At 34.5% G+C, this 569,137-nt stretch overlaps 26 protein-coding genes and 5 long non-coding RNA genes across 43 annotated transcripts in view; 16 read left to right on the top strand and 15 right to left on the bottom strand.

Annotated features, from left to right (window-relative positions):
- The window catches only part of LOC138318278 (uncharacterized), a 29,363-nt gene extending 6,682 nt beyond the window's left edge, over positions 1 to 22,681 (top strand). Inside the window, exons 2-3 of the long non-coding RNA XR_011207860.1 lie at positions 16,721 to 16,957; positions 18,199 to 22,681. This is a non-coding gene — a long non-coding RNA (uncharacterized lncRNA). The remainder of the gene's footprint in view (positions 1 to 16,720; positions 16,958 to 18,198) is intronic.
- Positions 22,682 to 25,913: 3,232 nt separating this feature from the next.
- LOC138318276 (uncharacterized) lies at positions 25,914 to 27,401 on the bottom strand. Its single transcript, XM_069260483.1, has one exon. It carries the CDS (start codon positions 27,241 to 27,243, stop codon positions 26,284 to 26,286), a length of 960 nt encoding a protein of 319 aa, XP_069116584.1. The 5' UTR covers positions 27,244 to 27,401; the 3' UTR covers positions 25,914 to 26,283.
- A 12,184-nt stretch (positions 27,402 to 39,585) lies between these two features.
- Positions 39,586 to 58,609, top strand: LOC138318275 (uncharacterized). The gene is made up of 19 exons (XM_069260481.1): positions 39,586 to 40,204; positions 41,141 to 41,223; positions 41,888 to 42,008; positions 42,578 to 42,706; positions 43,075 to 43,197; positions 45,973 to 46,091; positions 47,219 to 47,323; positions 47,732 to 47,858; positions 48,325 to 48,526; positions 48,841 to 48,985; positions 49,385 to 49,549; positions 50,148 to 50,212; positions 50,372 to 50,453; positions 50,848 to 50,917; positions 51,837 to 52,059; positions 52,910 to 53,000; positions 53,386 to 53,502; positions 53,708 to 53,907; positions 55,464 to 58,609. The coding sequence occupies exons 1-19, from the start codon at positions 39,959 to 39,961 to the stop codon at positions 55,583 to 55,585; spliced, it is 2,535 nt and encodes an 844-aa protein (XP_069116582.1). The 5' UTR covers positions 39,586 to 39,958; the 3' UTR covers positions 55,586 to 58,609.
- Positions 58,610 to 62,258: 3,649 nt separating this feature from the next.
- On the top strand, positions 62,259 to 81,966 carry LOC138318272 (uncharacterized). Its single transcript, XR_011207856.1, has 3 exons — positions 62,259 to 62,317; positions 62,484 to 62,560; positions 81,426 to 81,966. It is a non-coding gene; the product is annotated as an uncharacterized lncRNA (long non-coding RNA).
- On the bottom strand, positions 70,113 to 71,670 carry LOC138318274 (uncharacterized). The gene is made up of 2 exons (XR_011207858.1): positions 71,194 to 71,670; positions 70,113 to 70,332 (listed from the first exon to the last, which is right to left on the bottom strand). It is a non-coding gene; the product is annotated as an uncharacterized lncRNA (long non-coding RNA).
- Positions 81,967 to 97,819: 15,853 nt separating the features above from the next.
- LOC138318273 (uncharacterized) lies at positions 97,820 to 110,310 on the top strand. Its single transcript, XR_011207857.1, has 2 exons — positions 97,820 to 98,837; positions 105,210 to 110,310. It is a non-coding gene; the product is annotated as an uncharacterized lncRNA (long non-coding RNA).
- Positions 110,311 to 112,560: 2,250 nt separating this feature from the next.
- LOC138318270 (NF-kappa-B inhibitor cactus-like) lies at positions 112,561 to 116,999 on the bottom strand. Its single transcript, XM_069260479.1, has 4 exons — positions 116,375 to 116,999; positions 114,646 to 115,087; positions 114,221 to 114,454; positions 112,561 to 113,943 (listed from the first exon to the last, which is right to left on the bottom strand). The coding sequence occupies exons 1-4, from the start codon at positions 116,725 to 116,727 to the stop codon at positions 113,926 to 113,928; spliced, it is 1,047 nt and encodes a 348-aa protein (XP_069116580.1). The 5' UTR covers positions 116,728 to 116,999; the 3' UTR covers positions 112,561 to 113,925.
- Positions 117,000 to 117,158: 159 nt separating this feature from the next.
- LOC138318271 (phosphatidylinositol N-acetylglucosaminyltransferase subunit H-like) lies at positions 117,159 to 121,419 on the top strand. Its single transcript, XM_069260480.1, has 5 exons — positions 117,159 to 117,713; positions 117,912 to 117,987; positions 118,347 to 118,474; positions 118,837 to 118,914; positions 119,583 to 121,419. Exons 1-5 carry the CDS (start codon positions 117,498 to 117,500, stop codon positions 119,661 to 119,663), a joined length of 579 nt encoding a protein of 192 aa, XP_069116581.1. The 5' UTR covers positions 117,159 to 117,497; the 3' UTR covers positions 119,664 to 121,419.
- Positions 121,420 to 125,446: 4,027 nt separating this feature from the next.
- LOC138318269 (adenylosuccinate synthetase-like) lies at positions 125,447 to 133,933 on the bottom strand. The gene is made up of 10 exons (XM_069260478.1): positions 133,710 to 133,933; positions 130,223 to 130,325; positions 129,543 to 129,656; positions 127,908 to 127,965; positions 127,445 to 127,490; positions 126,989 to 127,050; positions 126,567 to 126,654; positions 126,277 to 126,400; positions 125,917 to 126,071; positions 125,447 to 125,591 (listed from the first exon to the last, which is right to left on the bottom strand). Exons 1-10 carry the CDS (start codon positions 133,899 to 133,901, stop codon positions 125,463 to 125,465), a joined length of 1,071 nt encoding a protein of 356 aa, XP_069116579.1. The 5' UTR covers positions 133,902 to 133,933; the 3' UTR covers positions 125,447 to 125,462.
- Positions 133,934 to 139,702: 5,769 nt separating this feature from the next.
- Positions 139,703 to 145,152, bottom strand: LOC138318268 (crt homolog 2-like). Its single transcript, XM_069260477.1, has 6 exons — positions 144,529 to 145,152; positions 143,981 to 144,170; positions 142,464 to 142,669; positions 141,649 to 141,808; positions 141,159 to 141,304; positions 139,703 to 140,611 (listed from the first exon to the last, which is right to left on the bottom strand). The coding sequence occupies exons 1-6, from the start codon at positions 144,954 to 144,956 to the stop codon at positions 140,467 to 140,469; spliced, it is 1,275 nt and encodes a 424-aa protein (XP_069116578.1). The 5' UTR covers positions 144,957 to 145,152; the 3' UTR covers positions 139,703 to 140,466.
- Positions 145,153 to 145,934: 782 nt separating this feature from the next.
- On the bottom strand, positions 145,935 to 166,944 carry LOC138318267 (crossover junction endonuclease MUS81-like). The gene is given in 21 exon segments (XM_069260475.1): positions 145,935 to 147,340; positions 147,644 to 147,727; positions 149,167 to 149,270; positions 149,499 to 149,615; positions 149,997 to 150,092; positions 150,370 to 150,486; positions 151,239 to 151,336; positions 152,837 to 152,985; positions 153,271 to 153,583; positions 153,943 to 154,181; positions 155,997 to 156,081; positions 156,234 to 156,307; positions 156,653 to 156,838; positions 157,222 to 157,310; positions 157,644 to 157,724; positions 162,110 to 162,211; positions 162,681 to 162,889; positions 164,117 to 164,173; positions 165,331 to 165,403; positions 165,749 to 165,934; positions 166,829 to 166,944. Coding segments are annotated over 20 exon segments (2,484 nt in total). The 5' UTR covers positions 165,893 to 165,934; positions 166,829 to 166,944; the 3' UTR covers positions 145,935 to 147,273.
- On the bottom strand, positions 158,146 to 162,101 carry LOC138318266 (uncharacterized). Its single transcript, XM_069260474.1, has 4 exons — positions 161,356 to 162,101; positions 160,841 to 160,989; positions 160,426 to 160,562; positions 158,146 to 160,129 (listed from the first exon to the last, which is right to left on the bottom strand). The coding sequence occupies exons 1-4, from the start codon at positions 161,470 to 161,472 to the stop codon at positions 159,321 to 159,323; spliced, it is 1,212 nt and encodes a 403-aa protein (XP_069116575.1). The 5' UTR covers positions 161,473 to 162,101; the 3' UTR covers positions 158,146 to 159,320.
- A 161-nt stretch (positions 166,945 to 167,105) lies between the features above and the next one.
- LOC138318265 (BBSome complex member BBS1-like) lies at positions 167,106 to 176,754 on the top strand. Its single transcript, XM_069260473.1, has 15 exons — positions 167,106 to 167,242; positions 168,926 to 169,086; positions 169,315 to 169,404; positions 169,651 to 169,775; positions 170,108 to 170,154; positions 170,397 to 170,508; positions 170,787 to 170,918; positions 171,992 to 172,098; positions 172,702 to 172,825; positions 173,317 to 173,545; positions 173,912 to 174,070; positions 174,369 to 174,502; positions 174,949 to 175,083; positions 175,465 to 175,551; positions 175,794 to 176,754. Exons 1-15 carry the CDS (start codon positions 167,202 to 167,204, stop codon positions 175,878 to 175,880), a joined length of 1,770 nt encoding a protein of 589 aa, XP_069116574.1. The 5' UTR covers positions 167,106 to 167,201; the 3' UTR covers positions 175,881 to 176,754.
- A 743-nt stretch (positions 176,755 to 177,497) lies between these two features.
- On the bottom strand, positions 177,498 to 255,427 carry LOC138318263 (1-phosphatidylinositol 4,5-bisphosphate phosphodiesterase beta-4-like). Of its 4 annotated transcripts, none has more exons than XM_069260470.1 (33): positions 255,323 to 255,427; positions 233,194 to 233,312; positions 225,984 to 226,064; positions 225,616 to 225,681; positions 221,152 to 221,289; positions 220,298 to 220,377; positions 208,880 to 208,933; positions 208,470 to 208,551; positions 204,457 to 204,557; positions 204,016 to 204,076; positions 203,659 to 203,767; positions 203,205 to 203,415; positions 202,518 to 202,611; positions 202,030 to 202,109; positions 200,500 to 200,584; positions 199,778 to 199,868; positions 198,154 to 198,288; positions 194,783 to 194,958; positions 194,176 to 194,317; positions 193,365 to 193,449; positions 189,539 to 189,611; positions 189,137 to 189,240; positions 188,764 to 188,866; positions 188,343 to 188,507; positions 187,968 to 188,067; positions 187,706 to 187,810; positions 187,247 to 187,471; positions 186,128 to 186,341; positions 185,845 to 185,881; positions 185,391 to 185,566; positions 184,483 to 184,584; positions 184,092 to 184,236; positions 177,498 to 183,669 (listed from the first exon to the last, which is right to left on the bottom strand). In XM_069260470.1, exons 2-33 carry the CDS (start codon positions 233,275 to 233,277, stop codon positions 183,601 to 183,603), a joined length of 3,573 nt encoding a protein of 1,190 aa, XP_069116571.1. In that variant the 5' UTR covers positions 233,278 to 233,312; positions 255,323 to 255,427; the 3' UTR covers positions 177,498 to 183,600. The 4 variants fall into 4 exon arrangements, with proteins under 4 accessions (XP_069116571.1, XP_069116572.1, XP_069116573.1 ...); XM_069260471.1 differs by lacking the exon at positions 193,365 to 193,449 and adding an exon at positions 192,085 to 192,184 and having other exon boundaries at positions 198,175 to 198,288; XM_069260472.1 differs by lacking the exon at positions 193,365 to 193,449 and adding an exon at positions 192,085 to 192,184 and having other exon boundaries at positions 255,323 to 255,386.
- A 1,960-nt stretch (positions 255,428 to 257,387) lies between these two features.
- On the bottom strand, positions 257,388 to 270,599 carry LOC138318261 (uncharacterized). The gene is made up of 20 exons (XM_069260467.1): positions 270,410 to 270,599; positions 268,294 to 268,498; positions 267,511 to 267,677; positions 266,819 to 267,116; positions 266,174 to 266,247; positions 265,727 to 265,780; positions 265,165 to 265,279; positions 264,501 to 264,676; positions 264,020 to 264,250; positions 263,348 to 263,556; positions 262,965 to 263,105; positions 262,638 to 262,781; positions 262,111 to 262,336; positions 261,478 to 261,679; positions 261,086 to 261,283; positions 260,851 to 260,894; positions 260,360 to 260,462; positions 259,797 to 259,990; positions 259,275 to 259,491; positions 257,388 to 258,757 (listed from the first exon to the last, which is right to left on the bottom strand). The coding sequence occupies exons 1-20, from the start codon at positions 270,569 to 270,571 to the stop codon at positions 258,618 to 258,620; spliced, it is 3,300 nt and encodes a 1,099-aa protein (XP_069116568.1). The 5' UTR covers positions 270,572 to 270,599; the 3' UTR covers positions 257,388 to 258,617.
- A 154-nt stretch (positions 270,600 to 270,753) lies between these two features.
- Positions 270,754 to 288,168, top strand: LOC138318262 (DNA polymerase alpha subunit B-like). Its single transcript, XM_069260468.1, has 15 exons — positions 270,754 to 270,908; positions 274,845 to 274,978; positions 275,376 to 275,461; positions 277,156 to 277,338; positions 277,823 to 278,010; positions 278,182 to 278,426; positions 279,224 to 279,286; positions 279,900 to 279,945; positions 281,683 to 281,801; positions 283,452 to 283,490; positions 283,916 to 283,989; positions 285,426 to 285,525; positions 285,840 to 285,955; positions 286,670 to 286,859; positions 287,513 to 288,168. The coding sequence occupies exons 1-15, from the start codon at positions 270,830 to 270,832 to the stop codon at positions 287,669 to 287,671; spliced, it is 1,821 nt and encodes a 606-aa protein (XP_069116569.1). The 5' UTR covers positions 270,754 to 270,829; the 3' UTR covers positions 287,672 to 288,168.
- Positions 288,169 to 290,853: 2,685 nt separating this feature from the next.
- LOC138318260 (kelch-like protein 12) lies at positions 290,854 to 295,888 on the top strand. The gene is made up of 2 exons (XM_069260466.1): positions 290,854 to 290,933; positions 292,032 to 295,888. The coding sequence occupies exon 2, from the start codon at positions 292,046 to 292,048 to the stop codon at positions 293,984 to 293,986; it is 1,941 nt and encodes a 646-aa protein (XP_069116567.1). The 5' UTR covers positions 290,854 to 290,933; positions 292,032 to 292,045; the 3' UTR covers positions 293,987 to 295,888.
- A 1,227-nt stretch (positions 295,889 to 297,115) lies between these two features.
- Positions 297,116 to 304,027, bottom strand: LOC138318259 (protein YIPF4-like). Its single transcript, XM_069260465.1, has 6 exons — positions 303,828 to 304,027; positions 301,132 to 301,300; positions 300,149 to 300,320; positions 299,592 to 299,669; positions 299,163 to 299,276; positions 297,116 to 298,603 (listed from the first exon to the last, which is right to left on the bottom strand). The coding sequence occupies exons 1-6, from the start codon at positions 303,994 to 303,996 to the stop codon at positions 298,466 to 298,468; spliced, it is 840 nt and encodes a 279-aa protein (XP_069116566.1). The 5' UTR covers positions 303,997 to 304,027; the 3' UTR covers positions 297,116 to 298,465.
- Positions 304,028 to 305,793: 1,766 nt separating this feature from the next.
- LOC138319630 (neuropeptides capa receptor-like) lies at positions 305,794 to 306,894 on the top strand. Its single transcript, XM_069262780.1, has one exon. The coding sequence runs from the start codon at positions 305,794 to 305,796 to the stop codon at positions 306,892 to 306,894; it is 1,101 nt and encodes a 366-aa protein (XP_069118881.1).
- A 1,161-nt stretch (positions 306,895 to 308,055) lies between these two features.
- On the top strand, positions 308,056 to 325,645 carry LOC138318258 (uncharacterized). Its single transcript, XM_069260463.1, has 8 exons — positions 308,056 to 308,413; positions 315,810 to 316,029; positions 318,554 to 318,711; positions 318,898 to 318,980; positions 319,220 to 319,329; positions 322,157 to 322,327; positions 322,724 to 322,840; positions 323,420 to 325,645. Exons 1-8 carry the CDS (start codon positions 308,337 to 308,339, stop codon positions 323,570 to 323,572), a joined length of 1,089 nt encoding a protein of 362 aa, XP_069116564.1. The 5' UTR covers positions 308,056 to 308,336; the 3' UTR covers positions 323,573 to 325,645.
- Positions 325,646 to 327,826: 2,181 nt separating this feature from the next.
- LOC138318257 (uncharacterized) lies at positions 327,827 to 330,917 on the bottom strand. The gene is made up of 2 exons (XR_011207855.1): positions 330,126 to 330,917; positions 327,827 to 329,801 (listed from the first exon to the last, which is right to left on the bottom strand). It is a non-coding gene; the product is annotated as an uncharacterized lncRNA (long non-coding RNA).
- A 1,629-nt stretch (positions 330,918 to 332,546) lies between these two features.
- Positions 332,547 to 349,254, bottom strand: LOC138318253 (protein salvador homolog 1-like). 2 transcript variants are annotated; one of them, XM_069260461.1, is made up of 7 exons: positions 348,702 to 349,254; positions 337,314 to 337,811; positions 336,767 to 336,973; positions 336,099 to 336,294; positions 335,629 to 335,795; positions 334,416 to 334,477; positions 332,547 to 334,055 (listed from the first exon to the last, which is right to left on the bottom strand). In XM_069260461.1, the coding sequence occupies exons 1-7, from the start codon at positions 348,790 to 348,792 to the stop codon at positions 333,429 to 333,431; spliced, it is 1,848 nt and encodes a 615-aa protein (XP_069116562.1). In that variant the 5' UTR covers positions 348,793 to 349,254; the 3' UTR covers positions 332,547 to 333,428. The 2 variants fall into 2 exon arrangements, with proteins under 2 accessions (XP_069116562.1, XP_069116561.1); XM_069260460.1 differs by lacking the exon at positions 348,702 to 349,254 and adding an exon at positions 338,471 to 338,665.
- A 64-nt stretch (positions 349,255 to 349,318) lies between these two features.
- LOC138318256 (radial spoke head protein 4 homolog A-like) lies at positions 349,319 to 354,033 on the top strand. Its single transcript, XM_069260462.1, has 9 exons — positions 349,319 to 349,553; positions 350,397 to 350,586; positions 350,895 to 351,170; positions 351,449 to 351,506; positions 351,767 to 351,880; positions 352,066 to 352,163; positions 352,333 to 352,474; positions 352,831 to 353,200; positions 353,403 to 354,033. The coding sequence occupies exons 1-9, from the start codon at positions 349,432 to 349,434 to the stop codon at positions 353,629 to 353,631; spliced, it is 1,599 nt and encodes a 532-aa protein (XP_069116563.1). The 5' UTR covers positions 349,319 to 349,431; the 3' UTR covers positions 353,632 to 354,033.
- A 3,147-nt stretch (positions 354,034 to 357,180) lies between these two features.
- LOC138318251 (E3 ubiquitin-protein ligase TRIM9-like) lies at positions 357,181 to 418,317 on the bottom strand. 2 transcript variants are annotated; one of them, XM_069260457.1, is made up of 9 exons: positions 417,475 to 418,317; positions 408,041 to 408,136; positions 404,370 to 404,603; positions 379,779 to 379,935; positions 372,678 to 372,817; positions 371,639 to 371,659; positions 367,842 to 367,980; positions 363,319 to 363,543; positions 357,181 to 359,101 (listed from the first exon to the last, which is right to left on the bottom strand). In XM_069260457.1, exons 1-9 carry the CDS (start codon positions 418,300 to 418,302, stop codon positions 358,797 to 358,799), a joined length of 2,145 nt encoding a protein of 714 aa, XP_069116558.1. In that variant the 5' UTR covers positions 418,303 to 418,317; the 3' UTR covers positions 357,181 to 358,796. The 2 variants fall into 2 exon arrangements, with proteins under 2 accessions (XP_069116558.1, XP_069116559.1); XM_069260458.1 differs by lacking the exon at positions 371,639 to 371,659.
- Positions 418,318 to 418,406: 89 nt separating this feature from the next.
- On the top strand, positions 418,407 to 430,425 carry LOC138318252 (L-2-hydroxyglutarate dehydrogenase, mitochondrial-like). The gene is made up of 9 exons (XM_069260459.1): positions 418,407 to 418,566; positions 421,467 to 421,594; positions 422,135 to 422,286; positions 425,632 to 425,763; positions 426,069 to 426,266; positions 426,584 to 426,751; positions 427,180 to 427,337; positions 428,075 to 428,206; positions 428,581 to 430,425. Exons 1-9 carry the CDS (start codon positions 418,448 to 418,450, stop codon positions 428,774 to 428,776), a joined length of 1,383 nt encoding a protein of 460 aa, XP_069116560.1. The 5' UTR covers positions 418,407 to 418,447; the 3' UTR covers positions 428,777 to 430,425.
- Positions 430,426 to 467,641: 37,216 nt separating this feature from the next.
- LOC138318250 (cysteine sulfinic acid decarboxylase-like) lies at positions 467,642 to 491,038 on the top strand. Of its 5 annotated transcripts, none has more exons than XM_069260453.1 (14): positions 467,642 to 467,989; positions 476,539 to 476,626; positions 478,324 to 478,371; positions 478,607 to 478,906; positions 480,956 to 481,046; positions 481,421 to 481,527; positions 482,814 to 482,929; positions 487,739 to 487,873; positions 488,294 to 488,475; positions 488,733 to 488,811; positions 489,233 to 489,432; positions 490,316 to 490,370; positions 490,559 to 490,648; positions 490,826 to 491,038. In XM_069260453.1, the coding sequence occupies exons 2-14, from the start codon at positions 476,611 to 476,613 to the stop codon at positions 490,997 to 490,999; spliced, it is 1,593 nt and encodes a 530-aa protein (XP_069116554.1). In that variant the 5' UTR covers positions 467,642 to 467,989; positions 476,539 to 476,610; the 3' UTR covers positions 491,000 to 491,038. The 5 variants fall into 5 exon arrangements, with proteins under 5 accessions (XP_069116554.1, XP_069116556.1, XP_069116552.1 ...); XM_069260451.1 differs by lacking the exon at positions 467,642 to 467,989 and adding an exon at positions 472,957 to 473,115; XM_069260455.1 differs by lacking the exon at positions 478,324 to 478,371 and having other exon boundaries at positions 467,645 to 467,989.
- A 4,400-nt stretch (positions 491,039 to 495,438) lies between these two features.
- On the top strand, positions 495,439 to 508,469 carry LOC138318248 (ATP-binding cassette sub-family C member 10-like). Of its 2 annotated transcripts, XM_069260448.1 has the most exons (18): positions 495,439 to 495,653; positions 498,809 to 499,894; positions 500,314 to 500,541; positions 500,923 to 501,085; positions 501,400 to 501,572; positions 501,777 to 502,028; positions 502,405 to 502,503; positions 502,592 to 502,781; positions 503,102 to 503,374; positions 503,537 to 503,651; positions 503,746 to 503,947; positions 504,326 to 504,538; positions 504,913 to 505,040; positions 505,318 to 505,487; positions 506,541 to 506,698; positions 507,044 to 507,297; positions 507,583 to 507,826; positions 508,191 to 508,469. In XM_069260448.1, exons 2-18 carry the CDS (start codon positions 498,809 to 498,811, stop codon positions 508,434 to 508,436), a joined length of 4,194 nt encoding a protein of 1,397 aa, XP_069116549.1. In that variant the 5' UTR covers positions 495,439 to 495,653; the 3' UTR covers positions 508,437 to 508,469. The 2 variants fall into 2 exon arrangements, with proteins under 2 accessions (XP_069116549.1, XP_069116550.1); XM_069260449.1 differs by lacking the exon at positions 495,439 to 495,653 and having other exon boundaries at positions 498,773 to 499,894.
- A 778-nt stretch (positions 508,470 to 509,247) lies between these two features.
- On the top strand, positions 509,248 to 523,712 carry LOC138318249 (ATP-binding cassette sub-family C member 10-like). Its single transcript, XM_069260450.1, has 18 exons — positions 509,248 to 509,434; positions 512,104 to 513,191; positions 514,154 to 514,381; positions 514,747 to 514,909; positions 515,380 to 515,555; positions 515,830 to 516,081; positions 516,371 to 516,469; positions 517,112 to 517,301; positions 517,403 to 517,633; positions 517,895 to 518,015; positions 518,195 to 518,396; positions 518,532 to 518,747; positions 519,098 to 519,225; positions 519,492 to 519,661; positions 519,945 to 520,102; positions 520,446 to 520,699; positions 520,904 to 521,147; positions 521,449 to 523,712. Exons 2-18 carry the CDS (start codon positions 512,124 to 512,126, stop codon positions 521,698 to 521,700), a joined length of 4,152 nt encoding a protein of 1,383 aa, XP_069116551.1. The 5' UTR covers positions 509,248 to 509,434; positions 512,104 to 512,123; the 3' UTR covers positions 521,701 to 523,712.
- Positions 523,713 to 538,438: 14,726 nt separating this feature from the next.
- On the top strand, positions 538,439 to 542,765 carry LOC138318246 (uncharacterized). Of its 2 annotated transcripts, XM_069260447.1 has the most exons (5): positions 538,439 to 538,600; positions 538,843 to 538,954; positions 541,780 to 541,843; positions 542,253 to 542,356; positions 542,593 to 542,765. In XM_069260447.1, exons 1-4 carry the CDS (start codon positions 538,577 to 538,579, stop codon positions 542,326 to 542,328), a joined length of 276 nt encoding a protein of 91 aa, XP_069116548.1. In that variant the 5' UTR covers positions 538,439 to 538,576; the 3' UTR covers positions 542,329 to 542,356; positions 542,593 to 542,765. The 2 variants fall into 2 exon arrangements, with proteins under 2 accessions (XP_069116548.1, XP_069116547.1); XM_069260446.1 differs by having other exon boundaries at positions 538,440 to 538,600; positions 542,253 to 542,765.
- Positions 542,766 to 543,554: 789 nt separating this feature from the next.
- Positions 543,555 to 551,190, bottom strand: LOC138318245 (G patch domain-containing protein 11-like). Its single transcript, XM_069260445.1, has 6 exons — positions 551,015 to 551,190; positions 549,851 to 550,074; positions 549,399 to 549,652; positions 548,849 to 549,076; positions 546,569 to 546,650; positions 543,555 to 544,674 (listed from the first exon to the last, which is right to left on the bottom strand). Exons 1-6 carry the CDS (start codon positions 551,068 to 551,070, stop codon positions 544,616 to 544,618), a joined length of 903 nt encoding a protein of 300 aa, XP_069116546.1. The 5' UTR covers positions 551,071 to 551,190; the 3' UTR covers positions 543,555 to 544,615.
- A 3,604-nt stretch (positions 551,191 to 554,794) lies between these two features.
- Positions 554,795 to 566,449, bottom strand: LOC138318244 (molybdenum cofactor biosynthesis protein 1-like). 2 transcript variants are annotated; one of them, XM_069260444.1, is made up of 10 exons: positions 566,273 to 566,449; positions 565,400 to 565,535; positions 564,999 to 565,166; positions 563,246 to 563,478; positions 562,382 to 562,453; positions 561,869 to 562,021; positions 561,292 to 561,402; positions 560,809 to 560,929; positions 560,297 to 560,359; positions 559,812 to 559,952 (listed from the first exon to the last, which is right to left on the bottom strand). In XM_069260444.1, the coding sequence occupies exons 1-9, from the start codon at positions 566,414 to 566,416 to the stop codon at positions 560,304 to 560,306; spliced, it is 1,194 nt and encodes a 397-aa protein (XP_069116545.1). In that variant the 5' UTR covers positions 566,417 to 566,449; the 3' UTR covers positions 559,812 to 559,952; positions 560,297 to 560,303. The 2 variants fall into 2 exon arrangements, with proteins under 2 accessions (XP_069116544.1, XP_069116545.1); XM_069260443.1 differs by lacking the exon at positions 560,297 to 560,359 and having other exon boundaries at positions 554,795 to 559,952.
- Between the last annotated feature and the right edge of the window lie 2,688 nt (positions 566,450 to 569,137).

Raw genomic sequence — 569,137 nt, 5'->3', positions numbered from 1 at the left:
ATTTGCTTTGATTTTGGGCCGATGTCCTTTCAAGGTGCCGGTTCTCGGACTACCAGGAGACAAAAATCACAAAACCTTAACCTTTAGTCTATACTCTTTGTACCTGACAAATACTTACCCCACACAGGATTTCAAACATGCAACCACAAAGGGTACATCCTTGATACTCCAAGGCGTTCTGATCGCTTACATTCTCTACACCACTAGACCTATTCATAGTAAAACTGGAGGCAACAGTAACTTAACTGGATAATTCAGTCTTTAATGTACAATTCAAAAGAGCCGTATAAACAGTACAATGTGGTCGTATGTGTGGCTTTGATGTTTGGTGTAGCTCTCTTGTAGTCTTATAGAGGAAATTTTTCGCTGGCAAGTGATCGGTCTCACAATCTTTTCTGCTGAGCTGCTCCAATTTTCACTATGGGTAAATGAGTCGGGGTGTAGGATAGGTGATCGGAAACCTGGATATCGAGGGATTGCCCAAAGGTGAATATAATGAGCTATATCAAATTCCTCAGTCTATCATAAATAAGCGACTCCATTTAATAAAAGCGTCAAACTGCGGGTCATTGTTTTTGTATAGGGACTCGCCTATATATTATTATAGATGTCTGGCTTGAGCATCCACCAGAAATCTATCTATTGTTTAGGCTGTCTGGAGTCACGGTGTCAGGCCAGTGTATCGTGTGGCGCATTGACATCGATGATATCATATTCATAAGGCATTGTACATCCTAATGTTCTGTACTCTATTTACTTGTATATCTTGATATTAGATTACCAGATACTTATTGGCTTGAATCCTCATGACCTATTGGCTTGATCCATACTTAATGGCTCAAAGTCCATACTTATTGCAGTCGATTGAATGCCAGTATATATTATATTCAACATATGAAAGTGCAAATAAGTTATCTGCTCATAATAGATTATACTTCCAAACATTTTACCCTGGTTTGCGAGGGTTTAACTATGTCCTGAATCCATTTCTCGCAAATAAAACACACCTGTTATGAGCACATAGTTCTTCAATATTGAGTAAACAACAGTCCATGTACTCTACACTATACTTAAACAATACAACCTAATACTGTATAAGTAGCAGGTCCTATGTGGTTTGTAACTTAACATTGCTAGATAATATAACCATTTAACCATAGCGCGCGATAATGAGCGAATGCTTTTTATTGGATCAGATAATACACGATTGGGGCTTCATGAATTAAACACACTTCCCGGGTTAATTGCGGGCCGGGGCCACTCCATCATGTGTATTTTTTCGTTCTTATTATTTCCAGGCAAATCAATATACCATGGAATTGTATACATGGGTTTGAGACAAAAATGTAAATAGGAGGGGTTATTAGTCTCAATACATACTGAGATAACAAAATAGCAGTTTTCAAATCACAAACAGAATTCATTGTTCTTACCTATTCGATGACCTACACAGAATAGTTTATTGTGTAGCAGTGCAATGGCCATAACTTATAGTTAGGGTATCAATATTTGAGACTTGTGAAACAAACTCCATTGTTGGCCGTTATGGTTTTCATATCCTAATCTTGATCATATTCTCCGAATGCCATATCAGTACTAGAAAAATTGTCGCAACTTTTTTCTGATTGGACCGTCATAAATTCGATCTGCGGGCTCCAAAAATTAGCATGACATACTCAAAGTCTATCTGAAAAAGAATGGGACGTATCCGTTATGTTGATGCTCAACGGTGTACGACTCAACTAGCTATGTCTTCTCATTGTGACTGTAAATACTAGTCCTTAAGCATTGGCTTAATCCTGCACTGTCATAGAGGCCAGTTAAAACGTCGCTCAATACTTACTTGCGCTTGACTCGCTTTACATATAATATCGAAGCAAACTAAAGTGTTTTTGATTGGTTAAGGCAGCGTTATAGAATATGATTTACTGGATCAATACTTATTTGTATCATTGATCCATCCACAAATGGACTCAAACGTTAGATAGATGGTATTGTTGCTGATTATAATTACTTACATTTACTTATATAATGGCATTTGATTCAATTTACTATACTTATTTCTGAAATGAGGAGACCTCAGTATTCAAGCAGTGATCTTCAAAAAGCAACTTAGGATCTATTTTAAATTACTTGAGTTATTATCATCTTATACTATAATACTGCACATTGGAGTCTCAAGATGCCGATTATGCAGTTTCAACTGAAAACCAGTTCTATTTCGATCGCTACTAGTTGATCATCGTGGTATTCCATCTGTGATGTATTGGTTTGATGCCTCTGTAAGTTGTCTTATTGACTTGACTAAGTCATGAAAAATGTATTAATGACATCAATCGTATTACAGCTGATTTTAGTCTTGTTCATACTCTAAGTGACTGGCACATTCACATTCTTATTAACATCTTATGGACAATATCATGATTTCAAGAAATAGATAAAGTCGTTGTATAAATTAAAGACAGGAATGAATCAATTTTCAAGCCTTTGAATTTAGGCTCTATAATTAACGTTACGTAGCCAGATCTGTAGGAGACAGCCATATAAGCCTTGAAACGATATCATGACTTTAGTAAGTCTTGACAAATTCCATTGGCATACATTGGTTGTCATACATACGACAACGAATGTAACGGTTTTGGTACAACAAATGTACAAAAACCATATACTAGGGATACATTTATACAAATTACACATTGCGGTATTGTAAATTATAATTTGCAATTTTTAACATTTATAGAAAACATCCAATTTGAAAACTTTCTAAATGAACAAATTTTTCATTAATTATTTTGGAGTTTTTGAAAATGTGCATTTGGTAAATTATGCAATACGTGATTAATTACAGCTACAGTAAATATTTTATGATGTAAAGAATATAATTAAAATTTTCATTAATGACAAACCTATAAAATGCTTTTTACAAATTTTATCAGTTTTTTAAATCAAAAGCATAGGGCTAAACGATTAGTTGAAGACAAAGAAATCAGGAATTTAGAATGTTGGTAATCTGAACATCTAGAAACATCTACTGTAAAACTCAAGAATTGGACGAAACAATTTGTAATGAAGTCACTTTGAGTTTTTTTTGTAGTACAGACTCACTAAACTATAGTATTCATTTGAAACGTACGGATGATGACAAAGAGAACAATTGAAAACATCATGACAGTAATACGACTGTCCTTTGCTGACATTGCCATCCCTCTGGCGTTCGCTACTTTGTTGGCAACTCATATGAAAATCCTAAATAATGTAATTATTTCTTTTATCCATACATAACACCTGGTAACTTTCTATTATCACTCATTCGTTTTTGTACAGATGGATTGATAGACTGTTTTTCCCAACAATATTCACACAGTACCATCGGAAATCTCCACATTTGGATCAACCTGTTAAGGCCAAAAAGCAAATACCGAATCATTGTTAATTTGATTAGTATTTACATAGGATGCGAAAAAATAAAAAAATTTTGAAAATACACACTAACCATAAAAACTGGCGTGCCTCAGAACCCTGCATATTTTGATGAAGGCAAAACATCAGGTTTGCACTCTTTCTCAAACACGAAGCAAACTTTCTAAATTTCCTATCCTGACCCTCCAGGGGCGGACAAAAGCGATAGTCCTTGATTTATCAATCAGGTAAACCTATATATAAAGCTGCACTTGTCACTTCTGCGGTAATTGACGCACTGACATCCTTGTATACAGTTGACTGGTGCTATGGGGAACATTACTTAGTATCAAGCCGTTGGCTTCTAGTGTTTTGACTTTCCATTGAGGGATGTTTGAGTTAAACCATGGCCGTTTACAACAACAGTTGTGCATTTTACCTTATTTCAATGTCTAATATCTGAATAGCATAAATGGAAAACGAAGATTAAAATATGGCAGGTTCATGTTTTGGAATACGTTTTTCTAAAAACATTTTCCATTTAACATACAAATGTTCAAAACTTGTTACCACCCAGCTTAAGAATTTCAGACGAAATGGGCTTTACGAATCCTTTTCGCAGTTCAAAAATGTTGTCACACAAACGACCATTTAAATTAATTCCACCGCAGCTCCTATCCCTATAACATACCAATATGGCTATCTGACATTGTAAACCAATATTTAACCAATATAATTTAGGGGACCACAATACAAAAAAAGTTTTTGTCATGTGAAATTTTCATCACCAAACTATTCCCCAAAATTGTATAGCTTAAGTTAATAAGAACTATTCCTATCCTTTACATAGGGTATTTAACTTAATTAAACAACCTTTGCAGCTGTGTTGCAATGGATTTACACATAAAGTTAAATCTACCTTGAGAAAAAATTGTCTTTTTTAAATTTACAGGATTAAAAATACTAGGTATGATGCCAATAAATACCATTTGTATAGCTATTAACAATCATCAAATGTATAAAATTTGACAAAATTTGTTAAAAAAGCCATTTCATGTTGCTGACATGTTAAATTATATTCTAATTTAAAAAACAGTATAGATCTGATTTAGGCATAATGGCGTAATACTATATTTGTAACTTTCTTATTGTGTTCGCTTTCCCAGAAGTCCAAAGTGACAGGATTAATAAGAACAGCCGATTTTATACAACCCGAGATTCTAATCAATAATATTTCTCAATGGAATGTAACAAAACTTGGTCAAATCAAAATGTACAATTAAAATTGCAAAGATCTTGTATTCTTTGTATTCAGTTACATGGTGTCTTTAAATCGCTGTCGAAACAAATGGCTAGATCCATAAAAATCCCAAAACTAATGCATTTGTATACAAAACATATACATTAAAGAATAGAACAAAGATCAGAATTAATTATGGATACACTGGTTAATTAGCATAATGGGACAGACTGTTAAACTTTATTTAAAAACCATGGTCAATACCTGTCAATTTAAATAATATGTGAAATTACTAAAACAGTTCAGGTAATGAAAAATTACTAACGAAAAATCACTGAAATTGTGCTTTGATCTTGTAAAAGATTAGATTTCGCCAAGCCGGTGAACAGGATCAAACTTAAATTACAACATTGGGATCATTTAGTTATTATCGTCTAGACTTAAAATAACATGAAAAAAACTGAACATACAATTTCGGAAAGATATGTATTACTATATTTTTTTTACCAAAAGATACCAAACTGAGCCGACATGCTCACACATATAGCATATAAATATTCAGTCGTCATATGTTTTCAAAAACAGAGTTACTGGAAATAATTTAAATTGTTTTTTTAGTACCTTATGTCACGATTTTTAAAAATAAAAAAAAGGCTGTCATGCGTATTATTGGAATATTATATCCAAAAATTGTAGCATCCAATACAAATAGTACTGCATGCCAACTCAAGGGATGTCTACATAAATTATTATTCTACCTGAAGATTAAGTACAAATAGCATCATGTAACATTGAGAACTTATTTTTATGTTTTACAAAATCTGTCCATACAACACAAGACTTCTGTTAATTCTCTAAAGATTTTTGTATTAGTTCAGTATATAATATAATCATCAACATATTTTGAAATCCCATGAATTGTCTACCTGAAACTCACTATTAGGTCGTTTTAATACAACTTACATACAAATTTTTTATGTTTCATTGAGCCTAAGTCTGAAGACTTTAACACATTTTTAGTAAGTTATAGTGTAATATTTACTATAAATTTAGGACAATGATCTTAATAAGGTGACAACTCCTACTGTCAAGATATGAAATCCATGTTTATTTTTACATTACTGAAGTTGAAAGAGTTTGGTAAATAGAAAAATTTACTTTGTTGATACAATTAATGCCATTTTGAGTGGATGTAAAAAATAATGTTTTGTTAAAATATGTCAAAAAATTATTTATTGATACAATTTAATTTAACTACATGTTTGAATTTATTTACTTAGGATCAAGAAAAATAAGAAACCCATTAGATCCTTGTAAACAAAAACATACAATAGACATTAATTGTCTATTTGAGCTAACATTTCTATGTTTCGCGAATCAAATAGCATTTGGAACTTGAGTTTTTTTAGGTAAAAAGCATTGTATTGAAATTAGGTCATTGAGAAGACTTAACACTTTTGTCCTTGATTTGATTCCTATTAATTAAATGACCTCATCTTCTGTGGTAATATACAACTGTTTAAACCTACATTATGTCTTTAAATCATAAAGTAATTGAAATTTCAACCATGCTTTAAGGTTCATTGTTTACCAAAATATACTGTTATTGTTGATTGATTGAATCATAGATTATGCTGAGAAATTGTAACCCAAACAATATACTTTGTCAATTTCAAACTTTTGAATGTTTCAACAAATGTTTGGGCTATTGAAGTGATCATTTGCAGAAAATTGCCAATTTTCAAGTTGTCCGAGGTTTGGGACGCTTTTTTATGTAACTACAGTTTACCCAACAACCATTCTTTGGAATATCTTCTAAGAATATTGCCTGACAATTTTATTTCATAATCTTATTATATCCAAATTGATAAGTTACATTGTCAATGAATTTTTAAATTTTTAACATTCAACTAAGATATTGTAATTCCAGATTGCATCTTACGATATGTATATTTTTTTTTTTATTTATCACTTGAATTAATCAAAATTTGATTAACAAAGTGTATTTGTACACCTTAATGTATTACTGTGAATTATAATTTCCTTATCGAAGTTTAATTTGTCATTTCATATCAGAAGTTGAAAAAACTTCTCAAGGTATGACTTCAAGAATGTAGTCCTCATGGTAAGGGAGATTAACATGTATCATGATTTGTTCATCACAGGAGCTTGAGTTTCAATTACCAGTATTAAAGCTCTTCAAGCATTTGAATCATAATTTAGTTAATAGCCTTATTTGAAGTTTTAAAGTTTCAGAATAACTATTAGCATTAGTTTTAAAAATGGTGAAAATACATTGATGTGCAATTTAATCAGTATCAAATAAATCCATCAATATTAGCTCACATTTCGAAATGGTAAATACAAAATTAAATATTGTTTAATATTTTAAAAAATAATTTAACTATAAATTCATAAAACCCAGGATATTTCATAATACAGAATATTATGCAGTGAATATATCAATCAAAGAGTATATACTATATATCAATATGAATTGTAACTAAATATTGTGAAAAAAATGTCTTTTTCTTTAACCCCGTCTGGTAATTTGGTAAAATAATGAAAATTCTATTGATGTTTGGTTCAATTTTCTTGAAAACCCACTTGATTCAGAAAAGCAACTTTATGTCATTTGAGTCAAGTTATTTTTCTATACAAAAAATTGAACTTCAAATTTCATTTAATTTAAATTTCATTTTGGTGACCAATGTTTTAGAATTTTTGTGGCTTTTAACCTCTAATTTTGGATCCATAAAATTCACTAGAAATTATATGATTTTTCTATGAAGTAAAGCATTTTAATGCATTTTTTTAATTGAATGATATATATCACGTCAATTTGTAAATATAATATCACCGTAAAATTTTTTAAATGTTTTATTTACGGGTGAATTAGTAAATAATAGTTTTTTTCAAATTAACATTTTCAATCTACTTATTTTAATGGCAGTTGTATAACAACAATGTTTATGAAATTTCATAGAAAAATTTTTTTCAAAGGTTCTACATAAAATTACATTGACAAAGATGCATTTACTGAAACATGATTTTTTGTAAATTAAATATGAATTAAATATTGAACTTAAGTGGGAATATGGTAATGTGATTACTACCAACCAGAATTTTAAATTTGTTAAATTTCTTAACTAAATTTATTGAAATGGATCCTGTATATTAACATTAAGTAACTAAATTTGATGGTATAACAACTTATTGACTGATGTTGAAACGCTAGAAAACTAGACCATAAAGTTTTCTTTTACCCATTTCATATCTTTTTAATCATTTTTTAAAAAAAATAATGATTTTTTATTTCAAAACAGATATCATACACTTTAATTAAGAATCTGATTATGCTAAGACAATTCAATGTCAGGAATTTAAAATTTCAATGGAAAAATAACTTTTTAAATGTTTTCAATCCTAAAAGCCTTTTTTTCTAAAAATTAATGAATTAAAAGGAAATTAAGGTGCCACAGGACCAGGAGTTGCATTTAATTAGAAAATAATAAAATTGGTAAAATCAATTTTAAGGATGTTAATCGTAAATTATTTGTAAGAATTTAACACATGAATTTAATTTGAGCTTTAATTTTAAACATATTCCATCATTAATCTTTTGTCCCAAACCCAATGATTGAATTTTTTGTTGAAATCCTGCCAAATTCCCATAGCAACTCTGTTGGTCCCAACAAAGAACAGTTGCATAAAGAATGGCACTGTAACAAATCATGGGGGGTCATAATAAAACAGGTACTTGATAATTTGTCTTAATAAACTTCTGAATTATCTAATCATTCTTTGAGATTGGGACAATGTACAATGCCATTTTTGATTAATTTCTTGTGGTGTATTATCAGTTAACTTTTACTGTTAATGGGATAAAGGAGAACACCAAATGTTGACGTTTATAAAAATTTGTTATTGGTAAAGTTTTAATCGTACAAACTGATTGTTTCCTGGAAAATTCAGTAAGATTTTTGTGGAACATCAGTTGGAAATTATCTTTTCAATTTATTGGTCAATCAGGGTCTGAAAATGATGAAGTTATGAAACTTTTAGTTCCATATGACATTTACAAAAATTCCAGAAGTTTATGTTTCACATTATACAGTTTTCTTTGTGTATTGTATACAACTTATAATTTATGGAGTACTGATATTATATAAACAACATAATTAAGAACTTATGTAACTTATTTGTTTTGAAAGGACAAAAAAGGGGCCAATTGTTCAATTTTTAAAAAATTTTTTCAAATCTGCTATAGATACAATTTCATTTTCATTGGTAATTAAGTTGAAGAATATGAAATCTAATGTATAAAAAATAATTTCAACAGGTCAATCCAAATTACATTGGTTTCATAAGCGTTTAACTATCGAAAGTTTTTTTTGAATACAAGATTGAGTTTATTGCAAATGGATCAATCCATGTGTAGGTAGATTTGATTGTGAGTGAAAATTTTTTGCAGGTGCAAGAAAAATCATTGAATAGTGTATCGGTAAATAATTCACCTTGTATGTCAATTGGATAAAAAACAATTTCGCTATTAACAATTGAATAAACAATACATTTTGTCTAAAAGACATTTAATAAACAATAGCCATTTATTCTGATGTTGAACAAGAGTATGACGGGTTATTGGATAAAATAAATAATACATGTTTCATTCAGAATATTGGAGTGTAAACTGCTATTTCCATAATTTAGTTGTGAATGAATTACATGTTTACGATCTATCTGAAATCACAGGAATAAATGTCCATAGAAGATTTAAACTTAAATTATAAATAAAAAATTATTTGTAGTTTTTGTAGTATGCAAATTTATCAATTCGCAGTTTTTTTACATATGTTGACAAATTGAGATTCAAAAATGTTATGTAAATTAGAAAGTAGGAACCTTTACATTATTTTGCAGTCATGTAACAATTTTAGTAATTGAAAGAATTTTGATTAGGTATTCAAAAGATGGACGCCTGAAAATTATGTATTTATATTAGAAGTGCTACTAATTGTCTTGTTAAACTTGTATACAATGTTAACATTCAGACAATGTAAATCTAACTTATATGATTTGGCATTGTCGGGATCATTGAATTATTGTAAAATAAGATATTTTGAATAATTTATAAAATGCACTAGGAGATAGTAAAGTCTGAAATTACTACGTTTTATCTGAATTATTCAGACTTTCCTTGTGGAATCAGACTAGTTTTGTTATATTCAGACAAAATCTGAAGATTCAGATACGTTTTTTTAAATTCAGACAAGTCACCTAAAATTCAGACAAATGTAATCTAAAATTCAGAGTTGTCGCTGAAGATATTGGCTCCCTGCCACCAGTCACCGTCGATTAGGTACTGGCCCCCTGCCAGGGTCGGTCACGGCTGAACGCAAGCGGTTTACCTGTGTTTCAGCTAGCCAGAACTGGCCAAGTGCCAGGTCCCAGCATGAGCTACCGGTTACCGAGACATCAATCTGTCATGGTAGTATGTCAGGTGAATGGAGTGAAGCTTTTTAAATTAATTTCAAATAAAATCATTCTGAAACAGATATGTTGTCTTGCTATTGTTTTTTCTTCCATTACAATTGCAAAATTCCAGTGTGAACTACCGGTTGCAGGGTATAAGTAATGGTACTGTATTTAATCAGGTAAGAGAAGTGAAGTTTTTGTAACTTAATCTGAATAAAATTCATTCCGAAAACTGAAGCATTGTCTTGTTGTTGTTGTTTGTAAATAAATAAAACTGCCAAATCCCAGTGTGAACTACCGATATCCGGGGCATAAATCATGGAAATAAATCGGGTAAAAGGAGTGAAGTTTTTGTAAAAGGATCTGAATAAAATTCATTCCGTAATTAAACAGAAGTATTGTCTTCTTGATGTTTGTAACTAAATAAAAATGCCAAATCCGAACGTTAACTACCGATTGTCGCGATATAAGAAATGGTAGTATATCGGGTAAAAGGAGTTAAGTTTTTGTAAAAGGATTTGAATAAAATTCATTCCGTAATTAAACTGAAGTAATGTCTTGTTGTTGTTGTTTGTAACTAAATAAAAATGCCAAATCCCAGCTTAAACTACCGATTATCGGGGTATAATTAATGGTAGTATATCAGGTAAGAGAAGTGAAGTTATTGTAAAAGAATCAGAATAAAATTCATTCCGGAATTAAGGTATTGTCTTGTTGTTTGTAACTAAATAAAACTGCCAAATCCATGCGTGAACTACCGATTACCGGGGTATAAGAAATGGTAGTATATCAGGTAAGAGAAGTAAAGTTTTTGTAAAAGAATCTGAATAAAATTCTTTCCGGAATTAAACAGAAGTATTGTGTTGTTGTTTGTAAATAAGTAAAATTACTAAATCCCAGCGTGAACTACCGATTGCCGAGGTGTAATTAATGGTAGTATATCAGGTAAGAGAAAAGAAGTTTTTGTAAAAGGATTTGAATACAATTCATTCCGTAATTAAACAGAAGTATTGTCTTGCTGTTGTTTCTAACTAAATAAAAATGCCAAATCCCAGCGTGAACTACTGATTGTCGGGTTATAAGAAATGGTAGTATATCGGGTAAAAGGAGTGAAGTTTTTGGTAAAAGGATTTGAATAAAATTCATTCCGTAATTAAACTGAAGTATTGTCTTGTTGTTGTTTGTAACTAAATAAAAATGCCAAATCCCAGCTTGAACTACCGATTATCAGGGTATAAGTAATGGTAGTATATCAGGTAAGAGAATTGAAGTTTTTGTAAAAGGATCTGAATAAAATTCTTTCCGGAATTAATCAAAAGTGTTGTGTTGTTGTTGTTTGTAAATAAGTAAAACTGCCACATCCCAGCGTGAACTACTGATTGCCGGGGTATAATTAATGGTAGTATATCAGGTAAGAAAAATGAAGTTATTGTAAAAGAATCAGAATAAAATTCATTCCGGAATTAAAGTATTGTCTTGTTGTTTGTAACTGAATAAAACTGCCAAATCCATGCGTGAACTACCGATTACCGGGGTATAAGAAATGGTAGTATATCAGGTAAGAGAAGTAAAGTTTTTGTAAAAGAATCTGAATAAAATTCATTTCGAAATTAAACTGAAGTATTGTCTTGTTGTTGCTTGGAACTAAATAAAACTGCCAAATCCCAGCGTGAACTACCGTTTGTCGGTGTATAATTAATGGTAGTATATCAGGTAAGAGAAAAGAGGTTTTTGTAAAAGAATCAGAATAAAATTGCTCGGGCACTTACCTGTGAGTTGCAGTGACATGGATCAATTACTAATTAGCGTACATGTGGCTGTCAATCAAACAACAGGTGGGCTTTCCCTGCTATCAGTATGTGCGATCCCTCATTGTCTTCGTAACGTTTTGCCCGCGGCAAGGTACTTTGCTTAGTTAACACTGGTTGTGATTTAGTTTACAATGGTTGTGATTTTCCCCATGAGTTATTCCAGAGACGTAGACATAATATAACAAGAGACGTAGATAAATAAATTATGTATGTCTCTGGTTATACACACTTTTAATTAGGAAACTCGCTACCTGTTTGGTACTATATTCTCATGATGTATGTATCGTCTTGTGTTGAAATTAATATTTTAAATGAAACATATGAACGTTTTACTGAAAATCAATCATATTTACGCTAAGTTTGTAGAAACGAAAACTTGCTGGACATGAAGACGAAATATATATTATGCGACTTGAACTTCTCGATATTTCTGAAAAAATGCCTTTATTGAATATAAACAAATAAACAAGAAATGCCCACAGTAAGAATATTGGGACGTTGACCGATCAGTTAGCCGGTGGGACACAGGTAAAGTAGCTGTGCCAGCGAGGCATGGTCTCACAGCAGGAGTCTTCACACCTCCCGGTGAAGAATATAGCCTCCGGGCCAGGCTTGAGAAAAAGTCGTAATTTACTTTACAAATCGTAACATAACTTTACTACTGGTAATATAACCGTAATTTTTGCGAATATGATAAGAAAATACTATGTGATTTTACCAAGCTGCTTTATCGTTGGATACTTAACAGAATACATAATGTATTGCTGGCTTGACGATAAGAAATTAACCAGTCATGTTAATTTTACATTTCATATTATTTTGTTTTCTTTTTATTTCCAGAGTGTAGAGGTCCCGTGGTATAGCGATGACGCCGGGGCCGAGAATGGCTACTGATGGATAAAAGAATAGATTACAACGGTTATTTATATTATTGTATATAACGCAATTCAATTGGTCATTATTAACATTGACCTAGTCAAAAAAAGAGGAGAATGTGGCAAGATAAATACAAGACGAATGGAGGGTTGATTGATCTTTAATATAGTCGGCGATGTAAGATTACTTTTGAAACAATATTCTGTGTGTATAAAGACTGCTTTCTCTGTCAGGTCACACGGATCACCATAATTATATAATTACCTTTACATTCTATTGCAGGTTGTCATGGTTACCAACGGTAATTACCCCTCTCCTGAGTAATAATTAGATCACATCTCACCCTAAATATGATCAATCAATCAATCAAACCCTAACCCTAAATATGTACCGATTACCTCAGACCGGTAGGTGTGACATGTTGTGTATATTAGAAAACATCACACGAAAACATCACACATACTGAGCATCCAATGAATTATCTGCTAAAGGTATCTGCAGGCTTTGTCTTCGTTGTAGGTCTGGTTTGAAACGGCGCTTTATCGACTGAAAATTCCTCCCAATCTCGGAAGAGAAGCATTTTATAGCAGATTCATATTATAAATATATCTTAAAAATTCTTGTATTGTAGAAAGTAATATCAAAATGCTTGTATTGTAGAAAGTTATATCAGACGAAACATAACATACACTTGCATAAGCATGAAGGGTCGTCATAACTCAGCAAAAATGAAGACAAATATAGGCTTAGCCTAATGTCCAACCCAGTGTATATACCATCTTGTATAAATAAATATAATGCTTTTGTTGTTGACAATAAAATCTTTTGGAATGGAATAAAAACGCAGTCAAGTTCTAAACTGTATTACCAGGTATATTCCTGTACAATCCGTGTTGTCTTTTTTAGTATTTGGTCTATCGTACTGAAAAGTTAGTTAGCATTTTGCAGGCGTACTACTTCATTTTATAACGCAGGCTCCACAAGGACTGTATGTGAACACCCGCTGTGTTTTGTCAGGTAAAGCCTGTCGCCTGGCACGCGTGTATACCAGTCGGACACCTCTCTACAGGGGGTACAAGGTGGTCACAGGTATTGTATACAGATATTGAATTCATTTAACAAGGTGAAGCTAAAATGCTTAAAACACGTACTCTGCATCATGATTGTATGATGATCGACATGCATCAACCCTAATAGTCTAAATCTTGCACGGACCATCAGATGTTCACTTCTATCACATCTATGATCAGCAAGTCTATATCTGAACAGTAATAAGGTCTGATACATTACCATTACTTATATACCCTGCAATCGGTAGTTCACGCTGGGATTTGACAGTTTTTATTTAGTTACAAACAACAACAAGGCAATACTTCTGTTTAATTCCGGAATTAATTTTATTCAGATTCTTTTACAAAAACTTCAATTCTCTTACCTGATATACTACCATTTCTTACAACCCGGTAATCGGTAGTTCACGCATGGATTTGGCAGTTTTATTTAGTTACAAACAACAACAAGACAATACTTTAATTCTGGAATGAATTTTATTCAGATTATTTTACAATAACTTCACTTCTTTTACCTGATATACTACCATTAATTATACCCCGGCAATCGATAGTTCACGCTGGGATTTAGCAGTTTTACTTATTTACAAACAACAACAACACAATACGTCCGTTTAATTCCGGAAAGAATTTTATTCAGATCCTTTTACAAACACTTCAATTCTCTTACCTGATATACTACCATTACTTATACCCCGATAATCGGTAGTTCACGTTGGGATTTGACAGTTTTGTTTAGTTAAAAACAACAACAAGACAATTTTTATGTTTAATTCCGGAATTAATTTTATTCTGATTCTTTTTCAAAAACTTCACTTCTCTTACCTGATATACTACCATTTCTTATATCCCGACAATTGGTAGTTCACGTTCGGATTTTGCATTTTTATTTAGTTACAAACAACAGCAAGACAATACTTCTGTTTAATTACGGAATGAATTTTATTCAAATCCTTTTACAAAAACTTCTTTTCTCTTACCTGATATACTACCATTAATTACACCCCGGCAATCGGTAGTTCACGCTGGGATTTAGTAGTTTTACTTATTTACAAACAACAACACAATACTTCTGTTTAATTCCGGAAAGAATTTTATTCAGATCCTTTTACAAAAACTTCACTTCTCTTACCTGATATACTACCATTTCTTATACCCCGACAATCGGTAGTTCTCGCTGGGATTTGGCAGTTTTACTTATTTACAAACAACAACAACAAGACAATACTTCTGTTTAAATACGGAATGAATTTTATTCAGATCCTTTCACAAAAACTTCACTTCTCTTACCTAATATACTACCATTAATTATACCCCGGCAATCAGTAGTTCACGCTGGGATTTGGCAGTTTTACTTATTTACAAACAACAACACAATACATCCGTTTAATTCCGGAAAGAATTTTATTCAGATCCGTTTACAAAAACTGCACTTCTCTTACCTGATATACTACTATAATTATACCCCGGCAATCGGTAGTTCACGCTGGGATTTGACAGTTTTATTTAGTTACAATCAACAACAAGACAATACTTCTGTTTAATTACGGAATGAATTTTATTCAGATCCTTTTACAAAAACTTCACTCCTTTTACCTGATATATTTCCATGATTTATGCCCCGGATATCGGTAGTTCACACTGGGATTTGGCAGTTTTATTAATGCTTCAGTTTTCGGAATGAATTTTATTCAGATTAAGTTACAATAACTTCACTTCTCTTACCTGATTAAATACAGTACCATTACTTATACCCTGCAACCGGTAGGTCACACTGGAATTTTGCAATTGTAATGGAAAAAAAACAATAGCAAGACAACATATCTGTTTCAGAATGATTTTATTTGAGATTAATTTAAAAAGCTTCACTCCATTCACCTGACATACTACCATGACAGATTGATGTCTCGGTAACCGGTAGCTCATGCTGGGACCTGGCACTTGGCCAGTTCTGGCTAGCTGAAACACAGGTAAGCCGTGCGTTCAGCCGTGACCGACCCTGGCAGGGGGCCAGTACCTAATCGGCGGTGACTGGTGGCAGGGAACCAATATCTTCAGCGACAACTCTGAATTTTAGATGACATTTGTCTGAATTTTAGATTACATTTGTCTGAATTTTAGGTGACTTGTCTGAATTTAAAAAAACGTATCTGAATCTTCAGATTTTGTCTCAATATAATAAAACTAGTCTGATTCCACAAGGAAAGTCTGAATAATTCAGATAAAACGTAGTAATTTCAGACTTTACTATCTCCTAGTGTATATAGCACTTGGTTAGAAATTCTTAGCCAGAAATAGCATTTTAAACATATCTATATCGGTCCTTCACAGCTGACCCTCCAGGGACCAGAGGTTTGGGGAAAGGGGATTAAAATTGAAAAGGAATAAAATTTAAAAAAAAAATCTTCTGAATTCACAGATATAATGGAACCAAATACTCCTAAATAGATCAAAAAGTCAAATTTATAAAATCACTGACTTCAAGAACCTGATGGACCAATATATATAATGTTTACATGTCTTTGTTTCATTCTGTATCTGAACTAAGAGTGATCGTTATTAAAGGCCTATGGGCCTCTTGTTGAAAAGTATTATCATTGCTGCTTGGAATTGATGACCATATTGCAATTGTTATAGCATTATAGTAAATAAAGTTAGTCACAATGAAACAAGTTTTTAGGCTAAATGGCAAGGTCACTTGCTTGTCTTAATTTGTGTTTGTTGGTATTAAACAAAGTGTGAGCGATCGACTGACAAATAAGCAAAATGGTGGTGCTCTTGCTAACCTGTCAAGTGTTCTAGTGATATATAGAATATTGTATGGTCTGTGACTATTTCTATTATAGAACTGCAGCTGAAGTGGAACAATTTTGTGCCGGTCTAAATAAAGTCTGTGGCTTGTGGGATTTGGTAAAAAAAAGATCCCAATTCCTGGCAGGAAGTGTTTTGCGAAACAAAACTAGTCACTAAAGCCTTCTTTATGGAAGAAGTTGAGATATCTTATAGTGCTGAAGGAAGCAATAGGAGGATGAAGGAAGATGACACCATATATTCATGGGAGGTCCTTCTTCAAGACATAGAAGGTACATTCAAGTTAAGTTACCAGTAGAACTGCAACCTGTTTGTATTTTCTTTCAAATTTTGAAGAAGAAAAAAAATAATTAGACATTTTTCAAATAAATGCAGGAAATATCATTATAAGGTCATCTGACACGCAGGTCAGGATGACCTTTAGTCATTGTGTGCCTTGGGCCATTTGTAAACTTTTCATTCAGACGACTTCTTCTCATTAACCAAAAGGCCCAGGGTACTGATATTTGGCCTGAAGCATGCTGGGATGAAGAACCAAGTTTGTTCAAATTGACATGCTTTCGAAGTCACATTGGTCAAATACATTGGAATCTCACAACTTCTACTTCTAAGTATGTCTTTATAGGTTATTGTTAGTTGAAGAGACCATGAACATTTTCATCCCATTGGGTTTTTTGCATTTGACCGAAAGATTTATTTTCACTACTCTATATGTCTTCAGTGTTGTATTGCACCAATCTAGTCAGATGACCATTAATGACCATTAGGCCTCTGTAGGATGCAAAATATTTTCTGGGAAAAGGGGGGCTAGAAAAGAACAGAGGACTACACAGAATTGATAATATCATCAGTCAAAAGCTATGTTTACTTTTAAGTCCACCATCAGATGGTGGGCTATGTATAAATATTCAAATCTGTCCATTTATCTGCAAACAATTCTTTGTTACCGCTATTTCTAGGGCAGTACTGAAGAGATTTTTTAGAATATACTGAATGTTCTTTCTTTAACACAAATGTAGTCTTGACAAATTCTATAATTATTCATATTACAATCTGGCATTGGATATGATTAGGATTTTGATCATTAAAATTTTTACTGCTATTGTTGGCTTCCTATGTTATCTTCATAGTTTTCCTTGTGTATAAAATGTTTCAAAGTATTCGAGGTTGAGATTTAATTCATGTAAGTTAGATAAAAAAAAATCTGTACAGTAGATGGGCATCTAAAAGCAAGTATGTAAGGACTATGGAAGTGTATGCCAATATGGCGGTTTCGAGATTCCAAAACAACACGAGTAAAGTACATTTTACCATTGATTAGTCCCACCATCCGGTGATTATGATTTCATCATTTGACGTGAGTTTCGTGACGCTATAATTATAATCACTGGTTGGTGGGACTAATAGACAGTAAACCAAGTATTAGCATGTTGGGTGAGTGTTGAGTCTTTATATTGAGCTCCAGATTTATTTCCAATGCATCCATTTTTGTATGATCTTTTTCCCATTTCAGAAAAGGTAGTTGACATTACATTTGGAGAGCTTCTGGCGTTTTATTACTGGAGCGGATGAGATCCCTCCAGTAGGCTTCTCAACAAAAATCCACATCGAATTTTACGACTTGGAACCACCTGTTATGAGGGTACCTTATGCATCGACTTGCGCATTAATCTTTCATATCCCAAGGGGATGTGATGTGGATCAACTGAAACATCTCATGATGAGAGCATTGAAAGAATGCCAAGGTTTTGGGAAAATTTAAAAAGGGCATTTGTTTGGCATTCTTTCAATGCTCTCTTTACTCAAGAACCTGGTACAAAGCAAGTGGCATTCTTGAATGAAGAACAATGAAACTTCTTAAAATATTCATAAAGGTTACAGTCTTCATTCATTGTATTTGTATAAATGTTTGGACAATTTGAGTTTAAAAGATCCGAATTATCCTAAATGCTTGTAGCTTGATTAGGTTACACTCTGGTAAGATTTAAACCAGGCTAGCATTGACGAACTGTCCATAGGACCTCTTTGTGTTTTTTTTACTGTTTAATTAGTTCGTTGCGCTATGTATAAATTTGTAGTACATTACAGAAATGTTGATGAGAGACTTTGTACTGAAATGTCTCACTTTCGCTTTAAAAATCTTGAAAAATGAAAATACACTATGTATGACTCATACTTTGGATCTTATTTACTGAACAATTACCAAAGATAATATGTCAAGTCAGATCACTTGAAAAAAGGTTGTGCTTTGGTTACCATGGAAACGTTTTCTTATTAAATCAGTTCGAGCATGTCACTCCTGTAACAAATAATGCTCTATTTGTTATAAAGTCATTTTTGAATAATGTGACACATTTATCTAACTTCAAATGGAATGTTATAATTAGGTCTCATGAATCAATACCATTTACATTAAATTTCATGAAATATAACAAAAATGGAAGACTTTTAATTACAGTTTGAATCAATTTATTAATATTTTCTCATTGAATAAGCTAATTTTTCTTGTAAATCAATACCAAATGTCTGTTACAGGAGTGACAATTACATAAAATTGTAACTGGATGGACTTTTTTGTATCAGATGTAAAATATGGTAATATGTTACAATATAAATTGTCCCTCCTGTTAAAATGGAAGAGATAACAGAAGTGACTGTTACAGAGGGGACATTTTTTTTTTAGAAATTCAAGTCTGTTAAGAATCTTTAATCATACAGCCATGTGCTTCTATTTCAAGTGCTTTATGTATGCAATCCAGGCAATATACAAGTCATTCTCAGAAAAGTTCCATATTGCTGTCTTCTCTATAGTGTCTTTTTAGAAATATTTTAATAGAAATAGGTTTATGTTTGAGACTTAAAACTGACTAATATGGAGCAAAGAAAGTAACTTTTAATGCACTTAGTTTTGAAAATGATGATGTTGATTTTTTTTTTCAATTAAAATAAGTCAACCACCAGGAATGGGCTTGTCCCCAGAGAAATGACCCAAATTTATAAAATGTCCTGTAAATGTATTAAAATATCAAGTTAGTATGTTTTGTAGGTAAACATCAAATCTTTTAAATTTTTAATATGTTTTTTAATATCTTTTTAACAAAAAGTTTGCCTGTCCTTTGAAGAAATGTCTGTGGTCGTTACCACAATATTTTTTGTTCAAATGATGCATCACTAGGAAGGATAAGTACTATTATCCATAATGTATTAACTAAGTATTTACTTCCTATTTATTTGGCACATGATGATTAAAGTCAAAGGGTCCTCAGGGGAGTTTTTTTAATTGAATCAAATCAATGACAAGTTTTTCTATCAATGAACATTTTGATGTACATTGTGTTACCAAATATTTTGAGCCTTGACATGTAATCTCTCTGATGCATTTTAAAGGAACTATTAATAGTTCAAATTGAGATCTTACAGTTTATACTTTGATGAAGAGTAGATATGAAAATCTGCATCTATGAAACCTTGATAATCTTTTTTTTTTAAAGACAAGAAAGAAAATCAATGTTGAAATTTACCTGCGAGATGCCTATTTTTGTTCTTTTTTCATGTTAAATCTTCAAAATTGTCCTAAAAAATAATTGATCTCACTGTTTTTTCTTTGCAAACCAACTAAATTTATTACTTCAATTTGAGTTAAAAAATAACCCAGATAAAACATTTACTTATTAAGATATCAACATCCTGTGATTCAAAGTGTGACATTTCTGTAGAATGTCTCATGTGCAGTTAATAAATCTTAGTATGTTTATTGTTCAATTCACTAAACTTTATTTGTGAAATTATGACATTCATTATTTTGCAAATAAAAGCCGTCTTGGATCATAGTCAAATCCAAGAAAGGCACTTTATGGCAGATCTACATGCTTTTAGTAACATGTGATTTTTATATCTATACAATGCACACATATTGAAATGAGCATATTGTATTTTTCAGTGATTTATATATAGACACCAATAATACAGAGACAGAATTGTAATGTTTCAAAGGCTTGCTGTGTTTAGTTTCAAGTAGAACATTTGATGTTAATTTGCTGAGTTCCATCTACTGATACAAATACATGTACAGGATTTTTTTTCTTTCTGAAACATGGTCACATTGTGAGGCATATAATTAGAAATCACATGTTTAGCCCAACATCATTAGATGGTGGATTATTCAAATCGCCTTTCGTCCGTCCGTTAACAATTCTTGTTACTGCTATTTCTCAGAAAGTACTGTAGGGATCGTTCTTAAATTTCATATGTAGGTTCGCCTTAGGCCCTAGTTGTGCATATTGTATTTTGGGACCGATCGGTTAGTTTTGGTTATATAGTTAAAATTTGTTACTTTTGATACTTGGAAGTTTGTTACCGCTATTTCTCAGAAAATACTAAAGCTATCTGTCTCAAATTTTATATGTAGTATGTTTGAAAAAAATACCTTGATCTTAATTCAAGCTCACAGGGGTCTAATTTAATTAGTGAAAATCAACAAACAACTTCTCAGCGAAAAGCCTTACGAACTCGGTAATTAAGCTTGAAGGAAGAGTTTCCAGGTTTGTTCACTTGATTGACCTAGACCTACTTTCAAGGTTACAAAATAATAATAGTCAACTCTATTAGAATTTAACAATTTTTTATGAAACTTTTTTATGTACACTGTCTTATTAAAGGCCCACTACCTTTCCGAAGCGGAATTTAAAGGTTTCTTAAAAACACTGATAACATAAGAAAATACATATCGATGGTCTAAGATAAGGTTACAACACCAAAAATATGCAAGATTTTCTGTGTAATATATGATAACTGTGGAAATTCATTTCGCTGTTTTGCCGTCTGGTGCAGTGATATTCAACTACCTCGCGGTATTTAGGACGACGGCGGGAAACATAACACGACCCGCGTTATGAAAATTAACATTTTATTTATTTTAATTAAAAATTTCAGAAGATGATGATGAGTGTTGTATCAACGGAAAGTTAATAACTTTTGCGACTCTACAAAATTATCGATCTTGTTGTACATTCCCATTTAAAAAATTAAAAGCCGTTTCGGAAAGGTAGTGGGCCTTTAAATCTTAAGCCGCAGAAAAGGGAAGCATTTAATCCCATGTGTCTATAATTAGGGCCCCGCATCGAGATGCGGGTGCCCTATAGTAATCAGGTTGTCCGTCCGTCTGTCCGTTTTTTTTTCTTTTGCACATTAATGATGGAAGGGAGTGGAGTATTTTCCCCATAATTTACATGATGATTCCCCATCCATCCTAGATCTGCTTGGTAATTTTTCAGGCTGAAATTAAATTAAAAAATCGGCCATCTTGGATTTTAACATTTAAAAAAATCACAATGTTGTTGCTCTTAACGGATAAACATTTTGTTATAACATTATGATGCAAAGTTGTTCAGAATTAAACAAGGAGTTGACTGTCCAAAGGTAAGGTCATGGGCCAAGGTTACTAAGTCAAAGGTCAAGGTCAAATTTATTTGAGTTAATTGTATGCTCTTAATGTAATGTTAGCTTGGAATCAGGATTCAAGTTAAATACTTGGAAGACTTTTTCCAAAGAATTATAATAATGTACCATCATCGGTTTTCCAATTAATGTTGACATTAATTATTTATTAGCAACATATAGCTAACACGGAAGAATTCGTTGTCAAAATACTACTTTTCCACTTAAGCACGTCAGACACATAGCGGGGCCCTTTCTGACGTGTCAGTGTTCTAGTTATTTACAGCATATCTTCATCCTCAAAGCAGCTTTCATAGCATGGTAGATGTAACTTCATGAGGAGCAAAACTAAAAATACATGTAAAACTTATTTTCATATAACTTTGAATATTGCAAAAATAAAAGTTGAAAAGATCACAAATTTGAATAAAATATGTTATGATATAAATATTATTATTTTGTGAGCATGTGTATTCAAGCTGTTTATGAAATGAGCCATGTACAACTGCATTTATACTGTCAGATGAGTGCAGATTGGATTACAAAATAAAAAATATAATTACTTCCTTTGATTTCATAATAAAGATTTGCATAATAAGTTTATACAAGTTTTTGTTTGCATTCCTTTATAAAATCTTTCAAATGCAAATTTTAGCTCAATACATAATTGTATCTGTAAGAAAAACATATACTGTAGTATATATATATATAGTCATCCATCTTACTTTTCAATTGCAACATCTTCTCCATATTACCATGACAGAAAGGATTGTGATATATGGCCAGTAGTATGTTGAATAATGCATTGGTCAGTTTGTTGACACTGCCTCACATTCATCCTTTAGTAGAGCATTCGCCCCTGTGAGGAAGCTAGACTTTGGGTTCTGTCCCCTAGCAGAGACATACCAAAGTCTATCAATTAAAACTGGTAGTTTCTACTCATTCTTTAATTAGTACTCAGCATAATGGGCATTGATCGATTGGTTTGCCAGTTGTTAGTGTAATGTGACAGGGTGGGGTGTATTGCTGGGTGTCTCCAGTGGTATTCTAATTATGAGATAGCATTAAAATCGACAAAAATTCTAGTCTATTATCACAAGAAGACAACACAAACCTAACATCTTCCCAAAACACATATATGCACTTACCACACAGTAGGCCATCCCCAAATGATCTCGGCTGTTGATAGGATGTTGAGCAAAATCAACCAACTAACCAGTTTGTTATACAAATTATCAATTTTCCAAGCTTCTGTGATCAGTGTTAAATGCATTGAAATCGCCCCCCACCCCTCCAAAAAAAACCAACTGATAACTTGATTGCATATATGCATATGGAACAAATAAGATAGTAGAGAGACTAATAGAATCTTACATGGGTCTGTCAAGTGGACAGGAATATCTCATCCAGAGTGAAAGATTTTGGCAGGTCCACCCGCATGTTGACAGCTAAAATCTTTCACGAGGGTTGAAATATCCCTCTCCACTTGACAGATCCATGTTTGATTCTTTTTCTCCTATACTTGTTTGAAAAAAAAAATGAAATTCCCGTTGCTTTCAAGCTTTATTGTGTCATGATCTCCGGAACATTGTTATGCGTCAAAATTGATGATTTCACATTATTGTTTAGCGCGTGTGAGCTGTCTTGCACCCCCTTTTCTCCCATACTTGACAGGGTTATCCCGCGGTTGCTAGGGAAAAGATAACTGCCTTTTACTGGGGTAGGGAAAAAGACGGCTCACACACGCTAGACAATGACGTGACGTCATCATTACATGCGGTGACTATTGTCAACGACGTCACTAATTTTGACTGCGACGTTCCTATGATGGCGACACTTTGGAAATGTTTCTCTATAAATGTATTTGAAGAAAGCCTGGGGTTGACCAACCAAAATCTTTTACTCAGGTTCAGATATCCCTGTCCACCTGACAGGCCCATGTAAGATTCTATTAATCTTTTCCCTAGCAACCACGGCATATCCCTAGGCCTGTGATGTAAGAGAATAAGTAATCTGCTCATTCTTGATTAGGGTAAAGATCTGAGATCTGTTGATTTTAGGTATTATTACATTGTATTAATCACTTAGTATTCAGTCAGTATCATTAAATGCCACATTATATATAGAACAAGAGATCCCAGAGGGATCTTGGCACCCACCAAAGAATGATCTATGTCTGACAATAGAAAGAGGGATCTTTTCTCTGCTTTTCAAACTTTTACTACATATTACTACATATGAAATTTGAGAAAGATCCTTTCAGTACTTTCTGAGATATATAACACTAACAAACTTCAATAATCAAAATCAAAGATGGCTACCTGTCGGCCATCTTGTTGACCGATCGGTCCCAATATGCAATAATATGCAGGTCCTAGGAGAACCTACATATGAAATTTGAGACAGATCCATCGCTTCCGTACTTTCTGAGAAATATAGCGGTATCAAACTTCAATTATCAAAATTCAAAATGGTGGCCTGTCGGCCATCTTGTTGACCGATCGGACCCAAAATGTAATATGCATAACTAGGGACCTAAGGGAACCTGCACATGAAATTTGACACATATTTCTTCGTTACTTTCTGAGAAATAGTGGTAACAAACTTCAACTATCAAAATCCAAGATGGCGGCCATCTTGTTAACCGATCGGTCCCAAAATGAAATATGCACAACTAGGGCCCTAGGGGAACCTACATGTGAAATTTGAGAGAGATCCCTTCAGTACTTTCTGAGAAAGAGCGGTAACAAACTTTAACTATCAAAATCTAAGATGGCGGCCTGGCGGCCATCTTGTTGACCGATCGGTCCAAAAATGAAATATGCACAACAAGGGCCCTAGGGGAATCTACATGTGATATTTGGGAGACATCCCTTCAGTACTTTCTGAGAAATAGCGGTAACAAACTTTAACTATCAAAATCAAAGATGGCGGCCTGGCGGCCATCTTGTTGACCGATCGGTTTAAAAATGAAATATGCACAACTAGGGCTCTAGGGGAACCTACATGTGAAATTTGAGTGAGATCCCTTCAGTGCTTTCTGAGAAATAGCGGTAACAAACTTTAACTATCAAAATCCAAGATGGCGGCCTGGCGGCCATCTTGTTTAACGGATCGGTCGTAAAATGTAATATGCACAACTAGGGCCCTAGGGGAACCTACATGTGAAATTTGAGAGTGATCCCTTCAGTACTTTCTGAGAAATAGTGGTAACAAACTTTAACTATCAAAATCCAAGATGGCGGCCTGGCGGCCATCTTGTTAACTGATCAGTCTTAAAATGCAATATGCACAACAAGGGCCCTAGGGGAACCTACATATGAAATTTGAGAAAGATCCCTTTAGCCCTTTCCGAGAAATAGCGGTAACAAGAAATGTTAACGGACGGACGGAGGGACGGAAGGACGGACGACGGACCACGGACGAAAAGCGATTTGAATAGCCCACCATCAAAATGTAATTAGATTCTAATGGGTCTTGACAACCAATAGTGTTTAATCTTTGTTTTTAGATTTTCCCATCCCGAGGCACATGAACTAGGGATAAAAGGTAACCTTCATATGAAATCTGAGAAAGATCAATCAAACATGAAAGGTGATAACCTGGCAATGTCAAAATTCAAAATGGCGGAGTGTTGGACATTTTGCTTAAAACTTCTGATCAGTCAATAAAGTGAATGGACTTTTTAAAACTTGAAACAAAGAGAAAACAAAATTGTATACATCCTCCATTATTAAGGCAGATTGATATATATATATAATAGTAGACTTAAAATATCAGATAACTTTCAAGTTAATGCAAACTTTTAATTTTCTTATGTTAATACATGTGTCCATACATAAGTATATCTGAAAATCGAAATGTGAATCTGAAAGGGTCAAATTAGTAACAAACATAATAGTCCTTAACTGTGTGCTATTTCAAATTACTTGACTGTTTATTCAGTTAATATTTCAAATGAAATTCTTTCAGTAGACTTTAGTAATGAATACTTTAATAATTAATTACTTCATCAGGTATATATATAGCTGTCCGTATAGCTTTATATTAATATTCTATTCCTGTAGTTTAAAAACGTTACTTCCTTTCAGTATCTCTCAAAAAAGTGACAATTATTCAGTACAGCCAAACAGAAGAATTTTTGCATTTGCTATAAAAATCATTACAGCAACTGCTGCAAGGAATGAAGATACTGTCTGACAATTAGGTAAATATCTATGCCAAACTCTGGACTGTTGCTCATTGGATTAAAATTTGTTCTCAAGTCATTGAGGATGTCCTCTCTTTGTCTACCTGTAGGTAAATGTAATTCCACTTCTGGAAAATGTGGTGGAAGCATGTCTCCATTATTGGTGTACACTTCAGAGGGGTCTATTCCAAATGACTGAATGTTAGCTGAATTCATGACATCGCTTACAGCAACACTGTTCTGTCTCTGTGAGTTAATCATTCCATTTACCCACATTTTGTATGGACTCCAACCATGTTCTGTTCTGATGCTATGTTGATTGTAGGCTTCAGAAAATTCACCAAGAGCAGCATTAATCCGTGGTAAGAATACATAATGGAGACAGAAAAGATCATTTTCATTCTCGACATTCAAAACATTTGCACATTCTAAATAATAAAAAAGGCTATAAAAAGTTTGTATCACTGAATAATACACATCCCTCCATAGTCGTTCAATGCGACTGTTGTGTACTGATCTTCCTCCAATATAACTGCCTCGGTTAAATCCTCTTTGATTTTCCATGAACTCTTTCACTAGCACATTTTCAACTCCATGGTCACCTCTTACCCTTGATGGTAATCCGTACCTCCCTACTGCTTCGGAAAATAAGTTGAGCACAGTATCTGCACGGTTGTTTCCAGAACAAGACAAGTAAACTATCAATCTGCTAAAGCCGTCAATCCCACCATGTGTAACTAATCTCCATCTAACCAGAGCATGATGGCCATCAATATGCCATAAACTGTTTGGCCCTGGGACACTGTATTTCCTTCTCTGTACCATTAGCCCCCACCTCAAAATTGAACTTGCAGAATCAGTTTCACGTAAAGCATCCCTAACTCTACTTTGTGCAACAAAAATACCTCTTGCACGAAGATGTCCATGCATCATGGTAATACCACAGTGAGGATGATTTTTTATATACTTCTTTTATTTCATTTGCTAATTGTTCATCACTTATCTCTGTAAATTTCCTCATCTTTATGTTCATGTCTCTTAATTTCCGCCACAAAGTTGTTCTATGTATTAAAAAGCATCTTGCAATATCACTGATCTTGAATCCTAAAGAAAATAAATAAAGTACTTTTTCTATGTCAACCAAGAAGGGTGGTCTGCCTGGGAGAGGCAGTGAACTTACAGGTATAATGTCATCACTAACAGTTGATGAAATGCTAGGCGCTGTGTGCACTACATCAAGTTTATTCCATGCTTGGGCGATACTTCTGACGCTCACAAGTAGAACTCCAATAGCTTGCAACAAATCTGTACCGGCATTGTTTTCTCGCAAATGGAATTGTATATATTCTAAACACTGCAATGAACAAGAAAGGTGTTCCTGACAATATTCAATATCTCCAGAAGTCGGCTGGATTGATTTGTCTTCACAAAAGGCCAAAAGATCTGACAATGATCCAAAAAATGCCTCTAAATTACAATCTTGATGGTTGTCTGCTTGCAAAGGAAAAAGTTCAGCCATTATTCTGTAATTTCTTTCATATCTGGCACAATTTATATTAGGAGACCTGCAAAATATAAAATATTGAAACATATACTTATTATACTATACCGAATATATATATATAAATATTAAAGAAATTTATTTAAAGTCATATATATTTGGTTAATGCTAATATTACCACTATAATTAAGTAAAGTGCTATTCTTCATTTCCTGCGACAAACATATAAATATATAAGTAACATCAAATGTACCCCGGTAATACTATATTAAACATACAGCAGTGATTTTGTAGGTATATTGGGCCGTTCCAATTGAACAATTTTGATGTATGTTCCCCATTTTATGAAAATATTATTTCAAAATAAAGAAAAAACTCTAAAATATCAGTTTTAAGAAAGCTGCAGTGTATTGTTTTCTAAAGTGTCAAAGGTACAAGCCCCTGAAATTATTGAGTAATTAAATCACAGCACGGAGACTACTCCAATAATGTTAGAGGTATAGCACGAGACCCTAGTAGGCCTTTTGATCATAATATTACCTTGTGTCGATATTGCCCATCAGAAGTTTCTCAATATCGCCGTCTAATATTATTGGATTACACAGAGACATGCAATTATAACTTCATTAACATCATCAAAAACAGTCCTAGCAAGCAACTATACAGCACCGGTACCAGTTTCAAAACAAAGCAAGTGACTACAGTTTTAACTGTTAATCCAGAAACCTATACACATAGATGGGTAACTCCTTCTTTGTCTATGTTGACAGGCAGAAGGACCTCTGGTTTATAGGCATTTTCCCTTGGCTAACTATTTTTAAGTATATTCTCACCTCTACTATATACTAATTACCAAGACAAAGTGAAGTATATGACGGTATAACTGACAGCCAAATGTGACCATTATGACGTCACTAATGTTGACGCAGCGCGCATTATGAAGATTGTCTGCAAAGCTCTGTCATCTATATTTCGTCTTTGCATATTACAGAGTTAGTTCCCTTGTGGGTAGGTATTGATTGTGACGTCATTATTTTGTGACCGCAATTCATATTATTTTCTCTGAAATTTATGACAGACAATCCCAAACACCGTCGGACCGACGGACATGTCTGGTAAACTTACAACCGGTCCGGTAAAAAAAATACAATTTTCCGGACATGCTGTCCGGTAAAATTTCAGCGCTACAACAGGTATAAATATCACATAAATATGATAAAATGTAGTTAAATAAATAACAATACATCTCTGTGGCACTAAATTCATGGATAAAGGCATACAAAGTGCAAATAATGTCCGTACAGTCGTGTATTAATCGGAACTCTTCGAGCATTTTCCATTCCGATAAGAATGTGAAAGCCCGAGGTTGTCCGAGTGGTCGTTTATTAGATCGAGTAGATCTCTGTTACTACGCGCTTAAAACATATTGAATTTCATACGATCAAAGCGTTTTACTGATCATGATGTTAAAGCGAAAGTGTCATGGCTGACGTTATTTAAAAGCAAACCGATAGGGCCTAGTCAGTATGTCTCGTATTTGAGGATGGTCTGATGTCATGTTCTCTTTGTAAAGAATATTACGGGTTCAACTCACGTGATAATTTAAACCAGAGATTAAAAAACTTGCGAGGGCAGAACAAATTCATAACGGGATGTTCAAACAGGAAAGTATCAGCGGTGCCGGCGGAATCGGTGGCTGTAAAAACATCACAACAACTGAAAAAAGCGGATACTGAGAAGATGTTGATTCTTTTTAAATCAATACATGCCATTGATAAAGCAATCGTCCACTGTCAGACTTTGAGTGGCTATGTGAACTGGATGTCGCAAATAGAGAATGTGAACATTATTAATGATATATATAAAAGACAACAAGGACATAGATGATGATTTCTGTGATGACTTTCAGTCAATAGCAGATAATTTCATGGGCATCATGATGTATTCCAGGGAATAGTAGCAAGATGTTTGGATCTTTATCCTTGTTTTAACTGTTTCTCCAACTACTTTTCCTTTTAAATCTCGTAACTTTTCCAATCCTGTAAGAAGAATCTAATCATAGAGAATTATCCATGGTTAATCAACTACCAGCTGAGCAATAAAATGATTGTAATTTTGTTATCATAGCTTCGCTTGTTATATTTCCATTATTAAATTCCTTTCCTGTACCATATACACATCAACCAACAGCAAAACAAAAATCATGTCAATTTTCAGTAAATATTTTTGGTCTGGTAAAGTTTCATCTGGTCTGGTGAAAATGAAAATTTTACCAGACCAAATGTCCTGTAAGTTTTCAAAGTGTTTCGCATTGTCTGTTATGATGTTACGCAAAATATGCAAATACAGAATAGACCATATATGCCATAGTACTTAACCCAGTTGCCAATCCCCAGCTGTTGGTTAGTGTACATGCTGGAGTACATATGTATGTGTATAAGTACACTGTGGGTGGTGTTTATCGGTCAATTGAGCCTTGTCTGTACAGAAGCGAAAGTTATGTTTACTGTGTAGGTTAGGTTGTTGTAGCAATTGTTCTAAATACGGTGCTCTGTACGTCCAGTCTTAGATCGATCAGTGGTCACTTTGGGGTACTGGGTTGATGAGTTGTTATAAAAGGGGCTGCATCTAAGGAAGCTTTTGTCTTGACTAGAGAGAATGTGTTAGGAACAGAACCACTCCGGGAGCTGTAACAGTGCTACACTTGTGGGGTCTCTGAACCACATGTGGGTTTATACTTAACAGGTTGGGCACAACCCTGCACAAGGGTAACAGTTACCCATTTGAGCAACAGTTACCTGTTTGTAGTAATCAATAAGTTACCCAAATGAGGAATTCTGTGAAAAGAAAACAGATAGTGTTGTTTTAAAAATTATTATCAAACAAGAGGCCCAAAGGGCCTTAACGGTCATCTGACTACCTTGGCCATAGTAAAATTAATTATATATGGTGTCCCTTTGTCAGGACCATGTCAGGATCATTTTCAATTTCTTTCAACAAATTTTATTTCAAACAAGAGGCCAGAGGGCCTTAACATATAGGAAATTAATTAGATATATATATAGTGTCATGGTAGTCATCTTCGATTTGGGATCAACCAGATCTAGATGTAACAATACTTTGTCTGGACCATATCAGGATCATTTCATGCAAGTTTCAGCCAAATCGCACCGGCAGAACTTGAGAAGAAGTTCAAAATGTGTTTTCAAGATGGCGGCTGTGGCGGCCATCTTGGATTTTGGATCAACCCGAAAAATAACAACACTTTGTCGGGACCATGTCAGGATCATTTCACTCAAGTTTCAGCCAAATCGCACCGGTAGAACTCGAGAAGAAGTTCAAAATGTGTTTTCAAGATGGCGGCTGTGGCGGCCATCTTGGATTTCGGATCGACCCGAAAAATAACAACACTTTGTCGGGACCATGTCAGGATCATTTCACGCAAGTTTCAGCCAAATCGCACCGGTAGAACTTGAGAAGAAGTTCAAAATATGTGTTTTCAAGATGGCGGCTGTGGCGGCCATCTTGGATTTTGGATCAACCCGAAAAATAACAACACTTTGTCGGGACCATGTCAGGATCATTTCACTCAAGTTTCAGCCAAATCGCACCGGTAGAACTTGAGAAGAAGTTCAAAATGTGTTTTCAAGATGGCGGCTGTGGCGGCCATCTTGGATTTCGGATCGACCCGAAAAATAACAACACTTTGTCGGGACCATGTCAGGATCATTTCATGCAAGTTTCAGCCAAATCGCACCGGTAGAACTTGAGAAGAAGTTCAAAATGTGTTTTCAAGATGGCGGCTGTGGCGGGCCATCTTGGATTTCGGATTGACCCGAAAAATAACAACACTTTGTTGGGACCATGTCAGGATCATTTCATGCAAGTTTCAGCCAAATCGCACTGGTAGAACTCGAGAAGAATTTCAAAATGTGTTTTCAAGATGGCGGCTGTGGCGGCCATCTTGGATTTTGGATCAATCCGAAAAATAACAACACTTTGTCGGGACCATGTCAGGATCATTTCACTCAAGTTTCAGCCAAATCGCACCGGTAGAACTCGAGAAGAAGTTCAAAATGTGTTTTCAAGATGGCGGCTGTGGCGGCCATCTTGGATTTCGGATCGACCCGAAAAATAACAACACTTTGTCGGGACCATGTCAGGATCATTTCACGCAAGTTTCAGCCAAATCGCACCGGTAGAACTTGAGAAGAAGTTCAAAATGTGTTTTCAAGATGGCGGCTGTGGCGGCCATCTTGGATTATGGATCAACCCGAAAAATAACAACACTTTGTCGGGACCATGTCAGGATCATTTCGTGCAAGTTTCAGCCAAATCGCAGTGGTAGAACTTGAGAAGAAGTTCAAAATGTGTTTTCAAGATGGCGGCTGTGGCGGCCATCTTGGATTTCGGATCGACCCGAAAAATAACAACACTTTGTCGGGACCATGTCAGGATCATTTCATGCAAGTTTCAGCCAAATCGCACCGGTAGAACTTGAGAAGAAGTTCAAAATGTGTTTTCAAGATGGCGGCTGTGGCGGCCATCTTGGATTTCGGATCGACCCGAAAAATAACAACACTTTGTCGGGACCATGTCAGGATCATTTCACTCAAGTTTCAGCCAAATCGCACCGGTAGAACTCGAGAAGAAGTTCAAAATGTGTTTTCAAGATGGCGGCTGTGGCGGCCATCTTGGATTTCGGATTGACCCGAAAAATAACAACACTTTGTCGGGACCATGTCAGGATCATTTCACGCAAGTTTCAGCCAAATCGCATCGGTAGAACTTGAGAAGAAGTTCAAAATGTGTTTTCAAGATGGCGGCTGTGGCGGCCATCTTGGATTTCGGATCGACCCGAAAAATAACAACACTTTGTCGGGACCATGTCAGGATCATTTCACTCAAGTTTCAGCCAAATCGCACCGGTAGAACTTGAGAAGAAGTTCAAAATATGTTTTCAAGATGGCGGCTGTGGCGGCCATCTTGGATTTTGGATCAACCCAAAAAATAACAACACTTTGTTGGGACCATGTCAGGATCATTTCATGCAAGTTTCAGCCAAATCGCACTGGTAGAACTTGAGAAGAAGTTCAAAATGTGTTTTCAAGATGGCGGCTGTGGCGGCCATCTTGGATTTTGGATCAACACGAAAAATAACAACACTTTGTCGGGACCATGTCAGGATCATTTCACTCAAGTTTCAGCCAAATCGCACCGGTAGAACTCGAGAAGAAGTTCAAAATGTGTTTTCAAGATGGCGGCTGTGGCGGCCATCTTGGATTTCGGATCGACCCGAAAAATAACAACACTTTGTCGGGACCATGTCAGGATCATTTCACGCAAGTTTCAGCCAAATCGCACCGGTAGAACTTGAGAAGAAGTTCAAAATGTGTTTTCAAGATGGCGGCTGTGGCGGCCATCTTGGATTTTGGATCAACCCGAAAAATAACAACACTTTGTCGGGACCATGTCAGGATCATTTCACTCAAGTTTCAGCCAAATCGCACCGGTAGAACTTGAGAAGAAGTTCAAAATGTGTTTTCAAGATGGCGGCTGTGGCGGCCATCTTGGATTTCGGATCGACCCGAAAAATAACAACACTTTGTCGGGACCATGTCAGGATCATTTCATGCAAGTTTCAGCCAAATCGCACCGGTAGAACTTGAGAAGAAGTTCAAAATGTGTTTTCAAGATGGCGGCTGTGGCGGCCCATCTTGGATTTCGGATCGACCGGAAAAATAACAACACTTTGTCGGGACCATGTCAGGATCATTTCACGCAAGTTTCAGCCAAATCGCACCGGTAGAACTTGAGAAGAAGTTCAAAATGTGTTTTCAAGATGGCGGCTGTGGCGGCCATCTTGGATTTCAGATCGACCCGAAAAATAACAACACTTTGTTGGGACCATGTCAGGATCATTTCATGCAAGTTTCAGCCAAATCGCACCGGTAGAACTTGAGAAGAAGTTCAAAATGTGTTTTCAAGATGGCGGCTGTGGCGGCCATCTTGGATTTCGGATCGACCCGAAAAATAACAACACTTTGTCGGGACCATGTCAGGATCATTTCACGCAAGTTTCAGCCTAATCGCACTGGTAGAACTTGAGAAGAAGTTCAAAATGTGAAAAGTTAACGCACGGCGCACGGCGGACGGCGCACGGCGCACGGCGCACGGCGCACGGCGGACGACGACGGACGAAACATGATGACTAAAGGTCATCCTGACCCTTCGGGTCAGATGACCTAAAAAGGCGTCATAATTTTTAGAATGCCTTACAACTGATCCAAGACTCTATGTTTCTGTGGGTGAAATATCAAATTATGTTGTCTAACTTTGTTGTAAGATGATAGCCATCTAGGAAATTCAGTGCAAATACCATGGTTGAATGAATTTTACCTGTGTTCTATTTTTAGCACCATAGTAAGCAATGGAGGTGATTTAGTTTATGACTTTTACTACAATTGAGACAATGGAGTATGTCCCATTTTGATTAATAATGTACCAAGTTGTCTTAGTAATGGTGCAATGTCAAAATTACTACGCCATTTTTTATAAAAAGTTTAAAACGACTTCATGCATTTTTCTTACACAGAATTCCAAGGCTGCTAATTAGGGCCACTGGGGTGTTGGTCAGCTGGTCAGGGAGTGGTTATACTCTCGTGCTAAAATTAACCTAGCATGTACACAAATTACTCCAACAATGTTTGAGTTTAGACGATGAGAAACTTCTGATAGGCATCAGAAGTTTCTCAATATCGAGATCTAATATTATTGGATTAGTACACAAATGTGGCGACGAAAATAAACGGAGGGGTTTACAGAATACGGGAATTTAGACTCTCCTCCCGGGAGACAATAAAAGACTTTAAAATAGGGAGGTTTTGTCTCACGCCGGGAGGTATGGCATGTATGGTTTGAGTAATCAATAAGTTACCCAAATGAGGACTCCTCATTTGGGTAACTTATTGATTACTCAAACCATAGGTGTCTGGGGTTAGGAATCATAATAATTAATTCCTAACCCCAGACACCTGCGATAAACTAAGCAATTGCTAACAAGGGTTTGTGTTGTACTAGGGGTTCGTCAGGGGCTTAGGGCTTAGACATCCATATAGGAAACCTAGTTCGCACTGTGAAGTAGGGGATCGTCAGGAGCTTAGGGCTTATATAATTAGCTACTTATATTCCGTTGATAACTTCAACTTACACTGACATTGTAGGGAGGTTACAAATCTGATCGGATGCACGAAAAATCACCATCCATGCCAAATTGCAAACGATACACGTGCACCCTGTCACACAATTACAAGTACGCATATTACTTAGTTCACTCACCAAAACAAATTGCATTTTCCTCTTCCATCGTCCAACCGTCTGCAACCTCCATTTGAAAACAACCACTTTCATGATCAAGACTACTTTTTGTTTTCGTTTATCCAATCAAATACGCCGTAACGAAAGGCCTTCATACTGTCCCACAATGCAACATTTATGAACATATATTTATTTTGGCACATTGAATGTATAAATATATATTCAATAATCCTAGATACAGATTGAACAAATATTTTTATTTTTCTTGACCATATATTTACTTTTTATGAACATATATTTATTTTTTGACCATATATTTATTTTTTATGAACATATATTTATTTTCATGAACATATATTTAATTTTTTGAATCAATATTTATTTTTTATGAACATATATTTATTTTTTATGAACAAATATTTATTTTTTTTGAATAAATATCTTTTTTTATGAACATATATTTCAATTTTTGAATAAATATTTATCATTTATGAACATATATTTATTTTTTGAATATATATTTTGTATTATTGAACAAATATTTATTTTTTTAAGAACAAATATTTATTTTTTTAGAACAAAAATATAAATTTAATGAATATTGCAACGTTTCACATGCCATATACCACTTCAAGACGATGTGTTGTACTTCATCTAGAAAAAAACCGTAATATATTCCTGTTGCCTGTTGTTGTCTTGGTCACTGTTATGTCCTGTCTCCTGATAGAGGATGATTTGTGATTGATGACAATAATTTCTTTCTGCACTTTGAGATCGTCTGCAAATTCCCAGAAAACCTCCTCCTTGAATCACACTGAATGATTGCAACTCATTGCACCTCGTTTTCATTGAAATCTTAAAGATGCTCCACCGTCGACAGAGCATAAATGATATTCATCATTTGAACAATAATTGGTATTTAATCGTGTATATATATGCCTAATTAGCTAAAAAAAATAATGTAAAATAATTTACTTCGCCTTTGGTGCATGCGCAATCAGTAATTCATTTCAAATAGGATATAATGACACGTAATTTTTTCGGGATGCAATTAATTATTTTTCATATTTTGAACTTAAAGTAAAATTAGAAGCTCAAACTTTTCAATGGTGGTAATGGTGTAAAGTAAGTAACTTTTGTAACCGAAGAAAAATACTAAATCGTCTTCTCCTGTTTTTCATGGTAAAAATATACCATTTGTCAGCGATGGAGCATCTTTAAGATATCCTCGTTGAAGAAACTTTGTTGGCGAAGATATGGCGCTATTACACGACCACAGCAGGAACTAGATAGTCAATAGTTCATTAAGAAATGAGGTGGCTACTATTTTCCCCGTGTTTATTGTGAGTCCAACATTAAAATAAGTATTCCTCCCTGTTTCTCTTCTCTCACCATTGCTCTTTTATCAGGATTGTCTGGTCTTTTCCATCTCTGGAAACGTGTTATTTCCTAACTTTTCATTTCATGGAGCACCCCAGACCTACTCCACTGACTTGTATGCGGATTATGTCCACTTTCTGATTTCCGATAGTCCTATTTTCTCGTCCTTCGAGTCTAGAATTTTGCATCAATCGGGGATCTGACAGTGGGATAGGAGAAACAGTGACACAATATTAATGTAAATATAATATTTTCTAAAACAATTATTTATTTTTTGTTACAAAACACTTCCGTGTGAAGGGAGTCGATTTTGTATAAATATTTTGAAATTATCGCCCTTACTTTACACTGGTGACCGTCTCTGTCCTGCTTACGGTTCCGGATCCCATATATAGTTTTAAAATACACGATCAAAGTCCTTCTACCAAAAATGCTTTTTACCAAACTAAATCGGATGAAGTTCGCTGAATAGCTGAGGACTAGAAATAAATGGCTCTTACGACCTCGCTATTGCGATATTGCAGTTCTGTTCAATGGACGAACGATTTCTAACGTCATGGAGTTGTGTATAAATAAGTTTTTCATTTCTGGTCAATCCGAGACTGCCTCGTTTAGGAAATTCATTATGACGTCAGAAAGCCTTTTCTTTTTTTGACGTCATGATACCTTTCGCAAAGTTTGCCGCAACATCGTCACGTTTATCTAATCTCATAAGCAAACATTTTTCTGCAAAATGGGTTGTTATAACTCAAAAACGGACGGAAACGAAAAGAAACATTTAAGACTGTGCTTCTGGAGAAAACGAAACAAGGAAAAGATCATTTATAAATTAATAACAGCGTAAAATTAATATTTTCGATCGGTTGAGTTATCCTAAGTTTTGTCTTCAATAGAGGCGGCATTTATCAAACTTAAGCTCTTTACGTATTGCACGAAGATTCTATATACATGTAGCCAAATAACTTAACCTACTGACTGGTGACCGTGTGTGGCTTGAAAAACCCTGAAATGGGTCCCCTGAACTTATCAATAAGTTAATAATCAATTGTTTTTCTCCTCGTTTAGGTCGTGTCCATAGGTAAAGGGAAAGCCACACAATCCATTATAGAATGTGATGATGAAAACAACACTCGCAGGACAAAACAGCTTGTTTTGATGCAACTCAAGTCAGAGGGAATTAACCCCAAGAAAGGGAATGGAGGGGTGGCTTTTGTCGTTGAGATCTCTGAACCCTCATCATCTAGTGTCCTTCCCGGAGTCCCAGAATGTGATAACTACAAGTGCGCCACATATTCCCAGACACCATTCCCACGCGCAAACCTTCCTCCTCGTCGGCTGCCTCCAATCCATCCTCGATACTCCAGGGCTTCCGATCACTTACGATCTCTACACCCCTGGACTATCTCATAGTGAAATTGAAGGCAGCTCAGCGGAAAACATTTGACCAATCACAGGCTAGCAAATATTTCATTTGAAGACTATAGAGAGAGCGACGCCTAACATCAAAGGCACAGAGTCAACCACAGTGTACCGTTATACGGCTCTTTTGATGTACATCAAATGACTAAGATACCTGTTCTATTCTGTTGCCTCCAGTTCACTATGAGATAGTCCAGGGGTGTAGAGATCGTAAGTGATCGGAACCCCTGGAATATCGAGGATGCCTCCAATCATTAACAGGGCTGTCATGGAAGCAAAGCAGGAGCCAGCAAGAAAGAATAGGGAAAGGAAAAAGACTGAGAGGAAAGCAAAATGTGCGAAACAATCATGCAAAAAATGAATTTTTAGAGACTTTGATTTGATAATTTCTTTCTCACTATATATCTCTCTTTTTTAAGATAATAAAAAACTATCAAATATCTTTCTTTGTTTAAGTTCTTTGTGTTTATTTGCTTAAATCAAAAACAAAAAAAAATGATGTTTTCTTCTGTTTAAAGAGGAACTTTGCAGGACAAACTGTCGACTTCATAAGAGTTTTAAGACCTTTTCGAAACAAAACCAAAATTAAAATTAAAAAAAAAAGTTCCTTAAAAACAATAATTACATACGAAAATTCATTCCGATGGTCTACAAACACAAAACAATTGCAAGTTTTCGTGCGTAATCTGTGTTTACTGTGAAGTTTTGAAGTTTGATACAGTGATAATCAACTAACGTGCGGTAATTAGGACGACGGCTGTAAACATAATGCGACCCGTGTTATGAAAATTTACTTTTGATTGATTTTGACTAAATTGTTTTTATGATGTGATGATATAAAGTATAGTATTAACGATAAAGTTAATAACTTTTGAGATTTTTTATTGGACATTTAATAATAGTGAAATATCTTTATTCTTGTCATAATTTTGACCTTTAAGAAATCGCAATCCTTACATTGATCTCATTGAAATAGCAGTACAACTTTTAAAACACAAATTAATTATTGAAGGTAAGTGCCTTAACAGAAAAAAAGTGTGTAAACTTTAATACATAATTAATTCTATAGCTAGTTAAACAAAAACGTAGCTTTATGTATAGTTGTAAGTCGTGTATCGGAGTTTTCCTAACATCTCCTAAAAACAGTTTGTCAAAGACTCAGAACTTTTCAAAAATAATATCAGTCCTATCAGTCAAAGAACTTCACACAGACATTTATAGTTTTTAAGTTTTGATATGGAATAAAAAGAACAATGTACAATGAACATGTACAAAATAGTTATAGCACAAATATGCACATTTTTTACATTAACGCAATTAGAAATGTTATGCCACTTATGATACACTTAGTAAATTCCATTTACATCTATGATAAGAGAATTTCAATATTAATGTCTATCAAAAAATTACGTGTGCTGAAGGGGAGACAACTGCTGCTAAAAATGTTGCAAAGCGAATGCGTCCTTTAGGGAGTAATCATTTTAATATATAGATATTTTAAAAATAAATGTAATTTTCTCTGTATGTTTGATATATTTTATCATAATCATGTTAATTATGCAGAGTTTAACATATTTTTATGTTATGTTATTTGTATGAGTAATTTTGATAATAATTTCCAAAAGTACAGATAATATGTAGGAGGAAGTAAATTGATTTTGATATGATCCCTTGAAATGGTCGCTGATAAAAACGCCCCTTGTTGTGCTGTCTGCTATGGTTTATGGGTGGTATTTGATGATTCAAGACGTTGGAGATTCGTGTCTACCTTTTTCTGGTAATGTTAATGTATTTGATTGTAATAATCTGAGATTCGTCAATATTACCGAACTATGAAATAGAAACTTTAACATTGTGGAACGTCTGCTTGAGCAAGAAAATGATATCTCAAGTCAAGAGGGTCGTTGATTGAAGTAACTGTCACATCAGTCATTATCGTGTGCTGGTAATCACTTTAATGGTGGCCATATTTCACTCTTATTAGATTTATCAGTATCATTAATCATGTTAAAAGTGTGCGGATAACTAGTCATGGCAACATCAGATCCAGATATCCCCACAATAAAAGTGGAACCGGTGTGTGAGAATAATTCTAAAAACAGCACGGACGATCAAGTGGACGGTCCGGAAGAGGTGGTCATCGAGGCTGACGGTCAGCAGAAAAATGGAGACAAACTCAGTACCAGCTCTAATAGTCGGGATGGAGCGAATGGTACCAAACTTAGAGGGAGGAAAAGTGTGTTTGGGAGCTCAGAGAAAATACAGATAGAAGAAGAGGTGAATTATTTTACTGATCATATTAAGGATAAAAATATGAATACCGATATTATAATTGATATGTAGGGAGGTTATTGTTAGCGGAAGAAACCAAGTGGTGAATGTGTCCGACATTCTATTACTAACTGTGAGTGATTAGTATACCTCTCAGACCATGAAGTTTACACATATTTGTATGTAAAAGGAGCAGGCCAGATGGTTTTCTTAAATTTGGCTCTGTTGAAAGAGCCGTAGTTTTCACGCCAGAGATCCTGTCATTCCTGGTTGGACTACTCGACCTGCTCTTCTAAACATCTATTTACATTAATTATAATATTTCTTCCACTAATCCAATCAACATTTTGTTAAGTATATGAAAATCAGTTAAAACAAAAAAAAGTTACCAGGTTTTTTTGGGGCGGAGATCAGTTATAGTATCCAGAGAGAAAAACCCGGTGGCCATTCAGCTATGGTCAGTACCTTAGACAGCAACAATGGCTAAAATTTGTAGTTCACAAAACTACATGTACTGTACTCCAACAATGTTAGAGGTATAGCATGACCAGACACTTTTGAATCATTATATTCAGCAAAATAATATCTGATAAAAATAATTAAAATAAGCTGACCAGTGATCTCTCATGTTATGGGAGTACATGCACAGAATGTACTGTAGCTGTAGGGGTCTAGTGCTTGTAGTAATTATGTCAGGACAACATTATAGTATATTGTTGATTAACTCTGGCAGTTTATAGGTTATCATATACAGTTGTTTGAAGTTTAGCTAAAAAATTATCTGATAATTTATGTATAAACTTACATAGTATAGGGTGTAAAACATAAATAAAACAGAATTATAAAAAGCTAATTCTTAGCCAGGGCACTCAATAGTACACTGAATATTCTGGTTGAGACTAGACTGATTTGAAATCCTCATGAGTTTTGTCTTTTTTGCAGGATTTAATATTAGCTGTCACACTGGTAACTGATGCCACCCAGGGAAGAAATTTTACTTTCAAAACAGAACCTCAATATGTTCGGTAAGTAGCTATTCTGTATTTGCATATAACAGAGTTATCTCTCCTTGTGATTAGGTATTGATTGTGATGTCATATCTTTGCGAGCACAACATCATACTTTTCAGAGCAAACAACATGAATGTCGCTCACTAGTAAATAATGACATCACATTGGATATCTACTAGCTAGGAAGGTAATTATGTATGATATACATTGAATTATCTCCCTTTCCAAGTTGGTTTGGTAAGATGTATTCTTTCATCTGCTGTTGGCCTCATTGTTCATGAAGTAATTTTGTGATTTGGTGTTGAGTTGAATCTTGTAACAGATCACTTTCCCTCTTGGAAAACTACATATCTTTTTAAATAATACTGTATGTACATGTATGACTTGTCTCCCCTTATATGTATAATTAAGTTGTATTCATACCTTTCATCAAACCAAACTGGGCAAAATTCTTCAACCTTCTATGTGATGCATGATTACTTGTTTAATTGAAATTACACTTGTATGTTCCTCTTGAATATACTAATGAATCAAAATTGATAAGTTGTCTCCCTTTTATTGGCCATGTTGTTGACTTATTACTAATCTTGTTGTTTATTTCAAAGCTTTATGATTTTTGACTATACATGTACCATTTATTTAACCTAGTGATAACCTTACCTTTATATTGTCACATTAGGTCATATAACCTGTACCACAAGTTTTACCTGCGCTGGCTACTGTATCTGTTTATATTACTGGATCTGTCGTTAGCCCTGGTGGAGAGACCAGCCCGGCCAGGATGGGAGATTCCTTACTGGGTAAATACAAACCATTACTTAGGTATCATGGAGTGTATGTTCATTATTGTATCCGTCTGAGATACCACATGAAACCTTGAAGGTTGAAACCATCAGTATTCACTGAACAATATGTAGATTATTTACTTTAAGTTGAGTTTGAAAAATTTGCTAGTGGTTAATTTTTTTTTCTTGCAAGAATTTTTCTTAGCATTGTAAGATTTAACCTAATTGTCAGAAGCAAAATTATGTCAGTTATGTGTTCCTATACAGATTCGTTTTATACATTTTCTACAAGGAAATTAAACAAATAATTTTAAAAATTTGAATCTTCCATATTCATTCAAACATTATCACACTTTCTCTGATATAAATAAAATATAATAACAGATAAATGCCTCAACTGTAGACTTCTTAACATCTTTGATTTTCTTGGTATTAAGTTGAAGCTTATAACCATAACATACAGATTTCTGTATCAAATTAAGATTTCTGTATCAAATTAAAATATTTAAGTTATGATGTTTTTGAATATCCAAAATATATATAGACTTTATGATTTTATGTTGTTTTCTTTATCTTATCATCAGGCATCAATTATCATGGAGATTGTGTGTTTGATCTACTTCCTGTTTCGCTTCTGTCATGCTGCATACTTCACAAAGCCAGAAATTTTCTGGAGAGACACCAAAAATATCCTCATTATTGTCAGCATCATAGTATGTATCAAGTTACAGGTCAAAGTTCTTAGATCATAGGTGAAATAGAGGTTAATACATATAGGTCAAATATCTCTTGTTGATTGCTTTAGTTTTATAAAGCTCTCAAGTGATGAAGGTCTCTTACAGCTGAGAGTTTTCCCTATAATTTTTTGTTACATCCTTAGATCTAGAAGAGTTTTATGTTTATTCAAGATAAATAAATTATCAAGCAAAATAAAGCCTATAGCATGTGTTCACAAATAATTATATAACTAATACACTTCGTAATATTGTGAGACTCCAGTTCATTGTACAATATTCAGGAATGTTTATGATTCATTACTATGTAAAGTATTTATGATACATGATTTTATTTTATGTTTCAGTTAACATTTATTGACATCATAGGTTACATTATATGGAAGAATGTGGCCCCAGACCAAACCGCTATCCGATGGTCTCGACCGCTTCGACCACTCTTTATCATTAATTTCTCTGACGGGAAACAGGTAACTTTCTGTACACACCTTTGGTAAAACCATTATGGCAGATATAGTTTTATGAACTAATGCTTATTGTATAATTGTTGTTCTTGTTTTCATTATTCTACAGTTTGTCTATACTTCTTTATCTGAAAACAAAAGCACTGCTTGAATTTTACTTGTTTCATCTTTATGTGATCAATGGTTAACTAATTGTTTAAGTAGTTCTTTCTATCTTTTCAAAGCACTTTTTCCTTGTTTTTTTAGCTCACCTGGCCCGAAGGGCCGGTGAGCTTATGCCATGGCGCGGCGTCCGTCGTCCGTCGTCCGTCCGTCCGTCCGTCCGTCTGTCTGTCCGTCAACATTTCCTTTAAATCGCTACTAGTAATAGAGTTCTGCATGGATTGTGACCAAATTTGGCCACAAACATCCTTGGGGGAAGGGGAACAGAACTTGTATAAATTTTGGCTCTGAGCCCCTGGGGGCAGGAGGGGCGGGGCCCAATAGGGGAAATAAAGGTAAATCCTATAAATCGCTACTTGTCATAGAGTTCTGCATGGATTGTAACCAAATTTGGCCACAAGCATCCTTGGGGGAAGGGGAACAGAACTTGTATAAATTTTGGCTCTGAGCCCCCGGGGGCAGGAGGGGCGGGGCCCAATAGGGGAAATAAAGATAAATCATATAAATCGCTACTTGTCCTAGAGTTCTGCATGGATTGTGACCAAATTTGGCCACAAACATCCTTAGGAGAAGGGGAACAGAACTTGTATAAATTTTGGCTCTGACCCCCTGGGGGCAGGAGGGGCGGGGCCCAATATAGGAAATAAAGGTAAATCCTATAAATCGCTACTTGTCATAGAGTTCTTCATGGATTGTAACCAAATTTGGCCACAAACATTCTTTGGGGAAGGGGAACAGAACTTGTATAAAATTTGGCTCTGACCCCCCGGGGGCAGGAGGGGCGGGGCCCAATAGGGGAAATAAAGGTAAATCCTATAAATCGCTACTAGTCATAGAGTTCTGCATGGATTGTAACCAAATTTGGCCACGAACATCCTTGGGGAAGGGAAACAGAACTTGTATAAATTTTGGCTCTGAGCCCCCGGGGGCAGGAGGGGCGGGGCCCAATAGGGGAAATAAAGGTAAATCCTATAAATCACTACTTGTCCTAGAGTTCTGCATGGATTGTGACCAAATTTGGCCACAAACATCCTTAGGAGAAGGTGAACAGAACTTGTATAAATTTTGGCTCTGAGCCCCTGGGGGCAGGAGGGGCGGAGCCCAATAGGGGAAATAAAGGTAAATCCTATAAATCACTACTTGTCATAGAGTTCTGCATGGATTGTAACCAAATTTGACCACAAATATTCTTTGGGGAAGGGGAACAGAACCTGTATAAATTTTGACTCTGACCCCCCAGGGGCAGGAGGGGCGGGGCCCAATATGGGAAATAAAGGTAAATCCTATAAATCGCTACTTGTCCTAGAGTTCTGCATGGATTGTGACCAAATTTGGCCACAAACATCCTTTGGAGAAGGGGAACAGAACTTGTATAAATTTTGGCTCTGACCCCCCGGGGTCAGGAGGGGCGGGGCCCAATAGGGGAAATAAAGGTAAATCCTATAAATCGCTACTAGTCATAGAATTCTGCATGGATTGTAACCAAATTTAGCCACAAACATTCTTTGGGGAAGGGGAACAGAACTTGTATAAATTTTGGCTCTGACCCCCCAGGGGCAGGAGGGGCGGGGCCCAATAGGGGAAATAAAGGTAAATCCTATAAATCGCTACTTGTCCTAGAGTTCTGCATGGATTGTGACCAAATTTGGCCACAAACATCCTTGGGAGAAGGGGAACAGAACTTGTATAAATTTTGGCTCTGACCCCCTGGGGGCAGGAGGGGCGGGGCCCAATAGGGGAAATAAAGGTAAATCCTATAAATCGCTACTAGTCATAGAGTTCTGCAATGATTATAACCAAATTTGGCCACAAACATCCTTGGGGGAAGGGGAACAGAGCTTGTATAAATTTTGGCTCTGACCCCCAGGGGGCAGGAATGGTGGGGCCCAATAGGGGAATTAGAGGTTAATATTCAAATTACAAACCAGGTGAGCGATACAGGCCCTCTGGGCCTCTTGTTTACTTTTGTTTTATTTTGTGAATCTGTTGAGTTCATATTGTTGCATGGTGTTTACCTTTTAAATGCTTCATATTTATTGACTATTGGAATCCATTTTTTGAAACAGCAAACTAAACAAGGATAAAAAAATATATTTAAAGAAATCATGCATTTAATTACCTATTATGAAACTCATATTAAAATCTGTCTACCAAGCCAAAATTACAAAAACATTTGAAAAAATATGAAGTACTAAAGATAGAAAATAAGAAATTGTGTAATTGTATTTGACTTGCTTATGTCATTACTTGATATAATGTAATGTAAACCAATCCATTTTTGTGAGATATAAAATTTTGATTGATTTCACTTAAACATGAATTGAAATGTTACAAAACATGAATTGAAATGTTACACAAATAATTGTATATGAATACACTATTGTCAGTAAGAGCCCTTGATTACCATTTGATGTATGCATGAGTATGTTAGAAATAGTGAAAACTGAAAATAATGTATAAACATGTGACACACAGATATAAAGATGTTTACAGTCTCACGTGATGGCAGGTTTTAAGGTTGTTTGAGAAGACAGATTTTAATTAATGTGTGTATTGTGTTTCTTATTTAACATCTAACCTCACATTTTGCTTCCATAACAAATCTAATATTTCCTCTAGGTCCGCAGGGCTTTCCGGAACATTCGTCGAACTGTTCCGGAGATTATGAACGTTCTTATTTTGTTCCTTTTGAGTGTTCTCCTCTTTGGTTTACTCGCACTCAAGCTTTTTAGCAAAAGGTAACCCTTCTCCTTCTTGCTTTGAACAGATCAGAGTTATGAAATGGTGTTTGTTTGATATTTACAAAAAACATATCTTAATACTGTATTCATTTACTGTATATGTAAAGAACAAAAAATATTAAATTGATTTATAAAAAATGCAATTAATTGCTTGCTTACTAATATTTATCAATGTTGCTGGTTGAAACTATGTTTCTTCAAATCAAATGATTTAAAAAGGATGCTGCTATTCCAGGATAAGGTTGCTAATCTAGGATATCAAGGTTGCTGCCTCTATAGTGACATGTTCATCTCTCTTGTTTTCACCCCTTTCTTGAATTCATAATCAGCATAGTTTTTTTCCATGCATGTTGTAATATCTTGATGTGTGACACCCTTTCCTTACTCTCTGTAAATACTAAATGTTAATTTTGTGCATGTCTTCTAACAATTTTTGATGTACATTTGTGTGCACTGTGCTTCTTTTTGTAAATGTTTAAGCTTGTGCCTAGAGTTACGGAAACAACTGTAAACCAACTAAATTTTAATTGTTAAAGTAAATCATCTTGAAAATAAGTTGGTTTACAGTACAATCGTATACTGTTAATGAAGCTCCGGATGTAATTGCTCTGAAGAATTCTTTTTTGGCTGTTAAAGTTTTTGTGGAAATAATGTTGAAATTCATGGGAAAAAAACCGAGTTCAAGATCAAATAAGATTCTATTTCTTAGCATTGTGAACAAAAACTCTGTTGGCACTAGTACTGGAACTAGAGCTTTAGATGTTTGTCAATGATTTGGAGGTGGATTCAATATAATTATTCTTTCCACATCAGAAGCACACCTGCTTTCCCTGTATGAATGACCATACATGTATAAAAATTTATAATAATGTCCCTGCCTGGTATTGTTCCCACTCCTGTAGATCACATTTCTGTGACATTCTATGGAAAATCCCCTTTAAATCCCCACTAATAACCCATCCCATACTTCTGCATCAATGATATGAAATCTTTATGGTCAAATTATGTTTGACATGAATGATATTTGACCATACAAATCACCTTTATAATTTTATGTACAGAGAATCTTATTCATTCCTTTGTCCATTCCATATTACCTACAGTGTATGCATTTCATTACACAGACAGGGTATGAAGTATCCGTACGGCCAGCTGTACTTCAAGAATTACTTGGACAGTATTTGGGATCTCTATGTTTTGGTTACAACAGCTAACAACCCGGATGTCATGTAAGTCAGTTGGCGATTTACTGTAAATGTAGGATAAAATGATATATTTTGAGTAATGTTCATGACGTAAATCTTTGCTAAACCGCCAAGTAAAACCTTTGATTTTCATTTGAGAATCAAGATATAATGATGTGTCTCGAAGGAGCATTTTTCGATTGACCATGCATCTGGTTCGTAGTTATTTTCATTATTGACCCTGTCTTATGCAACCTTACTTTAAACTTCCCTTGGAAAGTCACATAAGACAGGTTTGACCGTATTATTTTAACAATTTTCGTGTTATGTTTTAAGTGCTTAAATATGATTGCACAGTCACACCTGTCTATAAAGGCCACCCAATATAGAACGTTCAGGTATAGTGGTGTGTAAGACAGTAATTATGTTGATAGTTGTTTTTTTTGTCCCCAGGATGCCGGCCTATGATGAGAACAAATGGTTTGCCATATTCTTTATTGGCTATATCATCATTTGTCTGTACATCTTTATGAGTATTGTGCTGGCTGCGATCTACAACAACTACCGGAAAAACCTCAAGGTACAGTACAACCTCAAGCTTAATGTTGAATAAATTATTCTTCGATAAATCCCTAAACATTCTGTATCAACAAGCTGACTGAAGGAATGTAAAGATTAGTTTTTCCAGTGAATAGAATGTAGATTGTCATTTCAAAAACTTCAAAGTATATTAAGAATTTATTTCATTACAGAATTACTGCATCATCATTGATCTTATAGATGGTTCTAAAAATTTGTGATGATATATTTTGAGTGCATCATGTCTTCGTTCAGATTACAATGATTCGACCTTGATAATCCGAACACTTGTATATCAAGCCCAAACTATCCAGATTGTGAATTTTCTGGACTGCCAGATTTGATTCCATTTATGTAGTCTATTATCAAATTTGTTCCCTGAATTTTCATCCATATTGTGAGTTTTCCAGACTAATTATTGCTGATCAGCTCTTTAATGCTGATGCAAGATATCCTCCCTGTTGTAGAATGAGATTAAAGCCGCCGTGTACAATAAGAGACAGAAACTAGCCCAGGCATTTGAATTACTGAAGTTAAAGCGAGGTACTGGTAGTGTCATTAACCACAATGCCTGGTGTCAGTTGATGAGGCGTGTCGTTCCCAACAAGAGTCAGCGCCACATAGATCTCCTGATGAGGGTGTTGGACGTGGACGCTAACAACACAATTTGTAAGTGAGACAATATGAATGTCACGTGCACCTTAATGTGACAAAACCAACTTCAGGCTATACAGGATTATTGTTCTTGACAGCACTAATTGTGAAAACATTATCTGTAATTCATATTTGCCAATACAAATGTTTGAAAGAAAATTACTTTACTATTGCTATATATTTTGTTGTAAAGCAAATTGTTTCACAATGTCAGACTGGCAAGTGGGACTTTTTGTCCTCTGAAAAGTTGTAAAACAAATTGTGACTTAAATGTATCATTTGCGAAATGTCAATGTCATTTCAATGTTGCTTCCTGTTGTTATATCTAGCGAAGGCAGAGTTTCTGGCTTTAGCTGATTTATTAGAGCTGCGACTCTCAGAAGTCCATGATCGTCTCACTTTCCTGGAACTGAAGATCCCTTTTATATACAACTCCAGGATCAGCAACTTTGTCAAGAAAATTGTCAGACACAAGTAAGCAAAGTCTGCTATATACATTTTTCTACCTATGCTTTCTTTAGTGATTTATGTCATTTTAGTATTAGTTTAGTATTATATGCAAATGTAGCATATGTAAAATGAAAAAATAATAATAATAACAAATTTTTTTTTTACTTCATATATCTTTTTCAGTACTTCAAGAAAATGCTATTCACAACTAAGGCCTGCAAAATGGTAACTTTAAGGACTCAACTTAGTTCAATTATATATATATATCACTTTTGATATTAATTTACCATGTGGTTCATTTATCTTTGTGTCAAAAACATACTTAAACCTAACCACAAAAACATTCAATAATATGTATATGTGAAGAAAGTTACTCATTATATACAAAAGCTTTTAATATTCGTCATTGTTTTTGCTTTACAGATTTTTCCGTTTTTTCTTTGACTTTCTGATTTTTCTGAATGCTTGGTTCATCGGGTTTGATGTGGATAGTGCCGATTGGTTCTTTCTGTCTCTATTTTTGCTGGAGATCAGCTTCAAACTCTACGTATTTGGGCCTCGCGAGTTCTTCATACGATTCTGGAACACGTAAGATTAAATTCTTCAACTTGCATTTTATCTCATAATTTTCATCTTTCCTACATTCAGAAGACAATTAAGAAATAACTAACATAATTGTTGTATATTAGTTTAATACAATTTTTGTTCTGTTTTTACATGTAGCTTGAAGCAAACCATTATAACCAGATTCAGTTTTGACATAAGTGTACAAATCAACAGATATTGAGTAATACGTCAGGACATTAGCCCTGTTGGTTTTGTACGATATTGATCATGTTTGTTTGGTTAATTAGGTTAAATGTCCTATTACCAGATATAGTCATTTTCCCGGTGAGGACATCCTCCCCTGTATGCAGTGTGGTGCATGTGTGAATGTCTGTGTGTTGGGAAGGTATGGGTATATATTTGTGTTGTGTAAGTTTCTATAAGTGGAAACTCTTGCCCATTTTATAGTGCTATCTCACTGAAGCATGTCGTCAGAGATATCATACAGCACACCCCACCCGGTCATATTATACTGACAACCCCACTCTCTATATATGCTGAACGTGCAGCAGGAGCAGAGACTATCACTTTTATAGTCTGATCATGTAAGACTATACATGTTGTATTATCATTTTTGCAGCTTTGATTTCCTGGTAATTGTGTCTGCAGCCATAGCGACTGTAGTCGAGGCATCAGAGGGAGCTTGTAAGTACTGGTCAGCAAGATTGACCTCTTTCCTGATATCTATGTATAAGAATAAGTTCATTATCAGTTTGTGTATGGATGATCGTAACATACAATGTAATACAAAACTAAAAATGTTGTATGTTGTAGAATGTTAACGATTGTGTATGTTTGTTACAGCCAGCGATGAGCTTCGGACCCTGGATCCCCTACTGGTACTGAGGGTGGTGCGTCTCATCAAGATATTTGGTAGTATACAAAGGTAGGTCTCACTTGTGCACTGAAAATCATTAATATCCTGAATACAATATTTAACATCATTGTTAATTTAAACATTCTTGCAAATAGTGTATACTATTTCGCAATCAATGGTTCTTACTGACAATCATTCATATTTATTTGTTATTTACAATTATTTATGAAATAGTTGAATCCTTGTTTGAGCGCTCTCAAAAATTAGGAAAATGAAGAGGTTTATAGTACCTACGGTAATACATAATGCACTAATTTTAACTGGATATATTCTTTTTTGAATGGATATAGCTTTGAATGGCAGGCAAATGGGCATTTCTAATATCTTGCCATAAGAACTTTGATTCTTATGAGTTAAGACTCTCAATACATACACATTATATACATTTGGTTCTATGTTTCAGGTTTAAAGTTATTATAATGACCATTATAAATATTGGACCATCCATTCTAACATATGGAGGAGTCATTTTTGTGAGTAAAAACTGTAATTTATTTGGTTTAATTGATTATCCTTTAATATGGCCAACACATAATATGTTCTTTTATACTTTAGTTAGGGGATGGACTATGCATTGGAAATTGCATATTACTGATTAAAAATCAATTATCTCATCACTTTCTTACTGGTAGATGTATAAAGCTACCAGTAATTAGCTTATCAGAATGTATTTTCCCAAATTCTCTTTGTGCTTTTGCATAATTGATGGGACATTGGATGAATAAAAAAGAAATGTACATGTAATATAGTATATGATATTATATGACTCTTTCATATGTACATATGTAGGATAAAACTATTCCACCCGAGGGTACAGAATTTTGGGTCAGAACCGTGGCTTGCCGAGGTTTCTGACCCAAAGTTCTGTACCCGAGGGTGGAATAGTTCTATCCTACATAATTTACATATGAAAAAGTTATTTTCTCAAATTGCTTGTCGAATTACTTGCACGAAAGGTGAGGCAGCCATTTTGTGACCAAATCTTAACTTCTTAAATAATCGATCGATTTTGAAAATAAGAACACCATTTGAAAGAGCTCATCAAAGTTTGGTTTATATTGAAAATATAAACAAGAAATCTTAGGTAAAACGGTTTGAAATGCAAATTAAACAAATGAAATGGTAAATAAATCCGACAAATCAATCGAAATAGAAGAAAAATGACGTCAACTTTGGCTGACATGACGTCATCTCATTGTTTTTTTCAATTGTGACGTCACAGCTATGTAAGATAAATTTATCATACATAGCTGTCTTTCATGGGACAACTCTATCTTACATGGCTAGCTATGTGAGAAAAACTTTTCTATTTCCTTAATTTGATAGATGATAAACCTTTTCTATTACAAGTATTAGTTTGCACATGTGTATTTCTGTATGTTTCCCCCACAGGTGTTTTACTATATATTTGCCATTATCGGTATGGAGGTGTTCCATGGCCTGATTCGTTTTTACCCATACACCGCTGACAGACAACCCAGCGAGCTGTACTGTGGGAATCCCTTACTCAACAACACCGCCTTCTACAGGAATCATTACTGCAACAACAACTTCAACGACATCCTCAGGGCGCTGGTTGTCCTGTTTGAGTTGACAGTTGTTAACCAATGGCATGATATCCTTTATGTACCGAGTACACACAATTCTGTGTTGTGTGCTTCTCTTCAAATTAAAGTGTTCTTTAAAGATGTGTATCTAGAATTCCATACACATCCAAGAATGTTCCCATCTGTTCTTATTAGTTTTCATGAATATTCAAATCAGTTACTAATACTTTTAACTATTGAATATTTGAAGGCCCACTACCGTTCCGAAACAAAAATAAAAAGTTTCTTAAAAAAAATAACATAAGAAAATATATATATATTGATGGTCTAAGATGAGGTTACAACACCAAACAAATGCAAGATTCTCTCTGTAATCTATGTGAAGAGTGAAGATTCATTTCACTGTTTTGCCGTATGTCGCAGTGATTGTCAACTTACGCAAGATATTTAGGATGACAGCGGAAAATATCAGACGACCACAGTGTTATGAAAAGTAATATTTATTTTAATCAGAAGGTGATGATAAGTGTAATAATAACAGTAAGTTGATAATATTTAGCGAATCTACCAAATTATCAATCTTTTTACATTCCATTTTAAAAATTGAAAGCCATTTTGGAAAGGTAGTGGCCCTTTAAACACTTTTGAATATTGAAATTAAACATTTCTCAAATAAATGGATATTTTATTCAGTTGACATTAATAAATATTATTAGATTTAAAAACACAAATGAATATTCAAATTGATTACTAACATTGGCATTGGCGTAGAACCTTGGTTTATTGCACTACGCCTATCTACACTTTTTTATCACATAAGTAATGCAATCAACCTTACACATTTGGAGATGTATCATTAATGGATTATGACATTGTGCTGAGATTTGTCTTGTTTTGTTGTCCTTAACTCTGAATCACTGATTACTTCAGGATTTGTTATAGTGACCAATAAGGCGGCCAGGATCTACTTTTTTGTGTTTCATCTCTGTTGTGTTGTTATAGTTCTCAAGTAAGTCACTCTTCTTGTCCTAATTGTTAGATATCAAGGATGAATATTCATAGGCATGATCGCTAAGTATCCAAATAAAAAAAAGACCAAAAAACAGAAACTAGTTATCATAATGTATTATTAATGTTCATTGGTGTAAACTTTTAAAGATGATGTCTTTGATGAATTTGATTGTTAGTAAGATAATCACAGTCATGAGTCTTGGATTCGATTTTTAGTTTGTGAAATTTCTATTAAGCATTTTTGTTTTCTTAAAGATTAATATGATACTTCTAAAGATATTAATTAATGTATTCATTTTACTTATTTACTTTAATTTGCCTTATTTTAAAATTGTCATTTGTCTTGTATCTGATTTTAATATGTCTGCGTATTTTTGATTTAGTATTTTCATAGCGTTCATCCTTGAAGCATTTATACTGGAGTACTCTCTACAGAAGGCAGGAAGGATGGAGACTTTTGTGGAGAAGAAGATCAAAGAACTGGGACTGGGTGTTGGGCAGTGAGTAATAGACATAATTTTATACCTATGTATTTAATGATAATGTTTTCAATGTATATGGTATTTGAGCAATGTATAAAGTCATTATGATAAAATCCTTTCTCATTACTTTTCTGTCTGTGATTGTCTTTGTATTATAATGTGTTTGTGTCATCAAAACTGTGTGAGAATACTGTTGAGACATTAAGATGAGGTGTATTTTCAGGGTTGTAAAACCACATGAGAAGTTAAAGGAGGATGACATGGAGCTGGTATCACATGAGGAGGAGCCGGACCGCACACACAGTCCTCATGGTAGTGGTTCTACTCCCAATGATGATGGTAACCAATCGGACGCCTCAGATGTCGACAGTATCCCTGATTTATCTGCTGAGGAAGGACTTCGTTTCCATTTAAAGAAAAAGAGTAAGTGTTTTCTTAAGGAATAATGTATAACATTTTCTCTAATTCCATAATACATGGAGACTGAGCTTTTCCCTTCGTTAAGTAGAAAACCTACCCACAATAGCTAAACATAAACTTTCTCTGTCATATATTCGTACCTTTCCAAATTGTTGTCCTCCAGTGGAAGAAATTATGTAATTATTCAAGCCAATTTGAATTTTTCATCTTTTACAAACTTTCAGCCTCTTTGTAAATGGAATCACAGGTGTTCGTTTCTAATATAAGTATAAGTATAATACTGGGTCAAGGTCTATAACTCGGCCGGCCATATAACACTACCCAATTTCAGAAAAAGTATGATTATTAACCAACCGTATAGGATATAATAATAGGAATACTCTCAATCGACAGCCAGATAATTTATCTTTATTTTGGTATATGATACAATATATATCATGCCGTATAAATGTCACTAGGTATCCAAAAACATCGGAAAACAGCCAGATTTCAACTGGTCGGACACTGTGGTGTCCTCCGATGAACACGCCAGGGCTCTAATGGGTAGCTCAAAAACCACTGCATGTCAACACTTCAGCGTCATAAGAATGAAAGTTTGGTAGAAAACAAACTTACCGGTTAGTAAATCCCTGGATAAATACCATCCATTTGCCTAACGTAGCCCTTTGAAATTTCCGATTGAAAAAAATTATGTCTCTAGCCGCCATGTAAGTATGTGTGCAGTAGATTTGTTTTGTCGGCGTTGATTGGCTCTCGAAAATTAATTGACCAATCAACGCCGAGAAAACAAATGTACTACACACATATCAACATGACGGCTAGAGACACACATTTTTTCAATCGGAAATTTCAAAAGGCTGTATTGCGCAAATGGATGGTACATAGATAAACACTAACATACCGGTAAGTTTGTTTTTTTACCAAACTTTAATTCCTATGAAGCTGAAGTGTTGACATGCAGTGGTTTTTGAACTACCCATTAGAGCCCTAGCGTGTTTATCGGAGGACACCACAGTGTCCGACCAGTTGAAATCTGGCTGTTTTCCGATGTTTCTGGATACCTAGTGACATTTATACGGCATGATATATATTGTATCATATACCAAATTAAAGATAAATTATCTGGCTGTCGATTGAGAGTATTTCTATTATTATATCCTATACGGTTGGATAATAATCATACTTTTTCTGAAATTGGGTAGTGTTATATGGCCGGCCGAGTTATAGACCTTGACCCAGTATTATACTTATACTTATATTAGAAACGAACACCTGTGATGGATCAAAACCCTGAGCTAACTAAAATCCATCTTGAATTTCAGTTGCTATGATTCTGTCAATTAATTTGCAAAAGAAGAGATGTTCATATTGATAAATCATATATTAGCATATTTTTTGTTATTAAAATCTACAAAACGCGCCAGAACTTTTTTGACATCAGCTATTAACCATTGACGTCTAAGAAGAGGTATAAGGTAACTGAAATATACCAAGTTAAAATTACAGTTATTTCCCTTTGACCAACCAACGTATCACCATTGGTCTGAATATGTTAACAGGTAGGAAGAAGGTGGAAGTGCTACTACAACAAATGTTTGAAGGGGAGATAGATCCGGAGGACCTCGGCAGAGATTTTGAGGAGGAGAGACCAAGAACACTCACATTTGATTCTGTAACGTGACGTTTTACAGACTTTTGGAATTCTAACTTCATCTTGCCTTTTATGATTCACACGTCACAAATAATTGTCCAAAACCTGAATAATACTTTTTTCAAAACATAGCAATCTTCCAAGATCAAAACTTTTATTTTCTTTTTATTACAAATTACATAAAAAAATGTTGAAACTTATATCTTATGGTATTATTAAAATGAATTAGATTAACTACACAAACAAAAACTACCTTCATAATGAATTGTTGATTTGACATGATATCATAATTGAACCATTATCTGTAATTTATTTTGACATATTTCAATTTTTCCGTACATATGATTTATAATCTTAACTTTGTTATCAAATTTTCCAAGCATTGTCTCTTTAAACTTTTTAGACATTCCATTTTCTTTTCATTTTTTTAGATTATTAATCAGATTATATTTTACAGGTATTGTGCAATTTTAACAGCACTTGCGTGTATTTTCTTTTTATTCAATACATTCCGATGTAACAAGCTTGTTTTGAAAATTAATAATCATGTACAACTTTTTGTCGTACTTTTGTGGTATAGATTTTCTCCGATCCTTACCATATAGAACTGGGCCGTTTTCGATTATATGGTTTGACTGGTTGGACCTAGTTGTTCGTTTATGAATTAAAGACGGACCTGGTGATTTTATATTGTTTTCAGACGAGCCTTGACAAAGCCTTCACAGGCCTGTATCATAAACTGCAGGTCCGTTAGGATTTATACTTGAAATAAAACCGGTTGTTCCGAATAAACGAAAACGGCCCTGCTGTGATAACGGATTATCTCCCTTGCTGTATAACTTGTATTACATTATGGATTGTCTCCCTTACTATATTTATTATGATGATTATGGGTTGTCTTCCTTATAATGTCAAATAACATTCATTTACATTTTTATCACAATTTTATCAATAACCAAGTGTGCTCTACAAAGTATTTGAAGATAGTGAATCATTTAGTATTTAAAATCATCTTGCAAGCATTGTCATGGGTATTTTTATTTTATAAATAAATTGCATGTTCATATATTTTTTCAACATCAAGTGTAGTTTCCGTTTGTAGATTGTTATTTCCTGTCAGAAAGATGAGTAATTTTCACGTGAATAAGTATAATTTTTTTGTTAATTTTAAATCTAAGATGTAAATATTTTGATGGCGATACTTTATGGAAGTTGTATGTCAAAAGACTGCATATTCCAATGATACAATTGTATAAGTTATCTAAGTATTTATAATACTCTGCTTCCAATCATTAACATCCCTTTGATGTATATGATGATGAGCTGCAATATTTTTTTTCTTTGTCAACCATTGATTGTATCTAGTTAATTACGAAACACACAGTAATATAAAATACTCATTCATACTTCACTGCTATAAACAAAGACTTATACTTATGCTTAACAATTTTTGATTTTGCAATTTACTTTGCCTAAAGTGCTCCAAGCTATTTTAGGTCACCAGAGACGAAGTCTCAAGTGACCTATTCTAATTGCTTTTTCCCGTCGTGGTGCGTCGTCCGTCGTCCGTCGTATGTGTATGTCCGTAAACAATTTACATTTTCGACTTCTTCTCCAAAACTGCTGAAGTAATTTCAATGAAATTTAGCACAAACCTGCTAAGGCATAAGGCCAATCAAAATTGGCAATTATATGGGGTCTCACGTTTCCTCTTGGGGAGGGGGTTAAGTTTACTATAGTTTATATAGGAAAAACACATTAATGAGCATTTTTTGCTCAATTTTTGTTGGAAATGAGTCCAGCTTGGTAAGAATTATTAGCCTGAGATAGCATTTTAATATCATATCCATTTTGGTCCTTGCCGACCCCCTGGGGGCAGAGGGGTGGGGCTAAAAAAAGGGTCAAATAGGCTAAAACTTAAAAAATGTTCTAAAATTCTGGAAAAAAGTGGAATCAAATTATTATAGATGGAAAGGTCTTAAGGTGTTTTATAAAAATTGTGAATTATATATGACCCTGGGGTCTCACGTTATCCCCTAGGGAGGGGTCAAGTTTACTTTAGTTTATATAGGAAAAACATATTTGTGAACATTATTTGCCCAATTTTCATAGGAAAGTAGTCAAACTTGATTAGAATTATTAGCCTAAGATATGGCATTTTAACATCCATATTAGTCCTCGATGACCCCCTTGGGGACCAGAGGGGCAGGATCAAACAGGGTCAAAATGATTAAGATTTCAAAAATTACTTCTAAGTTCACAGGTTTGATGGAAGCAAATACTCTTCATACTCTAAAAAGTCAAATTTATAAATCACTGACTAACTTCAAGGCCCAGCATATAGTGTTTATATGTCTTTAATTTATTTCATTATTTGTTTCATTATATATTCTAACTCAGGTGACCGTTAAGGCCCATGGGCCTCTTGTTTGTTTTTGATTATTATATATGCCATCTGTTGTTTGAAGACTGCTGTAAAACGATAAATCAACAAGTATAGATATAGTGCAAATTCTATTTCTAGTCAATTCTAGGAATTTGTAATTGATTTGCTCTTACTTGTTCCTTCTTATGCACAATTCATTATAATTTACATTTCTAATGTGTCATATCATAGCGTTTTATTAGCTTTGTCCATGTGAATTTAAATTGTTTCTTCTTCAGTGCAATAGCTTTTAACTTTTAATTGATTGTCATTCAAATTGATTTAAAGAAAAAAGAAAGAAAAAGTCTGAAATGACTATTTTCTTTCAGTCTATTTTCTTTCAGTTAAAAAGTTAAATGATAACAATGATATGTATAACCAGAAGAAAATCAGTGTGGGTGTGGAGTAGATCATTATCTATATGTTCAGATGGAAGGTTTTCTGAGTGAGCTGTACGAATGTAACTTTTGAAACTGTGTATATATATAAAAAAAAAAAAAATTGTAAACGAATTTATAAAAATCAACTGTGATGTATATGATACTACACAAACTGATGATCTATGTACACTAGATGGGCTACAGTGTTCACTGGGTCAGTAAAAACTGCAATAAAGCTTCTAGTCTGACTCATCCTCTTCAAACTTTTACTGTTCTCTGAATCACCCTGTGTGGTGTAATAAAACAAGCTGACGGTATTATGTAACGAAAGTAGTGATGTCACAGTCACCGGATTGACATTGAGATCATTCAGGGATTCTTTAGGACTTATCTCATTTATAGAATGGTTTTCTTCTGCAGTTGAAATTGACAACAGCAAAACTCAAAATGAATGTGTATATACGTCCTTGATTTTATATACATAAACTGTTTCCAATATCATTAGATTCTTTTGAATGGATAATACTGCCTTAGGAACATAAACATCTTCCTAACTGAACATTAATTAGTAATGTGTTAAAACAACATGAATATTGGTATGGAGACTCATCATAAAGTACATTGACGTAGGACCAGGTGTTCCGAAAGAGCTAGACTAATGAAAACGGTTCAGGTCCGAAAGAGCTAGACTAATGAAAACGGTTCAGGTCACACCATTAGTCCATGACTTAACGAATTTAAATCTTACTTCAACTGATAACAGTCACAGACAATAGAAAACAATTTGAGTAGGTTGTGAACGGGGTGACGAGTGGTTAAGATGTCCCAACATATTACCACAAGCCCTCCACCTCCAGGATGCAGGTTCGAATTGACTGCTATGAGTGACATGGTCCTGAGCAGCTATAAATCATATGTATATGCTCCATATGAATGTGTAAAAACAGTTATCACTTTTGTTTTATATTGAACATCTTCCGTACCAAATATTTTGTCAACCAATGGAATAAAAGATCATACAGCTGAAGAATACAACATTTTATCTGTTCACAAATATGAGAGATTTAAATAAACTAAATTTCTGCAAATATCATATTCCAAGTATGTGCGATGGTGCTGTTTTCTCCATCCTCAATACTCGAGGGGTTTCCGAATCACATACGATCTCTTAACACCCCTGGACTATCTCATAGTTTAAAACCCTGGAGGCAACTCGGAATGAACAGGTAATTTTAGTCCTTTGAGATACATCAAAAGAACCGTATAACGGCACACTGTGGTTGACTGTGTGGCTTTGAAGTTGGGCGTCGCTTCACTGTAGTCTTAAAAGGAAATCTTTGTGCAGGCCTGTGATTGGTCAGATATTTTCTTCTGAACTGCCTTCAGTTTTACTATGAGATAGTCCAGGGGTGTAGAGATCGTATGTGATCGGAACCCCTGGAGTATCCGAGGGAGGTGTGTGCGATTCTCGTACAGTACAACGACCCGAGCTTTCAAGATATAACGTTGCTCTATTAATAGACTTTCATGTCGACTTAAAAAAAAACTCCTAATTAGTAGACCGTCCTTTCTGGTTTCCTGTGAAGAATTTCGTTTATTTTTTTTTATATTTTAATCTTAGGCAACCTCTGAAAGGACTGTCTACGTTAAGAAAATTTCTATCTCAATGACCGAGGTGACTAGGAGTACTAACGAGATCTGTGTAGAAAGTTATTCTATAAATTATTACCTATCAGAAATAATACTAGAAACATTAACACTAACAATATATTGATAGATAACAATAATAGATGACCTGTAGAAAGATTACAGATTGAATCCCTGGGAGACATAAATACACGCTGTATTAGAATTACTTCACTGGGAGTTTTATTACGAAAGCTTCTAATTTGCGGTATCTACATGTACCAGGTGCATGTTACCGAAACTCTCCAAAAGTATTTATTATAATTATTACTTACACGTACTTTTAGTAATCTATTTAAGTAGCACCCAGCTTGTTGCCAAATCCATTTGACCTAAAGCGTCACAGATTATCTTGCTGACAATATATCTTATAACTATGTGCCAATTGCTTACGAAATCCCAACTCATATATCTTCAAGGTGACCGAGATAATCACCTCCAGTAATTTTCAAATGTAATAGTTGTAATGAAAACACAGAAGGAATGGAAATTTGCTGTTGTAATTTGTATCTAGTTTACAGTATACAGTGTTTATTAATATATCATATTTGGGATTGGTGTATGTTGACCATATTGAGAAACATACCAAATAAAGCTTCTGTTCTTGCTTGCAAAATGTTAGTTCTCGTCATCAAATAGGCTTACTTAGAAACCCTGATTTTTAGGGCGCCCATTTTTAGGTGGAATTAACAGAAAATCAAAATATCGATGAAACAGCAATAGACGAAGCAATATGTAATCTTCAATCGTTAATCAAGTAAATCATTCTAAAAAAATACACGGAATCAAATTAAAAACCCGCGAAATAAATGCTCATTTTATATATTTATATTGATTTGCGCAAATTGTATGACATTTCCTAATATCGGGAGAGAGTGTTATACATTCAATTTTATTTAATTCAAACGTTATTCACATCACCATTATATAACATGCTGGTATCTACCAAAATACATTAACAAAATCGTCGATGAAGTATTATACAGGTATCATCATACATCATACAATTTCGTGGGTTCAGATTTTCACGATTTAATGTTTGGAGCGTATTTGCGGGAGTCTATTTTCGCGAACTAACTTTGTGGCATTTGAAAGCATCATTCTTACGACAGGCTGCTTAAACTATAATTTTAGTCAACGTTGCGAGGTATCAAATTTCGCGAATTTGGACGAAGCCGCGCATATAGCGAAATTAAAACCCCTGATAGTTTATTAAATTCCTAATATTCAGCAACAATACAGTAGTGAACACATGCATGCATTATACATAGTTACAAGGCGATATACAAATATACATATAAACTTTAATTAGATCATGCTCAGACAAGGATAGGACTTAATTAATTTTGTATCTTTAGAAAATGGCCAAGTAAAGCAATTATCCAAAATTTTACATCCAATGATAGTCTCTCTATAAGTGATTGGATTAATTAATTGTTCATTCTTATTAATATCAGCGATATTTATAAACACAATATGGCAGGTTTCGTTTCTAGTCTAGTTTTTATCATCGCCACCTGTGTGATGGAGTGTTGCATCAAATATATTATAAGGTTTACGTACGTGAATGCAAACCCGTATATATCATACAACAGAGTGCCCCTTAATTTACGTTTCTATTTTAGATATCATAACTTTTGAAATGTAAAAGTAATGAAAACATATTATTTTGGACGTGGAAACATGCAATCTAAAGTTTTCATGCATAGAATAATAAATTAATATTTTTTACTGTGTTAGAAAGCATTATGATTATGACGCCACTAAGATTTTGTTATTTCTATATGCCGTTAATATAACATTATAAAATGATCTGTGCTTTTCGAGACAAGATTCTTACAACCTCCTTATTTTGTTATTCTCCAGTTCTCAACATATTAGATTTCATCAGAGTCAGCATAACCAGAATACAATCCACAATACAGAAAAGCATTCACTTAAAATGTTGTCCAATGGAGATGTTCAAACATCAATGGAAACGTCGTTTTGACTGTACTTTAGAAAATAAAAATTCGTTTACATAAAGAGTTGCGAAAAGTTATCAAGAATTTACCGTTTTGACATTTTTATCGCAATTTTATTTAATAAATCCTGGTGCTTATGTTCGCAATCTGAAATTGTAACATAAATTATGGAACACTCTACATGATGTAATTATTTACTAGTATATACATTGAGAAGGCCAAATATTGCATGTGCTTTATAATAAATGTTGTAAACAATCGGTGTATGTCAAGGACATGTAGATAGTTGGATGCAAGTGCGATTGAGGTAAGCGGCATATCATTTAACATGTGTTTGATCTGTTCTTTTAATATCTGGGTTTTTTTATCAAATAATGTTCACAACTAATTATGACATGTTTTAACTTCAGTTCTCTTTTTTTCTCATATGAATAATTATTATAGATTCATAATTTATTGATTGGTTTTGGAAGTTTCCAGACTGCTATAAAAGGAAAGTGAAAGTGGAAATCACCGAACTTCAATTGTTCAGCTGTGTAAACTTGAACAAGTAAGTCGATAACCTCCTTTTATACAGTTTCTTTCTATTTTCGTGTTCAGCTTGATTGTTTAACAATAACACCTGATTAATTATTAACGAAGATAATTTTTATCAAATACACAGGCGTTTAAGGTCAAATCTATATATAGAGCCGCGAGGCACGTAAACAACAGCTGCTTATCAGTACTCTGTTTATTGACACATATGCCCTAGTTTTATATATTGGTTTCATAAATATTTTACTTCTGTTTGAATTGGAACCCATTAAGACTATGTTGATGTTTCTGTTCTATTCATAGATTCAGTGAAATCGGGATACTTGATGCAGCTTGGGACTTTGTTGTATGCCATACTAATATGTAACTCCCCAGTAGTGCCCTAGTGCATTCACATGCAACGATACTCACGGTACAATATACACATAAAATACTACAATTACACACCATTGTCTCGACCGGAAGAAGTAATGATGCATTTCCTTCCTATTGCACTATTAATAATGTTGCCTTTTTGTACAAAATTAGAATTAAGACATGGGGAAATCCTCTTCTCAAAATAAACAGCGTTTTTACAGCAATATTAATGGGAAAATAACAAAAAAAAAGGTATACTCAATTATTATAACTTATTGCTAGCAATTGTGTATGTCGCGTCAAGTTCTTTCATTTTCTTTTTCTTTAAATAACAGTAACATGAACAAAAGTTCTTAGATCTGGGATATACAACCTATAATAACCCGAAAACCCTCTACTTCTTATTCGAAATATATCTATATATCATAATAATTTTATTTCAAACCTATGCAAAATTTTATATAATTGCATAAAGCTCCGAAAACCATATGTGAAAGAAAAGCTTTGTTATATGACTGTCTATCTATTCCTTCGTGTAGTAAATCATTTAGAGGTTGTTTTATTTTATCAACTATTTTTCCTTTGTATGGTGAATTTAAACACGATGCCATTGAAATGTTATTATATATATTTTATTCCGAATACAATTAACATAATAAACATACATATGACAACATATTAAATATGTGCAAGATGACATATATACTTTTTATGTTTTTATTTTTATTTTATATCATTCATATTTATGATTCATAATGAAATGCGATAGTCATAAATTCGTGATTACCCTATTCAGGATGTAGTAATTAACACACCCATATTTTGATAACCAATTGTTTTATTAACAATGGCAGCCGGAAGTTCATTTTACTATTCCATGTTTAATTGATACCGAGATATAGTTTCCTCAATTGAATGGTTTGCACACGCCCTTTACACGTATCATATTCTATTTCTCTATTATGAGCAATGTGAAATCTAAAATATATAAATAATGTTAAAAAAAAGCAATTTAAAAAAGCAACGGGAATTTTAATTGGTGCAGGCTATGATGTATCAACACCTCTTACAAATTCACATGCTACAAAAACTCCAGTTTAGTATTAAATCAAATGTCCTACGTCAGTACACACACTTATGTAAAATTAATTGCACGCGCTTGTTTGTTTTAAAGGTTTGTTAACTGTCACGATTTTCGTGAGATATGACTACTGTCGGTAGACAAGTATTTGATGGTGATCACGAGAAGGCTTTTTTTTCATTTGAAATTTTGTCAAAATAAGTCCTCTATTTTTATTGTGTAATATTTGAAGCTCAATTTTGATACTGTCAGGAAATAAACCTAAGTAGACACAATGGCAAAACTGTGAAGCTCTTCAGTTATATTAAGTAAGAGAAAATAATATTTAGCTAAATAACATTAACAATAAATGAATTTCTGAAATTAGAACCATGTGCCACGGAATAGTATGCATTGACTGCTTCATCACCTAAACCTATACCGCCAACCTAACTGTACAATCTAAAACGAATATTCTGTATTCGACTGCTATTCAACGAGTAGTAAATCGCAAGGCAGAACCTATTAGAGAACCCTGAACATATGTGACATTGGATTCCAAAATGGAGAGGATATTTCTCCATAATATCATAGTCCAAGCTTTAAATTATTTTAAATTATTTTTTGTCATGAATCTATTTGCCAAAATTACCGAAAATTGAAGACATTTATCCTTATGAAGGACATGATTTTCCTCTTCATTGCACGCCTTTTTCAAATTTTGTAGAGATTCTAGCGATATTGAGCTAAAGTAGTCTTGCCATAAATAAGACAATATCAAAGTGTTGTTTTATTCAACAGATATGTGAGACATTCTTCAATCTACCCTTATTTAACTTAAACTCAAGTTTGAAAACGGTAGTCGTTATGTGTGTTTTGACAAATAATGTTCCTTTCCATAGACATCAAATCAAACACAGTATCCATTTTAAGTAATGACGAAAAAGTGATGTCCTTTACGCATAATAAGTTAATGCAATAAACAGACATTCGTGTAGCACAAACTTTGTTTAACAATGGACAAATAATATTTGATTCAATGAAAATGTTGTGAATGTCTTTTAAACTTTTCCACCCATCACCGCATTTGACATTTCGCTTAGTCTGTTGAAGTTTCGGGGACGGATTGATAAGGTTATTCGGATGTGCTTATCTTACCATGGTGTTGCATATTCTTTTTATCTATACTGCTTGTATTTGCACTCGGTTGACTGGACAGCCATTATAGGCCGTGAACACTGAGGATTTTTAAAGGACAAAATTATGCATTTTATTATGGATTTTTCATAAGCACTCACTTTTCTATAACATGACGTTTTCAAGACTTCCAGAATTCTAACTTCATTTAATCTAAAGAAAGATGGCATGTACTAAAATGTTAAATAAAGTCACTTTGAAACATTGCAGCAACGCACATGCATTATAAAGTATGACCGGTATGAGCCTGAGCAGCTGCAGGCCTCTAAATCACCGCTACTGTTACTCTAGATTTGTGTATGTGACTTGAACATTAGATGTTTTTCAACTTACTGTTTCTTTTTATTAGTTTGTTAGAGTTTACGTTTAACCTATGCACGAAATCCTAAAATATATTGTAACTCGCTATTTGAGAAATTTTGTAGGATCAAATAAAAGGAAGATAGGTCTTTGGTCTTGATACTGGGTGACAGAGGAGCAAAAAACACCATCTATAGTGTCACTGGAACAATCAACTTATTTTATATAGACATGGATTTAAGCTGCTTTACATACAGTATAATAGGAACTAGTACATTGTATTGATCTTGTCTACTTGTAACCCTGAATTTATCTTTTAAGAAGTACTGCTTAGATAAAACAAATCATTTAAGTACCTGTCTTGCCGAAATCTATTTTCATACTCGGCTTATAGTGTCAAGAATAAAGTGTACACATAAGAACTAGTTAACTAGTTATGCTATTTGAATAGCACAACTAGTTAACCTGCCAAAAATGCTGACGAAATCCAAAATCCTATATAAGTGTGACAAGCGTTCATAAATAAGTTGACCCAGTTGTTCCTTTCATTCTTATAATTTCCAATGCAATATTTAAAAATGATAGCATTATATTTTGAGTTTTTGCTTGTCCCTTGGTAATCTGACGGCAAAAAATGGACACTTTATTAGAGATTCACAGGAACACTACTGGACAGAGTATAAAGGACGAATGTTCAATCTTCAATTTGCCGAACAAGAAATAAAGCAACCATAGACCAAAACTGCAGGAGTTATTGTTTGCGGTAGAACATAAATACTGCTTTCTCTCTAGTTTAAGAACGAGGCGTTTTATATTTCAGCGCAAGTTTCGCTTTTAAACCTAGTTTTATGATCGGCGTCTGGTTGCTGGCAAGTTGCAACAACTCTATTACAGGACCATGGTTTATATGGTACAGAACGTGACACATGCTGAATTATTTACATTCTTGGTGTCACTCTGGGGTCACACACTGCTGATGATTGAATAGTTTGTATGCTTGTATCCCGAATTTCATAACATAATGTCAATTGATTTATTAGCTTTGATATTGAACTGTGTAGCTTGTATCTCAGTGGTATCAACAACTTCAAAAATATGTTATACGCAAGACATTTAAGCAAGATTTTATAGCTGAAATATCACGAAAACATACTCATTTTATTTGGTTAAATTATTTCGTTAGTATACATGTATGAAGTACATACCGATATCATTGATAATATAAACCATTTAGACATGTTAGGATATATTGCATATGCCTCCTTAAAATGCAAACCAGTAAGTCCTTTATGTCAAGGGCAAGTTCATAATGTACTTTGAATCTTACAACAACATGTTTATCTAAAATCATTTAAATAGCAGATAACCTATTTTTTGTCCTTTTATGTTTTATTATGTAATGTTAACAAACAGTTTTAAATGACATGTTTACTAATAATAATTATTTTGGAAGTTTCCAAACGAAAACGAAAGTGAAAGTACTGACCAACCGTGTCAACTTCTACAAGTAAGTCAATAACTTCATACAATATGGCTAGTTTATTTGGCTCTTTGTTTGTAGAATAACACTTTTTAGACTTGTCTCTAGTTTGATTATGACTGGTACCATTCGTTCGCGGTCAAGTTACGTACCGTAAGTTATGTACCGTATATAAATTAAGCGCGACAGCTGAATGCGCCCATTATCGATTGTGATAAGATTTTGAGCTTCACAGATAAAAATTTAAATAAACTAGCTATCAATATAAATTGAAGCATAATAGAGGGTTCTTTATTAATCTGTTCTATTTAAAGGTCCTTCCAAATTAGGGTTCTTTGATGCAGCTTTGTTAATCTTTGATGACGTACAAGTGAAAATTCCCAAGAGTACCCCATTATCCTTCTAGCTACTATGGTACCCTTGTCTCAGCTCAGGAAGACTAATGCTGTATTTCCTTCCTGCTCTTCCCGCTGTACTGTGTATAATACCGCATTCATTTCCACTAAATTATTAGAGAAGACATGGGAAATCCTTAAGTTAAAATTTGCCTTTGTTTTTTTACTGAGCTGCTGATAAATTCTGCCGAGAAATTGGGTAATAAATACAACGCTAAAAATTAGTTAAATATGTAATTAGTATCAAAATGTCATACTTCAAAGAGTAAAGAATTATGCGTATCACGTCAAGTTCTGAAATGCAACTACTGAGTACCTTATACTCAAACTTTTTCATTTTCCTTCTGTGTCTTTTAGGGTAGGCCTATATCAAATGAACAAACTGGTTGTTCTCTCACTATACGCTTTACCCGATGTCAACTGCAAACATATATATAAATTACTTTGTACAAAATAAACAAGACATTTGTATTCAAAATACATAAAACGTGTATTAGTACTGCAACCTGTGGTACTATTGAATCATTGTTACCGCAGTGCAGCTAAAAAGCGATGTTACTGCAATTAATGAGGAAAAAAACCCATTAAGCTTAGTCTAAACACAGTTGATGATTTTGTTCATAGTTTGTATTTCATTCTGAAATGTAAGCACCATTGCTTACTATTGCTTTGGAAGATAATGTATGATTGACAAAGTACTCCCTCTTGTGACATGTTATGATTATGGTATCCTAATCGATCGTATTAATCTGCTATTCGGGGAGCGATTAATTTTTTTTCTTTTCCTCCAAAAGACCATTTGAAAATTAGTAAAACTGACTTATGCGAATATCGATTAGTATGGCAACTATCATACATTTGTAAAAAAATGATTGGAGTATGACATAGCATTAAACCATATCAAATGCTATATGCTTTCTTATGCCATTTTCCCAATGATAAACGCGAATAGGTATATTATCAATTAGTTTAGAAGAATGGTGCTAAAGAGTCAACGGAAGCTGGTGAACAATTTAGTATATATTTTTTTCTTGCGAAAAATCTGAATGGAAACGAAAATTTAATTTAAATATGTAAAATTTGCACTTGTTAATTATGACTTGCTGACCCCATCACTTGATCTTCACCAATGTGAGCTAAATGAACATATGTGAGATATATCAATACTTTGAGATAGTTAGAATTACACATCTTGTTTTTAGTAAACAAATGAAAACAAATTAAATAAATGAAAGTTCAGTTGTTTCAGTTGACAATCATGTAGTCCAGGATATTCAGAGGTGTTCTGTACATTGTATTACATATTGTAAACTTAGTGTCAAAGATGTGAAAATAAATTAGCTCATACATAGATATTTTACAAGTACAATATATGTGTTCAATTATTCGTGTAGTTTTTTGCAGAGATTTAATTAAATTATCTATGTCTCTGGTTGTTTTTTTTTTTTAAACAATATTTGAGTTCTGGAGAGAGATGACATGAATGTCCAGCTGGAAGGAAAGAAACTTTTATGATGTATATGTATCGTACAATGTATATATGTAAACGTACTTTCCATGTAGCTGCTATAGAATTACAACTAGGAAATTCTCTCAAACATTGATAATATTTAATTTTTCACATTCATGTAGGCCTATGCTGTGAGAATTAACACATCATATATATTTCCAGAAAACATATAGGCCTACATGTATGTTACTTTCCTTTTCTGTTGTTTCCTGTTCTTTTTTGTGCTCTGGAGAAAAAGATGATTGAGTTGAAGAAAAGTAATTAATTAAGAGAAATGTGTACCACAGTACTTTGTCTGTAGCCGAGGGGTTCTATACTGTTTTAATAGTCCAGTAATTAATAATTAAATTGAAAATTTCAAAATTAAGATGAAATTGTAAATTCCATTTTTGAATGAAGAGGTTCCCCTCCTTTGAGAGTACACAGTGTGTATACCCTTTTTGGTTTTTAGGAATAATACCTGAATAGGAACCTGAAATAACATGACAAATCAATCAGGTATGTGTGTGTTGGGGGTGGGGGTGGGGGGGGGGGGGGGGGGGGGGGGGGCTAAAAGACAGAAGAATCATGAGGATGGGAAGTTGTAAACTTGAGTGGGGGGGTTGAAATATAGAAGAAATAGCTACAGATAACTGGAAGTGGAAGGGTGCTTTATCATTGATCTGGTCATTGCATATTTGGGGTTTACATGGCTTTTTTTTTTGGTTATTTAGTCTCATTGATTTTGGAGCAACTTTGAATCCATATGGTACTGTATATCTTTCTTTTTTCCATGTGTAGCTATTTCTTCTGTATTTCACCCTCCGCCCAAGTCACAACTTCCTAATAGGTACCACTTTTTTGTTTAGAACTCAAATCAAAGACAGATGTGTACATAGTACTACATACTACATTTTAGTCTATGTGTTTGTAATCACTGTTACTACAGTATTAATACATAAATGGTCTATGTACAAGTTACACATAGACAATAAATGTGAAATTTGGTTCAGACAAAAAGATTTTTAACATTTCAGATAACTTGCTAGTTTTATGGTTTTATTTATATGTTGAGTCTACTCTCTTGTAAAGTAGAATTTAGAAATCCTAAGACAATGGTATCTATATTGCTATATGTAAAAAAAATCCTTATATTTTAAAAGTAATTGAAAAGCTATCTCACAAGCCCTGACAAACAAATGGGCCGGCATATGGATGCAAGAATTATAATCACTGGATCTAGAGGACTAATATAAACAAATATTTCTACAAAGTTAAACAATGAAAAAGTATTGCATCATAATTTTATTTAATGATTACAGTTGAAAGGAACATTTAATAAATCAATACTGTTTAAATGTTCTGTTCATGATCTTCTAGGTCCATATTGGAAAAGTTTACTTTCAGTCTTCATATGATGCTAATTGTATGTATATGTATACATACACTTGTATACAGGTCCAAGGGATGAACTTTCTGTATTCATGTCACTATGCATGCATGGTGCCTGAAAAAAAGAACCAACAATTTTTTTATATCTGTTGAATATGACAAAAATTGAAATGATCAATTTCAAATATATATAAATGAATAAATGTAGGTTCATTCTACAGGTTTTTTATTTTTTTATTTTAGAGAAAACATTTTATAAGTTGTGAATGTGTCACTGATGCATTTGATAGAATCAAATATTGTTTCAAAAAAGATACAAAATTCATTATCTATAGTTCCAACAAAAATTCAGAATAATTATAAATGATACATGGCTGCAGTACATTTCAACTCTGTAAAGTTTGTCATATACACATGAACCAGGTACAGTTGTAATAAATATACAAACACTATTTATTATTATGACCAGAAATAATACTGTATGTGTCCTCCAAATATATCTAAAGAACAAGCTAAAACCTACATGTACATATGTATATGTGTATATCAGAACATATACAATACAATTTTACCAATTAACCTACAATGTAAATCCTATATACAATGTATGTGTATAACACTACCAGAACATGTACAGAACAAAAATTTACAAATTAAAAATCTATAAATATATACATCAGAACTGTATGAATTGACCGGTAGCATAATATTATAGATTAATTGAAACAAATCTTAGCTTGATAATGCACTAGCGGTTACATTCTAACTGTACATGCATTACAACGGTACATTTTATAAATATACAGGGCATTCATTACCCCTAAAGAGGCCCCACGAAAGAACCGCTATTTACCCCAGGGTTACGTTTTACGCGATTGGGGAACAGGTATGAAACATGTGACCATATGTGACCACTCATTTATGAAAAAATACTGCTAGGGACTATTTACATAATGATCAAAATACGAAGACTCACTCACTATCAGCTGAGCAGGGAGTACCGGGTAGTAGGCCTAGGTACGTACAGTAGCGGTCCGGAGCCGCATGCTCGTTTGAACTGTTCTCTTCACTATAACAAGTTGTATTAACACTCTCCATGCGTCGTAATGTTTACCGAGTCAGTTGTTGGGATTGTCGCTGCTCCATTACCTTTCCTTTCGCATTTTAGGTGAGTCAGTTGGTTGTTTTGGCGGAAACCTTTTGGTTCAAAACTACGGTAGCCATGTTTTGTTTACTACGGAGAGTGGTGGATGTTGCGCATGCGTTAAGGTTGAACTGCACTCTTAGCCGTCCGGGAGGACTTTTAGGATTCCCATAGATATTATTATTTTCTTCGCATGTACAGCGATTTTGACGGAAAGTTTTATTTTTCTAATTCATAAGAAATTATACCGGATATATTAATACCATTTTTACCGATTTTACAGTCACTTGCCCGACTATTCGCTTTAATCTTATTTACCTTATAATCATTTAGCCCCATTTGTCGCCAATAAGTTAGTCTCTTCTATCATGATAATATCTACTTTCAAAAATTCTATTTCTTATACATGTAATGATAGAAATACATTGTACATAAGGAAAGTGATATGGTTCTCATGGCTCATAACAAAGTTCTTCGATTGCGGATCATAAAATTCAAGTGTTTTCGCAGCTCAAAGAAAAAAATAATGTTATCATCTGTTAGTAACTTGTGTACTTTTTTAAAACTCTAAAAGTTACAACTAAACCTCTCGAGAGTTCAAATAATAAAGATTTGGTTTGATATTTCAAATAGACTTTTAAGCCCAGCTCTCTTGTATGCGGTTGTGAATGCACGTGGCAAGCTAGTGATTTTTTTCATAAGAACACCATATGCTTTTTTAATCCTAATCCCAATTTCACTCTAATAAGCCTAACCGTATTACTCAGTAAGTTCAATGATTGTTTTCCATCGATTTTGAAAATTTCCAAAATTATTTTTTTATTTTTATAATTCATAATGAAATACGATGAGTATCCTCATCGTATTTTTTCTGATAGTTCTTTATTTCATTTAAAATAGAATCCGGAAGTAGATTTGACCATTTCCATGACTAATTGATACCTTCACGTGAACATTTATATGGTTGTAGCGTCATTGAAGGATACGTAAAAAGAAATAACGTAAATTAATTGGTGTAGGGCATTGTGCATTCACAGGTATGATAAATAACATGCCTACGAACAATTTCATTTAAGATGGGATGTAAAACGAATATGTCATGCGTCAGTGCAAACACTTATGTGGGATCAAGTACGTTGTACAAGTAACTGTTTATCTAAATACTTGTCAATTGTATCACGATTTCCTGGTGAAATATGTCAATTGCTGTAGGTAAAAGGTCATTTTGATGGTGATCATGCATGTTGGTTTTTTTTTGCAATTCCTTTTTGTTTTTTGGGAGGTAATGCAAAGTAAAAACTTTTTAGTTTATTTATAACTATGGTGGTTCGCCTTTGTAAAAAGAATTAAGTAAATAAAAAGTAAATACTGTAGTCTTAACATCAAAATAGCAATTTACACTCCAACCCGGTTAAAGGGAAGCAAATAATACTTTACACTGTGCAGTAGGAACATGCAGGGAGCATAACGAGAAAACAACAAAGCCGTTATCGTATTGTCTTGATTTTTTTTCAATCTAGTCGCCTATATATATTTTTAATACTAGGTCATTGATATCACTGACGACCCCAAGATGGAAAACTTTATTTTGTAAGTTAACAATATCATCAATGTTGTAATGTCTATAAAATGAACATTAGTTTGAATAGCCTATGCCTCGAATCTAGCAATATTTCCAGGAATATTAGTCCCACTTCAGATATCCGGTTAAAGCTCATGACTAAGCTTTATCGAACTTATTTGACTAAGCTTTATCGAACTTATTCTTTCTGTACACTGAACCATTGGGAATTACACACAAATGCTCATAAAACAAATATGATATATTGTTATGTATTCAATATTAAAGAATAAATAACATGCTCCGCTAAGAAATTGATAATTTGATTTGATAATTGAAAGGACATTGGTTCATGATTATTATTAATAATTAAAAGCATTATATGCTGCATTGACAAAGGACATTGTTCGCACTGTTTTTCCTGTCCTCATGCTAGCATTATGCTAATAGGACTATCCTTGATATATTTAACTACTGATTAGAGTATCTTAATCTTTAATTCATGAAATCCGAATACGTGGGTGTTTTATTATCATTATGATTTATCAAGTTGTAACTGCTTATTCTTGTAATTTGTTTTATTTTTTATAGAATAGGTCGAAAATAAACAACGAAAACGATCCCAAATAAAACGCCTGCCGGTATATGATAGTGTTACGTCATACGAGGTGAAATGGAAACGGACGTAGTTTTATGAATGGATGTTCCGTGTGTGAAATTCATTCACGGTAGTACGCCATCGTCAATTTTATGAATGAGCGTCGCGTATGACGCAAACGGTATATAACACGATAACCCGGAAACCGTTTTTAAGGGTTTACGAGCAAGCCTACATGCGTCATAACGTTATTGGATTGTATTTGCGTATTTCAAGGACACGTTTGTGAAATAACAAATAATGTGGCATTGACTGGATGTTTTAACCGCCCATGTAATCATGCTAATACGTCTTAGATGTCAAACGTCATAGATTCGAGGTAGACATATATTTTCCTCAACTGTATAACATGAAATATATCTGTGTGTACATTATTCCGCTAAACCTGCCTATATTATTAGGCTGTATTTTTTTTCATGTTTGCCTAATTTTTAGTCTATATATTCAAATACACTAGGCAATGAAAGCCCAGACAGGACACGAATGCAGAATGTGTTTACATTGCTTTTTATTGCAAGACATATCAAGGTATATTTATAGTTGTTCCATAATGCAAATACTAGTCCATTATTTAAAACCACTGTTTGTTTATATTTCATGTCACTGTAAGGTACGTGCATTGAATCCTAACGCAGTAATTTGTATTTAAAGCATATAGTCCTTCTGAATTCTGATGTGACTTACATAGTATTAACGACATCAAACCTGAGCATCTGGGCCAGATACACAATAGCACAAATTCGCCTTGCGTCATCAAACCATCATTAAAGATGCTCCACCGCTGACGAATGATAACTTTTCTCTATCAAAAACAGGACCAGACGATTTAGTATTTTCTTAAGTTACCAAAGTTACTTACATTACACCATTACTACCATTGAAAAGTCTTGCTTCGTATTTAACATCAAGATAAAAATATTAAAAATAATTAATTGCATCCCGAAAACATTCCGTGGCACTGTGTCCTATATGGAATACAGTACTAATTGCGCATGCACCGAAAGCAAAATCAATTATTTCATATTATATTTTGAGTTAATTAGACATATATTCATTGTATACACGATTAAACACAAATCATTGTTCAAATGATGGGTACCATTTATGCTCTGTCGGCGGTGGAGCATCTTTAAGGAGATAGGGTTGAATACGGAATAACAAATGCACAACTTTGGAAATTAAATAATTTATTGTTTCATATCTCCTTTAACGCCCTTGTTTACCCAGAAGTAACCTATGTGTTTTTAATACAGCATGCGTAAACAAGTTTTGACGGGTTTACGTCAATACTGATTATTATACGTCACGCAAAAGTGAATATGATTTAAAATGAATAGGCACATAGAAGGAAGTCTTTCAAGTATACAAATTGAAATGAAAATATATGCAAACAGTCCATATATTTCAATAACCTTTGGGACCATAGTTGTTTATGAATATAGGTAATGTGCTGTCCGATATTGACGAACGTTAGTCTGTTTCACACGAATGTGGGTTAAAAGGGTTGCTGACGATATGATTACTTGCTTTGAATGAAATAAAAGTAATCATAAGGCAATACTTTTTGCCACACCCATTCTGTAGGTAACTATGACGTAAATTGTAATTGATTATTTTATTTACAGAGAAGTTATTGTTCAACATATTATTAAAAGAAACAGTCAGTCAAAAACAATAAATTAACAAGCAACACCCTTTTCTCCTTTTGTAATTCAATGTTTTTTTTGTTGTTGAAACAGTTAAAACAAATACGAGATGGATCAATGCTGTAGATTAAAAACGTCTTGGGTGAATTATCTTTCTTGTTTTAGGTTACAAATAATATAATGGACTATGGTATCTAATGTGGTCGGATAATAATAGGTTCAGTAGTTCCAGGTCATCTAAGATATTGTAAAAGTATTATTAGAGGTGACACAAACGCCAGCACCTGTTCATACTCATAATACTTATCCATAATTATATAATGTTTTTCCTTGCTGTACGCAGCAGACTCAAGTAATGTAGTACAGTAATATTAATGAATGCATTGTTCTGTAAATAAATATGAGTGCGGAGTATTGAAACCGAATACTGGATTTTTGCAAAAGGAAATTATAGTTGGTATATAATATGCAACTGTAACTTTTATTCTAAAACTACTCATTAGTTTCCCCGGCATATTCCACCGTTGCGGAAGATGTTGGTTTGGAAAAGCCACAGAATATTAGGAGAGACCCCGGAAGTTAATTCCGCTATCTATCACGTGTTCATATTTGTTGATTTTACCTTTTTTGGGCATGAAACTATTTGTTTGTGTGCATCTCGACCGATTTATCTCCTCGTGCGCAAATCTATGCAACATTATATGTTTTCTGTTCTGTTTGTTGATGGAAAATAACAATACTGTCGTTGTGGTAATATGTCCATTTCTTACACCGATTGCAAAAACATAATAACTACCATCTAAAATGATTGCGTGTATTGCGAAAGGATCACGATATCAGTATGTTTACTAACAATACCTAAAACCTCTCTAATGTCTTTTTATTATTATTATTTTTAGCACCAGTATCTAGTTTAGATTAAAACAAAATAGATGTCACTATACTTATCTCAAAGAAACTGTACTTCTTCAATTTCATCTAAGTTATGCTTTTATTTTGAAATGGTGCTGAATTTTATTTGGACTTAGAGATATACACATATATCCCCTTTTTGTCGTTTATATGTATAGGCATGTCCATGTTTATCGACAATTGTATCAGATGTTTACCCATACTAAAACATTACAGAGGTTTAAAATATACTGGAAATTCCCAACTCAGCCACGCATGTCAAGGCTGAATTAAATTACCTGGTGTGAAGAGGTATTGAGCTCTTTTGACACTGTGTGGCGCCAAATAATGAATTTTATACTAGTACAATGATATGTGAAACGACACTGATATATATGTATGGCCGTTCGTAGAGTATTCTTTCATACCTACACGTGTAATACTGGCTGGTCTAGGGCAATACACTCATGTCGCCTGAGGCTGTATTGCATGGCTACCCATGCAATAAAGCCTCGTGACGTCACGGCGTCAACAAAATCTCTATTTCCTCGGTAAAATTTTAACATTTTTTTCACAAAATTGACTGGTTTTACTATAAAAGATGCAAGCAACGGAATTTGTGTTGAAAATATCACGTAATTTTTCATGTATGGAAATTGACTTCCAGTCGTGGATTTCTTCGAATTTATTTCAAAATGGCGGGATATTATAGTTGTAAAATTGCAGTAAAACGTCGTGGTATGAAAGAAAAATACTCTTTCATGAGTGGATATGAAGGATAGGGATATTCTACCCTCGGGATCACAAAATGTTGCAAAACCCTCGGCAAGCCTCGGGTTTTACTACATTTTGTGACCCTCGGTTAGAATATCCCTATCCTTCATATCCACATATGAAAGAGTCTTATAGTATTAAATATATATATATATCACTTTGATGAAATTTTGGACAAACCTTTTCAATTCGTCATTTTTATTTATTTGTGTTGAAATGCTGCAGTCATAATATAAAGTGATTAAATGGGGTTTGTATGAAATAAAGGAGGCTCGGGCTTTGTTTTAATCACCTATAAATCCTATACTGACCCTGTATATCATTAAAGGGCATCCTGACTACATGTAACTATAATGACATGGTCCCACTCATAATTGCAAAATATTTAAGGGAGGCAAAATATGAAGGGAGGTGTTGTTACACATGGTTGAATGTAGAAGAAAACCGAAAGGAACACTAGTATTATTAAGTCATAAATACTTATTTCATATTCTATGCTAATTTATTTCAGGTTACACTGACATCAAAACTATTTCCAACATACCTCTTTTAACAGGTATTACTTCATACATTAAATGGTCCAATTCATTTGCTATTTCTGTAAAAAGCTGACGTAACAATGCCTTTGACAAATGACATCCTCCCATCCATGGACAGCATGCAGTCTTATGTGTCAAAAAGACAAATCGATAAATCCTACGATAAGCTTACCGGATTTAGCCCAACGCACAGTATTTTATTCTTTGATTCTAAACAAGTTGACACGAATTCGATAAGATTTATTGGTATATCTAATTATTTGTAAGTAATTTAATAACACATTTCGTCATTACGATGTAAAATTAACACTGAAATAGCATCATAGAGTTTGATCATTTCAAAAAAAATATTATCTGCTTTTGAAAAGAACTTGCTTGAACAACTCCCCCCTTGTTATTTTGTCTAAATATTTCCTATTTTTTCATCTAGATAAAAGTTGCTGTTTTGAAGTCAATATAACTTTGGTGTTTCTCTTGTTTTAGTTTATACAATGTACCTAATTTTTATATGAATCTTAGCTTGTAATTGATAGCACAATAAGGTTACCCTACTGCATGATGGCGGCGGTGGAAAAACGTAAATGATTGAAGGATATAGATTGTACGTCGATTTTGCCAGAACAATATCCGCTATTCTATGAACAATATTAATCAACATGATTCACGTAAGATTTGGCATCGCCGCCATTAATATGGAGTAGGGTTACCTAGCAGAAGCCTACTCCTCTGGGAAACATGGTCTAAATCTTACTATGGTTTATCATCAAATGAATTTAGTCTTCCTACGTATAGTCAGGTAGGTCGCGTATAAATTCTAGATATATATATCATATTACATCAAGTCTTATAACTAACACATGTTTTATATATTTTAACGGTATATCTGTGGTCATTATTTTATCAGTGTACATTTGCCTTAAACGTTGAAACCTGATATTGTTGTAAAAATCTATTTCTATAAAAATATTCTTCGCACATAAAGCGATGATAATTATTTTCTAATTTTTCTTCAGTGACATTACCAAATATTCCAACGTTTGTATTCAGGTTTATTTTGTTGTGGTTTGGACAGTGTAAATAAGGCTGAGGTAAATCATCAATGGAAATTACTACAGATACGAGATTACTGATTATGATTTCTCCCCCATATATAATGCTATGCTCAAACTAGGAGAAGATAATCTACTGTTAGACGTGCTGCTCAGTGGATATGCATGATTTGCGTATTGTTGTCGACATGTTTATAACAAGATACTTCCTGGTTGCACTGCCAAATACTTGATAATCAGGTTTCTCGGAAAACTTTACCCTCATTCTTTTCAGTTCTAAATTAACTACCGGGTCTAAATACAAAAATAGATTATTATTGTACTACCTTAACATTATTTCTTCGCATTACAATAAAATAACGAGCACTTGGTGCTGTCGCTAACAAAATACATTGAGGTATAATTTGAGAGGACACAATATCGGGTTTGATTGATTTACTGTCACACGTATCACAAAGAATGTGGTATTTAGGACCTCCGTGAAATAAATGACCATCTGAAAAAGAACCGAAAGGGAATTTTTTTCCTCCGAGAGTCTGAAATATGGCACTTAAAATAGACATATAAGTAAGATATGTATTCCTTGTACTTATATAACGCATTTAAAAAGCAATTTAGTTGGGTTTTTGTCCAGAATATCATGTCTTAAAAAGGGAAAACTAAACGCTTTATCCCCTCTGTTGTAGGACCAAGATTAAATGCATATAACATAATTAGCTGGTGTGTCTAATTATACCGCCTTTATTTAGGCTAAGCATTAATGTCACCTTTTCTTAATTTCATCGGGGTATGCAAGAAATTTTGTTTTCCCATGCAAACTGTGTGAGTCCGCGTAGCAAGTTCTCAAAAAGTGTGCAAACAAAATTTATTTCATAAACCAAGGCAAATTAAAAAAAAAATAGTGATACCAATCCTTATTATTTTTTTCTCCAAACTACTTGATAAAATCAAATGCGTTTTGTTTTCCAAGGGATTATTTTTACAAATTAATACGCAACGTCACGATCACGTCGGGTTTTTGCGCAAAGGTTGGTCAATCAGAAAGCCGGATTTAGTATGAAATCAAAGACAGAATAATTATAATGATATATAAATATGTTAGATATGGAACATATAACATCAACTATTATAATTAGGACAGTTTGATGGCGACATCGAATCCAACTTTACTTTACTAAATTATTAGTAGTAGTATGATTATTATTTTTTACGTTTAAGACCCAACACCGTTCCGAAACGGCTTTTAATTTTTAAAACGGAAATGTACATATTGTGAAACGAGAAAGATATTTTTGTAGAGTCGGAACAATTATTAGCTTACCGTTAATATTACGGAAAGGTTGTGGGCCTTTAAACATGTTATTGTTTTAACCGTCACTAAATACAAAGCAGTTAAGGCTATATAACTACATAACAATATTACAAAGAAGTTTTTCCAGATATCAACCACATGTTGTTTTATAGATTTATGACACCGGGTGAAGTGATTATATAACTTTACTTGTCCATAACATTACAAATCAATCTAAGGTAACGAAATGATTCATCAGTTTAGAAAAGTAAATTTGGTTATTCCATCATGACTCAAGGTGGATTCTGCATCTACAACAAGGAGGTATTTCTACTTTTTATCTTTATTTAATTGGTAGGTATTCACAACAACAATCACAGCCTGAGTGATTACCAATGCAGATATATCCCACACTCATTGCAGAAAACCAAATTATATGGTATTAGGTATTTGTAACTTTAAACTTGTTATCATCTTAGGGCAAAGATCTAACGGTAGCCGTTAATTGTTGATTTTCTTGATCACAATGTAAGTCCATCTACAGGCTATCCACTTAATCCACTTCTGTGTCGCGCTGGTCGTGTCGGTGGTTGATTGATCAGGCTTAACGTACCATCATTAGGTAAGTTATTTAAAAAAAAAATAAAAAAAAATGACTCCATACCCTGTTTCCAATGTGTGTTTGTGAATGTCTGTATGTTTTGGGAGGCTGTGGTATGTTTGTATTTCGTCTCCATGTAATGCTGGAATCTCACTCTTTTAATCAGCAGTGTTATCTTACTTACGCTTGCTGCCAAAGACACCGAATATAACACCCCACCTGCTCACAATATATTGACAGCGGACAACCCGAACGTCCTATTGATACTACTACTAGTACTTTACTCTAGGCCAATCTGACCTACCACTATCCCTCGACCTCTTGATCGCCGTGAGCTTGTTATCCTACCCTGCCATCCGCTGTTTGCTCATAGTGACCAAGCGGTTAAAAGGTCGACATTATCTCACTAGTTATCCACCGCATGGCCAAAGTGACCAGTAGCTTAGTAATCTGACATTCCACCACTAACTTTTAAACTCCGTAACGAATGTAAAAGTACATTCTTCAACTAGCCGCTCTTATCCAAATCTAGACTCAAGGCCTTTTACTGTTGCCATGGGCAACATAACCTCAAACTCGAAATATTTTACGAAGACGTAAATCATTCAACATGCGATGTAATATAGGCTGCCCTAACAGTTGTGATAATTTATAAAATGACAATATCTATACACAGATACTTCCAAATGTAATTTACAGAATGTTACTGTAATTAACATATTTTTGTGGCAATATGATTTCGGGTTTATATGCGTATTGATATTTTTAAGAAGATTTAAATTCGCGATTTACAGTTTACATCCTATTCTGTACTTGTAGTAAAACTTTTTTTGTTATTTTATGTTATTTTATTTATTTATTTATTATTTATTTATTTATATATTTTTGCGGCGATGTATTATGCGAACTTTTAAATGTTCGCAAAACACGCGAAATTAAATCTTACGCGAAAAATAAGTTGGTTTACAGAAAATTGATGAGCGTGAATCAAAGAAAGAAAAATAGTATTTGTATATTTTAAAAATATAACGATGCAATATATTTAACATTTCAGTGACCTAATGGATTAGCATCTGTGAAGCCTAACATCCTTACTCACGACCAGGTATGTCTGTTACTATGGACCGGATTTAGATCGAGATGTTATGCGATGAATCAGGCACCAGGCGTATCCTCGTCCTCTCTGGAAATCCAAATCTGTTTGTATATAGAAAGTGATATATCTTTAAATAGTTTACAGAGAAAACATGTAATCCTGGTTAGAACTGCACATCTAGTGATCTATGCAGGATGTGATCTGGCAGATGATCCTACGGTCTGTGACTTACAGCAAGGGTGCTGCCCTATACACTATCTTCAATAGTAACAACATAAGATTAATTATCATTTAAATGGGAGAAGTGGTGCTTCTGTTTGAAACCATTAAATTAAAGACACTCACTGTCTCACCACCCACCACGACTGTGAGGGATCAATGGCAACGTCGCGAAATCATTTCCGGCAATCTTCGTGCTTTCGAATATTCCCGTAAATTGCTCTGATGTGATCCGCAACAAATATCATAAGTAATTTTATTAAAGTTTGTTTGCGTTTGATTTGATTTTTAATTATTGCCATACGATCTACCTTATCGAATAGTTAGATGATATGAAGATACTCAATTACCAATGTAAGATAGGTACTACATATGATACAAGAATTTATGTACCATATATAAATTAATGCATGACATAATGTAATTTACTTGAAATGAAACCCATCAAGCTGCTATTTCATTTCTTCTATAAAATAATATATTGACGTATTTCCACTAATAATGTTGATTTTGCAACAAGAAATATGGCAAAGTTACTTTTAAATTAATTGCCAGAACTAATATGTTTTATAGAGGTGCAATGGTGTATTGAATAATGGCTTAAATTGAGAAAACAGAGGGTAAAAGTCTTAAAATATAAGTGATATTTTCACTTTTGATATTTTCAATCGCTATTGACCAATCGAAATGCAGCATTGACAGTGAAATTATTATTTTGATTGTTACGTCATTAGTTTGTGCAGAAAAATGATGTCACATTTTTGTGTAGAAATATGACGTTATGCTCACAAAAATACTACATATTAATCGCAAGAGCAAACAACTAAAGTAAAAAATGTGACGTTATTTTTCTCGTGAGGTGAAAACTTTGATATTTTTCATGAGTGCGAAGACCTCACTCGATGAAATATAACTGGTATTCATCAACATCCTATCGACTATATTTACTGTAAAGAAGTAGGAAGTAGGGAATTAGCACCTCTGTGTTGTACAGCAGTGTCATAGAGACAGACTTATCTTATGATGATGCCCTTACATGTATGTATTTTAAAATTATGTTAAATGTAGAAAGGATCGTGTCTAGAATATCGATCATCCCTAAAAAGATCGGTTATAAATAGTGTTTAAGAAATCGGAAATTCCTTATCTTATTTCTCCAGATAAGCCATGTTTAAATCGCTCCAATACTGTCTCCATGAATTCTAGACTATCTTTGTACAGCAAAATGGTAATAAATTATTTTCCCGTCATTCCACTCGGCCTAGTAACCTATCAGAAGTGACCTGACAGTTGACCTGAGGGTCAGTGGCACACAACAAGGGCAATGATGTTTTCATTTTCTTTAGACTCTCCAGAGTAAATACTATACACTAGTCAAATATTCTGGTATATCAAAATAAAGAGATAGTTTGATTTCTGTAAATTATCTATAACAAACACACAAAAGTATAACAGAAATTTACGATTAGGTGTAACTCTACTGTGTGCGTGTAATGCCAATGACGATATATAGTTTGCCTTCATGGTCAATATTATCCGAAGCATTTGTGTACATCCTCAAGCGAACAGTTTTTTTAATCGGCTAAATAAAAACATAATTTATATACAATATTCTTGTGTCTTCAGGTAAATGTTCAAAATTCTGAAAATGAAAATTTGGTTGAACGTCTAAATCAATAGTGAAGTAATATAGACCTATCTATTACATTCTGTCTTAAGTAACGCGTTATCGATAAATACAACATACCACGATAGATAACCACTCGGTATGTTATCTGGCTAAGATAAACTGCTTTTGGAATTCTTTTGCAATCTATCCTAGACACGGAACAACTTAAACATATTCAATACCAGTCAAACATCTAGGCGATGCAATGTTGTATGATGGGAAAACAATACATTTCATTTGATGGTTTACATTTGTTCATTTATGTATATTAGTTTGCTCTTTTTAGAAATAATCATATATTATCCAAATAAGATGTTATTATTGTTTTCATTAATCAGTGTACGTCTTTAGGTCTTAATTAGTCTTTACATATGGAATCTATTGAACGTATACCATTGTTAGAAATAGCGTAGGTAGGTGAGGCAAGGTAAAGTTTTTATTCATGGTGATAGAAAATATTAATTTTTAATTAAAATCACAAAATAAACTTGAAAAAATCCCAACAAAAATTTCTATTTGTTCCAGTTCTATACGATGTATGCTCAAGCATCAATAGTGCTTATTTTCTCCTTAAGGCCCGTCACTGAAGGAAAGCAACATTATATGAAAACGTTTCTTCATCAAGTGAAATTTCAAATACCATGATAACACTATCGTTTATATTTTTACTGTGAATATAACAGTTAAGGTATATGCGATCACCAGAAATAATATATGACTATATGTGAACATCGAAGCGGCCACACACTACCCTGTATGTTGCAGGTTATAATTGCACCTATTACCTCTATGGCATGATCATATCAGACGACTAAATTTGAGATAAGATCTTTTCTCCTTTTCCTCAATTACTTTCTTCTTCAAAACGTCTTCCTCGACGCTGCATCATTTAATGACTTTCGGTCTTAAATATCGGGCGATCCTTGTGCAAAAAAGCTCTTGGTTCTATCTCCTGAACGCAGCACACCGATGTCTATCAAATTGGTAGTTTCTGCTCCTGTCGTTTTTTATAATGGAAGTGGACTGACTGGTTTGACGTTTAGTTATCATTATAATGTGATGATATGGATAATGGATATATGAGTTCCGCTATGACAAGAAGACACATCAAAAACATACCACACCTTCCCAGACACATATCGAGAGATGGTATGTCCTTGAAGTACCTTACCGGATAATTGTTGATACGTGTTGTACTAACCAAACACATCCCGTGGTTTTATTGATTTTAATTTAAAATTGTTGTTCTCTTGCTATGGATACAATTAAAAAATCAATTGTTTATCGTTCAAAACATGATAGTACATTAATTGCACCGCAACCTGCTGTTCTGGTAATTTGCCAAGTTATATAGTAGAATGTCGTATAAGTATCCCTTTATCTTTACTTCTTTACCGAAGTTAAATACTTTATTTTTTGTTTTGTTTTATCGCATTGCCTCAACTGACGGCTATAAATAAAATCAATGCTATAAAAAGTGAACTTCCTGTGAGCTCTAGGCAACTATCAAATTTCGCGATTTCCATTTCAAAACAAGATCAATAAGATAAGCATTTACGGATTTACAATGGAAATGATAACTCATATCAATATTATGATACGTGATTTAGATATCAATTTGTAGAGATAAAGTTTCGCAAATTCACTTGGATCGCGAAATTCGCGAAAATAAATCGCATGCGAAAGAAAATTGGTTTACATTTTTATCAAATACAAATTCATGATTTTGGCTTCATATATTTGCTTAATTGTATATGAAAGATGTATTTATTCAGAAACTTGGGTTTATGTATATGTAAGATATGATAATTTACATTTACAATCGTATATAATGAGGTATTTGAAGATCACAATCAAGTACAAGGAAGTTTTATGATAAATTATAGGTCGGACAATATGTTTACTAAGAATTTCGAGGTAGTTTCTTTTAATTCGCTCTGATGACATAAATGAATGGCGTTTTTAGTGCTTTCAATGCTATCGTATTATAGTGGAAACCACAACTTGCAATGGGATATATTGAAATACTGCTTATGAAATGAATTATTATCTTATTATATACATTGTTTAATTTAAGGCACACTTGACACACTTTTATTTATTCCAGTTTAAGGACACCTTATTTCAAGTAACATGGAAAATACATCGAACCGTAATATTACCTTCTTCCTCTTTTGACTTATTTTTTTAACTTTAGTCTTCATTAAATAACATGTGTATTCATTAGTTTTAAAAAATATCTTTACTTAAGGAAAATGAATTGTGGAAATCTGCAATTTAAAAGAAAGAATAATAAACATAATGAGAGATGTATGTATTATTTTAAATAATCACTAGTCATTCATGCAGGTGTCTTTTTTAAAAGTGTAACAAGTTCCCAGCTGATGTTCTATTTTTAAAAGTTATACTCATTCTCTTGTGCTAATTTTTGACTCTGATTAACCCCCTCGTACGATACAATCAACCCACTGTGGATCATTAATTAGTCTACCTTTAGTATGCTCTTCATGTTTATGAAAACGTCAGTTCCAATATAAACCATTGATTCTTCTTGATAATGACGGGACACTGTTTAATAATATAATAAGAATAATCTTCAATTTGTGCCTCGTTCTGCATGCAAATTAACCGGTCTTGATCATTTATAACATTTCATGTCTGCTTCTTCACATTTTTAAGCAACAAATGTTTGTGGTACAGCATGATCGACAGAGGTGACTAAAAGGACTCCATCAACTTCATTTTCTCTCTGTACTACTTAATATATAATTAGATTTCAAATTAATATTAAATTAATTATAATTATATAAACAGAGGATCTTACATGAGTGACTATTTGATATGGGATTTATCAAATTATTAAAGGAATTCGATGAATTTGTATCACATAGTCACGAGTGTAAAATTATATTAATCATAACTTTTATTAATAGAAATATAAGCAAAACTTTAAATTTCGTCTTTATATAAAACAGCAGAAATCCGGCTCGGATGTGACGTTTCCATCTATTACTGAGATAATCATGCGACGTCATTTAAGCATTGAACGTCTTTCAATTGGCATTCATAGCCAAAATGAATGCAAACTGGACAGAGGCACATTGAATTTGCCTCTGTCCAGTTGGCATTCATGTTAGCTATGAATGGCAAATGAAAGACGTACAATGCTTACATTTGGTTACAATTTTATGTTGACATATCAAGGTATTTTGCATCTATAATGAATTGGAACAGCCATTTCACGACAATTGTGACGTCACAATGATAATGACGCCATCATAAGCGATTGAAGTTCATTATCTAAATGACTGTCAACTGCGCTTGGTAAGGTTATATAGTGGCACTGCAGTGATAACTTGAATAGATTTTTTTGTTATGGAGATATAAACAAAAATCTGAGTGTACTCTAAATAACCGCGAAGCGGTTTATGATGAGAGTACACTCAGATTTTTGTGTTATATCCATAACAAAAAAATATATTCAAATTAATCCTTATAATTCAATTTACTAAAGATAATCTCTTCAATATTCAAAATTCATTATGGGACTCTTTTGTCTATGAAATCATTACGCCGTCATCTCAGCCAATCAGAAGCAACGTTATAAACGGCGACGCCATTTTTTCCTTTATGGGCTGATAAAGTAAATTTTTAAGCCAATGAAAATGCTCGTAACAAGCAAAATTGAATTATATAGTGGCACTGCAGTGAAAATGTAAATATATATACATTTTGACATCAAAATCTATATGTGGCATCATAATAGTGGTATTTTACATATGTGTCTTACGATATTTATGACATGGCCGTATGACATGACTGGACGCAAGAGTTATGTGAAAATTCCATATGAATGTATAGTCATGATATCCGTTGTAACAGAAGATAAATAAATACCATCACTATTTTACACTAACACTGCATACCTTATTTCATACGAATGAAAAATTTTTGCCGGATAAATTGAGAAAGAGTTACACCCGGGTTGATATCAACACAGTTCTTTTTGAGATCGTTGTTATTGGCAAAATCATAACACGACACACCCACTACCAAAACTATGTCAAATGACCTGTAAATAAATGTTTTCGGTATAGACTGATTACGTTAGTTAATTTGACCACAAAATTTCCAATATCAAGTGCTGATGTGACACTACGCGCATGCCAGCCTTCAATACAGGGGAAAGTTTGTAGGCGTAAGTCATGTAACATATACACATTATCCTGAAATATCTTCAAACATGAAGAATTATCTTTAATATACAGGGCGTGGTTGTATGTGGGTGGTATGTAGCTGTATATATCCGAGGACACATCATTAATAGTCGAGGGGTTACTAAGTGGGTAATATCCACCTCTGTAATATATGGATTAGCAAAACTGAAGGTTTCGTGTGCAACATAAGATGAGACAGGTAGTTTGGCGCTTTGATGTACATCAAAAGAATCGAATAATGGTACACTGTGTTTGACTGTATAGCTTTGAATTTGGGCGTCAGTCTCTACATAATATTGAAATTAAGACTGTTATTGTTTCTTTTTTTCATTCCAATTTGCTATACTATAGTCCAGGGATGGATATTACGACAGTGATAGTAACTCCTGGAATATCGAGGATGTCCTTGTTGAAAGTTTCTGTAATTTGCTGTTAGTGTTTTTAATAATTTCGATATTGGGATTTCAAGTTCTTTTACTTCATTTACACATGTTATTATTATGCAAAGCATGTACACATTAATTTAAAAACGGACGATCTTAATATCAGTATGCCAACAAATAGTCCCATTTCGATGACACTTTGGACAAGTAGAACGCATTGTCCTTGATTTTAAAACAGCATCTAGACTGCGACAGGTCAGTATTTATCTCGGACATTAAAGGACGTGGTAGCTACAGGTGCATACTATCATTGAAATTGCAAATGTAATTAATGACCTATATATTCTAGGTGCTTTGCTTAAAAGGATCCGCCTCATACATTGCTCATTGGAGTGCTCGTTTAACTATTAAAAATGTTGGAATACCGCTCTAGTTACGGTCGCATTGGCAATACTTTAGTATATAACCTTACACTTGGTTGTACAAAATAGTCCAAAGTCATTATATTTACACAGAAAAGAATGTCGCTTTTATACATACAGGCATGTCAAATTTTACAAAAACGTCTACCATATCTTATATCTTTACATTTCCATAAATAAATGTTCCACATATTGACCGAGTCGTGAATGTCATTTATAGGAGTCCCTTTAAGAAGAGTATCACGATTTGTACCAGGTGACAACGGCTTCGTGTAAGTAGGCTGTCGTATCGGTTATTCCATGCTCAATGTTATTCTCTAATATGTGCTTTTCACAAACTTTGCAAAATATAAAGCACCTATGATTCTAAAATGGGAATCTTCAAAGTCTTATCTTAATTAACATCTTGATGATTAAAGAACACATGTTACGACTGTTTTTGATAAAACAATTCTTAAGTCAGTTAGCTGTAAAATCATATACATCACAGGAACTTGATACGTTTTATGATAAAAAATGTATAAATAGATTTATTAACGTTACAAAGTTCCATTCTAACATTAGGAGGAAATTCTCAAATATATTTTGATTTAGAAATGCTTAGTAAAATGATTATAAAACAAGTCCTTGGTTGTATATTGGTAAATAAAAAAAGATTGTATGTATTTATGTAAAGGTATGACTGAGTAATATTTATTTTAGTCAAGTTCATTTGATTGGATTTAGTCGACTGCATGTAATTAACCCAGGTTTTATATGTCTAAATGTCTGGCGGTCTTTTTATAGGTAGATGTGAGGTAATCGAATTCAGTATTGTTACTTGTATATGTGCTATGTCTATTGGTATACACAGATGAATAACTCATTATGTTGTTTTGTTTAAATACTGTGTAATAAACAGTGTTTGGTATTCCTGTGTGAAACATGCATGCTCATTCACCTTGACGTATTATGTTTCACTCTTCTGATCAAAGCAAGGTTAATATAAATATATCTCTACAAAAGAAGAACATTTAGAGTCATGCTTTTCAGTTTTCAGTAAATTCTTTTACTGCATTGTTATTTTATTGGTATATCTAAAAAATTTCAGCCTCATTAAAACGACTAATTCTATGACTGTTTTGTTTTACAACTAAACCAGAGATTGAAATGTGGCAATCAATTTTCCCGCCGTTTTTTCCCCACATATTTCTAAGAAACGCCATCGGATGCTTTGACGAGATTCCGATAGGCCAGTTCATAGACAAATTAAACATACGTTGGTGATATTGCTACCCAATTTGTGGAACATACTTAGATATTGCATTCGGAAATAACCATACACTACTTGTTCATTGTTTTTTTTCTCCACGTGCACCTTTCGAAACCACGTGATGTCTGTTGTGTATATTCCCCATCACTTGACGATGACCATGAGTCTTGTGACTGAGAGGCACAGGGTTTCATGCAGAAAATTCATGTCAACCAAAGTATAAAATTTCCAAACCGAAATATGAAAAAACGTTATCCCACGATAATATCATTATACTAAAATCCATTGCTGTCCTTTTGTCATTTATAGTGTATTATAAATAAAAATCGGGATAAGAGGCAGAATAAAATGTTTCGCAGTGTCCTTGATCTCAAGGGTCCCTAACTGCTCCTCAAGTGATACATAAATGACGTCGAGACACGTTTACGATCATCTAATTACACTCAGTAGATATCGAGATACAGACATTATACTTACAAGATTTATTTACTGTGCGTTCAATAACGTGCTTTGACTATTGTGTTTCTACTGTTACATCGCATAACGTTGGATGATAACACTAGAAAGCGTAAGGGATCCTTCCAAATGATGATAAATTTAGTTGTGGTGGGATGTCATATCATAGATAATAGGTGTTGACAACATCACCGGATAAAATGCATCTGGTTATCCTTTGTTTCAAAAGATAACAATACCAAATAAATTACTAGAAATTGTCACCGGGACAATTTGACGGGCTTTTCACCTAAAAGCTACTTCGTTCAAGGTCATTTATAAAACACTTGGTAGCGCTTAGTTTCAACGTACCAACAGTCCAATACCAGGTCTTAGGCCTTTCAGAACTTTACAATAAGTCATTTGAAGATTTTAGGATTGTTAGCCCAAGTGCCCTTTGATATAGGTCAAGGTCAATCACATTAACAAACTTGGTAGGCATTTATGTCAGCATGCTTCATGCTTAATATTAGGTCTCTAGGCCTTCTAGAAATTGAGAAGAAGATTTTTTTAATGATTTTGTCGAAAAATTGCATTTTTGAACTTTGTCCCTTATTTCCAACCGGAAGTTGACGTTTTACAGAAAAGTTGTGACAAAATGAATTGTTTCATTTTTGATTCTACATGACATATCCAAAAATGAAAATAATTGGCTTTGTAGTTAACGAGCTACGGCTGTCTCAATGAGCTGAATTTTCACAGGATTATTTTCATAACTCTACAATCACACGCACTCTGTGACCTTGGATGAAGGTCAACCTCGTTTATTTTTTCAAACCCGATAGTCAACTACCTAAGCTTACTTCATGCAAATCATGAAGCCTCTATATTATGTAGAACTTGACAAGAAGATTTTTTCGTGATTTTCACCGAAAACGGCGAATTTCCATTTTGAGTCAACGATCAACCGGAAGTTAACATTTTAGAGAAAAATGTGCGATTACAAAGTTTCTCAGTATTCTATTCTACATAACATATAAAAAAATGAAAGGAATAGGCTCAGTGGTTAACGAGTTATAGCTGTCTTATGGCTGGCTCACAAATAGTGAAAAGCCCTAATAAGAATCTTAACGAAAACAATAGGTCTTTTCACAAATAGTGAAAAGCCCTAATAAGAAACTTAACGAAAACAATAGGTCTTTTCACAAATAGTGAAAAGCCCTAATAAAATCCAGGGACAGAGCGAATCCTTTGTGAATATTAATAGCACGTATGTGACCTCTGTTTGGGTATCCACACTTTAACCCCAATTCCAAAGGTACACCACAAAGTCCTTTGTGGATTACTAATGTTTAAAATAATTTCCTTTTATGCCGTCTTATTAAATTTTCAATAATCGTCTTACGACGTCGCATTTAAAAAATCTATGTGATGTATGTACATTGAATAACTTTTTTGTGAATTAGACACTTAAATACAATGTTCAAATTATATGTACAATCATAGAGCAAAGTGCATTCGTCGATACTGTCCTTCATATCAAACAACAATACAGATAACACAATTTTAGAGGGTGGTATTTATGGATGATTGTTAACAGCAATGAAATCGAATCAAAAGGCGACGCTATCACTGATATAATGTCATGTAACGTTGTGATTCCCAGATACATGTAATCATATTATAACGAATATGGAAATTACTAATCATTTGACCCATTTAAAACGATGCAACGATGCTATATAATACATTGCTATAATTATACATTACCTATATGTTGATATATTAAAAGTTCTAATTTCGTAACTATGTAAATATTTTACATCGTACATGTTATATAGAACAACACTACAATGTACATATATAAATCTAGGTAAAATAAAAGCTATGATTGAGTTGTAAAACGTGAAGCCAAGTTTAAATTTGAATTAATTCATTTTATTCATTAGTTTTCAACAACTTCACATTTCGAAATGGGAAAAAATGTTTTATAGTCATCAGTTTTTACGGTATAGAATCATGAGCATTAGGACTATAATTTAATGTATAGTAAACTGGAGCATGTACATGACAGGCTGACTCTGAAGAGGTACAAGACATTAAGTTTTTGTTAAACTACAAATGATCTGTAAGAAATCATTATCGTTTTTTCTCATCTTTTCAAAGTACATATATTACACTAGGGTAAATATAGTTTGACAGAAATAGTACTTTGATGCGAGTAATGACGTGCTTGCCGATCCTCTAAAACCCCCCCAAACACTACTACGTCTTCCTCGTTAGCTTAAAACTAAGGATCAAATGAATATCAGCACGTAGGTCTAACATATTAACACCATGTAAGGTATACAAGCCGGAAGACTAAAATCCCCACAAATACCACAATGAAATACTTATTTTGTGCCTTAGCATTGGTAAGTAATTTGTTTTTCCACTTAGTTCTAATGTATATTTTATACTTAAAACCTTATTTTCACACGTGATGAAATTTCGCGTATTTGGCGGGTGACAAAAATTCGCGAAAATAGATCTCCACCAAATAAGAAGAAATCTCACGAAAAATGACTATATCTTTTGATTGATGTACTTTAAAAGCCATCTTGTATATATTACGGATGTTGTAAAGTTGTATTGGGAAAGAGCTTTATAAAAAAATGAAAAAAATGCCCAATCCCACTTTATATATAAGTTTCAATAAAAATATTATGAAATCACAAACAAACAGGTCTATATTTAACTTAATATGGCTCGAGTCCATTTGGCTGCATTGCAATACATTCAAAACGTTTGCTATCTCTCAGTAATCAAACCTGACGAAATCCTTCATAGTTACTCTACTAAATGGAATTTAAGTAAAGTAAAGAAAGCAAAGTAATACCGTTTTTTGTTTTTATATTTATATTCTTTCGAACTTCAAAACTTACACCCGATAAATAATTTGAAATAACACTAAGAATATTTCATTATCGTTATTTCCCTCCTTTCAAGCCATATGATTCGATGTTTTACTTTCCGTTGCCTTTATCCCCGCCAACACTTGGCGACGAAACGTACTAATGTTGGTGCAATCAAATGTTACCGTCAAATTGATTCTATAGGGGTTAGCGCAGTGATGAATTAGCGCATTCGTAGTAATAAAAGTACTAATGCTGTTCCGTCTTCGCATATTACAGAGTTATTTCCCTTGCGGGTAGGTATCCATTGTGACGTCATTATTTTGTGAGCAAAACTCACGTCATTTTCTCTAAAAAGAATGCCGTTACGCTCGTAAATACATGACGTCACAATCGATACCTACCCGCAAGGGCAGAAATCTCTGTAATATGCAAATGCATAATATGGAAAATGAGATTAGCGCAATTATATTTCAGCGCAAAATGTCTAGTGAGAAAGACGCTAAAGTATTATTATTGCTCTATTATATGTATTTACAGTATGCTATCTAAGCCGTTAGGTTCTTAAGTCATTTGGTTCATCAGCCGTAACTATTAAGGGTGGTAAATATTATTTATGTTGTGCTAGGCCTATTTCATGAATTAATGGTAATTTTTATTTGTATTAATATTATAAGCTGATTAATATCTAATACAATGGCGTATCCATAAATAGGCAGAGAAGACAATGAAGTAGTATATCTGTTACTATATAAAGGTTCCATTGTTGGCAGCTTGGTTGTTTTTAAATTCAACGAGCATTGTTATAGTAAATAAAATCTTTTAATCAACCCTAACTTTATCTAGTCCTTGTTTATTATGAAGACCCGGTTATGGTTCAAATGTCAACGAGTGTTTGTCGTTTTGGTTCAATCATACTACTGTCATTGCTGTAACATAAACGAACGATTCTTATGTTACACGATCAAGTTTGATATATTGAGTTGAAGACTAAGGGGAAGTTTTGTGGTTGAAAGCCTGGTCTCCTTGTGGTGTTTACTTATATAATATGAAGTTAAACCCGTTCGTAGCTTCCTGGTGTGCCTTGTGATTCCGTTGTTCCCAATGGAGATTGCTACTTGACCAAAATGTGACATACGTTTTACTTACAAAGGATCCTTGACCTAGAATTCTCTAAAGAGAATGTTGTTTTGGAGCACATGCTCCTACCACTAGCTGAGACTCTGTGGAAGTTTATTTCTGTTTACATTTGTCTTTATATACTCGCATTCGGGTTTACGATATGCCTGTTTCATGCCAGTACTAACTGTTTTAATACGAAACACGCGCCATATATACCTTAAAACTGCATGCAACTGAGTAAAAATAGACGTTCCACCTTTGATCTAAGAATTCTGAAAGAAGATGCACAACATGATATTTAATTATTTACGTTATGTTACCAGATATACACTACAGTAACATTAAAAGAACTTTCTAGTATGTTATTATTCTGGTTGGGTGTAAACACGTAAAACGTCTATAGAGCCTGATGTAATGTTTCTGATAAATATGTCTAGCTGCATGTTTCTGTAGTGAAGTGTAACCACATAATTAAACGCCTGTAGACCTGATGCAATGTCTCTAATGAACGTGTTTAGCTACATGTAGTGGTAGTAAAGTGTGAACACCTAACCGTAAACAGTCTGTATGACACAGTACACATTCACACAGGACTAATTGTTTATTGTTCCGGAATTTAGTACACGCAGACTAGAATGTTGTTGTTGTTCGACCGATATAACCTTGTGCCCTATAGCTTATGCGACTTATCCTGTAAGGTAAATGGTATTTTATCGATAACCTACTTTTGTAATATTCCAACCAGATTAAGCTGTTTAGTGCCCCCTGGAATATTACAAGTATGAGATCCGTACGTTGGTTTTAAAATTCCATCATAAATGGCAAGTCAATGATCAATTTAGTCAAACGATCATGCAACTTTGTCCTCGTCAACTTCGCAACCAAGGGTATCCAGTATAATTATTTCCAACTTCGCTAGCCAAGGATATTCAGTATGATACTCTCCAACTTAGATAGACAAGCGTATTCGGTATCATACTCTCTAACTTAGATAGACATATGATGCTCTCCAACTTAGATAGACAAGCGTATTCGGTATCATACTCTCAAACTTAGATAGACAAGGGTATTAGGTATGATACTCTCTAACTTAGATAGACATATGATGCTCTCCAACTTAGATAGACAATGGTATTCGGTATCATACTCTCCAACTTAGATAGACAAGGGTTTCCAGTATGAGGGTTTCCAGCATGATACTCTCTCCAACTTAGATAGACAATGGTATTCGGTATCATACTCTCCAACTTAGATAGACAAGGGTTTCCAGTATGAGGGTTTCCAGCATGATACTCTCTCCAACTTAGATAGACAATGGTATTCGGTATCATACTCTCCAACTTAGATAGACAAGGGTTTCCAGTATGAGGGTTTCCAGCATGATACTCTCTCCAACTTAGATAGACAATGGTATTCGGTATCATACTCTCCAACTTAGATAGACAAGGGTTTCCAGTATGATACTCTCTAACTTAGATAGACAAGGGTATTCAGTATCATACTCTCTAATTTAGATAGACAATGGTATTCGGTATGATACTCTCCAACTTAGATAGACAAGGGTTTCCAGTATGAGGGTTTCCAGCATGATACTCTCTCCAACTTAGATAGGCAATGGTATTCGGTATGATACTTTCTCCAACTTAGCGAGACAAGGGTATTCGGTATCATACTCTCCAACTTAGATAGACAAAGGTTTCCAGTATGATACTCCCCAACTTAGCTAGATAATGGTATTCGGTATGATACTCTCCTTGAAATCCTGATTTCACAGACGAAACGCTGGAAGGGTAGGTTCCTGGTGCGAAGCTCTGTGGTACTTGCGGTGTTCAGCAAGAGTATCTTACTGAATACCCTTGCTAATAAAGTCATGTCTTTAGTCCCAGTGTTCTAGCCCATATGAACGATACTGGAATATAGACACATGAATTGGTTCAAAGCTTCATATATTTATAAGTCTTGTTGATGTTTTCTTGTTTATTGACACGTGATCTTAATTCCCAATTGTTAGCCGTAGTTTTGAGGTTCTTTAAGTACTTCTGCTAGTTTCCGTGACCATGGTCATATACAACAGACATCCAATCATTATACAACTAAGGAAGGTCAATCGGACACGGTTCCTGGTCAGTATGACACCGCATTACAATCAATGTACTCCATCCGTTGTTATTTCATTTGAAAATGTGAGTCATGGGTGTACGATTCCCTTGATACCACACCAATGAAACTTGATAAGTAATTACCATACCATGTAGAATATTTCCAAAACATCTCAGATAGCAATCTCTATCTTGTGAGACTAGATGTCTCTGAGTACATCATTCAATATTGTTAGGAGTTGTGCCGCACATGAGTAAATTGATTACAAAGGATCTCACAGGTTTCCTTGTGTTTCATCATATGCGTACATATCCAGTGTTCTAAGATTTCAAATGTCACCAAGGTAAGAGAGAAACCGGTGTTTAATTTCTTATGTTGGAGTTCGTCTCTCATTTGCAAATGCTTGACTTTGTTGCATCCGTTTAGTCCATTATTGCACTATCATTTTCACTGAGTATCTCACTCGGCTGCACTTTATAGAAGGATTCAATGTTACTCTTGCTGGACGCAATTGAAGATTTGTCGTTTCAGCGGGTTTTTGTCTCCTTTTCGATCGATTAGTGTGTGGATGATGAATTGTTGTGGTCTCGAGTTTTGTGTTTGGTATCTGCTTCCAATGATTTCGTGAAGACATCTCTACATTCTCTTTTACTGTGTTAGGTTCTTTATTTTTCCTTTCTTGTTAAACATTTGGTTTCTTATTGTTGTTTTTAATCTTTAGTCATTATTCTTCACATAAAATTTGCTCAATTGATATGGTACTGACTGTTTCCTTTCGATAGAAACTATGGAAGAAGAATAATGTCTTAGGGTCATTCTTAGTGTAGAATTTACAGATGATTACTATGTGAATGAAGTACTCTTTCCTTACTACCTCACCATCGATACTCCAGGGGCTACAGTTACTAACGTGGATATAACGTCAGTTATAGTAACCCCTGCTGGAGTATCGAGGATGGGACTTCATCAGAAAGGCATTTCGTGTTTACTTCGATAATTAATACGAAGGGCGTCGTCTGAACCAATTCCACTGAGCTGGGACGAGTTAATTGACTGAATAATCTTGTATACATATTTTTGTATATACTAATGACAGTTTGCTACACCGCTGACGAATGGTATATTTTCGAATTAGTAGTTTTCTTCATTTACAATTTACTTATTTATGACAATAATAATGCCATTGAAAAAATTGAGCTTCTTATTTCACTTCAAGATAAAACTGTTAAAATATTTAATTGCGCCCCTAAAAAGGTCCATTTTATATTATTTTTGTATTGATTAGGAACATTTACATATTATTGTTCAAATTATTTGTATCATTTATGCTCTGTCGGCGGTAAAGCGTCTTTAATCTCCTCAAAAGGGAAAACAAAGAATGATGATGAAGACCGTGAGCTGTTAACTGGTCTTCACAAACGTTTTGTCTTGTATCGTTTTTGTAAGTCTTTATGAATTAATGTAATAAATTCTGGCCGAAGCATGTTGGTATTGTTGGTTATCTATATCTTTGAGTATGACTTTATTCAGTACTTTTTTGTATTTTTTTCGTATGCTTTTCAAGGCAGGACATATTATTTCCATCAGTTTGAAGAGGAATGTAATTTATTAATGATTAATTTTTGCATGTAAAGAGCATTTGCATTGACTTAGCAATATATTTATTAGTTCATTAACGAAAAATATAAATACTGTTGTTGTCTGTTATAACATCGCTTCTGATTTGCTGACGAAACGGTGTATTAATGCTAAATTTGCAATCTTAAGAGATTATCTATAGTAGATTGACTTACAAGGATCGATTTGAATAGATTTTATGTTATGGAGATGTAACCCAAAATTCTGTAACTGTACTCTCATGTTCGCAGTTTATTTAAAATACAACCAATTTTTTGTTAGATCCTCATAACTAAAAAATGCATTCAAATTAATCTATAAACTGTGTTAGCAAACTGAGGACGAAAAGGGTTCTACATTTTCGGTTAACACGTATATAGTTGATTAAATCCTTTTAGAAATTTCACATATCATTTTATAAAATAAAATAATTCCTCAATACAGTGACTTTCAATTATTTTACTTATTATGTTTTTGTAAGCAAAAAATGCATTAAAATTGCTTTCTAAAACTAACCATTTCACAGCAAAAATACAATATTATCAACATTGGCATGTTTATAAACGCTGACAAATTTGAAATATGCAATAAAGAAGGCTAGGTTTGAATCACACACGTGAACATGATTAAATTGGATAATCAGTTTAATCATTTACGTTTATTAATTATAATTGTAGGAAAGTGGTTGTCGAAATTTTCCATGACTAAAGCTGCAACTATACAGAGTATTAATTAATTCTTTTTAAAAAGGTCACCTAAATATATGTATATAAATGATATAAAGATCATAAAGATTTCAATTTATGTTATTAATATTACATAAAGTTTATAATGGAATAAAACTTTTTTTTGTAAGTTCCACGTGCAATACTTCTAACATGACATTACATAACAACACGTCACTACATTTCATAAACATATTTTGGGGATCCCCTCGGCTATTTATAGATATAATTTCACAACAGTGCTATTTGACGCGGTTGTTATTGTTGATGGATTTGTGCTAATTATGGATGAAATATGAGGGTAGATACATGTCGGTAAGTATAAATATATGTCAATCCTCTCCAGAAGGTGTTTTATCGGGAAAATTCCATGTAAATATTCCTTTGAAGTAGAAATCGTAGAATGACGTAGTAGACTAGACCAATACTCCGTATGCGCCATTACAACACAGGGTTGGCCTAGGATATGTCGGCAAACATTCCAAGAACATTCATACATGTAAATTTACAGTAGGTCTGAATGACCAGTCATAACACCTTCATATCCACTAAACTGACTGACCGAGGAATATCCGCTTCTGTGTCAGACTCGGATATTTTAATGTGACACTCAGTGCCCCGGAACTCCTTCACAGGTCATTCGGTACAACTGTGAGGGAGACCTGGGAGCGGTAGGCTATATAGCTACCATTCAGATGCACATGTTGTACTCCTAATGGTTCTAACGTTTTTAATATAAATATTCTATGATTCATAATATAGGCTAGTCAATCGGTATGTGAGTGCAGAGTATCACTGATATCAATCAAAATAACAATCAAAGGGACTTAATAATGTAGCGCACTTGGTGGTCATATGTCAAGTAATGCAAGTTATACAAAGAAACATATATTGTTACCATGACATAATAATATGATACAACTAATAGAAAACATATTATATAGACAGACAGACAGACAGACATTCTTTATTTCCTCTTTTTACAAGAGATTATGTCAATCAAACAATATATATCAATTTACATATTACAGTACATAGGGAATAGTCTGGGAATATATATTTATGTTATATCTCTATAACATAAAAATATATTCAATTAAATTTATAAACTATTATTAGCAAACTGGGAACGGAATGCGTCCTAAACTCTTGGTTAATACGTTTATATGTATATAGATTTCTTCAAAATTAATATTGATGTTGATCAAATCCTTTTAAAAATGTCAACGAAGATTTTGTTTAAAAAACGGTTTCCTCATACAGTGAACCGACAGAACTGCGACAATGGCTTTTACATTAAAAATTTATTAACCTTTCATAGCTAAAATACAATACCTATATAAATGAATAAAATGATCAACATTGACATGCTTATGAGTGCTAGCAAATCTAAAATATGCAATAAAGATAGCAATGTTTTAATCACACGCGCAAAAACGGATTTAATTGAATATTGAATTCGTGAAATCTCTTCAAACAATATAACCAATCAAATGCGACGTTATAAACGACGACGTCATATTATTATGGCTGATGACATGATTTTAATCCAAATGGAAAAAAATGTTACAAACATCATTATATTATACCTACATATTCAATACAATAAACTACAACAAATACACAATGATTTATTGAATTGAATTTGAATTAATTGCTAATCAGAGATATAAATTTAAGTCTCTGCTCTAGTTTAACTAGTTGTTCATGAACTAGACCATAGACTTAAATTTGCATCGTTACCTAGACTCCCATACTTGACTAAAATCATTTTCAAGAAAACAGATAAGTCCACGTCACTCAATAGTGATGACATGATTTTAATCCAAATGGAAAAAAATGTTACAAACATCATTATATTATACCTGCATATTCAATACAATAAACTACAACAAATACACAATGATTTATAGTTGAATTGAATTTGAATTAATTGCTAATCAGAGATATAAATTTAAGTCTCTGCTCTAGTTTAACTAGTTGTTCATGAACTAGACCATAGACTTAAATTTGCATCGTTACCTAGACTCCCATACTTGACTAAAATCATTTTCAAGAAAACAGATAAGGTCCACGTCACTCAATAGAATCTTCAATTACCACAAGTATCATACCTTATCCAACTTGCAAAATTCTTGAGTAACATATTCTCAAGTTATTCAATAAAAACGACCTATTAAAAATGTCCTACAAAAAGGTGTAACTTTGTTCAGAACTAAAGGTAATTTTGAAGGAAATTTTGAATGTCTGGGCTTTGTTGTCTTACTAGTATTTGTATGTTATTTTATTCAGCACTAAATATTACCGTATTGGTCCCAATGACTACTGACAATTGTCAAACATTATATACATGACATACGTGTGAACAGATCGAGACGCCATTTCCATAATTGGTTGGTTAATTGGACGTAATGCCCTATAACAGATAAGGTCATCTAAGGACAGCCTCACCTGTATGGTAATGCCCTGTGTGTGTGAATTTCTTTGTGTTTTGTGAGGTTGCGGTATGTTCATGAACATTGTGTCTCGTTGTAATAGTAGAAGACTTGTTATTTTTATAGCACTATCTCAATGAAGCATGCCATTATGGACACCGAAGACCCCCCCCCCCTACCATTCAATCACATTATACTCACTGACAATGGACGAGCCATACCAGTCGTCCCATTCCTTAATACCGATTGTCTATAGGAATAGAAACTACTACTTTTTATAGACTTTGGTGTGTCTCGGCCAGGGGATAGAACCCAAAGCCTTCATTACAGGGGCATCTCAAGGCCAAAACTAGTGACGCGTTGAACAATGGAAACGTTAGGAAGAAAAAGGTTTGAAAGAAGATAAAATATAAGATCCCAAATGTTGTCGCTTACAACGTTCTACCTGCTGGGCACCTTCGTTCTGGTGACGCTACAATAACAGACGACACAGATATAATAACAAAACTGTAAGCCATTTACAAATGAAAGCAAAGTGTAAACAAAACATAGATTTGTAATGTAGACCTGAAAAAGACCTAGGTAGATCCGGGTTAGTTATGAGAGTATGTCCTGGATGGACCTGTTGAAATGTCAACAAACATTTATCACACCCGATCTGCTTTAGTACGTTCAAAACTAGCTACGAGATGCATTTATAGTCTAGGCTTTTCGGAGGAGGAGGAAAAACAGTGTCCTTCTAAAAAGTATCCGAAATTCAGTATTTTGAATTTGTGAGGGAAAATCTGTATCTTGTTCATTATACTTAAAACGAGATTGATAATTTTGTAGAATCGCAAAATTGATTATCATACCGTTAATAATACATTTACCATCACCTTCTAACAATTTAATCAAAATGAATTAGATGTTAGTTTTCACAATGTTGGTCGTCTTCTGTTTGACGCCGTCGACCTAATTACTGCGCGTTAGTTGAATATCACTGCACCCGATGGCAAAACTTCACTGTTAACATAGATTGAACAGGAAATCTTGTATTTGTTTGGTGTTGCAACCTCAGCTTTAGCTATCGAAATAATCTTGCTATGTTATTATTGTCTTTGAAATACTTTTTTTCCTTTGTTTCGGAAATGTAGTGGGCCTTTAAAGTGATGAAAACTTTATTTTTAAATGATATTATATTCTATATATAACTTTTGTATAGATCCCCAATCCGGTTATATTAGTATTTCGCTTTCTCATAACCACAAGAATTTTAATCTGTGCAATTGGTATATTGCCCTTGTCGCCACTCTTTGATCTTTAATATGAGAAAGTGTCTACATAATTCGATATTCACTTTTATGTTCTTGAGGCACATGCAGCATAAAAATACTAGTATACGTTGTTAATGTGCAGTGCAGTAAAGCTTAAAGAAAGTACTTGTTCATGGTTGAAGACTACCCATCAGTCAGTAAATACACCTAGGTTTCTGTTATACCCATGTTAACCCTGATAAGGAGACTCATACAAGTTAATATTAAAATCGCTTTAGAAGAATTATAAAACAGATAGTATACTAAAAATAGCATCCAACGTCATTTAAATTTTAATTACTGCTTAGTCAAAAGGATTGTTGATAAAAAACGAAACTTTGAAAGTATTATTAGACTATATTATTTTTGAAAAGAAAACGATAACGAATGAAAGAGAGTAATAAATCAGCATCTATGTCAGAATTATGTTTCTAGGTATCAGCAGATCATAACAATTTTGATAGAACATTGTCTGATTTGCGAACTTTTCCCAAACAAGGAGCGTGGAGTCTTCTTTGTCCATACCCCAAATCTTCAAAATAATCAGTTGTATGCAATATGATACATTATGGAAAGTTTAGAAGATGGCGATACAAATGGAACCAAAGTAAATATTGATCAAATGGATATAAATTTCCAGCAGATTATTTTATAAGAAATATACTTAACATTTGTCAGCAACCCAAAAATAAAATTTTATTGTGACAAAATACTTTAGGCATGTTATTGTTGTGGTTAGACACTGTATTGTATACCTGTAGCTAGGAGTTACCCCTTTAGTACACTTGTGTGGGTGGCTGGGTTTACTCCAAACTACGACGGTATATGATACCATATATACCGGGTACCAGTCTATAGTCTAGAGGTACTAGATACATGGGTATACCCTTTTGTATACAATGATAATTTACCCCGAGGTCGCTGACGAACATTTAACTAATGCCGATGACTGATGTGTCGTCCATCTATTAATAATACCAAAAAACAGAGGAAATGGGACAGTAGGTTTAGCTTTTTACCATAGTTGTAACGAAATAAAAAATAATGTCTAGACAAGATTTTTTTTATAAAGAACATAACTTTTTTCAGCTAGTCAACAGACTTCATTTTAATTTCAATAATCTTCAATTTCGCTGATGTTTTTATGTTGATAAAAATATTTCCCTTTCAATTGCAACCTTTCGAACTTGTACTGATCCAAGCAACCATTTATTTAAGTGACATTGATAATGGTTTTTAATTTCATGTAAAGTTCTGACGATGGTAGGATTTTGTCACCTGGGACATAAGCGGGTACACGACGCTTCCTGCAGAACGAACTAGCTACATACATAGCATAACCTGTATGTCCTTTTACAACCCCTGTATGTGTGTAAGTGTATTGTAATTCTTATCACATACAAGATTTTGCGATGTCATATAGTCTAACTTGCTATATCAGCGATCAATAACTCTGCACCAGAATGTGGAGGTAACAGCTGATTATGTATATGTAATACTAGTGTTTTACATCGGTAAATAAACGGGGGGTATTTATATAAATTACAGACAAGTCTTTTATTGTCTATTACAGATCCACTCAATGTATTTAGAATAGGTCCATTAGTAGTCCGGGATACCACGAACGTACTGCGTGCACAACCTTTTACGTCCAGATACGAGGACACTTTATACATAATGTGTGTTGACAACGAACCTTGGTCCTAATATGCAGCTTTCTCTCTATATGTAAATTATTGAATATCTTTATATATTACCTGCCTTTGGTGTTTTGTCACCAATACAAACACTGGATATGAAATCCCCACTATTTCTAATACACAGAGCATTTACTATTGAGGGCATGATATGAATAATTCTTATACATGTACATAGAAATGACTGGATATGTATATCGGGAGACATGAACAACTGTAAGGCTAAATAGAACTCCTTCATTACATAATACCTATGCAACTCATGTGTAGTTACAATGTACGCTTGAGTGGGTTTGTGTAGTCAATACACAATAACAGTCCATTACCTCTTAACAAAACATTTATATCTACATACTGCCTACGTATTGATATGCCATGTCATCACATTATAATATAATACTGAAATCCTTGTTCAACATGCTATTTAAAAAAGAAAATATCTCAAGAACATGCAATAGCACAACATTTGTTTTATTTCAAAGTTCCTTAACAATTTGACTGCACCATACGGCTAACTTGCAGCGCTAAGAAACCAATGTATTGATAATTGGAAGCGGAATAACCTAAACTATAGCCATAATACCAATATTTGGGACGATACAAAGGACCCATAATAAAACAATAGTCTATTGTTATTTCAACACAATTTTATTTCAGGCTATGGCTATGGAAGTTTTCTTCTTATTGCCAAAGGTTTAATGTACATTCGAAATCGAAAATGAAATAATTTCAATTCATCTATTTATGCGAATTAAAGCATTTCATCAGAGGACGTTTCGCTTTTATTCGTTTTTGTGTTGCATAGTATGTTAAATTATTCAGAATGAAATAAGTATTTTTTGCATGCAAACTTTACATAAAAAGTAATAAAGCCTATACATGTGTATATCTTCTTTTCACGAGAAGGGATTTATTTCAGTTTTTTATGCCTTTATGATCTGAATCCTTAATATGAGACATAATGCGATGACTTCAAGTGTACAAAGATAATTGCAATACCATTATTGTGAACCTAGAATTTTTAGCATTTAGCGGGTGATAAGAGTCCGCGGAAATAAATCGCTGTTTGTGGTGGTTTTTGGTACTACCAGAACAGCAATCGTCTACATGCACAGTGAAAATATTTACCTCAATTAAACGTACTACTTTTAACGCCAAAGTTGTGAATCAGTGTGCTTTTATTAAGGTTGTTTTTCTTTATTTTGTGTAACAGAAACAGAAATAAACATTCAATTAAAGTATTTGTTTTCTTATTTCCAGGAAAGCTGAAATGTGGATTAAGCAACAACATTGATGTTTTAAAGAAAAGGACTAAGCATTAAGGTTCAAAACGACTTGAAGGAATAAAAATTTTAAAACGACTTGAAGAGAGCAAAAAATGCCACTAAGTAACCAAGAGAAGATTCAAAAGATTTCCGAATGTATTGATTACATGAAACACGCGCATCAGTGCTTTGACGACAAATGTCCTCTTGATTTTTGTAGTAAGACGAAGCGCGCCATAACGCATCCACGGATTTGTACGATCAGGAGAACCGACATGTGTAAAAATTGTACTCAGACGATGGTTGTGTGTGCCTTCCATGCTAGAAGATGTACTCAGGACACGTGTAAAATGCCTTTCTGTTCACAAATAAAGTTTAAGTATAAGCAGTGCCGTCTCAATAGAAGGAGACGTACTGCTCCATATTATAGAATCAGACCGACCACATCAAATATCTCTTCCCGGAAAACATCACTTCTACAGACGGTTCTAGAGGCTACCCTGGTAGCATGTAAACCTGGTCAGAAAATAGACACTTTATTGTAGCTACAAGAGGATGTGTGCCCTTCCTCAAAGAATCAATATCGGTCCCGGAAAATAGGATGAAAATCACTTGTGTATGATGTTTCTCCAAAAAAAACACCCAAGTGGTTTGTAAAATCGGTGTGTCAATTCCGAAAATGTATATTATATTTATTTTTTAAATCATACAGGTCTAGATCCACCGCATCAACACTTTCTGTAGAACTATAGATTTTAATCTTTAATGCCATTTTGGAAATTAAATGTTAAACCTGGTACCGGAAACAGCCGTGTAGAGTTGAAAAAGTGTGTCTTTTGCAGTTGTGCAAATCAGTAATGCATTTCATTATAACCTGATATACCGGGGTGTAGCTCGTCACTCTCCTAGGACAACTCCAGCAGTGTCTCCAACGAACACAATGCCATCATCGTTATATTTTGTCCTGATTTATGTCAACAGTCATCATTTTCCACTGCCGGAGAGCATTTTGGTGGTACTATGTACTAATACACCATAGTCAATGGAAGACGTATCCAAAGACAATTGTCTCGGGAATACAAAAAACCTGCAGCCCCGAAGGGACTAGTGGACATTTTAACAAGCTTAGTTTCTCTATAAGTGAACTTCAGTTGCCATTTCTTCAGAGAATTCTACAAACGACATCCACTATGTCAAGCACATTCACCAAATTTGTTTGCTGCTGCACAGTACAAATGTTTCTTCGAAATATATGATCAAACGGAGCCACCACATTCAAAGAGTTTATGTATACTACCGTATATTTGTCGTCTGCTTGTTTTGAAGCTTCTATTATACCTGTATGCGATCATCCTGGAATAGAAGCTTTTCACTATGTGCAATGTTGTCCAAATCAATTGCAACGATTCCGAATGAAAATCATGAAACAACTTTGTGTTTGAAATGTCTGCAACCAATTTCCCATTAATTATTTAGTACACGTACTTATCAAATAGTTTGCATTTATTCTGTTGAATTCGTTGCTAAAATATATTGACATGTGTAATATAATGGATATAGATTCCCATTGTCTGTTCTAAATTACCTGTGTTGTCATATGCCGACAGTGGTGTGACGTTGAGAATGGGTGATGGCACAACAAACCGTGTAGGTAGTCATCACGCTCTGCCTTTGTGATATGTTAACATGTTTACTTTTGGAGGTCAATATTCAGACTTACGGACCTTCAATTGTGTTCATTTCATGTGAAATTTGATGAAACATGTTGTGTTTTTTTTTACTCGCTAACCGTTGAAAAAAACCTTCCAAGATTCCTGAAAATAAATTTCAAATGAAATTAAGGCTACTAGTAATGAAGATCACTCACCAAATGTATATTGATATTTCTTTCAATTGCTTTCAATTAATTGTATGCCCTTGTATAGAATACCTTAAAATGATGTTAACATATGTTGTGATGTCCACGAAAGGAAGATGGTCATTTAGTGTAACCGGATACAAATTTTCACTGCTAACATTATTCTTCATACATTTATGCTTCTTTTGCAACTTTCTTTGATTGAACTATTCTAAAACATTCCTATCTAAGACCATATTAATTCTCAAGTTCTTGGTGTAAAAATGAAGGCTGAAAAATAACCTAGAATTGTGAGACTGTGAGTAGTGGTTTGGTACAATTGAGAGAGCATTAGAAAAAGAGAGATTACATTTATTTCAATTTTACAAGACGGATACTTTGTGGTTTAAAAATCGTACATTTCCCATTAATACTACTGACATAAGTAATTTTAAGCGCCCAATTTAGTAATTTCAATTTGACAATGTCAATAATGTAAGCCCCAATAAAATCACTGTCGATCCTAACAAAACAGTTGTTTGGTGTAGTTTAATTCGAGTATTTTATTTGTACGGTCATTTTTGGGATAACAGTCGTTTGACACTATTGGTGGATTTTTCAATCCCCATGATTTACCGAAATCCCCTTGTAATTATATTTGAAAGACCATATTCACTGATTATTGAATTATTGAAACTTTTTAAAAGTACTAACTTAATTTCCATAGACAATGTGCAATGCAATGCACCTATAAGTAGTTCATTTTTGTCCCCCAACCCGAAGGTCCAATATGTATTTTCAAACAGCCAAGTGTGTATACTAAGGTGGAGTCCTAAGTCCGTCATTATTGATCCGAAAAACGTTTATCACATTTTTTTTCAATTTAAATGCAAATTTTCAACGTACTCTAGCCTGTTTGTATAACTACAGCTCAAATTTAGAAAAAAAGGAAAATTTGTTGACATGCTAATGACGAAAACAAATTAAAGTCATAAATAGATTTTACTAAGTAGTATTTTTTTCATTTACTAATATTCAATTTGTACAAAACTGCTTCGTTGATAACATTACTCAGAAGATGAATTATATTTGAAATATTTGGATTACATATTCGTGTAAAGCTTTTATAACATAAAGTAAATTCAGTCATTGTTCGTTTGCATAAAGCACGATAAATATAATTGTTGTCATGCTTGTCTGATCATATTGTTTGGCAAGAACATATATCTACAATGTACATTATAGATATGATTCTGCCATCTTTGTTTTACGAGACTATTTTTTTCTTACAATACTAAAAACAATTTGTAAGACATATTAATATTCCCTCTGTCTCTAAATGCATAATAGTGTTGTCGACGTATCATGACATCCATGTATTTCGTTTAGTCATTTTGGTGGCTTTATACGGAAATATTTAGTCGGACTTTTTTTTATAACACTGCAGGATGATATAATGAAAAAGTCCAGATAACGTGGGGGCCGACCAGACACCTCCCCCGAGACAGGGTTACCCGGTGATTAATACTAATAGATCCATACAAATACCACAGACTCGTCTCTTGTCATTCACAAGAGCCAAGTCTCCGTGGTTTCCGACGGTAAACACGCATGTGAATTAGATATACATTGATAGATATGTATATCACTTCCTTATACTGATTACTCACAAATAAGTTTTTGTTTCCCTCCGGGAGGTCGGCTTAGTTTTATATACAGCACATTATGTAAATATAAGGAAATATGTGCCACGTACCTACAATGTATGACAGGGATATCAGTATAACTATCTATATTATCTTGTTGTTCGTCGTACCATTGACAGCTCTACGAAATATATTTCTGTCCACTTTATGGAGGAGATCATATCTAACCAATTAGAGGATAGCATAGCATGATATATGATCGAAACAAGTTCTTGTTTGGTGCAATGTATGACCGATAAAACAGATGTATTATCTGTCCAGACTTTGGCCTTTAGTTTGGTTTCTCTTTTCTTCAACGATGTAACCCCTGCAAATACTGACGATTCTCTGGTGAACTCAAAATAACTATATAGAGAAAATTCGAAACAATAGTGTTGATACTAAGTCACAATATTGACAAAGTCTGGGAGGATCTCATTAACAAAACCTAGAAGAAATGGTGGTTTGGGGGTGACTGTTCCGTATGACAAAGTTTAGCCGATTATCTATTTAGCCGATTATCTATTTTGTCAGTTGTGTTGCTTTCTTAATATAGAGTTCAAATATTGTGTGTGTTAAAGTTCATCCTACCATACATAATTTGCATTGCTATTAGATTTAGGGGATTTTACGTGATCACTCGGAGTATATAATGAACATCGAATTTTAATTAGATTGACATGGTTAGGATGACTGTCTCCGGAATTCACCCAATTCTGTGTTCCCGGAGTTTTTTACGTCTATATATACAGCCATGTCATTTTTAGATTAATCTGACAGGAACCCACATATACTTGACTCTATAGCGGAAACGCATCCTTATCCGGATTAAAAATTTTAAAAATCGAAAAGTTTCAGCGGACACTTTGCATGGATCTGAATCATAATTACTCTAATTATATATATATATTCGGAATCAATTATGTTGAGAGTGTCGTTCTAGTTTGATTATATCCATGATACGTTGAATTTTTCATTGATACTGCACTGAAAATAGGTGCATGCGAATGACAAAATATGAATGAAGTGGTAGTTTTACAACATTGTGTGAATAGATTCTGTGTTGGCCATCTCTGGCCAATGTTTTATATTAGTAAAACTTATTAACAATTTCCATAATTTGTTTGATTTTAGTATATTGTGTTTTTCAAGTGTTTGTTTTGTTGGAACTAAGAAGTTCTATGGTCAACAGGACATTTCTATAGTTATGGAATGTTGTTTGGAAAGTAATATTTATGAATATTAGCCATTCATATATATATAATATAATGAATTATATATGCATTCTACGTAAAAGCGATGATTATAGCATATGTAATGAGAACATACAAATAAATTCTAATGTTACAACGGTTAATTATATGTAAAATAATTTGTTCTGGATTCGGCCGATTGTTGTATGGTGGTTGCCATCGAAGCAGAAGACAATAGTCCTTTTCTCTATGCACATTTTTTGGTAGTTTCCGTACATTTTTATTTTATGACTTCGTTATGCCGATCAAAAGTTGCTGTTTGTTTTCATTGTTTGTATTGACATTGTTGTTGTTTGAATAAACTTTGAGCGACATAAGATATTTCTTTGTTGTGTTGATCGTTTTAGCTAGTTCATAGTGATAATGTCATCAAATGCAATTCTCAAACGTGCATTTTACATGTCAAATATTGCATTATCTATGCCGGTAGTGGTACAGAAATGTCGATGCTCTAACAATAGGCCAGCAGGCCAAGTCTAAAAAGACCAATTCGTAAGTGTGCGTATATTGGGAATCTAGACATCAAGAAAGCAAATTTCGAAACTACGCCAATTTCAGTTAGGAAAAAGCCTCGTAAATATATATGTAGATGATGATCCCATGCTTTCACGAAACAGATTATTACTATCAGTCTCTGGAAAGAGCATATTGAAACAATTTTCTTGTGATAACATTTTTTCTTGAAATTATATCGAAAACTGTAAGCTATGGAATTCCCGTAAGGAAACTTTTCAGAAACTAGTTCAAGGAACTAGAATATCCACTAGATAACCTATCTTGTCGTATTAGGGGTCGAAGTTTTATCAGTTTCATTACAATCTTATCAAATGTTCATTCACGGACAGTCTTATTAGTTTGAGCGCTATCCAAGAAAATAAAGTTTTACTTTCAGTTATGAGTAACCTTCGATATCTTACTAGCTGTCAATGATTATTATTATGCAAACTTAGACGTGTACTATTCGGTACTGGCTTTGGTGGATTCATTTAAATGGCGTCTTTTGTTGTATGTTATTTATCGAACTGTTTCTAGATCAAAATAGTTCGGACACTACAATGAGAAGATCGAGTATCCGAGTTTTTAGAAAGCTTCGTGTGCATATTTCCTAGAAAAGTGTGATTACCCGACAGTTTCACACTTCGTGTCTGTTGCCAATTCGAATTTATTTTACTGTGAGCGTCAACTGACTTTTAGAGCATATATCTTCTGTCTTAGGAAATAAACTGGAACGCTCAAGATAATGAAATCTAAAAAATACGAGCATTTGAAAACGTCTTATTCCAATGATCACAAATCGAAACCTGCATTTTAGAATAACATGATTTTCATGTAATCAGTATTATTTCGAACCTATACAAGCTAGTTTGAATCGACTTATTATCCGTGTTTCATAACACGTTCCAATTTATGACATTTAATTAAAATGTATTATGTAATAATGCCAATCCATGTCATGTGAGTTTGTGTCTGGGTACACACTGGGTATTGCACACTCGACAAACAGTGCACCCGGATGATGATTTATATAACATTATCTGATCATGTGGTGTTCTAGATGTAGCACGCACTACATTATCGTAAATATCACGCGACTAGCTCGAGGCTAAAGTCCAGATTTTTACAGTAGGGTGTACAGATGATGATGTTTTAAACGTTTTTTTCTGTTTTTGTTTTACAAACAATGGAAACTTTTACTAGCGTCACGCCATATCAATTGCCTTGAGTTGGACATTTTTTGCTTGTACAAAATTTTATTTAATATATCGTATAGATGGAGAAAAAATTTGATAATGATGATTAAAACTATAACTCTGATGTCATCTATTGTATAGTTTGACGTATAGTTGAGACTAAATCTACTAATATCACATACTACTGTGGCATTGGAATAGTTACCTTTTTAAACGATTCCACAGGGGAATTGAAAACTATTTCCTAGTTGAAACTAAATATAATGACCGATAAGCACGTACATGCACGTAGTCATTAGCTAATTTTACTTGTTTTAGTGAGAAATTGACATCGAATGAAACACTAACGTATATAGTCCCTCAAACTCGGGACAGTACAGAAATCCAACGTTACTTAGTAAATGGGGATTGTATCGGTTTAATCCCATTATCAATTCTGACAATATCAAAAGTGAACTGCTTTCCAGGCTTTAATGCTGGTTATCAATTGCGAAAAAAACTTGTTAATATCTTTCTACGATAACATGTTTCCTCGTCAAGGCGTCTTCTTGTCGTTAATTTGGCCTTTAAATATTCTTCCTTGTAACTGAATACATATACTGCAAATATCTGCTATCAAAATAACCATTGGTCCAATCAAGCGTCAATTCTGGGAACTGATTAGCAATTCTGGACTGGTTTTTACGTCCAAAAATGGTAATTGAATACATCATTAGTTTGGGGAGTTCTACATTTCTAGTACTAATAATAATACGAAACGAGTTGACTCACCCAAAGTTATATATTATGTAATTCACATTGAATATCGATCTTACACTTCGATTTTGTAACAAAACACAGGAGTAATAAAACGGAACAAATCAGCACTATAACAAATAAGTCACTTTCAAACATTTTATTATTTTTTTTTTATTTATTTAACTTTTTATAATTTTTCTATTAATTGTTTTTCCTCTGTTTTTTTTTTTCAATATTTCACAAAAATATAGTCATAAGGCTAAAATAACATATTTACATTATTACAGATAAGTAAAATTATTAAACTAAATAGAATTACTACCACCCATCAATTACTCTTCTGGGTTCATGGCAACTCTTATTTGTTCGTACATACATGTACTTAATCATGAGATCATCTGCCATTGTCATCTCTTATAGTTCTTAATTACAATGGCATTATCCGTCGTTGCCGTGGCATCATTAATCATCTCTTATAGTTCTTGTTAAGTTACTATTAAGCGTATAACATACAATAAAAGCATTTACATGCATTGTATTTATGCTTTCTATCCTTAATGTTCTTATTGAAAATTCCAGGATATGCTTATTGATAAATATTAAGCTCAGACCTCCACCTCAGTCCTACAGCATTTAATAAACCTTGGTATGGGGATCGCAGGTCATGGGGACCAGGATATTGGTACTACATTTTGGATAAACTAGAAATTGCACGAGAAATCTACATCAACCAGGGGGGATCTTACCACTAGAAAGTGTGTTATTGTGATGGATTTGTAGTGCGACATTGTAAATATTACCCAGAAATAGGCAATGTCAGTTAGGTGGTAAACTATTAGCAAACAGTGTAATGGTATATTCCATGTACAAATGAAAAGTAAATGTGTCAATTAAAAAACGTTAATATGTTTAAAAAATCATAGCTTTATCTACCCAAGTTTCTTTACTTTATACATTTGTCTACACAACCAAAATGTCTATACATATATACATGCGTTTTTCTAACGTGTATTTAGCTAATGTACATGTCGACGAGAAATTGAAAAATCCCCAATTTCAAATTCAAATAAAAACATGGGTGCACTCCATAAAATATGATAAATCCTTAGCAGGATGAAATATACCTATAGAAAATCTCAATAAATGGACTGTCCAGTTCTGTGAAATCATGTCCTCTTTGTCTGATTGGCAATATTTCTTTCACAATATCTTTGTAATTCTATATGTTTAAATCCTGTGTAATACCTGGACACACATATGTATCCAGCATCTTATAAACAAGTAGAACTACAGAGAGAAAATCACGCTGACACTGTTTTCTGGAGAGCTGGCTGCATCTGTTTGCGGCTGTCCACTCCACTTCTCTGTTGAAGTTTGGTAGAGGCTCTTGAGGGCGCCACTGTGACCGGTCGCTGCCGATTGCATCCGTTTTAGATCTTTTTCTCGGATTTTTTACGACGAGATCTGTATGAGGATGCCTGGGGTTTGGCACCATCTCGGTATATCTCTACGTATAACACTCGTCCTAGAAAAGACAAACAGAAATCAAAAACTCAGTTTTATAAATTGTAAAACTTTGTGGTATATCACTAATTATATGTATGCAATGTCAAATTATTATTTAGTATTGTTGAGACGCACGATTGAATGCACTCGCTGCTTGTATAGTGGTTGTAGAGTAGCTAAGTACGTTCAACCGTGGATTTCACTTTATTTAATAGACCATTCGACCTTTTATTATGAAAACAAATATAATTCTTTATAAATTAAAATGCTATTGAATGATCAAGTTTTATAATTACCATTTCGTCATCGCTATCGGAGTCTTCCCGAGGATGTTGAAATACAGCGCCAGCCTGCATTAGCCTCTGGACAATGCTGTTGTGACCTCGACCTTGGGCAAGCATCAATGGCGTCTGACCTCCATACGTCCTTGCGTCGACCTTCACCCTGTAGTGCGTTAGAAGGTATTCTAATAGCGGTCTATTGTTACATTCTGCTGCATAATGTAATACAGTTCTTCCACTTTTACCATCCTGAAACACACATAAAAATAATTTTACATTAATTATGAACATACATATATATCCATTGTAACAAAATAAAACCATTCTAGTTTTCCCCTTAATTCAAAATTCGCCTAAAAATCCAATACATACTTTAATTGCTGAAAACAGTCAGTTTAATTAACAAGTTGCATACACATTAGGATGCAAAGTTTTCTTACCATTGTATTTATATCAGATCCTTTAGACAATAAAAGATTTATAACTTCTAAATGTGAGCCTTCTGCCGCCACTTGTAAGCACGTCTGGCCGTTGTAGTTCCTCAGCTCCAGATTTTGAGGGATTTTTTGGTATGGGATTTTATATGAATTCTGCAGCGTTTCTTCGTACGATACAGGTTCCAACAGTATTCTCACTGTCTGCGTATCCCCGTCTCTGGCTGCTATGTGTAAGGGCGTATCACCTCTATGGTCGCGATACGTCACGTCCGCTCCCGCCACAATAAGACGTCTCACTATCTGTGGCATCTTCGTCATCACCGCCAGGTGAAGAACGGTTTGCATCAAGTCATTCTGTATGTTCAACAAGTTAAAGTTTGTGACTATGTTGATGAAATAGAGACAAAGTTGTGGAATTTGTTGTATGGTAGCCAGGTGAAGTTGTCTGTAAAACAATAAAACGATTTTTTTTATAACATTTTTATATAATGTTTTACACAGTAGGAAGAAAGTCTTTATATAATTTTAAAATTTAAACTAAGTAACAGTTTGTTAATATTAACATTTGACAGTTTTTCAAATACATTTTGTCAAGGATTTATAAGAGAGAAGGAAATTGTCAGTCTCTCTTTACACTACCAAACATCACCCGAAACGCCAATGATCTGGGACTAAAAAACATTTTTTCTCAAAAAATACTTGTCTTATTGAGTAAGGAAACACCAATGTAAAGCTCAATACATTCACGATGTCTAGTCCTTGGTTTAAAACCGGGAAATTTAGAAGAGATGTCTTAATTTTTCATTAAAAACCACGAAAGCTCAGAAATGACGGTCCGCTACTGAAAGTAAGACGGTAAACCTGGCACCCGCAAGCTACAGTACATCAAAGGTTGTACCGGCGGATGTCAAGGAAAACCAGTCGTCGCCCAGTGCACAATCACAAAAGCGCTCGCGACGTATTCGTCCAAAACCCTCAATGACAAGTCCTTCTCACTTATAAATCCTTGATGATGTAGAGCAATATTTTCAAATTACAAATAATAAATAAAAATGATTCTGTAGACTGGCTACCAGTCTCTAGAATATTAAACAAATCACTAAAAATTGGCTTGATTATTTTTGTCTCTACTACATGTCTGATTCTAGTTTTAAACTCGGGGGAGATAATCTAGTATAGAACTCTGCTGGGAAAGTCTTATCAGCAACTTATAATTAGGGTCTGGTGGCCAGTCTAATGATTCTGGTATAGCCCTTGGTTGAGATTGTATGCATTCTAAGACTATAAATGTAAAAGATGATAAGAAGAAAGATGATAAGAAGAATAAATTTTAAAAGTATACTGTATATGTTCGCTAAAGTTATATAATATGAATTTCTAGATGTTAGATCTCGAAATAGAGAAAAAATGTAGCCATTATTATTATAGTAATATAAATTGTACGCTTTATAGTACTAGAATAATTAATTGGAACTTTTTAAAATCTTTTTTTTTTCGACAACACTTCAAAATATGATAGTTAAAATCACTAGGTCAATTTTTTGTTAGAGAGTAGGCCTAACAGTTAGTCTTGCAAACTGTCGATTGTCACGTGACATGTTATTTAACCAATAGTAGACCGTGTGTCCGTAGCAATAGATCTGTATGTATGCCCAAGCCACCTGCTACCCAACAATGCAAGCTACATGCATATAGACTAATCTAAAGAAAGCAACGCAACAAAAATACTTACGTATCTCCTTCTGAATCCTGTGCATACACAATGGCTTCTTGATCAACACAATTATCTGATTTTTCCGACTGTTCACTTTTAATTTGCACATCACAACACTCAGTATTTTCAACACTAGATATTTGCAAATTTTTGAACTGTCTTGTAAAATCCTGACTTTTTATGCTTTCGCCAACACCCGAGTCATACGAATCGTAACCTAGGCCTAACCCTTTCTTTAGTGGAGGGTCTCGAGCAATCTGACCATGAATGCTTCCAATTACTTCATCAGGCGGTTTTACGAAATATGGTGAACAATCAACTTCAAGGTCACTGTCGATATCCAAATCGTTGCACTCTAAGTTACTCGACATTCCGCTTTGTGCACTCGTCTTTCTTGCAAAGAATATTGAATCCAACCAATATATATTCAACACAATTTAGAAAATGGCGGCCACAATCTAGGCCTATCTGTCAAATTCGCACAAAGATACAAGAACCTGCAGTACAGTGTTTATAAATATCCACACCGTCGAACAACTTGTGGATGATTTATACTCACGACTCCTCGGCTTTACAAGTAACACAATATTTAAAATTACCAGACATCGAGTAATTTCTAATCTAGACCTAGCAGTGGAAATTCCCAATTTGACTTGGAAATCCCCAATATGGGTTTTTCCCTTCTGACCAACTTTTCTTATGCGATGATTGTACTCTGTATTATTAAAGATGTCGGAATTATTATTTTTACTAGATTTATATTTTAGTAAATAGTTTATGGAATTCATGCTAATAATACAATTTATATATTTCAAATGGGTGTTCTCACTTTCAGACTGATTAGGTATTTTTCGTCGTAATAAGTGTTGAACCCCGATGAGTTCCGAGATAAGCTTACTGTATGGGAAACTCTCATAAAACTAACCCATGATATCCCTCCTTCCCGCGATTCTGTTGTGTGTACTGAAAGTTACATATAACAGTCAAATGATTCTGTCCTATTATATCTATTTGTGTTTTGTAAATAAATCACTCTCAAAGTCTCAATAATAATAATAAAACATACCCGTTAATCTTGGTGCAAGACTAAAAGAGTTCCCTCCCTTACCCGGAAGAGAGATCGGCTAGTAAACATGCGGCTATGGACGCAACGTATATTCCACGTTCACATAAAGATGTTATATGCGAGTGTTATGGACAACAGGGGAAGGGATTCTGTATAAGACAGCCTCCTATCAATGTGTCTTATTTTGCTGTAATTCTAGTGTTTATTCACTTGATTCTTTATAGCATTTATTGGTTTATAACGACGCAATCAGCTACTCCAGAGACAAACGACATTGGCGGCCTCACTAAGGTAGGCTTTAATTAGTTTATTACTGAACTATTAAGATGCTGAAAAACAGTTTCACATTATAATTATGATGAATTTGGTCTTGATTCCCAATTGGTCATTGAACTAATCAGTAATACATAATAATGCACATGCTATACTTATTAGGCTGGATCAGTACATGACTACATGTGTATGTCCACTGATTTCATTTTCCTCCAGATTGCCTTTACTGCTTTAGGAGTTGGTATGGCTACAGTTGTGACAGCTATTTTGTTTGGTATTCAGGTCCAATCAGGTAAATCACAATGACACTTATTGGACTATCCTAAATTTGTGTTTATCTATTATATAGTATACTTGTACATTAATTTACATTTTTATTTATTTGACTTGATTAATTAATGATAGATGAAAACATCATGGTTGTGATTGCATGTCACTATGATAATTTTTGTTGTTTATTAATTTACTCTGATAATGTGTTGTACACAATGTTATAATTTGTGTCATGAATCAAGATAGTCATTGATATTATACATTTTGTATGTATAAACAGTTTATACTATTTGAATAGATTTATAACACCAATGCTTATATAAATATTAAAATGACAATAATATCATTAAAATAAGTCAAATTTTGGTTTACTTACAGAGTCTCTAGTGTTCTTGTCATCAATTGGTGTGAATGTAAAAAGAAGAAATCGGTTGGGACGAGTCACAGCAGAGTTTTTTGAGATCAGTGAAATAAAAGACATAGTGATACTAGAAGCTATCACCATGGTAAGCTATATTTTTGGAAAGTGGTCTTCTTTAATGTAAAGCAATATAGATTATATCATCTTAGGTGACACGTTAACGAAAGTGACACATGTCTATATACCGGAAAATTGTCTAGAACAGCTACGTACATGTATGCCTAAAGTGACATACATTTATGTTTACATAAATTGTGAAGCTTGTGTCATTTAAATATTCAGTGACAATATCTTATTGTACAGTATATGACAACCTGTCTTGATAGTATTGATAAATATGTTATCATATGACACAAGATGCATTTTTTTCTCAAAACCATTTCATTTTTTTTATATCATAATACCTGAAGTTGTCTTTTTAGCTGGTATATTGATTTATCATTACAGCAGAGAGTGGTGTGTTACCTGGCCATTGTTCTTAAAGGAAGCGATAACAACAGAGAACAGCTGTACCCACTATTTATGGTAAGGAAACCAAGCCAATTGCAAATATCTGCATAGTATTCAATGTTGTGCATTATGCTGGCCTCCATCCAGAAACTTGCTGCAGTCTCCAAACCTTATATATCTCTATAAGTCTCCTTTAGGAACATGGAAACTGAAAACAGTATGCACTATATGCAGTAGATGAAAATAATGAAACTATAAAACTTAAAGAGACTAATTTGCATTGATCTTTAGGATTCACCTCATAGCTTCTCCAACTTATAAACCACAGTTTAAGATCAAATACACTAAAGTTGTAGGATTTTAATCATATGGTATTAAGACTATTAATTTGACAAATATGTCATACCTGGCTCCTTGTAAAACATGATATCATTATATTACATTTTTCACCCATATTTATATTGATTTTTATTCAGGGTTTAATGACCAGTAACATATGTCTTGATTCTATTACTACTATTGAGACTTGATATTTGAAAGTTATATACATGTATGCTCAAACTTCAGATATTTCTTATTTCTTATCATAAAAACGTACATGACATTTACCCCGTACATTTATGTACTAGTAACCAAAATCTTTTGATTTTTACAAAGACAAATTTTATGGTTGTAATGTCACAAATGTGTATATTAAAACAATACTGTGGTATTGGAGATAAGTTGTATTATTGATTTTACAGAAGTCGAGTCCAGACCTTGGGACCCTGAAGGTCATATACAGGGATGTCCATCAATTGTTACAGGACAGCAGGGCTAGCTGATACTACATGACCTTGGGGAGATGAAGGTCATATACATGGATGTCCATCAACTGTTACAGGACAGCAGGGCTAACCGATAATACATGACCTTGGGGAGATGAAGGTCATATACATGGATGTCCATCAACTGTTACAGGACAGCAGGGTTAACCGAAAGTTCATGACCTTGGGACGCTGAAGGTCTTATAAATGGATGTTCATCTACTGCTGCAGTACAGCAGAGCTAGCTAATACTACATGACCTTGGGGTGCTGAAGGTCATATACACGGATGCTCATCTACTGTTACAGTACAGCAGGGCTACCTGATACTACACAACCTTCGGGCCATGAAGGTCATATACAGGGATGTCCATCAAATGTTACAGGATAGCAAGGCTAGCCGATACTTAATGACCTTGGGACCATGAAGGTCATATACAGGGATGTTCATTAACTGATACAGGACAGCAGGGCTAACTGATACTACACAGACCTGGATTCTACTTTTATTTTACACATCTCAACCAAGAATCTACATTTAAAAATGATGGATTGATGATTTATTTTCTCTCTTTTTGGAGTTTCTATTACACCCATCTTGCCAAACAGCCTTTTGTTTTACACATACGATAACAATGGTTCTTTTATTTGTCTGTAATGTTTATATTTTATTATCATTATCATACGACAGGTGTGGAATTCCAGATAATATGGTAGCCCTGGGGTAAGGGGTCTAGTTGCATCAGGTTTATTTTAACACTACTGGAGGGTGATAAAATTGCTGTACTTCTATTTATAGAGATAGCCATTGGGTTTCCTTATTTAACAAATTAATTTGGCCACAAACTGTTTATAGAACCATGTTTCCTATTTTGGTACATGACAACATATATATGCACATGTGTGATATATATGGATCTGAGGTATATATATGTACAGCCATGTTTCTGTGATGTGACAGGCTACCACATGATTACATCATACCTTATCATGCTGCCTTGTTCATTCACACCTATGTTCACCTGTAGTCTGTCATTTAAGTACATAAAATCTTGGAAGGTTTAGTGTACAAAGTAATCTTATTTGACTCAATAAGCACGCTATCCTTATAAGTGACCTCTCCCTTTTCTTGACGTCAAATTCATTTGCCTTTTAGCTTTTGCAGATCTTGTCCACAAATAGGAAATAGTCAACATGCATAGTCTATAAGTCCTTCATATCATGATCACTTACCTTGAAAACTCCCCATAGAAAAGCATCAGAAGTTAAGGAAATCCCTTAACTTAAAAAATCCATCAGAAATAATTGAAGTTAAGAAAAAATCGTGAGATTTCCTTAACTTCTGGCATGCAATCATATTGGTAGTCAGTTAAGGAATACTGGGTTCACGCCATATATCAGAAATATGACGCTAATGGTGTTCAGAGACACAAACTCTTTTAGACCGTTATTCAACTCTTAATTGCTATTAACTGTCTAAGACTAAAGCTCTCATTAATTCTCCGAGACTGTACCGCTAATGAGCTCTCATAGACTTTATTCTTATGATATTTCTCAGTATTGCTGCAACCACAACTATATACTGTTTGTTGGAAATTCGTGACAGGTCCATGCTGCTACAATGAACTTTGGCCTTTCGTAGACTGCTCTAGAATGCAGTATGACTATATGTGAAGTTTTCTTAATTGACAATTAGGGTTATCTGTTATAAAACTGGTGCTTGTTTTAATTGTTGATTTATATATACTTGTTTTCCAAATAAAAATTTGACTATTTTTTTGCGTTGATTTGTTTTAGCAGTATTATATATTCTGTTAGATAGAATATATTCGGAATTATCGCATTAATGACACCATAAGATCATGAAAACATAAATCAGATATTGCCAGAAGTGTAGTTAAAATTACCTGAAATGATCTGGATCTAAATCTCACAAACTGGACTCCGTGCTTAGACTGTTTGTTGGGGTGCAGAACGATCAACTTTCCTTGCCACAGTGCTCGTCTAACAATCATAAGCCTTAAATACCAAAATATTGCCGAACTGTTTATAGATAGAAGACCACCCAAATCCAATAGACAAAGAAAATTGGCCTTAGCTAATTTGTCCAGATTTTTTTTAAAGACGTTTACTAGTCGATTCGAAATTCAAAATGGCAGCCACAGTCGCCATCTTGAAAATCACGTAATATATCTCTTAATCAATTCCACTAGGGCCATTGAGCTGAAAATTGATAGGGAAATCGAAGTTTACCTATTCAGAATAATTTTTATGTACTCAAGTATTCAGATGACAATGACCTATTCATTGGCCTCCTTTACATGTAAGATGTCCACAGAAGAGAGACTTGCTCAATGTCTTATCATTTCTCTTAGTTTTGAAATTCATAGGTTAAAGGGACAATTCAGTCGAAGAGAACATTAAAATGTGTACATATATAGGAAAAAACCCGTTCTAATGGTAATTAGATCAGTCGGTTTTACTGTGATATGCCTTAAAAGCCCATGGTTGTGACATGTGTGTAGATGTTCAAACTCGCTCGCTGTCCGCCATTTCACACTGTGATCGAACTTCTTGTATGCCGAACACTGTCCCTTGCTCGTAGATTAATGCAACTTTTGTCTAGAACGGCTCAAATCGCTCTGACAGTACTAGTAGTGTGTTTACCTTATTAGGTGAATTATCTTGCCTTAAAATCATTTTATTACCTTCTCAGTGGCAATGTAGTTTATTTGTTTAACGTGCGTGACTTTGGCTCGGATATGGGTACAGCATCCATATTGTACCTGCTTAATCGTATTGATCAACGATTTGATATTTCAACGATATTAATTAAAATATTAAACAAGGACGTGGAATTTGTCAATATTTTATATTATATGTTTCATAAGAAATGTAGAACAATACATTTATGCCATATTTTGCTTCTTGGTTATGTAAAAGAATTAGCCTGAGTGAATTGTCCCTTTAATTGACTCAATATGCAATAGATGAAGATATAACGACATTTCCATCCCGATCTCACAAAAGTAATAGGGAGTGTTTTGACACATTTAGACTAGTGACCTAAAATGACCCTGACTGTTTGGACGTTTTATAGATATGCCTTGATCAGGAAAACGGTAATTTGCATACATACATAATAGTCGGATTATCATGATTATGGGGCAGATAATGGAGCACACGGCTATAAGATGGGGGGACGTATCACTTCGGACGCATTAATTTGTTTTTACATAGTCTTTTACTATGCAGCACGTTGGAAGATATGAAACTTGTCCGACTGTCCTATAAGTGTTTTCCTGGAGTTTGTCCTCATGCTGCCAGCAATGCTACGTTATACTTATAGTTTTTTTTTATTGAAGATGATAATGTGTAAAAAAAAAAAAAAAAAAAGTGTGGGGCTAAAATCCTAGATGGCCCACCTTGTAGTTGCAAAAGGTAGAATGTGATGTTTTCCGTTACCACAAACTAATATGCAACACTGCAGGTGAAATGAGAATATTGTGTTGATGGCAATTTTAAAAATTTAACATAGATCTCCTATAGCATTGATGCTGATGAAATAATTTTACGTAAATTATTAAGTGGTATAGATTGAATCACCTCGTTAAATTGATCGATTTTGATATTTATCATATATACGTTGTATATATATAGCGATTACCCATTCCTCTATTTGAGATGAGGCAAGCTGGTACCAGTATGTCGCAGTCATGAATTAATTAACATCACAGTACATGTATATACATGGATACTGGTATACATACTTACATTATCAGTACTACTAAGCTAACGCAGTATAGGAAATCCCAGGTAGTACCTGCCATAATTACCATCCGTGTCATCATTTAGCTGACCTCACGTGTCCTTCGCAAATATTTATAAATAGGCATGAGTAAGATCTATAATGAAACAAATCAAAATGTTTCGGATCAATTAAAAAATTTATAAAGATCTATTTTTATCTTGCTATTTTTAGAAATCGTCTGTCTGTAGAAGGTGTTTTCTTTAAAAAAATGACTGGATGACATACATAGTTTACAGAGAGAAATATTTGATTCTACCATTTCCAGAATTTCAGAAGAAGATTTTTGAAGTTTTAGCCTATTTGACCCTGCCCCTAAGGCCCCTGGGGGTCAGTCATAGACAATTTGTTAATAGGATTAAATGGCCATCTCATACTGATAATTCTGACAACATTTGACTCATTTCCTATAACAAATGACCAAATAATGCACAAAAATGTGTTTTCCCAATATAAACTATTGTAAACTTAACCCCCTCCCCAGGGGGAAACTAGAGACCCCTGGGTCATATAATTCACAATTTTTGTAAAGGACCTTAAGACCTTTCTATCTACAATTCACAATTTTGATTGGCCTTATGCCTTAGAAGGCTTGTGCAAAATTTCATTGAAATTGCTTCAGCAGTTTTGGAGAAGAAGTCGAAAATGTAAATTGTTTACGGACATACGACGCACGACGACGGACAAAAGGCGATTAGAATAGGTCACTTGAGACTTTGTCTCAGGTGACCTAACAAAATTGAATATTTTTCAATTTTGCAATATATTTTTTAGCGAAATTCGCCGATATATGTTTCAAGATACTTCGCTTTTACTAGAAATCATCATGGTGACAGATTAACGTTATCGTATGGCTTGTTATTTTATGCATGAATCTGCAAAGGTATTCGACGCTGTTACGATTTACATCAGTAGCGGTTGATCATAACTTTAGTATAATCACTGACTCAAAAACCTAATTAAAGCATTTGCACTTTCAAATATGTTTATTTATTAACGTAACGTACCTTATTTCGCGATCTGTTGGAGAAACCATGCTTCCTTACAACAATCGCCATTCATGAGTAGTCTCGTTCAACCAGAGTCTTGTTGACAACGACAGACATGTGCGAATCAAGCGTCTCGTTGAACGAGACATAGAAGCATGCAAAGTCGGCGTGCAATGACTACCGCAAGTTTCGCACAGTATGTAGGATACAAACGATACTTGCTACGTTGTTGCATTGCTACTTGAATATGCATTAATTTCTGAAATGTTATCAAGCTATTCGCCGTATAGATCAACAATACAGAGAGAATTCTCAAAACACATTTAGGTCCAGTGAACGCATAGCTTCATCACCTGCCGCCATTTTCGAATTCATACACATGTGTAAAAACAACACTACTAGTTGATCGGCACTTTGTAGTTTAATCACGATCGTAAGTTCATTTTGCTATGCAAATTTTATTAGACCTATTAAGGTTCAGAATTGTAGACACAAATTCAATCCTGTTTAGTTATTGCATTTGATATCGATCGTTTAGCTGTTTCTCAAATATTCACATGTTGATCTAACGTAAACAAGAATCTAATATTGGAATATTTTTTTGTTATTACACAATTAAAATCGATTTACAACTTCGAAAATAATTACTTGTTGTTCGTTTAAAGTGTAAATAATTTACGTATTTATCAAGTAAACGAAACAATATCTATTTGCCTGTTCATATACTAATGTGTGAGGTCAAACGAAGGTGCAAAATGTCATCTCCGCCTATTCGAATACTCCGGTTATTTGCATATTTTCTTCTGGAAAATGACTTATTCAAATAAGCGGAATCCTCTGTATACTTATAGCAAATCTAGCAATCATAAACAGCTGTCAAAGTTCAGAACAATCTGGTATCGCAGGTACTTTCAACCGTTTTTAGTCCAGTATATAATTTAGACTTTCATTCAAGTCTTTCCTATTTTATTTTTCATGTGTTAACAAGACCTGAGCAGAAATGAATATATATGAATGATACTTACGATGTAAAACCATTGATCATGTTGGAGTACCTGAACATGACCATATCTAACCAACCCACGCGCCGCCTGCGACCTGTGGTAACTCCGTACTCATGACCTCTATCAACCAAGATCTGACCTTTGTCCTGTAAAATCAACATAAAATCTTAGCATACTAAATCTGTTAAAGATAAATTTATTTTAATGACATGACTGCAGTATACGACTGGTACATATATGTTTTCACAAGGCTTCTTTCAACACCAACCATGACCTCATTGACTCGATGTTAATTTGGCCATTTTTATGAACTTTTTTTTTCATTAGTAAGTTTTGACCATAATATGAACTGATCAAATGTATGTGAGCTCTAAACATCTTAAAATCTCCATCAGTTATGGCTAATGGCTAGTTATATCTTAAATAAACCCGTCTGGTGCCTGTAAGATCTACACATCTTAATGGTCTTACACATGTGAGTTCTGTAGGGAATCCACCGCTGCCAACTCTTGTGAGATAGGCCTTGGCGACACCAAACACATCCCCTAGAACATGAGGGGGAATTCCAAGGCCCGTACAAATACCTCCAACACTGCAGTTTGATGAGGTCACATATGGGTAGAGACCTTGAACAAAAATATTTCAATCTTCAAAATTTTACACATCATTATAAAATATTTTACATGTGTACCTATTCAATGCATATCAAATACATTCTTTTTCTCTAAATATCTAACTAATTTAACATTTATTTCATATAAAATTGAAAAGTACTAAATAGAACTTTATGCTGATCTCTTTCTTCCCAATCTAAGATCAAACCAAGCATACCAAAGTCAATGTCCAGGATGTTGGACTGAGCTCCCTCGATCAGGATGTTCTTGCAGTCAATGATGGCTTTGTGCAGGTAGGGAATGGTATCCCGCACCATTGGACGAACCTCCTCTCGTAGTACCTAGTAAACAGTGATAGTGTTTTCTATGAATCCATTTTTATTTGTTCTGTCAAAAACCATGGGTTATGCAGAGTTAATGTGAACCATTTCTGGAGAAATTCTTTGGGTCTATTAAAAATGCTTTATGTACTGGACTGGGGACAAGAACCGATCACTGTGTACTTACCTTATAGCGTTCCAGTTCAGCCTCTACATTGACCACCTCTTTCAGCTCTGGGAACTGTCGGATATAGAAGTCAACCAGCTTACTGAATCTAGTTTACAAAGAAACAAATGAATCCATCATTAATTTTACCTAGGAAAACACGATATATGTAAGGTAACTCAGCAGATAGTATTACAATACTGCACAGATACCAGGTTAAAGGCAAAGTACATACATGTCCACTTCTCCTTTAAGTTATTTATCTGTAAGTAACAATGTACAAAATCATATGCAAGAAATTACATACATATATACAACCAAAATCAACAAGCGAGGAACGAGGTAGAGAAAATTCTAAATGTGCTCTTTTGACAAGCAGTAAAAGAGCCAAACAAAACAAATAGATTGTTTAAGAAGTTTATAATGGAGGTTGATGTACTTACTGTTCTGAAAAATAGGAGTAGTCACCAAGAAGATCAGCGATTCGTAAACCATTCCTTGTTGCCTGACAAGACAGAAGATGACTCTTAGTTTATCTAGCACACATGGAACTGAAGATGACTCTTAGTTTATCTAGCACACATGGAACTGAAGATGACTCTTAGTTTATCTAGCACACATGGAACTGAAGATGACTCTTAGTTTATCTAGCACACATGGAACTGAAGATGACTCTTAGTTTATCTAGCACATGGAACAGAGAGGAACTGTGCTTTATTCTACATATTATGGCACTAAACACCTAATTCACCTTAGGAAATAGGATTAATATAGACAAGTACATAATCAATATGATCCTCAATAGCTTTTAAAGTATTTGTAACAGACTTTGCAAGGATAAGGTAAAGTAAATGCGGACTTCCAAGTTTGAATGGCTGTCCAACATAGATTTTGCATACCTTAGATGAATATGCCGGGCCAATTCCCTTTTTCGTAGTACCAATTCTGGAATTTGCACAAAACAAGGTATTTAGTTTTTTGCCTGAAAACAAGTAATAATGACTGACTTGTTTTATATGATACCAGCTGATGTTTTCTTTCAATAAAACAACACTTATTATATAAACCTTCACACATCAAAATGTCTCAACCTTACACATCAAAATCAATTACTACTACTCAATTACTACTATTCATAATTGTCTCTCCAATCTATTATTTCTACATTGTTTATCTACACATCCCTATACCAAACCTGGTGTCCTGCGGTTGGATTAATGTTTTACGGAATACTTTCATAGGCTTTGATATGAACAGTAAGTTTCTCACAAACATGAGAGTTTCCATTGTGTCCACGTAACTGCCTTCTTGAAATAAAACTAAAATGATTCTTTAAGACAATTCAAACTTTCTTACACTTACAAGTTTTTGCCTCTGTTTTGTTCTTGCATACCATCAACTTGTTGATGTAAATCAAACACTGAAAGAGATAACAATTTTTTTAGCTTACTTCTCCACTACTACAGCCTGGCACTACATTCTGCATATCAAATATGTCAAAATACAGCAAAATAAGATGTAAGTAAGTACTACAGAATTCACAATATTTTTAGGAGACAATGTTTGTGTGGTTTAAGGCAAAAGTTCACATGACTAAGTCTTCTAACCTTTAACATAACAATATAACTCACTAAAATGATAATGTACACTAAAGCCTGGACTGACCTACTTCAATCCTCAAAAAGAAATCAGTATCACACAGATCATTTGAAAATTTGTGCAGAGTAGGTCCTACATTTTACAAAAATAATTTCCCAAGCTTCTAAATTCCAAGTTTACTAATGATGAACAAGCTAAAACTGACCAACTTCCAATATTTTAACAGTCAAAACCCAGGGACAACAATTCAAAAGAAACACAAACTTTACTTGAATCAACTACACCTACCAAATAACCTAGTAGTTCAATAGATAATGAAATTGTTCCCTCTGGTTATCAGGGACAGGTAATACATTATGTAACATATCATTTACAACATTTCAGTCACAGAGATCATAAACCATACAAATAATGAAACGAAAGCCCTAACATGATGAAAGGAGTATATAAACCTTATATTACACCTTACTAAATAATTCAGAACCAATCACTGAACTCCAAAATACTAAATAATGCAGGTTTGTATCAAATGGCATCAAGGTATATCTCTGCTTCACATTACTGAAAGAAAACATGTACAAGACATGTTAACATTGTATCAGTAACTGTACCTTTGTTATTAATTATTCATAGCTCATGCCACACAAGCTGTGTGGAGCAGAAATTGGATAAAAAATGCCGAGATCAAACATGGGAGAAAACCAAGGTCATACACCTGATCTAAACAGTAAAAAAACAATCTGACTGTTTAGATCAGTCCTGAATACATACACAAGAAAACATTAGGAAAGGGGCAAAAACTAAAACTTCTACCTTTTAAAATTTGTTTACAATGCTGCAAAACATCACAAATCTCTATCTAACAACTAATTCAATTTAAAATAACAAGTTTTATATTTGAAAGGCATAATCCCCCCTCCCAAATCCTGATCTACAGACCACAAAGTAACAACTGCCAATTTGTGTGTTTGGTTTATGGCCCACAGACAACTAAGGTCATTTAGGGCAGAACCATTATCCCTAACAAAGTTACAACTGCTGAATAAAGACTAGATGCAGTAAGGTAAGAGCTGAACTCTATTGTTTGTAACCACTCAAACATTATCATGAATTCTGTAGTACTTACCCACAGCTTAGCTATGACCAGTATTAGTTAATGCAAGGGCAGGCCAGTCTTATGTCATTTCTCCCTATAACAACAGAAATACACAACTTTTCAGGAACATGGAACTGAAAATGGCCATTAATACTGCACAAGTCTATCTTTAATGTAAATCTGGTACAATAGTAAGATTGATTAGTTACCTCCATATTAAAACAGGATTTCAAATAAGATAATTTAAGTAGTTTTAATAACATGATTTTTAGCTAACAGAAATATCCCAGTTGTATACCTACCTAGATGTGCTCTCGTGGAGATTATCAAGCGCTTCTTCAGGCCTGTCAGTCCCTTGTCTTCATTCTTTTTGATTTCCTCAAACAGGTTTGGCAGATGAATCACAACTCCATTACCTGGGAACAAACAAAATGAAACTAATTTCACTACTAATAAAGAACTTTGAAATAAATATCATATTCAACTATTTCATAACATGAATACCACTTGCTTTAAGTTAAAGTACAAATGTATATGTATTTACAAAGCTACTTAAGATAAATGCACCAAAGTCCACCAGCAGAACTACAAGTTATATAATTATATTGCGAAATGCCAAGTGCTCTTTCAGCCATGGCATACACTTCCTAACAGACCCTTGATAGCTTGGGATGTTCCCAGGCCAAACTGATTAATATTTATGAATTTCCCTGACTATCAGCATCCAAATTATCACAAATCCACTGTGACACTCCAAAATGCTGCTAATACCATAAACAAAATTACAATAGTTTACAAGAAAAAATCTTTCCATAAAATATTACAGCAACAAAACATATCCATGTTTAATAGGTAATTAAAGGCAGGTACTATAATTTATACATATATCTTCACATCCATCATGTTTTCATCAAAAGACTTTAACCATTCCAACATTAACTAACAGTGATCATGTTATTACGCTTATCGTAGGATCACCTACCTATAACAGCAGTACAGTTTTTGTTGACAATACCACTGGGCAGTAGATGGAAGTCGTACGCCTTGTCCCCCACCACTACAGTATGGCCAGCATTGTTGCCTCCCTATTAAACATATAACAGTACAAAAATAATAATCAATTAATTAATATCATAAATACACTCCTTACATATCTCATGATATGAAAGGAAAATTATAATGAATTATATAAATCACACATTAAAATGAACTTCCAAAGTCATTCAAGTTTAGCTTTTATTACCATCTCAGTGATTTTTTTCTTAGTACATTTGAGGCCGAATAAAGGCCCTTCCCCTAGAGATTTTTTGTTGTACTTTCCCATTTGATATAAATATTTTCCCAAATAAACAAAAAGTCTTTAAAATATAAACATGTTTCAAGAAAGATGAAATGTAGTTTTTGTTCCCCAATTCAAAAAGGTATACGTACAGGCCCCTGAAATTATTGAGTATTGGGTCAAATATGGTATGTATTAATTTACATATGAATACATTACAATTGTTTGATAGTCCTATCACATCTATACAATCACATGTGAAAAAGTCATCTGCAAATATAGGTCACTTGTTTTAGAAAAATAATGATAGATATGTATCTAAACCTACACATTTTCTTTTGTCATTTTAAATTGCAGTCCTTGTATACCTGATAAATGGTTTTTTTTTTTATATCTTTAACATTTAAAATTTGCCAAAAAAACCCAGATAAAATTACAAACACTTGATTCATGCTTTGGTACTTTTTCTTATGCAAACACTAATTTCATGCTTTGGTACTTTTTCTAATTAACACTCATTTCATGCTTTCAGTTTGGTACTTTTTCTATTAGATTAAAAAAACTACACCACATCAATATTTATAAATACTTTCCTATGAATATTTTTTTTCTACCTTCACAGCTTGTGATAATTTATATCAGATCTACATTTCTCTCAAACTTTTTGAACATAACCAAATTATTCATAATCAATACAACATATGGCCGGTGGTATCACTGATATGTCATGAAACTAGAAATGTCTGCAAGACAAAATAGTAACAACACCCTCCCTTCAAATATCCAAACTTATTGGGACTGACATGACTTGATGGGATGCGAGTCATGCGACAGACATGGTCGGGATGGATGCATAGATGGATGGATGGAATTGCAACCCCTCTCAAATTTCAAAATAATTTTTTATAATTCAGTTGAGTATAATCTCTGGTGAAGCTGCATAAGTGATGTTGCAGTGATAAATCTAGGTGCGCATACTGAGTCCTGGACTCACAGAATTTTAAAAGGACCCATGAAATTTCTGGGAATGGGTATCTATAACACTGTGGGACCCATTGTTTTCACAAAAACCATTGAAAAGGACCCACGAAAAATAATCATAGATTGAACACTGTTGTTATCATAATAAAGGTGCCTTTATAAAATTCCGAACAAAGGTGCCACAAGATCAGAGATTCTAGCTAGGTATACTGGAAGCGACCTGACATGGAATGTTTTTGGTTGAGAACATGACTGCACACATGCTGTGTATATTACTGTTGTGTTGTGGCTATATCAGTTACAGTCTGATCTCTCTCCAAGTACCAACATCTTCATGTTTGTATACATGACACAGTTCTGATGTTCATCCAAAGGAAAATGGTACACATTCAGGGATTCATACCAAGCTACAGACTTTGTTAATTAAGTACCAACAGCAGCCACCTACACGTACACACAGAGTCCATTAACACAGTGTTTGAGGTGTAGTAGTAAGTACTCCCTAGCTCACAGCAGCATACCTGTAGATCTTTGTATACAACGGCCTAAATAACAACTAGCTATATTGATACCATATATTAAGCCTCATTTCGGCCCTAATGTTATGATTTTGATTTATCACATGTGACCAAACAGGCATTGGCTGTCAGCTGAAGTACAACCAAAACTGTGTGAAGTCAATATAAATTCAAGATTCCAGCAAGTGATCATGACATTTTGTTTATTTTTATTTATGTATATATTATATCAGTGCCATGTCTCCTTGTGTCTCCTTGTGATAGCAGAAATCTTACTTCCTTCACTGAGCAGCACATATTATCAGGCTATTTCACACTTTGAGCAAAACCTAAATCAACCAACTCATCTTCGTTAATTACTAGTTGACTAACATTTTGAACAAAAAAAGTAAATTATTTTAAGACAATCGTGTCTCCCCAGAGAAAGGAATATGACCTAAAGCATTCCTTTTAATATTTTGTTTATTTTCTCCAAATATGTAGAGCAAAAGAAATAACACAAAATGTGTATATCATACAGCGATACCGCTTAAATATTTAGCAATTAGAAGTTACAAGTTTTGCTAAATAATAAGCGGTATTGCTGTAAGACTAATTATAAAAGTCTTCTGAAGATAGAGATGTGCCAAAACATGTATCAAAGCAATGTCAATATTGATAATGAAACTGACAAAGTAAGTTACAAGTACTGATTTACTAGACCTTCAGTCAATTTAATATATAATCACATTTCAATTAATTGTGCTTCTTTTTAGACCATCTTTATATTCTAAACTACAATATATTTTATATTAGTCACATGTATATGCTTATATACAAAATGTTAGTCACATGTATATGATAAAATTAAATCATAATCATAATCATTTGAAAGATTTTTTTTTGTGCAGATTAGTGACTCGCATATCAATCATATATAAACTTCTTTGGCTTTTGAAACAAAACCTCATGGTATGTCTGGGTACAGTGAAAATAAACCAGGTTCAATTTGCAAAACATTAACTTTTCAATTAGTTCTATTAAATGTTGTTAGTACTGTTGTTATGAAGCATAATTATTATTTAACTTAAGTGAATCACGCATTAGGGAATAAGATATTTGATCTTTACTTTTATTAAATTAGTAAATAATATAAAAGATATGAAAGTTGGAGGAAAATGATCATAATACAGGCCTTTTTGGAACTCGAGAACAAAAATTGGCAAGCGACGCTGGCTATTATCCAGTGAATGAGTTTATTTCAATCTTATGCGGCGTTTTTGTCGGCGACAACTTTACAAGAGGCCGTCTACAAACTGTTCCAAGTTAAAAACATTAAATTTTTCACAAGTAATAACCTTTGATCAGGTGTCAACCATTTTAAATATGAAATCAATCATTACAGGAATCATGCATGCATTACCTCAAAATATTGTGAGATATTTCGAAGAATTAAAATTGGGTTGAAATTCAATGACAACCTCAAGGTCTTTGCCAATATTTAAAACATTACCCGAAGAATTTTGCTAAATTATACATGAAGTACAGCACAGAGGTATTTTGTTGAGTAACGTTACTGTTTTGATAAGGTATCTGATTGTTTATACAACTCATCGACTTCACAGCTAATGCTGGGGGCAGTTTAGGCCTATATATTCTCCCCGATCTTATACACGAATATCAACATCAGGAAGATTGCGGAATAATTTTACCTGACATCGACAGCAGATCTCCACGTCCGCTGCCAACATGTCGACAATTTTTCCCTTTCCTTCGTCTCCCCATTGTGATCCCAGAACTACTTTAACGGGCACACGGGTGTTAAACCGCTGCTTTTTCATAGGAACATCACCATTCCTCGACATGACTTCAATGTTGTTTCCACCATTCATTGCCATGGCCATGCGCACATGTGGTCGAACGCGGGAAATAGTACGTCGCGTTCGATACAAACGACCAGCTAAAAATAAAACCAGCCTCTAAACCCTATATATAGGCGTGCCCACGGTCGTCCGTTTATTTACATGATTTACTCTCGATCAATATTTAAAGCATGACTACAGCAGCTCAGTTGTTTTATTAAATAATTACAATACTACTGGGATAATTTACCAAAAACGCACTGTTTAATCATGTATATTAGAAGCACAGCAATCTTCATTTGGACAGCTACATGTAGTACTTGCTTAATTATTACATTAGTTTACCGTAAACAGATTTAAATTGTATAAAATTATCCATGTCTCTGGTTTAAACATGTAATTTTTCCGATTATTTATAATTGACTTATAAATTCTTGATTTTTTTCACACATATTAATAAGTTTTAACATTAGATCTATATATATATATAATGTTTTATATGACTAGGTACTTTTTCCTAATAATTAAAGATATCAAATATGATATTTGCATGCACAAAAATAAGCACTTTTTCATGTTTTATGAAAATCGTGCTATTAAAACCGATAAGTCCTTAATTATCATTTAATATATCAATCAAAACATTGTTTTTTTCTTCCCAAAACCGTACTCACACCATCTGAAAATTACTTATTTTTAAACATTCCAAAGTTATCCTCGCGTATTTAGTATATTTAAACAATGCACATATAGAGAGGTACACCTGACAATATCTCGAGAAGCTTAACTGAAATCAGAGATTTGAATATCTGCTGAAATGGCCCTCCTCGGTTGAAATCTGTCGTGTGATGTAATTTATCCCAATATAATGGACATGACGCCTTGAAAAGTTTCGCACTGATGATTTTAACCTGTAAATTGGCTTTCCTTCAATAATTTAAAGTGAATATATAAGGTGAATGTACAGGTGGATGTTACGCTCTGAAGAGCTTGCTTTAACGAGTATCTTAACTGACAAGTAAAACGTTTTTAGATCCTCTCTCGGAAACATAAAAGTAATTTAGCAACGTCACCATTTTTAGACGTTTTATGAGTCTTGATAAAAAAAAAAACCCGGTAAAATTCTTCATAACACGTAAAGGGTGAAAGCTCCCCGAAAAAAAAATCTACCCACATATAGATTTAGCGGTCAAAAAGAATCATATTTCTAGCACGTCTTCATAAAAAAAGGTTACAACCGTTGGAAAGAGCGATTTTTAGGTCATTTATCCCGAAGGGTCAGGATGATCTATTGTTCATCATGCACCGTCCGTCGTCGTGCGTAAACCTTTCATTTAAACGACTTCTTCTCAATAACCGAATATTGGGCCTGCAGCATGCTGGGATGAACTGGACTACCAAATTTGTTCAAATAAATGACATTGATCTTCATTCAAGGCCACAGGGGTAAAAATGGCTAAAATCTTTAAACGACTTCTTGAGAATAGCGAAGAGGCCTAGAGACCTGGTATTTGGCCTGTGACATGCTGGGATGAAGGGCTACTAATTTTATTCAAACAAATCACCTTGAACTTCATTTAGGTCACAAGGGGCCAAAATGACTGAAATCTTTAAACGAATTTTTGTCAAGAACAAATAGGCCTAGAGACCTAATATTAGACCTGTGACATGCTGGGATGAATGGCTACCAAGTGTATTCAAATGAATGACATTGGTTTTCATTCAAGGTCACAGAGGTAAAAATGGCTAAAATCTTAAATGAATTCCTGTGAATAACAAAGAGGCCTAGAGACCTGATATTGGGCCTGTGACATGCTGAGAGGAAGGGCTACCAAGTTGTTCAAAACAAATGACCTTGCCCTTCATTCAAGGTCACAGGGGTAAAAATGGCTAAAATCTTTAAACGAATTCCTGTGAATAACAAAGAGGCATATAGACCTGATATTGGGCCTGCGACATGCTGGGATGAAGGGCTACCAAGTTGTTAAAAATGGCCTTGCCCTCCATTCAAGGCCACTGGGGTAAAAATGGCTAAAATCTTTAAACGAATTCCTGTGAATAACAAAGTGGCATATACACCTGATATTGGGCCTGCGACATGCTGGGATGAAGGGCTACCAAGTTTGTTCAAATGAATGACCTTGATCCTCACTCAAGGTCACAGGAGTCAAAATGGCTAAAATCTTTATATGACATTTTGTTAATAACTAAGAGACCTCGATGCCCGATATTGGACCTGTGACATGCTAGGATGAAGGGCTACCATGTTTGTTCAAATGAATGACCTTGACCTTCATCCAAGGTCACAGGGTCAAATATGCTGTAATCATTAAATGACTTATTGTATATAACTAAGACTCTGGATCAGCCGGTAGCCTGCTTGGATAAAGGGCTATTAAGTTTGTTCAAATGAATGACCTTGACCTTCAAGGTCACAGGGGGTAAAATATGTTAAAATTTGTTAAACATACAACTTACCGTGTAATCCAGTCTATATTGTATTTACAGTCAGATGACCGTTAAGTTCCGATGTTTTTCTTTCTATCAAAATCAAAGAACTAAATTACTTATGTGTTTTCTGTTGCTTCAGATTTGCTATGACATATTCAAAGGGTGGGTCATAGTAACGTTGGTGACCCTCTGATCTCCTGGAGTATCCAGGCTGATACTTTATTTCAAATTCAGTTTTACCTCCGGAATAATGTTTAAGCTTGTATATTATGGAGTAAAGAATCAGTAGAATCAGCTAGACGTGTATACACATATATAAATAAATAATATACATTGTTGCTCACATATACAATGTAGCTGATCGATATTCAAGATCTTCCAATTTGTCACATAAATGTAATATAAATTTACAATGTATCCAACTGTATCTTCGAAAAGATGTTTATGATAACAAATTAAACACTAGAAATATGTTTGTTAGACATTAAGTGCTCGCTAACTACTTCCTAAGACCTTAATTTCCAGTACAATAGGCTCTTGCTCTGAAATATTTTGCAAATGTAACAGATAATTAATGAATAACCCGCAGATATATACCTTATACGTGACACTATCGCTCATTACCCTTTCACCCTTGGCACTTTTGCAAGGAGATGATTTACGTCTTTGATATATTTTAATAAATACTTTCCTTTACTTCATCAGAACTTGAAATGTGAAGTTATTTTGAACTTTGTTAATTGTGTTCTTTGTTAAATCGAAGTTTGTTTACGATTTTATTGATATTGATACGATAAACTTGTTTCGCTGATCAAAATAGTCGTCCGCTACAGCACTGTCCAGTCTCTGTGCACGTGATGACTTACATGTGTTATGCTTTTATCTCGGGTACATCAGATCTAGAGCTCAGGCACCCAGACTGATATTGTACATTATATAATATTTTTTTTTTAATTCTTTTTCTCTTACGTAAGGCTGGGTGGGCAATTTTATAAATTTGTATCAGAACCGCAGCAAGCGATATTGCAACGTACACCTAGAATGATGTAATATAAATTAAATGTAATTGCTAAATAACGCTGTAAATACCTTTGACCGGTACTAAAAGTTATCCGTTTCGTCACTTTTTATAGACTATTTAAACCTGAACTACATTGTATTATTCTGAAAGTTTCCAGTTTTTAAAAGGTTGGTGTCACTAAATCACGACGAAATCTATTAAACCAGAAATTATGAGACGATATCGCGTGCGCAGTTCAACTTTGCGCATATCGGATGTACATAGACTCAACACACGACAAGGAAAACAATAGTGTGAGAGTACGTTCGCACTAATAACGTGTGATAGATATATATACGTGTATACTCGTGTATACAATTCAGATCATTTGAAAATGATAGCATGTCTTAGTAATAATATATATGTATTATCATAATATTACCAAGACATCTATAATAAAATCGCTATCAAAACAAAGATATGTGTGCCTGTGGTACAGATGGTAATTTTAATTTTCTGAGAGTGACATGTTTTAAGCGCACCTGGCAACTCCAACCACAGGGACCTGACACAAATACATATACCGTAGTGACCGTAATTAGTGTCCAGGGCACTAGAAATATTGTACCAAAGGGGGCGCTTACATTATTGGTGAACCAAAGTTGTGGACGAAAAACGTTAGCCATATTTAAACTCTTTCTGTACTTATGACTCATTAATCTGTTACAGTAAACGTGTATATGCCTTTAACCTTTGAGGTCATTTATAATGTCGTGATTCACATGCAAAAGACTCGTAAGTTCATATAATATGGGATACAATGCTCTTAGAGGCATCACATGTTGTAAAACAGCTTGTACAATCCACAGGGACCTGGCACGAATTTCTAACCAACAGTTATTATATACATGTACTGTTGGTTAGAAATTCGTGCTAGGTCCCTGCGGTTACACGTAAATCCATGGGATGGGGGCGTTTATACAACATCAATTCCTTCTCCAGAAAAAGGGAGGGGCGATAATAACGGCAATTACGGTATATATCATTGGTTAAAAATCATACCAGGGCCCCTCGACTCAAACCACCTTTTTGTTATCTTGTATATTACTATTTGAAACCTATCTCAAGCGTGGGCAAAAAAATGAATAATAATAATAAAAAAAAAAACAACATTAAAGTATGCAAAAATACACCAACATACTTTTACATGAACAGCTATCTTTATCCCAATGTTTCGTCCGTTGACCGTCCATAAACGATTCTTGTTTCGCTATTCCTTAGATGATACCAAGGGGGAAACATGTCTTTTTGCCCCCCCCCCCCCCCGACTAAAATTTTCTAAAAAACTTATTTGAGAGAAAAAGGGTCCTCCTGCACATTTTTCGTACTACATTCTAGAAAATTTTCCTCTGCGCGGCGCATTTCCTAAAACGTTTAAGCACATAATGTCAAACCTTAAATAGGCCTAGTCAAAATTCAATACACAGAACTAGACTAAAAATGTCCATCAAAGGATTCTATGTACTACTTAAAAAATTTCTCTTAAAAGATCAATTTGTTTATGTCTTAGCGAGACAATTAATTCATTTTTTATGTTACACAACCATGTGCCGAAGGTGTGAAACCGGTGTATTCAGATCGAGTAGGGTTGCATAATATTTTGACGACACAATTATCATTTCTAAATGCAAGCAGCTTTAAATCGAAAAATTAGCATGTTAAGAACGCTTTATAATCATTAAAATACATCGTAAAACTCATCTAAGCCATTCTAAATTGTAATTTTTTCCCGGGGGAGACCCCCGGATCCCCCACCAAACAACAAAATATCACGCTTTCGGGCACTCGCAAATTCATCAAAACTCATTTAAGCTATTCTAAATTGTAATATTTTCCTAGAGGAGGCCCCGGACCCCCCCAACACCAAAATCCCGTGCTTTCGGGCGCTCGCAAAATCATCAAATACATTGTAAACATCATCCACATTCTAAATTACTATATTTTTTCCCGGGGGTCACCCTCAGACACCTAAAACACTAAAATCTCGCGCCTATGGCGCTCACACGCTAATTTGGCCAATTTGCGTATTCGTTAATATCCTTCTAGCGACCCCACTGTCTATAAATGTGTACAAGATTAAATTTACTGATATATGAAAAATGTATAAAGCATATATGGTTGGGAGTTGAATTAATCTCCTCCTGTAGGTGCGGCGGGGGGGGGGGGAGGACCTTTGCCCCCTACGTTTCATCTTCCTACGCCACTGAGGATGATATTCCAGACCTACCTCCCTTCATTCTCTTTGCAATCTTTGCCAACTAAATGGCTGGGAGAGTATGTTTGAAAAGAGCATCAGCATATAGTCAAAGCCAACAAATAACACTAAGAACTGTAAGAATAAAACAAATTTATAAATAAAAATATTTAAAGTGGTCATTCATTCAAAATAAATTACATTATGCATATTTAGAGGACCATCAAATATCACAGTGCATAACTTGATATCAACAAAATGAAAAAACATGAGCTTATTTCACAAAATCAACATTACAAGAAACAACCGGTGTGATTAAATATTCTGTAGTCCATATTCAGTAACAAATAATTACAAAAAATCAGACAAAAGTAAAATACCTGTGTCAAGTTACTATATGGAATGCAGTATAATTACATGACTTTCTAATACATGTATATTTTTTTTTTTCATTTTGGTCATTGTGTTCATGAATTTGAATACAGTTAATAAAGCAAATAATAATGATCTTCAGAATGTTCCTGAGATAAGAAAATCATTGCACATTTTATGTTTACATTCACAAGCTACTCAAATATACTATAACCATAATTTTATCATTGTACATCAGCTATTTAATTCATATATTTGTATACATGTATACCCGTTTACAGTACATACTCCATCTGTTTGCTATAATATATCTACACCTTACTTCATTCAATAATATAAGTAAAACATCAAACGATCATATTAAAAAGAAATTATTGTAAAATCTAAACTGCACTAAGAACCCTTTCTTTATTCATTCCTCCTTTAATACATTCATTCACAATGGATTTACAAGGAAGTTTTAACTCAAATAAAAGCATTTAGCAGTGATATAACTTGATTGTCTTGCATCATTTAAATACTTGGAATGTTCATTCTGTGGCAGATTCATCAGCAAAGGACACATAATGAAATTCAGATCCATTTGGTGAATCAGCCTGTATACTTTGGTAGGTCGGAACACTGGTATCAACCGATAACTGCTGGTAATTAGGTCTGTCTGAGGTATCAATATCACTGTAAATAAAAGATTTTATCAACATCAAAGAATTTTCATCATTAAAATTCATATTTATCAGTTGTGTTTCTTTTTTCCAACTATCATAATTCTCTGATTTATCATTTCATTTCAACATATTTTATTAATAACAAATATTAAAGGGATCAGACAACAGGCAAGCCTATATAAGTCTTCTCCCTGATTTATCTCCCCTCTTACCCATTCAAATTTTTTATTCATCCAAATAATGCCTTTGTGGGTAGAAATTAAAGCAACACAGTCAGTTAGTGTACCGTTAAACAATTCCTTTGATGTATATATAAAGATCAGTTTACCTGTTTCTTTTGGTGCCTTCACTTTAACTATAAAATAGTCAAAGGATGGATATAATGTCAGTGATATTAACCCCTTGAGTATCAACGATATCCTATTAAGGATAATTCTAAGTTTTCCTCAAAGTTAAACTTCAGGGCCAGATTAACTTCTGGGGCTAGATTAAATTCTGGTTATTATATGTGATATATAAAAGTGATAGTGGTGTTACAAAAAAGGGCTTTGATTTACCCTTTATTATAAACGTAAATAGAAGGTAGTATAATAGCCACAGCCACAATGCTCAGCCAGGTAGATAGATGGCCTTCAGGGTTCCACTGGAAAGGATGTTCCTGGAATAACGTCCAAAACAGCAGCACCACTGGTGTCTGTAGACTCTGTAATAAAGCAAGTCATTTAATGATTCAGGTATTGAATTTAAAGTGCAAAAGAATATCATCCATAGCAGAAGCAAATGCATGACAATGTATTCTAGAGTTATGGATGAATCAAATTCTCTTTTATGCAACCACAATTAAGCTATACAAGTTAATGTTCCTTAACACTCCTTACATATTACCATAAGTCATTTGTAATTACAGGCAGAACGGGACATGGACCAGAGACTTTAAACATTTTACTAGTAAGACAGGAATACTGCCCAATAAATTTACTTAATTGACAAATGTTTATCAAATGAAAGATGAAAATAATTATTTATACTGATAATTGGTAATCCTACCTGTATGACAACAAGATAATTAGCCCCCTCGGAGAAACGTAGAAACAAGACAACAAGGATTCTGTTCGTAAACATTGCAATCATGCACGCCCAAGCAAATAAGTACATGTCTGTTCTACAGTGATCTAATCCAATGAAACACTTTATATTGAACAGGAACCTGCAAAACAAAGCATTCTTTCATTATCCTTTATATATGTTGTATCAATGCTACTTACATAAAATTTGGTGTAATTTCTATGAATTCTTTTACAGTAAGATATTATCATTTGTGGGGCTGAGTTGTTATGATGTCCCATAATATTACCGGTACCACAAGTCCTCCACCTCTGGGTTGTGAGTTCAAATCCCTTGTGGGGAAGTTGCCACATACCGACAGCTGGTTGGTGGTTTTTCTCTAGGTACTATGGCTTTCCTCCACCAACAAACCTGGCATATCCTTACTGGTTGTCAATAGGATGTTAAACTAATAAAACCAAATTATTTGAAATATGGAAAAAAAAATGTCTGTTTAGGGTTATCCGACCGACCCTAATTTTTTACCCCCGACCCTATTTTTTTTTTCCAACTGTTATACGAAAAAACCTTAAAAGTCGGAAATTCGATCTCAGACTCCAGTTCTGGCCATTATTTTAGAGTGAAAGACATTAAAAAAAAAAAAAAAAAAAAAAATTCTGACCTACCCACCCTATTTTTTTGCCAATGTAACCCTCAATAGACATTTTTTTTTGCTTAATAGCTTATTTTTAATAATTAGATTAGGTTAAACTAAGCTTTACTTAGAATTTAGATATTTAGTTATTATGTGTACTCACACATTTGCGAAGTCTGTGATGCCTTCAGTCATACCAAAACCAGGTAGGATATCAGACCAGAATAAAGCTAGCATACTTAAGGAACAGAAGAGAAAACTCCAGAACATCAGATAAAATGGATGGACATGGTCAAGTTCTCCTGTCTTGGTTTTCATCTTGGATTTAGTTGATCGCTCTATCACAACATTTACAACAGCTTGTGGTATCTGGAACATATGTTTACAAAATCACTGTCTCATTTATTAAGCTCTTTTCTTTAAAATACTTATGATCTGTTCTATTAGTGCCTCCATAGTGTTGGATTATAATTTGTGTGTAATTTAATGAAAGAACTCAAATATGAATTTATCAGTACCAAGACCACTTTGCTTGGCTAGCGAAGTTGTTAACAAGACTGTATGACATGAAATATGTTTGAGCTTTGATATAATTTTGTGGACAGAAATATTCATGGTTAGCTTATGGACAATACTGTTAGGAATTGGTTGAAATTTTATGATCGATCGTCAGTTTTATGTAACCAATCAATGATCGATTAAAATCAATTATATGTTTCTTTCGTCCCACTGAAGACTGCATACGTTTTCCTAGAAGAATGAATATACGTACCCGGCCTACTATACCTTTCCGCCGGGTACGAATTGGTCCCTATGTGTCGTAGTGGAGCAGCGCCTCCAAAAATCACTTGGGCACAATTTTCTATACTTTGTTGTAGGTTTCTGATTAATTTACGCATATACATGCATTTACATAATGTTGTTAACCTAAACAAACATCACTAACATTCTTAATATCTACCGTACCGCTCACAAGACGTCAAATTCATCATTTGAAGACTTTCGGTATAAATTCTCTTCAGAAAGGCCTTCATATGTATATGTAAAAAAAATAATGTCTAGCTGTGAATTTGATATTTTATACGGTTTAATTTTTATTGTCTAGTAGGTAACGATATAAAACAAATAAGATAAAATGCATGCAAACGTTTTAATAATGGTTTGCATAACTATTACTTTGCTCCATTAGCAGTAATAGGCACAAATTGTAGCTCTAAAGGCGACATCATTATCTGACTAAAAGTCTTTTGAGCTACAATATTGCAGCTAACGTTTTCCAGGAAAATTGTACAAAATTTTTACTACATCTGTTGCCATGACATTCTCAGGTCGCTTATGTTTTCACAAATAAAATCATGCTCCTCTAAACATTTATATTACTACTACGTTGTGCTTATACATTCTTCTTGATATTTGAAATGATATGAGCGACAACACACGCAAGCAATTGATTGTGACAAGTTTTCAATGACATTTCATGTGTGTTTTTACAGATCGGCTAATTATACACTATAACTACTTTGCAGGGCAATTTTCAAGATCCGGTATATGATAATAACTACATAAAATTGTAGTAACCCTGACTGACAGACTTAAATATAATATCTTATGGCATTAGTGCTATTTTACCATAACATTTCTATGAGTTACAATATAAAGGGTTTTATCATGGACACTTACAAAGGCTACAGCATAACACAGAGGCCACAACACTCCTGCTACACCAGTGGCACCTCCATCTTCTTCTTTGGTTTTGGTACTTTCAAGGGATGGAAATATGGAAGGAATCAAAGCTATGAACTCAGCTACAAGTACAGTCAATGCAGCAAGAACTTTCCTGGTTGAGGGGCGTTTCTTTAGCAGTAGAAATCTAAAAAATAAATGGCTGAAGGTAAATAATGGTGTTACTTTAAATCAATTTATACTCCAATTACTTGCTACAAATTATTAACTTTTTATCTGATAGGTGAACCATATAACATAAGAGCTCATTTCTAATACTATATAATAGCCGACATTTTAAATTGTATTGACTACGGGTATTAATTGTACACAAGTATTTGATGTTACATTGGTTGGACTATGTAGTATGAAACGCTACTCTTATGATATTCTAACCATATATGTACATCTATCATGAATGTAATTTTACCACACTTTCATTTATTATTTGATATGAATAATTTTGATATATATACTTAAAATTAAAGGTCATAACATCTACTTACCTTATGATAAATGTGACAGGGATAGCCAAATTTATAGCTATAGCCTGTAGGTAAGGTGCTGTTCTTTTACCTCCTGAGGCATAAACAGAAAATATGGACGACAGAGCATCAGCAAATCCTATCCAGAAAAACTGCATTTTAGGAAACGTTTCACTGGCAGTGGTTAGCTGTGTAGAACATAATTTCAGACATAACACAACGATACCACTGATTATTAAGAACACTACGTTGACTTGGAATATAATGCTGAATCCATCTACGTGTCGGTAGTTGTCTGTATTGCTGTCATTGACAGTGGTATTTCCTTGTGAAATAGAGTCGAGCCATAGAGGTGTGAAAATGGTCGAAGTTGACAATGTCAGAACAATTCCACATGCCAGTAAAAACACAAGGAATCGACCAACACATTTTGTGATAGAAGATGGCATACTTAAAGCTATAAGTATGTTTGTAACATCATTAATTGAGCATTTCTTTTCCTGTTTGCTTTGCCAGCTGACGCACCTGTGTCTGCCATTTTGTACAAGTCACGTGATATAAACACCAGATCACATGATCTTCGTACAAAATATTAAAGATGCAAGGGCGGTCTTTTAAAAATTATTAGTCATTAGTGGGGAATTAGAAATGAGTAAATAAAACACTTTTATCAGAATGCCAGGGCTATAATCATTTTTAAAATATTCCTTACATCGAATTTGTGAATAGATTGAAATTTAAAATTTTCACCCAAAAATAAAACACACATTTAAACACATTGTTTTAACCACAAAATTCAATTTAAACACATCGTTTTCATTAATATCTTTTTAAAAACTTTTTTGTCCTTGCATTTTGAATAAATATATAGCTGTATTACTGTAAAATTTTCAGTGTTGATTCTTCAAACTTTTGTTTTCTTGAGATTTTAAGAAATGAAAACAACTTCTATCACAGCTACAACAGAGATTTACTAAAGATTTTGAAAAATTTCAAAGTCAAAATGTATTGCAAATATTTCAGCAAAGGCAATCATTAAATTGTCACACTCATTGGTTCCTATCATCATGCTATATTATTTATATCAAGATTAAGATTCTCTGCACAACCCATATCAAAATATTGTTTGGACAAAGTCATAGAATAACATGTTCTGGATTGGGTCTAGTGTTTGCGACCAAGTAGCTCATTTTTAGAGCATCTGGGTAGGCTAGTGTTCGGAGGTCCCAGGTTTGAACCTGTCTAGCTGTTCATTTCCTGCTCATCTTATGTGTGATATTTATATATTTGTATCCATGTGTGAATGTTATGTATCATTGTGTTGTATAGAGAGTCCCTTTCTCTGTAGTTCAGTGTTCTATCACAATTGAATCGGAATCCCTGGAGAATCGAAGATGACACAAAAATGATAAAAACAGGTAGAATGATTAAATGTTATTGTCTGTTTATTATCATCAAATTGCAAACATCTTGTAAACTGACTAGATGCATGATGTACAACAGTATTCTACCAGACTTGATGGATATAAACCTACTTGATAAATAGGGAAGAGGGCTTATTGTCGAGTGGGGGCTAAAGAATATGGTAAGTAATTAATTTCTGCTCATGTATGTGGAGTTAATGAATATCTGGTAATATACCTGGGTACATTACCATTAATCAGAGACAAAAAAAGAAGTTTATAGAATCATTAACAATTTCCAGCAAATTAGACAGCATCAGTGCATTTAACAATTGGAATGACTAAATGTGCATATCTTGACACCAAATTCAGTATAATATGTACTGGCTCAAACGGTTATAAAATTAAAAGTCTATGGTCTGCTCGATTTGGTTATACACTATGTGAGGTTCACAATTGTTATTTCTTAGTAAGACACACATAATGAAACTTCTGCACAATTACGAATTCTACAGTTCACAAGTTCAGACTTTAACCTTATTGAAGGTAATACTGTTTTTGTATATATTCAAATAGAAAATATGTAAGTAAGAATCAGCTCTTAATTTCCTTTAGAAGCTGTGTTGTTCATGAATAAGCTATTCCTATTAATGATAAAATTGTATACAAAACAATATATCTTCAGTCATTCTAAAAACAGTATGTCTTTTGACATTGGTGATCTTAAAAATAAACCAGTCTACACATATTTCTAAATATCATAGAAATCAAATAAAAACAATTCCCTAATTTAAACATAACAAATGAGAAAGAAAAAACAATTATACAAATCAGAGAACTAGAAAATCATCTGGCATGCATTAATATATTGAGAGTCAAATTAGTATCATGCAAGTTGAATATTTTAAACAAGCGAAAAATAAACTAGTACATCTTGTTTACACGTGAAACATTTCATCCCTACTTCAACTTTTCTACTTCAATCTTTTTCAACGCTCAACTGAAAATATATAACACTTTGTCTGTTGATCCTTACAAACTAGCAATTCTGCACCAACCAGTCGAGATGGTAAAAATAACTCCTCAGATTTGTTCCCGTTTGGGTAACTGTATTGGGTACTCTGTCTCTGAAACCTGTTACTATATAGGTCATATCAACATCCTTATTGCCTTTGTATGAACTTCTGACATCAAGTAACTTCTGTGTACAGTACTGCCTTCATAACAATCCAAAATTGAGTATTAAAACAAGATTTCCTGTCTTTAGCAGATGTCTTCTAAATAACGGTGAGCAGGTATAGGTATTTGTAGCGTAGGTTTCCATCATGATATGAAGTGTTGATAAATGGCCGTTGCCTTGTACCTATGTCAGAGCATGTTGAGTACAGTACAGTTGAGATATCTGTTTACTTAGGGATTGTCCAAGGTTTCTGTAAAAAGTATAAAAGGGATTATGGTATCATAGTTAAAATGTATTTTGAATATTTTATCCATTAAATTTCTCTACAGAAATAAGTCTCTCGAAAATGTAATATAAATAGACTGTCATAATAACATTATGAGTGACAATAGTGTACAATTATAAGTATAAAATTCATCATGTATATGTAGTTTTAAAAGATCTTTATAATGTTTTTTTAATGGTGGGACACATACAACTGAAATTTTAAAATTCAGATAAAGGCCTCTATTCCTGTAAATTCTAAATTCTAATGAATATTTTTTGTACAAACCTCATGGCCTTTCCTGACTTGATGTTACTCAGCAGGTTTTCTTTTTCCTTCAGACTGGAACAATTATCATACGCCTCTAAAAGACTGAGGAGAGTAAGAGTAAATATATTTTAGGGCATTACCTTGTTGTTTTTGTAAAATAAATTACATAATAATTATTTTTATTTTAATTTTCCAATTACTAAATATACTAACATATCCACATAATGTTCTCTCTGCAGTCTGTATATAAACCAAAAGTAATGGCTATATAAATACAATGGTTCAATAATTCTCATTCTAAAGGTGATATGTGAATGACATAAGGACCTTAAAGTAAATTTGTTTTGATGTTTTTATTGCATTATACAAACAGTATATTGATACAATGTATTGTAATGTCAGTAGGTAAAGGGACATAACTCATTGTAAAATGTGTGAATTTTAATGTAGCTAAAAATCTCAATCAGTTTGGGTATGACCATTGCTGAACTTGTTACCATAAGCAACAAAATTCCAAAGGGTAAAGGTAAGTTATGTAATAGTCAGTTCATAAGAATCTTTTGGGACTTAATTTGAATATGTTTCCTTTTACTATTATATTAGGTTAAGAGAATCTACAGTGGGTATATATGATTTAAAAATAAAATGTACTTAAGGTTGAAGCTACCGTAAACTTCAACTTTTCTCAGGAAAAGGGGGTGGGGGCACTTATAGGGGGAGGGGTGTTAATTACGGTGAATACTGTTTATGTAAATGATGGTCAACTATGAGGGTTACTTCATATTTCACTGTCATTATAATCCATCACTGGTCTATGTAATAGCAATCCTGAAGGTTCTGTGTGAGACAACAGAGAAGACAGGTAGTTTTAACCTTTGATATACAACAAACAAATAAAATATCAGTACATAGATAGTTATCTCTGTAAACCTATGATTGGTAAGTTTTTCTCCTGAATTTTTTTAGTTTTGCTATGACGTAATTTAGGGGTGGATATTATGACAAGTGATAGTAACCCCCAGAGTATCCAGGACTGCCTTCGACTGCTAACTCTCGAGTATGAGTGAGGTTATCTATAGAAATGTCAAATTCTGTCAGTCAAATGCTTTACTTCAAGAGTAAGGCCGTTTTCATTTATATGGTTTGACTGGCTGGACCATTAGTTATTAGTTTGTGAATTAAAGCCCGTTCTGATTATTTTATATTATTTCAAACGAGCCTAGACAAATCCTTTATAAGCTTGTATCAAAATCGGCATGTCAGTCAGGATTTATACTTGAAATAACAACTTTAAAAAAATGATCGAACCGGTTGTTCCAAATAAATAAAAACGGCCAGCTATTCTAACTCTGATCAAACTCTCCAAATACGAGGGCTCTAAAAACAACCTTCACCTTCAGTATTAAATCTATTTTTAGCATACTTGAGTAAGAACCCTGCACGTTCAACTGACCGAGTAATAACTCTGTCGGCCTGAGAGTTGCCAGTCAAAGCCAGCTCAGGATGGATAATGGTGAGGTACACAGATGGGGTAGACTTACTCGGAAGGTGTGAGATACTGATCTGTAACAGCTTTAGCTTTCTCAGCAGACATCCCATTCAGCTGAATTAACTGCTTTCCAAACATTTCTCTGACTGTCAGAGCCTGGAAATGTGTTCAGAACAGGTAAGTTAAAAGACAAATTGATGAATTCAGTATAAAACAGATTAATCAAATACAGACTACATGTAGTATTATTGTATTATAGAGATTGATATAAGCTGAAAATTTAGCATTAAAAATGATAAATTATAATTCAGAAATGTGAAACCAAGCAATATTTAAATAAACTACTACGGTAACCAATGAAACAGTAATTACTGAAGAGGTTACCTTAGATTTGACAGAACCCTGATTAAACTGTTCAAAGGTCAGCAGTCTTTGTTCTGCATCATTGATGTGACCTTTGCCTTGTAGGTCATCTGGATGTGTGGCATACAAGGTCTTATTCTGAAAGGTAACAGTGACATGTATAGAGACTTTCTACCAATGTATCAACATTGCAAAATATATTATTCTTAGAGCAACTATAAAATGTTTACACACAGTTTATATGTTCAAGATTTCTGATATTTTCTAGAAAATGATAGGTCTGATAAAAAAAATAAGAATATCCTATTTTGAGGGCATGACCATACAACTCCATCCCTATGGATTCTTGATACAATTTAGGATGAAGATTTCTCTTTCACATCCTTAAGCAGTGTAATATTCTATTACCATAATACATAAATACTATACAGTTTTTTTAGCTACATATATTTGAAATTGCTGTATGACACTACAATATTGACAGATAAACCATAGTTGTGGCCTTAGATCACCTCTCACCCTATAAAAGCTGTGGATGTAGCGTGTCATCATAGTAAGGTAGGATACAGATTCTTTAGTGTTACCTGTCCGCTTTATCTGAAATCCGTCAATGATCTAGACAAAGAGAAAACAAAATTACACCTACAGCATCAAGCCACTTCAAAACAGATTTAAATCACACACATAGAACAATCTTTAAGAATACACATGAAACATATTCACTTGATCATAAAAGACACTTTCTTGCATGGATTATGAAAATATATTATGATTTTATAATACATGTACAATAAACCAACTGATTTTCACAGGGGTTTTAACTTCTTCATGGTAAGAGAAAATCATGGAAACTCAATGACACAAATTTCAATTCAAATACAAAAGTAGTTACCTGTAAGTTTGTTATTGTTTGTTTTATGCGGTCTTCAGCAATACTAAAATGCTGCATGGAGCCGTACATCTCAATCAGGAATATAGCATTGTTGATTCCGCAGTGTTTTAAACGAAACTACAAAATATCAAAATAGAGAATGATAGATACAGAATGTTACAACCTTAATTTTCAATAAGGCTCAATCTACCTTTTTCTGTCATTATTTGACAGCTTTAAATAAATATTTGATTTTCTATAGGATAGTATAATGGATACATTTATAAATGGAGTTTTATATATGAAATTATTGAATTTGATGGAGAAAGACCAAAACTTATATAATAGTACAAGAATTTGGCATAATTATAAGTATTTCCCGTACCACATTGTTGATTTTATTTATTAACCATAATGGAGTATTTAAAAACATCTGAGAAAAAAAAAGAAGAAAAAAAGAGCTAAGTATAGTTTTAGCATCACTAAGCTTCCCAGCTTCTGAATCCCACATCCCGAAATGAATCCTGCAATAATTAGGTGTGTTGATGTGACAATGATGTCCTTCAGATATGTTTAAAGTTAGGTTAGGATTGGACTTAAACTTTTGGAGAAACAGAGCTAAACGCAAAACTTTAAAGTGAAATGTTGACAACGCCACTGCTGCCAAAAAAGTAACACCATAGTATCGCCTTCGCAATCTATCGACACGGGTGATACAAAAACCAGTCTGGAGGAAGAATGACTGTTTTTCACTTTATTTGATCAAACTTCATGATCAAACTTTTAAATTGATCAACATGTAGCAGATCTAATGGACAGACAAGGATAAAATTCAGAAAATTGTATCTTATTCTTCAGTTTAGACATAAAGAACAGAGTACAAGAATTACTTTTTGATCAGGCAGTCTTCCGTCTATACAGCTGTGTACCAGATCATCCATTCGCTTCCTCTCCACCACATAGTCAAGCACAAGTTCTCTCCCCTTCTCTTGGTTCACACCACCTAGAAAACAAATATTAATCTGACATAAAAGGGACATGGACCTTAAATAATTTGTTCTGTATGCTTAGATATGGTTTTCAGATGTTTATTGAATATTTTATTACAATGATTGGTTATCTAAAACAACAGGAAAACGTGGGGAATACCTACCTCAAAAATGATAAAAATAGACCGTCATATTCTATTTTTGGAACACAAAACGAAAGCTCGCCGAAAGCATGGTTATACTGAACAAAAACTTGCTCACATGACAAGGAATATTAGTTTTCCACATTTTAAGATTATTTTCTAATTTACGATGGTTGAAAAATGAAGTTTAAGCCATATGTTATAAAATTATTTGTATTTATAGCGTAAGAATGAGAAGTCAAAAGTCAAACGAGACTTTTCATTCGACAGGGCACCGCGAAGGGAGGACTTGTTGCACATATGTACATCAAGCTAGCATAAAGTGGGGAGTTGCTCCCGTCTCTTGCATTTCAGCGATCCATTTATATTTACCTACTTTCCCAATCGCGCACATTACTGACTCTTGACGTACACTGTTTTCTATCAGAATTTGTTTGGGTTCGCTTCACCCACGTTTTTGACCCACCATTTTGTTAACATTTGTGCAGTGCATTGTGGGAGGTCACTAAAGTTCAACACTACTATACTATCGTTACAAAATTCGACCTGGCAGGTTCAAAATACAGAAAGATGGAATTTCCATTATAATTATTTTATTTGACACATTTGCACAATAACTGATATATTACTTAGTAATGTATCTAACACGTCGTAAATATGTATTTTACTAAAATTTACATGGTTTATTTAGGTTCATGTCCCTTTAACAGCATTCTATAAACATGTTATACTTCTTTCTGGGTGCTATACATCAAGAAATATTGTCAAGGATTTCTTCAAAGCATTTGTGCATTGAGGTCCACATGTGCATTGAGGATTGAATTTTTGAACATTCAGCCACATGTAAATATTCCAATCCTTCCCCAGATTTTCCCATACAAACTCATATTTTCTTGTCTGGATTTTTCATTTTTTCATTTACATGATCAAATCTGAACTCCTTGTTAATAACAATTATGGTTGTTACTATGTAAATATAAACTTTATATCATAAACAACTATGATAACAATAGTTTTTTAGTGATCTCATCAATCATCTTTGCTTTCTGACTTACAGGTTTAACAACCACGCGCCCCGTTCACGTCTAACTTTACAAATTATGGCATGTGCCGGGCGCCCGTAATATCTCTTGCATACTTTGATTAATTTTAATGTAAGTATTATCTCATTAATTTTTGTCAGAAATGTAAGGTATCTACTTACCCGTACCCAAGCCAAACTTCATTCTAAAAATTTATTTATCTCAAACAACACTGAAGTTTGATCTCCTATAGAAAAACCAATGACATTTGTATTATAAAACGCCCGTGCTAAAATGAACAACACCACTCAGGTCTATACATCAGAACACCGACAACAAATACCCATAAACGAAAATCCAAAATGGAGTTCCAGTTTTTCGTCCCTCGCCACCCACAGAAGATCTCCAACCTGAAGCTTACGTAGGTCACAGTTCACTCCATTTTTCATCAGATCTGGGAGCAGTGTCTTACTCCCATTCTTCCTGAAGGAAATAGGTTATTTCCATGTTATTTAACTTAACATTCAGCAAACATATCGTCAATGACAATTCGTTTATTTGACATACATTAGCAAATTTACTTGACATCTGTTGGTAATTCAACATAATTTTCCATTGAATAAACATCAACTCCCCCCCCAAACAATCCATTTTTGTGTAATTTGATTGTAAGAAGTTTGTTTTGAGGAGTTTGACCATGTCTACTTTTAATTATAATAGTTGAATACAAAAAGAGACTATCTATATAGTGACCAAGCGATACCTTACCCTGCTCCATAGAACTCCTGATTATCTATACAAAGTATTATATCAAAGTTCCCTGGGGAGAGGATAAAATCTGGTCGAGGTAAACTGGACACGGACGATAAAGAGCTTATACTGCGGATAGATCCTTGGGATTCCTGGGAGTCCTGGGAGCTGGGTAGTGGATTGAAGGTACTGGACTCAGGACAGGATGGCAGTTTATCAATGAGGCTAGACAGCTGTGGACGAGAGGAAGCTGCTGACAACTTCTCAGATGGTGGCTTGGCAGGCTTGCTTCTTCCTTTTGGTTTAGTTTTCATCCCTGTTGTGCAATCTTCTACAACAGGTCAATATAATCATTAATTAGTAAATCAACACCATGCAACTGCCAGCAGGATTTTTTCCTGTTCTAGAATATCAGTAAAAATCTTAATAAAATTTTGGTTAATACACATGTACTCCTATAAATAACTACCTGGGTAGTTTTATAGCATTTACAAAGTAGTTAAAATAAATATAGTGATTACTAATAAAGCTAGCATATTGGATAGAGTTGGAAATAAAGTTTTTATTTGGTTATCTCGACTTTGTCTTAACAGTAAGGTTTGAGATAAACCAACGATTCAGCGATTTTCAACGATTTTCAACGATTTTATTTTACACCCAGACACATTATAATGTGTAACCTGCATACACCTGTAGTAACTGTGGCTGAGGTAGATGGTGGGCGGACAGTTGGTGCAATCTGTTGGATAGGTGGTTTCTCATTAAAGGGAGGTAGGCGTGAAGTACCTGTATGATGAGATACCAAACAGATGTCATCTTCATCGTCAGATAACTCAAGTGAAGGTAGTCGCGGTGGAGCAGCAGGTCCAGGCACCCTGTCAGGGGCATCACTGTCATGTAGGTGGGCATACACTTTGTCACCCATAGGTCTTTAATAAAACAAGGATTTCTATTTAATTAATAAACTGTAATATACTTATTAAAGCCCCATTATGTTTTGGGGTGAAAAAATATCGTCATAAAGTACCAAACTTTGCTGAATAGTAGAACATATATCCTTATGAAAATATCCGCTAATAAAAAATGCCCAACATTTCCATGTTTTTAAAAAACAATAGAAAACCCCTCTTCGGAGAGGGGGAAATCCGTAGTTCCACCCCAGAGCCAAAACAATCTAGTACGCATGCGTAGGCACAAAAAAAGTGGAATTTCCCTAACAAACTTCAACATCGTGCATGGCGAACGCACTGAAGACTCGCCAAATACGTGTCAGCGGACACACATGGGTCCGTTCTTCACCATGCACGTGCACGTTCCTACAAACAACGACAATTTAGCGGTCAAGTTGCATTGCTCGATCTCGATCGACTGCACGTTACGAACCCACGCATTCCACGCGTGGACCTACAAATGTATTTACATGTAGTTTCTATATAAAACTAGGCTAAAACTATTCAAAGTGTTTGTTCTTGAATGGAAAGCAAGCAATTAACAAAATTATAATTACAATGGTATTTGCTGATCTTATGTATTTTGTATTAAAGATTTATAGATGCCTATAGGGTCTAATCTAGCTTTATTGAAATGTACATCAAAACTGAGCACACGTACGTTTGTGTTACCTGATGAGGCCTCCCACGGGGTGACTCGCCAAACTCGTAAACAAATGAAAGTAAACACAAACACGCCATGTCGTTATACCTGCTATATAGATATTACACTTTGTTCTAAGTATTTAGATATACTGTGCTCTCTTTACTCTCAAATTATGAATAGATTAGTAGTATCATGGTATTTATTTATCTATATATAGTTTTGGATTAATACTGTATTTATCTCAAATTATTACACGAGAGGAAAGAAAATCAACCGATCATCACCAAAATTGACAAGGCCACGTGTTTATATTTGTACGATAAAATACCCCATATGGTGCCCCATGTCTGCATTTCACTATTTACATCCACTATTTTTCGATTATACGCATTTTGTATTAAGCTTTATATAAACTATATGTAACCTTTGACAGGACACATTTATAATCTGTGAAATCTAATATGTATCATATACTAAAACAATTATAGAACATTGTATTGCTCACCGTTTCCTCAAAACTGCCCTCTGTCTCGGCCATGCTTGTTTTGTTTACTATATCCGGGTATCAAACATATACGTATACACGAGGTATTTTTAACTATGCAAATCAACCCGTTCTATTTTAAGAATTCTTTGCTAATTGATTATTGCGTAATTATCTTCATTGGAAAGAAACCAAATGAAGAACCTTTCATAAGGGATGTTCATGTATATTTTAGCCAAGTTTGGTGAAAGCATAATGGGACTTTAAAGACAAATACAGTGTATCATGTGTAGCTATTTTTTTTTCTAATTCTATACTTCTACACATCACATTATTATCATGACTTCACATTCCATGCCAAAGTCACTAGTAATGCATGTATACACTTTACATAGGTGAAGTTTGGTTTGGTTTGATTAATGTCCTTTTATCAGTCAGGGTCATTTAGGATATATCACGTTTAGGAGGCACAGGAAAGCCAGAGTACCTGCAGAGAAACCATCAACCTGCAGTCAGTGCCTGGCAACTGCCCCACATAGGATTTGAACTCATGAACCTGAGGTGGAGGGCTTATGGTAATATGTCAGGACATCTTAACCACTCAGCTACTTATAACAGATCAGCTATAGTACGATAGATGTTTTAAATATTAAATTATACTTACTTTGACATGTCCAGTTTATACAGCTTCCCACTGGTCAGTAGGCCATGGTAATCACAGTGAACTAAGAACCCAATCCCAAAGTCATCTGTAACAAAATATCTATAGTAAGACAACTTCCTGTATGGTTGGTAATATTAGGTAAATGCAGATACCTATTAGAGCAATGTGGTGGTTAAAAAAGTGTTGAAATAAGTTTATAGCTGTAATATTTACATTAGGTGCCTGATTGATACATACCGTCTAACAGGACTTGTGCTTTATCTTTTGTCATCACTGGTTTATCAGCATCATCAATGTACACAAATTCAAACCTGAATTTAATGAAAATCATATGGTTGTTTAAATATTTTATTAATGAATGATGACATAATGTATAGGAAATTACATTACTCATTTCATGCATTAGAAAATTGCTTTGGAAACAAATTGAGAATTTACAAAGCTTCCTAGAATCACTCGTACTACATTTTATATATCAATTCATATCAATGATCAAAAAGTTATCTACCCTTTAAAGCAGACATTGAACACTGTCTTCTAAATTTTTTAAGTGATATTAATCTCATAAAATAATGATGTAAGAATCAATACATGCTCAAAAGACTTACTTCTGTATAAAAAAGATTTTTTAAACATGAGAGTTAATTCTATCTTACTTTGCACCAGTATCCCTGTTACTATGGTTATCATTGGCAGTAAGCCTACTGGGACTGGCCAATGAAAATGCATCTTGAGGAGCACTGACTGACGAATTCTGGTCACCGTTCATGGACAAATGTCCAGCTGTTCCTACCATCTCTAATTTGTGTGCAAGCTGACATCCTGCATCTGTGATGCTGTATCTGTCAACAAAAATGAATTAATTTGAAAGAAGCAGCATTTACTCCAATAAACAATATATTCTTTATCATAATCATCTCAAAATAACAGTGGCCAATTGATTCAAGCATGACTAGGCTGAAATCAGCCCCCATACAAAATGCATTCTGTCATAATTATAAGCTAAGAATTAATTTCTTTAAGAATATAAAATCAAATTTTCAGATAAGCATGATTTTTGTAAACTGGAAAATGTTTCTGTTTAAATCATCGCTTATGTACATGTATTGTGTTTCAAATGGAAAATAATTTTACTAGTTTAGTTAAATATATTTTTGGACGTAATGGACTTCAGTTACTTTTTACTGCCAGTAAAAATAATCAAACAGATTTGAGTGAAACCTACTTGGCTGGGTTGCTTTCCTTGATGACCAGGGCCTTTTTGATGAGTGTTCCCATGGAGGACCAGGATGTATACCGACAACCAGCATCTGGCTGTACAAGGACCAGTAATGTATTAATATGTCCTCTATCATCATTTGAATTTGATGCCATTTTTAAACAAATAGCTTTTAATGGAAATACATATACATGTAGTACTTTTTCTAGACTAATTTAACTCCAGAGTTACTAGTATCATTGTTTACTATTACATGTCCGAAATTTCTTTCATATATATCCGCGATATTTCCATATGTGCTTTATTCTTAAATATGTAAATTTCAATTTGTCTACACATGTATCCCAAATTGTTCTCACTTAATAAATGCTATTATCTTCTTTACGTTAAAACTGGTTTAGATTATGAAAACATCTACATGTACTCACAACAGTGAATGATTTATCAGCTAGAGGTTGGGCCTTTCTGATGAGGTCTGTCTTGGATAAATAACCTCTGCCAGCAGGGTCCTGTAATTTAAATGTTACTTTACTGGTTAAATTGTCAGATTCCTATTATAATAATCAGATAAATGTAAGACGAAAATTTGATTTACAATGTGTATTGTATTTTACACATAATTCACCTATTTATTGGGTATATCCTGTGACTTTTGTCCAAGTAAACATTTTGCAGAGCTCAACAAACTGTGAGCTTCTTGGTCTGTGCCTGGAAACACATGACTTTTGCAATTTTCTTTTGCTATGACGTGATGACGATAACAATGAAGTAATGTTAGAATCCGAGGACAAACAAAATGTCTGCTCAACTGGACTTTCCATCACATTCAGATGTTGAAAGTCTATGAAATGTGGGTTTGAGTTTTGCTCAATGTGTATATGTTACGATCATGAATAAGATCTAGACTAGACATAGAAAACAGATACAAAATAAAATTGAGCATAATTTATTTTACATACTGATGTCAAAATATCATAAAAACAAATAGCTAGTACATGTATACCCTGAGTGTTCTTGATAAACAGTATAAGAGATATTGTACAATGACAACACTAGTTTTCAAAGCAAATCAGTTATTTTTCTGATAATTAAATCAAATAAAAATTGTTGACAGAAAGATACAAAAATGCCATGCATATACCTGTAAATATACAATGTAAAATCATAAAGTAAAGTCTATCAAATGTTTGAGTAGGAAAACTGTCAGATCAATGTGAATAAATATATCTAAACACAAATATTATTACATGTATCTTGTTGTACCAGTAAGAAAAGTAATTTTAGCGCAATACTGTTACAAGTTGTACATTTATATACATGAATATATTATATAAAAAAAAACAGAAAAAAAAGAAAAAAGAAAAAGAAAAAAAGAAAAATTCTAAAGCACTTTCGCCGCTTCTTAAGCACTGTCAAGACATCTCCTCAGAATGTTTATTTGAAACATGCTACATATGTATTGGTGTTTTACAAACATTTGTAAGGGTCAAAGAAGTAATATCATCAGGACTTTCCAGATGACACAGAATACCATCAAACGTAAGTCTGTAGGATACACAAAACTCCACCTTTATTAAGACACACAAAACAAACACGATTACATAATATGAAACAAATAGTAATATTGGACAATGAAAATAGACAAATATTTAGCAGCACAATGGAGCGCAATTAACCCTTCGGCAAGTGGCAGCCGAAGGCAAGATCTCCCAACATGTCATATTGTAGTGTTCTGCCGAACATCATGGCTATGTTTTGTGTGTCTTGATAAAGGGGCAGATAGCCTCGAAAATTAGACATTTTTTTTGTCCACACGGTTGAAATTACTTTTCCCCCCCATGCAAACATGTAAACCCCTAACAGCATGTAAAGCACAGAACTAGAAGGAAGACTCCTGAAAATTTTGTCACGTAATATTTGACAAATAAACAAGTCTACTTTATCTTAAAATCCTTAAAATCATATATTCGTAATCAAATAGATGATATTTACAGAAAAGATAATAATGAAAGACAATACCATGTTATACAACATATTGAGGGATAAGAAAGTTTCATGTTTTACATCATGTAAATAACGTAATGGTCACTGACAGACACTTTCGACTATTTCTGATTTTCTGCTGACAGATAGTCCGATACAGAGTCTATGATCTTCCTTGATCTAGTCACACAAACTTTATCCCCTCCCTTTGTGGCAGTGAACACACTTTCAATCCCCTCTCGTCCCTTATTGCTATGCTCAGTTTGTAAACTATTATATGACAAACCACTGCCAGCAATGCTTTTAGCGACATTACCAGATATAACCTTTTTATTGACCATTGTCTCTAGACTAGGCAAGTTTTCCTTTACATGTAACGAGTATGTGTATGAATCCATGACGTCCTTTATGGAGAATGAAGCTTTCTGTCTTGCCTCGTTGTCAAAGTCAACAGACCTAACAAGCTTTTGAAGGGCCACCACATCTTGCAGTGCATCATGGGCCTTGTACTTCTGACCCAGGAGAGTTTCAACAAGATACTCCTGTGTGTATGACTTCTGAGATGGATGAATGATCCTGAATAGTTTTTTGGTATCCATAAATCCATGGACATGTGTACTGAATTTTTCCGTTATGTCTCTGTCACAGGAAGTTAGAGCATGCATGAGTATAGGACAGTCATATGTTTGGATATTGTGTCCAACAAGGATGTTATTTTGAGTCTTACTTAAGAATCCATACAACTCTTTAAAGGCATCATTGAGAGATAACGCTCTCACAAGTTTTCCATAGCGATACATTTTCTTCCGCGACACCCTGATCCCAGTGACCTTTGAAGCCTCTCGGGTCATCCGTTTCTTAGGCATCACAAAACAAGAGAATTGATTCCTCCCTCTAACGGCAGCCATCTGGGTAATGCTTGAGGTTCTTCCTGAAATGTAACAAATAACATTATAAAATACATCTCATGATTAATTCTCAAACTAGATATAATTTTATAGCCACAAAATTTTGAATTCCTTTTTCATCCTAAGGCATTGGAAAAGGAACATTATTCTGCTGCAGTGCATACTACTGTATGATTTAGAGTGGAATGAGCCACTTAACTACTTCAATGTTGCCTCTAATGTATCTGAATAAAGAGTTTAAACTAATATCCTCATATGTTGAATGTGAATTAAACATGAATATGAGGCAATCACAATCAGTCAACTGAGACTCACTTACCTAAACCTGTGGTCTCCAAGTCAAAGTAGATATCTGTGGTGGGAACTATAGGGGCTGGTACCATTTCACAAGGAGGAGGTGTATCTTCAATGGTGTCCCCTTTTTGAGTTACCTCCCTTCTCTCCAAAGATAATTCTCTGTAGAAAAAAAATTACAGTGACAGCTCAATAATAGAGCTGTAAAACAAAGAAATACATATTTAAGATATCACGATAAATGAAACAACAACAGATATCTGTTAAAATAGTTCTATTACTGAATTAATGTAAACAAGATGAACATTAATTTTGTAGGCTTTTAATAACAGAATGGGTGCAAATTTTCCCATTTTTTACACTATATACCCTGTTCTAAATTCTAGTTTTTGCTTGGAATCTGCTATTATTTTGAAGTCTAGTCAAAACTATGAACCTACCCATTGGTTTTAAATTCTAGTTTTAGCTGCCTCTTCCGTGATGCATCTCGGATAGTTGTCATTGCCTTCTTTTTCTTGCTCTGTATTATTTTGTGAGTTGACAGTCTGTGAGTGTTCTTTCCTGGGGTGCAACAACCCTGTTTATTTTCCTGAAGAAATCATTGACTTTCAAAATACAACAGATTACAAATAGCATCAGATAACAGACACAAATAATTAAGGTAGATTGTGATCATCGTCATCATATTTGAGTCTCCAAGTTATTTTTAATCTTTTTAACTTATAAACATCTATTAATCACATATTAAAACAACATTGTCATAATGTCAATCAAACATTTGTAAAACTTAAGAAGAAAAGAGAAAAGTTGCATGTACATGTTCAACAATTTAATCATTTATATAAATAATCAATACAATATTGAACTGGATACAAAAGATTGCTTTAATATTCTTGTTGAGGTATTTTACAGTACATTTGTACATGCTGTGCATACAATGGTGTGATGAACCTACCTGATGCAAATTCTTTTGATGATTCTTCAAAGCTTTCAGAAACATTCCGTTGAAACTCGAATCAAGTACAATATAATTGGATTTACATACGAAATCCCATATCAATATTTCATTCATTAATAATTTTGTTTGTAAAGAACTTGGTGGGATAGCTACTCATTGTTAATACCATTTGTCAATTTGTATTGTCAGAATACTATTGAGATCAACTGGAATCTTATCTAACTTTGTCCTAAATCCTGGGATGTAAATATGAACTATGCATGAGACAGTTGCCTGGTACTGATCAGTGGTTTTTTTATACAAGAACTCTGGTTTCGCTCCATAAACGATACATAAATTGTCCTTGAATGACTGAATGTACAGTATGTATTAGCTGTAATTCGGTTTCTAAATTAAAGAAAAAAGTCCCAAACAAATAAATGCTAAGATTTACTTGTTTTCCACCAAATTACAAGATTTGTCTTAAACTAAGTTTGAAACCATTTCATCAGCATAAGTTTCATCCTATTACCCAAATTGATTCTTAAGAAATCAGTGATACCAGTGGTATGTTGTCATTTATTTTCTTCCATTAAACCATGGCTTTTAAAAAATCTTTTAGAATACTTTTTATTTCACCTTTCAGTCAGTATGAGGGTAAAGCAATAATTTTTCTTTATATGGCATATATTGCAAGTAACACTATAATGTGTCATTTCGTGTACTGTGGCTGTTGGCTAGGGAAGATTTAGTATAGGTATTATATAATTACCTGTGTGTCCCTGTACAGTGCCAGCATGATAGCGTAGCCTCCAGACCGGTAAGCTGGTATGTATTCTTGTTCTCCACTTATATTTCGGGGACGGGCAACCTTCTGTATAGATATAATAGATATTATGATCTTTAACTGTAAACTCAATAATCATTCTCATATGATACATGTGTATTGTACAGTTCAAATCATCACTTATTTGAGAAGCTGATTTATTCACATATCAAACATAGCAAGTGTACCTCTTTTCTCTTACATGTAAATCTGATACAATAAATAACCAGCGTTTCACAACATTATAAGAAATTACAATTTCAATTATAGATATCAGAGACCTATCACAATTATTTTTTAATGTCAGGAATGCAATATTATTAATGTAGACAAGATAATGTATGCAAATATGACATCCAAGAAATAGAAGTCAGTATAATAAAAATATTTCACTATTCTCACATGAAGATGTAATGAATTCCCAGTGTATACACAAGGGTTTGATATTTTGGTAATAATCACAAGAGTAGGCTATATTTTTGAAAGAGGAATATACATTTTAGGAGGACAACTGTACCTTTTGGGGTGGAGTCACAGCCAAATCCACATCACCAGGTATATTTACTAGGTCAACATGTCCTGCATCTCCGAAAGCTGGTCCAGCCCGAGAATCATTTCCCAGATTGGAGAAGTTACCGGTATTTGGCACAGTCTGGTTTTTCTTTTTTGGTTTTGATGGAACCTTTCGTGGCAGGACATCCACTGGGTCTGGCGGTACAACGCATCCTAAAGTATGTATAATTGGGTTATGATAAATGCCTCACCTTCTAATGACAGTGTATCAGAAACAAAATACTATGGAGAGAATGTTTATTTACTCATGATTATCAGGTTAGAGTTGAATGTAGAAGGAATATACATACCCGCCTACCCAGTCTACGATACCTTAAGACTGGGTAAGAAATGGTACCTATGTGCCCTAGTGGAGCACTGCCTAAGAAAATCACTCAGCATAATTTTCTATACTTTTTTTGTGGGTTTCCAATGATTTTTTTACATATAGATGCATTTATATATAATTTTTGTCAAAAAAAACCCTTACAGTAACTACTATTCTCCACTGAAAAGACCTTCATTTTCATATCTGAAAAAAATGTTTTGCTTTGAATTTGATATTGCATACAGTTCAGTTTTATTGCCTGGTATGTAAGCGATATAAAACAAGTAAGATAAAATGCATACAAACGTTTTGATAATCATTACTTTGCTCTATTAGCAGTAACAGGCACCAATTGTCGTTCTAAAGATGACACCATTATCTGTCAAAAAGTCTTTTGAGCTATAATATTGCAACTAAGTTGATTACTACTTGAATGTTTATCTTGCAAAAAACAAAAATTGATAATTTTCAAGCAAGACTTAAAGAGTGTCAAAATTTTCAAGCAAGACTTAAAGAGTGTCAAAAGCAGGAAAAATTACTGTAATATCAGTACTAATATTTTCTCAGGAATGGCATAAAGTTTGCATTCTAGTGTTAAGCGGCTAGCCTGTTAAAAACGTTTTAGACAGCTCTAGAATCATTTGTGAATAAATTTACTGTCATTAATATTTAAGCATTGAAGTCACTATTTTTTAATTTCATCGGGGTATGAAAGAAATTTTGTTTGCAAACTGTTGTTCTCACAAAAGTTTGCAAACAAAATTTATTTTATATCCCGATGAAATTAAAAAGTTGTGACTTCAATGCTTATAATTAATTTTCCAGGCTACTTTATAAAACAAAATACATTTACACATATGATTACATTGATTTTTTTCCAAGGGATTATTTTTTCCAAATCAATACGCAACGTCAATGTTTCTATTGTGACGTCACGATAACGCCTGGTTTCCGCGCCATTCTCAGATATTTTTTTCATCGTGGAATGAAAAAAATGAATAGGTCAATCAGAAAGCCAGAAACAAAGAGAAAATTAATTATATATATATATACCTTGAGTTGTGTAAACTCACCATTCAACTCTATATGTTCTGCCAACTTCTCGTCGATCAATTTGCATGTTTTATCACCTGTACAGAAATGTTAAATGGTAGTTTTAGCACAAACTACATATCCTTATATATAAATGCTACAATTTAAGGATGCTTAACATATCTAAATCTTACTGGCTTTATTTTTTTGCTTTTTATGCTGACAATAAATTAATACAAGAATGTTTTGCATCATTGTTATCAAGTAATGTACAATGTAATCAAATCGTAGTTTATCAACAAGAGATCCAAGAGGGATCTTGGCGCCCACCAAAGAATGATCTATGTCTGACAAACGAAAGAGGGATCTTTTCCCTGCTTTTTAAACTTTTACTACATATGAAATTTGAGACAGATCCTTTGAGTACTTTGAGATATATAATAGTAACAAACTTCAGTTATGAAAATCCAAGATAATCCATGATTGCGTCCTGTCGGCCACCTTGTTCACCGATCAGTCCAAAAATGCAATATGAACAATTAAGGTCCTAGAGGAACTTATATATAAAATTTGAGACAGATCACTTCAGTACTTTCTAAGATATAGTGGTAACAAGCTTTAACTATCAAAATCCAAGATGGCGGCCAGTCGGCCATCTTGTTCATCAATAGGTCCCAAAATGCAATATACACAACTAGACCCCTAGGGGAACCTGCAAATGCAATTTGACACAGATCCTTTCAGTACTTTCTGATAAATAGCGTTAACAAACTTCAATTGTCAAAACTCAAGATGGCGTCCTGTCGGCAATCTTGTTCACCGATTGGTACCAAAATGCATTAGGCATTACCAGGGACCTAGGGGACCATGCACCTGAAATTTGAGACAGCTCCCTTCATTACTTTTTGAAAAATAGCGGTAACAACTTTAAATTTTCAAAATCCAAGATGGCGGCCTGTCGGCCAACTTGTTGATCGATCCGTCCCAAAATGCAATATGCACCAAAAAAACCAAAATCCAAGATGGCCATTTTGCTGACGGATTGGTCCCAAAATACAATTTGCACAACTAGAGCCCTAGGGGAACCTACATCTGAAATTTGAGAAAGATCACTTCAGCACTTTCTGAGAAATAGCAGTAACAAGAATCATTAACAGACGGAAGGACGGACCACAGACGAAAAGCGATTTGAATAGCCCACCATCTGATGACGGTGGGTTAAAAATGAAATTAATGAAAATGTGTCCTTGATTACCAAAATTATCCAAAATCTTGCAGTCTTTTCCTGTGGCCAGTGGTAAAGGGTAACTCTTCAGAGACTTTATGGCCTATATCAAAAGAACATCATTTCTTTATGATCATAATATTTACAGTATTATAACATTCTAATAGTCAGTAATAGACCAATGATTGTTAATCACTAATTATTCATTGGGAGATGAAGAGATGTTGTAATATGATAACTCGATATATTATTAAATGTTGATAATGTTAAAGATTTCAAACTAAACAAGTCATGCCAAAACATTTTTAGAATAGTTTTTAAAATCACACCTGCATAAAAACATATTATATGTAATCACACATATGCATATACAGGTAAGGAATAAGGTGGAGAAATGGATTGATCAAAACAAACATAAGTGAAGCTCCAACTTGCATGGTGAAACTACCTTCCCATAAACATATTGTGTTTTCCAGCCTTTTTCAGCAGCCTCTTCTCTCCATTCTGTTAGCCATTGTAGAAACAGTGGATTAGCACATGCAGGTTTTTGTTTCTTCCTTTTACCATAAAGGGGATGGTTGTGAAGGTCCATACTTCAGATAGCCTTAAGCTAACATTGGATCTTGATCAGCAGCTAAAATTCAAACATATATACACTAACAGTCAAATAGATTTGATTAAATCTCTGCATAAAACCCTTTTGTTATTTTGTTGGTAACAAAAGTATAATTAAAATTGTTTGTACCAGAAACATATATTACAGTATTACTGTATATGTTTCTGTCTATTAGACCTGGCTACCTTGCACTAATACAAGCTCACAAATAATTATAAAATGTCTTCCAGCAGAACAATTAAAATTGCTCTAGGCAATATTGTCATGTTGTTGTTTAATTTCCATATTCTTTCCTGGGCTCACGCTAACAATTCGCATTTTCGTTAATAACGAATCGATCTGGCTAATTTCTAAAATAAATTCATCCTAATTCGCAAAAAAATGCTAAAGTTTTTCTTCGCACACCCAATCACGCGGAGACAAGTTTCAAACATAGTTTTTTTCAGTTGCATTACCTGGGTACTTTCATAGCAAGTCTAAAACAGTTGATAAATTAATCTTTTGTATGTGTGTACTTTTCATTTGTTGCATAAAATACATTATTCAACGCTTCTTAGTAATTACATGTTTTTCATTATGGAATGCTGTCAATGCACAATTTGCTAAATGAAGTTCTTATTTGCTAAAGAGAAAAAAAACCTTTTGCAACTTTTGCTAAGCAAACTGTAAAGTTAGTGTGAGCCCAGCTTTCCACTTAGCTTTTGGGGAAGCTAATACTTGCAGTTAAATTTTAGGCCTATTTGTTTTGTTCAATCATGTGAAAACTCATTTGAACACAGTCACATGACATACAGATGAACTAGCAGCGACTTTTACTCTCCTGTTTACATAATTCGAAGTAGGTTCATGCACTATGTTAATGGTGTGAAATGAAAATGAATATATTTCATTATGCTAGTATTGGAAACTCACTTGGATTGCATCATTTGACAGTAGTCTAGACCCACATTAATTTGTAAGCTTGATCAAACGACGAGGAACTTGTCTGATTTATAATTTGGCGGGGAATCAGCTGGACCGCAGATACCGAAATTTCTATAGATATATTTAAATATTCATTAAATTGGTTTTGTTATACCAAAAAATTTTTTTAACTATTTAAGTATAAAATTTTTATTACTTTATGTATATTTTAGATATGTCACAAAAGTAATCCGCCGAACGTATCTTCGGAGCACCGACTCAAAATTCTGTTTCCGGTTATGCGGAATGTTTACATTCACTACTGAGGTTCTATCCGCCAAAATATCTTGCTGACCCATTATCTCTCACCTTTTTTAGCACGATGAGTGAAGAACAATCCGACCAAGCCATCGAGAAGAATAAGTAAGGGAATCAATTGGGTTAAAATTGTAAAATTGCTCTTAAAACAGCATTTTGATTTCGCCTGCTTGCTCTCCTCGATACGATTCACTCTAGGCTGGTGTATAAGGACTAACTTAACGTTATAGTATGACATTTGCATCATTTGAGAACCGTCTAAAATGTACGCATTTTAGATCTAGACATATCTGCTATTATACAAATATACATCTAATTCTTACAGAAAAGAGAACACACCGGAAATGTAACTTTCCCATGCAAGGGTTTATTGTTAGCAATATTTAGCACAGTCTGGAAAATGTGAGAGGGATGGAAAGGGCCGATGAAAATTCAAACCGGGTTCTAGCTAAAGTTTGAAATCAGTACTTCCTAACACTAGCTGGATAACACCGATTGAGCTACCTAGCCGCTTCTCCAACAATGTCAGCGTGTTAACACAGTGGGACACTTATGAGACACTACATTGTGTGTCGCCTAATCAGGTGGAATAAGGTCTCATACATATGTAGGGGTACCTTCCCACTGACTATTGAACCAATCTAGAATCATTACACTCTCTTCTTTAGTATTCGCCCAAATGACTTATAACTCTAATTATCGCTTGTTCAGGTTTCTCATTGGCAAGTATTCAATTCACTTGAAATAAGATTTTGATATGGAACCAATGTGTGCATGACCAGAGCAGAGTTTGAAACTTGGATCTCCAAATAATAGTTTTATGTTCTACAAATTGAGCTACCGTTAAAAGAGTGAATGCATCAGTCCATTTAGCAAATGTGTCTGAGGAGAACTTCATTTTATCAAGTGACACCAGAGTTTAACTAGACTGTCGTGGTATGTTATGTATCCTTTGTAAAAGATTTGATGCCAATGACCTTCTTAATATAGATATTGGATCTGGGTTGTTGTTTGATATTTGAGGGTTGTGTGAAGAATAGGTTGTATAAAGAGAGTTGGTGCTAAGTTATCTAACCTTACTGACTTCAGTGAGCAGTACCTTTAAATCGAGAGCTAACAGCATCTGCTTTGTGATCAAAGAGTAGGCAGTAATCAACTCTGTAAGAATTATACATCACTGTCTGCTCTAAACTGGAATGACATGTTATTTACCGTAATTAGGGTGACAGCATATCAGGAATAATAAGGCTCATATAAGATTTTTAAAGGCAAAATTAACACCACAACCCTTTGGATTAGACAACAGCAAATGCTTTTAATTAATGAAGTCATAATATTGCAAGTGAATGTTGTTGGTTTAGAGTTTAGAAGATCAAAGCTGAATTGGAAAAGACTTGAATCTACATATACATGTAGGTGGGAAGGAAGCTCATGTGTGCTGAGCATCAGCATGTGCATGTAGTTTAAAGTTTTAGGGTTCAAGTTTCAGTCTGGCCATGGAGTGTTACACATGACATCACATCATAAATGGAGGTGGATTCAAGCCTCATACAAGGCTATTGAGTCAAATATTTTGTTGAAAGACTAGAAGTGTGTAGGTCATGTAGTGGAAGTGGACTTGGTGCCATGCTTATCTTATGTTATCTGAGCATTCATTCAACGCTGTATTGTTCTAAGGTTTAGGACCGGCTTGATTATTTAATGAAATTACTAAATGTCAATAATTTTATGATTACAAGAGAATTCAGTCCTAATGTTTTTCTATTACTTCATTTATGTTCTATACAGTGTTGAGAAATGGCTGGATGCTTACCACGACCCTGTTGCTTCCCTGTATACCCTGACACAGTGTGTGACACTGTCAGACATTCAGGCCGATGGCGACTGGAAACTGGTTATTGCTGATCTTGGCACAGGATCTTATGACATGAAGCTCAAAGTTTACAAAGGTAAAAATCATTATATGTATAATTCTTTATTGAAAATTTAACAAAAGAAATTTTCTTCAACTGAAGACTATTAGTTAGACCACATCATCATGTAAAAGTAAGGTACATGCATCTTACACATAAAAATCTACCATTTATTGTGATTGTCATAAGAAATGATGAGTACTTGTGTTTGTGTTAATTACTTTTCAATAGCATACGTACATTAAGTGAATGTCTTTATTCAAGGTACAAACTTGATGAGTGAAAATGCCATCATCGACCTCCCTACTGGTGTTGTGACATTCTATATGGATATCCTAGAACCAAGAATGCCAGGTATTTCTATTATAGATAAAAGTGATAAAATGTATAAATGCACTGTTGATAATAGTACTTAATATTTGTCGCATATACCAATTATGAATAACATAAAATGGTTGAAATCAGAATCTATAATGTCAGCTGATTTAGTAAGTTATTATCTGTGAAAACCTACAGGTAAACTAAAGCATTTAAAAAGCAATAGTAATGTGACTAATGTACATCAACATATTTGTGACATGATTATTCTTTGATTTTCAGCCATTGCTGTTGCATCTGGCCCCTATATATACATCTACAAAAATTTGAGACCTTATTTCAAATTTACATTGCCTACATTGGATGTGAATAGTGTGGAGCTGGACCTCTGGACACAGGTCAAGGAGGTTAGTTACAATAGCCAATCACTACAAAAGTTATAGATTAGGTCTTCAAATTAAGGTATAAATTTTAAAGATGTACATTTTATGTACATGTGCTTCCTTTTTTCTGAGCTCACATAAATAATATAACAGATTCAAATTTTTATTGAAGGTTATCCAGTTGTATAAATCTGAGGTTTAGTTCACATAAGTCTACAAAAAAAGGTAAAGTTGAAGGTCACAAGAAGTAAAAATCTAAGGCGGAGGTCATACAGTGGTTTAAGGCCAAATTATTACACACTCACTTTCATTGATAAAGTATGAAAATAATATTTAAAACTTCCATTTCTTTTCAGGAAAAAATAAATGTGTTTGTTTTGAGAGAAATGCTTGAAGGAATGAGGTAAGTATCTATTATTTTACTGAAGAAGCTATTTCATAATGTTAAAAAATTTAAGACTTTTTCAATTTGAAGATATCATTGATTATCCATTTTAAGCATGTAAGTAATCATGGAAGTTTTATTGATGAATAGATTGAAATGATAGTTAGATATGTTAACTATTTGTTTTGATAATGTCCATCCTGTTAAATTTTCTTTATTGTATACCTCGGTACCACAGTAACTGAATCTCTTGTTTACAGAGCGGAGGGTACAGTGTTGACAGTGAGGTCCCTACGCTTCCTACAGATGACAGACATAGGGGACATGGAAGCATTTGCTAATCTGTACAAACACATGCCAATGAGGAGACAAGTAAGTCCACAGGGCTATATACAGACTACAGCATGTGCTATAACCTAATTGACATATTGCTCATAGTTCTGGTACAGATTGATGCTGATAAAAAAATTAATTGATATATGAAGTAAAGAAATGAAAATGTGCTGTTACTGGATATGTACACACAAATGTATAATATAAACTTGTGTTTATTATGTTAAAATGATATGTCTGTAGTCTGTGATCAACTGATTCAGCACTTTGATGCTATTTCCTGGTATGATAATAATGTTAAGATAATATATCTGTAGACTGTGATCAGCTGTTTGAGCACCATGAAGAAATCCATGGCTGATGAGGATGCCATTTCCTGTTTGGTCCTGGGAACAGAGAACAAGGCTGTGTATGTTCTGGATCCAGAAGCTTTCACTGTCCTCACAACGGTCAGTTACAGCATTGTACTGGACATTGTCCTCTCATCCTAATGTACATTATTTTTTGATAATAATTAACTTTGTGAAAGATTGATAGAATATTGATAGAATCTTTCCATACCTAGAGGGTATGACAACAAAATCACAACCCAAGGAGTAATTCATGAACGTCAAACCCGAGGCTTGCCAAGGGTTTACATTCAGGAATTCCCCCTAGGGTTGTGGTTTTGTTGTCACACCCTCATAGGTAGGGAATGATTCCTTTTCTCCCATACACAAAGCAAAAAGATGAGATAGTAGCCTAAAAAGAACCATTTTCACTGCGACATGAACAAGGTTCCATCGTCTGCATGTCAATATTGATGACGTCATCTACAATGCACGCAACGGTCACAAAGCATGAAGCAACGGTCACAAAGCATGAAGTTATGACATCACATAATTTTCTTCAGGTTCAAAAGGTTAGCGTGCGCAATCTGTCATACCCTAGGGGTTGACAGAGAAATCTCCCACGGCTAAAACCGGTGATAAATCAGTGAATGGTGAGAGAAAAGAATTTTATAGATGGACTTCGATCTTTTTGAATGAAGTTATGACATCACATAATTGTCTTCAGGTTCAAAAGGTTAGCATGCACAATCTGTCATACCCTAGGGGTTGACAGAGAAATCTCCCACGGCTAAAACCGGTGATGAATCAGTGAATGGTGGGAGAAAAGAATTTTATAGATGGACTTCGATCTTGTTGAATTTCTTTAAGTTATTTCACAAAATGCCAAACTCCATTTTGGTTACATATTGATGAATCATTCATCAATCTTGGAAGCGACCAAGGTTCATTTATTTGTTTGAACCTCTGGAATCACTTAGGTTTTCTCAAGGTACTTCTCCCCACACAACAAGGTACTTCTCCCCACACAAGCATACTTACCAACTTCTTTGATTCTATCGATACCAAGTGATATGAAATAAAATTAGCCATAACATTTATATCCATATCAGTATAACCCACATCATGTAGAATATATTTACTAGTTGATTTACTTTTTGCCTATGTCCTTAACATAACATTTCTATTTGTAGATTGACCTGCCCAGTGTGCCCGTGTTCCTCAGTGTTACCGGCCTGTATGATGTGGAATACAGGATTGTAGTGGCATGTCGTAATGGATGTATCTACACTCTAAAAAGGTGATCATGCTTACTATCTTAGGAAACACCAATGAACTGATCATGAAGAGCTAATGAGTTGTGGCAAATTTCAAATTAAGAAGTTTTAGCTATTTAACTTTTAATTATTGAAAAATATATAGAGTGGTTGATGAAGCTAAACTATCTGATTTTCTACTTATCTCACACCTGTGGGTGATAGTGGTTAAGATACTTTAGCTTCTGCCTCCGGGTTCCAAGTCCAGGGCCAATATGGGGCAGTTGTAAGGAACTAGCTAAAGGTTGAGGATTTTCTCTAGGCACTTCAGTTTTTCTCCACCATAAAAATGGGATGTATTAAGTAAAGGTTGTTGTAAGCAGGCATAATGTATTTAGTTTAACATCCTTTAACTTAACAGCTAAGGTGATTTATGAATGTGCCAGGTTTGAAGTTGGAGGAAAGCTGGAGTACACAAAGTTAACATAAGACCTCTTGACCACCGCAGCCCACAAATAAATAACCTTGGCAACTTTTGTTAGAAAGACTTCACATTTGGTACCCTATTTTAGAAATTATGTCATTCTGAGTTCTTTTAATGAGGTCATGACTGATATGAAAATGTTAACTGTATGTTTCTATCACAGAGGGACATCAGATGTGTCTAAGAACTGTATAGAATTGAACTCCCAACCAGTTGGCCTCGAACGAATTAATAAGACTATTTATGTTGGTACTATGGATGAAATGCTTCACTGTTACACCTCAAAGGTAAGTTTGACTTTCTTGGTCACTTCATTGTTTCGTCTTTCTCTCCTCGTCATTCTGATCTATCATTAGAGTTGCTTCCCTTTGTTTACCTCCATCGGTACAGAGTAAGAAGGGAAGTAAAGTACTGACGGAGTGAAATTATGGGAAGTAACTCTGATAGATCAGAAAGCACACAGGTGGGTGCCTCAACTTTCTCCACATTGCAAAAGTTAATCAAGGCAATCAAAGTTGTCTTTTCTGTTACACCCAATGTAACTCAACTTTATCCACAGTTATAAGGACTAAAATAGGTAAATATACTATGACAGTTCTTAATGGCTAAATTTCCTTGTGTCAACCCTTTGTTACGTGAAAAATAAAACGTTAACAAAAAATGGCTCTTTTAAGATTTCAATAGCTTCATGGAATTTTGTCTCTTTAGTTTAAATACAGCTCAAGAAAAATTCTAAAATCTTTAAAAAAAATTATCTAGTGTTTTCACAATACTTCAGGGTAAAAAGTTGTGGACAGTGAAGATGCCAGCAGCTATTACAACCATGGAAACAATGGATTACAAGTCACGAGGTTTCAAGGCTGTCATTGTAGCTCTAAACAACTGTAAGGTACAGATTTATAAGGAGAAGTACTTAGTTAACGTCATCACTACCGATGATGTGGTCACTGGACTCAAGTTTGGCCGATTTGGTCGAGAGGATGGCACTCTGGTTATGACCACAAGAGGTTTGTAGATATTATGATATAATTCTTCAAAGTGCCCATTTAGTAATATCTTAGCTTTGATGTATTTGCCAACTGGTTGTCAAGTTTTGTATACATTTGCAAGAAATAGATAAATACATATATGCATCAATAATGGTTTATTTAGTTGTTCTATTAATGTTATGAATTTCATCTACGGAAACAAAATTCAGGAATTAGTCCACTGTAAAATGGGTTTGGAATAACTTAACACTGGACTCATTGTCCTAAAAACTACATACAGTACTGTACCTACAACTGAACAGAAAGATATGTTAAATCATCAAACATGGAAATGATGTGTTCAGATTTTTGATTAAAAAAATGTATGTATATATTATTGTACAGGTGGAGGACTTGTGCTGAAGATCCTCAGGAGAAACGCCACGTTTGAGGAAAAAGACATATCAGCTGGTCCACCTGTAGCCCAGAATACACGACTCAATGTACCAAAGAAAACCAAGCTGTTTGTGGACCAGACGATGAGAGAGCGAGACAACGCTGTCAGTAAGTAAGATTTTGGTCAAGAGTAGACAAGATTAAGAAGGGAAATATTTTGTTACAGTAAAATATAGCTATAACAAATCTTTGGGGATCAAGGAAATTAATTGGTTATAAGCATAGTTAATTCCAACATATATATTACCCAAAAAAAATCTTGATGGGGAATGAAAAATTCTACATTATTACTATAAACTCATTGTAATTTATCAATAGACATTTTTACTCATACTTTAATACAGTTGTACATGTATATTATTTATGAACCCGTTTACTTAACAATTACATTGTATGTTTATTAAAGCAATGCACAGAACATTCCAAAGAGACCTGTACCTTCTGCGGTTAAACACAGCGCGAGAGTATGTCAAGTCTTTAGAGAATAGTATGAACCCAGTATCATCAGATCCAACAGAACCCCTCAAACTCAGTGCTCAGGTAATGTGCTGGAAATACGTCTCTGATCTCACTTTCACACAGAGTGATACATATAATATTTGTGATACATAATACATACTTCTTCTGTTAACGTAATTGATACGAGTCTGTTGGCCTAGCGGTTAAGATGTTTTGCCATTCTACTACTAGCCTATTGGCTCAGCTAGGTCACGAGTTCTACCTAGTTCTACCTACATGTGGTAAACACTGAAAATAGGTTGATTCTTTCTTAAAGAATTCGCCTTCAAAATATGCAAATAGACTGAAAAACACCATCAAACAAATGGTAAAATTGTATAATATGACTTCAGTGTTCTGTTCGTGCATTGTCTAAAATTTATAACAGGAATAGATAGATAGTAGGTAATGATTCTTATTTTGTTATTCCAGAGAGTGCTTGAGCTTCTACAATTTGTTACTTACAAATTCTTGCTTTTTACTTTCAGGTCCAAGGAATCGGTCCCACATTTAAATTGACAGTTAATTTACAAAATACATCACTAAGTCACCCGTCCACCAACCTGCTCATCACCTTTCAGTACGATGATAGACTGTACACACTGAAGAAGGCACTCATAGAGGTACAATTAATAGTATTATAGTCACTGTTAATCTCATAGCCAATTATCATTAAGTCATTAAGGTATGACATACTTTAATCAGACGTGGAACAGGACTAGGATGCCAACATTCCCCTAGTTACAGTATCCTTCCCTTTTTTATCGATTTGAACATAAATACACTTATTTCCATACATTTCCATATGCTATTTTATCAAATGTGCCTACAATATTTTTCAATTCACCTCATAAGATGGCAAAATTGTGTCGCTATCTATTCAGAGCTTCAAAAACGTTAACTGTCTTCTTAGCGTGACATTACAATTTTCCTTGCTAACTGATTTTTTCTATGACCAATTAATGCTTTTAGGTGTCAGTTTTAGTACATTTTGTCTGTAACAGGTGCCCATGCTTGTTCCTGGACTAAGTTATGCCTTTGAGACATTTTTGGAATGTTTGAATGACAAGGGAGTGTCAGATAATGTAAAGGTAAGCTTATGGAAGTTTAATTTGATTGTTTATTCTAAGCTTTAATTATTGTATTGTTTGTAATTACTCATTATAGCAGACGTTATTTACAATCTTTGTTTTTAATAACAATATTCTTTTTTTCTAGTAAAATATTGTTTAAGTGACATCATTCGCTTGTGTCTAGAGTGTTTCATATGTGCCCCTCAACACGTCTTGTCAGCATTCTGTATGGTTGCTATAGTAACAGTTTTAATTTCCAGGTGTTCGTACTGAAGGAAGGTAAGAGTATACCAATCATCACAGGTGTGATCAGCATGCCAGTCAGTGAGTCTTTGGTAGTGGCCTAGGTCTGTTATACGTATACCTGGAAATATTAACCACATAACCAAGGATGGAGAGCATAATGAAAGTCACTGCATTAGATAGCAGAACTTGGCATGGGTTATTTTACTGGAGGGAGGCCACAATATCCCTTCAGGTAAACGTGCTGCTCCAGTTTTGAATCTTTCTTTCTTCATTAAAGAACTTGTGTTAAAAGAGGTGCAAGACATTTTAACTGAGAAAGGAGAACTTTTGTCATATGTGATCCGATTGAAATAGAAAGGGCATTTTTATATAGGAATGCTGCGATACGACGGTGAATCTAAAATTGTAATTGTAATGTGAGTTTTTAGTCCAACATCATCATCATATGATCTGAGAACAAGATGGTTCAAATCTTGTCCATTGTTTTAATACAATAACTGTAAAGCTCTGTCATGGATATATATTTGTGAATTGTTGTGATATGTTGTATACCAATGGACAAAATGAACACTAGTATGAGTGGTTGTACTATATGTGTATTTATATATAAAATAAGATGTTTAATGATAATGTTTATCCTGTTAGACAATGTTAATTGGTCTGAAAAGTTGCCGTCCATTACTTTTTCAGTTTACAACCTGTCAAACTTTTAAATTATTTTGACAGATCATTAAAATTCAGATTTTTTTTTGTCATGATTGCCACCCCTACCCACTTTCCTTAAAATGAGAGAGGGTTGAATTCTATGAGAAAAATTGTATATCATATATGGATGAAATTTTCCAACTCTTGGTAACGATAGTGAACACTATTCATGTTTTTTGTTGTATTTATTCTAAGATAAGTAATGATTGCCTGTGATACACTGATGAATGAACAACTTTGTAATAAAGTTGAAAATTGTAAAACATCAAATTTGTTTGTTTTCTGTACAAAGATTTTTTTTCTATACATGTATTATCCAGTTTTCTGTTTGCCCTCAAAATGAACATGGAGTATACAGTTTCTCATAAACTCCAAGTGGTAAAACTAGAAGACACCATTGAATTCCATGTACATTTTTTAATTTTGTTTGCCCTGTCACAATCAACATTCCAGTCAACTAAATTAGATTACCTTGATTATTTTCTCTGTGTTTAGAAGTTTATATCTTTTTAAATGCAATAAATTTCACTTCATTTTCATTTGTTTCACCATACATTTTTAATTAGATATGTATTGTTTGAGATAAAAGTAAAATATCCAAGGGATTTATCTTTCTATGATAATTTCTCCATGTAAGAGTAGAAGTATGTATGGTCATAGCTGGTTTTAAAACCTGGACCGCCTAACAAGTGATCACCAGTGATTGACATGGTCCAGAACCGCAACGGGTGGTAATTGAGTACAATACTGATGAGTCCAGTTTTATTTCACTCCTTAAGTCAACTCAATTTGTGCTCTTCTCAGAAGTGAAATCTTCCGAAGTAATTCAGGACAAGAAGAAAGAATTTCCAGAAGCAGAAGAGCTACAAGTGACTGCAAATTATATTTTGTATTTTAGAAATAGAAGAGTCCTAATTGAATTTGGCCCAAGTTGAGTAGTGAAAACACCATACCAAAGCATGGCATATACTGATCTGTAACTTAAAGGATACATAAAAGTCAGTAAAATGATGTGAAATCTATTGTAAATATTTTATTCTTAAAAGACATATATAACTGAAAGGGTAAAACAATTATTTAAAGAGCATCATCATATAAAATACACACACAAAATAAACAAGTCAACAAGTGGGTACAACAAATGTGATAATGCTAGAGAATGTTGAAATGTCTAGATGATAAATGTAGCACACTCACTCCAGCCCGCCTTCCACACATATAGCGACCCTACGTACCACCAGTCAGCTACTGACAGCTATATCACAAACTATATATAGGATGAGATTCTTTGTAATAGAACACAAAAGGTAAATGATATCACCCTGTGTTAAGGTGCTGTAGTACAGAATGTAGATATCAAGAGGAATATTGATATCATAAACAGAGGTATCTGGCTTAGGTTCAACTCCAGTTATCTGTAGCATGTGCACTTTAAGGTTTTAATTTAAATTGTGTTGCATTTGTAACCTACGATTATCACGATGCTGAGAGTTACAGGAATGAGATACAGGGTTTAAGTTCATCAGAAAGAAACAACAGCTTCATAATGTAAATGTGGTTGTTTCAAGAGTTCTATTTTCAGTTTTCATATAGGAAGTCTTTTTGCAATTAACATACCTTTCTCACCTTTGTGTCTGCTTCATTTTATAACTTACAAAATTGCCGCTGCTTATTACAGTAAATTTCCTGTATAAAATAATGGGATAATCTTGTTATCATTTACCATATTACAGAGTTGTCTGCCCTTGCCGGAAGGTACTATTTGAAATATATCACGTTTTTATGTGTGTATAAAGTAATTTTTTTTCAGAGAAAAAAAATGTCAATTTTGCTCCTGAAGTAATGACATTGTGATCGATACCTTCTTGAAAGGGAGATAAATCTGCGATATGCAATGACGTAATAACTGTGTTACCTTGTTCAGATAGAAAAATAAATCCTGAAATCATACTCTATTGCCAGTCTGAAAATATACTGGTAAAATGTCACATATATATAAATTGTATTTGAAAACACTCTTAGTGGTAAATGGAATATCAAACATTTGTAGAGACTTATGGGTAAAACTGTACACACACATATATATATATATATACATGTACCACAATCTTTTAAATTATCGATAGATCGTTTTACTACACCAGTTAAGCATGGAAAAGCAATACCAAATCCTCATAGTCTGTTTCTATGTTATTTTACATGTGGAAGTTCTTCAAAAAGATCAGGTTTATAAGTGTATATGATCTGTGTTTTAATAGACTAAATCCACAAGTCAAGTTTATGAGAATATTTAAGGCTTGCATGAGGTTAAAATTCACAGGCTGCACACTAATACCAGAAACCACAAATCAACCAGTCTTGAAGGGCAATAACATAAAATATGTCGATGTTTTTTGTAATTAAGGATTAACTTGAATAGATTTTTTATGTTATGGAGATATAACACAAAAATCTGAGTGTACTCTAAATAAACCGCTAAGCGGTTTATGATGAGAGTACACTCAGATTTTTGTGTTATTTAAGGATTAACTTGAATAGATTTTTTATGTTATGGAGATATAACACAGAAATCTGTGTGTACTCTAAATAAACCGCGAAGTGGTTTATGATGAGAGTACACTCAGATTTTTGTGTTATATCTCCATAACATAAAAAATCTATTCAAATTAATCGTTATAATTCAATTTACTAAAGATAATCTCTTCAACATTTAAAATTCATTTTGGGACTCTTTTGTCTATGAAATTATTACGCCGTCATCTCAGACAATCAGAAGCGACGTTACAAACGGCGAGGCTATTTTTTCCTTTATGGGCTGATAAAGTAAATTTTTAAGCCAATGAAAATTCTCGTAACAAGCAAAAATGAATTATATCTCCATAACATAAAAAATCTATTCAAATTAATCCTTATAATTCAATTTACTAAAGATAATCTCTTCAATATTCAAAATTCATTTTTGGACTTTTTTGTCTATGAAATAATTACGCCGTCATCTCAGCCAATCATAAGCAACGTTACAAACAGCGGCGCCATTTTTTACATTATGGGCTGATAAAGTAAATTTTTAAGCCAATGGAAATGCTCGTAACAAGCAAAATTGAATCATATGGAAAATAATGAGTAAAGCTGTACTATATATGTAAACACAATCTTATCATTTTGCATTGAAGACTTAAAATGATAGAATGATAAAAATAAAATCAGAATATTACAATAATTAACACAATAATTATAATCTCATGTAGATAAAGAAAATGGGTACACTACCAGGTAACTGGAGTTTACATTGCTACCACCAGTAACAGGCAACTGTGGGCCTCCAAGTCCCAGTAGTGGTAGACTGTGAAAGACAAAGTCAGTAAGTACTTGTCAGGTGCTTGTTCTCTGATATACCTAATTTGTATTTCAAAATCATAGAATCAACTTCATTATTATCCTAAAGAATATGGAGTCCATATAGTATTTATCTATAAACAATTACCCATAATGATACAGCAATCTAGACTATGAAGAACTAGAAAGTCATGTTTTCAAAGTCGAATACATGTCAATTTCTTTTTCACAGTTGCTGGAGGCAATTAATTTGTAATTACCATATTCAATACATTTTTCAAAGGATCATAATCTTTTGGAAGACACAGACCACAGAAAGATAGCATTTTGTACAATATATTATATTTCAGTAGTAAAAACAAATCTCTCAGCATGATTCACAGGGCACAAACAAAGTGTGGGGTATGGATGACTATGACTATATAGTGATTGAATTACTGATCACACACAACACATTTTGATTATTTGTTTTAACACATACATGTGCATTATTAGGTAAAGATAAGAAGCACTAACAATTAAACAGCATTCACAAAACCAAGAACACAAATTTTGTTATTGCACAAATTAAACTATACAAGCACTGTATTAAGTATATTTAAATCACCATTTTTCTATAGACAATACAGAAGTAGGCAATCTTCTTTACAAAGTCTAGTGTAAAGCTATTCTGTCTTTACTGAAAAGAGTTATCTGTGTCCTTGTCAGCAGATATTACTTAAAACTTCTTTTTCGTGAGAGTAATATCTTAATTTGTTAGAAACATACACTGTACAAGTTTTTCTTGCAAAAAATTGATAACATAACAATGAATAACTCAACACAAGAGAAGATAAAAGACATTTGATATGCTACTTACATGCAGTTCTCCCGTACACTCATACATACTCACACATGTAATTATATTTGATTATCCCTCACTGCAATGTAACAATAGACAAATGATAGATTATTTTACAGTATGTGAAAATTTTCCTTTAATTATACACTTTAACAATAATGCCTTTCAATGTGATGCTTCGTTCATGTAATTCTTTTTAATACCGGTAAATAATATAGGTATTACTTCAGTCAAAATTTGAAATTGATTTCTTCTAACAAATTAAAGACCAAAAAATGGGACTTAAATTGAGACACACATGTATTTTGTGTAATAATAAAAAAGAAAATAAATCTGCTATAAGAACTAAATTGCATAATTAAATATTAAGTAGACATTATACAATAAAAACAAATATTAAAGGAATAACAAATGTTTCTCCTGTAGGATATGTATATTTCAGTTACTCTCTGTGATTCATGACTAGAAATGTGTTGTTCGAATGGCTGCATGCATTATGAATATAATGTATGACTAGTTATGCAGGGCTAAAAAGATTATAAACATATTGTAATGCTTGACTAGAAAATCTAAATCTTCACGAAATTGTATTTTTAAAATTATGACTTAGAACACAAGGTTCACAAATGTATGATATACTATAATGTTTAGTTCAAGAGACTGTATATGCTGCATGTTACTGATATATTGCTGTATGTAGAGTTCATGGGACTGTTTGCTATGTACATATGAAGTGCAATATAGGGTTCATAGAACTGTATGCTGTATTGTACAACTAGTTATATGACATCTTTGGTACTGTAAATGTAATTCATGACTTAGTAAAGTACTCAGTAAATTGATACTTCAAAAGTCAAGAGATTTTATGCTAAACTATCGACATTTGAAAACCTGATCAGGTTCTTCAAAATCAAAGACTAGACCAATCCATTCTGAATTTTCAGGGGTGAATGAGTTAATTTACATGGTAACTATATGTACGAATAACATCTTTGGTAGTATCTGAGACTTTGGTAAATATATATGTCAATACAAATTTGTTGCGAGTCGCCAATATTAAAACCATTAGCATGATATTTTGTACTATTTAACAGAGGGCATTTACATGTGGAATGCATCACACAAACAAATGTATGTCACAACGGAACAGAAATATAAAGAGCAAATGTATACTACACTCAGTATCTATATGTCATAAATTAAAGCAAAATCTAACAAAATCAACAAAGTCTTAACAGACACAAGGCAACTCTAATACAAAAGTAAAGCTGGTAAAACAGCAACAGAGCACAGTATTGCATTAGGAGTTCATAATCGTAACCATCTCGTTTTGTTGATGTACAGTAATCAAATTAAAAAAGATTATTTATTAAGTTTTCAGAAAAAATGTCAAAAATTTATCTTTTGTTATCTTAACCATTTAGTTCCTCTTTGTGAAAACAATTGTTTAAGGTGCCGTGAAAACTTGTTACAGAGGATATCGAAAGGCTTTCAATCTTCGTGTATCCCAATTATACAGCTGATGAGTATTAAACAAGGAATGTCCTGCATTGATGTTGAAAATACTACAAAGATCTCTATAAGTACTCAATTGCAGATGGAACAGATCATATCACTTGAGATTCATACTTCAGAATATCAATTAGTTTGTCTTACTCAAATGAAACGAGAGAATGACTGACAACACTTGTCTAAAGACATCTAAAATGAATCAGCATACAAGTGTGTAAAGATCTACTAGACTTGATAATGCTCCACGAACTAATGACAGAATTCTGTGACAACAGCTACAGGACACGAAGGATCTTCAGACAAATGTCTGAATTTATAAAAAGAAACAATGCCAGTGTGTTTGGAGAGGGACAGACATATCACAAAAACATACCACATTATTACATACAATTGGAAGAGAAATGAACATTTCTATATCAAATGATCTTTGTCTCTATGCTACCTGATTCATTCTACTGGTCATATAACACACACCAATTCAGGATTCAGTTTCTTCATTTTGTTAGCTGATGTAAAAAGACGTAAATTCCAGACAGAACATATCCAATATGATCATGTGATCACCATCTCCATCCTCACTGGTCCCGTTACAAGGGGTTACCATTGGTCCCTCTACTTTTCCTTGACTGCCTTTCTGATGATGGGTACAGTCCTCTCAATCAATGAACAGTGAGTTTAACTGAAGACCTTTACTTTCAATGACCTTCTCAACCAGAATCTTTTCTCAACTTTTGAAATTAATTTTAATTTTTTCTCTCCTTATGCTATGCATCTTTATGTGCATGTTCACGACCATATGACAAACATTGTTTATGGTTTTACACGCTCTAGTTCCTTATTGATAAACATTTATAATTGTTTTCTCCACTATTCACACATTGTACTAAATATACATGTAAATCCAAACAGCTATTTCCCAAATGACCATTTGATAATAGATATATACAAAGTTGAAAAAGAGCATGAGGCTGAGACACTGCTCTCTGTAACTCTATCACAGCTAGACTTGCTCTACCATAATCACAGATCTGTAATCACTGATCTAACTAATAATAGTCCTCAAGGATTCTCCCTTTCATAAATTCTAATAATAGTCCTTGAAGGAATCCCCTTTAACAGACACTAATAATAGCTCTTGAAGCATTCCCCATTCAGTATACAATCACAGTTACTAATAATAGCCATCAAAGGGGTTCCCTGCTCACAGATAATGAGATCTGATGATGACATATAATCAACTACATAATAAAAAAAAATCTTTGGGGAGAAACACGAATAAATTAATTATAAACTTCAATATTATAACATAACAATGTTAATACTCTATGGGCTAGGATGGGAGCCGTTTCACTATCCTGAACACACTGCTTACAAGTGTTTGTCAATCAGACAGTTCAGAATTGTCCATATAACAATACCAACAGATGTTATACATCTGTTTCTGGTTTTGTAGCTAATTTAACCTCTTCGTGAATCATATCAGCCTTTTCCAGCTCCTGAAACAAAATAAAATTCTAATATACTGTTGTCAAGAAAACATGATTACACAGAATTTTGTCAATAAAACATCAAATTACATCCTTTTTGTTTTTTCATTCACTATTCCTACAGAATCATGTATCACATTTAGATTTAAAAGCTAACAAAGTTTCAAAAACCCTAGCTCCTCAATATGTACTATATAACTTCTACATTACCTGACCTGGATTATTTGTGGTAGACTATACATATATATATGTACTATATATAGAATTATATATGTATACAGTCTTCTTATCCAGGTTATATTCAATGCCAAATATTGAATCATTCTGCACAGAGATTAACAAATCTTTGATCTAAAGGATAATTTCAGGACAAAATATTTCTGTTTCATTCATGCTCTATGAGGATATTAACACAGCAGGATCTTACAGACCTTTTTGCTTTCCTGTAAGAACTTGTCCATCTGTTGCTGATGGCTCTTTTTGAGCAATTCTAATTGTTTGGACTGTTTCATTGTCTGTTTCTTTCTTTCATCAATAAATTTCTTTGTGTTATTTTCATTGAGTTCACGTATTCTCCTGCAACAAAAGCTTGAATTAATGATGATGCAGTCAAAATAATCAAGTACATATCAAGTACATCCATCACTTATTTTTTATGAATGAATATTATAAAGCTTAATGATGGAGTCTTGTATCATCAAAGATGTCAGAGCAGAAAAGTTAGCTTATTGCAGCAAAACATATTCCGAAGAACTCCAGTTTCTGTTACTTGTTTCATAAAATGATTTTTAATCAAGTCTAGAAGTATCCATAACTCCTCACCTGTCCCTTTCTGCCTTATTTTTGATTGATTTGTCATTCTGGACAACCTTACTGGACTCCATAGACTGTTTGACTTGGTTGGCATTCAAATCTTTCACCTCCCTTTGAAAATATGAAAATGAAAATAATTGGTTAACTATGTGGGTATGACAATTAACCACTTTATTAAAATCATTAACCGTGAAAACACTCTAATGAAATCCAATGGAACAATTAAACATAACCAATCAAATTTTAACTTTTCAATAGACCATTAAACAATGCTCCACCGCTGACAAACAGTATTTGTTCTCAATCAAAAACAGGAGTAGAGCAAATAGTATTTTTCTTCAGTTACAAAAGTTACTTACTCTATTACCACCATTGAAACGCTTGAGCTTCTTATATTAATTCAAGATAGTATAAAAAATCATTAATTGCGCCTTGAAAAAAATCCATACACTATGCCCTGTATGAAATTAAGAACTGATTGTGCATGCACCAAAAGCAAAATAAATTATTTTGTATGTATTTTTGTGTTTATTAGACATATAGATATAGACATGATTAAACATCAGTTATTGTTCAAATGATTGGTCTCGTTTATGCTATGTTGGCGGTAGAGCATCTTTAAGTATAAGCCATTAGTCCATCACCTGCTCTGTTATGACAAATTAAACACTTACTTCAAATTATTCACCATGAAAACACTTCAATAAAATTAATTGAAACCATTTAGCATAATCAATTCAAATTTTCATACGGTCATATTTAAATAAATATCGTTTAAAATTATGAAATTTTAGTCATTAATGATCTATCACCTGCTCTGCCTATGCTATGTTGGTGGTAGAGTATCTTAAAGCATAAGCCATTAATCTATCACCTGCTAATAGAGCATCTTTAAGCATAAGCCATTAATCTATCACCTGCTCTGCCTGGTGTTGAGCTCCTTAAGTTGATCCTGGTGAGCTTCCTCCAACAGTTTCTTGAGACAGTCGTTCTGCTGGTTGATGTGATCCTTGCGTAGGTCGTGTTCCTCAGACACCTGCCTCATCACCATGTCTGACCACTCCTTTGTATGGTCAGTCACTAGCTCAGTTATCTGTAAATATAGACATGTACACAGTTGTATCAGGACCCAAGGACATTTAATCCAAGCTAAAACCTTGATGTTACATGGTTGGTGCTATAGCCCATATGCATTGGTGCCAAATGCGTTCTATCCACTTGGTTATAATAATTTTTACCAAGCACAGGCAGGACACATAGTGAGTAACAAATCAAAATATGTACATATCAAAGCTAATTTTGGTTAAATGAAAGGAACTGTTTCATCACTATAGGGAAAATAACAGGATCTTTTTTTACTTTAACTCTTACCTTGGATGTGTTTTTCAACTCTGGAAGTGAGTTATCACTGTAAAGAAATAATGGGGATATCAATATAGAAAATATTTCAAAATACACAAGAAAATTATACATGTATATTGCTAACTGAAACTATCTTTTCTTAAATATGTACTTTTTATTAATTATAATTTATATATAAAGAAATAGATTAAGGCAAGATTTTCCTCAATACTTGGATTACTTTGGATTATTTTTCGCACATTGCAATAACTGTAGAACATAAATCATTTGGGATTCAACATAAATAAATTACCCATTTTTCTTTTTGTCTGATCCCTGCCGTTCCTTATTGTGAGTGGCCACCATTTTGTCGACCACCACACAGTGTTGACGGTGCATTGCAGATCTCTCTTTCTGTTGTTTCTTTTTCAATGCCTCCATCTCCCGCTGTTGTTTCTTGAGAATTTTCTGGAATGCCTTGGCTTGCTTCAGCAGGTCTCTTGTGATGGCTGGGAAGCTCATATCATCTGGAGAAAAACAATAACAGTAGAATAATAAAATCTGTTAACTGTAAGTGATTGAGATCGGGTTATCTCAGTCAAGGGCTAAGATTTTGTAACATAATCCCAACCGAGGCGTTAGAAAATGTTACAAAATCTTAGCCCGAGAATGAGATAACCCGATCTCGATCACTTATAGATATTAGATTTTTTTCTCGCGCTACTAAAATATAACAAAACCCATACTACATGTATACACGTTCAGAGTGTAAAATTATCCAGTCTTGGGCCTCCTTGTTCAAAGCCGATTAACCATTTCATCTGTGCTTTGATTTTAGTCATTCCGCGTAAAAATATAGTTTAGTTATATCAAAGAAAAACGATGATCAATCGGTACATACTGTTTTCATAATTACAAACAACAACCAAACAATGCATAGTAAATGACTAAATGCACATAATAATATTGATAATCTGACACATATGACGTCACCGATTCGAGGGTATGACGTCACATGCGTGGACTGTTACTTGAATGACGTAAAATTCCGCCAAAAGTCACGTAAAGGTACCAGACAGATCGGACGAGATAGAAAAATCTAGCACCGGGTATCATGTGAGATTTCCCTGTCCGAGGTGCGAGAATAAGAAAGTTCGCCAAATTATGCATTCCAAAAACTTTAAAGCGCTAAAGGTCTTTGGTCTTAAAATTCATCAAAATAGTCAAACCAGATCTTCTTCATACATTAACACCTCTATATTTAACCCTTACTGTAACTATTTTGGTAAAATTCTTCATTGAAATAATCACAAAATTTTCATTTACAGATAGTTATTTTTGAATGGACAGATAACCAATCATAGCCAATCAAGTAATTTGGTGATTTACCCAAAGGATGAAAAAGAATCCAACAATCTGCACCAAAACCCACCTTTTTTCTCCTCCTTCTTCTGTGAGGCGTTGGGTGTGCCAGCAGGTTTATCAGCATAGCTCGAGTTAGAAGTAACTTGACCGTTACTACCCACAGTCAAGCCTGAGCCACTGTGTTGGCGACTGGTTGGACCAGGACATGGTACGGGACTATCTATGATGTCTGAGGTGTCAATCCCCATCTCCTTCAGCTGTTTCTCAGGGTTTGACAGAAGCTTTACAAAATCTATAACACAATACATGACATTATCATAAATGTAGTATCACAAATTGTTTATGAATTTTTCCACAAAGTTATTTTGAAACATCACCAAAACACATAGTATTTTTTTCCAATATGTTTTGCAATCAAAGTGGTTCAAAACTTATCAATTCATTTCCATCTTTTTACAAGTTTTGTTGAAGATTTAATTTTTTTACCCGTCTGAAGACTTGCCAGAAGAAAAACTATCTTACTTACCTAAATGCTTATCTGGGATGTAGGTTTTTAGGATAATTCTACAGAATACAGTGGGTAGAGACAAAGGGAAGTTTCCTTCTGTCCGTAGGGATATATATCTGTAACCTAGACACAAAACAAAATCAAGTTCAATTAATCTCTTAAAATCAAGGGTGGTGAGTATAAGATATGTACAGAAAGATACAAAATAAATTTTATTGGAGTTTTAAGTAAGCATTCCAAGGAGAAAATCACACAAAAACAGATTTCTAGAGGTTCTTACCAGCCTGAAGCCCATCAAGGGGGAGAATTCTTTGGCCAATCAATTTACCAGTTTCTTCAAGCACAGCAATTCTAAGTACAGCTAAATCTGGAAGCACTACCTATTTTAAGACAAGAAAAAAATATTTTATACCACTAGAATTAGATTTATCATTCATTTTGTGGCTGCATACATTCATATGAGTAATAAGATTTCATTGCAACAATGACTTACCAGTAAATATTCTAAGAAAGATTTTTACAGCATTCATTGCCTTCATATATAAGTCCTTCCTTTAACTTATACACTGTCCATTATTGGAAGATAATTCTGCGATTTCTTTAGGTAGGTCTAACTTTGCTGAAATTTTACCTGTTTTATGTAGAGAAACATTACCTTTCTAAAGACAAACTCCTCAGCGTTGTATACTGGATTGAGCCCATTGGACGGCACCACCTTGGTACGGAATTCCTTTCTAATAGTATCAGTCGGCAGACCATACATGTCCACCTCAACATACGTCCCTATCTTCTTGTCAGATAGAAACTGGCCTGATATCACCTGGCAGAACACAAATATTAGTGAGTGATATGGGAATTAGATGATGTTTTTTTAATCACTCACAGAAGTGATTCATGATTGAATTATTTCCTTTACTTGTGACACTTGGCTAAAGGGCAGTTAACTTCTCATAAATGGTGAAACATCAGTTATGTACACCAAAGAGACATCAAAAGACATAACACCAATTAGTATAAAGATCACTGCATATTATCACCTATTAGGGAGTAAAACCTCAGTTGATGATATGTATTACCTGTACAGAGCAGTGCGCTGCTATAACACCATCTACAGGACTCTCGGAGAATGGCTCAAACGTTCTATCTGGTCGTCTCATAAAGTCTGGTTTTAGTAAATAACTGAAATTGAGGAATACAAAATTAATATTTTTGTAATATATTTTCCAATGAATCAAATAAATTTGCAATTTACAAATCAAATGCATTTCATACTGTCCCACTGCAAGATGATAAAAACATAATTTCATACTCAGAAATGTTGGGCATTCAAATACTCTTCCATCTTTAGTATTGATAACCAAAAATATTTCTTATGTAAAAGGACTCGGGCGTATCACTGACTGGAATATTGTCAGAATAGTGATTTTTCACTTAACTTTTAATACGTACCCACAGTTACCATTATACTCAAACTTGCCCTGGTTTAGCTGCATGGCTATATCTGGAGTCTGAAAGTTGAGTGCCACCATTTGGCAACCTGCATTCCAGAACAACTGTGGAGACCAAGAGATAAATAATTATGATACAATGATGGACTTATTATTATCTTTGCAAGGTATGTCTATCATTTGTTTGATAAATTAAGTGTAAAAATATTATTTATAATACAGTTGAAAAATGTTGATAACTTGAAAGCAATATGTATCGGTTCAAAATTAATTATAATGTTATTTATAAGTTGCAGTTCTTTGTTTCTGAAACCTTAATCTATAATAAAGTTTTTAAATTCTGTGATAGATAATAACTTGAAAATAACATAATTACTTTGATTTACTTTCCTTATACAATTACCTGAGGCATATAGTTGCCCGAGTCTACACGACTTCCCCTGGGGTAAATCCGACTCATCTGACGTTTGTTGTAACTGTTTCTCTGTCAAGGTCCATCTAACATCAAGTCTGACATGCTCAATCAGAGTGTTTATAATGATCTAACTATGGTAGAAATTTGTCATCACAAGCAATCTAACTATGGTGGAATTTTATCATCACAAGCTATCTAACTATGGTAGAATTTTATCATCACAAGCTATCTAACTATGGTAGAATTTTATCATCACAAGCTATCTAACTATGGTAGAATTTTATCATCACAAGCTATCTAACTATGGTAGAATTTTATCATCACAAGCTATCTAACTATGGTAGAATTTTATCATCACAAGCTATCTAACTATGGTAGAATTTTATCATCACAAGCTATCTAACTATGGTGGAACTTTGTCATCACAAGCTATCTAACTATGGTGGAATTTTATCATCACAAGCTATCTAACTATGGTGGAATTTTATCATCACAAGCTATCTAACTATGGTGGAATTTTATCATCACAAGCTATCTAACTATGGTGGAATTTTATCATCACAAGCTATCTAACTATGGTGGAATTTTATCATCACAAGCTATCTAACTATGGTGGAATTTTATCATCACAAGCTATCTAACTATGGTAGAATTTTATCATCACAAGCTATCTAACTATGGTAGAATTTTATCATCACAAGCTATCTAACTATGGTGGAACTTTGTCATCACAAGCTATCTAACTATGGTGGAACTTTGTCATCACAAGCTATCTAACTATGGTGGAATTTTATCATCACAAGCTATCTAACTATGGTGGAATTTTATCATCACAAGCTATCTAACTATGGTGGAACTTTGTCATCACAGGCTATCTAACTATGTGGAATTTTATCATCACAAGCTATCTAACTATGTAGAATTGGTATCATCACAAGCTATCTAACTATAGTAAAATTTTATCATCACAAGCTATCTAACTATGGTAGAATTTTATCATCACAAGCTATCTAACTATGGTAGAATTTTATCATCACAAGCTATCTAACTATGGTGGAACTTTGTCATCACAAGCTATCTAACTATGGTGGAACTTTGTCATCACAAGCTATCTAACTATGGTAGAATTTTATCATCACAAGCTATCTAACTATGGTGGAATTTTATCATCACAAGCTATCTAACTATGGTGGAATTTTATCATCACAAGCTATCTAACTATGGTGGAATTTTATCATCACAAGCTATCTAACTATGGTGGAATTTTATCATCACAAGCTATCTAACTATGGTGGAATTTTATCATCACAAGCTATCTAACTATGGTGGAATTTTATCATCACAAGCTATCTAACTATGGTAGAATTTTATCATCACAAGCTATCTAACTATAGTAAAATTTTATCATCACAAGCTATCTAACTATGGTAGAATTTTATCATCACAAGCTATCTAACTATGGTGGAATTTTATCATCACAAGCTATCTAACTATGGTGGAACTTTGTCATCACAAGCTCTCAGACCCCATTAAATTCAGAGCATTTTGCTGGCTTGACTCTGATAACTGTAAACTTTAATATAATCTTGCAGACTTTTTTTCGTGATAGCAAAGTTCGACTTATATACCTGGTATTGTTTCACCAAGTCAATGGACAGTCGCTATACACACTAACAAACTATTCTAGACACACAGATAAAAAAAAAAAAAAACAACAACAAAAAAACAAAACAAAAACAACCAAACAAGCTTTGATTTCCAAAACATTAGCAACAACAAAAAAATCTAATAGACAATGTTAGCTATTCATCATTTTAAAACATTCAAAGCCAAAACTATCACAATAAAAAAATAAAGTAATCAGGTCAGATATTAGTGAATGAACTGGAGTATTCAAAACAAAGGTCATGAAACATTCTTATTTGGTATTACACCATGAATTTTCCAAAATTCAACAATTCTGCATTTCTTTTTGCAATATCCAACCTAACACAGTGTTTGTGTAATATACCATTATATTATCCAATCAAAAAATAAATTTGATATTTAACTCTTTCTCAAAATGTGCATTTTTATTTGCAAATAAAAGGAAGAAAACATGTCCAGTGGTTTTTCTACCAATTATGTTATAACAAATCCAATTTTTCTTATTTATCTTTATTAAAAGATACAAGACTTGACACCAAAGTATATGAGATAGTGGTTTTTTTTAAGATGTCGACCAAATCACCTAGTTATTAATTTTTTTTCAGAACATGGGATTGTTTGTCCAAAAGTATCGAATTCTGAAAAATTCTTATTGATTTGTTATGTCATGATAACGTCAACTGACCTGTATCAATACTAAATTTAGAAACTGCAGTATTATCTGGTAAACAGAAATGTCAAAGCACAAAGTAAAATCAAATCTACACCTGATAAGTAGATACTTTATATACATTCTCCCATCCAAAAGGTTGCATGCAATGTAGAGTTAAAAGGTTATTAATATTAACACTTAATATGGAGTTAAATGGTGTTAATTTTAAGGATACTCAACAAATCTAGAACATGTGCCCGAGTGAATGAGATGTCGGAGCATACTATTGGCTGTGGTCTCGTTGAACGAGGACATGTGGAAGTGCTTGTTTTCAGCTGTGTTACAAACAACAAACAAAGCGTGCAAAACAACTCTACAATTTCATAGTCAGTCTACAGCTATGACAAAAATCTGTCACAACTTACACATACCAAACAACTTACTGAAAACTGTTAAATTTTACATGTAGATTAATACATGTTATATTTATAATGCTGCAGTAGTTGACTTCTTCTCTAATGTCTTATGTTGATGAAATTATTAACATATGATGAGAGAAATGGATGTTCAATAAAATACAATTATTACGAACTTCTTTATATGCATACTGGTAATTCTGACAAAATAAAATTTCTGTTATATCTCTCATCTTAAACTTAATGCACATCTTTTATAACTTTTTGACATTAATTCATCTAACAGAAGCAGCACCTAAATACAGCTGATTATAAAACAGCTTAAAATTGTAATTTTGATCACTTCTATTATTTTCAAAGGAAAATATGTATTTTTAAATGATTTAAAGCAAGATGTAAAAGAGAAGATTAAAGAAGCATGATAACAATTATCATATTTCAGAACGTACACACAGAAAATAAAGCAGCATGAGCACACAGACAGAAACAATATGTGGATGTTATAAATACAGTGTATATAGATTCAAACTCAAAAATATTTTAAAACCCTACTCTGCATTTTGACAGGTTAAGGTTATTCTAGGAATTAAACCCTTGCAAGATCCCTCTTGACATGTAAAATGTGTTATTGAATAGATAAGAAGAGAAATTCAGTAAGGTGAGAAATCACATCCAATACAATCTACAGAAAAAAGTTTGACACCGATATGATGTGTTTATCAATAAGCAGCAAACATGACAATGGAAGTTATATGCTGAGGGGAAATATGTTTTACTGTCACCAAATTAAACCCAACCTAATCAGATATCTGGTTCACTATAGAATAAACAGTTGTTACAAAGGAAGAAAAGGTGATATTAAAACTGCTTTGTTAGCAGAAAATCTACAGCGCTACCAAAAACATCTATCTCTCACAAGACAACATCTACCAAAACAACAATAATCAAGACAGGCAATGAAGGACAAGACAATATAAAACAAGATAACAGAGAGAAGAACGGGAAGACATGCTGACGATCAAACACCATGACAACAGTAACCATGACAACACAAGCAAAACAAGTCCCCGGTCATATTTATCTTTAACAGGAAGGATACTTGACTAACTCGACAGCATGAGACTTCAGGTAGCCGAGGCCGGTACTTTCATTGAAGGAAGACATGTGATAATGAATATTTCTCTCTGAAACACAAGATTGGCCACTATAATTCATGTCTGAAATACTATAAATAGTAGCCACCCTATCACCAAATAGTTGTATACTGCTCTACTGTCTACATATCTGAGCAACTAGGGAAACAGTGGGTCAAGGTTAAACTGAGTATTTTGAATGTCATAATCAGACTTTCAACTTTCTTGAATATATTATTAATCAATAACTAGCCATCTAACCTTTTGTATACATTATGTCTAAATCGATTTTTAACTCTGTAAAATGAAAAAGCATGAATCCTAACTATAAGGTCCATATAAAGGAGTGAAGAATGGTTGTCTTTAAAAGCAGTATAGGCAAGTGGCATGTTTTATGAGATACATGTTTAATTGATTGTGTTTCATTGGTATTCATAACCATCTTGACATTTACAGGAATACCTTGTCTTAACATTTTGTAAGAAACTTTACATCGCATTGATCACTGAATTAGAAGATTATATTTGTGTAGACATTTTAGTGATTTTAACTCTGACAAAGTCCTGATTTCTACTTGCCCCCAAAATATGTGAAATTGAATCACACATAGTTAGTTTACAGTAACTGTCAATCCTAATTATAATCAAGTACAAATATGGTGCCATGGAGTTTTATTTTACTATAGCTTTAATTTTAGCAAGCACTAAATATACAATAGAAAGCTTTGCATTTAAATCATAAAAGGAAGCTGTGATTTAGAGTTATGCCTAGCCATACCTTCAGCTACATCAAAGCCATTAAATTTGATTGGTTGGGCGTAGTTGACCATCGCCGACAGGTAAGGATGGATGTTAGTGGTCGCTCCACTGTAGTGGTAGGCGGACATTAGTGCTGCTTCCTCATCTGCTGTTAGGCTCCCCTGTCATCAAACATAGGTCAGATTTAATATAGATATACATGTAGTAATAATGCTACAGTAAGTGTTTTGTAATGTCTTACACCTGCCTTAGCATTTGCCTCTGTATAGACACCACCTGCTTAAAAAGACCACTTTTTCCAAATGACCAATTTCAACACAATTCAACATGTGTATCAAGACCACCTGACTATAAAGACGATTTTTGTCTTGTCCCTTCGGACATCTTTATAGGCAGGCTTGACTGTAGTGATTAAATCATTACTAAATGACGTGAGAAATAGATGTACAGTCAAACATATTTATAATGAACCTCTAAAGACCAACAGAATCAATTTGTTATAGCTATAGGCATAGTTCTCTATATACATATTAACAAACATATTATAGGAACCATGACAGGGAATTAAAACGAACACAGTTATAGGAACCATAACAAGCTTAAAGTAGCCGCAATATTGGATTCACCTCTTCCTCGACCACTTTCTTGTCATTGAATTTAAAGCTGTTACTACTGGTGGACATTTTGTTGTTGGGCACATCTTCCACCAACTCCAGGTTCTGTTCTACAGCAGGCTTTGTCTTGGGTATTTTAAACTCGGGATGAGCATCTGTATCCAGGTTAATCACACTGGGGTCAATGTCTGAAACGACAGAAGCAACCCTCCAAAATTAGCCTATTAAATCAGAATCTGTATATATATATATACTTACCTCTAAATCTTCAATAATTCCATTCAGTTCCAGATTTTCCTTTCAAAGGAGTCTTTTATAAATAGCTATTGCTTCTATCATCTCATAACATAAGCAGCTCTATTTGTGTCGTTGGAGCAAAGCAAATTAATGTATCCTATGTATTCAGCAGCACAGTAAAGTTAATTAACATTTTTAAAACACGTATATAGCAACAAGAATACACACTAACAGATACTCTGATATGTATGTTAACCATAAGGTGGTTCTTTCACATCTTCATCAATCACAGTGAAATTGATCTGTTGTATTAACCAAGCTAGGGTGAAAGCTAGTTTGATGTCAATAATTTAGATGCTACCAGGATGGTATAATGCCATATTGACTGAATCAACAGCCATTACTTCTAGATAAAGGATTAGATTGAAGAGAAAAATGAATTTATTAAACAAAGTTGGTCAGATGGGTAATGCTCTGGTAAACTCAATGATTCATACAATGATGTACCTAGTTGTTATGGCAATGAAAATTTGGGAAAAAGAAAATCTGCATGCATATCAATACCCAACATTGCTGCCAAGATTCAATGAAACTGATCCAGAAATTGAGGAACAGTTTTACAAACAAAATTTGTGTACAGATAGACAGACAGATAGACAGACAAGCTGATTCCACTATACCCTCTAACTTTATTGTGAGAGTGGGGGTGGTAGTTAGTGCTAAGTTATAAAACAAGACATTGATTCTTATTAACAAAGTGTGTAGATAGGATATCATTTTAATATCGGTTCAAATTGGTCCATTCAATATGGTAAAGGGATTTACTGATAAAAATTCCTTTAACAAGTCTTAAGGATGGATAAGCTCTGATTAAAATTATTGTGGCAGACATATTGCTGATAAAATGGTTTGATGAAAGATTTAGTTTCAACACACAGAACAGTCACATGAAGGTAAAAGAAATTTTGATTTTCTTTGCATCAACTGGCCATTACTAATGAACAACTCCTACAGAATATGAATATATACCAGGAATGTATAATAGGAAAGCTATGAATGACTGGTTACAGGCAAAATGAGGGTAAATCATCATTCTCAATTACTGGAACCAAACACAAATTACAGAACATGGAGCAAACAATGGTTTACAAACCCTGGTACCAGAAAACATTAATTCCTTACCCTGGAGAAATAATTCAAGTTTGGTTAACATTCATTCAAAGGTGGATGGGAGGAGATAAAAATATGTCTTACTGTTTTACAAGGATGTTGGTACCATAAACCTTGAATATGAACAAGCAACTATTGTTGGTACATATACAAGAAAATTAATATACTACATGGTATATCAGCATGCTTACTAGTCAATCAAACAAACAGTTATAACTTCCAACTTCCATCAAAATATCATGCAAAGTTTCTGGATAAAGTAATGAAGATAGCAAGCATTTTATACAGTAAATGATGTACTAACAGTCACCGCTGCATACTATTCTGAACGGCAAGTTTTTCAGTAATATATCCTAGACTTGTTTATATATCATTTTTACAAATTATCCAGTATAGGGTAGACTTGATAGAGGAAACATGTAATGTATTCAGTAGAATAATGTGTTGGGGCAGGGGTGTCTTCAGTGGAATACTGTGAAAGCGGAATTATTTGCGGTGTTTCAATTTTCACTTTCTTTACAGCCTCGTATTTACATACAATGTTTCCACAAGTTTAAAAATTTGACATATGAATAATTTAACTATAGAAGAACAGGACAAAAATTATTGCACCTTGAACAGTTTGAAAACTGACTTGATAACTGACTGAGAAAATACCTTACATCTACATACAAAAATATTCATATTTACAGTATATTCATGTCAAAAATATCTTATTGCTTCATTTTATAATCAATGTCAATTCTCACAAATAGTTATCCATATCAAAACATCTGTATTAATGACTAAAAGTTGCGTTATGTCACTGTAAAGGTACTACTTCACGTGGATCATATTTGTTTTCTGCAACAAATAAAGCATCTTAAACATAACCCAAATCATAAAGTTAGCATATGAAATAGAGATGAAACGAGCCAGCTAAAATAATTTACAAAGACCAGAGCTTTCTAGGTTGTCAGCCCTTTCCCAAAGTCAGTCCAAGTTTATTTGATCTTCATGTAATGCAGTTATCTGCTACTATGAGTAAGTATCATTTGCTGTATCATTTGATAAGTATCATTCATGAACCCGTGATGTTGCCTTTTATATATAGCTGTGCAATGATACTAGAAATGTCTGTAAGATATAAATGGTCCTGCCTCCATATGGAATCAGAACAGGACGAAACAGGACATAAACAGACTGAACAGTAGTAATAGGTATGGGGCATTGAATGTTCAGGTCAATCTAGTGATTCTTTCATATTTTTCCATATTCAAGGGTAAATAAATGATGTTTTGTAAATATAAAATAAAATTAGTATTCTTTTTAGTTTCTAGAAAGGAGAATCTTGTGTACTGACCACAAGGTAGTGGTTTTTCTCTGGGTACTCTGGACTGACTTTCGTCCACTACCTTAACCTGGTGGCTGAGTGGTTAAGATGTCCCGACATATTACCACAAGCCCTCCATCTCTGGGTCGCGAGTTCGAATCCAATGTGGGGCAGTTGCCAGGTACTGACCCCTGGTCGGTGGTTTTTCTCCGGGTAGTCCGGCTTTCCTCCACCAACAAACTTTGCACTTCCTTAAATGACACTGGCTGTTAATAGGACGTTAAACTAATAAAACCAAAAACCAACCTAAACCTGGCAAGTCCTTAAATGACCCTGGCTGTTAATGGGATGTTAAAACAATCAAACTAATCAAACCAAATAGTTTCTAGAAGAAAAGAAAGGACACATAGATAAAGCAATGAGATTTATCCCATTCCCCAGCAGTAATTCATACTTAACGTCACCGCATGGTAATGGCCATGTGATTAATAAGAAATGTTACACTCAATTGCTTATGCATCGTTTCATCTCTATTTTAAAGAAGTTATAAACAAAACAAAAATTCTAAGTATTTAAATTATTTTCTCCACCACACCAAAAGAATCCACGTAAATGAAAAGTTCACTGAAATGATACGACAGTTTGAGTCAGTGAAGTTTGGTACCTTTACAGTAGCTCCATTTACCATTAAGTGGTCCCTCTTCACCATCTACACTAGCGATCACCACACTTGGGTCCTCTCCAGGCTCCACATCCTCATTTAACTGTTCCTGACCCTTCATAAACAGCTCCAGGTTCTCTGTGGAGATATAAACAGTGAATACATGATATATCATTGTGCTTTTTTCTCTTGAGAAAAATGACATTTCTCCAACTTTTGATGACATACCATCATCTCTGATTGCCTTCAATATTCTGTAAACATGGTTATTTCAGCAGAAGGTATAATTTTGCCATGTTCATTGATAAACTACCTAATAAAAGTTTGTGATTTTTGTTCACTACAATTAAATATGCATTTGTCAATAAATGTTGTATATATTCTATAAGAACAAACCAAAATATTTTTTATTGGAATTAAATTTTACCATGAACATACATGCCATATTTTTCTAGGGGTGGTATGGGAGATTGATAACCATTTTAAGGGATTTTGGTCTCAAATAAGGGAGGTATATGCTTGACCTATATGAATAAATTCAATATTTGCTTTTTTATGATGAATATTCATATTGAGTTTTAGTGAAATAAAGGAATGTGTGGTTTTGCAAAAGTAGTCACATCCCTATATATATATACACCCAGTTCTGGAGCAATTTTATTGTTCAAAATATTAGACTGGGCTTTTGAATATATCTTTCACAATAATGGATATTTAACTTAAGTTCTTAAATTTACAAGCACTAAATTAAGAAAATGTAGAGAATTGTTACAGTAGTATTCAAAATGTAATTAATCTGATAGAGAAAAAAAGTAGATTTCTTTTTAATTTGATTTATTTAAATTCAGTTACTAATGATAATTTTTTATTATTAATGTATTTTTTTTTCAAAAAATAAATTCACATCGAAATTCTTAAAAAAAAATTACCTTTTCCATTTTTAAAAACGTGAATATTAGGAAACCCGGAAATTCTAAACATATCTGGGTCATCTATTACAATTACGGCCATTACAATTGCAAAGTTTGTGACATCAATCAGATACAGATAGGCCTATTTAACATTAAAAACGTGAGTAAATCATTTACAGTTGTAAGCAGTATTTGTTTTGTAGTGATGCTCACTAGCTGTAGTCATAAATTTATTGAAAGGCCAGCTGATTGTTTTCTAGGCGGCAGATAAGCTGCTTGACTTCAGTTTATGTAATACACAGATGTGAGTGAAAGCAACACCACAAGTTGACACAAGCCAAGGTGGAAATGGCCCAAGGCTGCTAATTAGGGTCACTGGGGTGTCGGTCAGGGGACCAGGGAGTGGTTACTCTCATGATATAATTAACCTAGCATGTACACAAATATGGCGGTGAAAATAAAACGGAGGGGTTTACGGAATACGGGAATTTAGACTCTCCTCCCGGGAGACAATAAAAGGCTTTAAAATACAGGAGGTTTTGTCTCACGCCGGGAGGTATGGCATGTATGCATGAAAATAAGTTGGTTTACAGTAAACAAAATTTTTGCTGCAATTCTGTCATCACATTGAAGGAAAGTGCATGACAGATCTTTAAATTTTCCTGCAAAGTATACTTGCTCAACCAGGGAATGACTGTTATGAAAATGTTACTTACTTTTCTCTACTTCAGGTTTCAACCTTTTATTCTTTATCAGTATTTTTCGTTTAAGTTGACTCGGAGAAGGAAGTGGCTGCCCTGGTTCAAGCTGAAATATGTTATAAACAATAAGATACATCAATTTAGTTGGCAGCTGCAAGCAAGAGTAACCTAGGTATTACATATATGAACATAATGTAGCATGAAATGTTCACTGTGTAAAATCTTTGTTTTCCTGGTTGCCATGGAACAGCTCAAGTTTTATATCACTATTTCACAGACATACCACAAATATTCCCATCCACTATACATAATTTTAAAGATGGAACCATGAAGAATTTGGTTGTTTTTGTTATTTAGACTTAACATCCTTCTAACAGCTATTAAAGGTTGTTTAAGGACGACCTTCCCTGTATGTTACGTATATGAATGCCTGCATGTAATGGGAGTCTGTATATTCTTGTTGTGTGTCTCCTTGTAATGTTGGTTCTCGCCCTTTCTATAGTGCTGTCTCTGAAGTATACCACCAAGAGTGCTATGCATAAGCAGAAACTACAATATTTATAGACTAGGGTGTGCCTTGGCCAGGGGACATAACCCAGAGCTTACCTCAAAGCGGCGAATGCTAAACACAAGGTCAAATGTGAGGTGCATGAACAAAGTATCAATGAACAATTCATGTTCGACAGAATCTGTATTCTTAAATCCAGACATTTTTATGTGAGATTCTAAAGAATTACCGGAACTGTGTCAAGGGGCCGCTTTAACAAGAAGTCACCAAGGATTTCCTCACAATACTTGGCCATCTTATACTGCTGGGGTTTACTGCAAAAGAGAAAGTTTGTGGTCATTTACAAGGGAGGATACAATTAAACCTTGTCATCATTAAGTCTGTAAGGCCGGTATCAAAGTCCTCAGGGTAAGTAAGTATACACAGTACTGTAGCACAGGGTAAGTAAGTATACACAGTACTGCAGCACCAAATTAAACAAACATTCTTCTAGTTGCACAAGTTGTGATGAAGACATTAAACTGTTATTATAAATATCCTTTAACACCAAGTAAATATGATTTAGAAACTGAAATGTGATTTACCATAAACATGTTTGGTGGATTAAACATTGAACAGAGATCATTGTTTCGTACATGGAGATAAATACAGCTGAAACAAGATACACAGACCTATTTAAAGCATTGTTAAATATATATAGATGATTGACTCTGGATGATCACTTTACATAATCTGCCCCTCAAAGTTATCTATACTAGGCATGATTTTGCTCCACTAATCCTTACTACACGTTGAGCTAGGTCATTGTTGTATTTAAAAAGAAAGTGAACTTTCTAGTCTATATACCTAAACAATAAAATTATAAAGTTTGACTGAGGTCATTGTCATATCTCTAGGCAGTAAATATAACCATCGCCTTACTCCAGTATTGACCCTTATCTCAGAATATACCTAATATATTTGACCCAATAAGCTCCCTGAAACTATTGGAAAAATAAGGGGAACATATTAGGACCAAATCTGAAGAACCCTTTTAAAAACAATAAAGTAAGCTACATCTCAATATGCAAAAGAAATAATTAGTTTTCATATTTTCATTCTGCATATAATTCAAGGGTAAGTGAAATTAAGGCTTACAAGAATTATGTGTAATTATATGTATCGCCTTTACCGCAATGTTGAATTACGTGTAATTATAACTAATTATAAGAATTGCCCATACCACATTGTTGATTTATTACATAACTATAATGGAATATTTAAAAACATCTGAGGAAAAAAAAGAAAAAATAAATAAGAAAAAGAAAAAGAGCTTGGTATCGTTCAGCATCCCTTAGTTTCACGGCCTCTGAATCCCACATCCCGAAATGAATCCTGCAATAATTAGGTGTGTTGAGGTGTTAATGATGTCCTTCAGCTATGTTTAAAGTTTAAATGTTGATGACAATGTTGCAGGTGTCGGAAAAGTAACACCATAGTATCGCCTTCGCAAACTATCGTCACGGGCGATACAATAAAAAGGGAGAGGGTCACTTTAGGGACAGGGTACTTATTTGGTCGAATACCAAAATATTTTTTCATGAAATCTTGAATACAACAGGGATTGGGACCGGGAGTAAGCCCTCTATACCTATTGTGATCTGATTAGGTCAATATTGCATCTTTAAGTGGTGACCAAACTCCTAACATCCTCATTTTGAAATGTACCAGATTTTCCCCCTAAAAGTGAGATTATTGTTTCACCTATAGGTTTACTTACCTACAATGGTTTTCAAATGACAGTATGACTGGCTGTTCTGAGGTGATAAAAGCAGTCTCGGCAATAGCTGTGATCACATCCTTTAAACAACAAGTAACAGTTAGTACAAACTAGTTGCCCACATAGTGTGCACAGAGCCTATTGCAGATAAAAGTTTAAAATCATTGGCAAACCTAAAGGAGCAGGTGATTACCAAACGTTTTGATACTGAATTGTAATTGCCCAGGTAAAATGGCATCAAATCACAGTGGAAATACCTGTTACTGCAGATATTTCAGTGAAATAGATTGATTAGGGTTATCAAATGTTTATTAATACATCATTGATTGAAGTAAATTACCCAAACCTAAAAGGTGCTCTTTATGCGCAGGTCAGATTTTATTTTTTAAATAAACGTTAGTAATCATCTTTTGCTCTTTACTGCAAAATCCCTGGTGTGAAAATATGATTACCACTAAAATATAGACATTTACAGTACTCTGCCTCACCTTAAAAAATATGTCAGTACACATAGCCTTCCCATGGGTGATAATTGGTTCTTGGTCTTCATTTCTTCCATCCCAACAGTCAAGTTCCACACATCTAACAAAACAACGTCAATGTTTAATATCTTGATTAAAGATTATATTTAGAGCTTGAGACATTAAATTAGCCTTTCACTTGCAAAGCAATTAAGTCAATGGACATATCCTGCCAACTTCTACTTTAGCCAATCTAAGTGTCTTAATTTGATTTTGACTGTCAAGTTTTGGTGACAAAAAAAAAAAAAAAAACAACAGTTTAAGAGGAGAAAATCTCCAATATATAATCAATACCTGACCAATTACATACAAAAGGCCTTAACTCACAGGTAAGAAGTGGAGGGCATGTAGCAGAATGTAAATGTCAACCACGTGGTCAGTAATATAACTTTCACTTTCAATGGCCCAGTGTAAGTGTATGAGGGGTCTTAGAAAAGGGGGAAACCGGAATGCCTGGAGAAAACCCATATGAACATTTTACATCCGTGTTGAGGATCGAATCCTGGCCAGCTAGGTGAAAGGTGAGTGGCTTAATCACTGCACTACATGGCCACCCACTTGGCTAAAATGGCTCCTAAAGAAGTGATTCTAACACTGCCTGTATAATCTGTATACAAAGTGAGCAAGACGTGTATAAGAGGATGTATTACTTACCTGCATCCAGCCAATAGCACCTGGCGGTACATCTCGACTGAGGACCGTCCACCAAACTGTCTGCCTATGAGGTACGTGTTGTGGGAGGAGTTGATATAGTAGTGAGAGAGAGGCTGGTCCATATCCATATAAAAGTCCAGCCGATCTAGGAATACAGGTGCATTCTCGTCCGACATCAGGTAACGACAAAATCCATCTAAACTTAGCCGATCTGTAACCAACAGAGTGTTGTTCATTACAATTTCATATCACATCACACATGTATTCCAATGTATGAGTCCAATCTATCTGAAATAGTTTCACAATTTTTGGTACTTTTAGCCATGCATATAGTATATGAAATGAGTGTTAATTTCATACGAGATTTAAAAGAAACAGGTCTAAGATCTAATATCTCATTTCAAACTATTGGACATACTAAGATCTACATGTAATACATAATGTGTGTACTCACTCTGTTTTATATATTCTGGATCTGTTTCATAATTCTGTATAATAGACTGAGCTCTTTTTTCATCACAATACGGGAACAAGATTTCATTAAGACGTGGGTCTCTTTGGCGCTGAAAATAAAATCATAGAGATTTTGCAATTTTTGTAAACAGTTTTGATATTCTGATCAGTTTCTGAGTAAAAATAGAAGTATCTTGTGATTGATCCATCCTAATTAAAATATTTAATCAATATTACACTATCTTGTTTACTTAATCATTTACCAGAAAATAATAAAAGAGCAACTTCATAGAATTGATATTTTCAGAAGATAGACAAAAGAAAATATCTGAATGTATATGAATGTTGTGTATCTTACTTCATTGAAAAATGTTATAACTTGTGGCACAGTTAGGTAAGTTCTATTGGCATCTCCGCTTCTGAAACAACCAAACAAATCTGATTAAAATCTTATATGTCAAACAACGCAACAAATACAAATCTGGTTTAAATATGGTGTGTCACATAGAGTCAAAGTTATCCCAAAGTCAGCTTCAATACTAGGAAGATATGAGTTATCCTAGGATACATGATTCAAAAGTCAGCTTCAATATGGTATTTAATGTTCAGTTTGATCCAAATTACAAGTTTGAGTCTACATGATTCAAATGTTCAATTTCTTGATTATTCTCTAGCATTTTAAAGTGCTTTTAATGTGCTTAGATAAGAAAGGCTATTTTATGCAAAAAAAAAAAAAAAAAAAAAAAAAAGATTTTTTTTTCCAGCTAGGTTTGCAAGTGTAAAGATGAAGATCACTTACAATTCCTTGAAAAGGTCTTCGATGTCTGTTCGAGGGCAAATCTTATGATACAATTCATAAAATTTATCAAATGTAAATGCTGATAAGTCTATGTCGTCACACTGAAAAATCACAAAGAATACTTTAAGGACATGAAAACTAAATGTTAGATAATGATACAATGAACCGAAAGATACAAGATGCATGTTAGACTACATCCTCGATACTCCAGGGGTTTCGATCACTTACAATCTCTACATCCCTCGACTATTTCATAGTAAAACTGGAGGCAACAGAACAGAACAGAATTTTGTCCTTTGAAGCACATCAAGAACAAGAGATCCCAGAGGGATCTTGGCGCCCACCAAAGAATGATCTATGTCTGACAAAGGAAAGAGGGATCTTTTCTCTGCTTTTCAAACTTTTGCAAACATACTACATATAAAATTTGAGACAGATCGCTTCAGTACTTTCTGAGAAACAGCAGTAACAAACTTCAACTATCAAAATCCAAGATGGCTCCTTGGTGGCCATCTTGTTGATCGATCGGTCCCAAATCGAAATATGCACAACTAGGGCCCTAGGGGAACCTATATATGAAATTTGAGACAGATTCATTTAATACTTTCTGAGAAATAGAGATAACAATCTTTAACTATCAAAATCCAAGATGGCAGCCTGGCGGCCATCCTGTTGACCGATCGATCCAAAAAAGCATTATGCACAACTAGAGCCCTAGGGGAACCTACATATGAAATTTGAGAAAGATCCCTTCAGTACTTTGTGAGAAATAGTGATAACAATCTTTAACTATCAAAATCCAAGATGGCTGCCTGACCGCCATTTTGTTGACCGATCAATCCAAAAATGCATTATGCACAACTAGAGCCTTAGGGGAATCTACATATAAAATTTGAGACAGTTCCTTCAGTACTATGTGAGATATAGCAATAACAATTTTTAACTACCAAAATCCAAGATGGCTGCCTGGCGGCCATCTTGTTGACCAATCGGTCCCAAAACGCAATATGCACAACTAGTGCCCTAAGGGAACCTACATATGAAATTTGAGACAGATCCCTTCAGCACTTTCTGAGAAATAGCGATAACAAACGTTAACTATCAAAATCCAAGATGGCTGCCTGGCAGTAATCTTGTTGACCGATTGGTCCCAAAATGCAATATGCACAACTAGGGCCCTAGGGGAACCTACATATGAAATTTGAGACAGATCCCTTCAGCACTTTCTGAGAAATAGCGATAACAAACTTTAACTATCAAAATCCAAGATGGCTGCCTGGCAGTAATCTTGTTGACCAATCGGTCCCAAAACGCAATATGCACAACTAGTGCCCTAAGGGAACCTACATATGAAATTTGAGACAGATCCCTTCAGCACTTTCTGAGAAATAGCGATAACAAACTTTAACTATCAAAATCCAAGATGGCTGCCTGGCAGTAATCTTGTTGACCGATTGGTCCCAAAATGCAATATGCACAACTAGGGCCCTAGGGGAACCTACATATGAAATGTGAGACAGATCCCTTCAGTACTTTCTGAGAAATAGCGATAACAAGAATTGTTAACGGACGGACGGAGGGACGGACAGACGGACTGACGTCTGATGATGGTGGGCTAAAAATATATAACGGTACTGTGGTTGACTGTGTCGCTTTGAAGTTGGGTGTCACTCTCTCTGGAGTCTTCAAAGGGAATATTTGCTGGCCTGTGATTGGTTCAGATTTTTTCCTCTGAGCTGCCTTCAGTTTTAATATGAGATGCAAAATGCAAATCGCAATATGCACAACAGGGGCCCTAGGGGAACCTACATGTGAAATTTGAGAATGATCCATTCAATACTAACTGAGAAACAGCGATAACAAACTTTAACTATCAAAATCCAAGATGGATGCCTGGCCGCGGCCATCTTGTGGACGGATCAGTCCCAAGAGGCAATATGCATAACTAGGTCCCTCGGGGAACCTGAATATAAAATTTGAGACAGATCCCATCAGTGTTTTCTGAGAAAAAGTGATATCAATCTTTTAACTATCAAAATCCAAGATGGCTGCCTGGTGGCAATTTTGTTTATGGATTGGTCCCAAAATGCAATATGCACAACTAGGGCTGTAGGGGAACCTACATATGAAATTTGAGAAAGATCCCTTCAGTACTTTCTGAGAAATAGCGATAACAAACTTTAACTATCAAAATCCAAGATGGACGTCTGGCCTAAAATGCTTTAAGCACAACTAGGGCCCTAGGGCAACCTATATGTGAAATTTGAGAAAGATCCCTTCAGCACTTTATTAGAAATAGCGATAACAAACTTTAAATATCACAAGAGATCCCAGAGGGATCTTGGCGCCCACCAAAGAATGATCTATATCTGACAAAGGAAAGATGGATCTTTTCTCTACTTTTTAAACTTTTTCAAACATACTACATATAAAATTTGAGACAGATCGCTTCAGTACCTTTTGAGAAATAGCGGTAACAAACTTCAACTATCAAAATCCAAGATGACTCCTTGGCGGCCATCTTGTTGATCAATCGGTCCCAAATCACAATATGCACAACTAGGGCCCTAGGGGAACCTACATGTGAAATTTGAGAAAGATCCATTCAATACTTTCTGAGAAATAGCGATAACAAACTTTGAATATAAAAATCCAAGATGGCTGCCTGGCAGTAATTTTGTTGACCGATCAGTCCCAAATCACCATATGCACAACTAGGGCTCTAGGGGAACCTACATATGAATTTGGAGACAGATCCCTTCAGTACTTTCTGAGAAATAGCGATAACAAACTTTAACTATCAAAATCCAAAATGGATGCCTGGCCCCGGCCATCTTGTGGACGGATCAGTCCCAAAATGCAATATGCACAACTAGGTCCCTAGGGGAACCTACATATGAAATTTGAGAAAGATCCCTTCAGCAATTTTTGAGAAATGGGGATATCAAACCTTAACCACCAAAATCCAAGATGGCCGCCTGGCGGCCATCTTGTTTTTCCTATCAGCCTCAAATCTGTATGGCACAACTAGGGACCAAGGGTAACCTCCATGTGAAGTTTGAACAAAATCCCTTCAGTAGTTCTCAAGAAATATCGATAACAAACTTCAACTGCCAAAATCAAAGATGGCTGCCTGGCGGCCATCTTATTTTTCCGATCAGCCTCAAAATCTGTATGGCACAACTAGGGACCAAGGGTAACCTCCATGTGAAGTTTGAACAAAATTCCTTCAGTAGTTCTCAAGAAATATTGATAACAAACTTCAACTGCCAAAATCAAAGATGGCTGCCTGGCGGCCATCTTGTTTTTCCGATCAGCCTCAAAATCTGTATGGCACAACTAGGGACCAAGGGTAACCTCCATGTGAAGTTTGAACAAAATCCCTTCAGTAGTTCTCAAGAAATATCGATAACAAACTTCAACTGCCAAAATCAAAGATGGCTGCCTGGCGGCCATCTTGTTTTTCCGATCAGCCTCAAAATCTGTATGGCACAAATATGGACCAAGGGGACCCTCCATGTGAAGATTGAACAAAATCCCTGCAGCAGTTTTTAAGAAATAGTGATAACAAGCATTGTTTACGGACGGACGACGGACCACGGATGCAGGGCGATTTGAATAGCCCACCATCTGATGATGGTGGGCTAAAAATCCAAGATGGCTGCCATGCATTTAGGGACCTATCGGTTACCAAGATGGCTGCCTGGTGGCCATCTTGGTAACCGATAGGTCCCTAAATGCAATATGCACAACTAGGGCCCTAGGGAAACCTACATATGAATTTTGAGACAGGTCCCTTCAGTACTTTCTGGGAAATAGCGATAACAAGAATTGTTAACGGACGGACAGAAGGAAGGACGGACGGACGGAAGGACGGACCACGGACCATGGACAAGGTTCAACGATGAAATATCTGTGGATCTACGAAATTACTTTGTTATAAGCATAATTCATTATAAACATATTGTATATTGATGATTATTCTACAAAGATAGTCAACGGTCATGCTTTACCTTTCCACCGGGCAGTCCAAGGTCTTTCAAACACTGCATTATCATTCTCTCAGTTCTGCCTGATGCAAATGTCCTTGTAATACTGAATGTAAAAATAAATATGTTCAATAAATGTAACATCAACAGAGAACATATTCTACAGGAAATTCAAATCTAACTGTCAGATCAACTGCACATAATGTTGATAATGTATTGTGTTTAATAAGTAGACAATATCTCAGAAGCATGTAGTAATGTCAAAGCCAGAGAGTCATCCTAAAATGTATATACCATAATAGTTTTATACCATCACAAATTCACCAAGCTAAATGAAATGGGAAATTGTGGATGATATGAAAACCAAAGTTACGATAATTGGTCATTTAATGAAAAGTAGTTTTATGAGAACTGAATTGCTGACAATAGCTTACCTTCTTACAGGAATCTTGCCATTTGGGTTCACTAGGAAACACAGCTTCATCCAACTAAAATACACAATAAATTCTTAACTATTATAAACACTAACTACAATAGCTTTAAATGAATTTTCTGAAACATTTTTCATTTCTTTGCTTTTAGCATAAAATGGAAACCTGAATTACAAAATCAATGATTGATGAAAGACTTTCCGAAAAATTAAAATAGACATAAGATATAAATGCCCCCGTCTCTGAGCCTCCATATGAAATCTGGAAAGCAATACTCTCATACAATAACAATGATTATAAAAGAAGTAAAGCTTTCAAAACCAGTTCCTTGAGAAATACACCTTTAGTTTATTTCTACAAAAGACTCTAATAACCAAAATCAAATACAGTGGAACCTCCCAAAACCGAACCTTCTCAAAACCGATCACCTCTAGAAACCGAACATGGATGTCATGTACGGAATGAATTCCTCTTTATTAATAGTATATAAAACTTCCCAAAACCGATCCCTCCCAATTCCGAATACCGGACCGATTTTAAGATCGGAATAGTCAAATGTAACTAAAATACACTTCTGAAAACCGGCCTTACCTGAGCGACACCGATAGATTGCATTGAGGTCTGATCAACCGACCGTGAAATACACACGTACCTGTACCATAGTTGTCGCATGCCATGTCCTGGGGCATGTATACAGGTGTAAAAGCTATAGGTATATGTACACGGTAATTATACCCGAGATGGTGGTGTAATTATTTAATCATGCCTATTGTTTAGATATCTAACGAAGGTCTACCATGTGCACGCGGTTTGTTTACTGTAGGAAAACAAGCAGAGCTAGTAATAAAGAGAAAGTTTCGTATTCAAATTACACGGGCTTTTTTATTTACATTTGTAGTTGTCGGATAACGTAAATTATCTGTATGAAGAAGCCGAAGCCATGTATTGTTTTAGAAAATGACTATGTCATATAATGACCGGCATCGACTGATCATCGTGTAATTAGACCATATAATTTGATTCTTGACGTAACCGGAAGCGATCGGTCGTATGTAGGTTGCAGACGAGAACATCCCCAAGAACATTCACGCAACTAACTTAACTACATTTATAAGCGGTAGCAAAGTCAAGTTTGCTGTAATCCATTCCTTTTAAACGTATGATTTTCTCTTTTGTGATAACATTCACATTAACAATCAATATCGGTCGGTTTTAACGAACACTAGGCATACATGCAGTGCACTAATGTAAAAAACGACTTCCGATCGATTAAATCCGGATCGTGATGATCGGTATTCGGTTCACTTCTCCAAACCGAACCCTCTCTAAACCGGCCGAAATTATATGCACCGACCATGATCGGTTTCGGGAGGTTCCACTGTATTGTCATCTGTTAGCCTCATTTTTTCATGACTTGTGTCAAGATTGAACTGAAACTTTCGCCAGAGTGGACAACTAATATTTTATAATAACTTCATTAATAGGGGTCGACATTGCAGAACCCTATATAATTAACTCAATCCCCTTGATGTCAAGGTTCTGTGTACCAAATTTATTAAAATCTGTCGAGTAGTTTAAGAGGAGTTCTCTAAAGGTCATTTAAGGCCAATCTACCTGATAAATGTAATCTGTTGTTATGTGGTAAATGACTATTAGGCCAAATATTTGATATATATCAGTGCAAATCTGTTAAACTCGTCACATTATTTATAGAGGCACACCCTCACTCAGTCACATTAAACTGACACCGAACAGCACACCCCACTCAGTCATCATTATACTGACAATTGAAACAAATCCCCTCTTTATGTTGAGCTCTATAGACAGACCACTTTATTTAACTATGTGTGTATCGAATAACATGGGATGGGTAAATCATATATCAAACAAGAAAAAATCCAAACAAGGAAAGTTAACAAATAGCAATTTCTAACAGATCCAACCTGAATACAAGACTCCATCACTTCCCATGACTAATTTGTGTCAGTAGGAATTCCCTAGCATAAGCTTCGCCAAAAAAAAGCAATGTTTCCATTGAAATATTGAGCTGAAGATTGTGCTAATGAATAATCCATAGTTCCAGAATCAACTGCAGCTCTCAGACCAATACATCATACAAGTTTGATTACACAAACATGTTAAGGACCGCTGATCAGCGCCTTGTGCAGTTGTGTTGGATGTAAGTTGGAGATTAGTATGAAATATATCTGTCATACATTTTCTGTTTGAGAAGTCTGACAGTTAATCAATGATAATTTGAAATTGCTGAAGATGTTGGTGGAGGTATCTATTGATTCACTGCCAAGATAGTGTCACAGCATCGCTTTATCACGAGTGGTAACAGGCAAAATGACATCACCACTAAAAACATAAACTTAAATTTTTTTTTTAATCATATCAGACAACTTCTACACCGTATATTTGACGATATACTTGGCAAGATCTGGAATGTCATGATATATCCGTAATAGAAAAGGACTTTGTAATAGTTTTACAGATACGTAACATTCATTGTATACATAAATTGAAAATATATGCGAAAGGGTAAATTGCGCTCCATTGTGCTTTATCGTTTAATATTTGTCTACTTTGTCCCGCATTACTGTTCGTATCCTATTATGTAATCGTGTTCGTTTTGTTTGTCTTGATAAATGGGCAGATCGCCCTGAAAATTTGACAATTTTGTTTTGTCCACACGGTTGGAATTACTTCCTTGTCCCATAAATTGAAAATAGTAACATTTCTGAACCCTTGGTCAATTAAAATCACTTGAAAACTATCAGACATAGCATGTCAGTATTTTCTTTCAACCCGTCAAGTGGACATATACAAATACCAGGATGTTTACAAGATCTTTATAAGATTTGAATAAGCAAAAGTAAACATGAAACATGGATTGAGAGTTTTTAGGGAGCATATATCATCTAGACAATACAGTCAAGGCAAACATGATACATGTACAGTTCTTTAAGGGATAACTGTTGCACCTCTAGAAATAAAGCTAATTGGAAATCATTAATTACCCAGGAAGCAGCCAATATGAACCTCAGACTGGCCTCTATGCTTTCTCCATTAAAGTTACTGTTTATTTATAATACTATTACTGTAATAGACCCAATTAGCTCCCCCCTCCTCTCCCATTCCCAATCACTGCTCTCCCTCCTTCAAAGGCCTTCAGTTCACTTAATTTAAATTAAAATCTTCAAAAATGCAGACTGAAAATATGAATAAAGTGTAGTTTCTTTTGCAAATATATTTTTTACTTTGTGGAATAATATTATAAAAGGTTTAAATCATCCCAAACAGCATTACCTTTCTGTCCTTTATTCCAAGTTATTTGTGTGCTTATTTGGTGAAATAAGGATGGTCTTTATGATATATATATAGAAGTGATGTACAAGGTTTTGCTATATTAATCCTTTTCATTGCAAATATTTTCACATTTTCGGATTTCACAGTCTGCATTCTAGTGACTTTATTTGCATAATGCTACTCTGTCTCAAGGAGGCCTAAAAGAAACTATTTGACCTGGATGTGTCTTTATCATATCTATTTTCTTGTCCTTGTTATTGTTAAAAAATCCTGTACCATCTTACACCTTACACAAGGCCACAATTGAATTTAGCTGTATCACATATTCTACATGGACCACTCTTAGATAAATACTTCTACCGATGTAATGTTAAGCATGGTTGCTATGTTTGACCTTGGAAATCATGAAGCATATATTTCGTCTTTGTATATAACAGAGTTCTCTCTCTTGAAGGAAAGCATTGATTCATAGCTGCAAGGAGATAACTTCTGAAATATACAAAGGAGGGATAGGTCTTAAAACTTTGAGGCCATAGTGGTAAGTGACATAATGTATTTTCAAATAAAGACATAATGTATTTTCAAATAAAGTTGTCACCACTAAACATAACAGCAACGTATGAATATAACCTGCTCCACAGTCTCATGGTGAAATCTCTTACAAAACCCAAACAGGAAGATATATACTATATGTTTTCTATCATCTGCTAATGATGACAAATGTCTTCAAGAAAATGAATAAATGTGAAATATGAAAACCTGTGATAATCATATTACAAAGTGGAGCATTAACAATACCATAAATAATTTTTTCACTCGACAGGAAATCTATCGTCATTACCATCACAGACCTAAAGCTAGGAGACAATTCTCTACTGTGTATAACAAGAGGAAAACAAAATACATAACCATTTTCGTGCTACAAAGGATGCCTTTTACTGTGGTAGGTTCTCTGTGATTAATTTAACCTTAATTGTCATTAGCAGCAGGTTTCCTACTCATCATTAACCTTTTCATCAATAACATTTAGAAGGAAGGAGAAAAAATACTCTTGTTGTTTTCGTTCGAAAATGCAGGAGCATCGTCAACGTTAGATGGCACCAACAAGTAAGAGGATAAGGTGATTGAACACTTGGCATTTGACATAATTACAGTGCTGGCAATCACTCGTGTCGCCTCTTAACTAGAAATGTCTTGGGCGGTCATTACTCGATGGTTAAGATCTCTTCCCGTGGACTCTAATTAAGCCAGCCTTAGACCATCATTACTAGGTAGTTAAAGTAACCAGACAAAAATGTAGCTTTGACATGCATTCCTTCATAGAACCTCACGTTGCAACCTCATAAAGTCAACCATCAAACAAATTACCATGTCCAATTTTCCATTTTTTTTTTTGCCCTTTTTTGTTTTTAGACTATCAAAATAGTAATTTAGCTTTTTTCACTTCTACAAGACAAAATTTTCCCATGAGAGTACAAGGAAATAGTTTTTTAAGGTTAAAAACAACAAAGTTATGGATCCATCACACAACCTGCAGATATATACGTCAGGATATCTAATCATGTCTTAGATGTCCATTGCTTGGCATGTATACATATCAACACAGTGGAAAAATCTAATGAAAAACATTGCATTGACATTGTTTCGATTTTTAATAACATTGCTTTCAAAAATCTAATATATCTGTCTCACAACAATTCCTGCCCCCTGGGGGTCAGAGCCAATTTATACAAGCTCTGTTTTCCCCCTTCCCCCAAGGATGTTTATGTAGTTGTAAGGTTACACCACTTGAAACATAACAGCAACGTAAAATGAAGCATATATTTCGTTTTGTATATAACAGAGTTCTTCTCTTGAAATAGATTGTCACCGATTAAACATAACAGCAACAGAGCCTTTATAAATTACTTTCGTTCGAAAATGCAGGAGCATCGTCAACGTTAGATGGCACCAACAAGTAAGAGGAGATTAAGGTGATTGAACACTTGGCATTTGACATAATTACAGTGCTGGCAATCACTCGTGTCGCCTCTTAACTAGAAATGTCTTGGGCGGTCATTACTCGATGGTTAAGATCTCTTCCCGTGGACTCTAATTAAGCCAGCCTTAGACCATCATTACTAGGTAGTTAAAGTAACCAGACAAAAATGTAGCTTTGACATGCATTCCTTCATAGAACCTCACGTTGCAACCTCATAAAGTCAACCATCAAACAAATTACCATGTCCAATTTTCCATTTTTTTTGTTGCCTTTTTTGTTTTTAGCTATCAAATAGTAATTTAGCTTTTTCATTCTACAAGACAAAATTTCCCATGAGTACAAGGAAATAGTTTTTAAGGTTAAAAACAAATTATGGATCCATCAACAACCTGCAGATATATACTCAGGATATCTAATCATCTTAGATGTCCATTGCTTGGCATGTATACATATCAACACAGTGGAAAAATCTAATGAAAAACATGCATTGACATTGTTTCGATTTTTAATAACGTTGCTTTCAAAAATCTAATATATCTACAATAAATTATTGAACAATTATACATGAAATTTACACATGAATAACTGATATTTTCATATAGAATAATCAATTTTCATTCCAAATGAGCTGTGCAATGTCAACAATTCTTACATTTAATAACTCAGCTTAAGCCCCCATCACTGAATGTTCTGTTCTAACTGTGATATTGTAAAAGGTGTATACCAGCAAATCTCTATAGAATTTTAGCATGTTGCAAAATAATACATATGGGTAGAGAAAACTATTCATGTAATTAACATGTTACCTTTTACTGAGGTGAATTCAATTAATGTTATTGGACATTGGAAACAGGTAATTAGGCTGTGAAGAATCCAGAAAATTTGTCTTAGGCCACACCAATTTCAAAAATATTTCTTCAGGAATTTGAAATTGAAAATTGGAGCGAGAGGGTGGAATTTTTATTTTTTTATTTTTATTTCTCATTTTGGAAGAAATCGGAGTGAGCGGGTTGTAAAATATTATATTCTATTTTAATATATGTAGGATTTAACATGTCCTAATTCATTATATTTGAGTGATATTTGTATGGTGTATGTTCTTGAAATGTTTTGCCAGCTTTTAAAAGCAGTAGAAATGAATACTAAAGGTAGTTGATAATCTTCTTGTCGATTTTGTATGACCACATCATAAAACATTAACATTGTCAATATTACCAGTTTTAATATAGCATTTCAATAGTATGAATTTGGAAAAATATTTAGGATGGGGTGGTAATTTATGTTTTATTGCTTAACACCATTAAATAAATCTCATGCAAGTCATTGGTAATTGAAGTTGTTTCAGTTAGAAAACAAGAGCTGTTGGAGAACAGCAAAGCTTGCCTATTCAGAAGAAGTTGATGTTCAAGTATTTACTATTTAAACATGGAAATATGACAAATTAACAGACTCAAAAACCCCCTAAAGGGTCCCAAATTGGTTGTATTATCACGTTCAGCATCCATACACATTAGGAAAAAAAATCATAAACATTTATGATGACTTATGCTTAAACAATTGACAAAATAGAAACTTGCTCAAAAACTTTAACATGGAAATATGACAAATTAACAGACTCAAAAACCCCCTAATGGGCCCCAAATTGGTTGTATTATCACGTTCAGCATCCATACACATTAGGAAAATAAAATCATAAACATTTATGATGACTTATGCTTAAACAATTGACAAAATAGAAACTTGCTAAAAAACTTTAACATGGAAATATGACAAATTAACAGACTTAAAAACCCCCTAAAGGGCCCCAAATTGGTTGTATTATCACGTTCAGCATCCATACACATTAGGAAAATAAAATCATAAACATTTATGATGACTTATGCTTAAACAATTGACAAAATTGAAACTTGCTCAAAAACTTTAACATGGAAATATGAAAAAATTAACAGACTCAAAACCCCCCTAAAGGGCCCCAAATTGGTTGTATTATCACGTTCAGCATCCATACACATTAGGAAAATAACATCAAAAACATTTATGATGACTTATAAAATCATAAACATTTATGATGACTTAAGCTTAAACAATTGACGAAACAGAAACTTGCTCAAAAACTTTAACGTGAAATGGGACGCCAACGCTGACGCCGACGCCGGGGTGACACATTAGCTCCCCCTATTCTTCGAATAGGCAAGCTAAAAATAGTAACAACCAATTTAGGCTACATTATCCTAGAAGTCCATGCATGGACTCAAAATGATTCTGATATTTTCTCCAACATATGATTCAATAATAATTGACGTTACTCATATAAGTTTCGTATTACTGAAACAATATTGCAACAATATTAAAATATTATGAAAAACACCCTTTACTGGTCTACAATTTTGATATTATATTTTATAAAAAATAACATAATTAACACTTCAGAATATAATAACTTACTTCAGAAAAAAAATCCGTTTTAATGTATCTCAAGAAAGCTTCGAAGGAAGTGAAATTGTTTTTTCTTGCGTTCATCACAATATCAAACGCTGATTTTCTACAAAATTCTAGGTCTAAAATAGAGTCATGACACATTTTTCCCGATTATGTAAATTTCATACTTAACTCACCACAATCATTTATCGTCATATGATGAGAAGCTATTTCGATACATCCTTTAGCTGGCGGTTTCGAAGAAAGTATGCATGCATTGCATGTTAATCATGTTTCAAAAATATGACCGTCATGGTATCAATCACTATCAACAACGGCAACACTAGCAAAACATTGCAAGAACAATCTTCACAACATTCTGTTGTCGTGCAAGGGACGTCCCCTGTTCGTGATTTAACATTCACAACAGAGATTTTCATCTTTCCTCTGGCTTTACTTAGGATAAAAAGTTACAGTTGTAGAAAGCGACAAACGAAAGCATGTTTACATCCCGCACCATTTTTGTTTTTCTTTCGTTTTTCTGATCGATTCAAGCATTTGTGAGACCCGGAAAACAGGAGCGGGATTGTTTTTTTTTATATATATTTTTCTCTGAAATTTCAATTTTAGGAGCGGGAATTCCCGACGAACTATTTTTCAAATTGGTGTGGCCTTACAATAAACCTAGATACCCAGGCACCAGTTATGATACTCATCCACGAAGACAATCAATGTACAAGTGAGACTCAAGTATTTGGGAAATCAATCTTGTCTAATCACCAGTAATTACAATGGGATCCTATTGTCTTGGTAATGGAGCCTGTCCATTGTTATTATTTCCAGTCTGTACCGAGGCCTACTAACAACACCTACAGGTGGTAGAATAATGATCGAGACTATGGTTCCCCACATAAACCGATACTAAAGAGATGCTTTAGGGGTCGGTCTGCCTGATTAGGTATAACGGGTGAGCGATTGGTTATCAGTTGATGTACAGCTTCTTAATTACAGTATTTATTCTTCGCTAAAATCATTACCATAACCTTGCACAAAGATTCAGTTCATTTCCATAGAGATTTAACACAGGTTATTGGACAAAATCATATCATATCCAGTGCCAAAGTAAAAAAATTTGCATTGACACACCATGTGACACCATACATGTCCAATGTCATAGTATAAGCACCTTCTACTATAAGAACAAAAGAGTGTCATTGACAGACAGGGTCAGGGATAAATGTTGACACACCATGTGAAAAATTAAGTGTCAAGGTTCTGTGCACCTTCTACCATGTGGACAAAACTATGTCATTAACAAGCAATTGATCATTAAATACTCTTTTTTCCAATTATGTGATAGAGAAAACTAAAATTTTCAATTAGTTGAATATGTATTTATATGTAGTTTTACACAACTCCACAAATAGACAGTAAAACAAAGGGAGCTAACTTTCCCATTTGTAGAGTGTAAGTGTTGAGAAAACCCATGAAAACTCAACATACTGACCTATATACTACATGTAATATGCTTACATTTTAAGCACCAACCGGCTTATCTCTGAAATAGACTTGGTGACCATTGTCTTTGCCCCTAAAGTCTCAGCCATCAAATTGCTTTTTATCTTGCAGAGTTCATTAGTAGTGATGCCCTGACTGTGCCACTGATTGGCTCTGTTTGTTATCTCAGTATGGTCCTAAGCTCTGCTATATATATATGCTTACATGTCACACTGCTACCAAACTCACAGGCCTGCAAGCTAATTACTTATCAACTCATCACCAATAACTTCTGTGGAGATATTTTTACCATAACTCTACTGCATGTAATATCATTTTACGGCGATTCTCCAGCTCTGTATCATAGGGTTGGGAGTTTACATAGACACGACACATCTCAAAAACATACTCCAAAACATGCTCCGTAAACAGATCATAAACAGTGCATACGTTGCCTCTTACAGGATATCACAACAGAAGTTTTCCATTAATTTCATACCATATGAATATGTAGCCTGTAACACAATCGATACCAATTCAAACTATCACAGTAATACACAATTTTTTAAAGCCCTCTACATTCTTATTATCATAGAACATTTTAAACTATTTCACAATGAACATCTTTGTTTGTATATAATTCTCTTACAGCTGTATTTATTAAGATCTTTAGTACCAAACTTGATACATTTATCGTAGTTTACTGTACCAGCTATTCAATCTAATTAGTTCTAAAAAAAGAACAGAACAAGAGGCCCAGAGGGCCTGTATTGCTCACCTGGTTTGTAATGCCTAGGAATGTTCTGAATACAGGTTCATACTTCTTTTCTGAAGGAATATGAATATTTACCTCTAATTCCCCTATTGGGCCCCACTCTTTCTGCTCCAGAGGGTCAAAGCCAAAATTTATACAAATTCTGTTAACCCCAAGGATGTTTCTGGGCCAAATTTGGTTACAATCCATGCAGAACTATATGACTATTAGCGATTTATAGGATTTACCTCTATTTCCCCTTTTGGGCCCCATCCCTCTTCCCCCTGGGGGATCAGAGCCAAAATTGATACAAGTTCTGTTCCCCTTCCCCCAGGTATGTTTGTGGCCAAATTTGGTTACAATCCATGCAGAACTCTAGGATAAGAAGCAATTTATAGGATTCACCTTTATTTTCCCTATTGGGCCCCGCTCCTCCTGCCCCCAGGGGGTCAGAGCCAAAATTTATACAAGTTCTGTTTCCCTTCCCCCAAGGATGTTTCTGGCCAAATTTGGTTACAATCCATGCAGAACTCTAGGACAAGTAGCAATTTATAGGATTTACCATTATTTTCCCTATTGGGCCCCGCCCCTCCTGCCCCCGGGGGGGTCAGAGCCAAAATTTATGCAAGTTCTGTTCCCCTTCCCCCAAGGATGTTTGTGGCCAAATTTGGTTACAATCCATGCAGAACTCTAGGACAAGTAGCGTTTTATAGGATTTATTTTCCCTATTGGGCCCCGCCCCTCTAGCCCCCTGGGGGTCAGAGCCAAAATTTATACAAGTTCTGTTCCCCTTCCCCCAAGGATGTTTGTGGCCAAATTTGGTTACAATCCATGCAGAACTCTATGACTAGTAGGGATTTAAAGGAAATGTTGACGGACGGACGACGGACGCCGTGCCATGACATAAGCTCACCGGCCCTTCAGGCCAGGTGAGCTAAAAAACATGCCCAGGAGTACTATTTTTCCATATGATGCTTATATTAGAAGATAAAAACATACAATATAACACCTCCCACTATGATTTACACTTTGATACCTGAATCTGAATAGAAAGTGGACGCAGTCAACTGGTATAGATTCGCTGAAACCTAAATGTAACATTTCACTGATGCATGGATGTATTGGATAGTTGAGTGGAGTATCTGTGCATTGTTTATCCTAGAAACAAATTGTGATGCTATAGATGGCAAATTGTAACATGGAGATGAAAACCTGGCAGAATTGATTATTTATTTGATTATGTAATTTACCTCATATACTAGTGAAGATCTCCAGCAAATATGACATTTATTCACAGAAATCACTTTGCTAGAGATAAAATACATCGGTTATCAGATAGGACCACAGATTTTGGTACCTTATGATACATATATCAGCGTGACTGATCTGATTCATGATATATACCCAAATATCCCTTGTCACACAATACTATAAAATTATTTAAATATGATGAACTTACTGTTTCCTGAGTGACATCATTGGGCAAATGTTGTTAGCTTTGGTGTTAGGAGTGAGCTTTTGAAGACTTTGGAACCAGGTCTGAAACACATCGTCATCAAATTTCAATGCGTATAATTGCTTTAACGCTACAGTCCAACTCAGTTATTATTAAAATCCTTTCATACTATGCAGGTTCCGTACTAAGTGGGTTAGCATTTGCATATATACTCAGGGATATGCTATTGCTTTATTGAAAATTGTTCATCCCCTGTGTGTGGATTATCAACTACATAGGCATAATCTGAGTACATGTGCCAATATATGGCAGTGATCAATTATCACAATTCACATGGTTTTTGTCACTTCACATTATATAGGTTTAAAATAACACAAAAAGTACCCAGGGGTCTTGAATATTGTTTCGTATTAAGCAGGTTTCCGTATTAAGCGATTCGTACTAAACGAGTAATAAAAACAAAGGACATTGAATGCAGTTTGCAGGGGATTTTAATTCCATTAATATAAAACCAGATTTTTGTACTATCCAAGTTTGTAGCAGAACTGGTGAAAATTTTGACTTGTTAGTTTTTCTTCAGTAATCCATCGAAAAACATTAGTTACAACACAGAATTTATGCAATGCAAAATTCTTCTTTTTTATGCAGGTATGTTTAGATGGAAACATATCTGCAGAAACAACTTTACAATTAATGCTGCAAAAATGTTAAACTAAATTGTAGATCACAACCTGGCTTCATGGCCTGACCCTATGTACCTATTTCACTTCACTATAGATGTACCTGAGGTAAGCTTCTAGGTAACACTTGCTATAAGAGATACCTTTGGTGATATCTGATTTAAAACAATAAGCTACCTTTGCAGTCTCTGGATTAGCAGCAATCATAGGTGTATAGTTGATGTTGACAAGGTCCAGGCCACTACAGATGGTTACAGTACGAGACTCCAGGCTCCCAGAACGCTTTTGTTCTAACTCGGCCAGCACCTTGGGATCCTAGAAAAAAACATTAGAGAAATATGATACATATTGGACAAATAACTTAACAATACTGAAATAACACATTTTTGAACCAGTGAAGGTTGTACTTAAGTACTTTCTTTTGTATAAATCCTTATACTTTAACCTTCTGTCACCTTTATAAAGTATCTTGGATACCATCCAATGTTAATAACATCATAATTCAAAATCTTGTTAAAAGTTTCATGCAATGGAATTTCCAATATTAAACTGTTTAAAGTCTTTATGAATCATCTTTTGGAGAGTCATCACTTGAAACTGCCAACCTTGAAATGAAAATAGACTTTGGTGGATTTCTAACAAAACTTTGACCTTGACATTAAGGTGACAATCTAGTTTCTTAGCAACAACAAAAGCAGCAAAAATCAATAAGGAGCTCCAATAAAAATCAGTCCAAGAGTAAATCTGACAAAATATGTTTATTCATTAATTAATAATGGATGGCCCATTACCAGTTACGTAAGAAATCTATCATAAACATAAGTATCATTACCGATTGGAGTAAATAATTTCCATGGTCTTATTTATTACATATATTATATATTGGTGATTCCTTTATATACATAACTGGTTTTTCTCTCCATTTCACTTGTTTTCTATTTGTGACCTGTTACGTTAAATAAGTTTGACCTTGACATTAATGGTTGCTATAGAAACAGGCAGAACCTAAGAGGATACATAGATTCTCCAACACCCAGGGGAAAGGTAAACAAAGGCGGCTATAATTTGCCAGCCTGCCAAGACTGGTGAGCACACACACCCCAGTTTTATTTTCTTCTTTCTAACAGAATTAGACAAACAAGGGTCTCATTAAAGGCTAGGAATCATTGGTGCAGCTCAGCTAGCCCTCCCAGAATCAACTCTTCGCCATCACCTATGTACATGGGGAGTCATTCTGGTACCTACTGGCAGGGTTTACAATATTGATCAATGGTTGGTAAATCTAGCCAGTTTGCCTTACAAGATAAGATCAGGAGGGCATGCAAATGGACTGTATAACTGGTCAGTGGCACCTCCACCTTCCATCCAACTTCCACTCTAACCAAACACACTTGGTTTCATAGGAAACAGAAAACCTCTACCGAGGGTGATTAGGAAGTTTGTTATGATAAAGCTAAGGCTCTAATGTAGTGTTAATATCTATTTCAATCAACAACATTTTTGTTTTTTTATATTGTTGACCAAGATATTAACAATGAAAGTGATAATTAATATGGACATGAACCAGTGCATATGTCTCAGGATCTCAGTGAAAATATGTAGTAAACCTTTTATAATGCAAGGAAGTAATGATTGTGGTATATACAGGGAAATCTTTCTTAGCAACCACCTGCTTAATAATTATCAGACCACTTCCTTGGGGTTCCAAATGGTCATTTATCACACAATTGGACTTATGTATAAAGACTACAGTACATGGATATAGACACTGTTGTCCTTTGCCCCTTGGGTGGTCTTTATAGACAGGTTTGACTGTACCTGATTATTACACCTGCTGAAGTACATCAGAAACAGTGCATGGAAAGATCTGTTTACAGATGTATTGTAGAATTCTTAATTAATAATCATAAGTGTGTAGTAATTAGCATATATTCTGTAGAACTATATTCCTAGTGTAGAATCCTTAGTTAATAATCATTAGTGTGTAGTAATTAGCGTATAAACTGTAGAACTATATTCTTATATCATTACTTTTCAATAAGGGAGGGAATGGGTGTTAGGGGACAGATACAAATTAGGTACGCGGCAGATAAAGGTTTCTGGGCTAGCAGTGCTCTCTGGGGCTGGGAGTGATTAATGAGTTTTAGGTCTGAAACCCAAACTGTATCTAAGTACCCCGAGCTGTCCATATCTAAATGTCCCCCTCCCCCCTGGTCAAGTATAGATTTATGGGATTTAGGTCCACTCTCTAAGATATGGGCATTTGGTATCTGAAACGTCCCCCTCCCTACTTAGATACAAAACTTTAGGTCTAGTTTAGGTCTAGTTTAGATACAGTTCTGGGTATAGGGGTATATAAGGAGCAAACAGAATAGTTCGGGGAGCTTTTGGTCGTTAGTTTTGAGTTGGGAGTTTTTGGTTGATAGTCTTAAGTCGGAAGTTTTTAGCGAGCCGGATGGTTTAGAGTTGGAGAGTTTAGAGTTTGAGGAGGAGTTACTGTTTTAGGACTTAAGGATACAGCTATATTTGATGTGCATTGTGACTGATGTTAATATTGTAAAAAAACTTAATTGTACATAAAATTTCTGCGAATTGTTGTATTACCTGCTCCCTGCGGAACGCTACAGTATCTTAACACCTAACATAATATACAGACAACACTAATGGCGGTTAGTTATTGTTCTGTAGGTTCTGAGTAAATAAACAGATATTATTGACAGAACATTCTATTGGTAAATCCATCACTTACAAAAACACAAAAACTTCTGACAAACCATTCAATTATACCAATATATGTATAGACACTTAATTAAGTATACAAATATATTGTGGAGTGATTACTTTATTGATGCATGCGTATGAACTTGCCATGAAGTGACTTAAACTCAGATTCCTATTGACAGACAATTTCAAAATCATAAATTCATACCCATCTACAAAATGCAGAGCAAATTTGGACAGCATATGAAAATATGTAATCTTGCTCTTTCTTTTCCTTGTTACTAAAATCTTTTTCAATTTATGAATGTCCTTGACCTCTGTTTGTCCTTGACATTGCTGACCTGATCATGAGGTCAGTGCTGACACTACATCTAGAGCATCCTCTCCTTGGGACCATCATCTTAAGTAAACCAACACCCAGGGATCAATATATGTATACCTCACTTCCCTTTACAGCAGTTTACAAAAGGAGACAGGAATCTAACATCTCTATCTTTATCTAAACAGGAACAAACAAACTTGTGGAACTTCTATGCAAGCATTCAGAAGTATGCTGCTGGGAACATTTTTGTGGTTAGGTACTGGTATGATAATCAGATAATACAGTTATAAATAAGGTACAGAAATACAGTATATCTTTCTGTAATTGCATCAAAACTACAGACACCAATTTGTTTCACCAACCATGAGTCAGAAACAAAACTGACAATCAATTTTTGCTGGTACTGTAAGTAAATTAATCTTGTTACCGAGTAAAAAGAATTGTGCGGAAGTGTTAGAAACAGCAGAAAACAGCATTTTTGTTCATACAGGGGCAACAACTCTGGCAAGTAATGTAAAGCAAAAGAGCAAATCCAATTAATCCTTTAAAACATTTAATCCAATCATTATGTAAGAAGATATCAGTAACAATTATTACATAGTAGTAGGTTGTGACAAAATAAAACACAATAAGATGAATAGATAGATGGACTAACCCAAACTGTTTCAGATATTCCTACTGACATGAAAGTGGAACATAACAGAGTCGCAAAATTGAATATTTTCACCTGAAGTTTGATACCAATTAAACAAGTTGTTACTATTACAAACAACATGTGGCTGTATGTACTCTGTAAGCCAATGAAAACTTTTAACATCCCTAACTTCTATGTTATTTTTTTTTAAATCAAAGAACATGAGGTTTGACTCCCCACTATCACCTGGTGTTTGGTTTAATATACACAACTCTGTTTATAATTACTACCTGCCATCTGGTCTCAGTAGTATGTGTTTATTTATGCAGGAATGTACATAATTTTTCATACATTACTGGACTATAGAAGATACAAAGCAGCACAGAGCACAATTTAGGAAAATAAATCACCATGTGTATTTATATTATCAAATAATCTCTGTCTACATAGAAACCTTTTTTCATATTTATAGCTTAACTAGAAGTGTTTCATTCAGAATTCCTCCATAGATAAATACATGTTTGTTGAACATATTAACACAGTACACCAACACTTCAACCCTATTTCTAACTAAGATTACAGTCCATGTCAGACCTAATGTATGAGCTTCGAGATGCAAAAATGATTTGGGTAAAATATGATTTATCCTGAATTAGTTACACCTTCTCGTGATTCCAAAATCATGTGAAATTATGATATCACAATTACTGGAAGTGGGGTTAATAGAGGGTATAACGTAGTACGTAGTTCACCCACGTTGTTTTGGTATCTCGAAATTGACACATTGTAGTTAAATCATTTGTAGAATTTTAATTCATTTAAATAAATTATAGAACTATACGTAAACAGTCTAATCCCAAGACAAAGACATTAAATTTTTATACTGGGAGAGGGAATTATTTGAGGATAAATCTGATCGACTACACCTGTGTCTGTACCCTGACGAACATAAAAATTAACTTACATTGATCTTGGGTGCCAGTCCCAATCTGATGTCATTGACCTGTGATATTTCCAGCACCTGCCCTTCCTACAAATACAAATGTACACACAAATTAAACCCAGTTATATGACTTCCCATCAGCCAAATATAGTCAATTAGGATAATTATTGAATTTCTATGAGTTCAAGGAGATGTGTGTAATGATATTTCTTCAGCATGCATTAAATTGAAATTGGTGCAATTGGTGCATTATCGATTTTGATAATTGTTCAAGAAAACCATTTGCCCTTGGCAGATAAGTAATAATCATAAGAACATATCATCGTGACCATTATTACGGTACTTTGTGTTACCACAATACAACTTTGACTCCAATAAAAACTACCTACTCTGCCTTCACTTTTCCAGTAAATGAAAAATCCATAATCGTCAACTTTCACCATACAGTTGGACTCCAATGTAGAGGATTCCTGAAACAAACAAATTCAAAGATCCTGAAATACATATTCTACTTGAAAGCAAAACAAAATGATATTTAATAAACAGATATTAAATAATTCAGTTATGAAAGTAGAAGGTTGCAATAATAATTGGCACTGTGTTATTGATTAAATATGTAGACCTATGCCTTTTGATGTCCTAAGGAAGATTTCATATAAAGGTGATAACAGATAAATATATACTGTTATATGAGTCAAGCATACTCTAAAGGAATGTAGCAAAGGATAAACTATAGCTTTAGAACAGATGGAGGATAACTAAACAAATATTTAGGTTCCAATTTATCAAAGAACATTGTTTAAAGTGGAAGACAGCATTGTTTTGTAAATCTTGGTAATTTTGAGAAGATCATAGCTTCAATCCACTGAGAGCATCATATATCATTCATCAAATTAGATGTTTTCCAGCTGGACAACTGTATATGGCTAGCTAGCTAGAATCCATTGCAGAAGATGTAAAGATTTCCTTCAGAATTGAAATTAGGTGAAATATTGCCTCTTTCTGCTAGTGATCATGATTAACTAAAATAACATAAATAAAGTACAAAAATCTGGTTCTAAGAAATGACACTTTTTATATGTTATTTAGATATATTATATGAATAACCTGTAGGGGAATTGGGCCTTTGCCACATATACAGCAGGAAGTACACAATTCTCTAAGGGAACAGAGTTTTAGCCTCAATCAAATAAATCAGGTAGAATATTGTGACAGAAACCTTTAGGACAATTGACACGTACCCCAATTCTATCATCAAACTAAATTTTTATCTAATTTAATAACCGGACTAGACAATTACCTGTTGGTAAACAGCACCCTGGTGAATTCAGAGTTGTGGGAGTTACATAGAACCTCCTGGATGGGAGAACATTAATTCCTAGTCCAGGGAGACATACACATGCATGGAGCCAAAAGATTGAGGACTTGGGCTAAGTATATCAGGCCATAGGGGTTGTAAGGACTAGGGACAATTGGTTCAATGTGTCAATAAATCTTGATATAAGGAACTTAAATGGATTAATGTGATATTGCCTTGTCCCTTGACTGGACACATTTCCAGTTCAGTAGTGCTAATATAAGTTCAATCAATCGAATCACGAATCACGGTTAGCTTATTGTTGATCATCACACAGACTAAAAGGATACCTACCCTTTAAGTGGCAGAAATATAAAATATGTGAAAGTTGAACACATGTCTAAAGTACAATGAGTGGTACAGAGATTTCTACAGGCAACAAAAGCAGTGAGCAACAGTTCATGTTCCCAGTAATGTTATAAATCCATCAATAAATGGCTCCATTCCAGAGCTATTGTACACAGTGTGAGGTCACTGGTGAGGTGACAGCCCCCTGTGTTTCTCTGTTGTTTCTCTAAACAATATGATCATTTTACAACAGCATAAAATAATTCTAAAAGGTTCCCTTATAAAATTATTCATTATCCATGAACTTGCATTGATTTGAGTAATACATGGCTGGCCATTCGTGTCTGTGAAATCATCCATGGTATTACATACACAGGGTCTGTTTAGGATCAGAGCTGTACAGTCTGCAAGTCCAAATGCTGAGATATATTGATAGTCTGGGAATGAACATGATTGACACAAGATTAGGTACACTGATGGGAAGGTATGAAACCTTCAATAATAGCCGTCTATGTTATTGTGATATACATACTGGTACTGGAAATATGCAAGGGGAAAATTTACACTTATTACGCAAAAGTTGTTTTAACGCGTTTTCCGTTTCGAATAAGGTTTGTGTCTATGGAAAACTATGTTGCAAAAGGTAATTAACAGTCATACTTATCGCGAAAAATACAAATCAAGAAATCAAACACTGGAAAATATATCCAAGTATACAGCCATTACTTTATGACAAATGATAACAATACGTTTATTTTGCTATGTATTTTGTGTAAAGAGATGTTATTGACTTTGAGGAAGACATGTAATAATCATTGCTGTCTAGCCCTGCAGGTAGGGCGTTAGAATTGTACCTGGTGCCCCTATTGCATGATCGTAAAAGGCGACTAAATTTAGGATTTTATCTTTTCTCTTCTTCCTAACTGACTTTATGTTTCCTAATGCCTCCCTTGGCACCGCCTCACTTTTGGCATTGAGTTGATCGAGCGTTCGCCCCTGTGAGGAAGGCTCTGGGTTCTGTCCCCTGGCCGAGACACACCAAAGTCTATGAAAATGGTAGTTTCTGCTCCTGCTTAGCGCTCAGCATGCAGGGAGTGGGACGACTGGTTCGTCCGTTGTCAGTATAATGTGACCGGGTGAAGTGTGTTGCTTGGTGTCTTCGGCAGCATGCTTCAGTGATATAGCACTATAAAAAGGGCAACAGTTTCACTATACAAGAAGACACTACATGAATATACCGCAGTCTCCCAAAACACGCACCTCGCACAACATACACGCAACACACAGCATACATGGGAGGCCGTCCTTACATGACCATAGCTGTTAATAGGACATTAATTAATCAAACTAACGTCATTGTACCCAAATTGATACCAATACTCATATATTTCTCTTATATGACATTTGTTGCTTGGTGTGCTTCACTTTTTATCTGTTTTGTTTTCAAAAAGAGCATACAAACTTTACTTTGATGTTTTGTTTTTGTTATTACCGTGCTTATTTTTACTGTTAGAACGATTAATATCAAGTGTCGAAATTTCTAGTTTTGTCACATGATGTGAACCCAAATTGATACCCAGCAAGAAAAAATGTATAAAATTAAGAAAAATCAATAAACATAGATTTTTGGGATTTTACTTTATAAAGGGGGTGTAGTTGCATTTATTGTACTGAGTTATACTGAATACAGTTAAACATTTTACTGTAAAAATTGTGCAAGTGTTTTCACAACAGTACCTGCACTAATTCAGTACGGTACTGAATAAGTTACCCGTAACACCACGTTATGACGCGTATGATATTTCAATGATTTAAATTCAGTTTTCTGTAGCATTCACCTAAACCTATGTAGTTCCAATGTGGTGTAGAATCTATATGTCAAAAGACCACTTTCAATTATTTTTAATGATTGTAAAAATATTCAATGTAAAAAAAACTACAAACATGATTATGCATCAATCAAGTTACAAGATAGTTGAATCTAGTAACAGTTTTAGTGAAAATCAAGATGGAGAAATAATGCTATAAAAAGAGCAATTTGCACGTGATTAAATAACAAGAGATCCCAGAGGGATCTTGGCGCCCACCAAAGATTGATCTATGTCTGACAAATGAAAGACGGATCTTTTCTCTGCTTTTCAAACTTACACTTCTTTTTTCTGCTTTTCAAACTTTAAACTATCAAAATCCAAGATGGTGGTCGCAAAATGCAATTGGCAGAACTAGGGTCCTAGAGGAACCTACATATGATATTTGAGAACAATCCCTTCAATACTTTATGAGAAATAGCGGTAACAAACTTTAACTATCAAAATCCAAGATGGCCACCGGTCGGCCATCTTGTTGACCGATCAGTCCCAAAATGCAATATGCACAACTGGGGTCCTAGGGGAACCTACATATGAAATTTGAGAAAGATCCCTTCAGTGCTTTCTGAGAAATAGCGGTAACAAACTTTAACTATCAAAATCCAAGATGGCTACCTGGCGGCTATCTTGTTGACCGATCAGTCCCAAAATGCAATATGCACAACTGGGGTCCTAGGGGAACCTACATATGAAATTTGAGAAAGATCCCTTCAGTGCTTTCTGAGAAATAGCGGTAACAAACTTTAACTATCAAAATCCAAGATGGCTACCTGGCAGCCATCTTGTTGACTGATCAGTCCCAAAATGCAATATGCACTACTAGGGTCCTAGGGGAACCTACATATGAAATTTGAGAACAATCCCTTCAATACTTTCTGAGAAATAGCCGTAGCAAACTTTAACTATCAAAATCCAAGATGGCTGCTGGTCGGCCATCTTGTTGACCGATCAGTCCCAAAATGTAATATGCAGAACTAGGGTCCTAGAGGAACCTACATATGAAATTTGAGAACAATCCCTTCAATACTTTCTGAGAAATAGCGGTAACAAACTTTAACTATCAAAATCCAAGATGGCCACCGGTCGGCCATCTTGTTGACCGATCAGTCCCAAAATGCAATATGCACAACTGGGGTCGTAGGGGAACCTACATATGAAATTTGAGAAAGATCCCTTCAGTACTTTCTGAGAATTAGCGGTAACAAACTTTAACTATCAAAATCCAAGATGGCGGCTGGTCGGCCATCTTGTTGACCGATCAGTCCCAAAATGCAATATGCACAACTGGGGTCCTAGGGGAACCTACATATGAAATTTGAGAAAGATCCCTTCAGTACTTTCTGAGAATTAGCCGTAACAAACTTTAACTATCAAAATCCAAGATGGCGGCTGGTCGGCCATCTTGTTGACCGATCAGTCCCAAAATGCAATATGCACAACTAGGGTCCTAGGGGAACCTACATATGAAATTTGAGAAAGATCCCTTCAGTACTTTCTGAGAAATAGCGGTAACATACTTTAACTATCAAAATCCAAGATGGCTGCCTGGCGGCCATCTTGTTGACCGATCAGTCCCAAAATACAATATGCACAACTAGGGTCCTAGGGGAACCTACATATGAAATTTGAGAAAGATCCCTTCAGTACTTTTAGAGAAATAGCGGTAACAAGAATTGTTAACGGACGGACGGACGGACGGACGGACGGACGGACGGACGGACGGACGGACGGAAGGACGGACGGACGACGGACCACGGACGAAAGGCGATTTGAATAGCCCACCATCTGATGATGGTGGGCTAAAAATATAATGTGTGGCAACTATATTTTATATCTATTTCTATTAAAGATGCTCCACCGCCGACAGAGCATAAATGATATTCATCATTTGAACAATTATTGGTGTTGAATCGTGTATGTATATGCCTAATTAACACAAAAAATAATATGAAATAATTTCTTTCGCCTTTGATGCATGCGCAATCAGTACTTCATTCCATATACGATATAGTGCCACAGAATTTTTTCGGGATGCAATTAATTATTTTTCATATTTCTAACTTGAAATAAAATAAGAAGCTCGAACTTTTTCAATGGTGGTAATAGTGTAAAGTAAGTAATTTTTGTAACTAAAGAAAAATACTAAATCGTCTGCTCCTGTTTTTGATAGTGAAAAAAATACCATTTGTCAGCGGTGGAGCATCTTTAAGTGTTTATATCTTAAATTTCATTATTTGATAAAATTTTCCTTGAGGAGGCCTTACACTTTGAAAAAAAAACCACTATTATAATACAAATAGTAATTGTCGCACGGCCACATTTCTAGGGATTAACATGTTTCAGACAGAGTTATCAATTTCAAAGTTAGCCTATATTTCAAAGAAAATAACAGAAATAGTTACATGAAACGAAGTGTAATTATCAATAAATGGTGCATCTTTGGTATCACCACTGAGAAATAAGGTAAACTTTAACAACACAAATGTTTTAGGTATTTTTTTCAATTAGGGTATCAATTTGGGTACAGTATCAATTTGGGTACAATGACGTTAACTAACAAAATCATTGCTGTCACATGTGTTGTTTTGTAACCAGATACAAGTAGTCTTCAAAATTACTATAATACATTGCACATGTTCATGAGTATGATGAGATATCATCTAATTAATCCTAAAACCAAGTCAAATACTTGCTATATTTTCATAATTCTCTTTGTGCGTCGACTAGGTTGTCAATTCTGACGATTTGTGGTTGATATATATATAAATATGCAATATATATAAGGTAATTACTGAATGTGACATTATAACACGAGGGGAAAATTTACACCAATAACATGTAGGTCCTTTTAGGACACTAAATTCACCTATATATATAATATTTTAAATAAATTTACCTATGTAGACTATGCTGCAAAAAGATAACAGACATATTTGTCATGACTGTATCTATATTGCATGTTAAGAACAGATCTGAATCACACTATCTTGCCTGTAAATTGTATCAGGAATCATCCGACACCATCAAGTCAATTTATGACTAGTTATATGTATAGTTGAATAATTGAAACATACATATTGTCCCTGCATCATTTCATCAGTGTGATTAGTCTTTGGAGATAAAAAATACAGATAATGCAAGTCATGAACTTGTAGGATTTAAAGTTCATCTGTAAATATTCATGAAGTTAATTTATTGTTCACCCATATATGATTGCTTCTATTATGTATACTATTCATCTGTGTAAGCCGTGGGGAACATACTGAAATTGAAAGTGATTAATTAAATAGTCCAAACAATTAATTGGTTATTCATAGCGTTGTTATTATCTTGAGGCCACCAAATAGTATCACACAGTAGTTATTGAATACTGAAGTAAGATCAGTTGAATATAGGTTATATATTTGTGAACAGAGAGCTGGGAGATATCTTTCTAAACAGACCAGTTTTGTTAATTTATTAACAGATACTGCAATATAATTGATACATGATATATGATATATGGCAAACACCAATGCAAGTGTACATGTGATCAACAGATTCAGAATGATAGAATCAAAATACATGTAAATAACTTTATTTTGTCTGGTGTTGTATTATTATGCTAGGCTAATTATTCAAGTTGACAATCACACTGGTCTAACCAATTAACAGTTTTCAATATTATTGAAAATCTGCAGATCAGAGTGAAAAGTGATTTGTAAAGCATTGGATCATCAGATCTGTGATTTCTAACTCTTTCTGATACATGTATGCATTTCTTTCACTCAATATATCATGCATCATGTCCTAATATAGTTCTCACTGAAGCATGCTGCCAAAATTACCAAACGTCACATTATACATACTGACAATTGCAAACCAGTCATCCCACCCCATTTATAATGTACTCTATATGCTCTAGATGGCATGTGATGGGCCTCCCATAGTTACAGCATCAGTGAGGTAGCCACTAGCTGCAACAAGCATTTGGGATGATCCCAGTTCATAATGACCTTTATAACTACTTACCAAACCTAGTTCATATGATATCTTTAGGATGATAATTGCATATATAATGTATTGTATTGATGCATAGCAACTGACCTCATCCCAGCGGTCAAATACAGCTCCATCTTGAAGGTCTTGTGGAACAGGAATTCTCCACTGGAACTCCGTCACCTTGGCCATTACCAGGGTATATATGTGTCCGGTTACATCATCATCTGAAAGACACAAAAAGCTTAATTTTAAAGCCAACAGCTGTGGTAACAGACCCATGGTAAAACTTCAAGGATAGGATGGGACCAACTACTTTCATCAAAATTAACAAAATTAAAAACTTTTGATACAGGTTTAGACTTTCACCTGTATACCAATGGAGTTAATCTATTTTTTCTCTTCTTAAAGTACCTTATTCTGAACAATGCCTTATTTTGTCATGTTGTATATATTACACTTTTAACTAAAGACATTTTCTATAACTATGCTTTGCATTTTTTTTTTTTTTTTTTTTTCATTTTGGTCATGTTCATATAAACAGCTTGATTTTCTTTGCCTAAATTATAAAATTTTCTGAAATGTTCTGAAGATAAAACCATGACATCACGATATGCTCCATATAGCTATCCCACTTACGACATAAAACCAACTGGTGATTGAGGCACATGCCATGTCAAACCTATTGCATGATCAGTAATAAGGGAACCGCGACTGATTGGTTTAGGATCCTATCAGAGAGACCTGGCTATAGATTGTATCTGGTGGTATAGCATGCCAATCAACAAACAACTCCTACACATGAACATATCATATACCAGGTACGTAAATAGGATGTATGTGGTCAGTATTATTGATAAAGGTACCATATGAACATCTGTGTCCTACCAGGCCGAGTGACACAATAGTATTCAGTGTCCTTTGTTTAAAATATCCTTATAATCATAGTATACATGATTATTTTGCAGGATCACACAAATGTCATTTCTACTGAAGTCTATGCATGTTTATCATTAATCAATGAAAAGACTTGAAGGATCATTAATGAACTTGCTCAGTTCCTATTCTACAATAAAACATGTTTATAACAAACAAGCTTACAATGAATACCTGGTTACAACATAGTAATTTTCATTCCCTGTCAAGGTTCCTTTAAGATGGCTGAAATTTTTGGATGCTTTACCAATGTGCTCTACCTACGTCTATATACAGCTAGCTATATAGCCACCAATGATCTACATCCAATGTTGATAAAATAATCCCTCATTTCTGAATCAAGATCTTATAACACTGCCATGGGTATTTAGTTAAGCGCCATTTCTGCAACAGGAGAGAAGAAATTATAATGGGATTTGAACCAGAAACTCTGAACACTAGCTGGGTGCTATTTGGTCAGCAATGTTCCATCCAAGTCCAATCCCATGGGGCCACTACACACACGAACTATCATATGCATGATCATCTCTGAAATGTGAGTCTACATCAGTGGTAAATCTGGTTTACAGTAATTTACTGGCTACATGCCTCCACCTATTACTAGGTATGATGATATTATTAAGCAGTAACACATACATTACATATAAAGACACCTTACAGTATTTAAAGGTAAATAAAATGTTCTGCAGACATTATCTGACAGAGGGTAATGGTTTAAAAACTGTGACACAAAAATCTAGACAGACCAAATGCACACATTCACAACTTTGTACATACCTTTTCCTGTTTTAGCCCTGATAACCCAAATTGCTTTCACTCGCTCAACACTCTAATGCACAATATGCCCACCTGTCAATTCAACCTGTAATGATTTTCTACAGGTAGTAGGTAGGACCAGAGAAATCCCCTCAGCTTCAACCATACATGTGTCTACTGTAAACAGCATGTGAAACTTATCAGTGATTCTAATAAATCACCATGCCATTTAAGCAAAATGTAGAGCTACCAGAGTACAGGGGCCAGCCAATAGCTCTGATTTACGATACCATATTTAATTCTACTTTAAAGTGCTTACTTTATCTACACTGTCAGTTTTGTAAACATTTTCACTAACACACAGCTGATTACATGGGACCAAAGATCCCTCCCTCACAAATTGATCCATACCACTTAATACAAAATCACCGATATCATAGCAATAACACATTTCCTCCATGTACCCAAAAAAACATTGATTATGCACCGACATTTCCTCATTACATCTTTGCATCATTCAGAAAATGCTCTCAAACTTAATAGATCTGGAATTCAAAGTCAGAAAGACCTTTGTAACACTTTTTAAAATCAATAAAAAAATCAAATTCTGTATAATCTTTATTGATTTAAACTGAAACAGTAAACATTGGATGCAGATCTAGACATCACCCGCTATCCATTCTGTACTACACAGTAAACATTGGACACAGACATCATGATCACCTACTATCCATTCTGTACTACACACTTTGTACTCTTCGGCTCTGTCCAAATAATTAACAACAGAATTTACCAAATTGATATTTCCTCACCGAAATCTAACTTGACTGTTATAAACAGCAGCTAGGCCAGATATCTGTAGACTACCATACTCAAAACATGATGATTTTTACAACCATAAACGTTCATGCTGGCAGCCATCAGCAAAGAGCATGAGAGTAGACAGAGAAACAGACTACAAATCTATATGTATAATTAATTTAAACTGATTCAAACTGAACAGCTGTTATGACAGATATTGATTCACTACCAGAATGCTAGGTACCAGAGTTCAGCTAAATCATTGGGAGCTCCACCAAACAGCAAATGTAAGCAGTACCTCGACTGCCCTGATGTTGTATACACACATCAATACATCATCTTCTTGTAATGTGTTGAGAGAGACTTCACACAGGGTACATACAACTATGCAACAAGGCATTTTAACAAGGATCCCACTTTACATTGACAGAGGTAACTAAATTTTGCTCTTCAAACAGGAACAGAAAAGAAAAGAATTTCGAAAAAAAAAGGAAAAAAAATTCTGTTGCAATTGTATGTCCACAACGTTCAGCAAGGTCATTATCAAAGTCACCAGCAAACAATTATCATGAAATAAGTTATAATTAGTGTGTCTATATCTATATCTAAAGGCCTGCAGTTTTGCTTGTTCATTGTAATTTTTCCTCTCATGTTAAACTTACAACTGATTGATCTAATCTCCTCATCTTGTACTATATGTACTATCAGAGATAAACAGGGTGCTTTAGCAGAAAACTGCCAACAAAATGCTGATACCGTTTATTGCCTATACTTTTGAATAATTCTTTGTGTAGTAGCGTTATTGATCACAGTAATATGGCTAGCCCAGTCCACAGAAGCTCCAGACTCCTACAATGTCTTGGCTATGCATCATCGAATTGGAAACAGATCTGTCAGGAGACGTCATCCATCACTTTTAGTCACATCAGACAGAAGAGAGGAGATTATAAGCTTCTGTACATATACTCACACTAGTCAGTTTTAGTCACATCAGACAGAGGAGAGGAGATTATAAGCTTCTGTACATATACTCACACTAATCAGTTTTAGTCACATCAGACAGAGGAGAGGAGATTATAAGCTTCTGTACATATACTCACACTAGTAAGTTTTAGTCGCATCAGACAGAGGAGAGGTGATTATAAGCTTCTTTACATATACTCACACTAGTCACTTTTAGTCACATCAGATAGAGGATATTAAATTGCTAACAATTCCCAATCAAAACAAGAGGCCCAGAGGGCCTGTATCGCTCACCAGTTTGTTTTTTTTGTAATTATCAAAAAGACTCTTACAATTAGAAAAATTAGCAAAATTGACTCCAAAAGTTTAATTTTAAATCACAACCATATAATGATGCTATTGATACCATACAAATATGCTATCCAATACATAGGTTCACAGAGGAAGTAATTTATATGAAAATAGTAGCCTAATTGACCTTTTTGACCCACTTCTATTGCCCTCTAAAGCCCCGGGGGGTCAGCCCTATCATTTGTACAATTTCAAATCCCAACCCTATAAGGATGCTATCATTGCATTATGAGTGCTCTTCCAAGCTTAGTTGCGGAGAAGAAGTTGTTTATATGGAAATAGCTAAATTGACCTCTTTTGACCCCATCCTTCAGGCCCCCAGGATGTCAGCCACATCATTTGCACAATTTTGAATCACCACCCTATAAGGATGTTACCATTGCATTATGAGCGTAATCCCATGTTTAGGTGCAGAGGGGTCAAATTGACCACTTTTGACACCGCCCCTCAGGCCACCAGGAGGTAAGCCCCATCGTTTGTACAGTTTTGAATCCCCACCCTATAAGGATGCTACCATTGCATTATGGGTGCCATCCCATGCTTAGTTTCAGAGAAGAAGTCGTTTATATGAGTATAGCCAAATTGACCCCTTTTGATCACGCCCCTCAGGCCCCTGGGGGGGATGGGGGGGGGGGGGGGGGGGGGGGGGGGGGGGGGGGGGGGGGGGTCAGCCCCATCATTTGTACAATTTTGAATCCCCACCCTATAAGGATGCTACCATTGCATTATGGGTGCTATCCCATGCTTGGTTTCAGAAATGAAATCGTTTATATGGAAATAACCAAATTGTCCCCTATTGGCCCCACCCCTCAGGCCCCAGGGGAGTCAGCCCCATCATTTGAACAATTTTGAATCCCCACCCTATAAGGATGCTACAATTGCATTATGGGTGCTATCCCGTGCTTGGTTTCAGATATGAAATTGTTTATATGGAAATAGCCAAATTGACCCTTTTTGACCCCACCCCTCATGATCAGGCCCCTGGGAGTCGGCCCCATCATTGTACAATTTTCAGTTAGTAGCCCATAAGGATGCTACCAGTCAAATTTTGTTGAAATCCAACCAGCGGTTATGGAGAAGAAGTCGATTGTTGACGGACGCTGGACGTTGCAGTATCCCATAATACGAGGGATGTTCCGAAATTAATGTTACTTGCGCAATATCTCGTGGAAATCGTGCTAAATGGGCTTAAAACTACCTCATGGCGATAGCGTGATATAGGTAAATATCTCGCTCACAATTACACTGACCTTGGTGCTGTGGACATTGTTTTGTAGCGCACTCGTTACACTCGTTATACAAATATGGTTGGCAAGAGAGTGGAAAACGTACAGAGGACTCCACATAATCGAATAACGGTTATTCGAATATTTCGGTTATTTGCATAAAATTCTGCGGTCCCGATTTTTTCCTTCTTTATCTTTGTTTTTCAACTCCGTGTATTTGCATAGACTTTTACATGACCTCCGGTTATTTGAATAAAATATTTGGGAAATTCTAAAAATAAAATCGAATATTTTTCAATTTTGCAATATATTTTTAGCGAAATTCGCCGATATATGTTTCAAAATACTTCGCTTTTACTAGAAATCATCCTGGTAACAGATTAACGTTATAGTATGGCTTGTTATTTTATGCATGAATCTGCAAAGGTATTCGACGCTGTTACGATTTACATCAGCAGCGGTTGATCATAACTTTAGTATATTCACTGACTTAAACATCTAATTAAAGCATTTGCACTTTCAAATATGTTTATTTATTAACGTAACGTACCTTAGTTCGCGATCGGTTGGAGAAACCATGCTTCCTTACAACAATCGCCATTCATGAGTAGTCTCGTTCAACCAGAGTCTTGTTGACTACGACAGACATGTGCGTATCAAGCGTCTCGTTGAACGAGACATAAAAGCATGCAAAGTCGGCGTGCAATGACTGCCGCAAGTTTCGTACAGTATGTAAGCTTAGGATACAAAAGATACTTGCTACGTTAATTGTTTCATTGCTACTTGAATATGCATTAATTTCTGAAATGTTATCAAGCTATTCGCCGTATAGATCAACAATACAGGGAGAATTCTCAAAAGACATTTAGGTCGTGTGAACGCAATGGCTTCATCACCTGCCGCCATTTTCGAATTCATATGCACATATGTAAAAGCAACACTACTAGTTGATCGGCACTTTGAAGTTTAATCACGATCGTAAGTTCATTTTGCCAGGCAAATGTACGTAAATTTGTTTATTATTTAGGTTTAGAATTGTAGACACAAATCCAATCCTGTTTAGTAGAATCTAATTGCATTTGATATCGATCGTTTAGCTGTTTCTCAAATATTCACGTGTTGATCGATCTAACGTAAACAAGAATCTAATATTGGAATATTTTTTTGTTATTAAACAATTAACATTGATTTACAACTTCGAAAATAATTACTTGTGGTTCGTTTTAAGTGTAAATAATTTACGTATTTATCAAGTTAACGAAACGATATCTATTTGCCTATTCACATACATATGTGTGGGGTCAAACGGAGGTGCAAAATGTCATTTCCGCCTATTCGAATACTCCGGTTATTTGCATATTTTCTTCTGGAAAATGACCTATGCAAATAAGCGGAATCCTCTGTAATTGAAATTGGGGCCTATATCAAAGGTAGGTCCTCTGTAATTGAAATTGGGGCCTATATCAAAGGTAGGTCTCTACTTGGCTTAAAGCCAGTGGATATTCATCATGAGGTGTGTGATATATATGGGAAGGGTCAAATGTCATATATGACTATTTGTAGGTGGGTTGCTCGATTAAGTCGGGACACCAGCAGCTTAAAGATGCTGCCCACACAGGTCGCCCTGCAACAACAACAACAAAGGATTACATTGAACTAATTCGACAAATCCTTGAAAAATATGCAAGGTACACTGTCTGGCAGTTAGCTAAAATGACAGGCTTGTCTTTAGCACGTATTCATTGCATTTTAAAGAAACATCTTAAGCTGGGCAAGATCAACGCCAGCTGGTGGATACCCCATTTACTAACTGACAACCAAAAGAGGTCCAGGGTTGACAAGGCCAAATCCTTATTGAAGAAATACCCAAAATACAGCAAAAAGGCTTTTGATAATTTGGTCACAGGTGATGAAACATGGGTGTATTTTTTCGAACCCAAAAGAAAATGCTCTAATCGAATCTGGGCAAACAAAAACGCCAGGCGCCCTAACATTGCTAAAAGAATACGCACCGTGAGGAAGGTATTGTATGTCATATTCTTTGATAACATGGGTCCAATCATTCAAATCCCTGTTCCAAAAGGCAAAACTGTCACAGCGAAGTATTATAGAGACGTTGTACTTCGAAAACTTAAGAAAGTCTACAAACGCCGCTGCCCACAGACAGGTTTGAAGTACCTCAGGCTCTTACTTGATAATGGCCAGCACACAAGGCGCGCATTGTAATGGAGTTTTTGAAGGCAGAAAAGGTCACTGTCCTCCCCCACCCTGCATATTCACCAGACTTGGCCCCCTGTGACTTTTTCTTGTTCCCCAAACTAAAATTTCACCTGTCTGGAACAAAATATAAATCAAGAAATGCCCTTGGCTCTGCCATTTACCAGTTTCCTATGAGTATACCAATTCAAGAGTACGAAAACTGTTTCCAAAAGTGGATCATTCGGTTGAAACGATGCATAAATGAAGAGGGGGAGTACTTCGAGTGACAGGGCAAAGCAAAATGATCAGAATTACTTCTATCAAAGAGAAATCACCAAACTAACAATAATTTTGGAACACCCCTCGTATAAGCTTTGTGAGCTAAGAAAAAGGAGTATATCCGGTTGATGTAATGCAAACAAACACAAACAAAAGAAAACATATCTAAATGAAAGCTCACACGCAAATGAAAGAAAGGAATCTTGACATGCAAACGCAAACAAAAACGAAAAAAAAAAGGAAACTAAACAAAAGGAACGCAAAAGAAACCAAACTACATTTGAATGTAAGATGCTTCAAGGTCTGTATAAGACGTTTGTAATACGCACACAGTAATTTTTGAGTTTAATCATATGGCAATATTTTACTGTATGTATACATACAAAAAGAATCCATACAAAAAGAAAGATCTTGCTATTTTATTTTTTACATGAATTCAATGCAGCATTGCATTTACTGGCCCCTGTCAGACACATGACCGTCAATGTTAATGGTTTACTGTACATGTAAATAAAATTGTTTGCATGTCATGAAAATATGTCTACCAAATTTCAAAAAAATCAGCCTTTATATCACAGATAAGATCTCCAGACAAATCTGTTCAATGACTTCAGACACTATAAGGCAATATTTTACCATTGTATTTCATGCATGTTCATACTGTCAAAGACTCCTTGCTATAACTTTAGATAAGAAATAAGAGGTTCACCTTTTTGGACAACGTGTGGTGATTGAAGTTAATAAAACCATTTACAGAAAAAAAATGGAATTTTAAATGGAATTTTATTGACAAGCTGCAATATTGATAAATTCAAATTTTATGTTAAGTTGTCAAACTTTCAACAGGAAAAGTACACAGAAATTTTTAACAATATACCAGTAAATCATTCATTGCATAGTATTTTTTCCAAACAGCTCTTAAACTGGAACTCTCAAGATTTTCAGATTTCTCTCTGATCAGCCCATGATTAATTGTCCCTCTACTAGAAATGGCAGCTGTAAAATCATCTGATTTATAACGCTTACGTCATTACTCACATTTGTGAACTTAAAACTCATCATAGAATATAACCAACGAATATGAATATCACACTTCTAAAGATATCTGTATGTACTTCATGTACCCAGGACATACTGACTGTGTTAACTGACTTTTCTCTACTGCTTTATTAGGATACACTTGTGAACAAAATATAACCCAATGTATATGACATATATATCTGCATGTTCCACATATGTACATATACCAATACTATATTGACTATGATGAAATAAATTACTTTTCTCTGCTTCATGTATTTAACTAATATTTCTTTATATATGTACATGTATATGTATAATTTAGCTGTAGACATTCATGATGACATGCTTAGGCCTCCATAGCTTGATTCAAATATCTGCTCAAATAAATGTATGCAATAATTGAAGAAATTTAATCATCTAGACTTACCGGTATAACTAAGATTCATGACATTTGTATTCATAAATGGTTTTAATTCGATATAATTTGCTTGTCTAGTATTTTTATAGGAAGAAATCTTAAAAGAACATGCATAATGTGATCATGTGTATTCAGGTACACAAAAAATTACTTGTTTGTATATTTTGTAATAATAAATAGCCGAAAATTTTTGCAGGAATGATACATTTCACAATTTTTGCGGAACATTTCTATGATTGCAAAAATTTGATATGACAAGTATTTATCAATAATGGAGTCACATAATATATACATGTACCTTAAAAGCCAGATCACGAAAATTTCAAACTGCCATTTTTAATTTTGTTCTATTCTTTTTAGTTTAAATTGTATAAATTTTGAACCGCATAAAACTGTAAATTAAATTTTTTTTTTGTGAAATTATTTCATGTGCATTTCAAGGGCATTTATAGATTGTTTAACACAATTTGCCACGGAAATGTCTCCAGTACATGTACAGTTACAGCAGAACCACAAGTCCAAATCGCAAAATTAAATTGTCATTAAAATTTTGTTAGATATTAATCATGAGTCACCACAAAAGTAAGTGGGTTTTCAGTTTATAAAGCATTCTATATGAAATCACAAAAAAAGTATGTTTACAAATGGTGATACCATAACATGCCTGGAATAGTCCACAGAAACACAGCTGTTACCATATATACTATTCAATAACGGTGTAATATAAAATTATTTATAGATCTATTTATTGTAAATTTTACCCTATTATGTATATACAACATGTCATTTTAACAACTGGTTCCAGATTTTATAGATACTTTATTGATAATGTGATGTACTAAATTCACCTGATACAGAAATGGTACATGTAGAATTCAGAAACAATCATGCTAATTCATACAGAGTAAATAAAGAATACCAAGAACACATAACAAATCCTAATCAAGTACAGAGTGGTACAGAGACAAATAACAAAAACAATAGAACCAGGGGCTCTGATATGATAAGCGTAGCTACCACACAGTTAAACCTAGGTATAATTCATGTGAAAAAAATGAAATGTAAATAAGATTATTGCAGAAATACTATTACAGCGCGGTTACAACAAGTGTTCCTATTTACATTCATTCACTCGATAGACACGTTGGCTGGTAGCTGATCTAGTAGGCTGGTAACTGATGCAGTAGATTAGATTTTAGGTGGCATGTAACGAAGGCACTGATTGGGTGAAGCATCGGCAGCCCGACTGATTGCCCCCTGACTGACAAGATCGCCAACAACATTAAGAAGTAGGCGGAGCCAGCGGGTCTTTGATGTTCATACCCGACCCTGTTGTACAATGTGTTTGATCACGTTGTGTACTATTTAATTTTTTACAATGTATACATTCAATCACTGTATTAAAAATTTGTTATTGTTTTGTTTCACTTATTAAGCGAATGTTTTGAGGATGTTTTGTTCATAAATTGTTGGCCATTTCTCTGGACTTCGGGGAGTATTCATACTGTAGCGTAACGTTATGTATCTAATCTACCAACGTTCCAATGGATCTTTCATCGTGTTTGTTAATGTGTTGGGTTTAGATCTATTGTAACCTTGTAGCTTGTCAGTTTTACTGTAATAATATTACCAACCACTTATTGAAAATCCTAAATATATGACAGTTTAGGACTCCTCTTATAAATCCCACGTGTGTTTTGACTTTTTGCACACGGCCTGCAGCCAGGACAGTACATGTTATGGCGGTTCCCTACGTAATGAGCATCGCTAGATCTATAAGGAGTTTCATATGCAATTTTACAAGAAATATGAAGATTTGTTAAAATATCTAAAATAAAGAAATACTAGTCAAGTGAATGTTGATGCAATTTGAAGAATATTTGTTTTGTTTTTAAGTAGATACACACGCATTGTTGATGATACATTGTAGATAGATCGGTTAAGCTAACTAGCCATTCAGTTTCATTAAGCTGGATGAGAAGCCCGAGAGTAGCATCCAGTACCAATTTACCTGTGGATTTGGCGACAGTACTCGAGTCTATAAATAACACGCTACAGTACACTCATTCATACAATTCAGCGGTAGAGCGGTAGGGGTTTATATACACGCATCGTTCTCAGTTGGGGTAGCACGGCTGTAAATGTCTTATCAGAATATATTCCGATCAAACACGGTTTTGATACATACCTGGAAGTTAGTAGGGGATGTTATTCTAGTTGTAGACGTCGAGATTGGATGCATTGCCTAAATACTTATAATTTAATTTGATTCATATTTGCGCGACCCTCACAGGTTGGCGCATGCGCGGCGGTAGTTTGATTTTAGCCAAGAAATTTGTCAACACTAGATTCAAATGCATCTCTCTGATTAAATACTGGTGACAAAGTTTTAAAAAATCTACGTCTTCAGCTGGAATAGGATCCCTACTGACATCCAGGTATGTGTCAAAGACGTGTTTTATCGGAATATATTTTGACAAGACACGATGGTCGGTCGTACATTGTAACCGATTTGGTTTTCTGCACCTTGCGGTAAAGTTATAATTTGTCAGAAGCAGGTGATTTCTTTTTCGACTGACTTTTCCGCTACAACAGTAGCTCTTTCCATACGTACTTCACTGATTAGCGCTGATTCAGAGTCTATACATGAGGTAATTAAAATGTATTTGTGTAATCTTTTTACATTATGAAGCTTACGATGCCGATCATTTTATGTATATGGTACAGTGCACGTTTCTGATCTTATTAATCGACGACAGATATTTTCCGACTGTTTAGCTCCGCCCCTACATTGAAGCTACAGCCAATGAGAGCCGTGCTTACACAGCTTATTGAATGTCGTTGGCAAACTGACTAGATAACATGCAACCTGACTAGCTACCAATCAACGGAACCACCTAGGCTACTAGACTGGCCGTCACACGTACGCTTGTTGTAACGGCGCTGTAAGAATATGACACTTTACCTAGAAGAGAGGAGGACTGTAAAAAGCTTCAGTTATGAGTTAAATAGACCAGAGAAGGTAAATGTACAAAAAACAGCTGTAATAAAGTTTGCCTGTATATTGATGCAAATACTGATAAAAAAAAATGTGCCTGTGTTACCAGATATTTAAACTGTCCAAATACTTGCATAAATATAGGATGCTATTCTCTTTGACAAAATATTAAGACTAATTAATAATCAAGGAATTACTAATAATGGCATTCATGTACATAATATATCAAACGCTAATCCATATTTGACCTTCAATTTTCAATGTACTATACATATCATAGATACAGATGGAAGAACAATACACCTATGACACTATGGTATTTAGATAGGAATCAATCCCTCACCAAGTACCATGTGTGATTAAATGAAAGTAACACTACCCTATCCCACTGGGGCCACAATTAACGAGTGGATCAACATTCTGACCAAACAACATCATTTATATACTGATCCACATTGATATTTACACCATTGATTCTCCAGTTCAGTCCCGAAAGATTCAAACCAACACTGACTACATATACACAGGTCCCAACAGACCCAGGCTAAACATATATACTGGTCCAGTCTAGATCTGAGTACCAATGTTATCAGAAAACAAAGCAAAGCCATGCCAGAAGTCCTATCAAATCCTTGATCAGCTTAGTTTCCTATCAAATCTCTAAAGTTATAACAGCTGTTAAATAGTGTATTACACTGGAATCCTATCTGTAGGTATACAGAATACAGGTGTTTCAATTCACTGAGACATGAACCATAGTAGTATAAAGCTTAAATCTATTGTAAAGCATTCAGATAGGACTGAAGCATGGGAAAAAAAGAGACTTAATACACTATAAATATATACTAAACATGCTTACAACAAATTCATGGTTATATATATGTAGAAATGTTCATCCTCATCAAGCTGAAGGCTTCTGTTAGATGTTAGGACCTATATCTGGTACAAGTCAGTAGAATTGGAAACTGTAACAAGTACATTGAGACATGTCCAGACCTACTAACTTAGCCAGCCATATTATATATTGAGTCATCTATTGTAAGAGAGATGTGCACTAGGGACCTGCAGCTTCAAGTAATATTGTCATGTTTTGTCAGAACTGTGCCATAAATAGGTATGAATTAAATATGATGGTTGTCATCTCTGTCATTTCCTAACTCATTCTTGTATAATAAGCTTAAGAACTCCATCACACCAACATTGCTCACCTGGTGTTCTATCTCATCTTTGGTATTCTCTAGATCTGCCAATAGCTAATCAATTTTGACAAGGCCCCACATAACTAATTTCTATTCATTCATTTAACAAATCATATAGCCTGGCTCATCTTGATCTGGTATTCTCAACTTTGATATTTCTCTGCCTTTTAGCTAATCAATATAGGCAACTGCAATACTGCTTTGTGTTTCAACAAAACATTAAAGCCTGGCACTATATAGCCCGTGCCCTTGAAAATTAGGCAAAAGTAATTGTTTTCAAAACTTTTCATTAATATTACAATGTATTTTCAAAAAGAAAGTTGTCATTGGCAAAACATATTAATTGCTAATATGCTACATTACCAGTTAATTAGAAATCATTTTGACATTTAATAATCTTCAGGCTCTGCATGGTGTTAGACATGGGTGAAGGTTATTCTTGGTGAATATGTGTTTTTACGTGTCATCCAAAACTTTATTCTTTCATCATATCTTCATATCCTATTTCTTTGCTTTTGGGTTTGAGTTAAGTTTTGCTTTTGGGTTTGAGTTAAGTTTTGCTTTTGGGTTTGAGTTAAGTTTTAATAATTCAAGATTTAACCATAATGGAGGGTCTGTGAAAATTTCAAGAATAGTCAGTGTAATTGTCTTGTAGTCAAGGACACTCTCCTTCATCTCATCCAGGTTGAACTGAGTTTTCATTGATTCCTTGATTGGACATGAAAGGGACACCTGTATGACCATATGGCTATAACTAGTTTCCTTCCTCAAGCAAACCCCATCAAGGACTACCATCTGGGTCAACCATCATGATTAATATGGCTGATTGAACTTGCCTTTTATACTGATTGGCTGAAATCTTTGTGGTCAACAATGCAATTTTCTTGCATTGCCATATGCTTCAAGTATCCTTTTACAATACTACTATTGGAGTAATACTACCTACTCTGGTGATAACTAGTATTCCTATGAAAAGAATCATGTTATATATCTAGGCACTGAAGATGATATAGAATTTTCTATGCAATAAATCTCCATAACAAAGCCAGTACAGACATCTATACACCACTTTAAATTGCCTTTAATTACATGTTCATATACCAAGGGTAAATGTAAGTACAGTGAAAGGTACTGACTTGATGAAACCCAACAAAGAAAACTAAATGGCCTCAGGATCAAGGTTTAACCAAAGCCTAAAGATTGAATTTTGACCTTCATTTCTTTTAATCACTTATTATGATAATTAGACAGTGTCATAAAAGTTAAGTTGTAAAATCTCTGGGTACTTTTAATCTATTGTGTAAAGGGGATTGTGACAGGAAACAAAACCAAGTCTCCAGACAAAATTAGATTGGGGACAGATGAAGACAAGCACCCATAGGCCAGCAAGCCTTTCTTGTGTTATTATTTAGATATTCCTTAGGAAGACAGGAAATCAGTCACCATAAGAATTATTAATGACAATGATTGTACATGTTACTCCATTCAGAATGAACAATTATAATAAAATTAATCATTGACATCACACACTTCAAAGATTAAGTTATTGTAGAAGTCTTTAATATTACAAGTTACTGAAAATTTACCATCTCAACTCAAGTTTATTGACCATGAATGAAGAATGAAATCAATTGTTTTCCATATCTAACCTAAAAATACATACCGTAAATGTGTTGTAAAGTCTCCCCCCCCCCCAAAAAAAAAATATCAAAGTGCCAAGGCCACTCATAGATGCTGTGATTGAAGGATTCAAACCAAATAATAAAAAACAGGTTTTTCATTTAAATATTGAATTTAGTATACTTTAAGTGTGCAGTGTTGATTTTCGGATTTTAACAAAATACATTTACGGTATACCGTATTTATTTTTTATTTATATTTTATTTAAAGTTTTTCAAGAACAATAAGTTGAATAACTTGTTTTCCTGAAATAACTGTAATAAATTTTATATCTAATTTATTACTGAAATAACGATTTCGACACCAATGAAACCGTTCAGAATCTGAGTATCATTTTTTATAATTCTCTTTTAATTACTAAATTATCAATTTCATCAATGTCTCTTCAAACACAAAATAATAATAAGTAAACATATCCGTATCTTAATATCCACTTAACATTGAAGAATATTTTCGGAAAAATATAACATTAGAAATATTACCATTTCCGGACATGTTTTGGTTTCCTTTTTAGAAAACTTACATGGGTTGCTTTGACGACTTTTGACTTATAAATCATGGCCAGATACTTTTGCCGAATAAAAGGTACATTATTTCATTATGTATATCACTTGGATTTCTTTTAAATTCACAAGATCGCTAGCAGTTAACATCAAGAAAACTTCATGTAATGTACCGGACTTCAGCAAGTCTTCGTAAGCCTAACAGTAACTGGTTGGCGAGATATTATCGTGCATAACATTATACCGTGAGTTGTGCTTTGCCGACTTTTGACTCATAATAAAACATGGCCATATACTTTTGCCAAGTAAAAGGTACAATATTTGGTTACTTATAACACTCAAATTTATTTTGAATTCATAAGAACGCTAATATCAAGAAAACTTCATGCAATACATCAGACTTTAGCAAGTCTTCAAACATAAGGCTACCGTACATTACACGGCAATATAAGTTTATTTGTCACTTTAAAATGCTCGTACATATATAGATATATATTATCATTATATTTTGTAAGTTTATGTTGATAAATTTTGTACCTTTCCCCTTTCAATGTAACGCAGTTGTCGATAAACAAAAGACACAACTCCCAGTGACAGATCAAGAGAGGAAACACATACTTAAACTATTAACTTTTACTGCGCAATAATATCATCGATATAGTTCGTCAATGCAACCAACACAAAAAACTTTATAAACGTTATAAGAACTTTCTTTTTTAGTAACCTTCCTAACATTTGATAATAATAATCGATCAGTAGCATGAATTACGTAAAACTTAAATAAACATACACAATTCAAAATCCACCGAAAGTCTGCCGCGGAGGAAGACAGCGAAGAAGGTGCTATTTGTGATTTTCGGGAGACTACCATCTTGGAGTAATACCAATATCATAGAGTCCCAACTGAACACTTAAAACACTCCATCCATGGTGTATGTATGTACAAATTCAATGTCTGTGGTTTTGAATATTGGGGTTTTATTTTTCATACCATCAAGTATTACATGAAATGAACAAAACAACTTTTAATTTTCATCGCAGAGTGGTTTCATTGTTTTGATGTGCACAGGCTCGCCGAGTGTACCTAAGAATGCTGTTTCACAGCATCAAAAACCATCTCCTTCACAAGCTTTAAGGAGAACTACATATTTCCCCAATGTAACAACCTTAATTAAACAATACCAAATCATTGGTTTCTATATTTTCTTTAATGAATGATCATCTTTTATTTACACACTACATATTGATAGTGTTAGAAGTTCATTGTCTGTATCTTGTCAATATAATCAGCTATTATATGTGTATTATATATTACAGAAAGATTCATTACGTATAAGTATTTGAGTATAAGCCTTGAATGTCCAGTCAGCGAGAGGACATACATATCATAAACCATGATACGGTACATCAATGTCAAGGACCAATTCTGTTTGTGCAATACACGTAACAAAGATGTAACAAATTGCAGAAATAACATATTTTACAATACCGTATTCAACTTAATACACAATAAAGGCATAAGGAGACGCTTAATAAAACCAAATCAAGACTAGCCATTCATAAAACTATTCCACAAGGAAGCCATATAAACTAATTTGCAAAAGAAATCAAATAAACAAATGATTGTTTTTTTATTGATATTTTCAGACTGCGTTTAATTCAAGGTAAATGAAATTAGGGCCTCAAAACCAGGGAGGGCACTTATGGGAATGAGGGTGCTTATTGGGTCGAATACAGCCTCCACCAGATGAACATATACAGGGTTTGGGTTAAATGATGATAATTCTATTGGGTACTCAACAGGTAAAGCAAATGAACCACTTGAAATATGTACCTCTTGCAATTAAACATTTATAACTGAAATGCATAAATTTCAGCTGAAGTAAAATACTATTGAAAGGTAGTATTAAAATAAAGTTTTGTACCTAAATGCCATGCAGTGTCCAGCAATTTCTAGGTGACTTTGAATTTCCATGGTGATGGTCACTGTCAAATTGTCAACAAAGCACATATATTGTATATATTTACAAGTGGTGTGGACATGCAGCTAAAGCAATTAGTATTATGATCATCAATTTTATGCTGTAAAGTTATTGTTTCTTGGAAGATTTTCACAAAATATTAATGATTGCAATGTTATTATGTTATACATGTATATCAACTGACAAAATGGAGATTATCGCATTTGAGTGTGATTCAAAGAAGTTGGACTCAATTATAGGAATGCTGATCAGGAGTCATCTGTCATGGAATGTATCATATTCTATACAATGACAGGAAGATGATGATGAGGTGTATAAAATCTTCAGCAAGCAATGACTTCTAGCCATATAACATCAATACAGTTGGCATCCCAATAAAGATTCCTGTAAAGTTCCCGAATCATGTAGATGATCCATTTTCCTACAGAATCTATACATTTTTAGGCATCCGTCTTTATACTTCCTACTAAATGCCTATAGAGGCCCTTAGCAGTCATACGTCCAATGATTGGTACAGATATTAAATACATCAAGCTGGAGATAGTATGTGTCTCTGGGTAATAAATGCTTTGCAGCCGAAATGTCAGATTGACGTCACACAAAGCAATAAGATGGACATCCAATAAATGGGTACAGGAAGAATGTGTGATAATTAAGTTCCATGGATTGAAATCTCAGCATTTTTTTCTGTATAATTAATAGCAGTCTCCAGATTGATGTGTGTAATTGGACATTGGCAAAGACCAGAGCACATCAAAATGGTTACAACAGAATAGATCTAGAACGTATTCTACAGATAGATGCATAAACTTTTTATTTCAATCATAATTTATTTTTGTAAGGTTCAGGTTTCATGACATTTTGATACTTTGTGCCTCCATTTTTCAATAACCAAATTTAATCATACACCTATAGCTATAAGACCTTTTTTTTTATCTAACCATTCCATTGTTTGATTTAGGTACATTGGACTTAAAGTACAGCAGATTGATACTCAGTTCTATATACTTTTTATCAAAGCTGGTTAAATCTGATATTTATCAGTAAATAAGCTTAGAAAATGACTCGTCTGAGCTCTTGTGGTTTCAGATCGATTGCAATATTTGCTACCGTGTCTTGTTAGCATCTGAGATGAGGGATCTACATTACTTATATACAGATTCATCATTGCCTGTTGTTGGTGGTTGATGCATGTTGTCAAGGGTATCAAAAACAAAATGGTAAAGAATGACATGTGACGATGGTCCTTAATTAAGCTTAGTATAAGCAACATACTGACCATCTCACCTGACCAGGTGATTTTCACAACTCTAATTACCAGTATATGTAATCAAGCTTTCCACTGATTTTAAACAACAGAGACACCCCTATCTGATTAAATCTTGATCGTAATTTCATTATTCTCCAGTCTGTCAGGGGTCGATGTGTGACCTTTCACTAATAAACTGACCAATGATCAATCAAATACTACCTTCAATTTCATGTATGTAGTCATTTTGTCCAAAGAGCACGACATAGATCTATACATGTATTATCTGCATGCTGATATCTGCATGCTGTCATTTTCACTAGATGTGGATAGGAGGAAAACATGCATTTGAACTGAAGTAATGTGAGTTTTACCACAACCTGTAAATTGATGAAAAATGACACAAAATCACATGGGGACCCACATAGATTTGTTCATAGAGAGAGCCACACACAAGGTACTAGGAAAAGGACTGCCACCTCAAATCTTAATCTGGCTGTTCAGGGGGTGATATCATGTTGGAATATTGGGATATCAGTCTGTCACTTTGATTATTGATCATAACTATACATACAACTTACATCTGTGTGAAACTTCAAAAAAGAATTTGATAAAAAAAACCTCTTGACAATACTTCAGAAGAATATTGATAACAGTTTTTCACTTATTTGTAAAGCACAAGTCCTTTTCTCTTCTTGTCCTTTTGATGATCATAAATGCTGTTGTTTGGTACAAAGCATATTTACATACCGTACTCGCCATAATTAGTACCCCTCCCTCATCTGGAGAAGGTGATGTATAGGTGTCCACTGTGCATCAAGTGTTTTTCTTGAGTATTTTGGGAAATTGCCACCTGGTGAAAATTGGGAATTTTTGAGCGATAAAGTAGGAATTTTGGAAAAATTTTAACTATGTTTATGGAAATTTTGGAAGAGGTATTAAGTAGAAATAAACAAGAATGCTTCCTTAAGAACCAGTCTAAGATGTACATACTAAATATGACTTGGAATTTCCGGATTTTTTTGTTTTGTAACACAAAATGTGCGCCAGAGTCACTGATTTGGGAAATTTAGACATAGATTTGGGAAAAAAATACAAGAAATACAATTGGGAATGGGGCAGAAATTCGGCCCCAAATATATAGGCAGGAAAAACACTGGCATCCCATCCCATGGATTTAAAAATGCTTATATTATAACATTGATCGGCATTGCATCCCAATGATCCCATATCACATGAACTTGTAATTTGTTAATGTTCACCTGTGAATCACAACGTAAAAATGTGTATCAAAGGAAAGGACACATAATAAATATGCATGCTTATAATTACTGCGATTGGTTTGCTTTGGATATTGACGTCCTATCAACAGTCAGGGTCTTGTAAGGACGGATGTATACTATGAAAGGTAAATGTATCATAAGTACACAAAGAGTTAAAATATGGCTGATTTTTTTACACACAACTTACATTTTCGCACCTCATAAGCTCCCCCTGTGCGCCAATTATGGCGAATATAATACCGTATTTGACCCAATAAGCACCCAGGGCGATTAGAAAATTGATAAAAATGAAAGGGTGCTAATAAGTCAAAATTATTGCAAATTTATATCGTTTTATGTAGTTTTGGTCCTTATTCATGCCTGGGCAATTGAAATTGAGGCCTCAAAAAGGGGGAGGGGCGCTTATAGGGACATGTGCGCTTATTGGGTAGAATTCGGTATATGTAAAACAGTCAGACCATGGGTTTTTAATAAAGCTTTCAACTGTCAAAAGGAAAGCATTCTGAACAGCATGCTAACTATAATGACCTGAGAAACCAGAGTGCTGGGGGGGGGGGGGGGGGGGGGGGGGGGGGGGACCAGGGCAAGAAACTTATTTTGAAAATCACTTGCCCTTAAAATTTCAGTCTTATTTTACCCAAAACAGGGTAATTAACATTAAAACCGGGCAAGTTTACACCAATTTACACTTGCCCGGGATCATGTTTTACTGGTCTCGGGCCATCGGACCTGGGATATGTCTTGCCCTGGACACATGACCAACAAGCGACCCCTGACCTTTTCATGTCAGTTCCTGGATCAAACCCATGCCTTCTAGTTGAAAGATAAATGCAGGCTTAAAAGCATGTACTACACCAATCAAGTTTTAATTGTCTCTCAGTCTCCATTCAATTGTAGTGCAACTTCAATGAAACATTAAATACATATTTAGTCATAGTATGAAAATTCAGTATTATTTATCATAAACATATTTTAGCTAAAAATGAAAACAATGTTACAAATATATACAGTATGTCCCTCTTTCAAATAATGTTTTGCCTTTTAATTAGAAGTAAGTCAGTCGAATTCGCACACATGCTGAAATTCTAAAATATCCGGCTACAGCTTTTTTCTGTAAGTGCCAAATAAAGGGGAAATATATGTGTAAGGTGAATTCCAACAATATCAATGCTTGATTCAGAATAAATACATGTAGTTGTGAAAAAGATAGGGTCAAGATTGCTTCTTGTTGGGGTTAAAGGTTAAAATGCATATATAGGCATGATTTGATGTAACAATTAATACCTATATTTGATATGGGACACTCTGCAATTACCCCATATGATCAAGGCCCAGTTTCACAAACACACCTTAAATTTGAAGAATTCCTCAAACTTAAGGAATGATTATGAAACTGGGCCCAGCTGTATCTTGATCAACTGACAACAACAATTTTTTTAGTTTCAGTTACAAATACTGTTACTATTATGTTGATCATAGATCAAAATGTAGGTCAATGAGTGACCTAATTAAATTCTGATATATGACATGTCCTCAACAGTCTTGTTTATGGTTAAAGTGAATTACCTGTGACCAATATAATATGAACTTCTAGTGTTAAAGACTGTGTGAACCAATACTGTGGCAGGAAATAGTCTAATTTAATTTCTATTCCTCTTTTTTTGACAAAGGCAAAAGATAACGTTCAATATTTATGAAGTTAAACAGATCAATTAATATACTGGAGTGTTTGTAATTAAATCTGAGTTAATTACTGCTCTGTCATACCTACAGCATGGTTTGAGAGTCTATTTACATTATCATACAATTATACAAATTCTGAATCTCCAGACATTAGAAAAGATACTAATGCAATAATGACAACTTTAAAATCTCCTATTTAATTTAATATTAATGTTACATCGCAAAGAACACATAAAACCGAAGTCAGTGAAGTTTGGAACCTTGGTCATAAAAACTCTATACGTGATTTTAACAGGGAAGCAAACATACGTGAGATCTAATCAGCGTTCCGAGACAAAGTGTTTGTCAATAAAAACACACAACTGCACGCTCCACTGCCGTCTACCAAACACGGCATGGCCTGCCTAGGTGCTCTATATAACAACATTATACAGAGTCCTGACTTCACATGTACATATCGCGTTTGTGAACCAACTATCGTAACATTACATCCCTTCCATAACTATTTCGCCATAGCCGGCATGTATAATTTACGCAAATATTTGACGTCTTTTACTAAGTATGTGTAGGCCGAGAAAGTGATGATTTTTCCAGCAACATTCCTCGCCAACCGGCCTTGAAAAGCCCCCAAACAGACAGTCAAATGCACAAAGACGGGTTATTTTTCGGACAACGTGTATATTACACTTGTGAATAAAAACAACTTACCTTTAATAATGAAACATTCAAATAGTATCTCTAGCTCTCCTCTTATTTCATCCGAGGTGGTATTTCGTGCTCTGCCATTTTCACTCACTACCGTATTATGTTGACATAAGCAGCCAATCGAATGGGGTCTAACGATCATGTGATTGGCGTAGCTCTCGCTCTCCTCAGCAGCGCGAATATTCCCGGGGAATATATAGCGGGGTAGCAGGAAGGGACACTCGAATAGAATCTTCTCTCATTAAATATAGTAAATTAACTCTAGATCTGTTTTACGTCATACTGCTTCCCAGTCTTTATCGACTTCTTTATAATGTTTACATTGTTTTGTAATCATTTTATTTCAGTTGCCTTTTGAGTTTTCATTGATTTTTACAAATCATTTATAAAGCACATTTGTATTTTTAGATAGAAGTGCTTTTCATAATAAGTAAAATGTAAATTTCCAGGATGTCATATCTACACATTTAATATTTGTAGATAAAAGAGTAAATATTAGAAAGTATAGATTCTAGCAGACTACATGTAAATTGATCATTTTCCCCCTAAATATTATCAGAAGCTAAATATTAAACAATATGATATATGTTCATTAAATAATACCCGGTATATCTTTTCCAGATTAGAAGGAAAATTTTGACATTTTAAGTCACATGTAAGTATTTCAAGTAAAACATATGTTGTCATGGATTTGCTTACAAATTAAAAGCTTGCTATTAAATAATCAACAATCTAGCATAACATGAAAAAATATCCTAAAGAGATGACGATATGATTGTTTAATAAAAATAATCTCCATATTATTTTAATAATTTTCATTAAGGAAGGTGAAATGTACATATGTTTTCATATATCACCATTTTTAAATGAGTTTGCTAAGAAAGCTGATCGATTTAGGATTTAGGAAAAAAAATATTACCTCTGTAGTTAAGTGATAATTATTTATGTCAAATAGGACAAAGTCAAATGGGACGTTTAAAAGTATATAATAGTTTTGCAGATTGTGCATAGGGCAGTATTCATTTCTATGGTATATGAGGTTGAAATTAAAAAATGGTACAAATGGTTTGGCTGACCTCTATAGCCAGGGCCATGAGAAAAAGTGGATTCTGTGGGGACTATGGGTTAATTTTTATGTTTGCATGGCTAAAAGGGTCAGTTTGAGCTACAGGGTCACGAAATAGTGATAATATCTAATTGATATGGAGAAAGAAATCTTAAAGTTGCACGAGGTGTGGGTGACTCCAAGAAGTTTGAAGAGTAAAACAAAAAACTTACAGGTAATTGGCTAACACGTACTATATTCGCCGTAATTAGTGCCCCTCCTCCTATAAGCACCCCTTCCCTTTTCTGGAGAAGAGTTGAAGTTGTGTAAACAATGTTTTACAGCATGTGATGCTTCTAACATCAACTTTGTATCCCATATTACATGAACTTGCGAGTCTTTTACATGCAAATTATGACATAATAATGTGTCACAAAGAATAAAAGGCATATTATATGCATATTTACTATAACAGATTTATGTACCATGAGTACAGAAAGATTTAAGATATGGTTGAATTTTTTCCTCTACAACTTACATTTTTGTTCATTAATAAGTCCCCCTTTGTTACAATTACCTAAGCACCAATTACGGCAAATATGGTATACAAATTACTAATATAATGGGTCCCATTAGAGATTGGCTATATCTATAATGTTATTGTTATTATTTAAAGCAAACAGTCTGTTAAATACTTGAGTAAACAATATACCCGAGTAGGCCCTATTGGCCTCTTACTAGTTGTGCATATTGTATGTCAAAGTAGATAACAGTTAACTTTGAGAGTAATAACAGATATTGAGAAAGATTTTTCTACTTTCTCAGTAAAATATCTCCTGTTTCCGAAGTCTTTATATTGATCACATACAAACTAGATGTTTAGATAAATGGAGGTACCTGTTGAACAAGATAAAAATTGATTTTTAAATGTTTTTTCAAACTAGTCACAATGCTTGTTCTACAGGCTAATTAAACAAGCAATTCATGAAGTTAAATTGAATAAACAACAAAGTAATCTTTTTGCTATGTTTATCTTTATATTGATAGAGTTGTTAAATTAATAGAGTCACACAATTACATAAATTATGGGGCATATGTATACCCTGTTACTACAGTGAATATAAAAATAAAATCTATTCACACAACAAAGCTATCACAACAAAATACCTTTGGCATACACATATATCACAGCTAGAAAACACATAGGTACACAGAATATAAACATTTCAAGAAATCTTTCTAATTTTGACAATGATCATGTATGAATGAATATATATATAACTTGCTGGAGCATTTATATTTTCAATTAACAAAACAGTCTGTTTTCACACTCATAAGATAAGAAGCATTTTTCAGTAACCCATAGTATGATTGTATCCTCGACCAAACTAATCAGCTACTTATTTAAACAAATTATCTAAAATGTGAAAAAATATATACATGTATAAATATAGGAGTGATATTTCCTTTCCTTTGTGGAGCTATTAGGGCTATTACTGAAACAGATCTTTTGTTATTTGTTACCTGGTTGTATTATTTTACCTGATGATATTATATACCTGTGACTGTATATATAGTGTTGTTTAATGGCAGTGAGAGATCAGAGTCACATTTAACATGTCATGTTTCCTCCCACCATCAAAGTCTGATAACCTGCCCCTCCCACCACATCGCACTGTTTGACAGCATGCTATAACTCTGAAGTATGTAATTAAAAGTCAGACGGACATTAATTCTATAAGAACAATAATCATCCCCTTGAAGTTGACATTCATGTGTCATGGTCACTAAGTTTTATATACAGTACTGTATTGGTAATAGTTTTACATCAGGAAACTTTAACAATATAATATCTCAGTTACATACAATGTGTATGTATATATTATATATCTACAAATTGTATACGAACAATTCACAATGTGTACAATAGCTATTGTATAACAAGCTAGATATAAATGTGATCTATTTTTTCATCATTTTGGCACTTTTCTTAAGACATTTGATTGTAATTTACTTGTTAATTTTACAATCGGTCAGTGTCTGTGAAGTTTTCAGTTTATAAATATATACTCTCACAAGTTTGTCACAATCTAGGATGACAATACATGTATGTTCCACAAAGTCATCAGAAAAAGAATCTCAATCACTCATTTGGTCTCAAATAGGATACAAATGTCTCGTTCATGTAATGCTTTGACAGAATGCTTTTATCACAATTTTAACTGGTTTTTATGAGAATTTGTTCTCACAATGTTACAGCCAACATTTGAATTTGAAGAAAGCTTGTAAATCTGGATCATCCACATCTTTCTTGTTCACACCTGCGTAAACATTCTTCAGAAGGTTGTTCTTAAATTTATCCTCCAGGATTTTGACATATCTCTCCAATACACCTGATAACATAACAGACAAAAGTATCAGATAATACCCGTACTACATATCTATAAGATCCCATAATCTGGGGTTTGGATGAACTATTCCTTCAAGTCAAAAACGGCCTTAAAAGTCAGTTTAATACATACCATTAAGTTAAATCATACCGAGAAAACTGAAGCTTTGATTTTAGTCATAGTTTTTGTTTCGAAAATTGGGGCCAATTCATATAAGATTGATTCATTAACAGTACTATAGATGTTGTATTTATCATATATACTGGTACAGCAGTGGTCTCTCCTGGAAAATATATTTTTTTTAAATCTACAAAATAATGGTCCCTAACATTGCTGTCAAGTTCATTGAAAATGACATAGTTTAGGAGGAGTTTTTATGGATGGACAAATGGATGAACGGACAAGCTGATTCCAATATACCCCACTAACTTTATTATTACAGTAAGCTATTTTCTTGCTCCAGACTTTCAAATTAAGTATAAACATAAAATTTGAAAGGGAAGTTAATCTGTGATCTTACCTAGTCCCAAAACACGTCCATAAGATATCATATAGGTTTGTAGACGTGGATCATCATAGCTCTCTGTCTTCATCAGAAGTCGAACTAGTTCTCCAAGTATAAAGGCATCATCAAAAGATGGTTCCTCAGGCATTGGGAACTTAGCATAGACATCCACAGCGGCAGCAGGGTCGGACTTGGTCAACATTTCAGCCATCTCTATATAGGCATCGTGTACCTTGGGAATATCAATAGGACCAGTTAATATGTCTGTAGTAAGCACTTCTTTATATCACATTCCTTCATGTCATATATATGTACATGCACTTATCGTAATAAATGACATTTGTAAAACATATGTTATCAAGAGAGCAATTCCGCTTATTATTTTCAAAGAAATAGAGCATGTGATAAATGGAATCTGAAACTTGTGTCAATACCATATGGTATTTATCACACCTGATACACAATGTTATTTTACTTTTGTAATCCTGCATTTTTAGATTGATGTATCTGTATAATTTTTAAGTAGCTAAGTCATACCTCTGGTGACATGACGATGACATCATTGTAGTTTTTCTGGGATTCTGGGATGTTTCCAGCGGCCCTATAAGCCCTTGCTAAGCCAAGATGGGGGTAATAAGATGTCCTGTTGATAGGGGTCCCTTTAGGGGGTGCGGCAGGGGCTTCTGCTGGAGGGGCTGTCGAGGCAGGAGGCTTGGCTGCAGGTACTTCTTCTATCAGATATATAACCTCACTTTTAAAAATCAATTAAAAATGGGACGATGATAACAAAACTAACGAAGTTATTTAAAGGAATTTACTGACAAGACTGACTATTCAGTAAAACTTGAGCCCATCAAAATTTATTTACGGTCAAACCTGTCAAGACATAGACCATTTGGGACCCCAAGAATGCCATCTTATTAAGCAGGTGGTCATTATAGATAGGTGGTTGCTAAGGCAGGCCTTTCTGTACCTGTTTCCATTAGGTTATTTAATGTTTAAATATGGAAGCCTTTGCTGCTTGATTCATTTATCTACATTAAATATAACCAAACTGAGTGCAATTAAATCTAAACAGACAATTTTCGGAAAAGACTCACCTTCTTTTTTGGCGGATCCCTTGTGGTCACAGTTTGGAGTCTTTGCTGCTGGCTTTCCAGGAGCAGGTTTGACTGGAGCAGGTGCAGCCTTACCGGCTGGTGCCTGTCAAAGTACAGTCGTCGGAAATAAAGTCATGTTATAATTCCATAACACATTTATATTGGCATACTTTATTGGCATACTTTTGGGTTGGTTTTTCATGATTTTGATAGAACTTCCTTTTCATGTATAAATGTACAAGTCAACACATGTTAAATTGGATTGGAGTGATGATTTGATATTGAAATCTCACTCAGAATCCGAGAGACATGCAAAGCTGTACACAATATGACAGCTGTCATAACACAGAATAAGAATTTAATAAACTTCCAATAATTTATCACATTTGAATTTCATGGGTTTACAGTCAAAGGTAACAGATACACATGTAGGTGTATCAGCTTCAAAATGACAGAAAACATAATTTGATGATGAGATGCACAATAAATACCTTGGCTGCTGTTCCACCTCGTGCAGCTCCTCTTGCAGCAGCACCTTGGAAAACGAAAGTTATGCTAAAGCTCACACAAATAATGTTAAAAAAAACAAATGCTCATGCAGACATATTTTTCAGTGTGTAATCCCATATTAAGTTCTGTTTCAATGAACATATAAGTATGCGAATTGGAAAAAAAATTGGACATAAAAGATGAAACACCAAACAGAGTAATATGTATATAAATTACCTCCCCTTGTTGGAGGTGCACCCCTGCCCCTAGCAGCAGGTGCCCCTCTTGCAGCTCCTCTGACGGCTGCCCCACCTCGAGCAGCAGGTGCACCCTTGCCAGCTGGTTTAGCAGCCGCTTCAGCCGCTGCCTTTTTGGCCTCCTCAGCTTTTTTCTTCTCCTCTTCTTCCTTAATTTTCTTCTGCCACCATTCCTGACCTAAATCACGAAATATAATGATTAGAAAATTGAATGAAGAGAAAACATTGATACTATTGTTTTTCATATAATCATATTTGATTTGTTAAAGTTTCTTCTTGACAAATATCTTTAAAGATTATCAATGTACAGTATGCATAATGAAAGTGTTTTGGGACCAGATTGAAAATCATAGCTGAAGTCTACAATTTTACCTGTTAGTTTTTCAGAGGGAGTGCCAGCCATTGGTTTTCCTTCCAGGTCAATGGATACCTGATATGAGGAGATGCTGCTCTGTAGCAAGTTATTAGCCATATCCCCAGCAGGTGTGTTTTCATACTCAGCAAACTGGGCGGCACCCAAAAGGTACAAGGCATGACTACTGCATGGCTGGATCTGTACTAGCTTCTGACATGTCTGTGGACAAAATAATGAAAATATTATATATCATGGAACATTCGTTTTTTCTAATTTAAACAAGAAATTTATGTTATAGTACTAACCCTCCCCAAGTTTTGTAAAAAAAAGGGGCATAACTTAAGGTTGAGATATTTTGTTCTGATATAGATTACGCACATCTGTACTGCATATGGATTATTGCCAACAAGTTTCATTGCAATCCCTTCATTAGATTAGGAAAAGTAGTTGTTCGGTCAATCTGAATCCAGTATCCCCCACCTAATGTTGGAGTCATTGTGGAGTGGGGTGTAAGTTAAAAATGATAAAAATGCAGGCAGGTGGCATCAGATTTAATGAATATTAATATGATAATCAGAAAACGTGGTCTCTATAGAGAGGTTTTGATATGTACAGTTGTCCTTTAATGCAGGCTTCTCTCCTCCACTTACCTTTTCCTGTAGTTGAAGAAGCTGATCATTCATTGGAATTGAGGAACTAAATATGAGTGCTGACAACTGTGTACATCGCTGAGCTATGATCTTCTCCTGTCCTGCCTGGTTTTGGGATAACATGTTCAGTAGATTGGAGTGGGCATCCAGTAGGACCCACTCCACTTGTTTGTAGGTATCACCCTTACAGATGTTAGGCAGAATCTGGGATGCAAGTAGGGCCGCTCTGTTCCAAAACGAATAAAAATCAAATAGATTTTTTTTACCAAATTCTCCATGCAACTTATAATATGATTACAAGTTTTGTAAAATAATTAAGTTATGTGTATACACGTATTCAAATTACTTGCATAGCACAGAGTTATCCGCTTGCAAATAGGTATGGATTGTGACATCATTATTTTGTGAGTAAAATTACATTGTTTTTTCTAAAAAACTTTGATGCTACATTCACAAAACAATGTTGAGTACCTACGACCAAGGGCAAATAACTATGCAATATGCAAATACAGAAGAGCCATACTTACGTGTGGAACACGTCCTGGGCAGCCATACAGTCCTTGACATCCGGGTTCTGGTTGAGGAAGACTCCAAGACAGATGATGCCACGCAACAGATGGACATTACTGGACCGTACAAGGTTTTCAGCATGGAGGATAGGATTTAACTCCCTGTAAGTAGGTATCATACACCAACTTAAAATAACTATAAATCTTAAAAAGGAGGATCATTTAACTTGTCCCCCCCCTAAAAATTCATCATGAACTATTCCAGCCTTTGAATTAGAACAGTTCAAATGTGACTCCAAGGGTGAATGAGTGAAACTCAGAAAAAAACTTGAAATTGAAACTCACCATGTTTGCTGTGCAGACAGCAAGTCTTTAGTATTTTCCTGAAGGAGAGTTTCCATGATCTCCAACAGATATCCTATGGTCTCCTTGGTGCGGGCTCCAGGACCTCCTGGCTGGAATGCTAGGGCCAGTCCAAGATAAAATCTAAAATCAAATTCAACAACAAATCTTTTCATCCAGAAACTTTAAGTTTTATTGGTCAACAACTGAATGCTCTGTGAGGAAGACCTAGTTTTTTTCTACGGCAACTAAATTTCACGTTTTTATAACTAAGGGCATTTTTGCAGATATTTCTCATCTGCAAAATCCTTGAGAAAATAAGTTGGTTTACAGTAACATGAACTATAACAGAATAAGTGAGAAGTTTGCATCATGTTATATAATACCTTGCCAGTTGGTGCTGGGCATTCCAGTTGATGGTTACTTCCAATCTTGGGATAGCTTCGGCATATTTGCCCTGGATGACAAGCATGCGACCCACATGGAAGTTGTACACAGCTTTGGGCTCGTCCAAGGAGAGGGCGTCCATGTATTTAAGGTATGCCTGGCCTAGTGTTGACTCCTCATCCTCAGCCTTCTGGGCAGCAGCACCTTCCTGGCACATTCAAACACAATCATTCAGACAGCTCTTAACTTCATGCTTCATGGCCTCTTTGAAATGCCATACTTGGTATTTTATAATATTATGAAAGGATTGAATGAATTTGTCATGAAAAAGTGAAAATGGAACAACTAAATTGATCAGTTTGTTCATTATTAATAGTGATTCTAGTGTGGAAAACTGCTGAGTTATTTTCAACAAAAGGAAAAATTTTCTTTAAAACTTGAGGAAACAGCATTTTTGTTCTATTAAATTTTATTATTATCTTATTTTCGTTTTTTTGGTTTTTGGTGGGGGAATGGGGTGGGGGCAGGAGTTGTAAACCTCTACACTTAACTCATCAGCTCATTGTAAACATGCTCTACTGTACATTATTGCCACAGTATCCTGATTCACACAGTATTTATCATTACTCTCATACATTACGTCATGGATCAAATACATTCCTCAGCCTTACCGGTTTGGCCTGTTTTGACTTCCAGGCAAACAGTCCCATGATCCTGTCCGCCTTTGCACTTTGGCCACTTTGATTAAGCTGCTGGTACTCTGCGTCTATAGCCTTGAGTTGGAGTGCTAGGGGCGCGGTGTCAGCATCAACACCATGGAGTTTACAAATAGCTGCACATTCCTCTTCTTTTGAGCTCTCTTTGGCATCCAAATTCATGGATGGTAGACCGTCAGATTCTTCCTGAATAGTAAAGATGAATTGTCTGAGTGGAAATCATCAAATTAAATTTTTGATTTCTTTACAAAAATGATGTCATAATTTCACATGGATTCTCAGGTTTAATAGAAATGTATACACAATACAATACAATGTAGTTGAATTTCTGAGCATCATCTATAATTTTTATTTATAAACATGCATTTCTCAATGAACAAGAAATTTTCTTTAAAATTTGTTACTGTTATTGGACTACTCAAACCTCTACACTTACTTCTTTTTTAAGACCAAACAAGTCCTCAGCGTAGTAGCGTTCCTCCAGAACCATGCCCAGCTGTAGGTGTAGACTGGCGTCTTTAGGTTTGTTTGAGACAGCTACAGCATAACACTGAGTGGCACTGAGGAGATAATCTAGAGGACCTTTCCCCTCTGGCCACTGTTTAAACTGACCTGTAGGACACAGAAGAATCAGTACATAGTTCCTATTCCTTTCATACTTTGTCAAGTTTTCTGTTTGGCAATAGGTGGAGTCATGTAAGCGATAAACCAGTAACTAACTGTTCAATTTTTGTTTTGACCACATCCATACATTACCGAACTAGAATATTACCTGCTTTATCAGTATCATAGGTATGATATGTTGTTACGTAAAAATAATACTGTATTTGACCGTGAATATGCAACATTCCCTGTTTTAGAGGCAACACTTTTACTTACCTTGAATTAAAAACAACTGAAACTATGAAAACCATGTAGTTTTCTTTATTTGATTTCTTTTAATAATTTATTAATGACTTAATTTGTGCAATAATTTTGAGAAAGGTTGGTCCATATTGGTCCTATCAAGCATCATCCATTTATTTCAATGTTTAGGTGCACTGGGTGCCGATTAAGTCAAATATGGTACTTGCTTAAATCAAACAACAAAAATAACAAACCAGGTTTTGGCAGCATCTTGAAATAAGTTTTGATGTTCTCTTTAGCTTGTCCAACTAATTTATCGACAGTATTGTCTCCGAATATCTGGTGTAGGTTCTTCTCCCATCCTCTCACCTGTCAGTAAACAATGGGACACAATCAATGGGATATCTTTAATAGCATCATATCAACATACAGATATCATGTTACATTCATACCATATTAGGTGCTTAGATTATCATATTAGGTGCTTAGAGTAACCTATACATCATCTGATCTTTGTGTTTAAAGAAACATACTCCTCATACAGTACTTAAAACAAACTGCAATGTGTACTTGTTTTTAGGAACAACATAAAATGGTCTTCATAACCGTATTGTTTATATACACTGATCAAATTGTGTTGAAACTTGTTGTTTGGGATCCCGATAAAAATGCTGTTATTTACATAATAAGAAGGTGATCTTTATACACAGGTGGTCAGTAAAGACAGGTTTGACTGTTCACTTGACAGAACCAATGGTGTACATGTACATACAAATATTTATTCTCCTTCTGTTATGAGCATAATACAATACTAACCTTTACAGTGTGTTTAAATGGAGCTGAAGTATTTTTGAATTTGTCTTTCATATCCTGGAATGAAAAAAGAAGACTGATGCTTACAAAACAAATCTTGTCAATTTTTGTGTGTGACAACTTATTATGATAAGGACACAGCATAAACTGTCTGGGGTATCTACTGAAAAGGATATTCATGGTTCTCTCATGAAAAAAAAGTATTTAGATGGTTTCACAGATAACATCGTGAAATTTATTGAGCTTTACATTGTTCTTTTGATTCGATAAGACAAGTACTTGTTGAGAAAAATGGTTTTTATTCCATGTTCATAGGCATCTAGCGTGATGTTAAGTAGTGTAAAGAGACAGTGACAAAGCCTTCTGTCATATAAATCCTTAATTACTATGTATGAATGTCGCTCTTACTCTCATCCTTTTGATGCATAAACAAATATGTGAAATATTTACCTCAACTTTAGGTGCTACATTACACTTCTCAATACTAGCTGCTAATTCTCCAAACTTAATAACATCTGAGGAGCCTACAACATATACAAGTCAGAATTATACCATTAATATTGAAGTTTGATATCAAATATAAATATACCTTTTCCACTAAGGCCAAACAAAATAATATGTCTACCCGACCGACCCTAATTTTTTTACCCAACTTTTATACGAAAAAAAATTGAAAGTCGGGATTTAGATCTCAGACTTCGGTTCAGGCCATTATTTTAGGGTAAAAATAAAAATATCCTCCTGAACTACCGACCCTACTTTTTTTGCCAATGTAACCCTAAACAGACATAAATGTTTTTTTTTTGCCTTACTACAAAGTTGGCCTTGTAGGGTCAACATGATGATACAATTCAGAAATCAAAACTAATCAACAAAAAAAGAAATTCAGCTATCATTTACAGACAATGCATTTTTTCATAAATTAAATGAATCACTTTACAATATGGCAAAAGTTTATGGTAAAAAATAATGCCATTTAGATAGTAAACCAGTTACTAACTAACTTTAAATTCCACTACAATGTTACTCGAATGGAACTCCATTGAAAAATATGTATATAATTTCAAGTAATAAATTGATTTCACAGCTGATTACCTCCGTATGTCAATGGGATGCTTGCTGGTGTAGCAGCCATCTGTTTCTCTACAGCGATGTCTACTATCCTCCATTCGCCCATAAGAGGCATTCCACTGATTGGGTCTACCTTGGCAGTGCGAGTCATGGCGTCAATGTTAGGGGCTGAGTAGGTATGTTTGGGGTCACTATCTCGGATGGAGATGGGGCGGTACAATGGTGCCAGGGATATGGGACATTCATATTTCCTTACCATTTCAGGGTCTGTAAACTTTGCATATCGAGGCATTGGTTTCCTCAGAACGTCAACACTGTAGGTCTGAAATGGACACAAATATTTCATTAAGAACATGTTAGTAAATGTGGCATATTGATATTTAATTAAATGCAATACATACGAGCAACAGCCAACATATACTGAATATCTCAAGAACATATAACTGGCATGAATTGTGGTTGAAAATTAAGCTTTAACTATTATTTTGAAAATTTGCATAAAGTTTTATATAAAATATTAATCGATATACTAGTACATGTACTTACTTATAAATAAATATACTAGTGCTGAATTATAAATAAATCAAAGAAATTCTATGTTTACCATTCATTAACAAGAATTGTCCTACAGAAGATTTCATAGTAAGTATTACAAAATGTGGCTTTTAATAACTGTATAATAATTATATAATGATTGTCACTGTATGATTTGTTACCTGTTTATTAGAGCCATCAGCTGATGTCACCTCTATTTGGAGGTTGGTCTCCCCAACATTAAGGGGATAAGCTGTGCCTGGCTTCTCCCCACATACCAGAATGACATTTTTTGGATCTGGAGCAACTGGTTTGGCTGTGACACTTGCCACATTGCATGGTAATATACCTATTTAATAGATCCTATTAGGTTAAATACAATACATGTAATAATGTTTAGCCTGTTGACTTAACATAACATCAAAACTCAATTACATCAAAAATGAATATTTAAAGATGCTCCACCGCCGACAGAGCATAAATGATATTAATCACTTGAACAATAATTGGTGTTTAATCGTGTATATATAAGTTTAATTAACACAAAAAATATTATTGAATAAATTATTTTGCCTTGGGTACATGTGCAATCAGTACTTAATTCCATATATGATATAGTGCCACGGAATTTTTTCGGGGTGCAGTTAATTATTTTTTGTAACTTGAACTTTAAGTGAAATTAGAAGCTCAAACTTTTCAATGGTGGTAATGGTGTAAAGTATGTAACTTTTGAAACTGAAGAAAAATACTAAGTCGTCTGCTCGTGTTTTTGATAGTGAAAAAATGTCATTTGTCAGCGGTGGAGCATCTTTAAATACAATATTTCATCATGAATAGCTGTAAACGATGTGAATGCATATACATTGTATCTACAGAAAGCAACAATGTAGAATATATATCTATATATGTGGAATGTGTCATTATCACCAGAGATAAATATGTAATATGAATCTATGATTACTTACAAGAATAGGTTGTAACAGAAGATTCAAAATCGGGCATAAGACAACCCTGAGAAAACTTTAAGTCACTGAGTACAGCATCTTTTGCAGACAGACGTTTGACATGAAGAAAATAGTTTTTGACAGTGCCATCTTCTGATGTGACTTCTATCTTTATGTCAGTTACAACTCCCTCTGGTAGCCCAACTTCTTTTTCTCCTCCACTTCCCTACAAGTAAGGTGACAACAAAACTTACATGTGACGGTACAGAATTCATATTGTAAAACATTTAAAACTCATGCACTGATGACCTACTAGGCCTCTCTAAGGTAGGACAAATTATTTAAAAGAAAAGAGCATCACTTTTGACTACCTTAACCAGTTATAATAAACTTATTAATGAAAAAATATATATCTAACAATAACATGCAAAAACGTACAAAACATAAAAAGGGTATGTCAACATACAAAATGCATGTATGCACAAAGATCAAGGTCTGTGTAATTTAGTACTGTGGTAAAAAAAGACATTACATCGAGCATGAAAATAATTGCAGAAACAATTAAAAATACTTATCCGAATATATTTTTTTAAAACCCATTAGTGAATAGAAATACAAAATAATATGCTGTACTGCCTCTAAGCACAACTACATTCATAGAACCAATATTTTCCCTGTACAGTACAGTAGACAACATGAATTATTTTTGTTTAATTTATTACCTGACTAAAATCTAACAGCTTTTTATGAGCGCAGCTCTCTGCGCAGCCGAAGGCCGCATAGAGCATATAGATTCCAATACATTCCAGTTCGCATTGGACTTTGAAATTGTGTCCCGCAGGAAAAGTCTCGAAGAGATTTGAAATTTTCTCCATAGATCATGATACACTTTGAAATTACTGCAAGTAGTTTTTGATAACTACACAAACATCAATGAATGCACTGGCCAAAATGATAAAGTCTGTGTGTTGTGGAGCACACTGCATCGTCAACCGCAACATGAATCTTGTTGCCAAATATAACAGCCCATATTCACACGCATTTTTATACATGTCATGTTGCCAAGTTTTACGCCTTTGGGAGAAACAAGATCAAAAACTATTCCTGTATATGACGACTGTCAATATATTGCTAGACACAAAACTTTAACAGGAGAAGAGAAAATGTAGCGGCCAGACAGGGATTCGAAACCGGGAACCTCCGAACACTAGCCGAGTGCTCTCCCGACTGAGCTACCTGGTCACCGATGATTGACCCAGTCAAATCCCGCTACATTCATCCCTCCTTTTTCGAAGTCTTTGTCCTCGAAGACACACGAGACCCTTCCAAACACCACCACCGTGGGTTATTTAGTTGGGTGCCAATTTTGTAACAGGAGAGAAGAAAATGTAGCGGCCAGACCGGGATTCGAACCCGGAACCCTCTGAACACTAACCCAGTGCTCTACCGACTGAGCTACCTGGTCACCGATGATCAACCCAGTCAAATCCCGCTACAATCATCCCTCCTTTTTCGAAGTCTTCGCCCTCGAAGACACACGAGACCCTTCCAAACACCACCACCGTGGGTTATTTAGTTGGGTGCCAATTTTGTAACAGGAGAGAAGAAAATGTAGCGGCCAGACCGGGATTCGAACCCGGAACCCTCTGAACACTAACCCAGTGCTCTACCGACTGAGCTACCTGGTCACCGATGATCAACCCAGTCAAATCCCGCTACAAAACATGTACCACCAATAGTGTTGAAGAATTACATTTAGAAATAAATGATTGGACTACAAGTTTAAACAATTTTAATCTCATTCTGAGATTATAATCCTAACTTTCTAGTTATACAATTTTTACATGCAGCTGCGCTGTTCTGAGGCTTTGCCTTAAATTCATATTATTTATTTAAAATTTATTCATTAACTTATTTCTATTTTAGACATTATATAAAACATCTTATATTTTATTAGTTATTATCAAATATCAATCCGTTAGAATTAATGCACAATATTGAATATATGTATGCAAAAATTGCGTAAGAATGTAGCCTATAATGACGCCAGCTAAACTGGTCATGCAGCGTCAAGCTCAGATTTGCACTGGTTACTGAAATCACAATACTTAACAGGACGAATGAAACATACTCGTACCGAAATAGAATATGATGCACCAGTGTCACTTGTAAGTGGATCAATTCTTATTTTCTCAACATTACTTGCAACCGTCACTGCATATTCTGTAACGTCCTTGTTGAATGCTGGAGTCAGCTTTCCAGGTTTGACAGCTAACTTTTCAAGATTACAGTCGTCCATCTTGAAACTTAGGAAGCTTCAGTGCGTGCCTTCATTTAGAAAAAACGACTGTTATAAAATGACACGTAAAAATTAATTAAACCATCAAAAATGACTAACATATTTTTAAACATTTTTTACAACAAAAATTATCTTTTTAAAATACACCGTTGAATTAATAATAAATCTATATAACCAACCGGATGTGTACAAAAACATTACGCGGGAAAGAATAAATTTTGACTAAGCGGGAGAGTAGTCTTCATAGAACGAGAAGAAATGGCTTCAGATGAAGATCTAAAGGATGAATTCTCAATTTTTGGTGTAGATCTTGAAGATCAGGATGTTATAGATAAATGTAAGGGGCGACATGTATCGGCATCTGGCACAGTGTGTAAATTGATGGTAACTTTAGGCTAAACAGTAAGCTCAGACAGCTCTAGCATACAAAAGAAGACAACTTTAACAGTGTCCTAAATGAAGTTATTTACATTTATTTATCAAATTAAGGAAATTACTATGCTTGATAATTAACTTTCCTAGATAGCAAATATATTTCAGTCGTATAGACTGTTCAAGTAATACATACTGTAACTGTTTGTAAATTAATTTATCACAATCCATTATTGAAGTATGGTTAGCTTGATGTATTAATAGTTATTACAAGCCGGTTTCACATTAACTTATAACATTAATTACCAGAGCTATTTTCCGTAAATAGTTCCATGTTAGATGCATGTAGATATTTGATTGTTCCTGGTATTATTGTAACCGAGTATACCCTAATACATGTGCAAATTTGGTCGTTATTTGGCAATGAAAATTAATTGGCAATTCTTTTGCATATTTTGAGCAAGAAATATGTATCATATGTATATATATACTTTAGCAGTATATATATAAGATTTAAAAGACAACATACAATCAAGAGAGAATATCTGGAAACAATATAATCAGTGAACGTTAGTATATATACAAAATTTATAAATATTAAGAAGGAATCTAGAAAAATTTTAAATCTAGAAAGTAGAAATTATGTATCAAAAATTATTCCAAAACTTGAGAAAGAAAATGGAGAGTTTATCACTAATCAAGATGAAATTCTTAGTGAAGTTAAATCCTTTTATGAACAATTATACTCTGTTGACAAGAACATTGAGGAAGTAGATTTAGAAGAATTTTTAGAAGGTTGTGAAGTTCCAAAATTAAATAATACAGAATCTTCGAGTATGGAGGGTCTAATAACGTTTGAAGAAGCATCAACAACTCTTAAAAATATGAAAAATAATAAAAGTCCGGAATCGGATGGATACACTTTAGAGTTTTTCAAATGTTTTTGGAGTAAATTGGGGTTTTTCGTTGTTCGTTCTATTAATTATGGGTACTTAAATGGTCAACTTTCAATCACACAACGTCAGGGCATTATCACCTGTATTCCAAAGCCAAACAAATCAAAATACTTTATTAAAAACTGGCGTCCAATTTCTTTATTAAACATTGTATATAAAATAGCTTCTGGGACAATAGCTAACAGGATTAAAAATATTTTGGGTAAAATTTTAAATTCAGACCAGACAGGTTTTATTTCTGGACGATATTTAGGAGAAAATACAAGATTAATTTATGACATTATGCAATACACTGAGGAATATGATATCCCTGGAATGTTGTTAATAATTGATTTCGAAAAAGCTTTTGACTCCGTTTCCTGGAAATTTATTGATAAAACTCTGAAATACTTTAATTTTGGAAATAGTTTAAGAAATTGGATAAAAGTTTTACATCATAATGCTAGCTCTGCAATTAATCAAGGAGGTAATTTGTCTTCATTTTTTAAATATTATGCGCGGTTGTCATCAAGGCGATCCAATCGCTCCTTATATTTTTATCATCTGTGCGGAAGTCTTAGCTGTTCGTATTAGAAATAACAGAAACATTGTTGGTATAAATATAGAAAATTGTAGTATTTTAAATTCTCAATATGCTGATGACACTTCTCTAATACTTGATGGATCTGAAAACTCTTTGAAGGCAGCTGCTACGTACAGAATTAAATATTTATGCCAAAATTTCATGACTTAAAATAAATACAGGAAAATCACAGGTTATTTGGATAGGCAGTAAAAAGTATAGTAATGATACACTTATTCCGAGCTTGAACTTACAATGGGGAGTTACTAAATTTACACTTCTTGGTATTGACTTTCATGTTGATCTTCATAAAATACCAAAAATGAACTTTGATAAAAAATTATGTAAACTAAAAAAAATTTAATACAAACATGGAACAAAAGGAAAATATCTCCTATTGGTAGAGTGTGTATCATAAAATCTCTCTTAATTTCTCAGTTAAATCATCTTTTTATTTCACTTCCAAATCCAGATGAAAATTTTGTAAAACATCTTAACACAGTTCTTTTTAATTTTCTTTGGAATAGCAACTCAGATAAAGTTAAGCGAGATGTAGTTATCCAGAATTATATAGATGGAGGTTTGAAAATGATTCATCTTTCATCGTTTATAGACTCGTTAAAGATAGGGTGGATAAGAAGAATTTTTAGATCAAATGGTAAATGGCAAATGATTCTAAAAACTAAAGTAAACTTTCTTTATCTGGCAAACTGTGGAAGTGAATATCTGAATAAAATTTTATCTAATTGTAAGAATGATTTTTGGAAGGATGTATTTACAGCATGGTTCAAACTAAGAATAAAGGATAATCAATTAGAAGCAGAAAATCACTCTGTTCTTAAGACACCAATTTGGTACAATAAAAACATTATTGTTGGAAATAAAATGATTTTCTACCAATCATGGTTTAGAAAGGGAATTTCAATTATACAAGACCTGTTAAAAAGTGTTTCTCCATGTTCATTCCTTACATATGATGAATTTTGTAATAGTTATGGTGTAATAAGTAATTATCTTCAATATAATGGACTGATATCCAGCATTAAAAAGTATCTGAAGAATGTAAATTTACCAAATGAAATACTATTTTATCCAATTATTCCTTTTAGTCTTGAAATTATACTGAAAAACATTTGTGGAGTCCAAGATTTTTATAGAGAACTTGTCAAAAACAATACTGTAATAACTGGTCAAGCTAAATGGGGAACCTCTTTTGACTACGATCAAGAAACATGGAAAGATATATATAATATACCCTTCATCTCTACCAATAATACTAAACTTCAGTGGCTTCAGTTCCGAATCTCCCATTATATACTAACAACTAACACTTATCTTTGTAAAATTGGTCTCTCTAATAATCCTTATTGTTTGTTATGTGCTTTAGAAAGGGAGACAATCACTCATCTATTTTGGGAATGCTCTGAAGTTCAGGATTTTTTTAGCTAATTTTGAAAGTCTTTTAGATATTCTGTTTATACCATTTGCAATTAATAAAGAAACTATGCTTTTCGGAAAATTTAATCATAACGGAATATATCAAAGAATCGATAATGAAATTGTTCTTTTTATCAAACACTATATTTATAAAACAAGATGTTTACATGGTTCTTTAAATGTGATGGCTTTTTTAAACTGTATTAAAGATTATTATTATGTTCAAAGATATATAGCTTATAAAAAAGGAGAAAAAACTTTTAAAAAATTTACCAAAGATTGGAAAAAATGGATAAAGCTAATAGAACTCACAAATCCCTGACAGTTGCACATATCTTTTATTAAAATAGAATATATATTTATTTGTTGTCATACATACATGTGTCATGCTTGCTTTTGATCAGGATGTTGAGCAGTAATTTTTAATTCAATTGTAACTATCAAATATAGAATGACTATCTAACTTCTTGCCTCCTTCTTTTTTTTTCTTTTTTTCCCCTTCTTTCTTTCTTTTTCTTTCTTTACTTTTTTTTTAATCGTGTTTTCATTAAGTTGATTCATTATTCTTCATATAAGAATATATCTACATTTAAATATTATTCTTCACGATCTCTCGTTTCTAGTTCATCCCATTATCCCTTCTTTCCTTCCCAATTCTTTGTTCTTTTTTTATTTTTTTTCTCTCCCTCCCCTCTCTCTATAAAAAAAAATCAAACAATGAAATTATAATGATGAATGAAAGAATGGCAGAGTGAAAGATGTGCATGGAAGATAACTATATCAATAATTCATGAATATGTGATTAATGTAAAACTGATGTATTGTTTGACAAAAAAATAAAAAATTACAAAAGGAAGGAATCGAACCTAGGTCTCCGGTACGTATACAATTACCAGCTTTATATTTCTAATATTATAATAATCAATATTGTGTTATTTGAATTCAGTAAAAGACTTGTGTGTGCTGTACCGACTTGATGCATCAAAAATCAGTACAGAATGGATAGCCTTCTACAACACAAAAAAGACTAAAGCAAATCTCACACTCAACTGCGAGGTGCTGGACCAGTTTGACAGAGAGGTATGTTAAAGTATTGTAAACCACTTCAATGGGTTTTTCTGATGCTTCATAATTTATTTTGAGACACGTATTCATGCTGTCAACTGCAAATATCTTCTTAAAAATAGATAGTGACTTTGAAAATTGATATTCATAATTATATACCTACCAGTCACTGTTCTCCCTTAAGGATTTTTTTCCTGCTGGTCCTAAGGACCGACTAACCCAAACCCTGTAAAGTTGCGGGTGACGTTTACTATCTAATTTATGTACCTTATCTTTAGATCCGAGGCCTAGAATTAAGTGTTACAATGAACACCATGTTTTGGTTTTGATATAAAACTTTTATTTGTATGCAACTTTATAAAGTTTTAGATATTGGCTGTTACAATTTAACTACATTTATTCACATTTGCAGAGACTCAACAAAAAGACTCCTCGTACACCACAAGTGAAGAAAAAGTCTGGCCCAACAGTGTATGATGTCAATACAGTTCAAAATGGGTATCCTTTTGTGGTGACTAACTGACCAAGTTTAAAACTGAATGCTATGTCAGGGTTTAATTTGCGCTGGGTGTTCCATAAATGGGGTCCTTCTCAGATATAATGTGATCACCTAATTATGTAATTGGAATGGACTATCAGGAAAAATGTGGGGCCATTCTCAATTTCTATGCTTAAATGGATATGCAGGGGCGCAAAAACATTTTGTGCTCCATAAATGGGGTCCTTCTCAGATATAATGTGATCACCTAATTATGTAATTGGAATGGACTATCAGAAAAAATCTGGGGCCATTCTCAATTTCTATGCTTAAATGGATATGCAGGGGTGCAAAAAAAAATTTCAAAGTCACTTGCCCCCGGCAAGTAGAGCCCAATAATTCACTTACCCAAAATTAAATTCTGCTTGCCCCCAAAAAATACCATTTTTATCGCAGTCTACTATACTACAGTGTAACTAGAAAATAAAAACTTCAGAATTATCTAATAAGCATTTCTAATTTTATTAGATATTTTCCTTCTATTATTAGAATAATAATGATTAATAAAGTGATTAATTTGCAGCATTATTTCCATTATTAATTCTTCTTTTTTTTCGCTTCTTTATCTTTTTTTTTCTTTCTAAATTCCTGAAATCCGGAAACCAGATTCCGGCTCCATCATTAGTACCCAAGTGCAATTTCCTACCTTGAACAGAGATCGTTTTTACAGAGAAAAACTCCTTTTTTGTGGCTAAAAATAATGGTTAGACAAATTATAATGTAAATTAATTTTAAGAGCATTTCTATATCACTTAAAAGCAGTTAATTATTGTATTTATCAGCTTGAATGTCTAAGAAAAAGTCTCTGAACTGATGGTGGCGCACCTAGCGACCCAGTTATGCCCATTTCGATTTTTTGTTTATTTTTGTGAAATAAAAATTGTTTCTAATTCTACATTATTTGCTTTTAGTAATATTTAGGCAGGTTTGTTTCCTCAGGTATTTAGTTATAAGTCTCATATAGCATGAAAATTAGTGCACCAGAAAAATTATGTCCAGAAATTTACTTAGCTGGAACTTGCCCAGGGAAGTGAACCAACTTTTTCTACGTGGTCAAAACCGGCCCTTGTCTAATCCCAATCCTTGTCTATTCCAGCTTATTACAACAGTTTTGCGATCCAAAAATGATGAGGATAAAGTACAACTGACCATTGATTAGTCCAACCTTCTGGTGATTTATAGGGCTGGGTATTGGAATGTCTAAAGTGATACGATGCGTATTGACAATACAGTGGACCTCTTATTTCAAATTCAGTTGACCATTGTGTTTTAAATACTGTGACAATAAAAGACAATTTTGATAACATATTCTATAACCTGGAAAAAATCTACCGTACATTTGATTTTGTTTATAATCTATGTTAATTAATATCTGTCAATTTGTATTCTTAGTTATGAAAAGTTATGAAAAGGCATTTCTAATGCATCTAGGTGACACAGATGCTTTAAATACTTCCTTTTGATTGAAATGCTCTTACTCGAATGATGTTTTATGTTTGGTGGTGATTGTGACATGATTTATAAACATGAATTTGCTGACGTTATAATCATCAGAAGATAGGACTGATTGACCGTCAATTGACCCTAGTTGTTAGACAAGTTAAACTGTGCCTCCAAAAGATTTGCCATGGTATGTTTCCTTGATGCTATGCAGTATTGATGAGAATGAAGCAGTTGAACTTTACAATGCTTACTCCGGAAATTCTACTCCATCCACCGAAAAGATGACAGCCTCACAGAAGCGACAGCTGACACCAGATAACCCACCGGTCAAACGATTCACCAACAGTGTCCGTAGTCCAATGGTTCCATTCTCTCCAGCCAGCTTCTCTCCTGGGTATACATGGGTTTCATAATTCAGATTCAGTATACAGCAATGAATAAAACACTAAATTAAAAACCAATAGCAAATTTTATATTGAGATATTTTTCATGAAATCTAAATGTTGAAGCTTTTGAAAATCAGTTATTACAGATAATTATTCAATTTTGAAATAATTTTGTTTACCATTTCTATGTTATTATGATAGTGGAGCTGTATTAAAAATTTCATAACAGATGTTTCTGAAGGTGTACATCCTCAGTCACTTACCCCTGGGATAGAGAATATCAATCACTTTACATGTATAAGTACTGACTGGAACCATTTTGTCTTCTTGAATAGAAATCAATTCCTTTTATTTCATGTAAGGGGAATTTTGCTTTTGAAACATGTATTAATAATTATGATATTATTTTGAGATATGAAATGTTAAACTTTTACTGATGGAATTATTCGTTTACACATGAAATGTCAAATGTAATTCCAATACTTCTTTTAGGATAACTCCCTCAAAGAAGTTCAGCTCAAGGTCAAATGCTGGAGAAAGTGTAGCAGGACTTGGTGTTAATGACAACACTGTGTGGAAAGGTCAAGGTCATGATGTACACATAGCTTATTATGATCCGAGGAATGCTATGGAACCTCACTTCAAATACATGTTCCAGAAATTGACTGAAAAAGCAAATGGTAGGTCACCAAATGCCATAGTATCCTGTATTGCAACCAAATGTAGTCCTTTTGAAATGCAGAAGAAACCTATTAAATAAGTAAAATTACCATGTTTAAAATATTCTGAAGTTGACCTTTCAGTATAAAATAGCTTATGTACATCTTTGTCATATATACTTATCTTTCCAGTTTTGAATGATATGATTGAGGATCTTTCGGAACAGCTCCGAGACCACCATAACATCGAGGATCTGTCACATGTGGCACTGCCAGTCCAGGAGACGGTCACGGTGGTAGGACGTATAGGCTGTGACAGTATAGGGAAACTCAATGCCAAGTCTGTGGTACTAGAGGGCTCCCAGGAAACATCTGCTGGCAGGTGTATCCCTGTGGATCTTACAGATCTCCAGGAGTTCTCACTTTTCCCTGGACAGGCATGTATTCATCATTTAGTATCCAAGAAATGTAAATTTGTTCTTTGTGACAGTTGACCTAGCTATCTGGAACGTATAAATACATTTCTACAAAGCATGGTATTTCATGCTACATCTCTCCTTTTGTACTATTCTACATTGCCTATGGATCTTTGTTAGAATATGATATCCAATTCTCATTCAACTGCTGATACATCTACCAACCATGAAACACTTTCAGGATATTGGACATCAGTTCCTGCAATTTATTTTCTTATTGAGTGTCTATAGATGGCAAATTTAGTAGATTAAAGTGTCTATAAAGAGAATGTCTTCATAAACCCAAAAGATATTGAGAATAATGCTTATAATTTAATTTGAATAATTCAATGATGTGATAACTAGGCATTGATTGCCGTGATTTTACTTTCTTTTACAATAAATCAAATCGGGTTGCGGTGCATTGATATCTTATCCAATAGTTCAGTTTGGCCAATGACTGTGCAGTGTTTAAAATATCGCGCGAATACTTTCTGTGTATATATACTGTATATATATGACATCATAATACTTGACATATACTTCTTTCGGTCTATGAAAAAATAGCCTCAAAGATATAACCAGTAGAAATGAGTGTAACATAGGAAATTAAATTATTTTACAATATCACTTTAATCCAATCCAAAAAAATTACCAACATTAAATGAGTATTTGAATATTTTACAATAGGCATGATCTTAGTTTTAATGAATATAAAAATACATTTATTAGCAATATTTGTGTCAAGCATAAAACCATCTTTTATTCTTTTATTTCAGATAGTTGCCATGGAGGGTATCAACAATACTGGACAGAAGTTTGTTGCAAAGAAACTGCATCCGGTAATTTTAGAATTACTTAATTTCTCGTATGACCATTTCAATAATGAGGTACCTAAAAAACTGTCTCATCTGGATGTGCATTCTTTATATTTTATAAACAACTTTGGTAAAAAAAAAACACTACCTTAATCATTTTCACTGCAGCATGATTAAGGGTCCTCCGATATTGTATCAAATTTAATGACCGTATCTACAATATGTGTCACAGTTATGCTGCTGCATATTCTTGATGTTGTAATGGTAGTTTCTGCTCCTGCTTGGAGCTCGGCATACAAGGAGTGGGACGACTGGTTCGCCTGTTGTCAGTATAATGTGACTGGGTGGAGTGTGTTGCCTGGTGTCTTCATCAGCATGCTTCAGCGATATAGCACTATGAAAAGGGCAACAGTTCCACTATACAAGCGATACACACCACATGCATGGGAGATGTCCTTACATGACCCTGGCTGTTAATAGGACGTTAATTAATCAACAAACAAACAAATTGTTTTGCCCATACTTCAAGTTCAAATAGTTAGCATGTGTAATCTGTTGACTGAGAACTTTGCTGCAGCTAAAACAGTGACATATCAGTGAATGGTTGCAGCCATAACTCTTTCTGGTTAATTTGTAGGGTGTTGGTCTGCCTCTTCCAGATGTAGCAGTGAAGTCTGAATCAGGTTAGTAAGTCTGATCTAGTCTTGTCTGGTTTCTACTTATTAGGACCAATTGTCAGAGATGTAGACTTTTCATTGTCATCATTATATCCAGAATTTTATATTGGCAAGGTAACCAGGTCACTATACTTAGGTTTTGTAAAATAGCCAATAACTTTAATTTTTGGATTGATTTTGTTCAAACTACAAAATGGGAGATGTTTCATTGTATTTCCAGGAAAGCTGATTCTTAGGTACGCTCTGAGAGCCTGTGCACATCAAAACAATGAAACCACTCCGCGATGAAAATTAAAAGTTGTTTTGTTCATTTCACGTAATACTTCATGGTATGAAAAAATAAAACCCCAATATTCAATACCACAGACATAGAATTTGTACATACGTATACACTATGGATGGAGTGTTTTAAGTGTTCAGTTGGGACTCTATGATATTTGTATTACTCCGAGAACACTGGTCTCCCGAAAATCACGAACAACACCTTCTTCGCTGTCTTCCTCCGCGACAGACTTTCGGTGGATTTTGGATTGTGTATGTTTATTTAAATTTTACGTAATTCATGCTAATGATCGATTATGGTAATCAAATGTTAGGAAGGTAACTACAAAAGAAAGTTCTTATAACGCTTATACAGTTTTTTGTGTTGGTTGCATTGACGAACTATATCCGATGATACACTGTATTATTGCGCAGTAAAAGTTAATAGTATGTGTCTGTCACTGGGAGTTGTGTCTTTTGTTTATCGACATCTGCGTTATATTGAAAGGGGAAAGGTACAAAATTTATCAACATATATAAACTTACAAAATACAATGATGATATAGATCTATATATGTACGAGCATTTTAAAGTGACAAATAAACTTATATTGCCGTGTAATGTACGGTAGCCTTATGAAGACTTGCTAAAGTCCGATGTATTAATTGTATGAAGTTTTTTGGATGTTAGCGTTCTTATGAATTCAAAAGAAATTTGAGTGTTATAAGTTACCAAATAATGTACCTTTTACTTGGCAAAAGTATATGGCCATGTTTCATCATGAGTCAAAAGTCGGCAAAGCACAACTCACGGTATAATGTTCTGCACGATAATATCTCGCCAGCCAATTACTGTTATCGGCTAGCGGTCTTGTGAATTTAAAAGAAATCCGAGTGATATACGTAATGAAATAATGTACCTTTTATTCGGCATTCTGGCCATGACCTATTAGTCAAAAGTCGTCAAAGCAACCCATGTAAGTTTTCTAAAAAGGAAACCAAAACATGTCCGGAAATGGTAATATTTCTAATGTTATATTTTTCCGAAAATATTCTTCAATGTTAAGTGGATATTAAGATACGGATATGTTTACTTATTATTTTTTGTCTTTGAAGAGACATTGATGAAATTGATAATTTAGTAATTAAAAAAAGAATTATAAAAAATGATACTCAGATTCTGAACGGTTTCATTGGTGTCGAAATTGTTATTTCAGAAATAATTTAGATATAAAATTTATTACAGTTATTTCAGGAAAATGAGTTATTCAACTTATTAATCTTGAAAAACTTTAAATATCATAAAATAAATACGGTATACTGTAAATATATTTTGTTAAACTCCGAAATTCAACACTGCACACTTAAAGTATACTAAATTCAATATTTAAATGAAAAACCAATTTCTTTATTATTTGGTTTGGATCCTTCAATCACAGCATGTTCAAACTACAAAATGGGAGATGTTTCATTGTATTTCCAGGAAAGCTGAGTGTGATGGTAGCCACAGGACCCTTCACGACCTCGGATAACCTGGCATATGAACCACTATCAGACCTGTGTAAATACATCAACCGAGACTGTCCCGACGTCTGTATACTGGTGAGCTCTGCTGTGGCCTCAGAAAAAATGTTGAAACCTCAGCTTTTATAATTTATCTTTCGAAGTTGGCGGGGGATATACAAATGGGTTCCGTCCGTCCGTACGAATGGTTTCCGGAGCATAACTCTAAAACCAGTAGAGATATTTCCACGAAACTTCATACACACATTGGTCTTATGGTCTAGTAGTGCCTTTTGCTATTTTTAGGTTTTCATTTTTTGCATTTTTTCCGTAACCATGGAAACATTGCTGAAAATATCATATTTTTGTACCAGGTTCGTTTCTGGAGCATAACTCTAAAACCAGAAGAGATATTTCCACGAAACTTCATAGACACATTGGTCTTATGGTCTAGTAGTGCCTTTTGCTATTTTAAGGTTTTCACTTTTTGTACTTTTTTCTGTAACCATGGAAACATTGCTGAAAATGGCAGATTTTTGTGTAAGAATCGTTTCCGGAGCACAACTCTAAAACCAGCAGAGATATTTCCATGAAACTTCATAGACACATTGTTCTTATGGTCTAGTAGTGCCTTTTGCTATTTTTAGGTTTTCATTTTTTGCACTTTTTCCGTAACCATGGAAACATTGCTGAAAATATCATATTTTTGTACCAGGTTCGTTTCCGGAGCATAACTGGAAAACCGGTTGAGATATATGCACGGAACTCCATAGGCACATTAGTCTTATGGTCTAGTAGTGCCTTTTGCTATTTTAAGGTTTTCACTTTTTGTACTTTTTTCTGTAACCATGGAAACATTGCTGAAAATGGGAGATTTTTCTGTAAGAATAGTTTCCGGAGCACAACTCTAAAACCAGCAGAGATATTTCCACGAAACTTCATAGACACATTCTTTTTATGGTCTAATAGTACCTTTTGCTATTTTTAGGTTTTCATTTTTTGCACTTTTTCCGTTACCATGGAAACATTGCTGAAAATATCATGGTAAATGGTAAATGTTACTTTGCAAAACTCCACCCATCTTTGTGTATATAGTCTAATATAAATGTCAGGGCTGTATACCTGATTCAACAATTGCAGCCCCGCTCTACTTGAATTATATACTCCATCTTTCTTTAGCTCAACTTCCTTTTTCCTGGTTTTTTTCATACACATAAGTCTCCACAATCAAACTTACTTCAGCTTTGATATCTCCATTGGCGGGGGATCTGAATGACTATGTTGAAACCTCAGCTTTTATAATTTATCTTTCTAAATGAAAGAGAATCAACCATGATTTGCTATATTAAATTGTAGGTATTCATAAGGCTTGTATTATGTCTATCTATCTGACCTTGTCCATGCTCTTGTTTCCTACACTCAAGGCATAGGAACTTCACAGTTCGTATGTGATCTCACCTAGGATAGACAGTGTGTTGGGTACCCAAACCAGGTCACTATGACCTATACTTTGACCTCTGTTTAAAAAACCTTGCGGCTCTCATCATTACTATGATGCACAAAAGCCTTGTGCAGTTCACATAGGTGACAGATTTAAATTTAACCTACCTTATTGTTAGAAAATTGAAAAATATGTAAGCCATTTCTCCTCAATAAATTTTCTCTTCGCAGAATGAAATGACTATACAGAAAGTTTCTTTTAGATTTAAATTTCTATTGAGAGTCTTTTTCTTTTTTCTTTTTTTGTAGCTTGGTCCATTTGTTGATGTGAAAAACGATCAAGTAGAGGTAAGTTGAGAGGAATATACGCTATTAAATTGGAAAAGTTTTTTTTATATATCAATCTTCATGTATTTAGCAGTTCACATTGTACCATTCTATTTGGCCAGACAGATATGTGCCTACCATCACATCATATTTATGTGATTCAGAACTCTTTTATTAACTGAGATCAGATTTAATATTCTGATGCTGAAACAATAATTCTGTCATCTGTTTCATGATTTATTCAAACCAGCAAATAAATACAAAGCGAGTGTTTGGGTGGATTTTGTTTTTGGTGTTGTTTTTGTTTTTTTCCAAATCATTCACTTTGATTCATCAACAGGTGATTTGATTCCAAGCTGTATTTGAAATTTAAAGTTATTACAAGTCATTAAATTCCAAATGTAATATTTATCATTCTGCAACTTTTTTCTCTTTATGACTTTCAGAAAGGAAATTGTACAACCACTTTTGATGAACTTTTCTGGATGCAGATGAAGAGTCTTAGTGACATTGCTGACAAGTAAGGCTTGTGATCATTCATTGTAACATGGATATTCTCAGTTTGTAGTTTAACCCTTAGACAGTTATGAATCTACTGACTTAATCTCTCAGATAAAACATTTTACAACTGCAACATTTCATAGAAGTGTTGCATAAGAAAACATGTCAAAATTGGAATAGGATCAAATCAAAAACTACTATTTGTGTGTGTAATTTGAAAAAGAAATACTTTTGTATGTCAGTAAGTTAATCATTGTGTCTTTCTATACTTTTGTTTTACAGTATGGGCTGTAAGTTTATCATTGTGTCTTCCTATACTTTTGTATTACAGTGTGGGCTGTAAGTTTATCATTGCCTTCCAATACTTTTGTATTACAGTATGGGCTGTAAGTTTATCATTGTGCCTTCCTATACTTTTGTATTACAGTATGGCTATTTATCATGTGCCTTCCTATACTTTTGTATTACAGTATGGGCTGTAAGTTTATCATGTGCTTCCTATACTTTTGTATTACAGTATGGGTGTAAGTTTATCATGTGCCTTCCTATACTTTTGTATTACAGTATGGGCTGTAAGTTTATCATTGTGTCTTCCTATACTTTTGTATTACAGTATGGGCTGTAAGTTTATCATCATGCCTTCCTATACTTTTGTATTACAGTATGGGCTGTAAGTTTATCATTGTGTCTTCCTATACTTTTGTATTACAGAATGGGCTGTAAGTTTATCATCGTGTCTTTCTATACTTTTGTATTACAGTATGGGCTGTAAGTTTATCATTGTGTCTTCCTATACTTTTGTATTACAGTATGGGCTGTAAGTTTATCATTGTGCCTTCCTATACTTTTGTATTACAGTGTGGGCTGTAAGTTTATCATTGTGCCTTCCTATACTTTTGTATTACAGTATGGGCTGTAAGTTTATCATCATGCCTTCCTATACTTTTGTATTACAGTATGGGCTGTAAGTTTATCATCATGCCTTCCTATACTGTTATCTCTCTTTTGTATTACAGTATGGGCTGTAAGTTTATCATTGTGTCTTCCTATACTTTTGTATTACAGTATGGGCTGTAAGTTTATCATCGTGCCTTCCAATACTAATATTACAGTATGGGCTGTAAGTTTATCATCATGCCTTTCTATACTTTTGTATTACAGTATGGGCTGTAAGTTTATCATTGTGTCTTCCTATACTTTTGTATTACAGTATGGGCTGTAAGTTTATCATTGTGCCTTCCTATACTTTTGTATTACAGTATGGGCTGTAAGTTTATCATCGTGTCTTCTTATACTTTTGTATTACAGTATGGGCTGTAAGTTTATCATCATGCCTTCCTATACTTTTGTATTACAGTATGGGCTGTAAGTTTATCATTGTGTCTTCCTATACTTTTGTATTACAGTATGGGCTGTAAGTTTATCATCATGCCTTCCTATACTTTTGTATTACAGTATGGGCTGTAAGTTTATCATCGTGCCTTCCTACCGAGACGTCCATCATGACTATGTTTACCCACAACCTCCATTTGATTCAAAACATCACAAGCAAAATGTAAGATATCTGTTAAATACTTATCAGTCCGTCATGTTTAAATCAGTCAGTCATGTTTAACTGCCAAAGATTTAAAATGCTTAAACAGAAATTTAAGTATTTTCAAATTTCCTCTTACTTCTTTCTTTAAAGATCAGAACACCATGGTAAAACTGAGGCATAGATTTACATATTGAAGTAACCTTAATTGTAATTTACGGCTTGGACAACCAAAATAGAGCTAGACATGGTGATTGGGTTTCAAGTCGATGTTTGATACTATGAAGCATATGTTTGTTTATTTGTGTAATATTTTAATTGAATATTCATTGTAGTTATCCAAGAACCTACACTTCATGCCAGATCCATGTACACTGTGTGTAGACAATGTTGTGTTTGGCATCACCTCGACAGACATTCTTATGCAGCTTGGAGCTGAGGAAATCTCCTGGTAGGTCATGGTTTGAGGTTTTATTGATTATAGACATTTTGTCTGATCCCAGGACTCCAAATTAGTCTGTTCCAGATATACATGCCTCCATCCATGACTAAATACCTTTCCTATTAGATTGTTTTACATGTTTTATACCTACATAGAAAACATGTACATACTCTGGTAATGGGCACTACATAGAACTTCTGAAATGGGTAGTTAACTGGAATAACACTGAATTATAAAGTCATGGTTGAAGAAAGTTTCTTCAATTCTGTATTCTTTATAATATAGATGCATAATGTTTACACGACTTTGTTAAAATAATATTTTTGAAAAAAGGTGAGGGTGGGTAGGGTGTAAAAATATGCATGATAGAAGTCATAAACCCATCACTGAGCTATACCTAGATATGGTACTGTATAGCCGTTAAATTTCGTGGATGGTTCAGTTTAGCTTTACTCACATTTTCGCTGAAATCCACAAAACTCGCGTGAAATATTCAGAAAATTATTGTTGTACAAAAGAACAATAGTTTAAAGAATTATAGGAATTACAAAATTTATAGGAAACTATGAAATTATAGGAATTACAAAATTATAGGAAACTATGAAATATTGACCCCGCTAATTTAAATCACTATGCTGTATATATCATGGAGTTAACTTTTGAACATTAACAAACAAACAAAAAATGTATAATGAATTCATGTGTTTTTCTTTTGTTTTACAGCAATATCCCCGGGTCTACTGACCGACTCGGACGACTTACACAACACCTTCTTACCCAGAGGAACTATTATCCACTCTGTCCGCCAGCTGATGAAGTCAACATTGACTACAAATACTTTGAAGACAAAGGCAGGATCCCTGTAACACCGCACATACTCATTGTACCTTCAGATCTTAAACAGTTTGTTAAGGTAAGTCTCCCATGATAAAAGTCAAACCTCGTTAACTCAAATTCAGCTGCACCATGGATAAACTTTTGAGTTATCTAAATACTCAAGTTAAGTGTATAGTACTTGAATATATAGTAAAAAAGAAAAAAGAAAAAAGTTTAGTCAGAACCAAGTGAAGCTTCAAATCAAATAGGGTCTTTGCTATTGATTTATATATGATTTGACTTTAATACAGAGTTCAACTGTTTTCTTTTTCTTTGTCTGCAGTAATGAGGAGGAAATTTAAGATTATGGTACTATTTGCAATTATGACAGCAAATACTGCATGTCACCCCCCACTGTGTGAGGACAAAGTGTGGGGTGTATTCACATTTCATAATAAACATCTCGGCACATTCTTTCAGTGGGATGTGATCAAGAAAGTCTGTGGTCTGTTGTATAATCTGAATTCCTAGAATCTAACGGAGAGGAATTTTCTTAATTTGAAAGTTAAAACCTTGAATGTTTAGCTATACATGGATCATCAATTATTTTGCAATTATAATACTGTAAAATTTACTATTTGTTCTTTTAAAACAAATTCAATACTGTATAGGCATTTAAACCTACTTTTTAAAATTTTAACATAATTTATTAGATCTTAATGTGTATACATTGTTATGTCTTTATTTCAGGATATCCATGGATGCTGTTGCATAAACCCTGGACGCCTCTCCAAGGGACAATCCGGAGGAACCTACTGTCGGCTCACGATACAAACAGATAAACTGTCACAAAGTACCAACTCTTCCTCAGTCATACCTCACCTGTCCGCACAAGTCCTCCGAGTCTGATCAAGACAGATATAGAAACAGTACACATTCATATCAGTTCAGTTTACATAGGATTTTGTCAGAGTTGGGAGACTACTGACAAAGCAGCATCATCACTTGTATTAAAGAAAAAAAATGTCGGGTTCAAGTCATATGACCAATGTACAGCAGTTTGTAAAGAACAGAACTACTCATACGGATGAAGTGCTTATAGAACAAATACTATTTGAAGGCAGCTGTGGCATTAAAAAGAAAGGAAACAGTGACTTCATGTTGTTAGAAGGACAACAGGCTCAGTTCTTTGGATGTTGATTCTAATGGAGATGAAGATTAAGATGTTATTGATATGAATGGTACTTTTTAATACATACCTCTTCTAAACAGAATGCATTGTTGACAATATAAGTTATATTACTGGTTGTATTACAGCTGATGGATGTTATGTTGTATGTATGAAACTTCTAAACCATGAAATGTTGCAATTTGAAGTAATAAAAACAATATGTAATTAAACATATTTCATTGAGTCATTTGATTTTGACCAAAGTGAGATTAATGGAAACAGACATTTTTACCATAACTATTAAACTTATCCATGTAATAAAGTCACAGAAGATTGCTAACTCAGTGTTACCATACATTTTTCCAAAACATTCACATGTTAACACGACTTTTCCTGCATGGTACCCAGTCTGAGGTCTTGCGAGAGATCTATTGTAAATTAGATCTTGGTCAGAAGCATTTTCAAAATGGGTTTTAAAACTGTCACAATTGACAAATAATCTTCCATGACTTGAGCTGATGGTTGGATTTTAGGGAAAAATGTATTCTTTTCAATGATATTCATTTAATTTGCATAAACATCTCCCAATCAGTACACTTCTGTGAATAACTAAAATTTCACATTCTTATTTGAGGAGGAATTCAAACAATAGTTTAGAATTTGACCTTCATTGATCTTAATTAGCCTGCTTGATCCTTTCCAGATAGGTTTTAGGTATAAATGAAGCTGGACAAGTCATTATTTTGAACAAACATATCAACCTTTAGCTGCTGCAGATTTGATTTCCAAGAATTTAGAAAGAGCCTGTGATCAATTGTCACCACTATTTGGGCAGATCAGTTACCAAGCAATACAAAATATCACCACTATCATTTTATGGACTTCAGGTTCTGAGCCTCAAATAGCTGGGGCTGCAGTGGTCGCGTGGTTAATTTTAAAAGATATCCCAACATATTACCACAAGTCCTCCTCTGGTGGTGAGTTTGAATCCGATATGGAGAAGTTGCCAGGTACTGAATGCTGGTCAGTGGATTTTCTCTGGGTAATCCGCCTTCCCTCCACCATGTTAACCTGGCACATCCCTAGTTAAACTAATCAAATCAAACCAAATCAAATAGTTGTTACATATATCTCTAGATCTGTCAAGTTTCTCTCTCTAATTTTGTATTGCTGACAGAAATCTTGGTGTTTCAAAGTTGATGATCTGTTTAGAATTTAGACAGCACTAAATGGATATTTCTCTTCCATATTTAGATTCCCCTGGTTTTAGTGGAACAGCCACTTGATGAAAAGGGACAATTTATCCACAGTCTCTCTAATGATATACTGCAGCCTTCCAAAACATACTGACCTTCTTACACACAACACATTGCATACAGAGGCGGCTGCCCATACTGGTGAATTACCCTAGCTGTTACTAGGTAATAAAACGTTATTAATGAATAGCCAAATCAAACATTCAAGAGCTTATGCTGTAGTCTGTATATGTATAACTACATACATGTTTATGTTTTCTCACAATCAAAAGCTGACATCAGTTATATAGTATGCTTAGATGAAAACTTATTCAAAATTTTGCTCAAAAGAATGACCTTGACCTTCAATCAATGTCACATGGGTTGAATCTGCTGTTCTTCAATTGACTTCTCAATATATGTAATCTAAAAGATATGATATATGATCATTGGCCTGTATATTGCTACAAAGTACATTAATTTGAATGAATGTTGAAGGTCACTTATACCAGGTATTAATCAAATGAGCATATTAATGTTATTGCTTTCATTAAGTTGACCGTCAGGAGACCTGGTATTTAGTCTGTATACTGAGGTGACAGACTACCAAGTTTTTAGGTCAGATTGACCTATAGTCATCATGCACCGTTCGTTGGCATCTGCTATTCGCCGTGCGTAAACTTTTCATTCAAACGACTTTTTCTCAATAATCGTAAGGCCCAGAGCGCTCATATTTATCCTGTAGCATGCTGGGATATATGAATGACCTTGACCTACTTTCAAGGTCACATGGGTCTGATAGGCTAAAATCTTTGAACAACTTCCCAATAACCATTAGGCCCAGAGTGCTCATATTTGGTCTGTAGTATGCGGGGATGAAGGGCTACCAAAGTTGTGAAAATGATTGACCTTCTTTCAAGTCACAGGGGTCTAATAGGCTAAAATCTTTGAACAACTTCTTCTCAATAACTGGGGTAAAGGGCAACCAAAGTTGTGAAAATTAATGACCTTGATCTATTTTCAAGATACGGCTATTGCTAAGGTAGTCAGATTGACTGTTAAAATTTTAAGGCCCTTGTTATTAAAATGAAGAATCTTCAACTGCATTTCATTAAAAGAATGTCTTGTCCTGAAATACATGGAGATAATACATTTTTACTGGTTTGGCCATCTAGTTGTTCATTTATGAATTAAAGACAAATCTGGTGATTTTTATATTGTTTTCAGATGAGCCTTGACAAACCCCTCACAGGCCTGTATAAAAAACTGCACGTCTGTCAGGAAATATACTTTTAATAATTACTTTAACAAACAGTCGAATCAGTTGTTTCGAGGGGAAAAAAACCAGCAAAAAGGTGACTTTATATCAAGATTATTTGGGTAAAACAAGAATTATTCATAAGATTTGATCAGTGTATGACCTGAATCATGCATAAATTGTTCACATGTTCCCAGTTTTATCAAATATTTTGAGGTGAAAGAATAACTGAGAAAAAAAATAACACCCCCCCCTCCTCCTCTTTGATGTTATCTTTGGGTCGTTTAAAGTTATTTTTGTCATTCTTTATCAATAAACAACTAATTGTTTATATTTCAATGATAAATCTAAACTTCATGACCATCGAATAAAAAATATGAGATTATCTATGGGGTAAGATACCTTAAAATTTTCTACTTCCGGTCAAGATTCATCGGGGTTATCGCCCTTGGTTGAGTGTTGACAGATGTAAACAGAAAGTGGCCAAATCTCTTCTCTATTAGCTATGTAAGTAATAATATACATATTTTGGTGCGCTATTGTGTGTTAAGGCTTCTAAATAAGTTCACTGATGAGCATAAAACAACGAAACTTTGCTAGAATTGGAGAAAATCACTGAACCATTCGTTGTTACAACGGAAAGTTGATAAACAACAGTGTGACAGTGCGAGGTCTCGCTTAGAAGGACTATATTGCGATTTGTTAGTCCTAATTCTTATAAAATAATCTTCACACGATTGATTCATTTAATATATTAGATTGCATAGCAGATTAAAATTCGATTTAATCGTTGCAAAAAGTTTAGTAAAGTCAGCTTCATGTGTTATATTCAAAAAGACTGATTCACTGTTGTTAACTGTGGAGATATACTGAACAGTAAGCACAACAACTATTATATATCAAGACTCTTAGACTGTCAGACATGTGACTCTGATCTGACTAGAATATGAAGTACATGTAGATGATCACTAAGATAACTGTCTGTTAGTATGATCACTAAGATAACTGTCTGTTAGTATTTTCCTCACAATCTAATTAAATTTAATTATCTTGATCGCAATTTCATTTCTTAAATGACTCCCTGTTTCACCAATTAGAGAGCAGTTTACTATGGTTACCAGTTAGAGCCGATTTTTAATTGCTAAACTTTAACTTTCAAGTCGAAGTTTCAAGTCGAGGTTGTGAGATGGCGAGCCTTGTAACCTCGCCATGCAACCTCGCCATGCAACCTCATGCAAGGAGTACATGTTTATAAGTTTGTACATGTATTGACATATCAGCGTCTAATTGATAAAATTGTAGTTATTATAGCCTTCACTTCCGATTACAAAATTAAACAAATACGGTTCATGTCTGCATTTAAATGACATTAAAACTAGTTTTAATTTGTATGTAATTCACAATGCAATACAATACTGAATTTTAAAATGCTTTATACCGCCGACAGAACATAAACATTTAAGCAATAATTGGTGTTTAATTCTGTGCGTGTATATATATATATATATATATCTGATTAACACAAATAATAATAGGAAATAATTTTTTTTACTGTTGCTGTAGACTGTTTTGTATATCCTCCTTATTTTACGTTCCTTGTTGTAGGTAAGCCATGCCAGATGTCTGTCTGTGAACCGTTTGGACCAGGCAGTCCAGATTCCTGGCTGTCTGAGCGAGAGAGTGTAGACTACAATGTCTTCTACAATAGTATGGACTCCATGGTCTTCCACAACGATGTGCACAGTTCACAGTTCCTGAAGGAGATGAAGGTGCTGTATGATGATGGCCTGCTGACAGATGTTACTCTAAGTGTGGACGGCCATAAACTGCCGACTCATCGTGTCGTATTGGCAGCAGCTAGTCCATACTTCAAAGCCATGTTCACCTTAGATCTGAATGAGAGCAGGAAAGACGAAGTGGAACTGTTTGAAGTAGACTTTGAATCAGTGAGCCAGGTTGTGTCCTACGCTTACACAGGGTCAATGGAAATTTGTCAGCAGAATGTTCAGAACTTACTGGCTGCAGCTTCCATGTTTCAGATAATCCCTGTCCACAAGGCTTGTGCCAGGTTTCTGGAGACCCAGCTGGACAATAGTAACTGTGTTGGTATCTACTGCTTTGCTCAGGCTCATAGCTGTGTCTCACTGCAGGTGAAAGCTAGAGAACATATTGAAAAGAACTTCATGGATGTCTACCAGTGTGAGGAATTTTTACGGCTTCCTGTGGATAAAGTTACAGAATTAGTTGCCAGTGATGAACTAAATGTTGATAAAGAAGACATTGTCTTTGAGGCTATATTAGCTTGGGTCGGAGCACAGGAAGGCCGTACAGGTTTTCTGGGACAATTGATGACACAAGTTCGCTTCGGTCTCATTTCTTTACGTTTCATGCAGGAAAGAGTGATGAAAAGCGACCTTATTCTGGGTAACAAGCAATGTGTTTCTCTTCTACAAGATCTGAAGGAGTTCGAAAGCAATCCTCATTCCTATCAGGGAGAGAGCACCTTCAGTTTGGCACTGCGCTCTGGCATGATCAAGCCTGAGCATTGTATGTTACTACTTGGAGGAACAGAGAACAGACGACCCTACATCAACTGCTACAACCCCTTGACAAGAGAGGCTTTCTTCATGGATGACTTCCCTGTTTCAAGAAGATATGGTGATTTTGATGTGGAAAGTTTGGCTGGTGTTGTCACTGACAAAAACACACTGTTTGCTGGCGGTGGGAACTATATCTACCACTCCGATAGCTGTGAACATTTTGACTCTGATGATTCCTTGGATGAATTTGAAGAAAGAGTTGTGAGTAAGGACTTCTATCGCTATGACAACGATCATAACAAGTGGGTGGCCTTGTCACCGATGTTATTCCCCAAATCAAACTTTTCTCTTGCATCCATGGGTGGTAAGATATACTGTTTTGGGGGTCTTACAGAAAATCAACACCCTACAGAAATCATTGAAGTGTATGACATTGACAAGAATCGCTGGAGTTATCAGGGCATGCTGCCGACATCACTTGTAGATCTAGCATGTGTTGTACATGAGGAGCATGTTTTCCTCCTTGGAGGGAGAACAGGTGTCGGGGCTCATAACCTTGTTGTGATGTACCATCCAGTCAAAGGTCAGTGGATCACCAGAGCTGGAATGCTAACTCCGAGATTTAATTTTGGTGCATGTGTTGTAGACGAGGAAATCTACATTGCTGGTGGTCAGATCTATTCCCAAAGTTCTCACACAATCAATAGACAAGCTCTCAAGTCTGTCGAGATATTCAGCATGGCTGACAACAAGTGGCGGCCTGGCCCTGAACTTCCAGAGGCCATGTATAATGTAGGACTAGCTGTTGTGAATATGGCACTGTATGCATGTGGAATGACTGAGAGTTCTAGACTCACTCACCAAACTTATCGTAACATTGTGTGTCGCCTCGACTTCAGTCGCGGCCAGTGGGACATTATTGAACAAACCCTTTGTGACACAAGAAACTACAGCTGTATTGCAGCCAAGCTCCACACCAGAAAACTGTCACAGGTCTTCCGCCCTGAGGTAGACACTTAGAGCAGAACTTGTTTTACTAAGTAATCCTCAGTCAGATTACCATGGTAACCTTTATACCACATTTTTGCAGTATCTTGTCGTAACCATGCAGGTGCCATTGAAAATATTCTGTGATATGAGAATATTTGATGGTAGCAGAAACAGAGCTCAAAAATGCAGAATACGTCTATTTCCTTTAGAATGCTGCTTACACTTACCCAATTAAAGTTATTTTTATATCATATCCAGGAACACACATATATTATATATTTTGAATTAGACATATATTTTGTGTGAAATAATCTGTTTATTTTCAAACAGGCATGATTTACTTTTATATTATTTAGACTATCTGGTGACTATACTAAATATATACAATGTGTCTGTCAAAGTTTAGTGTTTATTTGTTATACCTTTTATAGACAGGGTCATTTATGTCACACCAGGTGTAGAAGATGTATCCAAAGGAGAGCCAAATGGAAAACTATGGACCTACATTCAATACCTGGCAATTGTCCCATATAAGTTTCAAACTTGCAACCCAGAGGTGGATGGCTAGATTACTTTTTTTAAACTACCATGGTACTATGCTAGAGCACTTCAGCTTCTGCTGATCATGACTGGGTACTTAAGTTTTTGAAGGTGTTTTGAAAGGCGAGTGGTATAACCACGACTACACCACCCAACCATAAATCAAACATTAGATATATAAAGGGAAGTAACTCTTGATGATACAATGGTTTACTTGTTGCTAGTACAGTATGTTTGTACCATAGTGCTACTTATGATACCTTATGTCACACTCAGTATAATATGCATAATTAGTATGTTCTAACTGTATATTTTGTGTGTTTTTTACACAGGTATTACTTCACTAGCCGAGCATATCAGATATTGTTATTTCAAGGAGAACATCCATGATATTGCATGATAATGAACTATGTTTAGTTAGCAAAGTTATAACACAGTTAGAGCAAATGATAAACGCAAAACCAAAGATATTTTTACCATTGTCCGACACTATTTTTACACTTCAAATAAATTAGTTTTTAATTTGGCTTGTCACAATTTGAATGGTGTGTATTGTATTTAAACGCAAACAGCATTTAGTTTTTATATACCAGTGGATATTAAGGATAATGATTATAAAGATAGGCTACATTGTGATAACATAACACACTGTGAATGCTTTGCCAGTGACTAGCAAATTAGAGAGATTATAAGCAGTTGAAGCTGGGGTTTGAGGGTATTTACTATAGAATATGTACAAAATGTTTATATTTTTGTACTAAGATATTTTCATATTTGTTGATCCATGTAAAATTAGCTCTATGTCGATACACCATACCAATTTTGATTTTGAGTTGCATTTTAAGACTGTTGTAACTGTATATATGATACTTATACATGTATCTTGAATATGAAACTAATGTTCTTGCTGTAGCTTGTGGCTGATAAAATTAAATCATTCTGTGTATATTGCGCTATTGCTATTGCTCTACCTGCTTAAAAGACAAAGGTCGATATTGTTTTATTAAATACCTTCAAATACATATCTGTACATGCATATGTATATATTGACCTATTGCAATGTATTACCAATATCACATATGTTGCAATATTGATGATATTTTACAGACTTTTGTATGAAATATAAGAGAAGATATACCAACTTTTATTTAGTGTTACAGTTTAAATCATTCTTGATAAAGATATACATTAGATCTGAGATATATATAATGATATAGAACCATGACCTTTATACTAATTATCAAATGGTTCTCTTTTTTAAAATGAAAGAAGAGCTGTTGTATGTTGTGTCTTGATTGTTGTTATTGTCTCCAATACTTCATATTTGTATGTATTAAATACACATTCCACAAAAATGTCTCATTTGTGATAAAATAAAATCATTTGATAAAATTTTCAAATGTCTGTGTATTTGTTTGATAGAATACTCGTACATCTTACAGGAACCTTGATGTGGAATGAAGATATAGACAAGTTGTTGTAAGCATGCTTTTTATCTTTTACTCTATTAGCTTTTTGATCAATTTTGTTCAAACTTGGTCAATGGTGTTATGGATGTTTATACTGTAATTTGACATGTCTCATGCTTCAATAATGGTTACCATGGAAACATAACAGAGGAACATTTTATCACATTATCAGAAATCAGAGATAAAGGAGGTATTAGTTACCATGGACTTACAGTTCTAATTAATTGTTAATTGGTGAAAGTGAAGTGATTCTTGAAGTATTGGAGTATTTTCAAATATATATCTGACCTCTTTGTGACCTTGACAGCAGTATGCTATATGCCTCCTGATGTTGAGTCTTTAGGGCTACTAGTTATTGACGGGAACCCTTGTGAGGCTGTGATCTTGAAAGGTGGCAACGGTTACTCATCTAAATACACTTCGTAACTCTTCATCCCAGCAGTCCCACAGCCCACTATCAGGTCTCTTGGTCTTTTAGCTATTGAGAAGTCATTTGAATCAAAAGTTTGTAGATGACGGACAGAGCACAATAGGTCATCCCCTTTGGTCAGTTGACCTAAAAATGGGACTTTCCATCAAATTTTTGAGTCATGCAGAATTGTACCTGCTGCATCAACTGCATGATCATAAAAGGTGACTAACAGACTTCTTTCATCCGTTGTTTAGAGATACAGAATTACAACTAAAGAAAGTTGAAGTGGTAGATTCTCAGCATAAATGGATTGGACGACTGTCATACATGGGAGACATTAGCTGTTACTAAAAGACAGTTAAAACCAAGCAAGCCAAATGTACGAATATTTTTATTGTATATAAAGTAACTAAGGAGCTCTTCTTGCATGTAAAATTTTGCTTAATATATTGTGTCTCATTACTTAGGTTTAATACTGAATATACTGATGGGAACATGTCACTAAGAGACCTCATTCTTGCATTCTCTGCATGTCATCGGTAAACCAAAATGGTGACTGTGTGATATCATCATAGCTTTTATTCATTCAAAATTGATTTTGTGTGATATCGTCATTAATCTTATTTATCCAAAATTAATTTTGTTAACTTTATTGTGCTGTATACAAAAGTAGTATGTTTACAGTCCTGAATACAAGTAGAATGATGGTCGCCTTCAAATAAAACAAAGAATTACTAATATCACTCCCAAATTTAATATTTTTGTATTCCCATATAATTACAATGTAGTATAATACAGTACACAAAACCGAGTGACATGAAAAAAATAACAAGCATGATCATTAGATACTGTCAAATGATCATTAATAATATCATTAGTTACTTAGTCACATGATCATTAGTCACCAAGCAACATGATGGATACAGTGGGTTACTTGCTTGTTTTAAGTACATACCATATCACATGATCAGCTGTTGTCTTTATATGCATTGATTTATCATAAAACCACTAAAACATTTTCATGGTAAAATAATTTTTGACAACAATATTTGTGAAAATACATATAATATTTGCTGATATAAATTTGTTTGATAAACAGCCTAACTTTTAATATTTAAATATTATATACATCACATGTTTTCCTGTAGAAAATCATTAAATAAGTGAAAGCTCAAAGCATGTAAACAAACATAATTGTACCACAAAAACAAAACATCAAAAATGTTTCATGTAAGCTAAATCAGATGATCATCTCATCTTCTGTTTTACTTACAATAAACAATAATTTGTCAAATTTTCTTGAAGACAAACCTTATGATTAAACACTCGTGTTTAATTTACTAGCGAGTTGTGACTGTTCAGATTTAGTTCCAAATTGCAGGCATCATGTTTCTATGCTGAAGATTAAACACTCAATGTTTAATTTATTAGCATGTTGAGTTGTAACTATGACAGTATGAATTAGTTCCAAATTACAGGAACAGTATATATGTACATTGTTGTTTCCAAGCTTAAGAGATACACTGATTGTAGTCAGCTTTTTATAAGCTATGTTATATCACAGACATGGCTATCACTCACATTATCCCAAACATCTCAGACAGTCTCAAGTTTATATCTAACAGAGTACATGTATACCACCTACTGAAGCATAAATAAATCTAAACATGACAACTGTTTTTTCAGGATTATTTTTAGGGAAAAACCAAACATACTTTCATATATGATTTGTTCTCATACAATCCTATCAAGCAATTAGTACCATCCTCTTTTCTCACATACCAATGACACTTCCAAGCTCAAAATACATCAAATTCTTTGAAGAAAATGAATCCATGCATATATATGATAAATATCAACTTTTATCATAAAGTCAATATGAATTCATTTATGGCATTATGGCAACTATTAATTTTATCCCACTAGTCTGTGGCGATTATACGAAGCTGCCACGGTGTTTCTGTTAGAGACTTTGATTGTGTTGTCTGAATAATGAATCCTTGGAGGTCTTGATTCAGATGCTATTGGAGTGATGTTACATTTCCAGATAATTCAGAATGATTCACGTAGATTCACCAATGAGGATGTTCAGGCACCAGTGTAAAGAGATAAGAAGTAGATGTAGAGGAGGAACACTGGGTAGAGGAGAAGAGGACGCTTATTTTGGAGTTCTTGTACACACAGTAACGTACCAGCGCTGTAGGCAGCCCAAATTACACCACAAAACTGTAACAAATACAGGGGTATCATCAACCATATATCCAACCAATACAAGAACACAGTACTATCAAATAATGGTATTTATAAAAGTTCTGAGCCTAAATTGATTTCCCTCAACTTCTAAAATATAACTTCAAATCACTCGATTTGTAGCTCTTCTGTGCCTGAGAGTTCTTCTTTCACTATTCAGGAAGATCTTTTAAGAAGATTTCTCTTCTTAGAAGAGCGAATATTGAGTTGGCCTCTGGGTTTGCTTTATAACAAAAACTTGATGTCTTTCATTATAAAGGTCACAAAGAAATTTGGCAATATTATGAATTTTAAACACATTAGCTAAGGATAAATTATCTTTAAAATGAACCATTTGAGTTGAGGATCAGCACAGCAACTATACATTAATATAATCTGAATGTGAAGGTAACAAAATGATTGAAAGGTCAGGTGTCAACAAAAAGTTGACAGATTAAAACATAATATAACTACCATTAGCACTGAATAACAAGTCTTTAATATGATGCAATACAGTATCGTTTTTTTCAGACCTTTGTTATTGGTCTATACCAACCTTAATTAACAGTCCTAAGTAGTGTAGAGATCTGAACAGAGGGAGGATGGAAGCTGTGATGACCAGTGGTAAGACAGAATAGCCAATCACACCCAGACACTGGGAGTAGCTCACCTGTAAATACAGAAGGTTTACTGTTGAACGAGTATATCAGTACCATACTGAGTTATTAATTTGAAAAGAAATGTCTTGATCTAAATTTACAATTTCATTAAAATCATTTGTTCATGGTTTACCAAACACTACGTCTGAATGGATGTAACAAAATAGCCATGTGCAGATGATTTTAATCAAGATTGCCTCAATTCACAACTGTTCAGACTATGCAAAGACAGCATACAAAGCTATATGTTTTTCTAATTCTTACTCTAAATTCAGAACAGTAGAGAATGGATATAAGTAGCACCAGTTTTGGCCATAAATACTTACTTCCCCACCAAGCATCCTGGCCAGTAAAAAGATGATAAGGGAGCCAAATATCCAAATGGTGATTATCCACGATACCACCTGTAACATCATAACACTTAAGTAAACAAATATGTTCTGTATTTTATATATTGTTACCGGATATTTCTTTTGAATTTCTTTGTTTAGAACTTTCAAATTAATTCTTGAATGGAAATATTCAGTTATTCTGTAAATCAACAAAAGTATCTTTAGAACAATGACATATTGTCTGAAAAAATATTGAACTTCTACCAAATAAGGTCTGACTTTTTACAATTGTAACTGGCTAATCACTGGCTTACTGGTAAATCCATAGAGGTCAGTGAACCACATTAGAGACTTCACTAAGGATAGATAATTCATGCATAACATATTCCATATAAGGTATCATTATTTTACAATTCTAAGGATTAATTCAGGCATTCTCAATTCATTCTAATCTTCATCATTGATTACACTCACCATTTGTGTTCATGATAGGTTATTTAACTGTTTAGTATATGATCTAAGTTTAGATTAGAGGATTTATGCCATCTCACCCTGAATTGTCCATACAGTGATACCAGCGAGTATAGGAGGATGACTACCAGAGGTCCCCAGAAGTCAGGACTTTCCCTCACCACATGTCTGTTGAAGCCGAGTTGAGGCAGAGGAAACAGTACACACCGTAGTTTGTAGTAAATGTCTTTCAGGTCTATATCAAGTGCCTCTCTAAAAATGGAATTTATATCATACATTACAATACAATCATCTTTTGGGTACCACAAATATTTATCTATTATGGCCTGGTTGAGAGGGCACTATTGCCTCATAGTATTGTCGAAGGATGGAATAGTGCCCGAGCTGAAGGCAAGGGCATTATCCCATCACGAGACATTAATATGAGGCAAATAGTGCCCTCTCAACCAGGCCATAATGGGTTTAATTAGTACATCACCCTCACATGAGACCCGTTTTCAAGTCATCGTAACAGAAACACGTCAAACGATACCTCGCAATGCTATCTACATTTCAAAACCACGTTGTTACATTATACAGTACAACATATGAATTGTTGCAGAAATCTGTGTTTCTATAAAACGGTATTCAGCTTCACGAAGATTTAAAAGTAGATCAATATAGAACATGAGTAACTGTCTTTTGTAGAAAGGCAACATTTGCTTCTATCCCCCCACACAACAGCTTGTCCGCCATTTTGACGTCTTGGTCGAAGCGCAACGTTATAATGACGTCATGTAATCAATGGTGACGTCACAATACATTAACATTCAATATTTCGTGCCACTTCAATAGTGCCTGCTTGCCCGGGCACTATTGCAAATAGTACCCATGTGTGTAGCCAATCAGAATCCAGTATTCTGTCATGTGATGTACTAAACTACAGTATAAACTGGCCCCTGTCTAATCTAGATCCTTGTGTATTCTGGCATATTTGTACGACATTTTCTTTCTTAATTTAGATTACCCGTAATTAAAACCTGTATAATCTGGAAACCTGGTTACCATGAGATTAATAACTTACAACAATGGTTGTTTATCTTCCTCATCTAGATCCTCCTCTTCCAGTAACCAGGAAAAACCTTTCTTGTCTAGAAACTGTGATGCAGCACCACGAGGCCGCACTCCATATGCAGAATCTGATGGTTTCAAGTCTGCAGACATCTCCATAGTACCTTCAACCTTGTTTCCAGCTACGTATACAAGCAATTATGAAATATGTATTTAAGTTAAAATTGTAATTGAAGAGAATAATACAAATGTAACAATCTAAGAATACATAATATGATCATAAAAATATAATACATTAATTGCAAAATAAATTATAACTTATACAAAGCACTTTTGATGGCCTGGATTTAAGCACCCAAGGGGTCTTCAAATGGGAGGAAATTGGAGAGCATAGAGAAAATCCAGATGATTGGGCAGGTGACTCCTGACTTTTTCATGTCTGTGCCAGGGATTAAACCCCAGCTAGCTAGGTGAAAAGTGAGTGGTTTAACCACTACACCACTCGACCACCCTTTCTACTCATTATGAATATTGGAAATGGAATATACCAGGTAATAAGTTTTACTTGTTCAACAAAATTAAACGTAAAATTATTATTATTCAAAATGAGCACTTCTACTGTACTGGCAATTTAACTCATTTATTTCGTGTCTTTGATTTAAATCGTAATATGTATTATAGTAAACACAGAATGGTGACATGCATGATGCTTTTGACACTCTCTGCAACGAGCAATTTTAATGACTTAGTCTTTGTTGTCCGCCTAAGTGTATTGAACATCACACTTTGTTTTTTTCTGTTTATTTTTATATATTGATTTTATAAATTTAGAAAGAAAAAAGAGCATTGCTATTAAATACATTTCAATGTTTTAATCAGGTTACTGTTATTCGTATGCAGGGATTACACCAACAATGTTAGAGGTATAGCACGACGAGACACTTTTGATCATTACGTCGTCGTGCCCATCAGAAGTTTCTCAATATCGAGATCTAATATTATTGGATTAATGCAGGGTTGTGTCCAACCTGTTAATTACATGTTAATTTGTACTCCAAAAATGTTAGAGGTGAGAAGGATTCGTGTCTGTCTCTTTATATTACTAAACACCACGCGAGACGCCTATGAACCGGGAATAAAAACCGTTTTTCTCAACAAATACTTGTCTTATCGAGTCAAACGAAACACCATTGTAAAGTTTATTAAATTTCACGACGTATATTACTTGCTTTAAAGACGGAATATTTAGAGGATATGTCTTAAATTTTCGTTAAAAATAATCGACAGCTCATGAAATGACGGCCCCGCTTCAGAAAGTAAGACGGTAACCCTCGCACCCGCAAGCTACATCAAAGGCTGCGCCGGCGGATATCAAAGGAAAATCAGTCGTCGCCCCAATGACACAGTCAGTGCACAAACACAAAAGCGCCTGCCTTGGACTTCCCAAAAAACCAGTGTGACTTATTCTTCTCATATACGTCCTTGATTTGTAGAATGGTTATAAAAAGGTGAAGCATTTTCATTGAACGACACTTGCATATCGTGCCAAAGACACAGTAAAACCACAGGCGGCTGCATCTGTAATCCAATAATATAAGACGTCGATATTGAGAAACTTCTAAAACATTATAACTTCTAACACATTATCAAAAGTGTTGGAGTACTTTAAGGTTCATGTAATGGCTTTTACCAGTGATATTTTGCAAGCCTAAAACGCATTACTGTGCTGCAATTGAACAGAACTAATTTCATTAATTGTTGGTATATACCCTGGCTAACTGTCAGTCTTACTGTTGATAAGTAATTTGTGAAGCTGCTTGTAAATTTCAGCAAAATAAGAGAAAAATGTATATTTCTGGAGAAGACATAGAACTCGTGTGAATTGCATTGATGGAACCAAATAAACATACTATCGTGTTCAGTAGTGACTATGCCAGGTACTCCAACAGTTTGTTTGGCAAAATCGGACCAGCGAATAGCGCAGGAGCCTATTGTTGTAAATGCAAATGGCTGCTTTAAATGGCGGATCACAAATATAGCATATAAAAAGACATTTTAATTGATACAAGTGCTCTTATATACACTATAAGGTACTCTGAACATGACAAGAAGAATATTTACGAAAAAAATAGTTAAAATGTGGACTTTGAGGCTCTTTCCGGAAATTTGCATTTTTCGCCCCAAACAGATTGTTTGAACTATTTTTTTCGTGAAGAGTCTTCTTGTTATGTTCAGAGTACCTTTTGGTGTCTATAAAAACATTTGTATCAATTGAGATGGCTTCTTATATGCGATATTTTCGATCCGCCATTTATAGCAGCCATTTGCATTTACTACACTAGGCTCCTGCGCTATTTGCTGGTCCGATTTTGCCAAACAAACTGTTGGAGTACCTGGCATATTCACAACTGAACACGATGGCATGATTATTTGGTTCCATCAATGCAATTCACACGAGTTCTATGTCTTCTCCAGAACTATACATTTTTCTCATATTTTACTGTATTTTACAAGCAGCTCCACAAATTACATATCAACAGTAAGACTGACAGTTAGCCAGGGTATATACCAACAATTAATGAAATTAGTTCTGTTCAATTGCAGCACAGTAATGCGTTTTAGGCTTGCAAAATATCACTGTTTAAAGCCATTACATGAACCTTAAGTAACAATGTTCCTGTTACTAGTGTTAGCACTGAGTCAATTTACCGAGATTTGGTGGTTGTTGTACAAATTGAAACTCGTCATTTGATGGATTATAAACGGCAGGTTCGTTTGTTTTGTATTCACTGGAGCCCAGCGGCTGTGAAGTGAAATCATCCATAGTTAAAGAATAATCTCTTGATGATGTGGATCGCGATGTGTCCATGGACGCCATTTTGGGTAGCACTGAATTTTAGGTTTATTTTCGTATTAACTATACAATATATGTATTTAAAAGGTTTTAGGCCGAACTTTTGTTCGATAGCTAGGCATATACTATAAAAACATATATTCAGTTATAAAATCAACCAATTAAAACCCGTAGATAACAAGTAAATTTATCTATAATAATACGAAAACAAATACAAGAGCGCCTTCATTTATGAGGTCACACTGAAGAATACATGTACAACACAAAAGTTGGATCAGGCGGACAAATTACAAAACATACGGTCGTTATCTAGAGCGCACATATCAGTTTATCAGAAATAAACGTACGTTGTATCTATGGTTGAAATTGTAAAAAAAAAAAAAAAATGCTCTCATCCTAATGGATAGATGTTACTTATAATACATTTCGTGAATTCACTGTCGATATAGAGAAGTCTACTTTTACTTGAGTTAAAGGCCCACTACCTTTCCGAAACGGCTTAAATTCTTTTAAATGGGAATGTAAAACAAGATCGATAATTTTGTAGAGTCGCAAACATTATTAACTTTCCGTTAATACTACATTTATTATCACCTTCTGAACGATTTGATTAAAATAAATAACATGTTTATTTTCATAACGCGGGTCGTATTATGTTTCCCGCCGTCGTCCTAAATACCGGGCGGTAGTTGACTATCACTGCGCCAGACGGCAAAACAGCGAATTGACTCTCCACTGTTTTCATATATTACGCAGGAAATCTTGCATATGTTTGGTGTCGTAACCTTATTTTAGGTCATCGGTATGCATTTTCTGATGTTATTAATGTTTTTTTAAGAAACCTTTATATTTTGCTCCGGAAAGGTAATGGGCCTTTAATAGAATAAAAGTATTTTAAAACAAGAAAGAAGTTATGTCTATTGATGAAAATATTACTGCTTGATAACTACATGTATATCTTTGGATTTATGAAACTGATCAATGGCTAAGAGACTGCAGTAAGTGCCAGATAAATAAGCATTTCGTCTTGTTCCGATCGATTTTTGTTACCACGTGTTTTAATCTGTGATACAGTACGATATTCCCTGCTAATTATAGACAATTTATGTGATTGATATTGACAGTAATATCGGCGATTGTATCTCTAGGGTATGAACTCCTTGGTAACTTATAATAGTGTGTTATTGTAAAAAAGTACAGGTAACCATGGTCAGCTTTGTGACAGATACTAGAACCAATAATGAATTCACCAATGCTGGAGCAATTAGTGAGTAATCAGTTCCTTGATCAGCTATCGCCTGTTCAAGTCCCTGTGGCCCCGAGGATGGCGGGATAGCGCGAGATAAAATAAATCCATTTGGAATGATATTCTACAGTGATATATCAAGACACTTTTTGGGCTGTGTTATTAAAATTACGATATCTGTGGAACAGAACGGCCATCGCGAACCTTTATACTGGGGTAACTGTGTCTAATCGATCAATATGGAATACATATACCGTATGCATGCGATTAGTTTTAAATTAGTGATGACACTGAAATGTCAGAAAAGGGCATTAATGATGTACCACTGATAGTGGAAAGAATAACGAATAAATTATACGGAATGGACTTTTCGTGAACATTAACAAAGTGTTGGTAAGCATTCAGTGAGTACAGAAAATATGGATACTACTACGAGATGCAATGATGTTAACTGTATTCTCGAAAGGTCGATGCTCATTGTTTATGGAATGAGTGATTAACTGTATACTCTACATTTCTTAGTTACCCAAACAATTGCTTCTAACACATATAATTCCCAATGTGATTTCAACAAGATGTCAAACAATTCGTCAGACATAGCAGCAAGCACGTTGTTGTGGTTTGCCAACGAGAAAGCGGCAGAAGTGAACTACCCTGCGATTGTTTTTTCTGGCGCCATGATGACACTAGGATTGGTTGGCAATGGATTAGTATTTTATGTCTATGGCTACCAGTTCCAAAGGACACCTGCTAATGTTTATATATACAGCCTTTCTGTAATTGACCTTGTCTGCTGTGTTTTTGCCATTCCGTTCGATATATTTTGGCTACGGTTTCCCCTGATATATGGAGCTGCCATTCCGTGTAAAATCTTCACTACCATTTCACTAGCGGCATACACATCGCAGATTCTGTTGATAATATGTATATCCCGCGATAGGTACTATAAGATATGCTACCCAATGAAGAGTTTCCGGATTCAATCACCAAATAAAAATGTCCTCTTTGCGTTAGTTCTTGCGCTCTGTTTATCGAGTCCGTCCTTCGTTGTCCACGGCACAAAGAAAATAAAAATGGCGGTTCCAGGAGTGGTGGCAACAACTTGCTCCTTTGACGAATCACTGGACCATCGGGTACCTGTTATATACTTTGGGTTATGTCTTTCCCTCGCCATTGCTGACCTTCTTGTTCTCTTGTTTGTCTACATCAGCATAATCCGCGTCGTCTATCGGCGATCTAGGAACAATCTAGTATATTCCACAGGAGTCAATGCAAGTTCTATATATAAAATGTCCATGACAGAGCAACCATTTAGCAACACGAGGGAATATCCCATACCACGCAGAAATAATGAACTACGAAAAAGATTTGAAACACAAGTTTCTAAAACTTCCGTGATATTTCTAGTAGTAGCCGCTAGTTGTGTATTTAGCTATATCCCATATATTGTCATTGAGCTCATCACGAATGTTAACGGAATAGACTTTCGAAATCATAGCATTCTAGTACAGAAAATAATGGGGGTTGCATCTATGACCTTCTGCATCAGCAATGTCTGTAATCCTATAATATACGGCATCGTCAACCCAAACTTTCGCCGCGAGTGTTTCCGCCTCTTTTCCTGCCAAAAACCAGCTCGCTATTCTTATGCCTTTGGTGCCAAGGGGCAGAGGTGACACGAGAGGTTAAGCTGCGATAATAGCACGAGGCTGCTAAATTGTGTGTCTAAAGAACTTAAGTCTTAACTTGACCATGTACATAGTGCATATAAAATCAGGAAAACACGGTCTCTGGTCAAAGAAGCAAGATTAACTTATGGAAGATGGTAATTGAGAGTATTGGGTTGAGATTTTCTGTTAGGAGCCCATCCTCGGTAACCCACTGTCAGCAATGTATATTATCGTTAGTGTATATATCGCCTTGGATTACTGAGGATGTTAGGAGCCAGTCTGTGTGACTTGACATTTTGTTGTATACACGCCGGAGACTTGGGTTCGAGCCTAGTCGTGACACCCGTGATGATTGTGTATATATAACGGCTGAACAATATTTTCCTATGTGAGCCTAATACGCTTCCGTATTTGACTATTGGTTGGGCGCTCGTCCCTGTGAGGCAGGCTCTAGGTTATGTTCCCTGGTCGAGCACCAAAGTCTATAAAAGTGGTAGATTCTGCTCAGCATAAAGGGAATGGTACAACTCGTTCGCCCTTTGTCAGTGATAATGTGAAGGGGTAGGGTGTTGCTTGGTCTCTTCAGCGGCATGCTTCAGTGATATAGCACTATAAAAAGGGCAATAGTTCCACTATATATATATATACAAGAAAATTAATCGGGACGTTAGTTAATCAAACAAACAAACAAACAAAATTTGTTTCTGTGTTAGAAATTCCGGAGATGTCTGTGTACTGTATGGTGGTCATGTAAAATGTATGACAAAATAGACAGAGTATGCAATTTATGACAAAATCGCCAATAACTAGACAATGTATACAATGTATGACAAAATAACTGAGGACATTTCAGTGTATATATATAATGTATGACAAAATAGCTGAGAACGTTTCAGTGTATATATATAATGTATGACAAAATAGCTGAGAACGTTTCAATGTATGACAAAATAAATGTAGCTGAGAACAATTTAATACATACAGTGTACATGTATGACAAAAGAGCCAAAAATATTACCAATATATATACAATGTGTGATTAGATAGCAAAGAACATCATTTTTAATTGAACAATACTTTTTGTTAATATCTGATAATAATATACTCGAGAACAAAGTTTTACCAGAGACATATATACTATCTAAATCTCTAGCTGGTATGACAAATTCATATTTTAATTCTTCGTCAAGAACAAAATTAAAAGTGGACCACTGATCAATGTGTCACAGGATATCATATATATAATAAATATACGCTGTGTTTATGACAATATATAGCAGCATATCAGCTTGTACTCCGACGATATTGTCAACCAGTCACGTGATCATCTCCTAGGCACCCTCATTTGCATAAAGTTGTTTAGACATGGCGGACGGAATGGAAATGAACGGTTGACGGGATATATCGAGTTAGTGTCGTTAGCAGTGTAGTGTAAATTAAGTGCCAAAATGGCTGATACTGGGGGATATAATTTGGATCTGGATAACCAAAAGCGCAATGTATTCGTCACACAGCTCAACGAAAGGTAAGGGCGTCATTTTATGTGTCGTGATTTCTCGGCATAACGTGTAGCAGGTGCTTGAATTATAGATGAAAATCAATTACAGGTGTGTGTTAAAGTCGCTCGTCACGCACGAAGGGCTCGTAATAGCAGTATTGGGGTATTAATTGACTACTATTAGTGTAGGGTATATACATTTGTCATTATATTGGCATCTGTATCTAAAAGGATAATTTGTCTAATTGACATTTTTTAAATAAAATTAAATAAACACAAATGTGAAAAATAATTGTGTTAAACTCCAGATGACCATTTAACAGGTAATCAACACATGCATACAACTGTGATTTTAATCAATATAGAACACAAGACACACTTTTATTTAATAAGTTTGGTTTGTTGTCGTTCTCCTTCAATTATAATATTTCCGGATTCATATGCTTGCGTAATATTTGAAAGTGTACTGTGATGCCTGAAAGTGTGATGTTGATCTACAATGTGATGTTGATCTACAATTAATTTGACATCTGTTTGCTCAAGTATCATTTTTCCCAACACTCTAAATTTACTCTAGGGTCTTCTGATAGTTTAAAGCTAGACATGTACATGATCATGATAGATTGACACTAATGATGATTAACTCTAGCTAGTCTCCAGAATTATTTTTGTTGTTGATATATGTATCATAACCGCTTAAGATTCATATATCTAAATCATAATTCATAATGTGTAAATATTTTGCAGATTTATATAACAATTGATGCACAATTCATAGTTTTATCACCATTGATTACTCTTATCATGAAATGTTATATCCATGTTATTGCAGTATCAGCTTCAGCAAAGAAAATAAAAAAAAAATTGGTTAAATGAAAAGTAAGGCTTTAATTATATCCTCATGCCATTGATTCCAATACTTCATCTGAGAAAATGTATGGTTATTCTGTTACATTAACGAATAACAGAAAGGAGAAACCAGCAGCTAAATTCAAAACACAATTTAATTATATATACAATATTATACAGAGATGGTTTACAATGTCTAAAGTAATTGGTGGTGGTACAAGAGTAGTACGATGATTTAAAGTGTTACTTATCTGTATGCGAATGTCCTGGTATAATCCTTGATCCTTCCAGGTTTCAAATTAACAATAATCACAAATCCACAAGGAAATTGAATGTCCCCCGATGATTTGTAAAGTTCCAGGCAATATGAATAAATCCAAACAAAGTGTTGTAAATAATCCACAGATAAAGTCACAATAGCTCTCCCAATAGAATCTTATATGGCGCTGTACAATTCTTGATATGTCTTATTACAGGTCTCATTACAGTTCTGATTAGCCTTGGACAGCTGGAGTATATATAGCTAAACCGTAATTCAAGAATATTGGAGAACCTTCTACTTCTAGAAATATCTAACTAAAAACAGTAAACAAGTGAACACACATAACTTTCTGGAAATAGATCATTCTAGATCTCTACTTAAAATCAACATGTTTACAAACATATTTTGTTTATACATGATTATATTCTAGAAAGTTCTATAACCTAAATCAATGATATGGACCTTCATAGCATGTATTGATAAAAAAAAGCTATAGGAGTTATCTCCCTTATCTCATAACTACATGTATTTAGTGTCATACATAACACACCCCTCCTTAAAGAAAAGAAAGTTTTCTTGAAAAGGAAACTTTCTTGACATATCAAGTAATATTTAAATCCTTGATAAAGCATCTGCTAGAATATTGTCTTTCCCTTTGATATGTTTGATGTCAAGATTGTATTCTTGCAAAGTCAAACTCCACCTGAGAATTCTTTGGTTTTTGTTTTTCATTTTCCCAATGAATGTCAAAGGGTTGTGGTCGGTGAAGACCAACACAGGCACAACTGTAGTGCAGAGATACACATTAAATTGGTTCAAGGCCAAAATCAACGCTAAACATTCTTTCTCAATGGTGGAATAATTTCTCTGGTGTTTGTCAAACTTTTTCGAGAAATAACAAATTGGATGGTCAATTTGTTCAGTACCTTCTTGCATCAAAACAGCACCAACACCTACATCACTGGCGTCAACAAACAGTTTAAACTGGTTATTAAAATCTGGAGCAGTCAGAACTGGTGAGTTTGATAATATGGCTTTCAATTTCTCAAAGGCAGACTTACATTCGTCTGACCAGACAAATTTGACATTTTTCTTTAACAAAGCAGTAAGTGGAGCTGCTATAACAGAGAAATTTTGACAAAATTTTTCTGTAGTATCCAGCCATACCAAGAAATCTCATCAGCTCTCTCTTGCCTCCAGGAGCTGGAAAATCTATAATTGATTCTACTTTGGCCTGAACAGGTTTAACTTGCCCCTGTCCTACAACATGGCCTAAAAATTCAACAGTTGCATGACAAAATTCACATTTCAATAAGTTTACAGTCAATTTCATGGTAGTGAGTCTTTCGAAGAATTCACGAATCCCGCGTAGATGGTCTTCCCACGTGTCGTGGTAGTTGATGACGTCATCAATGTATCCATCACAGCCTTCCAGGTCTGATATCACGCTGTTAAGAAGACGTTGAAATGTTGCCGGGGCATTCTTCATACCAAATGGCATAACTTTGTACTGGTACAAACCTTGCGAGGTTACAAATGCCGACACTTCTTTAGCTCTTTCTGTTAATGGCACCTGCCAATATCCTTTCAACAGGTCAAACTTGCTTACGTACTTGGCTTTGCCAACTTTGTCAATACACGAGTCAATCCTTGGAATTGGATAAGAGTCTGTTTTACTGACAGAGTTTACTTTTCTGAAGTCAGTACAGAACCGGTATGTCTTGTCTGGCTTTGGTACCAGAACACATGGAGAGCTCCATTCACTTTTGCTTGGTTCAATAATATCATTGTCCAACATGTATTGAATTTCTTTCTTTAAGTGTTCTTCTTTCAAAGGATTGACATGGTAAGGATGTTGCTTGACAGGTGGCGCATCGCCTACATCCACGTCGTGATAGATAGCATCTGTTTTGCCTGGTGTATCCGGAAACAAATGTTTATACTCAAGTATCAAATCTTTAAGTTCATTGCGTTCCTTTTCCGATAGATGACATAGTTTCTTGTCCAAGTTCGCGAGCACATCTGAATTCCTTAACTTAACACCACAGTCTAAACCTACATCTTGTACACCACCATCTAAGTCTAATTTACAAATATCAGCTGTACTTTCACTTTGTGATGGTACAGAGGCCAAAGTAGCAATAGGTTGAGAGGTCTTGCTCTCTTCTCTATCTACATATTCCTTAAGCATATTAACATGACATAATTGAGTTTTCTTGCGCCTCCCTGGAGTTTGTACAATGTAGTTAACATCATCGACCTTTTTCTCAACAATATAAGGTCCAAAATATCTAGCTTGCAAAGGCTGACCCGGTATTGGTAATAGAGCCAAAATTTTGTCACCTGGATCAAAACTTCTTGCACGGGCATCTTTATCATACCATGTTTTCATTTTGGTTTGAGTAAGGGCCAAATTTTCTTTTGCCAATTCACATGCCCTTGTCAACCTTTGCTTAAAGTTACACACATAATCTAAGAGATTCACTTTAGAATCTTCGTCCAAAATTTTGTCTTTCAAAATTTTCAAAGGACCACGTACAGTATGTCCAAACACAAGTTCAAAGGGACTGAAGCCAAGAGATTCTTGTACAGATTCTCTAACGCCAAACAACAACATGTGTATACCTTCGTCCCAATCTCTTTTGTTTTCAAAACAATAAGATCTCATCATATTCTTCAATGTCTGATGAAAACGTTCTAAAGCACCCTGAGACTCTGGATGATAAGCACTAGACTTATACTGCTTGATCTGGAGCTGGTACATGACTTGTTGAAAAATACCAGACATGAAATTCGAACCTTGGTCCGATTGGACAGCTTTTGGAAGACCAACCAGTGTAAAGAATTTAACCAAAGCCTTGACTATGTTAGGGGCTTTAATATTCCTGAGTGGAATGGCTTCAGGAAAGCGTGTGGAAGCACACATAATAGTTAAAAGATACTCATTCCCAGACTTAGTTTTGGGTAGAGGACCTACACAGTCTATAATGACTCTACTAAATGGTTCCTCAAATGCTGGAATGGGGTGCAAAGGTGCAACAGGGATTTTCTGATTAGGTTTCCCTACCACCTGACAAGTATGACAAGACCTACAAAAATCAGCCACATCCCGTTTCAACTTGGGCCAAAAGAAGTGATCTAAGATCCTGTTATAAGTCTTGGTCACACCTAAATGCCCTGCCATAGGTACATCATGAGACAAACTTAGAATATCTTGCCTATACCTCGGTGGGACAACTATTTGATTGACAACCTTCCAGTCTTCCTCGGGAGACACATCAGGGGGGCGCCACTTGCGCATCAACACACCTGACTGACGGAAGTAACAAACCGGGACTTTCTCAGCCTCTTCCTCACTCAAAGCCCGATTACACAATAAGGAGATTTCAGAATCTTTCTCCTGTTCTACTATAAGCTCCTCTCTAGACAAAGATGATTTACTCATCATGTCAGACAAAGAAGTACCCTTGTTAGGAACAACTCCATTACTATCAAAGTCTACAGGATTGCTCAAAAGATCACACTTGCTCCCGACATCCTCTATATCATGAGCCAAGAAAGTGTCACCTAACCCTGGACTATAATGATCCTCAACTACTGCAACATCAGAAACCTTCTTACTCATTGAACGAGTTACAGCACAAGAAGGGAAAATACCAGGAAATTCCTGTTGAATAGTCTCAGCATCATCTGTTTTATCTGGAATACTGGACACTAAGGGATCTACCCTAACTTTCTCTCCAGCCAAGTCATTGCCTAAAATGAGCGACACGCCCTCTATGGGAAGTTCCGGTCTAACACCAATGGTGACAGGCCCAGTAACCAAATCTGACTTTAAATAAACACAATGGAGAGGCACATTAACAAAACCTAACTCTACACCTTGAAGCAAAACACTACTACCAGATGAGGTCTCCTCAGACAAAGGCACTACGCCATCTAATATCAAAGAATGAGAAGCCCCAGTATCTCGCAAAATCTTCACAGGTTTCAAGTTGGTAATATCACTAGTAAGTGAAACAAAACCTTCAGAAATGAAGGGAGAGTACTTCTCCAAGACACTATCAGACTCTGAGCTCTTAATCTCAACAGACACTTTAGAATCTTCCACAATATCACTAAGTTTCTGACTAGGCTTTGACATAGCTAACACAGAAGGAACTGACTGTTTACGCCTTTGCTCCTTACGCTGGAGAGAATAACATTCAGACATAGTATGCCCTACTTTCTTGCAGTAATTACAAACAGGACCAGAAGGAGACCCCACACCTACCCTATCATCTGTTTTTTTAGAAGCAGACTTAGTTTTATCACCTAATTTAGGTTTGTCGTTGGAAGGGCCACTAAAGGTTGGGTTCCTAGGCTGACCAAATTTACTAGTACCTGTGGTACTGTTTTTGTCTTGAGAACTGTTTTTAACAAATGAGCCTTTGTGGGTGAGAGCGTAATCATCAGCCATTGTAGCTGCTTCACTAAGTGTTTCAACTTTTCTCTCATCTAAATGAGTTTTTATGTTTGTGTGGACACAACGTTTAAAACTCCTCTATCAACAATAATTGCCTCAATTTACCGAAATCCTCATCAATTTCTTTAGAATCACACCACCTATTAAATAATTGTTCCTTTTCTCTGGCAAATTCTACATGAGTTTGTTCATCTCTCTTTCTCGAGTTTCGAAATTTCTGGCGGTAAGCCTCAGGAACTAACTCATAAACTTTCAAAATAGCTTTCTTGACTACTTGGTAATTTGAAATCTCATCTACAGATAAAGAAGAATAAATGTCTCTAGCTTTACCAATCAAGACACTTTGAAGAAGCATTGTAAGCTTATCTTCAGGCCATTTCATACTATCAGCTATTTTCTCAAAATGCAGAAAATACTTGTCAACTTCTTTCTCTTGAAAAGGAGGAACTAACCTAATGTTTCTACTGACATCAAAACCTCTGTTTCCTTGTAAACCCCTAAAAGTTGGATTACTTGAACTGTCTTGAGAAGCTAGTTCTAATTCTTTAATTCTAAGTTCTGTTTCAGCTTGAATTTTTTGCTTCTCTAGCTCTAACATCTGATCTCTCTCTTTTTCTTTTAATTCTTTCTCAATTTCTTTTTCTCTTAACTCCTTTTCTATTTCTCTTTCTCTCATTTCTTTCTCTTTATCTATTTCCATTTGTCTTAGTTTCATTTCATGTTCAAGTTCCATTTGTCTAATTTGAATTTCTGAACTGACTGTTTCCTCTATACTATCTAATGCACTAGAGTCAAATTTGCCATTGTCAACAAAATATCTTATAATTACATTCCTAATTTCAGCTTTCCTCAAATTAGTTTTGATAGTAAGGCCTAAATGTTTACCCAATAACAGTAAATCCTTCTTACTAACTTGCAAAAGAACTTCCAGGGATGGCGCTTTAACAAACTGTTCTACCTGCATAGTAGTCATATTTATCTAGCTGTTGGTTTCAAATGTAAACTCAAAGTTTGTACACAAATTTTGAAAATTTCTTAATTAATTTTTCAAAGTTAGATTTCACAAATTGAATATCGATCTCGGACACGAGCCCCCAATTCTGTTACATTAACGAATAACAGAAAGGAGAAACCAGCAGCTAAATTCAAAACACAATTTAATTATATATACAATATTATACAGAGATGGTTTACAATGTCTAAAGTAATTGGTGGTGGTACAAGAGTAGTACGATGATTTAAAGTGTTACTTATCTGTATGCGAATGTCCTGGTATAATCCTTGATCCTTCCAGGTTTCAAATTAACAATAATCACAAATCCACAAGGAAATTGAATGTCCCCCGATGATTTGTAAAGTTCCAGGCAATATGAATAAATCCAAACAAAGTGTTGTAATAATCCACAGATAAAGTCACAATAGCTCTCCCAATAGAATCTTATATGGCGCTGTACAATTCTTGATATGTCTTATTACAGGTCTCATTACAGTTCTGATTAGCCTTGGACAGCTGGAGTATATATAGCTAAACCGTAATTCAAGAATATTGGAGAACCTTCTACTTCTAGAAATATCTAACTAAAAACAGTAAACAAGTAAACACACATAACTTTCTGGAAATAGATCATTCTAGATCTCTACTTATAATCAACATGTTTACAAACATATTTGTTTATACATGATTATATTCTAGAAAGTTCTATAACCTAAATCAATGATATGACCTTCATAGGATGTATTGATAAAAAAAGCTATAGGAGTTATCTCCCTTATCTCATAACTACATGTATTTAGTGTCATACATAACAATTATATGGTTATTATAATGCAAACAATTTCTTTTGCAGAGATGATGAGGATGAGATCACAGCTTTCCCTGTCGTCAAGGAGACTGGTGACAAGCTCATTGAGACGGGGATCAACACGCTACAGAGAACTCTCCTCCTCAAGAAACAAGTTGAGGTGGAGGCAGTCGATATGGAGCTGTACGCCAAGCGTCAGGAGTTCAAACGTAAAATGGAACAGTGTGCACAGCGCCAGATCGACATCCAAAAACGACAGCAGCAGGTTTGTTAACATTTTACACTAGGTAATTTGCCTGTGTAGCCGGTTATTTACACAGATTAAGAAATTTTGCTGTTTTAACTAAAAACAAACAAATTCAATTCTAGTGGTTTAAAATGTTTGTGATCTTTCAGAGTAGAGATAATTCAATAATTTCTCAATACTTAGCAAATCAATTTCCTACGATCATAGCAATTTCCTGCGAAATCATGAAATTATTATCCCCACAAAAATAACTGGCTATGCAGGAAAAGGGGGGACGGAAAAGAGTGAAGAGTTTGTGAAAAGTTTTAATTTGAAATGAGCAAAGTGTTTTGTACAGTGGACTTGTTTTTATCATGTGGAGAGAGCACATTTAGGGCTCATTGGAATTGATTTTTATTTCTATTTGATTTTTTTTCACATTTTTTCTTTGATCCATAAATCAATAATTCAATTTTGCTTGTAATGATCATTTTCATTGGCTTTTACTTTACATTTACTTTATCAGCCCATAAAGGTAAAAATGGCGTTGCTGTTTGTAACGTCGCTTCCGATTGGCTGAGATAACAGCATAATGATTTCGTAGACAAAAAGAGTCCCAAAATGAATTTTAAATATTGTATAGATTAAATCATAAGGTTTTATAAAGATTTGAATAGATATTTTATGTAATGGAGATACAACACAAAAATCTAAGTGTACTATTTAAAGTACATTAAAGTTATATGTGCCGTAACTGGGCGAAAATTTTGACATGCTATTTTTCCATCGTTAATCTATTAAAACCCATAAGGTTTGATGAATAAAGCTGTAAAAATCATTCAGATGGCTTCAGATGACTTATAAACATTAGTTATAACACAGAAATTTTGCACTGTAAAATTGTTGTTTTTATGCCTTAATATGTTTACATGGAAACATACCTGCAGAAATCACTTTACAATTACTAATAACATTATAAAAATGTGTAATGAAATTGTAGACCACAATTTGGCTTCATGGTCTGACCTTATGTACTCATTTCACTTCACTATTGATGTAAATAAATGATTTTTGGCAGTACTGCCAAAAATCATTTTCAGCTCTTATTTGTACATGTAATTTTAAAACCTACGTTGAAAGTACTGTAATTTTAACAAAAGTTGGTAACTTTTGGTGATGAATAACATATTAAAAACTTGTGAGTATGAAAAATACGGCACATATAACTTTAGGTTTTTGTGTTATATCTCCATAACATAAAAAATCTATTCAAGTAAATCCTTTTAAAAGTATTAAGATTTTTCAGAAGTTGCTGGCATACATATTTTTGTTGGTCAAAGATAATTTTGATAATAATTAGTTTTTATCATCCAAGTTCTCATTACTGGTAACAAACATACTGGTAGGTTGCATAATTGAAATTTAGAATTGATGATTGGGGTGGGCTATAAAATTTCTATACATGTATTAGTAACATTAGGTAAAGCAGCATTAATTTTATCAATAGTTGATTTATTTAATGTTTTATTTAACCATATATATTTTACCTAGCTATTTTGTACTGTTCATTTGAATTATATTTCTGAAGTATCTAGAATCATGGGGTCACAAATTAATAAACTGTATTACATTAATAATTAGACAATATTTACAGTAGTGCTATCTAGGAGTTAATTGCTCAGTGGAACTGTGTACCAGGTGGTATGGTCCACATTATTACTGTATACTCATTGTTGACTTTTTTGGTATATCATGTGACTGTCACCATTAAGTTAATTGTTTAACCGTTACGTCTGGCATAATCCCAAGGTAGTCTGATGGATGGCAGTTGTAGATAACAAGTCTAGAAGACTTTACAGTACATGTACTTATACTATTGGCAGTAATTATAGGATGTATTCCTTCTTACATTATAATACATGTATGCATTTTAAAATGGTTATTCAATTTTAAAAATTTGATTGTTCTGTTGAATAAAAAAGATTATTGAATGTATAAACAAAAATTTGTTGACTGTTGAAAGACCCAGTGCATTGAGAATTGACAACTATAATTATAAATTAAGATGAAATTTATTGAGTGTATATAATACAATCAATCTTAAAGTCCAAAGAAAAACTTTTTATATGTAATCTTGATTTGTCCTTTTTTACTCAAGTAGAAACCAATATTTCCCTCATTGATTTTATATCATTCTAATATATAGAGCATGAAAAGATTTTTTTTAAGGACTAAGTATAGAACTAAATAGGGGCAAAATATTATGTTTCTAATTAACTAGTATTGTACATTTGATAAAGCTTACAAAAGGTGTTCTAAACAGTTTTTTTTCATAAAATTGAGGAAATCTACTTTATATTTAATAGATTCATAGATCCGTTTTGTTTTGTCCAAAATCAAACATAATCTAGCTATGATAAATTTTGTGTTTCCTTTTCCGGTGTTATTTCCTGTACATTTGGTATTGATTAATCAATGCATGGCACTGAAAGACAAAAGTCATTCGAAAACTTTGTGTAGAGTACACTGTATTCTTCAACCTGAGTACATACTTCTCTTACAGATGAAAGATGAGTTTACAAACTGTGAAAAGTACATCAAAGATTATGAAGCCAAAAGGAGGAGAGCTCTTCAGAAATATCAAACAGAACTGAAACTCAAGGAACAGAAAACAAAGGAACTGGAAATGTTACAACAGCAAATGGAAGATCTGAAGAGAAGGTAAGAAAAGAAAAGCATAATCAAACACATTATTGGACCGAAGTTGATTGCACTATGCTACATTACGCTTACCACAAATAAAGTTTGTCTAATACATGTAGCTTTTTTATTAGTTACTACTTTCATTGTTGTATGCTGCTTCTTTCATATTGTAAGGTTTTCATCAAGTGTTATTTTGTTTTGCAGACAAAAGCGTTTAGAACGATCTGTGACGAGATACAAGAAATTTTCAGATTTTTTAATGAGAGTTATAGACATAATGCCTGAAGGTGAGTGAATGTTTTTTTACACAATATTAATATTTAGGTTTCTGTCTGTTAATGAAAATCAAGCAAAAATACATGTTACTTTAAATATAAGCCCCACTTTTTCTCACTGATTAATTTGCTAAATCTAATGTTATTCCATTATAGCCTAAGAATAAAAGTTACAGCTTGCATATCATCTTAGTTTGTTCCATTAAATGTTGTGGCCTTGTCAAATAATTTTATGTTTTTTTCATCTGTAGATTATATTCCTACCACTGATGATAAGGTGAAGGGTCTGATGATGCGACATCGAACATTGAGTGAATCCAGTAAAGCTCTGATTGACAAGCTGGAGACTACTGGGGATGAGGTACGTTACAGTGCTGTTACATAGATACAGTAGTGAAAATGTTACTGTCTGCTACAGCTCTGTTACATAGATACAGTAGTGAAAATGTTACTGTCTACTACAGTGATGTTACATAGATACAGTAGTGAAAATGTTACTGTCTACTACAGTGATGTTACATAGATACAGTAGGGAAAATGTTACTGTCTACTACAGTGATGTTACATAGATACAGTAGTGAAAATGTTACTGTCTACTACAGTAATGTTACATAGATACAGTAGTGAAAATGTTACTGTCTACTAAAGTGATGTTACATAGATACAGTATGGAAAATTTTACTGTCTACTTCAGTAATGTTACATAGATACAGTAGGGAAAATGTTACTGTCTACTACAGTAATGTTACATAGATACAGTAGGGAAAATGTTACTGTCTACTACAGTAATGTTACATAGATACAGTAGGGAAAATGTTACTGTCTACTACAGTAATGTTACATAGATACAGTAGTGAAAATGTTACTGTCTACTACAGTAATGTTACATAGATACAGTAGTGAAAATGTTACTGTCTACTACAGTGATGTTACATAGATACAGTAGTGAAAATGTTACTGTCTACCACAGCTCTGTTACATAGATACAGTAGTGAAAATGTTACTGTCTACCACAGCTCTGTTACATAGATACAGTAGTGAAAATGTTACTGTCTACTACAGCTCTGTTACATAGATACAGTAGTGAAAATGTTACTGTCTACTACAGTGATGTTACAAAGATACAGTAGGGAAAATGTTACTGTCTACTACAGTGATGTTACATAGATACAGTAGTGAAAATGTTACTGTCTACTACAGTAATGTTACATAGATACAGTAGGGAAAATGTTACTGTCTACTACAGTGATGTTACATAGATACAGTAGTGAAAATGTTACTGTCTACTACAGTGATGTTACATAGATACAGTAGTGAAAATGTTACTGTCTACTACAGTGATGTTACATAGATACAGTAGTGAAAATGTTACTGTCTACTACAGTGATGTTACATAGATACAGTAGGGAAAATGTTACTGTCTACTACAGTGATGTTACATAGATACAGTAGTGAAAATGTTACTGTCTACTACAGTGATGTTACATAGATACAGTAGTGAAATGTTACTGTCTACTACAGTAATGTTACATAGATACAGTAGTGAAAATGTTACTGTCTACTACAGTGATGTTACATAGATACAGTAGGGAAAATGTTACTGTCTACTACAGTAATGTTACATAGATACAGTAGTGAAAATGTTACTGTCTACTACAGTAATGTTACATAGATACAGTAGTGAAAATGTTACTGTCTACTACAGTGATGTTACATAGATACAGTAGTGAAAATGTTACTGTCTACCACAGCTCTGTTACATAGATACAGTAGTGAAAATGTTACTGTCTACTACAGTGATGTTACATAGATACAGTAGTGAAAATGTTACTGTCTACCACAGCTCTGTTACATAGATACAGTAGTGAAAATGTTACTGTCTACTACAGTGATGTTACATAGATACAGTAGTGAAAATGTTACTGTCTACTACAGTAATGTTACATAGATACAGTAGTGAAAATGTTACTGTCTACTACAGCGCTGTTACATAGATACAGTAGTGAAAATGTTACTGTCTACTACAGTGATGTTACATAGATACAGTAGTGAAAATGTTACTGTCTACTACAGTGATGTTACATAGATACAGTAGTGAAAATGTTACTGTCTACTACAGTAATGTTACATAGATACAGTAGGGAAAAAGTTACTGTCTACTTAAGTGATGTTACATAGATACAGTAGTGAAAATGTTACTGTCTACTAGAGCGCAGTTACATAGATACAGTAGGGAAAATGTTACTGTCTACTACAGTAATGTTACAGAGATACAGTAGTGAAGTGTGAAAATGTTACTGTCTACTACAGTGATGTTACATAGATACAGTAGTGAAAATGTTACTGTCTACTACAGCGCAGTTACATAGATACAGTAGTGAAAATGTTACTGTCTACTACAGTAATGTTACATAGATACAGTAGTGAAAATGTTACTGTCTACCACAGCTCTGTTACATAGATACAGTAGTGAAAATGTTACTATCTACCACAGTGATGTTACATAGATACAGTAGTGAAAATGTTACTGTCTACCACAGCTCTGTTACATAGATACAGTAGTGAAAATGTTACTATCTACCACAGCGCTGTTACATAGATACAGTAGTGCAAATGTTACTATCTACCACAGCTCTGTTACATAGATACAGTAGTGAAAATGTTACTGTCTACTACAGTGATGTTACATAGATACAGTAGTGAAAATGTTACTGTCTACTACAGCTCTGTTACATAGATACAGTAGGGAAAATGTTACTGTCTACTACAGCGCTGTTACATAGATACAGTAGGGAAAATGTTACTGTCTACTACAAAAAGGCAGACCTTAGGAATAGGTTAAGTCACTAAGGCAGAATTTACTGGATACAGTTGGTCATTGGAGATCCAATACTGACTGTAGTAGGGGAGACAAACCTAGCAATAGTTAGAGTCAGGTAGGCAGTAAACCAGTAGTGGTAATGGGGTGGTTGGGAATGCCATGGTGTATGTCATATACAATTTCAATACACATAATCATGTGTTTTATTACCCTGTTTGCATTTTGGCTTTTCTTTTAGTTTTCTACAGATGCTATTATATCTGTTACCAAAATGTAATTTGTACAGTATTTTTAGAAATATGAAATTGATTTATAAGAGTTTATGTTCCAAAGCGTTTATCTGAACCTGTATACAACTGTTTTTCAGATGAAGGACCTGAGACATGAATTAGATGAGATAAAAGGGGAACACACAAACATGAAGATGTCAATCAATGGACAGCTGGCTCAGTTACAACATGAACATGAACATAGAGAGGAGGGTAATAAACAAAGCGAGCAACACTTCGCTGCTAACAAAGGGAACATGAGGTCAAAGGTGAGACCGAATTTCAAGATCAGGACATCCGTAAAATTAAAAACATTTGTGGAAATTTCCCAGTTCTAAAATCATCCATCATAAGTTTATGCTCCAGAATGGGAGCTGTTTTAGAAATCAATTTTAGAATTAAAAACTAGACTGGGCCCTTTGTATTTGAACAGCCTTACTTAGCTGAAATATCAGATTATCTCCCCTTGTTAATTCAAAACCTGATATTTGCCAATAAACAAAATTCTAAATCTCATTCTTACTTGTTTAAATGCTGAAGGAAAATATTGTATACAAGGAATGTTTGATTTCCGTTGTAGATTGAAGTTATTCATAAATAACACTTATCAATGTTTACCGGTATATGACTCTTAACATCGTAAATACCTGATATTGAATCAACAGCGAACAGAATTTGGTGTGATTATGATGGCCATAGACAACATAGCAGAAAAGTGCCTTAAAGCCCTTGACCCATCTGTGGAGGGTCTCACACTGGAGCAGAAACTCAAAAAGATTGGGGTAAGATCATAAATTTTCTTTCTAGAACAATACTACTTTATAGCCAGGTTATTTTTGTGTGTCAAATTTTTTGTGATTTGATCTTAAAATGAGAAAATTTAATTAATTTCAGTTGTTCTGAATTTTTTTCTAATTCTATGATTCAACCATTTCTATTAAGTAAATCAAACATTTCTATAATTTTGTTTATTTCGCAGATCAAAGTTTCATTTCACGAAAATTTTGAAAAATATCATCCCTACAAAAATAACCAAAAAGATATACAGAATATTCAAATGAGAAATCAAAAGAATTGTTGGATATATTCCTTCATCAAAGAAATGTGAATGCATATTATATAAAGATACATTAAAAAGAAAATATACAATTTTTATCCTAATTTAAATCTACTTCCTCTTTGATGACATATTTAAAGATACATATTGAAGTTGAAGTGTTGCCAATTCATGAAATATTTCAGCTTACAATGATTCTTTAATAATGGAGAAAGTCTCCTTTTCTGGAAAGGGTTTCTTTATGGATATATTAAATTGTTTATTATGCCTTGATGAGAATTCAATGGTACCTTTATATACTCAGGACCATGTTGTGGAGCGAGAGGATGTTGCCCGAATGGCCATGCCCAGCGACTCTACCACAGTAAAAGAGAGCAGCAGGGGTAACAGTGCTGACCTCCAAAAGACCAAGGCCATGAAGAAAAAAGTACAGGTTGTCTTAAACTCACCATCATGATGATATATCAGAGACTTGTATATAATCCCATTAAACTGTAGCATTATTCCGGTCTTTTTTGATTGGCCAGATGTGTATAAATCATTATCAGTGAATGTGTATGTGTGCTATTAGGTTAATTGTCTATAACCTTTAAACAGTAGTACTACTGAGTATAGCATGTGTTGTGTTCATGGTAAATGAATACAAAGCAGCTAAATAAAATGCACATCTATTTGATAATTTGAGTAGAAAATACAAAATACTGTTGTGTGATTGAAGTGATCAGACTTATACATGTATTGTATGCAGTCTCTAGATGTAACTTATAGTTATGTTAGCAATAGAAAATCATTGTATGTTCCTTGTATATCAGCAGAAGTATTTACTTAGAAAGCTAACAATGGATATAAAGACCATCTATTACATGTGTTCAACTGTCTTAGAAAACAAAAGACATGTTCTAGACAGCATTGACTTTCATAAACGCTCCAAGGATGGAAAAGGATAATTTCTATTAAAGGGTTTGTTTACCAGTGATTATTCCGCTAAACCTGCCAATATCATTAGGCTTTTTTTTTAAAAAAGGCAGGTTTAGCAGACTAACCATCGATATGATTGACAATACAACAGATAAATGATTTGAAATTAACATCTAGATACATTACCTAACATTATCGTATTGTGGTCACATTTAAGTCATACACCATTAGAGTCTTTTGTTGAAGTCAGAATAGAGGTGGTGTGTTGTGAGTTACAGTGCATTTTGTTTAGTTTTGCTGAAACAATGGATGTCAATGCCATACATAGATTGCTAATTAAGACCTACACTTAGATTTCCATGTCTCATCATCAGATAGAATGCTTATAAAATTGAATAAAGATGAAAACAGGTATAAATCATAAATATCACAATCATGATTAATTCCATTGACAGTTAAATATGTGAAGTGTTTGTTAGACCTTGAATGTAATATATTCTGCGGAAATGAGACATTTTCATGTTGAAATTTATCATGTATGTATCTGGATGTTTTCAATGCAGTTTAATATAGCATCAACAGAGATTTAGAGAGAGCACATAATGATTAGTGTTTAGAACATGTTTAATGATGTAATGTGTTATATGTGAAGCAATGAGTGGTGGAGAGATGTAAAGTAGAGAGCTAGAAGAATGAATGGAAAATATCATGTACTGCATTTACTTGATCTCTGGTAACAGTTATTATAAAATGATTTGGTACCGAATTACTACACAAGGGTTCTGGGTTATCATGCCATTTGGTTTCTGTAATCATGTTCCAAAATAAATATTCAGAAAGCAGCATTAAGTTCAGGACCAATTTATGTTTATTTATTTTCATTGGGCTTAATTTCTGTGGAAGACAATTAAAATTTATTTTTGATGTGATTATGCAATTATATATCAATATTGAATTCCAAATCAAAAACTAAATTCAGCAAATAATGATACCCGGTCAATCATTGTGAGATATGTTTTATAGGAGCACAAAGTAAATCATGCTATCTGAATTTTCATAGATTTAATAAGGGGAGGTAACTCTTCATCTTAATAGGTACATATATAAGATAGAGTGCCTATTTTTGTGAGGAAACACTAGACACACGATGTTTGATAATTGCACCAGATTGTGTGGTTTTAGTCATTTTGCCTATAAACAAACATTAATTGTATACAAACTGGTGTAGGTTTTAAATGCATGTTAATTAATGCTGGTTTGAATTATATTATTTTACTTATAGTATGCATAATTGTTTGATAACTAATCTTATTTCATATGGAATAGAGAAACTTGCTAGTCTGGAAACTGGTTCCATACTTTTTTTAACTAAAGCCAGTAGACGTAATTTATCTTAATATAAATACAGTGGATACAATGGATAAACTAATTTTCCAGATTGTCAAATGTTCCATTTATGCAAATTTTTATGTTGTACATCATGAAACTCATTGATTTAAGCCAGGGTAATTGCATGGAAATGAAGAAGTCACTTTGCCAAACTGCCCTCAAATTGTTTCATTGTCATTAACCTCATAAAATGAATGAAATAAAATTACCTTATGAAATTAAAGCCTCTATTTATTACATTAGTACATGTACTGATTTTTGAAACAGAATTAAATTAGATGTAATTTTAGTTTACTACTAATCTACAGCCTAGGTATTGAACATCCCTCAGAGTAACTTATAACCAGGGAATTTTGGTATTGACTATTCATCTCGGCATATATGTCGCATGATCTGGACAAACAGATGATTAGGTCATATTGTTCTGGATATCCACAAAAGCTTAACTTACATGGTCTGCTTATCCAGGCAACTAGGTCACATGGTTTGCACACCCAGACAACTAGGTCATATGGTGTTGACATCCAGACAACTAGATCACATGGTGTGGACATCCAGACAACTAGATCACATGGTGTGGACATCCAGACTAGATCACATGGTGTTGACATCCAGACAACTAGATCACATTGTCTGCATTGAATATCGAGACAACTAGGGCACATGGTGTGGACATCGATATAACAAGGTCACATTGTCTGCATTGAATATCAAGACAACTAGGGCACATGGTGTGGACATCGATATAACAAGGTCACATTGTCTGCATTGAATATCAAGACAACTAGGGCACATGGTGTGGACATCCATATAACTAGGTCACATGGTCTGCATATCCAGGCAACTAGGTCACATGGTGTGGGCATCCATATAACAAGGTCACATTGTCTGCATTGAATATCAAGACAACTAGGGCACATGGTGTGGACATCCATATAACTAGGTCACATGGTCTGCATATCCATATAACTAGGTCACATGGTCTGCATATCCAGGCAACTAGGTCACATGGTGTGGGCATCCAGACAACTAGGTCACATGGTGTGGACATCCTGACAAGTAGGTCACATTGTCTGCATTGAATATAAAGACAACTAAGTCACATGGTGTGGACATCCAGACAACTAGGTCACATGGTGTGAACATCCACACAACTAGGTTACATGGTGTGTACATCCAGACAACTAGGTCACGTGGTCTGCATATCAAGACAAGTTGGTCACATGGTGTGGACATCAAGATAACTTGGTCACATTGTGTGGTCATCAAGGAAACTAAGTCATTTGCTCAGCATTGCATATCCAGACAACTAGGTCATATAGTGTGGACGTCCAGGCAACTTGGTCACATGGTTTAGATATCCAGGCAACTAGGTCACATGGTGTGGGCAATCAGGCAACTAGGTCACATGGTCTGCACATCCAGACAACTAGGTCACATGATCTGGTCATCCAGACAACTAGGTCAAATAGTCTAGATAAACTAGGCTTGGTCACCTGGCCCAAAGATCATGAAACAGTTAGACTAATCTAATCAAAGATGATGTTGTAAAAAGTGACATCATACATTGCATTTGATTGGCAAAGTCTAACCTCCAGTCTTAATTTGTTTCATGTACCTGGAGGGAGGTTTTCTAGGTGTTGTGCAATAACCATCTGGCTATAACTATGGTAGCTCACCTGAATATCTAGGTAAATAGGTCAACAGATTCTGATCGAAGAAAAGGAGTCATTCCGATGATAGAAACAGCTTCCAGATACTGTTTTGAGGATCATCTTATAAAATAGATTACAGACATGCAATTACAATATTCAGGACATTATGCTCAGAGGGCCTGTCTAGCCTGGTTAAGTGAGTAAATATCATAGACATTCAGGCTTACCATTTTAATCCTCAAGCCTATAGCATAGGGATGCTACCAGTCAAATATGAGTCCTTCAGACCAGGTGAGCTAACAACAGTACACCCAAAATCCTGTATATTAGATTAAGATTTAAGATGCTCCACCGCCGACAAAGCATAAATGATATTCCTCAGTTGAACAATAATTGGTGTTTGATCGTGTATATATATGTCTAATTAACACAAAAAATAATATAAAATAATTAATTTCGCCTTTGGTGCATGCGCAATCAGTACTTCCTTCCATATAGGATATAGTGACACGGAATTTTTTCGGGATGCAATTAATTATTTTTCATATTTTTAACTTGAAGTAAAATTACAAGCTCAAACTTTTCAATGGTGGTAATGGTGTAAAGTAAGTAACTTTTGTAACTGAAGAAAAATACTAAATCGTCTGCTCCTGTTTTTGATAGTGAAAAAATACCATTTGTCAGTACGGTGGAAAATCCTGTATATTAGATTAAGATTTATGAATTTGTAGGAAAGACAATAAACAAAGTTTTTTGGAAGGAATGGCTTTTACTGCATGGTATAATATACAATGACAAAATTACATATCAAATGTTGGCCTATGTGTTACATACACAATGTCAACAGAATATATATTGTATGTTGGTAACCATTGATCTACAACATGAGTGTACCAACAGGGACTAAACAAATTGTATCAACTAATTGCACTTTTCTATGTTTCCTGCCACACAAACTCGTTCCACACACTTAATTACATAATCAGCAAGCATCTCTCCATCCTTTATGGAGGTACCTAAATGGAGATACAAAAGCTGTTATCAGTCTCCCATAGTGTTTCCATACACTCTTATCTTTTATGGAGATCATGATAAAACTTCTAGTACTTGTATTCATGTCCTTTGAAAACAAGTATTACACTCATGGTCTATCTTATCTAACAATAGCACCAGAGAAAGACTGAGAAAGTAAGAAACTCCATTCTGATCTATCAGATTCACTTTCCTTTGTTTCACAGAGAAAAGGAAGGGAAGCAACTCTGATAGGTCAGAATGAAGAAACTGTACTGTACCCTAATCTTTGGATACCATACTAATTGAACACCATTATAATAATCGTTTACATGTTTGTATTCCCATCCAAACTGAGTTGCTACTGTACTTTCTCATTGGTTATGTGATTATCTGATTAACTCATCAAATTGACTATTAATGGAAAAAGTTTTAGAAAAGTGTAAGAAACTCTTGAGATTGACTAGAGTAGAAGGAAGTATTGGTACTGTTGAATCTAAGATTATGTAGATTTAAAGAATAACAGGCAATGAGCAACTTATTGTATCTCTATGTCCAGGATCAAAGATATCTATAAATCTGTTTGAGGGTCACTGAGATCTTTGAAATCTGTTTCAAGGTCAAAAGTATCTATAAATCTGTTCCAGCCAAAAGTATCTATAAATCTGTTCCAAGGTCACAGTCATCTTTAAATATATGTTTAATGCCACAAATATCAAATATCTATAAATATGTTTCAAGGTCACATATACTGTATGAAAATCTGTGCTGTCATGGAGATTTCAAGAATCAAAATCAAGGCCTTTCAAGGTCATGCATCAAGACATTTTCATCAAAGTGGACTGATGTACAGGTAACACAATGATTTCAGCAAATACATACGTGACTTTAAAACTAAAATATCTATATATCATAAATATATAAAGAACAAAATGTACAACTTATTGAGACATCCAATCAGTCCTATAAAAAAAATAAGTAAATAAACTTCAGAATACATACACAGTTGAGGACCAGTATGACCACATCAGAGAATTGTCTTATTAGGAAAATTAAAGGTTTGTTCTAACAATCCTCGGTTTTTTATCTATGACCCAAAATCAAGACATCCTGTTCATCGTTTGAATAAACCATTTCAGAAAGTTTAGAATCTATTCAGAAAAACAATTGGAACCACAGTGATAAGCTCGAAAACTATGCAGACAAGTGACATTTGATGACCAATACAAAAACAGACTCATCATAGGTTGAGTATCGAATTCCTATAATTGGGTCAAAATAATTATTTTTTGAAGTGACAGAAAGTTTAAGTGATATACATTTGTATAATTATACTGAAAATCACATAAATAATACAAAAACTAGAAAATATGATTGGAATCACATTTCTAAGGAGATCAGTAAAAAAAGACCACAACTTATATGAATTGTGTCAATAAATAAAAGTTACATGATATATTGTTTGACAGAAGACATAACAACCAAGCCAGCACTACAACCACAGTAGTAACTATGACAACCAAACCAACACTACCACCTTGGGTACCTTACTTTTGTATTACCAGTAACTATGACAACCAAAACAACACTATCGTCTTGGTTACCTTAGTTTTGTGTTAGCAGTAACTATGACAACAAAACCAACACAAACTGTCAGGGATGCTTACCTTTGGTATTATCAGTAACCATGACAACCAAACAAACACTACAAGCCTGTTGGGGTCATCCTCGATACTCCAGGGGTTCCGATCACTTACGATCTCTACACCCCTGGACTATCTCATCGTAAAACTGGAGGCAACAGAACAGAACAGGTAATTTGGTCCTTTGATGTACATCAAAAGAACCGTATAACGGTACACTGTGGTTGACTATGTGGCTTTGAAGTTGGGCGTCGCTCTCTCTGTAGTCTTCAAAGGAAATCTTTGCTGGTCTGTGATTGGTCAAATATTTTCAGCTGAGCTGCCTTCAATTTCACTATGAGATAGTCCAGGGGTGTAGAGATCGTAAGTGATCGGAACCCCTGGAGTATCGAGCCTGTTGGGGTACTTTCCTTTTTTATTATCAGTAACCATGGCAACCTAACCAATACTACTTTAGCCCATTTTGGGTGCAATCTTGTAGTTGTAACCAACACCAATAACACAGAGCCTTTTCTCTTTGAGCAGAAGCAAAGGTAACTTTCTATCTACAGACATGCTGGTTTTTTAATTTATGACAGAAATCTTATCCTGTTGTGGTCTACAATTTTAGTAGACTGTTCTCTTAAAGGGACAATTCATTCTACGAGAACATTAAAATTTGTATATATATCAGAAAACCCCCCAGTTCTAATGGAAATTAGATCAGGTGGTTTTACTGTGATATGTCAGAAAGCCAATGGTGGTGAAATGCGTGTGAAATGTTCAAACTCACTTGCCGTCTGCCATTACACATTGTGGTTGAATATCTTGTATGCCGAACCCAGTCCCTTGCTCGTAGAGCAATGCTACTTTTGTCTAGAACAGCTCAAATCGCTCTGACAGAAGTCTGTTTACCTTATCAGGTGAATTGTTTTGCCTAAAAAAACATTTTATCACCTCCACAGTGGTTATGTAGTTCATTTGTTTAACGTGCGTGACTTTGGCTCGGATATTGGTACAGCGTACATATTGTACCTGCTTAATCGTATTGATCAACGATTTGTAATTACAACGGTATCAATTAAAATACTAAACAATGATGTGGAATTTGTCAATATCTTATATTATATGTTTCATAAAGAAATGTAGAACAATACATTTATGCCATATTTTGCTTCTTGGTTATGTAAAAGAATTAGCGTGAGTAGACTGTTTTCTTAAAGACACATTCAATAGTTTTGCATTTTGACTTGAACACACTAACATGCAAATATATATGGCAAAATAATATGAGAATAAGATTATTGCTAAGACATGTATTAGGATTTGGATTTGAAATCAAAACTAGCACAACTTCAATTTAATCTTTCTCATAATCTCATCATTTGAAAGTTAAATTTTTCATCATAACATCGTTGCCTGCATTTACAAGTACAGTGTATCATATTGAAACACACTTTCCTCATATCCATAGATATATGAAAATAACAGTAATAACAGTAATACTGGTATTTTACATTTGCAAAATCCAGTACAGTTGTACTTCCATAAACATTTACATTTCACAGAACATGGATTGATGAGATATCCATTTGCTAATTGAATAATTTTTAAATAAATGATGATTTCATGAATTCATTAGACTATTAAAATAATTTTCCCACTCTCAAGGACAGATGGGATGCTTTTAATTTCAAGTATTGCAACATCACACAACTACTGTCTTTAATCCAAATTTCTTAAAAGTCTTGGTGCCAGATTCAGACATTGTAACAGGCAGACATCTATCTATTAAAATTTAAACCTGGGTTCAGACCACAATATCCATTGATTTATCAAAGTTACTTCCCTTTGATTCAATCTGTCAGTACAGATGGAGTGGAACGAAGGAAAGGAACTCTGATAAATGAAAATGATGATACGAAACTCGTGCTTTGAAAATAATCCAGACTTATGAGTCAGGTGATAACTTCACCAGTGCAGATTACGGCATATTGCCAACATAATTTTTAGATTCAATCATACACTTTCTGGAGAAGAAAAAGACACTTAAAACAATCTATCAACAATGGATGGGACTTAAAATACAAAAATTTACAAACAGCATCTGAGGATCTTCATAAGCCTCAGTTATAACTAAAAATATCTAATACTTTAAAAGCATGAATCTACATGAAATTTCATTTCCTACTGCTTCTATTACACAAAGGAAGGTAATTAAAAGAGCGGGGACAAGTGTTACTTACAAGTCTAGAAAACACTACCGTAAGATGATACCTGGCCGCTTCATCATGGATCTGTGATTGCATTGCTAAGACAACTAGATTATCATCTTCTATGAAATTCTGTCAGATTGTAAAAACTAATAAGGATTGTGAACCAACTTTGATTGATACTGTGATAACCAAGTCACTGATGAAACAATTGTAACATAATCAGAAGTCTTGGCTTGCAAAGATGATTAAAACTTTTAAAATATGTTTTACATAATTATTTACTGGACAAACATCATTGTATCTGAGATAGGGCATTATATGTTCCCTAGATTTGTACACAAGTCCCCACAGTTACTCCAACCTTGAACAACCTTACATTTACTATTATACAGTACATCATTGTAGCTTCTTTTAAAGGAAAGCCATTGGTTTGTCCTGACTCGGTGAACACCAAACCAGTGAGGTGGCCAAATCTTCAATTCTAGTTTAAACTTTTTTTTTCTGTTTCTTCATCAAAATGTTAAAATTAATTGTTATTTTTCACAAAACATAAATACACTTATTTTTGGCTCCCAGATGAAGGTATATATAGAAGTTTGTTATGAATGCAAAATATCACAAAAAAAAAAAAAAAAAAAAAAAAAAAAAAACCCAGTTATCTACAAGTCAGCTGGTGTACAATACATTTGTATACATGTATAGTAATAGAATATATATATTACATGGGTCTGTCAAGTATAGAAGGCCATTTCTACCGGAGTGAAAGGATTTGTCTAGTCAGCACGAGGCTTGCTAAGTACTGACCAGTTAATTATTCAAGTCTTTTTACCTATAAAAAAGAGAAAATAATGAAGATAATTCTTATTGTATTGCACATATAAATGTAACTGGCAATGTTATATCTTCCAAAAACACATATTTCATATAAGTGTCTATTTTCTATTGTCTATTTAGAGTTGAAGACTTAACCACCTTCTGCTTTAGGCACATACTCGTCATCAGTTTAATACACAATTATTTATCTGGTGCAAAAGTGATATATTCAGTGAAAAAACATATATATATATATATTAAAATAAAAATCGACACAACTCACAGCAGTCAGTACAACAGTACAAATGATCGCAGCACCATATCACATTTTGAATTTTTCTTTGTCTTTGAAAGTACAATGAAATGTTGTGTATGAGGGCTTCAACAGAATAGATGAGTGGATAATGCCATATAAAACTACAAACAGAATCCACTTCAGGTATCATAATTTCAGTAGGTTACATCACATTATGTTGTTCAATGTCCATTTCACTTTACAATGCCCCACCAACAAGATGTATCTTGCACTTTACCCACACAACAGACTGTCAGTTTGTACAGCCGTTTGGACGAGTAGATAATACAGTTCTGACACTGTGGGACATGGGTTACTGGGAAACAGTTGGTTGGTTTTACTTTGAGAACTGTGCTGTTTTGTTGGAGCCCCTATAACACAGTGGTATCCAGGGTCATACTTTTGTTTCTATGTTTTGTGTCAGCAGTCTGCTCTGTTGTTGAGTCTGTTGAGACTGTTGCTGTTGAGACGGTGGTTGTTGTTGTGGTGGTAACTGTTGTTTTATATGCTGTTGTTGGAACTGTTGCTGTTGTAGCTGTAGCTCCTTTTGGCGTAACTGTTGTTGCTGATGTTGTAAATACTGTTGTTGTAGGTGGAGTTCTTTCTGTTGCTGCTGCAGATGAAGCTGTTGTTGGTGATGTTGTATATGTTGGTGTAGATGTTGTGGTATCTGTTGTTGCTGTGGTAACACATGTTGTTTTCCTGTAGGCTCTAGCTGATGCCAGTGTCCTTTATTCTGGTTACCACTATTTTGTGCCAACATTTTCTGTTGTAGCGCCTCCTGTAACGCCGGTAACTGTCGCTGTAACATGTCGTGGTGCTCGAGATTCGGGGGTAACGCTAACTGCATTGGTAACTGTGGCTGAGACGACTGTTGTTCCTTTTTACGATTATCCATTGCACGGTTTAGAGCCATACGATAACTTTCGTAACTCATCACAATTTGTTCCAGTTCTTGTTTATGTAATCTCATGAGCATGGCATCATAGTGTTCCAGCTGACTGACCGTGAACAGGTCCCACTGAAGTACAAACAGTCACATAGGATCATACATGGTGGTGATCATACATACTGCTGTTACACTGTACTGTTATTGATAGTGTAAATGAGCATTCATTCAGCAGTGACAGAGAGAAATAATAGAGAAAAGTAAAGCAGGGGGTGTAATTGAGGTTAAATTAAATTTCAAGTCATTACTCTGAGATCAGAATCAAATTAATTTCCATTTAGTATAAAATTTCAGGGTAAGATTATTTTGAAAGATATCAAAAGTTTAAAATTTAGCCATATTCAAGTAAAGTTCTTTTTAAATTAAAAAAGGTTCACTGGTACATTTTTATTGTATGACATGTTGTAATGTGTACTTTCAGTAAGTACTCACTTTTAACTTATGGTCATGTTCTGGAGCACCTCTGGAGTAGACACTCAGCCACTGGGGGATTTCTTCAAAAGTTTAAAAAAAATAATTGTAAAACCAAAAGCAAATACATTAATATCTCCATTGTTTCTTAAAATCTTAAGGGGGAAGGGACAATTCAGTCTAAGAGAACATTAAAATTTGTATATATATCAGATAAAACAACTTCTAATGGAAATTACATCAGTCAGTTTTACTGTGATATGCCTGAAACGCCTATGGTGGTGACACGTGTGTGAAATATTCAAACTTGCTCGCTGTCCGCCATTACACACTGTGGTCGAACTTCTTGTATGCCGAACCCTGTCCCTTGCTCGTAAAGTAATGCAACTTTTGGCTAGAACTGCTCAAATCGCTCTGACAGTAGTGTGTTTACCTTATTAGGTGAATTGTCTTGCCTAAAAATCATTTTATCACCTTCTCAGTGGTTATGTAGTTCATTTGTTTAACGTGCGTGACTTTGGCTCGGGTATGGGTACAGAGTTAATATTGTACCTGCTTAATCGTATTGATCAACGATTTGATATTTCAACGATATTAATTAAAATACTTAACAATGTTGTGGAATTTGTCAATGTTTTACGTTATATGTTTCATAAGAAATGTAGAACAATACATTTATGCTATAGTTTGCTTATTGGTTATGTAAAAGAATTTGCCTGAGTGAATTGTCTCTTTAAGGGGGAAGGGGCAACTTTTAATATATCAATTAAAATTTGTAGTTTCCTGTAACTAAAACTTAAACAAAACTTTATAAAATATTTATTTTCATCGATTGCAAAACAAGTTATACAACTTATGCAAATCACTTTCGATGGCCTGGATGTAAGTGCACAAGGGCTCGTGGTGTGGAAGGAAACCTGAAAAATTGCGCAGGTGACACCTAACCTTTTCTGTTCGTGCCAGGGATCAAAGGCTTAACCACTAAGTGTTCGTGCCAGGGATCAAGGATCAGGCTTAACCACTACGTCATCCGATCACCCACAGTTATGCCTCTGAAAACCCTTTAATTTTAAAACTCTTGAATCTAGACTAAGTAGTAGATTTTTCTTTTAAGAATTTAAATGTCAAAATTAAGCTGATAATCTAAAGAACGTTTTCTCAAAACTATTTGACAAATGAGATACCACATTTACATAACACAAAAGGAATCCACATAATGTAGTTTGTTATATACCTGTATATAGGTAAGGGTTAGCAGGCACCAGTACATTGGCCTGACGAGCCGGCCGGTACTCAATCTGCTGAGGGAGGCCAGGTCGCTGAGGATATTGGAACGCGAGGTTAAACTGAGGCATGGTCGGGGCACATGGGTGCTGGTACTGTGCAATCTTCATAAAGTGGCTGTAAATATAAGATGTCAATAGAACAAAGTGAAAAAAAAGAAGTTTGTTTGCTTTGTACCACAAGGAATTTCTCAGCTGAATTCTAATACATGTGCTAGATTATCTCCCCCTACTTTGAAACTCCGGAATACTAGAATCAGACATGTCACAGAGATCCAAATTTTGGTGACCATTTAATATTCTAAAGACAGATGGTGAGTCTGATGATGTCAGATGCATTTTAATGACAGACTTGTAATTATTTTAGTATTATATGCCTTTCATTTCAATGATTTCTATGTTCAAGTGAAAAAATTCTTACTTGACATAGTAGACCCCAAATTCCTTGGACTCGATCCTTTCCCATCCCATAGGCAAACTCTCCTTCTCAAACGGATGACTCCAGTGAGTGGTCTGAGTGTTGTGGTCAATGTAGTACTTCCGCCCTCTCACTGTCCAGTCTATTGACCAGCCAGTCGGTAAGGCCATCTCATCCTGACCAGTGAATCCACTTGTGGCTGTAAAGATATATAAAAGTTTGATCATGTGATTGAAGAATTACATTATAGATAATATATATTATACTTCAACATAATGTAGACATTTAGAATTTATAACAGAACTTTTTAATTTAAAGATTAATAAAAAGGTGAAATTATTATTATCAATAATTGCATTTTACCCTTTTTAATCATAGACTAGCAATCAATATATCTATTTTAAGATTTGTTGTTGATTAATCCCACATTCCAAATTATAATGTCATATTTTATATAATTATTGGAACGTCACAATCACTGGAAGGTGGAACTAATTGGCAGTAAATTGTACGTTACCCACATTGTTTTGGTATCTCAAAACCCTTGTTCTGATTAAGTACATATTTTGTTTTACTGTAATTTTATGATAAAGCAAAAGAATTCCTAGTATGCTAAATCATGCCTCTAGAATCAAATATATCATAATGAATGATACCTAACCACAACTCACCAACGGTGGATGGAACATTAGTCTGAATCTCTTTCTGAGTTGAGCCGTGAAGACTTTGTTTAACTATCTGTCCACCAGGGTTCTGCTGGGCATAGTGCTTACGTATCTCCTGGTGGTATTGCTGGATTTGGTAGTTCTCATCGTACTGACTATGGTAGTCATTACCGTAGTTACCATGGTAATGTCCTGATATGTCATCGCTATTGTCTGAAATATTGGAAGAGAACAAATCTTCAACTATTCATTGCGTTTTTCTAAATTACTTTGATGTTTTATTCATTTTTTCATTTAAGATTCAAATTCATAATCTTTCAAAAATGCTTTCCTAAATCACAAGTATTTTTGAAAATAAGAATGTTAATTAGATGAGACATAAAAAGAGAACACAATCGCCACTTATGGAGTTACATGTTTGTTTACAAATATATATCCATTCATAGAAACCTAAAGTCAGAAACCAATAGAGCCAGCTGGATTACCATGGATTTACCCAACCTGGATGTTTAATATTGATTTGTATATGTCTTGAAGAATCCCCTGTGCGTACCTTCTCTGATGGCTCCCAGATTACCCAGTCTGTTTGCCTGTGATGCCTGTTGCTGTTTGATGTCCTGTGTAAAATGTTGGACACCTGAACCTCCACTCTGGTACCCTGAGGATCCAGTGGCCCGACTAGATGTTGACCCCTGGGTACTTAGGGAGCTGTTGGACCCTGTGTTAGCAGGCTGGTAAGGGAAGCCCGTGGGCTGAGACAGATTAACATTAGGTCCAGAAGACATGTGCATGTTCTGTAGTCCGTGTGTGATCTGTGACACAGGCATCTGTACCGGTTTGTTGAGAGGCAGTTTCTGTTGGTGCGATGACTTGTTGATTTGGACTTGGCGTTCATACGAACTGCTCGAGTTGGTAACGGTCATCTGTGAGGTCGGCAGGACAGAGCGTGATACAGGAGGACGGATAATGGCTTGTTGTGGTACATAAAATGCTGGTGTTTTGGAACTCCTTCTCTGGAAGTTTGGTGTCTGTCTGACAGGAGTATGGTAATCTGCAAAAGATAATTCCATATAAAGTACATATAATAATATACTTATAAATCTTTAGCCAAATATTTGCAACCAACAGTTATCAATTTACATGATCTTCTGAGACATCATGGTTTTCATAGGACCCACAAAATTTCTGGAAATGGGTCTCTTTAAAACTTTGTGCTATGGGACCTGTTGATTTTGGCAATATGGATGAAGAGGATCTATGAAAAATAATTACATATGATAACTGCATTTAAGCAAAGTTTTATACATGCATATTATCTATATAGTATTCATGGTTATATCAAATACAATCAAATTTGATCAAGGTGAAAGTAAGACATGATGTTATTCTGCTTATTTGTCTAATCCTTCATACACGTATGCAAAATCTATAGGCTAAATCATCCTATTTTCAATATCGGTATGTTTAATCAATATGATGGAATAGTTTTGAGTTTACAGCAAATTCATTTTCAAAATTTACTTTCTGAAAATCTCAGTGACTCTATGGACAAGCTATATGTATATGCATACATGTATCATCCTATTGCATTCTTGGTATATATTCATTGATTAAACTTTTGAAAGGATGAGATCAGGTGTAATAAAATGATAGGAAATAAAGTTTAACTTTATGGTAATGGAATAGAGAGCAGCACATACGTGAGGTTACCTTGGAACATGGTGTTGAACAGTTCATCAAAATGAGAACTTTCATCACAAAACTGAGAGTAATTTTTCCTAAATAAGTCATCAATATCACTTTTGAAAAAAGTATTAAATTCCTTGAAAAAGTCCATGGAATGATCATATTGTAGCTGTGAGGTAGAGAATTTCATCTTGGTGTGAATTGTGTTATCAAATCTAAGTTTGTGAAAATGTAATTATAGCCAAGAAAAGGGAAATGACGTTTTCCCACAAAAAGGGAAATGACGTTTTCCCTTGTGGAATTTTAAGTAGTGACAGGCTGCAGTCACGCTGGACCAATAAGAGTAAAAGATAATAACCATAAATAGACAAAAACCCACTTATTATCAGTGGTGGTTAATTGTACTTATTAAAAAAGAAAACAACTATTTATCCTTAATTATTGGTAAATATATCAAGTAGTGTTAAGAATTTCCCACCTACATGATACAGTCACCAAGGACCTCACCACTAGACTTTTCAGTTAAGGCTGTGGTTATAATTATTACACCCAGAGGAAGTTACATGCAGACATTAAGACTACACTTTGACAGCAATGCACCTTGTTTACATGTATACATGTATGATACAATTTCCTTCATTGTTCTTCGTGTCATGATTTTTTCATTGTGATAATATATACAAGGTAGCTATATATAGGTTCATCTTAGTTCTTACAATGGGAATATTCCCATAGACAGAAATATGTTTACTTTCATTATATATATCAACCAAGATGCACTGATACAGTGATTTGTTCAATGAACTTTACAAAACTGGCGAGTAAAACTTAGGATTTTCACATGTAAATCACAACGTAATAATGCAAAAACATTGTCAGATTTTGGTTTTCGTCCACAGATAAGCTGCACTGGTGTACGTATAAGCTGCACTCCCGATTTTTAAGGGAAAAAAGTCGCGGCTTATACTCCGGAAAATACTGTACATCATATGGAATCAGCTTGTTAACATTGTTTCTTTTTATTGAGGTTGTGATACATTCAAATATGATTGTATATCTTTCATAATTATATATGTTGGAAAGTTAAAAGATATCTTATTGTTATAACTTTGTGGGTCATGTCCTGAATGCATGACTAGTAGTCCAAGAATAATAAGAATTTGATGTTTTCTACATGAACTAATACACTAGAGAAGAAATTACTGACAAGTCAGGAAGCTAGGGTCCACTAACTGACCAACCAAGGTTTCAGACTCTACCACAAGCAACCTATGACCTTGACCTTGATCCTTTTCATTAAAATCCTTATTTAGATGTGAACAACTTTGTTTTCATAATGTTTGTTATATACTATAGTGTTGGGAATCGGTTTAGATTTCATTATCTATGATCAGGCAGCTATAATTGGTAATTAGTGTCAACCAACTGATTTTCTATTTGCTTCAAATTACAAAATCTTTCAAAAAATAATGCTCAGTTTGGGTTGGGTTTGAAAAGCTCTATTTTCTATAAAGCAGAATTCATCACTATTTGAATATATATATATATGTAGCTTTACATTACTTTATCCTTTTGCTTAATTTCAACAAAGTAATCTTTATCAAAGAGCATATACATATATGTTTTTTTGTTCAATCAATTGTGTTTAAATAACATGATTGGTAAGACATTTTAAGTAAGAGTAAAATGACAGAACCCCTGCTCTCTTTTGGCAAAAAATAAAGTAAACTTACAAATCTGCTATTCATAATTGATTATTGGAAATTGGCTGCCTTTCCGATTAGATATTGATAAAAATCGGGACTACACTAATGTTATACCACAAAACGTTTATCAATTAGCTATAAAACTTTCATTTTTTTTCTTCTTACTGTGAATTCAATATGGCCGCTGCATCTTGTTTTCAAAAACATTTACACAGCAGATCTAGATGGCATGGGGAGTCAAGTTATCGAACTTGAGAACAATACTCCACTTTCTTCAATAAAATAACCTTTTTTAACTCATAGTTAAAAACCAACATGGCCATGGCCACTAAGCAGACATTTTGAATCCAATAAGTCCAAAAAGCTAGCATCAGATTGAGATGACATGCATGGGGAATCATCCTACCAAATTTGAGAGCTAGCCTATACTAGCTATATGTCGTGGACAGGAATACAACCTGATTACTATATAGCACTTTTATCCTGAACAGTAGTATAGCAGAAGCTGGAAAAGAGAAAATGACCTGGCTCTTGGATCATGAAACAATCTTAGAATTATGTTTAGACTTAGCCAATCAGAAATGATGTAAATTTTTGTATTATCATCTTTGATTGGCTAAGTCTAAATTTAAGGATGTAATCCTCGGCTCTGAAAAGTCAATTTTTTTAGATTTTTGGAAATAGGAGTTCATACCTTATAGGAAAATGAAAGAAAAAAACATGTCTGTGCACAGTGCTCGTTTTTGAGCTATTGTCACTCAAAGATACCTAATTGACAAAATATATTTGGCTTTTTATAGGAAATTTTGCTGTTTTGACCATATACCCAAGAGATTAAAGTCATAATTTCCTATTGAGGTGTTTGATATGTATGGATGTTTGTAGAATTTATTTTCCAGTATTCTTCTTTAGAAATATATCAGTTTTGACTAATATAAGACTAATATTTTTTCTCAGAATAACAACATATTCTACCCCTACCCCATAATTTTGAGCTACAAAATGCACCATTTTCAGCCATTTTTGCCAAATTTAACCCTTTATAGAAAAAAGTTATGGTATTAAACTTTTGTTAGTATTTTGCATATCAATAGGGAAAGGGTTGTTCTTTCTAAATCAAGTAGAATCAAAGTACTGAAAGTACTAAATGGCTCGGTCTCGAGGATAGGAGGAATATATTTCTAAGGTAAATACTACTGTAGTTTTGTACAATAAGAAATAAATTTGGCTGGTGTTCCTTCCAGTTTGGTCTTTTGAGGATTCCTTGGACACCAAGGTGTAAAATAAGAGACACATACTAAAATCTCGGAAGCCCATTCTAATATTTCCTATGATGTTATATGTCAAATGATTTAATAACACCTTTAGCATTTTCCTTGTTAATTTGATGTTAATGAAAATATCCATTCTTAATGACTATTGTCATCAAGTTCCTGGGACCACAGTATCAGTTAACAAGTATTGTTTTGCAGCAGAGAAAGACAAGAGGCAAACTTTTCTATGTCAAAATGTCTTAAATATAGAATATGTCTGTCCTCTAGAAGACTTATCAATATCACCATGTGATTTTTTAATAAATTGGTCAATTGGTCTACTTTTAACAAGTTTTGTAATTATTCTTTTGTAAAACAGCAAGTTGATTGATATACATTGTATCCGAACTTCAATTCAAACCGGATAACTTGTTAGCTCACCATAGACCATGAAATTGTTTGTACACTTTCTTAACTTCAGGATTGTTTTACAAAATTACAAATGAATTTTTCTACATTTTTAGGTCATCTGACCCGAAGGGTCAGGATGACCTATAGTCATCATGTTTCGTCCGTCGTCGTCCGCCGTCCGCCGTCCGCCGTCCGCCGTGCGCCGTGCGCCGTCCGCCGTGCGTTAACTTTTCACATTTTCAACTTCTTCTCAAGTTCTACCAGTGCCATTTAGCTGAAACTTACATGAAATGATCCTGACATGGTCCCGACAAAGTGTGTTATTTTCGGTCGAAATCCAAGATGTCTTGTTTTTTTTTGTTTTCTACCAGTCGATCCGAAATCCAAGATGATGGCCGTCACAGCCGCATCTGCCATTTGCCTTCTCATCTTGAAAACACATTTTCAGAACTTCTTCTTCTCAAGTTCTACCGGTGCGATTTGGCTGAAACTTGCATGAAATGATCCTGACATGGTCCCGACAAAGTGTTGTTATTTTTGGTCGATCCGAAATCCAAGATGGCCGCCACAGCCGCCATCTTGAAAACACATTTTGAACTTCTTCTAGTTTCCGGCGATTGCGAACTTGTATTTTTGATCATGATCTACATGTCCCAATCTAGTCGATTGTGAACTTGCATGAATGATCTGACATGGTCCCGACAGTTGTTATTTTTCGGGTCGATCCGAAATCAAGATGGCCGCCACAGCCGCTATCTTGAAAACACTTTGAACTTCTCTCAAGTTCTACGTGCGATTTGGCTGAAACTTACATGAAATGATCCTGACATGGTCCGACAAAGTGTTGCTATTTTTTGGTCTCCAAGATGGCTGCCACAGCCGCCATCTGAAACACATTTTGAACTTCTTCTCAAGTTCTACCGGTGCGATTTGGCTGAAACTTGCATGAAATGATCCTGACATCCGGGTCGATCCGACATGGCCGCCACAGCAAAAACACATTTGTGTTTCAAGTTCTACGTGCGATTTTTAGGTCCCGACAAAGTGTTATCGATCCGAAATCCAAGATGGCCACTGCAGCCGCCATCTTGAAAACACATTTTGAACTTCTGATTTATCTGAAACTTGCATGAAATGATCCTGACTATGATCGCGACAAAGTGTTGTTATTTTTTGGGTCAATCCAAAATCGAAGATGGCTACAATGACACTATATCTAATTAATTTCCTATATGTTAAGGCCCTTGGGCCTCTTGTTTGAAATAAAATTTGTTGAAAGAAATTGAAAATGATCCTGACATGGTCCTGACAAAGTGACACCATATATAATTAATTTAACTATTGCCAAGGTAGTCAGATGACCGTTAAGGCCCTTTGGGCCTCTTGTTTTTATTTTCAAATCCCCATACTTCTGATGAGTATAATAAAACTGTCATTACAAGTGAATCAAATATTTTCAGTTTAAGATGAACAGGAAGAGATACATTCCTTTATTTCTCAGAAATAGCAAACACCGATTTAATTGTTTGTTCAGCAGGTTTTTTCCCTTTCTTTAAAAACGCTACCATTAACATTATTTTCTGTACCTAGATATGTAAACAATTCTTATAAATCTAATTCTGTATTCCATAACATCAACTGGTGTTGTTGTACCGATTTACGTCTTGAGAATATCACAATTTTTATTTTTCTGATATTAAGTTCTAATTTCCATGTTATGCAATATTGTTAAAATTATGTAACATTTGTTGTAGACCATCAGATATTTCTGATATCATAACAGTGTTATTGGCAAATAATATGATAAAAAGTTTGGGATATATTCCAATATCATATACCGTAAAAACTGGTATAATTTGCGCAGGTACTTTTTAGGGCTGAAAATGCTTAAAGAATCTACTATCAATATATTTAGCGCATCAAAAAAATGGGCAAAAACAATGTCCAGGGAGTCCCAAAACCGATGTATGAAGGTGACAATTTCAATGCAAAATATTCCCCATAAATGCTTGACAACTTGCACAAAAAATGTTATATTTAGAAGAAATAACATGAAAACTGCATTGTGTTTGTTTTCTTTTATTGGCCACCGTAACCTGAAACTGAAATATCTAGCAGATGTCCAAAACATCGGCGGTCTGGTCCGCCGTACTCCGTGCACATGTCAATGTTTTAAGATATTACACATGAATAGTTATCAGGAATATTTGAAAAGAGTAGAATATATTTACTTAAATTGTCACAATAAGTAATCAGTGCGTTTGAGATCATTAACAATCAACAGCAATCAGCAAGCGGTTACGTAGTTTAGCTTGCAACAATCACAGTGTGCATAATTTGTCAAGATTTGTAAGACAAAATATTTTTTCCACCAGGTAAGATTCTAAGTCATAAAGGTAGATTGAAAATAGGAAGGGAGATAAAATAACCAGATAAATATTTGTAGCGTGTCAGACTGGGTTGATTATCGGTGATCAGGTAGCTCAGTCGGAAGAGCTACATTTTCTTCTCTCCTGTTACAGAATTGGCACCCAACTAAATAACCAACGGCTGTGCTGTTTGAAAGGGTCTCGTATGTATTCAAAAAAGAAGGGAGGAGTGTAGCGGGACTGGACTGGGTCGATTATCGATGACCAGGTAGTTCAGTCGGTAGAGCACTCAGCTAGTGTTCAGAGAGTCCCGGGATCGAATCCCGGTCTTGCCGCTACATTTTCTCCTCTCCTGTTACATATATATGGTACCATACTGTGTACATATTAGATATTCAAGGTAAATCAACAATGTTCGCTGATCTTGCAGAATTGCCTTACAGTGTTATAATGAATGTAGTAAATGTATGTCTCATTGGTGTGATTGATTTAAAGGCAGTTCATGTGGTGACCGAAAAAAAAAGGAAAAATCAATACTTTCAGAGTGATCAGGGAACATTGATAGTCAAGGCGGGGAAAACATAAGACGACCTGTGTTATACAAATTAATGTTTAATTGATTTTCATTAAATTGTCTCGAAGGTGATGATTAGTGTGTTATGGACGATAAGCTTAATATGTTTTTGACAAAAAATATAAACAGCTAATGTCATATTGTGTTTTAAATTTTAAATCATCTTTTATTTATTCATTTCATTTCAAGCATGTATATGTCATAGAAGAATATAAACAAATATCAGGTATATGCTTAAATCATATTACAGTTAAATTCACAATAAGGAATTTGAAGATGGTGATAGTAATTATTTTCGGATTGAAAATGATTACAATATTAAGCTTCCACAGTTGAAAATTACTTCTTTTCGTTCACACAATTCTTCTCCTACACTGTTTCCAGTTGAAATGATACATGCATGCTGACATTCTGTAAAACATAAGGAAACAATAAATGTATTAACAGAGTAATTACTGAAAAGGCTAATATCATATAATTAAACATTTTAAACATAAATAGCAATACCAGCATAGAGGAAATATTATTGAAGTTTAATTCCCGCTGTTCTTCAGTCCTCCTGTTCTTACATGTAAGAGTTTTGTCCTTCATAAATTTATTGTAATATAGCAGTTGTTATATAATGTGCACAAAGAAGTATAAATATACACACGTACAGTATCATATGCATGGGTACAGTGGTAAATAAATAAGTTATACAGAAAATGATGGTGCTGATCATGAAAAGCGTAAAGTCTATTTTGTTGAGTAAAAAGTTAAAAAAAACTAACATTGTTCACACCCTAAGATGTAATCGCACTAAAAACAGTGATCATGTGGGCTTTTGTGCGATTGCATTTGTAAGACTGTGCCAGGTGGTAGAGATTAGTTCCGCTCGAGTGATCACACAATGCGAGCGAGAGTCGGGAATATGTTTATGTAAGTTTTAATTGCTAATCTCTTATGCTTGTTGGTAAAATATAACTCAGGATAATTGCTAAACAATTAACAGTTTTCTCTACATTTTTACAGATTGAAACAGCTTTTTAAGTGCCGTTTTACGGAAGAATTATGAAAAAGAAATCGACATTTTCGTCGATCTAGTAGTTCAAAAAATATCACTTCGAGTTATATGAACATTCCATATTATGATTTATGTCATTCGGCAAAAAAATTTACTTCGTATTACCTAGTTTAATGAATATGCTGTATGTATATGATCAGGACGTCAAGCTCCTGTGGTGAAAATAACTAAAATGTTTTAAAAGTATGGTTTAGTGGTAATCTCTGAACGTGCTTTAGTATATAGATATAATCTGATATTTATACATGTGCTTATGAAATGATCGATAATTATGGATGTGGTAAATATTCATACCTTATTAACTGCCGTTAGTTTTAAGATTACGCCACCTTGGACATTTACAAAATGTTTACCGTCTGTCACGTGCTATTTTATCAGTAGACCAAGTTTGTCCAAAATTTTGTTAGAGTTGTCTTTCTTCCATTGTAGTAAGGCCATGTGCCATAACACAGCCGTGATGCATCTCCATTTCGCCATGAAATGTATTTGCTCCGAGACAAATTTGATTCAAATTACAAAATTCATTATGGTATCAATTTTGATGTTCGAGGTGAAATATTGATTTCATTTTATTGCGTGCGGGATAACTGTCACTAATAGGGAGTAAACGTCTGTGGGGAACCAGCTTCGGAGCGAAGCATTTTTGGGACGAAACGTCTTCATTAATTGTAAACACCATTTTGGGGACGAAAAGTCTAGATACTTTGTAAACAATTCAGGTGAAAATTTTCGAACAGAAGATCTTTTGGATAGTGTATATAGTAAGGATATGAAAGCCGTAATATACTATTCCTATTTCAACGTTACAGATACGCTTATTTCAGTAACTTTCATATTTAAAATTTGCTATTTAAAATTCCCGGTAAAATCAAAATTGTTGAATACACTGCCGCTAGGAGCGCTAGTATCTGCGAGCAATTTTTAAGCCAATCATATTGAGGGAATTGACTGTAAGAGAATTTTGCAACCACGATCACAATGGCGAGGTGACCCTCGCCAAAAATGGGGGCTGTGTGCTTAATTTTTTGCTCTATTTGAATATTTGTTATTTTCAGCATTTTAGAGTAAAAAATAAAAGTGTTCAAATTACTATTAAATGTAAAAAATAAAGTGACAAAAGTGTATCATTTCACACATTAATGCTAAATATTTGAATTATCACAAACCTAGTAAAGATTTACAGCAAAAATTAGCTCAATACAGCTTAAAATGCAGCTGGCGCAGTGATGATTTAAGTAAAAACAATTTCAATAAAAAATGGTAAAACTGTGGCTCTACTCAAAGCGAAAAAAGACACCATTTCAAAATAGCCGCCAAATAGGCAATTTCTTAAAATCCCTGTATAAAAAATATACTAAAAATAGAAACGTAATTTTTTGACAAAATTTGCAACTGGCAACCTGCTACAGATATTGATTAATTGCATTTGAAAATCTCATAACTTCATTGATCTTTGTGGAAACGAGACTTCAAGGGGACTGAAACCTCAGAAGAATACATCCTTAAGACAGTTTTGGACTTTATAAGATTGTTTCATGATCCTGGGGCACTAATTAATGATTGACCCAGTCCAATAAGTGCTACCTATATGCATATAGCACTAATTCATTAATTTTGATAAAATTATTAAAACTATAAGGAACAGATTACAAGTTCAAATTTTTTATATCATAGTTATCAATTTAGCTGCTAATTAAGCACATTGTTACGTATCTATGATCACATTATATATCACACATTATTGTTATTGTTTTCCATTCTCTTTAATAACCACTTTTACATGTAATCAATAATTTTAATGTTGCAAATGATAAATTTAAACACCAATTAAATCTTCATAATAAGAAAATCATCATGCACAAGTTAACATTTTTAGAAATTCAGAGTGGTCCAACATCACCAGTACTAGTGGATTTTAATATAGACAAATGTAACGGGATTGGACTGGGGCGATCATCGGTGACCTGCAGGTAGCTCAGTCAGTAGAGCACTTAATGGCTAGTGTTCAGAGGTCCCGGGTTCGAATCCCAGTCTGGCCGCTACATTTTCTCCTAGCTCTCTTGTTACACAAAGCTACATGCACCACATTATCAGTAATAAATAGCGTTGCAAAGTGTAATCATCACCAGATAATTCGCTGTGTACCACATGTACTGTTGATATTTTGGATTCAATTCAATTGATCAATGTATATTTTTCAATTTATTTTGTTAATCAACATCAAGGATTTATAAGTGAGAAGGATTCGTGACTGTCTCTTTACATTACTAAACATGTACACCACGCGAGACGCCTATGAACCGGGAATAAAAACCATTTTTCTCAACAAATAATTGTCTTATCGAATCAAACGAAACACCAATATAAAGTTTATTAAATTTCACAACGTTTATCACTTGCTTTAAGGACAGAAGATTTAGAGGATATGTCGAAAATTTTCGTTAAAAAAGTACGACAGCTCATGAAATGACGGCCCGCTTCAGAAAGTAAGACGGTAACCCTCGCACCCGCAAGCTACATCAAAGGCTGCGTCAGCGGATATCAAAGGAAAGCAGTCGTCGCCCAACATCACGGTCAGTGCACAAACACAAAAGCTCCTGCCTTGTACTTCCCCAAAACGCAGTGTGACTTATCCTTCTCATATACGTCCTTGTCAACATTTACTACTTCCTGTTATATTATTATATATATATATACAATTGTACAATGTATAATGCAACATCAATATCATCTTGCTTTGATTTTATTCTTTTACACAAGTAGGCATTGTAAAATATGTATCCATACTAACAAATCTTAGTGTATATCTTGAATCTACAAAGTATAATGTAGTATGCAATCTATAAATAGTAACAATTGTCATAAACATGTATACTCACTTCTCAGCATAGGCGGGGTGTCTCTTTTAACATATTTCCCAGCAATGCCATCATTTATTCCCGAAGCAGAATCTTTCTTTTTTGGCAACATTTCGATATTATGATTTTAAAAGAAGGTTGCTGATGTCAGACTTCCATCAATACAATGTCTTCATGTGTATTTGTTGATCTAATGACCAACTGTTGCTTGTGGACAATTGAAGCTCGTCGCAGACATGAAGCGACAGATGTATTCTTTGTGTACGAAAAGTAAATAGTTTATTAGTGTAGCCTAGTTTAAATTATTGATTTTGATATATTGTTCACTGTAAAAATCCATGCATTCTGCACATTCTCTGGCAGGTCAAAGAAATTCCAATATAACGACACCGCCCTATTATGAAAATATGTTATAAGCCTCAGGAACTCATAGTTTTGGTGATTGCATAAAACGATATCAATATCCCTATACTTTCCAAACGTTTCCATCCTTTAGAATGCATTCCGTGGCACAGAAAATGATAAATACAATCGAATTATGTTGCTTTCCGGAAATGTCTCAAGGTGTTCGCTATGTGGACTACGTCACCGGTTTTACACCGGAAGTAACGTCATGACGGTGGAGCGTGTATTTTCCTTAGCAACAACACACAGGGCATTGCAGTGTGTAGTTTAGCAACAACAAGCAGCCACCAAGACCAAGTACAGAGCTGTTTAGAAGACTGGGAGGGAATCGTTTCCTCATTGTGATATGAGTAGCGATAATCCACAAACACCAGTCAACATGGATGTGAATATTAACCCTAAAGATCAACAATATATCAATGCAAAATCATATCTTCTCACTGCCAGCACAGACACAGGATGCAACTTGTAAGTGACACATGTTTGTCTCGGTGTGTAATCACATTTACCTTTGTTGTTGCTAAGATTGTTTCAGTTTTTAAGTCTTCAGTATGCTTATTTTTATCTCTGGTTTTCAAAAGTATTGATTTCAATTTTGGATTTTCAATTTGGGTAATTTGTACATAATGTACAGATTGCAAATTACAATAAGCATTGTCATAACAATTTCTGTCCTGGGTATAGACAAAGCCAATCATTCGTTGATAAGGACAAAAATGAGTAAAAGATTGAACTGAATGCCATGTATATATATGCAGTGGTTATTCCTAAGGCTACTGAACATTATTGTCCTAACTATACTTTTGTAGCATTTTTTTAACACCAGTGTGTTACTGGTATTTATCGACAAGTGGGAAGTCATTGATCACATTACATGGTATTTTCACCAAAATAATATGGATACACCCTCCATGTAATGTCTCGCCCGATACAAGTTTATTTTAGACCCAATATTTTTCTGTATTAGGTCACTAACAGTCTCTAACAAACTGTGTAAGTAATGATATTAGGAGGTCAGACCAGATGATTTAAACTAATTGATCTACCAAGTTGTTCAGGCACCAAAACACTTTTTAGCAGATCAGGTAATTAGAACCCTTCAAACCACATGTTTGTCTGTCCCAAATATACGAGAATCAATAATTTGATCTAATGTTTCATCCTGTATTTTGGCCCACAATCATCACTACTGCAGTTAAAACAGGAAAGAAATCAAGATGTGATTTCATGTTAGTAGTACATTCAATTACATGTCAATCAACTAGACAGTAATAAGAGACAATTTCTCCATATCGTTGATTTTTCTTTCAGGTTTGACCATTTGAGTGGTGTCTTGACCAAAATTTTAGATGAACGTCCTGGAAATGTAGTAGATATTTTTGAAGACATCAGCAAAGACACAAAGAAAGCCAAATTTACATCAAAGGTTGATACTGTCCAAGATAAAATAGACCAGTCCACAGAAGTAGCATTAGCTCATGTGCAAAGAAAATTGTTTGCGGTAAGTTGAGGGATTTGTGTTTTGTTTTTTGTATTTAATTTGTATATTTAGACACAATGGATTCAAGATTTTTAAAACTCTTTAAAGTACTTTCTTGATTTTGGCATTATACATATACTTACCCTCTTCTATTGCCCCTTGAAATCAGAGTTTAAATATGCTTATAAGAACTAAGCAATTCTACTTTTAAAACTTTCTGGAGCAATTATCACTGTAGAGAGTTTAAGAATAAAACATTGTTTAATAAAAATAGTTATATTAGTATGATTAGTGATGGTTATTGTATTTCTTATTAATATTTATTCCAGAAAGGAGATGGAGACGACCAGGAGGTTGAACAAGATGAGGAGGTGGAAACTCCTCTGCCAAATCTCATGGAATTGTGCTTTTTCTTTGAACAAGCTGGAGTTGGTTTGAATAGAGAAGAAGTGATTCGTATATGGCTCGCACTTAAAAATCTTGTAGACAGTCACACATTAGCCCATGTTAGATTCTGGGGTAAAATTTTTGGTAGAGAACAAAACTATTATGTAGCTGAGGTGGAATACAGAGAAGGTGACGAAGAGGAGGAGGAAGAAGAAGAGGTGAATTTCTTGAAAATAAGACAACGTTAAGATTGTGAAAGTGATCATTGTTTTTAGTTAATCAAAATTACATGTTTTGTTCTCTTAACATATAATGTAAAAATGAAATTGAGTGTCTTTTTATTTTAATATTAATGAGGATAAATAGCATTGTTTCACTTCTTGGTATCTGCATAAATATATATAGAACAATGTATATAAATACAGTTTGATTTGATTTGTTTTTCATGTCATGCAATTGATGTTATATCTTTTACATGTATTGTATTAATTTTCAGCCTGAAGAACAGAATGAAGAAGAGACAGCTGAGAAAGATGATGAGGAGGGTGAAGAAGGTGTGTGTAGTATAGTTGTTGTTTTTTATAAACATCTTTTAAACAAGTTATCTATCAATTGAAAATATTGTCCTTAAAAAATCAGCAATGGTGTATTTTTTAGCATATTGAAACAATATGCATTAAACTTTGAATAGATGATAATGAAAAACACAACACTTCCCTTGCTTACAAGTTATCTGTTAATTTCTTTATATTAAATACATTTTTCTTTGTGAAATGATCCTAATTAATACTCACAACTTAAATTTGTTTTACAGAAGAACAAGAAGAAGATGATACACCCAAGCCAGATTTCAAACCCCCACCAGAAATCCCCAAAGAAGATAACAGGACAGGCACAAACAAAAAGACATACTTTGTGTGCAATGATCGTAAGTTTTATGATAATATTTTAATTTGAACTATATTAGTATATATAAAATTCAGAAATTCTATGTATGTACAACATTGAAGTTTTACTGTAAGGTGAATTATTATTCAGTTTGCATATGATAAGGATCTATCTTAATTAGCTGTTTTGATAGAATTCTAAATATCTTCATTTCTTTCCCTACAGCTGGTAAACCATGGATCAAACTTCCCCCAGTTTCTCCAGCTCAGATTGCCCAAGCCAGAAACATCAAGAAATTCTTCACTGGTCGTCTTGATGCTCCAGTAAGTTTTCCTCTCCATTTCCTCTTCATTAACTTTACACTTAAAGCTAGAGTAATTGCTATGCTACAAAAGTCAGTTTTCAAATCTTAATTATTCTGCCTTTTCATCAAAAATAATCTAAGGTGTTTAGTAGTGGTAGATGTTTGCAAATGACTGCTTTGTGTTTTAGGTTGTCAGTTATCCCCCCTTCCCTGGCAATGAGTGTAACTACCTGAGAGCCCAGATTGCACGTATCAGCGCTGGAACCCACGTGTCACCCCTTGGATTTTACCAGTTTGATGAGGAGGAAGAGGAAGAAGAGGAGGGAGAAGGTGTGTATAGCTACATGTTATGGGTGACACTGTCTGTTGTAGTCTGATATGTACATGTATGTCAAACTTACTTGACATGTTGTTGACAGCTTGTCAAATTCCCTTTAAAGTCTCAAAAGACAAATAAGCATAAATAAACTTTGAAACCTGTAGTCAAGTATGCTTGTACACTATATAGATATTCTGTAAAATTTTCTAGACTTGTTTTTGATAAAATAAGTAAATGTTCTCACATTAAAAATCTTAAGTAAGAATCTCTTTGATAGGGGCATTAATTAGTTAGAAAACATGTATCAACATATTTGGACCACATAGAAATTTGTTATTGAGATATGCATTATCTATTTGTTGTACAGCCCGTGATCATTTTGTGACAAATCTCGACTTTGAGGGACTTCCCCTGCGTGACCTGTGTGATGCGTCACTACAACACTGGGTACATCACGTACAGTTCATCCTGCCACAGGGCCGGTGTCAGTGGCACAATCCCGTCCAGAAGAATGAGGAAGATTTTGAGGATGAGGATGAAGAAGAGGAGAGGGAAGAGCCTGATGAGCCAGAACCAGAGCGTGGACAGCCTTTACTCACACCTCTCTCCGAGGACGCAGAGATTGGTAACCTTCCACCATGGACTGCTAAACTCTCATCAAACCTCATCCCACAGTACGCCCTGGCAGTGCTACACTCAAATCTCTGGCCAGGAGCACATGCATTTGCCACCGGAAAGTAAGTATAATAACTTTTGTAGTATGCCTAGTTAGTGTTTGTTGCATGCGTTAGATTTTATTTTTTTCATCCTCAAAGAGATATCTTTAAATTTCTGTCGGACGTCCAAGAAAAGTAAAATCAATGTTTCTGGTAGTTTTATAAAGTTATGTTTATAGCTATATTGGTAGTATGTAATGTTGTAATTTGTTTACTGTTACAGGAAGTTCGAAAATGTTTACCTTGGGTTTGGTCACAAATACAACCAGGACAACTACAGCCCACAACCAACTCCCGGAATCCAGGACGAGTTTCCAAGTGGCCCTGAAATCACTGAGGCTGAGGATCCAACTGTCGAGGAGGAGAATGCACTCAGGCATGCACAACAGGAGGCTGCTGAGGCTGCAGAGGAAATGGAAGAAGCAGAGGAAGAGGAGGATGAGGATGATTAGATGTCTTTGAGTGATTAGACATTTCATTAAATTTTCATTGGACTCATCAACCTTACAAAACGATTGAATATCAGTTCCATTCCTTAAGTAAACTGTGATAATCAATGTATATTTCAAATATTGCAGATTAGTTACAAACATATCTGTGGATAGGTAATGAAATTAAAAAAAAAATGAAAAGCTGCTGGTCCAAAAGTGAGGCCTTATGAAGAAAGAGTTACCTGTGCTGTATATAGAACTGTTCTTGAAGAATTGTGTATAATATTTATATCAGTTGCAATTTTTCATGTTCACTCATGGATGTCGAATTCTGAGGCAATACTTCCGCTGAGTACATGATTATTTTACATAATATTGTATAGAAAGATAAATATGTGATAGAATAAATTATTCTGATATGAACTTGTGTACATTTCTTAATGAAAATCTAAACTTCTATCTCCATTACAAAAAAAACCCAAACAACACCAATAACAACAACAAAAACCATTTGACATTTGTAATACATTTATTGGTAATGAAAACGTCTTTTACACACCTAGAGGAAATGAAGCTATTTCTATGCCTCTTACTGGAAATGAAGATATCTTCCCGTCTCTGTATTTGCATATTACAGAGTTATCTGCCCTTTCGTGTAGGTATTGATTTTGACGTTGTGTGTTTGCGAAAATAACACAATACTTTTCCGACAAAACAACCTGAGTTTCGCTCATAAAATAATGATATCACAATGAATACCAACCGGCATTGGGGGAAACTCTGTAATATGCAAAGTGGAATACATTGTTATTCGGGGAATACTGCATGATGGATCAATCAAACCTTTGGGTATAACACCTGACTTTGAGGCGTTGCTATGTACTGCCTGACGATCTGTCAATTGGATGAAATCTGTTCTACCATGATACAAACAGCAACAGTACAGACTGGATTTCTTTTTTTCACCATCACGAGAAACACAAAGCTGAAGATAGGGTGGTCTAAAGTACTATATTGTGGATGCTGTATACATATGTGGGTGTGGGTGGAAAATGACCATGTTTAGGGATATAAAATTAAATCTGAGGATTCATTTCTGTATAAATAACAAAACACAGTAACTAGGATTTTAGAGGGGAAAACCCTAATTTTGTACCAAAAGGGGTCGTGTACCAAATGGGGTATGGTCACGTTAGATATGTTCACAAGGTTGATATTTTCAATTTTGTGGGGCATTCATATAATTGAGCAAAGTTGAATAAATAGGTCATCGAGATATATTGACAGTTTGCACTGACATGGACTCAATAACCATGCTTTCTAGTGTTATCGTTATCAGTGTATAATGATAATGGAACACATGCTGCGATTCTATTGTAATGACAATCGATCAAGGGGAGATAACTTGATATAACAAATTCAGAAATCAGTTCCCGAAAACTGATTTTGATAAAAATGAATGTTTTTATGACATGATGACCATTAAAAATCATAAGAAACAGGGAACTTTTTTCTTTTGTTGTCAATGCAGAAATGCGGAGGGAAATCCCAACTTTTGGTTGGAATATATGAATGACTCGATTATAATCAGCTGTTCAATTGAATTCGTTGACAATGATAGATGAGAAAAAAATATGCAACTGCTGCGATTCATTGTGTGAGAAACTGCAAATATAAGGAATACATTTTTATTTTGTTGAGGTTATGAGGGTATAATGATAATGGAGCCCATGTTAATTTTATGTAACCTGACTTTGCCTGGGATACATAATTTACACATGCTCCATTATCATTATAGCCCAGTTACATATTTTACGCAGGCTTTATTATCATTATACCCTCATAAACTCAACAAAATAAAAATCTATTCCTTAAATACCACACTGTTATAGTCTGATCATGACAAATAGAATTAATAGTTTTGTTTGGTTGTAAAATTAATAACCCACAAATACAACTGGCTTTTTCAAATCTAATTACTTAGAAAGTCGGTTCATCATCTTTGTAAAATGAAATAGCTGATGTTACTACTGTCATTATGAAATATTCATTTAACCAATATAACACAATTGACACTCTATCTATATTTACTCATCCTTTCTGTTAACTGCAAGTTTCCAAGTCTATGATCTATTCATCCACATGTATTATAGGATATTAGGGTATAGCATAGTCTCTTCTGCTGCTTGTGTCCATCACAAACATTTCTTAATTAGAGTTAAGAGTGGTATCATATTTTTTTGGACAATGACATCTATCCATATTTGAGATATCAAAACCGCATAGGTGAATGAATCCCACATTCTGGAGATTGTGACGTTGTAATTTGATGTGTTTTTGTGACATCACAAACACCAGAAGGTGGGACTTATCAACAGTCCAGCAAAACATGTTTATAATGAACACACTTACAGCCAAATATTGGTTGTAACATAGTTATTTTCTTTCCTCAACAATGTCATTATAAGACATCTGTAATATGTGTATAACAAACTATGCTTATTACTTACTCCGCAGAGGTTCGATTTACTGTAAACTGTATGATGTCTGTGTATCTCAAAACTCCTGTATTGAAACCAGCAATATACGATGCATTTTCACCTTATTTAATAACATTCATATTTCATTATAGTTTTCTAGCTTTTGCTTATATTTCCTGTCCCAGTAAACCAAGACTTCATTCCATCTGAAATATGATTTTTTTTTTTAAAGGCCCACTACCTTTCTGGAGCAAAATATAAAGATTTCTTAAAAACATTAATTACCTCAGAAAATATATACCGATGGCCTAAGATGAGGTTACAACACCAAACATATGAAAGATTTCCTGCGTAATATATGATAACAATGGAGAGTCATTTCGCTGTTTTACCGTCTGCCGCAGTGATAGTCAACTACTGCGCGGTATTTAGGACGACGGGGGAAATCATAAGACGACCCGCGTTATGAAAATTAACATTTTATTTATTTTAATTAAATTGTTTAGGTGATAATAAGTGTAGTATTAACGTTAAATTAATAACTTTTGCCACTCGACAAAATTATTAATCTCGTTTTACATTCCCATTTTAAAAATCAAAAACCGTTTCGGAATGTTAGTGGGCCTTTAAAGTGAATGGTCGGGCAAAGAAAACCAGTCTAAATGCGTTCATTGGCCTTCCAAAAGTTCTCACATATTAATACGACGGCCAAGTTCTGCTTACGTTTCCCAGTTCTGACCATTAAAGTAAAGGAAAGTTGAAAGCATTGAAAGCGAGGCTGCGTGGAAATGTAACCACGGACATAGTCACCCGGGAGGACGTTTTAGGATTCCTATACTTTAAATTAATTTCTTCGTACGCAGACAGATTTTGGCGAGAGATTTTATTTTTCTATTTCATAAGAAATTCTACTGGATACATTCACATCATTTTTACCGATTTTAGCCATCCTTGCCCGACTACAAAATACTTTAAATACTTCACATAGTTATTTAACTTTTGTATCACAAATAGTACTGTTAGAAAATAAAAGTCTCATTGAAGAACATTCTAGAGGTGTATTTTTATAAAACAAAACCAGACAATAACATGTGATTTATGATTTTATTTTCTAATATTTGTGGTTGTTTATGTACAAGACTGTCTACCACACAGCAGGTTGTCTCCCCTTGTACGCTCCCACAAACTGCAGTTTGTCAATTACATGATTGAATGAGAAAAAATGTATGTAACCAAAACATGAAGAAAATATGACAAATATAATGTATGATTATATTATCAAATCAAATTATGGATCCAAAATAAATAAACACATAATATATACAAATTTAATGTCAAAATAAATGTATCAAAATGTTTTTTTAACGAAATTAAAATCTTTATTTTGATAAATCACAACCTTGATTTAATCATTCTGTAAAATAGAACATTTTCAGATGCCTTCTTATTTTCAAATTAAAAACATACATGTATAATTTATCAAATATACCATACGAGGAATTGTTGGCATTGAAAAATTATAATAATGCTATTGCTAAAGATTTGGCTCTAATTCTGTGCCTTCTTTCAATGAACAAAAAAAAACTTACACCAATCATACTGCATACAATTTTGTGAATTCTTGACTCTAATTCCTTGCATTATACAAAAATAAAATGTTTTGCTCATACGATGAAGCAGTCACAAGTAACTATCAATCTTAGGACATGGGTAAAGTCCTTAGTATAAGTATGGCAGGGGTTTTTGAAAACCTCTTCATTCAGTTCACATAAACATTAAATACAAATTCATATAAAACCTTATTGTATTATTGCAGTTACACAAACTAAAACAACGTTGATATAGCAATTGGATCAAGATTCACACACAATAAGTTCTCTTTGTAATACAATGGTATAAAGTCATCCTAAGATAGTCCTATTCTAAAAGTGATTTACTGCTGTTTATTTTGACAGTTATAGACAGGTGATTGTATGATAAAACATTACACAAATTAATACTTTCTTATTAATCAACTAACTAATAAGAGCCTTGATACGATAAAATAAAGATTATACAATGTAACATATTTAAATAAAACACGGCATCAAATAAAATTTACAATCATTGCAAGATCTAGGATTTCAAAAATAAAATAATAAAAAAAAGACTCAAACGTAAGAAATACTGACTAGAAAATATGGAAACAATTTTGGTTTCTTTAATTAACAATGTACATGAATGCTGAATGTAGTTCTTTGCATAGTGATGAAGTAATACTGCAAAGATAGCAACAATAGACATTCAACGTCACCACTGTCAACAGCAGTGTCAGTTATACTGCAGTTACCTCCCCTCATCTGTGTGATGCACACTTAAAAGCACTAAATAATCATAACGCCATTTGTTAACAGCACAAACTTTTAAAGCCACAAATCCTCATTCCAATATGATTTAATGTTACAATATTTATCATATTTGTAACATTAACTTATTTACCAACACTAATTACATGATGCTCATTAAATGTCTTGGATGAGCCGCACAGAATTTACAGACAAATTACTCATTACAACATTCTGAAGTTTTTCCTGTTCACATCTTTAGTGCACATCTGCGATTACAATAGTTTGGCAAACACTGGCTATAATAAACAGACTAATTATGATTCAGTTCATGATTTTGATTGCAGATGGAGATCACAAGATTTTTGAGATTCTTTTTGCCTTAGGAGGAATCATCTTCATGGTCGCTCTCGACTGGTGGTTCGATCCCTGTGCGTAGAGTAACCTGAACATTCCTGTTGATGCTGATGGCTGGGAAGAAGACTCCAAGGAGATGCGTGAAGGCGATTGGTCCGTGAGGTTCTTCATCTACATAGTAACTAAGCATGCGTTTGTCAAGGTCGAGCAGGATTCCAATAACACTGCCACATTTGATGCCGCCCTCGGTTCGGTCGTTGTGACTGTCATGGTGCATGAACCAGCTCCGGCTATCGTCGATGTACATACCCCAGCCTTTATCGTCTTTACCTGGAAAACACAAAAAACAATACTGTTGGTATAACACAGAATAAAACAAAAAATACTTTCTACAAAGCCATGGCGTCAATACAACACAGAATACAACAAAAAATAATCTCTACAACAATGTTATACCATCAGTATGATGAAATCAAACCCTTTTCATATATTCCTGAAAATCAAAGCCATACAGAGATAAAATTGTATCTTATTATGTAAAACAAATGGGTAAAGAACAAAAGACCAAAACAGTAAACCACATGTATGAAAAATTATTGAAAGAAATTCTGTAATAGCATCATCTACACAGAATCACATAGTAAATGTACTTTTAAAGTTAAAATGATCATGTTTCTATTTTTGAAATAGTTTGTAATTCAGAAATCATTGAATTTCTACCTCTCACAGGGACAATTTCTGGTGCAATTCTACATGTATTTATTCTGATATATTAGGTTCCCATGTATTCTGTTAGCTTGGCTGACGTAATTACATGTATAGTGTTTCCATTTTCTGAAGACTGTATAAATGCTTTCAAATTTTAACTCCATTCCTCTCAGATATTCATTCCTGAAGAAGCATAATGAACTGAGGATATTTCAAGATAACTATTTTAGACAACAATATCACAAATGGAAAGTGGTTTGTGACATTAATTGGTTTCCACCTTAATCTGATACTAATGTACCTGATATATTAAATCAGAGGTGACAATCATGATATTCAGATACCACTCCAATTTAAAACATTCGTAACAATTTTATTACAGTAAGTGAAACAGATTCAATATAAGGCATGATTATATAACAATAGATCAGAGGCAGGACATAATACCCAAGCATTCAGTTAAATCTCAGGCATTCAGTAAACTCCCATGTGACTCTGTACGGCTGATTTAAACCAAATAGTTGTCTGGATTAGTGCAGCGAGGTAGAATTCTATATTAAATTGATTATGGAGTTTTATATAAAGCCTAATCTTTAAAGTACATATATAATACAGTTATATTTACACCCTGTATTGTTTAAGCAATCGTAATCCGACATGAAACCACTCCATTTAATTAAATTATTTACTTTGAGAGAAGGAGTCTGGCCAGATGTGGTTCCATACTGGGGCTCCACAGATCCCTGACATGGTCAATTGCAATAAGAGATATAGATAGGCTCTTAGTCAGATTTCCACAGACAGATTTCAGGAATTTTAAATGAAGACCAGAAAGTTTGTAGTAACTATAGACCTTCTAATGAAAACAGTATGTGTTGGTATAAAGTTATGCTTAATGAATCCAGTATAAATGTCTATGTTCAGATCCTACTCAAGATTCTGTAGTGATTGGCTATAGAAGACAATTAGTCAGGAATGATTGGCTGTGTATCTCTATAGCTCCGCCACCCTCCATACATATCATACAGCTTAATAAAGTCTTGGCTTTCATATGTTTTTAATAAAATGTTGGCTATCATTGGGAGAGAAATGGTCTGAAGCAATGGTTGGTATGGCAAATCTCATTATATGTTCTGCCAGCAGTGATCAAGATGGAATTCTACAAATGACAAACTGTTTCCTCTAGACTTTATAGCAAGCTATATGCCTTTAATTTATAAATTATAACTATACATGTATATAATAAACAAGTTATTCCTTTAGATTTCATTAAATATTTTTTTAGGTTTACACCAGTACACCATAGAAAAGATTATTGAAGTATTTTTGTAAATAACATTCGTCATATTAATCTGTTGAGATGAAAAATTGCTAGAATAAATATGATATAAAAGTGAATTGAGAAAGAAAATAGAAAAGAAACTCACAAAATTAAGAAATTGTTTTCAATATTGCATAACTTAATTTACTTTAATTATAAATGTTTGCTGTGGAAAGATTCGGCCAATAAAATCTGTAAAGTTACAGCAGCTGACTTCGGTGTACCAGTGGTGATACAATGTAGGAAGCCACTCAAGGCAGTCCTGTCTAAATGCTGCACCTCACATCAAAGGCTGCATGGATCATGTGCACTAACTACTGCACCGTGATTCTCTAAAGCACAATCCGAGAGTGGAGCTCTCATTGAGACAGGGTTAACAGAAATTGACTGCAGGTATTGAACCTTTTAGTCAGGCTATATATATACAGCAAGCAATGCCACTCATGTCCAGAAGTCAAGAGGACACAGCTTCAAGACTCAATTATATCTTACATAACTTTCATTTTACTGTACCAGTGTTTTCTGGTGCATCCTTTTCATCTTTAAAATGTAACCTTTAAATGAATCTAAAATCATCCCATTGACGAGCATGCAATTTGCTCTTCAGACACACATCTTCATCAGTCTTGTTTACCCTGTTTAAAAGATTCTTTAGATCTGTGTGCCATGTACTTCCTTGGATAAAAATCTCCAGAGGTTGCTTTTGGACATGTGCTATCAGTTGACATTAATCTAACTGCCTACAGACATCTGAATATTTTTGCACATTTATCTACATTTAGTTTTTTGTCTAATGTCAACATTCACTGATAGAAGGCCCAGATAATGGTAAGTAATGAGAGCCTGTAGGAAATCTCTACAGCTTCCCTTTCCTTCTGCGGTAACACCAAGATTACCAGCTACTCACTTACTCCTTAGCTATCCAAATATAAACATTGGTGAAAAAAGTTAGATTCAGGATCTAGAGAAATGAGAGACTGGAGAACATTGAAAGCTCTGATCCACCAGGGGCCCTTTCATTGATGTTCAAAACCTCTTTTGTCATTTGTTGCAAACCAAATCACACATATTTCTTCTAATCTTCAGATCTTCTAATACCAATACCAGACTTTAAAATTTTTGTCAATATTCACCAAACGTATACAGTAAAACATGGTTATAACAAATCTGTGGGGACCAACAAACTCAGTTCATTATAAGGAGAGTTTGTTATACACTATGGGGAATGAAAATTACTACATCATCGAAAGTGTGTTCATTTTAAACATGTTTTACTGTATATGACAATCCATATTTAAAAGCAAAAAGCATTAACCCATTTAACTAGTTAAAGCATTCAAATTATTTGTACTTTTAACAACCCACCCCCTCAAAAAAAAAAGGGAAAAAAAAGAGATTTTCAAGATAAACACTAATCATATTAAGAAAGAATAGAAAATTTTATACCTTAACACTTCCCATCTATCTCAAGTTATTTGTTACACTTGGATCAGCAGTTCATCAGTTTTAAAATTACAATTGTTCACATTTATAGCATCCTAAGCGACAGGTAAAAATAAATTGGATTAGGAAAATTAGTTCAAAAGAAAATTTATTATATTATCTCTTGCGTAATTGAAACTTCAAAAATTGAAATTTAAAGTGTATGTAACCCTACGCAACAGGAATTGTTTCGAAACCATGTCTGGTAACGGCAATACAATAGGGTGCTTAATTGGTAATTGATAATGCATGTTGCCACCGTAATGTAGCATTGCAATTATTCTGACACCAGTTTTCTTCTTCCCAATAGGTGGTGAGCTCACTTAGTTAAATGTGATTCTCAAAAGAATGCCTTCATTTGTAAAATCCTTTTGATTAAATTTCAAAAACCTGGAAGAGGCCTTGTTAAAACAATGTGTTACTTTGTGTGGAGATAATGAATCCCAGTGAACACAGGCTTAGTTAAAACAGTCGGATTGTTTCTCTTTCACAGCAACTCATAAGCGATTCAGAAGGGTGGCAGTATGAATGGACAGAGCTGTTGTAACAGCTAGCAGTTCAACAAGTGCACATTTCACAACCTTACACCCCTATATTGAGCCGATAAACCAGACTTATGATAGATTTGGCAGATTCCATTATTGGTTGTGGGTAATTCAGCATTAAAAGCTTCATTTATGATAACTGCCGAGCAATGAAGGTTATTATTGCCACTGTAACTGATTAACCCCCTTCTGTAACGGAATGAATGAATAATTCATAGAGAAGGTGAAAGCAAGCAGTGCCGGCATGTTAACTTTGTCCCTAGATATCTATTCCTATAGTCTCAGTCACTGTTATTGGCCCCTCAGGGCCCTATGACATCATCCAATTGTTGCTTTTTAAAGTTCATCTAGACCTTAAAATGATTTTGTGAATTTGAAGCTATTAAAGGAGTTCCATTTGCATTTAAGAAATCAACACCAGAGAAAACCCAATGTGTCTTTATCTTCCACCACTCTCTAAGAAATTTAACCGGCCAGTGTTAGAAACTTACCAAGCATCATCATTTTGTCGATGTCAAATCGAGCAATGCCAATAGCTGGATCTGTATGGTTGTCATATCGATCTATGACTATCTCCCAGTAGTGGACGCCCTTTGAGAACCCTGTACTTCCGAGGATGACACGATGGTCAAAACTGTTACATGTGGCGGTCAAGTTCTCATTGGAGAAGATGATGTCAGGATGGGACGCAGATGGATCAAACTGGAACCAGGCAACTACAAAACAAGGACAGTTGGTCAAATAGATGGAAAGTTTTTTAAACTAAAGTCAGATGATATTTACACACAACTCATTCACCCCTGAAATTTTATAATGAACTGTTTCAGCTTTAGTTACGGGAGATTCCAAAATACATTTTTAAGGGTAAATGGGTTACCTGGTAATTTATTTCACAAGACACACAATCACAAGGACAGTAAGTCATGATAACTGTGATATCTACAGATTTTGTAACATGTTGACATCCAAAGGAGATAAGATCAAGGAACCATTTATATTCTTGCTGGAAATAAAGGGGAATAACTGCAGACACAACCTATTGCTTTGCCAATTGAGCTTCTATTAAGAATACTTTGCGACTTGAAAGTATATATATATCAACATATTTTATTCAAAGGAAAACACAAGGTAGATTACATGTTAATGTCTTACAGTAGTCTTTGTTATATATACAGTATGTACACAGCTAATATGTGTTATTTCTTAAAATCCAAGGGAGATAATTACTGGTTCATACAGATCATTTTCTAGCTGGGAGTCTAAGGGCAGTAGATACAGGGGACTATTTCTATTGGATGACCAGGGTGTTTGTAATTGTTTACAAGTCTGTCAGACATGTACTTTTAAGGATGGTATTAGTCAGATTTCATCAGACCACAGACATTAAACAGTGGTTATAGAAGTCCACACAGCTTATATTACACAACATGTCCCAGACATATCTGTTGTTTATTTTGTTATGGAAAAGTACAGAAAAGTCAAGAATAATACGCTTTTAGATCTATCTTTTGAAACTCTTGTTTTTTTTCTACACTGGTTAAAAAGAACTTGTCATCAAATAGCAATGTTTGTGCTATATCGACCTATTCTTCACACTGCACCAGGTACATCATCTGAAGCCTGTCAGCCTATCTCAATTTGATCTTGTAGATTGTATCAGAGTGCTGCAGGCTATTCTAAAGTAACAGTAAATGCAATTTTTTCTATTAAGTTGCAGTTCTATAAATGTCTAGCTCAGCACAAGTACATGGTCAAGATGACATAGTTTGCCATTTGGGAAAAGAGGTGAGGAATAAGTTCCAAATTTAACTATTCATTAGATAACTAAAACACAAGCTTTAGCAGAGGAGATATTTTCCATCTAAGAACCTGGCTATAGGTTCATTATACGATATACCTTATATAATAGATACCTTAGGATACTATATCTTGTCATTGTGTGGGCAGATACAATGAAATCAGCAGGAAGCTGGTTTTACTATTGTAATGTATTACACTTGAAAAGATTTGAATAGTGTAGAGTTACATTGCAAGTTCTCAACAAAAACCTAACAATGACTGAAGCATGTCCTTTCAAACAATTCAGTACCTCTGGGCCAAGTCAAATCTGTGGTCTATAGACGTTATCCCTGTCAATGATGAACCTAACTAAAATGGGGTTCACCTGAATCAATGGCTGTTATCTGATACAGGGTCCCTCCCTATACCTCATCAAGGATGCAGTATTTTAATTGTGGAGGGGACGACTCTTTACAGCTGATTAAATTGGGCAAGTACACAAGTCAATATCTACCAGCACCGTCTTTCTTATTCTGACCCCTAAATTATGATGTCACAGCCCCTTCTTGGTAGTGATGACAACCAGACAATGTGGCAGTTTGCCCGTCTTGTCAGTTAGGGGAAAAAATGTCTGCCTTACCGTGGGAAGGTGGCTAAAATGATTAGCTGCAAATTACAGTTGGCAAGAAAATGAATACATATGATACATTTAAATGACAAAATATACATTGAAAAGATCCTGCACCCCAAACTCTGCTGAACATTTCATCCTACTTAATCTCTTGTGATAGATCAGGTGACATGGAGTTTTACCTCGACACAGCACCAGAGCCTGTCTGTTTAGTTTCGTTTGTGCTGATAGCAACAGTGCTGTCACTCTGGTACAAATTGTCACTCTGAAGTTTGCTGTAAGGTTCAACTCTTTTATTGTAACCCTCATTTTATTAAGATTCATATTCATATCATATTCACCCTAGTATCAGATGTGACTGAGGTTTATATTGCACCCTTGTTTCAAGCCAGTCTTTAAATTGTGCCCTTGTTTCAAGCCAGTCTTTAAATTGTGCCCTTGTTTCAAGCCAGTCTTTAAATTGTGCCCTTATTTCAAGCCAGTCTTTAAACTGCCCCTTGTTTCAAGCCAGTCTTTAAAATGCTCCCTTGTTTCAGACCTATTTTTAAATTGCCCCTTGTTCCAAGCCTGTCATTAAATTGCTACCCTTGTTTCAGCTATGTGGCTGTATTGTATCAGCTATGAGGCTGGCCAGATAACTACCCATGTAACACTAAATGAAGAAGACATGTAATGTAATGAACACCCCCATATATAACAGTGTAGAAAATTAATTTGGAACATCCTTAACTACATTTACTGCCACTTGCAGGTTTTTATTCTGTATAAATGATACATTTGCGGCAATTTGTCAAGAGTGTAAATTGCTGTAAAATCGTGGCCTGCTGTGAGTAATGGATCACCCTGACAGGTCTGGAAATGAGGAAGGACCTATCCCAGAGACAATGGCTGATCCAATGGACCACCAAGTCATCTGGGCTAACTACAATGCATGCTGGGTAAGATTCTCTCCTCCATTCACACAGTTTCATCCATCAATGTCACAGGTTCAAAGGTTATGAGGGTTTTAGATTTTATTCATTGTGCATAGAAACACATCCAAGGCACAAGAAAGTGACAATCGGTATGATGAATTCCTTATAAACACGGACAAGTATTGAATCTTAACACAGCAATTTAAACCGAGGGAAATAATAATAACTCTGGTAAAATTTTAGCTATGCACAGCATACCTCCACATTGTGATGAATTTTCATTAATGCATTGAGAAATATTGCATTGTTATAAGGTTTTAATTGTGCACGATGTAACAAAATATAATGATGTCTTTACGAATTAATATACTGCATTAATTGAATTAGAGACTACTGTTTAGCTGAATTCCATCATAGAGAAAACATTGATTACAGCAATTAGATTAAAACTTTGCTAAATTAACACTAACTTTAAGTCATCAGCTGTGTGAAGGTCACAGAAATCTCAAGGACACATATTATCACAAAAGAAGTGTGAAGCTAGGTCATTTGTAGAATTTCTCTCCACTGTTTTAATCCATTTAAGCATTATAATGACACACCATCATAAGGAAATGACGTTAAGGAGTGCCATAGGGAAGGTACTGTGTCGACAAAATCATCACCATTAGATGTTTAAAGATGAGTGTTAAATGGGCTGTCATGTAATAGAATAGATACTGGCCCAAAAACTATGCCCTAATTTTATCATATTCCTTAACTTGAAATTATCAGAATTTCAGAAATTGCTTTATGAATTCATTCAGACTTTTTCCTTACAATTACATGGATGTTTCGCGATAGTGAAAATGATGTCATTTGAGTATGATCATTTATAGTCCTTGTAATGTGATATTGTAGTGAAGATGTTTGATTAGTCATCACAATCATAGCAAGGTGCATGGGACTTGGGAGAAAACCTATATAGGCAATGTCTGATGTCTAATCCCTTTGACATTGTCTTTGTCAATAAAATTGCTTGAAAATGAAGGTGGGGCTAATTTGTACTCAAACTTCTAGAAACCTTTATATTCCTGTTGGGCAATCATAGAAATGCAATTCTACAAGACTTAAGACACATTGGTGTCTGATGCGACGATACATAGAAAATTGGAAGAGGGTATGACATAACAAAGAAGATGTATTCTTGTTATTTTCCAACAACAAATCTGTAATTGGATAGAGATTTAAGTACAGGTTTTCATTAACGATAATACTAATTACTCAGTGACGACTGATTAAACTGCCAGACAGATCAAATTATCAGGTATTTAATGGGCAGTTTTGCTTCACTAAGCTGATTTCCCATTGGTACAAGTTATTTTGGTATTGAATAGATATTTACAGGTGTTTTTACATAGACGCTGATTGTTACTAGGAATAATTCTCTATGAGGAGTTACATCAATCTCCTTTTGTATCTTAGCATAACACAAGTATAAAATAACCAATACGATAATGAAATTGACAGTGTCATCAACCAGGAGCTGTAATCAACGGCTCATGCCAATGGTCAGTGGAATGGGTTCTGGTCAAGGGAAGAAAGGAGTCGTCCATCTACCTGATTAACAATTGTGACTTCTCGGTTGAAAAGGACAGGTTTTCATTCTGATCAGAAATCTGATAAATATTGATACAGGAATTGATCATACCTTCTGCTGTCTGTAAACTGATTGGTTCGCTATATTCACTGTCCCCTGCGTGGTTGCTGGCCTTCACACGGGCGAAGTATGTACTGTTAAAGTGGAGACCATCCACGGTACAGATTGTCTCTCTCCCCACATACACTACCTAAAATATAAAAATAAAATGAACATGATCAGAAAGATGCAAGATATCTACTAAAACATAGAGTTATAATGTGAGTTAAAAGTGGAGACTAGTACAAAGTCTCTCTTCCGGCATGTACCAATTAAAACAAAAAGTTGTGATGTTTGAAAGTTCTTCATCACCTAAAATTGTTATGGTTAAAATGTATCTGATAAGTAAGTTATGGCCTACACCCCCAAAATCAAAGTTATAAGGCTGGCCTAAATGTTAAATTTTCAGTTTTAATTTCCATACACTTCCATGACACAATTTTCAACACTTGCATATTTTAATGCATCCTCTACATCAGCAATGTTACATACACAATATCATTTGATTTACTATGGCCACTTGTTATCTTATCAAACAACAGAAATTGGTTTGCACAAAATAATATTTAAACTCCAACCAACTTATATATGTATAACATTGCCATTAAATTTTCCTCTTTAAAGTTGAAGAGCCGATAATCTCCATAACTTTATTCTGATTACCGGTAGATACCTGCTAAACAAATGAATAATATTATACATGAACACACGTACATTGTATACAGAAAATAAGCATGAGAATTCATCATTTTTATACCCATTTTATTGAACTAATCTAAGGACATGTATTCAGTTAACTAATTTCTATTAAAATTCAAACTTGAAATTCAGATTCACATCTTTAAGAACCATGACAAATATTCCGCATGTGGAGCAGGTCTGCTTTGTTTTAAAGGAATAGTGGCACTTGAATTTAGATTACGTCTGATTGATAACAAAGCTGCTTAAAAGGTTTAACTAAAAACATGTATGCATTAGCTAGTGTTCTTCCTCCTTGATAATGCACATGACATCTGTAAGGCGTATGGCAAACAATATTTCCCTTCTTGCCATGGGCACAAATTATCGCAAATGTTAAAAACACTATGGATACTGGCAACATGATGGAAAAGGCTTAAATAAAATAAACTTAGGAACAGCTAGAGAATTAGGAATTCTAATACATGTATGCAGGACATTCATTTTGTTATAACCATAATTGAATGCAGCATTTGTAATAACTTTCAATTCTAAGAGTATTAGCAACGATGAAAGTTTAGTATTGCATTCATTTTCAATTACTGAATGTTTGCCTTTTGCCACAGTTTTTGCTAATGTGAAAATATTATTAAATTTTTATTTGAAAAAATGTTATAAAGTTTGCCTTTTGTAATTAAATAATTCAATTCATGGTAGGTTACTAGGGAATTGCTATCTGATCATAATAATGTAATTCATTTCCTGAAAGTAACCTAACTGCTATTTCATAGACAGCAGCATGGGTTTAAGTCTCTCTCCAGGAAAACTACTATGTACATATGAAATCATGAAAAACTACCTTAATCACTATCACAAAACATTCAGCATTTTTCAGATTGATCCAATATTACAAATGTACAACTAGAAGTTCGTGTTGAATACAATATTTCGAAAGTTTTATTTAAAATATTCCTGGACATATGTTATGAGAAACAATGACTGGTTTGGAGATTCTACTGTCTGACCCTAATGACCCAATGACCCTAAGTAAAAATAGAAGCTGTACAAAAGGCAGGAGAACAATGGAATTGAGACTTTGGTATGACTTAATGTGTAATGCTGTACATTTGTACCAGACTCCATTATTGGGCTTCTCGAGTTTGACCAAGCAGGAAATTAGGAGTGGTCAACTCAGCAGTGTTCCAATACAGCTAGCATCTGTCAGAGAAGGTTCGAACAGGTAATGGAGCGAGAACAAACTCTCTTCTTGTCCAATATCTAAATTTGTATCATCTTCAATTATAACAGACATGCAAGAGGAAGCATGCACTGATCAGGGGTAATGTATCCCATTATGGGTGCTGATCAGTCAGACTGGTGTGAACATGTAATGGAGCAGGATAAGTCTCAGTTATACAGTGGTGGTTTTTCCTATTATATCTGTGCCAGTCGAACCAATAGGTCCACACAATGATAAGCTTCCTCTGCTTTGTACCATGAATCACAAGTTGGCTGAAAGACAATACAAGTTATTACAATGAGGATTTATAGAAGGTCAGGTCGGTATGACATTACGTTAATGACAATTAATTCCGACTTAGACCCAGTTATAGGCCACTTAATCCTAGGACTAAAGGATGTACTCTGGGCTTTCTTGGAATCCCTGATGTTACAGAAACTGAATCTCTCAGAGGTCAGTCTGCACTTGTGCATGTTTGATATCATTACACAGCAAAGAAAATGATCATTACTGGACATTGGGTTTGGTTACTTAGCAGTGTCAAACTGACCACAGTCTGGACAGGGGACTGACTTAACAGAATCAATCCCTTCAACAGGTGCTAAGCAAACTTTCTTTTTTTGTATAAAATCAAATTGAAAAGAAAACATGACACACATGTTGCTGTGTTATATTTGATTTTAACATTCAAAGGATGTTAATGCAATAATTTCACTTACAGAGGTTCAGGTATCTATTTCATTTGGTTAAAATAATGAAATTTTACTAAGCTCACTTTTTAATTTAGGAGCTCAAAAAGGATTGGATTTTTTTCAGATTCTGTAGAGTATTTATGCAATTTTTTTTCCTCAAATTGATTAAAGAAAAAAAGTCACTAGATTTAAAAAGACACCCCTCCATTATTAGCAAACCATTTAATCCTCCAGAATTCTAAATTAATGAAGAAAGTTTGTTAATTAAATTGTCAAGCCTTAGAAACATACTCAAGGCCATTTCCTGTTTTTGTGTTCCAAGACCAATTTAATAATATTGTCCACACTGATAGAGCATGTTGCTAGCTTGGCCAATACGGTCTGTCTCCCAAGACAATCTTCTAAGAAAATTTGATGCACCATTCTGGCAGAGAAATTCAATTGAACACCACAGACAGATCCATGCTATGGTATTACAGGCAGCTGAGTGTAGATTAGTCCAACTAACAACCAAATCTCATCATATTTTGCACCGTCTGCTGACAAGTTTGATCAAAATGTACGAAAGGGGCGATGGTTAATAGAGGGCACTGAACTGAAAATAAATGTCTGGTGGTTTAAAATGACGGGAATGACAAACACCATCTTGTAATGTGGACAGCTTTCTCTGTGTTTCGGGGGCGTTTCTCTCCAATTATATCAAGTAACATGATTGAAGAAAGTTACAAAGCCTTTCAAATAATTTCTGCCTGGCTGCTGGATTTTACTCAATGAGAGGGTAGATGGAAGACAAAAATTGGTTTTCATCTTCAATGTCGAATCCGTGACCTTGACAACAACCAAGTGCCTTTGCAGATTGCTTACACTCGCATGGCGTCAAAGGTACTTAAGAACGGCTTAGCAAACGTAACGTCGCCACACAAATAGAAAGCCAATAAAAAATAAAACAATTTCAAACAACACTTCAACGTTGCTACACTTCCGACTGATAAATATATTCTAAAAATCGAAACACTCCAATTCAAAAGTAAAATTTGCAAACACAGACAATTTCATTACTTGTTTTGGTTCAACTCTCACAATGATGTTAGATATCAATACACAATCATAATTTCACACAGACTTGAAAACAACCTTCAGAAGCATTAAAATTACACCTCACAGTAATTACAAAAATGTTTTATCTTTTACAAACTTACCCCGCTAATTTTTTTTACAAGCTGTAAGTCATAGATATATCTCAGAATGAAGCACTAAACAGAATGTATCACAACCATAAACTGTATGTATTATATTACCCTACAGTTCTATCAGCAGTGTTTTCAATTATTTAAATTGAGTTTCGTTTGGGTTAAGGTTAACAGCTAAAGATATTAACTCATTCAACTCTGAAATTTCATAATAAACTGTTCCAGCTTTTGAATAAGAAGGAATCAAATGCATCTTCATGGATAATTGTGTTAGCTAACATTGCAAATTTCAGTTATTGAATAGGTTATATAGCAATCTTTTGATTTTTTGAAAATTTGTTTCAGTATCAAATAATTTATAATATCAGACATTTGTAAGCTTGTACTGATCCATGGTTTGGTAGTAGTGTGTTTCCTATATGGCTGTATTGTTATAAATGTTCACTCTAGTCACACCATTATAGTGCCCCAACACAACCTCTCCCTTTGTTACACACATGCCACCATAACCTCTGATGTCCTCAAGTTACTCAAAACCATTCACATCCTAAAATTTCCTAACCTTGGTTTCCCTAACATTAAGTTTCAGAAATAAATGTGTAGTCCCTCTTGGACTTAACTCATCAATCAAATATGTCCTCAAAGGTCCCCTCATCTAGTGCCAATGTGTTTTAGCCTTTATACTCCTCCTATGGCCTACCCTAAAGTAGACTCCATTTTTATTCTCATTCGTATCCCTTACTTTGAACTACCCTTAAGTCGACTCTATTTTTTCTATATAAATGTCTCCCCTTCGTATCCCCTGACTATGACTTACCCTAAAGTTGCCTCTGTTTTCATCATATAAATGTATCCCCCTTCATACCCCTCACTATGACCTACCCTAAAGTCACCTCCATTTTTATTCCCCTTCCCATCCTTCACAATGACCTACCCTATAGTAATCCTGTCTGTATTACATAAATGTCTCTCCCTTCATTCTCTCCACTATCACCCTGTTTTTATTATATAAATATCTTCCCCTTTGTATCCCCCGACTGTGACCTACCCTAAAGTCGCCTCCGTTACCATCGTCCAGTTCCAGGGAGTAGTTCTCCACCACGTTACCAATGTGTGGTTGCCAGGCGATGGTCACACTGTTGTTCTCAGCACTACAGCTCCCTGGGAGGATCATAGGTTTGTTTGGTGCTGGGGAGGAGAGAAAACACATGTATCAATGGTGACAAAACAATAGGCCAACAACAGTACAGTCCACCCCCCATTGTCAACTCAGCACTTGTTTATAATTCCTATAATAATACCATCGTGATAAATAGGTTCAATCTCTTTCCTATTAACTCCTGCTTGTGCTGATAATGAATTCCTTCCTAAAAATCACATGTGCCAAAAGAATTTGTGTCGACTTTAGGGGCATGAAAAATATCTTTTCCTTTCATTCTGCTAAGATAAAGGGTAAATGTTCTTGGACTTCTGAATTTTTTCTTAAACTCTCTTAATTATTTATAAATGAACAGCTGTTTGTACTTCTTAACGCATACAGATAGCCACCAAACTGTTTAAAACAAGAACTTTATTATGTATTCACTATTTGTTTATCATTATTTTTAAATCTGTAATAAAACATTAATTATCATCTGTTTATCCCATTGGCTTGAATAGAAGAATCCATTGTGTGTACATAATTTCAGCCATTTTCCATTCAGATATGCTTCCAAATCATTTCTTGAACATGAATACCCACTTACAAATAATGAAATATCATGAACCTTCCTGATACCTAGGCAAACATTTCAGAACAATTAACTGTCCATTACAGTTTGATCAACAAAATGTTTTATTTGTACGTGAAAATACAGTAGAATAGAAATTATTCTAAATCAAATTTGTTTTCTTTCCGATTGGACTTCCATATTAAACCCTATAATTACCAACCCATTCAGCATCCTCGTACATATAAGATGTCTATTAATGCCTATATTCGTGACAATCTGGTTCATGCTCCAGACAATGTGGTGAAAGACCTTTGTATATTCATGACAGTTTTGCACCTATCTACCATCTTGTTTGCTGGCAGTTTGACACATAGGACCCCTCGATGCTGCTGACAATTTAGACATTTCTTTAATGAGACAAAACATCAGATGAGATGAAGATGTGCCTGGGAGGAGCTCAAGCATCATAAACAGACTACCAAGTGTAATTACACATCCCTGAATCTTTGAAAACTTCCTCACTATGGCCGTTAGATATGACAGCCCTGACTAAAAGAATGCCTGGAACTCTACTGTCTTTGAGGACAGGATGTCTCAAGTGCTTTATTATTACGGTCGTCATGACAATGGACAGCTTTCCAAAAATTACTGGATTTACACACAATAGCTTAAAGCAAATAAAATAGATATCAAGCAATCTTAATTTGGTTTAACAGTTTTGAATCTGATCAATTTACTTCTGGTATCATAAAATTTGCGATTAAATCCTTACAAGTCACTTGCTGACAAAATTTGCTGGTTGAGTGAAGCCATAGAAGCGAGAATGGTTGAAGGGTTACCATAGACTTTATGGATTTGTATCAGCAATTTAAGGCATGCCACAAAGGCAAGCTGTGGACAGGTGCAAACATTTAGGGGGGAAATTGGGCTTATTTATGGAAACCAGGTAAAACATAGGAAATTGTGTAAGTTCTTTTCTTACAGTGATAACAAAATCAGAATTATTTGATCTTTTGAGAATAATAACAAAATACACTTAAAAGACGTGATAAACACTTAAAAAACTTTTAACTTTTTAACTGTTTCCTCCAATCAAAGCTCAGCAATAGCACAGGTGTTGTATTAACAAACATGTGATTGCTGTTATTTGTAGATTTATGACAATAATATCTGGTAAGTTGTTATCTAATGGAGAACACATAGCAGAGCATGCCTAATAATACTGCTTTAGTATGATCTACTGTCTGGAACGATCAATTTCATCAAAGTTTTATCTTCCATATTCTGAAACTTCTTCCATGCTTCATGCAAACAGAGGAACATGGCTGCGTGCGTTAATGGACTTACTAACTACAATTAAATTATTGCCTTAAATGTTGAAAATTACATAAATAATAATTCAATGAAACTTAAAATACATGACTTGCTTTGTAAAATACGACCACATGAATCTTCCGGGATAACCAGGACAATTGTTACAATACCATAGTATACATCTACTATTGTGACCCTATCATTCAATATCCTGCCGTCTGCTCTGTGGCTGTCTGAAGACGTCTCAAGCCTTTGAAGGTATGTAAATATTAATCAATGGAAGCCTATTTCCCAACAAAAATGGTTGAGTGTGACATCGACAATCAATTCGGCAGCCGTTTCTCCATTTTTTCCCTTATATCCTGATTGCTGGTAACTTCATTTGTAGTTTTCCTGGTAAGCAGGAAGGCGGGGAACAAAATGAGTGCTTGTTCTACCATGAATGGAGCTTTTGTGATGCTGTATAGAGTTGGGTGACATTTGTATGTGGACAAGTTTCTGACAAATTACAGAGTGGGGACGATCTTGAATGAGCTGTGGTGGGGAAGAGAGCTATTCAATTAGCCTAAACTTCAATGAACAAGCCAGTATTTAAGGAAAGAGTCCTATAGACAATTTAAGTACAGACCTCTTAACAACATGTATTTATGGGGTATTCACAGGAAACAGTTTAATCTACTTGAAATTAAAGTTTGGTCTGGTTTGATTAGTTTATAACATCCTACTAACAGCCAAGGTCATACAAGGATGCTGCGGTACCCGGAGAAAAACTACAGACTAGTATTTAGAACCTCGCAACTGTACCACACGGGATTTGAACTTGTAACCCAGAGGTGGAGGGCTTGTGGTAATATGTCAGGACATCTTAACCACTCGACGACTGTTTGTACGAAATTAATATGTGTGTCTCATCCCTACCTTTAATTTGGGTTTCATTTTACTGTTGACGCAAGCTTAATAAGAGAAAGGTCATATGAGGACAGATAGTCTTGGTTTAGTCTTAGATTTTAAGAGCTGGTATGAGCAGAGTGCAGGCTTACATATATTGAAGCAAACCAGTCTCTACATGTTCAATACTACCTATGTTTATTGTCAAATGTAGCATATACATGGCGGCCACAAAAACTGTGATTTTGTTTGAGAGTTTATGTGCTGACTAAGCAGGAATAAGCTATATGGTGTCTGCTGAAGTTTGTTTTTCTTCAATATAAAGCAAGGGAATCAATCAGAAAAGCAATATACGGCCAAAGTTTGTGTACTGATCAACTACAGACACGGCAATGAACAAGTGATATCGAAGCTTAAAATCTCAAAATAAAACGGGTTTACGAGACTGTCTTTATAGACCTGTTGTAACTGAACCAATATTTGTTAGCATGCTGTGATGACCTTTACTGACATGTAGAACTTATTGTTAACATATTAATACAATAAAGTCATAGATTATCACCCTATCTTTAGTATTTTTTCCTCTAGAGAAAATAAGTGATGCCTTGCCATTGTCAATGACTTGCAAGTATCTATAATGAATATTTCATCTGCTGAAACTTCCATTTTTATAATCAGAAAAACTAAATGAGGGATAAACACAACAACAGTAACTGAATCTATTGGTGACCTTCAGAATTTTCGTATTGAAAGTGAGATGTAAATAATTTCCAGTGAGCTAAGGATTATGAACAGATGGTAAAACCTAACGGTATATTACGGTATCATTTTGACACAACAAAAGGACACTTAAACATTTATAAGCAAAACATAACGAACAATAACCACAGAAAAATGAAAGTTCAATCAAGCTAGAAAAATATCTGAGGTCAGAAGTGAGAACCCTAGGTCATAGGTCACAACAGCAAAAAATCTAAACTGTAAAAAAAAATCTGTCAGTTGATATGATTTATGGGGAGTTAAAACATTCTAGCTCGTTCCATCTGACATATAGTCACTCTACCATTACAGACATGAGAACCATAACTCATATTCAAAATGGGGAACAGCCTTCACTTTGGTCTGTCTACACCTTTAAACATATCTGTCTTCCCCGATTCTCCTTAAATAGAGTTAGGACAGATAGTGTTAATTCAAAATGCAAACTAAACTTTACAACTAGGCTTCTTTGCAGAACCATTTTAGAGTTCTCAGCCCATTTCATTAATATTCCTTAACTTCAGGAAATTCTTTAACTTATATTTTCATAGGAAAGCATTGCAGAAACAATAAAATTCCTCTTTAAAATGTTTTCTTAAACTTTTTGTAATTACCATGCATTGCTATGGAGAAATTCCCTTAAGGTAAGGAAAGTTGATGGAACTGGGACCACAATGTATAAACCAGTACTCTGTAATTGGACTTAAAATCGTTTCAATATCTTGAAGCCAGATCTTTATCGTTAAATTAAAATATTTTTTTAAAAGTTGGAAAACAATTCCTATTCTAATGACTGTTATACAGACAAAGGAAGGTCATATGATAAAAGGAGCCACATATTAATTTATATTATTGAACTTCAAAACAATGAATTTTAAAACTTTCTAAATGAAAGAAATCAAGAACTTTAAATAATATGATGATATCTTAATATTGAATTACAGTGACAAAACCCAGCCAATGTCGTCAGAACCATCAGGGGACAAGGTTAGTAAAGATCTATGTAAGCTGTAATCACACATAGCACATTCATCATACTGCATATCAGAAGATAACTGAAGACAAATATTCTGTAATGGCCTTTTCACCTATAAATCCACAGTAGACTATCCTGGTGATTAATAAGGACATGTCCAATGAAGGTTATAGGGTAGTCAGGGTCATACCAATCTTCTTTTTGATGAATGATTTTCAGACAATCTAACATATGTGCAGGAAAGTCCTGAGAAAGTGTCAAAACAAGCGTAAGCCAAAGCCTACGTGAAACCCATCCCCTCCCAACACAGAAAATAAAGAAATGCTGACATACATTTACGAAATAACAGATAAATTGTAAAAAAAACCCATTAATAAAAACTTATTTTAGACATGAAACACAAATGATATTGCAGACAACACGAAAGGAACACAAAAATATGGCTGAACAAATTCAAACTAGAATTGTGATGAAGAATTGTAAGCATGCCTTAAAAACACTTACCAACAACACCCTCTAATGATAGAATGAGAAACAAATATGTGATGCTTGAACATGGTAAAACATCAGATAACATTTGAAAATAGCAAGTTTTTATATTTTCTAATGTGAATTATCATTGTGTCCCAAAGGAGTAGATATGATAGGACCAGTATTTGGCCTTAATTTTTCAGGCCGAAAAATATTAACTCAGATCCACATCAATTTCACATCAATAAATACTTTCATACTTGCCATTCATTAAAACATAACTTTTTATAACCATGTATACAATGTGCTCCACCTATGACGTCATCAAATTGATGATTTTCCTCTTCTCGCCAAATTTTGCTAGAAATTCATCATCTTTAGGTTAGAAAAGGCTTGAAATGGATTTGGCCGCCACCTTGGAGCAACTTTATATATTGCATGGATATGCGTAAATACACGATACACAACGTGTGAAAATCTCTTTCTGCTCCAGGAAGGCGGCCACATTCATTTTTAGAGAAAATCACTCAAAAAGTATGATTTTTCAAGGATTTTTGTGAAAAATGGCGGGAAACTGCATGTTGATGACGTCATAGTGAACATAATTGGCACATGCGGGATATTTTCGGGATGTAATGTGTTAGCAAATGTATTCAACTGTTATATGGCAAAATATGTTGTTCTTTACTGGAGAATTAATCTTGGGGCCATATTCGAGTCTTAACGTACCTTCTCCTTTGTCTGCCCTCTGATACTAATTAAATTAGGTCTAGCTTGCTATAGAAAGTGTATCTATATAACATTGAAATACATTCATTGCACCAATGGTTTAAACGTTAGAACATACAGAACATATGATTATGATTAATTTCAGGTTTTAAATTCCATTACTAGATACTTAAGGATGTGCCAAGTTAAACCAGAGTTGCCCTATGAAAACCCTCAACCTACAGATAGTATGATAACTGGTATCTACCACATGTAGACTGCAAGCTGCTATCCAGAACAGTGGCCAGAATGAAGGGCTAGTGGTAGAAGATGGACATGATGACGATGACCATTTGACCAGAGTGTCCCCTTATAATTCTATCACTCAGACTTTTTCGAGCCAATGCCCCGTAATGTATGGAAGTATGTTGTAGGTGCAGACGACCATTATGCCTGTTATTCATGAGGTGAATATTACATACTGCGACCATCAGCCATCACCTCCGCCTCATTTCCATCCCTCCCTTAATTATGTTTTGTCCTTCCATAGAAAACTAATTATTACATAGAGCGTGCCCTGAGACTTCTTTATTTCGGTAATGGATTCAATTGACCATTGCTGTATGAATCTCTCTACTGTAACACTATGTCTATCCGTTTACAGACAGACTGTAATTAGCACTGTAAATATTCACCACACAATTTATCACTAAACAGACTTATATGTATATCAAATGTTTATATTATAAGTAAACTGTTATACAACGACACTGAACCAATATACAGCATCCAATACAGAAGCTTGCAATGCTGTGACAAAATACCTTTTTATCTTTCGCTGATAAAAGTTTTAGAAGAAAATGTTTGAAATGGAGTTTCTTTTGGATGTAAAAGAAAGAAGTTATCTTGGCTTCAAGTCTGATTTAAAGCCTTTTTTAATATCAAATAACGTCCACCTGGAGGCAAACAGAGATAAATGAAACGAGGAACGGAAACGTCAACAACAAATTGACCTCTAAACATCCGGATGACCTAGACTTCTCCAACAAATTAAAACTGGACCTGAAGGCTACTTTATTTATCAGAAGTGTAAGTCACTGGAATATACAGCTGCCATTGGCAAAGATTTCATAGATAGTAAACTGAATTAAAAAACATAAAATAAGGTGTATATATTTCTGGTTTATCAACTGTAATCTATTTAGGGAAAGGTTTTATGTCATTGGCTTCATGAAAAGATATCATATTATCTTGTTTGTATTGAATAACATTTACATATAATTAGACGGAAAATCATATTTGTAGATGATAAAATGGTTACCTTTCATTTGGAAGAAGTTCATAGTCTGTATGGCATGAAGAACAGATTTGTTGTCAAGTGTGAGCTCAAACTCTGGTGAAATTCGGGGGATGAACTCCATTTCCTTGTTAAAGTTTTGGTCAGCAACAGAAACTCTGCTCAGTAGCCCACTTGATACCTGGGAAAAAAAATAAAACAATATAGTTAAAACATAATTAAAATTGTACAAAATGTAAAAATCAATTTAAATTTAGAAACTATGGTGGTCTCGCAAATTTAAAAGGATTATATTGTATTACATTTCTCTTTCAACTTAAAGATGCTCCACCGCCGACAGAGCATAAATGATATTCATCATTTGAGCAGTAATTGATGTTTAATCGTGTATTTATACGTCTAATTAACACAAAAATAATAAAAAATAATTTATTTTGCCTTTGGTGCATGCGTAATCAGTACTTCATTCCATATATGATATAGTGCCACGGAATTTTTTAGGGATGCAGTTAATTATTTTTTCATATTTTTAACCTGAAGTAAAATTAGAAGCTCAAACTTTTCAATGGTTTTAATGGTGTAAAGTAAGTAACTTTTGTAACTGAAGAAAAATACTAAATCATCTGCTGCATTTTTTTGATAGTGAAATAAATACCATTTGTCAGCAGTGGAGCATTTTTAATTCCTTGTATACATTTTTCTGGTTCTTAATCAATATGAAAGAGAGAATTTATCTTCTGTTATCCTATGAAAATGATAACATCAGGATAAGATAGGGTGTGGCCAAGATCAACTGATCATGTTCACTGGCGTCTGGTGAAAATCTCCATGGCCATATATCAATATCATGATCATCATTAATAATTGTGGTGCTCGTTAAATTCACTTACCAGGTACTAGATATTTCAATATTTGTTTTGGAATGACAAATTCAAAAGGAATAAAAATTTCATGATCTATCTCTAAATATATTTCTGATGTATTCATGTCTTGTAATGTTATGGATCAAAGCTCTGTAACAAGACAACCAGTTCACAAAACAGCAAGAATAGGATTCCACAAAAAAAATAGTTAAACATGATGTTGAAAGTGAGAATGTAATTAAAATCGGTAATAATTGTCTTTCATTGTAAAGGCACGTTGAGTGATCGTGTTACTATTGATGGTGATAAAACACATAATGGCGGAGAATAACTGCGAAAAGTTGAAATTGATTTCATTTTGAATATAACAACACACTTTGAAATTCAAACAAAATGTAAAACTTTAATTGCTTCTAAATCAAAATTTACAGGAATCAAACAAAACCAAACAAGTGCAAATTAAAATTTGTAAGGTTTCAAACACGAAATCAATTTTGGATCATATTCTCTTAGAAACCGTAAGTGCAATAATATTTTCAAACTCTTTTGATCTGCCTTAGAACTGCAATATAGCGTTGTACAGATTAAAATTTGTACGGAAAGATGATTACACAGGAATAGAATGACAAGTAAAGCCATATTGATGGATCGTTTTACAGACACAGAGCTGTATTGGTTATTAATAACACTAATACATTATAACAATGCAGGTTGCCGTTTATAGGTGGCAGCACCTCAACTCTCCAACAGAATATGTTATTGAATAAATCAAGTCTGAAAGCTTGACTGATGTGTGCAATGAATTCATTAGCAGGCCCTTGTTTATGTTAATCAAACAAACCCATCACTAATGTTCCTACGACAATTTGAATTTTTTCATTGTAGTTCCCACGGGGTTTATATTGGAACAAACACTTGAGGCATAAGACAAGGATTCAGACCATTTACAATGGATGTATTGATAGGCACAAAGGTGACGGAGAAAGTGTGCCATTGTTTGGTTACAGTGACTGGACAGATTATCCTATTGTTGTGGCTTACAACCAGGACAGATGTCATGCAAATTGCCAACTCTACTCTCCTTTCATACTCCTTTACAAACTTCAGCTAGAAGTGTGTATTCAGAGGAGGTAACTAAAGGACAGCAGCCATAAAATTATACAAACTTGTGCACAGATCAATAGTCAAAAGTCACTTTCATTTCCCTCATCTATCCAGCATAACATTAGCATAGTGTTTAAATAGAAATATATTTAAGACATGGATGGCCTTGCTTCAGTATGGAGCTAAAATGAGAAGCATGACATTATGGGACAGACAGAGCATGAGGAACATGAGTAACATATGATATGCACCTCTCCCCAATTTTAAGACAGAAGTAAAAATATGTATGTGCTTATGTCATTCAGTGACAAAAGTTACAAATATTTAACAGAGTCAAACTCTGGTACAAACATATTTTCAGTCAATAGATTTGAGGTCATGGTCAAATGCCCATTGGACGTGTTGCCCTCAGACCGGATGCACCCCAGTCAGACGTGTTGCCCTCAGACCGGATGCACCCCAGTCAGACTGACCTATAGGATAATTAATGGTTACCTGATTTACATAATGACTTCATGAGTTCTGGTGTATCCATCTGTATAAATTTAAATAACTTAACATATAATACTGACCACACAATTCGATAGTCTTACTGGCTGGACTATAACATTTGACTAGAATATATATATAACCAAACCATTTATCAACTGGGTGAAATTAATATGTTAAGAACCTGCAGACTAACCTTAATCCCCAAGGTCACGTTTATAAAGCTCTGAAGATTTATGTACCTATCTATAACAGTCATGCTGACCATCACTGACCAACACAGGGATGGTCATCCTGAGGTCATCTTGCATCTCAATGAGTAGACTATAGAGACAAGGACAGAAAGTACATGTATACCTATATGGATATGAAATGAACAGGACAATAGTAAAATCCCCCTAGGAGGACAGGGAGCTATGGCAAGGCTCTGTACCAATAAAACATACATTCATCTCCGTCTACTAAAGACCTTTGTCAATGATTTTTCCACATTTAACGACCAATTAATTTAACTATTGCCAAACAGCCAATAAGACTGTGGCTTTGGGACATGACTTGATCCAGACTCGGGGTCAAAATAGACAGGTTTTATGACACACAAATCGCCCCTAAATGTAAAAACTGAATCTATGTTGACATCAAAATCAATAGGCAACTGTTGGTGTCGGCCCCAATAGTTCTGAGAGCTTCTAAGGTGTTTGGAAAGCCAAAGATCTTATAAGATTTCTGTTGATGTCATCGCATACAAACTCCAAATCACATTTAGTGCATTAGGGTAAAATGTCTTGCAGCGAAGAGTAGAGGCATTGTATGATTTTAGACAAATGCAATACTTTTAATGCTTTCTGCATATCTTCTTGAGCAGTTTTCCTACAGTTGAGAAAAGGCATGTCAGATTAAAACCCAGTGTTATTATCTAAATTGAAGTCTGATTTGAGGGAATTTAGAATCTAGCCCCAGACTATATGGCTGATGACAATCTAAGTTAAATGTGTGTACCACATAGAGTTCCCTATGGGCATGTTACTATCAGTGTATATCTTTTACACCAATAGATATAGGTAATAGGCTGAGGTCTGCTATCAAGGGCAGGACTGTCTCCAGAGGATGTATTGGTATCAGGAGGAAGTGTCCGTACAAATGTACAGCATATATATATATACTGTATACAAACTTTTTGCAAGTGTAACTTATTTTTGCAATTTTTTGCGATCCAAATAAATTTACAAAAGTTTATATCTGCGAATTTAAATACCTACACCATTTAAAGTGATGTGAATTTCAATTTTTAAATCCAAAAATGTTTAACTTAGCAAAGTAATGGTTTAAAATGCAAATCACAAAATTTAGTAGCCACAGAAGTAAGTTGGTTTACAGTAACCTGACAAAACCGGCCCTTGTATAATCTGGATTCCTGTCTATAACCTGACAAAACCAGCCCTTGTATAATCTGGATTCCTGTCTATAACCTGACAAAACCAGCCCTTGTATAATCTGGATTCCTGTCTATAACCTGACAAAACTAGCCCTTGTATAATCTGGATTCCTGTCTATAACCTGACAAAACCAGCCCTTGTATAATCTGGATTCCTGTCTGTAACCTGACAAAACCAGCCCTTGTATAATCTGGATTCCTGTCTATAACCTGACAAAACTAGCCCTTGTATAATCTGGATTCCTGTCTATAACCTGACAAAACTAGCCCCTGTATAATCTGGATTCCTGTCTATAACCTGACAAAACCGGCCCTTGTATAATCTGGATTCCTGTCTATAACCTGACAAAACTAGCCCTTGTATAATCTGGATTCCTGTCTGTAACCTGACAAAACTAGCCCTCGTATAATCTGGATTCCTGTCTGTAACCTGACAAAACCAGCCCTTGTATAATCTGGATTCCTGTCTGTAACCTGACAAAACCAGCCCTTGTATAATCTGGATTCCTGTCTATAACCTGACAAAACTAGCCCCTGTATAATCTGGATTCCTGTCTATAACCTGACAAAACCAGCCCTTGTATAATCTGGATTCCTGTCTATAACCTGACAAAACTAGCCCTTGTATAATCTGGATTCCTGTCTATAACCTGACAAAACTAGCCCTTGTATAATCTGGATTCCTGTCTATAACCTGACAAAACCGGCCCTTGTATAATCTGGATTCCTGTCTATAACCTGACAAAACTAGCCCTTGTATAATCTGGATTCCTGTCTATTCCATCATAACAGTATGGTACTTTTTCTTAATCTATAACAACAAAAACCTGCATAATTCTGAATCTATAGCCAATATCTGCCAAATATATAGGTCCCAGTGACATCCATTTTGACAAGTTACACTGTAGGTTGAAGGATGGAAGGTGGAAGGTCAGATGGTATATAAATGATGAAGGACAAATGCTCATGAAGAGAGTCACGTAGATATATGTAGTAAATGATGAAGCCTTTAATGAAGATCATGGATGTTGTATTTGCTTTTTGGTATTGTCCGGGACATCAAGGCTTTTTTACCCAGGTAAATGAGTGATACAGAAGTGTTGTATTGTTAGCAGCCTTATAGCATCCATCAACAATAGCAGCCTCATATGACATCACCAATCCGTACCTACATCCATCAATGTATACCATACCCAGATACATATAACTGGAATAACAGAACCAATACCATTTACTGTCCATTCACCAGCCACGACTTAACCTGTCTCTGATTTCCTAACGAGCTATTGCCAGCTAACATCCACATCTATATGTAACGCCTGTCTATATTAGGGGTGTACGTCTTGCGTATCAATCGTTGTATCTTAGGGTATTATATGAATGACACATTCGTTTGATACTCGATGCAATCACGGCAGACACAATCAATAGAGTTTAGATATGTCAGATCTATAAGGGTTTGATCTGTATATAGATCTGTATGACCTAGAGTTGCATTTGTTATGAAGGTTTCCATCAGATTTATAAATATACATCAAGATTCTTGTAGACATTTTTTTTTTAGATTAATATCTTTGGTATTGAAGTTTGGAAGATTCCTATAAGTAATATTAGAGCTTCATAGCCTTGTTTTAATGAACAATTTCTGGTCTTTGTAGACGATCCATCAAACACATTCCCCTGAACGAACCGACAATTTTTTTTTTCGTCAACAAAAATCTCACTAAAACCCCATCAGGAGCCTTGAAAACAAAAGACAAAACTTATATCTAGATGTTAATTCACGTTCTCAAGTGTTTGACCAAATATAAAATGTCCATCACAGAAATTGAGATGGTTCAGGCCATTACTCATCCAGCCACTTGGTTCAATAGATCAGACAACAACCTTGGCCTGTTGTTTACAAAAAAATAACTGATGAAACCACAAGATGACCATGCATGCAACCAAACCTGTATATCCAATGAAACTATACAGACAAAGCAAGCAGACATATATCTTGTCAATCTATAAATATATACTGGATCTATGAACAGAAATCCACACAATATCAATATGTTCCTTCTCTAAGCAGAATTGTTCCAAATCCATCAAAATAATTCAATATTTTATCCATTTTTCTCCACAGGAAACAAGCTATCTGATATGAATGGCAAATATAGCTTTCCCTGACAGAACTAGCACCAATCATGTAAGCAAACACAGGCCCCCAAACCGTGAAATCACTCTGACCTCAAAATGACTAACATATAGATAACATAAATAAACTAATAAAAATTCACTCATGGTGGGTAAACAAAGCCCAGCCTTGATCCCCTGTGTGATCAAAGAATCAAACCCGTCAGTCTCATCTCCTCTAGTCACTCATAACTCCCTCCCAGATCAAAACAATAAATGAGGTCTCCCTAATGTTTGAAGGCAATGAGGTATGAAATGAAAAGATCTGACTTTGTTTCAAGCTTGTGATTGATAAGATTAAGAGTTATATCTGCTCCAGCGTTGGAGATGGGCTCTCCCCAGACTTGAAGAGACACTGCTATCAAGGTTATTATTATCTTATGGCTATACAGAGGGACAAAACCAAGCAAGCGATCATCTCCTTTTCATCTTCTAAATAAAGTAATTCTAAACAGAATCATGACTTTGAATTGAATGACTAAATCCTAATTTGGCCTGTACTGGTTACAGAGCTAAGGTCATCATGCATGTAACTGTGGTGTATAATACGATGGTCATTCATTATGGCCTTTCTACGGTACCCTCCTATCAGTTCAGTTTGTTCTCCACCGAATCATCAAATTACTTAAAGAACCTCTCTTGGCACCAAGGTATTAACATATCGTTTCAGGATTGTCTGTAGCCATGCTGCAGACATTGCAGTTTGCAATGCATGTAGACATGTTTTACAATTCTAAATGCAAATCAATACCGCAGCAGAAGTGAATGAAAGGCTCAGACGACAATGTCTGCTAAAGTCAACTTGTGATAGCTTTGTAATCAAGTGTTCTATTGTGTTCTTTCAATGGTTTTTTCAACACAGCAACAGTTATTGAATATCAACTTCCAAACAGTCATACATGAGACAACGATAAACACTTGCAGCAAGTCATAACAAATTATATCACACCAATTTCGGGACCATTTTGAGTTTAGGGAATATTATTTGTAGCAGCTGATAGCTACCTCACAAATCAACATCAAAGATGACTGTTGCAATATGCTATTCACGTCAAGTTTGATAAAATGTCCTACAATAGGACATAACCACAACAGCAACGACTGACCCTTTTCTCAACTAATACCACTCCCTGATGGTTGGCATCAAACTACTACTGATCTTAACCCTAGGTCTGAGATTATAAAGTATATAGCAACAAAATCTGGTGAACTCCAAGAGACTTAATTTAAATGCAGTCAAACATTCCGAAGAAATCTTTTTCTTCATATATATGATCAGCATAACAGTTACAAAATCACAGTATCAAAGGTGAACCAAGTCCGCATGCAATATCATCCATCTAAATATATCTAAAATTTGCTCATGACGGAGAAAATACAATTTTGCTGAGATTTCTTTTTCAAAGGAAACATATTTGATTCAATTTTGTTTTCTTACAAGCCTTTGGTCCAATTGATGGCTATTTACAATATCAATGAAGTCCAACAAAAAGACATGCCGGGGAGCCAATAAAAGTCTGGAAGCTTTAAGATATGAGCATCGATATCAGGGTCGTGCAGTTTTAATAGAAAAGCCAGCTTACATTTTAAAATGGCCTTCACATAAAAAGATAAATCTTAAATCTCCAATCAAAGTATTAAAACCTGCCATAAAGTAATTGTGTGCCTTTATATAAACAAATTTTATAGTTATCCTGGATTGGATAAGTCTAGCCTGGCACTGAAAGCTATCTGTAGTAGGAAACAGATCCGATAAGATTCAATCACTAACCACCGACCCCAAAAATCACTGATCCATGACCGATATGATACCCCAGGAATCGCTGATCCCTGATGGACATGATACAGACTGAGACATCCCAGATGAGGATCGTATTTGTATTTTGATGATAAACTCAGTCTGAACTGTTTTAGGAGCTATATATAGATTCTAACTTTGATACGGAACAGATATTTTACCTCCCCTTTGTGAGTATAGCTTATAGAACTGATCCCACTTTCTGTCCAAAGTATATGTCATTAATATGGATTTAATAGATTTTAAAAGAACTCCTGGGAATAAGACTTTATCCTTATTTGCAATTTATTGTATTAAAGTGATGGCAATGTAACTAAACTAGAGCAATAATACCTGTACAACTGAAGGTTGAGTGCACTACTAGACATAAACTCATATGACCTATACTGAACATTAGCCAGATGCTCTACCTATAGACTACTGATCAACCTCTTCCTGAACTGCTGCATAAAAACGAAATCACAAAACTGCATTTCCATTTTTCTATAACATTCAAGTGATAAGACAACATGATATGCAGTAAACAATTATTCACCAAGCAATATGGCAATGAATTCAGGACGAATTTCTCATTTATTAAGAAAGAGTACGTGTTCTCTCACAAAAACAGCAATGGACAGGTGCAGATCTGTATTGACAGTTTTAAAAGGGTTAATATACCAAGTGTTATCATTCTTGTTGACAATTATAACCCATAGGTTTGTAAAATAAAGGAGAAGTGTAGACACACAATGTGAAGCTTCACATCAAAGCAGCAGACATGTCCACAGATCTTGTTTGAAGATTATAAAACTATCAATTCACTTATATACATGAAGTAAAGAGAAAAGAATATGATCTTCAGCTGGCATCAATAGACTCGGGTCTGGTAAATATCAGCGTGACCAATATGTGTGTGTCCCTGTTTTTACCACACCCTGTTACATATGGTTAGCCACTATTACGTCCTCGTGTGTGACATCACCTATTGTTGGGAATAGTCCACCTGTACCTGTGTCTATCATCAATCAAACTGTTAATCAGTCATGATGACCAATTGACCACCCAATACTACGTCACCACTACCACCACCTCTAATCTAGACGTCTGGACAGTGGTCATTAACACGCCCTAAGGTGGTTCAAACTTACACTACAACTTCATTACTGGAATTTAGATACATCCCCATAGCCATTAGCACTAAATAAATATTGATAAAATTCTGCCATTCTGATAGCTTTCTCTGTCATACAAATTACTCTACTGTTACTGCATAACATTTTACTTAATCAAATGATCCTGGCTGGTTTTTCTTTCATTTTTATTTAATTCAGACATGTCTTCAAAGATAAAATCAGAAAAAATTTATTGAATGTCTACAGTGCTACCAGTACCAGATCTTTCCAGTATCCTATCTATGACCTTGGACACTTAAGTACAATGGTTCTATTGTGGCCTTTTCCCCCATAGAATACCTATTCTTGATATGTGTATACTATAAAAGGTATAATAGACTTAACATACAAAACATGTCTACATCAATGTTGGTATTACAAATCCTTTAACTCGGCAATAAAAGAGATATATTTACATTAAATTTATACCGAACAAAGCCAGAATGACAAACGGTAAGCTACCTCTTTTATATTTAAGTTTATTTAACACTATTCACAAACACAGACTATTGTATATTGTTGTTTTTATGGTCTGTAATATAACAGTACATAGAAGTTGATGTCTAGACATTTACAAGGCTAACACTACAGAAAAGCTACAGACATTCCCAGGTGACTGCTGGGTAAATGGTCAATACCGGAATTATGTGTACAAACAATGGTACTGAAATGGCAGCAGTAAGACTGCCAATATCATGTCTCAAAGACCGTACTAGATTGTCTTTGAGACCTTGGTCAGGTGTTTAGGGTACCATTGTCAGACTTCGGTGATCAGGTGTTGGCCCAGTATTCTACCAGATACACCAGATGTTATAGACCTGTAAAGAATTATAGATCTGATACAGTATATAGGTCTTTGTACACCAAAGCTATGGTCACGACACTTGACAGACGATACTTTATGAATTAGTATGGCTATAGCTATATGTCAATCTTGTAACAATATTTTGAAATTGGCATTAGCCCTAAACAATGTTGACAGGTATAAACAGGTGACTGAGGTCTATAAGTCAGTCAAACCTGGCAGACATTAATGACACAGGAAGTTAGAGTATCCAGCAAAGCCTGCACTAGGCATCTCCATTTTCTTATTCTCTATATAGCTGCTTATTTTTTCGGGGATATTTTTCCTGATTTCGAGGGACATTGCTTAATGATTGTAGAAATTTGATCCATGAAATATTTAAAAGTAGTTCAAATCATGAAAATTTGGCTTGCAAAAATAGCAGGCAATACAGAACTGAACTAGAACCAGGTTATCTTCAGTCAAATTCATCTGTAATAACTCCCATGGACCTAAACGAATTAATGACAAATAGACAGTACTATTTTAACAGCTTGAGAGAAGAATTATGTATTTAGAGAATTATATAATGTACAGGAATATCACAAGCAGATTTCAGAAATCATTCTTTTTTACTTATACATATTTTCAAACATGAAATACACATATATAGTAAACATGATATGCAACTGTGAAAAATCCTTACTCTTATAATTTTCTGCCTTGTATCAAGTAACTATGAATCAGAGAAGATATGTCTATTGGTCTTTTAATGTAGTGGTTTGGTTCAGAGCCATGCTATAATGGAAGCTAATTTCAAACCCTTTCAGGCTAAGCTGTTTCAGTAATCAATGAGCTATTTCCTATCACATATAATGCCTTAATTTATCTATTATACCATAACATGTACACAGAATCCTACAGAACCCAATATAAAGACCCATTTTCGCCCTGTATCTGTACCACAGCAGTGACACTGTTATATTTACACCCCAGGGATTAACTGTTAGGGCCAATGTTACTCTAGGTTATCAGCCCAGTAAGTCATACTCGATAATTCATGTATCAAATTAGCCTAGATGAGATTGTATGTCAAAATCTTTCTGATAAGACCCAATGTTATGCAGCGTTTCTTTATATGTTCTAGATCGGCCCTATAACACTAGAAGTACAACTGTGTCCTATGTAGACGCGGCACTCCATACCAATCTATAAAGACTTGGTTACAATTTATTCATGCCCAACAATATGCTCAGCTCAGATTTTACAGATATCAGGTCTACTTATGAGTTTTTTTTATCAAAAAGAACACCTTGATCTTGTGATTGTAAATCCTGTTAAGTGCTAATTTACCTACAGTTTAAGGCAATGTTTCGATCTACCTGTCTGTTATTCAATAATAATGCACCAGAATTTACAACGCATCTAATCTTAATAGTTGTAATATACCTCTGAATTAGTGGGTTATTAAAATTGTACAAAGCATACAGATATTCTGATTAAATAAACTAATCAACAAATCTGCACTTAAATTTTTGAATACTTTTGAAGTTGTGCAGTTATAAATATGGCCCTTTATTATAACAGTGCCTGAGTCTGAAGATAGCCATATGTACCTCACCTAAAGTTTGCTATAATTTAACGATAATGTTTCCAATGACTATAGTCTATAAACTCACAGAACTTTTCCAAATTACTTTTTTATCACATTTGAGTAAAAAGCTTTTCTCTCAAATTGTGTACTTGAGCCTTTTAATGACTGAAGCCATCAGTATTTTAGAATAGAAGGAGTAAGAAGTACAGGAGGTCTATTTTTGTAAGCTATCAGTACATTTTAATGGTTAACACTTCAATTTCTGATTTAGGAACACAGCTAACTGTTAGAAAGTCATAACCCATAAACACTATATCAAAACACCTACTGTACTGTTAGACATATAGGTGATAAAATACTCGTACCATATTTCAACTTACTGTATAAAAATGTGGATTTTATGAGGATATGTATGTGTCCCTCCCTAACTTATTACCTTAACCAATACTTGGACCCCCAACGGTGGATGTCTGTCCCTCCCAAATGTGACATATGACAGAGAAATGACCCCTAGGGAGTAAATATGCCCCTCCCTACTATTACCTTACACTGAGTACTAGGGAGTGTGCCCTATCTGACCAGCTCCCCATCTCTCATCTAACATCCTGACCTTTTACCTGACTTAAACTACATGTGCATAATACTGATGTCCAAAACATTTCCCCCATTACCCATCAATGCCCCTCAATTTCCGATGAGTATGTGCCCCTTGTATGGGGCATTATACATGGTCTGCCCCTCCAAACCCTTTAATCATATACTGGTACAGTGTTCTAATGACACAGGCAATTCAATCATTACACCTGGTGAGGAGAGATCATCATAAGGAGAGGAATGTGGCACCTTATCATATAAACTCTTCTAAACTGTGTATGGCTTCTAACAGTTTAATGACTCTGTATCTTCCCTCAAATGAGGGTCTATCTCCTCAATTATTTCTGTTTATTCACCAAACCCTCAGATCTACAACACGAACATAAACTATCAAATCAGCTCGCACCTCAGAGAAAACACTTCCCTCGGACAAGTGCTACCAAGTATTGACAGAATTATATGTTGTATTACATGTATAGGTATTCGCTCCCTACAATAATTCCCTGCTTCGTTTTTATCAGCAACACTGGATCACTGCCTGCTGTATCTCTTATCCATTTTGATAGGTGTTTTATCAATAGATCGCCACTTGCTTGATCAGTCAGAGGCCAGATATTACAAATGGTTTTCTGTATCTGTCGATCAGTAAAGGTTTGGGTAGCCACCAGTAAGCTAACCATCATATCTAAATGGTAAATGGGGTGTGAAGTTGTCATTATACCTTAACCAATCATACTTACATTTATCTTCTATTTATTGCATTATCCCACTTAGATTCAGAGATTATCACAGATAAAAGTTATAATTCATATCTATGTCATACATACACATACTAGCTATTAAGCTTTTATTGCCAGGAAAACAGCATACTTATACCAACATTTAGTTTAATTAAGATTCGAGACTTCTCTCTTCCAGACTTCCAGATGTGTTGAAAAATGTATCAAACTACATTGTAAATATTTTCACCTCAAGTTGAACCCAATTTAGATCTAAGATATGAAATGGGAGCTTTTAGTGGAAATAAAGTCTACAGGAAACGTACCCCCTTGGAGGTATAAAATATAGCAGTTACAGGTCTATATATGTACTATGTACTGTATCTGGAAACGCTCATGGTGAAGGTTCAACGCCTTAGAACAATGATTTCTTATGGTAGCTGTGAGTCATTTAAAAGTTAAATATGGAAATCAATCATTTTTCTGTATAGAAGAAAAAACTTTTTCTTTAAATTTGTTAAGTCATTTATTTACATTGTATTTATAGTAGTAGACAGAAATTTAAGTCAATGTATATTAGTACGGTAGATGGAAATTCAAGTCAAATAGACTTTGGTATTGTTCTTTTCCCTGATTATGAAGGTTGGAGTCTGAGTTCTTTCCCGACCACCTGAAGAGACTCCTGGTGTTCTGTGACAGACCTTGGTCATCGGCCTTTCTATAAGACAATACAGCTACTCTCATTCATTAGTTACTGGTGTGTATTGAGGAATATTGACCCCATCTATCAGCACTTACCATTTCATCAGTCAGGAATCAATCTGCCTTTTAATGTCCAAAACAAAGAAGTTCATTGCCCCTAGTGCTACCTGGTACAGCCTAATTTCCGGTATAAAGTGGGTATGTTTTGTGGTAAGTAAATATAAGTATTGAACAGCTTTAAAACATGTTTTTGATGTTTGCTGATCTATTTGCGGTGACTATAACAATTAATGTCTATCAATTAACAAGGAAACCTCCCATGCTATCCTAATGTACACCCATGCCAATCAAGCACCTCAATGATTGACTCCAATAATGAAGCAGCTAGTCATCAGCAGCCCTAACAGGTGCCCCTTTTATTCAAACATCTGGAAGCACTTGACTCCCTTTGGCCACAATCAATACCCTTTCCAATTATAATTTGATAATGACAGACATGTGAAACACTCCATAGAATACCCAAGGTATACACTGTACTAAAGTTCCTGTTTGTTTTCAATTCCACAAGGAAAAATATCCTCCATCATCCACAAGCCATTCCATGTACTACACAGACTTTGTACTGCCTGTCTACATGGGTTTGTTTTCATACCCAGCAGGAGTAAATCTCAGCCCCTTTATAGAGGACAATTATAGCTAGCATCAAGGGTAGTATCCCTACAACTATTATGCAATGTTTTCTTTTCCAAGTGAAGCAATATTGCAGATATTTTTTATGAAAGTTATAACATCACAGTTTTTAAGTACAACTCTGATAAAAGTCAACTATTAAACACACATTTTCTCTATCTATGGTGAGTGCATCTTCTTTGATGACTAAGAGAAACATGAAAAGTTTACCAAGGGCGAAATGAGAGTCCCACAGAACCCTGGATTAATTACCAGTAATGAAGTAGCTCATTCCATACTTTGTATATAGAAACCATCAGCAAACAGTTCTAACCCTACAATAGTACTCATTAGTCTATTAGTTACTGGTCGATGTCTAAGAAGCATATGGCCATAAACAGTGATGTCCATATGGCTTGGTCTTCAGTGGAAACATTAAGAACCCATTGCCTTAGGTTGGAGGTGTCCTCACAAGGTCTGTACACCCAACCAAGAACAATGGAAATATTCAAATTACTTTTGCTAAAGTATTTTAAACTGCTTTCCCTAAAGCATTTAAAGTGCACTCTAAGAATTTTACAGTTTTCTCTTTGTTTTTTCCTCCTTGACATCTCTTGAAGTTTTAAAAGGATCTTGTGACGAAATTTTCAATAAAATGGACATAAAAATGTCTTGGTTGTAGCTGTTAGTCCCCCACACAGCCTCATCATGCTGTCACTACTAATGTATATCAGTTACCACATTATCACCTCACCAGGACTGTACCAAGTCTACATCTTTAAAGATGCTCCACCACCGACAGAGCATAAATGATACTCATCATTTGAACAATAATTGGGGTTTAATCGTGTATATGTATGTCTAATTAACACTAAAAATATATAAAATAATTTGTTTTGATTTTGGTGCATGCGCAATTAGTGCTTTATTCCATATAGGATATAGGATTTTTTTCGGGATGAAATTTATTATTTTTTAATATTTTAAACTTTAAGTAAAATTAGAAGCCCAAACTTTTCAATGGTGGAAATGGTGTAAAGTAAGTAACTTTTGTAACTGAAGAAAAATACCAAATCGTCTACTTCTGTTTTTGATAGTGAAAAAATACCATTTGTCAGCGGTGGAGCATCTTTAAAGATGCCCTGTCAGTAGACTGGCCGCCAGTCTCTGATATATTAGAATTATCAATAAATTTTGCTTAATAATAATGATTTTGATGTGCCCGCACATAATTTTTAAGTCTCATACTAGGGGATATAATCTAGTATTATAATTTAGCTAAGAAATTCTATTAAAATTTTGGGTTTAGATTAAAATGGAATACTACCACTAGCTAAACAAGAACCAGAATATAAGAGACCTAGTTAAGAGAACTTAAACAGACCGTGTTCAGAATTTAACAAAAGCCATGTTTGTATGTCCTCAACAGAAGAGACATTGACCCTTGACATTAGAACCTTCAGATTTTTTTTTTATTCCCAGGTGTCCTGTTACGTTTATTTCTATCAGTTAATTGTCATCAGATTTAATAGTGAACGTAGTATGCTTGTGCTTTGTGATACATTTGATATCCCCTGTCTCCTTCAATATAGAACTTTTATACCGGGGGTAATCTATATTATCCAAGCATAATGTATGAAAAAAACCACCTCCATGAAATTTCATAAATGAGAAAAATGATTGTGCTAAGCAAATAAAATGATATCTGTCGGGAAATTTCAATAACATTGCAATATAATGTAAATAGAACGAATGCACTGTAGAACAGATTTTACTGGTTGGCTTTGTTCAACATTTGTTGTATGACTATACCCGCTTCTGACACGGACTTTCCATGGTATTGTGTAATGCCTTCTAATGTGTTTTTTAATGATCAGATGACAATTATCCAGACCATTAAACAGACAGCGAAATCTAAAATGTCAAATAAATCAGTTAAACGTACTTGTAGTGAGTGTGTGACGATTTGTCAGCAGATACCCCAAGATCACCCTGGGAAATTCTATATAAAGTGATCAAGATCAACTCAGATTTAAACTTAACCACAGCCAGGCACCAACAAGTCATTCAGGTGTGTTGTTGTCTAAAATACAAGGTCGCAATGACTGCTTAAGGCAAGGCAATCATATCTTCAAAGACACGAAAAGAAATCAAATTTTAGAAATTAATTGAACACCGACAACACATTATGTTTTTAAAGTACATTTCGTCTACTAAAGTGCTGTTAGAAATGCTTAAATAAATCTGATGATAGGCGGTTTAAAAGTGTGAACAGGTCCCTTCTGTTGATGACAGATAAAAGACATTTATTGTGAAACTAAAGGGGTTCTGAAATCTACCTTTAAAGCTTTTTCATCATTTTTTATCGAGGTCTGTGTTAAGATGTGAGTAACTATAGCCCCTACAACTTAATACTCACACATTCATTGTGTGAACCTCAAGCTCTTTAACTCCCTGGATACATTCATTGTGTGAACCTCAAGCTCTTTAACTCCCTGGATTCTTTTTCGTCTTTATTTTGAGTTTTTAAATCTTTATTCTGGTATCGAGAATTCTATTTTATAAATTGTGTGTGTAGAATTATAGTATCGGCTGTCTTTGCACTGAATGACTGAGAGCTATTATAATTATATACACGTCTCAGCAAAACAAAATGAGACTTCAAATCTGAAAGCAGTAAGATTTTTCAGTGGAACCAAATGAGTTTTATCTATTTCGCACCAAAAAGAAGACATTCAAGTTAACAAAACAAAAAATTCAGAAGGGATTGAAATCAATACAAATAACCTATCCTGTATTGTTGTCTCAAGAGCCGTGTTATGCAACAACACACTTTCAAGATTGTTTTTATCATCCACAAAATGTCTACCTTTCCAGCATATTACAGACAAAGAATCAATAAGATATAAACTTTAACTATATGTCCCCTAACATGGAAACTTTATCTCACACAAATCCCATGGAAATTAATCTAGAAAAGCTGGAGAGTTTTGTGAGCTATGAGTGACATGATTCTTTGTGGATTTGATTGTTCTCCAGTGTGTAGAGGTCAGAGCCTGTGGAATCTGTACACAGCCCAGCACACAATTAAAGTCTGTCGTCTGCTGACATTCCATGGTTTATAGGCACAAATAATTTGATCTAAAAGCAGACTATCATTGCAAGACTTGGAGATCACCTATCCAGATTGTTCCTCCACCCCAGATCATTTCTCCATACTTTGGACTGGAACACAGTGAAGTTTAGCACATGAATGTAGAATTGGTGTTGGAGACTATAGGGTAATCAGCAGTTAGCCAAAGCTTGTGATGTTTATTGGAGACCAACTCTCTTAAATCTCCTACTACATGATCACACAGGTCTGGCCTTGACAAACACATCTGTCTTTGGGACAGCTCCTGGAGCAGACTGGGAACACATGTGGAAAAGGGGGCAAGACCACATGTCTGATAGCATCAGCAGTCACAGGATAACTGGGTAAAGGTCCCTCCCTTCTTTATTACAGGTTAGGACCCGATCCTACCATACATTGTATCTGTTTCAGATAAAGGCAATTTCACCATGGATATAACAAGTACTTTACATTAACTTTAAAGTTGTACACCATCCTCCCCCTTTAAACTTTGAATTTACTTCATGATCATCAATAACCTGTAGCTGATGCTTGTCAGCATGACTATAAAGACCCAATACTAAGAAAGTATCTTAAGAATTACTTGTAGACTGACAGAACATACACTGTGCAAGAGTGTATAAGATTTCTTATTCATTACAAGGCTTCATTTAATTGATTCATCATCCCATTATAAACTGCTTCATATTTCACTGTTGTCATGTAATGATATTGAAGCTCAATTTCCCAAGTTAACTTGTCATGGAAATAAATACGAACCTTAGTATAACTGCCAAAAAACATCTCTGTGTTAATATTGCCTTACGACTTAGTCATCGAGCCATGATGATGGAAAAAGTGTCACATCATCGTGTTACAACCCAACTGAAACTTTACTATGTATAGGTGTAAAAGGACAGGTATCTTAGTAGCATCTCTATGATCGGCGGTCATAGGAGCATAAACAACAGATGTATTAAGGCCTATAGACAATCCACCGTGCATGTCATGATCATCTTCTCTACGTGTATCCAATTCCCTCTTCACCCACACACACACACATAGTCATACACTGCTGGAGTGTCTACAATAAAACCCCTTTACACACGGGTCTCACCTGTCAGGTAAACATTTGTGTCATTGATATTAAGGTAGAAATTTTAAAAATTAGTAGATATCTTAATCTCTAAGAAAGACATCAAATTATCATCTCAACACCGCATCATGATACACCTGTGAAAAACTTACAGTATGAATTCTGATACACCTATGAAAAAATAACAATCAAGTGAAATATAATGCATATGTGAAAAAATAATATGTATTAATTTCCCTAATATAAATTGGTAAATGACATGGTATTGAGTGAAATGATGCCCTGCAGAGTATCAAACTGATGTCTCCGATATATGACATAGAACCACCAGGGTGCCGATATACCAAGTGTCAGAAAGTCAGGCCTTTACGTAACTAGATTAGGGATGTTAGGTAACCTTACCACTGGAAGTGTTTGACAAGCCCAGTAGTAAGTACAGCCCCTAATCTCAAGTCAGTTTACCTACTACTTACAGGGTCTAACCCGCTGGTCAAAAGTGTGTGTACCTACATCTGATAAGGCCCTATACCTACACAAGGAAATGAAAGCTCCCCAGCATGCTACTAGTGTAGATGGGAGCTGTCAACCTTTATTGAAATGATTTCTCACCTTTTGCTGTGAAAATCTAGAAATTTTCTCACTGATTTATTTGACAAAAATCATGATGACAATTGTTACCCCATTAACACACTTGACAAAACCTTAACAGACGTTTGAACCAGAGTAACTGGCCATCACAATGGAGCTCTCTCTAATGGACACTTTAAAAGTAGCCCGAGGTCTACTCACGACTGGCTGGAAGTCCTTCTAGGGTCCACATTCGGACATTGACAAAGTCACAAACAAAGGGCTTAGAAGCCTGAGGTGGTACATCATTGCCTGATCAAATCTAGATATAAGGGTACACTTAAATGGTCTATGTGTCCCAATAGAGTCAAATTCCTCTGATCAAATCTAGATATATAAGGGTATATGGATATAGTTTCCTTGTCCCCATAGAGCCAGATTCCTCTAACTCAGTGTTGTGCATCTAATTCTACAAGGTGTGATAAAATCCAATTGAATGTTCAATAAACACATGTAGATAAAGGGAGTTAATGGGGCTGACTGGTTATCAGCCTGAATGAGGGTGGTGGTCAGTATTTCATGTCTTTGGCCAATGTCTGAATTGATAATTTTCATGCATGAACAATTTATCTTAATGGTCAAGTTCAACTGAGGATAAAAGTTAGATAAAGCCAACCGCTAAGTATATCAGGACATTTGTTGACCATTAAGGCAGTGGACAGTCTATGTAAGGCTGTATATATATTCACAAGGTCTTTCAACAGACCATTGTATATACATTTTGTAAGTAATGAAAGTCAATGGCTTTCCTTATCATTTTTATTGAATATTTTAAAACACTTTTGTGCGGGAATTGTGTGAAATTCATTTCTCCTATCATTAACACTGGCTTGGTAGCAGATAGTGATCCAACACCAATAATGCCACGTCCAGCCAAGCCGCCAGTGTGTCTGTCACTATAGCCTGGTCCAATGTAATCCCTGGGCAGAATCCTGGACAAGGCATCAGTACATCTACACAGTACAAATAGAGGGTATTACACAATATGTAGACAAATGAAGCCAAATCTATACTACAGCTATTTCCTGAGCAAGTGAAGACATCTGATCTATACAGATAGTGCTTCCAGGCTCCCTTTCTTATACAGAAACCAAAGGACCCAGGAGAATGCTTCCATGTACTGTATAGATAGCATACACAGAAATACTGGGCACTAAAGCAATGTTATTCCAATGCTATATACACCTCCAATCAGCTGGCCACCCTCTGCCGCCATACTGTACATAACCTAACACAATTCCACATGATTTCTATCCTGTTTTCCCTAAAGACATCAACTATGAATACAAACAAGACATTCACCATAACAACCAAGGAGCCAGCCAGCTTGAGTATTGGTATAAATCGTCAGTATTTGTGAAAAGGAAATGAAGTCTTATCAAAATAAGCATGGTTTCTGACACCCTTTAATGCCAATAGGGAACAACAGAGTTCTCACCTCTCCCCCAGTGATTCCACCGTTTATTTTGTTCATTGGAGGGTAAGGGGATTTTCTGTATACAAATATATAAATGTCATATTGGCTACAAAAGCAAACAGAAACCAGTCAGAGTCTGACTGTCGCCACCTTATATGACCACAAGTGTGACAAGGGGTGATTCTCATCTCAATGTAAACAAACGCTGTGGCCCTGTCAGTGTGGAGTTCCTGTCCGTTTACCTGGACAGTTGGCTCACCTGCTCCGATGATTCATCTGTCTGGTGAATGGTCAACATCAATGGCCAGCTAGCTCACCTGGAAAAATCTCACCTGCGGCAAGGCCATCGAGCAAAGGTGATGCTTCTATAGCATGGTGAACGTGATTGTCTGTATTGCATTTGCTGGGCCAAAACATGAATGATTGTTTCCTTCTTGGCCTCACCAAAAGTAATATTTGTCTCAATTAGTTCAACAAATAATATATTTCTCCTTTGCCAAACCATTTACCGTAAAAACTTGTTTAATTTGCACACCAGTGTAATTTGCGCAGGTACTTTTTAGGGCTGAAAAATCTACTATCAGTATATTTTGCGCATCAAAAATTTTTGGGAAAAAACGATGTCCAGGGAGTACCAAAATCGATGTATGAAGGTGACAATTTCAATGCAAAATATGGTAAGTGATGTTTTATGTTTTCTCATCGGCTGAACAAAGGCATAAAAGATGGACTAGATGTATTTTTGATATCAGAATGGGCATTAGAAACTAATGGATCATTCATTCCTTTATTGGTTTAAATTTGATTCTTTCTGTTTCTCAAAAGGTGTATTGAAAGCAAGCCACCTGAGGTGAATGAATGGTAAATGACCACAGGAAGCATACATAAAGTGAACTGACCATAACACTAACAGTAGGTTCACAACATCAATTCAAATGTACAGGCATATCAGTACACATGGAATAGGACCTTACAGATATAATTGGTGTCAAGGGACTAGGTGTATATAGCCCTAATGGGGCTATTTGTAACATTTATAAATGGCAGGACAAAATGCTACACTGGCCTAAATACCACAACCAAACATAAACACAGGCCAATAATGGCTGGGGCAGTACTGCAATCATTATAACTAGACCTGGAAATTATTCTCAAACAAAATCAGCTGTCAGTTATATCTGTCATAGGAACAGAAATCGTCCCTGAAGCAATGTGAGAACCACTGAATACACAGATCATTGTCCACAGTAGGTCTTTACAGCCAAATGGAGCCGGACCTCATTGGTGCTGACAGGCAAGTTTTACCATTGGAGGAGAATTTCATGCCTGATAGGTGAGCATAGTGCACCATACAGTTGACTGTCAATGATGATATATGGTGAGGCAATGTATGGTAAAGTGGTATGGAGGACTCCAACATTGATCCTTGATCTTAATGTGGATCCTAATAACCATACAAACAATCAAGGACTAAAACATGTCCCTGATAACATGCCTAATGACATGAACGGTCATTATAGCTCCATGCTTTAGTGCAGCAGGTGGTTATCCTGGGAATAAATGACCAGTAAATGACAACTCTGCTGTCCGGCAGAGTGACCATAACAACAAAGATGCACAGTGACTGCCCTAACAACAATTCAGAATCACCAGAGAGTATATGAAATGTGCAGCATAGAGATACAATCGCCTGATAGACCCTAACCTAGCTTCTAGCTGGCAGGATCTGCAATTACACAAACCCATTCCCTTTATCTAGAGTTAATCAAAATATTACTCACAGACAAGCATTTTTTTCAATTTGTCTATATAATTGATATTAATTGTTCTTCCATATACAATGTACAAAAAAAATATGCTTTTAATCTAGTTCAGTAATTCAACCATAGTCTGCAATACCATATTCTGTTTGCTGGCCACGATATTGATCTGTACCATAATTAACCTAATATCCTCATGGCCTGTGAGAGCCAATACACAACCTGTTGAGTGAATCAAGCAATAGGCTGACATCTGACAGACACCAATACAACTGTGAGTGACTGACACAACACTAACTGGAGCCAGTGTCTGATCAAGGCTAGATATGATATGTATCAGCCTGTCCCTATGGTGTCCAGTTTCCAATGGTACCCATTCTGCTGTTCAGTTTGGGGGTCATAAGGTCAGTTTCTATTAAACAGGAGCTCTGGTCAACAAACAGGAGGGACAGAGTAAGAGGTGGATATATAGGCTGCATACTGTCAGCTTCTCAAAATAGGAGATATTTGTAAATACCACAAGGGACCAGTTTCCAGAAAGATTGGGGCATCTTATCGAAACAAGAACTTTTTATATTGCATAATCACCAAAAGGGGCAGTAACAAAAGTTTTAAAGAAACTGAAAATCATTTAAGTGGTCATGAGCTTCACTGAACAAGTGCTCTCAATTAGTATCCAAGTAGGTTCTAGTATTCTAGAGAGATTGACCATTGCCCAGAGAGATCAACTTCTCAAAACAGCATTCAGACAACATCAGGATATAGTGTTATAGACTGACCAATGCTGTAACAGCCACTTCTCCTCCTGTCAGCTCTGTAAACATAAGGAAGGACAAGGCAGGGGTGTTGGAAAGGCCAAGCAAGGAAACTCTAGACCTGTCTGTGGCTGTCAAAATGGTATCAATCAATGCATGCCATTTTAGTGATAGTATAAAGACATACTTTCTTGGGTGCTGGAAATAGTTCAGTGTCTTGTTAGTGGTACCTGTACACTATCTTATCTGAAAATGTCCCACCGGATCTTGTATAACCTATACCTAAAGATTGTCCAGGGCTTCCCACCGCCTCCCACCGGATCTTGTATAACCAATAGGATCTTGTATAATTTTAATGTATAGATAACAGGTACATCACCTTCAGCAGTATCATAGACAAATCAAACATTTCCAAACATCCAACATCTCCGGGGCATACCATTGGTCGTCATATACCAAACAACTAAGGACAGGGATCACCCAATAGTGGAATGTTATCATAGGGGATCAGGCCAGGTGTCAATAACTATAGAGAATTACACACAGATGGGGAAATAGCCCAATGAGGGAACAGTATATACCTGTACTGGACAATCCCTACAATACACAGGATGTCCTATGATTTGACCTTGGATACCAAAGGTACCCACTAGAAACACATAAAGAGTGTTATTTCAGCTGAAGTTTTTGAAAGGTCAACATTGATTTTTCAAGCTTTAATCGGTGTCAAGCAGAATCAGAACAACTCATGCAATACAGCAGTGCTTTAATCTAAACAATGAAAGGATTTAAATTCTGAGTTTCGCCAGCTCTGATTCGCTATCACTTGATTGGAAGCTAATGACTTCCTCTACTTTCATTCATTTCCGCTGGCAATGATAACAGAATGAGCAGCATTGACATCTATCACATCAACAAAGCAGCACTATCTGTAAACCGTTAGATAATCCCGACAGTCAGCTAATCCGTGCCCCTTCATTTACATCCCAAATGCCTTTTGTTTACACAGCTACTGTCAGGGTATCCCTGATCACTTCCAGTCAGCCCACTAAATACCATTCTATATTATTACTCTGTGTGCATTTCACTTACTCATCCCATTTAATGTAGCTTTAACAATGATGACTATATAATGTGTCGGACAATCTGCTGATCTGGCATTTATGTACTACAAAGACATAAGTTACTTAATCTACGCGATGCTAGAACAAGCCGTTAAATAGGCATGAGCTTTAATTCAGAAAATCTGCAAGAATAAATGATGGTTTATTCCAACTTTGCAGTTCTAATGGGTTTTCGTAAGTGCATCTCATTGCAGGAATTTCATACTTCACTAAATTAATGATTCTAAATTCTACTGCATTATGTAATGACTTAAAATACAAATGGAGTCCATGACAGACTCTCATATCACAGCCATTAACACTCAAGTATACAGAATATGGTTGAATGTGAATCCTTTTATGAAATGCTAAATATTATAAAGAGGCAACAGACAGATCAGGACAACAAGTGCCATATGTATACAACATTTCAGAAATCTCAACAAATCAAAAGCTGTGGTGGCCATCTTGAATTTCATTTTGCAAAAAATGAAAGTGCCATATTTCATCAGTTTCTTCCAGGATAATTCATGTACTACTGCATCAAAGAAAAAGACAGATCAAAGGAGTTTGAATATGATAAGTTTTTGCATTAACAATATGTTTTAGACACACACAGGGTAAAGGTGCATCACAACATGTACAAAAGGTATAGGATTTACCTGGAGGAATGAGGCGGCATCACTCTCCTTGAGCACCTCGATACAGAAGTGTAGTAATCCTGTGGTACGCTGTAACAGACTTGTACAGTGGGACACCTGGTCCTTGAGGACGCGGGTCTTTAGGTCCTTTTCTTGGGCCACACTTTCTATAAGTTCCTGTTTGCGGTACTTTATAGCCTCAATCAGAGCATCACATTGTGCTACCACTACTGCCTCAAAGTCCACCGAGTTACCCTGGAAACAAAAACAAATTCCTATCTCTTAGAATTCTGCAAGAAACATATATCAGATGTTGATTGGAAAAATGAGTGTACCCGGTAAAGATAAATATGTTAGAAAAATATGTTCGATCAATTGTGGTTGGAATCTGATTACAACTTTTTTGCAATTTAAAATCATCTAACTATAAATATTTGATATTAATTGTTAAAAAAGCAATTAATACAAGCAGTAAATAACCAACAGATTAAGCAGATTGAACATCAGTCATATATAGTCTTTATCACTTCTTTAATTTCTTTATAGTCAATTTAAGTTTATTATACATACCAATGACTAGTATTTATCCCTACACAAAGATCCATCTCTTTATCCTAATCTGTAGTTATCTGATTGATAAGGATTATAATTCATGTTAAATCTCACTGGCCACTGGGGAATTTTCAGATGAAGAAATCATTTTGTTTTTAATTAGAATGAGTGAGACTGTTATACATCATTATAATTTATGTTACATGCATGGTTAATCATGAGGATGATTTCTCTGAATTTAAGCTAGGACTATAATATAAATTACCGGCCATGAAATTAAAGGCTTAGGGCAAAATTATATCAAACATCAACTATCAAAGACATACAATACCACCAACGATAAACCCAGGAAACCAAAGAAAACCACAAGTACCTGCACTACAATCAAACCTGCCGAGGTTTCCTATTTCATCGGTTCCTTGAGGAAGTAATAAAGGTTTAAGACCTTCAATTTCTTAATCAGTCCATGATTTAACTGAATCCTTAATTTTACTGTTACGACTTTGAGTTAGTTATTAAAGTATCAAGCACCTGTCGGTACAGAGATCCAGGTTACGCAAAGTCAATCGGTGCAGAATTGAAAACATGATATAATTCAGACCCCCATGAGTCTGAAATACATTAAACAAACAATAGCTAATACAAGTCATGATTTTTATTGATACCCCCATCTTTTATTTGATCAGAAAATTACCTCTTACGTTCAACAAATTCTGGTGGTTGTGGTCATGAATTGTTTGTTTTTAATCACACAAGTAAATTTTACCAGGTACAAAAAGCTATAATAGGAGGATTTGTTCTTTATGCTAAAAACTTATAAGGATATGCACAGTTGGGGAGAATAATTAAGACTTTTTTAACAACAGAAATGCTGATGTCTTGGTCGAAGAACAGATCTGTTCATCAAAAAGTCAAATTGCAATATTTAGTGATTATCATAATTATCATACCCATTTTTTTCAGGAAATTCTACATATAATTTAGACTCAGTCACTGACTGGATCATCCAAATATTGATAATGCTCTAGAGATTTCCATCGAACTCGATTATCAAACTACCGTATTACTTTGACAAAGGACCTGTATCCCAATTTTAACTTTATGTTGTTGAATAATTTACCTATAATATGATCATAATGTTCCGAATTTTTTTGATTATTTCCCCTTGACATCTTTGTGTATTAAAGATCACTAGAGTAGCTTATATATAATGTACAGACTTTATGGTAATTATGTACATTTACAACTGGATTTTGTTGTCCGTGACAAGATCCCATAAAAATATCCCCACTGGTCTATTGATATGAAGGATAATTCGAATGCCAATACCTCCGACATGCCATCCCTACTGATTACCCACGATGCCTTATAACGGGGCTCGGTATCGATTCACATGGCCAGGCTAAGGATCACTGTCAGGTAATGTCTTTGTCTTTTTTACTTAATGAACAATTAAAAAGAAGCCATTAACTGTTCTTACAGGGAAGGAGCTCATTAATCTTTAATGGTGTCCGTTATAATTACAGGGTGACCGGACTTTGAAACCCATACACCTGGCCATGACAGCTGACAAAGGCCTAAACTCAGGTGATCATCTCCAGTGAACAGCACATAGAATTGGCTAGCTAATTGTTGATGTCTTTATATTAATTTGAGCTTGTAGCAAAGGACTGATTCGTCACAGTGCTTACAATTTTATATCAAAAAGCATTTATCAAAGTTTGGTAGAAAACTCCTTCATTAGTTTGATGTCATCAATATAAATTTTAACCCATTTTAGTATAATTATAATTTCATTAACAAATGACTTGATGATTCTGAGAAATTATAATTTTACCCAAAAGTACCACATAGCTGAAACTTTACCCAAACTATGTAACAACAAAAATTAGTCAGCAATTCAAAAATTAGCAGCAATTTCATCTAATAGATTTTTTTTTCTTTTAATATTGTTTATAGGACAGGTCCATCATTTTATTTTTAACAATTTCATGTCCATTAAACTTGACCTGGATTATATCCTGTCTCTGTATGAAGTCATCTATGAACATTTTTATATGAAATACATATGGCTTTGTTCACAAACCTTCATTGAAATCTTCCGTTATTTATATTGACTTTTTAATACAATGTGACTTGTACAATGGAGGAAACCCCGGATACGAGGTACCTATTTAACTGCTATCTTGATTGATCACTCAGAAACCCCACCTGGTGAAGAAAAACTACCAGCCACTTCACCCATTATACGGCAGTATTCATGTAAAACTTCATTTGATTTACTATTGATTCCATTGAACCTCGCCAGCAAATCAAACATTTCTCTTTTAACTCCCTTTAAGCCATTTCCTGTTTCTACCAATTCGGATATTTTTGTGAGAAAAAAAATATTAATGAGAAATATATTTCAATGAAGATCTTCTTTTTAACACATTGTGTGAAGAAAATCTATTTTTATTGAAACCTCTGGAGCAGTGAGCCAGTAGAAGGTGTGGAGGGCCTTTAGCGTGTCATACTAAATTTGGAGCCTTTCACCATGACAAAGCCTTCAGTGACAAAGGCCCTGTGGGACTCCCTAATACTAACTGGGTCACAGTTTGCATGCTCGTAACAGGAAACCGCTGTCACCACCTTATCCAGTCCACTGGTCTGTCCACCCTTCCTCAATTATATATCACAACTTTACATGATCATCTGATGCAGGCCAATTTATTGAACATTGGTGTATATATATATATATATATGACACCAGAATAAGATTTCAAACGATTCAATATCAGTGTCAATACTTATTCATGAAAAGTATAACAATACTTTTTTTTTCAAAACTGTTGACCCAGTTTTTAATTTCTTTTTCTCACCTAAGGTACTAGGCTTCATATGTTACGTAACAGGTACCTAATTTATTATGAGGTTTATCAATATTCTTTTTTGGAAATGTTTGAACAAACTTTGGGATTTCAGGTTTAAAGTAATGCAATACATATTAATATATTCAATATTTCAATATTGTATTATTGCACATAAAAATGTATGACTTATAAAATCAATCTATACCATAATTCTTATAAAACAAGGACAGAGATTTCCACCCCTGATTTGTATATCTTTGTGATATAATATACGTGAGTATAACTTACGTGGACTTTCTCTGACATCCCCCGAATATTCTGTATGAACTCTGTTCCTGCTTTGGCTCGCTCTGATAGGGCTTGTAATGTTTGTGATAATTCTGTCTGTAAATAAAAACATCAAAGGTTGAAGATATATCACAACTATATATGTCTAGACACAGCAAAGTACTTAACTACTAATAGCTCATTATAACAAGTGATACATTTGAAACAAACCAATTCAGAACATTGACATAAGCAATTGACAGTTGACATGCATGCAATGGCTCATCAGCTGCTTGATAGGAACAATTTTCCGAAGTAAAACTTGATTTTTGAATCCACCATGTAGGTTACAGCATTTTATTAACAATTAATTCAAAATATATACAGTTTAGATATCGATAAAGAATTAATGTAAAGTGTGTACAGATCTTGAATATTTACTTAACATTCCTGAAACCAGATCACCATTCCAAGTCTAAGATAATCCTTTAGACCATGGAAAAGAACCATAACGTATATATCTATCTATGTTATATCAACACATCTCAATATACATCTATCCAGAAGCCTTATACGTTTTCTTCCTTCAGTGCAGATAATCAATTACCGTGACAACCACCAATAAATCCTACCAAACTATCATTCAACATACCTTATGATGGGTATGTGTAGAGATCAGAGATCGCCTCACATAAATAAATAACTTCTTGTTTGTTATCAAGTTTTTTCATCATTAATTGTTCCGATTACAGACATAGATACAAGATGGCTGCCTATACAACACATTAGGGACAGACAGTGAGAGTCACTCAGAATAATGGTACATGAATCATTCTCAGTTACGTCTTATTACAGAGAAGGGTAATATACTTTACCAAGGGAATTGATACCTTTTTTTAAGTTCGATACATGATACTTTGTATGACAGTATACCATTTTGTTAGAAGTGTACTCCTATGTTTTGATACAGGAGTGTGATAAAGTCTCTCAAACTATTTCTGGTCAGAGGTCAAGGTTATAGGTCAAGGTTAAAAGATAGCTAGGATACCAATGACTTCATTAGGATACTGATGACTTGATCATACCCAACATTTTATAATTATAACTGCATGTAACTTGGTTGAAATACACAGGCCCAATTTCATCAACATTTCTGGACTTTAAAAGAAATTCTTTTGAACTCATAATCGGAATCGAACAGGCAACAACATTGAGCAATGTATTAATGCCATAAATGTTTTGATAAAAAAGTTTCAATGATTTTTTTAATGTATTTAAAATTTTCATTGTTGATACATGTATTTTTTTATAAGAGTGCTGCGATAACGTAGAAAAGATTTAGATTTTGTTTTCATTTTAATGCATTATAACTACAAATGTCCATGTACATCATATCCTTCTTCCTGATATGACATGAAAGTAATGATCAATAAATGTCAAAAACACAATACCTAGCCAGCATTCAGTTTTTGGAAAATACCACTGTTACATTGACACATGTGTCCACCAGAAGCAAATTGGACAGTTATGGGATCAGTGTCAGTAATAGTTTGAGGTGCCTGGCACCTCATGTGGATAACAAGGAAGTGACATTAGACTGCTATGGTAACCCGGCCCTGTGGTGACCATTAGTATAGGGCGGTCAGGGGCTAGGGGGTGCCTGGAATGCTGTGGAGGAATCCGGCCAATCACAAGTGTGATTAAAACAAAGAGGAATGTAGATGAGAGATGGGTATAATAGATGCCAAGTAAAAGTCAATTCTGGCGCCAGTCTAGTGTCGAGGAGTTAACAAATCTATCCAGCCCGACTGATCCATCACCTGCTTATCACTAAAAGTGGTCAGTTACTGCACAGAGAGCTCTTCATGTACTACACCTCAACATAAACTAGTAACTGGTTAATACAGAAAAGGCACCACATGGCATGGTACCACAGGACAGGAACTTAAGGGTAGGTGCCACAGTCGGCACCAAATGATACCACACAGTGGACACAAAGTTATCATCCTTAATTGTGGTGCTATAAGCTATCGTGTGGATTAAATCGACACAGGCATAGCACCACAATTAGGATGATAAAACAATTAAATTGTTTTGACACCACAGATTCAAAAACAAAATGTGGAAGTTGTTGCCATGGGGAGGAGGGGACTTTAGCCCTGATATATCCTCTGATATCTGTCTGAATATTAAGTTGGGTGTTAGGACCAGAAGAAAGTCAGGCTGTGATGGGATGATTGAGCCCCTAATTTGCCAATAAGGGTCACTTTGGGATGATTTTAGCCACCTAGTTGCCACCCCTGGTGACATAAGGGCTATTCCTACGTCTCCCAGTAAGTTTGAGATTTGTGTTCCTGGGGGGATAAGGCCATTTACTGTGTGATTAATTTGACATGGCCAGACATTTAATATTGGCTGGGATAACAGAATGAGGGAGAGATAACACTTTAAAACTTCACAGACTGCTGCTATAAACAAAACATCAGGAACTGAACATTTACAGCTGTAGTTAGATCTACTATTACACTGCAGAAATGAAGCAGCTGGTGAGGTATCTGCAGTAAAGCAACAGGATCCCACCAGACATGTTTTACAGATGTTATTGGTGATCAATGAAACACAATATTTCATAAATCAGATAGGGTTGTTTGATTTAAATAAAATACATATATATGACTAGGTATACCTAGTTGATTTATATAGGTTGTATAATATAAGTGTACTTGAAATCATGCAATGTAAAGCTACATTAGCTAGAGATTAAACTGCAGCATACTAGTATACTGATGGAAATCCAATGGAAGTGAAAGAACATCCTAAAGTACCCATTGGAATCTATAATGGTTTCTTGATGATGTCTAGCACGGTATAGCCACAAACGGGATGAGAATTCAAATTTTATGATAACAAATACTTGATTTGTTATGATCTGCTTGTGCTAAACATGGTTTTAACAGAAAGGGTCGTAAAACATAATATGATGGATGTTCATATGTTAATACACAGAGAAACCTATAATTCTGCCATTAAGAGGGCATAGAGCGGACAACCTCATCAATGAGGGAAATTGGTAATTAATATCTTATGAAAACTACCACATACAATGTGAATATTGCCACCTCTAACCGTAAAGTCATGGAGAAATGATACAGAATGTATCCACTAACTCTTTATACTTCAGTACTAGTGTGAGAACTAGTATAAGTTTGATGGAGGCAAACAATCCAAAATCTAATGTCAAGATATATAGCTTCTTTTATTCAGTACAAGTATGAGATCTTTAAATAAAAAGTTTGATTTGGAGACAGACATACAAAAATGTGTACATGAAGGTTTTTCCAGAAGTCTGAGTAGAGAGTAGAGACCGATCCACATATTTACACACCTGACATGCAGTCCAGATATTGTCACATTTATTGTGACGAATGGTGCACAAAACCTGTGTACATGTGCACGGCTATCAATTCGACTAAACTATCTGTACCTAGACAGTGTTTTATACCACCTGGTTGGGCCACTGTACACAATGACAAATGTGTTTATTTATTTTTTGTGTACAATACATATATTACATGTATATGCCATAAGACAATTGAAGGGATCACAAACACTTTAACACAAAGCCAGATAACCCGACCTTTACATACTACCAAAATGTCCCAGGTATCCTTGTATTGACGTCAAATCTAACCTATCAATATTGATACACAAATTACAAATATTTTTTTAACATGTTCGATCGACCATCTGGCTAGCAATTGTTGCTGGTACATAACAAGCCTATAAACATGTGTAATACAATAAAGATTTCCACTAAATGTTATGCAATCCTATCCCAGTGTATTTATTTGGCCATGTTCAGGTAATCCTATTACGATACCTATAGTTTGTGTTGAAAAGATAGCATCTAAATATTGATCCAATTATCTAAAATACTAGCCATAAAGCGCTGTTGCACGGACATATTATTGTATACTGGATATACATATAATACACACTCTTTCATGACTTGCTAACATTATAAATGACACTGACGGCTATTATTTTTGTATTGTGAATACACAACAAAAACTTATTTAGATCACACAAATATAGAACCCTAGTGTTGATATGCGGAAATTTCAGATAAATTGTAAAAAATTAAGATTTTTCAACCAACAGTTTAAAGCATATAAATACACAATGACTGGCATGCTAGTTCTAGGACAAATTATTAATAGAAAATTAATAACACACAACATTTTAAATTCCCACATGAAAAATTCCAATCATTTCTTGAAGGCAGGAATGTTGGTTAATTGAAAGACAGCAAATATGACAGGGTGAAACGCCTACGGACATGTCCATAATATTACAGTCTTAAATTTGATGAATGTGAAAATATACATAAAGTATACACAGTGAACTGTGTCCTTAAAGTCCTATATCGTGGGGTTATCAAGCTGTTAGCCCATTAAATCATCACTAAATCTACCTGTTATGGTAAAAGGTACATTAATCCAGATATTATCTATACATAATGCTGTTTACAACATTGTGGCTTAAGAGACCCAGGTGTCACATAAAACGCATTAAAGACACAAAACCCTAATGCAGATTTCATTTAATGATGTAATTAGCATAACTAAATCAAAAGCAACATGTCTAACATTAAAAACATGTGATACAACACACACAAGGAATTTGAATGGTCGCGTAGAACCTATTATACTGGTCTTATATAGGTTTTTGTCATGATGAACTAATCAAGCATTTATTGGATAAACACAATACCGCCTGTGTGGTTAAGATTTCTATTATGGATTCCCCCAAAAAGGTTTTGTCGGGTGTAATCTGGAGTTTTAATAGAAGGCGTCAGCGCCTGCCAAGCGCTCGGTGACACACTATATGGAGGGGGACTTTAAACAAGAGGTTGTATTTAATGACTACCCCTCACCTGGCCCAAATAGCCGGTTTGTTTGTTGACATGTTGTATGAGGATCTAGGCCTTCAGCCCGTGGCGCCAGACTGTGGCTGTGAGAGCGAAACTCTGACAGGGTATATGCGTATCCTGCACTTGACTCATCGATATTGATCCCTACACTTTTCACATGTTTTGGGGGGGGTGTTCCGATAGGGACAACTTGAAATACGCATAAGCATACTTTAATAAAGTGATAGATAAAGGCCATTGAAATAACATGTACATGTAGCTTCGAAATATTCGATATTGTAGATTCTATACAGTCAAATATCAGAAACTTGAAGTCAAAGGGACTACTTAAGCCTGTACATATTCGAGTTAAGTTTTCATAAATTCATACAATGAAAAGTTTTGTTAGATATTAAAGTTACATAATTTTGAATTACCGTATTCGACCCAACAAGCTCCCTCATTATTGCTATAAGTGCCCCTCCCCCTCTTTTAGGCTTCAATTTCACTTACTTTGAATTAAATGCAGACTGAAATTATGAAATCTTAGTTTCATGAAAGGCAAATGTCCAAATTTGTTTCCATTAAGCGCCCCCATGAGTTGCTTCGATTATTTCAGTGCCCTGTGCGCTTATTGGGTCGAATATGATAATAAGGTTTGAGTGTGTTACCGATCAAGCAATATTAATTAGCAATATTCAGCCATTTTGTTTTTGTTAAAATCTTATTTTTTCACTTTTTGATGATAATTTGTGGGCAGACACCACACTATAACTGGTGGTAGATCTGATAACCTCTCTTGTGCATGTGGTACATGTAAGTGGGTAGTTTGTGGGCAGACTTTGACCTCATGTGACCTTCCTGATAGTATTAAAGTAAAACATTCCTCTTTCACTCCAATGTTTTTCATTACATGTTCCCCGTATCAAACAAAGCATGTGTATTTTTTAATCAGGGGTCACATGTTGGGGGAGAGTGTTCCCTTTGGGGAGAGATAGTGTAGATAAAGTAGTAAAATAGCAGTGCGCAGACTAGGGTACCCAGCATTACAGGGTGATCAGACATTGATTTATAGTAACACCCAGAGTTAGTCAGCAATATTACATCCTGCATCGTATTCAAGACTCAACCTGTTAAAGAAATATCCTTTTTTAAGTTTGTTTTAAATGGTGACACAAAGCAACTGTCTATGTAAATCAATAAATATTATTTAAATATAAGAGGGAAAATATTTTTTAAGTCTTAACTTCAATAGGTCTAGTATGAAAGGTTCTTGAGTATATTTCAAAATATTGAATTGAACTTTTAAAATATTTTTTCCCCACTATATAATTAATAGCTGATAATGAAGCTTTTTTATAATACACATTTTACTGGTGCCTGACTGTATGTTTGCATTTGTCATTATGAATATTTAGATTATAAATGAAGAGCAACAATGGGAGTTGTATAAAGTACCTTAAAGATATTCACAGATTTAGAGATATATACCATGTATTTGTTGAAATCAGCCATGCATGTTCCTTTCCTAGTGAATATTTAGTTCCTGTTCATTTATACGAAATAATGTATATTAAGATAAAGATTATATTAATTACCCCTGGGATGTGGGGTTATTGCCCCTTGGTGGGTCAAGGGCTATTCAGTCCACAGGATGCTAATTGGCCCCTCATTAATATGTATGTAGGACATCAGGAATATTACTGACATAATAATTGACAATCAAAACTTTGTTGAACCACTAGAAGCTGAAGTATTTCCAAAAGATCATGCTCTGCTATATATGATATTATATGTTTTGTAGCATGCAAAAGGAGCTTGGGAAATTAGTATTTACATTTGTAGTATTTTGGGTTTTTTTCTCAATGTTTTCTAATTAACTTACATTTTCTTAAGGACATAAAAAATTACCAAAATTGATTATGCAAAGTATATACATATATAAAAGCAATGATTCCATAATCAATTCTCGATGACTGAAAGTTAGTTTCTCTTCCTAGTGAGTCAGCAATTATAGAATTACAAAGTATAGTTGCAATGCAACTTGAAGAATGGATGTGGAGATACCATAACAAAGTTTGCCAGTTGTTCAAAATTTATGAAATTGAATTAAGTAATAAACTGAAATCTGGGTGCTGAGACTGGGTGCTTAAGAACTTGGCGCCATTTTACATCAGATGAAAGCCTTGTGATGTTACATCTGACACCTAACAATAAGTTCCACATAATACATTTCATAACAGATGCAGAAATATGCATTTCATAACTTCAAGACATATACCATTGAATCATTTGGGTGGTCCAACATCACACACATAGTATAGTTAGCAATGTCAACTAGTAAAAGGTTCTACAGTTCTACAGCTCCATTTGTGTTATTAATCAATTACTTATGTATTAGAATTATCATGCTTCGAATTCATATTTTAACACTACATCATGATCAAAAACATTTTTTTTATTAAATTTTATTTTGCAGCATTGAAATAATAATTATGCATCTCAGATTTCATTGTTTGTTGGAAAAAGCCTGTACAATTTTGTACAAAGTAGTTCTTATCATTTAAGAAATCTCGGATGTACAAGCCCAGATTATATACATTTAATGATTTTTCTATTGGAGCCATTACTGTAGTATAGAGTTTTTCTGTGCCTTTAAATGATCATTGATTATGTACAAAAAACAAACAGCAAACAAATTAAACGTGGCCTTGTTCCTAATGGATTATCTATATATATCTGCTGTGTAGGACATCGGAACTTGACTAGGTATAGTATAGCTTGTATCCCGGTAATATCACCAATCAATGAAGGACATTGTTCTATTTTCTATCGACACACAGGGATACATTAATATTTCACAGAATGTGTTGTTCAATCATACTCTACCACAGTACATATATATGCAGTATTATTTACACTACTTACCAGGGTATCAAGATACCTGGTATTGCTTAATATGAGCCAGTAAAATAATTTTTATAATTAGCTTTCAGATTATTATATATATATTATATACATGTTGTGGTACTACTCTAGGTTGTTAAATTATATTTCACTACAGATATATATGCATACTATACCATAGAATATAATTCATTTGAAAAAAAAAAGAAATCTGAAGAGCTGGGGAAAGATCACTTCAATTAAAAAAGAACACATGGAATAGCAATTTCTACATTTCCACTGGAAAGTTTTTTTGGTGAGTTATTACTGTGGAATGATGGAGGTCTGGTTGGTGTAAATCTATTTGGATAAGTGTAGCTCTAGATGCTATCACAGAATGTATCATTACAGGAGACTGCTTCAACCATCAGTGTTTAGACCTTGCAGCAGCAGCAGCATCAGCAGCAGTGCCATAAAAGGGTTGGCTGTGCTATGACAAGCTTAGAGATAATACTTCCTTAGTAAAATGCTCTTTTTATATATGAAAATGACTTCAGAATGACATACACTGTTAAAGTTTTGATCTACATTTGAATTTTAAAACTTTCAAATTACTGTTCAGATTTGTAATTTTTTTTTATATTTTGATATTCAAATTCAAAACATGAAGTTTTTAAGATTAATTTTGCTTTCAAAAATGCATGTATACATGTACTTTTTAGTATGATGTACCGTATATCTCCTATACTGTTTTGTGAACAATAACTTTAATCCCCCACAAAAATTCCAAAAAGATTGCAATTTATTCTGATAGAATTGTTTACCTGAATGAATTGTTAAAGAACATAAATAGATATGTAACAGAATACTAAGCTGATTATAAAAGATATCTTTTTGTTTGAACACCTCCACATACATTTTATATACACAAGTTAAACTAATAGGTATATCAGGTAAGTACCTCATGTGTCACCTCTGAACAATGTTGGTTAAGATAAATACTTGAGGACACCTACAATATGGCCCACATTAAAATCACTTTAATAAAAGGGGTTATAAATAGCATTGACATCATCCATGACATAATTGAATACACAAAACTGTAATAACTGAAGTCTAAACATATTTCACAAAACCTTATAATTGTATGCATCTATGATAACAAAGCAAGGCTATAGTGTGAAAAAGAAAGCATGCATATGAAAAGAAAGAAAACTAAATATTCACTGTTCATGTTCCTATATATCTTTGGATAAATATGTACCAGGTATATACATGTATACAGTATCTGTATATATGCATGTACATGGGGTTAAGGCTAACTTGATACAGAATTGACAACATCACAGGAATCTTATGATTGACAAGGTATTTCATCTGTCCGATGCTTTACCTTATATCCTGGCTTCAAGCTGGGTCATTCAGGTGTTAATGATGTATTGATACAAATCTACCTACATCACACCTGTAGGTTATTGATACCTAGCCAAAGGTAGGTGTTACTCGTGATCGAGTATTGAGGGGACCTAATGTGTCGGTCAACTCAATAATAATTATTGGTCTTCACACGCACACAATACAAGATTAACTAGCCTGTAAAGTTGTGACATAATGATGACAAGTCCTTTATTGCTGTTTTCTTTTGATGCTTCCTTACCTTGTGAGATTTGGACATGGCCCCAAGGGCCTGAACCTCGTGATTCACATGACGGCCCTCTTGATGACAGACATAGCAGACAGGAGTTCTACAAACTAAACAGTACATACTAAGATGCTCTTCCACATGTTCTCGACATTTTGCCTCTTTCCCTTTATTTTTGGCACGAATTATTGCTTTCCCTTGCACTGGATCTACCAGATTGTGTTTTGCTAATGACCCCCTAGATGGGTGACATCTATTTCTGCAACTTTCACAATAAAATACTTCACATTGTTCACACATTACAGAAGCTGTTTTATGTTCCTGGTCACACAATTCACATTTAATAAAAACATTGACCTTTTTATTGTGGTCACCACAATACTTGTCAACAATAATTTCCAAAACTTTATTTTTAGGTAAAGAATTATGACCATTTTCATCCAAGAAAACATTTTTCTTACATACAGGACACTTAATTCCATAAACACTTCCCTGTACTGCCTGAAAAATGTTGGAAATACTGGCTGTCCCGACATAACTATTCGGTCTACTATTACAGACAACACCACTGTCCGTCTCGCTAACAAGGCTAACTTTGTCGATGTCGGGAAAATCTTTCGTTTCCGAATCCGATATGACAGGTGTCGTAGGATCCTCAAGTTGGGAAATAAAATTCTGTGACGGCTCCTGAATCTTTTCTGCACATCCTGAACACAGAGAATGGGAGCACGGAAGCACTATAGGGTCACAGAAAAATCCCGAACACCGAGGACATTTTAATTCCTCCTCCATCCTGACACACCTGTCTTGTGTATGTTTTGAAGGAAGCGCTCTAGCTAGCATGCTCGTTGAATATGCAAATTACCCTGAACGAGAACTCGCGAGAGCCCTATTAACGACGTTAGAGGTACACGCACTACGAACTAACCGCGTGCTACATACCGATGCGGTAGTCCGATGAGCAAGTTAGCATTATTCAGGTTGTATAATGGCAGCTCCAACAAAAGTTTGTGTCCTAGCGGACAGAGCACTTTTTGTAGGAAAAAGATGGAATCATCGATGTTTAAGAAGTATAGCTTGTATGCAACAGAAAAGAAGCATACAAAGGTGATTATTAAGTCGATGCGTATTATTTACACTCACTGTCACATACAAATTTCGTCCACGAAGTCCTTATCAGTCACGGTTTCCTTATCAGTTTTCTAGACCGGCAGGTAGAAAATTTCGTAACATTTTTTTTGTCTATGTCATAGATGATTGATGCCGGTTTATGTATGAATGTATGAAACCAACTTTTTATACTAATGTTACATAAATATAACTTGACTTGTACATTATCTATATTGAGATAGACATTGGTTTACCTCTACTTTCACTTTGCCTTATAAATACACTAAATCAGGCTACTTGAAACATGTATTTCTATTGAATGTTATGCAAAGAGATTAACTGTTTTTGGAAATATAAAATGGATATGCATGTTATCATTTTTTTTCTAAATATTACATTAACTGAAAATAAAATATTGAGGAAGTTTTACTTTTTCTCAAGACTTCAAGAGTTATCCCCCTTTAAGTGCTGATTGGATATCCTGAAAAATTGCAAATAGTTCTAAGCATATCGGCGGCAGTTTTCAATAAGATAGTAGTATAAAATGTGCAAGAATTAAAAAATAAAGCATGCAGACACAACAGCGTACACAGGAGGCTTTCTTTGAATGATTCTGGCTGTTAAAAGAATGTTAAACCTAATAAACAAACCAAATATCATTATTTGATTGATATAATTTTAAAGGGCCACTACCTTTCCGAAACGGCTTTTAATTTTCAAAATGGGAATGAAAAACAAGATCGATAATTTTGTAAAGTCGCAAAAGTTATTAACTTACCGTTAATACTACACGTATCATCACCTTCTGAACAATTTGATTGAAATAAATGAAATATTAATTTTCATAAGGCGGGTCGTTTTATGTTTCCTGCCGTCGTCCTAAATACCGTGCTGTAATTGACTATCTCTGCGCCAGACGGCAAAACGGCGAAATGACTCTCCACTGTTATCATATATAACGCAGGAAATCTTGCATATGTTTGGTGTTGTAACCTCATTTTAGGCCATTGGTATATATTTTCTGATGTTATTAATGTTTTTTAAGAAACCTTTATGTTTTGCTGCGGAAAGGTAGTGGGCCTTTAAGGAATTATTTATTAAAATATACATGTTATGAAAAAGTGTATTGGATGTGTTTATCAGTGATAGGGAAGGACACATGCCTTACGTGCCTTTGTTGAATAAATAACGCATCAAAAAAATGCTTTGCGCCCTTTCAGTGCATAGACATTTGACTGATCATTGGTAAAATACAAATGGTTTTTGAGACGGACCCGGTTTCTAAACACACTGATGAAAGGTCGTTTTTGATTGGTTCCCTGCTCGCTGATTTGTTCAATGTGTACAGAGGTTACATGACGCGTATTACAAACCATGTCTGCCAAATGAGCCTGTAAACAAACAGACGATCGACGAAATCATGCCCCCAAATAAGATAATTAAATTGTGTCGAGCGGATTTGGGTCAAAGAAAGCCCATAGCCGATAATAGTGATAACGTGACAAGTTCTACAAGTGTTAAATCGGAAAGAAAATTCAAGAACAACTAGCTTAAGTTATGGTCCTGGCTATATCTTAAAGATGATAAAATGTACAATATGAAAGAACTTTGGGAATAGTTGACTTTACATCACAGAGATAAGATACCAGAACTCATCAAGCATGCTCAGATTGGTCTGATACTCCCTCTTCACACAGCAAGTTGTGAAGGAGTGTTCTCGCAACAAAATGTCATCGTAACAAAGCAAAGAAACATTCTTTGTCCTGTGTTATGTGATAAGCTTTTGAGGGTAAGGCTAGTGTCAAGGAAAGACGGTCACTTCAACAAGTGGCAGGCATGTCTGGACAAATTTCACAAGAAAAAGAACAGACAAAGTCGAAGTATCAAGGCTAATTAAGCCAAAGTAGTCTATTGCAAAGTGCTATTCTGTACACATTTTACAATGTATATAGTGCTGAATCAACAGTACACTGACTAATGAGTAAATAAAACATTGATCATACATGCTGGTGTTAATTTTTGTTTTTGCCTCAATGTCCCTAGAAAATGTTGTTCTGGCGCATTGTCTGATCAAATGTCCCATCAAAATTTTATGTGTTCCCTATCACTGGTTTATTTTTATTTGCTGGTAATATTCTGATAACAGTCAGCGGCATCAAATATATATGAAAATTTAGTATATTACAATATGCTTGGTTAAAGATATCTAAATAATTAAAATGATCTATTTAAAGAAAATTACTTTACTGTAGTTGGTTGTTTGTTTGTTTGTTTGATTAATTAACGTCCTATTAACAGCTATGGTCATGTAAGAACGGCCTCCCATGTTTGCGGTGTGTTGCGTGTATGTTGTGCAAGGTGCATGTTTTGGGAGACTGCAGTATATTCATGTTGTGTCTTCTTGTATAGTGGAACTATTGCTCTTTTTATAGTGCTATATCACTAAAGCATGCCGCCGAAGACACCAAGCAACACACCCCACACGGTCACATTTTACTGACAACAGGCGAACCAGTCGTCCCACGTACTCCCCGTTTGCTGAGCGCTAAGCAGGAGCAGAAACTACCACTTTTATAGACTATGGTGTGTCTCGGCCAGGGGACAGAACCCAGAGCCTTCCTCACAGGGGCAAATGCTCAACACAAGGCCAAAAGTGAGGTGGTGTCAAGGAAGGCATTAGGAAAGATAAAGTCAGTTAAGAAGAAAAGAAAAGATCCTAAATTTAGTCGCCTTTAACGATCATGCTATAGGGGCAACAGGTACAATTCTAACGCCCTACCTGTAGTTGGTTAATTTCAAACACTATTTAATAGCATATTATTTCATCAGTCAGTTAAGTACATTTGGTTTATTCATATTTAACCTTATAAAATCAACCAAATCTTTTTATTTTGCAGTTCCAGTAAAGACAGTTATGATGTTGTGATAGTAGGTGGAGGAATTGTGGGATTGGCTACTGCCAGAGAACTTGTTCTGCGACACCCAAACCTTTCGTTTGCAGTTGTGGAAAAGGAAAAGGAACTCTGTAAGATTTTACTGTTATCAAGCCATCACAAGTTATCTCCCTTGGCTGTTAGTAATTTCATGCCTTCATTGAATGACATCTATGGAATATTCATGAATCTCATTTATAATAATAATACAAACAGTTGTGAAAAGGGTTTTTATGCAAGGATTTTAAGAAGTATTTATTTATGAGAAAGTGTTTTATCACTCACTTTACATCTTGTGTGTTTTTAGAGATATTTTTTATCTTGAATGATACCATTTACAAATATTTAATCAGTATATATCTATATTGTCAAGAGAAGGATATTAACCGGTTCCATATTCATTAATATGATAATTCTTTACTCTTCACAAAATAACCCGATACATGTATTATTAGATGTTCAATATTGATAATCTTCTTATAGGTAATATCGACACAATGTAATGATCAAAAGCGTCTTATTGTTGTGCTAAACCTCTAACATTGTTGGAGTATTCACAAAGGAGCAAGTAAGGGAAATAACTGAGTAGAATACCTTTAATATGACTTTCTATTTCTGTCTTGTCTGTCCAGCTGTCCATCAGAGTGGACACAATAGTGGGGTCATCCACGCTGGGATCTACTACCAGCCAGGGTCACTCAAGGCCAAGCTGTGTGTAGAGGGACTGGAACTACTATACAAATACTGTGATGAAAACAATGTTCCATACAAAAAATGTGGAAAGGTAAGTATTTTATTAGAGTAAAACCTACTGTAAATGATAACACATATACTCATCAAACCCATTTGGTGCAATTTGATATATAATTGTTATGACTTGTCCTATTGGTGTCCTTTATAGACAGGTTTGACTGTAGTAAAGGCTAGAATACTGGCATCATATAGTTCAGCCATTGCAAAAAAATATTGTCTCCTGAACATTACATGATTGTTTGAGTCTGAGGTGCTAATGTGGTGAAGCTTTCCATTATTCTATCTCGGTAAAGTCCTTGGTCAGCCTCAAGGCTCTAGGGTTCACATGGAGAAATTGTAAGGAACTGCATGGCCTTAGATTGGAACATTATTCTGTAGCATCCTTATTAAAATAAAACTGGCAACTTTTGTTATGTTTTTAGTAGTTAGTGACACTTGTTAGTGACACTTGTACTCAAATATGCCATCCACTTTTTAAAACAGTGGGAAATGTTTATGCAATCAACCCATAGTGTGAAATTATGAGGTAACTGTAGTGTGTATATCTGTATGCTATACAATTAAGTAAAAAAATCAATAGAAAAGTCAATTCTTTATTAGCCCACCATCATCAGATGGTGGGCTATTCAAATCGCCCTGCGTCCGTGGTCCGTGGTCCGTCGTCCGTCCGTAAACAATGCTTGTTCACTATTTCTTAAAAACTGCTGAAGGGATTTTGTTCAAACTTAACATGGAGGTTACCCTTGGTCCCTAGTTGTGCCATACAGATTTTGAGGCTGATCGGAAAAACAAGATGGCCGCCAGGCAGCCATCTTTGATTTTGGCAGTTGAAGTTTGTTATCGATATTTCTTGAGAACTACAGAAGGGATTTTGTTCAAACTTCACATGGAGGTTACCCTTGGTCCCTAGTTGTGCCATACAGATTTTGAGGCTGATCGGAAAAACAAGATGGCCGCCAGGCAGCCATCTTTGATTTTGGCAGTTGAAGTTTGTTATCGATATTTCTTGAGAACTACTGAAGGGATTTTGTTCAAACTTCACATGGAGGTTACCCTTGGTCCCTAGTTGTGCCATACAGATTTTGAGGCTGATCGGAAAAACAAGATGGCCGCCAGGCAGCCATCTTTGATTTTGGTAGTTGAAGTTTGTTATCGATATTTCTTGAGAACTACTGAAGGGATTTTGTTCAAACTTCACATGGAGGGTACCCTTGGTCCCTTGTTGTGCCATACAGATTTTGTGGCTGATCGGAAAAACAAGATGGCCGCCATCTTTGATTTTGGCAGTTGAAGTTTGTTATCGTTATTTCTTGAGAACTACTGAAGGGATTTTGCTCAAACTTCACATGGAGATTACCCTTGGTCCCTTCTTGTGCCAAACAGATTTTGAGGCTGATAGGAAAAACAAGATGGCCACCAGACAGCCATCTTTGATTTTGGCAGTTGAAGTTTGTTATCTATGTTTCTTGAGAACCACTGAAGGGATTTTGTTCAAACTTCACATGGAGGTTACCCTTGGCCCCTAGTTGTGCTATACAGATTTTGAGGCTGATCGGAAAAACAAGATGGCCACCAGACAGCCATCTTTGATTTTGGCAGTTGAAGTTTGTTATCGATATTTCTTGAGAACTACTGAAGGGATTTTGTTCAAACTTCACATGGAGGTTACCCTTGGTCCCTAGTTGTGCCATACAGATTTTGAGGCTGATCGGAAAAACAAGATGGCCGCCAGGCAGCCATCTTTGATTTTGGCAGTTGAAGTTTGTTATCGATATTTCTTGAGAACTACTGAAGGGATTTTGTTCAAACTTCACATGGAGGTTACCCTTGGTCCCTAGTTGTGCCATACAGATTTTGAGGCTGATCGGAAAAACAAGATGGCCACCAGGCAGCCATCTTTGATTTTGGCAGTTGAAGTTTGTTATCAATATTTCTTGAGAACTACTGAAGGGATTTTGTTCAAACTTCACATGGAGGTTACCCTTGGTCCCTAGATGTGCCATACAGATTTTGAGGCTGATGGGAAAAACAAGATGGCCGCCAGACAGCCATCTTTGATTTTGACAGTTGAAGTTTGTTATCAATATTTCTTAAGAACTACTGAAGGGATTTTGTTCAAACTTCACATGGAGGTTACCCTTGGCCCCTAGTTGTGCCATACAGATTTTGAGGCTGATCGGAAAAACAAGATGGCCGCCAGGCAGCCATCTTTGACTTTGGCAGTTGAAGTTTGTTATCGATATTTCTTGAGAATTACTGAAGGGATTTTGTTCAAACTTCACATGGAGGGTACCCTTGGTCCCTTGTTGTGCCATACAGGTTTTGCGGCTGATCGGAAAAACAAGATGGCTGCCATCTTTGATTTTGGCAGTTGAAGTTTGTTATCGATATTTCCTGAGAACTATTGAAGGGATTTTGTTCAAACTTTACATGGAGATTACCCTTGGTCCCTATTTGTGCCAAACAGATTTTGAGGCTGATAGGAAAAACAAGATGGCCGCCAGGCGGTCATTTTGGATTTTGATAGTTAAGGTTTGATATCCCCATTTCCCAAAAAGTGCTGAAGGGATCTTTCTCAAATTTAATATGTAGGTTCCCCTAGGGCCCTTGTTGTGCATATTGCATTTTTGGACCAATCGGTGAACAAGATGGCCGCCAGGCCGCCATCTTGGATTTCGATAGTTAAAGTTTGTTATGGCTATTTCTCAGATAGTACTGAAGGGATCTGTCTCAAATTTCATATGTAGGTTCCCCTAGGGACCTAGTTGTGCATATTGCATTTTGGGACCGATCGGTTAACAAGATGGCCGCCAGGCAGCCATCTTGGATTTTGTTTTTCAAAGTTTGTTATCGCTATTTCTCAGAAAGTACTGAAGGGATCTGTCTCAAAATTCATATGTAGGTTCCCCTAGGGCCCTAGTTGTGCATATTGTGATTTGGGACCGATCGGTCAACAAAATTGCTGCCAGGCAGCCATCTTGGATTTTTATATTCAAAGTTTGTTATCGCTATTTCTCAGAAAGTATTGAATGGATCTTTCTCAAATTTCACATGTAGGTTCCCCTAAGGCCCTTGTTGTGCATATTATGATTTGGGACCAATTGATCAACAAGATGGCCGCCAAGGAGTCATCTTGGATTTTGATAGTTGAAGTTTGTTACCGCTATTTCTCAAAAGGTACTGAAGCGATCTGTCTCAAATTTTATATGTAGTATGTTTGAAAAGTTTAAAAAGTAGAGAAAAGATCCATCTTTCCTTTGTCAGATATAGATCATTCTTTGGTGGGCGCCAAGATCTCTCTGGGATCTCTTGTGTATGTATGTAGTTGCATAATATATAATATTGTAACTACTGATTTCTTTATTTACTTTTACAGTTAATTGTTGCTGTAAACCAAGATGAAATTCCACGACTTGATGCCTTATTAGAGAGAGGAAAAGAGAATGGGGTGAAAGATCTTCGTGTAGTGGATGGGGATGGAATAAAGGAAATAGAGCCAAACTGCGTGGTGAATATAGATAGATACAGGTTTAATATCGTGATAATCTCTAATAAATATTGCTGTAGAAATGCATACAACTACATGACATTTTCACCCATGCAGATAAATATAATATATATTACTGTGACATTATACAGTGTACATCTAAACCAGATGTCATCATGACAAACATATTTGGCTGATAAAGCCAGGTTTCTGGATTATACAGATTTTATTTACTACAAATTAAGATGGAGAATGCCATACAATTATGCTGAAATAGACAGTTTTGACAAGTTTTATTGTACTGAGTTTATAAAGTTGTGTTACAGGGACTGAAGGCTGTGTATTCACCTCACACTGGAATCATAGACTACAAGGTTGTGGCTCAGTCTTATGGCAAGTTCTTCCAGGACCGAGGTGGTCAGGTCTATACAGGGTTTGAGGTTAACAAATTTGATGTGACTAAGGAAAGTGACAGTCGGACAAAAGATGGTATAAACTATCCAGTCACTCTACGAGGGAAACAGGTAATCATTATGGTATTAAATTGGTTTGATGTTATAAAATTGCTCAACTTTTTAATCAAATTGCATTTTGTTTGGTTGGTCTTGCAGACAGAATCCAAACAAAATGTGAAAGCTGATGATGTCTTGTGCTGAAAAACATTATCAATAAATAACATGAAACAGAAGCTATATTTGAATTAAAATACCAGATATTATCATTGACAATTTGTAGAATACCTCAGTTAGTAATGTGCACAATACAGAGTGTCTATTATTCTAGTTCCAATAAATGTATTTTTACATTTTGTTATTTTCATCTTACCAAAACTTGTTATCAGGGTCAGGTGGTGAAATGTCGATACGCCATCACCTGTGGCGGTCTGTACTCCGACAGAATCGCGGAGTTATCGGGCTGTCACAGAGAACCTAGGATTGTGGGATTTAGAGGAGACTACTTATTACTTAAACCAGAAAAAGCTGATTTGGTTCGTGGCAATATATATCCAGTAAGTAAACAAGAAACAGTGATGTATTACCATAAATTTGAGTTTAAGTATGTCCTTTTTTTTTTGCTTAATACAGAATTATCTGCCCTTACCAGTAGGTACTGATTGTGATGTTATGTATTGGTGAGCACAATATCATTTTTTATTTCCAAACAAAACAACATGAGTTTTACTCATGAAATTATGATGTCTCCTGCAAGGAGAGATAATTCTATGCAAAGATGTCATAGTCAACAAAAGGTTTCAAATTGGCAACCCTGAGATGGAGACCTGGTCGGTGGTAATTTATCGAAATATCATTATCACTTGGCTTCTGCAGCTTCTCCATACATTCTTTTAGCAATATGAATAGTTTATGCCCAAAATCAGCAATCCTTTATGATATCTGAGCATGTTAGATTTAATATGAATGACCTTTGTTTTTGTAGGTTCCTGACCCTAGGTTTCCATTCCTTGGTGTCCACTACACCCCACGTATGAATGGAGATGTATGGCTTGGTCCTAATGCTGTGTTAGCATTTAAAAGGGAGGGATATAAATTGCTAGATTTCAGTCTGAAGGATACTGCTGATGCTTTAAGTTTTAGGTAAGCATGTAAAGTCAAAATATGTCTACGTGTTCACCAAAAATCCCAAAATCAAAAGTATCAATCAATTAAAAGTCATATAATTAAATTATAATCTTTCAGGTTGGTTAAAAAAAGTCACATAGTCCCAATAACTCATGTAAATATAGTGAAATTCTAGTGATATTTTGTTATTCTACAACATTTTCTTCAAATTTAAAATATGGTTTACCAAGTATGTCAATTATTTAAAAGGATTCTTGTCACACAACAAAAAAAAAAAGCACCAGATTTACAGGAGAAAGATACCAAGGAATGGGATGTGATGAACAGTAAAGCAGCGAGACAAGAACAGTGATTAGTAAATTAATTAATTATAAACACATGTTAAAATAAACAAATACTCCTCTCCCCCCCCCCTCTCTCTCTTCCTCTCTTTCTCTCTCTCTCTCTCTAGGGAGAGGGCTTCATATATGTTGGAAAACTTGTACCCAATCCCATTGTATATGAAATTATGCAATAAAATATGTTTAAATCAAACACAACAACAAAAAGTATTCAATGTTTATGATTGTGAAATCTATATTTGTGACAATACTTTGTTGTAAATGGAGATCATTCTTTTTTGATAGTTATAAAAATGGTGAAAAACAGTTAAGTATCTTCCTTAATTATGACCCTAGTATGCAAATAAAAATTCAATATTTGTTGCGAAGAAAGTGCCAGTACATTATTTTAATGATATATATAATTTACAGAGGCCTACGTAAGTTGGCCACCAGACATCTTGCCTTTGGGGTCAAGGAAATGTACAGAGGATTTAATGTGTCGGCTCAGGTTAAGATGTTACAGAAATATGTCCCTGCTCTGAAGAGGGAAGATGTCACAAGGTAATAACATGATTATCTTTACTGGTGTTGCTATATTCATATAAATGATTAATTAACTGATCTGCATATTGCTTCTTTCCTTATCAGATTGAAATAATTCGACTTATTAATATAGCTGTAGATATTGTAGTTGTCATGGTGGGTTTTTTTATCAAAACTCAAATTTTTTATGTAGCTATTTGGTGTCTTTGACAGTACATTGTATATGCTGCAGTGAGATGGCACTATAAAATGGGGAAAAGTTTTGATATCACAAAGAGACACAACACAAAAATCTCTCTCTCTCTCAAAAATCTTAGTATGACATTAATTAACCACCCATCTTTGATACTCTTAAGGACATAGTACACATTGGATGGCTTTGTTATTTACAGGGGTCCCGCAGGAGTGCGAGCTCAAGCTCTGGACAGGGATGGACAGCTGGTAGATGATTTTGTATTTGATATAGGTAAAGGTGAAGTTGGAGGTCGTGTTCTACATGTCCGAAACGCACCGTCTCCAGCGGCAACCTCTTCACTGTCTATAGCCAAAATGGTTGCCGATAAAGTAGAAGGGACATTTCAACTTTAATCCAAATTATTCTAGTTTTATTATCGTATTTATTCATGGTTGGTTAATATATATACATATGTAGTATTATATAATGTATTAATTTAATTTACAAATGTGATTGAAAGATATTGTTTTAAATTTAGTATCAAAGTTAGGTTTGAAAATTTTATACAATAAGTTAGGTTTGAAAATTTTATACAATGATAGATTCATATTCAAAATTTAGTTTTTCATTAGAAAATAATCCATGTGCAATTCAATGTGGCTAGAAAGGCTTCATTTGGCATTTAATAAGTGGGTGTGTATGATATGGAATCAAATCAGAAATGGGCAAGAAATCTTATGTGATTTTAGTATGACCTGATTACTCATGGTTAAAAACAGAATTCCACTTTGTGATATTAACGTATACGAGTAAATTGTATGAGGATTGTAAATATTTTATTTCTGTATGAAAGTGTAAATGTTTTGGGTTGTAACATTGTTAAAACGATGAAAAATACAATGGTTTCAAGATATTCAATTTGATCATGATTTTAAATTTTGCGGGGAATCTGCATCACAATAATCAAACGACACCATTTTACTCAAACTGCCATATTGGCTGTTCTGGGCCCAGTGTCATGAACATCCCTTAAAATTTACTCAAATAATGCTTCAGAGAAGGAAAATTACTAGTGATAATATTCTAAGTTCTAGTTTTATCTAATATGTTTCCACTTTCACCATCTCCACATATTTATCTCTTTATGATATTATGTCCAATTCAAACACAAAATATATAGCCTGAATGCTACAGAGAGTGAATGCTATGCCTAGTTTGTTTCTGGTAGACCATGATGTGATGGAATGTGTGAGTTGGACCCTGGTCAAGGAATGTGATACAATTGTTTTCCCATGTCTCTTGTGTAAAATAATTATGTTCAATTTTCCTAACAAGTATATTTTTATACCCAGGTAATGCATATATTTATGTCTTAGCATTTAATGTCATTTATGTATCACTTTAAAATTCTGTGATAACAATAATAACCAAAAATATACATATGGTTTATATATTTTGAAAAGCCCTCCAGATTAACACAAAACAATGTTTATCAACAGTTTTATAGTAAACCAACATATTTTCATGTTCAATGAATTTTATAGTTATCATATGCTATAGAATTCATCAAAATAATATCTGAAGTTTGAAAAATCGTTTCAAATACAGGAACTACAGTAGAACTATTGATTATGACTGTAAATTGCAAAGTAAAAAGAAACGCATTTGAGCATGAAAGTCAATGAAGCTGTCTAGAAAGAACTGGTTAACAGAAGTCTAAATTACTTCTGATGTAATTGTTACGAGACTTTATTTTCAGAAAATACAAGTTTTCTCGTAAATTTGAATATTTTGAGGGTAATTGTATAAAATACAATTGAAATAGAGAATAACGTTTAACAGCAGCCCTTGATCACAAATTATGTATTTGCGAATATAGATTATATTTTATGAAGACCGTAAACATGAGAATAATATGGTTTACAGTAACATAAGAGATAGTGATAAATGTAGGAGGTATTTCATCTGTAGTCATATATAGGAATTAGTCTCCTATGTCCTCTGAAATGACCATGTTTTTGTAAAAGATTTTTTTTTACTAATAAACAATACTAAAGCACTAGTATTTACTCAAGATGTTGTTATAGAATCTTTCTATGCAGATGTTTTTGTTTAAACTCATTAAATTTGAAAAACAATTTCATCTACACTTGTTATTCTAAATTTTCAATGAGAGATGAAATATTTATGGTCATACAAAACACTTGTGATAACTTCTAAACATGAAACTATGCATAGTTGACAAATTTCAAAAATGGTTACGCGAAGAGAGTACCTGAAACACATCGCATGCTGTATTAGTGAGACACAATCAAGCATGCACAGTTCTGATGGATTTGTGTAACCAAGAAAGAGACTTGTCTTTGATGATGTGGATGCAGCCATATATTAGCTGACCCCTTTAGATCTCTCACATTAACCTTCAGAAAGGATTTTTTTTGGTCAGTGTTGATGTTCGAGACAAACTTCCTTGACTTTCATATATATCAGAAGCAGACAAAGATTTCTTCGATAATTAGCAATAAAATTGAAATTAGGATCCAGAGGCTATATAACAAGAGCTGTTGGAGAACAGCAAAGCTCGCCTATTCAGAAGAAGTTGATGTTCAAGTATTTACTATTTAAACATGGAGATATGACAAATTAACAGACTCAAAAAAAACCTAAAGGGCCCCAAATTAGTTATATTATCACGTTCAGCATCCATACACATTAGGAAAATAAAATCATAAACATTTATGATGACTTATGCTTAAACAAAACTTTAACATGGAAATATGACAAATTAACAGACTCAAAAAACCCCTAAAGGGCCCCAAATTGGTTGTATTATTACGTTCAGCATTCATACACATTAGGAAAATAAGATCATAAACATTTATGATGACTTAAGCATAAACAATAGACAAAACAGAAACTTGCTCAAAAACTTTAACGTGAAATGGGACGCCAACGCTGACGCCGACGCCGGGGTGACTACATTAGCTCCCCTATTCTTCGAATAGGCGAGCTAAAAATGAACATTGAACAATTCAGTCGTTTTGAAGGGTGGGTCGATAGATAGCATTGGCTAAACACAGTTTCACAGGAGCAAGTATAGACCACAAGTATACAAGTAAAATTGTAGTCCCTCAAAAAGGAGTATTGTATGTGGTCGTTGACGTTTTGCAACTTGCAGAGGAGTACATATCAGAAAGATTACCAGTTTAAGAGATGACGATATTAAGTTCCTGAATATGTGCATGATACTCGACTTACAATAGCACGACCGCAAAAGGGACGTTGCAGCTAAAGACCCATATCAATTAATCAAAACGTACACACTACCTCCGGATTTTCCCGAAACGATATTCATCAACTGCTCAAGCCGCACAATCTAGCTGTTGGACTTTGTAGCTGAACTGGACATATCCATAAAATGTCACACAATATAAGCCATTATATTTAAGAATTAAACGCAATGGCATGAAAATCTACTACTTGTTTGTGTTTGCCGCATCTGTAAATAGACAGAATGTGAAGCTACTTCTGAGATTTTTTGCCCATGTGCTAAATATCGGCTATAGCATCAAAACAAATCGAGGGGATAGAGAAGTTTATCGTGAAGCCCTGGTCTTCTGGAGTTTTGATGAAAACTTGAAAGTTAAAACGTTAAAAGTCCTTAGTTAAGCTGCCTTGCCGCCAGATAAGAGACCCCGTGACCAAGCTACGGTTAAAGACATGTTCTCGACAGAGATGATGGACCTTGCTGAAATGTACAATTGCAAAAATGTGAAAACATTATCATTGAAAAGTAGTGAAAATGGCTCCCAAGAAAAATGAGTATGACATCATGGCGAAGAATGAGATAAGCTTGCATTTGGTGTTGGCCATCTGGAATATTGTCATAGGAGAACAGTGGCTATATCAAACTGTGTAATAGTTTGTCCATTTTCGGAATATGGTCAACCGACATTTGCTCCATAGAACGTGTATCAATAGACGAAACAAATGGTGAACTATTGATACGGCTGCAAGATGTAATTGAAAGAAGAATTAAACATGCAATGTCCGTCATCTGTGAAGCAGAATTAGTTGTAGGGGAAACGAGCTTTTATAGAAGTTTTAATGACAATAATGTCTTGGAAGAAAGGACAACCGAAATGACAAGAAAAGATCAAATGTAGTTAAAAAGCATAATTAGGAAAATTTGTAGTTAAAAAGAAACAGGTTTTCTACATAGAGCCAGTCTTTGTAAAAATCCCTACAGATGAAGAATCACATGGATCGACCGCATTGTACGTGAGTTGACATTGTACGTGAGTTGACATTGTACGTGAGTTGACAACGCGTTAGTGGACCTGACCAATTAGATCCGCAGATAATGAAAATTATCGTATTTTGTGTAAGAAAAAGCGAATTATGAAAGCGCTACTATTGAATAGAGGAAAAACTGTCAAGTAGGAGGACTCATATTGCAAGAAAGCAAAGTAACGTTTTGAAATAAATAAGAGATTGGAAAGTCATTAAGACACCTTGTATCCTTCATATGACGTTATGGAGGTCGGAGAAGTGTTAATAAACTATTCCACCTATTGAAGAAAGCTCATAAATTTGTGTACAAAACTAAACTAAAGAACATTTTGCGGACAAAGCCAAAGGATTACATACCTTCAATTAAAAGAATAAATGACTGGATGCTTGGAGACAACTGCAAAGTAAACCTAAAAAAATATACCAACAACAAGAGGTTAGGAAGCAAAACTCAACGATGTTAACATAATTTGTCACAAGCAAGAAGAGTGAACAGTGAAAGACAACCGATCCCAAATCTATCCCCCCCCCCCAAAAAAAAAAAAGAAAGAAAATAACCATGAGAGGAAAGGCGATTTAAAACGTTAAGTACATAAACAATCTGTAGAATTTTCAGAGTTTTTACTAGGCGTTGCCATCGTCAGAGCAGGACACCTAAGGCATATTGACAATATGTCTTGAGTTAGAATGTGAACGAAATTGTTTTTAGTGGTAAAAACGATTATTTTTTATCAATTCAAATATGCTCTGTGCGTACCTATACAAATGCATGTTTCATATTTTATTTCTAGATATGTGTGGATTTGTAATCATTTATAAAAATATGACAACAAATTAGGATACAAATACCTTTTAAATATCTAGTTAATGAAAATTTAACCTTCACCATGAAAATATGAAAATCGATACATGTGCATACCATTATGAATACACTATTATCCACGATGATGATTTGTAACCACATTTGTAGGCCAATTACTGCGACTGATTGACTATGATTTTGACCTTCGATCTATTTGGGTCACGTTTATATTTTACAGGTAGGTCACCCAAGCGTAACACCTATATCACGTTCATCCTGTTCGAGCGATTGACTCGATAAGCTTCTATTCCAAAATATTGATTAATTCTGATAACATTTAATTCACCTTTGAAAAGATAATCAAGACATATCCTCGCCTATTTTACATATTTTGTTCTTACTTACGATATTCCCAATGGTGTGATGACAATATGAAGTCTTGTGAACGAAACTGCTTGATCAGCTTGTGGCGATATCCTGGAAACAAGAGAAGAGCATGAGAATGTCGGCCTATGAATGTGTAATCTATGGGACATCTAGACAAGCTTAGCTGAGGAACTCGTCACCGTATTCCAGGACACAAATATACCGACAATCTCTGCACTCATATGTGTCCTGGTAAAGGCTGTTATCATCTGTATATGGAAAAGAAGACAATAGGATCAGACCAAGATTCGAAGCAAAGGTCTTTAATGCTGCAACTGGGTAAGTAATCCTATATACAGTCCTCAGCTCACATAGTTAATATCAGGAAATATGAGCTTAACAGGCTTGTCAGGTTTAGGAATTGTATAATAGTATGTTAGTATAGCAATTTTACCAAAGATGAGGTTTCAGCTAAGCCCAATAATCTAAGGATAAATTCTTTCATAAGATACAAAACAATTAGAACAACTACAGAACAGTTTAATGGCATGTACAGTTATATACTAATGTCTAGTTCTTCCTCTATGCGTTATTCAATAAGAAAATTATTGAATAAAAGTACATTATCACTTATAACAAATATCAGAATTATGTGCTAAAGACAAAATAATGATAAACACACACACTTTACGTGTATGTATGTTTTCTTCAATTTCCTTTGATACCAGCCGCCATCTTTAATTTGTGTCTGGTTAATCAGTGAACACATTACTTGCCATAACGCTAACATATTTAGCAGTTTACATCTTAATGTTAAAAATTCAAATTTGTTTGAAAATAAACTGCTTCTTACTTTTTTTTCAAAATTGACATCAGATCCGCTCGCCGGGAGTTAGTTTACAGTTGTGCGGCAAGTTTCTACTGTGTAAATATTCAGTCTGTAGGAAAATTATACCAGCTGTAATTACAAGAAGTAGGCAAGCGAAAATGTTAAAATATAAGATTACATAACGATAAAATTAAAAACAAGTAGGAGGAAAAACAGTACCAACCATAGATAGCAAAAGCTAAAAATATATGTAGTTTCCTGATATCCTAATATACGGAAAGCTGCCGTAATCTTTTCATAAGCATATGTCCACATGTCAAGTTGTGCAATATAATTTTCTTGTTTGCAGCTAAGTGTTAGGCTCGTTCATCCATTTTAGACGTTGTAATTTCGCTTTGCTATGATACTTGTATTGGGGCGCATCGAAGTGGAGCGGATTGAAAGTCTAATCTTAATTAGATTTGACTGATACCGGTTTGAAAGTGGTGGACGACTATATGTGTTTCATTGTTTGGTCTGAGTTGCGTAGTCACTCTAATGACTTGGGTGTTTGTCCTTCCACTAATAGTAATTAATCATGGATACTCCAGGGGTTACTATCATTGTCGTTACATCCACCCCTGGACTATCTCATAGTAAAACCGAAGGCTCCGAGATTGACACCAAATGAGCAGATAAACATACATTAAAATAATTGAATAACGGTTATAGATGCTCCACCACTGACAAATGATATTTTTTCCAGATCAAAAACAGGAGCAGACAATTTTAGTATTTTTCTTCAGTTACAAAAGTTACTTACTTTACACCATTACCACCATTGAAAAGTTTGAGCTTCTAATTTTACTTAAAGTTTAAAATATGAAAAATAATTAATTTCATCCTGAAAAAGTCGGCGGCACTACGTGTATATCCTATATGGAATGAAATAATGATTGCGAATGCACCATAGGCGAAATAGTTATTTCATGTTCTTTTTGTGTTAATTAGGCATATGTATACACACGATTAAACACCAATTATTGTTCAAATGATGAATATCATTTATGCTCTGTCGGCGGTGGAGCATCTTTATCTGTGGTTGACTCTGTTGCTTTGTGGCTCTCCATGTTATCTGCAAAGGAAATCTATTCAGGCCTGTGATTGGTCAGTTGTTTTCTCCTGAGCTGTTTTTAGTTTTACTATGAGATAGTCTACGAGTGGATATAACTACAGTAAAAGCAACCATGGAGAATCGTGGATGGCAGTAAGTGTATTTTAGTGTAAATTATGACTCGTTAAATGCGCAGCCTTGGCGGCGATTGGAATGCATGTCGTAATTTTTAATTGTCCATAACTATCGCTTCGATACTGTAATGACATTAATCAGTTGTGCTCCACTGAACACCTTATCATGAACTTATCAGCTTATGAAGTTAGCATTATTCAACTGTTCACAATCTTTGTACAGCTGTTTTCAGTGTAGCAAATGACAATTTTATTACATTTACGTAATATAATTTACGTAATATAATTGATTAAAGTCTAAAACTTAACTTCTACAGCTGTGCATAATGCTCACTTAATTTGACTTCCGTAATTCAAGCTGTCATATCATATTGATCTCATTTTGGTTGCGCCATGAGTTCAATGACTGCAATGGTATGAACTCATGCTCTACATTTAAAATAATAATAACAAAAGAAAAAGAAAAAAAACAATGTATGTCATGAGAAACATGGGGATTTCAGTATGTATAAACCTCCAATAGTACATTAAATGTATATTTTGCTTCAAATGTCCGTCTATGTGTTCATGCTTGATAAATCAATGATTGCGATAACCAGATGTACGCAACATGCTTTTTTTGGGGTGTTCATAACGATGTACACTAAAGACTGTAGAAAAGTTTAGATTTCAGTTCATTATGAAGTATTTGGTGTTGCCCGCACTTTAAATTCACCTTATCATGCCCTTAATTACATCTCTTTATAAATATTTTTAGCTCACTGTCACGGGCTATTCATGTCGCCTCAGTTTCTCAGAAATTACTGAAGGGATCTTTCTCAAATTTCATATGTTGGTCCCCTAAGGACCTTACTTGTGCAAATTGCATTTTCAGACCGATAGGTTATCTTTTCTTTCGAGGTTTTATTACCACTATTTCTCAGAAAGTGCTGAAGGAGTCTGTCTCAAATTTCATATGTAGGTTCCCTTGGAGCCCTTGTTGTGCATATAACATTTTGAGATGACTCAGTCAATAAAATTAGGTCGCCATCTGGAATTTTGATTATTGATTTGGTTACCACTATTTCTCAGAAAGTACTGAAGGGATCTTTCTGCAATTGCATTGTTGTTGAAGTTTGAAAAACAGGGAAAAGAGCCCTCTTTCCATTGTCAGAAACCTGATATATAACAATATCTGTTGGTACATAACAGTTGTATTAAGTGTTATAGTATCCTTTACTGAAGTAGCATAATCAAGATAGCTTACACACATTTTTATTTAAGTGAGTGGAAAAATCCTAAGGGAAAACTCGCTATAACATGTATTTTGGCTTAAAATGTTCATTTAAAGGGACTATTCTAGCATGTTGTTATGCATTAAATGTATTTGACAAGAATTGCATAATTATGTAAATGATTTATTGATTGGATCATTTACCTTATAATATGCTGTTAGCATAAGTCAAGAAAATATATATTTCAAGTTGGATTCATAAGTATATATTAACTCTCCTTCTATCACACGAAGTAACTACACGTAACCATTTGATTACAATGTACGTAATGTGCATGGATATCCAACACTGTATAAATCGTATAAATGTATATAATGTCATAATACTCTCCTATGTGTAGCGAATTTGCTTCAGTGCACGCGAATTCAAGACTGGTTTCCATGGACAACGGCTGCGAAGAGAAAACGAGACTCAATAGGAGACCCAAGGAAAAAAGGATTAATTTGTTTTCCGTTTAAACTTATACATTGATTAAAACTCTTAATTTAGTTCAAAGTACACTGCAAATTAAAGACTATTGATTTCAAATCGCTTTTACCAATACGTCCTATCGACTAGACGTTGTTCTTGACTGTCTCTTTCTGGGTGAAGTTGTCGTATAAGTGATTTGTTTTATACTGAATTCATTTCTACAAAACAGAGGAAGTTATACCTCACGGTGGGAATCACGTGGTCTGTAGTTGGTGTGTTACACGAATCAAAATGGCGGCCGCCAGCAGTTTTGCCAGAAAAGGAGGTAAATCATTAAAAATGCCTTTTGTATCGGCATTTATAGTGACGAGCATATGCTATACATAATTCTAGACAAACCGATACCTTAGTTGGTTTCAACGCTTTGTACTTTTGTGTAACATTCTGACCAAAGTTTTGAATCGGAGCGATTTTGCTCGTAGTAAAATTTGTAGTATACACGAACATACACTTTTCGTACGTTTTCTGTGTTTAGACGGGACCATTCGCTGTAAATGTGATACTGTAAAAATGCTATAGTCTAAATTCAATTGCAGATCTAACCTTTCTGTCAGAAAATATGTTCCTTGTTAATTCTTTGGTTTTGTAAAAGGATGAGTAAACACGTTCCGTTTTGAAATGATGAGTTGACACGAACTGCTACATATTTCCGTCAGTTTGACTAATCTGGCAAACATTGATAGTGTGTGTTAAAGTATGTAAGATTAATTTATACCAGTTAAAACTAAGAATAGTATACTTATTTAATTGTTTAAACTTTAACACATAACATTGGAAGGTGAGAGGATGTTCCGCAAGTGACCGGAGGTGGACCAAAGAATTAACAATCAACATATTTTTCTGCCAGAAAGGTTAGATGTGCAAATGAATTAGACTATAACATTTAGTCAATATCACATTTACAGCGAATGGCCCCGTCTAAACACAGAAAACGTACGAAAAGTGTATGTTCGTGTATACTACCAATTTTACTACGAGCAAAATCGCTCCGATTCAAAACTTTGGTCAGAATGTTACACAAAAGTACAAAGCGTTGAAACACAACTAAGGTATCGGTTTGTCTAGAATTATGTATAGCATATGCTCGTCACTATGAAATGCCGATACAAAAGGCATTTTTAATGATTTACCTCCTTTTCTGGCAAAACTGCTGGCGGCCGCCATTATGATTCGTGTAACACACCAACTACAGACCACGTGATTCCACACCGTGATACCTTCTCAGACCAATAATCGCGGAAGTTAAATTCCACGGTGGTAGTCTTAATTGACAACTGGTGTTCCTCGGAAAATTTTCAAGGCCAAACCTGGTTTAGGTGACATCTACCTGCACCGAAATATGACATACACTGCACAGACATGGTGTAGAACATATTACATGTTGAATAGACAGAAAATCAAGGTAGGTTTGACATGGATGTAACTTAACATTTATTCATGACCAGTATTTAGCTTTCGGTATGCAATCGGTCCAGCATCCATCAATATTTGATATAATTAATGACATGAGTATGCTTGATAACATTTAGTAAATACACCTATATGTACTTTGGATACAAAAGTCACACTTTGTGTTTAGGTCATGATTTGCAAAATCACCATGACAGCGAACAGTTTGTATAACTTATAATTTGCAAGTTTGCATAATCGCCATTACAACGATCTAATGAATGTAATATACTACATTAGTTATCATGACGTAATCATACAAAAAACATCTCAATATTCAGAAGTCAGAAAGAAAAAAAATATGAATCCTTAAGCAGCCTGAAACGCATTTCTGTTTTTGTTTAATGTATTTCATTAAACGTCATTTTGATCACAAACATGATACTGGGCATGTCGGAATGAATAACTTTCAATTTTGTTGAAATGAATTACCTTCGTCTTTCATTCAGTACTAATCTGGTCAAAGGAACTTCAATTTTAATCTCCTTTTAAAATAACATAATGAGAAATCTGTAGCACTCTGTTGTGAAGCGCAGCCACTTGCGATGATATCACCAATAAATTACCTTAACCTATACTTGACGTCATTTAGGTTAAATACGTGAAAAATCAATAATGAACATCAAACAACCATAAATAAGTAACCATCCACTTATATATCATGTATAAGTTCTGTATTATTTTTATTAGAGATTCTCAAGAACCAAAATAATGCGTTGGCCTGATAGCGGACCTTAAGCATGTCTGCAAGTTATGGAAATGCAGAAATTCGATCTAGGAAACATTTATATATTTGAATATGGGACAAGGAAGTAATTGCAACAGTGTGGACAAAAAAAAAGACAAATTTTCGAGGCGATCTGCCCCTTTATCAAGACATACAAAACGCACACGATTACATAATATACTACGTACAGTAATGCGGGACAAAGAAAGTAGACAAATATTTAACTTAACAGCACAATGGAGCAATGTAGATGTAAGACAGGAACTGATATACTGTATATGTAAATCTCATTATTCGCAATTCAATTTATACCGCACATATTCATAATTGGTAAACGGAACAGTATTATAGATGGAAGTCTGATGACAAAACTCGTTCTCGTTATGCGGATATGATATCTTATCACAGTGTCATACATTTCGATTACATAAGATATGAAGTCAAATACATATTCTGCTTTAAAGATATGCAGTCATGTTTTATAATGTATGAGGCATAATCAACTTCTAATAGAAAATGTTTACTATTGCAATATAACTACTAGGCCTAATGTCGTCATTCAAAAAACTATATTTATGCTGTGAAGTTTCTTTTTCTTTAGTTTAATCATATCTTGATGCTGCTTACAGTAACATTTTCGATAAAATACGTGTAAATTTTATGATAAAACTGATGTTTTTCATTATGATTTCTATAGTATAAAGGATCTACATTTAAGGTGCATACATTTTCTATCTTAAGAAACTAGTCTTAGAAGTGATCTGGAGTTTAAGCAAGAATAATAGAGACATGTTTCTAAACCTGTAGTCCAAAATAGCGGATCTTACATAAGTGGCTATGTGATATAAATTTATCAAACGAGTTCAATAATTTGATATGCCAGGAGCCTTTAGGCGAGTGGCATATCGGATTATTTAACGAATTTGATAAAATTCATATCACATAGTCACGAGTGTAAAATTCAATTTATCACATAACTTTTAATAAAAGAAATATAAGTAAAACTTTGGATTTCGTCGCTATATCAAAACAGTAGATATCCGACTTGGATGTGACGGTCCCGTCTACTGAGACAATCATGCGATGTCATATATATATTATGACGTCAAAACTAACTGTGACGTCTCAATAGTGTTATTACACGTGTGTCTTACGATATATACTACATGGCTGGATGAGCTTGTTATGTGATAAATCAGGATTGTATTGTAATGATTATATTATCATATAATAAGTACATTATGTATTTATGGTCATCTTTCATTCTAATTTTAAAATTAAAAATACGTAGTACATGTATGTAGTTATTTATCTTTGCTTATGATTTTACAAACACAATATAATTTATTTAAATCACATTACTATTGAACATGTTTTCCTAGTATAATGATATCATTTTGAAAACTGATGCCAATAACGTTAACCGTCAACATTCTATACTGTACGGAACAATAGTAACATGATTACGTAATGCTATAAACGACAAAGATCTGGCACCAAGAGATCTAGAAAACAAAGCAAGTGGGAACACGACTGAAACAATTTGTTTGGTTATTCAATAGATAAATGAATATATGAGTGTGCATTCGGAAGGAGAAAACAAAATAGAAGATGCTTGCTTTGTACATGAGATGAGTATCGCTTATATAAAGTTCGAAATGATGGAGCAAAATGAAGCATTCTGAAAATGACGTCAAGGAAAGGCAATACGCCATTCTTCTAACAGTTGTTTTATAGTACGAACCAGTCATCTTACATAAAGTGTTCGTTTGGCTACAAAGCCAGCAGACAGAGACTTTGGGAACCCATCTACACTTGTTATTCTAAATTTTCAATGAGAGATGAAATATTTATGGTCATACAAAACACTTGTGATAACTTCTAAAATGAAACTATGCATAGTTGACAAATTTCAAAAATGGTTACGCGAAGACAGTACCTGAAACACATCGCATGCTGTATTAGTGAGACACAATCAAGCATGCACAGTTCTGATGGATTTGTGTAACCAAGAAAGAGACTTGTCTTTGATGATGTGGATGCAGCCATATTTTAGCTGACCCCTTTAGATCTCTCACATTAACCTTCAGAAAGGATTTTCTCTGGTCAGTGTTGATGTTCGAGACAAACTTCCTTGACTTTCATATATATCAGAAGCAGACAAAGATTTCTTCGATAATTAGCAATAAAATTGAAATTAGGATCCAGAGGCTATATAACAAGAGCTGTTGGAGAACAGCAAAGCTCGCCTATTCAGAAGAAGATGAAGTATTTACTATTTAAACATGGAGATATGACAAATTAACAGACTCAAAAAACCCCTAAAGGGCCCCAAATTAGTTGTATTATCACGTTCAGCATCCATACACATTAGGAAAATAAAATCATAAACATTTATGATGACTTATGCTTAAACAAAACTTTAACATGGAAATATGACAAATTAACAGACTCAAAAAACCCCTAAAGGGCCCAAATTGGTTGTATTATCACGTTCAGCATTCATACACATAAGGAAAATAAGAGCATAAACATTTATGATGACTTAAGCTTAAACAATAGACAAAATAGAAACTTGCTCAAAAACTTTAACGTGAAATGGGACGCCAACGCTGACGCCGACGCCGGGGTGACAACATTAGCTCCCCCTATTCTTCGAATAGGCGAGCTAAAGATGAACATTGAACAACTCAGTCGTTTTGAAGGGTGGGTCGATAGATAGCATTGGCTAAACACAGTTTCACAGGAGCAAGTATAGACCACAAGTATACAAGTAAAATTGTAGTCCCTCAAAAAGGAGTATTGTATGTGGTCGTTGACATTTTGCAACTTACAGAGGAGTACATATCAGAAAGATTACCAGTTTAAGAGATGACGATATTAAGTTCCTGAATATGTGCATGATACTCGACTTACAATAGCACGACCGCAAAAGGGACGTTGCAGCTAAAGACCCATATCAATTAATCAAAACGTACACACTACCTCCGGATTTTCCCGAAACGATATTCATCAACTGCTCAAGCCGCACAATCTAGCTGTTGGACTTTGTAGCTGAACTGGACATATCCATGAAATGTCACACAATATAAACCATTATATTTAAGAATTAAACGCAATGGCATGAAAATCTACTACTTGTTTGTGTTTGCCGCATCTGTAAATAGACAGAATGTGAAGCTACTTCTGAGATTTTTGGCCCATGTGCTAAATATCGGCTATTGCATCAAAACAAATCGAGGGGATAGAGAAGTTTATCGCGAAGCCCTGGTCTTCTGGAGTTTTGATGAAAACTTGAAAGTTAAAACGTTAAAAGTCCTTAGTTAAGCTGCCTTGCCGCCAGATAAGAGACCCCGTGACCAAGCTACGGTTAAAGACATGTTCTCGACAGAGATGATGGACCTTGCTGAAATGTACAATTGCAAAAATGTGAAAACATTATCATTGAAAAGTAGTGAAAATGGCTCCCAAGAAAAATGAGTATGACATCATGGCGAAGAATGAGATAAGCTTGCATTTGGTGTTGGCCATCTGGAATGTTGTCATAGGAGAGGCAAGTGGCTATATCAAACTGTGTAATAGTTAGTCCATTTTCGGAATATAGTCAACCGACATTTGCTCCATAGAACGTGTATCAATAGACGAAACAAATGGTGAACTATTGATACGGCTGCAAGATGTAATTGAAAGAAGAATTAAACATGCAATGTCCGTCATCTGTGAAGCAGAATTAGCTGTAGGGGAAACGAGCTTTTATAGAAGTTTTAATGACAAAAATGTCTTGGAAGAAAGGACAACCGAAATGATATGAAAAGATCAAATGTAGTTAAAAAGTAATTAGGAAATTTGTAGTTAAAAGAAACAGGTTTTCTACATAGAGCCAGTCTGTGTAAAAATCCCTACAGATGAAGAATCACATGGATCGACCGCATTGTACGTGAGTTGACAACGCGTTAGTGGCTTAGTGGACCTGACCAATTAGATCCGCAGATAATGAAAATTATCGTATTTTGTGTAAGAAAAAGCGAATTATGAAAGTGCTACTATTGAATAGAGGAAAAACTGTCAAGAACGAGGATTCATATTGCAAGAAAGCAAAGTAACGTTTTGAAATAAATAAGAGATTGGAAAGTCATTAAGACACCTTGTATCCTTCATATGACGTTATGGAGTTCGGAGAAGTGTTAATAAACTATTCCACCTATTGAAGAAAGCTCATAAATTTGTGTACAAAACTAAACTAAAGAACATTTTGCGGACAAAGCCAAAGGATTACATACCTTCAATTAAAAGAATAAATGACTGGATGCTTGGAGACAACTGCAAAGTAAACCTAAAAAATATACCAACAACAAGCGGTTAGGAAGCAAAACTCAACGATGCGAGTTAACATAATTTGTCACAAGCAAGAAGAGTGAACAGTGAAAGACAACGATCCCAAATCTATCCCCCCCCCAAAAAAAAAAGAAAGAAAATAACCCATGAGAGGAAAGGCGATTTAAAACGTTAAGTACGTAAACAATCTGTAGAATTTTCAGAGTTTTTAATAGGCGTTGCCATCGTCATAGCAGGACACCTAAGGCATATTGACAATATGTCTTGAGTTAGAATGTGAACGAAATTGTTTTTAGTGGTAAAAACGATTATTTTTTATCAATTCAAATATGCTCTGTGCGTACCTATACAAATGCATGTTTAATATTTTATTTCTAGATATGTGTGGATTTGTAATCATTTATAAAAATATGACAACAAATTAGGATACAAATACCTTTTAAATATCTAGTTAATGAAAATGTTAACCTTCACTATGAAAATATGAAAATCGATTCATGTGCATACCATTATGAATACACTATTATCCACGATGATGATTTGTAACCACATTTGTAGGCCAATTACTGCGACTGATTGACTATGATTTTGACCTTCGATCTATTTGGGTCACGTTTATATTTTACAGGTAGGTCACCCAAGCGTAACACCTATATCACGTTCATCCTGTTCGAGCGATTGACTCGATAAGCTTCTATTCCAAAATATTGATTAATTCTGATAACATTTAATTCACCTTTGAAAAGATAATCAAGACATATCCTCGCCTATTTTACATATTTTGTTCTTACTTACGATATTCCCAATGGTGTGATGACAATATGAAGTCTTGTGAACGAAACTGCTTGATCAGCTTGTGGCGATATCCTGGAAACAAGAGAAGAGCATGAGAATGTCGGCCTATGAATGTGTAATCTATGGGACATCTAGACAAGCTTAGCTGAGGAACTCGTCACCGTATTCCAGGACACAAATATACCGACAATCTCTGCACTCATATGTGTCCTGGTAAATGCTGTTATCATCTGTATATGGAAAAGAAGACAATAGGATCAGACCAAGATTCGAAGCAAAGGTCTTTAATGCTGCAACTGGGTAAGTAATCCTATATACAGTCCTCAGCTCACATAGTTAATATCAGGAAATATGAGCTCAACAGGCTTGTCAGGTTTAGGAATTGTATAATAGTATGTTAGTATAGCAATTTTACCAAAGATGAGGTTTCAGCCAAGCCCAATAATCTAAGGATAAATTCTTTCATAAGATACAAAACAATTAGAACAACTACAGAACAGTTTAATGACATGTACAGTTATATACTAATGTCTAGTTCTTCCTCTATTCGTTATTCAATAAGAAAATTATTGAATAAAAGTACATTATCACTTATAACAAATATCAGAATTATGTGCTAAAGACAAAATAATGACAAACACACACACTTTACGTGTATGTATGTTTTCTTCAATTTCCTTTGATACCAGCCGCCATCTTTAATTTGTGTCTGGTTAATCAGTGAACACATTACTTGCCATAACGCTAACATATTTAGCAGTTTACATCTTAATGTTAAAAATTCAAATTTGTTTGAAAAATAAACTGCTTCTTACTTTTTTTTTCAAAATTGGCATCAGATCCGCTCGCCGGGAGTTAGTTTACAGTTGTGCGGCAAGTTTCTACTGTGTAAATATTCAGTCTGTAGGAAAATTATACCAGCTGTAATTACAAGAAGTAGGCAAGCGAAAATGTTAAAATATAAGATTACATAACGATAAAATTAAAAACAAGTAGGAGGAAAAACAGTACCAACCATAGATAGCAAAAGCTAAAAATATATGTAGTTTCCTGATATCCTAATATACGGAAAGCTGCCGTAATCTTTCCATAAGCATATGTCCACATGTCAAGTTGTGCAATTTAATTTTCTTGTTTGCAGCTAAGTGTTAGGTTCGTTCATCCATTTTAGACGTTGTAATTTCGCTTTGCTATGATACTTGTATTGGGGCGCATCGAAGTGGAGCGGATTGAAAGTCTAATCTTAATTAGATTTGACTGATACCGGTTTGAAAGTGGTGGACGACTATATGTGTTTCATTGTTTGGTCTGAGTTGCGTAGTCACTCTAATGACTTGGGTGTTTGTCCTTCCACTAATAGTAATTAATCATGGATACTCCAGGGGTTACTATCATTGTCGTTACATCCACCCCTGGACTATCTCATAGTAAAACCGAAGGCTCCGAGATTGACACCAAATGAGCAGATAAACATACATTAAAATAATTGAATAACGGTTATAGATGCTCCACCACTGACAAATGATATTTTTTCCAGATCAAAAACAGGAGCAGACAATTTTAGTATTTTTCTTCAGTTACAAAAGTTACTTACTTTACACCATTACCACCATTGAAAAGTTTGAGCTTCTAATTTTACTTAAAGTTTAAAATATGAAAAATAATTAATTTCATCCTGAAAAAGTCGGCGGCACTACGTGTATATCCTATATGGAATGAAAATAATGATTGCGAATGCACCATAGGCGAAATAGTTATTTCATGTTCTTTTTGTGTTAATTAGGCATATATATACACACGATTAAACACCAATTATTGTTCAAATGATGAATATCATTTATGCTCTGTCGGCGGTGGGAGCATCTTTATCTGTGGTTGACTCTGTTGCTTTGTGGCTCTCCATGTTATCTGCAAAGGAAATCTATTCAGGCCTGTGATTGGTCAGTTGTTTTCTCCTGAGCTGTTTTTAGTTTTACTATGAGATAGTCTACGAGTGGATATAACTACAGTAAAAGTAACCATGGAGAATCGTGGATGGCAGTAAGTGTATTTTAGTGTAAATTATGACTCGTTAAATGCGCAGCCTTGGCGGCGATTGGAATGCATGTCGTAATTTTTAATTGTCCATAAACTATCGCTTCGATACTGTTATGACATTAATCAGTTGTGCTCCACTGAACACCTTATCATGAACTTATCAGCTTATGAAGTTAGCATTATTCAACTGTTCACAATCTTTGTACAGCTGTTTTCAGTGTAGCAAATGACAATTTTATTACATTTACGTAATATAATTTACGTAATATAATTGATTAAAGTCTAAAACTTAACTTCTACAGCTGTGCATAATGCTCACTTAATTTGACTTCCGTAATTCAAGCTGTCATATCATATTGATCTCATTTTGGTTGCGCCATGAGTTCAATGACTGCAATGGTATGAACTCATGCTCTACATTTAAAATAATAATAACAAAAGAAAAAGAAAAAAAAACAATGTATGTCATGAGAAACATGGGGATTTCAGTATGTATAAACCTCCAATAGTACATTCAATGTATATTTTGCTTCAAATCAAATGTCCGCTCTATGTGTTGCGATAACAGATGTTGTGAACATGTTATATATACAGCTTTTGATAAATCAATGATTGCGATAACCAGATGTACGCAACATGCTTTTTTTGGGGTGTTCATAACGATGTACATTGGTAAACTAAAGACTGTAGAAAAGTTTAGATTTCAGTTCATTATGAAGTATTTGGTGTTGCCCGCACTTTAAATTCACCTTATCATGCCCTTAATTACATCTCTTTATAAATATTTTTAGCTCACACTGTCACGGGCTATTCATGTCGCCTCAGTTTCTCAGAAATTTACTGAAGGGATCTTTCTCAAATTTCATATGTTGGTCCCCTAAGGACCTTACTTGTGCATATTGCATTTTTAGACCGATAAGTCATCTTGGATTTCGAAGTTTGTTACCACTATTTTTCAGAAACTACTGAAGGGATCTTTCTCATATGTAGGATCCCCTAGGACCTTACTTGTGCAAATTGCATTTTCAGACCGATAGGTTATCTTTTCTTTCGAGGTTTTATTACCACTATTTCTCAGAAAGTGCTGAAGGAGTCTGTCTCAAATTTCATATGTAGGTTCCCTTGGAGCCCTTGTTGTGCATATAACATTTTGAGATGACTCAGTCAATAAAATTAGGTCGCCATCTGGAATTTTGATTATTGATTTGGTTACCACTATTTCTCAGAAAGTACTGAAGGGATCTTTCTGCAATTGCATTGTTGTTGAAGTTTGAAAAACAGGGAAAAGAGCCCTCTTTCCATTGTCAGAAACCTGATATATAACAATATCTGTTGGTACATAACAGTTGTATTAAGTGTTATAGTATCCTTTACTGAAGTAGCATAATCAAGATAGCTTACACACATTTTTATTTAAGTGAGTGGAAAAATCCTAAGGGAAAACTCGCTATAACATGTATTTTGGCTTAAAATGTTCATTTAAAGGGACTATTCTAGCATGTTGTTATGCATTAAATGTATTTGACAAGAATTGCATAATTATGTAAATGATTTATTGATTGGATCATTTACCTTATAATATGCTGTTAGCATAAGTCAAGAAAATATATATTTCAAGTTGGATTCATAAGTATATATTAACTCTCCTTCTATCACACGAAGTAACTACACGTAACCATTTGATTACAATGTACGTAATGTGCATGGATATCCAACACTGTATTAAATCGTATAAATGTATATAATGTCATAATACTCTCCTATGTGTAGCGAATTTGCTTCAGTGCACGCGAATTCAAGACTGGTTTCCATGGACAACGGCTGCGAAGAGAAAACGAGACTCAATAGGAGACCCAAGGAAAAAAAGGATTAATTTGTTTTCCGTTTAAACTTATACATTGATTAAAACTCTTAATTTAGTTCAAAGTACGCTGCAAATTAAAGACTATTGATTTCAAATCGCTTTTACCAATACGTCCTATCGATTAGACGTTGTTCTTGACTGTCTCTTTCTGGGTGAAGTTGTCGTATAAGTGATTCGTTTTATACTGAATTCATTTCTACAAAACAGAGGAAGTTTATACCTCACGGTGGGGAATCACGTGGTCTGTAGTTGGTGTGTTACACGAATCAAAATGGCGGCCGCCAGCAGTTTTGCCAGAAAAGGAGGTAAATCATTAAAAATGCCTTTTGTATCGGCATTTTATAGTGACGAGCATATGCTATACATAATTCTAGACAAACCGATACCTTAGTTGTGTTTCAACGCTTTGTACTTTTGTGTAACATTCTGACCAAAGTTTTGAATCGGAGCGATTTTGCTCGTAGTAAAATTTGTAGTTTACACGAACATACACTTTTCGTACGTTTTCTGTGTTTAGACGGGACCATTCGCTGTAAATGTGATACTGTCAAAATGCTATAGTCTAAATTCAATTGCAGATCTAACCTTTCTGGCAGAAAATATGTTCCTTGTTAATTCTTTGGTTTTGTAAAAGGATGAGTAAACACGTTCCGTTTTGAAATGATGAGTTGACACGAACTGCTACATATTTCCGTCAGTTTAACTAATCTGGCAAACATTGATAGTGTGTGTTAAAGTATGTAAGATTAATTTATACCAGTTAAAACTAAGAATAGTTATACTTATTTAATTGTTTAAAACTTTAACACATAACATTGGAAGGTGAGAGGATGTTCCGCAAGTGACCGGAAGTGGACCAAAGAATTAACAATCAACATGATGTTTTCTGCCAGAAAGGTTAGATGTGCAAATGAATGTAGACTGTAACATTTAGTCAATATCACATTTACAGCGAATGGCCCCGTCTAACCACAGAAAACGTACGAAAAGTGTATGTTCGTGTATACTACCAATTCGACTACGGGCAAAATCGCTCCGATTCAAAACTTTGGTCAGAATGTTACAGAAAAGCACAAAGCGTTGCAACACAACTAAGGTATCGGTTTGTCTAGAATTATGTATAACATATGCTCGTCACTATAAAAATGCCGATACAAAGGGTGTTTTCAGTGACTTACCTCCTTTTCTGGCAAAACTGCTGGCGGCCGCCATTATGATTCGTGTAACACACCAACTACAGACCACGTGATTCCCCACCGTGATACCTTCTCAGACCAATAATCGCGGAAGTTAAATTCCACGGTGGTAGTCTTAATTGACAACTGGTGTTCCTCGGAAAATTTTCAAGGCCAAACCTGGTTTAGGTGACATCTACCTGCACCGAAATATGACATACACTGCACAGACACGGTGTAGCACATATTACATGTTGAATAGACTGAGAAAATCAAGGTAGGTTTGACATGGATGTAACTTAACATTTATTCATGACCAGTATTTAGCTTTCGGTATGCAATCGGTCCAGCATCCATCAATATTCGATATAATTAATGACATGAGTATGCTTGATAACATTTAGTAAATACACCTACATGTACTTTGGATACAAAAGTCACACTTTGTGTTTAGGTCATGATTTGCAAAATCACCATGACAGCGAACAGTTTGTATAACCTTATAATTTGCAAGTTTGCATAATCGCCATGACAACGATCTAATGAATGTAATATAACTACATTAGTTATCATGACGTAATCATACAAAAAACATCTCAATATTCAGAAGTCAGAAAGAAAAAAATATCAATCCTTAAGCAGCCTGAAACGCATTTCTGTTTTTGTTTAATGTATTTCATTAAACGTCATTTTGATCACAAACATGATACTGGGCATGTCGGAATGAATAACTTTCAATTTTGTTGAAATGAATTACCTTCGTCTTTCATTCAGTTACTAATCTGGTCAAAGGAACTTCAATTTTAATCTCCTTTTAAAATATACTTAATGAGAAATCTGTAGCACTCTGTTGTGAAGCGCAGCCACTTGCGATGATATCACCAATAAATTACCTTAACCTATACTTGACGTCAATTTAGGTTAAATACGTGAAAAATCAATAATGAACACCAAACAACCATAAATAAGTAACCATTTACTTATATATCATGTATAAGTTCTGTATTATTTTTATTAGAGATTCTCAAGAACCAAAATAATGCGTTGGCCTGATAGCGGACCTTAAAGCATGTCTGCAAGTTATGGAAATGCAGAAATTCGATCTAGGAAAACAAATTTCGATAATATATTTTGAATATGGGACAAGGAAGTAATTGCAACAGTGTGGACAAAAAAAAGACAAATTTTCGAGGCGATCTGCCCCTTTATCAAGACATACAAAACGCACACGATCTACATAATTTTTATACTACGTACAGTAATGCGGGACAAAGAACACGTAGACAAAATATTTAACTTAACAGCACAATGGAGCAATGTAGATGTAAGACAGGAAACTGATACATACTGTATATGTAATATCTCATTATTCGCCAATTCAAATTTATACAGCACATATTCATAATTGGTAAACGGAACAGTATTATAGATGGAAGTCTGATGACAAAACTCCTTCTTGTTATGCGGATATGATATCTTATCACAGTGTCATACATTTCGATTACATAAGATATGAAGTCAAATTACATATTCTGCTTTAAAGATATGCAGTCATGTTTTATAATGTATGAGGCATAATCAACTTCTAATAGAAAATGTTTACTATTGCAATATAACTACTAGGCCTAATGTCGTCATTCAAAAAAACTATATTTATGCTGTGAAGTTTCTTTTTCTTTAGTTTAATCACTATCTTGATGCTGCTTACAGTAACATTTTCGATAAAATACGTGTAAATGTTATGATAAAACTGATGTTTTTCATTATGATTTCTATAGTATAAAGGATATACATTTAAGGTGCATTACCATTTTCTATCTTAAGAAACTAGTCCTTAGAAGTGATCTGGAGTTTAAGCAAGAATAATAGAGACTATGTTTCTAAACCTGTAGTCCAAAAGAGACATGATAAATAGCGGATCTTACATAAGTGGCTATGTGATATAAATTTATCAAACGAGTTCAATAATTTGATATGCCAGGAGCCTTTAGGCTAGTGGCATATCGGATTATTTAACGAATTTGATAAAATTCATATCACATAGTCACGAGTGTAAAATTCAATTTATCACATAACTTTTAATAAAAGAAATATAAGTAAAAACTTTGGATTTCGTCGCTATATCAAAACAGTAGATATCCGACTTGGATGTGACGGTCCCGTCTACTGAGACAATCATGCGATGTCATATATAGATTATGACGTCAAAATTAACTGTGGACGTCACAATAGTGTTATTTACACGTGTGTTATTACGATATATACCATACATGGCTGGACGAGCTAGTTATGTGATAAATCAGAGATTGTATTGTAATGATTATATTATCAATATAATAAGTACATTATGTATTTATGGTCATCTTTCATTCTAATTTTAAAATTAAAAATACGTAGTACATGTATGTAGTTATTTATCTTTGCTTATGATTTTACATCAAACACAATTTTATTTATTCAATTATCTCATTACTATTGAACATGTTTTCCTAGATTGATATTATTTTGATAAAACTGATGCCAATAACGTCTAACCGTCAACAATTCTAGACTGTAACGGAAACAATAGTTACATGAATTACGTTAATGCTATAAACGACTCAAAGATCTTGGCACCAAGAGATCTAGTAAACAAAGACAAGTGGGAACACGACCTGAAACAATTTTGTTTGGTTATTCAATAGATAAATGAATATATGCAGTGTGCATTCGGAAGGAGAAAACAAAAATAGAAGGATGCTTGCTTTGTACATGAGATGAGTAATCGCTTATATAAAGTTCGAAAGGATGATGGAGCAAAATGAAGCATTCTGAAAATGACGTCAAGGAAAGGCAATACGCCATTATCTTCTAATAGTTGTTTTTATAGTACGAACCAGTCAAACTTACATAAAGTGTTCGTTTGGCTACAAACCAGCAGACAGAGACTTTGGGAAATCCTCCCACATCCTGTACACTTGGATTATTCTAAATTTTCAATGAGAGATGAAATATTTATGGTCATACAAAACACTTGTGATAACTTCTAAAATGAAACTATGCATAGTTGACAAATTTCAAAAATGGTTACGCGAAGACAGTACCTGAAACACATCGCATGCTGTATTAGTGAGACACAATCAAGCATGCACAGTTCTGATGGATTTGTGTAACCAAGAAAGAGACTTGTCTTTGATGATGTGGATGCAGCCATATTTTAGCTGACCCCTTTAGATCTCTCACATTAACCTTCAGAAAGGATTTTCTCTGGTCAGTGTTGATGTTCGAGACAAACTTCCTTGACTTTCATATATATCAGAAGCAGACAAAGATTTCTTCGATAATTAGCAATAAAATTGAAATTAGGATCCAGAGGCTATATAACAAGAGCTGTTGGAGAACAGCAAAGCTCGCCTATTCAGAAGAAGATGAAGTATTTACTATTTAAACATGGAGATATGACAAATTAACAGACTCAAAAAACCCCTAAAGGGCCCCAAATTAGTTGTATTATCACGTTCAGCATCCATACACATTAGGAAAATAAAATCATAAACATTTATGATGACTTATGCTTAAACAAAACTTTAACATGGAAATATGACAAATTAACAGACTCAAAAAACCCCTAAAGGGCCCAAATTGGTTGTATTATCACGTTCAGCATTCATACACATAAGGAAAATAAGATCATAAACATTTATGATGACTTAAGCTTAAACAATAGACAAAATAGAAACTTGCTCAGAAACTTTAACGTGAAATGGGACGCCAACGCTGACGCCGACGCCGGGGTGACAACATTAGCTCCCCCTATTCTTCGAATAGGCGAGCTAAAAGAACATTGAACAACTCAGTCGTTTTGAAGGGTGGGTCGATAGATAGCATTGGCTAAACACAGTTTCACAGGAGCAAGTATAGACCACAAGTATACAAGTAAAATTGTAGTCCCTCAAAAAGGAGTATTTGTATGTGGTCGTTGACATTTTGCACTTACTTACAGAGGAGTACATATCAGAAAAGATTACCAGTTTAAGAGATGACGATATTAAGTTCCTGAATATGTGCATCGATACTCGACTTACAATAGCACGACCGCAAAAGGGACGTTGCAGCTAAAGACCCATATCAATTAATCAAAACGTACACACTACCTCCGGATTTTCCCGAAACGATATTCATCAACTGCTCAAGCCGCACAATCTAGCTGTTGGACTTTGTAGCTGAACTGGACATATCCATGAAATGTCACACAATATAAACCATTATATTTAAGAATTAAACGCAATGGCATGAAAATCTACTACTTGTTTGTGTTTGCCGCATCTGTAAATAGACAGAATGTGAAGCTACTTCTGAGATTTTTTGCCCATGTGCTAAATATCGGCTATAGCATCAAAACAAATCGAGGGGATAGAGAAGTTTATCGCGAAGCCCTGGTCTTCTGGAGTTTTGATGAAAACTTGAAAGTTAAAACGTTAAAAGTCCTTAGTTAAGCTGCCTTGCCGCCAGATAAGAGACCCCGTGACCAAGCTACGGTTAAAGACATGTTCTCGACAGAGATGATGGACCTTGCTGAAATGTACAATTGCAAAAATGTGAAAACATTATCATTGAAAAGTAATGAAAATGGCTCCCAAGAAAAATGAGTATGACATCATGGCGAAGAATGAGATAAGCTTGCATTTGGTGTTGGCCATCTGGAATGTTGTCATAGGAGAGGCAAGTGGCTATATCAAACTGTGTAATAGTTAGTCCATTTTCGGAATATGGTCAACCGACATTTGCTCCATAGAACGTGTATCAATAGACGAAACAAATGGTGAACTATTGATACGGCTGCAAGATGTAACTGAAAGAAGAATTAAACATGCAATGTCCGTCATCTGTGAAGCAGAATTAGTTGTAGGGGAAACGAGCTTTTATAGAAGTTTTAATGACAATAATGTCTTGGAAGAAAGGACAACCGAAATGAAACAAGAAAAGATCAAATGAAAAAAGATCAAATGTAGTTAAAAAGAAACAGGTTTTTCTACATAGAGCCAGTCTGTGTAAAAATCCCTACAGATGAAGAATCACATGGATCGACCGCATTGTACGTGAGTTGACAACGCGTTAGTGGACCTGACCAATTAGATCCGCAGATAATGAAAATTATCGTATTTTGTGTAAGAAAAAGGCGAATTATGAAAGCGCTACTATTGAATAGAGGAAAAACTGTCAAGTAGGAGGACTCATATTGCAAGAAAGCAAAGTAACGTTTTGAAATATATAAGAGATTGGAAAGTCATTAAGACACCTTGTATCCTTCATATGACGTTATGGAGGTCGGAGAAGTGTTAATAAACTATTCCACCTATTGAAGAAAGCTCATAAATTTGTGTACAAAACTAAACTAAAGAACATTTTGCGGACAAAGCCAAAGGATTACATACCTTCAATTAAAAGAATAAATGACTGGATGCTTGGAGACAACTGCAAAGTAAACCTAAAAAATATACCAACAACAAGCGGTTAGGAAGCAAAACTCAACGATGCGAGTTAACATAATTTGTCACAAGCAAGAAGAGTGAACAGTGAAAGACAATCGATCCCAAATCTATCCCCCCCCCAAAAAAAAGAAAGAAAATAACCATGAGAGGAAAGGCGATTTAAAACGTTAAGTACGTAAACAATTTGTAGAATTTTCAGAGTTTTTAATAGGCGTTGCCATCGTCATAGCAGGACACCTAAGGCATATTGACAATATGTCTTGAGTTAGAATGTGAACGAAATTGTTTTTAGTGGTAAAAACGATTATTTTTTATCAATTTAAATATGCTCTGTGCGTACCTATACAAATGCATGTTTAATATTTTATTTCTAGATATGTGTGGATTTGTAATCATTTATAAAAATATGACAACAAATTAGGATACAAATACCTTTTAAATATCTAGTTAATGAAAATTTAACCTTCACCATGAAAATATGAAAATCGATACATGTGCATACCATTATGAATACACTATTATCCACGATGATGATTTGTAACCACATTTGTAGGCCAATTACTGCGACTGATTGACTATGATTTTGACCTTCGATCTATTTGGGTCACGTTTATATTTTACAGGTAGGTCACCCAAGCGTAACACCTATATCACGTTCATCCTGTTCGAGCGATTGACTCGATAAGCTTCTATTCCAAAATATTGATTAATTCTGATAACATTTAATTCACCTTTGAAAAGATAATCAAGACATATCCTCGCCTATTTTACATATTTTGTTCTTACTTACGATATTCCCAATGGTGTGATGACAATATGAAGTCTTGTGAACGAAACTGCTTGATCAGCTTGTGGCGATATCCTGGAAACAAGAGAAGAGCATGAGAATGTCGGCCTATGAATGTGTAATCTATGGGACATCTAGACAAGCTTAGCTGAGGAACTCGTCACCGTATTCCAGGACACAAATATACCGACAATCTCTGCACTCATATGTGTCTTGGTAAAGGCTGTTATCATCTGTATATGGAAAAGAAGACAATAGGATCAGACCAAGATTCGAAGCAAAGGTCTTTAATGCTGCAACTGGGTAAGTAATCCTATATACAGTCCTCAGCTCACATAGTTAATATCAGGAAATATGAGCTCAACAGGCTTGTCAGGTTTAGGAATTGTATAATAGTATGTTAGTATAGCAATTTTACCAAAGATCAGGTTTCAGCCAAGCCCAATAATCTAAGGATAAATTCTTTCATAAGATACAAAACAATTAGAACAACTACAGAACAGTTAAATGACATGTACAGTTATATACTAATGTCTAGTTCTTCCTCTATGCGTTATTCAATAAGAAAATTATTGAATAAAAGTACATTATCACTTATAACAAATATCAGAATTATGTGCTAAAGACAAAATAATGATAAACACACACACTTTACGTGTATGTATGTTTTCTTCAATTTCCTTTGATACCAGCCGCCATCTTTAATTTGTGTCTGGTTAATCAGTGAACACATTACTTGCCATAACGCTAACATATTTAGCAGTTTACATCTTAATGTTAAAAATTCAAATTTGTTTGAAAATAAACTGCTTCTTACTTTTTTTTCAAAATTGACATCAGATCCGCTCGCCGGGAGTTAGTTTACAGTTGTGCGGCAAGTTTCTACTGTGTAAATATTCAGTCTGTAGGAAAATTATACCAGCTGTAATTACAAGAAGTAGGCAAGCGAAAATGTTAAAATTTAAGATTACATAACGATAAAATTAAAAACAAGTAGGAGGAAAAACAGTACCAACCATAGATAGCAAAAGCTAAAAATATATGTAGTTTCCTGATATCCTAATATACGGAAAGCTGCCGTAATCTTTTCATAAGCATATGTCCACATGTCAAGTTGTGCAATATAATTTTCTTGTTTGCAGCTAAGTGTTAGGCTCGTTCATCCATTTTAGACGTTGTAATTTCGCTTTGCTATGATACTTGTATTGGGACGCATCGAAGTGGAGCGGATTGAAAGTCTAATCTTAATTAGATTTGACTGATACCGGTTTGAAAGTGGTGGACGACTATATGTGTTTCATTGTTTGGTCTGAGTTGCGTAGTCACTCTAATGACTTGGGTGTTTGTCCTTCCACTAATAGTAATTAATCATGGATACTCCAGGGGTTACTATCATTGTCGTTACATCCACCCCTGGACTATCTCATAGTAAAACCGAAGGCTCCGAGATTGACACCAAATGAGCAGATAAACATACATTAAAATAATTGAATAACGGTTATAGATGCTCCACCACTGACAAATGATATTTTTTCCAGATCAAAAACAGGAGCAGACAATTTTAGTATTTTTCTTCAGTTACAAAAGTTACTTACTTTACACCATTACCACCATTGAAAAGTTTGAGCTTCTAATTTTACTTAAAGTTTAAAATATGAAAAATAATTAATTTCATCCTGAAAAAGTCGGCGGCACTACGTGTATATCCTATATGGAATGAAATAATGATTGCGAATGCACCATAGGCGAAATAGTTATTTCATGTTCTTTTTGTGTTAATTAGGCATATGTATACACACGATTAAACACCAATTATTGTTCAAATGATGAATATCATTTATGCTCTGTCGGCGGTGGAGCATCTTTATCTGTGGTTGACTCTGTTGCTTTGTGGCTCTCCATGTTATCTGCAAAGGAAATCTATTCAGGCCTGTGATTGGTCAGTTGTTTTCTCCTGAGCTGTTTTTAGTTTTACTATGAGATAGTCTACGAGTGGATATAACTACAGTAAAAGTAACCATGGAGAATCGTGGATGGCAGTAAGTGTATTTTAGTGTAAATTATGACTCGTTAAATGCGCAGCCTTGGCGGCGATTGGAATGCATGTCGTAATTTTTAATTGTCCATAAACTATCGCTTCGATACTGTTATGACATTAATCAGTTGTGCTCCACTGAACACCTATCATGAACTATCAGCTTATGAAGTTAGCATTATTCAACTGTTCACAATCTTTGTACAGCTGTTTTCAGTGTAGCAAATGACAATTTTATTACATTTACGTAATATAATTTACGTAATATAATTGATTAAAGTCTAAAACTAACTTCTACAGCTGTGCATAATGCTCACTTAATTTGACTTCCGTAATTCAAGCTGTCATATCATATTGATCTCATTTTGGTTGCGCATGAGTTCAATGACTGCAATGGTATGAACTCATGCTCTACATTTAAAATAATAATAACAAAAGAAAAAGAAAAAAAACAATGTATGTCATGAGAAACATGGGGATTTCAGTATGTATAAACCTCCAATAGTACATTCAATGTATATTTTGCTTCAAATGTCCGTCTATGTGTTCATGCTTGATAAATCAATGATTGCGATAACCAGATGTTGTGAAACATGTTATATTCATCTACCAGATGTCGTCAGTTTTGATATGCTGTATATATGGTTTATGTATTCAATAACCCATGATGTAATAAAGTAATTTAAAAAAAAAATATGATATGTACGCAACATGCTTTTTTTGGGGTGTTCATAACGAATGTACATTGGTAAAACTAAAGACTGTAGAAAAGTTTAGATTTCAGTTCATTATGAAGTATTTGGTGTTGCCCGCACTTTAAATTTACCTTATCATGCCCTTAATTACATCTCCTTATAAATATTAGCTCATTGTCACGGGCTATTCATGTCGCCTCAGTTTCTCAGAAATTACTGAAGGGATCTTTCTCAAATTTCATATGTTGGTCCCCTAAGGACCTTACTTGTGCATATTGCATTTTTAGACCGATAAGTCATCTGGATTTCGACAGTTTGTTACCCCTATTTTTTCAGAAACTACTGAAGGGATCTTTCTCATATGTAGGATCCCTAGGACCTTACTTGTGCAAATTGCATTTTCAGACCGATAGGTTATCTTTTCTTTCGAGGTTTTATTACCACTATTTTCTCAGAAAGTGCTGAAGGAGTCTGTCTGTCTCAAATTTTCATATGTAGGTTCCCTTGGAGCCCCTTGTTGTGCATATAACATTTTGAGATGAACTCAGTCAATAAATAAGAGGGTCGCCATCTGGGAATTCTGATTATTGATTTGGTTACCACTATTTCTCAGAAAAGTACTGAAGGGATCTTTCTGCAATTGCATTGTTGTTGAAGTTTGAAAAACAGGGGATAAAGAGCCCTCTTTCCATTGTCAGAAACCTGATATATAACAATATTGTTGGTACAATAAACAAGGTGTATTTAAGTGTTATAGTATCCTTTACTGAAGTAGCATAATCAAGATAGCTTACAACACTCATTTTTATTTAAGTGAGTGGAAAAATCCTAATTGGGGAAAACTCGCTATAAACATGTATTTTGGCTTAAAATGTTCATTTAAAGGGAACTATTCTAGCATGTTGTTAGGCATTAAATGTATTTGACAAGAATTGCATAATTATGTAAATGATTTATTGATTGGATCATTTACCTTAGATATGCTGTTAGCATAAGTCAAGAAAATATATATTTCAAGTTGGATTCATAAGTATATATTAACTCTCCTTCTATCACACGAAGTAACTACACGTAACCATTTGATTACAATGTACGTAAATGTGCATGGATATCCAACACTGTATTAATTCGTATAAATGTATATAATGTCATAATACTCTCCTAGTGTAGCGAATTTGCTTCAGTGCACGCGAATTCAAGACTGGTTTCCATGGACAACGGCTGCGAAGAGAAAACGAGACTCAATAGGAGACCCAAGGAAAAAAGGATTAATTTGTTTTCCGTTTAAACTTATACATTGATTAAAACTCTTATTTTAGTTCAAAGTACGCTGCAAATTAAAGACTATTGATTTCAAATCGCTTTTACCAATTACGTCCTATCGATTAGACGTTGTTCTTGACTGTCTCTTTCTGGGTGAAGTTGTCGTATAAGTGATTCGTTTTATTACTGAATTCATTTCTACAAAACAGAGGAAGTTATACCTCACGGTGGGAATCACGTGGTCTGTAGTTGGTGTGTTACACGAATCAAAATGGCGGCCGCCAGCAGTTTTGCCAGAAAAGGAGGTAAATCATTAAAAAATGCCTTTTGTATCGGCATTTTATAGTGACGAGCATATGCTATACATAATTCTAGACAAACCGATACCTTAGTTGTGTTTCAACGCTTATGTACTTTTGTGTAACATTCTGACCAAAGTTTTGAATCGGAGCGATTTTGCTCGTAGTAAAATTTGTAGTTTACACGAAATACACTTTTCGTACGTTTTCTGTGTTTAGACGGGACCATTCGCTGTAAATGTGATACTGTCAAAATGCTATAGTCCTAAATTCAATTGCAGATCTAACCTTTCTGGCAGAAAAATATGTTCCTTGTTAATTCTTTGGTTTTGTAAAAGGATGAGTTAACACGTTCCGTTTTGAAATGATGAGTTGACACGAACTGCTACATATTTCCGTCAGTTTAACTAATCTGGCAAACATTGATAGTGTGTGTTAAAGTATTGTAAGATTAATTTATAACCAGTTAAAACTAAGAATAGTATACTTATTTAATTGTTTAAAACTTTAACACATAACATTGGAAGGTGAGAGGATGTTCCGCAAGTGACCGGAAGTGGACCAAAGAATTAACAATCAACATGATGTTTTCTGCCAGAAAGGTTAGATGTGCAAATGAATGTAGACTGTTAACATTTAGTCAATATCACATTTACAGCGAATGGCCCCGTCTAACCACAGAAAACGTACGAAAAGTGTATGTTCGTGTATACTACCAATTTTACTACGGGCAAAATCGCTCCGATTCAAAACTTTGGTCAGAATGTTACACAAAAGTACAAAGCGTTGCACACAACTAAGGTATCGGTTTGTCTAGAATTATGTATAACATATGCTCGTCACTATAAAATGCCGATACAAAAGGCATTTTTCAGTGACTTTACCTCCTTTTCTGGCAAAACTGCTGGCGGCCGCCATTATGATTCGTGTAACACACCAACTACAGACCACGTGATTCCCACACCGTGATACCTTCTCAGACCAATAATCGCGGAAGTTAAATTCCACGGTGGTAGTCTTAATTGACAACTGGTGTTCCTCGGAAAATTTTCAAGGCCAAACCTGGTTTAGGTGACATCTACCTGCACCGAAATATGACATACACTGCACAGACATGGTGTAGCACATATTACATGTTGAATAGACAGAAAATCAAGGTAGGTTTGACATGGATGTAAACTTAACATTTATTCATGACCAGTATTTAGCTTTCGGTATGCAATCGGTCCAGCATCCATCAATATTCGATATAATTAATGACATGAGTATGCTTGATAACATTTAGTAAATACACCTACATGTACTTTGGATACAAAAGTCACACTTTGTGTTTAGGTCATGATTTGCAAAATCACCATGACAGCGAACAGTTTGTATAACTTATAATTTGCAAGTTTGCATAATCGCCATTACAACGATCTAATGAATGTAATATACTACATTAGTTATCATGACGTAATCATACAAAAAACATCTCAATATTCAGAAGTCAGAAAGAAAAAAAATATGAATCCTTAAGCAGCCTGAAACGCATTTCTGTTTTTGTTTAATGTATTTCATTAAACGTCATTTTGATCACAAACATGATACTGGGCATGTCGGAATGAATAACTTTCAATTTTGTTGAAATGAATTACCTTCGTCTTTCATTCAGTACTAATCTGGTCAAAGGAACTTCAATTTTAATCTCCTTTTAAAATAACTTAATGAGAAATCTGTAGCACTCTGTTGTGAAGCGCAGCCACTTGCGATGATATCACCAATAAATTACCTTAACCTATACTTGACGTCATTTAGGTTAAATACGTGAAAAATCAATAATGAACACAAACAACCATAAATAAGTAACCATTTACTTATATATCATGTATAAGTTCTGTATTATTTTTATTAGAGATTCTCAAGAACCAAAATAATGCGTTGGCCTGATAGCGGACCTTAAGCATGTCTGCAAGTTATGGAAATGCAGAAATTCGATCTAGGAAACATTTATATATATTTGAATATGGGACAAGGAAGTAATTGCAACAGTGTGGACAAAAAAAAAGACAAATTTTCGAGGCGATCTGCCCCTTTATCAAGAAATACAAAACGCACACGATTACATAATATACTACGTACAGTAATGCGGGACAAAGAAAGTAGACAAATATTTAACTTAACAGCACAGTGGAGCAATGTAGATGTAAGACAGGAACTGATATACTGTATATGTAAATCTCATTATTCGCAATTCAATTTATACAGCACATATTCATAATTGGTAAACGGAACAGTATTATAGATGGAAGTCTGATGACAAAACTCGTTCTCGTTATGCGGATATGATATCTTATCACAGTGTCATACATTTCGATTACATAAGATATGAAGTCAAATACATATTCTGCTTTAAAGATATGCAGTCATGTTTTTATAATGTATGAGGCATAATCAACTTCTAATAGAAAATGTTTACTATTGCAATATAACTACTAGGCCTAATGTCGTCATTCAGAAAACTATATTTATGCTGTGAAGTTTCTTTTTCTTTAGTTTAATCATATCTTGATGCTGCTTACAGTAAATTTTCGATAAAATACGTGTAAAATGTTATGATAAAACTGATGTTTTTCATTATGATTTTCTATAGTATAAAGGATCTACATTTAAGGTGCATACATTTTCTATCTTAAGAAACTAGTCTTAGAAGTGATCTGGAGTTTAAGCAAGAATAATAGAGACATGTTTCTAAACCTGTAGTCCAAAAGAGACATGAAAATAGCGGATCTTACATAAGTGGCTATGTGATATAAATTTATCAAACGAGTTCAATAATTTGATATGCCAGGAGCCTTTAGGCTAGTGGCATATCGGATTATTTAACGAATTTGATAAAATTCATATCACATAGTCACGAGTGTAAAATTCATTTTATCACATAACTTTTAATAAAAGAAATATAAGTAAAACTTTGGATTTCGTCGCTATATCAAAAAGTAGATATCCGACTTGGATGTGGACGACCACCGTCTACTGAGACAATCATGCGGCTTGTATTTATAGACTGATGACGTCAAAAATCGAAACTGTGAAGTCACAACAAGTGTTATTACACGGTGTGTATGATCTTACGATATGATACTACTTGGCTGGACGAGCTAGTTATGTTTATGCTATAATAGGCTTGTATTGTTATAGCATTTTATTATCATATAATAAACTACATAATGTATTTATGAGTCCATCTTTCCTTCTAATTTTAAAAATTAAAATTACGTTGTACAGGTAAGGAAGTTATTTTTCTTTGCTTATTGAATTTACTAAACACAAGATAATTTATTTAAATCACTTTACTAGTTGGATCATGTTTTCCGAGTATAATGATCTTATTTTGAAAACTGGATGCCAATAACGTTAACCGTCAACATTCTATACTGTACGGAACAATAGTAACATGATTACGTAATGCTATAAACGACAAAGATCTGGCACCAAGAGATCTAGAAAACAAAGCAAGTGGGAACACGACTGAAACAATTTGTTTGGTTATTCAATAGATAAATGAATATATGAGTGTGCATTCGGAAGGAGAAAACAAAATAGAAGATGCTTGCTTTGTACATGAGATGAGTATCGCTTATATAAAGTTCGAAATGATGGAGCAAAATGAAGCATTCTGAAAATGACGTCAAGGAAAGGCAATACGCCATTCTTCTAACAGTTGTTTTATAGTACGAACCAGTCATCTTACATAAAGTGTTCGTTTGGCTACAAAGCCAGCAGACAGAGACTTTGGGAACCCATCTACACTTGTTATTCTAAATTTTCAATGAGAGATGAAATATTTATGGTCATACAAAACACTTGTGATAACTTCTAAACATGAAACTATGCATAGTTGACAAATTTCAAAAATGGTTACGCGAAGACAGTACCTGAAACACATCGCATGCTGTATTAGTGAGACACAATCAAGCATGCACAGTTCTGATGGATTTGTGTAACCAAGAAAGAGACTTGTCTTTGATGATGTGGATGCAGCCATATTTTAGCTGACCCCTTTAGATCTCTCACATTAACCTTCAGAAAGGATTTTCTTTGGTCAGTGTTGATGTTCGAGACAAACTTCCTTGACTTTCATATATATCAGAAGCAGACAAAGATTTCTTCGATAATTAGCAATAAAATTGAAATTAGGATCCAGAGGCTATATAACAAGAGCTGTTGGAGAACAGCAAAGCTCGCCTATTCAGAAGAAGATGAAGTATTTACTATTTAAACATGGAGATATGACAAATTAACAGACTCAAAAAACCCCTAAAGGGCCCCAAATTAGTTGTATTATCACGTTCAGCATCCATACACATTAGGAAAATAAAATCATAAACATTTATGATGACTTATGCTTAAACAAAACTTTAACATGGAAATATGACAAATTAACAGACTCAAAAAACCCCTAAAGGGCCCAAATTGGTTGTATTATCACGTTCAGCATTCATACACATAAGGAAAATAAGATCATAAACATTTATGATGACTTAAGCTTAAACAATAGACAAAATAGAAACTTGCTCAAAAACTTTAACGTGAAATGGGACGCCAACGCTGACGCCGACGCCGGGGTGACAACATTAGCTCCCCCTATTCTTCGAATAGGCGAGCTAAAAGAAACATTGAACAATTCAGTCGTTTTGAAGGGTGGGTCGATAGATAGCATTGGCTAAACACAGTTTCACAGGAGCAAGTATAGACCACAAGTATACAAGTAAAATTGTAGTCCCTCAAAAAGGAGTATTGTATGTGGTCGTTGACGTTTTGCAACTTACAGAGGAGTACATATCAGAAAGATTACCAGTTTAAGAGATGACGATATTAAGTTCCTGAATATGTGCATGATACTCGACTTACAATAGCACGACCGCAAAAGGGACGTTGCAGCTAAAGACCCATATCAATTAATCAAAACGTACACACTACCTCCGGATTTTCCCGAAACGATATTCATCAACTGCTCAAGCCGCACAATCTAGCTGTTGGACTTTGTAGCTGAACTGGACATATCCATGAAATGTCACACAATATAAGCCATTATATTTAAGAATTAAACGCAATGGCATGAAAATCTACTACTTGTTTGTGTTTGCCGCATCTGTAAATAGACAGAATGTGAAGCTACTTCTGAGATTTTTGGCCCATGTGCTAAATATCGGCTATAGCATCAAAACAAATCGAGGGGATAGCGAAGTTTATCGCGAAGCCCTGGTCTTCTGGAGTTTTGATGAAAACTTGAAAGTTAAAACGTTAAAAGTCCTTAGTTAAGCTGCCTTGCCGCCAGATAAGAGACCCCGTGACCAAGCTACGGTTAAAGACATGTTCTCGACAGAGATGATGGACCTTGCTGAAATGTACAATTGCAAAAATGTGAAAACATTATCATTGAAAAGTAGTGAAAATGGCTCCCAAGAAAAATGAGTATGACATCATGGCGAAGAATGAGATAAGCTTGCATTTGGTGTTGGCCATCTGGAATGTTGTCATAGGAGAGGCAAGTGGCTATATCAAACTGTGTAATAGTTAGTCCATTTTCGGAATATGGTCAACCGACATTTGCTCCATAGAACGTGTATCAATAGACGAAACAAATGGTGAACTATTGATACGGCTGCAAGATGTAACTGAAAGAAGAATTAAACATGCAATGTCCGTCATCTGTGAAGCAGAATTAGTTGTAGGGGAAACGAGCTTTTATAGAAGTTTTAATGACAATAATGTCTTGGAGGAAAGGACAACCGAAATGACAAGAAAAGATCAAATGTAGTTAAAAAGCATAATTAGGAAAATTTGTAGTTAAAAAGAAACAGGTTTTCTACATAGAGCCAGTCTTTGTAAAAATCCCTACAGATGAAGAATCACATGGATCGACCGCATTGTACGTGAGTTGACATTGTACGTGAGTTGACATTGTACGTGAGTTGACAACGCGTTAGTGGACCTGACCAATTAGATCCGCAGATAATGAAAATTATCGTATTTTGTGTAAGAAAAAGCGAATTATGAAAGCGCTACTATTGAATAGAGGAAAAACTGTCAAGTAGGAGGACTCATATTGCAAGAAAGCAAAGTAACGTTTTGAAATAAATAAGAGATTGGAAAGTCATTAAGACACCTTGTATCCTTCATATGACGTTATGGAGGTCGGAGAAGTGTTAATAAACTATTCCACCTATTGAAGAAAGCTCATAAATTTGTGTACAAAACTAAACTAAAGAACATTTTGCGGACAAAGCCAAAGGATTACATACCTTCAATTAAAAGAATAAATGACTGGATGCTTGGAGACAACTGCAAAGTAAACCTAAAAAATATACCAACAACAAGCGGTTAGGAAGCAAAACTCAACGATGCGAGTTAACATAATTTGTCACAAGCAAGAAGAGTGAACAGTGAAAGACAATCGATCCCAAATCTATCCCCCCCCAAAAAAAGAAAGAAAATAACCATGAGAGGAAAGGCGATTTAAAACGTTAAGTACGTAAACAATTTGTAGAATTTTCAGAGTTTTTAATAGGCGTTGCCATCGTCAGAGCAGGACACCTAAGGCATATTGACAATATGTCTTGAGTTAGAATGTGAACGAAATTGTTTTTAGTGGTAAAAACGATTATTTTTTATCAATTTAAATATGCTCTGTGCGTACCTATACAAATGCATGTTTAATATTTTATTTCTAGATATGTGTGGATTTGTAATCATTTATAAAAATATGACAACAAATTAGGATACAAATACCTTTTAAATATCTAGTTAATGGAAATTTAACCTTCACTATGAAAATATGAAAATCGATTCATGTGCATACCATTATGAATACACTATCATCCACGATGATGATTTGTAACCACATTTGTAGGCCAATTACTGCGACTGATTGACTATGATTTTGACCTTCGATCTATTTGGGTCACGTTTATATTTTACAGGTAGGTCACCCAAGCGTAACACCTATATCACGTTCATCCTGTTCGAGCGATTGACTCGATAAGCTTCTATTCCAAAATATTGATTAATTCTGATAACATTTAATTCACCTTTGAAAAGATAATCAAGACATATCCTCGCCTATTTTACATATTTTGTTCTTACTTACGATATTCCCAATGGTGTGATGACAATATGAAGTCTTGTGAACGAAACTGCTTGATCAGCTTGTGGCGATATCCTGGAAACAAGAGAAGAGCATGAGAATGTCGGCCTATGAATGTGTAATCTATGGGACATCTAGACAAGCTTAGCTGAGGAACTCGTCACCGTATTCCAGGACACAAATATACCGACAATCTCTGCACTCATATGTGTCCTGGTAAAGGCTGTTATCATCTGTATATGGAAAAGAAGACAATAGGATCAGACCAAGATTCGAAGCAAAGGTCTTTAATGCTGCAACTGGGTAAGTAATCCTATATACAGTCCTCAGCTCACATAGTTAATATCAGGAAATATGAGCTCAACAGGCTTGTCAGGTTTAGGAATTGTATAATAGTATGTTAGTATAGCAATTTTACCAAAGATGAGGTTTCAGCCAAGCCCAATAATCTAAGGATAAATTCTTTCATAAGATACAAAACAATTAGAAACAACTACAGAACAGTTAAATGACATGTACAGTTATATACTAATGTCTAGTTCTTCCTCTATGCGTTATTCAATAAGAAAATTATTGAATAAAAGTACATTATCACTTATAACAAATATCAGAATTATGTGCTAAAGACAAAATAATGATAAACACACACACTTTACGTGTATGTATGTTTTCTTCAATTTCCTTTGATACCAGCCGCCATCTTTAATTTGTGTCTGGTTAATCAGTGAACACATTACTTGCCATAACGCTAACATATTTAGCAGTTTACATCTTAATTTAAAAAATTCAAATTTGTTTGAAAATAAACTGCTTCTTACTTTTTTTTCAAAATTGACATCAGATCCGCTCGCCGGGAGTTAGTTTACAGTTGTGCGGCAAGTTTCTACTGTGTAAATATTCAGTCTGTAGGAAAATTATACCAGCTGTAATTACAAGAAGTAGGCAAGCGAAAATGTTAAAATTTAAGATTTACATAACGATAAAATTAAAAACAAGTAGGAGGAAAAACAGTACCAACCATAGATAGCAAAAGCTAAAAATATATATGTAGTTTCCTGATATCCTAATATACGGAAAGCTGCCGTAATCTTTTCATAAGCATATGTCCACATGTCAAGTTGTGCAATATAATTTTCTTGTTTGCAGCTAAGTGTTAGGTTCGTTCATCCATTTTAGACGTTGTAATTTCGCTTTGCTATGATACTTGTATTGGGACGCATCGAAGTGGAGCGGATTGAAAGTCTAATCTTAATTAGATTTGACTGATACCGGTTTGAAAGTGGTGGACGACTATATGTGTTTCATTGTTTGGTCTGAGTTGCGTAGTCACTCTAATGACTTGGGTGTTTGTCCTTCCACTAATAGTAATTAATCATGGATACTCCAGGGGTTACTATCATTGTCGTTACATCCACCCCTGGACTATCTCATAGTAAAACCGAAGGCTCCGAGATTGACACCAAATGAGCAGATAAACATACATTAAAATAATTGAATAACGGTTATAGATGCTCCACCACTGACAAATGATATTTTTTCCAGATCAAAAACAGGAGCAGACAATTTTAGTATTTTTCTTCAGTTACAAAAGTTACTTACTTTACACCATTACCACCATTGAAAAGTTTGAGCTTCTAATTTTACTTAAAGTTTAAAATATGAAAAATAATTAATTTCATCCTGAAAAAGTCGGCGGCACTACGTGTATATCCTATATGGAATGAAATAATGATTGCGAATGCACCATAGGCGAAATAGTTATTTCATGTTCTTTTTGTGTTAATTAGGCATATATATACACACGATTAAACACCAATTATTGTTCAAATGATGAATATCATTTATGCTCTGTCGGCGGTGGAGCATCTTTATCTGTGGTTGACTCTGTTGCTTTGTGGCTCTCCATGTTATCTGCAAAGGAAATCTATTCAGGCCTGTGATTGGTCAGTTGTTTTCTCCTGACTGTTTTTAGTTTTACTATGAGATAGTCTACGAGTGGATATAACTACAGTAAAAGTAACCATGGAGAATCGTGGATGGCAGTAAGTGTATTTTAGTGTAAATTATGACTCGTTAAATGCGCAGCCTTGGCGGCGATTGGAATGCATGTCGTAATTTTTAATTGTCCATAACTATCGCTTCGATACTGTTATGACATTAATCAGTTGTGCTCCACTGAACACCTTATCATGAACTTATCAGCTTATGAAGTTAGCATTATTCAACTGTTCACAATCTTTGTACAGCTGTTTTCAGTGTAGCAAATGACAATTTTATTACATTTACGTAATATAATTTACGTAATATAATTGATTAAAGTCTAAAACTTAACTTCTACAGCTGTGCATAATGCTCACTTAATTTGACTTCCGTAATTCAAGCTGTCATATCATATTGATCTCATTTTGGTTGCGCCATGAGTTCAATGACTGCAATGGTATGAACTCATGCTCTACATTTAAAATAATAATAACAAAAGAAAAAGAAAAAAAACAATGTATGTCATGAGAAACATGGGGATTTCAGTATGTATAAACCTCCAATAGTACATTAAATGTATATTTTGCTTCAAATGTCCGTCTATGTGTTCATGCTTGATAAATCAATGATTGCGATAACCAGATGTTGTGAAAATGTTATATCATCTACCAGATGTCGTCAGTTTTGATGCTGTTTATATGGTTTGTATTCATAACCATGATGTAATAAAGTAATTTAAAAAAAATAGATATGTACGCAACATGCTTTTTTGGGTGTTCAACGATGGTAAATTTTTTTGGGGTGTTCATAACGATGTACACTAAAGACTGTAGAAAAGTTTAGATTTCAGTTCATTATGAAGTATTTGGTGTTGCCCGCACTTTAAATTCACCTTATCATGCCCTTAATTACATCTCTTTATAAATATTTTTAGCTCACTGTCACGGGCTATTCATGTCGCCTCAGTTTCTCAGAAATTACTGAAGGGATCTTTCTCAAATTTCATATGTTGGTCCCCTAAGGACCTTACTTGTGCAAATTGCATTTTCAGACCGATAAGTCATCTTGGATTTCGAAGTTTGTTACCACTATTTTTCAGAAACTACTGAAGGGATCTTTCTCATATGTAGGATCCCCTAGGACCTTACTTGTGCAAATTGCATTTTCAGACCGATAGGTTATCTTTTCTTTCGAGGTTTTATTACCACTATTTCTCAGAAAGTGCTGAAGGAGTCTGTCTCAAATTTCATATGTAGGTTCCCTTGGAGCCCTTGTTGTGCATATAACATTTTGAGATGACTCAGTCAATAAAATTAGGTCGCCATCTGGAATTTTGATTATTGATTTGGTTACCACTATTTCTCAGAAAGTACTGAAGGGATCTTTCTGCAATTGCATTGTTGTTGAAGTTTGAAAAACAGGGAAAAGAGCCCTCTTTCCATTGTCAGAAACCTGATATATAACAATATCTGTTGGTACATAACAGTTGTATTAAGTGTTATAGTATCCTTTACTGAAGTAGCATAATCAAGATAGCTTACACACATTTTTATTTAAGTGAGTGGAAAAATCCTAAGGGAAAACTCGCTATAACATGTATTTTGGCTTAAAATGTTCATTTAAAGGGACTATTCTAGCATGTTGTTATGCATTAAATGTATTTGACAAGAATTGCATAATTATGTAAATGATTTATTGATTGGATCATTTACCTTATAATATGCTGTTAGCATAAGTCAAGAAAATATATATTTCAAGTTGGATTCATAAGTATATATTAACTCTCCTTCTATCACACGAAGTAACTACACGTAACCATTTGATTACAATGTACGTAATGTGCATGGATATCCAACACTGTATTAAATCGTATAAATGTATATAATGTCATAATACTCTCCTATGTGTAGCGAATTTGCTTCAGTGCACGCGAATTCAAGACTGGTTTCCATGGACAACGGCTGCGAAGAGAAAACGAGACTCAATAGGAGACCCAAGGAAAAAAGGATTAATTTGTTTTCCGTTTAAACTTATACATTGATTAAAACTCTTAATTTAGTTCAAAGTACGCTGCAAATTAAAGACTATTGATTTCAAATCGCTTTTACCAATACGTCCTATCGATTAGACGTTGTTCTTGACTGTCTCTTTCTGGGTGAAGTTGTCGTATAAGTGATTCGTTTTATACTGAATTCATTTCTACAAAACAGAGGAAGTTATACCTCACGGTGGGGAATCACGTGGTCTGTAGTTGGTGTGTTACACGAATCAAAATGGCGGCCGCCAGCAGTTTTGCCAGAAAAGGAGGTAAATCATTAAAAATGCCTTTTGTATCGGCATTTTATAGTGACGAGCATATGCTATACATAATTCTAGACAAACCGATACCTTAGTTGTGTTTCAACGCTTTGTACTTTTGTGTAACATTCTGACCAAAGTTTTGAATCGGAGCGATTTTGCTCGTAGTAAAATTTGTAGTTTACACGAACATACACTTTTCGTACGTTTTCTGTGTTTAGACGGGACCATTCGCTGTAAATGTGAAACTGTCAAAATGCTATAGTCTAAATTCAATTGCAGATCTAACCTTTCTGGCAGAAAATATGTTCCTTGTTAATTCTTTGGTTTTGTAAAAGGATGAGTAAACACGTTCCGTTTTGAAATGATGAGTTGACACGAACTGCTACATATTTCCGTCAGTTTAACTAATCTGGCAAACATTGATAGTGTGTGTTAAAGTATGTAAGATTAATTTATACCAGTTAAAACTAAGAATAGTATACTTATTTAATTGTTTAAACTTTAACACATAACATTGGAAGGTGAGAGGATGTTCCGCAAGTGACCGGAAGTGGACCAAAGAATTAACAATCAACATGATGTTTTCTGCCAGAAAGGTTAGATGTGCAAATGAATGTAGACTGTAACATTTAGTCAATATCACATTTACAGCGAATGGCCCCGTCCAACCACAGAAAACGTACGAAAAGTGTATGTTCGTGTATACTACCAATTCGACTACGGGCAAAATCGCTCCGATTCAAAACTTTGGTCAGAATGTTACAGAAAAGCACAAAGCGTTGCAACACAACTAAGGTATCGGTTTGTCTAGAATTATGTATAACATATGCTCGTCACTATAAAATGCCGATACAAAGGGTGTTTTCAGTGACTTACCTCCTTTTCTGGCAAAACTGCTGGCGGCCGCCATTATGATTCGTGTAACACACCAACTACAGACCACGTGATTCCCCACCGTGATACCTTCTCAGACCAATAATCGCGGAAGTTAAATTCCACGGTGGTAGTCTTAATTGACAACTGGTGTTCCTCGGAAAATTTTCAAGGCCAAACCTGGTTTAGGTGACATCTACCTGCACCGAAATATGACATACACTGCACAGACACGGTGTAGCACATATTACATGTTGAATAGACAGAAAATCAAGGTAGGTTTGACATGGATGTAACTTAACATTTATTCATGACCAGTATTTAGCTTTCGGTATGCAATCGGTCCAGCATCCATCAATATTCGATATAATTAATGACATGAGTATGCTTGATAACATTTAGTAAATACACCTACATGTACTTTGGATACAAAAGTCACACTTTGTGTTTAGGTCATGATTTGCAAAATCACCATGACAGCGAACAGTTTGTATAACTTATAATTTGCAAGTTTGCATAATCGCCATGACAACGATCTAATGAATGTAATATACTACATTAGTTATCATGACGTAATCATACAAAAAACATCTCAATATTCAGAAGTCAGAAAGAAAAAAATATCAATCCTTAAGCAGCCTGAAACGCATTTCTGTTTTTGTTTAATGTATTTCATTAAACGTCATTTTGATCACAAACATGATACTGGGCATGTCGGAATGAATAACTTTCAATTTTGTTGAAATGAATTACCTTCGTCTTTCATTCAGTACTAATCTGGTCAAAGGAACTTCAATTTTAATCTCCTTTTAAAATAACTTAATGAGAAATCTGTAGCACTCTGTTGTGAAGCGCAGCCACTTGCGATGATATCACCAATAAATTACCTTAACCTATACTTGACGTCATTTAGGTTAAATACGTGAAAAATCAATAATGAACATCAAACAACCATAAATAAGTAACCATCCACTTATATATCATGTATAAGTTCTGTATTATTTTTATTAGAGATTCTCAAGAACCAAAATAATGCGTTGGCCTGATAGCGGACCTTAAGCATGTCTGCAAGTTATGGAAATGCAGAAATTCGATCTAGGAAACATTTATATATTTGAATATGGGACAAGGAAGTAATTGCAACAGTGTGGACAAAAAAAAGACAAATTTTCGAGGCGATCTGCCCCTTTATCAAGACATACAAAACGCACACGATTACATAATATACTACGTACAGTAATGCGGGACAAAGAAAGTAGACAAATATTTAACTTAACAGCACAATGGAGCAATGTAGATGTAAGACAGGAACTGATATACTGTATATGTAAATCTCATTATTCGCAATTCAATTTATACCGCACATATTCATAATTGGTAAACGGAACAGTATTATAGATGGAAGTCTGATGACAAAACTCGTTCTCGTTATGCGGATATGATATCTTATCACAGTGTCATACATTTCGATTACATAAGATATGAAGTCAAATACATATTCTGCTTTAAAGATATGCAGTCATGTTTTATAATGTATGAGGCATAATCAACTTCTAATAGAAAATGTTTACTATTGCAATATAACTACTAGGCCTAATGTCGTCATTCAAAAAAACTATATTTATGCTGTGAAGTTTCTTTTTCTTTAGTTTAATCATATCTTGATGCTGCTTACAGTAACATTTTCGATAAAATACGTGTAAATGTTATGATAAAACTGATGTTTTTCATTATGATTTCTATAGTATAAAGGATCTACATTTAAGGTGCATACATTTTCTATCTTAAGAAACTAGTCTTAGAAGTGATCTGGAGTTTAAGCAAGAATAATAGAGACATGTTTCTAAACCTGTAGTCCAAAAGAGACATGATAAATAGCGGATCTTACATAAGTGGCTATGTGATATAAATTTATCAAACGAGTTCAATAATTTGATATGCCAGGAGCCTTTAGGCTAGTGGCATATCGGATTATTTAACGAATTTGATAAAATTCATATCACATAGTCACGAGTGTAAAATTCAATTTATCACATAACTTTTAATAAAAGAAATATAAGTAAAACTTTGGATTTCGTCGCTATATCAAAACAGTAGATATCCGACTTGGATGTGACGGTCCCGTCTACTGAGACAATCATGCGATGTCATATATAGATTATGACGTCAAAATTAACTGTGACGTCACAATAGTGTTATTACACGTGTGTCTTACGATATATACTACATGGCTGGACGAGCTAGTTATGTGATAAATCAGGATTGTATTGTAATGATTATATTATCATATAATAAGTACATTATGTATTTATGGTCATCTTTCATTCTAATTTTAAAATTAAAAATACGTAGTACATGTATGTAGTTATTTATCTTTGCTTATGATTTTACAAACACAATATAATTTATTCAAATCACATTACTATTGAACATGTTTTCCTAGATTGATATTATTTTGAAAACTGATGCCAATAACGTTAACCGTCAACATTCTATACTGTACGGAACAATAGTAACATAATTACGTAATGCTATAAACGACAAAGATCTGGCACCAAGAGATCTAGTAAACAAAGCAAGTGGGAACACGACTGAAACAATTTGTTTGGTTATTCAATAGATAAATGAATATATGAGTGTGCATTCGGAAGGAGAAAACAAAATAGAAGATGCTTGCTTTGTACATGAGATGAGTATCGCTTATATAAAGTTCGAAATGATGGAGCAAAATGAAGCATTCTGAAAATGACGTCAAGGAAAGGCAATACGCCATTCTTCTAATAGTTGTTTTATAGTACGAACCAGTCATCTTACATAAAGTGTTCGTTTGGCTACAAAGCCAGCAGACAGAGACTTTGGGAACCCAAGTTGTTTGTTCATGGAGCAATATGGATCCAAAATGCATACAAATTATATATACATTGTGTATGATATATCATGAAATATATACAAAAATTATCGTTTTGTAAGAATTGCTAATTCATCATCACAGCAATAGTGGGTTTTTTAAAAATATTATTTAAAATGCTAAAATATTTTAAATGTCCATAGTGGATTATCTTTATTGAATGAATTACAGCTACAGTATACAGAAACATGATAAAACACAAGTGTCATTACTACATCTGTATACTGCAGAGACATATTATAACACCAATAATTAATTTCTTGTCAATATTTAATCAGGGTTTTTTTAATAGAAATGTCATATTTCTTTCAATAACTCATTAATATATCATAAATCCCCAGTTTTCATAGTACAAATTATCACAAAAAATTACTTCTGAAGTTATATTTGAAATATCTGTTATCAATAATAACTTATGGTTATATGACTGTCGAAAAAATCTATTTTATTTTTTTCTAGATTTTATAACTATAATCGGGAAACGTGTTCAAGGTCATGGTAGATCTCGTGTGTTCTTTGTTCTACAGGTATTGAAACAAACTGACTATTATAACATTATCTGCTTTCAAACAGATAATGCAACAACTGTACACATTGTAATATCAATTGTACTTTAAAGAATGGATCTACCATAACAAAAGCTAAATATGGATTAAATGCCAAAATAACTACTTAGTTTTGAAGATCATTATGTAGTACACAAGGGCACCAAGATAGTAAAATTCCACCACGAAACGTTCGATGACAATCCGACCTTGACATCGCTCTACGATGTTTAGTCTATTTTTAGGGTCCTGTAATGCTATCTTGATACCGGATAGTTCCTCACTCCACCGCTAGACACGTAGACTACTGCTTCAAAATGTCTCTCGCTCACGGTAAGTCACAGTTTTATTTCAAGGTTAATAAAACACTTAAATTGTGTTAATTGTCTACAACTTTGCCAGTTTTACTATCATTATTGTGTGCTACCGGCTGCTCAGCTGATCTTTTATCGAGCCACGGGCACGTAGGCCTATGTCATCTTGACCCGGTAAGATAAGAAACATGCAATAGAAATATATAACTCATTATTTTTTATTAATTTAGATTTTTAATCAATTGAAGTTTCTCATTAAAATGCATTATACTTTTTTCATAGAAGTTAGAAGTGTTCTTAATACTTTCGTGTCATAGTTTTAGTCTAGCGTAGCTAACAATGCTTATACATTTGTAAATATTGACTCAAGACCACTAGGCCATCGGAGTGTTAAGGTCATTCTATTTTTGACGACTATTGTATTATACTGAATGACCGCCGGATTAGCAATGCTTCCATTTCTGGACACAGCAAAGATTTGTTTGATACACTTACACAACATGTACTACACGAACATATAATGAATGCATGTAATGTCCGTAACTAAGGAAACCTAACTCCATCTGTGATACCGGTTACATTAATATTATTTCTTTATTTAAACATATTTTGTTGTATCAGAAATATTTACTAATGCTTGCTGATTTATTCTATAATTAAATTAGTATATATGTATGCGCAAGTCTAATGAAGCTCCTCCTAATACCCACATTTTAATGTGTGTGCGCGCAGATGTTTACACATGTTAAAAAAGTCCATTGCCACGTGACCTTTTGTTTATAATAACTCTTAACATATGGCCATATATGTGTTACAAATATTAATTGATAAAAAAACTTTCCATAACCCAAAACTCGGACCGAGACTGCTTATATTCTATAATCACTCCATTCATATATAATACAATGCACAAAGAAATATTCGATACTAGGCATGGGGATTACTCTATCAAACACATAAGGGAGAAAAAAAACCCACACACTTTCTAGTATTCTACTGACCGTGTATCTGTGATTGGATGCCCGTTAGGGTCATTTTGTAATCGCAACACTCAAGTTTTAGGTTGCGAGGTAAACTACAGATCCTTATAACACTCAAGTTTTAGGTTGCGAGGTAAACTACAGATCCTTATAACCACTCCGTTTCAATAGAGGATCTGACAACATCCCATAAGGGGTCATGTTCGGATGAACTTTGTATTACGTGTACCTCAGAGTAAATGCATTTCTAAACCTTGTTACGTCAATTGTTAACGATATTTCGGCCCAATGTATATATGCAAAGATATGCAATTAGCTTTGTTCTGCTCTTTGGGCGAGATGACTTCGTACACAAAAATACGCCTGACAACTTTTTCAAACAGTTTCGTCCCCAGTCAAAATTCTGGCAACAGCAATTCGATTGGCCATTTCGAAAGGTCAACAGAACGTGACCCCTAATGGGATGTTGTCATATCCTCTTATCAAACGTAGTGAAAATAAGGATAGGTATTTTAATAAGATTGGAAATATTACGAACTCGCCTCGCAATCTCACTACAATATCATTTTTAACTGCTACGAAAGACCGTCTTTGTTGTGATCTACTAGCAGTGGCTTTTCAAATCTGGTTACACAATTGATAAAATTAATCATTATACTTTTATAGCTTTTTGATATTATGTAGTATTAAGCTAGTGAAACAGGTTACACTGTCTATCTTTGTACATCATCTTTAGTTATAACGGCAGACGATATAAGATCTATAAATCCAGCTATAACGACAGGTAAGCTCCTTTTTCACAGTTTCATCTACTGTCTCTTTAAGGAAAACATTGAAGTTGAATGATGATTTACTTAAAACTGGATTGTAATAGAAAAAATGATAATTTATAAACAACGGTTTACCAACTAAACCTGAGATATTGAGGAAAAAATACGGTTTACCAACTGAACCTTAGAAATTGAAGAAATAATGATAATAAACAAACTTAGATTGTTCCATTTCTTTACTGATTTTAGATTCCTCAAATGGCCATATTTCTAACGGAACAACAAATGGTATAAAGATGCAGAATGGAAAAAGCTGTGCAACCAATGGGGTCAGCTCGACTAATAATCAGTACAGTTTTCTACAGCCTCTGGTCGATCTTATGGTCACCAAAGTGCTTGAAGAATCCACGAGCAGAGACAGTAGAGTTGTAGAATTCAAACATCCAAAGGAACTAGAAAACCTCATGGATCTGTCACTCAACAAATCTACATCAGATGAGAAGTTGATGGAGATCTGCAAAGATGTCATTCGATACAGCGTTAAAACTGGTGAGTATCTTTAAAATGTATTCGAAACGTTGTTTTTAAATTTCATAAGTAGAATTTTATGCAGATTTTAATTTTATTTTCACTCATCAAAGAAGAAACTATTCAGGTATCTTTTTATTTTTTTTTTATTTATTCATTATTTTTTCAGTGTTTTAATGACGTTACCTTTGAAAATAATATTGTACGGCAATTGGAATTTCAGGAAAACTTCCAAGTTTTTGAATGACATTTTTTATTTATTAAACTACATGTGTATATACCATTTTATATTCTTCTAAAGAACGTTTTATGTTTTTATTTTAATGTTTTCTTCGTGGTTATCTGGCATGTTATAAGTGTTAGACTGTTTTGCTAAATGATATGAAATGTGCTCAGTTCAGTCAACTACCTATTATATTATCATAGTTTACGTTTCTTTTATCATAAACAGGAACGATCCGACGTTTTTAAATATCAATCAAGTAACTTTTGTTACTGAAGAAAAACACTAACTCGCCTGCACATGAATTTGATAGAGAAAAATACCTTTATCAGCAGTGTAGCATTTTTAACATTTCCCAGATTTACAAAAAGTTTAAAATACTCATCCAATCAGTTTGGATTATTTTTATATGGGGGTCTTGTTGTTGGCAGTTACCCATGATTAAATCACTTAAAATATTTGCAATCCGGACCTAATGAACTTTATAATGATTACTAATGCTTAGTAGCTTAGTACAGATTGCGCGTGTCTTCCTCTTTTGTTCAAAGTGATGTATGACCTGATAGACTACACACACACACACACACACACACACACACACACACACACACACACACACACACACACACACACAAAATAAGACCAGCTTTACAAAATTAAATCAAAATATCCCCCAGGTCCCTAGTACTACCTGTGCGTATTTTCATCAATAAATATTCACCTACGTGTATTTCATAGATAAGAAAAAAAACGTCTCACTATTTTAACGACTGGGTCAGTAAACGTATTAAGTTATAGAGGTATTTACTTATAAATTAATGTTCCTACGTTTTTTATTCCTTTCATGATGATGAAAATATAATATTGACGTATTTGTCGTCATTGTAAAGCAGTCTCGATTAAGTCATATTTATAACTGTATAAGGTATAACATATTTGTGCTACTGTAAAAAAGCTTTCTTTCGTGGATACAAAATTTCGCGTTGTTCATTTGAATAGCACGCGGAGATTAACTTTCGTGTGAACATGAACAGACATCATTGACATTCAAATGTATATAAGCTAAAAATCTCGAAAGCGAATCGCACACATGTTGTTATACAGTAATTTGCCTTTTGTAAATCTATGTACCATGAATTTCATTCTCACCAATCAAGAAGAGCTATTAAATATGTTATTCACCACGAAAAGGTGCAATTATTTGGATAATTACAATACTTACAAGACATAAGTTTACCAATAAAACATCAAAATTCATTTCGGCAGCATATATTGCTAACAGTTATGATATTTACGTCAATAGTTTAGTAAAATAAGAACACACACGGTAAAACCAAGAAGCCAAGTTGTTACGTACCATTTCATTTCACATGGTTACAGTGATATTAGTAATTATAAAGTGAGTTCATCGGATGTTTTCATAAAGTCAGGGACGAAATTATGTTGTCGCAAATGTTCATAAAGCATCATACGTGTTTGCCTGTGCCTTTGAATGATTTTGACAGCGTGTTTCATCAAAACATTACTGAAAGATAAATAACATGTCAAAATTTTCGCCCAGTTATGGCACATATAACTTGTGAGAGTGACTATCATTTGCCAATATGCCACCTGGTATACATTAGATATTATGAGGTGTTGCTATAAGTTGTCTTACCACTTTAGTGGACCAGTATTAAGATATATTTTTCCGGTTTGTATTTACATTATTTTTAGTTGTTACCATCAGGTAAGAAAACATGCTCGTTTTGTTTGCATCATCAATCATAAAACATGTAAATCATTCCGCATTTAGGAATGGCCTCTTTTTTCCAGGGCATATTTTTGTGATTGTTTTCTCAATATAGGTCATCCTAGGTTCTTCAATCAGCTGTTTGGAGGGTTAGATCAGTACAGTTTGGGTGGAGCCTGGCTGACAGAAACCCTCAACACTAGTCAGTATGTACTGGTGGTATAGATTATAGCAGACCATACTGATCTATTCTTCTATCGGAACATTTCCCTCTCCAGGGTCAACATTTGTTAGCTATGCTAGAATTCTAGAGAGTTACAGCGATAAATTAATTTAGTGGAAAACCCTATCTTATTACATTCTTATTACATATTCTGTTCATTCGTTTCAGATAATAGCTATCAATGAATATTTTGGCGAATTTCACAAGAACTGCCTTCTAACAGAAATTTAGATGACCAAAACGACCTATCGTTTTACGTTTCGGCAAATTTACTTTCTGTGTTATTGACACTAGATTATGTTACTGTTATCTATGTTACTGGAAGTTTAATTTTTCCGTTTGTTTTTTACTTAACAGGTATACTTATGAGGTGGCACCTGTTTTTACCTTAATGGAGAAAACTGTGCTGAAGAAGATGCTTGATCTAGCTGGCTTTCCGGATGGAGATGCAATCTTTTGTCCAGGTAAATAATGCTTTCATTTATTATTCGACACATCCCTTTTTTTTCCACTGCGAATAAAAAAAATAAAAAGATAAGTTGAATACAGGCATGTGTAATAAATTTTTGTTTATTTCCATACTAAATCGAACTTTCAGATTAGCAGATACTTTTCTTCATACTACTATGAAGAAAAATCCGAGAATGGTGCGAAAACCCGACGTTATCATGACGTCACAAAAGAGACGTCGACGTTGCGTATTGATTTAGATAGAAAAAATTCATTGGAAAACCAATGGTATCGTACGTTTAAACGTATTTTATGTTATCAAGTAGTCTAAAATATTAGTTTAAAGCATTGATATAACCATTTTTAAACTTCATCGGGTTATGAAATAAAGTTAACAAATAGTGACATCAATGCTTAAATAATATCTTCTGTCAACATTCCTTAACTTTAAGGAATCCCTTAACATCAATGCTCAAATACTATCTTCTATCCCTTAATTTAAGCTTAACCATAAAAAATGCATTACAGAAGATAGGTAAACTCATTAACTAATTATATATTCCTTGGATTTTGTGATGCTCTCCTACGAAAAATTTTGATTTAGGAAATTCCTTAAAGTGAACATTGATGAAACTAGGACAAGGTTGGTGCGTGGTATACATTCGGTCATCCTCGATACTCCAGGGGTTCCGATCACATACGATCTCTACACCCCTGGACTATCTCATAGTAAAACTGAAGGCAGTTCAGAAGAAAATATCTGACCAATCACAGGCCTGCAAAGATTTCCTTTGAAGACTACAGAGAGAGCGACGCCCAACTTCAAAGCCACACAGTCAACCACAGTGTGCCGTTATACGGTTCTTTTGATGTACATCAAAGGACTAAATTACCTGTTCTTTCCAGTTGCCTCCAGTTTTACTATGAGATAGTCCAGGGGTGTAGAGATCGTATGTGATCGGAACCCCTGGAGTATCGAGGATGACATTCGGTAAATAAAATGTGCATCAACTACAAATATCAAACGAAAATAACAATGATTGACATTAGAACATCATCGCCATGCTATTGCAAACTCGATTGATTGCAGTCACAACTCGGTTAATGAATGGCGAAATGTATCCAATTTCGTGATTGATAAAAGATTCATGCAAAAAGTACTACTAGGACAGAGCAGAATCCGGTAGAATTAGTTGCTCAGGAAGAGTAATCGTTTCCTCTTTTCCGATGACACTAGATATGCACCTATGGGTCAGATCCTGTAACTTGTATTTAATTGTATTTTGTTTTGTTTTGAAAGGTGGCTCCGTGTCCAACATGTACGCCCTTAACTTGGCACGATTTCAGCGATGGCCGGAAGTGAAGAGACAAGGGATGCACGGTTTACCAAGACTGTGTGTCCTGACATCAGATAAGGTAGGATTAATGATAAGTCAGCATTGCCTGTCTGCTTATTAGCTCACCTGGTCCGAAGGACCGAGGTGAGCTTATGGGATACCGCGGCGTCCGGCGTCCGGCGTCTGTCGTTCGTCTACCGTCAACAATCGACTTCTTCTCCATAACCGCTGCTCGGATTTCAACAAAATTTGACTGGTAGCATCCTTATGGGCTACAAACTGAAAATTGTACAAATGATGGGACTGAACCGCCAGGGGCCTGATGGGCGGGGCCAAAAGGTCTATTTCCATATAAACGACTTCTCTGAAACTACGCATTGGATAGCACTCATTATGCAATGGTAGCACCGTTATAAGGTGGGGATTCAAAATTGTACAAATGATGGGGCTGACCCCCTGGGGGCCTGAGGGGCGGGGTCAAATGGGGTTAATTTGGCTATTTCTATATAAACGACTTCTTCTCTGCAACTTAACATGGAATTACGTTCATAATCCAGTGGTAGCATCCTTATAGGGTGGGGCCTTAGACGCGGGGCCAAAAAGGTCCGTTAGGCTACTATTTTAATATAAATTACTTCCTCTCTGAACCTATGTATTGGATAGCATATTTGTATGGTATCTATAGCATCATTATATGGTTGTGATTCAAAATTGAACAAATGTTAGAGTCAATTTTGCTAATTTTCTAATTGTAAAGAGTCTTTGTGATAATTACTAAAACAAAACAAAAACAAAAAAACAAAAACAAAAACAAAAAACAAAAACAAAAAAACAGGTGCGCGATACAGGCCCTCTGGGCCTTTTGTAATTGATCTTGCATTTTAGATAACTATAACAAAGGATTTACGTATGTAAAATACTTTGCTTTGTCAGAACAGCTCGCACAACCTTTTACATTATAACCAAATGGCATGCTGTTGATTCAGAGATAATTTATTTCTGTATCATTTATGTTTATGTCTTAACTTTGCAAAATTTGAAGAAATGTGTCTACATGTTACTACATTTTCATTGCATTTATTTACAGTAATTTCTAATGTCTCGTTGCTAATCAAAGCATTGTCACTTTCTGTCCTTTCATTTGCATAAACAAGAATATTTCGTAACGGGGAAATTTTTTATATACAAAAATAATCAACATATCTGTCGGGAGTTCTTATTTCGTGCGCTGGTGCGCATCATGGAATATTATCGTGCACTAGATTAACATAGATAATGCAAACCTTGTTTTTCTCCTTGAACCTTTTGCATATAACAATAAAGATAGGTCATTGTGAATATTGTTAAACCAGAGACGTCTACATTACACTCTATTTGTTAAATATACTGCAACAAATGTAACATAAGTAGGCTGAACTTAACAATGCCACACTCTAACGATTTAGATAGTACAACAGATTTCCGTCATCAAAATATCAACTTCTCCGCCAGCCATCTCAGGATAATTTACGATTTGTTTTGTATTAGGGCATTTCTTAGAAAATTTTCAAACTTGGTACAGTTTTAAAGATATGGGACTCGGGGGTCACCCGACCACGTCATGGTTGTAAGTTTTTTCTTGCGCTCACTTACAGTAATACATTATGAGTCGACATTTATTCCCAGCGAGCGAGCATAATTGCCAGGTTACCCCTAGGCCATTCCAAGAGCGAGCGAGCGAATTTTTTTCAATTCTAAAAATATTTTGAAAGCGGAACAAATTGGAGCGAGCGAATATTTTCACAATATTTTTTATTAGACTTTTATGTTTATTTCTTGAAATAACAATTACTAGTAACTACCGAGTTTTTATGTTAAAATTAGAGCTTTGCTGTTTTCTTCAGTGTTTTCAACATTCATAACTGTTTCAAAGATGTAAAAACAAGGAGGTCTAATGTTAAGGTATTTGTGCAGCTATTGAACATATGCTATTACACAAAATGCTTTCAATGCATGATATACATGTATTTTTATTTTAAGACAAATCTTGACAATTTTAACATTAAATAGCAATGTTTAATACTTAAAAGGAAACAGTCAAGAAAGTTTAACTTCTTGTCAATAATTTCAATAATTAATTTGCTGTTGACAGAGCTATCAGCAAAAACCAACAAACTAATAGAAACAATCAGGGATTAACATTAATGGAAAATATTTTAAACCAATATTACCTCACCTTACATGTACATTCTTTCTTAGTTGTCACATAATATTGTATGGAACTGACTATTTTTGTTTAGCAAGTTTCTAACTTAGCTGCTCATACTTTGAATGAGATAATGCATATGTTTATACATGTATAACTAAAACAGTATAAACAACAACATAATTCATTTTAATCACATTAATTCATTGTCTCTAAAAAGTATATTTTTAAAAAAATATATGGACAGTACGGCTCAAAAGTTTCACATGTATATCAGCATTCATATCATAAAAGAAATATTCTAAATTTATTATTTATGATTTTCTCATGAAACGTTTTGAGAAAATAAAACGCAAACATTCATATAACCTATCAACACAAAAATGAAGGCAAATGTATGTTATATTGTCGTAGAAAGTAACACTTAAGTAACACTTAGTTTGGATCTCAGTAAAATGTGTAATTTACTACCGATGTTAATTTGACCGAATAGCAGACGAATCGTCACCTAGCTAGTTGTTACTAAGTCATGTAGTCAAAACATGTTTGCAAATGCAAACTATGTTGGCCACGTGTCAAAATTCAAACTGACCAGGTCTTAAGATATAAGGCAACTGAGGTGTTAATTAATTAGCGATTGCCTTCAAATAATGCTTGATTACCGTTATTCGTTCGTACGTCGGCCAGTCAAATCACCTGTCATGGTCGTCATTTTTAAAGTGAGATCGAACGCAAAGTCTTTTAAAAGAGTTGCAGCGATCGGCAAAAAAAGACTGGAATCGGGACACGTCCTATTAAAAAGTATGCGTCCCTCAGTCTCTACCTCAAAGTACCAATCTGTTTGCACGTGGTGGCGGAAAAACTTGACATTTCTGTTGTTGTAAAGGTTTGTAAGCTGTTTGTGGGTTTGAAGACACAATGTACGAATAATTAAAACATCTGAGTGACCAGGAAATGGTGACTAGTAAAAATGAACCCTATGAAAATTTGCCCGGGTTCGTCAGATTCCCGGACAAAAAAATGAGGAGCGGTAAAAAAATTATTTTATTTTTATTTCATTTTCGGAAAATAGGAGCGGGAAATCCGACGAACGAGAAATCAAATTGGAATGGCCTTAGCTTAAAAACTTCAGATTACAAACCTGAATTAGGAAACTGTTTATTAAACATTGCACAGGGACTGCTGTCTACATGCAAATGAAAGTGATGTCACCGCATTGGTACTAATTATATGTGTATGTGAAACCTGGAGTTTGTCGCGTTTTTGTTGTGGTAACTCCCGTCACATAATATACAGTCTTTATTATAACATTTTGGATACAATTTATTTAGCAACTAAACATGCACAGGGAATGGCTATTCCGCTTTATTTGAAAATGTTTCATTTGCCGCATTTTTATTTTTAGCACACCATCATCAGATGGTGGACTATTCAAATCGCCTTTCGTCCGTGGTCCGTGGCCCGTCCTTCCGCCCGTTAACAATTCTTGTTACCGCTATTTCTCAGAAAGCGCTGAAGGGATCTTTCTCAAATATGTAATGTATGTTCCCATAGGGCCCTTGTTGTACATTTGTATTTTGGGACTGATCGGTCAACAAGATGGCTGCCAGATTTTGATTGTGAAAGTTTGTTACCGCTATTTTTCAGAAAGTACTGAAGGGATCTGTTTCCAGTTTAATATGCAGGTTTCCCTGTGGCCCAAGTTGTGCATTGTGGATTTTGTTAACAAGATGGCCCACTGGCCCCCATCTTGGATTTTCGTAATTTAAGTTTGTTACTGCTATTTCTCAGAAAGTGCTGAAGGGATTTGTCTCAAATTTTATATGAAGATTCTCATAGAGTCTTTATTGTGAATATTGCATTTTGGGACCGACCGGCCGACATCTTGGATTTTGTTAGTTAAAGTTTGATACTGCTATTTCTCTGAAGGTGTTTAAGGGATCTTTCTCGAATTTCATATACTGGTTCCTCAAGGGCACTAGTTGTGCATATTGCAATATGGGACAGATTGGTGAACAAGATGGCTGACATGCCGCCGTCTTGAATTTTGAAAGTTGAAGTTTGTCAACATTATTTCTCAGAAAGTTTTAAAGGGATTTGTCTGAAATTTAATATGCAGGTTCCCCTAGGGCCCTAGTTGTTTTATAATTCATTTTGGGACTTATCGACAAATAAGATGGCCGACAAGCCGCCATCTTTGATTTAGATAAATGAAGTTTGTTTCAGCTATTTCTCGGAGGTTACGAAAATGATCTGTCTCAAATTTTATATGTAGGATGAAGTCTGAAAAGAAGAAAAAAAAAATCCCTCTTCATTGACAGAAATATTTCAAACTTTTGCCTGTCGTCAATTTTGTTCACCATTCGGTCCCAAAATGCAATATGCACAACTATTGCCCTTGGGGAACCAATATATGAAATTTGAGTAACCAAACCAGTATCTGGTTATGATAATACTATTATACCAATAAAATGTAATCAAATAATTCATTAATACAGTTTGGATGTCACTGGGACTAGCATATTTAGTCGTTATAGCAAGGTTTCCGGATCAGACGAGGACCGGTATGTTATATTGAATATCCAGAGGAAAAAGTCCTGGATACTCGTACTTTTATGTTTTAATATTACGCATATAACTAAATGGAATATAATGGATTTGCTCATCTTAACCAAATCTGTCTTAAGAATATTTTTTACGTAGGCACATTACTCACTGAAGAAAGGCGCAGCTTTCATTGGCGTAGGAGTGGACAATGTGTTCCCTGTAAAGGCTGACAGTAAGGGTCGCATGATGCCGTCTGCTCTGGAGGAAAGAATCATGGAACTGAAGGCAGAGGTAAGACAAAATGCAAAATGGGCCTAGGGAAAGATCTCCGACACATTAAAACCAAATAATCAGTTGATGGAAAATAGGTATGATACTACTTGTACTGGATTATATTTGAAATATCGTGTATCTTGTTATTTATACGGGCAAAAAATGTTACAATTTTAAATGAAAATGAGAACATTTAAATTTCAGCAATTTTTGTTTTCGCAATCTAGCTATCAGGGTAAATGTGATTCAGTCATTTCTCATTAATTAACGGGTCGCAATTTGACGTTCATATTCATATGCATGTCCTGTGAAATCGACAAATATGATCTCTGCAAAAATAACTGGCTGTAAGATATAGAGATTTTGATAATGTTAAGTCTTGGCTGACAATTACCTCGTTATTGACTTCTATATGCGTTGATGTTCTATATATAACAGGGCTATGAGCCATACGTTGTGAACGCCACATCTGGTACCACAGTGTTTGGAGCGTATGACCCTCTGGATGATATCGCCAATGTCTGTCAGAAGTATGGTATCTGGATGCACGTGGACGCTGCGTGGGGAGGTGGAGTTCTGTTGTCAAGGAAATACAGATCTCTGATGAAGGGCATAGACAGGTAGGCTGTCATTGTATTCATCTAGACTTGTACCTTGGAAGAACTGGGCAGTTTCATATATACAAATGTTTTATTATTCATATTGACATATTGGCAAAAACAAATCGATTAACAGTTGCATACATGTAGTTTGAACATATTGATAAAGTCGTGTATTTTGATTGAATTTCAAGGCTCAGTATTTTCCTTAACTTTCAATAGTCTTTATTAACACGTATAAATTCAATTATTTATTCTCTTCTTCTTTCGAATTTCAGGGCCGACTCATTGACATGGAATCCTCACAAAATGATGGGACCCCCACTACAGTGTTCGGCCTTCCTGACCAAACACAAGGTCGGTGGATAACGGATAATGCACACAATAATAGTGTGCGAGGTTCTGGTACTAATGTTTTTCACAGATGAGAACAAATCGTCAATTTACCATACATTATACAGAAAAAAAAGAAGAAAAAACATCGACAGTATAACTGATGTAGAATCATTAAGTAGACTTTTAGTCAAAAGAGTGAAGGGATTAAAATGAATATGAAACCCACTTGATATTTTGGAATGTAATGAACGTCGGGATATATCAGTCATATACGATCAATTGTTTTTTTTTGGTATTCTGTTGATTTGTCGAATATTTATTACAAATATTCGACGTAAAATAAATGTCTTGTATCTTGTACCTGATTGATACAGAGAGGTAACTCTCGAAAACTGTAAGGAAAGCTAGAAAGGGAGGTGACTTCCATGGTGTTATTTTCCAGAATCTCCTGCCCGAGTGCCACTCTGCACAGGCCACCTACCTATTCCAACAGGACAAATTTTACGATGTATCGTACGACACTGGTGATAAGTCCATTCAGTGTGGTCGTAAGGTAGATGTCCTCAAGGTCTGGATGTTATGGAAAGCCAAGGGTGACCTTCAGTTTGAGAAGGACATAAACAACATCATGGAATGTGGCAAGTAAGTATTCAGCGTGTATGGTCAACTCTTTAAGTGTTAGTGTAATAGTTTTCGTATGAATATTGATTCACCATAACTAGTCATACATATATTCTGTCTTCTACTCATTTCTCCTTAGAGCTATGTTTTAGATAAACCTGGCACGTCCTTACATGACCCTGGCTGTTAATAGGACGTAAAAATAAACAAACCAAAACCAAATTTAGATATTTAGATATTCAGTCTTAACATAATACAGAGTAAGCTCGCTTACGGGTAGATGTAAGTATCCATTGTGATGTCATTACTTTTGTGGGCACAATTCATGTCGCTTTCTTTGAAAAATGTGACGTCACAACCACTACCTACCGGTAAGGGCAAATAATGTTGTAATATCCAAATACAGAATATCCAATAGTGAGAAATGTTTGTTTTATATTTCTTAAAGGAGGAGTGTCAATTTATTCTTACAAAATTGACATTTTACAAAATAAGGTCACTGTGACCTATATTTTGACACTAAGTTATATTTTCCAAAACGATTTATTTTCAACATATAAATGCATTATTATTAATGTAATCATTCAAAAATATCATTTGGTTCTAACAAAATTGGACAAAACCGAAAATTGACCCTCCTGTTGTCAACCCCCCATAACTCAAAAGGGACTTCGACCTGACCTTAATCATATGTCATATCATGATGTCCTGAACCCCGGGTATCTGTAAACAAAAATAATGCTTATCGGTCAGGTCCACCAGAGGGCCCAAATTGACACTCCTCCTTTATTTTATGGATAAATAGCAATGATGTTTTACAAAAAGATTACTTTTACGTTAATAAATCTACATGAATTAAACAAACACACATATCTTGATTGTTGTTTTTCATTGGTTTCCGCAGATACCTAGCACAACTAATAAATGAACGTGATGGCTTTAGATTATTGATAGAGGAGGTACGTATCCACACTTAGAACATATTCTTTTAGCACAGCCTTATCAAATGTTCCTATTCTACATCAACAAAGGAAAATGCCATGTACAAAACATCCTGGTAAGTTTATGTCATTCCATGTCATTTCAGAAATGTATACTATTATCTACAAAGTTTCGTTTTGTTGACAATTACATTGTTTTATTACAGCCTGAGTGTACAAACGTATGTTTCTGGTACATACCTCCTAGTATGCGTGGACAACCTGAGGACCAAGAGTGGTACCAACGACTGTCCAAGGTACGTATCGCTCTATTATACTGGTGAATATCGTTCTACTATTATGGTGAGACGTACCAACATCGTATAACGTAACATTTTCGCGGGTAATACTGAAAATTTGTTGAGTAACTTAAGGTACCGGAAACTCTCTAATGAGGAAATTATTAATAAATATGTATATTATATTGTTTCAAGGTCGCACCTGTTATCAAGGAGCGTATGACAATGAATGGGACAATGTTGATAGGATATCAGCCAGACGGAAACACGGTCAATTTCTTCAGGATGATCGTATCTAACCTTGGGGTCACAAAGGAGGACATGCAGTTTGTAGTGGACGAGATAGACCGTCTAGGTAGCGACCTTTGATGACCTTATTAACCCAAGTTTTATTAAAGGTCAACATATCATGGAGTTTTTCAAATCTTCATCATTATTTGAAATGAAACAATAGAAATATTTAACACAAGCCATAGTTTTAGGCTACATACTTATGACTGAAACATTGCCAAACTAGAATAATAATGTTCTAAGCGAGACATGTAAGGTGGTACAGCTGTTAATGCTATCGCCGAACATCTATATATCAAGCACAGCTAGAACATGAACATTGGACCACAGATATTTATATGATTCTATGAATCAATGTATATGCTAACATTATTTGTTATTGTTTATATATTGTTAAAAACGCTTGGTTATGCGCGCACCTTAATAATATGTTACTTTTGTATCAGCTTATATAACGGTATCATGAGTGAAGTTATTTTTGGTGTTGTAATAACACCGATGATGTGTATGGAACGATCTAGGAAACGATATGTTGTTTTCTGGAACATACTAACACAAACGTTTTAAATATGATTATCGTTAACTTAACGTGTTGTTTCACCAAAATACATATTTGAATGGAAGTGAAGTTAGGTATATTCACTTTTAAAATGATAATTTACATTCGAATATTTACAGTCAGTGGTGAATTGATAGTATAAACCCTGTTGATTTCAACCAAAGGCTACTCAACTTTATTTCTCGATAGATTGAGTATGTCACGCGCAATTTGGAGCCGCGCGGATGAATTTATGATGGTCCAAATCATAAACTTTTGGTGTTTTCAGTAACCGAACGTACGTTCGATGAACATGTACATGTATCAAAATAGGTTTTAACACATATACATGTACGTGTGTAAATACAAATGTAGAAAAGTTACATTGTTTATGTTACTACGTACCTCTTTGACCAATGCTTCCGTGCGTATGATAAATAAACAATGTCGTACAATGTACAGTTTTGCACATTCCGATGACGTCGCAATGTTTACATGTTGTGTGTCGGTGAGTCTGTGTTGTTCTCTACCACATGTAGCCTAGATCTTCATTCTATTCGTATTTTTAACATCTTTGGTTGTACACGAATGGATAAGATATGTCAGAACAACATCAGTATTTGAGGTGGATAAGTTTAACCAAAACGACCTAGCACGACAAAGGATTTTTGTTCACCTCGGCGGACAGACAAGTCCTGTACGTTATCTAGAATCTACTGTGAATCGGCGAGAGTAGGTACGTTTGGGTGTTTCGAAATATCAATGAAACGGAATCCTACAATTGTAGCTTTACAATACTTGTAATAGATACCTCTAATATTTATTGAAGTGTTTGAAACAACAATATGAATATAGTTAACATTTTGATTTTTGAGAGCGGTACAGTAAACGTTTACAGTAGTGGGCCTACCTGTGTTTGTACATGTTCCTCGAAACGACGTCCGATACATTTGAAAATCTCCAAAATCCGGAAATAATACATGATGACTATGAAACTATGTAAACATCCGTGTATTCAAGAAATTTCAAACGTGAACTGATTAAGTAGAACTCAAGTGATCACAAAATTGAAGAAACTCTCTGTTTGTCACACCTCCTTGACACAGGCGGTTTGAATCGGACACCGCGTCACAACTACGTTAAATATCCTGCCACGTTATGAATTGTGTAAGCGTTTGAAATCATACGAAGCAAAAGATTAAAACCAAACTGCTTTGCACCATGGTGTTTTTAACAACAGATAAATAAAATGATTTATAGTTCCATACCGGGAAAACCCCAGATATATGCTTCATCAGACGGAACTCATTTTATTGGTATGTTCATTGATAAATTGGCGGGAATTTCCGCCACTTCAAGTGGCTGTTCCAAATGCCTGTCGGAACCAAACGATATAATTCAATTTTAGTCTTATAAATGCCATAAACACTATTAAGGGTAAATTTTGAGCTATGAAAATAATAGTTCAGACTGTAAATATAAGGATTAAAGTCTCTTTCTGGTGGTTCTATCGAAGGATAAAGTTGAGTAGGGTATCGATATTTGTTTCATGGACCGCTTCGCGGTCCATTCCAAATATCGATACCCTACTCAACTTTATCATTCGATAGAACCACCAGAAAGAGACTTTAATCCTTAAATAAAGCGATTTAGTTAGAAAGAACGTTTTATAAACCGCTGCGTTATAATTACTGTCTATAATTATAACAGTATAGATGTAATTTTGAGCTAATTAATTTATTTTGTCGTTTTCAAATTATATTGAATCGTATGAAACGTATGAACATAGACGTATTCCTCATCATCCTGATATTTCTGATATCCATGACTTGAGCATTTTTTTATCTGCTCTAAATCCAACATAAATTTAGTGCTATTTTGATAATTGGATGTATTTACAAAATTAGATTTTGAGAAGCAGATGATATATTGCAATAAAAAGGTGATATTTTATGTTTTGTTTTGTAATTGTTACATGAAGCAAATACATATTTGTATTTGTATCATTCAACGGATTCTACAAACCAGCTCGATCAAAACGGAATGGAAATCAAATGCATTGACTTATTGCGATACAATTTCATTTCAACAAATTTTGTTACACATGAAAACACATATAAATGGATTAGATATCTCGATAAATTGAATATGTTTACATTATAACAACATTAAAATATCTTTAAAAGAGACATGTTTCCACTAATATAACACATATAAGTGCAGAGCATCCAGTTGACCCTTGACTGCTAGCAGATTCAGGAGTCAAATCACAATTTCTCAGAAATCTGAAGAGTCATATATGACAAATAGACAGGTGCTTCAAACTCAAGAGTCAAATCTAATTTTCGGGATTTGAAAACATACTCTCCAGGGTCTACTTGGTGCCATGTAAATGCATTAGAAATAGAAATAAATAAGCTATGTAAGTCATAAACAAGATTGGTAAATGCTTCCTGCTTATAATTCTTTCGCAAAAATCCTTACTTGAGAACAAAATATCGAACAATTAATAAACATTTCTAAACATATTTACATTGTTAAATTTCTTATATGTATTTCAAAATCAGCATATTACATTTTACAATAAATATGTAGTAATCGACAGATGTCGTTTTAAATGTTATATTTGGTTTATAATTCCCCTTGTTACGTCGATTTACGGTTATTAATTATACCTGTTGCTTTCGTTACAAGTAAATATTGACGGAGGCAATTCATTTTCCATACAAAACACCAATGATTTGCTGAAAAGGAATAGCTACTAAACTGAAGCTTGTTGTTATCATCGTTATTGTATAGTTATGAGCCTTAGCCATATAGTGTACAAAATATGCTTGCACATGAAAAGTTAAAAAAAAAGCTGTGTTTTTGTAACTTTATATAATAAATATCAAAATGTAAACAATTAACGATGCCCTCATTATATTATCATATCAAATGTTATCTGGATTGAATTATATTATTGAGAAAGAGATACTGCTTATTATTTACCAAATAAAAGCATAATGCTGTGTGACAGTTCGGTATTATCATGTGTGGTCGACCTACTTAACACCTACAGGTGGCAATGTCCAAGTAGTTATACGGTGATTCAGTGTGTTTGCCTATCAAGTTTATTATCAGATTTTATGTATTTGTTTAGATTACGTATAATGTGTAGAGATTGCACTTAAACTGCAAGACGGTATTACAGATATTTTTTTCGATTGGCATGTTATGTACATTAGATCACCAAGCGTGTACACGTGAATGCACCTCTCACCCCTGTGAGGTAGGCTCTGGGTTATGTCCCCTGGCCGAGAAACTTTCTTCTTCTACTTAGCGCTCAGCATGGAGGGAGTGGGATGACTGGTTCGCCCGTTTTCAGTATACTGTGACAGAATGAGGTGTGTTGCATGGTGTCTTTGGCGACATGCTTCAGTATATAGCATTATAAAAGGGCAAGATATCCACTATACAAGAAGACACAACACGAATATACCGTAGTCTCCCAAAACACCTTCTCGCACTTTTCACACACAGCCCATCGTATACATGGGAGGCTGTACTTACATGACCCTTGTTGTTAATATATTAAACAAATGGTGAACGTTCACCATATATATAATACTCCACAGATACAATGTTATTTACATTGGTAAACCTTGATCTAACAGCCTGTAAATATTCAGATACTTTTACGATCATATAATTATACCAGTGATTAGAATTCCCCACTACAAATGAATACACTTACCAGAGTACACAAAGCATGGGAATGATTAAACAAGTATTTGTGTATGTATGGATTCCGTTAAACATTAAAAGAACACATGTTTTTCTATAAAATGTTTCTGATTTAATTCAGAGCAAACAAAATTATGTACATAATTTTCATCTGAAATTTGAGATGAAATTACCAACAGGTGTTTATATAAGATACACATCAATATCACACGGTCAAACTTACGGAAATATTCCGATCGTATGGGATAGGTAACTATATTACAGGTAACGCTAGTGTTTCACAACCTGCTTAACTCTTTATCCTGACACTTTGTCCGGACACTACTGGCTATTTAGATGTGATAAGAAATGCCTTGTATATAAAGCATGGTTTTATGTTTTGGACAATCAACTGCGATGAGGCTGCGACAAGTTATGCTTTACCAAGTTTAAATATGCTACGAGACAGAGGGTAAATAACTTTCCTCAGTAAGTATGGTTTTATCAATGATAACGATACACTAGCTAGTTAAAGGGACATTCAGTGAGGCTAAGTTCGTTTACATAACTCACGAAGCAAATATGACATAAATGTATTGTTCCACATTCCTTATGAAACATAATGCATGAAATCAGTGACAAATTTCACAACATTATTAATTATTTTGATTAATTACTATTGAAAATTAAATCGTTGATCAATACGATGTAAGCAGGTACAACATGTTACGCAGTACCCCTTACCCGAGTCAAACAAATAAACGGTAAACAAATGCAAATACATAAACACTGAGGAGTTGATGTGAAAATATTTTTAGACAAGAACATGCATTTATATAATATTAACACAACTATGATAACGATACATTAGCTAGTTAATGCAATTTAGTATAATTCATAATAGTATTACTAAGTAAATATCTGTTGATGTAATACTGGCCGGTCTTGAGTAATACACTCATGTCACCTGCAATACAGCCTCGTGACATCACAGCGTCAACAAAATTATTATTTTCTCGGTATTTTTTCCCAGAAACTATGCTGGTTTTAATTTAGAGGACGGTAACAACGAGATTTGCGTTGGAAATATCGCAATTTCATGTATCCGGAATTGATTTGTAGTCGTGTTTCTTTTTAAATTTGTTTCAAAATGGCGGAATATTAAAGTTGTAAAATTGCAAAGCACGGGTCATGACACCTCCAAAGGAGATTGTGGATGAACACAATTATGGGTACTGTTTACCACCACAAGCGTAGATTTTGTGATTTTGGCTTGGTTTTTGAGGTACCCATTGGGCTAGAAGCGAGACGACATTTCAAACTGACAGGGAAACCTAGCATATTTTTCGTGAATTTCCCGATTCATCAAGCCATAACTTCGTCAATACTCGGCCATTTTTGTTCATCAAGCACTCACTGGAAAGATATTTTTCTTCAAGATATGATATGCGTCAATGGTGTATAGAGCCCATTTATTAAAATAATCACGATTTTGAAAAAATAGGTCCGTTTTTCTCGACCGCCGAGTTCATACCCTTGATACTATACAGTATAACTTGTCTAAACCGAACCCTGTATAAACCGGAAACTTGTCTATACCGATTAATTTGTTTGGTCCCGGCAAATTTCGTAATAAACTATAGTACCCAAAACCTGCATAATCCGGAACCTGTCTACTCTGAAAACCGGAACTGTCTAGGTAATGTTACTATACCTTTCTTTGTAAAATTAACTTGGGCAAACCGGCAGCAATGTTTTCACAACATGGGACTGATCATGGGGCGCCTAAGGGGATTTACCTGTACCTGTATACTAAGGTCTAGATAGTGACAACTTTTCACTTTTCATTCGACGGTTTTTTGTTACATGTGCATTGTATTTGTGAATACTTTTCACGGTCAATTCTAACAATAAAACATACACATAACTTCTGAGAGTTCATTTGAATGTAGCACACCGAGAGAAATGGATCGTACATGTACACCTCAGAAACCAAGAAAACGTAGGATGGAATTCTGTGTTCTACTAAGTACATATGTGAGAATAAATGTTTGTGCTGTAATAAAAAAATTCTTCAGATGATTTCCATGTGAACATATTGTGATAAGGTTCTATCCTCTATAAACCGGACACCTGTATAAACCGAACAAATCGACTGGTCCCGTTCACATCCGGTTTAGACAAGTTATAATGTAATATATATGTATACTGTTAGTTTAAGAAACCGTGCCAGGTCCCTGTGGCCTGAGGCTGTATTGCATGGCTACTCATGCAATAAAGTCTTGTGACGTCACGACGTCAACAAAATTTCTATTTCTTCGGTAAAATTTTAACATTTTCTCACAAATTTGACTGGTTTTACTATAAAAGATGCAAACAACGGATTTTTCGTTGAAAATATCACGTTATTTTTCATGTATGAAAAATTGACTTTCAGCTGTGCATTTCTTTGAATTTATTTCAAAATGGCGGGATATTGTAGTTGTAAAATTGCAATAAAACGTAGAGATATGAAAGAAAAATACTCTTTCATAAGTGGATATGAAGGATAGGGATATTATACCCTCGGGATCACAAAATGTTGAAAAAAACCCGCCAAGCCTCGGGTTTTACTACATTTTGTGACACTCGTGTAGAATATCCCTATCCTCCATATCCACATATGAAAGAGTCTTATAATACAGCATACAATATGTTATATGTCATGTTCATTATATACCGGGACACGGCAGATTTATTTTATTTATTTTTTATTACAAAACTCTTTCTATACAATATATCAATATCATCGAATTTATTTCCAATAGAAAATAATTTGCAGCTCTTGACTTTACGAAGACTATCACGCTATATTTAAATTCCGTAAAGTATTCACCACCATTTGAAGGTCACATGAATTTACAACCTTCTGTCCTACTAAACGTTATGTATGGTATATTATCAAGCTTGTCACATACTCTCATATGTATCTTAATAACAAATATATCATATATATATGTGTGTGTGTAAAACTGATTAAAATATGCATTTTATACCGAATACCGTATAACCTGTCAAAACCGACCCTTGTCTAACCCAGATCGCTGTGTATTCCGGCATACTATTATGGCATTTCTTTATTTATAGTAATTTAAACCTGTAGATTCCGGATGTTAGTTCTAATGATATGCGGTATTGACAAATTTTACTTTAAATTGATTCTTGGTTCCGCAAAATATACCTTGCTAACAGTCTTTTTCGTTTGTAATTAACGATAAGAAATAAGTAATTCTAATCAAATCAAACCACATTATACATGGAATCCAAATATACAAAGTTTTATTTGTTTTCTGTAAATAATAAACATGTAGTATTCGAAGGTAGGGAAATATGGTCCACCGCCGACAGAACATGAACAGTAACTGATATTTAATATTTAATACCTGTGCCTAATTAACAAAAAAAAAAGTTTTTTAAACTAACACAATTTTTTTCTTAAAAAAATCTGTTTTCAGTTACTTACAATGTAGTATATAAACAGAAAATATGTTGTGTTTTCTTTGACAGCAAGAGTCTTTTTTTTGGATATAATAACAAATAAAATGGAGCTTTTCAATGCATTCGTATATTTGAAATTCACGAAAAATACCTTTATTGTATTCCAGATGACCAAAGCTGCAAAGATGGAATGTCAAACAGATCAAAATATTGACATGGATTTAACCAATTCAACATTTAAAAACAACCCACGAAACGTGTCACATTTAGTTAATTTTTCCATTTTTCATTACTTTTGTACGGAACGAAAACTTGAAGTTCTCAAATATGCCATCGCTTACGCACTTATTGCCATCATAAGTATCTACTTGAGACATTTTGTAAAACGGAGATATTTAACGCACGGGAAAAGCCAAACTATTTCAAGTGGAAGCAATGACAAAAAGCGTCCATGCCCAGTAACGGAATCTCATCTAAATGAAGATGGAGAATCTTTTTTCTCGATTGTAACATCTAGTTGGGTGCGGCCATTGATGGAGAAAGCACGTAGCAAGTCCAGTCTGTCATCCGAAGATATCTGCACCTTACCGAAAAGTTTAAACGTTGACAAAATACATACGCAATTCTCGAAGATTTTGAAGGAAAATGCGACATGTTCAAAACGCAAGGGCAGCCTATTATCTAACTCTCTTCATCAAGCGTATGGTAAAGATTTCTACTTCCGGTGTGGTCTTCTACAATTAATGGCAAAACTGACGTCATACGCCTTACCGCTCTCTTTAGGGATGCTGATAACATTTTTTGAAACTAATAAAGGACCAGCATATCATGGGTACCGATATGTTTGCGCAATATTTATGGCAGTTTTAGGAGTAGGTATCTTCAGTATCATTTATGAATATTATAGCATGCATGTCTATTTTAAAGTCAGAATCTCGATCATGACAACTATATATGAGAAGATTTTGAGATTGGACACTGTGTCTTTATCAATGTTTAGCACTGGGCAAATTGTTAATTTTCTTGGCACGGATACTGATCGAATAGTGAACTTGATGGAGAGATTCCATCGAGTATGGATTGCTCCAATTGAAATTGTGGTATGCATGTTAATTCTATATCAGCTTGTCGGTATTGCTTTCCTCGGGGGGTTATTTGTCACTTTGTTAGTCATTCCAATAAACAAAATAGTCACAACAAAACGATCGGAACTAGACAACAAACTGATGCAACAAAAGGACCGAAGAATGAAGGTAAGTATTGCACATATATTGTATGAAAGTTGAAGTAAGAAAAAACTTTTGACGACTTAAGTAAGCTCTTACATATTTTCGATAATAATATGCAATATATACTTATTTAGGAATTGCTCTCACTTTGTTATTGTCTTTTTCCTCGCTTCATATTCAAATTTGTCTGAAAGGCAATACTTTGTTCAATAAAGGATTGATAACTCAATATCTTAATTCCGTTGAAATCACATGAAATATGTTTTGGCTACAAGCTAACAACTGATTGTAAACAGTTCTTTTCACCATCATATGAAAATAATAATAATAATAATAATAAGCTAACAACAATTTACTTGGCGTTTTGAGACAATTTTAATGATAACTCTAGCGTTTCGCGTCATTCATCTATTATTTACACACACTTTTTGTTTATAAATTAGTTAATGAACGAGGTATTTGGAGGAATAAAGATAATAAAGTTATATACATGGGAAGATCATTTTCGATCTGTGATTGATAAGCTCCGAGAGGCTGAGCTACAAACCATCAGACAGGAGAACAGGCTCGGTGCTGTAATGGAAAGCGTGTGGGTGACAACACCTGTCTTAATCACCCTGACCACCTTCAGCCTGTACTCCATGCTGGGCCACACACTTACAGCATCTAAGGTAAGCTTAAGTTAATGTTTTCAGAAGAGTAGATAATACACTTACATATGATTTATTTCAGCATGAATCTCAATATATGTTGGGTTTATGACATCACCGACAAAAACGCGAAGCGTACATGTATATGAAAAAATGACAGTTCGGTTTATTATTATTATTATTTCATAATATAAATAAGCATTAATTTCATTGCTTTTACTTGGTAATAACATTTCCCGCGAACACATTCTTCGTAAGAGGTCTTAATAATCGACGTACACTTTTTTCAATCTATGGGAAAATAACTTCAAATTTCTAACCAATATCAATTAGTGAAACATATGAATTTAAATTCTATCCATATATTCCGATATATTCATTAGCTGTGTTATTTTTTCATAGATGTGTACGTGTGTATCTTTGCTCCTAAAACTCATCAGATCGGTCGACCAACTGCCCATGATAATCAGCCGTATTATAGAAGCTGTCACCTCTCTCGACAGGATAGAGAAATTTGTTGTATGTCAGGAACTTGATCTCGACAAGTATTACACGCCAATGAAAGGTAAAAGCGACATTATGCATTAAACTGTCTAGGAATTCATGGTCGTATAATTCTCTCAGGTTTACAGACAAATTGAATAACTCGCGTTAGAAATATAATTGTTTAAGTACTTTACAATGTTGTTTATACAATTACATTACATATCTAGGCACACGTTTATTTTAGCAGTAAGCATTCTTGAACAGGTTGATAAAATTATGATTTAATGATGTACAGAAAATTTCATTTTAGCACATCGTTCCTGGCATAGAAAGCGCTATAATAAGATAATCGCTAAAACATTAATGTTAACAGTAATCATCATATCTTTTCAGACTCCAAACCGTTGCGAAGCGTAATATCAGTGGATGCAGGAGAATTCACATGGAAAAGGCACCAAACTGATAAGTCGTCAAACGATTGTGAGATTGAAAAAGAGAATTCCAAGGAGAATATCAGCTCGACAAGGACACTTAGTCTGCAAAAAATTTCTATCGATATCAGAAAAGTAAATATTAATTTTAATGTACATACTCAAACTGTAACTTTAAATTCATATGCTTCAGATATAAACAGCTCTATATTTTGCATACCCTAATACGTTTTACTTTTGATCATGCTACACCTAACATGCCTAACGCAATTTTAAAAGCATATTATTTTGTAAAATTTCATGATAAGTTTTTTTTAAAGTGTTTCATATATTTGATAGGGTCAATTCATTGGAGTGGTCGGTAAAGTTGGTGCCGGTAAAAGTTCTCTGTTACACGCTGTGATGGCCGAGATGACACGTGAGAAAGGAAATATATCTGTGTCAAACCTCGAGCAGGGATTCGCCCTGGCGTGTCAGGAGCCATGGGTACAGCAGGCGACTATACGGGACAACGTCTTGTTTGGCAGTCCTTTTAACTCAAACAAATATACCCAAGTTCTAAATGCAGTTTCCCTACACACAGACTTACATGTATGTTTGTTTGTCTTTTGTTGTAACTTCATTGATTTTGTTTTGTTTCATTAATCTTTTTATATTTTTTCTGTGCGTAATTTACATTTTGAAAATGATGCAAACCTTATTTGGGCCCTTGACAAAATGAAAGATGTGTCACTATAGTTGATTCCTTTAAATTTATCATAATTATAACTAACATAAAAAATTCTTATAAACTTTGCATACTATCGACATAAATAAGTTTAAGGAACTAAAGATTTGAAGGCAAATTATCACTATCAATGCAAACTATACGTACCTCAAAGATATTTCTCAGAGACATCTGAACAGAAAACTTGAATATAAGGTCGTCAGTACGAAACTAAAATGTTAACATAAAACTATGTTTTAGGTGTTACCAGATGGAGACAAGACGGGGGTTGGTGAGAATGGGGTAACACTCAGTGGAGGTCAAAAATCTAGACTAGCCCTTGCTAGAGCAATTTATCAGGTAAGATGATAATAAACTTAGTAAAATATTTTTCTGTGAATTTATTTATACCTGATTTGTAAAATACTAGTTTTATTTTCGTTGCTAGGATAAGGATGTTTATTTACTCGACGACCCTCTAGCTGCCGTGGATAGTCACGTGGCACAGCATATATATGATGAATGCATTATGGGATTGCTTCAGAACAAGACTAGAATTCTCTGTACACACCATGTAAAATTTCTTGGAAATGCAGATCTAATTGTTGTCATGGATGGTGGAAGCATTTCCAGAATAGGTATGTCAAAAATAGTATTTTTGTATGTAGCCCTTTGAAGAGGTGACGACAACTAACGATAAAAATAATAACAGCACACGCCTTCAAAGAATTTAGTCTTCCAAAGACAAACTTTGGATTGAATATATTTATTTGTAGTCATTTGACAAGTTATTTGATTACAACAAATAAAGATTTTCTAGGTATTTTCTCGTTTACGGAAAGTTCCGAAGATTCCCGAATAGTATAGAAGACATTTTCCATTTCTAATTATATTTATTTGTAATTCCTGGTAAGAAAATATCCAATTATTTAAGATAAACAGATTTTGTTTTAACCAGGAACTCCATCAGAAATTCTTGAAGATGTTGCATTTGCTGAGCATGATACATCTTCAAACAAACCTGAATCTGAAGACGACGACGACGATGATGATGATGATGTTAATGATGAAGATGATGATGATGACGACGACGACGACGTCTATGATTATAATCTAGGAGAAGAAGAGAAGGCTACAGGGGAGATTAATTCACGTGTGTACAAGGCTTTCTTATCGTCACTTGGGAAATGGCTACCTATAGCCATTCTGCTATCCGTCGTAGGTGTGGAAGGTAAGCACATGTCTCTTGTTACTGTGTTTTAGCATAATGTCAGATGTCAATTGGTACAGTCATAAGTCAAACGATGTCAAATATGTATAATATTTTGAGTATTTGATATTTTGACGACACTGCAAGTTTGTAAAATGCCTTATATTAATATGTTTGTTTCAGCGTTAGAGAAGTTGAAAGAATGGTGGCTTACTCATTGGATATCAACTGTGACAAACGCTAACATATCTACTTCCGGCTTTATCTGTTTCCATGACAACACAACTTCACCAAACAGGTAGGGTGCTAACTACTGTGTGAATATATGTGTTTATGAGTTTGATTTCCCCTTTTTAGTAATTGGAACATTCTGTATATTATGTCCTTTTCAGTTTATACCAGGTATATGACCGAAGTGAAATTGACCAGAGCGTGACTGCTAGTCCTTCCAGTGCCGTATACTATTTGTCTGTGTATGGGTGTTTTGCTGTTCTTTTCTCCCTAACATCAGTTGGAAAGGAAATGCTGTTCTCGTACGGCGGGATACGCTTGGCTAGGTCCATGCACAACCAATTGCTAAGTACCATGTTTAAGGTAGTGTAGCTTCTCTTTTATGACATTTTATATAAGATATCTTTATATGATACATTTTGTATTTGCTTGTTTGTTATACCCCAAATTGAAATACCACCATGAATTGGGAATATACCGATGTCACTCACACCCTTCTCGACCAACACCGTTAAAAGTTCATATGGAGGCAAAGGCTTTGATGCCTTGAGCATATTGGTAGTAATCCAAGTTGAGTTTTTTTCGGTCACTTCTATTTTGTTACTTCATTTATATAGAATTTGTTTTAGATATTTTTTAATTTCATTAAATGTCAATATAATATATATATTAATTTTTTTATGTCAACAATGTCAATATCGCTATAACGTTTGTTTAACAGTGATCTATGTTTGTTTGTAGGCACCGATGACCTTTTTCGATACGACTCCTATTGGCAGAATTTTGAACGTTTTTTCATCCGACATGGCTACTATTGACGATATCAGTGACTCGATTAACTGTTTGACATATATGTTATGTGCAAATATTGGAACTATTTGGATCGTCTGTTACGGGATGCCTTCGTCTTTAATCCTTTTGATTCCTATGGCTGTATATTACTATAGAATACAGGTAATGAAATATTATTCACAGGTTAAACGAGTAACGGGTAGGAGGATACAGGCTTACATTATCGCCTCTTCCCCACATACTATTGAATTTCAGGTATTTCGCAGGCTATTGAAAATCGCGAAAATAACTCGCCACAAAAATTTACCTTCAAGAACAAAAGAGCGTACCATTGTTCCATTGTGAAGTTCAATCGCCATGAAAATTGCTTGGTTTACAACAGGAATAATCTACAAATGACAAACATATTACAGACATGGACAAATTTATTGAAAAGCATTTTGGGTTCCAGACCTACGCAGTTAAGAAATGTACAGTTGTCGTTTCATCAAAAATGTCTGTTATACTAAATGTATGCGTATTTTTATATTTTACAGAAAATTTTCCGCCATACGTTTAGAGAATCTATCAGAATTGAAAGCCTTAAGCGTTCACCAGTGTTCTCTCATTTCTCAGAGACTTTGTCCGGAGTGGTAACAGTCAGAGCCTTCCGTGGTTGTAAAAGGTAAGTCTTCACGTTATGTAAACAGTATTCGTGTTATCTTTGTCTGTACATATATACATGATTTAAATTAAAGCAGCCGTGCTGTTTTTGTTGAGTGAAGCTATATTGAAAATCAGTTTTCTGACACGTTTAGTGATAAGTTGAAACGTTTGAGTCAACAAAGGAACAATGTATGATTTTTCCAATGAACTGTCTGTTATTGAGATGATTGAAAGTTATCGAACAGTTTGGGTGTAGTTGATATCTTTTATTGAAAGAACTTCAACATTCTTTTTAGATTTAAAGACAATCACTTCCGGTGTATGGAAGAATGGCTAGCAGCTTGGTATACAAGTCATAATGTTTGGAATTGGTTGTTTGTTCATACCAAAAAGGTAGTGAACGGCCTAGTTGTAGGTTTAGCTGGTTTGGCAGTAGTAGAACACAGCATCTATGGTGTTAACCCAGGTATGTATAAATGGGCATATAATAGATATATGTATAATACATATATATGCCAACATACTTATAAGAACTTGCTGCTTGAAATGTCTTTAGTCGACTACTGAAAATATCGTTTTTATACAAATTCAATACTATTGACAATATTCTTTCATGTCAAATGACGTATCGCTGCTTTTAACATTTTAATTGCCTTAATTTGATCTTTTATTGTTTACTTTTATGAGTTTACTTCTTCCATTGCCTAAAAATGATCTTTGATTGTTTACTTGTATGAGCATATCTTCTTCCATTGCCTTAATTTGATCTTTGATTGTTTACTTGTATGAGAATATCTTCTTCCATTGTCTTAATTTGATCTTTGATTGTTTACTTTTTTTTAACAGTACAAATATTTTATTCCCCCAGCTGTGTATGATGTGTATATACATTTGTGGCATTGCAACAAATGTATATACACATAGGTAATTCGGTGAGAGCTGCCAGGGTTGGGATGCCCTGGGGTCAACTCCCCGAACAATAATGTCCTCGCACAGGAGGGCTCTCGCACTGCATGCATCAATTTAAACAATAAATATAATTTTTAGAGCCATTATAGTTAAAGGGAAAAAAGGAAAAAAAGATGAGAAAATTACTTGTGTATTGAGTATATTGATTGTTTACTTGTATGAGTTTGTCTACTTACATTGCCTTAATTTGACCTTTGATTATTAACTTGTATGAGTTTGTCTTCTTCCATTGCCTTAAATTGATCTTCTTTGATTTTCTATCGTTTCTTTGTATGAGCTATATTGGTGTCGTGTCCTTTTTGTTCTTATCTTCACTTTGCTGGTATTATTTCATTTATTCTTACTGTATGTGAGCTTGCGGCTGTCAAAAGTTATATACGTTTTTTCATTCGATAATCATTTTCTTTGTGTGAGAGCTTTTTTTAGACATTTTGTCCAGTGTTCATTCATACAACTTTCTGATATTTCGATATTGTATTATTCAATTTTCTTTTCGATATTGTGGTATTTTTCATGAAATTTGATCACCTAATGTATACTAACCTTGCAGGTGTGGTCGGCATACTTATTTCCTATATTCTTTATCTGGACGATATATTCGAGGGAACTGTTACATGTGTGTCGGATACGGAGAAGGATATGGTTAGCGTAGAGAGAGTACAAAAATATGTGGAAGACACTCCAAGTGAAAGATGGGAAGGAATAATGGTAACACAGCCAAAATAACGCTGCGTACAAATATAGATAATATTGTATTAGTAAAGTTAGGTGTTTTAAAATAGCAGAAAATAACATACAGTAAAACAACGAACCTCTGGGGAATAACGATATAACTTCCTAATAAACAAAGTTCGTTATATCAAACACATTGAATCTTAACCTTGACGGGTAATGAGAAACACTACTTTTAAGCATGAATTCGTTGTAAGTGTGTTTTCGTTATTAAAATGTTTACTTTGTGACCTAAAACAAAAAGAACAATTAAATAATATGGCAGGAATGAAATCAATTAAATGGACGAATGAATGAATTTCTATAAATAATTTTCTTCAGACTCCCCAGCCATGGCCTACATCCGGTGTCATTAGATACAGAGACGTACTTATGAAATACAGAGATGATTTACCAAACGTCCTCAAGAACCTTTCATTTTGTACACGGCCTGCAGAAAAGGTGGGAATCGTTGGACGAACTGGTTCCGGGAAGTCCAGTCTCTTCCAGACGTTGTTCCGTACTGTAGAGATAAGTTCTGGTGATATTACCGTTGACGGAGTGTACATACAACATATGGATCTAAAGGATGTCAGGTTAGAATTTAAAGAATGAACCTATAACCAAAAGTATAAAAGAATATTTAACAATGCTAACTATTTTTTCAAACTTCTTTTCTCTTAAAGTAAATTGTAATGGAGTGGAAACTGCAGCACATTTTAAATATCTATACATGTTGTTAAAAGCTTCTGGGAATGAATGATAAATTAATGATATATAATAACACTATGCTGACCTATTGACCTTTTGTCTTAAAAGTTCGTTTTGGTTTATCTTATGGTCATGGCATGTTGGTAACATATGTTGGTATATTTACTTAGGCGACATCTTACGATGATTCCTCAAGACCCTGTCCTCTTTAATGGTAGCGTCAGGGAAAATCTGGATCCAGCCTCCTCCTACAGTGACCAGGAACTTTGGGGAGTCCTTGAAAAATGTCACCTTCATGATACCGTAGTAAGACTTGGAGGGCTGGAAGGAGGCGTGTCCGAGAAAGGACGACATTTTTCTCTCGGACAAAGACAGCTGATATGTCTGGCAAGAGCAGTTCTTACTAAAGCCAAGGTGAGATAATCTAAACAAACAAGTTATGGGTTTGACTAGGGCACTTTGTTCTAAAGCAAAACTACGAGAATTCTCTTTCATATTTCTGTTTTTCCTTTCACATTTTGTCGGACATAGTAAAATCCTAGCCAAAGTCCTATTAATAACCAGTAAGCAAACATGATTGTCCAAATATTAGCGAAGCGTAAGAAACTTGCAGCAAGTTGTTTTTGTTATCTTTCTCTGTTGGCTATTGTATTTGATAAAACATTTCAGTTCACACTTGAATCAGGATAATATTTTTTCTGTTCTCCGCGAACGCCTACAAACGTAATTGTATCCCAATGACAAACACAGTAAAGTACATATATACATTCATTTACAGGTGTTGTGTATTGATGAGGCCACGGCCAGTGTGGATCTAGAGACAGACATGTTGATACAGGCGACAATTCGACAGGAATTTAACGACAGTACAGTCCTGACCGTTGCTCACCGCATTAACACTATAATGAACAGTGATCGAGTGTTAGTGATGGACCAGGGTAGAGTGGTGGAATTGGACTCTCCGGAAAATCTGCTGAAAAACTCCCAATCGGCTTTCTATAAACTTGTACATGGAGAACAATAAATTTATTCATTAAACAATCAATATTTAAAAAAATATTTAGTACGAGATTTTATTTTACAAAACAACATTTTTGAAACCTTTTTACATCCACACAGACTCGGTATTGCGGAGGTGCTTCCTCAATAAAATTATCATATGTAATTCTGGCTCGTAATGACGACTTCATCTTGATATTTTACAACATCGTATTCCACTGTACTTTCATACCAGCACATCACAATACAAATAGTTTATCCGTGGAATCAAAACATATGTTACTTGCGTACATTAAGTTCATATTGATAAGCCGAGTGGTGACAGCTTACACTGAGATCTCTATTCACTTCCCTGTGGGTGAAATGATTATGGTTTTACTTTCCGAATATGTACCAGTGTGTATCTAGTAATGATGTATCAATAATGCAAAGTAAGGGGGCCACGATGGGATTTCATTGTCGCACTTCTTGGTTACGTCAATGTATTTATGTCGTGACGTCATGACATTGTTGCCGCGACGTCATGGTTTTGTTGCCGCGACGTCATACAACTGTTGAGAGTGTAGCTGATAACTAAAAAATCAAGCACCGTTCAAATTATGGATATCATTATCTCGGGTAAAAGAAATAACTAACACGGTACAAATGTACTTTCCACAAAGCAAATAGATATCCTGGACACAGAACCAAATATGTAAATAAATATCACTTTGACGAAAGTCCCAGCTGTGATAGACAAGATGTCACCATTGATTGTATCCTTCGCCGAATCAGAAAGCACAGCCACGGAGATGGCCAAGGCCTGTCTGCAACAGCTCTCGTTATAACGACTTCAACATGTAAAGAGAATAAAATAAAAGTAATGTTAGGAAAAATATATTTATTTGACCACTGAAACATCGTATATTACACAGTCAGTTCAGTAAGTCGATTTCTGATACAACAACAGCTACTCTATCCTAAAGAGAAACTCGTTAAGGATGGTTACATGATCCACGTGCTTATCACTTCATGTATGGTAATGTATGTTATCTAGTTTTAGAGAAGTCGTTTTTGCATGCAAATTTAGGAATAGTTTTTCTAAAATGTTTTAAAAGTGCATATGTGTATATAACGTGGAATATGATAACACAACCATTACGGCAGAATGTAGTTATCGATGCATAAAGCAAACCTCTCTTAATGTATACCAGTATATGCATGCGTACAAATTGTTGAATGGGGTATTTGTGTACTATCGTAAATGTCTTCATTTTTATACAGTCGACTAATAGAGCTACTACTCTTGAACTGATGTTAGAGATGTTAGATGAGCATGCTTGGTTCCCAGGAGGCCGCTTTCATCATAGGATCTCCAATAATAAAGAGTTTTAAAAAACATTTTACTTTGAAAATGAAGGGTTTTATCATAAAATGAAAACAAGGCATTTTGATTTTTTAAAAGTTATTTTACCGTGAAAATACAGGGTTAATAATAACATTAATGTGTATCTTTCATTTGTTTCCACTTTCATTAAAATACCAAAAAACCTGAAAACAAGCTGTGTAATAAACCAAGACCAGAAACATGGAATGACATGCTGTTTATCTATATATATTTGTGTACATATATCTAAAACACTTTAGCGCTGTCGCCGTATCTAAACGACTCAGAATGTTATTTGTATACATATTTATATAACTCACTATGTATACGATTAATTGACCTAACAGCTGTTGCAGTCAACATGAAAAACTATAATCATAAATAAAAATAACATAAGATGTTGTGTTAGTATTATTTTGGACTGAAGAAGGCCCTATAGTGATTGAATATATATTCCATGGAAATGATTTTGATTTTATTTTGAATTTATTTTGGCATTGTATTTCGGATTATTAATATACTAGCTTTATACCGTTTTTACCTCATTATAACTAAATTCTATGTGAACCTTTTCAAACCATAATGGTTGAAAAAACTATTGCAGTTAATCATCTCACTGAAACTAAAACACAGATAAGTATAAAGTGATATTACTGGATTTGCCACTGTCTTTGATACTACGTCATTTGACTAAGCAAACAATAAATTAAAGATTGTTTGATGACCCTGTAGGTAGGCGTTGCCCGTCTTCTGTACCACTGACGATAACCACTATGCACATTTTTCTTGATAATTGAGTGACTACAAAAATGTATATATGAAAGCTCTCCTTGAACTGTCACAGAACATGATCTACAAATTAATTGTTTTAGTCTGTGTTTAATCTTAAAGTGACGTAGTTTAACTTGACTCTAAGTTTATAGGGACTATACGTATGGATGGGTAGACTGAATATGGCCTACGGATACATCCAACCACGAAATGAATAGATTATAATTTGGAACAGGTGAACCGAGCCATCTGTAGGTGTGTCAACAGAAGTGATTTAACCCATCCGTAACCAGACTGCGACAGGGAAGTACACGTACGCTATGCAATCACATCATTAAGGTACTTTTTGGATAAGTATATTATAGAAATATTTATGTTTTAAGAATATGAATTAGATATAACAAACCGGCCGCAAGGATACATAAATAACTTTCTCATATCGTAAAGATACGGCACAGTTTGAAATTCACATTGTCAGTTTCATCGTCAACACGCATTGTAGTAAACAAAGCAACATGGGATAGAAACATGACAGAGCATTTCCTAATTAGTTGGTACGTATATCTACTAAATGAAAAAGTTAAGAATGTAGTATCATGGTAAGGGAGACAACTTATGATATTTTGTATGCAGACATATAACCGTGATTTCATTTACTAACCCTTTTCTGAAGTTTGAAGTTATAAATTATTTAATTAGTTTTAAACATAACAACATTAATAACATCACCAGCCTTATATTGCTATTTTATGTTAAATATATATTCATAAACCATTGCTATTATTTTAAAACTGATGATATTGACATTGGCGAGCAATCATTAAAACTTCGAGACGAGTTTCATAAAATCTCATTTAAATGAACACATTTAAGATACTCTTAACACATAACAACAAATACCTACATAAAAAAGAATTTCACGTCAAAATGTATTCGAAATATCCAGCGGAGGCCGCCGATTTGTTCCGCCGTCATCATAATCCTGACGTCATGTCATTTTACCTGACGTCATTTCATTGTTTCTCTCTGACGTCACAATGAAACACTGGATATCAGGCGGATTATGTGATAAAATATAGTACATATGGTAACTATATTCTGATAACGTCTCTCACAATGGAAAATGAAAGTTGTTTTTTTGTTCTAAAAATGCTGTGAAAATTTGGGGTTCGATTTTCTTGAAGATTGACCAAATCAAAGCAATCAAGTCAATTGTTATTGTATTTAATAATCGCCGTCGTCTGACAGATCGTGTCTCAGGTTATGACGTCATGACATTGTTTCGAAGATTTCCAATCGCGTTATATTTAATAATAGATATATCCTAAAAGCCAGTTTAAACGAGATGTAGAATAATGTTAGTGATTGTAAGGATATAAGTAAATAATTAGATAAATAAAACAATGTCTAGTAGATAAAGCATTAGATGTGTCAAAAAACATGAATAAGGATGAAAATGTATTTATTTCAAAAGAGCTACATTATAGATGTGCCAAAGCTTCACGAGATGATGGCAATTATTTACATTCATAATATTAATTTCTTTCTTTTCTAGCTAAAACTTGACCTACATAAATGGATTCACCAGTTATGAAGTCTCCGCTCATGGAGAAAAGCCCAAATATTACACACATCAAGGCAGACGAAGTAGCTATATCACATACATTTGATTGCCATTATCTTTGTGGCATTGACGAGGAACAACTATATGAGTATATTGGCACTTTCTCCATATACGTTTTCATCATTGCCATTGTGCTACCGCTCATACATCAAATGTTGTTTAAACTCTATAAGACAAAAAGACCTACCTTGTATCGCCATTATGGAGTACATGAAGACAAAGTCCCAAATAATGAAGATAATGTTTCACTGTTCTCCGTGTTGACATGTAACTGGGTACGTCCTCTGTTGGAAAAAGGACGCAGCAGAGGAAGTCTGTCTTCCAAAGACATGTTCCCGTTGCCGAAGTGTCTGAATGTGAAAGTAGTTCATGAGCGATTCTGTAAACTACTTCATGGTATTGCTACCCAATCACGATCCAGACAGGGGAGTAAAACATCCATATTGATGAAGGCCCTGAACCGAGCATATGGTAAGGAATTCTACCTTGGATGTGCTGCACTAGACCTTCTCGACAAACTCATAGGCTTTACTTATACCATCTCACTGTGGAAAATAATGTCATTTCTTGAAAATGACGACGAACCACCCAATTCTGGTTACCTGTATGTTCTGACATTGTGCCTGTCTGGATTTTCTATTGTGCTTGTCGACACTATTTATGAATATGTGACGATGCATATTTATATCAAAGTAAGGATTTCTGTCATGACATGTATCTACCAAAAAGTTTTAACGTTGAACACCGTGTCTTTATCCCAGTTTACCACCGGTGAGATTGTGAATTTCCTCGGGACGGATACGGACAGATTGGTTTTTTTCTATGTGTATTTCCATAAGATATGGATAATCCCCACACAGATTTTGATATGTATATGTATCCTTTATCGCCTGGTGGGGACAGCCTTCCTCGGAGGACTAGTGGTATCTTTTATACTTGTCGCTTTCATCAAGATCATATCATCAAAACAGATACAACTCAGCAAGATTCTCATGAAACAAAAGGATAGGAGGATGGGGGTGAGTAATGTAAAGTTGTTTAATATCGCGCTGAGAAAAGTTCGCGAGCTTCTCATACAATTTCATGGGTACAAAATTATCCGCATTTGCCGATTTCCAACATTGATCAGCAGTACAGATTAATAATACTTATCATATTTTTCATTTCGTTAGAGGGTACATTATGCATTTTAAATTCGCAGAAATTTACCTGCCCGTAAATGTAGCGAAAATTAATTTATTAAAATTAATTAATCCCGCGAATAATATCAACTACAGTAGTTTCCCGACCGCTTAGTAAAGGGTGACACACTGTATTCAGTGTTAAACGAAGGAAAAACATCAGTACAAACTATACTATTTATGGTAATCCGTTTTTATGAAGTTTGACGAGATTAACCATTTCTTGCTGTTTGATTTGTCTTTAAATGTTTAGCTAAAACGAATATACGTACCCAATCTACTATATTGTCTGTCGAGAAGTCAGTATATTACAAAATTGCATCTAGTTCATGTGCGGCAAATATGTTATAACACTATCTTAGATAACCTTCACATTCCAGTCATGAAAATGTATACATCAATGCTTCTACTCTCTAAATGTTTCTTCCTCTGAATAACTTTAAAAAAATCCGTCAGTCAACAAATTTATACATTAAAGATACAGTATATACGGTTACCTAACCGAAACGGCTTTTATTACAAAAAGAGAACTGGAAAATTAGTTTCAGCATTATGTCTCAAAAATATTAGCTTATAGTTAATAATACACTTGTAATAATTTTATTTAAAGAATTTAAAATGAATTAATTAATTTCCATAAATATAACGCAATTTAGTTTTAGGCTGTACATTTAAATAATTTGAATTTAATAATTGTCATCCATAAACTTTTTGTGTTTTTGTTTTGGAAATGTAATGGGCCCTAAATAATCCACTGTAAATTCATTGTCTTATATACTGCCTTTTTGTGTTTCGTTTAGTTGATGAACGGAGTATTAGGAGGAATTAAGAACATAAAACTCTACTCCTGGGAGGAACACTTCCGAGCGGCGATCGATAGATTACGTAATGCGGAGCTGGCCACCATGAAACAAAAAAAGATTTTTGACGCCATAATGGGATGTCTGTCAACTTTGACCCCCACAGCAATGACCCTCCTGACCTTCGGCATCTACTCTCTACTGGGAAACACATTAACAGCATCAAAGGTGACATCTTTTATTTCATATTTGACGGCTGCATTTATTCCAATAGTGCATTATTATTTGTAGTGTTATTTTAGAAACAATAATTCTAACGTCTTTTTGTGGTACGTATAGGGATTCCTTGTTAAAAGTAGACGTATTCTTATCCTTGTGATAATAACTATTATCGGAACTGACGGTTGATTGCACTATACTGCACTTATGACAAGTGTAGCGTATCAAAATTTAATCAACCGTGGGTATTCTACTGAATAATAACAAAACAAATTGGATTTTAACATAATATGTATTTAACTTAGATGTCATACATTAATAGCCATCATAATTCACGATTTTAGAGTAAAGCTTCTGCATATTTTATTTTCTAGATGTTCACCAGTCTTGCAGTATTTCTAAAACTATTTGATGCATTGAATAAACTAACAAGAGTAATCAATGGACTAATAGAAGCATCCATCTCCCTGGAGAGGGTTGATAAATTGGTAGCGATGGGGGATGTTGATTTAGATGAGTACTTCAAACCAATGAAAGGTAAAGAAGATCAGAGTTTCAATAATACCATTAACAAGTATCTATCAATCATTCGCAACAATTTTTAAACATATTGTAACATTATCGACAAAAAGATGATTCTGATAAATTGACTTTTGATTACATTTTGCATAAGAATGACCATGATGCCTAAAATTTGAAGGTATAAAAGAAAAGAAAATCCACCAGAAGAAACATTATTTTCTAATATCTTTATGCCATTGAACGTTGAATGTTGAATTTGGGATTTTTCGCATGTCATTGACAGCATCCTTTACATGGAGTTTTTTCTTTTGTATACAGATTTATAGAAATCAGGCATGATTGAAAAAATTTTGCAAAACATAATAATATATTCTAAGATATGGACGCAAGAACATGTAATACATTTATCGGCGGATTCGTTGTGCTGAATTTAGTGCGCATGTAACATCTTTAATATGTCCAAAATAAAAACGGTTTTGTTTCAGATTTCAATGATTTACGGAATGTGATATATATAAATGACGGTACATTCAATTGGAACAATGACGTATTAGGTACACCTGAGTCAATGAAATGTGAAAATAACAATTTCGAACCGAAGGACAAAGCTCTTTATGTGGGAACCTTAAGTTTACGAAACATCTCCATTAATATCAAAAAGGTAAGTTCGACAATGTCGAAAAAAATACCAATGACCATGATAGTAGCTTATACGTTATCTTTATCGAACATCGAACATTAATATTTGCGCCACTTTTCACCTGTAAATAACATATAATGAAAAGGCAACTGACCTGTTGCAAAATTAGCATTTGTCTATGGATTCCTGAATATTCGTATGTATATAACGCCCGATTGTTCAAATATCTGACAATGTTTTTAATCATTAATAATGGACAAGAAGGAGCAAACCAGGGCAACATTTGCCTTTGTAGGGTCAATTCATTGGAGTGGTCGGTAAAGTTGGTGCCGGTAAAAGTTCTCTGTTACACGCTGTGATGGCAGAGATGACACGTGAGAAAGGGAGTATATCTGTGTCAAACCTCGAGCATGGATTCGCCCTGGCGTGTCAGGAGCCATGGGTACAGCAGGCGACTATACGGGACAACGTCCTGTTTGGCAAACCATTCAACTCCAAGAAATATAGCCAAGTTTTAGATGCAGTAGCACTACAGGAAGACATACAGGTACATGAGAGCATACTTATTTCGTGTTAGTTCACTGCTGACAAGTCTAGTTGTTGAACAAAAGTTGTTTTCTTGAATACTTTTATTTCTTTTATTGAAGTGCAATTCGAGATTTATATTTCGTTTATTTCTTCAATGAAGCATTTGATGTGCTATGCATAACGGTTCCAATGTGTCAGACACGTTTATTTCAGTTTATTTTATATCTTAATCTCTCTCATCATTATATTATGGAATATATGATTATATTATAAAATAAAGTTTGCACATTTTATTATTAAAAAAAAAGATGTTACCAGCTGGGGATAATACGGAAGTTGGTGAAAATGGGGTAACTCTAAGTGGTGGTCAGAAATCAAGGCTAGCACTAGCCAGAGCAATTTACCAGGTGAGAAAAACACAACATACACATACCTTAGAAACTCCACCACGCTCTGTGTATTAAACGCAACCAAGTGTATAGGTTTATATCCTGGCTAACCAGTAATGCATTAAAGATAGATTGCTTTGGTACTTAATGATTTTTGCTTTATTTTAAATGAATGTTGATGCACTCACAGCGGTCATTAGCCACATCTTTGTGCCGAAAGTACGAGGCCAACACGAGATAGTTGACAGATACCTGTTAGTGGGTATAATTCCATATACTCGTATTTCCCTAGAATACTAAAAAGCGTTACGCTCTAAATTTTAAAAGCTTTAAAACATTTTTTTGTTTACTATCTAGCTATTTCCATTTGACAACAAGAGAAAATATATTTCCGTGTGAATCTAAGTACCTTCAGATATAGGTGAGCTAGGTATTGGCTCATGGAGATTAACCTTCTGGATATTACTGTGAGTGCTTAAAAATTAAATTGAAATTAAATATCGCACGCAAATCAATGTAGGTATACAGTATAACCATCAACACATCACATGTTCGACACTTTTCTCCGGGTACGTTACCGGATTACTTATCTCAGACGCCTAGCTTAATAGGATATAACCACTTTCAAAAAGAGAACGTTATGTTTTGTTTCAACTCTAGGATAAAGATGTTTATCTACTCGACGATCCTCTTGCTGCTGTTGATGGTCACGTGGCACAACATTTATATGAAAAATGCATCATGGGATTGCTGAAGAATAAGACAAGAATTCTGTGCACGCACCATACTAAATTTCTTAGAGCATCAAACTTGGTTGTTGAAATGGACGACGGAGTTATATCGAAAATTGGTGAGACATTTAAACTCTTTACTAGTAAAGTTATAGTGTCCATGCTTACAGCTCAATAAATGATTACATTGTATATAACTAGTCAAAAACTTTTTATCCAGGTCCTCCACCAGATATTCTTGAAGATACATTTTTTGATGAAAACCCAATTTCAAACAAAACTCGATCTATGTACGACGGCGACGATGGTATTAGCGACAGAAGTGAAGGAAGACTAGGAAAGGAAAAGAAGGCTACAGGAGAGATTAATTCACGTGTGTATAGGGCTTTCTCATCGTCACTTGGGAAATGGCTACCTGTAACCACGCTACTATCTATTGTCTGCATGGAAAGTAGGTACTAATTCAACGTCTCTAATATCACTTTTAGAAAATATTTTGAAATATGAATCAGGTTTTGTCATCGTTATATGGTGATGTACTTCGAGTAAAGTGTGAGAACTTTTTGGATGTGTTTTATTCATTTGGACTCTTTTTATTCTTAATAATATAAAGTCTAAATCTTACTGTTCGATATAAATTTTATATTACAATAGGTATTTGTTTACTTACGATTTGTTTCATAATTGTATATAATATGTGCACACATTCAAGCATTGCAGAAGATTAAAGACTGGTATCTTACTTATTGGATTGCTGGATTGACCATAACCAACAACAATACTTCCGATTCCGGCCATCTCTGTTTCCATAACAATATTTCTTCACCTACAAGGTAAGAATTATAGAAGCATTTGTTCGAGCCGTATAGTTGATTTATACTTCCAATTGTTATTCAGAACATAGTATTAATGATATAAAAGCTGAAAATAATTCTCTGTATCAGATGTGTGATTTCATTTGAATGCAATGCTTTATTATTTTATTATAATTATTTAATTATCTCTTCTGCAGCTTCAATCCAATGTTTGACCTCAACTACGTCAATGATAGTGGAGTTTCAAAACACCCAAATGTTATGTACTACATAACAGTATATGGAATCATTGGTTCTCTTTACTCTCTCGTCTCCTTAGCAAAAGAAATCCTCATCGCGTATGGTAGTATACGTATGGCCAGGACCATGCATGATCAATTACTTTCCTCTGTTCTTAAGGTAGGTAGTGAACGAGTATGCTTATATGTCTTTTCGCTGTGTGTCCTTTACACGTCGGAATGTTGGAATGTCTCACAATATAATAATTGACTTATTCATATTTATTGATAAGTGATGTCCACTGTTTATTTGTAGGCCCCGATGTCTTTCTTTGACGTAACACCTATAGGGAGAATTCTCAACAGATTTTCCTCTGATATTGGCATCATTGACGACAACCTGGGACATCTAATAAATATGGTGTCGTGTCATGTAATTGGAATCATAGGAACTATAGTCATGGCGAGCTACATGATGCCTTGGTTCGTCGTTCTTCTTATCCCTGTGGCAGTGGTAAATAACAACATACAGGTACTGGAATCCTATCTCACTTATATAGGGATTCAAACGTATTCTCATCATCGGTTACTATTGCTGAACACATACAAATGTATCATTCTTGACATTTTCAGTTATATAGCAAGACGTTGTTCCTGATAGCCGCTTTTAACTTTTCGTGGGTCTCGTTAATCAATAGTGTAGAGCTAAATAAGAACATAGTTTAAACAAAATATAAACTGGTATTTCGAAAAATAAACATAAAATGAATGGAATATATCGTAGAGAAGATGCTCTTTGAATTTGAGGTCATGGAATGTTTTTTGCACAATTCATTAGCATTTGCTCGTTTTGTTTTAATCATAATTGATTTCTCTCGATAGAAACTGTATCGTCACACATCTCGGGAGGTCAGACGGATATTCAGTCTTTATCGTTCACCAATCTTCTCGCAGTTTTCGGAGACATTATCGGGAATAGTCACCATCAGGGCCTTCCGTCACACTGAGAGGTCGGTAATGGCATTTCATCACAAGATTATTAATTTTTAATGAAATTAAACTTGAGGGAAAATAATGCAACACTTATCTTTAATGCCCTCGTTATCTTTCTTTCACATAAGGAAGGATAAAATATACTTTGTTATTGATAATGATTTAAAACATAGTTTGAATTACACTGATTTGAGAAACAATACACAAAAAGTTCATTTTATAACCACATCCGTTTTGGCTAGCAATACTGAATAATTGGTACAGATATATTTGTGTGTTATAGATTTAAAACCCAGCACCTCCAGTGTATGAACAAGTGGTTGGAGGCCCGTTATACAGCCCATAATATAGGGAACTGGCTATGGATACAAACACAGGTGGTAGTAAACGTCATGGTAACGGGGATAGCCTTTCTAGCCGTACTGGAACACAACATCCACGGTATCGACCCTAGTAGGTATCCCAGCACTTGTCTTCGGCAATTATTGAATTAAACCAATCAATTACATGTAACTATTCTGAATGAAATACGAGGTGAATGATGTGCCAAAGTAAGCTTGACATAATGGAGCAATTTGAAAAATATGTATTGAGTGAGGGTATATCTTAGCATATGAGTATACATGTATTTGAAAACATGGAAGTTTAGATGTTGTGTAGATTAATTTACCATCTGTTGGTTATATGTATTCAGAACTAATCACTATATTTTACTTCATTGTTGTGACCATTGAAGGCGTTGTCGGGTTGACTATTTCCTACATCCTCTCACTAACGGACCATTTTGATGAGCTCGCCTGCCGTTTGGCAGAAACACAAAAAGAGATGGTGAGCGTAGAGAGGATACAACAATACATAGATGAACTTCCAAGTGAAAAGTGGACTGGTTCAAAGGTCAGTAGCAAAGAACAAAGCAATGTAGCATAGTTGATCAAAAGAAAGTTGCCCAAGTGCGTAGAAGATGACGAAAGTTAAAATATTTCAGTGAATTAGCAAAAAAGGAGATAGCAACTTCGAAACATAATCAATTATATATGCAACGAGACCTATGAAAAAGTGCTCCAAAAAGTAAATCGATTTCGGCAGTATTAGAAAATAACGAAAATAATCCTTTAAACAACTGACTGCAACTGTAAATAAGTATCAATGAAGAAACTTCATAGTTTACGTAGTTCTTCCAGCTGTTAATTGTTGATTTATTACTCTGGCTGTTAAAATGTATAAATATTTTCTGCAGTCGTCCCCTTCGTGGCCAACCTCTGGTATGATAAGATACCATAAGGTGTACATGAGGTACCGAAACAATCTACCAAATGCACTGAAGGGTCTGTCGTTCTGTACACGACGTGCAGAAAAGGTGGGAATTGTGGGACGGACAGGTTCCGGGAAGTCAAGCCTTTTCCAAACACTGTTTCGTACTGTAGAAATACACTCTGGGCACATATCCATTGATGGGGTAAACATTCAAGAATTGGACCTCAAAGACGTTAGGTAATTAATGGAATCACATTCTATCAAAGATAAGTAGTTGTGCATCCATCATTATATGCATTCAAACACATTCAATTTAAAAAATTAAAAAAAAACACATTAAATAAAAAAAAGAGCCCGTAAACAAACAAATTCTTCCACTCTGTAATTGATCAAACCTTTGACCTTTAGATGTTTAATGGAGATGATAATTTTCTATTGAAGACGACACCTCGCTGTGATTCCCCAGGATCCATTTCTCTTTAGTGGTACCGTCAGGGAGAATCTGGACCCCACCTCCTCCTACAGTGACCAGCAACTCTGGGGAGTTTTAGACAAATGCCACCTACAGAAGGCTGTCTCCAGACTAGGCGGGCTGGAAGGAGACGTGTCCGAGAAAGGACGACATTTCTCTGTAGGGCAAAGACAACTGATGTGTCTGGCCAGGGCACTTCTTACCCGGGCTAAGGTAAGATACATTAACGACAGTAATACCCAGCTTAATTAACAACTTCCGCCATGTTATACATTGTAGTTGGCTCTTTCAATAACATTGGTATTGCAACACCCCGGAGTCGTCAACCATCAGATTGATGACCATCCCGATGTTGTTTAACATCTCGACCGCACGGCCCACAAAGATCAGCCTTTAAAATATACGGCTGAAATGCTCTCTTTATGCAGTCACAGCTGTTGGTTTATAATAATACTGTTTTCAATTATTGATAACACAGACATTTAATGCTTTATATTTATACATTCCGTTACAGGTGTTGTGTATTGATGAGGCCACAGCCAGTGTGGATCTAGAGACAGACATGTTGATACAGGCGACAATTCGACAGGAGTTTAACGACAGTACAGTCCTGACCATTGCTCACCGCATTAACACAATAATGGACAGTGATAGGGTGTTAGTGATGGACCAGGGTAGAGTGGTGGAATTGGACTCTCCGGAAAATCTGCTGAAAAACTCCCAGTCGGCTTTCTATAAACTTGTACATGGAGAAACTTATTCTTAAAGTAACCAAGAACAACCATAATACAATTTATATCTCATTGTTATTTATGTTGTTTTTGTTATTTTACATATACTTTATGTTAATGTGCTTTGCTTTTAAGAGGTCATCTCAATTTTCTTGGTTTGTTCAATTAAATTAATAGATGCATAGATATCACTTGATCTAGAAAGATGGAACAAGTAAAATAAATATTATAAGAGGCGGTAGTTTTCACAATTGGAATCAAAAAAGAAATCTACAGGTTGATTTGATTGCAAGAATGAAGTCCCAAATTTGAAAACACACATGCATTGTGTCCGCTTTCAATTTATATTTTCTCTCGAATATAATGTCATTTACTAAATAATAGCGATAAAAACATCTTAAGTATGTTTGTAGCATTTCTAAGCAATGACCTTTAGTTTTGATTTAGGAGTTTTGGATATGAAATGTGGATCAAACCAAAGGACTAGTCATGTTTTGGTCAAGATCTAAAGTTTGCAAGCAGTTGATTGAACATTGGAACGTCTTAACCTCTCAGTTATTGCAGCCCTATTTATTTATCATTTGCAAAAAGTATGCGCAAAAACTGCTTCAGTTAAAGTATGACAGTTGTAAGTCAGATGTACATTGGTATACATGTACAAAAAAGGCAAAATTTCGTAATCTAAAATTTACCTCAAGAAATATTGACCACAAGTTCTTGTCAATATCAGGTTAAGGAAGCTTGCCTGAGTTGTTACGAAAGAAAACTGGTATCGACTGCTTCTAAAAGTATGTTTACAGATGTCGACAGAATGTTTCTTCCTAGCTGCAATATTGTTCTAAAGACTTTTCGACGGATAGTGTTGTCGTTTTTCTGGCCGAACGGTATTGTAGGCCGGGTACGTATATTCGTTCTAGTTTCCTCCATATTACTGCTACGGAGTGGTACCAATTATTACAGGTCGTCAACACCATCCTATCACCTTTGATTGAAAGTCGTTATCGGCTAGGATCGATATTTGACTCCATTACTTAATTCAAGAAGTGATTCCACTACTTCTCGTGCGTCACTTCCTGTCCAGTAGTCCAAACATCAAATCAGTCTTATTTTGATGTAATGTTGTTAACCCAGCTGAAGTTGTACTTTACCGGGAAGTACATCACATCGGTCATTAGTGATGTAATAAGACCAATCAATGCCGTCGAGGTTGATAAAAATATGGTGTTTGATCGACTAGAAAATCGAAATTTGACACAAATAACACAAACCTTAATATATTTTGTATACTTAGTCTCTTCCTAAAACAATTAATAGATAGACAAGTTCAAGGTCATTGGTATTTGCAGTTAACCAGCGCCGGTGATTTTAGAGATGATAAAGGGACACTCTTGAATCATTGTACATTATATATGAAACAATTTTGTCCATACAATGCAAATTCATTATCAATGCAAGTAGCATATTGCCATCATTTATTTTATATGAACATGGATTTGTTGATATTTATAATCTAATGTAAAATGACTGGTATTTAAAGTAATTATCTTCTATTTATTTTAAAATTGTTATTTATCGTTGTTGCTACCAATTATAATCCTTCGCATTGTCTGCCATGTTGTTCGAATTCCATATGGTTATAAATAACCTGTTCACTTTGATTGGTTGGCCAAAATTATTTATGTATGGTCATTGGTTCCTTGTTGTTTGTTGACGATGCCATGTATGTAAGGGGTACCAGAGGGGACATCATTACAAAATGTATTTAACGACATTATCATCAAATAAACCTAGAGAAGGGCTTTTCGGGTTCTCTGGATTATTCTCAGAAATCACAAAAGAATAGTGGATAGCAGAAATAATATGTCCAGAGAGCTCAATTATGCCCCTATACATATGTGTAACTGCCATATCAGCTTTAAGGTTGGTAAGAGAACAAATACTATTAATAACGTTGGATATTACCACAAAATGAAGCTTTCTTTGAAAAGTGAGATTAAAGATGCTCCACCGTCGACAGAGCATAAATGATGTTTTTAATCGTGTATATATGTGACTAATTACACAAAAATGCTTATAAAATAATTTATTTTACTTTTCAATGGTGGGAATGGTGTAAAATAAGTAACTTGTAACCGAAGAAAATTACTCATTCGTCTGCTTCTGTTTTTGATAAAGAAAAAATACCATTCGTCGGCGGTGGAGCATCTTTAATAATACACCAATATACATCAACAGCAGGGATGAGATGAATGTGGTTTGTTAAGTCGATTAAAATATCAGTGACGGACAGACGGTATTATAAAACTATTTACATACATCAAGGGAACCAAAATAGAAAAAAAAACTAGGCATCAGGGGCACGGAGATATAAATACATGTATTTTTTATGGCAACGAAAATTAACATCGAAACATGCTCCATGATTGCTATATGCAATATAGTATAATATGGGATATCACATCGATACGATGGCTGATTAAGGCCATACAAAGGTTTTTGTTTTAAATTTAGTTACTCAGGGCCCTACCATATCATACAAAATGTCCAAGTAAATATATATATATATATCCGTACTTTGCACGTTAGAGGGAAAACTGACCAGCTTCTGAGTACCGAACTATCCGTCAAACTTTTAGTGCTTACTCATAAATAATGCTGTATGGTAGCCTTCTTACCTTTTTGGGAATCTTATACTTGTTGTTTTGTCTCTTTCACTTTTAACCAGCCTTGTAATGACGAATTAAAATGTAACTATATAGAGGTAGGTTCTATTTCGGAGTGATTAGGTTGGATGCGAGGTACATAACATTATCAATTTCCTTATAAAATAGGCCAGGCTATATTTTGGAAGTTTGTTTAAAAAATTGTATTTATAATATACACTTTAAATTTACATTACGGGCCCTGAAAACTTATATATTACCATACCGTTGTTTGTCTGAAAAGGCATGACAAGGGAGGTAACTTTCGTTAGTGTTAAGGCTTCTGAGATTCTGCGAAATGCAAAATGTGTCTTTAAATTTACAAATGCATATTTTTTTATAACTTTCCATCCATCAATCAACAAGGTTGGTCAGCAAGGGTGAATAACAAAATTATTACAAGAAAAAAAAGTCATAATAAGTTGTAAAGTTCACAACAAGGTCAATCGGCGAGCTATGAGTTTGTCCAATAACTATGACACATTCCGAAAACCTACCACCATTCGTCATGCTTACCCGTGTGATTAGGTAGAATGCCATTGAAAATGGTCATCATGTATACAAAAATCATGTATACAAAATGAATGAATACAGGACCTAGGATTTGACAGCTGGCTTTGCCATGACAATAAGAAAGGATCGATGGCAGTTTGAAAAATGGGCTTCAGATGAATTAAAGCAGGCAAAAGAGGAACACTATATCTGTATACTTCAACTCTTTAATTCTGAATTATGTATTAACTATTTTCGTGGTACTAATATAACCATTAATATTTTAAGATTATAGTAAGCTGGTTTATACTGCAGACTATGAAACATAATCAATATCACTATAGAACTGACTGCCTGCAGTTTATTTCCATTCATATTCCTTCGCTTGATTGACGTTGTTCGTTCCAGGTCACAGTTTCCCTTACATTACTTCTAGTACCCGCTGAACTACATATCCATCTTTGATCAAAAGTCGTAGATGGCTAGTTGATATAAGGACAATGTGTATATAAATGGAATCAATAATAAATCGCAAAGTAAATCGGTTGTACACCAAATATGGCGGTGCTATATGGCATATAGGCTTGATTTTTCTATAAAAAGCACATAAACATAAATGGCGCATCAATTAAAAGAAAACATTTATCCAATTGTAGTGATTTTGTCTGTGTTTAATTTAGCATAAAACTTCCCTGGCGATGATTAAATTACCTCCACTTGATTTGATATTCATGCTATCATATACAGGTTTATCAAAATATACATGGAACTGTTTTGTATGAATGTTGATAATGTTCCTCGTTAAATTGTTCTAGGTGAAAATAACCCTGCACCAAGGGTCATGAGTCGTCTGGATTATTTAATGTCAAATTATCATCATTTATTTTAATTACCATATTTCAAAAAACTTTAGACATTCTACAACATATTTATAAAGCATATAAAAACACTAGATTCACAAATGAAATGTAATGTAGCTAAAACTATAGATTCCAAAATAACACATTTATAGTCGACCCGATCAGACTATATATAGGGTGGCATAAGGCAAAAAATACATTGTACGATACAAAATCATGACACTGTGACAAAATGGTCATCAGACAGAATCGTGTTAAACAAAGGACAGTCGGTCTATTCAATACGTATTTTAACGTGAGCAACAATGAGGTAATTGATCAGCATCAACAATCAAGGACACAATAGCCTTTTGTGGTGGTGTGTGGTAACTAGGAGAACTGTGTAGGATAGAGTTTTTCTAAACGTAGATAGATACCCGCGGTATTACTGTTGGTAAAAAAACTGACAAAAAATAACGGCTATACCATCATTCTGGGCTTAGCACATTTCGCTATAGAGTAAAATTGATAGTATTTAGTGCATTAACTATTGAGTAAATAACATTTTTACTTTCGTGTAACTTATAACTTTAATTTGATATTAAACGTTCGGTTTCAAATCAATTTAAAGAAATACAAATTTATCACTTAAATGAGAGTAAAATGGTCTTATGCCATTTCGATTTTAATAGGCAAGGTAATATTATCTTTTGAGCTATTAGCTTGTTTTCAATCCTTAAGAAAATGTGTTCGATTCGTATTGTTTTTGGGCATGAAGGTATATGTTTATATTTGAATAATAATACTGTTTTAACTAGCAGTCATTATTTTGTGTTATTTTTATTATTTTTGGTACAGTATTACATAATATGAAAGACAAATATATTTCTTGTACTGTTCATGCGATTTAGTGTAAATTGGTCTTTGTAAAATCATTAATATTCCGCTATTGACTTTTGTAAATGCATATAGATGTCTCTGGTTTATGTATGATGGTATTAATTGATCAATTTCGTTTGAGATCGATTTACTGCAAACACTCCCAGCTGAATCGAAGACTAGAAAATCTCACAATACGTTCAAAACTCGGCGATTGTTTCATTTCATGTCGGCGAGAGGATACTATTTCATAACAAGCAATTTCCTTTTTCTTCATAGTATTTCGAAATAGCTGTATTATGTTTAGTCATGTAAAAATGCGAGTTGTATAAGATCACCTCAGATCAAATACAGTACCCACCTTCAATGGAATATGTTGGAATACTGTTTACTTAAAATAAATTGCGTCACTAATACGGTTAAACCTTTTTTGAAGATTACACTCTAGTAAATCGCGATTCTAATTCCAACGGGAAATTTCCAGAAACAAGTGTAACGGTTGATTGGCTTAATCCATAACGAGTATAACGGGTAGAAGAGGTGGCGAGGGGTCAATGGTTTTGTTTGGATTGTGTGTACATTTAAATTTACTATAGGAGTACGAGAACGTTCACAAATATAAAAGAGAGTCGTTACGCATGTAGGAACAAATAAGGATTTAAAACCTGCCAGTACCACTATTGGACATGTTCGACCTTGACGACAGGCCCAGTACCCGATAAACATTAGCCATTGATTTGACCATACTAGTACTGGTTACCATTACTGGCTCAACATGGAGACGTACCGTTCTACGATCCAGGCTAAAAAGTGGGAAGATATGGGCCACTGGGAAAAATTCAAGTTTGTGATGCAGTACTTACATTTCAAATGGGAGCTTTACAGCCAATTGTACGTGTTGGACAAAGAAGAAAAGCCATGGTTTTGTATCCTTTTGTTTATACTACTGGTCTGATTTCAACTGTACTTTAATGTACCCGGACTATAGTGAGAGTGTTGCCCGACTTAATCATATTTTAACTATTAGGTTTTGACTGTGTATAATGTCGGTAAGTGTTATTCTGTTAATTATGCAGATCATTTTTTATCATCAGTCATTACCATATCACAGACTTGTAAGGTATTTCTCCGTTGATTTTAGTAGTACATTTTGTATCAGTGGAATGGGTTGTTGATTTGTATAGATAAATCTAGTATTAGTATTTACAGTGTGTGTGGTTATTAGCTGGTATCAATCATTTTTAATACCATTACGATGTGTGTGTTACAACTAATTATAACGCGAACTCGAACATTATTTATATCTTTGAGATCAATTTCAGATTAGTTGGACTTACTGTTTATGAAACAGCTACCCAGTTGTCACCATTGTTAGCTTTATCGATTTGTCATGAAACTTACCTAATTGTCAGTATTGTTAGCTTTATCGATTTGTTATGGAACATCTACCCAGTTGTCAGTATTGTTAGCTGTATCGATTTGTTATGAAACATCTACCCATTTGTCAGCATTGTTAGATTTATCGATTTGTTATGAAACATCTACCCAGTTGTCAGCATTGTTAGCTCTATCGGTTTGTTATGAAACATCTACCCAGTTGTCAGTATTTGTTAGCTTTATCGATTTGTTATGAAACATCTACCCAGTTGTCAGCATTGTTAGCTTTATCGATTTGTCATGAAACATCTACCCAGTTGTCAGTATTGTTAGCTTTATCGATTTGTTATGGAACATCTACCCAGTTGTCAGTATTGTTAGCTGTATCGATTTGTTATGAAACATCTACCCATTTGTCAGCATTGTTAGATTTATCGATTTGTTATGAAACATCTACCCAGTTGTCAGCATTGTTAGCTCTATCGATTTGTTATGAAACATCTACCCAGTTGTCAGTATTGTTAGCTTTATCGATTTGTTATGAAACATCTACCCAGTTGTCAGCATTGTTAGCTTTATCGATTTGTCATGAAACATATACCCAGTTGTCAGCATTGATAGCTTTATCGATTTGTTATGAAACATCTACCCAGTTGTCAGTATTGTTAGCTTTATCGATTTGTTATGAAACATCTACCCAGTTGTCAGCATTGTTAGATTTATCTATTTATTATGATTAGTTGACCATGTATTGTTAGCTTTATCTATTAGTTATAACAGGTTGTTCATGTATTCAGAGTTTATCGGTTTACTACAATAAGTTGCCCACGTGTTGAATACTTTGTCTATTAAATCTCTGGTACTTGTTAGATCTCTACTTAATCAGTTGTTTGTGAATTGTTAGATTTAGCTGTTAAATCACGAATTATGTTATTCATTAAAACTAGATATGTATTTTCTATTATTGTACATTATTTTCATAATGATATCTGAAAGGTCTACAAAATAGAAATTAATTGAGTATTGTTGGATTAATGTAACGAGATTAATTTGATGCACAGTGTATATGAAACGTTCCTTAGCGGTAATATTTCGTTTGTGTATTGGCGTCGTTATTTCTTGTTCGTGAATATGGTATCAGTTTCACGTCGGTCAATAATATAATTTGCTCTATCAGACGCTAGCAACAAAAACTTTAAAAAAAACTGTCTGTGAATGTTATAGTTTTTTTAATGATTGATGATAATATAATTTTTTTATTTAATGAAAATATCGTAGGAGTATACACGATCTGGCAACCACAGCAAATTGAAGACGTCTCTTACAGGTCAATTAGTTTTAAATCAAAAGCAATTTTTTCGTTATAATTAGAATCGATATCATTATTATACAATATGAATAATGTATTTTCACATTTTAAACAGAAAAAACCTTTAATTATAAAAACAATTACAGAGATAACATAATATTAGAAGTTATGCATAACAGAATTTCAAGTAATGGAAATATATTAACATTAATTTGCAAAATATTAGGAAAAGTAGTCAATTATCAGAAATCTAAGCGAAACACAACGTGTCGGTATCGCATTGGTGGAATAATGATTTGGTCCATGTGTATAGTTCTAAATAAAAGTATGAACTGTATATTAAACAAAACACGAGGTTCTTCTTAATATTTGATTGAAAATTGGAGATTGAAGATACAGAGAACATTGGGTTTAAAATAAAGAAGTGTTTTTAATGAAATAAATGGGGAAGTAGCATTTCTCGGAATTGGGATATTTTGAATATGTTATAGTTGTGTTATTATGCATTTTCATATGCATTGTAAATATGTAAGCTGTTCATGATTCTATCCATTTTTACGCATTGAATGTTTTACCTTAACCAGACCTCAGATTTAATTCTGATTTGTATTGTGGCCCTATTTCTGTATGGGGCAGTCAACTACCTCCCGCCTTACTTCACGGCCATAGGGAATGCCCAGTATATATTCCGGACGGATGCCGAGTCTACCCATACGGAAATGTGAGGACGTTTAGTTTATTACAATGTACCAATCTAATGCAGCATCAGGTGGAAGAATAGAGGAATTCGCTGTCCAAAAAACCACTCTTTTCAAAGAACATTCCGCTTAGATGAGGACAGTCAGTCTAGGGTTGAATAAGAAGTGCAGGAATGACAAGCTTAGAGCAGGCAAAGTTTAAGACAAAGTGTTCCAATGGGAAAACAACAAAGGCAAAGATATGATAGAAACAACGCATTTTTGGACTCGTTAATTGGTCAAAGGGGGAAATATATTCTTTCTACAAAATTAGCTGTAAAGCTGAAAACAGTTCAGGCGAACAACTACTACAAACCTTACAAAAGTAATCCTATAGCTGAAAATTACAAATGGCATTTAATACAATAAAACTGAAAGTAGATCAATACAAAACTTTAGTAACATTTCTAGCAAAGAGTAATAATGTATTGTTCAAGAAGTGAAAGAGCTTATTTTACAATTGCTCACAACCCAAGCTGCAAAGAACGAAACTTACATATTCTTCCGATTAAAGATATTTTAAGGGTAAACAAAGGATCTGATAGTTCTCCAAATGAATGAACATTGGTACTTTAATAAAAGTATTATGTTTTTTTGTGATAAGAAGACGCATAATTCATGTTTGTTTGGAGATACTGTAAGCATTTTATATATCCTTTATGTACATATCACATGTATATATTACAAAATTCTATATTTATATAATACATTTTTATACTTTACTAATAGTATTCCATACAGGGTATTAGAGCTGAAAATTGTATCATGGTGTTATTGCAAACAAAATCTGCATAATAGTAAGAATGAAAAATAGTAATGAATGAAGAGTGTATAAGGAGTTTGAGCTTGTGCATATGTTTGTAAGAGAGTTTTATAACTTGAGTGTAAGAGAGAGGTACACTTTGTATTGTCACATGTAGGTTTGGTTACCAAATAAAAAAGAGTATATAAATAATTTTCTATTACCCGGGTTGGATTGGTTAGCAAAGAAAAAAAAGGGTATTTAAAGAACTAGCTTGAGTTTGATCATTTTATGCAAGTGGGTTAAGTTAGTGGAAACGGTTTATTTTATCACAGGTTGGAGTAGTAAGGAAAGAAAAATGTAAGGAATTCGAGTTTGTTCATATGTTTTGTAAGACAGTTATAAAACAGGTGTGTAAGATAGAAGTAAGAATTTGTGTTGTCCCAGTTTGGATTGGTTAGCAAAGAAAATATCTATGGATGCACGCAATAATATTTTATATAATATACTTTATCGTCTGAATTCAATGCAAAATAATATGTGCTACTCTTATTTATTTGTGTGCTAAACATAATACACACATCCGTCCGTTTCAGTGAGCATTGAGTTTATGAATGAATGTTGATTGTACTGGGCATTGAGTTAATGAATGCTTGCCAATTTAAATGTAAGCTTGTCTTTGCACTAGCGTACAAATGATGTGGATGTTTTATGTGTTGATCATTTTATACAAAATCGCTCATTAAGCACTTCAGGTATTTAAAATACACTCATCATTTTAAATCTTTCGTTAATGTTTTATCGTGAGCTTACTTTGTTGATATACTTTTGTATATTTTGTATATTTTGTGCCATTTTAGAAATAAAAAAAAATATATGGTATGAATGAAAATAATTGTTACATTCTAATTTTATTTCTAATATTCTCCAATATAGAAAGGATAAAGATTGAAAACTTTATAATTACACGAAGGATAGTAGTTGAATTAACGTCCTTTAAACACATTATTGTTAGGCGGAGGAAACCCGGATTACCACGAGAAAAAAACTTCGACCTAAGGTCATTACCTAGTAGCAGACTCGTGCGAATTTCACTTATAACCAGAAATGGGACCTATTGGTGATATGTCAGTACATTTTGTGTAAACCACTTGTCAACACGAAGGTATTTCTGTAAATTATTGGCAAAGAGATGTTGATCATTGTACAAGCTCGCGATTTCATGATTATGGTCAAATATCAATGTCATTTTATTAGTTTAAGTGTTCATTAAACTACATATACGCATTTGATCTTTGATGGTCTCGTGTTTTAGTAACCGATCGAAAATAGTTTACAGCGACCGGTTAAAAGTGCATTAAATCTTAGCCTTGATTTGATTTGAGATCAAGAGGTTCAATCAGAACTGACCACACCTTACGTGTTTAATTATGTAGCTATATAAATTGCGATACCTAAGAATTCATCTCTTTATCCTAAAATTAATCCCATTCATCTTATGTTAATCCTGGTTATTCTCACAAGAGGAATCAAAGTGCCAAGGCCACTTATAGATGCTGTGAATGATAACTCAAACAAAAGAATAAAGAAATTGGTTTTGAATCTAAATATTGAATTTAGTATACTAAGCGTACAGTGTTAAATTATGGAGTTAAACAAAATATATTTACGGTATATCGTATTTATTTTATGATATCTAAAGTTGATTCAAGAACAATAAGTTGAATAACTCATTTTCCTGAAGTAAATTTTATATTGAAAATTTTAAATTATTTCTGAAATAACGATTTCAACACCAATAAAACCGATCAGAACCTGAGTATCAGTTTTTTGTGATTCTTTAATAATTACTAAAATTATCAATTTCATCAATATCTCTTCAAACATTTAAGAATATTTTCGGAAAAAAATATAACATTAGAAATACATGTATTACCATTTCCGGGTATGTTTTGGTTTCCTTTCTAAAAAAATAACATGGGTTGCTTTGACGACTTTTGACTAATAAATCAAGAACAGATACTTTTGCCAAATAAAAGGTACATTATTTCGTTACATATAACACACAGATTTATTTTAAATTCACAAGCACGCTAGTCGGTAACATAAAAAAACTTCATGTAATGCATCGGACTTAAGTAAGTCTTCGAAAGACGCAGTAACTGGTTGGCGACATATTATCGCGAAGAACATATTATCGTGATTTTTGCTTTGCCGACTTATGAATAACAGTAAATCATGGCCAGATAATGTATTAAAGCCAAATAAAAAGTACATTATTTTGTTACGTATAACACTCAAATTTCTTTTTAATTTATAAGAACGATAACGTCAAGAAAACTAGATGCAATGTATCGGACTTTAGCAAGTCTTCGTAAGGCTACCGTACATTACACGACAATATAAGTTCATTAATTTGTCACTTTTAGTAGCTCGTATATATATATAGATCTATATTATCATTATATTTCGTAAGTTTATGTTGATAAGTTTTATACTTTTTCCCTTTCAATATAACGCAGTTGTCGATGAACAAACGGCACAACTCCCAGTGACCTATTAACTTTACCTGCGTAATGATATCACCAGATATAGTTCGTCAATGCAACCAAATTAAAAAAAACCTCTATAACCGTTATAAGAACTTTCTTTTGCAGTTATCTTCCTAACATTTCATTACATTAATCGATCAGTAGCATGGATTACGTAAAATTGAAATAGACATACACAATCCAAAATTGACCGAAAGTCTGCCGCGGTGGAAGACATCGAAGAAGGCGTTGTTCGTGATTTTTGGGACCATACATGACGCGTAGGGATACATAAATCATAGAGTCCCAACTGAACACTTAATTCATACCGTCTATAGTGCATATGTATGTACAAATTTAATGTTTGTGGTTTTGAATACTAAGGTTCGATTTATTCATACTATCAAGTAATATTTAAAATGAACAAAACAACATTTAATTTTCATCGCGGAGTGGTTTTATTCTTTAGATGTACACAGGCTCGCCGAGCGTACCTAAGAATGCTGTTTCACAGCATCAAATGTTGTTCATAACCTGAGCTCCAACATTGTTGTAGTAATATAAAAGGCACGAGTAATATAAAATGACACGAGAGGAATCAATATGGTAGCGCATGCATATTTTGAAATATAAATGAAACGCTGGCTTTACGCTCATGTAAATACTGGTGATCAAAACTGACAATATCTCACGCGTCAATTATTCTCTATGTATAAATCTGTGTTCATTCTTGAAACTTTATTTGATAAAACTGGGTTTAATTAACGAAAAACGTATATAGATCTAAGGCCACAGCCTTAAAGTTTGCATGTGAAACAGAAAAATGACAGATAAACTCGCAAGCAAAGATTTATTTAACCTTGAATATTTTATATACGTCCATGTTGGGGAAACAGTTGTGAACTCACTGGATGACTGCGGTCCGTGTAGGCATAGCCTACTGATTGCTTCCCTAATTAGGACACAGATCTAGGATTGTTGAATGTAGACCAGTATTAAGTTGGTATTCAGATACCTTTATCATTGACTATAGTTGCTAATGTCACTTTTAGAGTTGCTGTGAAAGTTTTTGACACTAAGAATGTTAGGAAGCAACAGTAAAGAGAAGAAAAATGCAGTCATAATGTAAGAAAAGTCAATTGGCCCATTTGGTACACAATACTCGTGGCTTTGACTAGTCGGAAGTACATAAAATATGAACAATAGTGACACAAGTTTGAATTACTCTTGTAGGCTCAGATGGTTAAGCACGAGAGCTCTATCGATCTCCGTGTGGAGAGGGAATAGGAGAACGTACCCAGGGAAAACCCACGAGGTCGGTAGGTCCACGGCCACTAAAGTTACTTTCCTATCCTACTATATTTCTTTCCAAATATTTACTTCGGGTTCTCATAATTACACTGCGTTACTACTAGCATATCTTTTTAAGTAAAATGAACTATTCATTACGTAATACAAGATCAGAATCGTTGTATAATTTGGATTACAAAAGTATGAAACTCTTAAATAGTGAACAAATACATTCATTGATCAATGATTTCAGTGTTAAAATATTTCAATGTGAAAATCTAGAACTCGAAACGTACCTTGACATAAAGCAAATATTATGTTAATGTCAACGTTACCAGCACTAAGACTGGGATAATTGGCATATCTGTCTGAACGTGTGTCGTTGCTATGGGTGACTAAGTAAATTGTTTACCGCCATTTAGATTATTCTGTCATCAAAGCATGGGCCCGAGGATTAGTTGACATCAACATACAATTTAGATATATCATAGAATACATTTAAATAGATAATACAAGGAAGTAAATTTTATCACCACGAACTGAAATAAATTTATTAAAAAGATGTAATTAAAAATATAAGTGTGCAAAATTCTAAGCAGACCCACAATTAAAGGCCCACTACCTTTCCGAAACGGCTTTTAATTTTTAAAATGGGAATGTAAAACAAGATCGATAATTTTGTAGAGTTGCAAAAGTTATTAGCTTATCGTTAATACTACATTTATCATCACCTTCTGAACGATTTGATTAGAATAAATTAAATGTTTATTTTCATAAAGCGGGTCGTATTATGTTTCCCGCCGTCGTCCTCCTAAGTACCGCGCTGTAGTTGATTATCATTGCGCCAGACGGCAAAACAGCGAATTGACTCTCAAATGTTTTCATATATTACGCAGGAAATCTTGCATATGTTTGGTGTCGTAACCTTATTTTAGGTCATCGGTATGCATTTTCTGATGTTATTAATGTTTTTTAAGAAACCTTTATATTTTGCTCCGGAAAGGTAATGGGCCTTTAAATTGTTTGAAAGTATATGATAGACTCGTGATAAACTCCCTAGTCAAATTTAGCGCATTGTTAATCACAACACATTGCATGTAAGCGACGGCAGGCTTTAAATATCAACATGATTGGTATTGGAGCTACATTAGGTAAATTATATGTACAACTCTGTACTTGTAAAACAGGTGGTTATTAGTCATAGTATGTTACCGGCTGGCTTGCACTGTTAGGTGTTTTTGGTGGCATGCTTCAGTGTGATAACACTACAAAATAGACAAGAGTTCCACAACTACAGGAAGACACGTCATAAAAAACGCTGATTTCAAAGCCAGCACACACAACGCATTGCATGCAGGTGTGGCCATCATTAAATGACCTTTACTAGAAGGAACCAACCAAAAGCAAATAAATATATCTCTAGTTGTTAGGAAAGGTAGTGAGGGGAGTTTACGTTTTGACCATTTCCGAGAACAATTTTGAACTGCACCTGAAATTCTATACACACTGTCCCGAAAAGAATAACTTTTGGCTGTGCTATTTTCGCCCCCTTCTTTTTTAAGATTTGTTTGTCGTTTCCAAGTGGCCAAAGCGCGGGCAACCGATTGGTCTCCTAGTTATATATGTTTTTTTAGATTTTGAAGTAACATAAAGTACGTCTAAAAATTATTGATTATGGCGTTCGCTATCTATTGATGACATAAACAATTCTACAGGAAGAAAGACGCGAGAATTAAAATAACTATTTTAAAGGCAATTTTCGTCAGGCCGTGATTGTACAAACAAGCAATCGGAACTTTTAACAAACTCGGCGTTCAACTATCTATTATCAATGTAAACAAAGACGCTTATATTCAAACAATGTTCAAGCATGTCTAACTCTCTCACCTGTTATCTAGCTATTACAATAAGCATGTCTAACTCTCTCACCTGTTATCTAGCTATTACCATAAGTATGCGAGCTACGTACAAGTGCAATATTTCTTCTGAACTTGTCTCTAGTCCACGGACTAGATCTGGTAGCTCTTCGTCCAGAGTAAATGAAAAGACGTTATTTAGAGAGTTTAACCTAGACTTTACTTTCAAACTCAGGGTCAGCCATCTGAACGAACCTGGTAATCCTTCATTCAAGCATGCTAGATACATTACAATAGATACAAAATATGTACCTGGATCACATAGGTAGGCCTATTGAAAACGTCTGAAGATGTAATCCTTAGTATGAATTATTATATCATACAATATTGGTCAAATATCATCCGAAGGATTTAATGATATGACAAACAAAGAGAAATACTAGTGGATTGTTAATGCATTGGTAGTCAGATTACAGATTACATCATTAGCGGTTTTAGTGTTAAATAATATGTTTCTCCTATTTTGTGAGGTTGCTTTCCCAAAGGAAAAAACTCTTAAGCATGTATTCATTTCTTTTTCATATCAATCAGTTTACGGAATGTCATTGCCACTAACGCTACCTTTTATGTTATTGTGTAGATTGAGTGAACTTGTTTAAAGTTACCGAACATGAACACACTGACTGCTATATAGAGAAACAGGTATTGCCCCTAACTTGGTCTTAATAACTAAATGTAATACACCAAGTGATTCTGAGGTGATGACACTTTGCAGTGGTCCATTTTATCGATATGCACATAAATAATGCATTATACAAAAATGATAATTTATTTGGAGATAACTAATTTTATTAATAGTCTTCAATGGCTGAGCACTGTGTATATATTTGGAGTTTATACTGTCTCGTTGTCAAAGATATAAAACAAAAATTGAGTTGTAGAAATTTGACAGTTCCCTGGATTGCTCTTGAATGGCCACTTGGCCACTTCATTGAACCAAGTACGGTTGAGTGGCGTAAGAATCGAAGACAAAACATAATGGGTAGGCAAAGGTCCTCGAGATTTTCTAACCCACGTGCACCCATCCCCTTAGTCCGCTAAACCTGCCTATTTTAGTAGGCAGGTTTAAATTAAATTGAATTGGCCTGTATATGTGACCCAGACGATGTCCACCCCCTCACATTTAGTTTTGTGGAAAAGCTCTTTAAAGATGCTCTACCGCCGACAGAGCATAAATGATATTCATCATTTGAACAATAATTGGTGTTTAATCGTGTATATAGGCCTATATGTCTAATTAACAGAAAACTAATATAAAATAATTTATTTTGCCTTTGGGGCATGTGCAGTTAGTTCCATATAGGATATATTGCCACGGATTTTTTTCGGGTGCAACTTATTATTTCCCATATTTTTTAACTTGAAGTAAAATTAGTAACTCAAACCTTTAAATGGTGGTAATGGTGTAAAGTTAGTAACATTTGTAACTGAAGAAAAATACTAAATCGTCTGCTCCTGTTTTTGATAGTGGAAAAATCCATTTGCCAGCGGTGGAGCATCACTTCCCAAACAACTAAATATATTTTAATGAAATAATTTTCTTAATACGAGTCATTTTATTTTTCTAGTACCATGATCACCATCCCTGCGTGGCCGGAGCCTATTTGTCCCGGTTACCACAGCACGACCCAAGAATTATTTAATTAGAATGCCCCCATATCGGCGACATCCTATCCTTATCGATTGGGTGCTTGGCGTTAATGATAGCTGCAGGAAGACAAGCGTTTGTTAGAGCCAGATCAATAGTGTTCGGTGCTTGTGCGGCATCGATTTGCTTGCGCCGCCGCCGGTGTTTGAAAAAATATTTCAAAACTATTTTTTCCTTCTCCTTTTGACCAATAATGCCAGACCAAATATTTTTCTATATAAAAGTCCTTAATTATTATTGCATTGTGGCAGTCTCTCTTTGCCAACATCCTAAATGCATTACAGCACACTGACATTAATTAGCAAAGTATAATGTATAAATCAAGTTGGACCAATGGTGCATTGGCGGCTTCACGCTGTTGCAGCTTTTCATGATAATGCGTCCTTGATAATCATGCGAGAAGAATCGTCATGAGTTCCAGTCCAATTCAATGAAAGAACTACAAGAAGATGAATTCGGACACCAATGTTGAGGTAAACAAATTAAAAGTTGCCAGAGTATACGTACGTAGCCCACTACACTCACACGAAGGGACATAACTCTTATCAGAAGTCTCTGCTTATATAAATTTTTAGTAAAGTTTTCCACAATGCATTTAAACAAGGGCGTATATAATTCCTTGATTTTGAGTTTTAATAATTATTTTCTAAATTAGTTAGAAAACAGTATCTGAACAGTAAAACTACTAAAATGACGTATTCTCTCTTTCTTTCAGAGAATACCTGTTGGGAATGCCTTCAAGGAATTCCGAAATTATACCTGTAAATCTATATTGAAAAGTGTGGTATATTCCTCTTTTCCTGGAGCCATCTGCTACATTTTGACAAGTAATTAATGGACTCGCCCATAATGTAACTTAGTGACAATTTTGACCTTCACGATTTACTAGAATACGTCCTTTTGATTATAACTACAGTAATTTATATATATACATGTACTTGTACATGTATTATATATTAAACAGAAAAAGCTACAAAGCTAGTCGAATAGAAGATAAAATTCAATTCAAAGTAACACAAGTATTATATATGTAAAACTCTGTTGTAACGAATATGTTTATGTAACAGGAGGAGAAAATGTAGCGGCCAGACCGGGATTCGAACCCAGGACCCTCCGAACACTAGCCGAGTGCTCAACCAACTGATCATGAGCTAAAAAATATAAACTTTATTTATTTTACATCGATTACGAAACAAGTTATACAACTTATGCAAATCACTCTCGATGGCCCGGATGTAAGCGCGTAAGGGGTCTTAGTGTGGGAGGAAACCAGAGTGCCCGGAGAAAACCCACGTGATCGGGCAGGTGACCCCTAACCTTTTCACGTCCGTGCCGAGGATCGAACCCCGGCCGGCTAGGTGAAAGGCGAGCAGCTTAACCACTACACCACCCGATCACCCTAATGAGCTACCTGGTCACCGATGATCAACCCAGTCCAATCCTGCCACACTCCTCCCTCCTTTCTCCTTTCTCGAAGTCTTCTCTCTCGAAGACATACAAGACCCTTCCAAATACCACCACCGTGGGTTATTTAGTTGGGTGCCAATTTTGTAACAGGAGAGGAGAAAATGTAGCAGCCAGATCGGAATTCGCAACCCGGGACCCTCCGAACACTAGCCGAGTGCTCTACCAACTGAGCTACCTGGTCACCGATGATCAACCCAGTCCAATCCCGCTACATATACAGTAAAACCCCTCTAACTCGAACTCGGATTCCTCGAATACCCCCTATTCGTCGAACTGGTCGTATGGTCCGACCGTCTCCCTATATAATCTATGAAGCAAAACCCCGGATAGCTCCAACAGCTATTCGTCGAATACCTCTTATTCCTCTAACAGAAATATGTCCCCATTTCATCAAATACATAGTATTTACCCATGTATTCGTCGAACAGGTGTTCCGCCCTTGAGATTTTTTTACCTGTGTCACACCTGACTGCACCGACCGACATGGATAATTGCTCACGATCTTGTGTTTATACAGTTGGCGTGTCGAGCCTTTAGGTAATTAAGAGATTAACGGTGTCATTATTACCTACATGTACCTACACGATCGCAAGTCGTTGTTTGATGCTTACTTTATTTGAATATTTCAGAAAAAGCATTAAGTTATTAATGTTTCTCTCGTAATAATACGCTGTAAATACGAAAATACGGAAGTTGTTGATCCGTGTTAATAGAAAGTACGCATTGTGAAATGACAAAAGAGGCGAAAGATTTTGCTGACGTCCGCCTAATTATAAAAGTTTATTTTTTTAAATTTCTTTGTTGGTTTCATTCGACAGGCTAACACAATGTTATTTATCGAAAGATGTAAACGATATCAAACGATATATGCAAAGTACATTTTATCAGTGCGTTCCGTAGCTTGTAAATTGTATTTTGTAACTTTACTCGTAAAGACATGTAACCCAACGTTACGCTTTTACTAAAAAGACGTCTATAAAGATCATTTCTTATGTCCCTAAATATGCTGGTTAATAACTTTATTGTGAGTATATATTTTGTAAATGTTTTAAATAATGATATATGATAATTAAATAATAGAAATGTACTCCTTGTTGACCAATATGGATTCTACATTGACCTAGATGACGATCGCTTACTCTGCTGTGAATGATTTAGGGCTTTCTCGTTAGCTTTTTCAAGGGGCCGCGGTGGCCTAGTGGTTAAGATGTCCCGACATATTACCACAAGCCCTCCACCTCTGGGATGTGGGTTCGAATCCCATGTGGGGCAGTTGCCAGGTACTGACCGCTGGTAGGTGGTTTTTCTCCGGGTACTCCGACTTTCCTCCACCAACAAACCTGGCACGTCCTTACATGACCCTGGCTGTTAATAGGACGTAAAAATAAACAAACCAAACCAAACCAAGCTTTTTCAAACGCTAAATTTATGTTATACATTTTTTTTGCAACTTGATATTGCTATCAATAAAACACTTAGATAAAGAAATCCAAAATGATGAAAGATAGGGTAATTAAAATGTCATTGTCGTGCATTGTTTGTCATAGTTTGAGACCGGACATTTTGACTGTCGATCGTGACCAACCTCGGATGAGTCGAATACCCAGTATTCCTCGAACTATTGACATGGTCCCCTGCTGTTCGAGTTATAGGGGTTTTACTGTACAACAAATGCATATATAACACTCTGTATGTGTAACTATGTAGCAGCCAGACCGGGATTCGAACCCAGGACCCTCCGAACACTAGCCAAATGCTCTACCAACTGAGCTACCTGGTCACCAATGATCAACCTAGTCCAATTCCGCCACATATTTTTCATTCTTTGTCAAGTTGTTAATACATTTTTTGAATGTTTAAAAGTAATTTTCATGGCCCCAATTTATTATGACCATATTTTATGAACATAATTGGATAAGTTTAAAGATATACATATTTAGCAATCTTAACTGAGAAAATTGATAGATACACTTTAAAAAAAATTTCAATGTCCTTCTCCATTAATTTCACGACAGATAAGGATAACTGAACACTTGTATATGTATGTTTTACAGTTGGTGTGTGAATTAAATATAAAACTTCAGAGTACTAACATTTTCAAAGGAAAATCTTGATATTGAAAGAAAATGTTTAATGTATGCAGTAATGCATGTATTTACATGAATTTGTCACATTTATTTTATAGGCAATCAGAACTTATCAAAAAGGATATTCTTTGGAATGACTGGTGTTACCTTCCTCAGATACTTGTAAGTTCATTTGCTTATTTTGCAGGAATATTATAATGACCGAAATAAAAAATAAATTTCTATTAGTTTAACTTGAACTAGATCTAGACAGTAGACATAGTGTTATCAATATACATGTGTGTGTATGTTAAATAATTATTTTGTTTTTAATTTGTTCATTAGGCTTTAATTAACAAAACAGATGGCATTATGTTAAAGGCTTTTTGTACATTGTATATATATGTATTGCTAGAAGTTCTTTTATGAGTCAGTGTATTCAGAAAAAAGTTTCTTTTTAGACAATTGTTAGTAAGGGGAGATAACTTGGGTATACAAATTAAGCTAGATATCGCTCACAGATAAGGAAGTTTGGCTTTCAAATAATTTGCTGCATTACACTATATAAATAGAAAAAAAAATTCTATTTCAGGTATTTATTTGTTAACAAAGAAATGAAGAAGTCTGGAGTTTCTATGCAAGACCTTGTTACTATGGATGATGATTAACTGTGATGTTCCTCTGGTTCAATATGTGGGGCCGCGGTGGCCGAGTGGTTAAGATGTCCCGACATATTACCACAAGCCCTCCACCTCTGGGATGCGGGTTCGAATCCCATGTGGGGCAGTTGCCAGGTACTGACCGCTGGCCGGTGGTTTTTCTCCGGGTACTCCGGCTTTCCTCCACCAACAAACCTGGCACGTCCTTACATGACCCTGGCTGTTAATAGGACGTAAAACTAAACAAACCAAAAAAATATGGTTCAATATGTGATAATAAAGGACTTTAGTGTGCAAATTGACTGAGGGTTTGTGTAAAGCAAAATATGTGTGTAAATGGGCTTCTTTAACCATTGAAATATGACGATAATTAAGTTCTGTTCAATGTTTCACTGTTGTAATGTATGATATATTGTATGGCTATTAAATCTCAAATCATAATTTTTTTCAAGTGTGTTTGATTTTTCTATTCTCTTCTATAGAACTTTTCATTGTATGATCATAAAGTAAATCTCTTCCCCCCCCCAAAAAAAAATATAATGTCCTGATTAATGTCAAGATTATAAGTTTTCAATATCAGTAATCAGGAAATAGAAAGCCAACTTAGATACAACATTTTAGGTCATCTGTCTCAAATTGCGCCGTCCGCAGTGCATAAAATGTTCACATTTTGAACTTCTTCATAAGTTTAACCCGTGAGATTTAGATTAAACGTGCATGAAATGATCCTGACATGGTCCCAACCAAGTGTTATTATTTTACGGATTGATCCGAAATCGAAGATGGCTGCCATCTTGAAAACACATTTTGAACTTCTTCTCAAGTTCTACTGGTGTGATTTGGCTGAAACTTGTCTAAAATGATCCTGATATGGTCTAGACAAAGTGGGATTTTTTTCCGGATCGATCCGAAATCCAAGATGGCCACTACAACCGCCATTTTGAAAACACATTTTGAACTTCTTCCCTAACACATTTTGAACTTCTCAAGTTTTACCAATAGATTTGGCTGAAACTTGCCTGAAATGATCCTGAGATAGTCCTGACAAAGTGTTGTTATTTTTAGGGTTGATCCAAAACCCAAGATGGCCACCACAGCCACCATCTTGAAAACACAAGTTCTGCTGGTGCGATTTGGCTAAAACTGGCCTGAAAAGATCATGAAATTATTTTGAGAACGTTTTGTTACATCTCTGGTTTATCCCATATCAAAGATGACTAACATGACACCATGCATATCTAATTAATTTTCTTTATGATAATTGCCAAGGTAGTCAGATGACAATTAAGGCCCTTGGGCCTCTTGTTGATTTCTTGCATACATTAATCTCCAATAATTGCCATTGTAATAACATTGAATCTAACTATAATATGTAGAGAAGGAAATTCTGATGATATAACAAGAATGATCAAAGCACATGGATACATAAAACAATATACATGTACATTATCTTTTATTACTGATCCATGTTTATCATGTTATTTACATGAAAATGCTCCAAGTTGACACTGAATAGCACAGTATGCATGCGTGTCTAATGTTTGGTTGAAGCAGTCATTTACATATTCTGTGTACTGGTGCTGGCATGGTGTCGTCACATAGCTGCCTGCTTCCAGAATATTTAATAATAAACAATACTTTCCCAAGCACTGCAGCTACCCACAATATACCAGTATACTACTGTATATACGGTAAATCAATCCAGAAGAAACTACCCCCACATAGCAGAGGTTCTTCATTACCAAATCACTCACAAGATCATCATCGACCATGTTCAGTGTTAGATGAGAAGCTCTTTAAGAGTTTGTGATCTTTGAATGTTAAAAGGAAGCTCATTAATTTACCATATATGATCCTCATTGAGCTAATTATAGATAAAATGTCTGGTGTGATCTTCAAATGTCATATGTCACATAGCTGTGAAACCTATTATAAACTTTTAAGGTGCAAATCAAAGTTGTGTGCAACCACAGAAGTCCTCTTACAGATATTTGCATAATTCTTTGAATGATACTCATTATTAAGTTGATCATCATACAGTCATAAATTGTCATCATTGATGTTCTTTCATCATATTGACGGTATGACCTTTCCATGCTGCATGAAAAATCTCAAGACAATTAATACATGCTGCCTGCTCTATTTTATGAGGTCACTTGATGATATCAGTTGTATCATATTAATGGTGTGAGCTATTCAAATCCAAGTTTAGCCTGTAGATCACTCGATCAGCAAACACGAGGCTGTACTCTGTACATGTTGCAGTGTTGATAAATTCTGTCAATCATCCTCTTGGTCATTCATCATGAGCCTCCGCCGTGTCACCTGGACATGATGATGCCAAGTCATCAGCATCTGAAGGTGAAATAGAACTTTGTAGTCAGTAGCATTTATCACACATAATTATAATCATGATATTAAACATACACACCAACTTTGTCTATATAGGCTTAATGAACATTCCTTTAAACCATAAATCTGACAAAGAAAATAATCCAAATTACAAACTCACATCTTGTACCGTCAGGTGTTCCAAACTCAAAGTAACAAATTTATTAAGAATATCAGTCGCCAAACTTTAAAACAACAAGGACATAGTCATTCAGATCCCCCGCCAATGGAGATATCAAAGCTGAAGTAAGTTTGATTGTGGAGACTTATGTGTATGAAAAAAAAAAACAGGAAAAAGAAGTTGAGCTAAAGAAAGATGGAGTATAATTCAAGTAGAGCGGGGCTGCAATTGTTGAATCAGGTATACAGCCTTGACATTTATATTAGACTATATACACAGAGATGGGTGGAGTTTTGCAAAAGTAACATTTACCATTTACAATGATATTTTCAGCAATGTTTCCATGGTAACGGAAAAAGTGCAAAAAATGAAAACCTAAAAATAGCAAAAGGTACTACTAGACCATAAAAAGAATGTGTCTATGAAGTTTCGTGGAAATATCTCTGCTGGTTTTAGAGTTATGCTCCGGAAATGAACCTGCTACAAAAATATGATATTTTCAGCAATGTTTCCATGGTTACGGAAAAAGTGAAAAAAATGAAAACCTAAAAATAGCAAAAGGCACTACTAGACCATAAGAACAATGTGTCTATGAAGTTTCATGGAAATATCTCTGCTGGTTTTAGAGTTGTGCTCCGGAAACGATTCTTACACAAAAATCTGCCATTTTCAGCAATTTTCCATGGTTACAGGAAAAAGTCCAAAAAGTGAAAACCATAAAATAGCAAAAGACACTACTAGACCATAAGACTTATGTGCCTATGGAGTTCCGTGCATATATCTCAACAGGTTTTCCAGTTATGCTGCAGAAACGAACCTGGTACAAAAATATGATATTTTCAGCAATGTTTCCATGGTTACGGAAAAAGTGAAAAAAATGAAAACCTAAAAATAGCAAAAGGCACTACTAGACCATAAGAACAATGTGTCTATGAAGTTTCATGGAAATATCTCTGCTGGTTTTAGAGTTGTGCTCCGGAAACGATTCTTACACAAAAATCTGCCATTTTCAGCAATTTTCCATGGTTACAGAAAAAAGTACAAAAAGTGAAAACCTTAAAATAGCAAAAGGCACTACTAGACCATAAGACTTATGTGCCTATGGAGTTCCGTGCATATATCTCAACCGGTTTTCCAGTTATGCTGCGGAAACGAACCTGGTACAAAAATATGATATTTTCAGCAATGTTTCCATGGTTACGGAAAAAGTGCAAAAAATGAAAACCTAAAAATAGCAAAAGGCACTACTAGACCATAAGACGAATGTGTCTATGAAGTTTCGTGCAAATATCTCTTCTAGTTTTAGAGTTATGCTCCGGAAACGAACCTGGTACAAAAATATGATATTTTCAGCAATGTTTCCATGGTTACGGAAAAAATGCAAAAAATGAAAACCTAAAAATAGCAAAAGGCACTACTAGACCATAAGACCAATGTGTGTATGAAGTTTCGTGAAAATATCTCTACTGGTTTTAGAGTTATGCTCCGGAAACCATTTGTACGGATGGACGGACAGACGGACGGACGGACGGACAGAACCCATTTGTATATCACCTGCCAACTTCGTTGGGCAGGGGATAAAAATATCATTAACCTAGAGTGTACAGTAAAACATTCTGTGGAGGTACAAATGTCAATTTAGCAAATCTTTAAGTACCTTGATTTTGAAAATCATTGCTTTATAACATTTTGAAAAATACCATATTCTCCTGTCCTGTTTGTAATCTCCTGACTTACCATTATACCTGGTACCACACCATACACAGTAGACATGCTTGGTCCGTAGGTATCGAGTTAAGATTTGAAGTTTCTCTATTACCTGAAAACATTGAAAACATGTATCTTTATATCAGTTTAACATTTCATATGTAATTCAGTTTTATGTTTCATTTACAACAATTGGTTTAATGTTTATCACAGAAAGAGTAATGTACATTAAATTGTTTTATATGTTCGTGAAGGGTATTATCAACAAGAGATCCCAGAGGGATCTTGACGCACACCAAAGAATGATCTAAGTCTGCCATATAACAGAGGGATCTTTTCTTTGCTTTTCAAACTTTTCAAACTATCAAAATCCAAGACGGCTGTTGGTCCGCCATTTTGTTGACCGATCGGTCCCAAAATACAATATGCACAACTAGGACCCTGAAGGAACATACTGATAAAATTTGAGAAAAATCCCTTCAATACTTTTCGAGAAATAGCGATAAAAAACCTTAACTACCAAAATCCATTCTGTTGACCGATCGGTACCAAGGTGCAATATGTACAACTAGGACCCAAGAGTAACCCACTTATGAAATTTAAGAATGATCCCTTCAGTAATTTCAGAAAAATAGTGATAACAAACTTTAACTACCGAAATCCAAGATGGCTGCCTGTTGGCCATCTTGTTGACCAATAGGTCCCAAAACGCAATATGCACAACTAGGGCCCTAGGGGAATCTACATAATAAATTTGAGAATGATTCCTTCAGCACTTTCTGAGGAATAGCGATAACAAACTTTAACTACCGAAATCCAAGATGGCTGCCTGGAGGCCATCTTGTTGACCAATTGGTTCCAAAATGTAATATGCGCAACTAGGGACCTAGGGGAACATACATATGAAATTTGAGAAAGATCCCTTCAGAACTTTCTGAGAAATAGTGATAACAATAATTGTTAACAGATGGAAGGACGGACCACAGACAAAAGATTTGAATAGCCCACCATCATCAGATGGTGGGCTAAAAACTTGATAAATAGTGTAGCCAGTGTAATAAAAAAATTTGTACATATAGTTACTTACAAATTGCCATAGTGTGTCTAGGTGGTCTATTGGTACATATAGATATTTACAAATTGCCATAGTATGTCTAGGTGGTCTATTGGTACATATAGATATTTACAAATTGCCATAGTATGTCTAGGTGGTCTATTGGTACATATAGATATTCACAAATTACCATAGTATGTCTAGGTTTGTCACATATAGATATTTACAAATTGCCATAGTGTGTCTAGGTGGTCTATTGGTACATAAAGATATTTACAAATTGCCATAGTATGTCTAGGTGGTCTATTGGTACATATAGATATTTACAAATTGCCATAGTATGTCTAGGTGGTCTATTGGTACATATAGATATTTACAAATTGCCATAGTATGTCTAGGTGGTCTATTGGTACATATAGATATTTACAAATTGCCATAGTATGTCTAGGTGGTGTATTGGTACATATAGATATTTACAAATTACCATAATGTCTAGGTGGTGTATTGGTACATATAGATATTTACAAATTACCATAATGTCTAGGTGGTGTATTGGTACATATAGATATTTACAAATTACCATAATGTCTAGGTGGTCTATTGGTACATATAGATATTTACAAATTACCATAGTGTGTCTAGGTGGTCTATTGGTACATATAGATATTTACAAATTGCCATAGTATGTCTAAGTGGTCTATTGGTACATATAGATATTCACAAATTGCCATAGTATGTCTAGGTGGTCTACTGGTACATATAGATATTTACAAATTACCATAGTATGTCTAGGTGGTCTATTGGTACATATAAATATTTACAAATTGCCATAGTATGTCTAGGTGGTCTATTGGTACATACAGATATTTACAAATTACCATAGTATGTCTAGGTGGTCTGTGTCTAAGTTGCCTCTTAAAAAACTTTGCTATAGACTTCTGTTGAGTAAATCCCTGTCTCCTTGAAGCTCAATGACATTTATTAAAGCAAAATTTGTAATTCTTCCTCTCAATATACTACAGATGAGAAGACAAAGTAAAATGGTAGACAATTTAAATACTAGTCTAGTCTATATTTGATCTTGAATGATGGAATCTTTTATTTGACCTGCCAATAGATCAGAATGACTCTATTTATGAGAGAGAGCATTCTTATTCATTGTCATCAGTCAACTGTCAATTGAATAGCTACATGTATTATATGATAGAAAATTAATTTCTGAATTGTTTTTAAGTTAGAAAACAGAAAAATCTTACAGGTACAGTGTCTATAATTTCTTCTTCCTCTTCCTCCTCCTCTTCCACTTCCTCTTCTTCAAAATCATGTATTGATCTTAATGGTTTTTTAGGTATACTATCATCTCTATCATCATTAAAATCATCATCAAAATCACATTCATCTTTAACATGTTGCTGTGCCTTCTTTTTTAACCTCTTCAGGTGAGCAGCTGGCCAAAAATAATGCACCTCTGGTTCTTTAATATCCTACAAATAAAGTCAATATCATAAGTGAATGAAAAGGATTGAGTAATTTCATATCTTACATATAATTTCTCAAACCACAACGATGAAGGATATTCTGATACAGTGTACTAGGTAATTTGTAGGTTTATGTGTCCTTTTATTAATGGAAATATTTTGCCCAAAATTACAGTTTACCTGGTAATATCAGCTCTATCAAAATTGGCAGGTGTTTTTAGATCTATATAATTCTATTTGCAATTTGCTAACTTACTACATGTAGCAATTTAATTAACATAATCTTTATATAGTATAATAATTTAATCAAGAAAGAAATATACCATACCATCTGTGAATCGAGTTGCTCACAAACTTTCTGGCTTTTATAAAGATCTCTCTCAGCTTGTTGCTCTGAGAATCTATTACTCAAATGAGACATAAAATGCTGTTTTTGTCGAAGCTCCAACTTCTGTTTTTTGTGGCTAACCATTGCACGAAAGGCCACTTCTTGTGCCTTTTTTCTCTTGGCCTCAGTCTCTCTGCCTAAACCCCCTCGTCCAGCTTTCAATTCTATTGGAACTGGCTCTGACCGACCTTCCCCTGAAAAAATATTGTTTCAATTAAACAAATGAAATGAAGCATTGAAACAACCAAATACAATTAAAGTACTTAATGGAAAGGCAGAGTATTATATATTAATTTTTGAAATGTTCATGAATTCACTGTTGATATAACTGAATGCAGAACACAGCGTTTCTGTAGAATTTCTAATTAGTTCTCTCAACAACACAAATGTACCTCGTTTTCCCAGAGCTGTTCCTGGCTTGTAGCCCATTTTTGAAAGAAGAGCAAACCCCTTATTTTCACTACCAATGGCAGATTTCAGTCCTTCTTCTCGCTTTTCATTTTCTAAAACCTTTTTGGTTTTCACTGTATTGTTGATTTTTGCCTGCTTTTGTTTCTCTTCCCTCTGGTAATTTCTAGCCTGTTTGGATGATACAAGGCCTGGTCGTGTGTCCTTGCTGTCAATTGAATATAAGTTACAAATTAATATCTGAATTGTCAGATGTCCATGAACAACATCAGGATCTTCACTCATTAACCAAGTTAAATTTCATAATGGATTGGCCTAGTCTATGTTACATAAATTGTTCAGACATCCTTATTATTCCAGGGGTTACTATCACTGTCGCTATATCCACCTCTGGATTACATATCATTGTAAAACTGCACAGTGGCAGTTCAAGAGAATCACAGGCCTGCAGAGACCTCCTTTGAAGATTTTACAGACAATGATGCCGAACTTTAAAGCCACAGCGTACCGTCAACAAAGTTAACAGTGAACCATATTTAAATCTTATGATGCACACTAAAGCCTAGAACCAAACTGCATACTGTCTGGTCTGTTGGATGTGCAGTCAGACTGGTCTCTACCATCTAAATGACCAAGTTTAGTAAAGTCGATGATTGATCATGACCCAGGCTGCATGTATATATAATGTACGACATGAACATTTGTCGTTCTGTTGCAAAGACTTATGTACATGTATGTTTCTGTTATAATGAAATATAAACATTTTATGAAAATAATTAGGCCCTAAGTCCATTCTTTCATTTCAATTGACACTTTCTTAATGGTGACAGAAATAACATGTCAATCATTTCATACATTTGTATGTTCCTACAGTGCATTTGATTTGTATTGTCACACTTGTACAGTTTACATTACAGCTGACATAAGTACAATGTATACCAAATTCGCTCATTCTCATAGTGACAGGTGCTTCAAATTATGTCGGTAAACTATTTTGATATGCTTATTCTTATAATACGAATAGCACTCTATAATGAATATATATGTAGGCCTACTGCAATACACTAGCTGAACTGATAATTTTTAATTGCAATACAAGCACCTGTGTTGTGTTTTTATGAAGTTACTAGTTACTGATGCGTACTAACCATTGAAGTAATATGGCATCTGACATGTAGTCATCTTCTTCTGAATCGTCGGCCATGTCAGGATCTATAGTATATTACTGCATTTGTTTGTTCTTTGCCTTCAGTTCGATGAAGTGGTGGCCTATTTTGCTGTCTGCATCTGATTCGTCAAGGGAGATAACTCAAAAAGTATATACTAATATAAAGAACCGGAAAACGTAATGGAACTAAATGAAAAACGGAAAATATTTGTAATGGATAGATCTATTTACTGCAGTTTGGGATAAAGAAGTAATTTCAACCATTAGACAAAAAAATGTCAATTTTTCGAGGTAATCTGCCCCTTTATAAGTGAACCCAAAAGGCTAGTCCGCTAAACCTGCCTATATTATTAGGCTTTTTTTAAATTTTTATTTCGCCTAATATAATATTAGGCTAAAAAAAAAAAAAAAAAAAAAAATTAAAAAGCCTAATAATATAGGCTGGTTTAGCGGACTACCAAAAGGCAAGTTATGGAAGGAAGAACTTTAACACATACTTTCTATACTCAAGACAAATTAATCTGTTACAGTAAAATTAGGTTGTGAATAGTAAAAGACTCCCAAGTTCATGTAATGAATAAAATGCTGATGTTAAAGGGACAATTTAGTCTAAAGGAACATTAAAATTTACACATATATCGGAAAAACCCAGTTCTAATGGAAATTAAATCAGTCGGTTTTACTGTGATATGCCAGAAAAGCCCATGGTGGTTAAATGCGTGTGAAATGTTCAAACTCGCTCGCTGTCCACCATTACACATTGTGGTTGAAAACTTGTTTGCCAAATCCTGTCCCTTAATGCAACTTTTGTCTAGAACTGCTCAAATCGCTCTGACAGTGGTGTGTTTACCCTATTAAGTGAATTTTCTTGCCTAAAATTCATTTTATCACCTCCTCAGTGGTTATGGAGATCATTTGTTTAACATGTGTGACTTTGGCTCGGGTATGGGTACAGGGAACATATTGTACCTGCTTAATCCTATTGATCAACGATTTGTAATTACAATGGTATCAATTAAAGTACTAAACAATTACGTGGAATTTGTCAATATTTTATGTTTTAAGTTTCATAAGAAATGCAGAACAATACATTAATGTCATATTTTGCTTCTTGATTATGTAAAAGAATTAGCCTGAGGTCCCTTTAAGAGACATATATCACATGTTATAAAACAATGTAAATCAATGGGGATTGGGACTAGGCCTCTAGGAAATGGGAGGTGCACTTAGGAGGGGCGCTAATTAGTATCCAAACAACAAACATTTTTATGTGATACTATACAACATAGTCATGATGTGTTTATAAAATGTAAGCTAAAATCCAAAGTAAAACAAAGAACGAAATGATTTTATTGAATTACTTTATTGACCTATTTTATTTATATATATTATTCATCATGAAATGTCTTCATAATGATTTCCTCTATTATTTCTTCATTTCAAAACACCATACAAAATAGTCACCAATCCATCAGAGATGGTTACATTTGTATAATTTTGAGTATACCACTGCATGATCTCCCAGGAGTTCCAACAGAAGTACAAATCAGACAATAGCATAGTAGACTTTGGCAAGATGTTGAAAGTACAAACCATAACAAGAGCTGTTGGAGAACAGCAAAGCTCGCCTATTCAGTAGAAGTTGATGTTCAAGTATTTACTGTTTAAACATGGAAATATGACAAATTAATAGACTCAAAAAAAACCTAAAGGGCCCCAAATTGGTTGTATTATCACGTTCAGCATCCATACACATTAGGAAAATAAAATCATAAACATTTATGATACTTAAGCTTAAACAATAGACAAAATAGAAACTTGCTAAAAAAACTTTAACGTGAAATGGGATGCCAACGCTGACGCCGACGCCAGGGTGACAACATTAGCTCCCCCTATTCTTCGAATAGGCGAGCTAAAAATTCATTCATGCCATAAAATCATATTAGACCAACTATTCTCAGATTTGCACTGAATGCTTTAGCAGAGACCCTCTATATCATCTAAATGGATTTTCAGAAAAAATACTCCTTTTATCGAAGACCAACCATGATACTGTGTTGCCCCTGTTTGATAATATTTCTCTTTTAACATACTATAATGGCCATTATACAATATGTACATAGTACATTTGCTATTAAACTTTCCTCTTTTGTGTATTATTAACATATAATTAAATATTAGCATTTTGAAAATATTAAAAATTGAATGGTAGATCCATTGAAATATAACTGTGCTAAAACAAAACTTAGCACAAGTTTAAATTTGACGTAAGTCAGGTGATTGTCATCCTGACTTTTCCATTGTTGATACATGTATAAAGGACAAGAAATTGAACATTCATCTTCCTCCATATGAACCCACAATTATCTGCTTTTGATCCATAAAATATAATTTTATACACACTACATTAATCTTCTCTAGTATTGTGGGCCAATTTCATTCAAAATTTATTCACTTGTTCATTAATATCATTAGTTTCTACAAGTAGAAACAATATCAAAACAAAATGAAATGTCTAGTTTGTATATGCACACATCTATATAAATTATTTCAGCTAAAACATCAAAATTAAAGAAAAAGAACAGACACAAAACAATTCAAATTTTATAACTTCATAGCAATTTCAGATGTGGAGGCCCTCAAAGAGGTTTTAGTTAGCTAGTATATGCAGGTGACATTATTAAGTTTGAGTCAATCACCATAAAGAATTACTCTTAATTTAATTCTTAATTTAACAACAATAGATTTAGAGAAAAAATAAAAGAATAAACATCCAAATTCATACAGCAAATTTACCTGACATGTTAACAAAGCTATCTCCAAATGCACAAATGCAATTATGATATATGATATGTAATGCAACATTTGTTAAAAAAAATAGTAGCATACCGGTACATAATATCAACTACTTAAAATATGTTACATACATTGTATCACAATTGGCTTTCTCTGATTGAAACAAAATACAGGATAAAATCTGATACTCAGAAAAATATATACATTATATCAAAAAGCAAATGACATCTGCAATCATTTTTAATTTTTACCTGTACATGTATATCTCAATCATCAATAGACTCTACATCATTAAAAACATTAAAAAATCAGAATTGGTTACACAAAGAAATAATTTAATCACTTCCTTTACAAATGTTTATACATGTACATTTGTATAATATATATGTTACTGTAAAATGACACAAAACAACAACAAACAAGAGGCCCAGAGGGCCTGTATAGCTCACCTGGTTTGTAATGCCAAGTAATGTTCTGAATACAGGTTCATTGTTTCTTTTCTGAAGGAATTTTAATATTAACCTCTAAATCCCCTATTAGGCCCCACCCCTCCTGCCCCCAGGGGGTCAGAGCCAAAATTTATACAAGTTCTGTTCCCCTTCCCCCAAGGATGTTTGTGGCCAAATTTGGTCACAATCCAAGCAAAACTCTAGGACAAGTAGCGATTTATAGGATTTACCTCTATTTCCCCTATTGGGCCCCACCCGTCCTGCCCCTGGGGGGCCAGAGCCAAAACTTATACAAGTTCTTATCCCCTTCCCCCAAGGTTGTTTGTGGCCAAATTTGGTTCCAATCCATGCAGAACTCTATGACTAGTAGCAATTTAAGGATTTACCTCTATTTCCTCTATTGGGCCCCACCTCTCCTGCCCCCGGGGTGTCAGAGCCAAAATTTATACAAGTCCTGTTCCCCTTCCCCCGAGGATGTTTGTGGCCAAATTTGGTGACAATCCATACAGAACTCTATACAAGTCCTGTTCCCCTTCCCCCGAGGATGTTTGTGGCCAAATTTGGTGACAATCCATACAGAACTCTATGACTAGTAGCGATTTAAAGAATTAACCTCTATTTCCCCTATTGGGCCCTGCCCCACCTGCTCCCCAGGACCAGAGCCAAAATTTATACAAACTCAGTTCTTATTCTCCCAAGGATGTTTCTGGCCAAATTTGGTTACATTCCATGTGGAACTCTAGGACAAGTAGCGATTTATAGGATTTACCTCTATTTCCCCTATTGGGCCCCACCCGTCCTGCCCCTGGGGGGCCAGAGCCAAAACTTATACAAGTTCTTATCCCTTTCCCCCAAGGTTGTTTGTGGCCAAATTTAGTTCCAATCCATGCAGAACTCTATGACTAGTAGCAAGTTAAGGATTTACCTCTATTTCCTCTATTGGGCCCCACCTCTCCTGCCCCCGGGGTGTCAGAGCCAAAATTTATACAAGTCCTGTTCCCCTTCCCCCGAGGATGTTTGTGGCCAAATTTGGTTCCAATCCATACAGAACTCTATGACTAGTAGCGATTTAAAGGATTTACCTCTATTTCCCCTATTGGGCCCCGCCCCTCCTGCCCCCGGGGGGTTAGAGCCAAAATTTATACAAATTCTGTTCCCCTTCCCCCAAGGATGTTTGTGGCTGATTTTGGTTACAATCCATGCCAAACTCTAGGACAAGTAGCGATTTAAAGGATTTACCTCTATTTCCCCTATTGGGCCCCGCCCCTCCTGCCCCCGGGGGGTCAGAGCCAAAATTTATTCAAGTTCTGTTCCCCTTCCCCCAAGGATGTTTGTGGCCAAATTTGGTTCCAATCCATGCAGAACTCTATGACTAGTAGCGATTTAAAGGATTTACCTCTATTTCCCCTATTGGGCCCCGCCCCTCCTGCCCCCGGGGGGTCAGAGCCAAAATTTATACAAGTTCTGTTCCCCTTCCCCCAAGGATGTTTGTGGCTGATTTTGGTTACAATCCATGCCAAACTCTAGGACAAGTAGCGATTTAAAGGATTTACCTCTATTTCCCCTATTGGGCCCAACCCCTCCTGCCCCCCGGGGGTCAGAGCCAAAATTTATTCAAGTTCTGTTCCCCCTCCCCCAAGGATGTTTGTGGCCAAATTTGGTTACAATCCATGCAGAACTCTAGGACAAGTAGCGATTTATAGGAAATGTTGACGGACAGACAGATGGATGGACGGACGGACGACGGACCATGACATAAGCTCACTGGCCCTTCGGGCCAGGTGAGCTAAAAACATTTACTACCTTTTAATAAAAGCTTGCTGTACGATGTTTAACATCCCAACAAAATTTCTATAACTGAAACGAAAGGCAGCACCGAAAATTATAGAACAAGGTTTCTAAAACCTGTCAAGAAAGAAGAAAATTATTCAAGCAAATTTATCACTGAAAAATATAACTACAAACGTTTACACTGCTTTTTGTATGGTCAAAAGACTGGGTTTGGCTTTAGCCCATAAACACATGTCTGTCTGATCACATTGATAGTTAGATCCTATTTGAAGTCAAACAAGAAGCAATCTGAGCTGACCTTGAGACCAACATGCATATGGCAGTTTGTTGGGGTAATTTTTTCATGGTAAATTAAGCATATGTATAACATTTACAGGCCTTAAATTTAGTAAAAATACATTTTGACCACTTATTAATATACTATTTTAGTCTATTTAGGTGAAATTCTTTTATATACAGGTACTTTTTATGGAATATGCATGTTGAAGATTTATGAAACTAGTTTATAAGTGAATATTAAATACCTGAATATAATAACTCTACATCAGCTTGGTGACGTCACGTAGTGAGTGGACAGTCGAAGATTTTTTTGCTCTGCAAAAACTATAACAAAACACCTTTTCGAGATGGCTTCAAAAGTTCATGTTTGGCTCTGTTTTGTTATGTAGAACAGACTTTCGGAATATTGGATTTATTTTGGAAGTGATATTTCTAAAAAGTGTGATTTGAAGCAACTAACTTTTTGAATATGGACTGAATCGCTACAGTGACTACTACTCACCTCACACTATACATGTACATGTAGCTACAAAGATTTACCTGGATCTATATATACCTGTAAAGTTATTTTGGAGTATTGTCAGCTTAACCATGCCACTACCTACTCAAGAAAAAGCTGGAGGAATGATGACAAGGGGAGGTTCTACAAGTAAACCTGATAAACGCCAAAGTGGATGTGGTAGCGAAGTGAAAGATAGACGAACAGTAGAAGATAGACTTGATGAACTTCTTTCCTCTATGCTTACACGAGACTACCTTGATAGGCAGATCAAACAACTAAAAATGGACATACACGCAGAAAACAAAGAAATCACTGAACGTCTAGAAGGAAGAATTTACGAGTTAGAAACGGACAATGAGGATCTCAGGAAGACAGTGGTCAGTCTAGAGAAAGAAATAGAAAGTCTACATGCAGCGAGAGATAAGACAGAAATGATGATGATGATGCAGAAATCAAGCTTAACGACCTGGAGCATCATGGAAGAAAAGATTCACTTAGAATTATTGGACTAGAGCATAAATCATAATAACTCTACATGCAGAGGGGTCTTGTATGTTAAGATACCCGATCTAAAATTACTGTGTGGGATACCAATATCGGAAGTCAAACAAAGAAGACATGAAACTTTACGTAAAAGAAATCCAATACATGTATACACTATCGCTTATAAGTAACATTTCTAGATGGAATGAAGGATCATGGAGAATCTTATACACCTGAGAAATTTTGAAGAGTAAAGACTGCATTAATAAAGCGGAAACTTCTAAGACTGTAATTTACATGAATCTTTGATATCTAATAAGTGATGAAAAATCAAATATCTGTGTAACATAAAATGCCCTTGCCTTCTTATACATGGTATTGATCGTACTGCATCTAAATCTACAAATATCCTAAGCTTGAATTAATACAGGTATTATGGCACATACTGATATTTATAAAGAACATACAGAAATGATCAGTGACACATAATGTATCAACACAGTAAGAACAAATGTATATTGAGCAATAGAAAAATTGAAACTATTCAGAAGATTCTAATTTGTCTTGATGTTTGGTTTAGTTAAAAAGATCAAACATGATGGAAACAAAGTTTGATGTCATGTGCAGTAATGCAAATTATTTATTTAAATATACCTTAGAAATTATTTTCTGATCCTGGAGGCAAATTGAATACAGGTAAAAATATAATTGTCATAGATTGTTGGGAAAATAATAGAAATATTTGTATGCATCAAGCAAGTATGTGATGATTAAGACTGGTTCAAATGTATTATATTCATGATCATGGTTATACTCACTTTATACAAGTTAAAGATGCTCCACCGCTGACAAATGGCTTCAAACGATTTTGTGTTTTTCTTCAGTTACAAAAGTAACTTATTTTACACTATTACCACCATTGGAAAGTTTGAGCTTCTAATTTTACTTCAAGTTAAAATTACAAAAAATAATTAATTGGATCCCAAAAAATTCTATGGCACTATATCCTATATGGAATGAAGTACTGATTGGGCATGCACCAAAGGAAATATAAATCATTGTATATTATTTTTTGTGTTAATTAGACATATATATACACGATTAAACATCAATTATTGTTCAAGTGATGAATATCATTTATGCTCTGTCGGCGGTGGAGCATCTTTAACACTTATATATACATAAATTTTCAAATTCTCACTCTAATAAATGAAATAAAGTGCAAAAAAGTAAAAATAGGAGAGAATGTATAAATGGCATAACATCTACTAGTGAAACATATCACATTCACAATAATTGTATTTAATACAAATGTGGCAAAATATTCTAGTTTATCATCAGTTTCTCATCTGTCCAACATCATTGGGAAGCCAAAAAAGGATTGCAAAGATATAAAGTGAGATTTACAATAATGGTAAAATACTAAAACAACTTTGACTAACTATGTGATATTGTGGTATAAATAAAATAATAACTGAATTAAAGTGTATTGGTTCAAGGATTTGGGTCACAGTTTTGATCACAATACAACTATCTACCCAGTAGTAGATGCACAAAAGTATATCCAAAAGCATCTTATTCTCCAACTTCGCTAGCTAAGGGTATTCAGTACGATACTTACCTTTACTGAATACCCTTGGCTAGCAAAGTTGGTTATTCTAAAAAATGCTCCAACAGAAAATCAAATTAACCCATATATCTTAAATCAAAACAGTGAAATTCTTATTTTCAATTGAATAAATTATTCACAAATTGTTTTCAACTTTCTGGTTCAAGTTTACAGCAAATGTATCATTCGTGTCGTTGGTAGTCCCCCTTTACACCTCCTGTCTTCTCTTCAAGCCTGATGTCACTGATAACCATTTCTTTTGATGCAGCTTTACACATGTCGTATATCGTAATGGCTGCCACTGAAGCGGCCATGATAGCCTCCATTTCAATGCCTGTCTTCCCAGTAGTCTTTGCTGCAGACCTAATATGGATGCAGTGCTTTTCCTCATCTAATTCAAATGAAATGTCAACTCCAGATATGAAAATGTTATGACAGAGTGGGATGAGTTCAGAAGTGCGCTTTGCTGCCATTATTCCAGCTAATTGTGATATTGACAGTACATCACCCTTTTTCATTTTATTCTCTTTGATTAATGCAAAAACTTTCTCACCAACATAAATGGTTGCCGAGGCAACAGCAGTCCTTACTGTGTCCGGTTTAGCTCCAACATCAACCATTTTTGTTTTGCCTGCAGCATCAACATGAGTCAAGTTATCACAGTCATTTTCATTATTTACAGGATTTCTAGTTAATATCTGGTTATAAAAGTCATGATGATACTGTTTAATATCTTGTTCTACGACATCCTCATCCTCCACCTCCCCATGCTTCGCAGCCTCGGCTAATCTGGCCCGACGGTCAGTTTCCCAATATTTCATACTCTCCTCATCGCCTGTCCAGCACTGTCTAACCTGGCTGTAATACGGCTTTATTTTAGACAAGAGAGCAGTGGAAAACACACCGGTAGACATTAAAGTAGTCAAGGAATGTACAGGCGAGTTTGACAAGGTCCCCAAAGTTAAAACATCACTCGGGTATTTAAGGCCTTCATTGTCTTCTAAAAAGCCTAAAATAAAAGTAAATATTCTCAAGAGCAATGTTTTGATAAACAATACAATAAAATAAATTTACATAAAACTTGTTCAAAAACAATCAAGATCATTATTTTTGGAAAATGAATGATCCTGTCTTCTAGTTTGATATTGAAGCAGGTAGTCATGTATGTATTTATGTAGGTATTATGTAGAGTAATATATCATTCCTGCTTCAACACATCCTTCAGATCTGATGACATTAGGTCAGGTAGCAGCTCAAGGTAATTTGTAGCAAAGCATTAGAAGTTTCTGTGTTATATAGGGGCGTGGTATTTAACATTGGGACAACGGATTTCAAGTATTTTTGTTTACTTACTGAGCAGTCAACCACCAATCAAAATCATTGGTCTGTTCTTCATCTTTGACAAATTAAACATACCTGAAAGACAAAGACGTCTATGCACTACATGGCTACCTGCTCAGAATCAAACCTGTTAAGATCGAATCCTTATTTCTAAATTTCTCATCATGCTTTCACAACATATATGGTGTAAACAAATTCTTTCACTGGCACAGACCTGCACAGAAATAAGGATATGTGATTGTCATGTCCCTGATAGAACGCCACAATTATGTCCTATTATAAAGGTATAAATACAATATTATTAACACAAAGCTATAAACTGGTCTTAACATGCACATTATGTTATGACCCATCTGATGACATTTTCTTTAGGGAAACTTTTAGAAGTCATTTTAAGCTCTGTGGTCAAATCAAATAACTTTTCTCTTTTTATCTAAAAAATTGTAAAAATGCCTTATTCAGAAAGAAAAAGATCAATATTTGAAAAATAATTCTTGTTTTGTAAAGTTAACAAGAAAACCAACCAGCATGTTGTTTCTTCTTCCTCTTCACAGCTGCACTAATTACCTCCCTTAGTTCAGTGTCATCTGAGGATGCCCGCATCACGTCTCTTAGTGACACCTCAGTGTTACCAAACAAACAAACCTGCCAGTATGGACAGATATAAATACATGTTAACAGATCCCTGTATACATTACAGTGATATAGCAACATGATGAAATTCAATAAAAAAATGATATATACAGGTAGATATTAGGACTGAATTTTCAACAATTAATCTTAGTGTTTACAAAATCACAGTGATTAACAGCTAACAGGGAGGCTAGTTAATCAATGAGAGCCAAAAAAAATCACGTAATGTAAACTTTTTACACAGTGCAACAAAGTTGATAAATGTATTGCATGCTATGACATGTTGATAATTATGATAGTTTTATCAACGGAAGAACTAAATGGTTAACAACGGTTATCACTACATGGTACTACTGATTCAAAGAAGTAATTACCTTGAGGTTACCATCAGCAGTCAGTCTGATTCTGTTACACGTTCCACAGAAATGTTCACTCATAGAGGTAATGAATCCCACTTGTCCCTTATAGCCAGGTACACGGTAGGCCTGAAATGGTTATGTTTACTCGCATATATATTACATATACTACATGACTTTGTATTACTAGTAAGTTATAAGATGTTTCATGTTACATGACAGAGCTACATTTCAGATTCATACAAATAATAATTTACAGCATTTTGAACATGAACATGATAAGAAACAAATTAAGTTTCTATTAGTGACACATCGGGATCATTAATGCATGTAAATATATGTAAATAAATAGGAGAGTGTAGTGTGACCATACAGCTAGTAAAAGTTTAGGTTGAAAAGGTATTCTTTGCAAACTATGTAAGATCATATTATTATCATTTAATTCAATATGATTTGCATCAGTTTTTATTTCTAGCTAGGCATGCATGGTTAGTAGTATGCATTGCCTGCTTCTCCCCTCACAGATGTACCCTGCCTCTTTGCCCCAACATCATGTCCTATTTCCATGTATCCCTGTTTCAATATTGACATTTACCTTTGATGTGTCATTTGGATGGTCCTTCATCCTTGAGAAGTCTGGCCACTTGGCTTTAATGGTGTCCACCATCTCTAAATAACTGACCATTTTCTTAGAGTTCCACTTATTCCCATCAAACGGCATGTACTCTATGAATCTGACATCAACATTCTGAAACAAGACAAAGATGAATTTGTATACATGGTGTGTAATAAGTATGTGAAAAAAGTCCAAAAGAACATATCTAAATGCTGTAGTATAATGTGTGAATGTAGTATAATTTTGTTATGTAAGGAAAAGTTGATCTTCAATACCACCAATAAAATACTGCAATGTAACAGTGGAATATTATTTGCTTTCATAACTGGTACATACACATCTCTTTGAACATATCCTCACATGACTGTATCAGCAACTTTAAATTTTGACATGCAACTAATTTGACTAATAATGTACATTGCAGTGTGACTATCATAACTCAAGTTCAAAAACATTCCTGGGATATTTACACAATTACATTAAATTAATTACCTTGTCTTTTGTAAAAGCAACAAAGTCACATATCTCCTCTTCATTCAGGCCCCTCATCACAACACAGTTGACCTGTAAGTATCAAGGTACAAACATGCATGCTAATATATTATCAATATTGTGATTTTAAATTTCATGAAATTAAAAAAACACCTTTCTTCTCTTTTCCAGATTTACCCTTTAGTCACTAGTCATATGATCACTTGAGAAACCTGGCATAATTGTACTGTTTATAATTAATATACAGTCTTCAATCTGAACATCTCAATGATAAAAAGATTTTGAAAGACAAAGATAAACATCTAGAAATTCAATATGAAAAGCCCAAGATTAGATCTTGGGACTTATTTACATGATGTCCAAGTAACTGATTAAAAAAAATTAACCAGTGATATTTAATGAAAGTCAAGGTCATTCATTTGAACAAACTTGGTAGCCATTCATCCAAGTATATTACCATTATCATTATGTTATCTTAGAAGAAGTAATTAAAAGGGAAATGTTGATGCTTCACCACACCATAAGCTCACAAGCCCTTTTCAGTTACATACATGTTTTTTTTAATTAACAATAAACATATAACAAACTGGCTTTTATAGATATTTATACAAACATTATTGTACAGACTTTTATACAAGTATGTAGATACAAATATACAATTAATTAATGCACTAATTAGTTATCCCTTGCAGGTGTGACTCTTTAGCAGTAGGAATTTAAATTTACCTGATCGTTAAAATAACTCGCCCTTTGATCCTGTAATAAATATTGGCTTTAGACATACCAGATAAAACATACATTATGCAGACACTGAAAACAGATGTGACACTTTATTACCATCAGATAAACTGTTCCATCACTCACCTTCACTGGATCATAGCCTAGATCTAAAGCAGTATCTATCCCTTTCATCACACGATCCCAGCCCTTCCGACGAGATATAAATTCAAACTTTGCTGAAACTAGAGTGTCCAGACTAACATTTATAAGATCGAGGCCAGCCTCTTTCAGAGCAGGAGCCTTTCTGGCTAAAGTTACTCCGTTCGTTGTCATAGCAATGGTCTGTAGACCTAGGTCCCTGAATTTATTCAAACCTTCTGAAAACAAAATAGTAACAACTAGTGTACAAATGAATTAAAAACACTAATTAACTATTACAACAGCTTTAATTCCATGACTTAATGTTATAGTAAGTACAATAAACAGACTAAACATTGAGATGACAAAAGCTATTTATTACTTACAAGATGACAATGCATGGACACAAAGGGACATACTGGTAATAATACTACCCCCTCCTCATTTCATAGTTAGTGCAACAGTGTTCTCCCCAGGATTTTTTCACTGCGCAATGGTAATTTTTTCCCGTTGCAAACTGCGCGGCGCAGCGCGAATAATTTTTTTGTGCCCGATTTAATTTTAATGGCCTAGTGTAATAATAAAAATTAAAATAACAAAAAATATTAACATTTTATCTCACTGTCACATTTACTGAATTCAGATTTATTGCATTTAAAAATTATTAGAATTAGTTAAATTTTTAAATTAAGATTATTTTAATGTGTATTACAGTTCTAGACAATAATGGGATTATGCCCCCAATTCCATCACTATTTGTGTATTTCAAATATTTAAAACAGGCTGTAGTTACTGTATGGTACTGTAAATTTAACATTAAGATCTAGATTAAAAAAAAATATTGATAAAACACTGCATAAAAATTTAAGTCTTTTCTAACACATATCTGTACAATTTTATATGACATGTTTCTTATCATCCAATTATGCTTAAAATTTACAAATTACAAATTTTGGAATTTTTTTCAAATCCGGATTTCTTATAAATACCCATCGATCTGGCTCCATTATTACAATTACTTAACACCAAAATGGCGGCCATTGCCATTTTGGTTGCAAAGTTTGTGGCATCTTTCAGCGATATATGCCTATTTTGACATTAAAAACGTGAGTAAATCATTTATAATTGCAAGCAGTGTTTGTTTTTGGGATGATGCTCACTAGCTATAATCAAAACATCTGTTGAAAAGGTGTCAGTTTGTTTCCTAAACTGCCGATGTGCTGCCTACTTCTGTTACGTTGCGTAGCTCACATGATTGAAAGTAATTTGATCAATGATTTCTCCTCTCTCTAGCTGACCTATATCCCCAGACTGCTAAATAGAACCAGTGAGGTCTTGGTAAGGGAGTAGTCACACCTCTTGTGTTTACTTATCAATGCAATTTAACAGTACAATATGGCAGGGCACCCCTGCGGATCACAAGTAATCAACACTGTCACGGTCGTAAAAATGGACCCAACCACATGGCATAGCGGCATGACAGACATCGTAAATTTATAAGAGTACTACATGTCAGGTAGCAGGAGGGATTTATTATGAGGTTTATATTCAGTAGACCTACTTAGAGAAAATGGGGGTCTGATTTATTGATGTGCAACGGGAGGCTGAAAGTGCGCTACGGATGATATTTCCGTGCAACGGCTCAAAATTTCCACGTAACGGGACCGTTACGCGGAAAGGGCCTCGGGAGAACACTGTGCAAAAGAAGAAAAAAAGACGTGGAAATATTATTCACATGGTTATACAGTTTAAAGCTTACCAATGATCTCTACCACATCCTTCCTGACCAGTGGTTCACCACCTGTGAGTCGTATTTTCTGGACGCCTTCCCTCACAAACAGCTCTGACAGTCTCAGGATCTCTTCTGATGACAGGAGTTTCTGGGACGGTGTTAGGTCTACACCATTCTCTGGCATACAGTACTGGCCTACATTCATAAAATTATTCAATACAAAAAAATACAAACAACACAATAGGAGATAAACAGTGACTTTATAAGGAAATAGTACAGTATGATTAGCATTAAAAGTTATTTCAAGTTAATAAAACATCTTAAGCTTTGTTTGGATGTTCTGGGTTGGAATTCTGATTGATCATTACATTCTTCCTCTCCTGTTAATAATTGTAAATCTAGTAAATGATTTACTGATAATAACTTACATCGGAGGTTGCATCGTTCGCTCAATGATATCCTGAGGTAGGTGTGGTGTCTACCAAATGTATCAGTCAGAGTACTATTGACAATGGGATCGGTCTTTGCAGATAGAGAAGGTATAGATTCTTCAACAATATTCACCTAATAAATATTTAAAGTCAAAATTTAAAAAAAAAAAAAAATCATTTTATATAAGACTGATTTTTCAACTCAAAATATTAGGTATGGAATAGCTATAAGTTCAATAGACTTTTATAGATGTAGTTGGAATTTTCTTCGTCACGTTACCTATGATTACCATATGATACTATATTTACTTGAACAGGTGTACGTAAAGTGATACGGTCCTACACCACCTTAGTGATTGTTTAATGTACATGTAGGTTAGTAGGTCAAAGTGTGACAGTGTGGTACCATAAATACAATGAAAATTCATAACAATTCAAGCATTGGCATATTTGGCAAAGGGTGATATATAATCCCTATTGAGATTTCTCCTCTAGACTCTCTTATATTCCGACGTTTGAAAGATGTCTCTCCGAATATAAAAGAGTCTAGAGGAGGAATCTCAATAGGGATTAGGTGATATACAGTACAACTTAGAACTCAATTTTTGTGTACTTAACGTTAAATAGTCGGGCCTAAATATTTATGCATCGAGTACTGTAAAACGAAAGTGTCCAACAGCTGACCAAAGTGACCGACCACAGGACCATGTATAGTTTCTATATTAAAAAATTGCCAGAAATACATATAAAATAAGTGTTATTTTATATGTATTTCTGGCTATTTTTTCATATAGAAACTATACATGGCCCTGTGGACCGACCAAAGTTTATATTTGCCTACGAAGTAGCGGATGATAGACGTCTACCTACATTTTCACAGTCCTCCTGATAAACCTCATCCAAAAGTTTGGGTTTTGTTCCAGCGCAGTATGTAGCTTTTTGTACTCTTGAATTAAATGCGTTCTTGCAGGATAAACGACGAGAAATGTTGAACACCCTTCTGCACCCCTCCATCTTTTTACAATTGAGTTATGTCCCTTTCACCAAGAAAAGTATTTCCGGTGTGAAGTTCAATTTCATTAAAGATTCGTGTTAGCATTATTTTAACATTTCTATTTTTCTGACAAAACAACAACAAAAAACCTTTAGAAAAAATCAATATATATGTTCATTGCATTAATAATTCCTAAATCAAACTATTAGTTATTCCGATTCTTGCATATGAACAGAAACCATACAGAAACCTCCGATAGGATCGAATGTCAAGGTTATTCATTTGAACAAACTTGGTAGCCCTTAATCCAAGCATGTCACATGCACTAGGCCTACTTAAGATTTTTATTTAATATTAGATCATAAGATTTAATAAGATAATTTATGGACGCAGGAATTATCCATATCTTAAACAATGTTATAATTCAAATTAATTAATTATAACATAAATTAGTTGTCATTCCGAATTCCAGTTTGTAGCTGCCCAAATAGTTGTATTTGAGATCCATATTTGTACAATAATTATATAGACCTAGGCCGATCTCAAAGTCCTTTATTGTTGTGCAGTTTATGATGTCTCCAAGTGAAACTGTGCCATATATCTATACATGTAGCTCTAAAACTAAATGAATATTTATGTATATCTATATTACAATGTTCTTCAGCTTTTGTGAAGGACCTCTGATGTATCCTGTTCGAAAATTCTGACTGTTACTCTTTTGATAAAGAAATTGTTCATGATCTTAAATACGTTACATTAGGAATATCTCCCTCAGTCTCTGGTAGGATAGATGGTAATCCTAGTCGGTTTAACCCAGCTTGGATGAGTTTGGTTGCCATACGCTGTACTTTTTCTGTTGATTTAATGTCTTTTGTTCTGTGGGGTTTCCAGACACTTGCAGCGTATTCCAAGTGTGGTCTTACTAATTCCCAAATTAGCTGTTTAAATGATAATCTTCTAGGTATACAAATGATCTTGTTATTAGCCTCAGAATACTATAGCTTTATTGACTATACTTGTTGGATGGGTAGCGAGAAATTTACATCTTTGTCTACATGTACCCCTATGTCCTTTTCTGATGATGCCCGCTTATTATAATTGGCAAGAAGTTATTTGAAAATTTTATCATATTTTTGCCACTTTATGGAAATAAAGGCCATTTGTTTAAACAAATTTGGCATCCCAGAAAGCTAAATATATTCCAGCATGTTTCAGGCCAGAATATCTGAGATCTCTTGGGGTATGTGATATAAGACAAGAATTTAAGTCATTTATAAATTTTACCATATTTGGGCCCAGTGACCATGAATGAAGTTAATTTAATAACAAGTTGTCTATTTTCATAGCCAATTTGACCCCAGGTTGTTAAACCTGAAAAGGTCAAGCTAGGCCATTTGGTTTTAACAAACTTGGTAGCCATTCATCTCAGCATATTCTACAAGCTCAATATCAGGTTTCTTAATTAAGTCTCTTCATTATTAGAAAGAAGAGTTTAGCTGCCTTTACTGGAGTATTTGACCACTGTGCTCACGGATAATGTCAAGGTCATTTATCAACAAACTTTGTAGCAAGTGATAGTATACTACAGGCCCAATGTCTGTTCTCTTATTTATTGACAAGAAATCTTTTAAAGATGGGTCTATTTGACCCCTTTGTCTCTTCACCCTATGCTATTGACTCCATATCCGGTTTCTTCAGCAATTTTTATCATATTAGTTATAGAGAAGAAGTTGTTAAAAATTTACAATATCTGGCTTCATAACTTTGACTGACTGAAGGTCAAGTTATTAATTTAAGCAAACATGGTAGCCTTTCATCCCATCATGCTACACACACACAATATGCATTGTATAGTGAAGTTAGATCTGTGAGACATGTTTTAATTGTATTAACTAAGATACAATATGTTGTAGAAAAAATAACCATGGCAGGGGTAAAAAGATGTTGAAATGTACAACAGAGACCTCATAATTGGCAAATAGTCATTTTTTACAAAAATTGGTTTAATGCTGGCATATTTACATTTAATGACCTAATTAAAGACCCCAGTAATCTAACATTTTATTCACTTGATGAGTTTCAGAACATATATAACATTAACACAAATTTTCTCCATTATAATGGACTGTTATTAATCAGCTATCCGATGGTTCCTTGAGAAATCAAATTCACTGTTACCATTTCAGCGAACAGTTCAACCATCAATTCCTATACTTTTTTAATTTTTTTCAGAAATAGAAAAGACTCAAAAAGATTTTTACAAATGTCTTATTACACCAGCCACTGTACCAACTGGAATACCGAAGTGGGGACAGCAATTTCACTATGACATAGATAAATGGAAAAAAATATACATTCCTTTTTTAGTCTCCCATAGTACAAAGCTACAATGGTTCCAACTTAGAATAATTCACCATATATTAGTCACAAATAATTTCCTATTCAAAGCCAAGCTAGCTACAAGCCCTTTATGTATATTTTGGTAACAACGAATCGGAAACGATAGTCCATTGTCTATGGGAATGTATAGAGGTTCAAAGCTTATTACAGGAACTTGAAACTTTAGTGGACATTTTATTTATTCCTTTTTCTACAAAGAAAGAATCTCATCTATTAGGAATTCTATCACCAAATACTATTCCAATTGATAACGAAATAATCATTATAATAAAACACTACATCTATAAGACTAGATGCTTAAATAAATCTTTAAACCTAAATGCCCTTATTAATACTATAAA

This window comes from Argopecten irradians, chromosome 3, assembly GCF_041381155.1.
Source record: "Argopecten irradians isolate NY chromosome 3, Ai_NY, whole genome shotgun sequence".
Classification (NCBI taxonomy): Eukaryota; Metazoa; Mollusca; class Bivalvia; order Pectinida; family Pectinidae; genus Argopecten; species Argopecten irradians.
The sequence above is the reverse complement of the archived record's forward strand: the minus strand, read 5'-3'. Positions and strand labels throughout refer to the sequence as shown.

Coding starts and splice junctions, on each gene's coding strand:
- LOC138318276 (XM_069260483.1), bottom strand. CDS start 27,243: ATGATGCATGGACATCTTCGTGCAAGAGGTATTTTTGTTGCACAAAGT.
- LOC138318275 (XM_069260481.1), top strand. CDS start 39,959: ATGGCAACATCAGATCCAGATATCCCCACAATAAAAGTGGAACCGGTG. Junction 48,527..48,840: donor GGACGCTAACAACACAATTT/GTAAGTGAGACA, acceptor TGTTATATCTAG/CGAAGGCAGAGTTTCTGGCT. Junction 53,908..55,463: donor TTTCCATTTAAAGAAAAAGA/GTAAGTGTTTTC, acceptor ATATGTTAACAG/GTAGGAAGAAGGTGGAAGTG.
- LOC138318270 (XM_069260479.1), bottom strand. CDS start 116,727: ATGTCGAGTAACTTAGAGTGCAACGATTTGGATATCGACAGTGACCTT. Junction 115,088..116,374: donor CAGGATTCAGAAGGAGATAC/GTAAGTATTTTT, acceptor ATTGTTTTACAG/ACAACTTCACCTGGCTACCA. Junction 114,455..114,645: donor GATCTGATATAAATACAATG/GTAAGAAAACTT, acceptor TGTGTGTTTCAG/GATGGTAAAAGTGGAAGAAC.
- LOC138318271 (XM_069260480.1), top strand. CDS start 117,498: ATGGACGCAACGTATATTCCACGTTCACATAAAGATGTTATATGCGAG. Junction 117,714..117,911: donor ACATTGGCGGCCTCACTAAG/GTAGGCTTTAAT, acceptor ATTTTCCTCCAG/ATTGCCTTTACTGCTTTAGG. Junction 117,988..118,346: donor TGGTATTCAGGTCCAATCAG/GTAAATCACAAT, acceptor GTTTACTTACAG/AGTCTCTAGTGTTCTTGTCA.
- LOC138318269 (XM_069260478.1), bottom strand. CDS start 133,901: ATGGCCATGGCAATGAATGGTGGAAACAACATTGAAGTCATGTCGAGG. Junction 127,966..129,542: donor CTCCACGAGAGCACATCTAG/GTAGGTATACAA, acceptor TATCTCTTTCAG/TGTTTGATTTACATCAACAA. Junction 126,655..126,988: donor TACTCCTATTTTTCAGAACA/GTAAGTACATCA, acceptor TTTGTAAACTAG/ATTCAGTAAGCTGGTTGACT.
- LOC138318268 (XM_069260477.1), bottom strand. CDS start 144,956: ATGCCATCTTCTATCACAAAATGTGTTGGTCGATTCCTTGTGTTTTTA. Junction 142,670..143,980: donor TGTGTTATGCTGTAGCCTTT/GTAAGTGTCCAT, acceptor CATATGTTCCAG/ATACCACAAGCTGTTGTAAA. Junction 141,305..141,648: donor ATTATCTTGTTGTCATACAG/GTAGGATTACCA, acceptor GCTTTATTACAG/AGTCTACAGACACCAGTGGT.
- LOC138318266 (XM_069260474.1), bottom strand. CDS start 161,472: ATGAATGAAATATTGATATGGGATTTCGTATGTAAATCCAATTATATT. Junction 160,990..161,355: donor ATCAAAAGAATTTGCATCAG/GTAGGTTCATCA, acceptor TGATTTCTTCAG/GAAAATAAACAGGGTTGTTG. Junction 160,130..160,425: donor CTTGGAGACCACAGGTTTAG/GTAAGTGAGTCT, acceptor GTTACATTTCAG/GAAGAACCTCAAGCATTACC.
- LOC138318265 (XM_069260473.1), top strand. CDS start 167,202: ATGAGTGAAGAACAATCCGACCAAGCCATCGAGAAGAATAA. Junction 172,099..172,701: donor TGTATCTACACTCTAAAAAG/GTGATCATGCTT, acceptor TTTCTATCACAG/AGGGACATCAGATGTGTCTA. Junction 174,503..174,948: donor CCCTCAAACTCAGTGCTCAG/GTAATGTGCTGG, acceptor TTTTACTTTCAG/GTCCAAGGAATCGGTCCCAC.
- LOC138318263 (XM_069260472.1), bottom strand. CDS start 233,277: ATGGCCAAGGTGACGGAGTTCCAGTGGAGAATTCCTGTTCCACAAGAC. Junction 203,416..203,658: donor TCCAGAATATATAAAACAGA/GTGAGTACACAC, acceptor TGTTGGTTACAG/ATCGGCTAAGTTTAGATGGA. Junction 184,585..185,390: donor CTCAACACCAGGCAGAGCAG/GTGATAGATTAA, acceptor ATATTTTCAAAG/GGAGGTGAAAGATTTGAATG.
- LOC138318261 (XM_069260467.1), bottom strand. CDS start 270,571: ATGGACGACTGTAATCTTGAAAAGTTAGCTGTCAAACCTGGAAAGCTG. Junction 267,117..267,510: donor CTGATGGCTCTAATAAACAG/GTAACAAATCAT, acceptor TGTCCATTTCAG/ACCTACAGTGTTGACGTTCT. Junction 264,677..265,164: donor CAAGATGCTGCCAAAACCTG/GTTTGTTATTTT, acceptor TGTGTCCTACAG/GTCAGTTTAAACAGTGGCCA.
- LOC138318262 (XM_069260468.1), top strand. CDS start 270,830: ATGGCTTCAGATGAAGATCTAAAGGATGAATTCTCAATTTTTGGTGTA. Junction 285,526..285,839: donor CAAAACATCACAAGCAAAAT/GTAAGATATCTG, acceptor TATTCATTGTAG/TTATCCAAGAACCTACACTT. Junction 285,956..286,669: donor GGAGCTGAGGAAATCTCCTG/GTAGGTCATGGT, acceptor TTTGTTTTACAG/CAATATCCCCGGGTCTACTG.
- LOC138318260 (XM_069260466.1), top strand. CDS start 292,046: ATGTCTGTCTGTGAACCGTTTGGACCAGGCAGTCCAGATTCCTGGCTG.
- LOC138318259 (XM_069260465.1), bottom strand. CDS start 303,996: ATGGCGTCCATGGACACATCGCGATCCACATCATCAAGAGATTATTCT. Junction 299,670..300,148: donor CACTGTATGGACAATTCAGG/GTGAGATGGCAT, acceptor ATGATGTTACAG/GTGGTATCGTGGATAATCAC. Junction 298,604..299,162: donor ACTTAGGACTGTTAATTAAG/GTTGGTATAGAC, acceptor TATTTGTTACAG/TTTTGTGGTGTAATTTGGGC.
- LOC138319630 (XM_069262780.1), top strand. CDS start 305,794: ATGTCAAACAATTCGTCAGACATAGCAGCAAGCACGTTGTTGTGGTTT.
- LOC138318258 (XM_069260463.1), top strand. CDS start 308,337: ATGGCTGATACTGGGGGATATAATTTGGATCTGGATAACCAAAAGCGC. Junction 318,981..319,219: donor TATAGACATAATGCCTGAAG/GTGAGTGAATGT, acceptor TTTCATCTGTAG/ATTATATTCCTACCACTGAT. Junction 322,841..323,419: donor AGAAACTCAAAAAGATTGGG/GTAAGATCATAA, acceptor TTATATACTCAG/GACCATGTTGTGGAGCGAGA.
- LOC138318253 (XM_069260460.1), bottom strand. CDS start 338,636: ATGAAATTCTCTACCTCACAGCTACAATATGATCATTCCATGGACTTT. Junction 336,295..336,766: donor TAATGTTCCATCCACCGTTG/GTGAGTTGTGGT, acceptor ATATCTTTACAG/CCACAAGTGGATTCACTGGT. Junction 334,478..335,628: donor TAACCCTTACCTATATACAG/GTATATAACAAA, acceptor AAACTTTTGAAG/AAATCCCCCAGTGGCTGAGT.
- LOC138318256 (XM_069260462.1), top strand. CDS start 349,432: ATGAGTAGCGATAATCCACAAACACCAGTCAACATGGATGTGAATATT. Junction 351,507..351,766: donor TGATGAGGAGGGTGAAGAAG/GTGTGTGTAGTA, acceptor TTTGTTTTACAG/AAGAACAAGAAGAAGATGAT. Junction 352,164..352,332: donor CTGGTCGTCTTGATGCTCCA/GTAAGTTTTCCT, acceptor TTTGTGTTTTAG/GTTGTCAGTTATCCCCCCTT.
- LOC138318251 (XM_069260457.1), bottom strand. CDS start 418,302: ATGCTAGCTAGAGCGCTTCCTTCAAAACATACACAAGACAGGTGTGTC. Junction 372,818..379,778: donor GAACTTCTTCCAAATGAAAG/GTAACCATTTTA, acceptor TCTCCTCCCCAG/CACCAAACAAACCTATGATC. Junction 367,981..371,638: donor TTGTAAAAAAAATTAGCGGG/GTAAGTTTGTAA, acceptor TTTATATTTTAG/GTAGTGTATGTGGGGAGAGA.
- LOC138318252 (XM_069260459.1), top strand. CDS start 418,448: ATGGCAGCTCCAACAAAAGTTTGTGTCCTAGCGGACAGAGCACTTTTT. Junction 418,567..421,466: donor CAGAAAAGAAGCATACAAAG/GTGATTATTAAG, acceptor TTTATTTTGCAG/TTCCAGTAAAGACAGTTATG. Junction 427,338..428,074: donor GCTGATGCTTTAAGTTTTAG/GTAAGCATGTAA, acceptor TATAATTTACAG/AGGCCTACGTAAGTTGGCCA.
- LOC138318250 (XM_069260453.1), top strand. Junction 481,528..482,813: donor AGATGCAATCTTTTGTCCAG/GTAAATAATGCT, acceptor TTGTTTTGAAAG/GTGGCTCCGTGTCCAACATG. Junction 490,371..490,558: donor TTAGATTATTGATAGAGGAG/GTACGTATCCAC, acceptor GTTTTATTACAG/CCTGAGTGTACAAACGTATG.
- LOC138318248 (XM_069260448.1), top strand. CDS start 498,809: ATGACCAAAGCTGCAAAGATGGAATGTCAAACAGATCAAAATATTGAC. Junction 505,041..505,317: donor GCCTTCCGTGGTTGTAAAAG/GTAAGTCTTCAC, acceptor CATTCTTTTTAG/ATTTAAAGACAATCACTTCC. Junction 505,488..506,540: donor CATCTATGGTGTTAACCCAG/GTATGTATAAAT, acceptor CTAACCTTGCAG/GTGTGGTCGGCATACTTATT.
- LOC138318249 (XM_069260450.1), top strand. CDS start 512,124: ATGGATTCACCAGTTATGAAGTCTCCGCTCATGGAGAAAAGCCCAAAT. Junction 514,382..514,746: donor ACACATTAACAGCATCAAAG/GTGACATCTTTT, acceptor TTTATTTTCTAG/ATGTTCACCAGTCTTGCAGT. Junction 518,397..518,531: donor TACTTTCCTCTGTTCTTAAG/GTAGGTAGTGAA, acceptor GTTTATTTGTAG/GCCCCGATGTCTTTCTTTGA.
- LOC138318246 (XM_069260447.1), top strand. CDS start 538,577: ATGAATTCGGACACCAATGTTGAG. Junction 538,601..538,842: donor ATTCGGACACCAATGTTGAG/GTAAACAAATTA, acceptor TCTTTCTTTCAG/AGAATACCTGTTGGGAATGC. Junction 541,844..542,252: donor GTTACCTTCCTCAGATACTT/GTAAGTTCATTT, acceptor ATTCTATTTCAG/GTATTTATTTGTTAACAAAG.
- LOC138318245 (XM_069260445.1), bottom strand. CDS start 551,070: ATGGCCGACGATTCAGAAGAAGATGACTACATGTCAGATGCCATATTA. Junction 550,075..551,014: donor GATGCCATATTACTTCAATG/GTTAGTACGCAT, acceptor TTCAATTGACAG/CAAGGACACACGACCAGGCC. Junction 549,653..549,850: donor AACAGCTCTGGGAAAACGAG/GTACATTTGTGT, acceptor ATATTTTTTCAG/GGGAAGGTCGGTCAGAGCCA.
- LOC138318244 (XM_069260443.1), bottom strand. CDS start 566,416: ATGGAGGGGTGCAGAAGGGTGTTCAACATTTCTCGTCGTTTATCCTGC. Junction 563,479..564,998: donor GGATGTGGTAGAGATCATTG/GTAAGCTTTAAA, acceptor TTTTGTTTTCAG/AAGGTTTGAATAAATTCAGG. Junction 562,022..562,381: donor TTGCTTTTACAAAAGACAAG/GTAATTAATTTA, acceptor GTCTTGTTTCAG/AATGTTGATGTCAGATTCAT.